Raw genomic sequence first — 552,927 nt, forward strand, 5'->3', positions numbered from 1 at the left:
GGGGAGGAAGTAAATTTATGCTATTTCTTTCATCTCTATAGATTTTTTGTTTTTATTTTACTTGATGCTACTCAATGCCCTAAAGTAGTTCCTGTCCTGCTGATTGTAGAATGAGTGAAGAAGGATTGGGGGAGGGACAGATGGGTGGATGATTAAGGGAGCAGCAGATAAGAGGAACCAGCAAAAGAGAGGTCAGAGGAGTAGCAGGAAAACTGTGAGTGGTGGTGTAAAAGTGAGGAGAGGGGTCAGGAGCTCTGTTACCAGAAAAACTGCGGGTGTGGATAGATGGAAATGAACAAGTGATTTTAAAGGCATCGCTAAGGAGAGGAATTCTCATTTGGGACTCAGGACACAGGATGGGCCTGGCTGCGAGGTGGAGATGATGGGTTGGCTCTGTGACAAGAGGCTGGCTGAGTTGCTGGGATGACCCTTCCTCTGAGACAAAGGTGTGCAGCAGGTAGGGGGACAGGGGAACATCATCAAGCCAACATGTCCTTGCCTTTTGGGAGGGGAGAGTATCCATGGGTGGTTCATTTGGCGTTTCCAGGGCTTTGCTAACTCCAAAATGGGCTTTGGCATGGAGGCATGGAGTGGCTGGGCCTTTTCTGAGCTCTGCCTTTTGGCTCACTCAATCCTAAGGATGATGGGAACCCCAATGGGAAGCCCTCGGCTTGACTGGCACCTCCAGCACAGGCCCTTTGCTGTGGGATTCTGCCGAGACCGTGTGAGACCGGAAGCTGCCTCTAGATGTCGCCATCTGGCCATGTTGGTGCCGGCCGCAGCTGGAGTGGGAAGATCATATTCCATGAGGCCCTGAGGCACAGCCCTGCCAGAGCAGGGGCTCCCTGGGACTGCAGCCTGGGACACCTTTCAGGGAGCCTCATCAGACCCCAGACATCCTTGGGGCTGGAATGAATGTGGGGTGGGAGAAGAACCCTGTCCTGTAATCACTCAGCCCTGCTTTGTGGGAAGAGGGCTGCTGGGGACCTAAGACAGCCAGAGCCAGGTGGTGAGCTTTACGTGGGGAGGAAGTAGCTGCTACCTTTTCCAGTCTGCCCCAATGTGGATGTTCCCCTCTGTGGACTGCCCCTCACTTCTGAACCCTTCCCATCTCTTCTTCCTGCTTCCTGCAGCACCCCCCCAGCAGCTCGGGGGTCTACTTTCTCTTGCCCAGCCCCAAGAATGGTCCAAACCACCTTTACCCTCCCACCCACACACAGCAGTTGCCCCTCCAGTCAACTCCACCCAGCACAAGGCAGCCAGAGTGATGTGGGTCAGACCCAAATATTATGTATCACTCATCTGCTCCATACCTTCCAGGCTATCCCTCACCCTTGGGAGAAAGCTCAGCATCTTCCCCCCCTGCCTCCTCGGACTCCTCCCCAGGTGTGCAGATACCATAGTCATACAGGGAGAAAGGAGAGAAGAGAAAGAGGTCTTTCCTCCGTAACCTGAAGTCACGTCTTCCAAGAGTCAGGCTGCTCCCTGGTCACTCCTGGCAGGGAGCCTGGAACCCTCCACCTCTTGCTCCTTGTGGCAGTTTTAAGGATGACCACAGATTCTTTGCTGCTCCTCCCACCGAGCTGTAGGGTCTAATTCTCCTCCTCTTGAATCTGGGCTGAATTTAGCAACTGTGACCCTGGGGATTGACATTAGTGTGCAGCAGTCTTGATAATTGGTAAGTCTGAGAGATGGTTGTGATGGTTAATTATATGTGCTAACCTGACTGGGCTAAGGGATGCCTAGAAAACTGGTAAAATATTATTTCTGAGTATGCTGTGAGGATGTTTTCAGAAGAGATTAAATCAGTAGACTGAGTAAAGGAGTGGGTGGGCATCAGACAGTCCACCCAGGGCTGGAATGGAGCAAAAAGGACAGAAACATGCTGTCCATTGAGCTGGGACATCCATCTTCTGCCCTTAGACATCCGGTGCTCCCCGTTCTCAGGTCTGTGGACTCTGACTGGGACTTACACCATTGGCTCCTCTCGTTCTTAGGCCTTCAGCTTTGGACTGGAACCACGCCACTGGCTTTCTTGGGTCTCCAGCTTGCAGAGAGCAGAGCGTTGGACTTCTCAGCCTCCATAACCACATGAACCAGTCCCTCACAATAAATCTGGCAACCCTATGAAGCAAGTATTTTTTTTAATGTTTATTCATTTTTGAGAGAGAGAGACAGACAGACACAGAGACAGAGCATGAGCAGGGGAAGGGGAGAGAGAGAGAGGGAGACACAGAACTCAAAGGAGGCTCCAGGCTCTGTGCTGTCAGCACAGAGCCCAACGGGGGGCTTGAACTCACTAACTGTGAGATCACGATCCAAGCTGAAGCTGGACGCTTAACTGACTAAGCCACCCAGATGCCCCGAAGCAAATATTATGAACCCATTTTACAGATGGTGAAACTGAGCCTGGAAAAGAAAAACTATATGCTCAAGGTCACAAAACTAGTAAATGTGGAGCTGAGTTTTGAGCCTTGGTATCTGACTTCAAAACTTCCTCTTAGCTTTCATGTGATTGTCTAAGCAATCACACAATTCTGTTGAATACCTATTCATCTGATAAAAAACAAACAAAACAAAACCAAAAAACCAAACAAAAATATGCTCTACCCATTTCCTTAAAGCCTGGCAGAAGGAGTGAGCTGTTGGTCCGTGGAAGCATTCTAGCAGAAGCCAGAGGAGTATTTGGCAAGATGTGGATTGGATGGACTGTGGGGAATCCCATCCTGAGGCTGGACCCTCTGCTTCTGCCTGGAGTGGGGCTGTGTGCATGCAACACAAGACGGCCTCTGTGTATGGCCTTTACTTGTATCCCTGGTCAGCCTGGCCTGTGGGGGTTGGGAGGGCAAGAGCAGGTGGAAGCGGGGGGGTGGGGCGGGAGGGAAGGGGTTGCTTGTCTCGAGCAGGCAGGAGGGACTAGCAGATCACAGCCTGCCTTGCTTTCCTGTCCTGGTGGCCCTGGACTGGTCTCTGCCCCCCGCCCCCCCTCCCTGCCCTGGGCTTGGAACCTCTGGCTTGGGGGAGAGCCCAGAACTATTCACCCACACTGTGAAGCCTGCTCTCCTGCCCAGCACCTGTCAGAATTTATCAGGGAGAGAAAGAGAGGGAGAGGGTCAGCCAACTGCATAAGGGGGGTTGAACAAAAATGGCCATGGCACTGGTGTTGGTTAAGAAAGAGAAACTGAATACTGCTGACATGTCCTTCTTCAATATACTGGACAAAGACATTCTGGTGCATCCATCTGGTGGACTTTAAGTGACAGTTTAAAAAGCAATCTTTATTATTAGACAGGAAATTGCTAAATGTAAATACTGTAAGTGGGGGTGGGATGAGAAATCACATTATGAAACAGAATGTACAGTGTGACCCCAAGTGAAAATCCTTTCCCCCAGCCCTCATACATGCCCCCTCCACCAGCTCCCTCGTGACTTAGCCCACGGGCCAGGGGCTGGAGGAGGGGAGTATGACTATATTGGGAAGGGGATGAGATCACCGAGAGGCTGGCTGATTTAGAACCGGGTAACTTTTTCCACCCATGTGGCTCTCAGAGGTTTCTGCACTGGCTCATAAACCTTGGTGCCAGCCTGCAGGGTGGAGGGGAGCCATGTTCCCCTCCACAGGGGGTGAAGAAGGTGGCTGCAGCTGGAGAGGGCACAGGTGCTGGGCTAAAGTTGAAATAAAATGACAGAGTAGGTCTGGGAGTATCCAGGGCCCTGGGGGGACCTTCCAAGAGCTTTGCTCCCAGCAGATCTGAGTGTTCCAATGACTCCCTGGAGAACTTTTTGGGCAGAACGTGCATTTTGTGGGTGCAGGAATATCCCAGAGGTGGCCACCTTGTGGCAAGCGGAGCTGGGTTCCCCTGGGCCCAGCTGTAACACCCTGTTATGTTTTGAGATTCCTATTCGGCAGCCTGGCCCCCTTGCTGAGAGGACTCCCCACCCCCCTCATCCCACCCACACCCCCCACACCCCCCTCATTCTCCCACCTCCCTACTCCCCACCCACACACCTGGTTCCTAGCCAAACCCTGGGAAAACCCTGGTGGGAGTACCTGTGAAGGAAGAGGCCTGGGCTAGGAAAGCAACTGGTTCCAATTTCAGCTCAGCAACTAACTGAGTCAAGTTCAACTACCACCCTTGACCTCAGTGCCCATCAGACTCCCTCAAAACTGTGCTCCAGCCTCACAGAAATGTCACAGTATGCCACAGCGTGTCCCAGTCCTCTGAGATTTTGCCCAGGCAGTTGTCCCAGCCCGGCTACCCTTCCCTACTCCAGCTTCATTTGTCAGCTCCCACGCCCTGAGCTGGATCAGGCTCCATCTCTCCCTAAGTCAGTGTCCATCACACTGGCTGGTCCATGTCCATCGAGGCTGACCCTGAGGGCAGGGGCTGGCTCCAGGGAAAATGCTAGGACATGTGGATGAGGGAAGGGGAGGGCCCCTGGAAGGCTTGAGGAGTCAGGGGAGGACCAACTGTGAACCCAGTACTGTCCTGTGCTGGGGCCTCGAGCAGGACCTTGGGAGCCTCAGACCCCTCACACTGCACAGCAAACAGTAAAAGAACATTGTTTGAGGTACCCTGACCTGGACTTTGTAGGCGAGGAGCAGGAGCTGGACAGAACCGGAATGAACCAGACCGTCCCCTCCTTAGCCTGAGCCCTGGGCAGCAGGGCTGGGAATGGAATTCTCCAGTTGGATGGAGTTTTTCCTGGAAAATCCCCACAAGCCCTTCCAGAAACGTGCTTTTGTGCCTGACTCTGACTCCTTCAGAATGGTGGGTAAGAGGCCTTTTGGCAGCTGGGGTATGCAGACAAGCCCCTTGTCTTCTCTGGACCCCGAGGCTTGCACTCTGGGACAGCAGAAATGGAGGTTCACACATATATTGATCACATCTGTCAGCTTCACAGAGTTCTCTCAACTACCCTGAGAGGCAAGGATTAAGATCCCTATCATTTGAGCAGGAAGCTGATGCTTGGAGATGCCAAGTGGCTTGCCCAAAGTCACACAGCTGAGTCAGGAATCGAGTGAAGCCCACCTATCAAGGGTCGGCCTGAGGATGGCTCCAGTTCCCACATCCCGTTCAGGATTCCTGAAAGGGCAGGGTGAACCTGCAGGCCAAGGATGTCACTTCCAGCTCAGTCCACTTGACCAAGCCTGGCCTGGCTCTGTGCCTGCCACTCTCAGAATAACCCTGGTGGTTCTGGGCATGGATTGCTGGCCATCACCTGGGACCTATTTCTGTCCTTCGGGTAACAAGGAAGTCTCACCTTGTGCAGTAACCGCTGGGAGCAAGGGTGGAACATGTGACCCCCCAACCCTAGCTGACCTTGCTGCCCTGCTGGGAAATGACACCAGAAGGGAAGGGGGAAACCTGGCTCAGCCACTCTCCCTGTGTCTCCCTTCCCAGCCACTTCCCAGAATCTGGCTTTCTACCCCATCCCTTCTCCCCCTCTTCTTGGCAAACCCCATTCTCATGCCCCCGCCCCTGCCCTGCCACCACACACTATGACCAGGAAGCCAAGAGTATCTTCATTTCTCCTCATGACCCATTGCCAAACCTTATGCACCTGAACAGCCAGAAAATTCCTCCTCACATCTAACTGTGGAAACAAGCTCATTTCTGTAGGTTTAATCCAGAGGGTTCTAGAATCCAGGTGCAGGAGCCATATGGGGATCCATCATTTAGAACTTGACTTTCAAAATCTGGAGCCCTGAAATCCTATGGGGCAGGGATTGATGGTATTGGAGATGACATAAGCTATACCCCAGACATTCAGAAAGGTCGAGTGCAATCTCAGGGATCCCGGATGCATAGCCGGTACCCCAGTAGAGTCGGAGGGGCTCCTTTCTGCTGCAACCAGGTGTGTGTGTGGCCAGGGCGGGGTGAGTATTGTTACCTGAACTCAGCAACATAAGATAAATGCATTAAAAAAAAAAAAAAAAAAAGACCAGAAGGAAACCAGATAAAAATGTTACTGTAACAACAAAAACAAGAATGACTGTAGCTGTCATGACACTAATAAATAATAGTAGCTATTGCCATTTTTTGAGGGCCAGTGATGTGCCAGCCCCTGCGCTAAGGAAGAGCTTTGCTTGTATTATCTCAGTTAATCCCCACAATGTGCTTTTCTCTTCGCAGTGGTAGCCAGCGGCCTGTGGGTGAGCTCTGTAAATGAGGTTGGTTTTTGCCTGGTCTGCAGCTTCCCTGGAGGCAGACGGACAAGCCCTCAGCCCAATACACAGGGGACGCTGTGCTCTCCTGACAGGCAGTGCTGAGTGTCAGAGGGTGTGGCTAGCCCCCTAGGGGATGCCTTCCAGGAGCCAGCCAGGCCCACAGAGCTGACTTTGGGCCCCCACTTGGCCCTACTCCTGTAGGCGTTGGGGCTTGAAATAGTGGCCGTTTGAGAGCTGACAATCAAAGGGCAGCTAAAAAAAGTCCCCTCAGTCTGGGCTCTGTCGCACACGGCTCTTAAGGCCTATTTTGGGGGAGAGGGTGCCGACGTGCCAATGGAAAATCCATGAGGCGGGAGTCTCCAAGGTGGGGGACCTATGCACCTCCCTCTCCCCATCCTGGCGGCCCACTAGAGCATACGTGCGTGCACACGTGCACACACACACACACATTTGCAGCCCTTAGTCTGGATTCCTAACAACTGGACTTTGTCATTCTTACAACATCCCAGAAAAGGGATGAGGAAACCGAATCTCAGAGAGGGGAAGCAGCTTGCACAAGGTCACACAGCCTAGAATTGGGCAGGACACAGTACTCACAGTATTGTGCTCACAGGACTGTGCTCTTCTCATAGAGGCAGCCTCCACCTACAGCCTCACCAGGGAAACCAATACATTGTCTTCAAGAGCATCAGAGGCTTCAAGGTTGTGTCTTATGGTTGGGACTGGGTAAGAAGCTGAGGACGACCTGTGGGTCTTGATGACCACATGGGAGGAAGTCCCACTGGAAGTCCCAGTTCTGATGGGACTCGCCTGGCTGTCAGAGAGGCAGCTGGTGCGGGGCCCTGTCCCAAATGAGCCCATCCCCCAAAACGTATTCATGTGACCATCCCAATGCCCCCCTGCCCAGGCCCCCAAATCCTGACAGTCCCTGCCAAGTTTCCAGAGAATGTGTCAGATAAGGGGCTGGTGCTCATGACTCCCTCCCACCCAGCCACTATCTCTGACCCTGTGGCCACCACTAAGTAGGTAAGAATAGCAACTGAGACTGGGCATGCACACAGGGACAGCACAGCAACGTCTTCAGGGAGGTACCAGGCCCCCAGTCCTATCAGTTCTGGCCCCATCCAGCTCCTGCATCGTCCTGGGCCCGAAGTCCCACAACATCTTATGAGACAGCATCAGACCTTGTCCTCTGTCTCTGCTGCCTCAGTGGATGCAATCTGGAAGGCAGCACGCCACCTTGTGGATGCCTGCCCTGAACCCTGCCCTCCACTGAGGAGCTGTGTGACCTAGAGCTGGACACTTGTCCCTCTCTGGGTCCATAAGCAGGAGAAGGCGGCATAGCAGCACCCCTGGAACATGGGAAACATCCAGCAAGGCCTCTCCAGGGGCTACGGCTCCTCATTGTCCTGGTAACCACAGGCTGGCCATCAAATACCCCCATGAACTTTGACCCTTTGACTTCCTGATGAGCGGGGATGTGGATGGGGTAAAGTTGTGGGAGTGCCTGGGATATGATCACAAGGTGGGGGGGGGGCATGTTGTGACTGAGTCCCCTCTCTGAGTCTCCCTGTGACACTCCTGTGGGTGTGCTCCACTGTGTAGCATGAGTGTGCGAGGGTGGCTGCATCACTCAGAGAGAAGAGGCTGTTGTCATAGAACCCAGGGTGAGCGTCACCGTGACATCCAGAGTGGTGAGATGTAGGGAGTTTTGTGTCCAAGTTCCTGAGTCACTGTGACACCTGGGGGTAATCAGCCCTCCCCCACCCCCAACCACCATCATGTCAGTGGCCCCTACATCTCCCACAGCCTGACTCACTGCATAGCTCAGACCTGGACCCAGGCCCTCCCCCAGCCTCCTCACCTCTGCTCCCAGCCTCTTTCCCCTCCTCATCTTCCCCTCAACACTAGCCCTGCCAGGTAGGCCCCCACAACCCTAGAAACCCTTTGGGCCCTCCCACATCTCTTAGGTCATCTCATTAGAAACATGCTATTCCGGGGCGCCTGGGTGGGTCAGTTGGTTGAGTGTCTGACTTCAGATCAGGTCATGATCTCACAGTTCGTGAGTTCGAGCCCCGCGTCGGGCTCTGTGTGGACAGCTCAGAGCCTGGAGCCTGCTTCGGATTCTATGTATCCCTTCTCTCTCTGCCCCTCCCCAGCTTGCACTCTGTCTCTCCCTCTCTCAAAAATAAATAAACATTAAAAAAAAATTTTTTTTTTTTTAAAGAAGAAACATGCTATCCGCAGCAGCAGGACCTCTGGAAATGAAATCAGAGGAAGAACTGCCCTGGGGTGCAAGCTAGAGTCCTGGGGTGGGTACAGGTAGGTGTGGGTGGGGTGGGAGTCTCAGAGGTCCCCACACTCTTTTTTTGTGAGTGAGGGCCAGACCAGTCTCTGGGCCTCTCCCTTCAAGAGCCTTAATCTCTGGGGCTGGAAAAAGTTTAAAAATATCCTCATGTTTACATTCTTTCCAAGCCCGCCTCCCAATCCTCAGTGCTGGGTCCCTTTGATCTGGCCCTGTGCCTCTGGAAGGGGCCTGGGAGAGGGGGAGAATGAGCTCCCCACCGGGGCAGGCCCTGTGACTCCCTGAAGCTCTAGACCAGTCTGAACCCTATAAGACGTCTCAACATCCCCTAGAGACAGCTTTAGAGCTGGCAGGGAGCCAACGGCTGAAGGGGGGTGTCTTGCCCAGGGTCACCCAGCAGGGCCGTGTTGGGGCTAGAGTTGGGGCTCCCCTTCATATTCCCTTCCTTTTTTTCTTTTTTTTAATGTTTATTTTGTTTTTGAGAGAGAGAGAATAAGGGAGGGAGGGACAGAGAGAGAGTGAGACACAGAATCCAAAGTAGGCTCCAAGCTGTCAGCACAGAGCCCTACATGGGCTCGAACCCACGAACCATGAGATCAGAACCTGAGCTGAAGTCAGACACTTAACCGACTGAGCCACCCAGGTGCCCCTCATATTCCCTTCCTAAACCTTGGCCCTCATAGGGTCCCTGGGGAATGTGAGAGTACATGGCTGTAGGCATCTGTGGTAGGTACCCCACCCCGCCACAGTCTGTGGGCCAAGGAAAGCCACATGTACTGAACTCCTGCTGTGTGCCCAGCACTGTGTTAAACACATTTTCTGGTGATTATCTCATGTTGTCCTCTCAACAACTCCATTTTCGTGAAGCCCATCTTATTAACAAGGAAACCAAGACTCAGAGAGATGAAGCGACTCATCTGGGAACACACAGCAAAGATGGGGCAGAGCCTGGATCATATGTTCGACCCATACTGAGGCACAGGTTTTCCCTCACCTTGTCTTAGCAGCTAGACCCTGCCTGCAGAATGAGGCCCACCTCCCTAGTGTAATCTCTACTGACACTCACTGACCCATGGCCAAGCCCACAGACCAGTGCCAGCTCTCTGTTTCTCTCCCTCTGTGACCCAAGAGAAGCCACGCCCCCTCTCTGACACTTGCTTTCCTCTAAGCAAGGAAATAGGCTGGGGATCATGGAGAGGCTTATGTCCCCAGATTCTAGGGGAAACAGAGCCTGCATCCCTAGGGATTATGGACCTTATGGTCAGCCCCAAAACTGACACAGTCAGAGGGTGCCTGGGGCCTGGAAGCCAAAGACAAAATCCCTCAAACTGGGGCAGGTGCCTTAATTCACCTCGGTGTCCTGTCATTCACTCTTCCCTTGTTGGTACCCCACCAACCCGCTTACCAACCCATCCACCCATTTACCCATCTACAATCCGCTGACCTGCTCACCCATTCACTCCACCAATCATCCGCCCGCCCACCTATCCACCTATCTGTCCATCCAGAATTAAGGACCTGAGAGCAGAGTGATTCCAGGGTTCCAGCTCAGCTGCTGCATCCCACTGGCTGGATGAATTTGGGAAGGTTTCTTTACCTTTTTGTGATTCACTTTCTCAACTTTACAAAAAGGAACTGGCCCAGATGATCTCTAATGCCCTTCTCAGGGATTTCGTGGGAGCAGAGGCCCGCTGAAGGCTGTGGACACTTCAGGAGAGGTAACTCGAACCTCTGCCAGATAGTCCTACCTTGCACTCTGCTTCCAAGACTCTCAGCTGCAGCCCTGAACCTCTCTGACCTTCAAGAAACTCCACTAGCATGGGACGCCTGGGTGGCTCAGTCTGTTAAGCATCTGACTTCATCTAAGGTCACGATCTCACAGTTTGTAGTTTGAGCCCCATGTTGGGCTCTGTGCTGACAGCTCAGAGCCTAGAGCCTGCTTTGGATTCTGTGTTTCCTTCTCTCTCTGCCCTTTCCCTTCTTGCACTGTGTCTCTTTCATAAATAAATAAATAAACAAACATTTTTTAAAAAAAGAAGAAGCTCCACTGGCAAATGGGGCCAATAATCCTGCCCTTTCAGGTTGGTGGGAAGATAAGATGCCACCTTCAAAGAGCTTTGCACCTTGGAGACTTCTAAGTGGGTGCAGGAGGAGTAGAGGATCCTGGGAGAGGAGCAGGAAGCTCTGCTTGGACCGAGTTGGCAGAGCCTCATGTTGGGGAGTGAGTGTGTGTGTGTGTGTGTGTGTGTGTGTGTGTGTACGTGTGCACGCCCCGGGCAGAGAATGGCTGGGACCAGCCTCAGAGTTCATCCCTGGGCTGGGGATCCTCCCTGAGTCAGGCTCTAGAGGCCAGCCCAGGATGCCCATCCCATCTCTCTTGGCTGCTCTTGGCCCCCATCCCACAGAATCTGCCAGGAGTGGAGAGATTATCTCCTAAAAATAGGGACTGGGCCTCACAGAGGTTGTTTTTCTCCCTTCCCCGTGATTTACCATCATCAGCTAAGGGTGCCTGGGACAGCAAGTCCCACCCTAGTTCCCCAGAGACTGTTGGGATGGGTGTATAGGAGATCAGCATGTGTCTGGGGCCAGTCAAGGGTCAGGGATTGGAGGTCGGCCTCAGCAGGGCACCAGGGCCAAGGCTTAGTCTTGGGCAAGGGGAAAGGGTTCATTTGGGGCAAGGGGAACTCCAGGGTGAGCCATGGGGGTTCCTGTCCACCCCAGTGCTGCCCCTTCTCTGACTTTCTGCAGAGCCCCTCATGTACTCACCAGCTTGTATATGAAATCCAAAGGTGCTCTGGGGCCTGCACGGGGGCAGAGGGACCCATTCCCAAGCTTACCTCTCTTGTTCCAGCCATATTAGGCCCTCATGATTTCTTTTCAGCCCTATTTAGGCCCCACTTAAGACTGTGGGACCTCTGTCCACTCATGTGTAGGTGACTCACACAGATACAGGAGTGTGCTCACACAGGAGCATAGGACATGGACTCACCGATGCCCTCCCCTAGCAAATATGATGTCCCAGAAAACACAGAATACACTTTCAAGGACATCCTCCTCAACCGTCACCTAGTCAGAGTTGACCCAGCAAGGGGCTGCAGCCATGGTCTCCAAATGCCCATAGAAATAACCCAACTTGGGGTGTCTGGGTGGCTCAGTCAGTTAAGCATCTGACTCTTGATTTCAGCTCAGGTCATGATCTCACGGTTCGTGGGTTCGAGGCCCCCACGGGGGTCTGTGCTGACAGCATGGCGTCTGCTTGGGATTCTCCCTCTCTCTGCCCCGCCCCCATGCACGTGTGCATCACCCCCAAATAAATAACTATTTTTAAAAAAGAAATGACCCACTTTGCTCCAACCTCAAGTTTTCACCAAAAACCAATATGATGTCCCCATGTTTCTCCTCAAAGGGGACCCCAGGCTTGTCCCTCAAGCCCCTAGACCCTTTCTGTGCAGCAGGAGATGGGAAAGGACTCAAGGTACATGGGTACCTTGGACATGGGTAATGCACACACGCACATGACAGACACAGGCACAGCAGCCCCTTAGAACACATGCCCTGCTCTCTGAGGCTTTATTATTGGACAAACGTGCCACCATTTGGAGCACTCCCATGGGCAGCCCATAAAGTCAGTGGTCAGGCTCTACAGACTTGTGTGGTGATGTTGCCTCCACTCTAGGGCGGTGAAGGGGCTTTTACACTGTCCTAGCCCCCGGTGATCAGCAGTCCTGGGCCCCTCCCAGTGGACTCAGATGGAAAGGTCAAGTTCCCAACTGGGTCTGGCTGGACCATTCAAACCACCGCCTTCAGGGGCACGCTGTCCACTGGCTGATCTAGGTCCTTCTTCCTTGCCAGGCTCAAGTGAGTGAAGATGAGGATAAGGAAGATGCCTGAGGGGCCCAAGAGGGATGGATCAGCTCTCAGAAGGGGCCATGGGACTTGTCCACCACCAAAAACTGCCTGCTTTGGTATTGGTTTAATAAGGAAGCAAGGTTTCCTAGACAGCATCCCCAAGTCTAGACTGGGTTTGGCTGTCGTCCTGGTGCCAGAAGAAGCCTGACTGCTTGGCCTACAGCTGCTCCAGAACACCCCCACCTCCAAAGTCCCCTCCTCTGGGGAACAGTTTGGGTGGGAGTCATACGGGAGCCAGTGAGTTGTTCCCATGGATCTCTGAGAGATAGGCACATGGTCCATTGTGGTAGAATTGACAAAAAAAAAAAAAACAAAAAAAACCCAAAACCAAAAAACAACAACAACAAAAACAGCCAGGAAAAAAATCTATAGGGATAAAAAAAAATTCAAGGGGATAGAGAGGGAGGCTTGGACTAAAGGGAATAGGCTGGAAAGACCTGGGCTCTGTCATATTCTGGCTGTGTAACCTCTGACAAGTCACTTAACCTCTCTGAGCCTCAATGACCTCAAATGGAAAATAGGGAGATGCCAGGATCTACCTCACAGGGTTGTGGGGAGAATTCAGTGTGACAATCCTATATTGCACAGCCAATGTATAATAATATAATAGTAAATGCTGTTATCAGCGATGACGGCGATGATGACTGTGATGGCAGGAAACAGGAGCGTAATGACTAGGACAGTTGTGGGGTTCCCTCTCCAGTTCTGGGGGGCATCAGGGGACAGGGCACTGTGCATCTGGAGGCCGTGACTCCAACCATCCATCACCCTCCCCCACTCAAGAGCTCAGCATCCATTACCTATCGCCATCAAGGTGCCCACGAGGATGCCCACGGCTGACAGCTTCGTGGGCATGCCCTTCATGCGGCCCACCTTTCGCATGCACTGTCCCTCTACGTTGCAGCGACACACGATCACTAGGGGACAGGGGGCAGGGGACGAAGGTAAAGGCGGTGGGGGAGGGTTCTCCAGCTGCTCGGCAGCCCCAGTGCAGCCGGCTAATACACATTTTTGTGCACACAAACGTATTTGTGTTGGGGGGGGGGAGTACACTCCTCTATGTGTGTGTCTGTGTGCACGAGCTTCCATGCACCTGACCACAGATGTGCAGGCATGCACAGGTATTTGCGGTCCGTGTGACCCAACATTCATGTGTTCCCAGCCCCTCCCCCTGCATCAAAATGGTTCCCTCAGGAACTGCAGGCGCACGGAGCCCTGGCCTTACCTCGGATCAGGAGCTGCCACATCCGGGCATTGTGGCTGACAACTATGGGTACTACATGCTCACGTGGCTCCACCCAATGCAGGGCCAGAGTGAGGTAGGCATGGGAACCTGTTGGGACCACAAGCAGTGACCAGAGTCACTAGCCTGAATAGGCCCTAAGCCCAGCCCCACCCTCACAGTGGAAGGGCATCTCACTTCCAAGTGCCACACCACTTCCTGCCTTAGCCACCGTCTCCCCCACTGCCCCACCACACACCGTTGAGAGCCTGGAGGTGCCAATCCCGCTGGACTGTCGGGTTGGGACCAAGGGCAAAGCTGTAGGGACCATGTCCACCAGCCATATCAGGGTCCTCGCTGGGTCCACTGATAACCACACCATGGTCCTGGCGGGGTGTGCAGAGGTGTCGGGTGGGCACGTGGTTCAGAGTTGGGGCCCGGGAAGAAGGGGCCTTCAGAAAGTGGATCACGAGGGTTGCAGAGGCGCTCAGTGTCGGCTCATCTGCAGAGGAGGCAGTGCTGAGCCAGCCCCAGGCCCATGGATCTCACCCTGCTGAGTCTTGGCCTCACCTGCCCTACTCTACCCCTCCTGTCCATCCCCATCAGCATCCCCACGCCTGTCTCCTCCTCACAGTGCACCTTGCCCCCTTCACTATCCAAACAGCTGTCAGACCTTCCTGTGCTTTTCTGGATGCCAGGCATCCCCTCACCTCCTCCCAAGCCCCCAACCACCAGTTTCATGGCCCAACCGTGTGGAGATGCCCTGACTGTAGGGGAGTTCAGCTCTGTTGGGCCTGTCATATACCACAGGACAGTCCAGCCCAGACCCGAGACCTGCTGCCCTAACATACCCACCCCTGGGCCAGCTTTTCATCCTGTCAAAGTGGCATTCAGAGTTCTGGCTCACCTGCCATAGACACAGCCCCTGGCACTCCTTCCGCTTGCACAGGCCCCCAGCCTCTGCTCCTAACCTATATCTGAAGCCAACACCTGAGAGGCCCTCTAGGGCTAAGGGGCAGTGTTGGAGGACTGTAAGTATCTGAGGGAGGAGGGTGGTCTGAGAGGGCAGGCATCTCAGAGACTGACATTGGCCCCAGCCCTCACTCCTCTTTCCTGCCTGGGCAGAGTAGATGCCAGTAAGGAGCCTGGGAAGAAAGCTCAGTCCTGCCCATCTATCTCTCTGCCTGAGGCTTACTCTCTCTCCCAGAGGCCCCACCACTGCCTGGCCGTACCTTCATACTGGGCCTCCACGAGCACTGTGTACATGTCCCCAGGCTGGGCGCCTTGTAGGGGCCGCGCGGTGTGCACCTCCCCAGAGACCTCCTTGATGCAGAGCCAGCCCTCTGAGTCATTGACCAGGGAGAACCTAAGGCCCAGAGAAGATGGGGGGCAGGGAGGCACTGAAACCATATATGGGGTCTTACTCAGGGACCCCCAGGGCCATGTGACCTGCTCAAGTTCCACATCATCTCTGTGACTCACTGTTAGGCAGCAGTGCCCAGGGTGCTGAGTCTCCCTCCCCAGCTTCAGGGGCTTGTTGAGGGACAAGGCTTAAATCATGGATACTGTGGGCGTTACTATCAGAACCTGGGGGGCCTGACTCAACACCACTAGTCCTGGGTCACCCCACAAAGGGACAGGATGGGGCCAGGGAACAGCCTCATCTGTGCTGCGGTCTGGGTGGGGCATGGGGGAGGGCCCAGTCCAAGACAGCATGGGGAGGTGTCCTCTGAGCACCTAACACTCCTCTCCATGGCCTGTCCAGCTCATCCAGCTCTGACCCAACCTCAGGAGTCACAACCTTGGCATTAGCCATGGTTTGAGAAATATTCCAGGCCACAGATAATGTGAGTCCCCTCTGGCCCTGGGGGTCATCCCCTGGGAGCAGGGGAGGTCCAGCCCAGTAAGGCTCACCTGAGGGGACTGCTCATGGGGTCTGAGGGTTGGATGGTCAGCAGGAGGGAGCCAGCTGGGGTGCTGACTGGAACACTGGCCTCGTAGCTCTCCTGGTCCAACTTGGGGGGTGGCACCACCCTTTCCACAAGAACCGTCACTGTGGCTGTGGCTCCAGGGCCTGGGCCTGGCCCTACCAACTCTGCCACGCTCCGAACCACTACCACCAACTTGTGGCTTGAAGCTGCCTCATAGCTGAGGTTCTAGAACCAATGCAGCTGGGTCACTATTTGGGCCAGGGCATGGCACACTTGTGCATGCATATGAGTATACGCGTAACCCTTCCCACCCCCCAGCCCCTTACCTTGAGGAGTCGAAGTTGGACATGACTGGAGTCTGGTTCCCAATCCAGGCCGAAGGTCCCCTCCACGTCCTCCACCTCAATGGCAAAGTCCATGAGGCGGAAGGCAGGCTCAAGGTCAGCATCAGTGGCCGTGAGTGTGGCCACCAGAGTCCCAGGCTCTGCATCCTCAGGGAGGCTTATAGGCTCAATCTGGAGAGATTGTGGAGGGGCCGTGAGCCCCTCATCAGTGCCTTCCCAAGGTCTTCTCCCCTGTTCCTGCTTACCTGGGAATTGGTGAACTCGGGGGCATGGTCATTGATGTCTGTGATTGTGACAGTGACCTCACATGTGCTGCTGAGGCCTGAGGCAGGAGAGGACATGTTGGAGAGACCAGGATAGAAACAGAGGGAAAGAACCTGGGTCACCATCAGGGCACTTACCACCCTCTGCTCCTCCTAGGTCAGCAGCCATCACCTGAAGCAAGATGCTCTGGCCAGCCTGGAGGGCGGCGTCCCCGACTGTCACACTGCCTGAGGTGGAGTCCAGTTTGAAGGCTCTTCCCTCTGCTCCCTCCTCAGGCTCAGAGCTCAGCAGCCGATACACAATGTAGGAATTTGGGGAACCGGGGGCATCCAGGTCCTCTGCCAACAGCCTAGTCACCTCAGTGCCTGTAAAGACAGTACCCACCTGGGTGGGACCACAGGCCAATCTGCAGGCCTCACTTTGCCCACTCCTCTTTTGGGCTGGACTGAACCTGAACTTGTGGAAGGGTAGGGACATTGATATAGGGGCCTGAGGCTGGTCCCATCCCAGAGAAGAGCAAGATGGGATGGTTCACAAGGACTTCAACCCTCCCGCATCCCCTGACAAGGCCCATAGCCCACCTGGAGGGCTGAGCTCAGGAATGCTGATTGGGGAACCGTGTAGGGGGCAGACAGGTGCATTGTCATTCTCATCCATCACTACCACACGCAGCTCCAGAGGTTCTGTGTAGTCCTCACCACGGGTATTCTGAGCCTGCACCTGGAGCAGGTACTGAGGTGGACAGTGGGGGTCTTCAGATGAAGGCCAAGGGCAGTTCCAGCCTGGCCTCAGTCTGGGTCCCTTCCAGCGGCCAGCTCCAGCTCTTCTGGGTGCTCTTCCACTGCCTCAGTGCCTGTGGGGGATGTGATACCCCCAGAAGCCAACTGGACAGTGACCAGGCACCCCTCAGCCTGCCCTCCTGGCTTCCCCCTCACCTCACCTCACCTCAGCCTGGGATTCTCGGTCCAGCTCCTTGGTCACATAGAGTGTCCCCTCTGCATCCACATCAAAGGGTCCAGGGGGCTGGCTCTCCAGATGATAATGTACATCTCCCCCACTCCAGTGTACCTGGGAGGGGTCACAGAATAAGGGCACCCCAGGATGAGGGGCAGCACAGCCCACATCAGCTCTTATGTCTCAACTGTGCCTGGGTAGGGAGCCTGGGCCCCTGCTCCTGTGTGACGTCAGGTAAGCTGCTATCCTCCCTGGAGTCCAGGTAGGGTCTTTTTGCTTGGGACACTCGTTGTTGTAGCAAGTCCAGCGTGGCCTTGCCCTGGTCCGAGCCCAGACCCTGCCCAAAATGCCTGAATGACCAGGTTGTTATTCTGTGCCCTCTCAGGCTGGGCCAGACCCGGGGCATTCCTCGAGAAGGTCTGAGACATTCCAAGCCCGGGTGACAATCCCCATGGCAGCAGAGGGTGGCAGCTGTTCTCCCTAAGGAACCTGGGGCAAGCTCAGGTCAGGGCCCAGAGCCACACTTGCCAGAGGATAGCAGGTGAGGGGCTGTGGGCCTGGTTCTGGGGCCTTGGATGCCCTACTCCATGATGGGAACTGATGGGGACGGTCGAGGGAAGAACATAGGTAGGAGGGGAGCAGGGGTCAAGCTGGGCCTCAGACCCACCCCCCAAATCTTGAGACTGAGGCCCAGATGTACCATCCATGGGGCTACTTCAGCCACTGACAGGCACTTACTCACCTGGGCAATGCGGTGTGGGTATGGAACTTTCAGATTCTCTGCCAGGTGGACAGGATCTAGGGGCACCCAGGTGTTCTCTACCACAGAGACATCTATGGTGGCTGTGGCCTGGTGGCCTGAAGCCTGATCACCCATGTCCTTGACCTGTACCAAGAGCTGGTAGGGCCCTTCCATATCCTGGTCTAGGCTGGTGCTTCCTAGAAGGGTCAGGATGGTCAGCTGAGCAGGAGTCCAGGACATCCTTCTCAGTGAGTTACCAAACACAAAGCCAAGCATATGGCAGGTGTCCAGGATACTTTCTTGGCCCAAGGGTAAGACTTTTAACACCATAGTGAGCACTCAAGCAGGACTTGAAAATTTGCAAAGCCATTCCCTATCTATCCACACAATGAATAGTTGATGGACTGGATGACTAGGATGGGGGTAGGGACACATGAGTGGTTGGGTAGTGATTAGATGACCAGTCAGATGCATGGATGGTTGACCAAATAAATGGATGGGAATTTGGGTGTGTGGATGGGTTAATCTGCATAGATGTTTGAATAGATGGACTACATGTGTAATGGTTGGGTGGTAGATGGGTGAATGGGTGACTGGCTGGGCAGATATATGGTTAGCTTTTCTTTCCCTATCATGTGCCTCTGGTCTGAATTCCCAGGTTCAGGTCTCCCTTACAATCAGTCCAAAGGTCTCCCAGCAACATCCTGGGCTACAACCCCTCAGGTTTCTCCTAGCCTTGTCCCTTAGACTCAGGTGTCCAGGGTATAGGGCTGAGGTACTCCATTCACACCATTTTTTCTCTCCATGCACAAGGTTCAAGCCTTGTGCTTTGCTCTTCTCCACCCAGAATACTCTTTCTTCATCTCTAGCTCCAACCCATCCTACTGTTACGGCTCACATGCTGCCTTCCCCAGCTTTCTCTGACCTCTCTCCTCCTCACACCCAGCTCAGGCTCACCCTCAGGACTGAGGGCCAGAGCCCCCAGCCGAGGCTCCAGCTGGAACATGTCCGGGGAAGGCCGGGCTGGAGCCTGGTTCAGGATGTAGAATCGGAGATCTGAGTTGGCTGTGCCTGGCTCATCCTCGTCCAAAGCCTCAAGGAAGAGGAAGGGGATGCCTGGTGTGTGTGGAGAGGACAAACCATGAAAGGAGAAGGGGTTGGGGAGGGTTTCCCAAGCCTCCCCTATCTCTCCCTGGTACTTCCTTTCATATCCATCATCATGTCAGGACTCTGGATGGGAGCCACAGCTTTTCACCCCACTTTTCAGGTGAACAGAGGCCAAGACTGGATGGGGCCAGAGGACTCTAAGGAGGGTGGGGGAAGAAGGTTGGGACAGAAATAGGAGGGGGGCACCTTGGATCCTGGCTGCCCTATGCTTATGCTGGGTGTCTGGCCACCTCTTTACTCTCTCATCATTGCCCACATTATTACCCACATGACCTTGTTGTTAGACCGTTGCCCTGGGCACTCACCAAGCCTGGTGCCCTGGCTCAGCTGAACTCTGTAGATGGACTGAGAGAAGTGGGGCACCTGGTCATTCTCATCCTTCACATGCACAAGCACAGGCTGTGGGCCCCACAAGACATGTCCGTCCTCAGCCTCCAGGGTGACCTGGCAGGGATGGATAGTCAGTGCCCCGCCCTGCCTTCACTGTTCTCCCCTACATCTGGCCCAGCCATACCTGTAGCCGGTACTCCGCTTGCTCCTCGCGATCCAGGACGCTGGTCACCAGCAAGAAGCCAGACTCTGCATCCACAGCAAAAGGGCCCTCGGCTGTCATGTCCGGGTTTCCTGACAGCACCATCTTACCCTCAGTCTCCTCAGGGGGCAGTGGTAGCTGTTGGGGAGAACAGAGGTAAAGGCAGTGGTACCCAGGCCTGGGGGATGCCCCTCCACCCAATGACCCCATTATATCTGTGGGGAGACTGAAGCTCAGAGAGGGCTAGCGCTTGCCTGAGGTCAAACAGCCATGAAGTCATAGGACTGAGATTCAAAGCCGGAGCTCTTTCCCCTGTACCTGATGCACCCCAATACTCCCTGCCCTCCTTTCTAAACCTTGACACCCCACCACCAATTGTTTATTTTTCTTTTTTTTTTTAGAAATTTATTTTTATTTTTTTAAGAGAAAAGACGGAGAGCAAGAGAGGTGCAGAGAGAGAGAAGAGACACAGAATCCGAAGCAGGCTCCAGGCTCTGACCTGTCAGCACAGAGCCTGATGTGGGGCTTGAACTCGTGAACTGTGAGATCATGACCCGAGCCGAAGTCGGTCACTCAACCAACTGAGCCACCCAGGCGCCCCAACCAATTATTTATTTTTCATCTTAAAACTCTACTTTCTTCTGGAATTGAAATTTTGTTACTCACTCACTATAGCACATATTCTTGGGGAAGCAGGATTAAAAGAAAGAGATAAAATGCTGGAGGTAGGGGAAGCAGGACTTGGGGGTGGACAACCCACCCAGCTTTCAGGCTTACCTTGATCAGGTACAAAGGGAAATTTCCACCATAGTTTTCTGGGACTTCCACATACAGTTCTGCAGGCTGGGCCTCTGGGAGAACCTGGAGGAGGATTCTCACCTTGTCTCACAGGCAGCTGACAAGGAAGGGGAATTTCTGCCCCTTCCATAGGCCTGGCCATACCTTAACCCATCCACCCTCTGGTCTTTGACCTCCTGATCCCACAACAGGCCTATAGCCAGCTCTGAACGCCCTCCCACAACTAGTCTCTTCCATGGTCAGTGCAACTAGTCCAGGTGGAGTGGGGGACAAGGGTGCCAACACCCAGGGCCAGGATCTGAAGGAGTCGAGCAGGGTCCAGCTCACCTGGGCAACAGAGAGGTAAAGCAGCCACAGCCAGGCAGGGACCATGGTCAGGATGGGCCTGAAGGACACGGCAGTGAGGGTACAGCCAGGATCAGTAGGCACGGGGTCCCTCCCATTACTCTCCTCCTAGAGAGTATCCCTCCTCTCATCGCCACTCAGCCCAAGCCATGGCTTCCTCAAGCCCCACGGGTGCAACTTCCCCTTCTTCAGCTGGACCTCCTGCTACCTGTCACTATGGGGTAGTCAGCCAGGTCTCCTCCTGTCTCCTATCCTTCTATACTCCCAGAGATGCCCCTCCCCATCCCACCCACTTGGACATTGCTCCCCACCCACTCCCATCCCTGTCCCCTGCCTCAGCCCATTCCACACAAATAGCCAGTGGGACCTCACGACAGACTGTCCTCCACTTTCTCCTCTTGGAGGGGCCTGTGGCTCCCCACTGCCTGCAGGGTAGCATCAAGCTCCTTGACCAGGCCCACCTAGGCCCCTAGGCCCAGCCATCCTGCCTCTTGGTTCTTGGCCCCACAAGGATCTCCATGGGAGTTTCACCTCCAGACCTTTGTCTCCTTCCCAACATAACCTCCCCAGCCTGTATGTAGATCCCAAAGTGCTAATTGCCCAGCAGCTCTGAATATCCCCAAAACTTGAATCTGGAAAGACCCTGAGGACTCTAAGTGTCACTTCCTGCAGTCACCTCATGTTGCAGGTAAATCCTCAAAGGCAAGACCTGACCAAGGTCACAGAGGACTTGACCACAGGACAATCCCTCCTGGAACACAGGACTCATAGTTCAGGGCCTTGAGGCCTATTTTTCTACACACTGCCATCCTTCACACACAGAGTCCCCTCGGGACAGGAGTCCTGCCCTCATCTTGGCATTTTTCAGCACTCAGCTTGGAGCTGAGCATGCAGAGCACGGACAACCACTCCAACCGCTCCTGGGAATTCTTCCCCTAACAGGGGCTGGACAGGGCAGTGTTTGTCCTTCCCCTACCACCAACCCCAGCCTCAGCCCTGCTCACCCCTCCACTCCAGGGACCTCACCCTCTGGTGCCTCAGGCGGGCTCCCTTGGTCCAGCCACCAGGCGAGAGGACTCCTTCTCCAGGGAGCACTGGCCAGGCCGGGATGGGTGGGGTAGGGCAGGGCGGACACTTGAGCAGGTAGGCGGTCCAGCCAGGCTTGCTCAAGAGTGGAAAACACCACTGGCCCACAGTAGCAGGCCCGGCCCTGCCCAGCCCCCCAAAGTTACTCATTGACTTTAGAAAGCTGGGGGCTGCTCAGCATCCATGACTGCCAGCCCCAGGAGGTTGGGAGATCATTGGCCTGGCACTTCTCCCATCCCTACACAGCCCAATGGGTATTTCTCGGCCCTATGGGCTTGGACATTACTTCTTTTTCTGTGGTTTCAGACTCGATCCCACTTCTCCCCCATGTACCAGCATCTGCAGCTCTATCTTGGCCCACTCTGTTCCTTTCGTAGGGAATGTCCTTCCCTCCCTTCATCTGTCTGATGAACATCTACTCAGGCTTCAGTACTCAGCTCAGATATTTCTTTCTCCAGGAAACCTTCCCTGGGATCCCACGCTTGTTCAGGATTCTCTTCTGGGAATAATCTCTACTCCATGTAATGTGCTACCTCTATCAGAGCAGAGAAGACACCAGACTGCCATTGTCTCTTCTATCAGACTGGGAGCCCTCCAGGGCAAGTCTCAGGGACGCAGTAATGACCTTGCCCTTGCTTGGCCCTGGCAGCTCCTGCCTGGATCAAAAACAAGGAGGTTGCACATGAAGGATAAATGAACATGACTGAACTGGGTATTTGGGGCTCTAGACCACCCACCACTGGGACCAATGGGTGGAGCAATCAGCAGCCTTTGAGATCCCCTGAGGCTCCCTAAGGGTTCACACTAGCTGCTGACACTGACAGGGCTGGGAAAATGGACTGTCTCCTGCCTCTGAGAAGGAAGAGAAGATTGAGCCAGCTCAGGTGACCTTGAGGGAATTGCAGGGATTGCAAGAGGCCCCTCCCCCCATGAGGGCAGCCAAGTGGAGACAGGAAAAGTTTCTGGGGCCTGGGAGTCGTGTGTGGGAGGGTCAGGAGGATGTGTGGGAAGGGTCAGGGATACCATCTCCAGTCCTTCCTTGTTCTCCCTGAGTCCTTCCCTGAGTCCTTCCCACTGCATATCTGGAGGATGGGCAGAAACTCCTCACCTGCCTCCAGCCTTGTCTGCCACAAGCCAAGTGTAACTCAGGCACCCCAGGCACCACAGCCCAAAGCAGTGCACTGTGGGGTGGTTGAAGGGGTCTCATGTATGTTAAGCTCCTACTATGCACCTGGCATTGCTCTGAGCGCACACCTTCACTATTACCCTAACTCCATTCTGAAGGGGCATTGTCCCCATGTCACTGGGGCACAGAGATGCTGAGTGGGTTGCCCAGGGTCACAAAGCCAATAAGTAGCAGAGCCAGGAAGGCCTGGATTTTTCTTTAGGCCTCAGGACGTTCACTTGCTTTGAGAAAACCATGCCTTCCACATGCCTCTAAGTATGTTGCAGGCTGGGAGTGGGGAGCGGCAAAGCTCTGTGCACTTAACATTGCCCTGGGGAGCACGTGCGTCAGCCAAGATGGGTTCTGCACACTGCAGGTTGTGCACATTGAACAACTGCCAATGAACAACTCACACCTTCTGCCAATGAACAACTGCAGTGTTCTAACCAGGTTGCAAGAGCACCTAGGAGTCTGTGGAATAAATAAATTGAACCAATGAAGGAACTGTATGGACCCTTGACCAGGCCTCGCCCTAGGCTGCCTTTGGGCTCTGGAAACCAGCAGACTAGTATACCAGTCCCCACTCAGCCACTTCTACTTCTGAGGTGTGACCTCAGGCAACCGCTGCAGTTCCCCATCTATAATTGCCAAATGGAGATACTCATTCCTGAAACAATGTAGGTAAAGTCCCAGCAGTCACCTGTGCCTGGTGCAGGTGGTGGGGAGACAGGCACACTGCCAGCTATCAGCGAACAGGCACACGTTCCCACACCAATGCAAGGCCTCTCATTCCAGGCAGGGAGGGTTCCAGGGAGCTGTTCCTGCCAACACCACATTAGCCAGTGCTAAGCCTGGGATGCTCTGGCCTGGCCCCTCCCAGAGGAGAGAAGAGTGAGGCCCTCCCTTTCTCAGTATCCCAGCCTCAGACACTAGCCTCCTTCTTTCCCAGCCAGGGAGTCTCAGAAGTCTTCCACAGCTACCCCACTTAAACAACTTTCCAGCCACTCTCAGCAGGGAGCAGGACGGAGACACCAGCCCAGGACCCAGCCAGACCCAGGGCTCTTGTTTGCCCATGAGACCTGGGGCAGGGCATGGTACCTCAGACAGCCTCAGTTTCCCTGACCCACAGTGGAGAGATTGAACCTTTAATCAGCTGGGCATTGCTAGGCCCCAGTGCAAGAGAAAAATCTGGATAACAAGCTGGGAGGGGCTATTATCTCCTCCTGCTGCTTGGATCCCCAACCAGGCCACAACCACACCTGCCCCTCTGATTCAGCTGAATATATCAGAGCTCAAATATTAGGATAATCAAGGCCACACACCAGGGAAGGGCAGTGAGGCCCTATCCCTTAACCTCAGGAACACTTCCTCCTCCTACAACCCCCTACTGGGAGGAAATACAGAGTTAACAGCCCTGATCTATCAGGAAATAGTCTTTATTACAAAAATTTGCATGTAAACAACCACTGCACTGAACAGCCTCCCTCCAGAGCATGCACACCCCAAGTGTGGAGAAAGATAGAGTCCTTTCCTCACACAGAGGCCTGCCCCACGGGCTGGGCTCAGGCTGCTGCTTGGGACACACACTGGCCTGTACACACATTGCTGTGGGCCCAGCCCTTGATGGTCACTGGGAGCTGCCTCCCTGGGCAGCACTGTCTGTCTGTCCGTGACCATGAGGTGGGGTATGCCCAGAGTCCGAGCCAGCCCTGAGGCACCTAGGGCAGTTGGCTGGGCCAGCCCACCAATCCACCCACGTGTATGCACAACACAGTATGTGCCTGTGGAGTCTAGAGCACGGAGAGATCGTGGCAGGACTTGGACTTGGCGCGAAAGGCCATCTTGCGGCTGTTGCGTGCTACAATGCGGCCCAAGAAACGCTTTGCCTTCTTGCCAAGGCTCTCTCGCCGCCGGGTACCCGCCTGTCGACGTGCATTGGCCTCTTTGCTGTCCCTGCGCAGGCGTATCTGGCGCACGACACCCTCAAACAGGGCCTGGACATTGTGGTGCAGCGCTGCTGAGGTCTCAATAAACTTGCAGTCGAAGACCACGGCACACGCCCGGCCCTCTGGTGGGGAAAGGCACATTCTGGTTAAACAAAGCGTGGGTGGGTGAGAAGTCCACTCAAATCCTGGTCACCCCATTGCAGCTGCCACTCAGGAATCTCAGGGTCAGGGAAGGGGGATCCCTGGGTGGTCCCCAGAAACATAGAACGCAGCTCCTGTACAGAGGATCCAGGGCATTGCTGGGTCACCCAACTGGTAGAATGTGCCCATGTTTAAGGAGTTCACAAAGGCCCACAAAAGGAAACTCGTTCATTGAAATAATTTGAAGTCGGATATTGAAATAGAAATGCTACAGTACTCAACACAAGAGAACGAGAACCTTGTTGAGCAGCTTAGTGCTTCATGGTTTGGTGTTATATACCAGTGAAACTAGAAGGAGAATGTTACCAAGTCACTGCTAGGTTCCTCTGAGGGGCTCAGTTCTGGGGGGGTCACAGAGGAGAATGCTGAGCCCAAGAGGGGAGAATCCTCCCCAGGCACAAGCCCATGCCAAGACTGGCCCCGGCCCCAAATCCACTCTGTGACCTCCTATCCCAGTTCTCTGCGCTCTCCTCACCCATTGTCTGTCAGGCCAGGGCCAAAAGGGACAGGAGACGAGGACCCTGTGGTGGCCCAGCTCAGTGCGCAGCAGCTTCCACCTCCCCTCGTGCGTTTGGTCCTTTCCCCAGCCCTCTTGGACCTTTGAGAGTCCAGTGGGAGGGTAGCAGTTTTCTCTCTCTCCCCCTCAAGTTTTTTTCCTGAACATTTTTAGCCACTCATGATCCCCAGGGACTTGAGCTGAGCCAAGACTGAATGGACCACAGCCCAGTTAGGATGTCCCTCCCTTTCCGACCCGCTCCCTGCTCACCATCCAAGGAGACCTCTCGAGAGCGCACCAGGTCGCTCTTGTTGCCCACTAGGATAATGGGCACGTCATCCGTCTGCCGTGCCCGCCGCAGCTGGACTCGCAGCTCTGAGGCCTTCTCGAAGCTTTCCTTATCTGTCACTGAGTACACGATGACGTATGCATCGCCCATAGCCATGCAATGACCAGGTAGCCAGCGGCCACTATCCTGGGGAACACATACATACACATATCTACCCAATAATTCTCATGCCCCCAGGCTACAAGGCTGCCACTATCAGCAGGCCTCTATCCCCTGGGTCACGCTCCCACCCTGCCCTGGGTCTCAGCCTGCAGCCTACCTGCTCCCAGATGTCATAGACCATGAGTGATGCCTCCTCTCCATCCACTATGATGGACCGATCATATGTGTGCCCTAGGAAGGAGACTAGTAGTCAGGTTACCTGCTGGCTGCAAGAAGCCACCCTCCCACACCATGTGCCAGGTTTACTGTTCTGGCCACCCCTTCCAACTCCACTCCAGAGCCCCCCTAACCTTTCCCTCCACTTATGGCCACTATGGTGACAACAGAAATAACAGGGCTGGGAAGTGGGAAGTAGAGGGCATGGGGGGCCTTCCTGATCCTCACCTAGACACCTCTTCCCCAAGCTACCAATGTCCTGGGTGGCCAATCCTGATGTCTTGGCCCCAAGGTAACTCCGACCACGGTGGCCTGAGTTAAAATAGTGACTGTCATATTCTTAGAGACTTTGTCATCCAGGGCTCTCTCCTAGAAACTCCCTCTGGTTGTGTTCCTGTCAGCCCTGGCAGGGAGGGATGTCCCATTCCCATCCTAAGAGTTGTCTTAGGTATGGGTCTTCTACTCCGGGCATCTCTCCCTCTAGCAAGAGCTGGAGGTCCCCTCTCTCTTAATTTCCCCAACCATGAAACGGGTCAGTAGAGGCATGGTTCTGAAAATGCCTTCAGAATCCCACGGTATGTGCGGCTTTTAATCCAGTTCCCCAGCCCTGTAGCCCTCAGTCCCAACCCTAGCATCTCCCCTCCCTTGAATAGTCCCAGCCCCTCACCTGCGGCCTCTGCTTCAGGCCCATCCTCTACACCACCGAAGATTCGCGCCAGAGCGCTCTTGCCCACGCCAGGCGCCCCCAGCAGCAGCACCTTGTAGACGCTCTCGTCTGAGTCACTGCCCCCTGAGCTGAGCGACTCGGAGGAGCCCTCGTGCCATTCGAGCGTCGCACCCTGGGCCCCGGTCCCGGTCCCGGTCCCGGCCGCTGCCAGAGAGCCCGGAGCCAGCGCCGCCTGCAGGTCCCGCTCGTCCACCGGCATGCTTCGGCGGTGCAGCGGGGGCGCCGGGCCCCAGGGTGTGCTGCCCCGACGGCGCTCGCGCTCCCGGCCCCCGCCGCGGTTCCCGCCCGCTCCGCTGCCGCCGCCATTCAGAGTCATCGCGCCCGACGCCGTCTGGGGAACGGGAGTGGGGAAGGCAGGGTAAGCCGTGGTGTATAGGGTGTGGGAGGCCGGACCCCTGGCGCGCCTGCTATCCCCGGCTCAGGCAGGACGCTGGAGCCGAGGACCTGCCGCAGTCCCCTCTCGGCCGTGAAGGCGCTCTGACTCTGAGCCACTCTCCCGACTCGTCCATCCGCACCCCGGACGGAGCGACCACCCGCACCCTGCTACACCAGGACACTCACCCACCCGCACACGGACACGGTCAGAACTAGGTTCCAGGCCTCGATACAGTCCACTCGCAGACCCTGGCTCGGACACCCGACGCGGCTGCAGCCTTCGCCTCCTCAGTCAGCTCTGGGCCCCGGGCTCCAGAGCTGTCTATTTAAGCGTCTGCCCGCCCCCGCCCCCACCCCCACCCCCGCCCCCACCCCCGCGCTCGCCCACGTCCCCGCTGCTGCGGGGGCTGACGTGTCCGTCCCCTCCCCCTCGGGGGAATCCCCCACCCCCTCCCAGGACCTCGCACCACCCGCCCCACCAGACTGGGCAGACAAAGCCTGGGTCTGAGCGTTTGTGGTGGGAGGCAGGGAAGGAGGCAGAAGGAATGGGGGTAGGTTGAATGGTGCGGGGGGAGGGGTTTGAAGTTGGGGATACCATCGTGGGTGGGGGTCAGGGGGAAAACCGGAAGGGCCCACTGTGCCAACTCCCCTCTGGGGAAAAATTAGTGCTGGCCCTTTAACAGTGAATTCTCCCTTTGCTCTCCCCCAGCCCTGGCCTGTTGCCCAAACAAGCAGACCAATACAGGCTGGACAGACTTGACCCTTCTCTGCTCAGGACACCCACTCCCCACCCTCCCATATCTGAGCTAAAACATAAGGGTCCTAAATCTGGACCTCTGGTCTTAGCACCAAGTCCTCTCTACTCCCCTCCCTGTCCTGGGGAGCTGAAGGTTCTACCTGATGCGCCTCCCCCTCAGGGTGTGGGCTAGTGTCAAAATGTGAGCCCCTGGGGGCACATGGAGAGCTGTTTGGGGCAGGGAGTCAGGGAAGGGAGGTGCTCTGGCAGTGCTTTGCAGGTAGAGGTGCATACTTGTTTCTGGGGGAAGGAATACAAGCCCAGAGAAGGGAAAGGATGAACTCAGCACCACCTCACCTCCCAGCACCCTCTAGACAGCTGCCAACAACTCTGCTAAAAATACCTGGCCCTGGCCCTTCTGCTCCTGGCCTTTCCGTTCCTGGTCGTTCTGCTCCTGGGCTGGAGGTTGCCCAAAGTTGGGGAAATCCTGGCAGATAGGTGTGTCAGATGGCGGCAAGAGTGGATGGGGTGGATGGGACTGGACCAGAGTCAGGGCTGAATCCAGCCACTTTAAGTCTTCAATGGCTCTCTCCTTCCCTCTAGCCCCATAAGGACCTACTGTTCAGAGCATATAACAGGATCTGGAAGTTCAGACTCCCATCTAGGAGGGGCAAGGGGTAGAGCACCCTTGGGGCAGGGCTGGGGCTGGGGGGATAGAATTAGCCACCACTTGGTGCCACCACTGCCCAGAGCTCACCCCCTCCTTAGACCTAGGGTGGGGGCCAGGGCAGAGGGGAGATGTCATGGGGAAGCTTGGTTTCTAGACCTGGCTCTGCCTCCAGACTCCTGGGTCTTGCTTCCTCTCCCAGCCTCAGGGTGCCCAGCTATAAAATGATCTGTTCCCCCCTTTGCTCATGTCTAGGGTGTATGAGATTGGCAGCAGGCCGGCTATGAGGTACTTTGTGACAGGGATCTGCTATCAGACTCTGACGTTTGATTGTAATGAGTGTAGCTGGGGTGGGGGCACCCATTCAGGGCTCAGGTGACATCAAGGATGGATGGATCCTAGTGGGCTGTTGTAGGTTGCCATGGAGACCTGGGTGGGATTCTCTGGCTGCTGCATTAGTTTCCTTGGCAACATGGAAGAGGGCCTTGGAGTGAGGAGGGCCTGGCTAAGTAAGTAAGAGAGGGTTTGTGGGGGCCTCTCTGATCTTGAGGTCCCCAAAGTAGGCAAGGGCTAGACTGAGGGGTGGCCTGCCCACTTGTGTCTTTCCCATGGTCCTGGGGTCTTGGAGGCCTTGGCAACCCTATACTGGCTCTGGCTTCCTGGATGAGGTCCAGTGGCAAGAGGGAGTTGTGGTTTGAACCTCCCGTCAGGACGCCAAGTCTCAAGAGCCAGCAAAACACTTCCCATCAGGAATCCTGGATGGACTGCTTATGGCACTCCTACCCACCTCACACATGACCTTGCCACTGAAAATAACCCCTGCATGTCCAGCACAGGGTAGGTATGTGGGGGTAGCTGTGACCCTTCCCAGCAGGGAGCCATGCAAGGAATTAGGGCTGGGTTTCCCCTCAAGTAATCTGAACTCTTGACTTCAGCAGTGTTTCTTCATTGCCAAGGGAACTGCATCCACATTAGGCCAGTCAGGCCCCAAGCATTCCCCCAACAGCCCAGACACACCACAAGCCTAGGTATGGCCAGGGGCCCCAGGAACCAAGAGCAGGACATGACTCTGAGACACCCCCACTCCCACCTCCTGGTCCTCTCAGCTCTCTGGGCTGAGTTTGGCTGCCCAGAAGGAGCAAACTGAGTCTGGAACACACCTAGTACAGCCCAGACTTCAAATCTCAGCTCTGCCACTTGCTAGCTATTTCACCTCTGTTCATTTATCTTGAGTGAGCCTCAGCTTCCTCCATGTAGAACAGGGATAATGTCTTCATGGGATAATGTCTTCTTTCATGTAGAACATGGGATAATGTTGTAAGATATAAATAACGTGAAATGCAAAAGTAAAGTGGTTGGCATATGTCTGGCATGTAGTCGTATCTCAATAGGAACACTTTTACCATTCTTGTGTGGACAGGACAGGTTGAGTGAATCTGTGGCCCTCTCCTGCTTGTTCTTTCCTGCTTCTGTTCTGTTGTCTCCAAAATAGTGATCTGCCCAGAAGAGGGGCAATGCAGACACCCCCCCTCTCCCCCATACCCACCTTCCCTCTGTGGGACCCACACCTTTCCCCCTCCTTCCAGTAGCAAAAGGTCATGAAGGGAACTTGGTTGGGTTTCAGTATCCCCAGCCCTCCTCACACAACAGCCCCCATGTCCCAGTTCCTTTGTTCTAAGGCTCAATTCATTCATTCATCCCATTGACCTGTACTAATTACCTACTATGTGTCAGGCCCTTTGCTGTGGGCAATAAGCACAATAAGCACAAACTGACATAGCCGGGCATGTTCATACATGTCATCTAATCCCTGGGTCAATCTCACCAGCTATTTGTTGTTCCCAAGCCTGAGAAGTCACAGTCCAGAAATAGAAGAGCAAGATACACCTGACAGAGGGCTTCAGAGACCTAAAACTCCACCCCTATCTCATACCCATGTATAACAGCTGGAGTTCCAGAAAGTTGCCTGGGCACTAGCCCAAGGATTCACAGATGGTGTCTCTGCAGGCAGCAGCCAGGGGCCACGCACAGATGAGTCAAGACTGACAAGGGGACTATCTGATATGCCAGCTGTGACATGAGCAGCTTGATGTCCCTTGCCCACCATGGCGTGGCTGCCAGGAGGGCCAGTTGAATGACTCAGTGACACCTGCCTCCCCAGTGACTTCCCACCCCCAAGCTGAACAGACACCACAGAAACCTTAGATTGGGGTTGTCAATACAGAGGTACATACATGGTAAAACCTACATCTGGGTACAGGTGGTCGGGGACACTCCCTGGGCCTGAGGGACCCTGGTTGGACACCATGCCTCTCTGGAGCGCTGAGGTTCTTCATCCATGGAAAGGGGCGGGAGGTACAGTGCCTGGAAAATTACCTGAAATAGGTGCAGATCCATTTTGAATCTTCACAGAGCAGTCCCAAGTGATTGTCACAACCATGCCCACGTTACACATGAAGAATCTGGGCAACATGGGCTGAGGACTTCACCTCTCTAAGCATGAGCAGCCAGATCTTGGTTACTGGGTGATGAAGCCACTCTCTCCTGGAATTGGGGACTGAGGGGGTGGGGCAGGCACAGGCCCTTCCATTCAGGCGACAGTACCCCTTGCCAATTGAGCAGTACCTGCTAAACTGCTTAGGTTCCTTTTTACTCCCTGGCTGAGGTCTTGGGGAGTAAATAATTTATTTCAGAAGCTTGTTTCCTCACCTATGAAATAAGGATAATAAAGGGTAGCAACTGCTACACAGGGCTGGGTGGAGGACTGACAGACTAGGTAGTATATGCAAAGCCCTCAGCCAATGCCCACTCTCAGGTCAGGTTCAGTGTTGTCAGCAGACCCTCAACAGATTTTTGAAGAGCCTCTGGAAATCTCTGCCCACAATCACACCTGAGCTTTCGCAGGGATGAAGCGGACATGCTTTTTAATATCCCCACTTATCCCCAGAGAAAGAAACTGAGGCAGGAAATCATGGCATTACAGTTCCTAACTGGCTGATCCCAGATCTAAGCCCCAGGGTCTGTCCTGGTGACCATCTGTGCTCTGGGCACAGGGCTGAGGGAGGCAGAGGCCCCAGACCTCAGCACCTGAAGTAACACACATCTGTGGGGTTGCTGATGGAGAGGGTACTTCAGGTTCCTTTCCACAGAGAAACCTGTTGTCACTGCCCTGACAAGGGAACCAGAGCAAGTGTCACCAACAGTGAGACAAGCAGGGATCACACAGCTACTGGTGGATGCTAAAGGACACATACAACACTCTTGGGCAAGGTTCTCATTAATAAACTCAGACCTGAACTCAATCAACTTCTAGTTTATAAGAAACATAGCAGACAACGGAGCAAATCAGACTGTGGAACTTCTTCAGGACAACTCACCTGACTTAGAAAAACTCAGTGTCAATAAAGATTAAAAGATAAAGAGTGGAGAGACAGTTCTAGAAGAGGCTATAGAGATAACCATTGCAATGCATGAAACTTCACTGGAGCCTGATTAAAAAACAAAAAACACAACAACTATGAATGACATTTTGGGGAAATTCATAAATGATTGGATATTAGACAGTATTAGGGAATTTTTCATTTTTTGGCCAGATAATAGTATTGTGGTTATACAGGATTACTCTTAGGAGACCAGGATGAAGTACTTAGACATGAAGGTCATGTGTCTGCAGTTGACTCTTAAATACAGTTATATTATACATTCACACCTAAAGCCAACGTTGCAACATGTTAACAACTGTTGAACTGATGGGTATACTCGTGTGTTCACTACACTACTCTTTCAATTTTTTTTGTATACTTCCAACTTGTCCTAGAAATCAACCATTAGAAGAAATTTTAAAAATGAACTGCATCTTGGGGTGCCTGGGCGGTTCAGTTGGTTAAGCATCCAACTTCGGTTCAGGTCATGATCTGGCTCACGGTTTATGAGTTCGAGCCCCCATGTCGGGCTCTGTGCTGACAGCTCAGAGCCTGGAGCCTGCCTCGGATTCTGTGTCTCCCTCTCTCTTGACCCTCCCCAACTCACAGTCTGTCTCTTTCTCTCTCTCTCAAAAATAAGCAGACATTAAAAAAAATTTTTTTTAATGAATTGCATTTCATCAACCCAGCCTGTATAGAAACTTGCACTCATGGGGCACCTGGGTGGCTTAGTCAGTTGAGCATCCAACTTCGGCTCAGGTCATGATCTCGTGGTCTGTGAGTTCGAGCCCTGCGTCAGGCTCTGTGCTGACAGCTCAGAGGCTGGAGCCTGCTTCTGATTCTGTGTCTCCCTCTCTCTCTGCTCCTCCCTGACTCATGCTCTGTCTCTGTCTCAGAAATAAATAAACATTAAAAAAAAAAAAAAAGAAAGAAAGAAACTTGCACTCATAATCACCATCTCCTCTCAAACCCTGAAGGACCCCACCAAGATGAAAAAGAATCTGAGACATGCTGGGAAATGAATATAAATTAAGGATTTATTACAAAATGCAAAATGTTAGTTTCTCATTGTCAGTGATCCAAGAAAACAAGGCCATGAACCCTGGGTATGGCTGGGGGCAAAAAGCCAGGTTTAGGAGCGGGCTGACAGGCACTGGTTCACAACCTCCAACAGGTGGGTATTCTCTAGGGCAGCTGCCACCCGTTCCTTATCCGCAAGCTGCTTGTTCACTGGATAGGAAGGAATAGAGGAGGATCAAAGCCAGGCTCTGGCCAGCCTGCCGGCCAACCCGACTTCTAAGCCTTTGTATGCATATACACACTCGCACCAACCTACTGTCACCTCCTTCCCAGGACCCTATGCTTTGACCAAGCTACCCAAACCACCTGAACCCACACCTATCCCACCCTATTGAGATCCCTTCCACCTGGCTGCTCATGTCTGTTGCCTCATGTACTATAAAGTCTGACACACCCTGGTCCTGTGTACTTAGGAGAGGAAAAGGGCAGGGATGGAAGAACGTGGTAAGCACAGGAGACTTAAGTCAGGCCAGCTTCGCTCTAGGTTGCCACCTCCAATGAGGAGTCACCCACCCAGTCGGCCTCCTTCCATCTTGCCCTACAACCCACCATGGCAAGGGGGAAGCCACAGGGCCAATGCCTCAACATCAGCCCACACTTACCTGCGTGCTCTGAGGCATGGGTCCCTGGTGTAATGTGCACGTCCATCTGGGAGGGAGACAGGTGAGGCCTGAGCACTCATCCCTGTCTACTCCCTTGTCCCCTCTCCCCCATTCACCACCTTCCACTGATCCTATGTCCTAATCATGACTGTGGTCTCTGGACCTTCCATTATGCCCCACACCCACCCACAGCCGCTCCGTCATCTCTCTCCAAAGAACTGGCTGACTGCTGTTGATTTAAAGGGTTGCCTGTGCCCCATCCCTGCTCCAAATCTATCTACAGCTTCCTACTTCCCTTCCTGCCAAACTCACTACTTTTCTGCACTTTCCAGCTCAGGCCGTTATACTTGTTGTCCCATTCAAGTGTAAAGCCTCCTCCCAGTTTCATCTCTGCTTGTTGGGATCCTGGCTGGCCTCACTTTGATGTCCATGTTCATGCTCTCCATGTCCTCCTCAGTAGCAGAAGCTCACCCCTGTTCCACCCCTGGGCCCCAGTTCCAATTCACCTTGAAACGCTGGGGAAGAGATCGAAGAAGCTTGACTTTGATGGACAGGCCAATAAGGGTGGCCATGCTGCAGTGCGGAATGGTGGGTGTGAAGGCCACGGCCACCGTGCTCTCGGGGTCGCTCACCTGGTTGAGGGAATGAGATCTCAGGAGGAGGCCCTCCCTCCTCCTTAGTGTGTTGCTTCAAGCAAATCGTCTAACTTCTACAGGCCTCAGTTTCCTCATCCATAAAATGGGCACAGCAATTCCCCCTTCCCAAGATCCCCCGAGGAGTCCGTGAGCTGAGAGAAGGCCAGCCTCCTGGTGGCCTGCTGGGCTTTTCTGACTCTCCCGAACAACCTGCCCCCTCAGACGCTGGGAACGACTCACCTGAACCCGGACTTGCTCGACTACATTCAATTCTTCCAGCGTCAGTGGATGTTCCGGGTCATTGATGGAGCGAATCAAATGTGGCAAGTGAAGGAAAAGGGAGTCTGCCCCTTGACCCACTCAGAACCCTCCGCCTGGAATGCCTGGCCCTGATACAGCTCTACCAACTACTGGACAACACTTCAGCCCCCTCCCAGGGCCCCGCGAACGCGCCCGCGCTTAGCAGCGGCGGATATCGAAGATCTCGCGTGCGTCGATGCTGTCTGGAACCTGCTCGTCCTCCTCGCCCGCGGTCACCGGCCGCTCCCCAGAGCGCTCGTAGATGAGGGGGTTAGCGTTCTCCAAGAGGCCGCCCCCCACCCCGCCGCCCCCCACCATCGCGAAACCGCTGCCGGCCGCACTAGGCGTGCACTTCCGCTCTTACCGGAGCACTTCCGGGGGACGGTTAGGGGGCGTGGCGTGGCGACGGGGTCGCAAGAGGGACATGCTGCACCAACCGTTCTAGCTCTGGGGTTTGATGGGAGCTGTGGCCTCGGTTCACTCTGTGCGCTAACCCGAAGAAATGCAGTCCGCCTGGCAAATACACAGAGAAGCCACTCGAGCGGTGTTGGCCGTTCGAGCCCGCAGGGTGCTGGACGGCGGAGGCCACGGCTGGCTCTCGGGGACACTAAAGACCGGCCTGGAGTAACTTCAGGCACCACTTCCTCCAGGAAGTCGGCCTTTCAGGCTGGGCGGGCGCTCCCGTACCAAATGCCCTCTGTGCTAGCACCTTTTACTGCGTTTCGGAACCTCCCAATGACGCGCCTGCACCCCCCGCCCCCCCATTCCACCTAGGGCCCGGGAGTGCCCTGCCGAGTCCCCAGCACGGGGACTAACAGGCGCTCTTTAAATGTTTGTCAAATACATAAATGACCTTGAGCTCGATCTTGGCGGGTTGGGGAGGGAGGGGTGGAAAGCTGTGGGATTGGGTTGGGGTTGTCTTTACGATAATGCCACAGTCATGCGTGCACTTCAAAAGGTAGATTCTGACTGAATAGAGAGGAGGTCCACGGAGACCCTCAGATCAGGGACAATAAGGCCATGAGGGACCTTGAGATAGACCCAGAAACTGAGTCCTGAAAGCAAGAAGGAGCTTTTCAGGATGGGCAGTCACACCTCTCTGTCTTTCCTCATGCACTTCCCTTCACCGTGAACAAAGATCACTCCCATTTCTCCATCTGTGGGAATCCTGACCACGCACCTCCTCAAGGAATCTCTTCTGGGTCCCCCAGTCACAGGTTATTGCTCCCCCTCTCTGGCACCCTTATCAGGTCTGTGACTATAAAGACAGTGAATGCAGTGACTCCAGGTTTGAGGAGAGAGTCGTTGGTATCGTGGAGGTATTGTGGAGGATGCCCAAGGAGGACGGAGCCAAGGGGAAGTGGCCATGTCAGTGCCTGCCTGTCACAGGTTTTTGCATATTCAGTCAGGCTCTCCTGCCTTTCCCTTCCCAGCTAGCCCCGCCTACTCCCAGCCTAGGTCAAACTCCGTGCCCTGCCGGAGGCACTCACAGAACTGCAGCCTCTGGGCTGTCTTTGGGTGAAAACAGCAGTTGTGCACTGGGTAGACCATGCGACTGGACCTACTTCGCGGGTGTCTGAGCGCCGTGGTCTGTGGGCTCCTGCTTCTCGTCCTGGGCCAGGGTGAGGCTCCCTTGAGGGGTGGCAAGGGACGGGGGTCGCACTTGCCAGATTCTGCAGAGTCAGGACCTGAGGCTGCAGGAGGGAAGGTCCCAGAGAGGTGGGAACGGGTGGAGAACCACAGTGAAGGAAACTTGCACCAGACTGAACGCTGGAACGATTGTCCGGAAACCCCGGGGTGGGCCCTCACAGGCACAGAGAGAGTCGGGGCTGTCTGAGGATACGACACCAGTGATGCAAATAGGGCCTGGAGCTCTGAGCAGCGCCTGGTGATGCAGGCGGGGCTGAGGGTGGGGGCATAATTTGGGATGTTTCCTTCTTAGTGTTTGTGGTGGAGCCGGCGCTGCCCCCGAAGAAAAATACCAGTAATAATATTCCTGATGCGGTTTGGCTTTGAGTGTTGTGCCCTTGGCCAGAAGAGCGTCCTGGCACCCACTGAAGACCCCTCTAAAGGGGCCCCAGGCAAGGTTACTGGCCCTTGGGGAATCTGGCTATACAAGCCCAAGCCCCCTGCCTCTGCATCCTAAAGAGGCTGTCTGTTTCCTCTTCACCCCATGCACCCACCTGGAGTGAGGGCACCTCTTGGCCTCAGAGCAAAGGTGTCACAGAGCACTTTGTGTCAGCTTCAGGTTACCAGTAGTTTAGGCTATTCTGGCACCATGCCTCGGTGTCTGCAGCTCCTGTGCCCCCTCTGGCCAGCGTGATCCTCTCACCCAAAACGGCCCCACCTGTGAGACCTGACTGTCCTCCCTCTTCCCAGTTGAATCTGCCCTGGAGACATCCACATTAATCCCTTCCCCGAGGCCCACCCCACTTCCACCCTTACTAGCTGCTCACCAGGCTCTCAGCGGTCACCAAGTCCTTCCAGCAGGACGATTAAAAATGTTAATATTTTGGATAGGACCCACTTTCAAAAAGAAATAATAGACAAGCCAGAAGAGGGCATAGGTGATATGTCTGACCCTCTCCAGTCCCATCTGGCCCTGGCTCCTTCAAGGTCCCCAGGGCTTTTTACACACTGCTCGGTTTACCGAAGAATGGATTTGTGCACACATCCTTGGTTTTCACCTAAATGGTCACAAATTCCCTCCCTTTCTGGCACCCAGCTTTTCTACTTCCTGACACAGGGGATGACTTCCCTATACCTGTACGTGGTAGAGCTTCCTCATACTGTTGCATACAACGGTTTCTCTTCAAGGATCCTTGATGTAACTGGCCTCTGATCAGGGACATTTCAACATTGTGTCCTTTGCTATGACAACATTCAGGCATTGGAGGCCAGTGGCCTCAGTGAATTACATGGACAGATATCGCACCTGGCAAGGAACTGTGTGTGTGTAGGCAGCATGTTACTGGGGACAGGGATGGGCCTTTGACTTGGAAAAACATTGCTCAGTTGCCCTCTGTGGAACCTGTGAGTGCTGACTCTGATCTTATCCACATGATATGGCATCAAGCATATTGATCCATGCTGATCTGATAAGTGATCTGGGTAGAGGTAGGCAGGCAAGCTGGGAAGGGAAAGGTGGGTCTGGCAGGAGAGCCTGACTGAACATGCAAAAACCAGTGACAGGCAGGCACTCGCATGGCCACTTCCCCTCGGCCCAGGCCCCCTTGGGCATCCTCCACAATACCAACAACCCTCTCTTCAAACCTGGAGTCACTGCATTCAATGTCCTTCTGAAAGAAGAGTGAAAGGACACTCCTTTCAGTCTTTGATAAGGGTGTTGGGGGCTCAAGAGTGGAAGCAATAAACTGTGATTGGGAAACCCAGGAGAGCTTCCTTGTGGAGGTGCACGGTCAGGATTCCCACAGATGGAGAAATGGGAACGACCTTTGTTCAGGGTAAAGGGAAGTGCATGAGAAAAGACAGGGAGGTGTGACTGCCCATCCTGAATCTCCTCCTTGCTTTCAGGACTGTTTCTGGGTCCACCTTCAAGGTCCCTCATCCCCTGTTGTCTCTGATCTGTAGGTGATATAAATCCCCAGAGTTGTTTTTTGGGTTTGTTTTTTCCCCTTTTATTATGGAACCAGGTTCAGATTGGCCAAATTCTGCAGAAGCAGAACCTGAACCTGCCATAGGGAAAGCTCCAGGGAGTCAGGAGCCAGTGAAGTTAACACCAGGAGTATGGGGAGCCTGACTGGATAACTCCCTGTACCCCAAGGTACAAAGTCAGGGCTGCCTGCAGCCACACAGCATCAAAGGGCTTCCAGTCTCTGGTAGAATAATATAACAAATCTGCTGTATCCATAATCTACCTTCAGTAATTACGACCTGAGCAACCTGGTTTTGTCTAGACTACCACCTCTCCCTCGCACCATTATTTGAAGCAAATCCCAGATATTACATCACGTGTAGATTTTTTATCTCCTATTAAAAGAAAAGGAATATATAGACATAAAACAATATCGTGATTTCTTTTTTTAAAGATTTTTTAATTTTTTAAATTTTTTTCAATGTTTATTTTTGAGAGAGAGACAGAGTGTGAGCAGGGGAGGGGCAGAGAGAGAGGGAGACACAGAATCTGAAGCAGGCTCCAAGCTCTGAGCTGTCAGCACAGAGCCCGACACAGAGCCCAAACTCACAACCTGCGAGATCATGACCTGAGCTGAAGTCGAATGCTTAGCTGATTGAGACATCCAGGTTACCCAAGATTTTTATTTTTAAGTAATCTCTATACCCAACATGGGGCTCAGACTTACAACTCTGAGGTCAAGAGTTACATGTTTTAACGACTGAGCCAGCCAGGAGCCCCCAATATCATGATTTCTTAATGCAATCAAGCATCTAGCCAAATGTTCTTATTTTGTATTATCTCATAAATGGTATTTACATTTTTTTTTTTTAAAAAATCAGGATTCAAATAAGGCCCATACTTTGGAAATTGGTAGACGTGTTTCTTATAACAGTGTTGAGACATGATTCACATAGCATACCATTCACCCATTTAAGTGTACAATTCAATGGTTTTTAGTATATTCCCAGAGTTCACCACATCAATTCCTCCTTTCCTCCAACTTGAGCCCTAGGCAACCATCAGTCTGCTTTATGTTTCTATGGATATGCCAATTCTTGGCATTTTGTATAACTGAAAGCATCCAATATGTGATCCTTTGTGATTGACTTTTTTCACCGAGCATGAGGTTTTCAAGGTTCATCTATGCTGTAGCGTGCTCAGTACTTTTTTCTTTGTAGTGCTGAATGATATTCCAACATGTAGATATGATACATTTTATTGATCCATTTAACAGTTGATGGACATTTAGACTGTTTCCACTTTTTGGCTATTATAAGTAATCCTGCTATGAGCATTCATATGCAAGTTTTTGTGTGGACATATGTCTTCAGTTCTCTTGGGTTTATACCTAGGAGTAGAATTTCTGGGTCATATGGTAACTCCAAGTTTCACTCTTTCAAGTACTGCCAGATATTTTTCCAAAGCATATACACCACTTTACCTCCTCACCAGCAATATGTAAAGGTTCCAGTTTTTCTACATCCTTACTAACATTTGTTATTTTTGGTCTTTAAAAAAAAATGTTTTATTTCTTTAAGTAATCTCTACACCCCACGTGGGGCTTGAACTCATGACCCCAAGATAAAGCGTCATATGCTCCTCTGACTGAGACAGCCAGGAGCCCCATTATCCGCCTTTTTTTATGTGAATCTCTTTTAATCTTCAGCATCTTCCTCTGCTTCTCTTTTATTTTCTTTATAATTTCGTTGTTACATTGAAGAAACCAATTTAGTTGTTCTGGAGAGGATCCCAGAGTTTGGCCTTTGTTGATTATATCCATATGCTCTCTTTTAACTATTTCTCTGTCCCTAGTATGCTTGTCAACTTGTATTCATGCATTTATGTTCTCAAGGCTTGACCAGATTTCAATTTTACGTTCTGCTTTGTCACGTTTTGGGGCAAGACTACTTCACATAGTGCTATGGACTCTTCCAATAGAAAACACACATTGTCTGATTGTCTTGCTTTTTGTGACAAAGTAAGTTGTTGACGTCACAGTGAGATTTCAATGAGCGTTTCTCTTAGCACGAGTGTGGTGAACACTTCTTCGTGTGTGTATGAGCCATTTATTTGTATTCCTTACTCTGTCTGAACATATTGTCTCATCATTTCCTATTCTTTCACCAAGTACATGCAGCTGGCATATTTCTTACTCATTTGTAGAAATTCTTTGTTAAGAATATCAGCTTGGGGACACCTGGGTGGCTCAGTCAGCTGAATGTCCGACTGCAGCTCAAATCATGATCTGACAGTTCGTGAGTTCAAGCCCCGCACCGGGCTCTCTGCTGTCAGTGTAGAGCCTGCTTTGGATCCTATGTCCCACCCACCACCACCACCACCCCCCGCCCCTTCCTCGCTCACACGTTCTCTCTGAAAAATGAATAAACATTTATTAAAAAAAAAAAAAGAATATCAGCTTGGCCCCTTGTGTTAGGTGACTTTCAGTCTCTTCCTCCCGTCCCTGATCCCCACAGTAGGAGAGGTTGTGCTCTCCTCATAACATCATCACTTTGTTTGAAGGATGCTTTCTTTTTTTTTTTTAACTTTTTATTTATTTATTTTAGAGAGAGAGAGAGAACGAGCAGGGAAGGACAGAGAGAGAGGGGGACAGAGGATCTGAAGCGTGCTCTGTGCTGACAGCAGAGAGCCCGATCTGGGGCTTGATCTAACAAACCGAGAGATCATGACCTAAGCTGAAGTTGGACGCTTAACCGACGGAGCCACCCAGGTGCCCCTGTTCTAAGGATGCTTTCTCTATGTCATTTCTTGCCACCTAGAGCATGAGATCCTTAAGCACAGGAGGCTTGAGTGCCCAACTGCCACAGTTCTACTGCCTCACTGTCAGCAGAAAGGACACTCTCACCCCTTCAAGTTTATGTGACCATATGTTTGAAGCTCCTGGAGGTCAACCAGGTGCTAAGTCCCAAGAAGCCTCACTGAGTGTGGTAGAAAAGGCCAGGGCCAGACCCAGCAAGGACAGTGGGGTTGGGGGTGGGGGGGTGGGAGAGTAGACACACAAAGGTTAAAGGCAGGACATTTGTAAAGCAAGTGTTTATAAGTCAGAGTCCCTTGAGCTGAAGACCAGAAGGAGAGGGCAACTTAGTAGCCTGGGAGGGAAACTAATTGGTAGACTCAACCCTGATGTCCACTTCTCTGTTCACAGGCCAGGACTCTGCCAGCCCCATCCGGACCACACACACGGGGCAGGTGCGGGGGAGCCTCATCCACGTGAAAGGCACTGATGTGGGGGTCCACACCTTCCTGGGAATTCCCTTTGCTAAACCGCCTCTAGGACCACTGCGATTTGCACCCCCTGAGCCCCCTGAATCTTGGAGTGGTGTAAAGGACGGGACCTCCCACCCAGCTATGTAAGCAGGGAGTCCAAGGAACTCCAGTCCCTGGGGTGGAGGGTACTCTGGGCCAGGTTACAGTTGTCATTTCATCTAAGCCTCCACAGCCAGTCTCCCACCTGAGTTTGATGGGTCCTCACATGCATTTTTTCCACAAGCATGCAGAGGCTTGGAAGGGCAAAGTAACTTTCCCAGGCTTGGGGCTTGGCACTTAAGGGGCATTAGCTCCAAGCGCTGAAGGGATGAACAGAGATACAGATGTGCCTAGGTTCTAGTTATGTCAAGTGTTCTCTGCCACCAGGGAAGGTGTCTCTGGGAGAGGTTGAGTTGGCTCCATGAACCCTATGGGAGCCTCTGACTCCAGCAGCAGATACTGTAGATCCCTGAGGAGTAGAGGACCCCCACTGTGTGCAGTTACCGTGCCAGTGGCAGGGCCAACTGCCGTTGGCCAAAGGGCTTGCGTATGTTCTTGCTACTGGAAACCATGTTGGAGTGATTAGGTTCCCTGACAGTCTGACTTGAGATGAGGGATGCCCCACTGCTCTTCTCATGAGAAATTAATATCCACTCATGCAGGCAGCACATGTGTGGGGGCTACTTCCCTGCTCCCGGCCTGAGTACAGGAAGACAGTGGTGACTACCAACACATGCAACCCATGGGTCTCATAGAGACCCCCGAAAGTCAAGATTTCCCAGCCTCAGGAGGATTGGTATCCAAGGCCCTTACAACCTTGAGGCCTCCCTGGAACTGGGCTCAATCACAGCTTCCCCCGAGCCTGTGGCCTGTAACTTGGTGCAGAGGGGATTTAGGGAAGGACCATGTGTGAGCAAGTTCTCAGGGGAGGTGGGACTGAGGGAGGCTGGGAGAAAATGTGGGCCCAGGATCTCATTTTGACCGTGATACGGCCCCACTAGGTGTCTGCAGAACATCACTACCACAAATGAGTTGTTTCTGAAACTGCTGAATGCGACCTTGCCTTTCACCTCCATGTCCGAAGACTGCCTGTACCTCAGCATTTACACACCGGCCCACGCCAGGGAAGGCTCCAATCTGCCCGTGAGTGCCAGGCCCTAGCTGGCTGGGGTATGGGAGGACATTTCTTCTGCAAGAAGATCAGAAAGAACAAGATCAGACTGGGCACTGCTGCAGCGTGGACCCTGTTGAGAAGCCTCTCACTAGTGGGTCCAAGGGAATGCTTCTTACTCAGCATTAATGGCTGACCCTTGGGCATGGGGTCATAGAACCCTGACTACTCCCGGAGGTCACAAGCTGTGGCCCTGGACTGGACCCAAGGCTCACCCAACCAACTCATGCCCAGGAGACCCACTTGGGTGCTGTATCTGTTGGGCTTATGAGAATGGAGAAACTTTTGTTTGTGTACTTACCTACTTTTGAGAGAAAGAGAGAGAGAGAGGGGAGCAGAGAGAGAGGGAAAGAGAAAATCCCAAGCAGACTCTGTGCTGTCATTGCAGAGCCTGATGCGTGGCTTGAACCCATGAACTGCAAGATCATGACCTGAGCCAAAATCAAGAGTCAACACTTAACTGACTGAGCCACGCAGGAACCCTGAGAGTGGAGAAACTTTTAATTAATGTGCATGTGGGATGATGCCCCTTTTCTTTCCACATCAGAGAGAGTTCTGGGGGAAATGGAGCCAGGAGGAGAGGGCCCCAAAATATCAGAAGCCAAATTTTCCTGATAGAAATTGGGTCACCCTCAGCCCAGGTCATGAAGACGCCACCCTGCCCTGCCTGCGTTCTATCTATGTGGTTAGGCAGACAGAGCCAAAGTGGTGGTTAGTCTAGGTAGCAGCCCCAGTGGCTGGATGGGAGCCACATGGTGTCTGTGCTTTAATTTCCCCAGGTGTTGGTGTGGATCCATGGTGGTGGGTTTACGGTCGGCATGGCTTCCATGTATGATGGCTCTGCACTGGCGGCCTTTGAGGACCTGGTGGTGGTCATTATTCAGTACCGCCTGGGTGTACTGGGCTTCTTCAGGTGAGCCTGGGGTTGGGCAGGGCAATGCCGGCTAGTGAAGCCAGGACAGCCCCATAATCCCTGTCCCTGCCACTCTCAGCACTGGAGACAAGCATGCAACCGGCAACTGGGGCTACCTGGATCAAGTGGCTGCACTACGCTGGGTCCAGCAAAATATTGCCTATTTTGGAGGAGACCCTGGCCGTGTCACCATTTCTGGCGAGTCTGCAGGTGGCACAAGTGTGTCCTCACATGTCGTGTCCCCCATGTCCAAAGGACTCTTCCATGGTGCCATCATGGAGAGTGGTGTGGCTCTATTGCCCAGCCTCATTGATAGCTCATCTGATGCGGTCTCCACGGTGAGTACCCCCAACTGTGGCAAGCTGCCTCATCTTTTACCTCTCAGCCTCCATTACTCTGTTAAATGAGGACAACAAGGACTACCCTGCCATCAGAGCACCTGGGAAACCGCCACCTCTCCGGGGATTGCGGAGGGGCTCAGGGATCGATCAGAATCCACAGAACTCTGCCATTGCAGAGGCTGAGCATGTTCTATGGCCCGCAAAACTGCTGCCCTAGTACCTGTGAGATTTGTGGTGCACCTGCCCCTGGCTGGGACCTTAGACAAATCATTCACCCTTGCCTGGAAGGATGAGCCAGCCCCTGCCTGGTCTCTTTACAGATGGTGGCAAACATGTCTGCCTGTGGCCAGATTGACTCAGAGGCACTGGTGGACTGCCTGAGGGGCAAGAGTGAAGAGGAGATTCTGGCCATTAATAAGGTCAGGCTGAGTGGATGCGTGTATGGAGGAAAAGGACTGACAGGTGTGGGGAACACATCCCTTTCATTCTCTGGGCAAGTTATTCCATCTCCACACATTGGTGTCCTCACACTCTTGAGCGGGAAGTTGAGGCCAGGCCATGCTAAGCCAGGTGTAGGACCTCCTGATGGAGAGGGTATGGGTGTCCTGGATGAGCTGGGAAGGAGTGACTGGGATCCAGAAGCCATCAGAAAAAGGGACTTGACTTTGTGGGCCCTCTCAGCCCTTCAGGATCATCCCTGGCATGGTGGATGGGACCTTCCTGCCCAGGCACCCCCACGAGCTGCTGGCCTCTGCCGACTTTCAACCTGTCCCCAGCATCATTGGTGTCAACAACGATGAGTACGGTTGGCTCATCCCCTCGGTGAGGCTCAGCCCCAAGCTCCCAGGTGCGAGGAGTCCTTTGGGGAGCAGGGCTCTGGGCTTCATAGCTCTATCTAGGCCCATCCTACCCTCAACTTGAGATTCCCCCACTACCCAGGCCTTGGACATCTCTGACACTCAGAAGGACAGAGAGACTGTGAAGGCTGTTCTGCGGAATATGTTGGCAATGTTGGTGAGGCTTCTGGGGTCCTGCCCCAATGAAGAGGGCCTTTACTCCAGTCCGGAGGCAGGGAAGACCTATCCCCAAGATATCGTGTCCATGCATTGTCTCCCATGAGCAAAGGCTGGGTCACCCTGGAGCTAGGCCCCTTCCTTCCATTCCCGAGACCATCCCAGGATCCGTCTGCCCAGCCCGGACCCTGCTGCCTCCCTGCTGCCACCAGCCCACCTAACCTATTTCTGATCCACCTGGGGTAGGTGTTGCCTCCTCAGTCTGTTGACCTATTGATGGAGGAGTACTTAGGGGACAGTGCGGACCCACAGACCCTCCAGGTCCAGTTCCATGAGATGATGGGGGACTATATCTTCGTGATCCCTGCACTCCAAGTAGCCAGTTTTCAACGTGAGTACATCTGTAACTAAAGCCAGATCAATAAGGGGGCAGCTCAGAGCTGTAGGTCCCTGGCAAGGTCTATTGGTGTCCAGGTCCCAACTCGTGTCTATTTATTGGGCCCATAGGTGCCAGGCACGTGATGTCCCTTGTTTCAGTAAATCCTCATGGCTAACCTAAGAGACATTCCTCATTTTACAGATGAGGAAACTGAGGTTCAGTGACCTTCAGTGACTTACCTAAAACCACACACAATTTGAATCCAGGTCACGATTTGAACCCAGGTCCTTCCCACTGCTCTTGCTCCAGCCAGTGGCTCCCTCACCCCATTGTTCAGATTCCAACCAGCATTGGACCTAGCTCTCTCATCACCATGGGTAATGCAGGACGGCCCCAGGGAAGGGACAGCCATATCATGGCCTGTCCACCTCACCCTCTAGGTGTGCATGCCCCCGTCTACTTCTATGAGTTCCAGCATCGGCCCAGCTTCTTCAAGGACACCAAGCCACCCCACGTGAGGGCAGACCATGGTGATGAGATGTTCTTTGTCTTCGGAACTGCCTTCTGGAAAGACTATGGTAAGTGTTCCTGGGTGGGGTCCCTCAGAGATCCCTCATTCTCAGAATGCGGGACAGGGCCTTGGCTGGGTCCCTGAGTGAGGGTAATAGCCCTCACTGTAGAGATGAGAGAGAGGAAAGAATCAGGCGCCCAAATCTTACAGCTAGAAAGGCTGAGCTAGAATTGGAGTCCAACAACCTCCAGGCTGGGGCCTTCTCTCCCTCCACCTCTCTCCACTTCAACCATGGATGCCTGGCATGGGTGCAGAGGAGGGTGTTTGAAAGGCATATTTGTTTCTTAAATGATTTTGCAATGTCAGAAGGAAGAAGGGAGGCTTCTAGAACAGAGATGAGCCTAGTTTGGGCGGGGAGAGGGCCTGGTTCCCAAGGGCTGCGGGGAGAGTGGGCAGAGAGCCAGGCCTGGGAGGGCAGGGGAGCAGCCAGGGAAAAGTTGCACACGGGCTGGCGAGTGAGGTGGGGGCTGACCCGTGTGCTGGGCCGGGGTTGGCGCTCGCTCACCTGGACCCTTGTCCTCTTGCTCCCTATAGTTGAAGTCACTGAGGAGGAAGAGCTGTTGAGCAGGAAGATGATGAAGTACTGGGCTAACTTCGCTCGAAACGGGTGAGATGGCACGCCCCACCTCAACCTCCAGGGGCTGCGGCGGCTTGAAACATTCAAGGTCCCCCTTTTCTGTTGTGTCTTATTAGCTTACATGTTTCCTTAATTGCATGGTGGTTCCTTCCCTAGCTTCAGGAGCCTGGGAGGGGCCTTGTGGGTGCTGAGCGCTCAGTCCATCTCCAGGAGCCTCCCTCTGACAGGAAGGGAAAAAACAGCCCAGGTTGCCCAGGTGGAGCTGACGCTCTAGTGGGAGGTAGTTTCTTTCCTAAGTCTAGAAACATCCCCCTGTCATTCCCCAAGCCCACCCAGCTTGTTTGGTACCTTGCCTGACTCCAGTTGGGGTGCCAGGTCTGGGCTCGGCAGGGCTCAGAGTGACTGTCCCCTGCCCTGCTGGGAGGGCATGTCTACAGGAACCCCAACGGCAAGGGTCTGCCCCACTGGCCTGTGTTCGACCAGGAAGAGCAATACTTGCAGCTGAACTTGCAGCCTGCGGTGGGCCGAGCCCTGAAGGCCCACAGGCTCCAGTTTTGGACAAAGATCCTACCCCAGAAGATACAGGAGCTAAAGGAGGCGGAGGAAAATCACACAGAGCTGTAACTCCCTGTTACATCCCTGTCTAGGGTGAGAGGGTAGAGGGGTGCATTTGGGTGCAGGTGGGAGTCTACCGCATATGCCCACACACACCCACTGAGGAGCTAGTCGCTTCTGCCTTCGTTCACATAGCCATTCACGCATGCTTCCAGCCAGCCAGCCTGCAAACATTTATTAAGGGCCTACCGCATATTACTTGCCAAGCCCCCCATACATCCTCTCATGTTAGACATACTCAGTGAATGAAGCCGGGGATGGGCAAACCCGGATGGAAGTGCACACCCCACTGAGCCTGGGGCCCCACCCCCTCTTCCTCACCTCTACCCCATCCCCACCCTCCCTCCCCACTCCCTTTGAAGGAGGGTGCTTTGGGAAATGTTAACCACACCTGGCTCTCAACAAGCCCCACATGCTCTCCTATCTGTAAGTAGAAAATCTGGACGCCAGGAGCCCAGGAGCTCCGAGATCTTGACCACCGAGGCCACCAGCTACTGTGAATGTAAAAGTCCCTGCCCCACCCATTGTCCCCTAAACTAAATGTCATCTATCACTGACATTTAAACACAACACTCAAGGGGCGCCTGGATGGCTCAGTCAGTTAAACGTCTGACTTCGGCTCAAGTCATGATCTCATGGTTCATGGGTCTGAGCCCCGTGTCAGGTGCTACGCTGACAGCTCGGAGTCTGGAGCCTGCTTTGGATTCTGTGCCTCCCTCTCTCTCTGCCCCTTCCCCTCTCACTCTCTCTCTCCATCTTAAAAATAAATAAACATTTAAACACAGCATTCACTCACATCTGTGTCCCACAGAGGTGACCAACTCCATTTTTTGTAAGAAGAAGGCCTGAGCTTGTCCATGCGGCCCATGGAACCTGGGCCAGCTGTGCAGTGTCCAGGAGAACTGGGTGGGTCCCTCAGCGATCCACCTCCCGAAATTTGCCTTTATTTTCAGTGGTGCTGTGACACCCAAACTTTACAGGATTGTAGCACATCCAAGAAGATGTTTATCTGTGAGATGTTTCCTGGAAGTAGGATTGAGGGGCCAGAAAGCCCAGGAGAAGAGACTCTTGTACCCAGACTTCCAAAGGCCTCTCTATCCAAGGAGGTGCTCCTCTTACCTTTTAAAATTCTCCTTGCCAACCCCCCCCCCCACACTGAACATCCCCCAACTCACTCTGAGCATCCACATGATCAGTTTTCCTGCTTACCCCATTGCTTTCCCTAAACTTTTCTTTCCCTCACCTTACTCACCCCCCCGAAAGAAACCCTGTCTTATATGGTATTTGATCTCAGTGTGCAAAAATACCAAATTGTGTTCACTCTGCCTCTTTGTTCCACCAAAGCACTTTTTCTGCGTCACTAATAGGCTGTATCCCTCTTCTCATGGACCTAGGAGTCCTGCTATGCCCCCACCTCTGACCAACTTGCCCTCTCCACACACTAGATTTTCCAGGAGGAAAGAAAGTCCTCCTTTCCCTCCACTACACTTAAGCCCAACCATAGAGCCTCGTGACATGGGGCCTGAAGGATGCAGAGAGGCCACCAGATGGCAGACGAGGATAACCTTAAGCCTGGCTGTCTTAGAGGGAATGGGCTCTCCTTGTGGTGAACTGCTGACTGGTGCATGAAGCTTCTCTTGCATTCTGAAAGCATTATTGAGCACCCACAGCATGCATGCCTCTGTATGTTTTTCAGCCCTGCAGATGCACAATACACTTTCTAAAAGTGGGTTCCCAGTACTAGTTTTTTAATCATCTTATTTTTTTTTAAACAGCTTTATTGTGGAATAATTTACATACAATTAAATTCACCCACTTCAGGAAACATACAATCACCGTCACATCAAGTTTTAGAATGCTTCAATTGCTCCAAAGAGTTCCTTCATGCCCCTTTGCAGTCAGCCAATCCCCATCCTGACCCTGGCCCACACAACCACCCAATTGCTTTCTATTGCCATAGTTTGCATTTTCTAGAATGTTCTAGAAATGGAATCACTTGTTACAGGTTTCTGTCACTTAGCATAATGTTTTTGAGATGCAACCAGTAGTTTCCTTTTCTTGCAAAGTGGTATTCCATGTATGGTATGCTACGTGTTATCCATTCACCAGTTGGTGGACATTTTCAGTGACATTCAATTTTTTAAATTTAATTTCTTTAAATTTTTAAAGAAAATGCTAAGCTGTCTTCTAAGATGACTATACCATTTTTGTACCCCACCAGCCATCTGTGAGAGTTCTAATTGCTCCATAGCCTTGGCAACACTTGGTCTTATCAGTCTTGTACATTTGATTAATTTCAGTAGGTGTGCAGTGGTATCTTACTGCGGTTGGTTCCCTGTTTCATGTTTTTCTCTGTCTCTCTGTCCTTGTCTCTGTGTTTGTCTCTCTCCCCTCCATGCTCTAGCTCTCCTGAATGTACCTATGGATCAAGGTTCAGGGAGAGGAACGGCCCCCACCAGGGAGGTTGCCAAAGACAATCCAGGAAGGAGCACAGAGGGAAGTTTGATCCTAGGCCTCTCCAGCTCTGAATGCTAGCTGGAACCCCAGGACAGAATCTGGCATCTTCTCTTGACATGTCCCTCACCCCGTTCCTCGCTGAGCCAGCACTTCTGTTTGAATTAGTAAATATTTGCCAGTGCCTCACACTCCCCACCATCCCAACCCCCACACGCTCCTGACACTAAGACCCAGAGGAGAGTCCTGCCCTTACTTACAGTAGGGGCTGTCCCAGAGAGATGGACACCCTGACAGACCCCTGCCCTGAGGCAAGAGCAGGCTTCCAGTGGCTCTGGTTCCGTGCCTTGTGTTTTCACACATGCAACCTCACTTCAACCCTGCGAGGTGGTTCCTATTATCATCACTCTTTTATGGATGACGACACTAGACCCAGAGCCAGCACTTGGCAGAGCCAGGATTTGAACGCAGGAGATCCGGCTCTGAAATCACATCTTCCAGGGATTTGGAGTAGGATAGGAGTTATGAATAAGAATCTCTCCTGCTCCTCTTCCTCCATTCCTCCCTCTACCTGCAGACCTCAGCTCCTCCTGCCCAGGAACCCAAGCGCCTCGAGGGCAGTGCTCTGCTTCTGCCCTGTCACGTGAGGAGCCTCAAGAGAGTGGGCCTACATGAAAAAGCCACCCCCAAAATACACCCTGGGTATACTGGGTTCACTGAGTCAGGAGAACTGGTATTTGAACCCAGAACTGCAGAGCTCCATGGCCCAGGCTCTTTCCCTTCTCTGGGATTGTCACATCACCCACATTCCTGCAGGGCACTCTCTGAGCCCTCCTCCCCCAGCCGATGCACTAAGCACTGCGTGTTAGCGCTGGCCACCAGCCAGATGGGGCTGTCCACCGAGGTTTTTGTAATACAGCCCTTTAGAGATTGGCTGTGCCAAAGGACGGAGGCTTTATTATAACTTGTACCACTTCTGCCTATAGTCAGTTGTGAGGAGCATGGGGACAGTGGTAAGAATTGGGCCCAGGGTCCTGGGCTGGGTGGCCTGTCTGCTCCTGGCATTCCCTGCTACAGCCACTGGTAAGACACACCAGCAGGGCCTGCAGAGCTGGGAGCTTCGGGGTTGTTGGGAGGACTAGAGTAGAAGGCAAGAGTGAGGTAGGGATGGGGAGGGTTGGGCAGCCTGCTCCGAGAAGGAGCCCTCAGTTCCAAGAAATGCCGGGGGGATGTGCATCCTCTCCAGGCAGGGGTTTTGTGTGTGTGTGTGTGTGTGTGTGTGTGTGTGATCTCCAGAGCAGCCCTGCCAGAGAACACGATTGCCCTTAGGTTTTAAGGGCACCCAGGATTCGTGTAATCACTAAGATAGACACAGAAGTCACTGTAATGAAAAGAGGTTTACTCACAGTTCCTAGAAACAAGACGCATGCAGGGAAGCATGGGATCCGCTCTGTCAGGAGGGAGAGGCCACGAGAGGAAAACGTGGTCAAGAGGCTTTGTTGTTTCCCGGAGAAGGAACAGGCAAGGCAGGCGAAGCAGGTTTCAGATTGGTTAATTTGAAGATTTTCAGTGGGCTCTGGGGCATAGGGCTGTCTCTAGTTGTGTGGCGCCTGGCCCTCGGGTGATTAGGGCAGGTAGCTAGTGGTGGGAGAATCTGAGAAGCCCACAGAGGAGGTGGCTGGGAGCATGGACTCTGGATTGGTTGGTTTGTCTCGGGAAGGCACACCTCTCAGTGAATTGTTTACTATTTCTAAGAATTGGCTAGCCCTGAGACCCACAGTCCCTCCAGAGTCTGCAAGGCTCCCCTATGTCAAAACATCAAAATAAAGAAAATGAACAGATGTGATTATTGCACTTAACTGAGCAGATGAGGAATCTGAGGGTGAATGGCTAGCCCAAGCAAAGCCCCAGAGCAGGTCTGTGAGTCCGGGAGAGCCTCCCTCGGGGAACTGGTCTGGTCTGGAGAAGAGTGGTAGCCATGCTGAGGCAGGAGGAGAAAGTGGGAGGTAGTCATAGGGTCCATCCCACGGGCTTGCTGGGAAGGTAGTCAGAGCGCTGTGTGCAAAGAGCTCAGAACAAGGCCCACAGAGTAGGCGCTCAGAGAGCCAGTGTTGAGTGAGTCCATTTGCCACTCCATACCCTGTGGAGGCTGTAAACTCACTCCATGGCCCTCTGTCCTACTCTCAGGGCCTGAGGTCACTCAGCCAGAAGTGGACACCACCCTGGGCCGTGTGCGAGGCCGGCAAGTGGGCGTGAAGGGCACAGACCGCCTTGTGAATGTCTTCCTGGGCATCCCGTTTGCCAAGCCACCTCTGGGGCCTGGCCGATTCTCAGCCCCGCGCCCAGCGCAGTCCTGGGAGGGTGTGCGGGATGCCAGCACTGCCCCTGCAATGTGAGTAGCCGCAGCGGAGGTGGGCAAGCAGGCAGGCTGTTGGGGGGGTGGGCCTAGATGCCAGGACCGGTGGGCTGAGCTGCTGGCCCTGGGTTCATCCTTCGCCACAGGTGCCTGCAGGATCTGGAGAGAATGGACAACAGCAGATTTGTGTTGAACGGAAAGCACCAGCACTTCCCTATTTCAGAGGACTGTCTGATCCTCAACATCTACAGCCCAGCTGAGGCCACCGTGGGGGCCAGGCGGCCGGTGTGCAGCCCAGGGGGCCCTGTTTGCCCATGCAGCTCTGCCCTGCCCAACCTCTCTCCAGCCCTGTTTCCGTACTGAGGGGGGTTCTCAAGAATGCCCTGGGTTGATGGCAGGGCAACTGTTGTCCCGGGAGCTGGGGGTCACCGCCCCATGGCTTCTCTGCAGGTCATGGTATGGATCCATGGGGGCGCTCTGGTGGCCGGCGCCGCCACCTCCCAAGACGGGTCAGCCCTGGCCGCCTATGGGGATGTGGTAGTGGTCACGGTCCAGTACCGCCTGGGGCTCCTTGGCTTCCTCAGGTGAGGTGACTGGCTTGGTGGAGGGCACTGCTGGCACTGGGGAGAGGAGCTTGTGAGGGGAGTTGGGGAACTAGGGTGGAGGTCCAGAGCTTGAATGCAGATTTCTCAGGCAAGCAGAGTGTCAGGAGACCAAGGGCCCCTCCCCCATGCCATCTGGGGCAGAGAAGGAGGCTCCCCATTGCTCCACCTTGGAGAAGGGCTCGATCAAAGCCAGAATTATACAGAGAACTTGGTCCTTTGGACAGAAAGTGTTGGCTCCTGGTCTGGGGCCAGGATCCCAGCAAGGGCTGGAGGCAGGGAGCAACAGCTCTGGCAGCCACTTGAGAACCAGCCCCAGCCAGCTGGGTCCCCCCGTACCGCGTGCTGGGCACGTGCCTAGTAAGCATGCCTCATAACTAAGCCAGACTTGGTGAACGGGGGAGGGTGTTCCGTCCTGGTGGCTGGTTCAGGGCCATCCTGCAAGGGCTGAGGACAATCTATGAGGGGAGCCAGGCTGCGCTAACCTCTGCCCCCCTGTGCCCCGCCCCCAGCACTGGAGACGAGCATGCCCCTGGCAACTGGGGCTTCCTAGATGTGGTGGCTGCTCTGCACTGGGTGCAGGGGAACATCTCCCCCTTTGGAGGTGACCCCAACTCTGTCACCATCTTTGGCAGTTCTGCCGGTGCCTGCATCGTCTCTGCCCTGGTGAGTCACCTCAGGGGACTAAAACAGTATCTCCTGCAGCCCCAGACCTCCCAGCTCTCCTGCCCTCCTCTGACAGCCATCTGTCCTCCACATTGCTTCCAGGTCCTGTCCCCGCTGGCTGCAGGGCTATTCCACAGAGCCATAGCCCAGAGTGGAGTCATCACCATTCCCACCTTACAGGCTTCGAACCCAAGGCTCCTGGCTCAAGTCTGCCTCTCTTTCATCCTTTTACCCCACATGTACCTACCACACCCCCACCCTGCGCTTGTCCTGATGTCCCAGAGTGGATGCCCCTGGCAGGGAGCCCCTTGTTAGCAGAGACGAAGGAAGCACACTGCCTACGGAAGCTAGAGAAAAGCACCAGTGCCACCTGGGCACAAAATGATTCGGGGACCCGCACCTCCAGCCTCACTTCCTGCTGACTCCCCAACCCTGCTCAGGCCTCAGCACCCACTATCATCCCCTCCCTGCCACGCTGGCCATGCTGGAATCCCTCCTCTCTGAACCTTATCTCATTTCCATATTCACTCTGGCAAAACTTTCCTGACCCCACTGGGTCTGGAAATATAGTTAACTAGTTAATGACACTGTTCTCAGATTGGTAAGGAGGACTCAGCTACCCACACAAATAATGACAGCATGATGTAATGGGGGACACACAAGGTGCCTGGGGACCACCCAAGCTGGTGGCTTGGTGGCAGTTCTCTGGTCAGTCCCAAGTTCCCATCTCTGACATCACTGTCCCATCTTCCCTACAGATGTCCTCTTCTCTATGGGAGGCAGAGGGCTGGGGGTGAGGGGTGAGGAGGGAGGGAGAGGCAAGACTCTTATCTGTCCCCAGAGCTTCGCGGACTCCATGGCCTGCAGCTCTACCTCCTCAGCTGAGATGTTGCAGTGCCTTCGGGAGAAGGCAAACAAGGAGCAGATCCTTAACATGAAGTTGGTATGCCTACCTCCTGGGGGACAGTGGCAGGCAATAGCACAGAGGGATCCTGTCCAGCTTCTGTGAGAGCCGAGAGGCAATCAGCAGTCTGGGGTGAGGCTTGGGGCAGCCACCCCTGATGGGAAGGGGCTGAGGGCCCAAATTGGCCTGGGGGGTGTGAATGCAGAGGCACCCCTGCCCCGAGGGCAGGCTCTGTCTTCCAGGGAAGAGGCCTGCTTAGAAGGTCTCCCTATTCCCCCTGGGTCCTCTAACCCTGGTGACTTCTACCCCCTCTAAATAAGGCTCAGGCATGCAGCTATGTGACCCCTGGGATGCCATCTTTTAAGGCATGGGCCTGACTGGGAAGACCCCTGCCTTGCTTTCTCCTACAGAACACTACAGCTACCTACACCATTGATGGCACCTTCTTTCCCAAGAGCCCCAGGGAGCTCTTGAGGGAGAGGCGGTTCCATTCTGTGCCCTTCCTCCTGGGTGTCAACAATCACGAGTTTGGCTGGCTCATCCCCAAGGTGAGTGTCCTCTGGCTCCTGTGTCCTTCAAGGCCCTATCCCAGCCAATCCTCTGCTACCCCGTCATTACCACAGCCTGTGAGGTGACACTCCCACTTGATAGGTGAGAAAGCAAAGCTCAGAGAGGTTTAAGGGACTTGCTCCAGGTTATGCAGATTAATTTTCCCAAAGCAAATGTTTCCTTCTGGGGACCAAGCTTTTGCACAAAGTGGCCTTCTGGGCAGTACTGGTTTGCAGCATATTTGGCTTGGGGTCCGGTTTATACATCAAGCTCTATGAGACTGGTGAGTATGACTCTGTCTGAGAGACTAATTACCTGAGACTTTCAGGTTTCAAACAACAGCAAGCCAGTGAGGAACAGCATGGCCCATGTGCCTTCCAGTCCCTTCCAGGTGTACAGGACTCCCCACAAAGAGCGTTAACATCATGCTTTCCTTCTGGGCATCTTCCCTACCCATCTTCACAGTGGCTCCTGTGAAGCCATCTTCTACCCATCTTCACAGTGATTGACTTTAATGACTGCAAAACCTTCCACAAGGGAATCATAATAGTCCTTAATTTCTACACTTGGGCACTTTCTAGTTTTACGACTGAAGCTAAGAGAGCGGTGAACATTTTCATGTCCACAGCTTTTGTCCTTTTATTTATTCCTTTGGAATTGGTCCCCAGGAGGGGGGCATTTGGGTGTTTGCTGGATGACAGGCTCATGCAATCTTGACACTCAAGGACAAAGCTTGTAGGCCAGACGTGTGTGTGCGTGCGTGTGTGTGTAATGACTGATGAGTGTTAAGAGGAAACAGTACCCTGGACTCTGGCAGGCAGCCTTGGCCCCACATGGTCTACTTAGAGTCATGAGTGGAAGAGTGAGAAAGAGCCAAAGGCTGGCTCCCAAGACCTGGACAAGCCTGCCTGGAGCAGAACGCTGTGCCCGGGACTTTGTAGGCAGGATGTGTCTCAGGAATTGGGTGGCTCAGGGGGCTGTTCACCTCCTTGCTGGTGCAGAAATTCTCTTCAGTCCCCTTGTCATCCATGTGGACCCAACTATAGATTTTTCAGCCAACCAGATGTTTACTAAATGTCCATGGTGTAAGCTTTAACCATGGAAAGCAATTCATACATTTTCTGGACATCTCTCCACCTCTAATGTATTGCCACTGGCCGAGCACTTTGTGAAATTGCTACTATGCCAATTTATTTTATTTTATTTTATTTTTTTTAACGTTTATTTATTTTTGAGACAGAGAGAGACAGAGCATGAATGGGGGAGGGTCAGAGAGACGGAGACACAAGAATCTGAAACAGGCTCCAGGCTCTGAGCTGTCAGCACAGAGCCCGACGCGGGGCTCGAACCCACAGACTGCGAGATCATGACCTGAACTGAAGTCGGCCGCTTAACCCATTGAGCCACCCAGGCGCCCCTCTACTACGCCAATTTAAACTGCTGCCAGTGACTAAAGTCTCCCAAGTTTTATTGCAACTTTACCAGCTTTGCAGATGATAATTTTTTAAATACGAACTTTATTGAGATGTAATTTACATACCATAAAATTTACCCTTTAAAAAAGTGTAATTCAGTGGGTTTTAGTACATCCACGAAGTCATGCAACCATCACCACTATCTTATTCCAGAACATTTGCATCCCCCTAAAATTCAGCCCATACCTGTTTGCAGTCACTTAGCATCCCTCCTCCCCCAGGCCCTGGCAGCCACTAATGTACTCTCTATCAAATCTGTGAACTTGCCTATTCTATACATTTCAAATAAGTAGAATCCTACAATGTTTTGTTTTGTTGTTTTGTTTTGTTTTGTTTTGGTGTCTGACCTCTTTCACCTAAAATGATGTTTTCAAGTTTCATCTATCTTGTATCTCGTGTTAGTATTCATTCTTTTTTATGACTAAATAGACCCTTGTGTGGATACAGCACGTTTTGTTTATCCATTCATCAGTTGATAGGCATTTGGGTCATTTCTACCTTTTTGGCTATTATGGATAATCCTACTATGAACATTCATGTACAAGTTTTTATGCAATTATAGGTTTTAATTTCTCTTGGTTATATACCTAGAAGTGGAATTGCTGGGTCCCATAGTAACTCTGTTTAATCGTTTGAGGAACTGCCTGTTTTCCGAAGTGTCTGTACCATTTCACATTCCCCCCCAGCAATGTAGGAGGATTTCGGTTAGTCCACATCCTCAACAACACTCACTAGCTCTCGTTTTGATTATAGTCATCCTAGCGGGTGTGAAGTGGTATCTCGTTGTGGTTTTGATTTGCATTTCCCTAATGACTTACCATGTTGAGTATCTTTTTATGTGATGATTGGCCATTTTTATATCTTCTTTGGAAAAATGTCTATTAAAATCTTTTGCCCATTTTTAAATTGGATTATCTTTTTATCATTGAGTTGTAAGAGTTTCTCATATAGTCTAGATACAAGTCCCTGTCAGATGTATGATTTGTAAATCTTGTTTCCCATGCCGTGGGTTGTCTTTTCACTTTGTTACGGTGTTCTTAACAACACAAAAAACTTAACATTTTGATGAAGTCCAATTTATTTTCTCTTTTGTTGCTTGTCCTTTGGGAGTAATATCTAAGAATTGATTGCTTAGTCAGATTTACCTCTACGTTTTCTCGAAGAGTTTTATAGTTTTAGCTCTTATGTTTAGGTTTATGATTCATTTGAAGTTAAAACTGTGACTGAGGGATTTTTTGTATGTGGTTATCCAGCTGTTCCCGAATCAGTTGTTGAAACACTTTTTTTTTTCCTTATTGAACTGTCTTGATACGCTTCCTGAAAATCATTGGCCATAAACTTAAGGGTTTATCTCTGGACTCTCAGTTCTATTTGGTTAATTATACGTCTATCCTTATGCCAGTACCACACCATACTGATTAGTTTTGTACTAAGTTTTGAAATGGAGAAGTGTGAGTCCTCCACCTTTGTTCTTCTTTGTTCTTCAAGATTGCTGTGTTACTTTGCTAGGGTTGCCATAACAAAGGACCACAATCTGGGTGGTTTAAACAACAGAAATTTGGTTCCTTCTGAGTCCTGTGAGAGAGAGTCCACGCTTCTCTACTATTTTCTGGTTGCATTAGGCGTTCCGTGGCATTCTCCCTCTGTTTTCACATTGTCTTCCCTCTGTGCCATCTGTCTCTGTGTCCGAATTGCCCCTTTTCACAAGGACATTAGTCATATTGGACTAGGACCCACCCTAATGATTACCTTTGCAATCGTCTTAACTTGACTACCTCTCTAAAGGCCTCATCTTTAAATAAGGTCACATTCTGAAGTACTGGGGGTTATGCCTGTGCATATCTTTTTGTGAAGATACAAATCAATCCCTAACAGTTGTTCTGGTTATTCCAGGTCCCTTACATTTCCATATGAATTCTGATCAGCTTATCAATTTCTGCAAAAAAAAAAAAAAAAAAAGTGGCTGAGATTTTGGTAGGGATCAGGCTGAATCTATAGACCAGTTTAGGAAGTATTGCCATCTTAACAAGATGAAGTCTTCCAACCCATGAACATAGGATGTCTTTCCATTTACTTAGGTCCTCTTTAGTTTCTCTAGTTTTTAATGTACAAGGTTCATACTTTGTTAATGAAGTTGATTCCTAAGGATTTTATTTTTCGATGCTCTTGTAAATGAAATTGTTTTCTTCACATCACCTTCAGGCTGTTCATTGCCGCTGTATAGAAACACAACTGATTTTTGTCTATTGTTCTTATAAACTATCATTTTAAAGAACTTTGCTCCTTTAGCTTTTTTAGTTTAGTCCTTTAATGTTTAGTGCAGGTTAACATCTCCCTGTGGGTATGCACTCTTTGTGTTTGCTCATCCATGAGTTTTCTGTTCCTGTTTTCACAATGATTAACCAAGAGCCCCATAGCCATGACACTAACTTTAATAGCGAACACTTTACAGTGCTTACTGTATGTCAGGGTCTTCATAGTTACTACTCCGATCTTCATAACAATCCTATGAGGCAGGTTATTGCCATTCCTCTTTCACGGATTAAGAAACTGAGACACCAAGAGTTTAAGCAATGGGCCCAGGTCATGATTTAGCAAGTGGCAGAGCTGGGATTTGAACCCAAAGACTGTGCCCTTAAAAACCTAACATATAAAGCCAACATTTCACTTTAAAAACAACATTTTAACTTTCCCTGTAGGCCTTACTAAGCACCCGGGGGTCTTGATCTTATTCTGTGAAAATGTTGAATACATTTTGGGACTGCTATGACCCACGTGCTTGTTGTATTTGGCGCTGTTTCCTCCCTCCTTGATTTGAGGTTTATCTTTTCGAGTCTATGGACTTGTGGGCTTCAACACACTTGGCTCTGTTCACAGGACTGTGAACACTCGCCTGCTCATAGCTGGGAGTAGGGGGTGGGCAGTAATCAGGCTGTGCTGAGAAGACCCTGATGTCCCCACAGGGCTGGGGTTTCCTGGATAAGATGGGGCAGATGAGCGTGGAGGATATGCTGGCCATATTAAGACCCAACTTGACCATTCTGGTGAGTCAACAAGGGAGGAAGAGGTAGTCCAGTGGGTATCCTATCCAGAATAGTAGGGCACCCTCTTCCTCCTACCGTTCAACCCCCACAGCTACCCACACACCACCAAACCCCTTGGTCCAGCTGCTGACTTTTAGTTCCACCTAGAAATCCCCTTGGACATGAGTCAGTATGGTTCCCAAAGGAAGATCATCATCATCATTTTCATCATTTCATCATTTTCATCATATGCCCCTTAATGAGCCCATATTATGTGCCAGAGACTATGCTGTGCTGTGCTGAGCACTAGGACAGGGATTCATTTCCTTCAATTCTTACTATATCCCTGTGAAATAGACACTTTCATTTTCCCCATTTTACAGATGGGTCAAGGTCTCATGATAAGTAAAGGGCAGAGGCAGAGCTTGAGCCAGCTCTGTCTGACCCCACAGCTTCAGCTGTTAAGATCATACTGTCAGATGTGGAGTAAGTTGGATCTGGAGTCCAATCCAAGCCCTGGCTACCTGTCCTCAGTGAGCCTAATCCCTTTGAGCCCATTTCCTCCCCTGTAAATGTGGATATACCTCCCATATGAGGAAACTGGATGCTGTATTTGAAAACTCTACTAGGGAGCTGGTATTGAAAGATGCTCAATCTATGCATATTTCCCTCCCTTCTTTGGACCCCCCAGAGCCCTCTCCATTCATACAACCTCATCACTATTCTCTGGAGCTCTGTGGAGCCCCCATGATTTGTTCTTTTACCAACTTCCTGGTTAACTTCAACCAGGCAACTGCTCAAGATCAGAACCCTTAGCTGGGAACTTCACGTAGGCTGCCAAACACCACTGCCAGGCAGGAACTGACTTTCTGGGAGGCTCAGCAACCTATCTGAGATCACACAGCAAAGCAGCAATCGCAGAGCTAGGATTTGACTCCAGGTCTGACCTTACCCTGCCTAGACATTAGCTAGAACCCCAAAGGGAGGCAAGGGCTGGGCCCTGGCACATGAGCCCTGGAATATGAAGAGGCTGTGCTGGAGGGTGTGAGGCTTCTTTGGAGGGTCTGCTGGGCTGTGGGACCTGAGCATGCCTAAGCCTGGCTTCCTGCCCCAGGATATACCCCTCGAGGTGATGCCCACCATCATAGATGAATACCTAGGCGGCAGTTTCGACGCAGAAGCCAGACGCAATGCCGTCCAGGAATTTTGGGCTGACCTTATGGTTATCTTTCCCACCTTGAATTTCTCAAGAAACCTCCGAGGTGAGCCTATCCCTGTTCACCTGCCCTACCCTTCCCATTTTGGCCCAGGAGTTGGGTTATCATAGGCATCATGGCCCCACACCCTGCTGCTACCCCCACACCTCGCTTTCTCTCTGAGATGCAGTGTTAACAGTAATGAGAGGCGACTCTGGCAGGTCACTCTGCAGGGGAGAAAACCAAGGCTCAGAGATGTGCAGTAGAGATTTGAAGGTGATCTGGCTGTGACATCTGTCACCTCATTGATCGCCACGGTTGATTCAGCTGATCTGGCTGGCTAGGTGGGTGTCCCCTTCCTCCCTCATCGCTGCATTGTGTCCTTCCCAAAGCTGCACTATCAGTCAAGGACGACCTTCCCCAATAGAGGAAGACCATTCATTCTTCAGTCAAGGGAACATGAGTAGCTGCGCTCTCCTGCTAGAACCTCCAAACAAGCTCTCAGAGAGGCGCAGTGACTTGTCTAAGGTCACCCAGCAGGGCCCATCCCCAATTCTCAGGCATTCATTGGTTTTTCCCACATTCAGCGCTTCTCCTGGGAGAAAAGTCTTGCTTCCTCCAAGCCTAGTGGCTAGTCCCTGACACAGCCCTAGAATAGCACCAAGTTCCTATCTTTGTGACCTTAGGCAAGATACCTAACCCCTCTGTGCCTCAGTTTCCTCATTTGCAAAATGGCAACAATAGACTCTAACCCATAGGTTGTTGTGAGGATGAAATTAATGATTGCACATAAAGCACATGGAATGGTGCACAATGGCCAGCAAGTGCTCAGTAAATGCTTGCTGATAATTATGGTGTCATCATCAGTATTGTTACTGGTGTTGGTGTTATTGGTGCTACTATGAGCCAGTCCTGTTAGAGGTAGGACCTGGTCAGGCTGAGGGTACCTAACTCTGATGCCACCCTCTCTCCACAGATTCTGGAGCCCCCGTCTTTTTCTATGAGTTCCAGCATCGACCCAGTTCTTTTGCGAAGATCAAACCAGACTGGGTGAGGGCTGACCATGGGGCTGAGATTGCCTTCATATTCGGGGGTCCTTTCCTCATGGATGAGAGCTCCCTGCTGGGTGAGGACAGATAGACATCGACCCCTGGGCTGTAGGCTCCACAGGCTAGGGTGGGGCTTGCAGGCACAGAGGTCTCCAGTCAGCACAGGGAACCCTTGGGTTCTCTCCAAGACCCACCTGACCTTGATCTAGGTCTATTCCTCCCCTAGCCTTTCCAGAAGCTACACAGGAGGAGAAGCAGCTGAGCCTCACCATGATGGCCCAGTGGACCCAATTTGCCCGGACAGGGTGAGTGAGCAAGTGGGAACACCTGGCTTTGGGCCTCTACTATGCAGATCTTCCCCCAGGGGATAAAGCAGGCGGCCCTGGACTTCATTCATTTTTCCCACCCAGGGACCCCAATGGTGAGGGGTTGCCTCCTTGGCCTGCATTCAAGCAGTTGGAGCAATACCTGGAGATCAGCCCGACACCACGAGTTGGCCAGAAGCTAAAAGAAGCCCAAATGCAGTTCTGGGCAGAGATACTTTCTGCCAACTTCCGGCAGTGGCAGGAGAAGCAGAAGGGCAGGAAGGCCCAGGAGGAGCTCTGAGGCAGGGCATGGGCCTTCTTGGCTGGAGGCCAACCCTAGGGGTGGCAGAGTCCCAGCAAAACAGCTTCTTTCTCCCCCTACTAAGAAACTTTAACTCAAACCAAGCTGATGTATGGACATGTCCCTTAAGGAATCAGCCCCTCCATGACTGGCATTGTGCTGTTGAAATGTCACCTGCTTCCTACTTTAAGGGCCTCTGTACAAACTCCTCCCTCTTCTTTCCCCCTTGCTTCCTAGCAAGTTCCAGCTCTTTCCTTAAGCTCCCTCCTCCATGAAGCTTTCCCTGCCTTCTCTAGGCCCGAGTGTATGTCCGTTACAGCATAGCCCACTCCAGGCTAGCACTGTCTGTATCTGTGTCTCTTTCCCTTCTCTGAGAGTAGAAATCAACCTGACCCCACTCTGCATCTTCCCCACAAGGATCAGGAGGACTTGGAGTCAGGGATGTTTGATGAGCGAGTAAAAGACTGAGAGAGTGTGTGAATGGTGGCTGCTGGATGTGAACCCAGGCTCTTCAGCCACCAAAGCTATGCTCAGGCCTACACAGATGTGCCCCTTGGCCAGAAGGGTGAATGGACTCCAAAGGCAGCCCTGGGGTAGGAGGAAGTCCTGAGACCTCAAAGAATTCTCTAGAATGGATCTCAGCCCCCAAAGGCCTCTAACTCAGGCTAAAGGAGATCCTTTTCTCTGTGCTGCCCAGACTTGTTCCCCTGCTCCCTTGCACAAGACACAGCAGAATCCAGCAGGGCCAGAGACCTGACTCTTAGCCTATGAGATGTCAGCTTCCCAGTCCTAGTGCTTCAATGCTTTATGGCCTGCTAGGCTCCTCCCTGCCCTCCCAGCTTGGGGAGACCAACTTCTGGGGGAACTGAGCACAGCTCCACAGCACCTACTAGGACACAGGAGAAGAGATTGGGGGAGGGTGTCTGGACTAGTGCATCAGTCAGACTATTGTCACAGAGAAAAGAAGAGGCCTACCCACTCAGGCCACAACAAGTGAAGAGGAGCCAGAGGCTTTTGAGGCAAACATTTCTTCTTTTTGAGAATCAATGCACCACTCCCTTGGGGCATCTGGATTTTAATACATGCCACAAGGACTTTCTTTCCCTGCCCCCACTATCTCATCCTACAGGTCTAATCCCACATATACCCTTCCTCCATCAGACTCAGTTCCTGGCTGCTGAGGGTTACATGAAAGCACTTGCAGTTGGGACCAGTGCTGTTCAGGGAAGTCCTTTTTGGGCAAGGAGGAGACACATAAAGCCAGAGGGACACTTAGTCATACCACTCCCCTGCTCAAGAGCTCCCTGTCATTCTCTGTCACCCTTAGGGCAAGTCCAAGTTCTTCACATGGCATTGAAAGCCTTCTGTTCTCATCCCCCTTCTCCACCAGGGAAGTATGTCCCCACAAGCCAGTAGAGAGCCTGACAAGTACATAAGCCCCAATCACAGTGTGCCACTAGGGACACAGAGGGCTGTAGGAGCACAGAGGCATAGTCCAGCCCTGACACGTGCCCTCTCTAAATAAATAAATAGATAAATAAATAAATAAATAAACCTTAAAAAAATAAAGGGTAAAATTAAGTGATTTTTTTTTGTATCTAACTACTTTCTGTCTTTATTGCTTTCCCTATTCTGGACACTTCATATAAATGGAATCATATGCAGTCTTTTGTGATTGGTTTCTTTCACTTAGCACAATGTTTAGATGTTCAGCTATGGTATAGCATGTATCAGTATTTCATTTCTTTTGGCCAAGTATTTCATTTTATCAATATACCACATTTTGCTTACTCATTCATCAGTTGATGGACATTTGGATTGTTTCTACCTTGTAGCTATAATGAATAATACTGCTTTAAATGTTTGTGTACAAATTTTGTGTGGACATGTTTTCATTTCTCTTGGAGATACACACATACACATACACAGAGGAGTAAAATTACTAAGTTATATGGTAACTCTTATAGTTAATCATTTGAGGAACTGCCAGACTGTTTTCCAAATGGCTGCCCCATTTCACATCCTGACCAGAAGTCTATGAGGATTTAGATTTCCCTAAATTATCTGACTTTTTTATTCCAGATGCCCTAGTGGGTATGAAGTGGCATCTAATGTTGGTCTGATTTGCATTTCCCTGATGGCTAATGATGTTGAACATCTTTTCATATATTTATTAACCTTTCAAACATATTCCTTGGAAAAATATCTTTGTATCCTTTGCCCGTTTTTTAATTGGGTTGTTTGTCTTTTTGTTAAGTTGTAAGATCCTTTATATATTCCAAATGTAAGTCCCTTAACAGCAACTTGTATATGATTTGCAAATATTCTCTCCCATTCCATGGGTTGTCTTCATTTTCTTTATTCTTTGCATGGAGCTATCCAGTCGTCTAACACCATTTGTTGAAAAGACTGTTCTTCCCACCACTGAATGGTCTTGGCACCCTTGTCGAAAATCAACCAAGCATAGATATGATGCATTTATGGATGGACTCTTAATTCTGTTCCATTATTTTATATGTTTGGCTTATGCCAACACCTACCACCCTCTCTTGATTACCATTCGTAATAAGTTTTGAAATAGGAAACTAGGAGTCCTCCTACTTTATCCTTGTTCATGCTTGTTTTGGCTATGCCGGGTCCCTTGCAATTCCATGCAAATTTTAGAATCCAGCTGCCAATTTCTACCAAGAAGTCAGCTGAGATTCCTATAGGGATGGCATTGAATCTGCAGATCAATTTGGGGAGTGTTACTTTACCAACTTAACAATATTAAGTCCTTTCACACAAACATGGGGTGTCTTCCCATTTGTTTACATCTACTTTAATTTCTTACAAAATGTTTTGTAGTTTTTAGAGTATAAGTTTTGGACTTCTTTTGTTTGGGAGCCTCCAGTTCATGGAGGTGCCCCAGGAGTTATCAAGTCCACAGCTGAGCTGAGGCTGTGCTTTTCTGAGAAACACCTGTGAATACAGAAGTGGCCAAGTACACTGGCCAAACCCCTCTTGGGGGGTCCTATCTGTTATCCCTCATCCATGGCTTGGTGTTGCCTACCCCCATCCCTGGCACTGGCCTATAGGGTTCCTCAGTGCTGGCCATCTATGAATCCTTGCTAGCCAGAAGGTCCTGAAGGTTCCTTAATGGTGCCATTCTGACAGACACAAACTCTCCCTAGGTCTGTAACTACTACCTTTCATGCTGTTTGGAATAGAGAAAGTTAACTCCCCCCATTTTGATATACCCTGGTGAGGGTCATTGCTGACCTGCTTGAGCATAGGATCTCAGCTCAGAGAGAGGATTCTTCCATCGTTGCAGGTACCTTTACTGCCCCCTGTGAGTGGGATGTCATGTCAGAACCATGGTGGGTCCAGAACCATGCCCTCTAACTTTGTCCCAGGCCCAACTGCTAGGCCAGCTCCAAGAGGCTCCTCTCTCCAGGACCTGAGATTAGGCCTCCACCCCTGAGGCACCTGGGTGGCTCAGTCAGTTAAGTGTCCAAATTTGGGTCAGGTCATGATCTCAAGGTTTGTGAGTTTGAGCCCTGCATTAGGCTCTCCGCTGTCAGCACAGAGCCCGCTTCGGATCCTCTCTGCCCCTCCCCAGTTTGCACACACACTCCCTCCCTCTCTCTAAAGTAAATAAACATTTTAAAAAATCTTTTTTTAAAAAAAAAGAACACTCCACCTACTTGTCAGACATGTCTACCTATGGCTAAAGCCCAGTAGTGGACCAGATGACGCTTCAGTCTTCTCCCACAAAAAGAGGAAGCTGGGTGACTCAGGACAGGAGCCACTTAGTGCTACACATCAGAATCACAGATTCTTAACCCTAAGATAAGGTTGCATCAAGGACATCTGGCTGACCCAGCTACCCATTCATCATCCCCCATGCCCCATGTGAACTCTGAATGGAGCACCTCTCTACTGAGGCACCTGGCCTGGCACAACTGCTCCCTATAGGGACCAGGTGAAAGGTTGTTTCTTTTTTCAGGGAGAGATGGCAGGAGTGGAGCCAGCTGTTGGCAGGACCACACCTTAAAGCCCACATAGAACCAGCCAAGTTGCTGCACAGCTTGGTGGAAGAATCTATATGTGACTGGCACCCAGACCTAGCAGGTGGATTCACAGTGCTATCTGCCTTCTCTACCACCCCCTTCCCTTGTCCTCCCTCCCCCAGTTTGGCCCTTGCTTTGAGTGACACATGCTTAGTGCATTTAGGTAAACTAACCTTGTCAGGTCCTAGGCAGAAGAAACAAGTGGCTCTGCCGCCTCCCTCAAATAGGGCTCCATAATCCTAATGATGCGGCCATGCACAGCCCACAGGGGAGGCTGGCAGAGTGAGGAAATGAGGAGTTGAATGTGGTCCAGAAACAGGGATGTACGTGGTCCAGACCAGATGGAGACACTGGTAGTCACTACTTCCTTGGTTCTGCCTTCCCTGTCCTCCCATCCCTGCTCTCTTGAAACCCACACTGATGGTGAACTCTCCATTAATGTTGTTAAAGAAAATATAGAAAATACAGAAAAATTAAAGAAAAAAGGAGAAAAAAAATCAAGATCATTAATGACTCTGCAACTCAGAGACAACCACTGACACTATTTTGACATTAATCCTTCCTGTTTCTTTAGACAGCTTTGGAGTGCACTCTCCATGGCTAATCTGCTCGTATTCAATATACAATTCCAAATTCTGCCTTTTTCCAGTTATTAAACCACAGCAGCCTTTTCCCAAGTACTGATGACAACAGCTGACATAATGGGTTTCCCCTGTTTTAAGTAATTTCCCTGTATTAGCCCATTTAACTCTCACTGCAACTGTATGAGTTAAGTACTGTTATTATGCTGATTTTACAGAAGGAGTAACTCAGGTTCAGAGAAGGTAAGTGACTTTCCCAAGGTCACACAGCTCATGATGGGTAGGGCTGGGATTCAAACCCAGCAGCCTGGCTCAGAACCACCACACTAAGCCATCTGCTGCTATATTGAGTCTTACAGAACATGTCATTACTGACTGTGTAGCATATATTATATAATGTAGATGCAACGTCCCTTATTCACCTCTCCCTTCTGGTCATGTTGGGGTAAGACTGTTGTCAACAAGGCTATAGGACACTCATCACATAAACAATTTTTTGTGTATTTTGGATGGTCTCCCAGAACAAATTTCTTGGTCAAAGGATGAGGCGGTTTTAAGTTTCTTGTTCCATGTTGTTCAATGATGTTAGGAAAGTCTGTGAGTAACATGCCTGGCACCAGAGGACGAAGGCACCTACTTTGTCAACAGTAAGGTTGTAACAGGGAGGGAACTTTGATGTGTTAACCAAGACCCCAGGATGCAGTAGACATGGAAGTCCCCAAGCCACAGCAGCACATGAGAATTTTAGACCATAGAAAATGGTCTGAGAACCATTTCTGCAATTCCCGGGCCCCTTGGCCATTCAAGGCTTGAAAAAAGAAAGTTTGGGGGCACCTGGGTGGCTTGGTCAGTTAAGCATCTGACTCTTGAATTTGGCACAGGTCATGATCCCAGGGTCATGGGATCGAGCCCCATACCAGGCTCCATGTTGAGCATAGAGACTGCTTGGGATTCATTCTCTCTCTCTCTCTCTCTCTCTCTCTCTCTCTCTCTCTCTCTCAAAAATAAATCTTTAAAAAAATGTTTGGAGGTGGGGGATTTAGGAGAGAGATTTTCTCTGGAGAGAGCTGTTACCTCCCTGTGAATCCTCATCCCACTTCCTTCCTCTCAAGCTGTGGGGCTCCTTTTTGGGAGACCATGGAGGAGGGCGAGAAGTGCTGCCCACCACGGGGAAGTTCAGCCAACTCGAGCTTGACTCCATCAGCTTGTGACCACAGTGGGTAGGGTAGTGGGTCTGCAATGGGAGGGGCCATGCCTCTCCCAGAGTGGGGCAAGGGGTGTCAGAGGGTTGCCCACAAAGACTCTGCAGGATTGGAGGTCACCTCTGGCCTGTCTCAGGCCTCTTTCTTAGAGGGGCATAGAGCCTGGGAAGGAATGCTGGGCAGAAAATGCCATACTCTGGAGACTGAGGAAGGATCACAGGATAGGAACTGGGGTACAGGTATCCCAAGGAAGGGACATCTCTGATGAACCCACAAAATTGGCCATGAGAGAAGGAGTAAGCTTTAACCATCTGCCAGGCCTCCAGAGCAGGAGGCCATGGGTCGAGGAAGAATGGCACCGTTCCCCTACCTTTCCCTCTCTGCTCATTCCACCCTGCTGAGCAGAGGCATCACAGAAGCCCATCAGACCCCTGTTCTCAAAGGACTCCAGGCTTCGATGGGAGATTGGGAAGGGAACAGTCTTAACTGTGAATTAAGATGAAACTCCACCTTCCTCCTGTCCCCACCCCCTGCTCCAGGCCCAGCTGCTTCCAGATCTGGCTGCCCCAACAGGACCTTGAGCCTGTGAGGACAGCGACCATGCAGGAACACCCCCCGCCCCGCCACCAGGGACTTTTGATTCCTGGCACAGAGCCTGCCACTTCATGATGGTCCTGGGTGAGAGCCGGGATGTGTGAGGAAGGGTGAAGCATTGCCTATAAAAAGAGACTGGGCAAAACAAAGGGGAGCAGGGAGGCCTGAGACCCTTAAATCCACAGTGAATACACCTGGGGATTGAGGGGCCTTGTAACCAGGTCCTCTGCTGCAATCTTAGCACCTACTGGGCACTCAGAGCTTGACTCACACTGCAGCTGTTAAGCCTATTGCACAGACGAACACATCAGGCAGAGATTGCAGACTGGTCAGTTTTTTGAAGAGCCAAGACTATCTATCATGTGCTGTCACTCCAAGGCAGACAATCAAGGCTGTGGGCTGGCCAGAGGGCTGGTCACAATTTCTTCTGCCCCTGCACCTGCTGATGGGATTTAGGGAAGATAAAAGTGGGACTTCCCAGTGCTCACTGGACACTGCAGACACAGCTACCAACTGGTACCCACAGTGTGGATGTCACCCCAGCCTGTGGCAGGAGCTGGCTGGCCAGAACATGAGTTGGATTCTATACCTGAGCCTCACTCTTTGCCTGATGGTGCAGACAGCCCTGGGTAAGCCCCAACTCCATCCTGAGGGTGTCAGGCAAGAGGGACATGAGAGACACAGGGGCAGGCCCTCAGCTCAACCTCTCCTGGTGCAGTGGGGCAAGGGCATTTCAACAAGGTCTGGGCGGATGGGGGGGTTGTTTCAGGGCACTGATCCTCCCATCAGCTAAGAGTCTAGACATTTATGTTTATATATTAAAATAAAATATATTTTATAATTTACATAATTTTATGTATTTATAATTTGTTAATTTATATTTGTATTCCTTATAAAATTAATATTATATAAAATTACTACTATATTAGTATATACATTAGTGTGTATGTATATGTTACCACCAACCAGACTGAGATCTAGAACATTTCTAGCACCCCACATGCTCCTTCCCAATCAATACCCTCAAAGTAGCCACTATTCTGACCTCTATCACAAATTAGTTTTGCCTATATAAGTGCATTTAAATTTTTTTAAATGTTTTATTTATCTTTAAGACAGAGACAGAGTACGAGCAGCGGAAGGGCAGAGAGAGAGGGAGACACAGACTCTGAGCAGGCTCCAGGCTCTGAACTGTCAGCACAGAGCCCAATCTGGGGCTTAAACTTGTGAACCACAAGATCATGACCTGAGCCAAAGTCATACGCCTAACCGACTGAGCTACCCAGGCGCCCTGTTTAAGTGCATTTAAATTTTTTTATTTGCGAGAAACTTTGCTAAATCACTTTTAGCATTTTGGCACATTTTCTTTTAGTCTTTTTATTTCATGTTTGTACACAGCTACAGTATTAGCATGTATACAACTTTATACACTGCTTTTTTTCACTTAGAATCTTACCACAAGCAGCTTATAACTTTAGTTTATAGTTAAAATTTTTTTGCCTGGTCCTGTGACATAAATGATGCTTCTAGTACTCACTATGGTATATTTAACTATGGTTCATAAAGGTCTTCGTTTTAATGCCTTTCTGACTCTTTTCTGAAGGGAGGGACCTGAAAGTGAAATTACTGAGTCAAAATAAACTTTTAAAAACTTTTAAAAAGGTTGGGGGGTACCTGGGTGGCTCAGTTGGTTAAGCGGGTGATTCTTAATTTCGGTTGAGGTCAGGCTCTCACCATTCGTAAGCTGGAGCCCTACATCTGGCTCTGCACTGACAGCATGGAACCTGCTTGGGATTCTGTTTCTCCCTCTCTCTGACCCTCCCCTGCCCTCTCTCGTGTGCTCTCTAAATAAATAAATAAATAAATAAGTAAAAACTTAAAAAAAAAGAAATTACTGAGTCAAAGCATGTGAACGTGGCTCTTATACATTATGCCAAATTATTTCTCCAAGGCATTGTATTAATTTATCCTGCACCAACCTGTACCAACAGTACATGTGAATATCCTTTTCACATATACTGTTTCTTTGCCAGAATTGGGGGCCATCATTTTTAATTTCTTAGGTGGAAGCTGTCTCTCCTGGTTTTAATTAGCATTTTATGCTTATTAAGAAGGTGGAATGGGGAGCCTGGGTGGCTCAGTCGGTTGGGCGTCTGACTTCAGCTCAGGTCATGATCTCACAGTTCGTGGGTTCGAGCCCTGCATAGGGCTCTGTGCTGACAGCTCAGAGCCTGGAGCCTGCTTCAGATTCTGTGTCTCTCTCTTTGCCCATTCCCACTTGCACTCTGTCTCTCACCCTCTCAAAAATAAACATTAAAAAAAAAAAAGAAGGTGGAATGTTTTCATAAGTGCTCACATATTGTCTCCGGGTAGCAAGGCTGGAGTGGGGACCACTCCATGGCAGTTCTTGTTCAGGGGTGTAAAGCACTCTGCCACATGCTTAGGTGTCCCCAGAGACTGGGACGAGGACAACAGAACATCACCGCTTAGAGTAGAACTCCGAGAAGAACCTCACTCTGTGTGACCTTGAGCAAGTTCTATAACCCCTTTGAGCTTCATTTTCCACATTTGTATTGTGCAATAATAACATTTACCCTCTACATTTTTTAGGAGGATGAGGTGAGATAATCCATGTAAAGTGTTTGGCACAGTGCTAGACTATAATAAAGGATCAATAAATTATAGTTGTGGGCTAGTTAGGCTTCAGGGCAAATCCAAGTAATATGACAGACTTCTGCCTCTTTGCTGTGTCCTCTGAGACCTCAGGCTGGTTGCTACCCCTGTCTGGGCCCTTAGTCCTCCCCTAGCTCTCCCCAGGGCCAATGAGGAGTTGATGTGAGAGAACCATGTGAAAGGCTGTGTAAACTGCAAAGAACTGCACACAGAGAGGAGGTTTGAGACGGCCCTTTGCCTGCACTGGCCTGCCTACATGCTTGCAGGCCCCCATTGTAGTCACTCCTTGTGCACAGATATTGCTTTTGTCAGATGTGCAGAGACTTGGGAACGTGGACAGAGTGGTACTTTGGGTCACCTGAAGCTGGAGGTGCGAGGGTGTGCTCTACCATACCAATTCCAAATGCGGTGCCCAAAATCGAATGCATCAAAATCTCATGGAGGTATTTGTAAATCTACTTTCCCAATGCAACCCTGAGATTCTCATTCAGAGGACAGGCCTAGGAATCTGTATTTCAGCAATGATTTCCTCAGATGATTCTGATACACAGCCAAGTTCAATAATACTCGGACCAGATTTGCTTTCTGTCATTTGCAGAGTGAGCTCCAGGGGACCAGGGTACAGAACGATTCAGTTTTGATAAGAAAGGAGGAAGAGAAATGACAGGGGTGCTTCAGGAAAGGGCAATAGAGGTGAGGCAGAGCAATGCTTGGCAATAGCAATAGGGCAAGACGAGAGCTGACAAGAGGAAGAAATGCCCATAAGCAGCCATTAAATTCAAGTCGCTCTAGTTTGTATATAGTCCAAGAGCTGGCTAAGGTGTGGATATAGGTCTAATGTATCTGTGTGCCCGTGTGTAATATATGAATATATGCCACATATGGATACGATGTAACCTTTATATAACTGTACTTACATGCATGTATATGTATGTATGCATATGTGTGTGCACTTAAGTCTTGTATTTCTACATGCTTTGTTGTAAATAAGCTGTGTTCACATATACCTATGTATGTATAAATTTGTATGTACATGTGAGTATTACTGTGAGTATACATACGAATGAGAATGTCAATAATGTGTGTGATTTCTTCCCAGAAGTATGCCAGGTAAATGTCAGCAACAAGAAAGAGGTACTGGAATACCAATATGAGACAAGCAAAAATCAAAATAAATGACATGATTATTGACATTAAATGATACATTAAATGACAGATAAATAATTCATATAATAGACATGAACCTTTATGTACCTATCAACATAGCATTGAAACCTTAAATAATGAGAGAGAAAAATACTGAGAGAAACACAGAAAAGGTAGGCAAAATACACAATTGTGAAAAGCTTCAAGCTGCAACTGGTGCCATGGCAGACAGGCCAGAGTCCTTTCAGTGGCCAGAGTGACCCTTCTCCTCTCTTCCTAGGTGCTCAGCACACCAAGGAACCTCTAGTGATTACCAAATATGGGACCCTCCAAGGAAAACAGATGCACGTCGGGAAGACACCCATCAATGTCTTCCTAGGAGTGCCCTTCTCCAGACCGCCTGTGGGTGTCCGCAGGTTTGCTGCCCCAGAGCCCCCAGAGCCCTGGGAAGGAATCAAAAACGCCACCACCTATGCCCCTGCGTAAGAGCCAAATGACTGTTGGCTGGGAGGTGGGCAAACTCTAAGGGGGGGGGGGGTATCTATGCCGGCCTCTGGGCCAGAGTTTGAACAACTCACTAAAAAGAGTGCACTGTATGACTGTAAGTAGCCTGGGGTCCATTCCAGCCCTCAGTTTCCAAACCTATATAATGAAGTAGTTGGTCCAGATGATGTTTACAGGACTGTTAATGCTGTTTGTTCTTGGCTTTCTTATGGGAAAGCTCCAGACAAGGAGGAGGTGCTCACTGATGTGCCTCCAGGATCTTCTGGGAACCTAAGTTTTCCTAAAAGTATGTGAGGAGGAGTTCTCTCTGTCTCTGTCTGTCTCTGTCTCCGTCTCTCTGTCTCTGTCTCTCTCTCTCTCTCTCTCTCACACACACACACACATACACACACACACACCATACCCAGTGAACCCTGAGCTCTTCCCTCTCACTTGGGGCTTGAGCCCCAGAACAAGCCCACACGACACCATCAGCCCTTCCCTGCAGAAGGAGCTCCAAGATAGGGAGTCACAGGCTCAGTTTCAGTTTTAATGTCCCAGAATTTTTTCTTTTTCAGAGAGAGAGAGAGAGAGAGAGAGCGCACGTACGAGTGCTTGAGCAAGGGAGGGGCAGAGGGAGAGAGAGCATCTTAAGCAGGCTCCACATGCAGCACAGAGCCCCATGCAGGGCTCAATCCCATGACCCTGAGATCATGACCTGAACCCAACCGAGTCACCCAAGCACCCCAAAGTCCCAGAATCTTAATGCAACCTCTAACAGGGCTCAAATCCTGAGTCACATGAGCATGTTGAGATAATGACTGCCCTTTGAAGCACTAGGCTTGGCAATTTACCCAGAACAAGTGTATTTATTATTTATTCAGATCATTGAGTAACCCACTGACCAGAATATTCTGTGGCAATCATTAACAATCAGTTGGATACAGCACTGGGTTTAGAAAAATGTCTACTGTGAGAACCTGGGTGTCAGTTGGTATCTAAAAACTATAACCACCACCCAGGGTGTCTAACTGTTGAGAACAGGGCATCCACTGTTAGAACATGAATGGCTGTTAGTAGAACACTGGGGTGTTAGTTGTTAGAACACTGACCACCAGTGAGAGAAACCAAGACATCTGAACCTTCTGTGATTGTTATGCGGAATCCCATGGATCAGGTGACAGAACAGGGGATGACCATTATTAGAGCCCCGAGGATCAGGGGTTTAGAGAGTGAGGTGCCCATTGCATAGAAGTCCAGGTGTCAGTTGTTGGAACCTTTGCCGTGAGCTGTCAGACAATAGCTGTTTGGAACACAGAGTGACAGGTAGAAGAATTTGTGGATGGCTTACAACAGACTGTGGGATGGTAGTTAAGGAGACAAGAAGACTAGTGGCCAGTTTGGATAATGACTAGCTTCAGGCCAGAGCAGCAAGGGAACAAGTGGAGAAAGGAGTAGAATAGACAGGCTTTCCTGCAGCCAGTCAGATGGGCCCAGCCCCAACTATTGGCAATAGCCACACTCCAGGCTGGGCCAGCAGGGAGAAAAGATGAGGTGGCCCAACAGCCCAAGCTCCACAAGTACACCAAATGTTCACATGGTACAAGGCACTGGGCTGAGTGCCAGGACTCAGACAAATCCACATCCATCCCTGCCCCTAGGGAGTGCATGGTTGCTTGGGGAGAATAACAACCAAACCAATCGAAACAACTCTAACCCAGCGTGGATAGAACTTTGGGAAGCACAGACAGGAAGTGCCCAGCAGAGGGGGCACCACTTTAGCTGAGCCTTAAACATAAGCAGGAGTTTGCCAGGCAGAGAAAACATTAGGCAGAAGGGACATAAGCAAAAGGGCTTCGAGATGGGAGACAAGGAAGGGTCCGTGGGCATCTAGAGCAAAGAGTGCCAGGAAGACTAGATGGAGAGGGCCTGCATCAGTATGGGTGAATCTGGACCTTATCCTGAGCGCAGGGGGGCCCAGGAAGGTTTTAAGGAGGGAAGTGAAATAGGTTTTTGTTTTCTGTCAATCCTTCCGGTCAGGGTGTGGAGGATGAGTTGGAAGCGATGTTCAAGAGGCTGGGGCAGTGTCCTGGCCAGAGTAGGTAATGGCCTTTACAAGGCAGCATCTTTGGGATGGAGGAGGCCTATTTAAGAGCTGTTTGGGAGACAGAAAAGAGCCTGAAGGATGGGGGCATGAAATCCCAGGACACCCAGGTTTCTGGCTTGACAGCACCAAAAGGGTCTCCAACAGAAGCATGGAACCTCTCCCCAGGCAGATTCCTGGGACCGGGGGCAAGACAGAGGGGTGGATCTTGCCCTGGCTCTGACCTGGCGCTGCACTCACCCTGGACCCTAATGCTAGTGGAGGCTATTCAGACACAAACAGATACACACACACACACACACACACACGCACACGCACACGCACGCACTCGCGCGCATCCTACATTTTGCTTTTGGTTCTATTTCCTCAACTGCGGAACCTGGGTTTGCAACCATCCTCCCGTCTTTGGCCACCACGTTGGGCCCAAACTCACATCGTGACCGCAGGTGCCTTCAGGAGTCCTGGGGACAGATCACCTCCATGTACTTCAACACGCGTAAACAGTACAAGTGGCTGCGCTTCAGTGAGGACTGTCTGTACCTGAACGTGTACGCTCCAGTGCGCGCGCGTGGGGACGCTCCGCTGCCGGTGAGTATTCATCCTCTTCCACGCGCCATCCCACTCAGGCACCCCACCGCCCAGCTCAGGCCTCGGCTTTCCATGTCCAGGTGATGGTCTGGTTCCCAGGAGGTGCCTTCCTCGTGGGCTCCGCTTCCACGTACGATGGCACGCAGCTGGCCTCTCGCGAGAAAGTGGTGCTCGTGCTTCTGCAGCACAGGCTCGGCATCCTGGGTTTCCTGAGGTGGGCGAGGCCGGGGGCCGGAGCGGGGAATCAGGGGCCGGGCTTCCTAGGGACTCGGGCGGAAGGATAGAGGAGGGGCTATGGGGGCGTGGCTACAAGAGGTGCGTGCAGGGGCGGGGCCTAATTTCTTCTAGAGAGGGCGGTCACTCCCAAGTGCCGCCAGAGGGGGATCTAACACTAGGGAAAAAGGTGTGGTCGCAAGACCTGGTGCCTGAGGGACCAGGCATGGTGAGGTAAGGCCAGGCAGAACCAGGCAGGAGCCCTGAGTAACCAGACGGTCGGGGGCTCCGGACCCTGATTATAAGCCCCGCGCGTCCAGCACGGGCGACAGCCAGGCCCGCGGGAACTGGGCGCTGCTGGACCAGGTGGCTGCTCTGCGCTGGGTACAAGAGAACATCGCAGCCTTCGGCGGAGACCCACGCTGCGTGACCCTGTTTGGCCAGTCTTCGGGGGCCATGTGTATTTCGGGACTGGTGAGTGCAGAGCCAGGTCAGACCCAGCACAGACGCAGGTCCCCGGGTTCCCATGAGTGCATCCTCCACTGCACACACACCTATGCAGATTTGTGTGTACAGGTACATGCCGGTGCACAGACTTGCCCTCACCCCTGCAAAGGGTACTACTCCATCCAGGGGTAGCACTGATGAGAAAACCAAGCCAGCAGAGCGGGCAATGCTGAGAGTAGGGATACTCAGCCAATCCGTGGTGGGCCAGAAAGATAACCCACCACCTCCTGCCTCCCTACCTACCCCCAGAGCTCTATCCCCTGAACAGAATGCATCATCCCCTTATGGGCAAGGCTGGGGCCACAGACCAAGCCTGGGAGTCAAGGGCCTGGGTTGGAGACTTGGGCGAACACTGACCTGGTGTGTGCCTGGAGTGTAGGTGTAAGGTCAGGTACACCCTGTGGGACACATGTTAGGGAGGTGAGCTGGGACCACATAACACAGGGCTTTACCCACCACAGTAATAATACTCAAATGCTCAAGCACTTTCTGTGTGTCAAACACTCTTCCAAGCACTGTATGTATATTCATTCAATTCCCTCAACAATCCAGAAATAGAAGCATCCTCTTTCTACAGTTCTACCAAAAGAGAAGTTTTCTCCATTGTGCAGATGGATAAATTGAAGTCCAGAAAAGTTAAGCAGCTTTATTCAAAATACATTGGAGAACAGGGAAAGATTTGAAGCAGAGAAGTGACACAGCCAGAAGTGCATTTAGAGAGATGGCTCAGTGTGCTGGAACTGAGTTAGGAAGAAGCAGGAGGAGAGGCCTGGAGGCCATCTGGGAGTGGAGATGGGGTATATCTTAGAAGAGAGGATGAGGCCTGCCTCTGAAACAGAAGCAAGAAGACTGGAAAGTAGAAGGTAGCTGAAGAGGGATGCAGGAAGCCAGATGGACAGGACTAGGGCAGCTGGGTGGAGGGGTGAGCAGAGATGATAGGAAAGGCCCCTGGGGCTGGATGGATGGTATAGTGTGAGGGATGCCACTCAGATGGGAACCAGCTAGAACAAGTTTGGGGCACATGAAGTCTGAAGTGTCCAAGAGACAAGATGAGGGGTCCCAGTTATAGTTGCTCTTCCAACTTGGGCAGCAAAGAAAGTTAAGAACTGTCAATACAGGTTAAAGGGGCCATAGGAACCAACACCCCCCCCCCCATTTCTAACCCAGAAGCATAGAGTCTCTTTCCTACACCAGCAGAACCCTTCCCACAAGCTCAGATCCCCTCTGAAACTGCTGGGGCCCATTGCAGGGGCCAGGATAGGGGGGCCCACAGGCACGAAGGCACTGGCTGTAGGTCTAGGACTCCAACCCAGGACTCTTGACTCCCTCCCAAGCTGCCTGCACTCTTTGGGCCCCTTCACGCTGCCCAGCCCTGGCCAGAAAGGCACCCAAAACTGCCCAAGTGACTTCTACTTGTGCCTCTCATGGGTACCACACTCCCCACCCCTGCAGATGATGTCACCCCTAGCCCGCGGTCTCTTTCATCGGGCCATTTCCCAGAGCGGCACCGCAGCACTCAGAGCCTTCATCACTCCTGACCCGCTGAGGGTGGCCAAGGTGGGTGTCTCCTCTCCCCCAGGGCTCAGCAAGAAGGGGCAGGATGGGCCTGAACACCTCTTCTCCACAGACAGTTGCCCGCCTGGCAGGCTGTACCAACAACAGCACACGGATTCTGGTAGACTGCCTGAGGGCACGATCAGGGGCTGAGGTGATGCATGTATCTAAGAAGATGGTAGGTAAAACTTCCTTCTAGCTCCTTCACCTGGCCACCTGTAAGCCACCTACCTGACCTGATACCCGGCTGCCCCCAGGGACCCTGTCTAAGGAGCACAGTGGGGAGACTTTCTTTAACTCTAGTTCCCTCCTCTCCCCTACAGGGATTCTTCCACCTGAACTCCCAGAAAGACCCTCAGGAGGTGAGCAGGCCCTGTTCTGTGATTCGAGTATTTATTGAACACCTCCCCCTATGTGCCAGGCATTCAGGATACTAAGTGAACTGTTCAGACCAAGATTCCTTCCCGAGTAGGACTGATGTTCCAGTGGCGAGAGGCAGTAATCACTATACATAAATAACTCATTTACCTCTTTTGAAGGAAAGTGAATAGTGACAAATGGAGCAGGGTAAGGAAGTTGGAAGGCATAGAATTTTAAATAGGAGGGACAAAGAAAGCTTCATTCAGAAGGTGACATTTAGCAAAGATTGTCAAGAGGTGAGGAAAGTAGATACCTGGGGGTGAGCATCTCCTGCCCTCCAAGGGGTCACTGAACCCCAGCTTTTCCCAAAGGGCCTATGGATAAAGAAATCTCTGGATGGGGACCTGCTGAGCTGGGAACCCTAGGCTACAGGGATCCTGGGAGGATATGTGGGAGGACTATTTGGAAATGCCCCTTGCCTTGTAGGTTGTGTGGTTCATGAGCCCGGTGGTAGATGGTGTGGTGTTCCCAGATGACCCAGCGGTACTCCTGAGCCAGGGGCAAGTTGCACCTGTGCCCTATCTTCTGGGTGTCAACAACCTGGAGTTCAGTTGGCTCTTACCTTTTGTAAGTCAATAGGAGGGGTGCCCACCCCAGCAGGAGTAGCAGAGGATTCCTCTTGGGTAGTACTGTGCATGAGATCGGATCCCATTGGCTCTTCTGGGGATGTCCAAGTGCTTGGGTACATCCTGCAGTCCCGGAGCAGTAAGAGCTGGCCAGAAATGATGGGAGGAAGAGAAGTATTGGCCTCTTGGAGGTTTGGGGACCCCAAATCTTCAGATCATAGTTTGGATGGATCATCCTATCCATTGTTTAGCCTCCAGGCAGCTGCAAATCCTGCCCCCCACTCCCACCCCCACAACTGCTCCTAGGTCAGGATAGTTGTCCCCAGTCCCCACTTCAGCTCTGACCTGGGTGGTAGCGATGGACAGGTTGAGAACAGGAGGGCAGGAAATAGTCATGGGCCCTTCCTGGGCTGTGTGCTCTGAGAACTCACCACTTAGATGGGTGAGAGCCTTGGAGCCTGGTGTAGCTCTGGCTGGAATCCCTCCTGATGTTTGGGCCTAACTCACACCTGGGTCCTTATATTGTGGGCAGATCATGAAGATCTCACTAAACCAGTTCGTAATGAGAAAAGGAATCATCACCAAGCTGCTCTGGAGAACCAGTACCCTGTTGGTGAGGAGCCATGCTGTTAGGGGTGCTCAGTTTGGTTGGACAAAGCTAACTCCCCTTTTGGTGGGGCTTGGAGTTTGGTATGGGATCAGATGGCTGCTGGTGAGCAGGTTCCCCCCACCGCCCCCCCTCCCGCCACCGCACTGGCCTCAGGGTCATGGCACTCAGTTCTCATGCAGTCTAAACACAGGGGTAAGAATCAGCAAAGATCTTCCCAGAAGTTCCCCTCTCTCCCCCACTCTCCCAGACCAAAAACTCCTGAGGATGCTGAGTGTAAGTCACTAGTGTGCCCATTTCTGCTCAGCTGGCACCCCAGGCCTCAGGGTGGGTATGAATTCCCCACCCAGAATATCACCAAAGAGCAGTTACCACTGGTGATGGAGGAGTACCTGGGTGACATTGATGACCGTGACTGGAAAATGTTAAGAAACCGTTTAATGGACCTAGCTGGGGATGCGATCTTTGTGTACTCCACACTACAGGCTGCCCACCACCACAGAGGTATGTGGGGTCCCCAAGAGTGGCCACACTCTGTCTACTGATGCTGCTTACCAACTGCTCAACCACCTTCTTTCACCTCTGGGCTGGTATAGGATTCCAAGATGGCATAGAAAAAGTAGTGGGCTGTCAACTGAGAGAGAAAGGGAGAAGGAGGGCAGGGCAGAGTCCAGCCCAGAGGACATAGCCTAGGGTGGTCAGGGAAGGCTTCCTGGCTGGGAGGACAGGCTGAGGGGGCACATTGGAGATCCTGTCCAGGCTGAATGGGGCTTAGAGAACACGTGGGTGAGAGTTCAAAGGTGGGGCTGGAGAGCACAGACACCAAAGAACCTTAAATGCCCAAGAGAGGAACTGTTCAGAGAAGGAACAGGAAGGGTCTGTGATCCTGCTACAATCCCCATCTGCAGATGAGGAATTGCAGCTCAGAGACTGTTGAGTGAGTGACTTGCCCCAGGACATGGGACTGATGAGTAGTGTAGACAGGACTCAAATCTGCTCTTGAGATTCTGGAGCCCAAGCACTTTTCCCTGCTTGATGCAGGTTGGTGGGATGTGTGGGGTGGATGAGAATCCTAGCCCAGGACTTTTCCTGCAGCCCTCCTCAGTTTCCCTATTCCTAGATGCTGGCTTCCCTGTCTACCTGTATGAGTTTGAGCACCACACTCCCACCGGTGTCATCATCAAGCCCTGCACTGATGGGGCAGACCACGGGGATGAGATCCACTTCATCTTTGGGAATCCCTTCTCCAAAGGTGCTACAGCCCCACCTGACACCCTCACTGGGTGTCTAGTCTCCCCACCTTTGTATCCGGACTCACCTCTCCATTGGCTGACCCTAAGGGTCTAGGCAGTTCCTAATCTAGAATGTTCCTGGAAATGAAAGCCTCCCAGTATGGAAGAAATAGTGGAAGGAGAAGGGTGGGATGTTACCACCCCATGCTCTGTTCCAAATGTCACATCCTATTCTGACCCCAGGCCATTCCACGGTTGAGGAGAAAGCACTGAGCCTCCAGATGATGAAATACTGGGCCAACTTTGCCCGTACAGGGTGAGTCTGGTCCCCCAACACATCTGGGCAGTCTTCCTGCCCAATGCTAGACCCACTGGCCAGCTGCTTCAGGTATTTGTCCCTGTGTGTCCCATAGGAAATACATGATCAGCCCAAGCAAACTGCACCTTCTCCCTCACCTTTTCCTAGTCAGTGACCAGGTCCTAAATGTCCCTAGGATGTGTCCCTCTCTGTCCCATGACTACACTCTTCATCCACTCAAGCATTCAACCCAAGTCATTCATCATGCACTGTTTTTCACCCAGCCCTATACTGGGAGCTGGAATTCAAGAATCTTGCAAACATGCATGGCCCGCATCCTTCAGCAGCTTGTTAATGTTATAATGAAAACATTAAGTTGCTGTACTGGGGGAGAAGGTACTATGAGAGCACAGAGGAGGTGTCTGACCGAGCTCAGATGGGCAGGAGCGGCTTCCTGGCAGAGGTGACATCTGGGCTGAGCTTTGGCTAACCTTGTGACTGGTTTCCCATCTCCACATTCTCTATCCTTTCTCTCCACCCCTCTTATGATACTCAAAAGATCTTTCTGAAATACTATCTGACCAAGTCACTCACCTGTTTAAAACTCTTCCTGGCTTCCCTCTGCCCCCAGACTAAAGTCCCCACCCCTTAGCCCGTTGGCATGAAAATTTTCAAAATCTTTACTGGGTCATCTTCTCTCCACAGCCATCCTCTTGACACAGCCCATGTTTTTCTGTAAACTTATACTTGTGCTTCCTCCAAAAGCCCTGGTCTTTCATACCTCCAACCCTTTGCAAATACTCTTCCCTCTGCCTGTTTCCTTTTGCCACCACACACTCTTCTATTCTTTCTTAAAGATCTAAATATCATCCCTGTAAGGAATTCTTGGACTCCAACTTCCAAAGGGAAGGTGCATAAGGGAAGGGTAAGAGAAGGAGGCAGGTGAAGACGAGCATGAACAACCCTCTCTCCTTCTTCCTTCTGGGCAGAAACCCCAATGGTGGGAAGCTGCCTTACTGGCCACGCTATAACGAGGAGGAGAAGTACCTGCAGTTGGATTTCATCACGAGGGTGGGTGTGAAGCTCAAGGAGGAGAAGATGGCCTTTTGGATGAGACTGTACCAGCATCAAGGACCTGAAAAGCAGAGGCACTTTTGAGAGTGGCTGTGCAGGAGGGCGTCTAAGGTATTTCCCCACCACCTAAGCTTTGGGGAGACTGGCCGTGGACACATCTGGGACAAGCGTCCTGCCTTCCCCAGTGTAGGACCTGCAGAGATTCCCTACTATCTCCAGGCCAGAGCTAGAGCCTAAGCCAGTTGTTTGGGGCTCTGCACTACACTCTTCAGCCTGACATCCCATGATGCCCCCCTGTCTCACTGATTCTAGCAGGTTAGGCCAGGTTCTATTACTGCTCCACTGTGCCCAGCCACCCAGCCTCAGGACAAACCCAACTCTTCCTCGTCCAAATCCTCCCACCCTTCAAAGTCTACTTGAACCCTTTGTTTAGATTTCTTTGGGGAAATCCACCCAGACTGCCACTGCCCTTACCATTGCACCCAGCTTGTCATTGACCTTTCATCCTGCCCAGCCTTGTGCCTGTTCACATTACACTGGCCTGAGGCCTTGGTCAGATTATTTGTTATGTGGGGTGAAGCTTTGATAGCTTAGGATCTTCTCCTCCTTGCATACTCACCTCCCCTGAAACCCCTCCAAAGCCTGGACACAGGGATGGTCCTCAATAAAAACATGTTGAATTGACCTGAATTTCTCCATCTGTAAAATGCTTGAGTGAAGTAGAGAACATCTTGATTTGAGCCATCAGAGAGAGGGTGTGTTGCTGCCTGCTCCTTGTTGGGCCCAGCCTGCTGGGCTACATTCAGACAAAGGGAGCTGTGGCAAAGTTGCCTGGTTTGCAACATACCTGACTTTTTTCTTCATTATCTCAGGAGGGACCTCAGGATATCCATACTCCATCCTCGCTTGTCCATTGGTGTAGGTCTTGGTGCTACATCCAGACTCCTCACTCTGGCCTCTCCTGCAACTTGACCTGGGCATACCGCAGCCTGTCCCATAGGTTTTTTTGGTTCAGTTTAGTTTGCTGTTTGTTTTTTGGTGGTAAAATATACATAATATTTACCATTTCAACCATATTTAAATGTCCAGTTTAATAGCATTAAGTACATTCATGTTGTTATGTAACCATCACACCATACATCTCCAGAACTTTTTCATCATCCCAAACTGAAACCCTACATCCCTTAATTAACTGCCTATTTCCTCTCATTTCCAAACACTGGTACCCACTATTCTACTTTCCACCCTATGAATTTGACTATCTCAGGTACCTCATAGAAGTGGAGTCATACAATATTTGTCCTTTTGTGTCTGGCTTATTTCCCTTAGCATAATGTCTTCAAAATTCATCCATATTGTAGCATGTATCAGAATTTCATACCTTTTAAAACTGAATAATATTCCATTGTATGTAAATAACATATTTTGTTTATCCATTTATTTGTTGATGGACATTTGGATTGTTTCTACCTTTTGGCTATTGTGAATAATGCTGCTACGAACAATAGTGTAGCATCCCATAGGTTTTATGTCCCAAACTACAATGTTGATTAGACTCTATTCCTAAGGGTTCCTGAGTTGTCTCTGAGGCAACTAGAAGCTGCAGACCTGTGGGGTCAGGGCACTCATTCCTCCAGCATCTAAGCCCCCAAAACAAAGGGGTGGTTGGAAGAGGGGGACAAAGCCCCTTTCAAGCAGATTCATGTTCACAACAACCCTGTCATGGATTTTATTACCCTATATTATAGATGAGGCAACTGGGACACAAGGCATAAAAGGTCTTGCTCAAAGGTCATTACCTAGTTGTGGAAGAATGGAAATTTGATACAGCCTTGTCTGACTCACCCTGCCACCTCCATCCAAACCTGGAGCAATCCCTGAGAGAGGATGGCCCCAGAGGACATGTGGCAGCTCCACTCTCTGGGAGGCATAACCAGCAGAACATCCCTGCCCTCCTCTAGCCAGGGGATAGTTAACCAAATAGCAGTTCAATGGGACCCTGAGTGAGGGGCTGGATGCTCAACCCCCTGGAAAGTGATCCTGGGTAACCTGTGCAGAAACTCAGCAGGGACCAGCTGGGCTTGATTCATCCCAGTGCCTACAGGATACCCTGACCTGGAGGTCCAAAGGTCTGACTGCAGGTCAGTCTAGGCCTGCTTGTGAGGGTCCCTCAGTTCCCTCCTCAGACTCTCACACATTTGGAGAAGGAACCTTCTCCAAAGAGCCACCTGCCCAGAGGCTGCTCCCTACTCCCACCCCCCAGGCTACTGTCTCCTAAATCAGTGGGAGTGAAGCTGAGGAGGAGCTAGGGTACAGTCAGGGCCCCACCAGACCACATCAGATGCCAGGATCATAAACGACTCCCAGGGAAACCCTAGGACCTTATCTCAGAATTTGAGCATGGAGGGATTCCAGTGGACAGCCTGGATGGTGGACTGGCCCCCTGCCTCCCACAGCCCCAGCCCCACACCCACCCTGTCCTCTTCCTGATGGAAGAGGGAGGCGGGGAGGGCTACCTACTGCTCTGTCTCCACCTCCGCTTCCGGGCTGCACTGAAGTCTCCGGTGGCCCACCCAAAGGCGTTCCTTAAGTCCCTGCCAGGCTCCACGGCGCTCCACTCCACAGGGAGCAGTTCACAGAACTGACTAGATCTTGGTGAAGGCCCTAGGACACGTGAGTGGCTTTTCCCTGGGTTCATCGCTGTGTGCCAGGGGCGCCAAGAGGAAGGAGACGCACCGGTGTAAAGCCAGCTCTTGGAACAGCGTGGACACGCGTCTCCTGCCAGCCCCACGGCTCAGCTCAGGCTGAGCCTGACTCCCCAGCTCCAGAAGCGCAGCCCCTTGCTCTCCTCCGACACCCCGCCTGACCCCGCCCCGCGAAGCAGCAATTACTACCAAGGCGGCTGAGGGCCAATTAGTGCGGGAGACTCGGCGCGTCGGTGGTGCCCGCGCTGACCGCAGTCCCCGCAGCGCCGCCGCCGCCCTCCTTGCCCGGCAGAGAGCGTCAGCGGCCTGGGAGCCTCTGGGGACGCGCCGTCCGCCTCCCGCCAAAGGCAGTGAAGGATCAGTCGCCTGGCGCGGGGCCAGAGCCCGGGCGGACGCGAGGGCGCCGGGAGCTGAAACTCGCAGCCGCTGGGGGTGGGGGCGAGGGGAACCGGGCCTCTCTCCCAGTGAGGGCTCCTGCACCCCTGACCGCCTGTGCCCAGACGCCAGCCAGTAGTCGCCTGGCGGGCCGGCGGCAGGAGGCGCGGTCAGGCCGAGCCGCCCCAGTCTCAGGCAGGCGACACAAACGCTCTGGGCAGGGGCGGGCTCTTCCAAGCCCCTTGCGGTCTCATGGTCCTCCTGGCTTCTCGCTCTCCAAACAAAGCCCCGCCTGGGCTGGCCGCCCCCAGGGCAGTTTCCTGCTGGTGAACGTGGAGGCCTGCGCTGGCTGGTGCCCCGTTGGCAGGAAGGTGGGCAGGAGTTTGGGTGGGCAGTGCAGGGCCACAGGCTCATCGCCAATGGGCTTCCTCTCCTGGGTCCCTGCGGTGCACAACCTGACTGGCCACCTGTGGGCTTTGGGGACCCAAGAGGTATCAATCCTGCCTTCCAGAAGCCCACAGGCTGCCAGGAGAGATACTCCAGGGACCTAGCGAGAACCCCAAGCTAGTAGAAGCTCTGAGGTCCAGAGAGGCATCAGCTGAAGGAAAGAGGGGCTTGAAGAGGAGCAGTGGGGTCAGATGCCACCACTTCAAGGCTTCTCCTTCCCCAACTGACCCCTTCCCAGCCCAGCTGGACACACTGGAGCCCTCTCCTGAGGGACAAGGTAAGCCTATGCCCAAGACACACTACATGAGGCTGAAGTTTCTAGAAGAGAGGAAGCAGTTGGGGGGAGGGTTCAGGAAGAAGTTTCACAAATGGGGTTGACCAAAGAGATCTGCCACACAATTCTGTTTCCCCCATCAGTGCCACAAGGGGCTGGGTTAGAGGTGCTGAGGTCCCTGACCAGTACTGGGTGCAGTGGCATGGGTTTCAGAGTGGCCTTTACTCTGTGCCCTCTGCCCCCACCCCTCTCATGTCTGGCCTTAGTAGGAAGGGGCTGGCAACCTGCTATGTGCCCCGAAGGGCCAGATTTCCTGTGAGTGAGAGGATATCACTCTTCTAAAGGAGTCAGAACTCTCCTTCTGGACTCTCCTTCCACATACCAAATTCATTGACTGTGTGGAGAGAGAGAGTGCCTGCGAGAAATTGAGTTATAGGGATTGAGGGAGGAAGGGATGCAGTGACAAAGACACCACCTTGAGTCCTTCATGAGATGAGGTGGAAGTATATTAAAGCATGAGGAGGGAAACAGAAGCAGATGAAAGAGACAGTGGAACAATCTGCCAAGAAAGTCAAGGGGTAGAGGGAAGAAACAGAAGCAGGTGGACACACACCCAGACAGGCAAATGGACAGAGAGCCAGGGCGGTGCTGAGGCTGTTCAGGCTGGAAAAGAGAAGTACCCGGGTACTCAGAAGATGGCAGTAAGCATGGATTTGTTTCTCATCCCCGTTGCCTGGCCACTGAGACCTTGGAGGGGGATGATAGAAAGGGTCAGCTGGAAAGGCTGTGAGAGCACGGTGGAGATGCTGACCTAACGTGGGTGAGGTGGTGAGTCAGAGAAGTCTTCTGGAGGAGCACGTGAAAGGACCAGTAGGAAAGAGTGGAAGGTCTGGAGGCAGAGAGGGAGGGGAAGCTACGTCAGCTAGAAGGCACAGCAGGAGCAAAGGCCTGGAGATTGGAATTAGCCTGTTCCATCCTAGCAGCTCTGTGTACGTGTGGCCCATGCAGAAAGGCAGGGGAAGCAGGGCCCAGAGCTGGAACACCAGCCCTATAAGCCTGGGAGGGAGCATGGACTCTACCTTGAGGCACTGGGGAGCCATGGGAGGGACATGTCCTGGTTAGACTTATCTTCCAGAAAGATCTCTAAGATTACAAAGTACAGACAAACTGAAGGAAGAGAGAATAGAAGTGGGGACACCAGGGCAGGACAATGCAAAACTAGACAGTGAGTCCTTCGTGGAAGAGAGCAAGCAAGTTCATAAAGCTGATGGACAGGACTTGGTGACGGATGAGGAAAGAGGAGGTAGAAGTTGAGAGAGACTCCTAGATGTCCTATTGTTCCAAGGAGCTTTAGACAAAAGCAGGCCAGCTCTGACCCTTCCCCTCCTCTACCTACCAGATGGCCCCTGGGGCACTCTGGCTGAGAGCTCCCCCAGCCAACCCAGCCTGGGAACTCATCACTCCTCTCCAGGAGCCTGGAAGACCTCAGCCCCTACCTACTGGATCGAGGAAAAGTCCCAAGGGGGAGTCCTGTCCAGGATGGGGACACAAGCAAGGCCTAGTGTTGCTGGGGAAGCCCCTTTTCTCTCCCTTCCCTCCATGGAAAGCTAATCCAGACAGGACTTTAGCCTATTACCACTGACTCCATAAAATCACAGTAACTCCATGGCTGCAAGGAGTTGGGTTTGAGCCTATTGGTCTGTGGGGCAAAATGGAAGGGGAGGAAGACCCATTTGAACCCTGAAAGAACTCAAGATCAGATGGTCTCACAGAGCAGAGTTCAGCATTCCTCTTTTAGGCTGAATTTGGAAGCTGGATATTCCTGTCTGGGCCTATTTTTCTGTGTGTCCTCAGGCAAGCCACTTGCCTCTCTGGGCCTGGTTCTCATCTGTGCATCTGGGAACAATCCCGGTAGGACACTACTCCAACCCCAGGCCCCTCCAGCTGTGGTCTAGGACTCATCCACTCCCAGCTCTTTCAGCCACAGACACTGGTGAAGAGCATGATGGTGACCTCAACAAGGAGCCACTGGGTGATCATTATGAATTTCCTACCATTAGGGAGTAAGAACGCTTTTGAGGGGGGCCTGAATGTGGAAGAAAAGCCTTTCAGGAAATTAGCACCAATGGCAGAAAAATTCATCAAAAGCTGGCAGAGACGTCTGTGGCTGATTCATGTTTCTTAACTAAGGAGCAGCTCTTCTGTCCTGGAGGAAGGACTGATATCCTCCAGGGCCTTCCAGAGACTCCAGATCCAAGACTCTAAAACTCTGGTTTTGTTGCTGGGCTTCTCAGGAGCACCACCAGGAGCACTACCATCAATTTGCTACCTCTGAAACATGGAATTCTGGAGTTCAGTGGTAGAAAAGGCCACTGGTGGGCAGGGATCTTGAGTTTTAATACAACTGTTTCCTCTGCTGTGTGACCTCAGACATTCATTTGGCCTCGCTGATCCTCCCTGCCAGAAGAAATCCTGACTGCCTGGCTTTTAGGTGACTAATTTATCTACAATACTCAGCACATCTGGGAAAAGAATAATTTTTTCAAAAAGTGAAGATGTAAACATACCCAAAAAACTCTTGGTAATGGAAATCTAATGTGAGAAACAGGGAAACAATCAGGAGCCCATTGTGCTGGGTGGTATAGGCCTCCCTCCCACATCGCCCAGGTATGGTAGACAAAAGAGCTATTGCAGCATGCACCTCCAGGGGGCACCACTTACTTGGTTTACAGTGTGAATGAAAGCCAGGCTGGCACCTGAGTTCCAGCCCTGCCTCCTCTGGGCTTGCCACCTGTACATGTGCTTACAACACACGTGCCTCAGAGAAGGCTCTGACTGGGCGATTGCTTGGTCACCACCTAACCAAAGCATCCACATCGAGCAGTCTTTGGAGGCCAGTGGACTCCCCTCAGTCCATCCAAGGCTGTCTTTGGCTACCAGAGGTGGTCCTTCTCAGTCATTTGATGCTAAAAGCAGCAGCCCCCAGCGCCTCAGGGAATCCCTTCCAGGGCCACACACTGATTCTGTCATTGCCACCTTCCCTGGCTCACTACAAAAGAAGGCAAGCCAGAGGCAGTTATCCTCTGCTATAGAAGAGCATGCACTCCCAGCCTTGCTCTGCCAGCTTCCTTTTCATTTTCAGGCCCCTTCTCAGCTCATTTTATGGTATTTTGACTGGACCTTGAATGAACTCAAATTGTTATCCAGGGCATCCCTTGACTGCCAATATTTATAGTTGGATTTGTATCAAAGTACAGAGTTGTAAAAATCCTAGAATTTCAGAGCCAGATGGGACCTTTAAGATTGTCATAGCCACCATTCTTTGAGAGCTTGTAACTTTGTGCCAGACACTAACCAAGGTACCATCTGGTGTTTTTGCCTGCCCAATGCATCCATTCCTTTTCCTGCTATATTGCCCTGTTGACAGCAATTCAGTGTCCACAGTTCAGGTATAAACAGATAACCTAAACATGGCCTATTAAAGTCAACCCCAGATTTTTGTGGGAGTATCAGGAAAGGGCAGTCCTCACCACTGGGGGGTGGGGGAGGGTAAGTCAGCATGTGAATGAAGCTAAAACAGAAAAACAGAACCAAGAGACTGAGAGAGATAGAGAGACAGACAGACAGATTTCTGGTGTCAGTGCTTGAATACCTGGATCCAGCCATGCCTGAAGTCACTTACACATGCAGAGCTTTCAGTTAAATGAGCTAACACTTTCCCTTTTTTGTGTGAGCCAATTTTTTGAAAAAAATTTTTTTTTCAACATTTTTTATTTATTTTTGGGACAGAGAGAGACAGAGCATGAACGGGGGAGGGGCAGAGAGAGAGGGAGACACAGAATCGGAAACAGGCTCCAGGCTCCGAGCCATCAGCCCAGAGCCTGACGCGGGGCTCGAACTCACGGACCGCGAGATCGTGACCTGGCTGAAGTCGGACGCTTAACCGACTGCGCCACCCAGGCGCCCCTGTGTGAGCCAATTTTAATTGGGCTTCCATTACTTGAAACCAAAACAGGGGCGCCTGGGTGGCTCAGTCGGTTAAGCGGCTGACTTCAGCTCAGGTCATGATCTCGCGGCCCGTGAGGGCTGTGAGTTCGAGCCCCGTGTCGGGCTCTGTGCTGACAGCTCAGAGCCTGGAGCCTGTTTCAGATTCTGTGTCTCCCTCTCTCTGACCCTCCCCTGTTCATGCTCTGTCTCTCTGTGTCTCAAAATTAAATAAATGTAAAAAAAAAAAAAAATTAAAAAAAAAAACAAAAACCAAAACAGTCCTGACAGATACAAGTAGATGTCTTTGTCCTCAATTTATAGATTTAAAAACTGAGGGTGGCACCTGGGTGCCTCAATCGGTTAAGCGCCTGACTCTTGATTTCGGCTCAGGTCACAATCCCAGGGTTGTGGGATCAAGACCCAAGCTGGGCTCTGTGCTTGGCATGGAGTCTGCTTAAGATTCTCTCTCCCTCTCTCCCTCTCTCTCTCTCTCTCTCTCTCTCTCTCTCTCTCTCTCTCATTCTCTAATTAAAAAACAAAAACAAAAAACTGAGGAACCACCTAGCTCTGGGATCTTAGAGAAGTCACTAAAATCCTCCAACATCAGGTTGCTCTAACAAAGAATAAAGGGACTGAATTTCTTCAACTTCAGGACACCTTTGCTCTTCTGAAATCTTTCTCTCCGGGTCTATCTAGCCATATGCTCTTAAATGAGATGGCCACTTGTTCTGAATCCCAATTTTCTGAGCTGCAAAATAGGACATTAATTCCTTCCCTCCTTACCTTGAAGGCACTTGGGAGAGTCCAATAAGAAAGTGTTTAGAAAATTACTTTTACTAAAGCAAATGTTATATAGTGTCCATATTTGATGGATGACAAATCTCAAGTCATACCAGACAACCATTCTCATCCCAAAGTGGCTCATGTCTCTTCCAAACAACTTTTAAAAGACTTTTTAAAAGAAAACTTAAGGAAGCACCTGCATGGCTCAGTCAGTGAAGCGTCCAACTTTGGCTCAGGTAATGATCTCATGGTTCGTGAATTCAAACCCCGCGTTGGGCTCTGGGCTGGCAGCTCAGAGCCTGCTTCAGATCCTCTCTCTCTCTCTCTCTCTCTGCCTCACCTCCCCCACTTCTCCCTCTTCTCTCTTTCAAAATATAAACGTTTTTAAACTTTATTTATTTTGAGAAAGGGAGAGATGAGAGAGCATGAGTGGGGGAAGGGCAGAGAGAGAGGGAGAGAGATTCCCAAGCAGGCTCCAAACAGCACAGAGCCCAATGCAGGGCTCAAACCCACAAACCCTGAGATCATGACCTGAGCCAAAGTCAGATGCTTAACCGAGCCTCTCAGGTGCCCCAATAAATAAGCATTTTTTAAAAAATGAAAAAAATAAAACTAAAAAAGGGGCACCAAGCTGCCTCAGTCAGTGGGGTATAAGTTTGAGCCCCTCATTGGGTGCAGAGATTACTTAAAAATAAAACCAATCAATCAATCAATAAAACTTAACAAGACCTTAAAACACTTTTATAAAGTGACTTCTCCACAGCATCTTATTGGCCAGAATCCAAGTCAGGCCAGATCCAAGTATACTAAGGGAGATGGCACCGGGTGAAGCTCTCTTTCAAATAACTCTTAGTCACTGTCACAGATCAAGTTCTCTAGAAAGTTTCGCTTGCAAGGTATTTATTAAAAAGTGCCCTTGGGATTAAATGTATTGCTAGCAAGGCCCGTGGGTAGTTCAGTCGGTTAGGCATCTGATCCTTGATTTTGGCTGAGGTCAAGATCTCATAGTCCGTGAGATTGAGCCCTGAGTTCAGTCTCCATGCTGGGCGTGGAGCCTGCTTAAGATTCTCTCTCTCGGGTGCCTGGCTGACTCAGTCTGTTGGCTCAGGTCATGATCTCACGAAAACCCCCGTTGGGCTCTGTGCTGGCAGGGTAGAGCCTGCTTGGAATTCTCTTTCCCTCTCTGCCCCTCTCTGACTTACTCTCATTCATGCACACTCTCTAGGTCTCTCTCAAAATAAATAAACACTAAAAAAAAAAAAAAAAAAAAAAAGATTCTCTCTCTTCCTCTCCCTCTGCCCCTCCCCTCTCAAAAATAATTAACTAATTATTTATTTATTTAAAAAACCCAAAATGTGTTGATGGGAGAGGAAAAAAGTAGAATTGGGTAGAGGGAGAAGTCAAGCTACACTGCAGCCCAACAACAGCTTGAGGTGACTACACAGAGAGCCCTGGAGCTCATGTGGCCCATCAGGATTGCTCTGCTGGGCCTTTATACTCCCATCACCAGTCATTGTTTTTTTGTTGTTGCTGTTTGTTTGTTAAAGTTTATTTATTTTGAGGAAGGAAGGGGCAGAGAGAGGGGGAGAGAGAGAACCTCAAGCAGGCTCCACAATGTCAGCACAGAGGCCCACCAGGGACTTGATCCCATGACCCTGGGATCATGACCTGAGCTGACATCAAGTCAGACACTTAACTGACTGAGCCACCCAGGCACCCCTCCCATCTCCAGTCATTGGATGTAAGCTGCCCAGAAAGGAAGACTTGAAGGTAGCTCTCTATAGCTCAGGGAACCCCAGAAAGGGGTGAGAGCAATCCCAGCTGCTAGGTAGCAGACCTTCAGTGAAGAGGGATCTAGGTGGCTCATCTGTGTCCGTCTCAATCACCAACACTACTTAAGCTTCAAGGCATCCTGGGAGCTCCCCTGGGGCAGAAGGAGCAAGCTTTCCTAGCATCAGGTGGGCTAGGGAAGCTACCAACTGTGGGGCACCTTTGAGGAGGCTAGGTCTGGTCTCCAGGTCAGGCATTGGTGTGGAGCAGTCATTCTCCCAGCAGTTCTCAGAGGCCTCTGAGCCCATGTTTAGTGAAAGAGCATGAATTTGCCTGGCTGAGAATGGGGAAAGAAGCAAGTTAGACAGCGGAGGTTAACCAGGGCTAGAACAGTCTGAAGCTGAGCTCCTTGCCTATTCACTCAGAAGTATCATCTAGAAGAAGAGAATTATTGTCTGCTTTATTAATTGCTCCGTTTGTGTTCCTAGAGGAAAGGCAGTCTGATGAGGAGGCTGTGGGCTAGTAATTCTGTCTGCCTACTTGCAAGACAAGTCAGGGAAACCCTGACTGTCAGGATGGTTTAGAGCTTGGGAAATTTGGGAAAGAACCCAAGAACAGTGCATGGTATCAAGGCATCATCAACATGGAGCAAAAAGGAGAGAAGGTAAAAGAGGATGCATTTGGATTCAAGAGTCAATAATGAGCCAGAAGTGAATGTTGAATTATTCAACCTCCTTTATTGATCCATTGATCTCTATCTGCAGGTCTTGGTTTATTCTTGGTTGGCATTTCCTGTGTCTGAGACACTGAGAAGAAAAATGGGGGGAGGAAGGATTTTTAAGACTCAGGAAGAGAGAAGAGGCAGTGCCAAAGAGAAATTTGACCAGCAACAAATATCAAGAATCTTAAAATACCCATACTTTTTGATATAGGGGTTCTGCTTCTGGATATTGACCCTAAAATCACTATCAAAAACATTAAGAAAAATCCTTAAGCACCACAATGTTCACAGAAGCCTATTTTATAACAGTAAATAATGGGAAACAACCTGAATAAATGCCCAACAATAGGAGATCAGCCAGGATGTCATTAGTTTTATATAATTACATGGGAAAATACTTATGCCATAGGTTAGGTAATAAAGGCCATTCAAAACTGTACCATAGAACATCATAACTATGTGCAGGGCACCTGGGTGGCTCAGTCGGTTTCGTTAGGTGTCTGACTCTTTTTTTTTTTAATGTTTATTTATTTTTGAGATAAAGAGAGATAGAGCATGAACGGAAGAGGGTCAGAGAGAGAGGGAGACACAGAATCCGAAGCAGGCTCCAGGCTCTGAGCTGTCAGCACAGAGCCCAACGTAGGGCTCGAACTCACAGACTGCGAGATCATGACCTGAGCTGGAGTTGGAAGCTCAACCGACTGAGCCACCCAGGAGCCCCAAGATGTCCGACTCTTGATATGGGTTCAGGTCCTGATCTCGTCATGAGATCAAGGCTCGAGTTGGGCTCCGCACTGATTCTCTCTCTCCCTCTCTCTCTGCCCCTCCCCTGCTCACGCTCCCTGTCTCGCTCTCAAAATAAATAACTAAAAAAAAAACCAAAAAAACCAGCATAGTTATGTGAAGAAACATAGCTGGAGAAAGGCCAAAGAAAATATACTTAAATGCATGTTTAATTATTAAAAAAATTAAAAAAAAATTTTTTTTTTGAGAGAGAGAGACAGACAGACAGAACATGAGCAGGGGACGGGCAGAGAGAGAGGGAGACACAGAATCTGAAGCAGGCTCCAGGCTCTGAGCTGTCAGCACAGAGCTCGATGCAGGGCTCGAACTTGAGAACCGTGAGATCATGACCTGAGCCGAAGTCGGACGCTTAACTGACTGAGCCACCCAGGCACCCTACTGTATATTTAATTATAATTAAATTACTGTTTTGAGGTGGTAAGACTATCTTCTTTTCCTATATTCCTATATTTCCTCAGTTTTCTACAAAAAATATGCACGAGTTTTAAATAATTAAAAAAATGTAAGGGTGAGGCAAAAGACACTCATATGAAGACTGCACAGTAGTAAAACGAACACAAATTAGTGGGGAGCCAAATCCTCCCAGGATGCTACTATGTCCTAGGTGTACTGGCCATCTCCTTGATGCATCATCGTATGGCCCAAATGATAGAGTAAGGGACACTGTGGAGTGGTCTATGGAGGACAATCAAAGGCCCCTGAACTTATATTCAAAGAAAAAATGTGAGTTATTGCAGCAGAGAAAGGGGAGGAAGTCATGCTAGATAGAGGGTATATACAGTAAAAGCAAAGGCACTGAGGCATGTGGGAAATGTAACAGGTCAGTATGGCTGGATTGCCACATACCACAGGGAGAAATGATGAGAGATGGGATTGGAAAGGAAAGGGAGTCATGAATGCTGGGCTGACAGTCCTTGCCTCTCTGCCATAGGCAAATGAGAGACTTGAGGGAGGGGCTCGGGGGAGGGGTGGTGCGGTTAGAGCTCACCACTGCCATTCTCTAGTCCCCTAGTCTCGTCTGTTTCCCATCACCCGCCAGAAACTTGGGAGAGCAGGGGAGGAGAAGGGGAGCAGTCCCAAACAGCCCTCCAAGACTGGTCAGCTAGGCCTCCTGACCCCAGCCTGGCCCTCTTCCCAGTACACAAGGCTCGGTCCCCATCCTCAGGCACCCAGACAAACCCCTCCGCCTCCCATGACAAAGAGGCTCCTTAGGCCCGGGCAAGATTTGCAAACGTCAAACTTGTAATTATAAGGATGAAATCATCTGGTTCCTTTTAAGCAAACGGGTTTATTGATCCCAACACTGAAGAAATGCTATTCTGGGGAAACTTACTCCTCTCAGTTTTCCTCTCCCAGTGGGATGGCTGAGCTGGTGGGGGAGGGTGGCAGGGGAGCTAAGAAGGGGAAGAACCTCCTGGGAGGGGAAATTCTTAAGGACCTAGGGGTGAGTTTTATGGTGTACTTAAATTATATCTCAAAAAAAAATTCTTTAGGGCCCAGAAAACTGCCTCAATTAGGCAGATGACACACTCACCCCAGACTTAGGCACATCTCCATCCCCAGACTAGAAGCTAGGTAGACCTGGGGCTTTAGGAACTGTGCCAACCATTAATTTCCCTTCTCTCTCACCCCCATCAAGTCTCATTTGTGACTCCAGATCCTATTTGTTTCAAGATGGCACAATATTTCCCTAGTAACTGAAGGGAAACTGTTTCCTTAGAAAAAAATACACTAGAGGCTCAGGGGTGTGGGAAGACCCCACCCTCTCTTTGAGGAGACGCAGATGTGGGGAGCTGCTGACACCATACCTAGATAAAGCCATACTTTCTGCTGGACTTAGGGAGAAAGGATGTCTAGGCCTTGACCTTCCAAGCCAAGGAAAGACAAACAATTGGGCTCAGGGGCAGGAATGTAAAACCATCAAGGGCAAGGAACTGATTCTGCCATAAGGCCCATGATAGGATTCCTTCATTCTACCTGTTGGGGACCCTTTGGGAGCATGGCAGGGTGCTTGAGAAGGAAGGGCCTTGGCCGCAACTCTGCATGAGCTGGCAGTTCAGCTAGAGAGACAAGCAGGGCTTTTGGCATCTTCACCAGCAGATGCCTTAGGCTGGAATAGTTAAGAGCACAGACCTGGGATTGCCAGCACCCCTCTGCCCCCTCCCCCCCGTGCCTCAGTTTTTCTTCATCTGTAGAATAGAGTCAATAATACCAAACTTGCAGGATTATAGTAAGGAGTAAATGAAGATGATATACCCCAATGCCATTTTGTTATCTCTGATGGGTCAAGGTCTTGTCATTGTCCTGTGGTCACTTATTTACATTTTCAGACTTTCTATTTCTTCATCTGTCAGATTGGGACAAGAAGACTTGTCTTGGAAAGTGGTTCTCTGAATGAACTTTGAGATAAGGGACATAAAAACACCTAGCTCACAGCTTCGCAGTTGGGTCGAACAATTGAGGGTTCCCATCCCCTGCTCAGTGTTACTATGCATTTTCTGTCCACCCATTCAAGATTGGTCAGGGAGTCCTATAGGAGCAGCTGCTCCAGGAAGACAGGGAAGAAGAGGCCCTAGGCTGGCTGAATCCTCAGGAAAGGAAGACTCCAAGCAGCAGGGCTTCAGAGAGAATTCAGCTAGGTTTGGGGAGTGGGAAGGGTGTTTCTAGGCAAAGAACAGATACACACAGTCCACAGTTGGATCCTATTAGAGCTGGTTCTTAGCAAACATCTCCATGGGGTAGTGCCTGGACCAATCCATACCGAGCTGGACAGAAACATAGAGTTAAACATACCTAAATTTCACATGGGTGAAATTTGCCTTTATTAATTTCCTTTAATGTAACTTTTTTAAATAAGTGAAAATTTTTTTCACAAGAAAAAAAGGCATACAGAGGTCAGCCGAGGAGATGGCCTCCTTCAGCCTGCGGCTTGTTTCCCAGGCGTCCTGGCTGGTTGGATGCCAGACAATGCCGAGTGGGTTATCCTGTGGCCTGGAGTTGCCAAAGGCTGTCTGTGGTGCTGCTGTTCTGGATCTGCCTCGCAGGCTTTCTCATCCCTTTCCCTCAAGACATCACTCCCTACCCCCATGAGGCTGACAATTCGTGTACTCTGTCCTGCTCTGTACTCCCACCCTCCGCCAAGATCAGCTGTAGGTCTATGAGCCCTACCTGGACCCATTGTGGAGTAAGAGTGCTGCCTTGTGGATCATTCTTTAGAGACAGAAATGGAAAGTTTTATACTAAAGTATACCTAAATGACTATGATGGCGCTGAATGGTGCAACATGGGATATACTCTTTTCCTACCGTAGAGGCTGACCCCCAAAACTCTGCTCCCCTGACCACTGGCCTTCAGACAGTCCTGTTGACTGGTACCAAAGTCATCGTTTGCCTCTCATTTAGACAATGGCTGCATTGTCCTAGCATCCGAAGGTCTTTGCTGGACTGGAAAGACTTAAAGCAGAGGTGGCAGATGGATGAAAGCTTCTGTTTCTTGTGGCTTAATTCTACTTCTACCTTGGTGCCTTGGAGTGGATGCTGCCTCACCCACCTCTCAACATAAGATGCAGATGTTCTAAGGCTGGTTTTGTCTACACTTTTCCTATGATGATTTGGAGCTCCCCCTCCAGTTTCACCAGAACCTTTAGGCAGCAAAATAAAAATGGCAACCTTGGGGCACTTGGGTGGCTCAGTTGGTTAAGTGTCTGACTCTTGATTTCAGCTCAGGTCATGATCTCATGGTTTGTGAGATTAAGCCCCTGAGTCAGCCTCTGCTCTGACAGCGAGGAGCCTGCTTGGAGTTCTCTCTCTCCCTCTCTCTCTCTGCCCCTCCCGAGCTCTTTCTTTCTTTCCCTTTCAAAACAATAAACATTTTTAAAAATGGCATCTTTTGCCAGCTGTAGCTGATACAAACTGCTCAGTAGGCCCACAATGCACTTTCACTCCTTCTTTTTGGAGAAACTACTCTTCCCTTCTTTCAACTCATCAGGGTCTATCTGAAGCTGCCCATTCCAGGCCTCTAACAGTCCTGATGGGAAAGCCCGTGTAATAAGCTGACCAATGTCATCATGTCAGCCTGGACATGGTGATTTGGTAGAGGGGAGAGTATGTGACTCAGACTGGGCCAAAGTCCTTCCCAGAAATATGACTTAGAAATGGAGAAGTAGCTGCTCCCATCCTTTGCCAGGAAATGAATGGCATTGAAGAGAGCATAAGAAAGTTAAACAGTGACAAGAAATGGAGAAATAGAAAAGAAAAAGAGACTATCTATCCCTCTCTTTGATTTATTTACTTAAACTAAAACGGTCCCTTTGTACCTTTAAGTTTACTTGAATTGGGTTTTTGTCACTTGCAACTGAAAGAGACTTGAGGGAAGAATCTGAGATAGATGGAGGCCCACCTGTATCTATACCCTTTCTATTTGTGCACACTCATATATTCACACAGGTTTGCTGTGGGCCAGGGAAGCATGCCCTTGGAAAGAGTTGATTCTATGTTTGCTATTCAGAAAGTGTGTTTGTTAAAACCACTAACCTACAGGTTCCACTCTACTGAAAACTCCCTTCCTGACCTTGGGAAATTGATTAATCTCTGGACCTCAGTTAGGGTGACCTACCATCCTTGTTTGCCAGGGACAGAGTGGTTTCCTAGGACATGGAACTTTCATTGTTAAAACCAGGATCGTGTCTGGAAAAGCTGGACAGTTGGTTACCCTAGCTCACTTCCATATCTGTAAAACTGAGATTAAACTAGACAGGGTTAGGAAATTCTGCCCCACCCTGCATTCAGGTCTACATTGCCAATTGCCCTCAACACTTATTCTTGTGAGTTTTAAATTTGCAATATGGCCAGCTACTATCAATCAGAGTTGGCACCTATTTGCCATCTTTTTTTTTCCTTTATTTATTTTGAAAGAGAGAGAGAGAGAGAGAGAGAGAGAGAATCCCAAGCAGGTTCCAGGCTGACAGCTTGAAGCCCAAACTCACCAACTTTAAGATCATTACCTGAGCAGAAATCAAGAGTCGGACGCTTAACTGACTGAGCCACTCAGGCACCCTGTATTTGCAATCTCTGCACTGAATTTTTGGCTAGCTGGAATTTTAAGGATCAGAATTTATCGAGGACCAACTCTGAGTCAGGCTCTGCCATAAATCCCATGTAAGACTCTCTCCAGCTTGGGCTAAATAACTTGCCTATAACTTGTGAATCTTTTTTAGGGCTTGACTGCACATTTGCGTAAATATATGGACTGGCCTTAGGTTATATAATTCAACTTTTCTTCTTTAGAAACTTAAATTTACTGGGTGCTCATTATGTGTTAGACCTACATAAAGACTCTCAACGCCAACACTGAGAGCTTGTGAGTGTCCGCATTTTGCGAACAGGCAAACTGAGGCTTAGCATCCAGTGCTTGTGTAAGGTTTGTGTAAGCAGTGGAGTGAAATCCCAGCTAAGGCCTGACTCCCACCAGCTCAGACCTTTCCACCATGATGCGGATTCAGCGAGATTCTCTGGTTTGTTTCCACCTTTAATCTTTGATAGGCACAGCCTACACCCCTCCCTGTCGGTTTTTCGGACACAAAGTCCCCAAGGACTTAAGTTTCCTCACTCACGTTCAGGTGACAATCTGGGGTCACTCCAAGCAGCTGAGAAGCCCCAAAGTTTCATACAGTCGACAGAAAGGAAGCGCGCGAACGGCTCCCTCTCTCCAAGGTCCGGGCAGATGTCCGCAGAGCAGTTCCACACAGAGGAAACCGCGGGCCCGCAAGGGTTAGAAGGCCGCACCTCTGGCTCGCTGCAGTCCAGCCGCCCCGCAAGCGGGTGGGCGGCGCATGCGCGGCTCCGGTCGCAGAGTTGTGAATGGTGCGTTTTGTTTGCCGGAGTTTGGGGCGGGCGGGCGCACGAGGAGGAGGGGTGGGGCCGACCGGGGCGGGGCGGACGGGCGGGCTTGCGAGGTGGGCGGCGAGAGGAAGTGGCGGCGGCGGCGGCCAGGGGAGGCGAGTGCTGGGTCGGCGCGGGCGGTAGGCAACGGCTAAGGCGGCGGCGGCGTGGGCTGGGCTCGAGCGGGCGGCGGCACCTCAGACTCCCGGGAGCTGGAGCCCACGCGGGCGGGCGCCTGAAACAAAGGGAAGCGAGAGTCAGGGCGCCGCGGGTGGGCGGTCAGTCGGTCAGCGCGGAGCCGGCCAGCGGGTGCCGCGCAAGTCCGGAGCCCGGCCGGCCGGCGCGGCCTCAGGGCGGGAAGATGCCGCGCGTCGTGCCTGACCAGAGAAGCAAGTTCGAGAACGAGGAGTTCTTCAGGAAGCTGAGCCGCGAATGCGAGGTGAGGCAGACAGGCGGCGCGGAGGCCGCGGCGCGCCCCGAGTGGGCCCGGGCAGAGAAAAGTTTGGGTGGCGCGCCCGCAGAGGGGCAATCTCGCCCGGGCAGCCGCCTGCCCGCAGACTCTGCTTGTCCTTATCTGCGCCGCGCGGGGCGGGCGGGCGCGTAGGCGGCGGTCGCGGATTTGGCTCCTGATTTCGGGGCGTCTCTGCCTTGCAGATTAAGTACACGGGCTTCAGGGACCGGCCCCACGAGGAGCGCCAGGCGCGCTTCCAGAACGCCTGCCGCGACGGCCGCTCGGAAATCGTAAGTCGGCGGGGCACGGGAACGGGGGGCTCAGGGCGCGGGGACCGAGGCGCGCGCGGGTCACTTGTTGCGCGGGGGCCGCCGCGGCCCAGGCCGGTTCCGGACGGCGCCGCGGACGCCGCGGCTCCCGGAACTGAGCGGGCGCCGTCTCACTTCCTACTCGGGATTCAAAATGAGAAACAAGACACTGGCGGGCCGCGTCCTCGCGGGAAGACGCTTCCCTGTGGCCCTCTGCGGGTCGGTTATGTTTCCCAGGCACGACTCGACAGTTTGCCGCGTGTGGAACTCACACCGGAGCCCAACTGTACAAGGAAAGCTCATTGTACAGGCTGTGACACTGATAAAGGGTTTGGCGTGTTTGTACGGAAGAAAACACCCATTCGGAAAAAGAATTCGGCTTCATTCAAAGATCTGATTCCTGGACGATAGTTTGTTTCTAAGACGCGGGATTTGTTGGTAAATCTGTAGGTGAAGCTGTTTCACTCCCATTATAGCTTACAATAAATCTTTATGCCAGTTATCTATTGTCTTAGTAGAGGGGGAAAAGCCCTAAAGAATGAGCCATCTTAGAATGAATGTTAAGCCTCGGGAGAATCAGAAAGAAACCATTGTCTTTCTTCAAACCTGAAAAACATACCCTGTTTAGTGCTGGAGTTCCCAAAGAATTGCATGGATTTGCGAAACCCACAGTTGATTTGAGGCCATGTTTTAGGTGGTAGATTTAGTGCTTCGCGTCCACCAAACCTTCAGGTGTCTCATGTTTTGGGTTGTCCTATTGGAGGTGCTAATGAGGAGGCAGTGAAGAAGCCAAAGAGTAAGTAGGAAGAAGCTAAAAAAAAAGAGATCGATAATTAATTAAAAAAATTAAAAAGTTGAAATACTGTGTAATGGAATCCAGTTATCTACTCTGAACTGGACCCATTTGCATTTGCAGAGACTTGAAGCCAGGGTGCAGTTTGAATTCGGGTTAACAATAGGAAGACATGTTGAAACATTAACTTCTCCCCTCTCCTTTAGACGATATACTTTATTGAGATACAATTCACATGCCATGAAATTCACCCTTTTCATCACCTAAATCAACTTTGTTTTTAAAGAATATTTAAAATGAATATTTTGCTATTTAAAATGAAGGCTTTTTCGAATTCTGTTACAGGTAATGTGAAAGGTACTGGCTAAATTTATTAGGAGCTCTAGAATATTTGGTCATTAGTGAATGTTATGAAAGAAAATCTCTAGCTTTTAGCCCACTTCCAAGTTTCTTGAGTAGTTATAATAATTATGTGATTAAAATGCCTAAGACATATTTTCGGTTTTGGCACTGAGTAGTAGAAGAATCATTCATTAGTTGGTCCGGTGATTGTATCATCCTTTGTCTGGGTTTCCTTTTGCAAAAGGTGGATGGTATACCTAACCAGTGGATTTCCTGGAGTTAATTGATGTAAGTGTGAAAGATAAGGCACAAAGTACTGTCATGATTTTTTAGAGCTGAGGGTTTTTTTTTTTTGGAAACCTAGTGAAGCATAGCTATTAGGGTGTTTTCTGTCATATCAGAGACTTTGCTGTATTTAATTATGAATTGGGAGTATAATTTAACCCACAGTATATCTGAATTGCTGTATTGTAGTATTATAAATAGTTGCTTGTATTTACCATATATTTCTTCCAGGGATAAATCAGACAAACATTCTAGGCCTTCTTCTCTTCCAAATATCTGGTCTGCAAATTTTAATAAGTTCTTAATATCTGACAAGTATTAAAAGTTAAAGGGTAGATTGAATTCTGTATAAGATGTACACTTAAGGTAACATGCATGTCTTAATTCATTGAATAATGTAACTATTTGTATTTGGGAAGGAATTTCACATTCCCCCTTTGTATAGTACCCCCCTCCCCCCCGGCCTTAATTCAGTATTCTCCACGTTTAAGTAATGAGGTCCCTAGCTCCTAGAGGGTGGAGACCACATTAATTCTGTGGTGTATGCATTAATATACTCCCCCCTAAACAGGTACTTGGCATAATGCCTTTTGTATCATAGGTACTTGATTAATTGAATTTAGAGGTTACCTAATATAATGTCTAAAATTTTTTTTTTTTTACTTAGGAAATGTGTGGCTTTTATTTATTTGGTTGTGGAAAGTAGGTGTGGAAAAGGCATTATTTTGCCTGTGTTTTGACAGCAGCTATGTATAGTATATAGGCATAGTTTCCAAAACTATTACCAACCTTCCCTCTCCTCTTATTCTTTTAATTTTGAACATCTCCTTAGTGTGTCACTGAAGTTAATGAATTTATTTTGTATTTAGATAGATGTGATTATAACTATAAAACTTACTAGACTCCATATCATAGCATGAATAAAAATGATTATGGGTGAGGGGTAGAATCTGTTGGGTAAAGTCTGATTTATTCCTGGTAAGTTCTTATTGTGGTAAGAGTGTTGGAGAAGTCTTCAACGCCAATGATTAATAAAAGAGAAGAATACTTAGGACAGGTATGGTGACTACTCTGACAGCAGTAAAAATTATATTTTTAATCCTGATGATGGCAGGATAAAGGTATGTTGGATCAACACAAGGGGTGTTATTTTCTAATTTGTGAAATCTGTAAAATAATCGCCGGGACAACCTGGAAATCTTATATATAGTCAGTGATAACATTGTAGCATTTTTATGTTTTTGAACCAATTTTCCCAGTTATGTGTGCATAGATATTCCATTAAAAAAGAGTTCTGTGGTCAAATAAATTCGTGAAATGCTATTCTAGAATGATCTGTTTTTTACCACTTCTCTCTGAAAGAGGGATCTTGATGAGATAATGGGCATGAAGTGATGAAGCAGGAAATCTCTTCTGAGGTTGGTCTTCAGACAGGAGGTGAGGTAATAAGATCTGTAGACTGTCTTTACTTAGCACTGAGCTGATTTGGGGTACACTGCGGGTGGAAGGATTTGTTTACTAGGTGAATACTAAAGAAACACGCCTGGGGATTTGGACACAAGGCATTCATTGATGGGCTGCATCGCTTATCTGCCTGCCACCACTCCACTCTGAGAATTTATTATCTGAGGCTGAAAAAGTTAGCTCTCTTATCCGGTTCCAAATGATTTCTCTTAGGTTATTTAGTAAATACTTAAATAGCATTTACTTGGTACTATTGTAAGTATTTTACAAATATTAATTACTGGAGAAACCGAGGTACAGCTAAGTCACTTACTTCAGCCTAGGCAGTTTGCCTTCTAGAGTCTGCTTTTCTTTTGAACCCTAGGTTCGTTTCACTCCATTTGATTGTTTTTTTAAACTTGGTTTTATTAATGGGGGAAGATTTTTATTTTAAGGTTAATGTTGTAATATTGTTGTTTGTTCAGTCCCTATTCACATAAAATATTTGCCACAAGAAAGAGTATCCAGATGATTAGGGAAATACTATCAAAAATATCTGTAGAGATTTAGTAATTATGTTGACAGTTGTACCTGAAGTACCAATAATAGAAATAGGGAATAAATTTTTACCTCTAATAAAGAATCTAAGCTATAAATTCTCAGGGGTACTAGCAGGTAGCTGACTCAGCCAGTGGCTTTAAACAAATTACCCCAGATGTGAACCCCTTGCTTTTTCAGATGAAGATTCCTTGATGGGAAACACAAAGTATGTTGTAGAACTTTAATTAGTAAAATAAAACAAAAACGTTCTCTCGTTTCAACAAAGAAAGAAGAGTTTACATTGAGATGATTAAAAATGTTTGTTTTTTTTTCAAAATGTTTTTTACTTATTTCTTTCTCTCTGAATTTCCCTTGGGAAGAGGGACGCCGTTATTTCCATTTTTTACTTTGAGGAAATATAAATCGCTTAGGGGCTACACAGAATACTTTATTGAAATGGTTTCAGATTGTTCCATATGTTGAACCATGCATCCAAATCTTATTATAAATATTAGATGAATGCTCGTTTGTATAGTCATATCCAGTTCTCCTAAAATTAAATTTTAGAAAATGCATATTTTTTAAATCACCTAAGGTTGTAGCCAGATGAGAAGTTCATCACATCATATGCTAATGTATTTATCCGAGGAGACAGTCGCGAGCATTTTTAACCTGAGCTTTAAAGCATAGTGTTTCATTGAGCAAGGGAAATCAAGAGAAATTAAAATGTCTCCATTTATACAACTTTAAATTGTGGTATGCTTTAAAATTCAAAATGTTTAGATCTTCAGTGTTTTTCACATTTAAAAATAGAAGTTTTTAAATTCAAGGAGATGGCTTCTGGTTAGACATTAGCAATGCAAGATCCTAACGTCAGCAAAAAATGACCTGAAAGAAAGTATTGATTCCATGTCTGATTTTATATTTAAGCAGCCAATGGCAAATGTCCTCAAAATGGAATCAGATGTTTGTAACTTAATACTTAAGAAAAATGATGAGTGTGTGTTTTTTACTTTTAAGTATTCTCGGTGCTGCCTGGCTTAAGACAGAAACTGATGTAAAAATAAATGACTGCCTGCATAATTTATGTAATGTCCTGCTCCTGATCCTGTTTGTATTGATTTTTCTAAAAGGCTTTTGTGGCCACAGGAACCAATCTATCTCTCCAGTTTTTTCCGGCCAGCTGGCAGGGAGAACAACGACAGACACCTAGCCGGGAGTATGTGGACTTAGAAAGAGAAGCAGGCAAGGTAGGAAACATTTCTTTGCAATTTGAAATACTGTGGATTGTTGTATTAGAGATTATCGGAAGATTTACAGTTTAATGAAGAGATCACAGGTGTGATTATATAGGCATATGGTTAGATTTGTTTTCATGTTATAAGAATGTAGTACAATTTTAAAAATTGCTGTCAAATTTTTTATGTGATTTTATAACTAATTTCATGTACATGATATTCATCATAGAAACTTCTAGCCCTTAAAGATGAGTAGTGTGCTTTCTTACGTGTAACATATAACACTTAATTCCTTTAAAAGTGTTAACAGGAATTTTTTGTTTTACTAACCTAGGTGACTACCATGCTATAAAAAAATAAAAAGAAGAGAAAAATGGGAAAAGCCATAAAATGTAATAATATTTAGAAATACCTCATGGGTAACTTTCTACTTCTGTTACTACTTCAAATTTAATTTTGATAAGAACAGTGAAAACTTTAACCTGGAAATAATGTTTTTATTTTGAGGAAAAGCTGGGAAAATAAATCAATGCCTTAAATTTTTTATGGTGGAAGTTTAGTTTGAAGCTGTAAAATGTGTAAGCTGAGAGCTCTATTAAATTCTGGTTTAAATGTATGACATTTTGTTGAAATTTTATTGAATAATATCTCGGATTGGTTCATCTTTTTATGTAGAAGTTGACTCTTATTGAAATAAAATATTTAAAGAGAAATATTTTTTGGCTTCATTTTATACTCAGTATTTCTTGGATTTCCTTTACAGTGTGTTTCCATACCTGTTTTTATCAACTTGCTCAATTTTTTAAGTGTCGTCATGAATAGCATATCCTGTCACTTTATTTGCAAAACATAATACATATTGTAATTCAAAGATCTTTGTATTAGCTTGTATTAGGAAAAAGATTTCTGGTTTTGTGTATGTATAATGAAGAATTTTTTGTTTTAATCTTATGAAATAAGGTTTGATTTTTTTTGTGGGTGATGAACCAACTAGTCTTTGGAAAGTGAGAGGGAAAATAGATTACAGAATTTTTAGAATGAGTAATAAGTAATTTGCTTTCCTATGTATTAGCTTGCTTGCTTGCAAGATTACAAGCATATGATCCAAGTTTTACTATCTTGTAATTCTTGTATATAAGGAAGAAGTTGGGAAGTCATTGTAGGATTATTGCTTTTTTGGTCTGTTTTTGTGTGTGTAAGTGTAACTCAATGAAGAAGTTATTTTTTTCTTGTTCAAAACACTTTTTTAAAAAAAAAAATTTTTTTTTAACGTTTTTTATTTATTTTTGAGACAGAGACAGAGCATGAACGGGAGAGGGGCAGAGAGAGAGGGAGACACAGAATCGGAAGCAGGCTCCAGGCTCTGAGCCATCAGCCCAGAGCCCGACGCTGGGCTCGAACTCACTGACCGCGAGATCGTGACCTGAGCTGAAGTCGGACGCTTAACCGACTGAGCCACCCAGGCGCCCCTCAAAACGCTTTTTTTAATGCTAATTTATTTTGAGAGAGAGACAGAACACAAGCAGGGGAGGGGCAGAGAGAGAGAGGGAGAGAGAAAATCCCAAGCAGGCTCCGCACTCAGTGTGGAGCCCGATGTTGGGCTCAATCTCAGGACTGTGTGATCATGACCTGAGCCGAAATCAAGAGTCAGGCACTTAACTGACTGGGCCACTCAGGTACCCCCAAAACACTTTTTTAATGTTTGTTTAACATGGTAGCTCAGATACTACAGATGGAAACCAAAAAAAGCTTTTTATTCACCTTTGATGCTAAACTTCAGAATGGACATCTCACAGTTACCCAAGTCTTCCTGTATTTAATAACTAATAAATGGGTGTTAACTCTACTAGAAAGTATGTTTGCTTAAATTAATTTAATGGTAACTGTTTACCAGATTGAAGTCCACATTCTTGGACTTAAGCCATTGATATGTTTTCAGTTACATGACCAATAGTAACAAAAATGTCGTATGGCTATTGTAGCATTTGGGGGATGTGTTTTCAGATATACCTGGAAAATTGATAGAACTGATGCAAGTTATCAGGAAACTTATATTTTATTAACATTTGTTTTAGAAGTTTTTTTCTGTTAAAGGGCACATATCAAATATTTTCAATTTTGCAAGCATATGGACTCTATTGCAGCTGCTCAAGTCAGTTGTTATAGTGGAAAAGGAGCCATAGACAATATGTAAACAAATGAGTGTGGCTGTATCCCAAGAGTAGTAACAGTGGCAAATTCAGTATCTTTCCCACAGATTTAAATCTATAAATGTTTATACGTAGATCATGTACTTTTTAAATATACTTTTCAACACCTGTAGTGTACCAATAGAATCCAGAAGGAAAAAACATGTTAAGGCACAAAAAACAAAAGTAAGAAACTACTACTATATTGCTCCATTCCAGTGGGATAAAGTATACCAGTGAATTTAGAGAAAAGATACTGACCCATGTTTTCTCAACCATGGAGCTCAAACTATGGGGTCTCTTATTTTTCTTATTCCTTTTTTATGGTCTCCTGATAACCATTAGCTTTTAAATCTGTCCCCATAGGATTAGGACTAGGACTAGAAGCAAAGAAAAATGGAAGTAATTTCCCCCCATGTTAATTATTTGCCTCTGCTTTTTATATTGGATCGCAGATCAGTGTCTTCTACAAATTCTCAGCCTAGTCACCTCCTCAAGCAGCTTAGTTCTCTTCCCATTCACACCCAACTTTGAGAAAACTATGGTCAAGGTTTGGAGTTAGGCATACTTGAGGAGTTAAGTCCTGGCTTCATTTAGAAATGTGTATCTTTGCACAATTTATTTAACCTTTATGGTCCTCAATTATAACATGAAGTTAATGCGTACTTCCCAAGGTTGCCCTAGTGATTAAATAAAATAGTGTATATAAAGTACTTAGCCCGGTACCTGACAGAGGAGTTCATTCATTCAGAATGTACTTGCTTTACATCTGTTGTGTATACTAGGCACTGTCCTAGGCGCTTAAGATGCATCAGTGAACAAAATAAAGATCCTGCCCTGGGTGTTGTTTTATGGAAGGAGTGGAGAATAGACAGTATACGTAATAAGTAAGTTATATAATATGTCACAAAGTGGTAAGTGCTCTGGAAAAAAAGGAAAAGTCAAATAGAATAAGGATGATCAATGAGAATGTTAAATGGAATGATCTGGATAAAGAAAGTCATATATTTGAGCAGAGACCTGAAGGAGGTTAGGGAATGATGAGCCATGCAGGTATCAGGGGAAAGATATTCAAGACAGAGGAGACACCCACTGTAAGGGTCGTAGAGTGGGAGCATGTGTTTGATAAACAGCAGACAACCCAGTGTGCCCGGAGTAGACTGTGCAAGGAGGAGAGTAATAGGAGATGAGGTCAGGGAGATAACAAGGAGTCAGTTTATGTGACCTTGAAACAACATGGACTTTTATTCTGAATGAAATGGGGGAGCAGTTTCAGGTTTTTGAGCAGATGAACAATGGGATCTGCCTTAGGTTTTAAAAGGATCTAAGTTAATAGACTGTAGAGGACCAGGAGTGAGGCAGGGAGACCATTTTGGCTGTTGCAGTGATCTTGGCGAGAGGCTAGAGTAGCAGCAGTGGAGGTGGTGAGAAGTGATCATAGTCTGAATGTATGTGTGATGTGAGAGTCAAGAAGGACTCCAGCGTTTTTGGCAAGAGCAACTGGGAGTATGGGATTGCTGCCATCTGAGATAGGAAAGGCTGTGGGTGGAGCAATTTTGGGGAGCAGTTTAGGACATGTGTGTTTGTGGTGGTCACTTGTTAATGCACTTATTTTCTTAACGCCCACCCTTTACTTACTAAGTTATGGCACAGCTTTTTCATAAGTGACCCTTCATTTGCTTATCCCAAGGATTCAGTGATCTGTTAAAAACAATCAGCTTTAGCGATGTATACTTTCCATACAATAGAATGCACCCCTTTTAATTGTATATATAGATTTGAGTTTTGACAGACGTATACATCCATGCCAACACTATCCACATTCGAGATAGAGTTTCAGTCACTGGCTCAGGCCGGGGGCTGTGCAGTCTCTGAAGATGACTGGAGCTGAGGCATCCACTTTCAAGCTCACTCACGTGACTGTTAGTAGGTGGCTTCACTTCCCTGTCATGTGTGCCTCTCCATAGAGAGAAAAAGAATGAAGTCACCCTGCTTTTTATGACCTGTTCTCTAGTTGTATCTTATTCTGTTCATTAGAAGGGAGTCACTAAGTCTAGCCCACACTCAGCAGGGAAGGAGGAGTATTTATTCATGTACATGGGTGTGAATACCAGGAGACTGGGATCATTGGGGCTATCTTAGAGGCTGGCTACCCCAATAATTCACTTTAATTTTGTGAATTCTGAAAATATTAGAATGTTAATAGGAAATGGAAGCTATGTATTTTCTTTGATTTGAAACACGGCTTTCTTAGAAGAGATTTAAAATAATATAGTATAATATAGTATACACTATATATACTATGCTGATATGCTATAATGAAAAGAGCTGATTTAAGTCAAAAGATAACCGTAACTTTTTTACCAGTTAATGGGAACCAAAATGTCTGTCCTATTCATATACCTTATGACCGGATTAAATGAGGTACCAGAATATGTGAAAATGCTTTTAAAATTGTAAAGCACTATGTAAAATGAGGCTATCTGATGATTTTGTAGGGTGAAATTATGGATAATTTAATTATGGAGTTTCAGTGCTATCCTGTGCCTTAGGTAAGCTTCACTTGTAGCTGTACAGTTTTGGAATACCACATTTTTCCCAAGTGGTCCATCCTGGTGTATTATAAACCCAGATAGCGAAAATGTTTGTAATTCTTCCTTAATCTAAACTGCTTTTCTCTAATTTCAGTTTAAGAAGACAAAGGAAAGCAACCAATCAGAATTTAAGTTATTCTTAGTTAAATTTTTGTATGCCAAGCAAATTCCAATTCCTCTGATCTTTCCTCTTAAGACCCATTTTCAATTACTCTTTATTTCAAACAAATGCAAATGATTATGGTTCACCGTAAGTTATTAGTCTTGAATGGTCAGATTAATGGTTTTTCATGCATTCTGTATTTTGTAAAGCCTCATGGGGGTTTCAAGTTAATTATTGTATATGCTTACTACATGATCCTCGTTTTTGAGTAGAAAGATAAAGGGTATGAAAAATATTTTATAGGGGCGCTTGGGTGGCTCAGTCGGTTAAGCGTCCGACTTCAGCTCAGGTCACGATCTCGCGGTCCGTGAGTTCGAGCCCCGCGTCGGGCTCTGGGCTGATGGCTCAGAGCCTGGAGCCTGCTTCTGATTCTGTGTCTCCCTCTCTCTCTGACCCTCCCCGTTCATGCTCTGTCTCTCTCTGTCACAAAAATAAATAAACATTAAAAAAAATAATTTAAAAAAAAAAGAAAAGTATTTTATAAACTGAAAAAAAAAATGAACTTTACAGCGCTACTGTTTGTTTTCTATGGAAATTGAATATACTATCTAGTGTTACTACACTCACCCAATACAGTTGTTGTATTTCTATTTATAACTTCTGATTTTATTTGATAGTCAAATAACATTACTAGCAGACATTGAGAAGTAGTTATGAAGTATATGTCATTAGAGCAGATGCTTTAAGAAATTTTGGTTCTCTTTTTTCTCCTCTGAACTTTTGTACTTAAAACAAAAATCTTTTATCTTTCATTTTCATGAGCATAAGTAAAACAAAATTTAACAGCATTTGATTTAATGAATGAGGACAGATTCTTCTTTTAAATGCTTTTTCCAAAGTTCTGTGATTCTGCTGCTTCTGGAGTATTTTGCTTACTTGCCTGCAAGATCTTTGTCCCAAAATAAATATTGTGTCTGTTTATATACCATCCACAATTTGGCAGGGTTTAGAGGACTCCTTGATGTTAGCTTTGAGAAATCCCTATTCAAGCTCAACAAGTTCCTTCTCCTCCTCAGGCAGCCCAGTCACTCCAAATAAAAGATAGCTGTGGTAAAGCTTTGGAATGTGATTTTCCCCAAGAGAAATTGACACAACTTTTTCAACTAGTTTGTCAAATCCAGATTTTAAGTATGAATTTCCATTCAATTAAAACATGAAGTATATTTTCTAGCATTTAGTTATCAGGAATTTAGTGCATCGGAATAAGTAATCTGTTTTAAAGCTGACTTCCAGGGCACCTGAGTGGCTCAACTGGTTAAGCGTCTGACTTCTTCAGCTCAGGTCATGATCTCTCGGCTTGTGAGTTTGAGCCCCGCATCCAGCTCTGTGCTGACAGCTAAGAGCCTGGAGCCTGCTTCGGATTCTGTGTCTCCCCCTCTCTCTGCCCGTCCCATGCTCATGCTCCGTTTCTCTCTGTCTCTCAATAATAAATAAACGTTAAAAAATTATTTTCTAAAAAGCTGACTTCCATGTAATTATTTTTATTATTTTATGTTTTTCATCATAAGTATACCCTTTAATCCCCATCATCTATTTCACCCATTCCCCTCACCCTCTCCCCTCTGATAACCATCAGTTTGTTTTCTATAGTTAAGAGTTTGTTTCTTGGTTTGTCTGGTTTTTTAAAGTATATTTTAAGCATACTATAATATTTTAATAACTGAATTATAAAATTTAGAATTGACAGCCTTATATGCTTATATTTTTAAAGACAAGTTTTCATTTTAATAATTTTTAAATCTAGGAGAGTTGACTGACTTCATGCATAAACAAGATGGTTTAAAAATTAGGATGTGTGGGGCACCTGGGTGGCTCAGTCAGTTAAGCGTCCAAGTCTTCATTTCAGCTCAGGTCATGATCTCACAGTTTGTGGGATCGAGCCTCCCATCGAGTTCTGCACTGACAGTGTAGAGCCTGCTTGGGATTCTCTGCCTCTCTCTCTGACCCTTCCCCTCTCATGCTCTTTTTCTCTCTCTTTTTCTCTCAAAGTAAATAAATACATTTCAAAAAAAAAATTTAAATTTAGGATGTCCTAGTACCTTCCAGTTAGAGTTACATTAATTTGCATATATGGTAAATGTTCCTCCAGAGTATTTGAAGATTGTATATTCTCTTTCTCTTCTCTTGAATTGTATCATTTGCATGGATTTACCTTTAGTGTAAGGGTAAAATTTTAGTTGTGGCCTTATCTGAATTATATATTCCAAGTTAAAGAAGACAGTAGGTCTGAGGGGACCTCTGTAGGCTGCTACATCCTAATTTTTCTGCTCATTTTCTTTCATAATTTTTTTTTCAAATATTTCTATTTATGAGACAAAATTCACCTACCTTAAGTATACAATTCAGTAAAGAAATGTATACGGTCAGTGGTGTAACCACCACCACAATCAAGATGTAGAACATTTCCATAACCTCAAAAAGTTTCCTCATGTCCTTTTGCAGTCAATCCTCTCACCCCCTGGACCAGGCAATCACTGATCTGCTTTCTATTACTATAGTTTTGTCTTTTCTAGAATTTCATATAAACGTAGTCACACAGTATATAGACTTTTGTGTCTAGCTGTCACTTAGCAACATGCTTTTGAAATTCATCCATGTTGTGTGTATAGTAGTAGTCCATTTCTTTTTATTACTGAGTAGTATTCCATTGTGTGGATATGCTACATTTTGTTTATCCAGTAATATTCATCTGTGTGTGTGTGTGTGTATACACACACACCACATCTTTTTTATCCATTCATCATCGATACACACACCACATCTTTATCCATTCATCAGTTGATTGACATTTGAGCTCTTTCCATACTTTGGCTATCACCAGTAGTGCTACTATAAACATTGGGGTGCATGTGCCCCTTCAAATCCGCATTTTTGTATCCTTTGGATAAATACCTAGTAGTGCAATTGCTGGGTCATAGGGTAGTTCTATTTTTAATATTTTGAGGAACCGCCATACTATTTTCCAAAGTGGCTGCACCAGTTGGCATTCCTACCAGCACTGCACAATGGTTCCTCTTTCTCCGTGTCCTCGCCAACATCTGTTGTTGCCTCAGTTGTTCATTTTAGTCATTCTGACAGGTGTGAGGTAGTATCTCATTGTGCTTTTGATTTGTATTTCATTGATGAGTGATGTTGAGCATCTTTTCATATGTCAGTTGGCCATTTGGATGTCTTTAGAAAAGTGTCCACTGGATTGTTTTTTGGGTATTGAATTTGATAAGTTCTTTATAGATTTTGGATACTAACCCTTTATCTGGTATGTCATTTGCAAATATCTTCTCCTATTTCTTCAGTTGCCTTTTAGTTTTGCTGATTGTTTTCTTTGCTGTGCAGAAGCTTTTTATCTTGATGAGGTTCCAATAGTTCATTTTTGCTTTTGTTTCCCTTGCCTGCCACATTTTTTTAAATGTGTGAGAACACTCATGAGTTGGGGTAGGAGCAGAGAGAGAGGAGTGAGAGAATCCTAAGCAGGCGGGGCTTGATCCCACAAACCTGTGAGATCATGACCTGAACTGAAATCAAGAGTTGGACTCTCAACTGACTCAGCTACCCAGGCACCCCTACACCACATCTTCTTTATCTGTTTGTCAATTGATGGACATTTCGGCCATTTCCATAATTTGGCTATTGTAGGTAATGCTGCTATAAACATCAGAGTTCATGTACTCCTTTGAATTAATATTTTTGTGTTATTTGGGTAAATACCTAGTAGTGAAATTGCTGGATCTTAGGGTAGTTCTATTTTTAACTTTTTGAAAAACCTCAGTACTATTTTCCAGAGTGACTACATGAGTTTGCATTCCCACCAACAGTGCAAGAGGGTTCACCTTTCTCCACATCCTCACCAATACTTGTTGTTTCTTGTGTTTATTTTATTTTATTTTTTAATGTTTATTCAGTTTTTTGAGAGAGAGTGTGTGCACGTGCGTGCAAGCAGGGGAGAGACAGAGAAAGAGGGAGGGAGACACCGAATCCAAAGCTGGCTCCAGGCTTTGAACTGTCAGCCCAAAGCCTGATGCCAGGCTGGAACTCACAGACCTTGAGATAATGACCTGAGCTGAAGTTGGACCCAGGTGCCGCATTGTGTTGTTGGTTTTAGCAGAGGGGAGGTGGATGGGGGGGGATTGGTTAAATTGGTGATGGGGATTAAGGAGGGCATTTGTTGTGATGAGAACCGGGTATTTTATGGAAGTGTTGAATCATATTGTACAACTGAAAGTAATAACACACTGTATGCTAACAAACTGAAATTAAAATTAAAACTGAAAAAAAAAAAAAAAGAATTATGGGGCACCTGGATGGCTCAGTCAGTTAAGGGTCTGACTCTTGATTTTGGCTCAGGTCATGATCTCACAGTTCATGAGATCGAACTCTGCGCTGATGATGCAGAGCCTGCTTGGGATTCTCTCTCTCTCTGTATCCCTTCAGTTCTCTCTCTCTCTCTCTCTCTCTCTCTCTCTCAAAATAAATAAATAAATAAACTTAAAGTACCAGGAGCTGTTTTAACTGATACATAAATAACATACACTGATACTTGCATAATTTCCATTTTACTGGTAAGAAAACATTTGTAAGTTTTAATACTTGTAGCTTGAGCAAGCTCAGAGACTTTTTATTTCTTTGATAACACTTCTCAGATACTTAGTTTTCTACAGAGGATTAGAAGCCATAGCCTGGCTAACAAGTTCTTCATGTTATAGACTGTGCTATGGTAAGGAGTTTAATTAATGTTCCTTTCTTTTATGAAAGTATACAATATGAACAGTTGGAAATTATTATCCATCATAAACTTTTCACTTTGAAAATTGATATGTGCTTAGGAACCAAGAATTTAAAATAACACTTAAAATGTGCCTTCTGGTAGTGTAACTGTGCTTTTAGGACTCATACTGTCCTATACTGTGTGTCCTGAGAAGGAGAGGGCCAAGTCTGGGAATGTTTGCCAGGTTGTTTTTGTGGATGAAAACCTTTCTTCCACAAATACAACCAATACGGAGCCCTTTTGTGTTTTAAAATTTCAGATGTTAAATAAATAAATAAATAAAATTTCAGATGTAAAGTCAGGTTGATCTTCAGATTAAAACAAAAGGATAGCTCAGAACATGTGACTTCAACATTTCCATTAGGAAAATATAGGTGTTTTTCAAGCAAACAAAATATTCTACACATATTAAACCGTAATTTTTAATAAATGTCTGGCCTCACTTACAAAATATTGCTTTAAAAATAATGGCCCTTTGAGGTGCCTGGGTGGCTCAGTCGGTTGAGCGTCCAACTTTGACTCGGGTCATGATCTCACGGTTCGTGAGTTCGAGCCCCACATCGGTCTCTGTGCTGACAGCTCAGAGCCTGGAGCCTGCTTCAGATTCCGTGTCTCCCTCTCTGTCTGCCCCTCCCCTGCTTATACTCTGTTTCTCTCTCACTCTCTCTCTCTCAAAAATAAATAAACATTAAAATTTTTTTTAAAAAAACAATGGCCCTTTGGGTAAACCCTCCGCATTTTTTGAGGGTATTGCTTATTCATGGCAGCCTTTCAGTCCTTGCTGTTCCTTTGCTATCCAGAACATTTCTGGGCCATTTTTAAAAATTGAAGTAAAACGAACATAACAAACTTTGCCACCTTACCCATTTTAAAGTATACGATTCATTGGTTTTTAATATATTCGTCACATGCATCCTTCCCCACCATCTAATTCTGGAATATTTTCAGAACTTGAGACCATTTTAAATACGTTTTGAAAATCTGTAGACCAGTTTTATGGTGATCATTGCCAAGCCCTGTGGTAGACGATTTACATTATCATGGATTCTCTGAAACCTGCACTATGTAGTGAAGTCTTCTGTTGGATTTTAGAACACATTTGGTGATAGCTAGGTTTTACAGCTAAGGAGCCTGGGGCCCAGAGAGGTCAGAAAAATCTTCAGAAATCATGTAATCTACTTCCTAGGGAGAGCCAGGATCCAGACTCAAGTTTTGTTTTGTTTTGTTTTCCCCAGAATCTGTGTTGTTTGCAACACACCACACTGTTGCTAATAAATAATCATTAGGTAAGTTGCCAGGAATTCCACATACCACCTCATATTATTTTAGCCTACTAAGTTACTCTTTCCATTACACTGGATAATCACTGATATTTTAATGTGGCCTTTTTACATCTCATTTTGATGTCTTCAAAACAACCTTATCCCTCATCTTTTTCTTTTTAACCTTTTAACTTGACTTGACTTGTTTTTCTAACTTGTAGGGCAAGTGATGTTCAATATGACAATTGAGCTGCTAGATAACTGCACATAATTCTTCCATGTTAATAGTATGTTAATAATAATAATGTTAGTAAAAGTAGTTCTGATGTTTTAAAAAGTAATTGTCACAGAGTTGACCAGGGAATGGGCTACAGTAAACAGCATCTACCTCTTTTATTACTTTTTTTTCCTAAGAAGCAAATAATTCTGTCATTTAATTTTAGAAGGTTTTCACTTGAAATTGTACCTCTTTAGTACAGTTCAAGACTGTCTTAAACATGCATTGTTTACTTTGAATCATAGAATGAAGATAGCAGAACTAGTAAGATATTTTGGGGTGGGGGGAAGTATTCATATATATTCTGTAGTCATATAAAGAGTTCATAATATTAACTGTTGTAAATGCTGTGGAGTTAAGCATTAAATTGTCCACCCTCTTATTTATTCTTTAGGAAAATTGTCTGTTTTCACACTTCCTGAAATACTTTGAAAACATTAATAATGCAGTTCATTAATGCCACTGTGGTTTAAGTGAATATATAGAGTTAGGAGTTCTGAGTGCCAACTTCTGCCTCCTAACTAACTTTGCAACCTTCTGCAAATGAATTATTTAATATCTCTCACTTTTATGTATATATGTGTGTAATCTCTGCACTCAGTGTGGGGCTCAAACTCATAACCCCAAGATCAAGAGTCACATGCTCTACTGAGCTAGCCAGACGCACCAATATCTCTCACTTTTAATTTCTTTGTTTTAAAATTTTACCTGTTGGATGGTTATAAAGGTCAGATAGGACTTGGAAAAGTTTTGAAAGCTGTAGAGAATTTATATGAACTTAAGGTGGCAACTTGAGTGAAAAAGTGTTAGGAAAAGAGAATTAAGAAATGAAGGAAGATATATAGAGCTGTTTGGGACTGGGGTGAGGATTTCTTTAAGTAAAGTGAGTTCAAAGTAGAGGCATGGAGGCGCACCTGGGTGGCTCTGTCGATTGACCATCCAACTCTTTTTTTTTTTTCCAAAAATTTTTTAATGTTTTTATTTTATTTTTGAGAGAGAGAGAGAGACAGACAGACAGACAGACAGTGTGAGCAGGGGAAGGGCAGGGAGAGAGGGAGACACAGAATCTGAAGCAGGCTCCAGGCTCCGAGCTGACAGCACAGAACCTGACTCGGGGCTAGAACTCACGAACCGTGAGATCATGATCTGAGCTGATGGCGTTGCTTAACCACCTGAGCCACCCAGGTGCCCCTGACCATCCAACTCTTGATTTCAGCTGAGGTCATGATCCCAGGGTCATGGGAGTCGCCCCCATGCTGAGCCTGGAGCCTGCTTGGGATTCTCTCTCTCCTTCTGTTCCTCTCCCCTGTCACTCGTGTGCACATGCATACGTGCTTTTTCTCTCTCAAAATGAAGGAAAAGAAAAAAACAAAGTAGAGGCATGGAGTTGCAGAGTCTAGAAATAGCATTCGTGGTCTTAGCAGTGTTCAAGTTTTTGGTGGTTTGTGATGCTTAGGCTAATGTTACTTTTTTATGCAGTAAGAAAGCAGGTATTTTAAATATATACCTCCATGAAGAAAAAAATTATGTAAGAATATAATCATATTATAAATTTCTAAGTTTTAGATTAGACATGTTTTCTCCTTAATCTCAGAGTATGAGTATTATTGGGATGTAAGAATCTTTTCAGATTGCTCACCAAAAGGAATGGCTTTTCCAGACGTTGGACCATCAGTGTTTCTAGGTGGAACATTCTTCTGAAAAATGACGTTTAGAGGAAGTTTTCAACACTTGACATTAACTTTGTGTGGCATGGTACAATAAAACCAGTGTAATGTTTCAGCATGCTTTTTCTGCTGTAGAGTTTACTGCAGTGTGATTTTTAAGTACCGTAAAATACCTTACAAGAGGTTCCAAATTAGGTGGGCTAGTTCTACATATAATTCTATATAGTTTTTTAAATATGTTCATTAATGCATTTTTCCCTTAAATGCCAGTCATCTTTGCATTTGTTAAGTTTATCTTACAAATAAAAGAGTGGATAAAAATGTATGTACAGTTTTAGAAATAACAAAACGAGTGTCCATGTACTTGTTACTAAAGATAACAGTATATCTACACTAGAACTGTGATGTCTAGCATGGTAGCCACTGGCCACATGTGACTATTGAGCACTTGAAATGTGATTGGTCTGATTGACATTTGCTGTTTGTGAAAGAGTACACACTGGATTTTGAAAACTTGGTACAAAAAAAAGAATGTAAGATTTCTCAATTTTTATATTATGTATTGAAATAATGTTTTAGATACATTTGGTTAAATAACAGTATTATAATTAATTTCACCTGTTTCTTTTTAATTTTTTTTTTAATTTTTTTTTTTAATGTTTATTTATTTTTGAGACAGAGAGAGACAGAACATGAACGGGGGAGGGTCAGAGAGAGAGGGAGACACAGAATGTGAAACAGGCTCCAGGCTCTGAGCAGTCAGCACTGAGCCCGACGCGGGGCTTGAACTCACAGACCGCGAGATCATGACCTGAGCCGAAGTCGGACGCTTAACCGACTGAGCCACCCAGGCGCCCCTCTTTTTAATTTTTTGAATATGTCCTAGAAAGTTTACATTTACCTCTATGACTTGCATTTGTGGTTCCCGCTATATTTCTATTGGACACTGATGCCTTAGAAAACTCCACAGTCCTCTACCCCTCTTCACAAAAACAAAACAAAAACAACACAAAAAACAACCCACTATCCTGACTGATATATTTATTCCCTTGCTTTCCTTTGTCATTTTATTCTTATGCACATGTTTCTAGACAATGCATTGTTTAGTTTTGAAACTGAACATAGCAAGCACAGACTTCATGGCAGTATCAGTGAAAGACTGTAATGTAGTTTTTAACGTGAAAGCTCCTAGGAGATAAGCTGAACAGAGTCTCAGAGTCAAGTCTGGATTTTCAGCTTCTTTGCAAATTTGAAAAGCCCGTCTGGGGAAGTTTGTGAGCAGAGTCATGAGTAGGTTGTAGAAAACCTAAGGCTCACACTGGAATTGGGATGTGTGCATAATGTGAGCCAATGTTCACAGCATGCTAGAGATCCGGAGGAAATAATGGTCAGAGGGAGTGGGCTACTCTGTATTTTCTGATTCTGTTTTTTGATTCTACCTCCTTTTCACAGGAGTTTCTCCATAAATCTTTTCATTTTATAAAACTGAAACTGTAAACCCATTAAATAATAACTTCCCATTCTTCTTTCCCCAAGCCCTTGGCATCCACCATTCTTTTTTTTTTTTTTTTTTAAGTTTTATTTATTTATTTTGAGAGAGAGAGAGCGAGCAAGCGCATGAGCAGGGGAGATGTGGAGAGAGGGAGAGAGAGAATCCCAAGCAGGCTCCACACCGTCCACGCAGAGCCCAACACGGGGTTTGGATTCACAAACTGAGATCTTGACCTGAGCCGAAAACGAGTCAGATGCTTAACTGACTGAGCCCCCCAGGCACCCCTGGCATCTACCATTCTACTTTTTATGATATTGACTAAGTACCTCATGTAAGTGAAATCATATAGTATTTGTCTTTTTATTACTGGCTTATTTCACTTAGTATAATGTTCTGAAGATTCATCCATCGTGTAGCATATTGTAAAATTTTCTTAAAAGGCTCAATAATACTACTTTGTATGTTTTATACCACATTTTGCTTATCCATTCATTTGTCAGTGGACACTTGGATGGTTTCCATGTTTTAGATGTTGTGAATTATGCTGCAATGAACATAAATATACATATATGTCTTTGAGATCCTTGCTTTCAGTTCTTCTGAATGTTTACCCAGAATTGGAATTGCTGGATCATAATTTTAAAAAATGTTTTTTTAATGTTTATTTTTGAGAGAGAGAGACAGAGCGTGAGCAGGGGAGAGGCAGAGAGGGAGAGGGAGACACAGAATCCGAAGCAGGCTCCAGGCTCTGAGGTGTCAGCACAGAGCCCTGACACAAGGCTCGAACGCATGAACCATGAGATCATGACCCGAGCTGAAGTTGGATGCCTAACCAACTGTGCCACCCAGGTGCCCCTCTGGATAATAATTTTTTTTTTTAATTTTTTTTTTTAACGTTTATTTATTTTTGAGACAGAGAGAGACCGAGCATGAACGGGGGAGGGTCAGAGAGAGGGAGACACAGAATCTGAAACAGGCTCCAGGCCCTGAGCTGTCAGCACAAAACCCGACGCGGGGCTCGAACTCACGGACCATGAGATCATGACCCGAGCCGAAGTCGGCCGCTCAACCGACTGAGCCACCCAGGCCCCATGGATCATAATTTTTTGAGGAACCACCATACTGTTTTCCACCGCAGATGAATGTTCTTTCTGTGTTCCCACCAGCACTGCACCAGGGTTCCAGTTTCTCATTCTTAACCAACACGTGCTTTCTATTTTTGTGACAGTAACCATGCTAATGTGGGGTAGTATCTGTCATTATAGTTTTGATTTGTGTTTCCCTAATGATTAGTGATGTTGAGCATCTTTTCATGTACTGATTGGCTATTTGTGTATCTTCAGAGAAATGCCTGTTCAGGTTCTTTGCCCATTTTTTAATTGAATTTTTTGTTGTTGAGTTTTAGGAATTCTCTATATTAATTTTGGATATGAATCCCTTAACATATATATCTTTTGCACATACTTCCTTCCATTCTGTGGGTTGCCTTTTTACTCTGTTGATAGTGTCTTTAGATGCACAAAAGTTTTTAATGTTCATTGAGTCCTGTCTGTGTTTTTTTTGTTATCTGTGTCTTTGGTGTCATCTGCAAGAAATCATTGTCAGATCCAGTGTCATGAAGCTTTTATGCTATGTTTACTTCTAAAAGTTTTATAATTTCAGGTCTTACATTTAAGGGTTTGATCTGTTTTGAGTTAGTTTTTGTATATAGTGTTAGGTAAGGGTCCAGCTTCATTCTTTGCATGTGGATATCCATTTTCCCAGCACCGTTTGTTGAAAAAGACTGTTCTTTCCCTGTTGGATGGTCTTGACACTCTTGTCAGAGATCATCTGACCATATACAAGATGGTTTATTCCTTGGCTTTCTATTCTATTCCATCAGTCTGTATGTTTGTCTTTGTGTCAGAACTATACTTTTTTTGATTATACTGTAGCTTTGTAGTAAATTTTGAAATCAGGAACTATGAGTCCTCACATTTTTTTCTTTTTCAAGATTGTTTTGGCTATCCATGGTCCCTTGAGATTCCATGTAAATTTTAAGATGGGTTTTTCTATTTGGTTAACGCCTGCATTTATTGAATATGTACACACATACAATCTCAGTTCCAGGTACATTCTGAATTAAACTGTATTATGATTTCTCTTTTGAATTATAAGGAGTAGATGGTAAATTAAATTAAATCACTACAGAAGAAGCTATTTTTTACAGTTACATCCAACCCAATTATGATTCAGAGGCAAGTGAAATTGAATGACTGTCTTAGTGATTATCCAACAGGCAAGCAGTTGACTGCATTTATGAACAGGGAGGAGCATGTGGCTAAAGGAAGATGAGTCAGAACCGAGTATCTTCCAAAGGAATCTGTTAAATAGACTACAGAAACAATTGAAATTAAAAGGCAGGGTACATACTTCATTAGCAGAATATCTTGTTTTCCTTGGTGTCTGTGCCATCCTGGTATTACTGCATATCTGTTGATTCATTGGTGAGAACATTTGTTCAGTTCTCTCAAAAAAAAAAAAAAAAAAGGCTTTTTTCCCTTGGAAAGAAATCGCTGTGTAAAACATTGGTGGTAATGTGCATGCACGCAGTCAGTATGTTTGTGGTGCTCTATGTGTCTCATGTTTTATGAATGTTTATGTCTTAACTAATTTTTACTCTCACCTGGGAAAGAGGTATTATTTAGCTCTGATTTTATATGTAAGGAATCTAAGGCTTATTAGCAAACTTAAATTTGTCTCAGACGCACTGATAAAGCTAGAATTTAAATCCAGGTTTTATCTGATTCCAAAGCACATTTTATCACTCTTCCTATTATAGTGATAATATTCCTTTTCTTTTACCAATATTTACAGTTGGACCCCCTCGATGGCTCAGTGTGTAGAGCTTGTGCCTCTTTTTTTTGTTTTTGTTTTTGTTTTGTTTTTTATGTTTGTTTATTTTTGAGAGAGAGAGTGCTCGAGCCCATGAGCGGGGGAGGGCAAAGACAGGGAGAAAAAATCTCAAGCAGGCTCCACACTGTCAGCTCAGAGCCTGACATCACGCTCAAACTCACAAACTGAGATCATGACCTGAGCCGAAATCAAGAAATAAAGAGTTGGACACTCAACCAACTGAGCCACCCAGGCACCCCTGTAGAGCACATGCTTCTTGATCTCGGGGTCATGAGTGCAAGCCCCACATTGGGCATAGAGCTTACTTAAAAAATAAATACATTAATTCATTAAAAATAAATAAAAATAATTACAGTTGATTTTCATTATATGGTAGTTATCTTCTATAGTGGCTGCAGACACTGAATTAATACTAAACAGCTGCTTGCCGGGATGTTACAGAGTTAGGTTCCGGCAAGCCCCGGGTCATAACATTTTCCTCGATCAATACATAAACTTGTTTTATGTGTGTTTCTGTTTAAGGAAAACTTGTTTAATATATATTGTTTATTCATTAACACTGAACAATGGTAAAATGTTAGGCATCTAGGTCACTTATAATCTTTTGCCATTTTGAAAAAAAAAAAACCTTACAGGTGAACATCCTTATAATCAAATATTTTGTGTACATCTTTGATTAAACTTTAGGATATAGTCATAGGGCATGACATTATTTGATCAAAGGAAAATTCACACTGCTAAAAAAAAATGCCTTCCCAAAATTGTTAACCAGTTTATACTCCTGACAATATAGTAGAACCTGGTTTCTCGTCTTGTAGACTTGAAGTTCTTTCTTATTTTTTACATTTGTTTAGAAATAGATACAGTTATCTTGTTTTAATTTCATAGATTTGGTTATCGTTAGTGAATTTTTTTCAGGTCTTTGGCCATTTTATTTATTTTCTTTTAAACTTATTTTTTTCATATGGTTAGCCATTTTTCCTATTTCCACTAGTTAAATAAAATATCCTTTTATCATTGATTTGAAATGTTGCCTTTTTCATTTATTAAATACTTGGTTTCATTTCTGATTTTTTCTTTATTCTAGTAAGTTTCTTCTGACTTCCGTAGCACTGGTACCTATGTACTGGTTGCATTGTTACATATTTTAATATCTGAAAGGGCAGAAAAATACTTTCTAATATTTTCTTGGATAGTCTGATTCTTTTTTATGAACTATAGACTTCTCAAATTCCAGAAAACATTATTTTGAGATTTCATTGGAATTTTGTTAGAATAAGGATTACTTTGGGATAAATTGGCATTTGTAGTCTTATCATTAGAGAATATCACACCTCACCAGTTATTAAAATCATTTTCTTTGTTTCAGAAATTAGCTATCTTATTTTTATAAAGTCTACATGTTCCTTCTTAAATTCACTCTTAGTAGTTGATACTTTTATTGATATTTTAAAATAAGGTGTTTTTTTTTCCATCTTATTTTCTAAAGAGTTACTATTGTAATATAGGAAAGTTGTTGGTTTTTGCATATTATTTTTATCAGCAGCCACTTTATTTTTTTTTTTTTTAATTAATTTACTTATTTTGAGGGAGACAGAGACAGCACGAGTTGGGGAGAGGCAGAGAGAGAGAGAGAAGAGAGAATCCCAAGCAGGCTCTGAGCCTCCAGCACAAGGCCCAGCGCGGGGCTTCAACTCAGGAAACCTCAAGATCATGACCTGAGCTGAAACCAAGAGTCGGATGCTTAACTGGCTGAGCCACCCAGGTGCCCCATCCAGCCACTTTATTGAATTCATTAATTCACTTGGTTTTTTAGTTGAATATTCTGGATTTTTCAGGTAGATAATCTTCAGTCTTATTTATGTACAAGTTTGCTAGAACTGTAGTCTTTCTAAATTTTTATTTATTTATTTATTTATTTATTTATTTATTTATTTATTTATTTAGAGAGCACAAGCAGGAGAAAGGGGCAGAGAGAGAGAATCTTTAAGCAAACTCCATGTGGAGCCTGATGAGGGGGCTTGATCCGAAGACCCTGGGATCATGACCTGAGCCAAAATCAAGAGTTAGCTCAACCTTCTGAGCCACCCAGGTGCCCCAGAACTGTAGTCTGGGAACGTTGGAAAGCTGAGTTTTACTATCATTGGTATATTCCGTTAACCTTAAGAGTTAAGTGAGTCCTACTTAATGTAAGGGGTGAATTCAGTTTTGATTCTTACAGTTCTTTATTTATGTAGTCAGCTCTTCCTCCTTAAAGACTTTAAGTTGACTGGTGTTGGAATCTTTTTTGGATGGTAGGATGTACATCTTTTTTAAATGCCTGGTATATTCACACTGCCCTGGATAATCATACCCTGCACAAAATGATAGGTAGTAAACGTTTGTTGAATAGGTGGATCTTTTCATATTGAAATTAGAGAGAAGCTACAAGAAACCATTTCTAATTCCAGCTCTGTTTCTGCTCTTCTATTAATCATTGTTTAAATATTTACCGAATACCTAAGGGGCTGATCATTCCCTCTTACTATTTTCTCTAATAACTCCATTTCTAGATTTTAGTTAACAAGTGTTTTAAGTTCTAGCAGTTTATTATAGAGAAGTGAACTATTCTTTCTGATTGAAATGGTTTTTTTGACAATAAAGTTTTCTCTTTGTTTTTGGCAATAGCTTTGACACTTAGTTTCTGTCTCTAGATGTATCTTTTTCTATTTTCTCTTTTTCTTTTTTTTTTTCTTTGAGAGAGAGAGCACTAGTGAGCAAGGGGCAGAGAGGGAGAGAGAGAATCCCACAAGGGGCAGAGAGAGAGAGAGAGAGAGAAGTGGGCCTCAACCAGGGCTCCTGTTTTACCCAAAGTGGGGCTTGAGCTCACCTGATACGGGGCTCAAGCTCACCCAGTGTGAGGAGTTTCTGTTTATATTGATTTTGTGGCTTAGTACTGGTGTGGTGGGAGTCTTCTTTGCAAATCTACCGTTTTTCTATTTTAATTATCTTGAAATTATTTTCTTTAGAACTTGTTAGAAGAGACCACTCTTTCTGCTGTCCTGTTGTACCCTCAATTTCTATTCTTAGTGCAGCTACCCAGGAGCTAGAAACACTAAATAAACTTCTATAAATATATAGTATTTTAGAAGGGCAATTGAGGATGCCACTGCTTATTCCAAATTTAGATATTCTCAGAATAAGTAGAGTCCAGACTCTCAGAGATAGCACTGTTTGTACAGGTTGATAAATGAGAAGTTGACTAGGTTCTCTTATATGCCTCTTATGTCTTTCCTCTGACATAAATTTATGTGGCAAAACACAGAATAACTAATTTTTAGCCATTTAGGAAGTTTGGTCAATTTAAGTGAAGACTTTATCATCTTTCTGGCTCTCTGCTACAAAGATCTTGGTGCCTATGAGGGAAGAGGAAGAATGAAGTTTTTACTGTCATGATTGAATCTTTTTGCCTTGTACAGTCTTGAGAATGTGGTGAAAGTAGTGAACTTACAAAAAAAAATGCACATGGGCTCAGTCAAACACACACATTTTTACATAGAATTTCAAGGTGTTTCTGGTCTTTTTGAAACTTCCATAAACCCAAACTCCTGTAGGTTCTCTGAACTCCAGACTAAGAACTCCTACCTTAAATAAAAGCAATCCTAAAAGTTATGAGTGACCTAAGATCCTGTAAGATAATACTTAGGTATCTAATGCATCCAACAAAGGGGAAATTTTTCCGTGGGGTCCTATAACTTAACCTTTAACCACTAGGTTCCTTATGTGTTTTTCTTTCTCTTCACTGGCTGTTTATAGCTTGCTCTGATGGGTTCTTTTCTTTTATCCAGCACCTAGACATTGGATGTCCTCAGAGTTCTTCCTGGCCCCCCTTCTTTTCTCCTTCTACTTATTGCTTGGCCAATATCTGCCTCTCCCTTAGATTTAAATACCACTGTATTGTTGATGGCTGCTAGATTTATATCACCGACCCATATCTTCTCAGAGTGCTAGTATCCGATATGCAACTGCAAAGTTATTATAAGTATTTTTATAATTGTTTTATTGAGATAAAATTCATATACCATAAAATTCATGCTTTAAGAATGTACAATTCAGGGATTTTTAGTATATTCGCAGAATTATGCAACCATTACCACTGTCTAATTCCAAAACATTTTCATCATCCAGAAAGAAACCCTGTACCTATTAGCAATCACTTATCCCTCCCCCCCCTTCCCTCGCCATCAGCCCCGGCAACCACTAATCTCCTTTCTGTCTCTCTCTGTAAATTGCACATTTGTATGTGCCAATGTATATTCACATCTCAAATAAATGGATTCATGTAATATGTGGCCCTTTTCTGATTTCTTTCACTTAGCATAATGTTTTCAAAATTGAACAGGGGCGCCTGGGTGGCTCAGTCGGTTAAGCGTCCGACTTTGGCTCAGGTCATGATCTCACGGTTCGTGAGTTCGAGCCCCGCGTCGGGTTCTGTGCTGACAGCTCAGAGCCTGGAGCCTGTTTCAGATTCTGTGTCTCCCTCTCTCTCTGACCCTCCCCCATTCATGCTCTGTCTCTCTCTGTCTCAAAAGTAAATGTTAAAAAATATATATATATATATATATATATATTTTTTTTTTTTTTTAAATTGAATATTGTAGCATGGGGCACCTGGGTGGTTCAGTCAGTTAGGTGGCCGACTTTGGCTCAGGTCATGATCTTGCGGTCCGTGAGTTCGAGCCTGCATCAGGCTCTGTGCTGACAGCTAGAGCCTGGAGCCTGCTTTGGATTCTGTGACTCCCTCTCTGTCTGCCCCTCTCCCACTCATGCTCTGTCTCTCTTGCTCTCAAAACTAAATAAACATAAAAAAAAAATTTTTTTTAAACAATATTGTAGCATGTATCAATACTTTATTCCTTTTTGTGGGTGAATTGTATCCCAGTATGTGGATAATGCCAAGCTGACAGTGCATACCTGTTTTTGCTGAAGCTCTTCTGCTACAGTGATGTGGTATTTAAAGCTACAGAAGGTGACAGTAAGGTCATATTATGCATAATTTGGATTGAATGTAATGTCACACCTGATATTTAGAGATTGATTTTATTGAAAATTACATAATACTATTACCTTATTTCCAGAAGAATACAATGTGAGGCTGTAGTCATTTTGAACTTTCTGTGAAGTCTCACATTCCCTGCTACTTTACTTTTGGAAAAATAAGCAGGCTATTTTGTTGTTTCTGTGTGTGATTAGCTGAATCTGTTTAATACTTTTTTTAAAAGTTTATTTATTTAATCTCTATACCCAACATGGGGCTTGAACTCATGACCCCAAAATCAAGAATACATGCTTTTCCAACTGAGTCAACCAGGCACCCCTGAATCGATTGTTTTTTACTTTTAAAGACTTTATAGAATACATTTCGTATAAAATATTTAATTGTTCTAGGACAATAGATTTAATCCCTAGGTCACATTCTAATACATTTTCTTTTCACAGTTTGAAATAAGTCCTCATTATCTTCAGTGAAAAATATCTTAGTGTTTAAATTGTATTATTAGATTATACTACGAAATGCTGAACTGTTAAGAGACAGAATTTTATTTTCTTCATACTTTGAGGTTTGGTATTCATGAAATGTATGAAAGTGCCAAACATTTGAAGATCTAAATGTAAAACTGTATTTTTGAATGTGAACATCTAAATAAATCAGCAGAGTCATCTAAATATTATTTTACATTATGATTCTAGGCACTAGCCTTGACTAAGAAATATAGTCTTTTTCCGAATCCACTTAGGACTTTCCCGAAACAGATTGGTGGTTTTCTTTGTCGTGAGAGAACATTTATAAAGAAGTAATGAATGGGCTTTTTAAAAATTCAGTAATTTCATAAGGAAAATAATTTTGATTATAGAGTTAATATGAATAAGCTAGATTATGGAATCTTTGATTCTAAATGATATAAATCATGTGATGAAGATCATAGAATCTAATCATGAAGTTGACCTTTCTCTCCTGTTAGAAGAGGAGAATTCTGTGCATGATTAGTGTGAGAATTTAATGAGGTACTTTGATAGGTGAAATGTTACAGTCCTCACTGTGTGGCACCCTCCCATGTGAGAAAGAGTAGGTGGAGATCTTGATTAGAAGATATGTTAAGTCAAGTTACATTGATAGGCAGTGAGGAGGGCTATTGTTTTTAGGTTTTGAGGTGTTGAAAGTGAGGTTGTCTTAGTCACTTCTCTGACGAGGTGCACTTTAGTGGAGTTTTAAATTCACAATGTAGAAGAGAATGAGCACTTATCAGAACAGAAGGAAATATGTGGTTAAACGGTTTCAGCTATAACTGTAGACTACTTCCCTTGGTCCAAATGGGAGGAGAAATGGAACCTTATGTTTTGGACTTTTTTTCCCAATATAAATAGAAGTTAGTTCAGGGTGGTTTATTGGAGCCCTTAACAAGAAAAAAGGTTGTGTTTAATAGTAGAGGGGAATGACAAAAATAAGATGGCATAAATCCTGTAGGTTTTATTTTACAGGTGTCTCAGTTGTAATTTTTTGAGCATATTTGTAATTGTTGACAGTCAATTATTCTTATTAAACCTTTCTAAAAACAAGAATGCCCCAAAATTTTTGAAGAAACTGCTGAATTGAGAAAAGAAAAAGTTGATGTTTACAGCTTTTTACTTAAAATGAAGACTGTCTTAACCAGTTTTATATAATTACAAGTAATAAATAATGCTAATTTTAGCTCACAAAAGCACTTGGATTATTTAAATAAAATATATTTGGTGTAGACAAATGAAGACCTTATTTGTAAATGTATATTTGATAACCTGGAGTTTTGAAAAGTCATTGAAGTCCTGCTTCTTCTTCATTTAAGAAATCTTATTAAGGCATTAAATGATAAACATCTATGCTGATTTTTATTCTGAAGCCCATGTTTTCTTTTTGTTTTAATTTTTTTTAAGTTCACTTATTTACTTAGAGCATGCATGCAAGTCAGGGAGGGACAGAGAGGGAGAGGGAGAGAGAGAGAGAGAAAGAGAGAGAGAGAGAGAGAGAGAGAGAATCCCAAGCAGGCTCTATACTGTTAGTGCAGAGCCTGGTGTGGGGCTCAAACTCATGAACTGTGAGATCATAACCTGAGCCAAAATCAAGGGTCAGAGGCTTAACCAACTAAGCCACCCAGGTGCCCCTGAAGCCCATGTTAAATGAGGTAGAAAAGATCTAAAATAACAATGTTTGTTTGTTTGTTTTTTCCTAAAGTCACTATTAGGATAGTGTGATATTAGGATGGGGGAAGGGTGTGGGAATTATAATAAATTTTTTATATTTCTTACTGTTTCACAATAAAATTTTCACCTTAAGATGACAGTATTAGCACCTTTCCTTTCTTGGTGGATCCTTAATTGTTCTTGAGCACAGTTATATTTTCAGGCAGTATCAGAATTTGGTGGTTGAAAATGAAACTGGTCTGAATTTTGAAATCATACCTAAAGTGTCTTTTAATCTAGAATCATTTATATTTACTTGAAAAATAATGGTGAATAAATAAATGTTGTATCAGTTAAGTTTCTTTGGTTAAAAGCAGACTAACTGGCTAACTGAAGTTAGAAAAAAAGGAAAAAAGCTGCATTACTTCATAGGAAGCAATGAGGTAGCTTATAAAACTGAAGGGAAATATGAAGAGCCCGACTCTGGGTGGCTCCAGGTTTCCAAATAGAGGGAAACTGTGTGTGCTGTCTTTAGGGGCTGGTGAATTCCAGTTGTTTTCCATCTTTATAGCTTTTTACCCAAGGTTCAAAAATCAAGGCAAAGTACCTATTGTCCTAGCTTCAGCTTCAACTATGTCTATTTCAAGTATCATTTTATTATAGTTTTTATAAAATTTGTATCACTTTTTTTAAAAAACAACTTGAGAGAATTGTGACTAGAAATAAAATCCTGGTAAACCAGATTAACTTAACTTCTAGAATTTGGTCAGAGCTATGGTTTATATACCTTCCTATAATTCTTAATTTTATAATTGTATTCATCTTTTTCTCCCCCAAGAAAACCACAGGTTTCCTTAAAGTTTATTCTTCGTTTTTCATGTATCTGATGGCTTATCATTGGTTTTCATGTGTCTTTTCTGTGTCTTAGGTGTATTTGAAGGCTCCCATGATTCTGAATGGAGTCTGTGTTATCTGGAAAGGCTGGATTGACCTCCAGAGACTGGATGGTATGGGCTGCCTGGAGTTTGATGAGGAGCGAGCCCAGGTAGGGTGACTTCAGGCTCTACTGAACATGGTCCCTTTCTGTACCCCTAATCTTCAACTAGACATCTATTTTACCCCATCTCTAAGAGTAAGTATAAAAAGTCTCATGTTGAAGTGATGTTGAGGAATCTTTAAGATGTGCAGACTCATTTCGGTCCTGGTTTTGGGGAAAGTTTTTCCTTCAGTGGTTCTAAATTTCATTGGATTATTCCTGTCTGCTCAGTGGGGGCACTTCAAAGTCCAGTAAATGGTTCTGTTTAATATTTGTTCTTGATCTTTAGAACATTAGATCGGGTAGAAGAGTTCAAAATAAAATGTAGCATTTCTGAAATGGAGCAGCACTTCTGGAATGACTTGGTGAGGAGTTTGGTAAATCCTCTCCCCAAAAAGCAGTGCTTAAACTGGACAAATTGTTTAAAACACACACTCGTGCACACACACACACACACACACACACACACACACACACACACACACATATATTTAAGGTCTCTGGAAATTAACCAAGGGACATGCATTGAGAGGTATTTATTCAAAAAAAGCTACTGAATTTCAATAAGGACAGTGATAACTTGTGTCAGTAGCTGTTTCCATTAGTTCCCTCAGCTCTGTGGTCCCTCAGGTTAGACAGGCAGGTGGGACAAGCCAGAGGACTGGCAACTCTACTGTCCTGTCAGAAGGAGCTGACCTTATTTAGAGCAGTGCATGAAAAAATCCATACCCAGGAATGTCATCAAAAACAATAGAGGTCTCTGTGGCAAATGTTCTGGGAAGGCTAATGATGTGGGAAGCAACAAAATGACCAACTAGGCAGAAATTTATCAGAAATCTAGGGAAAGAGTTTGCTAATGTGGGCCCTATTAAAATCACACTTACTTCTCAGTTCATGGGTTTGAACCCCGCATGAGGCTCTGTGCTGATGGCTCAGAGCCTGGAGCCTGCTTCAGATTCTGTGTCTCCCTCTGTCTCTCTCTCTGCCCCTCCCCTGCTGATGCTCTGTCTCTCTCTCCTTCAAAAATAAACGTTAAAAAAAAATTTTTTTTTTAAATCACACTTACTTCTCATGTTCTAGAAGACTATGCATATATAAAGCTGCACTGGCTCAGGAGAGGACAAAGAGGGCCCTTCCAAGCTACCAGTCTACCAGGGTAGAGTGATGAACTCCCTGTACTTTGAAAGTATCCCTCAAGCTGCACACAGATCTGGTGGCAAAAGAACGAAGTGCTGATTCAAGGTGTTTAAGCTAAACCTCTCAACAGTCATTGGCTGACTATTAAGTTATGCTGACCTAGGGCAGCCCCCTAGAAAGCTAGACTTAAAAAGAAAACAAAACAAAACTAAGCAGGGACATGCAGAGGCTACACATTACTGGAGAAGCAAACTACAGAATTAGTCCAGGTAAGTCACTAAACAGATAAAAACAGCAACAACACAGTGGAGGCAGGGGTCAGAATTCAGAGTTGCTACAAAATATTGTCTAAAATGTCCAATTTTAAACCAAAAAATTAAAGAGACATGTAAATAGACATGAAAGTATTACTGATACTCAGGGAAAAAAACAGCCAATAGACACTATCTTTGAGGGATCCCAAATGTTGCTTCTTAGTGACAAAGGCTTAAAAGCAGTTATTTATCAGTATGTTCAAAGAATTCAAGGAAGATTCTTCTTTAAAGGATTAAAGGCAAATTACAATGACAGTGACTCATCAAACGGAGCATATCAGTAGAGATCACTCAACAGCAAATTTGAGTTGGTGAAAGAAAGATGTAGTGAATATGAACATAGATTAATAGAAATTATCCAGTCTGAAGAACAAAAAGAAAAACACCAAAAACAGTCTCAGAGAGTATGGGACTCCAGCATGTGTACCAATGTGTACATGTCATGAAAGTTCTAGGAAAAGAGAGAAAGGGGCAGAAAGTTTAAGAATTAATAGCAGATGAAAACTTCCAAATTCATTAAAAATAGTTATCTTCATATCCAAGAAATTCAATAAACTTCAAATTGTATAAACACAAAGCAATCTACAGCTAGATGTATCACAGTCAGATTTTGAAAAAACAAAGAATCTCAAGAGCAGCAATAAAACGGACTCATCACATGCAAGGGAGCCACAATAAGTTTAATAACCGACTTGTCTTTTGAAATTATGGAAACCAGAAGGTAATGGGATGGCAGTGACATTCAAAATGCTAAAAGAACATGTAAAAATGTCCATTTATTAGTAGGTGTTGATTTCTTTTGATTGTTTTTATATTCTTTCTTTTTTTTTTTTTTTTTTTTATATTTACTTATTTTTGAGAGAGACAGAGACAGAATGTGAGTGGGTTAGGGGCAGAGAGAGAGGGAGACACAGAATCCGAAGCCGGTTCCAGGCTCCGAGATGTCAGCACAGCCCGATGCAGAGCTCGAACCCACAAGCTGTGATATCATGACCTGAGCCAAAATCAAGTGTCATACGCTTAACCAACTGAGCCACCCAGGCTCCCCTATATTAATCCTCATAATAAAGTTAAAATAATGACAGGAATAAAAAAGAATCCTTTTTTGTTGTTGTTGTTTCCCTCTATTGTCTGTTTCTGTGTTCTCCATATATGGAAATGTGAGAATTTTCCTATCAAGAGATAAAAAGCCAAAACCTTTCTAGTAAAAAATTAAGGTTCATAGTTAAAATTCTTGGGATGCCTGGCTGGCTCAATCAGTAGAGCATGCAACTCTTGATCTTGGGGTCATATGTTCAAGCCCCACATTAGGTGTAGAGATTGCCTTAAAAACAAATAAGTAAGTAAATAAGTAAATTTAAAATTTTTAAATTAATTGATTTTGAGAGAGAGAGAGCGCACAAGTGGGGGGAGGGGCACAAAGAGAGAAAGAATCTCATGTGGGGCTCAAACTTATGAACCTGTGCATGAGATCATGACCTGGGCCGAAATCAAGAGTCAGACACTTAACCGACTGAGCCACCCAGGTGCCCCCCAAATTAAAATTCTTTTTTTTTTTTTTTTAATTTTTTAACGTTTACTTATTTTTGATAGACACAGTGTGAGCAGAGGAGGTGCAGAGAGGGGGACATAGAATCCGAAATAGGCTCTGAGCTATCAGCACAGAGCCTGATGCCAGGCTCCCAGCTCACAGACCCCAAGATCATGACCGAAGCCAAACTTGGACCTTAACTGACTGAGCCACCCAGCTGCCCCGAAAATTAAAATTCTTAAGAAGGAATCCCTGCTACCTTGATTTCCACAGGGATAAGGAGTGACCAACTGTTTCAGAGAAATAGTAAATAATCAGCAATTTACAAGGCTGTTTCTGTAAGAAGTGATACAGCAGATTGAATTTATATGAGGTAAAATTTCAGATTTAGTTGACTTTTAAAACTGAAATATTTTATTGAATGATAGATAAAAATTTTAAGTTTAACCCATAGCATTTTCCATACTTAGAATTTTCCAAGTTTTCCGGTCTATAAATTGAGCTTTATAACTACAAAGTAAGTACCATCTGTTGTGATAGCAAACTAATACAATAATTGGTCTTATATAATGTAAAAACTTTAAAGCAGGGGATTCCAAACATTCAATGTACAGTAAGCACTTTTCTATAACCTTCCCTATCCCAAAATCATCTGTACAATATGTAGTAGTTAGGATTAGGGGCTTCATTGTCATATAATTGTGTGAATCCTAATCCTACTGCTTACATCTGTTATGGACTGAATGTTTCTGTTCCCCTAAAATTAATTTGTTAAAGCCTCAACACCCAATGTGACTGCATTTGGAGATAAGGTCTTTATGGGGGTAATTAAAATTATATGAGGTCATGAGAGTGGGGCCCTGATATGATAGGAGTAGTGTCCTGATAAGAGATACACAAGAGAGCTTGCTTATTCTCTCTCTCTGCTGTATGAGGACAGTATTCTCTCTCTCTCTCTCTCTCTCTCTCTCTCTCTCTCTTTAAATTGGGAAAATTTTAATTCTACTCAAGGGGATGAGGACAATATTCTCTAACAGATGCTGAGGTAAGGCACCTGGTAAGCTAAGACAGTAAAGAGTATGGTCACAATTCATTTTAATTAAAGTTTGTTGAGTGTTTCAGCTGAAATATTTTCACAGGTATTTTCTCCGTTCAGAGTACCTTTGACAAATGTTGGCAAGGATATGAAACAACAGTTGGTATATTGGTTATGTAAAATTGACACAACATTTGAAAAACTGGCAATACATGCTAAAACTGCAAATTACATATACCTGTGATCCAGCAATTCTACTCTAAGTTTCATGGTATGCAAGAGGAATAAATACATATATTCATCAAAATATATGTACTGGACATTTATGGCAGCATTATTAGTAATATCCAGAAACTGCAAACTGCCCAAATGCCCATTAACAGTAGAATGGGTAAATTGCTTATCCACACAAAGAAATACAGTGATAATGAAAATCTACAACTAGCACACCAGTATGGGTGGATTTCATAAATATATTGAGTGTACCCAAAAAGCACATGTTGTATGAATCCCTTCATATGAAAGTACAGAAATGGGCAAAACTGATAATATGTGTTGTTAGCAATAAGGATAGTGGTTTATCCTTGAGAGAGGAGAGGAGGTTAGTTATTGGAATGGAGCTGAAGGAAACTCCCAAGGTGTTATTACTGCTCTCTTTCTTCCAATGGATTCTAGTTACATGGAAAGTTCAGTTTGTGGAAATTCATTGAGCTGTAATTTAGGACAGTGCTGTCCGGTATAATTCAAATGTGAACCACATAATGTAATTTAAGTTTTTCTAGAAGCCACATTAAAAAAGATAAAAAGAAGCAATTGTATTTAATTTTTATATTGTATTTTGTTTGACCCGGTATATCTAAAATATCATACTTGAACATAAAATTAATATAAAAAATTTATTGAGATGTCCCACATTTTTTTTCTTTGAAACAAGTTCTTGAAATTTGGTGTGTATTTCAAGTGTTCACTGGCCACATGTGGTTCCCATATTGGACAGTAAAGCCTTACTGTAAGTGTACTTTTTTGTATGTATAATATAATACAATAAAATGTTTTAAAAGCTCCCCGCAAATTAATATCATTCTTAGCATAATTATAGAAACAAATCACATTTGCTGATTGTATTTTCATCTTTCTATTTATTTTCTGTAATTTGTAGGGATAAAATTCAACATCCTCTTTATGCATTTGGTTTTCAATAATTGTAACTCTTTAAAAGCTTAAAAATCAAATTTTGGGGGGCATCAGTGTGGCTTAGTTGGTGAACCCTCCAATTCTTGGTTTCGGCTCAGGTCATGATCTCACTGTTCGAAGGATCGAACCCAGCATTGTTCTCCACACTGACAGCACAAAGCTTGCTTGGGATTCTCTCCCCTGCCCCCGTGTGTGCGTGCGTGTGCTTGTGTGTGTGAGTGTGTGCACAAAATAAATAAACTGTTTTTAAAAAGCCAAATTTTTGGCATTTCACCTTTGGATACTTTAATCAGAGATTTCCAACTAATTTTGAGCAAAGCATAACTATGAGGACTCATTTGCCTTAAAAAAAGTTCAGTGCCATTGTAGGAACTATTTTGATTTAGAGTAGTTCTTCAAAAGCTCGAAGTGTGGGGGTACTGTCTTGATGTATTTTTTATATTCGGCATCAGCTTTGTCACATTTTATAGTTCAGTTACTTCGTAGATAAATATATTTCTAATTTATGCAACTATAAACTAAGTGATTGGCAGACCAGTTATGAGTTATATGTGCTACAACTAGTTTCTAATAAATTTCTAAACTTTTTTTTTTAATGTTTTTATTTATTTTTGAGAGACAGAAAGAGAGCACAAGCGGGGAAGGGGAAGAGAGAGAGGGAGACACAGAATCTGAAGCAGGCTCCAGGCTCTGAACTGTTAGCACAGAGCCCGACGCGGGGCTCGAACTCACAAACCGTGAGATCATGATCTGAGCTGAGGTTGGATACTTAAACCGACTGAGCCACCCAGGCACCCCCTAATAAATTTCTATTTCATAGTTTTTAGAAATTCACTGAGAATGTTACTTTATACAGTGTGCTCCACCAGCATCTATATTTGTATTATCAGTATAAGAGCCAATAGTTTTATCTTCACTGTTGTACTTTTTTACTTTGCATGTTTCAGCTTCAATGTAGTACCCTTTCAGAAGTTTAATTTTGGTTCTATGATCAGGTTAGAAAGACTGAACCATTATTTGAATTAACAGATACTCTATACCTGATGACACTGATGTAAAACTGGTGTCCTTTAGTTATTTGCAAGGTTTTTGTTAATGATATCAGCATATGAATAGCTTTGCTTTTTACATGTGCATGATAATGTGAATTGAATCATTTGTCATTTGTCAGTGAATTAAATCACTTGATTTAAATGAAGTTATTTGCAGGGTGGTGTTAAATGTACCGTTTGCAGCTGCACGTGTTAAATTGTCGCCCTTGAAGTATATATTGAAGCTTCTTCAGCAGTTTTATTTCTTTTGGCTTTCATGGGATCAGTGATACCATTCTGGTCCCCACAGAGAATAGTAAATGTCGTTATTTTGTGCAAATTACATCTTCATCATCAACTTTCTTGGAAATGAATTAACTTTTCATTAAACATGCACTTCCAGTTTTTAAATTCATAACTGCAGAAAGGTATTACCAAACCATAAAATAAGTATCATTGTAGACTTAGGCAGTACAATAAAGACAAAATCACCGTAGCAAGAATGGTCAGAATATTCTATGTATTCTCTATGAGAGAACTGCAAAGCCTTTATTTGCCACATGGGTTTCATATGCACCCACCTTTTATGATGACCCCACCTGGCTACTTTGTGCAGATCATGGTTAAGACCACGGAGTAACAAACTAGTATAACATGGAGCTGGTGGGGACCAAAGTATTGAAAGCTGCTCCCACTACCATCTGAGATTGGATAGAGTTAGTTGTCCCTAGCTCATTTGACCACACTTTATGGATGAGTATGTAGTTTTATCAGGAGTTGCCCTTTATGCTGCCCTTGAAGCGGATAGGTGTTAGTTAAGGTTGCAACAGGAAAGGATCAAGACAATGCTGGTAATTGCCATTTGTCTTTCAAATTAAAGTACAAACTCTTATCTCTGCACATATGTTTCACACCTTGCTAGAAAAGACCAAAACAGAAGCTGGAATTAGAAAGCAGAGGGCTACCAAATCCCTCCTGGCTTCTTTTACTACAACTATTAGTAATAATATTATTTTTTCTTTTAATGAAATAAAAATCTGACCATTGCTAGAATACACATTAATGGCTGTTAACTTCCTTAGGGAATTAGATCACATCTCCTGTTATGTGCTCTCATTTCATCATGTAATATTCCTTTACTGTACTTAATCACAGTTGACATATATTTTTTTTGGTAATTATTTGTTCATCATCTACTTGCCCCACTAGACCAGAAACTGTGAGGAAAAGCACCATTTGTTTCTCATATTGTATTCATGGTACCTTAACACAGTGACTTGGACATATTAAAAACTCAAACATTTGTGGAATAAATGAAAACGTGAATGAATGCACAGGACAGAAGGAGTATCCTGTTACCAGATGTGTCCCAGTTGATCATTAGCTAAATAATAGAAAACCTTGGCAGTTGGAAACAGCGTTCTTTTGCAGGTACCTCTAGCTTATATGGTACATTCTGAGAATACAGTAGGAACGTGTAATGATATTTAGTCAGATGTGTAAATTTGATATGTCTGTAAATGCTTGTAAGATACCAGCACTTATTGAAGATTGTCAAGTATGCTTAAGCACATTTTATATGTTACCTCATTTAATCTTCACAGTAATCTTGTGAAGTATTATTACTGTGCTCATTTTACATGTGAGTTTGCAGAAGCTTACAGAAATGAAATGCCTTCCTCCGGGTCATAAAGCTAGTAAATGTATCGTAAGAATGGAAATTTGATTACATCTTTCAATTTTGTTTAGGTTATAGACATTGTGTCAGTGAAAATTGTAAGTATTAAACAGCCTTACCAATAGTGACAAATAAAAGATTTCTCACAGAGAACAAGATACCAAGCAGTGTAGGTATAGTCCAGGTCTGGTGTAGCACTTAATTATAATATAGGGGCTCTGGGTCTTTTCATCTTCCTGCTGTGCTATGCTCAGTGTGTGACTGCATCAGTTCATAGGAAGGAGAAAAATTGAAATACCTCTTAAAGGACTTTCTTAGAACCCCAGTTAGGTGACTTATCCTTCTGTCTCATTGGTTTGAATTGAGTTACTGGCCACCCCTTGCTGCAATGAATCTAGGAAGGCGAATATTGATGACTTTTTTGGTATTTTTATCTTTTAGTTTCTTCAAGTGTACCATCAGAAATCCTCGTGTTGAGAAGTGTGTGACTGCAAAAGTTGAGCATCCAGTGCTATGTACCATGAGGAAGCTTTTTTAAGTTGGGGGTGTTTTGGTCAGATTGTGCCTAAGGCATGCTCTGATGGCTGGGTGGTAGACTGGGGATGACAGAATGGAAGCAGGAAGAGACTGTTTAGGAGACCTTTGTAGTAATTTTAGTAAGAGATCTTAGAAGCCCAAACTGGAAAAATGTAGGAAATAAAAGGAGACTAAGATTCCAAAAATATTTAGGAGGTCGGATGGTTAGGACTTGGTGATTGATTGGCTCTGTGGAGAAAAGAGGAGAGCAAAGAGTCAAAGGTGTCTCAGGTTTCTGTCAGAAATGAATGAGGGATGCCATGAATGGAGACTAGAGAAGAGTAAAGGAGAAAGTTTCAATCGGTTGCCCCTTTAGACACGATAAGTTTGAGGTATCTGGGTTTTCTTCATGTGCAGATCTTTATTAATTGGGAAAATTCAGATAAATTTGTTATATGTTACAAATATTTTTCCTTGGTGACATCCTTTGGACTTTTATTTACTTTCTGTTTTTCAGCAGTTTCAAACATTTTTATCATTAATTCTGTTAATATTCTCTTTTCTATTTCTGGCTTTAGTGTCCTAATTTGAGGGTCTGGCCTGTCTTAATAGCAAATTATAGAAGTATATACCAAATTTTTTTCTTGATCTTCTGTGGTTTAAGTATTGACTTGTACAGGATTTTATTTTGGTGAATAGATGAGGTAAGGAAAGGAAAGATCATGAACACAGTTACTGTTTCCAAAGTGTGATGTAAAACATGAACAAACTGAAGTTTTCTTTTAAAAGTAGCTTCAGTGTTAGCTTTTTTAAATGGTTTTGATATTTGAAGATATACTCTGCTGTTCATTTCCTCCAAAAAATAACAGATTAAAAATTTTTATTATAGATCAAAATTGAAATATCCCTTTCATGTATTCTGACAGCAGGAGGATGCATTAGCACAACAGGCCTTTGAAGAGGCCCGGAGAAGGACGCGTGAATTTGAAGACAGAGACAGGTCTCATCGGGAGGAAATGGAGGTGAGAGTTTCACAGCTGCTGGCAGTAACTGGTTAGTACTTTCCCCCAAACTCTCAGGCTCTCTTTGTCATGTTTGTGTATAATGTTTTTAAATAGTTTAATTTTGTCTTTCATTTTTCAAAAGTTGTACTGTGTCTTTGTATTTATTAAATGTAATTGCTATAAAGAAACTTGGTCTTAATTTTAAGGTTGTACATGAATTCCTCATTCATTGATCCTCATAAAAATCATTTACTGTCATGTATATATTCTCTTAATTCATTGATCCAAATATCTTACCTCTTTTTTGTCTCAATTATTTGTCAGGTTATTTGTAAAAATTACCTTATGTTATCCTAGAATACATACTAACTCTTCGGGAATAATATTACTTTACATTTTTTTATGAATGTCTTGATTTTGTAACTAATTTTTAGCCATTTGTGTATTCTCCTTACTAAAGGGAAAATTTAATATTTTCAAACTACTCAAAGAATTGAATTAAGTAGCCCACTTTTAACTTTTTTATGGTACAGATATAGAAATCTACACAAAAGAAATATGTAGCTTAATTATTACAAGGCTAACACCCTAATCACTACCATCCAGATCAAAAATATCAAACGTTCACAGCTCTCCCAGCAGCACCCCCTCCACGTATGTATCTAATTATGACCTTGTCCCTCCCCTCAAAAGTACTCATTACTTCAGTTTTTATAGCAATCACTGCCTTGTGTCTCTTTTACTCCTGTCACTTCAGTCTTCAACGAAAGACTGAGGTTTAGTCTTAAGCATTATTTAAATTTGATATGACTTTTAATTTACATGGATTTTTTTCTATATAAAATTGTACCCTGCTTTAAGCAGACTTTAATTATGAGACTACTATTTAAAGTATCTATACATTGTTCAAAAATCCAATTTCTATAAAAAGTATACTCTAACAAACAAAAACAATCAAGATGAGAACTAATGTGTTTGAAAAAGAATATTGTCAAATGTTAACATCCTATGCTTCAAGTTTATAAGCTTACTTACTGATGTATGCATTTCACACAAAAAGAAATAGGAAGTTAGCACACATTCACCTTTGATAATCAAAAGAAATAGAATTAAAATATATTACATGAACTAAATAGAATAATTTCCGGGCATTAAAAAGAGTTCTACAGATTGGTTGCTCAACAAAATAAAGGTACTTAATACTTAGCACTTCTGAACTGTGCACTTAAAAATGGCTAAGATGGTAATTTTTATGTTCTATGTATTTTAGCACATTAAAAAAATGTTTTAATCAGTGTTACATACAGAAAATTTGTGGGGTTTCCATACACAAAATTATATGTGCACTATTATTTAAATTAACATGAAAATTTAATGTTAAACATTATGCAATGCATTTGTTTTTGGTTTTTTTGAAGCTTTTCAATTCCTGTGATCAGACTTCCCATGCCATTTTCTTTTGGAGTGCTTGTATCTGTAATAGTAAGAAGGTTTTAAACATATAATATGCATTTACCTTATACTTCTGAACTTTTTTGCTCATACTGTTTATTCCGTGCCTAGTAATATACCTTTCTACTCATTCATTAAAACCCAACTTAAATGTTATCTGTCGGTCTCTTCTTTAGCCTTCTTAATTATAACTGGCCCTTCCACTTTGTAGAATCCAGAGCACTTACTTCTGTTATTGTTCTTACTGAACAATATGTTGAAACAATTAAAAAGTGTCTTCTACTGTATTGTAGATTCCCAATGAGATGGGGCCCTGATATTTTAACCCTCACATTACCCATTACAGTGGTTTTTTTTGTACATTGTGTTTAGTTGTCAAATGGAGATCTTCAGAAAACAGTTTCTATCCTGCCTGTCTGAAAACTAGAGTTACAGGATAGCGTAGAAGTTAGTTGAAGTCGAATAATACATGTTAATGATCTCTGGAAAGATTTTAAATGTTTATAATTTGTTGGTTTATATTAGGTAAGTACTAAGTAATGAACCCCAACTATGTTGTGCAGTATTCTGCATTAGGGACTGGGAAATATATAGATGAAAATGCACGGTTTCTGTCCTTCAGCAACTGTCAGTCTTGAGGGAAAATAGATACATAAACACACAATTGGAGACTACTTTAGCAGCAGGCATTCATAATGGAGGTTCAGAAGGGGAACAGTGGCACTGTAGAGGAATGAGTGTTTATGTCTGCCTCTGTCTGGGGAATTCACAGGGGAATACCCTTGCAGGGGTTTGAAGGAAGAGTGGGAGTTTGCTCACTGGACAAGCTAGGGAAAGCATCCGGGGCAGAAAGAGCAGTGTATGCAAAGGCATTAAAGTAGTAAGAGATCTTGTCATGTCTGAGAACATGATTGGTCAGTCTTTCTGGAATAAGCCAATATGTCTTTAAATGAATGTAAGAAAAAAAATGTTTTATAAAAGGTGCTCTTCGGCTAGGGGCACCTGGGTGGCGTAGTCGGTTACGCGTCCGACTCTTGATCTCGGCTCAGGTCATGATCTCATAGTTCTTGAGTTCGAGCCCCACGTCGGGCTCTGTGCTGACAGCTTGGAGCCTGGAACCTGGTTCGGATTCTGTCTCCCCCTCTCTCTGCCCCTCCTCCCCCCCACGCGCACACACACACACACACACACACACACACACAATACACACTCTCTCTGTCTCTCTGTCTCTGTCTCAAAAATAAATAAACATTTTTAAGAAGTGCTGTTCAGGTACATTATATATGAAGAATAATTATTTGAGGGGTGCCTAGGTGGTTCAATCGGTTAAGCATCCGACTTTGACTTGGGTCATGGTCTCACATGCATGAATTTGATCCCCTCATCAGACTGCTCTGACAGTGTGTAGCCTGCTTGGGATTCTCTCTTTCTCCCTCTCTCTCTGTGCCCCTTACCTACTCGCACACTCTCTCTCAAAATAAACAAACTTTAAAAAACATAAGTGAAGGGGCGCCTGGGTTACTCAGTCAGTTAAGCGAACAACTTTGGCTCAGGTCATGATCTCAAGGTTCTCGAGTTCGAGCCCCATGTCGGGTTCTGTGCTGACAGCTCAGAGCCTGGAGCCTCCTTCAGATTCTGTGACTCCCTCTCTCCCTTACCCTTCCCTGCTCATGCTCTGTCTCTCTTTCTCTCTCAAAAATAAATAAACATTAAAAAAAAAATTTTTTTAAACATAAGTGAAGAATATTTGATAATTAATGGAACAGTTATTTAGGAAGTTTTTGTATATATTTTGCTTTAAATAAAATTCTAGATTAGTTAATACTAAGGGTTGTCTTTTCTTAAATGCTAGTTTGATTATTCTTATAAATAATGCTACTTGAAGGGGTGCCTGGGTGGCTCAGTTGGTTACACATCCGACTCTTGATCTCCACTCAAGTCTTGATCGCAGGGTCGTGGTTGGTTCAAGTCCCACCTTGGGTTTCACACTGGGCATGGAGCCTACTTAAAAAATGAATAAATAAAAAATAACGCTACTTGAAGAAAATCATTCTGGTGTATGAATTTTATATGTATGTGTTTATATTTGTGTATGAATAAAAACATATTCTGTTGACAGAGGTATTAAATAACTTGTTGCTTGGATAGATTGTTTTTTAGTTGGTTTTATGTCTGTGATTTGAGAACATGGACTTTGTAATCAGGCCTAGTTGAGATTCCTGTTCATTGCTGGCCAATCTCTCTTAAGCTTGTTTTCTCATAGAAAGAAATCATTGTGAGAATTAAATGGGGGAAATGCTTGTAAAAGCACTTAGTATGGTGGTTGGCTTGTGTATGCCTACAGTAAATAATAGCTCTACAGTACTTCTTTAGCACTAAGAGCTTGACGACTGTGCTGGTTCCAGTTAATTGAATGATCTGGCGAAGAACATCCTTTTAGCTCTCTAAAAGTATATCAGGGCACTTTCCCTGCATTATGACCTGGAGCATAGCAAAAATGGTTAGATTGTCATCAATGATTTAAGATCCTGTAGTCTCTTATGGCAAAAATTAAACCATCCGTTCTTGTAGAGAACTTTCATCTACAAAGCTGGACTGAAATCTGTCTCCAGAGCTTGCAGTACTGGCAGTCACTTAGGGGAGTTTTGGGTATGTGTGTCTTTTGGTACTTTGTGCATATGTATTTAAAAAAAAAAAAATCCATAACAGATTCCTAGTATCAGCTTGTTTCCTTACAGTTTACCTTCTTTTTCCTAAAAGGAGAACATTAGGGAAAGTTACTGTTTCCCCCTTTTAATTTGAACATCCATAGGGGACATTATGCCGTGTAGTCTAAAATTCTTATTACAGTTGAAACTGATACTGAGAAAAATTGACTTGCTCTTTCAAGTAGTTGGTTAATGGAAGGAGGAGTGAAGACTTAAACCAGATTCCTAACCAGAAGGTCTCTACAAATACAGCCTACCACTGGGAAATTAATTTCCACATCACCCATAAAGATGATTAAGTTGAAAAATATAACCTGCCAGGAGAGGTTACAAACCATTTTGTCTGGAAAAGAAAAGCCTGAGGCAAAAAAAGAATAATAATAGTTCCAGTGGGTGGTCCTGATGCCTGACTAGAGGCAAGGGCCAAGGAGCAGTGGTAACTCGTGGGTGGCAGTAACCCAGTAAATGGTCCTTGGAAGTTTGAGATCCTGGCAGTACAGAGGCTTAGGGATGTCCCAGCCCTGTTTGGATAACCTCTGAGGCGTCTAGCCCTGCAGTGCTAAATTTGTAATGGTGGTGCTCATGAACATTTAATATATGTCTAAGGTTAAGGTTACAAAGGGTTTCGGTATGTGTTAGTGTCTTTTAACCTGTATTCAGTTATAAAACTCCTTGGGCAGGTTTCTCTTTTACTGTCTGTAAAATTTAGAAAGTTTTCTTTTTTTTTTTTTTTAAGTTTATTTATTTTTGAGAGAGAAGGAGCACACATGAGTGGAAGGAGGGAGAGAGAGAGCGAGAGAGAGGGGGGGATATCCCAAGCAGGCTCCACATTGAGCCCAGCATGGGGCTCAAACCCACAAACCGTGAGATCATGATGTCAGTCAAAATCAAGAGTTGGACACTTAACCAACTGAGCCACCCAGGTGCCCCTAGAAATTTTTCAATCCATCATTCATGGTAGGATTTAGTATTTTCTTTTTCTGGTTTTCTGGAAAAAGATATTTTAGTAGTACGATATTTTCTTGTTCCTTTTTTTTTTTTTTAATGTTTATTTATTTTGAGAGAGAGAGACAGAGTGCAAGCAGGGGAGGGGCAGAGAAAGAGGGAGACACAGAATCCGAAGCAGGCTCCAGGCTCTGAGCTGTTAGCACAGATCCCGACGCGGGGCTTGAACTCACGAACTCTGAGATTGTGACCGAGCTGAAGTCGGACGCTTAACCCACTGAGCCACCCAGGTGCCCCAGTATATGATATTTTCTTTACCTTTCAGAGGTCGTAGCAGATTATTACTAATTTGGCAAATGAAAAACTATAGTAAAATGAAGAAACATTGTTTATGTTAGTAACCTTATCCAAATACTGTTAAATCTTTGGTGTACAATAAAATGGTATGCAAAAGGTACATAACATCTTTTACCTTTTGGGTATTTTTAAAAAAAGAGTACATACACATATTTGCTTGAATATATACATAGTCTCTTTAGTAGGATATGTAGGCAACTAATTGAAAACTGGGGGCCACATGGGAGGGTGATTCCTTTTCACTGTTTATCTTGTATACCTTTTGAATTTTGTATTATGTGCATCTATTACCTCTTTAGGAAAGAAAGGGGTTTTTTTTGGGGGGGGGAGGTGTTGTTTTTAGTGTTAACACAAAATGATGCAACTAGAAGAGTCTAGAACTTGCTATATGTATTCTCTGGCATATGGGTTTTTTCTAAAAATGTGAAATCCTTCCTTCATTTGAAATTTTATAGAGAACCCCAAATAATAGATAAAAGAGGCATTGTTCTGGATGAAATGGGGGTAGGGATTATTCTGTTTTCCTTCTGTAGTCCCAGGGTGTTTTCATGGAACCCAGTAGCTTGCAGAATGTAACTTGAAAACCTTTGATGTAGTAGAATGAGCATGAGGTTTGTAATAGATTGCTCTGATTTTGAATCCTGGCTCCACTATTTGTTGCCTTGTGACATTAGAAAAGTTACTTATCCTTGTGAGTCTCATCTGTAAAACAGCTAACGTCCTACTTCCCAGTTTGCTGCCTAGCTCAGTATCTGACATTTAAAATGGGCTCACTTCCTCACTTTGGTTCACAGTGTTTCTGGAGTAGCAGTAAAAGCAGGCATATCCTGTCTTTAAACTGTGAAGAAAGTCAGATCTTTTGCCGAGCTATTTTATATTCTGGTGTTGGTTGTTTGGTTTTTAACAGTAGTAAAGGGCTTTAAACTTTTCTGGGTTCTGTTGGAGGTCAAGATAGCAGTTACCTTGATTGAGTAGTGACTAGGGGGTTGTGGGGGGAGCACAATAGGAACTTCCCAAGTTTGGGTAATACTGTATTTCTTGATCTGGGTGCTAGTTACATGGGTGTGTTCATTTAGTGGGAAATTCATCAAGTTACATATTTATGATCTGTGCACTCTCTTGTATTTTAATAAAAATTAGATGTTAAAAAAAGAAAAAATAATCACAGGCATTTCTTCTGTGAAATGCCTCTCATTCCTGTCTGTTGCCACATGAAAGGAGGCAAGTACTTTGTTATCTGAGAATCCTTCCATGATTTGAAAATGTTGATGTGTTACTGATGACGGTTCTCTTCAGGTCACATATCTGTACAGCTGGAATTCAAATGCCTTACTTTGGGATTTTTGTGAAATAAGATTGAGATTCATAAAGGACAGAATTAGTGCTTTGGTCATAAATAAATTGGAAAGATGCCTCCATTATCTGTTTGGTAGCAGCTCGTGTATACTCCCTGTCTAGAGACTGCCTTCAAGTTGATTGGCCTCTTAACTTTCTAAAGCTGTTGGTTCTGAATTCGGCTGCATGGTGACAGGGTGCTGAAAGATTTTCTCTGTCGTTATGTAGAAAATGCTTTCATCTGGTTGGTTTATAAAGTGTTAGCAAATAAATTCTTGTCTTTAATGTCAGAGAATGAGTAAATAATTATTGCTTATTTTACTATAGGCAGTTTTAATACAATTCAAATCACAGGAGAATTTTAGGTGGAAACTATTTGGAAATAAAAACAGGCAAAAGGCTTTATGTGGTTTTTATATTTGTTTTGTATGTTTTTGGAGCCTTCGATTCTGTGTGGTCCAAGAAGAAAAATCTCAGCCACTATTTTAAATTCCTGCAGACTTGAGTGTTCAAATCACTTTAACTGCACCAACACTCTTTTTTGTGTGAGGACAAACTAACATAAAAATCTGTCTACCCTAGGCCTTCCTGACGTGTCTTCTGGTAAAGGCAGTAAGTAGATGAGAGTAAAGTGGGAATATGAACTCAGACTGAGAATGAGAATCAGAAGGGGATTGACAAGGAGGAAGAGGGTGCTAGATCAGCGGTCTCCCACACTGAGACAGAAAGACAGTCTTGGTTTGCTCTCTAGCATAGGAGATGCAAAACTCCATTAAGATTTATTTTGTTCCAACCTTATTTATTTCTTAAAAATTACTCTTATCTGCAGGATATACAGGGTTGTTGTGTTTTTTTTTTAACATTGCAAATGTTCCTATAGATAAATTGGGAAGTGATGAGCAGCTTTGTTGTGATAATGACAGCGTGAGTACTTACTGCATGCCAGGCAGTATACACCACAATATTTGTTTTACACTTGGTTCTTAAAGCACTCTTACAAGGTGTATCTCCATTTTGAGGAACTGAGGCTGAAAGAGAATAAGAAACTTGTCTGAGATCACATAGCTAAAGTGGCAGAGCCATCCCAGTCCACGCTCAGAAATGTAGATTATTTCTACTATCTCTTTTATATTGAAATGTCACTTTATTTGTAAAGTTTTCCTAAAGTTGTATACTTTATAAGAAGTATATATACACATATGTATATGTATACATACATACTTTAAGTAGGCTTCACCCCACCATGGAGCTAAACATGGGTCTTGAACTCGTGACCCTGAGATCAAGACCTGAGCTGAGAGGGGCACCTGGGTGGCTCAGTCAGTTGGGCATCCAACTTCGGCTCAGGTCATGATCTCACGATTTGTGGGTTTGAGCTCCACATTGGGCTGTGTGCTGACAGCTCAGAACCTGGAGCCTGCTGCGGATTCTGTCTCCCTTTCCCTCTGCCCCTCCCCTGCTCATACTCTGTCTCTCAAAAATAAACTTTTTTTCCTTAATTAAAAAAATAAATAAGTTGGGGCGCCTGGGTGGCTCAGTCAGCTAAGTGTCCCAATTCTAGGTTTCAGCTCAGGTCATGATCTCCTGGTTCGTGAGTTCGAGCTCCACATCGGGTTCTGTGCCGATAGTGTGGAGCCTGCTTGGGATTCTCTCTTTCTCTCTCTGCCCCTCCTCCACTTGCTCTGTCTCTCTCTCTCAAAAAAATAAATAAACTTAAAAAATAAAAGACCTGAGTTGAGATTAACAGTCAGATAGATGCTTAACCAACTGAGCCACCCAGGCACCCCAGAACTATATTTTTTTACATGCCCATTAGATCAGCTCTTGCATTCTCCTTACCTGACAAGTGTTTATGATTGTCTGCTGACTTGGTTTTTACCTTTTTAATGAGTTTGGAGAAAGTACACTCCCTTCTGTCATATTACTAGCACTTAAAATTTCTGCTTTATGTCTCATCCAGCTTTAGCAGTTGGAAGAAATAGCCATGACTTAAGTTGACATTAATGCTGATTGTGAGTTTAAAGTTCTGACTGCCACCAGCTAATTGTGAAATCTTGGGGAATCACTTAGCCTTCCTGGTCATAGGCTTACCATCTGTCAGATAAGAGTTGAACTAAAAATCTCTGACATACTTTGCCACTTTAAAATTCTGTGATTCTGTGTTCTGACGTTGAGTCAAGTGTCAGACATATAAAATAGTAAGCACAGTGTGTGAACACAGTATATACTCAGTAAGTTGAAGCTATTTTGAAATATTAGGGCATTTTCTCACGAGTTTTCAGGATTTTGATGATCTTGATAATAAAAGAGTGGAAATCATGCAAGAAGTTTTATTCATTTTTATTTGGGTATCCCTGCTCTTGGCTACTTCTGCACAGCCCTGGCCAGTAGGGAAAACTCCAGTGCCTGGTGACTATTCTTTTTCTCTACATTTTGGACTCATCTCATGACTGCCTCCTCAAAACTGTTTGGGCAATAGCATGTTGAAAGAAAGAAAACAGGAGCAACTGGTAGTAGGAGGTCTGTAGTAAAGTGTCTAGATTACTTCTTTATAAATATTAAAAACATATTTGTATCCTGAACAGGCTGCTTTATATTAAAACTATTCTGAAATAGCTGTTAATAAAAAGTTAGAATCAAGTGCACATGTGGATTGACAGAGGAAAAAGAAACTAGAAATTATGGACTTGATGCTGAATGATGTAGAATAATAGAGTTCAGAGAGTTTCTTAGCCACCATCTAGTCTAACTGATTACTCATAGAATTCCTTCTAAAACACTGAGCTCTCATTACAAAACTGTCACAGTAGGGGCGCCTGGGTGGTTAAGCGTCCAATTTTGGCTCAGGTCATGATCTCATGGTTTGTGGGTTTGAGCCCCGCATCAGGCTCTGTGCTGACAGCTCAGAGCCTAAAGCCTGTTTCGGGTTCTGTGTCTCCCTCTCTCTCTGCCCCTACCCCACCCACACTCTCTCTTTCTCAAAAATAAACATAAAAAAAAAGTTTTAAAAACTACGACAATAGAAAGCACTGCTTCTCAAGGCAGTTCATCCAATTGTTGAATTCCGGTCTTATGGAAGCTATTTCACTGAACATAAATCTGTTTTTCTGTGCTTATTTCCTTCATGTGACAGCCCATACCTCTTCCCTGCGAGCATTAAATTTCATTCCAGTCTCCAGCTCTTACTCCTCTCCTGCTCTCCCGCTATTGACTTCCCCCGCTGTCTGTATTTATCTTATTTTTGCTTTTCCCTCACAGTGTCTTCCCTTACATCTTTCTGACTCCATCTTCACAATGTAAATGGAAACCGCGAACACAAATAAGTAGCAAAACAACTTTACTCCTCTCATGCCTTTACCAAAATATATTTTAAACAAACAAATCCCTGGCAACTTCTGCATAGCCATGACCAGAAAGGAGAACTCCAGCTGCTGATGACTGCTGCTGACATGCTGTCACTCATTTGAAGTCATCCCATTATTAAGATAACTACTCTTATCTCAAGACCAAAGCTGAAATATCCTTTTCACAAAGTATTATTGGTAGGTTAATAGTGATTTGTAAATATATAATTAGGATTGATTTTTCTCAGTGTTTCTTCACTGCTCAGCCCCTTTCTAACCTTCATTGACTGAAACCAGATGCTTAAATCACCATCTCTGATTTTGCAGAATCGATCCATCCTTACACTACATTTAACATTGATTCTTCATGGAAACTCAAATTGGTTTTGTTTTTGTTTTTGGTGAATATGCATTCCATTGGTTTTTCAGTCTGTACCATGCAGTGTAACTTTAACCTGACTAGTTAATTGAAAGAAATAGGCTAAAATTCAGTCAGTGAGCAGTATGCTAATAAAAAATAGTTAAAATCTCCTATCAATGTTTATAAGAAGGACTACAGAAGTTAGTGTTGGGTTTTATTTGATTTGTTTGAAAGGAACAAGGAAGGTTCATTTCTGTCTAAACAGAACCCTCTTGAGAAATGACACAGCTGGAGCTTCTGACTAAAACTTGATCATACAGTACAAGTATGATTTGTTTAGATGCTTGTTTGAAGGTCAAGGATGCTCTTTCTGTAACAACTGTTTTAGATCTTAAGAACTGAAATGAGACTGTTTCAGCTTTTGGTTAGATTTTGGTTAGATTTGTTGCCAAAAACAGACAATGAAGAATCGGTTGGCGATAATAGTACAGTATTCCATTTAGCTAAAGATTGCATAGGTAATTTGAAGAAGTCTCAGCTACTGGCATATATCAGAGGTGACTCCAGAGAAGATCCAGATTAAGAATGGTGGTGGCATAGACTGGGGTGAGAGAGGTGGGGGCAGTTAGAAGTGGTCACATGCAGAATATGGTTAATGTAGAGCTGTTAGAATCTAAAGGTGAGTGTGAGAGAAAGAGGTGTTAGGGTGACCTCAGGCTTTTGTGCCTGAACTACTGGTAAGATGGAGTTGCCAGTGTATAATATCATCTAACCATGGTTGCTGAAGGAAACAGGTTCTGTATACAGTCAGACATTTGTGCTCCACTGACATTTGTAGTCCCTGAAGAAAGCTTATGTAGGAAACACACATTGGAATTTGTGAAAGACACTGAGAGTTAATGTTGTATGTAAACCACAGGGGTACTAGGTTCCATAAAAACTTAATAGTGGCAGAGAGTGTCATGCAGGACCTGTTAGTTGTTAGATGTGCTCTATTAAGTAATTCGCCATCAGTTTAACTAGAAATGTTTATTCTAAAGTGAAACTTGAAAACCTCAGTGTTTATAATTGTCTAACCTCTTAGTTGGTAATACTGTTATAAAAATACTTCTGTGTATGTAAATGGATCAGGGACTGTAATTTTTTCCCTATTTTGTTTTGTTTTGAATTTTATTCAATTTATTTTATTATTTTTTTAATGTTTATTTATTTTTGAGAGAGAGCATGAGCAGGGAGGGGCAGAGAGAGGGGGATAGGATACAAAGCGGGCTCTGCATTGACAGCAGACAGTCTGATGCAGGGCTCAAACTCATAAACCGTGAGATCATGACCTGAGCTGAAGTTGGGGGTTAACCAACTGAGATACCCAGGCGCTCCTAGATTTTATTAAAAAAAAAATTATATTTTTAGAGAGAGCACGAGTCAGAGAGAGAATCTTTTGTAGGCTCCATGCTAAACACAGAGTCCCACACAGGGCTCAATCCCATAATCCTGGTACTATGCCCTGAGCCAATATCAAGAGTTGGACATTCAACCATCTGAGCCACCCAGGTGCCTGGCCCTTACTCAAATTTATTCATTAAGAATTGCATTTGGGGTGTTTTTTTGGGGGGGGGGGGAAGGTTATTTTTTAAGAATTGCACTTATTAAATAACAAATTTTCGTGTTGTACTCCTTTCTTTCCTCCATATTTATGCAATCATATAAAGGTATTTGTAAATACAGTCATGTCCATTATTTCTACATTGGAAAAATAGAACCTGGCCTTTCAATTTTGATGTATATAACCAAAGGAGTTAAAATTCTGTTTACTTGTACTCTTAGATTGTGACCTCTTTGAAGCAATTCTTCTTAGTGGAAGCTCTAAGAGTATCCATTTTTGCTTTTAAGCCAATTCTTTATCCATACTAATGATTTTATTATTGGAGGTAGAGATTTTTAGTTACAGCTTGGTTGGCAGAGATGGCATTGTGTAAGATGAAATTCACTACTACATTATTCAATCATACAGTTGGTAGACTCTATACTTTTGTGTGACTATAAAATAGATAAACAGTAGCACCTATGTTATAGGTTGCTGACAGGGTTTTAATCAGTTCATCTATGAAAAGTGCTTAGAACAGTGCCCCGGATATAGTTCGTGTTCAGTAAGTGTCAGCTATTATTCAAAGGGGAAGTTTGATTCTAAGGTAAATGGATGATGTGTTTAACACTGTAGTCCAAAAACTATAAACATGGATTTGTTGTTCTTTTATACATAGTACATATTTTGATAATGTTCTTTTGAATATAATGAGATTTTTATTCTTGGTTTTTTGGAAACTTTAGCAAAATATTTAATACATAATTTAAATTGTTCTTTTTCCTCTTACATGTAAAGATGGTTGTAAACATTTTTTAAATGCTACTGTGTCTTATACTGTATTTATCTAGCACTTTGATTTTCAAAACATGTTTTGACCCCAAATTATAATTTTGTCATTGCAGGCAAGAAGACAACAAGACCCTAGTCCTGGTTCCAATTTAGGTGGTGGTGATGACCTCAAACTTCGTTAATTAGCACAGTAGATGTGCCCACCTATCTTTACATTTACATTGTTTCTAGTCAGCAGAAATAATCATTAAAAGACCAGAAACTGTGATAACTGGAGGTACCGCAGTCTATTTCTCAACCTTAGGCAGTAACAAGACATCACAAACTGCCATGGTTTTGCACTATGATTATAATACCTGCATTTCTAATTTTGTATGCATGTAGCCAGTAATTTGACATTTTTTTCTATGCAAGCTTACCTTGTTGGCATTATTTTAAATGAGTTGAAACTATCCACTTGTAAAGCTCTTTTCCTCCATTTTAATTTAAAAGTTTATGTCATTTAAAAACAAGTCAAGAAATTAAAATTTTTTCAGAGGGTTTTTCCCCCTAATTGGTTGTTCTAATTATTTTTGGAATTTTAGATGTGTTGGTTACACAGCTTCATTTTAGATAGACATTCTTGGTTATTTGTTTTGTTTCTGTGTTTTTATAGTCTATGGCATTTTAAAACTGCTGATGTGTTTGCATTATTTACAAGCTAAAGACCTAGTAGCATAGAGCTGTCTGCCACAGCCTTTTAACACAAAGTTTACAGTTGTTAAAGTTGCAGTATCCTTTTAAATGTTGATAATCAGCTCCTTTTTCTTTCCTCCTTAAACATAAAAAATTTTAATTGGTATTAACTCTAATCTGCCCCAGATCTGTTTTACATTCTGTTCTGTAATCATGAGTTTGTGTGGAGATACTCTCCATAGATGGTAATACTCTACTGAAATGCCTAAAGAAGTCACAGGCTGGCTTCTGTTTTATTCAGGGATTTTTTTTTAAGTCAATCAGAAAAGGGATACTGGAGCTCCTTCATGTATGTAACAGCATATTAAACTGGAGACAGTGATGAATCAGCTACCAAGGTAATATTGTATTAAAATCATGTTTAAGATAGCTGCTTTTATGTGTATTTTATAATGCATGCTTTTGTAAAAACAATGCTGGGTGATGAAAGATTAGTCTTAGAGAGAAAATGTTCATCTGTGCAGAGGATACATTTTCTTCATTAATTATTCTGGGAAAAACCTCACAGGTTATATATATGGTATTTTCCAGAAGAACTATTAATAGAACCTTTTGAGATGAATTAGTATAAGAATATTTTTAAAATAGGCTCACTATCAAATTGAATGCAACTTTTTTTTTTTTTTTTTAATACAAGACTGGAAAAAAGTGCTAAGTCATTTGGAACCTCCTTACAAATATTTTTCATGGTCACGTTCATTAAATGTTACTACATTTCTGAATTTTTGCAAAAATATATTTTATCGTAATAGAATGGCATTATTTTAAAGAGTGAAAAACTGACATGGTCAGTTCAGAAAAGGAACTGAAGTATGAATAAGGTCATCGCATTTAAAACACACACACACACACACACACACACACACACACACACGATTGATGAGGGAGGTGTGACTTTCATTGTATATAGGTCTTATGATTCATAAACATATCCTGTATCTCAGAATAAAAATATTTGTTACATATTTGAAGTCATGCATGGTAAGGAGTGTGTTTAAATTGTTATAAACAATAATGCATCATAACAGACCATGCTGATCTTGTGTAACTAAGTACTATGAATGAATTTGGTTGGTATTTGTTGTTGTGCAATTCACATGTTTACACACTCAGTGCCCTAATTTCCCCTGAGGGAATCACCTTTTAAGTGGCCCTTAAAGTGGTGTTTTAAGGTTACTTTATCACAGAGCTCCTTGGTTTTTTGACTTCTGCACTTAATTTTTTTAATAACATGATGGTGATGGTACATTTTCCTCTACTGCTTCTAGCTAAGGGCTTTCATTCCACCGGTAACTAAGATCAAATGTTATTAAATGTTCATATTGCCACCCTTCTGTAAATATTCGACTCTTCCTGTCATTTAGCACAGTGCTGTTTCCATCTGTCTTAATGCTGGCATTAAGATCATAAGCCCTTTTTCTCCAGTAGTGCAGGCTTTGAAAACTTTTATTAAGTTATTGATGCAATTTGATATTTTTTCCATGATCTATATTTAAACAAAATTACATCATTGCATCATCTTTTCTAAATTCATCTCCATTAAAACTTGCCTTAAGCTGCCAGATTGCTTTTGCCACCATTAGCCATATTGTATGTTTGTATGTTTAATTTACTTTCACAATAAACTTATGTGTAGTGAAAAAAGTTCTTGGCTCTTCATTGACATCATCCAACAATTTCTGTTCTGGTGCTCATTATGACATGAAAATTGACTTAGGTTGTTTCTGAAATGTTCTTTCATCCCTTTTTTTTTTTTTTTTTTTTTTTTAAACCTTAACAACAGTGGCATCTAGTGGTCATTTCCACTGATTTCAAACAAAGCCTTTAATAGAACTGTCACGAAGAATACAAGTGCCCAATGTATATTATGGTTTTTTAAAAATCTGGTTTGATATACCCATCCTATGAGATACAACTATGAAGTACTGACCTTGCAGGAGAGGAAGAATTTCAAAAATTACACATTCAGATTAGTACCATTATTCAAGGTAGTCATTTTAGGAATACACACTTAGTTTGATTGTGCTGGTGTTATATCAACCATACTTAGGACTTTTTTTTTTTTTTTTTTAATGTTTATTTTTGAGAGAGAGCGTGAGCCAGGGAGGGCCAGGGAGAGAGAGGGAGACACAGAATCCAAAGTGGGCTCCAAGCACCAAGCTGTCAAGCACAGAGCCCGATGTGGAGCTCATACCCACAAACTGAGATGATGATCTGAACTGAAGTCAGACACTTAACCAACTGAACCACACAGGCGCCCCAGCTTAGGACTTTTCTTGGCATTTTTTCCTACACCAGCCTTTCACTTTAGAAGCATGCCTTAAGCTTGATTCATAATGAAACAATTCATTATTCACCACCAGATTTACTGCAAATAACAAATACAAATGGTGAACTGGTACCATTAAGGAAAATTCCAAAGAATAATGAGGGTTAATTTCAAAAATTGAGCAGTAGCATCATGGTTTTAGTAAGTATATCGTCTCTAGAACTGGGTATTTGGGTATGCCAGTTTTGGGTTACTTGGGAAAATAAGTATCTTAATTGATTTATGTTTTATTTGGCAATGGGGAACATTTTCAAGTTATAAGCCCTTGTATGAATTATCCATTGCTGCATAACACATTACTCCAAATCCTAGCAGCCTAAAACAATAACCATCATCTCCGTTTCTATGGGTTAGAAATCTGAAAGAAGCAGGGGAGCCTGGGGGGCTCAGTTGGTTGAGCATCTGACTCTTGATTTTGGCTCAGGTCATGAATCTAGGGTTGTGGGATTGAGCCTCCCCACCCCCCCATGCTCAGCATAGAGCCTGTTTAGGATTTTCTGTCTTTCTATATCTCTCTCTCCCTCTGCCCTTCTTTCCCACTTGTGTACTCTCAAAAAAAAAAAATGCTGGAAGAAGCGAAGTTCAGTGGTCTGATCTCTGGTCTCTTCTGAGGTTAGAGTCAAGTTTTCAGCCCAGGCTACAGTCATCTCCAGGCTTGCCTGTGGCTGAAGGGTCCCCTTCCAAGCCCACTCATTGTCTGGCCTCAGTTTCTGAGACACCATTGGGTGAAAGCCCTTGATTTCTTGCTAGGTTTTGGAATGGAGACCTCCTTCCGTTCCTTGCCATGTGAGTGTCTCCATAGGACAGCTCACAGCTTAGCAGCTTGATTTCCATGGAGCTAGTGATTCAAGATGAAAGCCAGTCTTTAATAACCTAATCTTGGAGTGCCATATTCTATGTTAGAAGTGAGTCACTAGGTCAGGCCCACAACTCAAATGGAGGAGTATTAAGCTTCATCTCTCTTCAAAGGTGGTATAGTGAGAGTTTGTGGACATATTTTTAAACCACCACAGCCACACTGCCGTGTGTGTGTGTGTGTGTGTGTGTGTGTGTGTGTGTGTGTGTATAATTGGGTATTACAAGACAACATTGGTGTTTTGATCTCCCAAATATTTCAGTCTTGCAAGCAGATTTCAAGGCATGATTAACTCTAGATAGCAATAGTTCTCTTTCTTAGAGCACTACCACATATACATATATAGCATTCCAAAAATGTGTCTAGGCTAAAAAATTACAAATGGGGGATGGGATTGTGGATGAAAATGGTAGTTTGGCTTTTTTTTTTTTTTTAATGTTTTTAATTTAGAGTGTGTGTGAGCAGGGGAGGGGCAGAGAGAGAGGGAGACACCAAATCTGAAGCAGACTCCATGCTCTGAGCTGTCATCACAGAGCCTGACACAGGGCTTGAACTCGTAAACTGCAAGATAATGACCTGAGCCGAAGTCAGATGCTCAACAGACTGAGCTACCCAGGGGCCCCATAGTTTGGCTTTTTAAAATATAGGATACTTTTTAAACAGTTGCTGTATTAGTTAACTCTCAGAATTAATTTCAGCAACTTAGGGTCATCATTGGCCTTATTCAGGTTTCAGAAACATTAGGAAATGTGAGTAGAAAAGACAAAGAGAAATCTTTGATTAGAGAATATAATCTCTATCCACAGTGTCTCCAGTATGGTAGCTACTAGCCACGTGTGGCTATAGAACGGCTGAAACGGGGCTAGTACAACCAAGGAACTTATTTTTTAATGTTTATTTTTTTTTTATTTGACAAGTATTTATTGTAAGCCAACTATGTGCCAGGCAGTTTTCTAGAGATGAATAAAATGGACAAAGTTCCTCTTTAATGAAGTTTACATCTGCTGGAGCAGAGGAACAATTAGTAATTAGTTAAATGGTAAGGTGATAGATGGCTGTGAATAAACTAAAATAGCATCATGGTATAAATGGTGATTAGGTCATACAAAGGCAGAATTAGGGTGGGAAGAGAAGATGTGTCAGGAAGTAACATTTTTGCTGGGACCTAAATAAGGGAGCCAATCAGGGAAAGTTTTGAGGGAAGGGGGTTTTAAGTGGGAGAGCTAAGTTGATGCTTTATCTTGTAGCTGGAACTCCTACAGCTTTTTTTAATGTTTTTAATGTTTATTGAGAGAGAGGGAGTATGAGTGGGGGAGGGGCAGAGAGAATCCCAAGCACATCCCATGCTGTCAGCACAAAGCCGGATGAAGGGCTCTATCCCACAAAGTAAGATCATGACCTGAGCCAAAACCAAGAGTCACTTAACTGACTGAGTCACTCAAGTGCCCCTGGATCTGATTTTAATTTTTTATTTAAATTTAAAAACTGAGGCAATATAAAATATTTTTTCTCTTAAAACTTTGTTTTAGGGGACTATTACACTTTAGCCTTTGAAAATTTAGTGTCTGAGTTGATATGCGCTGCTAACAATACCAGATAGCAAAGATCTAGTACCAAAAAAAGTAAGATATTTCACTAATTTTTTTTTAATTTTGATTACATATAAATGATCATGCTTTTGTATGCGGGGTATATTGATATTTGATGTATTGGGCTAAAGATAGTAATTTTATCTTTTTTTAATGTGGCTACTAGGTTTTTAATTGCATATATTGGTTCACATCAATATAAAAATTGTGAGATGGACATAGATCATACAACCAAAAAAAGTCAGTTTAATATAAAAAAGGAAAATGTTGAGGCTTACTATTACTGTTTTTTAAAAAAAAATATTAAAGTATGACTACTTGCTAGGATTATTGGGGGGAAAATGAGTATCTAGTGCCTAAAACGTATCATAGTTCCCTTCGAAAACCTACAGCAAAGCTCAAAACTGACCAAAAGCGGTAACTTTTTTTTTTTAATGTTTACTTATTTTGAGAAAGAGAACTCGTGAGCACAAGTAGAGACAGGGAGAAACAGAATCTCAAGCAGGCTTCACTCTGTCACACAGAGCTGATGTGGGGCTTGAACTCACAAACCATGAGATCATGACCTGAGCTAAGATCAACAAGAGTCAGACATGTAACCGACTGAGCCATTCAGATGCCCCCAAAAGCAGTAACATTTAAGTTACACTGCAAGCACTGACTGTTAGGTGGTACATCGAACCTGGTCTAGGAGGTCAAAAAAGGTTTCCTTTAGACTTAGACCTGAAATCTCAAGAATGGAAGACATTACATTAGCAAAGAGGTGACAAAAGTATTACAGGCAGCGAGGCATGAGTATGGTAAGTTTGAGAAACTAAGAGCAGTTGAGTATTGCTGAAACATGGAAATGAAGGAGGCTGCAGCCATGAGATAAATCTGAAAGGGTCAGTTTAGGCCAGGGGGAGGATCACAAGCAGTGCTGAATGGACCTTTAAGCCATGTTAAAACACTGAGGCTGTTCCCACAGGCAAACAGGAAACCACTAAGAGGTTGTGAGCTTGAGCGAATGGACTCTTAAAAAAGCTCATTTTGGTTGATTGGAGAGAAGACTAGAAGCACGAAGTCCTATTGATCATGTAGTGACCCAGTAGAGAGTTTAGGGGTAGCTTAGTGGGCGTGGAGACATTTCAAACCTGAGAAAATGTACAGTTCTGACAATTTTCCCAGTTTTTCTTATCAGGCTGGTTGTGTTGCCCTAAAATTCCTAAAATTTCATTAGTTGTGACAGTTTCTTATTGGCTAGGCTATTGCCCAGAGAGGAGGAAACCTTTCTTCTACCTGCTTGGTTAGTAAAATAGTAAAGTAATGTGGATTTACAAGGTCCGCCTGGTCTCCTTGGGTCTGCATTTGACCATCAGGGGTTGGATGTGAGAGCTCCCCCTGCTGGCCCCCTGTCTCCATTCTAAACAAGTTTCCTTTTATTAATTTTCACATCCATTTTCTAAGCTGAGAAGGTCCCTGCTTGCCCAGCTTAAACTGTTGAAATACCACCTGTGCTCCCTCTTAGTGGTCCACCAGCAGCCAGTTCAATATATCTGAACATCCTCACCCTCAGTGATGGGAATGGCAGTTGCTGACATTCTCCCAAGTTGGCCTACTCCCCTGAGGCCCCTCATACTTCCGAGCCGTGTACCAGGCTCTGAACAATGGCCTCCTCCCAGATCACCATCCCAGAACTGTCACTCCCACCCCTGACAAAAACCTAGGTAGATCGCACTTAAGCCAAAGGTTTGGGGATAACACAATGAGCAAAGATAATCATTTGTTGTTGACTGACATTGTTCACAGAAACCTATCTGCCTATCACCCCGATAGGAAATTTCTTAGGGGCTTCCCTGCCCTTGTTCTTCCTGTAACTTGGATTTTCCAGACTAAAAATCTTTTTCATGTTGTCATCCATGTGGCTTTCTCTGCCTCTGTCTTTCCCACACCCCTCACGACCTGCCCCACCCCTCTTTGTTCACCAAAAATAAATCCCTCCAAGTATTTTTTTAATCTAAGAACAAGTCTTAGTCGGGTTGGATTTTATTTCAATTCAAACATTTTAGATTGACTAAGATTAATCCTCACCAATGCCAGAAGTTTTTTCTAGGTCTATTCCCATGCTATTCTAGGCCAGCCACCCAACTAACCTTTCCTAAACCTATCCTATCCACATATAATCCAAACTATCTACATCTTTTTTTTAAAAAAATAGTTATTTATTTTGAGAGAGAGAGCTGGGGAGGAGCAGAGAATCCCAAGCAGGCTCCATGCCATCAGCCCATACTCTGGGCCCGAACTCACAAACTGTGAGAGCATGGCCTGAGCCAAAATTAAAAGTCAGACACTTAACCGAGCCACCAAGGTGCCTCATAGCCTATCTACATCTTTAATGTTTGCCATGCATGGTAAGAAGTAAATGTCCCCCTTAACCCTGAGCCTCTCCCTGTATTAGGTATTATTGATAATTTTTGTTTATCTTTCCAGGAATGTTCTTTTCGGTATGACCAATGTTTCTTTTATTTGTTTTTACATACTAGTACAGTTTACACCTGCCTTTTTTCTCTTACAGCTCCTTCTAAATCAGCATACAGGGATATAACGTACTTCTGATTTTTAAACGCATTCTTTTATATATATGTGTGTGTATATATATATATATATATATATACACATATATATGTATATATATGTATATATTTATATCACAGTTTAGTTAGCCACTTCCCTACTGATGTACATCTCAATGACTCAGTTATATTGTTTTGGCATATGATGCTGCAATGGACATCCTTCTCCGTGTTGTTTTAATGCCAGCAGCAGTGACTTCAAGTTTTGATGGAGCCTCCCAAGTTACATTCCTACCAAGCCAGTTTGAGAATTTAGCATGTCATTCTCTACTCTGCTAAAATTCTTCCTCGAAGGGCAGTGTAATGTAAAGAACTCGGGTTCTACCGCCTAGCATCACAAGGCCATTGACTTCTCTGTGCCTCATTTTTTTCGCTTGTAAAGTGAGGTATATAATCTGACATCTCAGGGTGGTTGTGAGAATCCAGAATCTGCTTCCATGAAGATTTAGCTTTACAAGAGGTCGTGATTGCCTTGTAGTTTTTGAGTGCCCCAGGTCATGGACCAAAAGCTCAGGTTCAACAGGCTAGAGGAGCCCCTCCTCCGACCTATAGATGAGGAGAATGAAGCAAAAAGGGCACCAGAGGTTTGGTCAAGACCACACAGCATTGGCGGCAAAGCTGGCTCTGGCTAGAGTCTGAGCTGCTGCCAACGACCTCTGGATACCGGCCCCAGGAGGCTGTGTACATCTGCACTAGGTCAATGGGAGGTCTGGCCTAGCTCCTCCCTCCTCAACCCTCTACCCCACCTCCCTGCCCCTACCCAAACACTCAAGCACACTACGCACTCACTTTGAAGTCCGTGTCCTCCCTCCCCGCTGGGCCTCAGACGTTGCACCCTCAGAAGTCGCCTTTTGCGCCCAGTGAGTATCAGTAGGACATACGTGTAGACAGCAGACAGATGTCGTGTAACCACGTCACATTTGTGTGTTGCCTGGAGTGCACATCTTTGTGCAGACATGTAAAACGTGTATGGTGTGGTGTGCAGATGTGGGGGTTCACGGAGTACGGGGTCCCTCGTTATGCAAGCGCCCACCCTTCCGCGTCGTACTGTCTGGCCTCCCTCACGCCACTATGCGACTTTCACAGCATTTTGCGCCTGCGCGACTCCGCCTTGGGCTCCTTCCCCCCACCCCGCGATTGAAATCTCGCCTTAGCCCCGCCCCCGTCACGCTTTACGGCTCGGCACGCCAGTTTTGCCGCAGACGCTCCGGCTACCGCCGCTGCCCCTGCCGCCGCGGCTGCTGCCGGTGAGCCGAGCTGAGCTGAGCTGAGCTGAGGTGTAGTATTGGGTTAGTGCCGCCGGCGGTCGAGGAGCAGGTAGAGAGCCACGCCGGCGGAGCCGGCGGGTTAGTCGCTGCTTTGTCTCCTCAGTTTCGGTCCCGTCTGCGTTGCTGCAGGGAGGCCGCCTCGGCCCGGCGAACTGAACCAATGCTGGATCTGGAGGTGGTGCCGGAGCGCTCTCTGGGAAACGAGCAATGGGAATTCACGCTGGGTGAGTGTGGGGTTCTACCTCAGGACTATGCTTCTTTCTTCTCTCCAGGCCCTTCCTGCCTCTGGTCTCTGCCTCTTACTCCCCTGCGCCCGCGGCTCCTCGTCTTTTCCGTCCTCACAGCTCTTTGGGTTCCAGGCACTAACTTACCTGCTCCTACCGGCCAGACCCACCCGTCTGTCGCTCAGCCTGGCCTAGATGCCCTCGCCTCAGGCCTCAGCAGGGCTCCTCCTGGGGCAGTGGTAAGGTAGTAATAATAACAATGGTGGACACGCCCCAAACACTTACCCAAGGCCAGGCCCTTCTTCCCTGTGCGTAGTTACCTCAAGTATGCCTCCTTGGGATCTGAGGGTCCATACTTTTGTTTTTCCTATTTCTATTTTGCACCCTTAATAGCTAAGAAGTTACACTCTAAAACGCCACAGTAGTCTGTCTCCCTTTGCTTTTCTGGGCTGTGAGTTGCCTTGTCGGAAGGGGAAACCTAGGCTTAGATCCCATAATCACGTGTTAGGGATCTAGTCAAGGGAGGTGAGAAGAGTTTGTATCTTAAAGGAAATTGTGACTTGTTTCTTGTTTTTAATGTGGTCGATGTGTGATTTAATCCTAAACCCAGACCTTAGCAGAGAGAGTTGAAGGTTGAATGACATAAGAGTTCAGGGAAAGTAACGTTCAGTTTGTATAAAATGCAGTTTGGCCATTTTTGGGGGTTGGGGCCAGTTTTAACTACCCCCAACGTCGCTGCCTTTATGTGTAGAAGTATGTGCATTCAGTAAGTCCACTGTGTGTTTACACTTATCCAGCACTAGGAAAAAGGGGTGTGGACCAGGTGTTGGTGCTGTTTGTGTAGATCTGAACTTTTGTCCCACTAATTTGGGCTATTGGGCTGAGTCACCTACTCCTTTGGGCTATAGCTTATCCTTGAATCTGGAATACTCATCTATGGAGATAGCATAAATGAGGAACTGGAGGATAGATGCTGGTAGGACCCTACTGTGCTCAGTGTTTCCAAGAACTAACTGAACTACAAGCCTCTGGGTTTGAGCCAGTTTTATTGAGTGGTCGTAGCCAACTTCTCTCATAACTTAAACCACACCTGCAGAGTTATTCCCCAAATTTTAGCTGGTGTGAAACACTCTGGCCTGTTGTGAAGCACCAAGAATTTGACTGGGAGGCCAGTGATATATTTACCTCCAGATCCATTCGTCATGCTGTTGCTGTTTGTCTTCTAGTTAAGAAAGAACCTCCCTCACAGCTTCTCATACCAGTACTTCACAGGGCAGAGTGAGAACCACAACCATAGCTTCAAACTGTACTTGATGGTGTGACTAGGTTGTGGATCTCTGTGGTAGTCTCTTGGCCAAAAGTTGAGGGGTGCCTGGTTGGCTCAATGAGTAGAGCATGCAACTCTTAACCTCAGGAGTTGTGAGTTCGAGCCCCATGTTGGGGCCAGAGTTTACTCGAAGTAAAATAAAGGTATTATTTGAAACCAGGATTTCAAAAAAAAAAAAAGCTGGGTGGAAGGGCAAAGTTTCTTCTGTCAACTATTTAGATACCTTAACCCTTACTCCTAACTTTGCCAGTTCCCAGAAATCAAGGGTTAGGGTAGTTCTTTCAAATTGTCTAAATAACAACAGTGAGAAGAGAATTTCTTTCTTTTTTTTTTTTTTTAATGTTTATTTATTTATTTTGAGAGAGAGAGTGCTCAGACGAGTGGGGGAAGGGGCAGAGAGAGAAGAGAGGGAGAATTCCAAGCAGGCTCTGTGCTGTCAGCACAGAGCCCAGCACTGGGCTCGATGTCGTGAATTGTGAGATCATGACCTGAGCTGAAATCAAGAGTCAGACACTTAACTGACTGAGCCACCACCCAGGTACCCCCAAAACAGCATTTCTGTACGGTGGGCCCAGAATTGAACTTTGAGGGAAACCTCATAGAGGCAGCTTGGCCTTGATGATTCTTTTGTGGATCTTAAAAATCCACATTTTTAAATCATGTCTGCCTGAGAGATGATGATCATTTTTAACTTCCTGAAGCTTAAAAAAAAAAAAGATTTTTCTCTCTCTCAGTCTTCTTCCCAGCCCTCAACACATCTAAGCTGCTGTTGTGGCTGATAGGTAGGGATAGGTCTAAGGTGGATCTATGCTTTAGAATTACATTCCTAGAGAACCAGGCAGTGCTTAACTAAAGTTACCACAGCCCTGTAAGGTAATCTTCATTTCCCAGATGAGGAGCAGACTCAGAAAGGTAGAGATGATGAAAAGTAGGTAGCTGAACAGGGATTCCCTGCTTCCCACCACTCTGCCCTTCTAAGGATGGACTCAGCTTTGTCTCTAGGTTTCTTTTTGGAATCTCTGCAAATGCAGATGCATCAAGCCCTTGCCATCATCTGCCTGGCATCACAGTGGGGATCTGCATCCAGCTTCTTGGCTGCCTTCCTGGCCTTTGTGTAATGTTGGGAGATTAGGGAAATGCCAACAACATAGGGAAAGGCAAACCTAGGCAAAGAGGACTCTCTGGTAATGCCACTGATGGCTTGACTAATGGTGAAGTAAAGGCAGTGCAAACTTGAAATGTTTTCAGTGAGACTTGGAGAATGTATTGGTGTAGAAGCATATCTCTGAATTGTTCTAGAGAGACTGAAGGCTTACTCTGTTGAAGGCAACATATGTACCCCTGCGGACTCTGCTTACTAACATCAAAAGTTGAATAAGAAATGCTCCTGTGCCCTGAAGAAGTTAGTCTCATGTGGGTTAAGGGATAAAGAAATAGTTCATTTTATTAAAATGAGGGAGAGGTCATGTAGGGTGGTTTGGAAGGGGAGAAGGGACTTGACCTGATGGGATTCAGGGAGGGCTTCCTATCAAACTACAGAAGTCAATATCATTCCTGGAGCCAGTGAGCACCAGGAAAGCCCTATCAGAAATCTGCCATGGGGCACCTGGGTGGCTCAGTCGGTTAAGTGGCTGACTTTGGCTCAGGTCATGCTTTCATGGTTTGTTTTTTATTTTTGTTTTTGTTTTTTATTTTTTTTAATGCTTATTTATTTTTGAAGGAGAGAGAGATAGAGCATGAGCAGGGGAGAGGGAGAGAAAGAGGGAGACACAGAATCCGAAGCAGGCTCTAGGCTCTGAGCTGTAAGCACAGAGCCTGATGTGGGACTTGAGCTCACTAGCCATGAGAACATGACCCAACCGACTGAACCACCCAGGTGCCCCATGATCTCATCATTTTTGAGTTCAAGCCCCATATCGGGCTCTGCACTGGCAGTACAGAGCCTGCCTGGGATTCTCTCTCTTTCCCTCTCTCTCTGCCCCTCTCCCACTTGCACGCACACGCTCTCTCTCTCTCTCTCTGTCTTTCAGTAAACAAACAAACAAACAAACTTAAAAGTAGGAAATTCTAGGGGCGCCTGGGTGGCTCAACCGACTGAGTGTCCGACTTTGGCTCGGGTCATGATCTCACAGTTGGTGAGTTCAAGCCCCACGTCGGGCTCTGTGCGGACAGCTCAGAGCCTGGAGCCTCCTTTGGATTCTGTGTCTCCCTCTCTGTCTGCTTCTCCCCCACTTGCACTCTGTATCTCTCTCTCTCTCTCTCTCTCTCTCTCTCTCTCACTCTCTCTCTCAAAAATAAAGATTAAAAAAAATTTTTTTTTTTTTAAATAGGAAATTCTACCGCCAGATTTCTCTTCTACGGTGTCTCCATAAACATAAATCTTACAGTCAAATTCAAAACAAAACACTGGGAAAGATGGTGTGTGTAGGGAACTATAAGCAGTTTGGTATTATAATGAGAGTGTGATGTACTGGTGGAAGAAGAAAATGGGTTCTCCAAATTCCCAATTCTTTCTCGTGATAGCTGCCTGGGACACTGTCAAGGAGCTTTTGGGTCCATTGGAAAAGAGGGTATCTATTAGTGAAATGTGTTGCAGACACAGGTTTAGGAAGAAAGTTAGAGGCTAGATTTGGGGAGGTGGAGAAGGAGAAGGAATCTAGAGGTTTCTGGCTTGAGTGGTTGGGTAGATATTAGAGGTATGGAGACCCAGAATACAGAGGAGAACTCAGATTGAAAAGAAGGTGAAAAAGTCTCTTTTAATCTGTTAACTTTTTATTTGCCTTTTTTTTTTTTTTTAATGTTTATTTTTGAGAGAGAGAGAGCACACAAGCAGGGAAGGGGCAGAGAGAGAGGGAGACACTGAATCTGAAGCAGGCTTCAGGCTCTGAGCTGTCACCACAGAGCCCGATGCAGCCTCAGACTCAGGAACTGCAAGATCATGACCAGAGCCGAAGTCAAATGCTTAACCAACTGAGCCACCCAGGTGGCCCTATTTGCCTGTAGATGTCTATGTACATATATAGATATATAGATATATATATAGAAAGCAGAATAAGATATGAATCAGAAACTAGGTGGTTGGTTGGATGAGTGTATGAAGGATGGGCAGAAGGAAACATTGCCCATCATAGAGATCTGGGGGAAGTTAGAGGAACAGCAAGAAAGAATGGTGTTAGTAGAGACAAGATGAGGGTGCTCAGAGTGAGACAGTGGTCACCAGGGTCTATGGTACAGGACCTACATGTCCTATAATAGCTTTTTTTCACTTAGAGTTCAGCAGATATGTAGGACCACCTACTGTTGTGCCAGGCATGGTGATTGGGTGCTAGGTGTATGACAGTGAGTAAAACAGGCAGTGTTTCTATCCTCAAGGTATAGGGGAGACTAACAGAAATAAACAGGGGGCATCTGGGTGGCTCAGTTGGTTGAGCATCTAACTTCTGCTCAGGTCATGATCTGGTTTGTGTGTTCAAGCCCCACGTTGTGCTCTGTGCTGACGGTGCGGACCCTAGAGCCTGCTTTGAGTTCTATGTCTCCCTCTCTTTCTGCCCCTCCCCTGCTCACACTCTGTCTCTCTCTCTGTCTCAAAATTAAATAAACATTAAAAATTAAAAAAAAATAAATAGGATGGGAGGCTTCATTAGATAAGGCAGTTGGGGAAGTGAGATGTGAGTCAAGACCTGAAGAATGAGAAGGAACCAACCATGGAAAGGACATTCCAGCAGAATCTGAGCTAGCACAGAGGCCTAAGTTAGCAAAGAGCTTAACAAATGTGCTGGGAACAAAGGGAGGCATGATGAGCAGTGGAAAGAAAGATGGAGGTAGATAAGATCGAGAATATTCAGGGACTTTAGGTGGTGACATGCTGTTTGGGTTTTATAACCCCGTAGTGGGAAATCATTGAAGGGTTGTAAGCAGACAAATGATGAGATCTGTAATACATAGGATGTATACAGTTTAGAAAGCTGACATACACTCCATACCCTTTTTTGGGTCTAGGTAACTCTGTTCCGACTGGACAGTGCTCTAGTGTCTTTGTCATACATATGTTTGGTTCCCTTTAGAGGCCTTTTGTAGCCTTCCTTTATCAGCAGCTGTGTGACAACTGGTCATTGTAGCTGCTTTGTCTCCTCCAGATGGGGTTTCTCCCCAGATGACTCAAGACCTGAGGATCTGAAGATTCCAAGGCCAGGGATTTGATGTAGTTAGGTGGAGAAGAATCCTCTTGAGAAACTGATTTGTGCCATGTAGGTGAGAGAAACCATGTGGCCTTCTGTTTCTCAGCACATAACCAAGCTTATCTGTCTTCTCCACATGATGTTTGCCCATTCCTTCTGGGAGAGTATAGATGCTTCTCCATTTCAGGAATGGCAAAGCTGAGTGATGCATCCAACTTGTTCATATTCTCAACAAACATTTATTAAGCTTCTACTATGTATCAAGCCCTATGTTACCAAAGGCTGGAAAGAGCCTGTGTTAAGGTGTGGTGTCCTCCAACTTTCTTCAAATTATAGAATGGACCATCAAATGAAGGCAAGTTTAGATCATTGTTTAAATGTAGATAGACCATGCATTTTTATAACCTTCTTTTTCTTTGTATGCAAGCTCTTTTCTGCACATCTGTCCGAAGATCAGAGGTAAACTGATCTTGAATGTGAGCCACTGTGTGCTTCCCTGAGGTCATATGGTGGTCCCTCTTTCTCCCTTTCTTTTATTACCTACTCCATAATCCTTCAGCTTTGCTGAATAAATATTTATTCAACAGCCACTGTGTGGTCAGCCCTGTACTGGGTACTGGGGATCCAGAGAGTGGTGAATAGCACAATACTGTCCTTGGATTCAGAAAGCTGTGAGTCTTTGGATTTTGTCTGAGACTTTGTTTTGGATTGTCTCTCTTTGAGTTTCTTCTTGTTTGAAATATAATGGACTCTGAAAACATACTTTTTGGTATTCCCTGGGAGTCCTGGGATCTTAGAGATATTGTTGGCATTTGGATTTCTTAAACTGGGTGCATATATAAATTTGTTTACAATGGGCCATGAGTTCAACAATCAGGTATTAAGATTTAGAGGATTTGTGGGTTGATAAGTAAGGATCCAGTGAAATCTTTAGTAAAACGAATTGATTCTGGTAGATGTGATGTTTTAAGTTTATTTATTTATTTTGAGAGAGAGAGAAAGTGAGCAGGTGAGGGGCAGAGAAGAGAGGGAGAGAATCCTAAGCAGGAGCCTGCAGAGCTGGAAGCAGCCTCAGTCTCATGAACCTTGGGATCATGACCTGAGCCAAAACCCAAGAGTTAGACAGTTAACCAACTGAGCCACCCAGGTGCTCCTCTAAGGGCTCATTTAAAAAGTTAAATAAAAGTAAATTGGGGCACCTGGGTGGCTCAGTCGCTTAGGTGTCTGACTTCAGCTCAGGTCATGATCTCGCAGTCCATGAGTTGGAGCCCTGCGTTGGGCTGTGTGCGGACAGCTCAGAGCCTGGAGTCTGCTTTGGATTATGTGTCTCCCTCTCTCTGGTCCTCCCCCATTCTCCCAAACTCCCCCCCTCCCTGCCTCCCTCCATCTTTCTCTCTCGCTCTCTCTCTCTCTCTCTCTCTCTCAAAAATAAACATTAAAAAATTAATTATTTTAGAAATAAAAAGTTAAAAATCACACATCCAGGGGCACCTGGATGATTCAGTCGGTAAAGCGCCTGACTCTTGGTTTTAGCTCAGGTCATGATCTCACAGTTTGTGAGATTGAGCCCTGCATTGGATTCTGTGCTGACAGTGCAGAACCTGCTTAGAATTCTCGCTCTCTTCTCAATAAACAAAAAAAAAATTTTTTAATGAGCTCTTACAAGTCATGTGCTCCTGCAGAGTCTCATTTGAGAGATGAGGAGACATGCCAGAAAGAAAGAGAGGAAGGAACCTGCCCTAGGTTATATGTAATTCACGGAAGAGTGAGAACCAGAACCTTGGTCTCCATATCCAGAGTCATGCAGTCAGTGCTTTTCTCACTGTTTTTTGGTTCATGCTGACTTTGCCTTCTCTGAGTCCCTTTTCTGCTTGGGATCAGCATAGTAGTTCCCATTTCCAGAAATCTTTTTTGTGTATTCACTCCCTTCCCTTATACAACCCAACTGTTCCCTTAGTACTTGCTGCTGACTTTATTCTAGCTTTTGCTGCTTACTGAACTTTTATTTACTCATATGTTTGTAGACCTTAATGGCCCCTGTTCCCACCCCAGGTTTTACTGCAGGGTCTAATGTCTAGTACAAAGATAGATGTCAGTAAATGGATAGCCCAGGTAACCACACAGTTGTTCTTGCTTTATTTCAGGAATGCCTCTGGCTCAAGCAGTAGCCATTCTTCAGAAGCACTGTCGCATCATCAAAAATGTCCAGGTTCTCTACAGTGAACAGGTGAGTGGTAGCTGATTTGTTTACTGAAATAGCATTCCTAATCGTTGAGTCACTCCAGAGGTTGATGCTCTGGGAGAGGCAGACTGGCAGGAATTGCTGGGTCAGTGTGTTTGAATGGGAGAATCTCCAGCACTGGTCAGTTACCAAGTACATTTTGACTCTGAAACTTTTGGTCTTGATAATGTAGTGCTGTCAGGTTTGGAAAGGCAATAATAACTGAACTTGTTTTTTGATGTGTTTGACTTAGCTGATCCTTAGGGACATTTCAGTGGGAGGTCACCTCAGGGACTATCTTGTCTTCTAGAGTGCTTGCCTCTTCTACTTTTGTGTTTAAAATGGTCTTTTCTGCTTTGTTGATTGCTTTCATTTGTGTTCAGAGTTGTTGCAGTGCAGAGCACTCCAGACTTGAAAAGAAACAGGTGTAGCTCATTCCTTTGGTGAGAATGAACTGATACATAAGATCATATATCAAAATATTGGCTCCAAATTAATGGACATATTTTACTCTTTTTTTTTTTTTTTTATCTGACTTATGGTGGTCTCTATTAAATGTTGGTCAGTTGTGCCAGGAATTAACACCTATAATATAATGTTGCATGTGCTTACAAAGAACTTTTCTGTTTCCAGAAAGAGTGTATACGTTAGCACTAGAGAACTTTCTGAACATCAGGATTTTTTGTATTTGGTTTTATAAGCAGAGTTGGGGACTGTTTTATTATGGGCTTTTAGAAATAAGATGCTTCTTGTCTCTTTAAAAATGCAATCTCCCTTCTGAACTCTGAAATCTATGATTCTTTTGTGACACAGACCATGTGTTGCTGTGTGTAGCAACTTTTATGGTGTCCTATGTGTCACAAACCTCAGGGAATAGTTTTGAGCCTATCTAGGCTACAGGATGTTCTCACTGTCTTTTCTGATACCTTATAAGTACCATTTTGATTATTTTAGTTCCATTTGTCCCATTTAGTTTCAAATCCTAAAGCAAATGACTGTTTATTTTCGACATGAAAAATGTTGTGGATTAGAGGAAGGTGAGATTTCTGTGAGTCTTTCCAGTTTGCCTAGTCAAAGTTGAGCCTCTTATCTATGTCCAGACATTACTTTCTTCAGTGCAATACCCCTCTGCCAGCCTACTGAAAGAGTTCCCATGTGAAGAGTCCTCATGAGACAGGGAATGCATAATCTCCAAGCAAGTTCTTGGATATTTTTGTGGTACCTAACACGGAACAAAGGACTTCTAGGAGTAGGACAAAGGTGCCTTGAGCCACAGTGCCAAAGTACTTCCTCATTTATAAAGTGAAGAATGGTGACTTTTCCACTTTGTTGCACTCAGATCATCCCTAACCTACTCTGACTTTCGGTATTAGACCATGAGGGAATTACTCATGACAATTAGCAACTATCAAAATAGGGATAATGGGTTTGTTTCTTGAGCTTTTAGGTTCCTGCACATTCAGTTAAATCAGATTTGGGTACCCCAAGAGTAGATAAAATTGAACATAGGCTTTAAACTAGTAATTTTTTTAAAAGTGTTTTTAATGTTTATTTTTGAGAGAGAGACAGAGCATGAGAAGGGGAGGAGCAGAGAGAGAGGGAGACACAGACTCTGAAGCAGGCTTCAGGCTCTGAGCCGTCAGCACAAAGCCCAACACAGAGCTCGAACTCATGAACCATGAGATCATGACCTGAGCCGAAGTCGGATGTTTAACTGACCGAGCCACCCAGGTGCCTCTTAATTTTTTTTTTTTTAACGTTTATTTATTTATTTATTTTCTAGAGAGAAAGAGAGCATGAGTGGGGGAGGGTCAGAGAGAGAGAAAGAGAGAGAGAGAGAGAGAGAGAGAGAGACACCCAGAATCCAAAGTAGGCTAGGCTCTGTCCGCACAGATCCCCATGTAGGGCTCGAACCAATGAACCAAGAGATCATGACCTGAGCTGAAGTTGGACGTTTAACCACCTGAGCCACCCAGGTGCCCCTTTAATTCTTTTTTTAATGTTTTTTTATTTATTTTTGAGACAGAGAGAGACAGAACAAGAGCAGGGGAGGGGCAGAGAGAGAGGGAGACACAGAATCTGAAGCAGGCTCCAGGCTCTGAGCTGTCAGCACAGAGCCCAACATGGGGCTCGAACTCACAGACTGTGACATCATGACCTGAGCTGGAGTTGGACATGCAACTGACTGAGCCACCCAGGTGCCCCTTTAATTTTTTTTTTTTAATGTTTAGTTTTATTTTGAGAGAGCAAAGAGTGTGGATGGGGGAGGGGCAGAGAGAGAGGGAGACACAGAATCTGAAGCAGGCTCCAGGCTCTGAGCTGTCAGCACAGAGCCCAATGTGGGGCTCAAATTCAGGAGCTGCAAGATCATGACCTGAGCCGAGGTCAGTTGCTTAACCACCTGAGCCACCCAGGTGCCCCGGCTTTAAATTTTTTAAACAAATTTTTAAGAATGAAGTTTATATCTTCCATCACTACTTTTGTTGTCTGTTGTCCCGACCTTTGGGTACAAATAGTTTTAGCATTAAGCTCATTTTCCCTTATGTCTTCTAAGGAGCTGGAATCAGTTGGAAAACATGGATTTTTGAGCCCAGATCTTGGTTCAGATCCTTGTTCTTCCCATTTTTTAGCTATGCAACTTTTGACAAGTTAATAACCAGTCTGGTTCTCCTTCTGTAATATGGTTATTGTTTCCTTGTAATAGAATAATCTTTTGAAGAGGATCAAGAGGAGATGGTCTCTCAGAGCTCTGAGCTCTGATATAGTGCTTCTTAAATGTGGGTCCTGTCCTCTTCTGCCTTCCTTTCCATTTCTTCCCATTTGTCTTCTTGCTTCCCATCAAGTGCAAAGAATAGTCTGGCCCCATTAAATGTTTCAGAAATATCTTCTTATCTCTAGCAAATCACACCTTGGAGGTTAAATGTGCATATCAAGTGGGTCCCATCTTTCTTAGAGGGAAAAGTATGAATGACTAGGAGCAAACAGCTTTACTAAACTATTTCATATGGAGAACTGTGTAATTCTGGGATCACTGGAAGAGCCTGCTTAAACACCATATAGTACATGTATATTTTGATTCCAAAGATACTTAGGATTTACTAGTAAAATATTGATTGTGAGGATAATTTACTTGCTTTTGAAAATTATCTAGTTATGTCCTGAATTGTAACAGTGCCGGGAGAAAAATGATCAGATCTTGGGAGAGTGTAAGAAAATTCCAATCCTCCCATTGTTCCTACTCCAAACAAGGATCTTGAAGGATGCTAAAAGGTTGCTTCATCCTGCTTAATGCTGTGGAATAGCCCTCTTAGAAATGTGTTCTGGGTTGAGAATAAGTGACCTAAGGTCAGAGTTCATCATTCTATTATCTTGCTTGAGACCTGATGGTTTTAGACATTCATACAGACCTACTGGAAAATTACAACATTCTTTCTTCTAGTGTTTGCCAGGCATGGTGGTACCTCCTAGGCCTGCTACCTTGTGAAGATCAGTGGGGTAGGAGGGAGGAGATAGTCTTAGCTAATCCCAGAAGGCTCTGGAGAGAATTTTTCCACTGAGGCCCACACCAATGGCACCTGGCCTTCCAGCCTACAGTTCTGTCTCTGACAGCCACACTTCTTTGATTCACTGTGCCTGCCTTGGGAGGCTCTATAAAGAAACTTATCTAAACATTTGAGAGCTTTGTGCCAGTTTCAAGGAGTGGCAGGGTTTTGGATGTTGGTGTTTTTCTTCTGTGGGGCAGCTTGGTTTAGGGCTGTGGAGTGTCTTCAGATGTCGAGTCCTTGAATTGATTGCACTGGAACAGAAGCAGGCAAGTGAGACAAATGTGACGAAACAGTGTTGTATGCTCAGTGCTATGCTTGGTGCCTTCTACCTTACTATCTAGACCTACTATCTCCGTTCCCACAACAACCCTAGAGGGAAGAGATGATGTTACTCCCATGAAGAAACTACAGCTCAGAGAAGTTTTGAGAGTCAGTTAAGGTCACCAGCTCACTCGTACCCAAGCCCAGCTCTGTTCACTGCTTTGTGCTGCTGCTCCCTTCCCCCCAGGACTTAGAAGGGGCAAATGTAGAAATACGACTCCTTAGATCTTAGATTTGGGCTTTACAGAAAGAAGCACATGTGATATGGGATGGTGAGGGGAAGGAAGGAAGGAAGGAGTAAGAGTATCATCTCATACATAAACATCACAAAGTATTTCTTTGTCCTGGAATATGGCCTGAAGCAGTCAAAGTATAGGATATGTTTTCTGTAGATGGTACAGACAACCTTGGGAACAAATGGACATAGGTTCAGCTGACATGCATTGAATATTACCTGCCAAGTTTGGGTCCTGACTAGACCTTTTTACATGGCCTGCGTTCCTCATTGACTGCTCTCTAGGTTTGACAGGGAAACCCATGCTGTAGATGTGGACCCTGACCCTCAAAAGAAAATGGCCTACATACTCACATAATTTTGGCCCTTTCCCCCAGGTATTATTTCTCAAAGCCTAGAAGAAGGAGTCTCTTTTCAGCCAGTGTTAGGAAGCAGCAGCTTCAGGCTGGAAGTAGCAGACACTGCATTCACACAACAGTTTGTTAGTTGGGCCAGGGAGGGGCTGTCTGCACTTACATATTCTCTGTGCATTGCATTTAGACTTGTGAGTTTTTGGTAGGTGCTGTTGAGTAAGTTGTTGAGTGTTTTATTTTTGTTTTGCAGTCTCCTCTAAGCCATGACCTCATCCTTAACCTGACTCAGGACGGGATCAAACTGCTGTTTGATGCTTTCAATCAGAGGCTTAAGGTAACTGTGAATGACAACTAAAGTTTCATGTCAGGCGGATTACTACGTGCTATTGTGAGATGTTTCTGAAACTCATAAGTGGGGGTAGACTCCTGTGATTCGGTGTACGACAGTACTGGGGACTGGAAGCTGTGCCTGTTCCTCTAAAAAGAGGGAAGCTTGGGATGGGGTGGTTGGAAAGTGGCTGGGAGGGACTCCAATCATAGGCTACAGAGGTGGAGGGGAAAGAGTGTTAAAAGCTTTGGGGAATACTATGGGGAGGGGGATTCTAAGTCCTTCAACTTAAGGAAAGCAAGAGAAGAGCTAACTATTGGCACAGATTATCCCAGATCTTAACAGGTGTACTAAAAATGGGGCCTAACTGCAGAATAGGATCAAAAGACTTTAGTCAGGTTTTTGTATCTTGCTTTACTTCATTCTTAGGTCAAGCAATATGACTTGGAAGGTGAAAAACGCAACTGTTCTTCCTAAAATGCTGGAATTTACAGCTTAACACCACCAGTGATGAATTGATTCTTTAACCCCATTGAGGATATGTAAACAAACAACTTGATAGTGTATAGGGTTGTCTTAAGTTCAAGTGCAATTTACTAACACCTGTTTCACTCCAGGATGTTTTTAATACACTATTTACAAATGCCTGGGCTTCACAGATTAGTCATGTGACACCAGACTCATGCCTCAGAGTCACAAGGTTGAATGTGGCTCTGGGCATTGGCATACCAGAGTGCTTATCCTGGTTAGGTTATGGAGTAGCCTTTCCAAAAGACTTGGGTACTTCCTAGTTCTCATCATCCCATCACAAGTGAGCTCCTAAGAAGACAAGATAGAACATGGAAAAGGAATCTGTACACAGAATGGGAATTCTTCATTCATGATGGTTTTTCAAAAGCAAACGTGAACATTCTTAGCCCCACAGTTACCTTGCCTCTCCTTGTGGACTCAGTCATCCTGTCTTCACTGACCAGAAGTTTCACAGTGGGAAAAGGGAGAGAATGGTCATCAGTGTGGCTTCATTACAAATCAGGGAAAATTAATCTGGAAACACCTTTACAAAGAGTTATTTGTTTTAGCTAGGTACGTCCACTTTAGGAGACATAACCCCAGAAGATTATAAGGAAGGTAATGTTGACAGATACGTATAGCAGGGCTTTTCATAGTAATGAAAAGCTGGAAATAACCTACATGGACAGCAAAAGGGGATGTCCAGGCAGCCCATCATAGAATCACAGCATGATGAGGACAGTATCAAATATTAAGTGAGTACTTGGTACAGATTAGGCACATCACTGAATGCTTCCCGTGCATTTCCCAACTTAAGCCTGTGAGCTGTACTGTTTCCCAGTGAGACAAAGGAAGGACAGAGGATGAGTGGTCTGCCAAGCTTTTAACCCTGAATTACCAGTGTATGATAGCCACTGGAGTAGAAATGACAGCTTCTGTTGATGTATATGGGAAATAAATGTCATAAAAGCTGAAGAAAATTGTGTGAGCACACTCTGGAGAAATGTGAAGAATGAGAAGTACAATTTGAATGAGAAAGGAAGTAATTAGAACCTTCTCTTCTGCTTTCTGTGGGGTCCCTATGAAGAGGAGGGTCTGGGACCCTGCTGGAGCCTCTGGAAACTGAGGAAGTGATTCTCAGGTGCCCTTGGTCAGCATCAGGTTTGACCTGACCCATGTGCCTGCCCCTCCATCCAAGCACTTAAGAATACTCTTCTCAGGGTGCCTGGGTGTCTCAGTCGGTTAAGCGTCTGACTCTTGATTTCAGCTCAGGTCGTGGTCTTACATGACTTCGAGCCCTGCGTCGGGTTCTTTCCTGGCAGCGCGGAGCCTGCTTGGCATTCTTTCTCTCTCTCCCTCTCTCTCTCTGCCCTCTCCTCCTTGTGCACTCTCTCTCAAAATAAATAAAGAAACATAAAAAAATAAAAAGAATCCACTTTTCCCTGATGCTGTCTCCTGCAGTTTCCTCATCCCCTCACTCCCTGCCTATGAGAAAGCCCTACAGAATGAGGCTTCACAAATTTCAACCTTCACAGCTACCTGTCTTTTCCTTTCCTATCTTGGCTGCTGCCATGGCTTCTCCTCTGGGGAAATCAAGGTCTTTTCCAGCCCAGTGGGTGGTAAATCATGAAGTTCAGACTTCCCCAGCTGCTTGTCCCTGTGGCCCAGCAAGCTCCATGGGCCAGATCTGCTTGTTGATTATCCTGGTGACATGAAGGACTCCAAGATGGTTGGTACTCTGGGTCTCTTGCCACAAGTGCCATCCTACATATGCCCTGTGGTTAACTCTGGTCCATTGTTTTCCCATTAGGCAGGCAGGGTTGAAACACCCATAAATGTTGGTCGGGGTTATTGGCAGGTGGGTGACAGCGACACAGAAGGAACATCCTGGAGGCCCACCGCCACAGGGTGAGTGGTGGGAAGCCCTTGGGTGGTCATTGGCCAGCTGTAGGGGTGGCAATAAGGGAGGCAGAGTGCCTGTTCCTGCTATACAAGCAAGGCTTCTGGCTAAAGGGTGAGGCTGTCTACCAGCATGGGGCCCTGGCCTTGGTGAAATGATATACCAGTTTGGCATGATATACTGCCATGCCGGAGCTTTCTGAAGGGACACTGAGTATCTTATTATGAATCACAGCTGTTCCCCTGTTCTTCCTTTAATGACCTCTCTTGGTACCTCCTTTCATGTTTTCTAGTTTCACATTGCCCTTAGCTGACTTCGTAACAGTCAGACTTGTCTGATGTTTTGAGTACCTTTCCTGTGCAAACTAATGAGCCAGACCTTAAAAAGGGCTTAACTTAGTGTGGTACTGGTGAATGGCATACACAAATAGTATAGGAAAGAGCTGATTGAAGTGCTGTGTCTGCCCAGCAGAGGGAGTTACTCTTAGCAAGTAGGATTAGAAGAGCTGCATTATAATTCAGAGGTGCCCAACTTGTGGTTCAGTGTTATGACCACTAAACAAAGTTAGAGATAAGGTCTGGCCAAGAGTAAACTAATATGTCTCATTTTCTTTGGTAGTTCCAGATGCTTCTGCATGCAGGGCCCCACAGCTCCTTCTAGGATGAGGCCCATATTGTCAGGGCAAACAGACACTGAACCAGCTCTGCTTATTCCTCTACAGTAAGGGCCAGAACTCCTAACTGGAGGGTAGTAGCTGGTTCTTCAGGCCTTGGCCAGCCATGTTTCTTGCGTAGAAGACTTCATAGTGCTCATTATTTGGCACCACTAGTAGCTGAGTGTTTTAGCAATACCTTTGTCTTTGCCCTGAGTTCTTGGCATTTAATTAAAGGCTGAACCCCTTGAAACTACACAAGGGCACTGATGTTCTCCAGGTACCCTTCAATAGAGATATGTATACATATTTGAATATTGTCACACTTGTCCTAAACTAATATGACTTGTTTTCTAGCAGGATAGACCTCCCCCCATCTTTTTTGTTTTGTAAACCACAGTATTTTAAAGCTGATTTTGAAAGTGACTGGGTCTGGGGTCTTTTTAATGCAGCAAAGTGTGCAATAGCAGGAAGGGGGCTCAGTATCCAAGGTTTTGTCCATAGTTTTAACCTTTATACTATGTGAATTTGTTTCTGTGGAGGTTTCCACTGTTCTGTATGTACAGTCTTCTATATGACCCAGCAGTAGATTAGATAAAGGATCTTTGACCCACAGCCTCCATGGGCATCTGTTCAACAATCTGGATGAAGGGAAAGGAGAGGTTATGGTGTGTGTGTGGTATCAGTTTTTCCTTCAGATTTAAAATGAGAATAAAATGTAATATGCAGTGCTTCAGGAGAATTTTGGCTAGTGATAGATTTTTTTTCTTCACTATTCTATAAATGTCTTTTTTATTAAGATTTTATTTTTAAGTAATCTTTACACCCAATGAGTAGCTAGAGCTCACAACCCTGAGGTCAAGAGTTGTGTATTCTATCAACTGAGCCAGCCAGGTGCCCCACTATAAGTGTCTTTTCTTTTCTTTCTCTTTTTTTTTTTTTTTTTTTTTTAATTTTATTTTAGAGATACCGTACATGAGTTGGGGAGAGGGGCAGAGGAGGATAGAGAGAGTGAATCTCAAGTAGGCTCCACATCGAGCACAGAGCCCAATGAGGGACTCAGTCCCACGACCCCAGGATTGTGACCTGAGCCAAAATCCAGAGTCGGACACTCAACTGACTGAGCCTCTCAGGCACCCCTATAAATGTCTTTTTAATCCATCTCTTTCAACTGCAGAGCATTACCAATGCTTAAAATTTGATTTTTTTTTCTTTTAGGTGATTGAAGTATATGACTTGACTAAAGTAAAGTTAAAATATTGGTAAGTTTTCTCCCCTGTTGCTCTATGTCACAGGATTGGTACAAATGGACTTTATTACCCTCATTAAGTTAATAAAGAATTCCCATTCCTAGCAGTTCCAGGATTACAACCTGGTACCATGATTTCCTCAGGCAGCCTCCAAACCTACTTAGCTTCCCAAGGAAGAGAAGGAAGTGTTGTTAAGAACATGCTCTGTGTAAAACACTTCTCATATATGTCAGTTCATTTAATCCTTACAGCAAAGCAGGACCTCAGCTTAGGGGTGGTGACGTGACTGTCTTCTGGGTCATAGCTGCCCTCCCCAAATAGGTCTGACCCCAAAGCCTCTATGCTAAAGGGAATGCCAAAGGGACCTCTATTTGGGGGCCAAAATCTACTTCTTTTTTAAAAGTTTTTTTTTTTTTTTAATGTTTATTTATTTTTCAGACAGAGAGAAACAGAGCATGAACGGGGGGAGGGTCAGAGAGAGGGAGACACAGAATCTGAAACAGGCTCCAGGCGGTCAGCACAGAGCCTGACGCAGGACTTGAACTCGTTACCACAAGATCATGACCTGAGCCGAAGCCGGATGCCCAACCGACTGAGCCACCCAGGCGCCCCAAAATCTACTTCTTAGAATGAAAATGGGGGTGGCCTATATCATGAACTAATATTTGAGCACCCTTTATGGCAAGGTGCTGTGCTACCATCTAGAATACTCCGTTTAGTAAGCTTCCTTAACTGGCTTCCCTTTCCCTTTGTGAGGGCGTGAAAGGGTCCAATTCCTGGGGCTGGCTCGAGCAGCATTTGCCAATAGAGAAGTGGATAAAGCAAATGTGTAATAGTACTGGCCCCTTGCAGATTTCTTTTTGTCTTTTAGTTTTGTTGGAGCCTTTCTTTGTCTTTTCCCTCTTAAGAGTTAGTGGTAGGTACCTATGACCCAACAATAGCACTACTAGGAATTTACCCAAGGGATACAGGAGTGCTGATGCATAGGGGCATATGTACCCCAATGTTTATAGCAGTGCTTTCAACAATAGCCAAATTATGGAAAGAGCCTAAATGTCCATTGACTGATGACTGGATAAAGGAGATGTCGTTTATATATACAATGAATACTACTTGGCAATGAGAAAGAATGAAATCATGCCATTTGTAGTAACGTGGATGGAACTGGAGGGGATTATGCTGAGTGAAATAAGTCAGTTAGAGAAGAACAGATATCATATGTTTTCACTCCTATGTGGATCTTGAGAAAGTTAACAGAAGTCCATGGGAGAAAGGAAGGGGGAAAAAATAGTTACAAACAGAGGGAGGGAGGCAAACCACAAGAGACTCTCAAATACAGAGAACAAACTGAGGGTGGATGTGGGGGTTGGGGAGAGGGGGAAATGGATGATAGGCATTGAGGAGGGCACTTGTTGGGATGAGCCCTGGGTGTTGTATGTAAGCCAATTTGACAATAAATTATATTAAAAAAAAAAAAACTACAATGAGATACCACCTCATACTTTTTTTTTTAAGGTGGTAGGTAAAATTAAATAAATAACAAGAATTAGTGGTGGGTAAAATCATGAGGTCCTGGGTTAGACTGCCCTGTGTTCATCATTCTGTTACCTCTGTGACCTTGGGCAAGTCACTTAACCTCTCTAGGCTTGTTTTTCCATCAGAGAAATGAAGCCAGTACGTGGCTACTAGGTTAGGAAGATGACATGAGATACTGCTGGCAAAGCACTTGTCACCATGCCTGGTTAAAAAAAGAGGTGTTCCATGAATTATACTAATTTTTAAATTAACCTTTAAGCATTCTCCTTACATGCTCATCATCTGAAATCATGTGTTGCTCTTCATTCCCAAGCCCCTGCCCCTTGGGTTTTTCCTCTTTGCATGGGATCTGCCCCTCACCCCCAACCTACCTGTTCACCTAGTCCATGGGTGCTGGCTGGTTCTTCTGCCTAGTAAGAAAGCAAGCTGCTTTGTTTGGTTATACACTATTCTCTTAAGATGTTCATCCCTTTTTAAGAAAGTTCCTTTTCAAGCCAAACTGCTAATAGGCATCCTGGGAAAACACATTCACACTCTCTATTCCTGGGGCCCTTCTTTATCCAAGTCCAAATGCCATAGGGCTGAGACTGAATTTATTTCCTTCTAAATTGTGCCTGGTGACCACACGTGTCTTGGGAGGCACTAGAGGATCAATTCAGTATGTCAGTCTCAGGAGACTTGATTTATTCTGACCCCATTAATTATCCTTCACTTAAAAGTTCTTTAATTAGGGGTGCCTGGGTGGCTCAGTCGGTTGAGCGTCCGACCTCGGCTCAGGTCGTGATCTCGTGGTCTTTGGGTTCGAGCCCCGCGTCGGGCTCTGTGCTGACAGCTCAGAGCCTGGAGCCTGTGCCTGTTTTGGATTCTGTGTCTCCGTCTCTCTCTGACCCTCCCCCATTCATGCTCTGTCTCTCTCTGTCTCAAAAATAAACATTAAAAAAAAAAAGTTCTTTAATTAAACTTGTGTTTTGACATACTTGTAGGCTCACCTGCCTGTGTTTTAAGAATAACTCTTCCAGCCACCATCTTCAGTGATCTGAAAAGCATCTTTGTTTTTCAGTGGAGTGCATTTTAACTCTCAGGCCATAGCTCCCACCATTGAGCAGATTGACCAGTCTTTTGGTGCGACCCATCCTGGAGGTAAGCCAAGTCTATCTGTTTCCTCTGTCACAGCCTATAATGATAAGCCTGGCAAGTGGCACCATCCCAGCCCTAGTGCCCCTTCCTACAGGAAGCCAGGTTCTGGTAGAATTTGTGGGTTGATACTTGGGTGTGAGGGAAAGCTTCTCCCTCTTGTTTTCACCCTAGTAAGTCAGTTCAAGAATCAGGCACAAGGAAGGTGTTACCAGGCTAGTGTGTGTTCTCATCTCTGGTACCATTCAACCATGTCATTTTCTCCTCCCCACTCTTACAGTGTACAACTCCGCTGAGCAGCTCTTCCACCTCAACTTCAGAGGACTGTCTTTCTCTTTTCAGTTAGACTCGTGGACTGAGGCTCCCAAGTACGAGGTTAGCCCTTCCCTTCCCACGGTATTTGTCACCCAGTACCCAGGTGATATGGGCCCAGCAGACAGTGCCACTGGGGAGGTTGGATAGGTACCCTTTTTTGGTTTCCTCATCTCTGAGGTCTTTAGGGGCCAACATGGATAGGACTGATAGCAAGAACAAAGCCTGAGCCAGCATTCCCAGGGGGAGGGCACTTCCCACTGCAGAGTGAGGATTGTCAGAGATAAATCCAGTTTGCCTTGCTTTAAAACTAAATCACTGTGTTTTTTTCAGTAACCTAGAGTTTGAGATAATTCATTCTGGATTTTCAGTTATTTATTGCTTTTAGCAAAATGTTTCATTCATCCTTAGGTAGCAACGTCCTTAGGGTCGTGAAATGATAGATGTTTGTAAGGCTTACATTTTGTTAAAGGAACCATTCCTGCATGTTTTTCTTGATGGAGGAAAGAAAAACTGAGTAAAATGAAAGATGAACTTGAATGGATGGGGTGAGTTTATTGATCTGGAGCCAGGTTTAACTGTTGTTTAGGTTTGACCTGGCCAGTTCTTCAAGACCATGAGTGCTGGAGAAATGCCAGAGCCTGGGCCATATGGCCTGCAGTGGGCTCTCAGTAAAACTTTTGTCCTGTGTTTGCAGCCCAATTTTGCCCATGGTCTAGCTTCTCTCCAGATACCCCACGGAGCAACTGTGAAACGAATGTACATCTACAGTGGAAACAGCCTACAGGATACCAAGTGCGTTTGGGGAGCACAAGTTTCATGGGCCATGGACTCCCTGGGAGGGAGGGTGAAGCCTCTGCTCATTTTGTGCCTGCCTCCAGGGCTCCCGTGATGCCCCTGAGCTGTTTCCTTGGCAATGTGTATGCTGAGAGTGTAGATGTTCTTCGAGATGGAACTGGACCCTCAGGTTTACGACTTCGGCTACTTGCTGCAGGTCAGTTACTGGCCTTGGGGTGGTGGATTATATTCATGTTGAGACGGTCTAAAATCCCACATGCTTAGAGGTAGTTGGTACAAGATAATGTAGATGCTTATGGTTAAAGCTTTCATTTAAATTTAATGAAAAAGGACAAGACACAGTTTTGTCATTAGTAAATCTTAATAAGTAACAGTAGCATTGCTTCTCCTAGCATGTATATAGCCTTCTGTGTGCTTATGTGGATTTTCAGTTGTTCCCAGGCTGTTTACTAGAGATGCATGTTATGAGCTTCGATATTGGAGTGTTCTGCCCTTTTCTACCCCTTATGCCCAGTTCTCAGGAGGCTGGCAGAAGGGACTTCTTGAATTCTGGTTTGGCCACATCCACTGAGAGTTTTGCTGACTATGAACAAAAAAAGAGCTGCTGTCTTCAATGGCTGGTCTCTCTAGGATCCATGTCTCATTTGTGATTTCCTTGTGTGGCATGGCCAATCTCAGCTACTTTGGACCTTGGGTCATGCTTCGTATTAGTAGTATGGGGATCTCCTATGTCGAGTTTGCCTCCGTGCCTTTGGCCTGGGTGCCAGCATAGGGGCTACGCCTAGCCAGTGTTTGTTCATAAATTGGGGTCTTGCATTCGTTTCTAAGGCACTAGTTCTTAACTATGAAGAATCTGGTGTATGAACTCTGAAGTCACTCCCCTGAGCAGTTAGATAGTTCCCCACCTCCAGGTTAGAAATTTCTAAAAGTGTGGTTTTCTAGCCAAGCAGAAAACTAATGTTACACTTGAGCTATACTGTTTGAGAGAATTGAGCTGTAGCAACAAGGTCAATCTAGGGTCTTTCTTGTCAGAAGGATCACTCCTTGAAACACTGAGGTAGTCAAGGATGGCACAGTTATCCCAAGTGACAGCAGGAGGAGTCTGTTGGGAGCGGGGACTCTCCAGTTCTGACTTCCACCTTGTATAGCACACTCCCAGCAGTCACATCTCACTGCTTGCCGGATGAGTTGGGGAGACACTTTAAGTCAGGGACTCACCCAAGTTACTGTCCAATCTAGTACTCGTTGAGAGTTTCCTTTGGCAAGCGTAACTTGTCTCAGCCAACCCATTTCTCACATGTTTCCTGTGGAGTGCAGCTACAGTGATGTTTTTAAGATAAGAAGACAGTTCCATCTATCTTGGTCCTCACAATAATTTATAGGAAGATTCACTCCAGGGAATCAGAAGCTAAAATAGGCTCCTAAAAATAAGGGTGCTTTTACCTGGGTAGGCTTCAGGTAGAGTGAGACGAGAGAGAAGACCCACCTGTGAAGAGTGCCTTCCTAGTAGCCCCATCTGCATATTCACAAGTGTACCTGGGGACTTTGGGCTTACAGTATAGGACTTTTGGTGGTCAGCCAGGATTGCCAAAACTGCAAGATATATAGACCGAGGTTAATGTTGACTATGGTTTTCCCAGGACCTAGTTAATTTATTTATTTATTTTTTGTAATGATTTTTTTTTAACGTTTATTTATTTTTGAGACAGAGAGAGACAGAGCATGAACGGGGGAGGGTCAGAGAGAGGGAGACACAGAATCCGAAACAGGCTCCAGGCTCTGAGCTGTCAGCACAGAGCCTGATGCGGGGCTCGAACTCACAAACCGTGAGATCATGACCTGAGCCGAAGTCGGCCACTTAACCGACTGAGCCACCCAGGCGCCCCTGGACCTAGTTAATTTAAACACAACCTTATTTGCCACTCATTGTATATGTGCTGTGACTGAAGATTCTTGGATTAGTTGAAGAACTCGGTACCAACTTATTTCAGATTGTGGATTCCTGAAGTCTTCCCCATATAACAAATGGATTATTATAAAGAGCCTTGTCAATTATAAAGTTCTGTGCAGAGTAAGGTGATGGTGGTTATCATGGACCAGGAAATTCAGTCTTCCTCAGGTTCTTGCCTTTTACAAAAGAAAAAAAAAAGTTTGTTTATTTTGAGAAAAAGAACATGAGCAGGGTAGGGGCAGAGAGGGAGAGAATCCCAAGCAGGCTCTGTGATGTCAGCACCAAGCCCAACACAGGGCTCAGTCCCATGAACAGGGAAATCATAACCTGAGCCAAGATCAAAAGTCAGAAGCTTAACCAACTGAGCCACCCAGGTACCTCCCCCACCTTTTTTTTTCCCCCCCCGGTGGAGGAGACAGAAAATACTTTGTCTTTCCATCCACAGAATGGGGAAAATCTTCCTGTTAGGAGTGTCTGTTGCTATTCCACAGCTGCTGCTATGTGTGTGTTTAACTGGAACTGTTTCTGAAATGTATTAGAGTCAGGGTTTAAAGATTCTTCCCAAAGAAGAAACTCATGGCAAATCGGGTTTTCTTATCCTCCCACTTCTCTGGTTTTCGTTTTTGAGTGTTAGTGGGTCTATCAGTGTTTGTAGAATTAGGGATGAGTTAATGGATGTTTCACTCTTGGCTTTTTTATAGAGTGCTTTTTTTCTTTAGGTCCAGTCTCTGGTTGGAGGTTACCATTGAGAAGCCCCTCTTAACATAAATTCTTGTATCTTGTCAGGACCTAGAAAATGGCAAGAGATAGAACCTCATTCTATACTTCCATAGCACCTATGCTGCTGTTTATTGTACCACAGTTGTGTGGTGTGGGATTGGGATCTTCACACCATAAGCTCCAATAAGGACAGAGACTGCACTTGTTTTGCCCAGCATGTTTCCTCAATATCTAACAAAGTGTCTATCCCATCGTAGTTAATAAGTAAATATTTGGTGACTGAATAAAGTTTCCAGAGCTCCACATCACTTTTGTTGGATTGAATGAGTCTCTGGGATTATTTCAAGTAGATGGTGATCTCTCATAACATCACAAGCTGTATGACTTGGTATTTCCCCTTATATGCAGTCTTGCCCCTCAGCCAGAGCTAATAATGCAGCATGCAGCAAGTGGCCTCTCTGGGAGCCCCTGGGCCTTAGGCTGCAGCATCTCAGGCCCTGGCTGGGAACCTGACCACCTCCCCCTTCTCCTCTGCAGGTTGTGGACCTGGCCTATTAGCAGATGCCAAGATGCGGGTATTTGAACGTTCAGTGTATTTTGGTGATTCCTGCCAAGATGTTCTTAGCATGCTTGGCTCTCCACACAAGGTCTTCTATAAGTCAGAAGACAAGGTAGGGGAAATGTGTTTATAAAGTCAAAAAGGCAGTCTCTCTCTTTTTTTAAGTACACACTACTCCCAACATGGGGCTCTAACTTGCAACCCCAATGTCAAGAGTCACATGCTCTACCTACTGACTGAGCCAGCTCCACTTTTCTTTTTTAATCAATATTAAGTTAATATCAAGTAAATATAAATTGTTATTTTTCCATAGTACCTGTTCTATTACAGTTGACAAAGAATTAAATTGAAAGCTCTTGTCTGATCCTGTTGATCAGATTGTCCTGCCTTTTCTTGGACACCAGGGCTTAGTCTGTAGTCAACCAAAGCTCAGTGTTATTCAGCACTAGCAGCAGGTACTCTGACACTCTTGCTCACCTGATAGCTTAATGTTACACACAAAGCACAATTTGTAGACTTTCAGTTAATCCAAGAACTGTATTAAGGGGTTGGATTTTATTTTATTTTTTTCCTAACAGATGAAAATTCATTCTCCTTCCCCTCATAAACAAGTTCCATCCAAGTGCAATGACTACTTTTTTAACTACTTCACTCTTGGAGTGGTAAGTTCTGATTCCTGAGAGAAATGTTGGATTTCTGTGGTGGTGGACCATGCACCTGGGCATACCTTTGTGTACACGGGAGCTCGTAACCATGCCTGGCAGCAGGAAAACTAGCCCCAGCTGGCTTTGCCCAGTGCTGCCTTGCATTGGTACCCCAAAGTGGGCCTTCTCTGCCACCAAGATTGCTTAGAAACACAGGTTCCCTGGTATGTCTTGGCTTCTTTATTGAGGGAAGCGTGCTGCACAGGTGGCAGCTGTGGGAGTCATCCCAATTAACCTATTTTGGGATCTGCCTGTTTGTAGAACACAGGACCCTCTTCTGGGGTCACAAAATAGGGAGACTAAAAAGTAGGGGTGTGCTTATGTATTTGCAGGGGATCACCCCAGAGGCATTGCTGTGGCCCTGTGTTCTGGATGTAGGATGCTGAACAGAGCTTGTGGCCACTGTCAGTGCTGACAGTCCTGCTAGTAGATGGGATGTGTGTGAGAGAAGTTGTGTAAACCCTGCCCTAGCAGGATACATCTCTTAGGGCAGGGTTGGCCTGGACCTTGATTCTTCTAACCTTTGAGCCTTCTAGGGCCTGAGTTCCTGAAACAGCAAAGAAAGGGTAGATTCTGGAGAGGGAGAGAGGAGATACTGGGTCTGCCTATGTGGATAAAGACCAAAGGAGCCAGGGGTAGTAGGGGCACGGCAGCAGGCTCATAAACTCTTGAGGTAGGACAGTGGCAGAGGGAATGGTGCTTTGTAAACTGAACCTCTTGAGGTCAAGGACCAGTGATGATAAGTGACAAGAAAGATGGAACAAATGGCCCAGCCCTAATAGGACTTAATGTAGGAATGGAATCAGAGGGAAATCTGGGGTCACAGGCCTGAACAGCTGTCAGAGTGTGAAACTGGGAAGGGTGTGGTGAATAGGAGAGAGTGTTCGATAGGCAGCATCAACTCCAAGTCTGAGTCCTGGTCAGAGGCTGGATTTTCATTTCCCAGGGTCACTGATTCTCACAGAGAGGGCCTAATGGAAGCCAGAAGGGTCTTGCGGTCATGGCATTCAGAGTAATTAGATGCCTTGAGCCTCTGAAAAGTCAGGTGGTCGCTAAATCTTCTTAGTGACCTTTAAGCCAAGAGTTTTTGTTTTGTTTTGTTTTTTTTAAACGTTTATTTATTTTTGAGACAGAGAGAGACAGAGCATGAACGGGGAGGGTCAGAGAGAGGGAGACACAGAATCTGAAACAGGCTCCAGGCTCTGAGCTGTCAGCACAGAGCCCAATGCGGGGCTCGAACTCATGGACCGCGAGATCATGACCTGAGCCGAAGTCGGCCGCTTAACCAACTGAGCCACCCAGGCGCCCCTAAGCCAAGAGTTTTTAATCGAGTGCTTGTTAGGCAAGATCTCCATGATAGGTTTGAGTTCCCAAGCAGTGGCAGCTGTAGCCCACAAACCTGCTTGGCCTGCTGCTACCAAGTTTGGAATGGGAGACCCACAGATGATTGGGTCCCTCCCCTTTACTGAAAATGTCCAGTTAAGGCTGCTTGCCTCAGCTGCTCCCTTGACTGTTGTTTGGCAGAAGGCTGTTGTCCAGAGGCATCTCTATTATGAAGTGGCCGTCTCTGAGTTGGACATGTCCTTTCCCAACCTCAGTAACTTTCCCTACTTGGAAATCCTTGTTTTCTATCCCAGGATATCCTCTTTGACGCAAATACACACAAAGTGAAGAAGTTTGTCCTACACACCAATTACCCTGGGCATTATAATTTTAACATGTGAGTATACCTGTACCTGCTCCTCCAAAACTGAGCTTTGAACTAAAAATTCCCAGTAAAAGAGAGCTGTGGCTTTGAATGCTCACTAATTTGTACCTAAATTCTTAGTTTTATGGGAAGCAAACATTTCTTGAGTGTTTGTTCTGTTCCTGGTACAGTGTCCAATACCTTTTATCTCTCCATTTGTACCCATTTTACAAATAGGGAAATAGGTTCAGAGAGCTTGGTATCTTATCCAAGATGATAGGGTCTTTAGACCCCAGAGCCAGAGCTTTGGGGGACAGATTCATTATGTTTTTCCTGGGTTGCAGGGTTGAGATGCACAGGGGGTCAGGCCTCTCATGGGGCCCAGCCTTTACCTATCTGACTTCTCTCTCTAGTTATCATCGCTGTGAGTTCAAGATCCCACTAGCCATAAAGAAAGGTAAGTAGTGAATATCTTCAGAGTAAAGAAACTGTTTTGGAGAGTTAGTCTCTCATGATGAGAAGAGACCGTGATCCAAACAGAAATGCTAATGGTTGGGTTTATGGAGCCTTTGCCCTTAGCCTCAGCTCCTCTGGGTTGGGCTCTTTGTTCTGGGGCTGTATTGTTCTGGTCTGTAGTCTCCTGAAGGTTCTAAAGGTCTTTTCCTTTGACCATGGGATTGATGAGTGGGGATTGGTTGTCTCTGACGGGGAGTTTCCTATACATGATTATCCAGGTGCTTCCAGGTCAGTCTTGTGACTGCTGTCCATCTGCTGGTTCACTACCCTCTTCCATTCAAGAACTCTGAAATAGCCCATCTGCCTTCCCTCTGTACTCCAACCCCAATGCACAGGGTGGCCAGGTTTGGATTCCGCCTAGGGCTGGGGTCACAGGTGTGCTGGGCCAGCTACCAACCCACCCTATGTTTCTTTTCAGAAAATGCAGATGGTCAGACAGAAACATGCACAACCTACAGCAAGGTGAGCTCATATTTTCCCACCTGATGTAGCCCCAAAATGAAGTGGGTGTGAGCCCACCAGCAGTCTGGGGCCCACATCCTATGGGCCAGCCACTGGTCACAGGCAGGGTTAGGTCTCTGCTAAGCTCTTGCCACCCCCATCCCTTTTGCAGTGGGACAGTATCCAAGAGCTCCTGGGCCACCCTGTGGAGAAGCCTGTTGTCCTACACAGGTGAGCGGGAGGCTGCTGTCTCTGATGACCCCATCCTGCTCCTCACAGCCCAGATGGGGTAGGGAAGCCTAGCAATGCCTATGGCTTAGAAATGACAGAAGTTGCTAGTGTTGCCACAGACATTATTTCCTGCCCCCACCCTGCACATTACAACAGGGCCAGCTATTCTGCATGTTTACCTGTACCAGAGAGGTTGCCCCCTGTGATAGCCCCCCTCCAGCTACCTCCAGAGGGACCCTTTCACCCCTAGTTATTCAGAAAGTAAAGCACTTTTCATTGGCTTCCCTGGACTCTTTTTTCCCATCAGAGTTTCACAGGCTGCAGCCCACAGCTTTGTACTCAGTTGCCATGCTGCATGTGGCTCCTCCTTCCTAACTTCTTGCCACGCCACTCTAACTTCGTAATAACCTTCTGTGTACCACTAGACTGTGTAGGATTCAGAGCTTGAATAAGACCTGTCACCACCCTTGGGACCTCAAGGGCCTTTGTGGGAAACAGATAAAGCCATGAGAGACCAGTGGACAATAGCCCCCATCCCAAAAGGGACTGGATGCCCTGCCTGGCCTCGGCTTTTGTCTGCCCCTCTAATTCTGGCTTCCCTGGCCTCAGGTCCTCCTCCCCAAACAACACCAACCCATTTGGCTCCACATTCTGCTTTGGTCTTCAGCGGATGATCTTTGAGGTAAGCCCTGGGGGTTAAGGGGCTGGTGGCCATGCCAGGGATGGGCAAGTGATGGAGAAAGGTTTGGGAGGGCCTAACGGCTCTGCTGGGTGAGTTAATCCTTCCACAGTAACCCTGTCTGCTAAGAATCTGACCTACCCACATTCAACAGTAAGGGTTCAGAAACTATGTTGGGGAAATTTGGGATGATGGAGGCTAAAGCAGTGATCTATATCCAACAAGGTGAGAGGTGATGGCTATCCCACATATTTGAGAATGTAAATACAGTAGGAGAGGAAACGCCAGGGGGCAAGTGGGGCTCACCACAAGAGTGTTGGGTACCTTTGCATGCCATATGAAAGAATGTGCTATGGGTAAGTGTCTATAGAGGCCCCACTGGCTTGGGAGAGGAATGGGCTGTCCCTGTTTTCTCTTTTGGTTGCTACACCCAAATAACTTCAGTAGGCCCCAAGCAGTTCCAGAAGGACTGGATAAATAGGTATAGTGAAGTTGATGTATTCCATGAAGAGCAGGCAGTTTCTGGGCCGGAGATGAGCTCTAACATGAGTTGGGGGCGTTTAGGGATCAGCCCACCCCTGTGTGCAGGTGTTTTGTACATGGAACAATCCACTGTGCACAGGAGCTGCTTCAAATCCTTTCTCTGCAGTCACAGCTCCAGTACTAGCCTCACTGGTGGTTTTTATGGATGATTGCCTGCCCTGCCTACATCCCTTCTTCTCCTTCCCTTTGATTCCTTGTCCTCTACTCACACCAGGTCATGCAGAATAACCATATTGCCTCGGTGACCCTGTATGGCCCCCCCAGGCCTGGTGCCCACCTGAGAACAGCGGAGCTCCCCTAAGGACATCACCGCCCATGCCCCTCTGCCCTGTGGAGATGTGCATCGCATCCTATTCAGCAGGCTTCCATGTGCCACCCTGTGGGTTTTCTTGGACACCCTACCAGTGTTGAAGGGCTGTTGTGATGTTCTGAGGTGGGGCTCAGACTGGGTGCTCTGCCATGGAGTGAGAGGCCCAGATATTCCTCTGTCTGTCCTCGGCTTGCTGGTGCCAACAGAGGACACCAACTGCAAAGAGAAGCACAAACTCTGAGCCTTGATACCTGGACCCAGGAGACCTCGACTAACACATAAGGAGGCAGGGTTCTTTCTCCTCTGCCCCACACACATTGGGAAAAGTTGGGACTCTTTCTGTGGCTGAGGTCACAGGCACCGAGGACGAGGATGAGGTCCTGCCTTTGGCCCATTGTTGCCACGTGACCCTTAAGGCAAGCAGGTAGCATGTCCATAGTACTTGGTTGCAACTTTTGCACTACATCTACTTTAGTTACTTGATGAGCTGGCTGTGGCCAACGTGGCCCACCTGCCCTTCCCTGTTCCTTCCTTGCACGCGCTCCCTACCAGGCCCAGTAGGCACGCCCAACTGGTTGAAACACAACTTTTTACCATCTAGGTATGTGCCCAGGCCTTGTTCCTACCCCTCTTGGAGCCAGCCTTCAAGGTCACCTGTGCCCCCACTCTTCCCCAACATGGCTGGCAGGCTGCATGTTTCCATCCTGTTTGCCTCTTTTATTTAATGCCAAAGTTTTAGCCAAAGACATCTTCCTCCTTTTGTTGTTTCAGCATTCTGTTCTGCACTGAGGGCTGGCTCTCTTGCCCCAACCCTGGGCAGTGTCCCCTGGCCAGGCCCATTCATGGTTCAAGGCCTCTGGGGGCTCAAGGAAAGCTGGGCTGCTCAGTCTTTACATGGGTCTTACTAAGGAAAGTAGCATATGTGCTTTAAAAATAATCCTTTTGAAAAGAATTGAGAAGAGAAATGTATAATTTTATCCCATTTTTAATATTTTGGTCTAGCAACTTGTGATACATAGATGACAATTTTGTGAGTTTTTCAAATGTGTGTACATATTTTTGTAAATATGACTCTTTTGTAATTAACTCATGTACAGCCTCATCCTGTAGAGTTTAACATTGAATGTGCAGGGGACCTGCCCCAGGCTCCTAAGTGGTTCCTGGGTTACAGCCAGGCTTGTGTGGCGCTCCCATAACTTTGTGACTGACTGGTGTCTTCCTATTTGGACTGTGGCCTGGCCGGAGGACCCCCCTCCCCCCAGCCCACATTACATCCCACTGTTGGGGCAGCCAGGACTATTCCCATCCTCCTAGAATAGGGGAACCTTCCTCATGCCCTGCCCATACCCCTCCAATAAAGGCCTATGCCCTCAGCAGCGGCTTACCACGTGCTGTTGCTGGGATGTTTGTACTAAAATAAACATGGGGTGTTGATTTTTGAGAAACTGGGTGGTTGAAGAATATGGGTACTTTTATGGTGGTAGCTTTATCTTAGGTTCTTTGGCTCCTCTGAGTGGGGCAGCATAGCCTCTAGTAGGAGACTGGCATTGTTGTATGGGTGAAAGTTCTGCAGTGGGGAGACTCTAGGTGGGACCATGCACTCAGCTGTCCCTGTGTGCCTCTGTCCCTGGTGTTCCAGCCAGACCAGGGCCCAGGAAGGGTTGGCTTCAGGATAGACCTCAGAAGATTTAAAGATCTGCCCAGGGCTGAAAATCTGATTTGGAGGCGCAGGTGGGAAGCCAAATGCCTGCCTGGAGGACCGAGGCCAGGCCCCCACACCTCCTCCAGCCTTGGAAAAAAAAAACAAAAAACTGCATCTGCAGCATTCTAGGGCCTCCAAACCAAGGACTAGGGTCAGATTACATGAGCCTCTTACCACCACCCATCCCAGCTCCCCAAAACCTATTTGGTAGTAGGAGGACCAAACATGTCCCTGTTTGGCAGAGCCTGGTGCTCTATGGCCTCAGCCCTGGCTGTCTCAAAGGACTACTTTTCGAATGGTTCCAGGCCAGCAGGAGCCAAGCACAATCTTAGTTCCTTGGGGCCCCGTAGAGGCCAATTCCTGGTGAAATGGGGCTAGAGTTTGAACTCTTCAGCCTCCGGGAGAGAATTACATACACGGCAATAATTATCCTGGGTCTGAATGAAGGGGATCTTGGGGCCATGAAGTTACCTAGGAGTCCCACCGGAAAGAGCCAGCAGCAGCAGGCCAAGGACGCGCACAGGCTGGGCCATGGGGCCCGTTCAGCAGGCGCCACATAAGCCAGATGTCGGCCGCCGAGAGCCCGTGCACTACAACTAGCTCTCGGTAAAAGCAGGGGTCAAAGGTGCGCAGGTGCGGCGCCGCTGAAGGACGAGGGATGCCAAAGGTGCGGAAAGCAGGGTGAGGTTCCGGTGTGAGCCGAAGGCGCTGTAGACACATGCCCAGAAAGACGTCGTCAATGGGGAAAAGCTCAACCTGTGCACAGGCGCCGGCCAGGCGACGCAGCGTAACCCCTGAAAGCACAAAGCCACCACCACCCGCGTAGGCCGGGTAGGCGGGCAAGCCATACACAGCCTCTGGGATGTAGTATTTGCTAGCCCGCGCGCGGATTGGCCGAGCCTGCACAATCACGTCACCCGCAAGCAGGTCCTGCGCCGGGTCCCGCGGCGCCAGGAACTCCAGCAGGTTTCCCACGTGCACAAACACATCTGCGTCGCCCTTAAAAACGAAGCGCACCTCGGGACAGTAGGCCGAGGCCCAGGCCAGAAAGTGGATCTCCTTGAGCGTTAGGTTGAAGAAAGTGTCGTCAAAAGCCCAGAGCAGGATGTCCGCGTATGCACGGCTTTCGGCACGCAGCAGGGCTGGCCAGTGGGTTCGCGTGCCCTCCCCTTCGGCGTCTGTCCTGTCAGTGCCCGTGCTCCTGGGCACGCCCAGCAAGAACACGCGGCGCACGAGCGCCCCCTGCACACGGCCCTCAGCACCCCACGTCTGGCGCACGGCCTGGCGCCGCTCGAAGTCCGCCGCCACTGACTTGACGGCGATGAGCAAGTCGGGTCCACCTTCAGGTGCGCCATCTCCTCGGCATTTGTGCGGCTGATTAATGAGCAAGGGGAAGCGCCGCTGGTCCTTGGCGCGTAGGTAGCGGCCAAAGTCAAAGGGTCCCGTGGGTGTGGGCGGCTCCGGTGTGTCCCCTTCGTAGACCAGAGGGGCTGGGGCTGGGGCTGCGTCCGCGTCCGCGTCCCGTGCCTGGAAGACTCGGAGTCCCGGAGTAGGCGCTGCCTCTACCTTCCCTTGCGCTCGGGGTGCGTTGGTCGTCGGGGTCGCGCCCTCGCGCTGTGTGTAGAGCAGGAGGCCGAGGGCGGTGCCAAGGAGAAGCGTGATCGACGCGTCCCCGCGTAGGCGCAGCCTCCGCCTCATGTCCGCGTGGCTCACGCCCCCGCCCCCTGCGGAGAAACTCAGTCAGGGGCCCCTGCCGCGAAAGCCAGCGGCTGGTAGGGGCTCCCAGCCCCACTCTCCCCAGGGGGAGGGGGCTGAGGCCACAAGCCGAGGGTCTCCGCTACCAGCCATTCGTCCTCCGGCGTTTTCTTCTCCGGGCCGTGGCACCCCACCCCACCCCCACCAACACTGGGATGGGCACCCTGAAGGGGCTGGAAGTTCCTCCTAGTAGCCAATTCCCACCCCTCAACCCCGGCCCAGGACGGTTCCTCAAGGCCGGGAGCCTCGGAGCCTCGGCCCGATTCCCAACCCGCCCTTCCCGCGCTGTAGCCGAATCCCTTCCACCCCTCCCTACCCACCACGTCCTTGGGATCCCGACACTCACTCTCGTCCCTTGGGAGCGGCGCGGCCCCGGACGCCAGGGCTCCGGGGCTCAGCGCAGGGTCCCAAGGGCAGCCATGAACCGGGCCTGGGCCAAATGCAGCGTTGGCAGGAAGGGGGGGCCGGGGCCGCTGCCACGTGACCCTCCAGCTGTGCGCGCCGGGACATCTGGAGCTCAGCTCCGCCCTGGCGCCTCAGGGAGTGCTGTCTCCAAGTGGGGACTAATCTCTGAGAAGAATCCCCACAGGCAACTCTCTGGGAAGGTCTGAGAAGGTGGGTTCTAGTCTCGGTGTGGGCTCAAATGCCCCAAATCTGCCTTTCCGTGAGGGCAGGAAGAAACATTAGCCTTTCTGGTTAATCTCCACACCCCCACCTCTTCGGAGTGGGACAGGGTCTTGGCTGGCAGGAGCCTGGGGCAGGCGGGTCCCAAATCCCTGAGGCCCAGCGTCTTAGACATCTACTTGGCCACTGTCCCAGACTATCTTGGAAGAGCCTCTCCTCAGCTCACCAGCAGCCCTGGTTCTACCAGGCAGGACCTATAAATTATAAATGGCCCCGGACACGTGGCTGTCTCCCTACTCCTGGTTCTATGCTCCCCCACTCCCACCCTCCAGCGCGCACGCGCGCGCACACACACACACACACACACACACACCAAAGACAGGTCATTCAATTCTCACAACGTTGGTAGCAGCTTTCATTGCTCATGTCTAGGTGGGGACAGTGCCTTTCAGGGAGTTAAGTGACTTGCCCAGCATCATATAAGCAGAAAGTAAGAGCACTGCCCCAGGTCTTCTGGAACTCAGTTTGGAACTCTTCCCTCTGTCCTCCTTTGCCCCCTCTCTCCATCTATCCACTAGGACACAGGACAGGGGGTCAACCCCCTCTGCTTTAACTTCACAGCAAGCACTTAAGTCTGTTTCCCCAGAGGCACCTCTTGGGCCCCCTGGTCCCTAGTGCCCCAAATCAGCATAGCCTCCTGCAGGCCTGGGCCACTGCAGGCCAGATTGGACGGACAGGGATGGTTCAGCTAGGGGATTCCTGAAGCATGCCGTGAGCAAAGGGTTTGATCCGGGACCCAGGTGGACAGAGAGTTGTTCTGGAGATTGAGGGCCCCCATCTCAGCAGGCAACCCCACCCTCCATCCAGCTGACAAAAGCTGAAACCCTGAGGTCCTCCTTCACTCTCACTCCTCATCCAGTGTCATTAGGCCTGCTATCTTTCATCCTAAACTGCTCCTAGTGTTCATCCCTTCCCTCCATCTCTGCTGCCACTGCCCTAGCCTAGACCCTCTCTCTCCTCCCCTCCCCTCTCTCCATCCTCCTCCCTCCCCATCTCCCTCCTCACCAGCCTCCCAACCTTAACTCCCCAAACCCTCTAAATGCTTCTCACTGGCCTCAGTATAAAATCCAAACTCTATAAAATGGCTCACCAGTCCCCAAGCTATCTGCCTCCCATACTCACCAACTGGTCTGGTCTCTCTACAAACCCACCCACCCCTAGATGCAGCCATTCCAAACTTCCTGTTCTTCTAACATTCCCCAAGACCTCACCTGAGGCTGGCTATGCCCAGAGTGTTGCCATTCTCTCAAACCCCCACCGTCTCCCCTATTCACACTCCTATCTCTCCCCAGAAGCCTAACCCCTATTTTTCACATCAAAAAAACAGGTGATCTTTTATTACAGTTGCTTAATATCTGCAGTCCGACACTGAGTATGAACTGGGGGCAGGCAGTTTCATGTATCTTGTTCACCACAGTATTTACAGCACCAGGATGATAACTAGGACACAGCAAGTGCTTAATGAGCAGTTACCTGTTCAGTGAGTGAAGAGGTAAGGGCTGGCCAGAAGCCCTTCATTTGGGGTGGGCAGACTGCTGCAGCAGGTCACCCATGCACTCTGTCTCTGTCATAGTATCTGGAGCCAAATCCCCAGTGGCACCCCAGTAGGCATGGTGGGTGCTTGCCCAACTCTTGAAGAAGGCAATCAACACTGCCCAGCAGCTCCAACAGTTCGGCTAAGTGGGGTTATAAGTGTGGTCTCAGAGTCCCATGGATGGACAGAGCTCAGCAGTAGCAGCAGAAGGGACTCTAGGGTCATCCAAGTGCTCCAAACCTGGGCTGGACAACTGGCCGATCGTCCCTTTCTCTGGTACCCAGCCTAGGCCAGGCCGCCATCGGGATTCGCCAGGCCCAGCAAGTCCTCTGCCAGGCTGGTGAGCTCGTTCTCCTCTAGTGCCTCTACCAGGCGCTGCAGCGTGGCGCGGCGACCCTCGGCCTGCACGAAGCGCCGCAGCAGCTGGAAGGCCTGCTCATACAGCCCGTCGCGCTCGTACTCATAGGCCAGTGAGTCGAGCGCCGGGTCCCGCAGCGCACGACAGCCTCGCTGCAAGGAGCGCCCCACTTTGCGCCACTTGAGGCCTACTGAGCGCGCGAACGTCTGTTGGTCCTGCAGGCTCAGCGGCCGGTTCACTGCGGGGGGAGCGGGAAGCAGAATGAGCTCGGGAAGCCAGGAGCGGTACCCTCCATTCCCACCCAGGTACTACCCGGCCCAGACCTTGCTCCTCCCCAAACTCCATCTTCCCAGTGACCCTGCCTGCGCCTCTGAGCCCGCCTCACCTATGGGCTGACCCTGGAACAGAAAAGTCTGGCCAGATGGCGGCGGCGGCGGCGGCTTCTCGTCTGAGAGAGAGGCATCCAGGGACTGTGAGGGCACCGGAGCGACCTCCACGTCGCTACCCTGGCCCCCCGAGCCGCATGTCAGATTCCGGAGCGCATCCTCTAACTCAGAGAGCTCGTCGTCCCGGAGCCGGTCAGGCTAGGGAGGGCAGTGGGGGGTCGTCGGTAGGTGTGTTAGCTGCGGATCCCCGCCCCACCCCAACCTGGCCCTGGCCCTGGCCCTGGCCCTGGCCCAGCCGCACCTTCTGGGCGAAGATGCAACTCAAACAGCGCTCTTCATCCGTCAGCAAGGTATCCAGTCGCTCCACGCCAGCGCGCAGCTCCAGTTCCAACGGCACCGAATGCTGGGCGAGTGCTGCTGCCAAGCACCCTTGCAGCGCAGCGCGCAGCGCCCCCTCGCGGTAAGCTCGCAGGAAGCGGCTGCAGGGCTGGCGTCCGCAGAAACGCACCTGCACAATCAGCTGCGGTTCACTGCGGTGGATCTTGAGCATCTGCAGCACCTCCGGACTCCCAACACTCTCTGCGGAGGCGGACAGTCAGGCGACAGGCGGTCCCCATGCGGGGCCGTTCTCCAAGCGACCGTAGTGGGGTGAAGCCCGCGCAGACTCCCTCCCTGTTCCTAGCTCCCAGCTGGGAAACAAAACTGGCATGCACACAGCAACAACCCAAAATGAAAGCCAGAACCTATCACAGGGAGCACCGTAAGACGGAATGGGTGCCACCCCAGCCCCATCGTTGAAGCCTCAAATGAGGGTGGGCAAAAGGGACATAGGGAGAGGCTTTGCAGCACAGAGAGGGGCGTATGCCCAGGGCAGCCAAGCCTTCTGGGTGGGCACCCGTCAGGACAGTGGAGGGAGAGGTCTCAGGTCTTCAGGCTCCACCAACTGTGGCTCCCACTGCCCGGGAAGGAAGCGGATCCCCCAAACGGCTTCAGCTTCCTGTGGCCTCTGCCCCGAGAAGGGAAAGGGGGGCTCCCCCGAAAGGTAGGTACTAGGGAGGGGTCTTGGGCAAGGAGTGCTGCAGTGAGAGAGGAAAAGAAGAGAGAGATGGGCGATTAGTAGAAAGCAGAGAGCTGGCTGGTCTGGTGAGTAGAGGGCATCAAGCAGGTGGGGGGGCGTTAGTGCACATATAGGTAGATCATACACAGAGACGGGGACACATGTCTACACCCAAGGGCACACATGCATAAACAGAGAAGACAGACTTATGAAACCAAGCACCCCTCTCCCCTCCTCCCCACCCCATCATATCTTTTCCTTAACACGGTGGTTAAGCAAGGGGCCCACAGAGTTCACGAGGTGGGGCCTCAGCCCCTGGCCCCGCCCACAAAGGCCCAAGTTCCCCTCCCTCTTCAAGTACCCCCCCACCCACGCACCTGCCAGTGCAGTCCGCAGAGCCCTGTACACCGCCACCTTCTGCTGGGGGTGAGCGTAGGCATCGGACAGGACCACTTTATCCAGCGAGGACTCCACAAACAGGTATGCGCTGCCCACCCACTCCTCGAGCCCATTTGGCCCACTCGCCATCTTGCCTCCTGGAGACATAGACAGGCATCCAGATCACCCCAACCCAGCCCTGGAGACAAGTGTCCAGTCCTGCATGGCCCAGCTGTCCCCACCCAGCTGGCACACTTGTGAGGGGAAATTTATCATCCCACAGGCAGCCCCTTGTGCTTCTGTCTCTGCACAGCCCAGCCCAGCTCAGCTCAGCCCAGACTTGGAGTGAGTACTGTCCATCCACTATCTTCTCAGAGAAAGCCCAGGGTCACAGTGGCAGAAAAAGAGAGATACTATACTGCAGTGGAGGCAGAGAAGTTCTGCTCCCCATCCCCCACCCCTCCCTCAGGCCAGGATGTCTCCCTTATGAAAGCTGATAGGAGACATCCTTATCCTGGGCAGTGTCCATGCCCCACAGCCAACCGAACCCATGTCCTGGTATGCCTTCAGCTTAAACTTGAGCCCCGAGTACCCCTTTGGGACCAGAGCCCCCCCCCCCCAGTAGGTTTTCTCACCTGCATTCCTACCATACCTCCTGGCTTCACTTCCAAGGATACCTGTTAGTGTTGACCTGTGCCCAGATTCCCTTTCCCAATCCTGGCTGAACTTTGGGGCCTTCCCTCTTCTACCCATGTGCCTGTTGGGGGCGCTAACCCCACTCCCTAGCTCCAGGTGTGAGCGAGAGAAATAGGCCTGGCCAATCTTCATATTCCACTCCTCTTCCTGAAATAATTAGTTCAGAGTTGGGTATAGGATTCAGGTGAATCATAATCAACCTGCAACCTTGGCTGTACCAATAAGAAAGAGACATTAGTTTCCCTTCCCACGGGGCTGAGCTGGAAGGAAGGATAAGGACTCCTTTGCCACTGCCTGGAAAGAGCCTGGCTGAGAATAAAACTGACACAGAAGGAGACAGAGCCAAGGGATGAAGAGATGCATGCCTAACCATACTATGCCCCTGGCTCTAGCTGCACCCTGAACTTCTCAGTTATGTGACCTAAATCATTCCTTTTTTGTTTTAAAGTCCTTGGAGCTGGGCTCTTGTCTTACACAACTCAAATTGTTCTATTACAGATTCCCTCCTTGTCCAGACAGAGCCAGGGCCCCTTGGTGCTAGTATCTCCTCCATCTATCTTCTGACCAAACCCTAGCCCTAGACCGGGGGGGGGGGGGGGGGAGAATTCCCATGAGGCAGCATGGTGCAGCATGATTCTTCCTCCCCACCTTCCCTGGGACAACATCTTACGCTTTTCCTAGAAACATTGGCTCAAGACCCCACCTCCTGCCTCACCAGTCACACTTCTTTATCTCTGATCATCTGTATTTATATACAGTGGGCTAGGAGGGGGTGCTGAGCCCCAGCTGTAAGCACCCAGGATGTCTTTGCTGTAGGCAGAACAGATGGGATGGCCCCAGCTGGCATCCATTTACATGAGGAACAGGGAGCCTCAGCAGTGTGTGTGTGTGTGGAGGGGGTGGGGGGGTGTGCCAGAGGGTCCCTTGGACTTTGTTGGTTAGGGAGTAGGAATCCTGACCTCAAAACAGAGGTTGCATTTCAGATCTGCCCCCAGATCGTAACCCGAGAGCCACAGCTGGGACAGTAACTAGCCAGGCAGGGACCCTCCAACATCACCCAGACCTGATGATGGTCTGTCCCACCCTCAGTATGAGCACAGGGGACATGCCTTTTGAGCCTCCCTTCCCCATAACCTTTTGGTAGAAAACATATTAATACTTGTGTATTTATCCAAAGCAATAGTCTGGAAATTAACAGGAAGCTAGCTAGCAGTATTTACCTCTGCAGGGGGTGAGAAGGAGATTGGGGGGGCGGGTATTTTCATTGTATTTAGCAACATTCTAATTTATGTAAAATAGACATATTTGCTTTGTATTAAAAAGCAACATAAATTGGAAGCAAAAAAAAAAAAAAAAAAAAAACAACGGGGTAAGACTCTATAGGTGATAAGTGGGACCAAGAGCAGTACAAGACAAGTGACAAAAAAGTGAGGAGCCCAGGGGGAGTGGCCCAGAGGGCAGGGAACCTGCCCTGAAACGTTTCTTCTTCCATGTCTTCTTAGCCCCCTGACTTGAGGGTGCTGACCTCATGAATGTGGAAGTTGCAGTGGTGGGGGGCTGGGACCGGGCCAGAGTCTGCCCATCAGGACTGTCAGGGCGGGCGGGCCCTGGAAACCTGAAGGAAGCGGGTGTGGGGGGGGGGGGGATGTTCTATCACACTCACTAGTGGACAAATGGGAGAATTCAAACAGGTTGGGCTGGAGGTCTGGAGGGTCAGATAATAGGATTGAGACGAGGACGGGGACCCTTGGCTCGAGTTATCCACTGAGGAACCTCTTCCTGCGTGTCGTTCTACAGAAGCCCCTCCTCGGGAAGCCCCGCGCGCGTCATCCACCCGCAGTCCGCCTCTCTGAGGGCGGGGCCGGGTTGGGTCAAGAAGACTCTTCACTGAGCTGAGACTGAGAGGGACACGCGGGTACCAACTAAAGAAAATAGGCCCCTACTACCAGAGGCCAACCAGGCACAGGGTTCCATTAATATAGCCTAACTGTCCTGGGGCAGCTCCACCTCCGGTTGGGTGGACAGCAAAGGCCCGCGGCCAGAGCCTCTCAAGAACTGCATCCATCCTGGCGCGTCCCCCTACTCAGCTGCCCCTCTGCCCAGCCTCCAGTTGCGCCCACCCTCGTGCTGCGGTTTCGCAAGTGCAATTGGCTAGGGCGGGAACAGGTCTCTGCTCACAGACAAAGTCAGAACGAGCCCCGCCCCGCCTTCCCACCAGTAGGAACTTGACCACCCGCCCCCCCGCCGCCACCGAAAGACCCTAGCTGGGATGAGGAACGCTAGTGCCAACGTCCGTACGCTCTCTTTCGCCTGCCAAGGAAACACCCCAATAGGCCACCGCCACCAGCTGGCCCGGGCAGCAGCGGGTGACAACCCCGCTGCACCCACGCTCCTGAGCCGGGATCCGCCTCTGTTCCTGCCGGCACCCGGGAAAGCCCACCCATCCTCTGCACTAACCTGGCGGCCTGGGCCCAGCCCGGATTCCCACGCCCGCCCTGCTCCACTGGACTAGGCTGCTTCCGGGTGTGCGCGGAGCGCAGGGGCGGCGCCCCAGCCGGAGCAGCCCCGTCAGCCCGGGCGTCCCGCCCCCCGTGCTCCCTGTGACTCCTTCCCTCCCACTGTCCTCAGGCGCCAGTCCACAGCCTCTGGGCAAAGCCCCCTTGGTCCGTTGAGCAGGTAAGACACTGGCGCCCAGGGTTAGACGGCGGGAAGAACTGCCCACAGCAAGAGACTTTGGGCACTTGCGGCATTTACGCGCCCAGGGGACCCCAAGGGAGAGCGCTGCCTCGCTTTCTCAGGCAGGAAACAGATCAACAAAGAGGCACCCCCTGGGCACCATAATTTTCTAGTGCCGCCTGGAGGCTTGAGCTCGATGATCTCTGACCTCTCCTACTCCTTGACACTCAGAACGGGGTGCCGGTGGGTCCAAGTTCAAGCCTGGCCGAGGGTATCTGAAGCCCTAAGGATAACGAGGCGCAAATTGCAGCAGGGACAGTTAACCTGGAGAATATGGGATAACAGAAAACTAGCAAGTGGTGTGAAACGTGTAGGAAAACCTTCAAGCACTCTAAAATAAATTGTCAACTTCGAAGAGGATGCACACTTTCCAACAAAGGCCGCGCTCTAGGATGGGTCTGCGAAATTCCTGCTGAACCTAAATCGCCCAACCTGAGCCTGTACTGCTCCGGGATCAGGATTGAAACTTGAACCCAGGGCCCCTCAGGTCTCAAAGCCCGAAGCTTTTCTCCGCCCCTCCGGCCTTTCTCAGGAAGCACCCGGGACTTTTCCCCGGGGGGGGGGGGGGGGGGGAGAAAAGGAAGGAGCCTTCCCTCAGAGCCGGTTCAGCAGTGCCCCACCCGCGCCCCCGCTTCCTGATTGGCTGGTGGTCCCTGCCAATTAAAAGTATTCTCCAATGCTTTCGCCCTATTAACCCTATCGTCACTCTCTAGTGACTGGCAAGGCTAGGACGTGGTTTCTCAATTGGGACCGGTGGAGTCAACTGGCACTTCTTAAAATTCAGATTCCTGGGTCCTACTCTTTCCAGAGAGCCTGATTTAGTATGTGGGCAGTGGGATCTGTATTGTGAACAAGTGTGCGGGTGATTCTACGGCCCCTACCATCTGAGAAGCCCTCATTTCAAGGGCCCTTGAGGCGAGTCTTGGGCCCAGTCCTTCCCTGGAACTTAGAGTTCAGGGAAGGAAGCAGTTCTGGAAGATGTCTGGGAGACTAGTCTGGGTGGTCCGGGTGGGGAGTGTGTGTATGGGGAGGCAGTTAGAGGCGAGAGGAGCTCTTTGAGCTGGGGAGGGGGTGGGCAGGGAGGGAAGGACGATTTGTCCCAGGTCATGTACAGTGCAGCCCTCCACCTTCCTCAGGGTAAACCTTAGTAACTAGGAGAAAGACCCGATAGCATTTTCCAAATCTACATGTTCGGCTTTATCAACTTCGCACATAGGTCGTAGCTGTATTTCTTCTGGTATAGCATAAAATGCAGATTTGTTCAACAAGTGAGAAAGAATCTTTAAGCATCCAGGGCCAACCTCATGGTTCTGAGGCCTGTTCAGTGAGAGGCACAGGGTCTCATGCTTAGTTTAACACCTTGGTCAAATGCTCTGCTGTCACTGTCTTGAGATTATTAATAATATTTTCAGCAAAGAGTCCTGTATTTTCATTTTGCACTGGGTTCTGCAAATTATGTAGCAATTCCTGGGCCACAAGCATTTCTACACATAGGTTCTGGTGGTCCCCTCAACATTTTGGCTTTCTTGAGCCCAGAGACGCCCTTCTCTCCAGGCAAGAACCGCTGTTAGCACGGAGCTCCCACCCCGCCCACGGTCATGACAGAGCCTGGAGAGCAACTGCCAGAGGAGGTGCTGGCGCTTATCTTTCGCCACCTGCCCCTGCGGGACCGTGCCACTGCCTCCAGGGTCTGCAGAGCCTGGGCTGCTGCTGCTACCTGCAGCGCGGTGTGGCACGACACGATCATCAGGTGAGCGGGCCCCTCCCTCTCCCTCCTCCGCGCCGCCCTCCTGCCTTCTCCCTTTCTCCATGGAGTTGGGGGTTAGGGATATTAAAAAGCACAATCGTTACTAACATTTATTGGCCACCTATTATGTACTAACTGGTGTTCTAAGTGCCTTATGTATATTAATTTATTTAATCCCCACGAAAACCTTATGTGGTAGATAGGTAGTATTATTATGTCCATTGCACAGATAAGAAATTGAGGCAGAGATTTAATCACTTTCTACAGGTCACTCAGGTAAGGAGTAGCTGAGTCAGAATGGGAACCTGACAGTTCAGAAGCCATGCCAGGCCTCTGTAGAGACCTCGGAGAAAGCTCAGTTTCTAAAATATCATTGGCTTTCACTGCCAGAGTTTCAACTAGTGACAGGCGTATCGCATCTTAAGTCTTCTAAAGGGATAGGGTGGGAGGTCCCCCTAGAATCAGCGTCTACTTTGGGGCAACCAGGAATGATCAGGACTGGGAGGTGTATTGTAGGGGGCAGGGTGGGGACAGTAGGGTGAGGGACAGGCATTGGCCTCTCGAGGCCAATGCCTTTTCTTCACCGTTCTAACCACAAGTTACGACTGTGAGCGAGAAGGTACGCTGCTACCATATCTGTCCGCCTGCCTGGACCACGTTCACAATCTACGGCTGGAATTTGAGCCGTCGAGGGAGCCGAGCCGCAGGGCGGCCACTGAGTTGCTGACGGCACTGGCGGGTCGTACCCCAGGGCTTCGAAGCCTGCTCCTGAATTGCCACGGAGAAAAGCCCCTCTTCGACGCAGGCCGCGACATCCTGGACGCCGTGCACGCCATCTGTCGGGCCTCCTGCGCGCTGCGTCACCTCGACCTTCGGCGCTTGCCTTTCACACTGGACGACGCACTGGTGCTGCAGGCGTCACGCGGCTGTCCCGAGCTCCGAAGCCTTTTCCTAAACAACTGTACGCTGGTGGGCAGCGTGAGGCCAGACTCCGTGCTAGAGCTACTGAAGGCCTGCCCGCGTCTGCGCGCCCTTGGGCTGCACCTGGCCAGCCTGTCGGGCACCGCCCTCCAGGTGTTAGCGGCTCCAGACCGCGCGCCTTTCGCTCACTTGGCCCTACGGTGCGCGTGCCCCGAGGACGCACGCGCGCCCCCCTTGCCCGAGGAAGCCTGGGCCGCAGTGCGCCGCCGCCACCCAAGACTGGTCGTGGAGCTGGAGCTGGAGCCAGCGCTGCCTGACGAGAGCGTGACGCGGGTCCTGCAGCCTGCCGTGCCAGTGGCTGCGCTGCGCCTCAGTCTCTCTGGGGACACCGTAGGTCCTGTGCGCTTTGCTGCGCGCCACTATGCCTCAACCTTGCGCGCGCTGGAGGTGCGCGCCGCTGCCTCAGCGGAGTTGGACGCCGCGCTGGAGTTGCTGGCTGTGCGCTGCTCGGACCTGCGCGAAGTACACTGCTTCTGCGTCGTGCGACCCTCCGTGCTGCACGCCTTCCGCGCGCACTGTCCGCGCCTGCGCAGCTACACGCTCAAACTAACCCGGGAGCCACATCCCTGGCTGCCCACTCTTGTGGCGTGATGGCGTAGCCGCCTCCCCAGCAGATATGTGGCCACTGAGATGCTGGATGCATTTGCCTAGGCGTGCACCTACTACTAGCCCGCTCCTTCAGGACTCTGTTGCCTCGGGACCAGCCCCTGCGTCCTGAGTCCACTGGGTGTATTTCCGTAGTGGGATCACCCTCCTTCAATCCCACTGTCCTATGGAAGCTACGCTAGCTCCGCGTCCCTGGCATGGGGAGCGGGGCGGTGGGGAGACAGGACACAGGCTCAGGCGGCGCCTCTGGGGAGAGTGTGAAATAAAAAAAAATCCTGTAGCAACACTGCGTCCTGTGCAAAGGCGGCGCTGGCTCTTAACAGGGAGAGCAGGGAACCCGCAGAGGCCAGAGGACCCCACCAGGTAGGCGTAGGAGAGATCATTTGTACTGATAAGCTACGGCTGCGGCTGCGGCGGTCAGGGACCGGGCACTCCGCATCCTTGGAAAGACCATGTCTCAGAGTTCTTCGGGAGGGTGCCAGCTTCTCCTCTCCGCATCCCAACCCCTTCACTTCTATCTGCCCTCTCTATCCAGGCCATGGCCATCACCTTCTAGACTTTTTCAGCCCACACCAGGCCGCGCACGGGCGATTTCTCCCTAAGAACAAAGGGTGACACTCGAACCCAGGTCTCCGTCCCCACCGCACACTCCACTCACATCGGATCCCAGCCTTCCCTTTCTGTCCGCTGTTGCTGCGGCCGCGGCCTGAGCCCCGCCCCGTGGGTTCGCACGTGGCCCCCGCCTGACCCGGCGCCCGGAGGCGGAGTAGGGAGGGGCGGGCGGCAAACGCAGCACTTTCCGCGGCTTTGACAAGCCCGCGGCGCCCGGGCCCGAGCGCTTAGCCGGGCCGAGACTGCGCCATGCAGGAAGCGCCAGCAGCGCTGCCCACGGAGCCGGGCCCCAGCCCCGTGCCTGCCTTCCTCGGCAAGCTGTGGGCGCTGGTGGGTGACCCGGGGACCGACCATCTGATCCGCTGGAGCCCGGTGAGGGCTGGGGCCCCTTGATTTCCCCAGTGGTCCCCGGGATCCTTCCACGTCAGTGAACATCAACGGCCACCCAACCCCCGCCTGGGATAGGGCTGTGGGTCCCCCGATTCAGCTGTCCTGGGTAGTTTACCTTGGAGGGGGTGTGCGAGATGGAGGTGAGGCTACTTCCTACAGACCGAGGAAAGGGTAGGTAGGAGCCTTCTGGAGACCTAGAGCTTGAGGGATCTTTGAGGTCAGTTAGTTCCCACCCCACCCCAGCAGACAGATCGGAAAACAGAGACCAGAAGAGGGAAGGAAGGGCTGGGGCTGGTTCTAGCTCAAAGTAACATCTTGGGTCTGGGACCCGTCCAGCGCTGGAACCCAAAAACCCTGGCCTTTGCTCCTCCTTTCCGAGAACCCAGTAGAGATTTTTGGGTTGGGCTAGGGTAAGAATACACTGTGGTGGCCCCAGGCTAGGCCTCATAGCTGGTGCAGTTCTGGCCTCGTCCCATGTCTCCAGGAGTGGCCGGTCCCCAGCGGAGTGAGAGTGTGTGTGTGTGTGTGTGTGTGTGTGTGTGTGTGTGTGTGTTTGTGTGTGCGCGCGCGCGCGCGCCAGAGCGCGGGCCTGGCCGTGGGCGGGCACGCCTCACTGTGTCGTCCCGTCTCCGCCCGCACGGTGGGTGGGCGGGAGGCGTTCTTGGCAGAGCGGGACCAGTTTCCTCGTAAGCGACCAGAGCCGCTTCGCCAAGGAAGTGCTGCCCCAATACTTCAAACACAGCAACATGGCGAGCTTTGTGCGGCAACTCAACATGTGTGAGTCCTTAGGGCAAGACGGGAATTGGGTGTGAGTGACTTGGTGCGCGGGGATGGGGCAGTTCACTCCCCCACGCCCCACTCCCTAGACGGTTTTCGGAAGGTGGTGAGCATCGAACAGGGCGGCCTGCTGAGGCCAGAGCGCGACCACGTCGAATTCCAGCACCCGAGCTTCGTACGCGGCCGAGAGCAACTACTGGAACGCGTGCGGCGCAAGGTGGGTACGGCATGCAGGAACCAGCACCCCCGATAGAGGTGTTGAGACGGCTGGCCGTGTTCTAGATGACTCTGATCCGATGGTGCTTCCCACCTACAGGTGCCTGCGCTGCGCAGCGACGACGGCCGCTGGCGCCCCGAGGACTTGGGCCGGCTGCTGGGCGAGGTGCAGGCTTTGCGGGGAGTGCAGGAGAGCACCGAGGCGCGGCTGCGGGAGCTCAGGCAGTGCGGGGGGGAGGGGGCATAGGAGGGGGGAAGGGGGGAAGGGGAGTCTGGACGAGAGAACACTAGCTACCAGGCTGTTCTTCTGCACAGCTCCTTCCTCTCTCGTGTCTTGGTGCCTCCATCCAGACAAATGGGCTGAATTGTGGAACTCCATTCTCTATGGATGGACGATCGTCTGAGTGGTCGTGGGTTCAGGCCTGCCATTCTGTGGGGGGGGGGTGACTGGGCGGACTCTCAGGTGCCTCAGCACCCCTCCTCCACGCCTTCCCGCAGGCAGAACGAGATCTTATGGAGGGAGGTGGTGACTTTACGGCAGAGCCATGGTCAGCAGCACCGGGTCATTGGCAAGGTGTTCTTCTCCCCCTACCCCACTTCTCTCTTCCACTCCTGAACACACCCACCTCCTCTGCCGGGGGCGGCGAATCCACCTGGAAGTGCCTTGGGTTGGGGCAAGGTCCGAAGTATGAATTAACCCTTTGCTTCCTCTTTAGCTGATCCAGTGCCTCTTCGGGCCACTTCAGACAGGGCCCAGCAACGCAGGAGCTAAGAGAAAGCTGTGAGTGAGAAAGTCTGGGATGACGCCCCCCTTCCACACTCACTTCCAGGAGCCTCTCTGTCAGAGGACCCATGCCTGAACTCCATCTCCTCCAGTAGACCCCTCACTGGGAATCCTCATTCTTCTTCCCTGCAATACCGTTTTTTCTTCACTCCATGGCAATGTCCCCAAGGGCCCACCTCCAGGGCTTTCCCCCTTTCTCCCCAACTCTACCACCAAGTACCCCCATTCCCAGATCCCTATGTTCCAGGACCTTCTCCCCCAATTCCACCACCCCCAGCAATCCCTTCCCCCTCACTCCAAAGCATCCCAACAGCAGAGGGTCTGGGGCTGAAACCATGCTCCCTCCCTCCCCTCTCCACCCCCAAAGGGCCCCCATCTCTGGGTGGAGCCCCTTCGGCCTCCAGCATGTGACTGATGCCCTGGCAACAGGCCTCAGCTCTGCTGACTTGGCTGCTGGGGCCTGAGGGAGGGAGGTGCAGGCTGAGAGGCATGGGGGATGAACCTGCCCCGCCCCCCTGCACAGGTCCCTGATGCTGGATGAGGGGAGCTCATGCCCAACAGCAGCCAAATTCAGTGCCTGCCCCCTACCTGGTGCCCTCCTTCAGGATCCCTACTTTATCCAGTCGGTAAGTGGTAGGTTTTTGCTCCTCCTCCCTTCCCTAGGGCATAGCTGGGATTATGGAGAGCCTATTCTTTTCCTCCATTCCCAAAAAGGAAGAGAAGGTGGAGTCCAGCTTCTCCTCTCCATGGCCCAAGACCCAGGTTCCCCAGCATGGACTGAGCCTACCCCCTCAAACCTTACTCCGTAGACCTGGTCCATGTGGGTACTGGTTGGGTTCTGACTCTTCCTGTGACTTGAAGGACTGGGCCTAGCTGTCTTCTTACAGCCCCTCCCAGAGACCACCTTGGGCCTCACCAGCTCTCACAGGGCCAGGGGCCCTATCATTTCTGACATCCATGAAGACTCTCCATCCCCTGATGGGACCAGGCTTTCTCCTTCCAGTGGTGGCAGGAGGTAAGACAGACAGGGCTGCCCACTGGGGAGCCTGTGGGGGATGACCCGGCAGCCCAGATGGCTATGGGGGAATGGAGGGAAGTCAGTGCAAGGGTCTGGTTGAAGCTTTTCTCTGGTGCAGGGAGAAGGGCCTGGCACTGCTCAAAGAAGAGCCGGCCAGTCCAGGGGGGGAAGGCGAGGCCGGGCTGGCTCTGGCCCCAAACGAGTGTGACTTCTGCGTGACAGCACCCCCACCGCTGCCTGTGGCTGTGGTGCAGGCCATCCTGGAAGGGAAAGGGAGCTTCAGCCCTGACGGGCCCAGGAATGCCCAACAGCCTGAACCAAGAGGTCTCAGGGAGGTACCTGACAGGTGAGCAAAAGAGTCCATTCTTGACTGTGAGCCCTGTGGGCTACTTTTCCAGACAGACCACCACTAACTAACTTCCCAGCCCTGTCTGCTCCTTGGTGGCTGAGGGGGAGGTCTGGCACTATGATCTGAACTAATTTCCCAGAGTTGCTCTAAAGAGTACCTGCATCACAGTTCCCTGAAAAATAGAAATTCCCATCAGGTCAATCAGCATATCTATGGTAGGGTTCAGGAACCCAGGAACACTTATTGTGAAGGAATTCATTGGGGTGAATGGAAACATTGTAAAGTACACAATAGCTTAAGAACCATTGATGTTGACAACTGCAAAGAGAGGGTATATATCCCAAGACCCTACCTCCATAACCCAAACCTCAGGTCAAAGGTAGGAGGCAGAGGCACTCTTTAAGTATACTCTAGGTGGGGAGTCCTCTCCTACCATTTTGTAGATGTCAGATTTTGATCCTGATGTATCCAGAATCCTTGGGAATCTAATGGGGGTGAACACTGCAGGCCGACAGCAGTTCTCTGTGCACAGGGGAACTCTGGGCCTGGACAGGGGGATGCGGAGCCCAGAGAATCTTCTGCCTCCCATGCTGCTTCGGGCCCCCCCTGAAAGTGTGGAGCCTGCGGGGCCCCTGGATGTGAGTACACCTTCAGCAGGGCAGGGGCATGGGGCTTGGTGGGGTTTGTGTAGTCGGGAAGGCACCACTGACCCAGAGCTTCCCCCAGGTGCTAGGCCCCAGCCACCAAGGGCGAGAGTGGACCCTGATGGACTTGGACATGGAGCTGTCCCTGGTAAGGTGAAGGTGGGGAGGGCAGGGGTTAGGGTTGCTGAGCCAAGCCCTTAGCCAGTGCCCGAGAGCTCCCCTTCTCAGTTCTCTTGGTTGGCCAGCTGCTTCCTGGGGTTTTCCTATGCAGATGCAGCCATTGGTTCCAGAGAGGAGTGAGAATGAGCTGGCAGTCAAGGGGTTAAATTCTCCAGGGCCAGGTAACAGTTGTGGTGACTCAGGACTAGGGGGGAGGCCCTAACTGGTCTGAGCTACCAGGATTGGGTAGGCTGGGCAGTTTGTGTTTTGGAGGGAAATCCCCAGAGTTCTGGCAGCCCTCTGAGAGCCACCCACCCTCTTGCTGTTGGGTGAAAGCAGGGAGGTTAAGAATGGATGTTTCATCCTAACTGACCAGAGGTAGGGCAGGCAAGGCTCCCCTTCCTCAAAGATAGAAGGAAGAGCTGTTTCTCCCTGCTGAGCACAGTCCAATTCTCCTAGGGAAGGACTCCACACTTGGGGCACCACTCCTGCTGGATGTCCAAGCGGCTTTGGGAAGCCCAGCTCTCGGCCTTCCTGGAGCTTTAACGATTTACAGCGCCCCTGAGAGCCGAGCCTCCTACCTGGGCCCAGGGGCCAATCCCTCCCCCTGAAACCCGCTCTGCTCTGAAGTCAGCCCTTCTCAGCTTCCTCGTGCCCCCCTAGAAGAGGCTGATTGAAGACCCTGTTACTTCTCCATTACTGAACCCTGCACATAAACTGCATTTTTTTTTCTGTGTTTCTGGTCTCTTTTCTCTACCGACCAGGGAGCATAGAACTCACGGTGGGGGTGGGGGGGGGGACTTTGCATTTACAGAAATTTCCAGCTCCTAAGGCTTTAATAGTGGAACCCCTGGAGAGTGGAGGTTAGCTCCACTCCCTGCTTAGCTCCCATCCTCTGGCCTCATCCAGGGCTAGCATGTGGCCACTGCAACCTCCAGAACTCAGGGGCTTTTGGGGTCACATCCAGCCTTCTAATGCATCTGCTCTGTGATCGTGGGTAAGCTGGTCCCCTTCTCTGAGCCTTATCTGCGACAAGCAGAGAGAATTCAAGAAGATGGATGTAAAGCATCTGGTAATTGCCAGGCCAAGAGGCTGGGCGCTGGATATTTGGGGCTGCAGGCCGAACCACCCGCTCGCTGACTCAGCCGATGCACCCTGGGTGGAGAGGGAAAACGGACTACGAGTGTGAGCCCAGGCGGTGCTCGGCCTCTGCGGCCTGCTTCCCGGTGTCCTAAGAAGAACGCCCCCCTCTTCTCCACCCCTTCCCAGTTCCCGGCAGCCCTGGCCGCCCCGCCCCCTCAGCAGCTGCTGCTCCCACCCCCTCCCTGCCCAGCCCTTTCTGCCTTGTCATCTACTGCCCCGCGGAGGCTCGACTCTTGAGTGGGGCCGCCCGGAACGCACAGAACCGGGACCACCCCCCCCCCCGACGCCACCTGGCTGGAGGAGGGAAGAGAAACTGATTGGGCAGAATCTGCGCCCCCTCATCACCAGCCGCGCTCGAAGGAGGTCTGTGAGCCCCGCCCCTCCGCCGGACTCTAGCTCTGGGACTGGGTGGAGGGGAGGTAAGGGGAGCCTTGTGATCTCACTTTCGCAAAAGCTCCCGCAGTTTCCCACAACCCTTGCTCCCTAGCGTAAGAGCCTGCGCAGCGAGGTGGGAAGGAGACCCAGACCCCTCTGGATGCGTGGCACCTGTGACCTCCTGAAGCTCCGGGAAGAATTTGGTCTGTGACCCTTGAAGGACTAGCCACGACAAAACTTTGGTATTCACTTCTGAGCATTGGGTCGCAGGGGGAGACCCAGACCAGCTAGGGTCTCTGCACCTCAGACTGAGGTGCACAAAGTACAGGACTTGGCATAATGTGGGGAGGAGGTTAACATGAAAATAAGTTGGGGAGCAATGAGGGAAAAGGAGGGGCCAGTTCAACCTGTTCCCCCCCCCCCCCAATTCTCTGCACTTGTACAGAGTAGGTCCTGCACCTGTGACTGGGGGCACAGTCTTTGGAGGTCTCTGCCAAAGAGGGCAGAGGGTCCGTGTGCACAGTGCAGTGATGTCCACGCAGTTGTGACGGTGTATGCTGTTCACTGGTTCCACAAGAGAAGGAACCAGTCTGCTTTTGGGACATTCTGGCACTGGGGTGGAAAAGGGGACATTTGAGTCACGGAGGATGGGTCCACAGCATGGAGGTAAGGAAAGGGTATTCCAGGCTTAGGGAACAGCATCTGCATCTGGTTCAGATGTGCCAGGGGCTTACAGGGTTCTCCCAGCACTGTGTGGTGGAGGGAAGTGGGAGAAACCCCAGCTGTCCAGGTTAGGAGGTGGCCTAGAGCAGCCAGGCCAGATAATCTTGATTCTCTCTGATGGGCAGTGGGGGGAAACAGACAGGCCATTAAGACTGATGTTCTGCTTCGCAGGAGATCTTGTTGTAGTTCAAGTTAGAGCAAATCAGATCCCAGGATGGGGGCTAGGACCAAAGGCGCTCACCCAGACCTGGAGCCAGGTAGGGAGGTAGCAGAGTGACCCCAAAAGGAGGATGAGACCCGGGAGGGTGCTGTGTGAACAAAGCCAAGGCTGGTGTAGGTGGGCTGAAGGAGGGAGTGGTTCAGGGCCTGACCTATTTTGTCCCTTAATGCCAGGGGCTTTGCTGCCTGGGTCAGGCCACTCCAAAAGTGATGGACCTTTATCCTTGGTTGTTAATAAATGGACACAGCAGATTAATTTCTGCCTAAGACCTGCTGCTTGCGAGAGACAGTCTCTCAAAATGGGAGGATCCATGGAGGAAAACAGAAAAGTTCAGCAAGCATTTGTTGGTGGCTTTTATGAGTTGGGTCTGTGGTACCTAAAGATGAAGCATTCCCAGGGAAGATTCCCAGGGAATCAGGGAGACGTTGGGTCTCAGGTAATGTCAGGAGGTCTTGGTCAGAGCTAGGTCTCAAGAGGATTCAGGCATCCCTGCTCAGGTATTAGGGAGCCAGGAAGCACCATCAGACCAATGTCAGGGTTACAACATAGTGGTGGTATTGGTGAGGGACTGGAGGGGTGGAGCCTCCCCCAGAAAGATGGGCCTCAGGATCAGGATAGGAGCCTAGACTTCCTTCAGTTGGTGAGGGAAGGCTCTCAGCACTTGTGCTCTGGGTGCAGAGGGGATTCAGCACTCAACAGAGTCTAAGCTGTACATGAAAGGCTAGACTAAGTAAGAGGTTAGGATGACAGAGAAATAGCAGATAGACTGAAAAGGACCTGACTGCAAACTGGGTGTTGAGTATCCAGGTCAATTGTAGGTCTTTCTGCTTGTTAAGGTGGGGAAGCAGGCTGGGAAAAAGAATTTAGTTTGGATAAACGGTCTGAATCAAATGCAGGATCTGCAGGCAGCGGGGACACAGGAGGGACGTCCTGACTGGGGAGAGTGGTCGAGAGTAAATAAGGGCCCAGTGATAGCATAGAGGAGAGGGGAGCCACAGCTGACGTTTAGGAACCCAAGGAGAAGCCTGAGGAGGAGACGGGACAGAAGCAGCCTGAAAGGCAGGAGGTACAAGTCCTGTGCTGAGGAGCTGTCCGGCTGCCCGGGTCAAGGTGAACTTAAATCCCAGCCACGAGTGTTCACGGAGACCCTGGGAGAGAGGTCAAGGGCGGGGGAGTCCTTGCCCTATTACCTCTCTCCCCTCCCCCATGCAGCCCCCACCATGGGCAATGCGCAGGAGCGGCCCTCAGAGACGATCGATCGCGAGCGGAAACGCCTAGTGGAGACGCTGCAGGACGACTCCGGGCTGCTGCTGGATGCACTGCTGGCGCGCGGCGTGCTCACCGGGCCTGAGTATGAGGCGTTGGACGCGCTGCCTGATGCCGAGCGCAGGGTGCGTCGCCTGCTGCTGCTGGTACAAAGCAAGGGCGAGGCCGCCTGCCAGGAGCTGCTGCACTGCGCCCAGCGTACTACGCGCGCGCCAGACCCGGCCTGGGACTGGCAGCACGTGGGCACTGGTGAGCGCGAGAGGGGCGGGGCCTGGGCCAGAGCACGGGGCTTGGCGGGAAGGGTAGAGTGTGGAGCTGAGTTGTAGATGGCCGTGTGTCAAGGATACCGCTGAGGCCTTAAAATGAGATACTCCAATCCAGGCTACCGGGAACGCAGCTACGACCCTCCATGCCCTGGCCACTGGACGCCTGAGGCACCTGACTTGAGGACCGCTTGTCCCGAACCGCCCAGAGCTTCAGACTGCGACGAGGCTGGGGTTTCAGGGGGCTCGGAGGCAGTATCCGGAACCCTCGAGGAACTCGATCCGGAAGTGGAAGCTGAAGTCTCTGAAGGGGCTGAGCCAGAGTTGGAACCCCAAATGGATCCGGAACCAGAGCCAGCACCTGAACTAGTGTCAGAGCCAGAGCCAGAGCCAGAGCCCGACTTTGAGGCGGGTGACGAGTCTGAAGGTGTGAGGCTACCCAAACCTGGTGTCGGATTGGCGGGAGGGTACCCCCCCCCCCCCCCCCCCCGCCCACGCAACTACTTTTTTCCCCCCATCATTTCTAGATTCCTGAATGTCAGAGTGCTGATAGGCTGCTGCTCTCTGCCCAAAGCAGACAGGACCTGGGATTCTGCTCTGGCATTGGGGAGGATGCCACCAAGTCTCCACCGGACCCAGTACCACTGGAAGTGAATAAACGCCGGTGGGTCACCTTGGGCCCTCTCTGTGACTCTGACTTTTTGCCCAGGAACTAGGGTGAAGATCCATACCCCTGAGTCTTAGCAACCTGGGAAGCCCTGTGCCCCACTGCCTTGTCCTTAGCCCCTTTTCATCCTCAATAGCCCAAGCCACACTCCCCTGGAGCCCTCAGTTCCAGGCCCCCAGTGGGATGACGGCCATACCCCAGGGCCCTGCCCTACAGCCCTTTTCCTCTCATGAACCAATTGGGGGGGGTGGGGTGCTGTGTAGTCACCAGTCCCACTTCAGGGAAACCGTTGGGCCTGGTGCAGAGAGCCAGAGGAAGGGAGATTTCTCTCCACTTAGGACAGGCTAGAGCTCACAGCCCTGGGAAGTGAGATTAGAAGTGAGAGAGGAAGAGGAAGGGATCTTGGGTAGACAGAGCCCACACACTTCATTGTGATTGTTGTTTTAATTGTCTGGTTTCTCTCTGGACCGGGAGCTCTGTGAGGGTTCTGACGATTAACTGGCACACAGAAGGTGATCTACACGTATTCACTGACTAAATGAATAAGGACTTTCCAACTGCATTTCTGAATTTTACAGGTGGGAAAACCAAGGGCAAGGTCGGGGTGGGAACAGGTCAATGTCACACAGTCGAGTGAGGTGAAAATGGAAGCAACAACCACCTCTACACCTCTCCTGGTCCAAGAGGGGCTCGGACTTAGGACGATGGCTAGGGGCCTGCCCCTCAGGCTTGAGTGTGACTGCTGCCAGGCAATGCCACCCTCTGCCAGAGACCAGCTGTGAGGGTATGGGCAAAGACAGGAATAGCACAGGCCAATGGTGGGGGGTAGGGGCAGGGCCAGGTGAACTCTTGGGCTTGACTCACAAGGCCTGAAGAACTGTGTGTGTGTGTGTGTGTGTGAGAAAGAGAGGGAGGGAGATGAGAGTGGGGCTAGGAACAGTTGGTGCCTTCCAGAGGAGCTCTGTTCCCTCCACCAAACCTTCAGAAGCTGCTGCCTCCCAAGACCCAGGATGCAGAGCACATAAATAGGGAATAAATACATGACCAGTGGGAGAGGCAAAATGCTGGAAAGCACACCCCAGCCCAGCTGGGTCTCTACCACCAGGATCCCTGCCCCTTGAGTCTGTGTGAAAGCCAGGCCCTCAGGCTCAGGCAGTCACCCCAGGAGAAGGGAGATCCCCACCAGGACCCAGTGAGAGGTAGACAGCGTGAAAGCTGAAGGAGCACCAAGGGGCCAAGTGGGGGAAGGGAGAGACTGGAGTATGCAGACACTCAAAGCCATCTCATGCAAGAACAAGTTTCTACCCCCAAACCACCCCCCATTCCCATCATGCTCAGCTTCCCTCCTGCCCTCAGGCTTACCTTCTGCTCAAGAGAGAACTAGAGGTAGGAGGGCAGACTCAGTTTGCCTGACATGCTGCTACTGGTCCCTAGGCCCCAGCGAGGCTACCAAGGGACACAAACCCTCTGATGCCATCCCTACCTCCTGGGATGCTCCTGCCCTCCCAGTTCCCCAAGAAACATCTAGGCCATGGAAGCACAGAACAGTCAGCTTCATGTTCGGGGAGCTGATCTGGGGCCCTCTGTCCAGGGCCTCTGCCTACAGCCCTTAACCAGCATCAGTCAGGCAGCAGGCGGCCCAGTTCTGCTTCATCCAGCCGGTTGGTGGCCATGATGTGCTCCAGCTGCTGCCGGTAGCGTGCCAAGTCCTGCATGAAGTGGGGCACCCGGGTATTGTCCAGCACCCCATGGGGCCGCAGATGGTCTACATCCTCATAGGACACCTGCAGGAAGGAAGCTGGGCCTCAGGGGTAGCCAGAGTGATGTGGCTTTCAGGTAGGTGGTCCTAGCTCTCTATGAATTGCTCATTGCCCTCTGCTCCTGGAATGCCTCCTTCTACCCTCTGGATCCACTCCAAGGTTACATACCCTGAGGCTCAGTCCTGGATGTGTTTGTTCTCTCTTCGAATACTTGGTATCGTCCGTGCCCCACAGCCCCACTCGTCTCCAGCCCAGCTTTTCCCCTCACCTCCAAATGCAGGTATCAAGCTGACTCCTCAGCACCTTCCCCTGGATCTCCCTCAGACACCTCAGATCCCACACCCAATGCTGAACTGGGTGCCAACTTATGCCAGCCCCACCTTCCGCAAAGTTCTCTAGGCCAGCTCAAGGGAAAGAACCTGGAATATGTCACCCTCCAACTCAGGGTGGTCTTTGAGTTAGAGGGATTCCATTCTCTGAAGAGTGTTCCCCAGCTTGCTCCTCCCTCTGTATGGCTACTGTCCAGTTAGGCCAGACCACCAATTCTTCAGGAGTGATTGGAGAGGTGGCTTCCTCCTCCCCCCACACTCCCTTCCCTAGGCCTCTCTCTCCAATCCACCTTCCACTTAACATCCACAGGGAGCCTTCTAAAGTAAAAATGACATTTCTCTGCTTAAAGCTCTACTGATTTCCCATTGCCTCAGATAGAAGTCCATCTTCCTCAGCCTGGCACAAAAACCCAGAGCCAGAGACTTGGTCTCTGGCCACTTCTCCAGCCTCCTTCCCTAGCCTTTCCTGACTGCTCCCCTGGCCTGAATGCTCCCCTCCTTTGAAATGCAGTATCCACCCACACACCTGAAGTCTAGGTCAGGTACCTACTTTTGCTGCCAGGTTGTCACTTCACTTTTGTTCACCTCCACCCAGGTTCCCCCCACCAGAGGAGCTTGGCACCAGTCCTTAGTCGAGCACCCCTCAGAGGCTCAGGGAACACTACAGTGACAAGGAGAGCTGACTGGGATCTCTCAGAGGTCCGTGGCCCCCTACCTTGCCCAGTGAAGTCAGCAGTGGGAAATCGATGGTCTGGCGGTGCCGGAGAATGCGCACGATGCCATCCAGGTACACCTGATCCTTGCTGAAGCAGCCTGTGGGCACGGGAGGGCCGTGAGCCCCTGGCCGGAAGCCCACCCTCCTCGCCCCTGCTCAGGGCACTGCCCCCCACCCCGCACCCCCAGGTTTCCTTCAGGGCAACCCTCCCAACACAGCACGGGTGCCCACCCGGCAGCGAGGTGTCAGTCTGCCCGCGCTTGGCGCGCACACAGTACTCCCAGCGCACGTCAGCATCCTGTACGTAGCGCGCCAGGTCCTGGAAGAGCTGGCGGAAGGACATGCGCGAGGCGCGATGGATGGTGTAGTACAGCAGTGCGGCACGCCACAGAAATGGCTGCTTGCGGAACAGCACGCTGTGCAGGCTGGCCAAGCCCTCCTCCGTGGGGTTCGCTGGCCGCAGACCGTACTGCAGCCGGCCCTCGGCGCTGTGCCACGGCTGCCGGGCGTTGTTCACTCCCCGCAGGTAGTGAGTGCCTGCAGGGAAGGCGAGGGGAAGGCGACACTGGGTGGGGCATCCAGGGGACCAACCTGTGTCCTGCTACATCCTGCAGGACCTCTAGCGGGTGAAGGTGACTCACGTACACTCCAGCCCCTAAACTCAGGCTCTCGTGCAAGTTCTCCCCACCCCCATTCCCTGCCCCAGACAAATGCATACTCACCCAACCCCAGGCAGCGGGAAGACCCTCCTCAGGTGAACTTGCACCCAAAGACTCAGAGTCCCACACACAAGAATCCTCCCCACCTATCCAGGGCTACACACACAAACAACTCTCCCAAACTCACACTGCCTCCCTATGTTGCCCCCTCTACCCCCTGAGAAGCAGGAACTCACAAACCACCCCGGGCCCCACATCTGCATGCCCATATCATGTTGAAAGTCATGCTGATGACCCCCAGTGATAAACACCTTTTGCCCAGAGCTACAGAATTCTTGATGAGGAGACACAGACAGAAAGGAATAGTAATTAGTGTCCCATGTTCTCTATTTCAGCTCAGCCTATCCCCTCCTAAAACCTGGCTTTGAGTCCTCAACCAATTCCATTACTAGGATCTGGCCTTCCACCCACCCTGGAGGGCCTCCATGTTGGCTGGGCTAGTGCAACCCTCGGGGTACTCCCTCTGGCCTGTCCAGGCCTCAGCAACCTTGTCCCCACTGTCAAGGGAAATCAGAAAGGAAGCAGAGGGACAAAAGATACCCAAAGGGAGCAAGAGATGAGGGTGAGCCCAGAGAGTGGGCAGGCATGTTCTGGCCTACCTCTGTGAGCCAGAGGGAGTAGGTAGCTGCTCACGAAGGGAAAGGGCCCGTCCTCCGGAAGGAAGGGGAAGAAAGAGAGGGGGTGGGGTTACTGGGGCCCCTCACTGCCCACCACCCCATCCCAGCCCCCTCTCATCCTACCCACCCACCCACCTACCCACACCCTGACCTATCTCGTGCCGCAGCATGCCCTCCAACCAATACTGGCGGGCTCCAGTCAGGTTGATGGCCAATGTTGGTCGGCTGTTCTCCACCATCATCACTGCCTGGGACAGCAGGTCCTCACTCAGCTGCACAACAACCTGCAGGTGGTAGTGACCTAAGCCATGGCCACCAGCCCTGGGGCCAGTATGCAGGTGGACATGCTGATGCCAAAGGGTAGCCAGGCCACACACCTGGCCAGGGCACCCACACTTTACCACCTTTGCTCAGAGCCAGCTCCCACCTTACTGGGGCAGGGATAGGGGCTTGGCTGGGGTCACTATCTGGCCACGTGTAGGGCTGGGCCTGGCATCAGCAGCCTGGTTTGGGGCACATAGAAAAGGGGCCCGGAAGACCGGGCTGGCTCACCTCCCCAGCGCAGCCCTCCTTCTGCATGTATTTGCGCACAATAGACCAGATCTGGCACTTGGTCAGCAGCTGGCCCCCAGTTGCAGCTTCAAAGTGTTCATAGGTACCAAATTTCTCCAGGACAGCCTCAATGATGCCTACTGCCTGCACATAGGGTTGCAATGGCTGGTCAGACCAGGCCTCTTGGGTGGTCAGGCCAGGGTGAGGTGGGCAGGCTAGACTGACCTGATGGATGAACTGTCCAGAAGCCTCACAGTACTTCTCCAGCACAGCCGTGGGCATGGGCTCCTGGTATTCGAACTGTGGGTTGTAGGTATAGTGGGACTGGAAGAACTTGTCCCGCTCACGGTCCATGTTAGTTGGCCGCAAAGCCACCAACATGCAAGGGCTCTTGCTGGCACCACGGCCTGCATCCTTTCGACTCTTAGCAATATGAGGAAGAGAGGCTGCAGACCTCAGGGTGCCCCCACCTGGGTCCCGTCCCCGTCCAGGTGGGGCCCGACCCTGGGTGCCACCCCCCCGCCGTCCAGTACTATTTACAGTATAGGTGCTCTCACTGCGACGCATGTGGCCACGGTGGCCCAAGTGCAGCTCTGAGAAGGGCTGCAGCTCAGGCTGGGGCCGCAGGGCTGAGGGGATTGACAGAGCCAGGGGTAAGGCCAGGGACCGAGGCCAGGGGTACAGCAGTGTCCCATCTCGGTCTGAGGGCTTCAGCCTATGGCGCAAGGACGAGGGACTGGCTGGTGGGCTGGGGGGTGCCTGCTCATACACCTGAGCCCCTGAGTCCAGCACCATTCTGTCCTGGGGGTCACATCCAGCCGAGTCACTCCAACTCCCCACACTGTCGACTTCTGGGGACAAAGAAGGGCATGTGGAGGCCAGTATGAGTGGCTGTGGCCTGAGAATCAGCAGGCCTGTGCTCCATACTGTCCATGCTGGGTGGGTGCTTAGTGGGCTCAGGGTCTGCCACCAAGGGTCTGGGGAGCTGCCCCCTCCCTCACCTCCACCCCAGTGTCCATGCCTTCCAGCAGGCTCACCCAAGGAAGCTGGACTGGGGGAAAGCAGGAGGCAGAACTTATACACCCACCTCGACAGCGGTTACTGGAATCCCCTTAGCCTATGAGCTGCTGAGAACAAGGCCTGAGCCCCTACTCATGGTTTTATCTCCTGTGCCCAGCACCCACACAGGCTGGGAGCTGGGACAGTATAGCCTCAGTTGCTGGGGTGATCAGTGAGGGGCTTTCACCACCTTCTACCTGCCTTCCATCTATGGCCCTTTGTCAGTCTCATCCCTCCCCTCCCACCTGCTCCACCACTCCTCCAGCCCAGTTGGCCTCAGTCAGTTTGAATGCCTGCATGCTCCTTGCTTATGTTAGTCTCTCCACCTGGAATGCTCTCTTTCCTCTGGATCATCTGTGCAAATCCAAATTAGAATCAGCTTTTGGGGAGCAGAGGGAGACTTTAGCAAACTCAAGCCAATCCCTAGTCTGTCTCCTCTCAGAGGCCTCTTTCTAGTGGTCATCCAAGGCCAGTGTTTGGACCTTTACTCCTGACTCTGTACTAGGGCTCAGAACAATCCAGTCTCTCCCCGAAAGTCTGACTGAAGTCTCCAGATTCTGAACTCTCTTGCCTATTCAGGGATACAATTCCAGCATTTCTCCAACATCGTCAATCTCTTCCTCTACTAGATTCTTTCCATCAGCATAAACACTTGCTGTTATTTCTGTCTTAAAAAATCCAAAGCAAACCCTCACTTGACCCCACACTCTCCCAGGCTCACTGCATTTCCCTCCAGCTGCTCCTTATTGCAGCACAACACCCCAAGTCATCTGCATGTAGTCGCTGACTCCTTCTTTCCTGTTCTCTCTTACATTTCACTCCAGCTAGGCTTTTGCCCCACTCTCCATTGAAACTGATCTGACCAAGGTCATCAATGATCACATATTGATCAGCGCACTCAACATAATCATTTCATCTTGGAAACACGTTCTATACTTGGCTTCCCAAATACACTCAAACATATTCTCCTACCTCACTGGCTGTTCATTCTTGGTCTTCATTGTTCATCATTACTATCTTCCTGATCTCTTAATGTTGTCAGGCCTCAGGGCTTGGAAACTTCTATGGAAACTTCTCTCCTCTTCTCCATTTATGCTTACTTCCAAGGGTGATCTCATTCACTTTCATGGTTTCAAAAACATCAGCCCAAACTTCTATAAACTTCAAGCTGGTGTTGCCAGTTCTCAAGTCAACATCTTTACTTGAATTTACAACAGGCATCTCAAACTGAACATGTCCCCTGTCTGGAATGCTTCCCCCTCATATTAACTGCAGGGCTCACTCTCGCACTTTCCTCAGATCTCTGCACAAATATGTTATTAGACAAGTTTCCCTAACACACTCTCTGTAAAATAGTAAACCTCCCCCTCTTTCCTCTCCGCCACAACCTTCCCTTCCCCACGTTATTTTCTGAAGCAGTTATCGCCATCTGAAGTACAGTATATGTCATTACTAGTTACCTCCCTTCTCCTTTTGAATGTTCACAGCTGTGTCCTCAGAACCCAGAATAGTATCTGACCCAGAGCGGTTACTCAATAAATGGGATGAACCCAAGAGCCCTGCTCCTTTGCAGAACTGGAATCATTCCTTCCACACACTCTGTTTCCCTGTATAGATCTGATCCCCCATCCCTACCTCCCTCCGTTCTGCCTAGTAACCACCTGTTTGAAAAAATTTCAGGCCTCAGGCTTCATTCTTCTCAACTAACTGTACACTTTTCTGGACTCCTCACTGATATCTGGGCCTCTCCCTAGACCAGTCCCCTTCATCTCCCCCACCCCTTCTTTCATTCGACCTAGCTCTTCATTCGACCAAGAATACGCCTGCTTCTCTCATGTCTCAGTTCTTTTGCCACGAATGCCCTCCCAATGTCTCCCTGTAGCAAACTCCTAACCATTTTTCAGGGTTCGGTTTAGGCCTCACCTCCTCCCGGAAGCCTTCCTGGCGTCTTGGAGGCTCCCAGTGTCTAGGCGGCTTCTTTACCACTGTGTCACTGTCGGAGCCTAGGTCTGTGTCTCCCCACCTCCCCCTTAACTCCTTGAGGGCAGGGACGGGTCTGACTGACCCCCATGTCTCAAGCACCCAGCACTACAAGCAGAATGAATGAAAGATGGCTGGGGAGGAGCCCAGACAGAAGGCGGAGTCCAGTGACAAATAAGAGGGTGTGGCCTGCGCCAATAAAAAACTCCGGGAGAGGGTAACGTGGAAGAGGAGCCAATGGGGACGGAGAGATGGAGGAGGGGCGTGACCTGTAGCCAATAAGTGGCGGAGGATGGGACAAAGGGCGTGGCCAATAGAGGGCGGAGCCAGAGGACAATGGAGCGGGGGGAGGGGGGGTACCCGCTCAGATGAGTAGGGGTCGCGCCGCAGGCCTTCGCGGCCTCTCAGAGGTGGAGGGTTCCGTCCGCGTACCGCGCCCCCACCTGTTCGTTCCTCTTCTCGCCACCACCGTTCCCGCTCCGCAACACCAATCGCCAGGCGCCCACCCCGCGGAAGCCGACGCTGGTGACGCACGCACTTGGGTGCGCGCACGCTCACACGAAGGCGCGCGTTTTCGCGTCAATCTCGGCGGCGGCGCGCACCCAAGAACACAGCTGGGGGTGGAACCAGTCAAAGCAGAGGGGGCGGTGTCCGCCACTAGGTCCCGCCCCTGGGCGCGGCGATGTCCTAAGCCCGCCCCCTCTACGAGGGCTGGGGGAGTTTCAGGGCTTCAGGTGCTACTCAGCTTCAGAGTCAGGGCCTGGAGACCCGAGCTCACTGCTCTGGTGCGGATAGGTGGGTCTGTAGTCTGCGTACAGCGGCAGAAGCTCCCGTACTTGAGAATGCTGTCCATACAGGGCTGATGCCGGGATAGGTGAGGCACAGCCCATACCAGGACTGGAGCCAGGATACCTCAGGCGTATTCACTGAGCGTGGACCCCCTAGTCTTTACACTTTTATTTCATCCCCCTTCCCCAATACACAATTCAGACATCCAGGAGCTGTGGCTGTATTCCAGGGGCAGCCGGGCGTCAGGCACAGGGCCCGGAGGGAAGGCAGGAGGACAGCGCAGGAGTAGGTACTGGCACGAGGCTAAAGAGTGCGCGCTGACCCGCAGAGAGAGAGGGCTGTGGGCCGGCCTGCAGGGAGCTGAGTGCGGCCAGGCGCTGCTCTCGGGACACATCCCCGCGCAGGTCCAGGAGGGCAGAGACATGATCCTCGCTATGGGGACCCCAAAGAGGTGTGTGTCAGCTCCGCCCCGTTCCTCCTCCCCATCCCCCCACCAACACCAGTCTTCACACCTCACGTCGGGAAATTTTTGTCGTAGGCCTGCCACCTCGAGGCCGAGCAGCATGGGGTCACGGAGGTTCAGTAGATCCCGCAGAGAGAGGAGCACCGGTGCGCACTGAACACTCTCCTCCAGGCCCTGAGCACCCCAGAGTATGTCTCGAGCCCGCCCTCGACTCCCACCCAACCACTGAGACTCCCGCCCATCTGCTCGCCTAAGGAGCTCTCACCAAACCAAGGAAAAGCTCCCGAAGCTGGGCCGCATCGTTCTGCAGGCGCTGCGCTGCCTGGATCCTCTCGTCGGCTCCTCGGCACACTAGGCGGCCCTGCATCAACGCACGTAGGTACTGCAGTACCACCGTGCGCTCCGCCTCAGCCAGGAGAAGCTGCAGAGAACGCAATGGGTCCAAGACGCCTTTCCTATGGGCGCTTCCCTGCTTCCCAGCCTCTCCCTTAAGCGCACCTGGACTGCAGGATTCCGCACTCGCCTGAAATCCTGGCAGAAGCGCACCGTCCGCTCGCATACATCGTCCAGCAGCTCTGGGCTCGACAGCCACCGGCGCGAGGGCAGACCTTCGAACAGGGGCTGGGGGGTGGGGTTGGGCAGAGACGGGGCTGGAGGAACGTTCAGACCTAGCATTTCCCCAGCAGAGACCCATACATATATATGCTGTATCTCCTCCTCCCACCCCCATCCCCACCTGAAGACTTACCTGGAGCTCCGCCAGCAGCGCCTCCAACACCAGGCGGCAGATCCTCCTCTGCAACTCGTCCAGCCCTGCCTCCACCAGAGCCAAGTCTCCTGAACCCGCCCCGTCGGGCTGCAGGACGGACAAGGAGGAGCTGGACCGACCAAAAGTTATGGCTTCAGGACCAAGGCCAAGGCCCTCACGGCCCTCTGTTGTCTAGCCACGCTGACGCCACCTACTGGCGTAAGTTTGTGGAGGGAGGGGGCACTACCAAAGATCTGGGCCTTGGATTGAAGCTGGGAGTGATAGGCTCCGACAGCTAGAAGAAACCCAGCCAGAACTGCCTCTAATTTGCAGTGTAACTTTGCGCAAATCATGTCTTTTGGTTTCTGTTTGGGTAAGGGAAGCCTTAGGAGTGAATAAAAAATCATCATTAACTTGTTTGTCCTCTCTGCCCCCACCTCAAAGAACATAAGACCTAAAAGGAAGGGAATTTTTTTTCTGTTTTGCTCACAATTGCAACCACAGCCATTATTATGTGGCACAGAGTAGGACTTTGATATGATACTATGTGCCAGGTAGGCACTGTGGTAGGTACTTCACATCTATTTTCTTATGTGATTTTCAGAACGTACCATTATTACCCACATGATACTTATGACAACAAGATTCAGAGAGATTAGGTAACTCACTCAAGGTCACACAGCAATTAGTAGAACTAGGATTGGACTCCCAGGGTTAAGTGAGTCCAAAATTTCTAATGGTCTAGTGTGGACTGCGTCCATACCTAATTGGGGTTCAATCAGCGGTTGTGTGGGGGCCTCCTAGTACCTGAGTGCTGACTGGTAGTTGAGGGTGGCCAGTAGGTAGGGCACGTAATGAGGAGCCATTGCTTCCCCCCTGATGTGGTCTCGGGAGAATCGGATCAGAGCATCACTAAAGCTGCAAAGGGCAGAGATAGTTCCTGTACCTGTCACTCTGGTGCCCCCACAACCTGAGTCCCTGGTACTCCAGCCCCACCTCCAAGAGACTCAAGACCTTGTTTTGAAGGAGCCCCTTCCCACTGGTGTGCCTTATTCACTCAGAGACCCTTAAGGCAACCCCAGGAGCCGGGCTAGGGGTTGGGAGTGGGTCAACGCCTTGGCAGACCTCCTCAGGAATGTGCCCAGTTCTGACAGCGCCATGCCATGCACCCGCCGCTGGAGTGACTCACTGACCAGGCTGGTCACACGAATGTTCTCTTCCAGGATCTACAGGAAGAAATGGGTGGCCCTCAGCAGAGTCCTAGTCCTTCTCTCCTCCCCTTTCCCCATGGGGGCTTCCCACCTGCCTGGTCTCTTCCCACCCACCTGGAGCACTATGGCCGGCAAAGGTGAGTGATAGAAGCCAGAGGAGTCTGTGCCAGGTTCCTGCTCTCGGTTCCACTCAGCTACCTCCCCATCCAGTGCCTTCTGAAGCCACTGGGCCACATTAACCTGGGGGAAGGGGCAAAGGGCAGCAGGATACTGCTGTAGCAAGGCACTGCTGCTGCTAGAGACAGGGAGACCTGTAACTCTACAGATACAGGCCCACAGCTGGTGGCAGAGCTTCTCTGTGCCTGGGCCCCAACTACTCACCTGGATTTGGGTCACAAACATTGCCTCCAGCTGTTCAATGTTCTCCGGAGTCAGGAGGGGCTCCAGCTGAGACACATCAGCCTCAGGCCCCAACTCCAGGCTCCCCATCATTTCTGGCCTGGAGGTGGGTAGCCCAGTGTCACTCTGAGCCCCAGCCTCTGATCCACCCACTTCTCATTGCCCCAAGGGTACTGACCCCAGGTACACATGCAGTGTCCAATGCAGTAAGGCGAAGGCGTCAGCAGCTCCTAGCTTCGGCCCTTCCAGCAGTTGCTGCAGGCAGCGACGCAGTCCACTGTGCAGGGTGTGGGCCCAGAGCCGCACCACCTTGTAGTGTGGTGGGCAGCAAGGTGCCACTAGTGCTTCAGCTGTGGCCAACTCAGCTGGTAGAGCCACCCGCAGAGCCTCCAGCCACCCTGCCAAGGCCCCTGGCTCAAGCAGCAGAGGTGTCCCAAAGTGGGTCCTCTCCAGGCCCTCCTGCAGTGCCTGCAGACAGCGCCGCCGCCAGTCCCGGGGGGGCAGCTCCAGGGAGGTTGTGTGCCTAGCATCCACCTCTGCCACACGCACAGCAGCCACCAGCAAGGCTGGGTCCTCCCGTGCCAGCTGCCCTGCCACCCCCGCAGCCGCCTCCACAGCCTGGCCCAATGCCTCAGCTAGAGGGCCCAACCCCTCGAAGACTGGCAACTCCAGGCCCCCCAGAGGTGCCCACGTCTCCTCTTGCAGCTGCTCCAGCTCCCGAAGGCACACATATGCCTCCAAGAGCCGCTGGGCACCAATCAGGGTCTGTGTGTGGGCCACTGCAGCTGGCACTAAGAGGGGAGAAGATGAAACAGCCCTGAGTCTCAACCCTCCCACCTGTGCAATGGGTACAACAGTGGATGCTGAAGCCCTAGGGCTGGAATGATGTGTAAAATGTTTGACAACCAGTACAGCAGAGCACTGACCAATCTGAAAGGACCCAGGGAAGGGCCTAGAGGCCTGGTAGGCCAGGTGTAAATCCCTGAGCTGATGAAACAAGAGGAAGCGAGGGATCCTGGAGGCAAGGCAGGGAGGAACTTGGGGGGGGGGGCATGCTAATGGCTATTTACTCACTCTGTTAGGGAAGTATTTCAAAAAATTAGCAACCAGGGTGGCCAGAGCCACTTGATTGGGTCTCAGTCCTGACTCACACAACCTATGCTTGAGAATCCCAGAATAAGCTAATTTGTATCCTGCTTCATATGCCATTTGAGGCCTGAGTTACTCTCTCGGAGGTCCCTGCTGTGTCCCTCCATGCTATCTCCCACTAGTGCCCCAGCCCCTTGATCAGTGATGGGTGTTTACTGACTGTTAGTGGGTTGAGGCCCAGGGCCCCCACATACTCACCTGCCCGCAGCCGGGGCAGCAGCTGAGACAGGACCTGCAGCTGCTTGTGCTGTGCAACTTGTTCTCGCAGTGGTTTTAGGGTCTCTGTGGCCTCCACCATGCCCTGGAGCAACCCATGGGCCTGGTCTAGGGCCTCACGGGTTCCCTGCACAGCCTCAAAAGCCTGGGCCAGCTGCCACACACCAGTCTTCACGCCCTCCAGGTAGGACTGCACCACCGACTGTAGTGGGGAGACAGCTAGTGAGGCCTAGCCAGTCCTGCAGCCCATCCCCAGCTCTCCTACCCCCTGACCGATTGACCAATGCCCACCTTAATGCGTGCTTCCAGGGAACAGGTACGTTGAACTTCACGGCTGCGGTACTGGCCCAGCCTGGCCAGCTGCTCTGGCCGGTAGAAGATGCCCGAGGCCCATTTGAGTGCTGCTCCTCTGGCCAGCTGCTCCGCCCTCTCTTGCTCTGGCCACTCAGGCCCTGGGCAGGAAGACCCTGGGCAGCCTCATCAGCTGGGCAGGGCCTACAGGAAACGGCCCAAACCTGCTCCCCTTCCTACTTCTCAGACTGTCCCCCTAGGGCAGTCTGATCCATTCCTCTTGCTGCCCCATGGAGCTCCAGCCAGACCTGGCAAGGAGGCTCCAACCCCGACATTCCCATCTTTCTTGCCACCGTCCCTCCCTGAGCCCACCCAGGACTCATACCAGGGGGAAGTGAGGGCTGCATTTCATCCTTGGTTGCTGAGTCCATGGCACTCCCTGGAAGCACTGGAGATGAGGTAGGAGTGGGAGCAAGAGTCTGGGTTAGAGCAGGCAGAGTGGATTCTCTGAGCTGCAGCCTTGGTCTAGGCCCCTCTGAGAAGGAGGAAGGAGGTTCTTGCCCAGCCCCTCAGAAAATGGGAGGGAGGTGGGTGTGATGGGGAGGCAGCTGAGAAGCTTTTGCCTGCTCAGTTTCTCAGTTTTGCCCCTGCAGATGCCAAGCAAGGCAGGGAAGGCACAGGCCTCTGCTGGCCCCAGCTCCTGCTCTGAATTGCAGAGGACAGTTTGGTATGGAACTCACCAGGCTTGACCAGGCATCCAGTTCTTTCTCCTTTGAAAATAGTCTTGGCCTTGAAGATGGCCCTCTCCCCAGTCCTCAGAGCAAAGCTAGGTATTCTCTTCACTGTCTCAAGAGGCCTTGGTGGCTCCAGCCCACATCTTGGCACGCAGCAAAATTCCTCTCTCCAAGGAAACCTCTGTCCCACTCTGGGCCCAGGAGCACCCTCCTCCTTCCAAGGCCCCTCCCTCCCCAAGGCCAAATGCCTGAAAGGAAGGAAGCTGAGTCTGGCCCTTTATTCCCAACAGGAAAGAGCATCTGCATTGTGGGATGGTGTAGGGAGGGCTGGGCACCACTTCCTTGGGGGGAGGGGGTGTACTCCCTGTAACCATTGAGTCCTGACCAGCCCAAATAGGACCCCTTAGTGCTCAGGACACAGACGTGAACTAGAGGGCCCCAAACAGGGGTGGAGAGCAGGGTGTGCAAATACGGGTGCAGACAACATCACAGTAGGGAAACTGTGCCAATGGCCCCTCAGAGGAGGGTTGCACCTCTGCAGAGGACTGAGAGGCTACAGGCTATTGTGAGGAAGGTGTATGATGGGTGGTAGTGACAGAGAGGTAGAAGGGCTATGAAACCTATGTTTGTCTTGAGAGTTAAAGGGGGCCATGGAGAGAACAACAGGGTAGTAATAATATAGTGGAAGCTGGTTACCACCCAAATCCACCCTTCAGGACAAAGCCACCTGTTGCCCTAGCTGCCAGGAGTGTAGGTTGCTGAGGTGTCACAGCTGAGTCTCTCTGGTACCCTTGCCTCGACAGAGACCACCTTGGAAGAGCCACCCCAGTCTCAGTGCTCCTAGTCAGATAGTCTGAGGCCTCTATATAACTGCATCACAGTTTAATTCCCCCCTCTGCCCAGTTCTGCATGTCTTACTCTAAGCTTCCCTGTAGGCCTGGCTCAAAGTCAGCTTCCCAAAGATCTTGACTTAAAATAAATGAAAATAGATAATGATGATATCAAGCATAACAAAATGGTGTCGGCCAACACATAATCCTTCCTACCTGCCAGGAGCTGCTCTAAGTGTTTTACATATATGTATGCATAGGTAAGCATGTTTGCATTGGCAGAAAAATGGTTATAATTTCAGGGCCTAGGAGCACTGCAGTGTGGAGACAAGAGAAAGATGAGGCTGGGATCAGGGATGGGGAGTGGGAATGGAGACAAGTGGGCAAGCTACATGTAGTTACTGCTTGCTGTTTGGCAGGAAGTGAGGGACAGGAATAGGGTGAGTAAACCCACATACTTGGGCAGCTTCCAGGAGCAGGTTTGGGGAAACACATTGGGTTCATCAGGCAGCATGGTCTCCTCTCCTGAAATGGGGACAGGGTGGCCACCAGGAAAGTTCCGGTGGCTCTCCATTCTCTACTGCCAGGGCTGCCCACCGACTTTTTCCACCTCCCTCTGCCCCCTGTCCTCTCATCCGGGATCCCGGGGTTGTTTTCGTCCTCTTCGGCGGCTGGATATTTGTTGATAGTCCCCGAAGTTTTGCTGCCGTGTCCACCGAGAGGAATTGCGCCGGATTCCCTGGGAGGGCGCGGAGCGGAAGCGGAAACAGCGACGCTGGCGCCGGCGGCCTGGTGGCCAGGAACGGAAGCGGAAGTGGCGGCGGCGCCGGCCTGGCCTGGCCTGGCTGAAGGGAGGCGGCGGGCGGGCGCGATGGCGGAGGCCGGGCCGCAAGCGCCGCCTCCCCCGGGCACCCCAAGCCGGCACGAGAAGAGCTTGGGACTTCTCACCACCAAGTTCGTGTCGCTTCTCCAGGAGGCCAAGGATGGTGTGCTTGACCTCAAGCTGGTGCGGCCTGGGCTAAGGGGCGACAGGGAGGATAGTGGACCAGGCAGGCCTGGACCGGTAGCGGGAATCCCTGGGACGGCCCTGCTGAGCTCTCAGAGAGCAGGCAGCCATCCGTGCGCTTTCTCACAGGAGGGAGGCTGGGAGCTGTTCCATTCAGTCAGTCGAGGCCATTGGGTGTCAGCTATGTGCCAGGCTCAGGGCTGCAAGTGCTAGTCCTCGTGGCCCTCCTCGGCTGATGGGAGAAGAGCATCAGAACATCAGTTCAGGCTGCACCAGGCCTTTTCCTGCCCCGCGGTCTTGAGCCGGTTTAGTGCCTGGAAAGAGGGTCGGGACTCAGGCCACCCTTTTTTCAGATCCTTTCCAGACCAAGTCTCAAAGTAGCTGGGGATACACTTGAGAGCAGGGATAAGTATCCTTCACTCTTTTCTGTCTGCCAGGCAGCTGACACCCTTGCCGTGCGCCAGAAGCGGCGGATTTACGACATTACTAACGTGCTGGAAGGTATCGGGCTGATCGAGAAAAAATCCAAGAATAGCATCCAGTGGAAGTGAGTGGGGGTATCTGGGAGGGCAGTGGCATCTCCTACCCAGAAGTGTCAGGGGTGTGGGGAGAAGGATGCAGGAGAGAGCATGGGCCATGGGACCCAGAGTTCCTGGTGGCTCCTCTCAGCCCTACTCCCTGGGCTCAGGGGCGTGGGGCCTGGCTGCAATACCCGGGAGATTGCGGACAAGCTGATTGAGCTCAAGGCTGAGATCGAGGAGCTGCAACAGCGGGAGCAAGAATTGGACAAGCACAAAGTGTGGGTGCAGCAGAGCATCCGGAACGTCACAGAGGACGTGCAGAACAGCTGATATCCTCCTGGCGGTCCCTGCTCCCAGGGAGTGGGTGAGGGGCCCTTTAGTCCAGCTGGGTTTGTTCTGTGGTGCCCAAGGCACTATCCACCTTGGGAGGATGATCCTGCAGTTCCTCACCAGGTCCCTGCTTCAGCCTCCCTCCTCAAAGCCCCTCCCCAACCAGTCTTGTCCTGTGATCCTTCCCCATGTAGACCCGAGGACTTTCTCTTGAGAGCTTGTATGTCAGATCTCTGCTAAAGAGCTGGGTTTTCTCTGTGGTCTGCCATTTATCACCATAGGCAGGGCATCAGCCGTTCTCCTTAACCCCCACACCTTGGCCTACGTGACTCATGAGGACATCTGCAGATGCTTTGCTGGTGAGCAGAGCCTGGGTAGGGGGAATTGGGGGTGGGGCTGGGCTGAACCACAGCCCTGAGCAGTGGGTTCAGTGCCAAAGGAGAGTTTTGTCTCTTAAGAGGGTTCCTTGGGCCTGCCCAAAGAGGAATCAGGCAGGGTAAGTCCTGGGTTTGAGGGTCACTGGGACCCCATGGAGGCCAACTGTATTGAAAGTGTACATGAATTCTGGGCTGAGTCCCTGGGTCAGTCCCCCTCTCCACTGTTCCCTGGGTTTGTCTTCTCAGGCATGACAGAAACATAAGGGGGAGAGAGAATGGGTATGCTCTTGCATTCTTGTATCCAGGGGACAGTGGTGTTCACTTTCAGCCTGTAGTTAGTTGCATTATGGGTACAGGAACTGTTCCTTCTCCATTTTGCATTCCCCAGACTGATTTGGGGAAGGAACACTGGCCTTGGCCAGAACTTCTAGGGAACAGTCCCATCAATAAGGGAGTGAGATGCCCATGGCCAGCAATCCTTTGATCCACATGTTTGAACCCAGATTTTGTGGTTACTGACCCTTGGGCTCTTGGGAGGAGAAAAGCTTTAGTTCTCTGCCCCAGCCACTGTGGGGGTTGGGTGAAGCCTGCTGTCCCTAAGAGACCATGATTTCCTTTCTTGATCCAAGGGATAGCCACCCCTATTCTCAGATTAGATTGAGCCCACGGGCCCTGACCTATTCTCCTTGTCATTCTAGGAGATACTCTACTGGCCATCCGGGCCCCATCGGGCACCAGCCTCGAGGTGCCCATCCCAGAGGTGGGTGCTCAGCCTGGGCAGGCGGGGTTGATTGAGGGTGGGTGCTGGCTGTGGAGCTTGATAAGTGCCGGGTGGGGCAAGTAGGGGGAAGCCTGGGTTTTAGGGTTATCTAGAAGAACGGGCAGCCTAGGGTGGAAGAGGACACTGGCCCTGGCCCAGGGTCAGGCAGGAGCCAAGTGTGCTTCTAATTCTACCTGTCCCCCATCCCCCACCTCCAGGGCCTCAATGGGCAGAAGAAGTACCAGATTCACCTGAAGAGTGTAAGCGGCCCCATTGAGGTGCTGCTGGTGAACAAGGAGGCATGGAGCTCACCGCCTGTGGCAGTGCCTGTGCCGCCACCTGAAGATCTGCTCCAGAGCCCACCTGCGGTCCCTACCCCTCCACCTCTGCCCAAGCCTACCCTGGCCCAGCCCCAGGATACCTCACGCCCAAGCAGTCCCCATGTGACCAGCCCCACCCCTGTTCCTGGCATCATCGAAGCCCAGGGGGTGCCTGGTCCAGCAACTGAGATCACAGGTGAGGTGTAACGGGCAGCTGGGGATGGGATGATTTTGGGGGCCCGAATGGCAACATCTCTGTTGTGAAATGTGTACTCAGAGTTGGAAAAGACTTCGTGGGGGTTGTCCTTTTCCTGGTCTCTAGTTGGCCTCCCTTTGCTATGGTTATGAGTCGTTTTTAATAGGGAAGCTCTGACTGTGAAAGGGTATATCAGTGGTGACAATTTTCCCCTAGATCCGTCTACGTCTCACTTTCCCTGGTCACCTCTCTTAAAGAGTAGTCACAGCAGCCATGTCTTCTGGGAGTCTTCCTCTTGGAGGTCTCAAGCTCCTGTCTCTTTTCGTGGCTCATTTCTAAGTTACCTCTTCAGGAACCTTGACAGTTCCTATCTCTCCTTGGGCTATCATCATCCTGACTGGGTTCTAGCACAAAGCTTCAATGTCTCACTTCCTGCTCCCAAGTGACTGGGTTCTGGGGATCTGATTGCAGTGAGTGGTGGCCCTGGAACCAATAGCAAGGACAGTGGTGAGCTTAGCTCCCTCCCACTGGGCCTGACAGCACTGGACACCCGGCCGCTACAGTCCTCTGCCCTGCTGGACAGTAGCAGCAGCAGCAGCAGCAGCAATAGCAGCTCATCTGGACCCAACCCTTCTACCTCCTTTGAGCCCATCAAGGCAGACCCCACAGGAGGTAAGTGCTTGTCTCCTGAGGAGTAGGGGGAACCCAGCCTCAGCCAGTCCTAGGTCAGAAACAGTACGGGGGCTGGAACCAGCTCATCTGTCTCCTCAGCCAGAGCTGGCCAGCCCAAGGGTCAGCCCTGGCATCAACTCTTGCCTTGACACCAGGGCTCTGCCAGGTTGGGTGAGGAGCCTGGCCTTCAGCTTGGCAATGGTGCCCCTTTGTTCCCCTTCCTGGGTTACATGGAACTCCTGGGTCCCTCTCAAGCCCTGCCTGTCACCCCTTGCACTCAGGTGTCACAAAGGCATTACTGCTGTCCTGGAGAAGGGGCTGTGGTAAGGCCCTCAGTCTCCAAAGGTGGGCAGTGCCTTCCCAGGGGAGGTGATGTCATCTGCCTGGAGTCTTCTCTCCATCTTTTGATGTGAGTGTTTGCTTCCTCCAGGACTTTGTCTTCTTGGCCCACAAACACTGCTAAGTTTCTTCTCGCTAAATGACACTTTATCCTTTGTGTTTCCTCTGTCCCCTTCACTGTCTCCTCTCTGGACTCCTTGAACAAGTGATCTCTATTCCATTCTGTATCTTGGTCCCCTAGTCCCCCTTCAGGTTGCAGCAGTCAAGATCCCTGTATGCCAACCCCACGGTATGCCAGTGCTACTTCTGAGAAATTTCCTAGCCTTGACTACTGGCTCCAGCAGGTTTCTGGGCTAATTTTTTCAGGTGCTTCTTTACTCCATGTTGATGCTTTTTACGTCTTTTGGCATTTATGATGCCAATTCTGGCTCTTATCTCTTGCTGGCTTCTGACCTCTCCCTGGCACTCCTATAAACCTTGGTGCTTCCCAGATCTCTGTCCTATTCTACAGCTGTGGAGGGCACCTATTCAGGGTAGATGAGTCCCCAACTTTCAGCTTGCCTAGTTCTTTTGCCTGAACTCCACACCTGTGCCCATGTGCCTTCCTGTGCACATCCAATGGGCATTTCGTTCCTGTGTCCTCAACTGAAACTTGCTTTTGCTTTTTTGCTTTTTCTGTTTGTTTGTTTTTTTAATATTTATTTTTGAGAGACAGAAAGACAGAGCACAAGTGGGGGAGGGGCAGAGAGAGAGGGAGACACAGAATCCAAAGCAGGCTCCAGGCTCCAGCCTGTCAGCCCAGAGCCCAATGTGGGGCTCAAACTCACAGACTGCGAGATCACGACCAGAGCCGAAGTCAGACGCTTAACTGACTCAGCCATCCAGGCTCCCTGAAACTTGCTTTTTCTACTTCTGTGTCTACCCTACTGTTGACCCTGGTCCCCCAGGCCTGACACCTGCATGTCACTCCTTTTCTATCTCCTTCTGCTCCCCATCTTGCATTAGCTGAGTTTTGTTCCAGACATCTCCCATCACTGGCTTCTATTTATCCTCAACACTCAGGGTCACTACTGGCTATCTCTATTCTAAACTCTTCAGCATCCTCCTTTTACTGTGACATTTCTGTCTTTACAGAGTACTTCTAATGGCTTCTTAAGCCCTGCTGGATAAAACCAGAATCCCTACACCTAGCATATGAAATCCTCATGAACCAGCCCCAGCACTCCTCTCTGGTGTCATTTTCCTCTGCTTCCCACGTGCATCCTCCCAGTCAGACCTTTGTAGCAGATTTGTCACCCTGTAGCACCAGCCCCCCTATAAGTATCTGCTTCCTGCCCTGCCCAGTGACCTGGTCCCCAGGGTGTGATCTCTGAGCCTGGCATTGAGCAGGTGCTCAGCAAGGGCAGGGGTGAATGGGGCATCTTCCATCAGACAGGGCATACCTGCTGAACCCATAAAGGGAGGAAGTCTGCTGCCATTCTGCAGCAGTTCTGAGTTAGGAGGGCTATACCAGTTACCCACAATGGGCCTTTATTACCCTGAGCCCAGCACTGAGGAATTCACGTCTAGGAGGGGAGACTGACAATGCCAGCTTTGCCTGGGGCAGGGCCTCCATCTCCTCAGTTGTGTGGAGCCCCAAGATGGGTGATAGAAGATCTGAGGATGAAGGTTAGGGTGGGACCAGAATGGATCTCTGTGCTCTTGAGCATGGCTTTCTTGTCTTTCAGTTCTGGAACTCCCCAAAGAACTGTCAGAAATCTTCGATCCCACACGAGGTAGGGCTGCATTCTTCCATGGGGTAAAGGGTAGCTCATTCAGTCTTACGGCTGTTTGCTTGCGCTTCTGAGGATCTTTGATTGTGCTTGGTCCCTGGGCAAAGCGTAAAGTTCCTAAGGAATGGCTAGGGGGGTCCCCTTCATGGGCTTTGGTGGGTAGAGAGGCAGGAGCCAGAATGTAACTGAACTCTCCCTTTCTCCCCAGAATGCATGAGCTCAGAGCTGCTGGAGGAGCTGATGTCTTCAGAAGGTGGGTGGCCCAGGAAGGTGGGGAGCGGCGGTTGGCAGGGGGTGGGCAGCTGCTGGGAGGGGCCTTGGCCCAGAGTCTCAGCCTGATGTTCTCTGCAGTGTTTGCCCCTCTCCTCCGCCTTTCTCCACCCCCTGGAGACCACGATTACATCTACAACCTGGACGAGAGTGAAGGTGTCTGTGACCTCTTCGACGTGCCTGTTCTGAATCTCTGACTGACAGAGACATGCTCTGTGTGGCTCGGACACAGACTGTGTGACCTGGGGGCTGCCTGAGGACATCCCCCATTCTACCCCTACACAGCTTGAGAGCCACAGACTCCTGGCTTCCCCAGCTTTCCCTCACTGCAGTTCTGAACACAACTCCCACTCCTGCACGAGCACCTGTGCCGTGCTAGGAAAGTAGGGGAAAGGGGCTCAGCCCCCTTCACCGTGGAGCCAACGTTTGCCTCTTCTTTTCTGGGGCTTTCCTCCACTTCATGCCCTCTCAGAGCCCAGGCTCAGCTACCACTCAGTGGCACAGAACCGAAGACCTGCCATCACCCCAATAGGGCAGCTTGTCCAACCCTACTGCCCTGTTCCAGCCAACCCCCACTCCCCCCCACTCTGAGGTGGGGAGCCTAGGGTGGAGCCTGATGCTCTCCAGCACCACCCCAGTCTCCTTCACTTTTCCCCACCCCCTGAACCTGCAGCTCCCCTTGGACCTCTGTGTGTATCCCCCATCTGCCTGGCCCTTAGCCCTGAGAACCTATAGGTAGGGTTGGGGTCGGGGGAGTGCTAACAGGAAAGAACAGAGAGGTCTTTAGCTAGAAATCTGGGCAAGTGAGTCCCTAAGGATTGGTCCAATCTCCTGCTGCCCTGTAGGTCTCCCTCTCCTCTGCCTGCCCCACCCTTGTTTATTCATTTATCCTCATTTAGAGCCATTTCCAGAGATTTAGAAAGATTTGCAGTAACGAATGGATTCCTATATAAAGATTATTTTTATACTTTTTGCAGCAAAAGGAAATTGTAATATTTGTACAGTGTGCGAGTGAATAAAGACCGTGCCTAAGGCTGTATCTGATCTGGTTTTTTCTGGGCCCCTCCCTGGAATTCTGCTGGATAGGTGGTGGGACCGGGTGGGTCACCTTGCCGGAAAGGGAGGTGTGGCTGCTCTGGCAACCCATCCTCCCCGCCCCCACCTGCCGCACCTTGGGGCGGGGCGGGGCCACCTCTTGGGGCGGGGCAGGCGCCTACCCCCGGGACTCCAACCCGGAACTAGTCTGGCTCCCTTGGGAAGGCCGCGGCGCTTGTCCTGGAGCGAGCCTGACCGTTGAGTGCGGGCCACGGGGTCCAGGCCTTGGACAGGGAGACGCCCTCGTTCTCGGAGGCACCAGACCAGGCACGCCCTCGGCCCGAGGTTGGACGGTCTGGAAACTACAGGCGTCCCCGCCCAGCTGGACCATGGCGCCCCCGAGGAACGTGGTGAAGATCGCGGTCCAGATGCGTGACGCCATCCCGCAACTCATCCGGCTGGACCAGGTCACTAGGCCTGTCTGGCCTCCATTCACCCCACCACTCACCTCTGGGCCGCCCCCCTTCCCCTCGGAACTCCCAGGTTCCTTCCCAACTCCTCCCCACACCTGCCCCATAAGTGACCTCTTCACTTGCAGGCAAAGCCTCTGGCTGCTGTGCTGAAGGAGGTGTGCGACGCGTGAGTGCAGGCTAGCCAGGCGGGGGAGGGGATTGGGAGATGGGAGGGCAGAAGGGAGGGGCGCCCCCTACCTGCCTCACTGAGTCTCTGCTGCCCGCAGGTGGAGCTTGGTTCACTCTGAACGCTATGCCCTGCAGTTTGCTGATGGACATAGGAAATACATCACTGAGAACGTGAGTCTTCCACTCCCCGCCAGGCCCATATTCCACTGTGTGACATCCCCACCTCCTGCAAGCACACCTGGTCTTGATTACTCAGACTCATCCCACTGTCTGGAATGTGATCTTTTCCTGACTCCCAAACCCTCCCTCACCGAGAACCCCAATTGACCAGTTCTCAGAGCCCTTTTTGACTTCTCTCCCTTTCTTTCCATCTTCTCCAGAACCGTACAGAGATCAAGAATGGCAGCATCCTGTGCCTCAGCACTGCCCCAGTAATGCCCTTACTGATCCCACCCTCTTTTCCTGCTCTTCTTCTATGCCTCCTTCCTGCCCACCTTCCTCTCTGCCCCAGATCTGGAGGCCGGGACTCCAACTCCGCAGTGCCCCACCTAGTGGACATCTGAGTCCCCACACCTCAGTTCTTCTACCCAACCTCCTCACCTCTCCCACCCCTGCCAGGACCTTGAGGCTGAGCGACTGTTGGGTGGGCTGCAGTGTGGGAGCCGTGAAAGGCGCCGGGAAACTCTGCAGCACCTCGTCTTGCTGGCCCCAGACATGACCTTTGCCCAGGAGGTCATCAGCCGTGATGGGCTTCAGAGACTAGGCACCATCATTGAGGATGGAGATGAGTGAGCACAGGACTGTGGTGGGTGGTGGACATGGTGGGGCTGGGGGTCCTGGTCTGGTCCTGCTCAGCCCCATATGTCCCCCCAGCTTAGGGGAATTGCTGGCCCTTGCACTGAGGGCCTTCTTGGAGCTCATGGAACATGGCATGGTGTCTTGGGAGACGCTCAGCATCCCTTTTGTTAGGAAGGTGGGTTGCCTCTTCTAGGGGCAGCAGGGGTGGGGTCAGGATATGGCCTTCCATGGTGGTGAAATGCTAACAATCCCCTTCCCCTGTTACAGGTGGTATGCTATGTGAACATGAACTTGATGGATGCATCTGTGCAGCCCCTGGCTCTCAGGCTGTTGGAGAGTGTGACTTTGAGCAGCCCTGCCCTGGGACAGCTGGTCAAAAGTGAGGTGCCACTGGATAGGCTGTTGGTACACCTACAGGTGTAAGTGTCTGGGGGTGGGGATGGAATACAGATGAGGGGTGTGGACCGAGACCCTGGATAGCCAGCTGAGCCCTCCTTTTCTTGCCCCAGGATGAACCAGCAGCTACAAACCAAGGCTATGGCCTTGCTGACAGCCTTGCTGCAGGGGGCCAGCTCTACTGAACGCAAGGTGAGTGTCCCATCTGGTGTCTGGCTGTGGGGGCAGGAGCTGGTGGGTACTGTGCTCTGTCCTGGGACTGCAGGGTGGGTGCTCATGGTGGGGCTAAATCATCTAAGTCCCTTTCCCACCCAACTCAGCACATGCTTGACTACCTGTGGCAGAGAAACCTTCGCCAGTTCATCTATAAGGTAGGAAGGACTGGGCTAGGCAGGCCCCTCCCCACTTTCCCTCTCCCAGTAAGCTGACACTCACACCCGTGGGCTGGCTGTTCTGCAGAACATCATCCACAGTGCAGCACCACTGGGCGATGAGATGGCTCATCATTTGTACGTACTGCAGGCCCTTATGTTGGGGCTGCTGGAGCCACGTATGCGGACACCACTGGACCCCTACAGCCAGGTGGGTGCTTTTGGAGTGCACAAGGCTGGGGCCAGCTAGAGAATGGCCTTGAATCTATGATCCTGATACTCCCTTACTCCACAACAATGACCCCAGGAACAGCGGGAGCAGCTGCAGGCCCTGCGCCAGGCTGCCTTTGATCCTGAAGGGGAGTCTTTGGGCACCGGGCTGAGTGCTGACCGTCGCCGTTCCCTCTGTGCCCGCGAGTTTCGAAAACTGGGCTTCTCCGTGAGCAACCCCTCCCTAGCTCCCCACCCCTGCCTCAACCAGGGCTGCTTTGTTCCAGAGGCCTGGAGTCCTTACTGAGCTACCTGTCCCTCTTTCCCCAGAACAGCAACCCTGCACAGGATCTAGAGCGAGTGCCCCCCGGCCTGTTGGCCCTGGACAACATGCTTTACTTCTCCAGACATGCACCTAGTGCTTACAGCCGGGTCAGTGATATGGTGGAAGGGATATAGTAGGATGCCACCTAAGCAGAGTCTGTATTGCCTTAGCTGCGACTTCTATCCCATTCTCTGTTTCCACCACCCCAGTTTGTGTTGGAGAACAGCAGCCGTGAGGACAAGCATGAGTGCCCCTTTGCCCGGAGCAGCATCCAGCTGACTGTGCTGCTGTGTGAGCTGCTCCGCATTGGGGAGCCCTGTGAGTGGACTGGGCACAGCGTGTCCAGGAACGGGGGACGGAAGGGCAGAGAGGGCCAGGGGCTGCACACACTTTCTCCCTGAGCCCCTCCTGCCCCCCTGCTCCAGGCTCCGAAACAGCCCAGGATTTTTCACCCATGTTCTTCAGCCAAGACCAGAGTTTCCATGAGCTCTTCTGTGTGAGCATCCAGCTGCTTAATAAGACCTGGAAGGAGATGCGGGCCACCCAGGAGGACTTTGACAAGGTGGGTGGGGTGGAAGCTAGGAGACCTGAGCCAGGGCAGGGGCTCTTCTGAGTAGGGGTCCAGAGCATAGTACTGAGCTGAATTGGTGACTCCAGGTCATGCAAGTGGTGCGGGAGCAGCTGGCCCGCACGCTGGCCTTGAAGCCCAGCTCCCTGGAGCTTTTCCGAACCAAGGTGAACGCGCTCCCCTACGGGGAGGTCCTGCGGCTGAGACAGACAGAGCGGCTGCATCAGGAGGGCACACTGGCCCCTCCCATACTGTGAGTAGATGGGAGTGGATCCCCGTCCTGGCTCCACCTTCCTTAGTGCCCATGGGCCTTGCCCCAGTGCCAGTCACCAAGCACGGCCTCCCCACCCCTGCCCCACCAGGGAGCTGCGGGAGAAGCTGAAGCCGGAACTCATGGGCCTGATCCGCCAGCAGCGTTTGCTCCGCCTCTGTGAGGGGACACTCTTCCGCAAGATCAGCAGCCGGCGACGCCAGGGTGGTTGAGGGGAGGGTGGGCAGAGAGTGGCTGGGTGGCTGGGTGGCTGGGTTGGGGTCAGGGCCCCTCTTGTCACTCCTTCCATCTTCCCTTTCTACCCACAGACAAGTTGTGGTTCTGCTGCCTGTCCCCTAACCACAAGGTGCTGCAGTATGGGGACGTGGAGGAGGGTTCCAGCCCACCCACCCCTGAGAGCCTACCTGAGCAGCGTAAGAATGGGGCAAGGGTCAGGATCAGCCACCTGCTCTCCCCAGACCATGTCGCAGGACCACCTGGGTCCCAGTGATCAGCCTAGCCTTCTTCCTGCAGTCCCTGTGGCTGATATCAAGGCACTGCTAACAGGCAAAGACTGCCCCCACGTCCGGGAGAAAGGCTCAGGGAAGCAGAACAAGGTGAGTGTAGTGGAAGACAGGGGCTCCTTCCCACCCACATCTGCCCTGCCCTGTTCCCTGCTCAGTGCTCTCAGCTCCCTGGCTTCCCCAGGATCTCTATGAGTTAGCCTTCTCAGTCAGCTATGACCATGGGGAGGAGGAGGCATACCTCAACTTCATCGCCCCATCCAAACGGGAGGTAAGTGTCTGGGCCAGGCTGAGCTGAGTTGGGCAGATGGACCGGGGAAGAGATGGGCAGGCCCTCACGGAGCTGGCCCTGTCCCCAGTTCCACCTGTGGACAGATGGGCTGAGCGCCCTGCTGGGAAGTCCCATGGGTAGTGAGCAGACTCGGCTGGACCTGGAACAGCTGTTGACGATGGAGACCAAGCTGCGGTTGTTGGAGCTGGAGAATGTGCCCATTCCTGAGCAGCCACCTCCCATCCCCCCGCCCCCCACCAATTTCAACTTCTGCTATGACTGCAGCATCCCTGAACCTTGACAGTGAGGTTGGCCGTGGGCCACAGCTGCTGGCACTGCGGCAACCATGAAGGGTGGAGGGTGGAAAAGCCCAGACATCCGGACAAACAGAGGCTGCAGCAGAAATAAAGTCTGCTTGGCTCTTATGTATGTGTCGAGCCAGTTCTGAACCTGTGGGCCAAGCCTGCCTTCAAGCTTAGCTGGCAAATGAGATGGGGCACCGGGTCAAGGTCACTGCTTGGGGCCACAAACCTGGGGAGCCGTAGCTGAGGGTATTCTGCAGGAGGCTGGAGACAAGCTGGACCTATTGTCCTTCCACAAGATGAGTCCTCAGCCTTCCTGAGTGCTGGGCCTGCAGAGAGGGATGGCCTATGGTCTGGAGGGTCAGTTGAGGGACCTGTGGCAAGGCAGAAGGTGTTGTCCTAAGTGGATACCTTCCTGGGCAACATGAACAGGGGCCTAGTCTGAAAGCCATGTTTCTAAAAGGCTCCTAACAGTTTGAACTCAGTCCTCAGCTCTGGTTGGCCCTGCTCTTTGTCCTTTTCGAGGCCCTCTGGTGAGAGGCATGAAGGAATAGATGTGAAGCTGGGTCTGCTTTGTGCTGAAGGGCAAACTCAAGATTCCAAACCTGTCCCCTGGTGGTGGAAGGATGTGTTGATTCTGATGAGGGAATTCAGTGCAAGCCTTGCATTCTGAGTCAAATCCACTGCAGCAGCAGGGTGTGGTGGTGGCCACGGACAGGCAAGACCACTGGGGACAGAAAGTGGCGAGGAGTATTGGGCCCAGCTGGAGGTCAATCTCAGAGGCTAGCACACCAACCCACAGGGCAGGCTGAAAGCTGCCACCACTCTGACCTTCTCCGTGCCTCTCACTACCGCTATTTCTCAACACCATCTCAGTACCTTTTTAACGGTATTGACCATCAACATGTTACCTTGAAAACTGATGAAATGGCATCTCTTTGGAGAATGTGCTGGGAGAGCACCTGTTTCTGACTCAGGCCTCCAGGGCCCAACATGCCCACTCCTACATTCAGAGACTTCCCACCACAGTTGGAATAGTTCAACTTGCTATTGAGTTCAAAATGGAAATTGAGGTCAGGATCCCAGATGCAGTTAAGCCTTCTAATAGCATCAGTTCCTCCTCCCCAATGTCTCCACTTCTTTGTCCAGGCCACCAGCATCTTGGCAAGAATCTCCTGACTTCCTGCCTTGCTCCTCTGGTCCTCAATACCCCAGGTCTTTCTCAAACATGAAGATCTGATTATACACTCACATGCACGCTACCCCCAACCTGTATTTTTCAGTGCCTCCCTGTTGTCCACGGGATGATGGTCACAGTTTCCCAACTGAGCAGAGTTGAGCTAAGATGGGTTGCAGACACGTGGTTTATGCCATCTAATAAAAGGCCTGTGGCTTGCAGAGTTCTCTGTGCTTGATCCAAGCTGGCATCCTCCCTACATCCTGTGAGACCCGCCCTTTCCTCCCCAGTGCCAGCTCTGGCCTGCACTGTGCATTTCCCTGGTCCTTTCTGATTGCCCTCTTCCTTCCCTTCTGCTCGCTTTTCACTGCCTTGAGTCTTTCCTTGATCTCCCAGGGTATGTTCATTGCTCCCCTGGGCTCCCAGTTCCAGGTGCTTCTCTATTTATGCATGCCGTGCACACTGGACTGTCCCTGTCTGTTGGCTAATTTGCCTCCCCAAATGACCGGGGTGCTGGGAAAGCTTTGGCACCTCTGAATCCCCACATAAAGTACAGTGCTGCAGGCACTCAGGCAGCCATGCTAGCTGTTCCTAGAACTGATAGATAGATGGACAAAGTGTGGGTGGACACATGAAAGGCCAAGTGGCTTCTCAGAGCTGCTGTTGAGAAGTCACTGGCACTGTTTAGGAGGTTGGACTAGATGCCCTCTAATGACCCTTCCAAGTCAGAGATCCTGTCCTCTCTCTTTTTTTCTTTCTGAAGACCACTGCATCCTTAATCATTGTGCTCCTCGGGTCTGTCTGGGATGTGCCTTTCCTGCAAGACATGCTTGGAGGCTCATGCTGGGGGAGGCCTCAAAGCTTCTAGTCTCCAACCATGTTGGGGAAGAAGTTAGGACTTGCTGGTGGTGCCTGTGGTGCTTTGGGTCAGGTGTAAGGAAGAAATTGTCTATGTGCCTCTGGTGTTTTGTCTACGTTGTCCCTGGGCTAGGCTGGGCTGCTTCAACTGAGGTAGGGAGAGGAGGGAGCCCTTTAGCCTGAGAACTTCAGACAAGGAGGTAAGATCTGGAATTTTTAATCTTGTTTGAGTTTACAACAAAGTCTGTGGCTTGGCTGCTAAAACTCCGTGCTGGTAAGGGCTGGGAGAGCTCCTTATAGGGAACAAGGTGAGGCACAGGCCTTAGGTGTGAGAAGTGGGCAGGGCAAGCAGCACAAGGTCGGCTCCTCCCCAACATCAGATGCATCCCACCTGTGGGCCTGGCCTCCGGACCTAGGCCTGGTCAGGAGAGCAGGAGCTGGCATTTCTATGGGCCTGTGGCAGCAGCCTATAGCTGGAAGAGGCGCTTGCTGGGCTGTAGGGCAGACTGGAGCAGGAAACCCCTTGTGCTGCCCTGGATTAGTTCTATCCCCAGTCCTAGAAAAGGAGTTTGTAGCTTGGGGTATGCGGCAGAGGAGGGTAGGAGGCACTCGGTCAAACTCCAGGTCAAGAGGCCAGGGCTAGGGACTCAGGGCAATGGAGGCTGAGCCAAAGGGTTGGTTACTGACCTGGCCCTAGAGCGTCAAGGTCAGGTCAGCCCCTCCCACGAAGCGGGACTGGATGCAGGCCACCTGGGGCAGTTGGGCTTGGAAGTACCTGATGGCAGCCATGCTGATACCAGGGCACATGGACACATCTAACATCCGGAGCTGCTTGCACGCCTGCCCAATGGTATCCAGAGTTCTGTGGGGAGGCCTCCAGTGAGTGCCTGACCTGGCATGGGGACCCAGCCCAGCCCCTGTACTGACTTGTGGTATCATCAGACAACTCACTGCTCTGTGAGCTGACTGCAGCTGGATAGGTTGAGGTGCCGCAGCCTCGGCCAGGAGCTGGCTGCCTGGGCCCAGCCCTCATCGCTGAGGAGGCTGCAGTGACTCAGCACCAAGTCCTCCAGGCTGGGGCAGCCCTTGGCCACAGCCACCAAACCCTTGTCTGTGAGTGCTGGCAACAGGCTCAGTGACAGTTGCCTCAGCTGGGGGAACCGGAGCACCTGCAAGGATGGGGGTGAGGAGTGGGAGCGTATGATAGGGCACTGGAGCCCAGGGCTCTTCCAGGTTCCCCCACCCCCAGCCAGAGGTAGCAGAAGCCAAAGAGAATGGAACTTCTTCCAAGCAAAGAGTGGGTTGGCCTGGGCCTGGCTCTAGTGCCAGGATCATCAGCCTATCCACACCTCCAGTCCCAATCCCACACCTTGGCCAAACTGGCATCAGTTAGCTTGCTGCAGGCTGTGAGGTCCAACTCCTGCAAGGCCCGCAGCATGAGTAGGGAAGGGCCCTGTGGCTGGGGAGGCTCCTTGGGGCCTGAGGCCTGATGCTCCAACTCTTGATGTAGCTGTGGGAAGAGGCTCCTGCTTCTCAGGTTCCTCCTGAGTTTGGCCCTCAAATGGTCCTAGAGAGACATTCAGGAGGGGCGGGGGGTGGGGGTGGGTAGCTGAATCCAGGGACCGCCCCTGCCTTCCATGACCTGCACCTGGGGCTCCTGTGTAGGCTCTTCACTTGGTTCCCCCAGCCCCAGAAGTCCCCAGTCTCGGAGCTCCTTGCACCAGGCCAGGCGCAGGACTGAGAGGTGGGTTAGGTAGGCAGAGATGGCCTGCAGGGTCCTGTTGGTGAGGGCCACACAGGAAGATAAGTCTAGCACCCTGAGGCTTGGGCTCAGCACTGAGATCAGGGAGAGCACTGAGGCATCCTAGGAGGGAAGTGGAGAAGGGAGAGAGCAATGAGCAGGTGACTTCCGCAAGGGTCCGCAGGTTCTACTCAAGATTCCAGCCCCACAGGCAACAGAGAGCTACCAGTGGGTCCATAGAGGGAAGCAACAATGTCCCTGTGTTGGTGAAAGGTAGGGACACCAGGAGGAGTTTGCTGGAGGACAAAGGCCTAGATTGTCTGGGGCACCAAGGATGCAGGTGGAAGTTTCTAAAGTATCTGCCCTGCCTGTACTCCAGGCCCCTCCTGAAGGTGTGGGCTGAGGCAGCCCTCTGACCACAGCTTATTGGACTCTCATTGGACATCTGACCCTAGCTGAGCCAGTCAGGTATGCTCCCTCTAGAATGTGAAGCAGAACTCTGAGGTCACTGTGGGGGTAGGGCTGCCACCTGCCAGAAGCAGGAGCTAAGGGCAGAGTAGAGGAAGCTGGTTTGTAAAGAGATGCAGAGATAAGTGGGAGAGCTGATAAAGAGACACATGGCGGTAACAGGAAGACAGAGTGGGGCAGGGCAAGAGAAGCACTTGTGGGGGAAAGGAGACGGTGTTCAGGTTGGAATGCCCTGGGTACATTGACAGTTTGAAGGAATGATTCACTAAAGAGGGAGAGACTGATATTGCCAAGTTAGGGATGCCACCCAGAGGGACAGGGCTGAGTCCTAATGAACTGGCTGCAGCCAAGAAATGACCCTGTGACACATCATATTACCTCTGTCAGGCCCTGCCTGAGCAACCTCCCTGTGTAACCTCGGTGCCCATTCCCTGCAGACCCCTTCTTTCATCTTTCCTGCCTCCAGAACGAACACCTGCACTCAGTACCCCTACCCAGACTGCCCGGGTCACCGAGCACTTTGCATACGAGGTGTGTGCCACCTTGTGGGCTGGGCCAGCCTGGTGTCCTGGACCTCCCTCCATGCAGGCACACGGTAGGGGCTGAGCGGGGGAGTGCTGGCAGCAGCACTGTCTGTCCAGGCTCCTTTCCCCTTGTGTCCTAAGTTCTGTTCTCACTACTGTTCCTTGGACATAAACATTGGGCAGTTCCTCCCTGCTGCCACATGTGCAACTCCCCCAGCCACAGCCCTGGAGAGGAAGGAAGGAGATGGTGTGCTCACCTTGAGTGAGGCGCAGTAGGCCAGGCTGAGGGAGGCCAGTGGGGCTGGAGCTCTGTGCCCTGAACCCAGGGCCTGAGCCAGGCCCCACCCACTCACCAGGCAGCACTCTGCCAGGTCCAAGCTCTGCAGCTCCTGCAGGCCCCCCAGGGCCGTACATCCTGCGTCTGTCAGCCGCTGCAACTTCCTCAGGCTGAGGCGCTGCAAGTGTCCCAGGCCCCGGCTTATGGCCACGAGTGCCCCGTCAGCCAGTCCTGAGCAGCCGCCGAGGTCCAGGGAGATCAGGCCCGATTGCAGGCGGCAAAGGGCAGCCACAGCCTCTGTGGAGAGGTCCTGGCAGCCATGCAGGCTCAGTTCCTGCAGCTGCAGCCCGGCCACCTGACCCAGGGCCTGCAGGGCCTCAGGGAGCAAGCCAGTGCCACTCAGGTCCAGGGCATGCAGCCTACCAGCCCTTTCCTTCACGAACCGCAGCAGGTTGTGGAAGGAGAGTTGGGAGGGGGAGGAGTCTTGGGGGCCAAGGGAGCCCCAGGCTGGGCCTAATTCAAAGGTGAGGTGACAGTAGGCCAAGGAGAGGCGCTCCAAGCTGGGGGCACAGCTGCTGAGCCGGTTGAAGCTGAGGTCGGTCAGGTCCCACAGGCCAGCCAAGTTGAGCTCACAGAGGCCACTCAACACCTGCTGGACACGCTGTGCCGTCTCGGGCTGAGGTAGTAGCATGCCCGATGTGAAGAGGCTGTTGCAGCCACTGAGGTCAAGGATACGCAGGGCTGGGCAGCCTAGGATCAGGGCCACAAAGGCGGCCTCCGAGGGGCTGCCCCCACTGAGGCACAAGCTCTGCAGATGCGGGCCCAAGTGGTAGGCAACACACTCCAGCACCTCACGCGAAGCTGGTGAGTCATCCAGGTTGGTCAGGCTGACGCAGGTGACGCCCCTGAGGCCCAGGCTCTTGATGGCCGGGAGGGAGGCAGAGGACACAGGGATGTTGTACTGCACATTGGTCTAAGGGGCAGCAATAGGATTGGGGTTAGCCCTCTGGCTTCAGAGACGGTTGGCCATCAGGTCTCTGAAGCCAGAGATCAGGGAAGGACCCTGTCACAATGGAGACCGCTGTGCTGTGTGGTGTCATGTGTGGTCGAAGGGGACAAGTCACTCTGGGGCTCAAAGGGGATGACTTGAGGGGAGGGCAGGAAGGTTAGTGATGGATGGGACTGGATGCCTACAGAGGGGTGGGGCATTGGCATGCTGGGCACAGGGTGCTGGGGGTGGCCTAGAGGAGAGCCAGTGAAGCCCCCAGGAGGCAGAAGGAGGAAGTATGATAGATCCCAAACTTTGGGCCTTTCAGAAGGTGGCCCTGAGACCCACAGACTCAGCTCCTACTCCAGAGAGTCAGAGCTCAGCATTAGCTAAGCAACCAGCCTCCTTCGCTTTCTCAAGAGCATATAAATAGCCCTCAGAACAGCCGAAGGCAGTAAGAAGCAAAGCAATTGTCACCACCACGCCCTGGGTGGCCTGGGTGCCAGAGGTCTAGGGCAGGCAGTGAGGCCTTGGTCCCCTGGTGGCTTCAGTATCTCAGCCACATGAATGTTTGCAAAAATGGGTTTTGTGTGTAAGCAAAAATGTGTGCATACATGTGTGCATATGTGTGTGTGTGCACCAACATGTGTGGGCCCTGCAGGCTCCAGAGTTCAAGATGTGCTTGAGATCCCTGGGGTTCATCTCTGGAGTGTCCATCTTCTTTGTCCAGGTAAGGAAGGAGAAGTCTCCTATTTCTGTGGGCAGAAGCTAAGAGAATGAATCTTGTGGTGCCAAGAAAGTGGGGCTGGCCCTGCTGTGGAGGAACAGGGGAGAGTGGAGAGTCCATGGCTGGTGTGGGGTGGAGCTCAGAGGCGAGCTCAGGGTTAAGTCAGGAGAACAGGCTGGCTTGCGTAGACATTTGGGGGGTCCCAGTTTTCACAGAAACTTCCCTGATTTTGTGCCAAAGGGAAGTTGGGACAGGTCTGTGAGGAACAGGTATGGGGGAGGTTTTTTCTACCTTTGATGGATGCCCAGGGTGCAGGCAAGCAGTACTCAAAAGCTCTTGCTTTAATCCATCAACGTGATCCCAATGCAAGAAAGCAAGCTCTCTAAAAAACCTGTCCTGTAAGTTACTGCAAGAACAAACGATGTTTCCCACTTCTACCCCACAGAACATCATCAAAGGGAAGTCAGAAAGGTAGAAATGACACATAATACACACTCCTACAAGACACTTATTATAGGATTCTCCCAGGAAGACACATGAAACTCATTCCCGGGTAGAGAAACTAGGCTGGCTTCTGTCACAGAGAGAAACAGATACCTATGGCTGTCATCATGGGAAGGAGTGTGTGGTGAGAAATGGGGGCCTGGGGCACCTGGCTGGCTCAATCGGCAGAGCATGTGACTCTGGATCTCAGGGTCATGAGTTCAAGCCCCACTTTGGGCATGGAGCCCAAAAGGAAGGGAAGGGAAGAAATGGGGGCCGGCTCCTGACTACTTCCACGGGAATCAGGGGTCAAACTGGGCTCCCTGTCCAGATCCCATTCCAGGAATGTAGGGATTGTGGGCCAGAGGATCACTTCCCACAGCCCCCTCTCGTGGACACTGGGAGACAGTGGAGTAGTGGGAACCCCAAGGGCCTGCGTTCCTCTCTAAGATTTAAGGAGAGTGGGAAGATCCCACTGGGTGGGGAAGGTGATACAAAATGATGAAAAGAGCAGGGAGAAAAGGTTCTAGAAAAGAATGGTAAAGCAGACCTCCAGCCATTTGAAAGCCCTGCCTGACAGAGGAAGCAGTCTGATGATGAAGAGTATGCTGTGGCTGCCAAGCGCAGAGCAGGGCTGGCTGCTGAGGCAGTACTACCTCCACCTTCCCATCCTGTGCCCCCACCCCCCCACCCCCAGGGGCCCGCCGTAGTCCTTGTTTCTCTTGCTTCCTGAGCCTTGGCAGCCAGGAATGTTCTCCTGTTCTTCCCTCTCCCACAACCTCCCTATGAACAGGTAGATGAACAGCTGAGGGGGGGCAATGGTAGTCAGCCTAGAGTCCAAGTCCAGGGTTGGTTGGTGGCAATAAAACCCATCAAATAAAGGCACAGGACCTGATGTAAAGCAGGTCTTAGCAGCTACTGGGAGAGGTGTGTGTGTGTGTGTGTGTGTGTGTGTGTGTGTGTGTGTGTGTGTTGAGATTTAAGACCGCCTCCTTGCTCCCCACTGTTTTTCTTGGTGGTGTGGGGGCAGCCTCTAAGCCATCACCCAGGTGGTCTGCCTTAGACTCAAAGCGCAGGTGCCCAGGAGCAGCCTTTTAGTGATATTTTTCATTTGTGGGGAGCAGAGCAACAGACAGAAGAAGCAGGCTCCTGGATTCTGGTCTTTAGCCCCAGTGTAGGAAGGTACCCTTCCTAGGCCCTAGGAAGATGCTTCTAGAGGTCCAAAGGAGGACTGCAAGCATATCTGCTCTAGTTCCAGCTGCCTCATCCACAAAGGAGCCAACTAAGCCCCATGTCCTTTTTTCACAATGCTGGCATCTTAACAGTAAATGCCAAGTCATTTGGAAAATGCCCTAAATCTGCTAAAAGGGGCACATACCCCTTGACTGTGAGAGGCCAAGACTTCATTGTACCTAATGAAGCCCTGAGCTGAAACTGCAGGCTTGTGGGCAAGATTGGAAACCCATCTGATAGGGAAATGGCTCTCCCATCTGCTGGCATAGGGATCCCAAACAGCATGCTGTTCTCCAGAAGAAAGTGTATGCTCTGGCACCCAGGGGCTTTGGTCTATAGAGAGGAGCTAGACCTTGGGGGTCATTTCCAGAGGCTCCGGGAGGCCTTTATAAACACCCCAAGCAAGAGAAGGCAGTGGGGGGCAGAAGCTGAGCTGTCCTGAGTTCTTCACAGAGACCAACCCAGTGGCAGGCAACCAGGCTCTCACCGGAATGGGCAGATCCCGTGTTGGGGGGAGGGCAGGGGGGCACGGCCTTTGTCTACCTTCTTATTTGAGAAAAACTGGGATTAAGTGGGGGTAGGTCAGGGAGAATAACAAGTCATCAATTCAGCATCCTAGCTTGGCCTGGTGAGGCATGAACCCCAGTCATGCTTTGGTGAACCAGTATCTTTGGTAGCACATACTAGCAGGGGGCGCTGCTTCCTTATCAACCTGTCCACAAGTGAGCCCTGGAAGATGGTTCCTGACAATGAATTCTGAAAATTGCTCTCTGGGACATGGTTGTGGTGGGATGTCAGCAGAACCCTAGATGCCATGTACCTGTGGCCTGGCCCTCCAGTGCTCCCAGCCCGGGTGGGGCTGAGTTTTGCAGAGCCACCAAACAGGTCTTTGTCAGCATCCCATCTAGGCCTCACAGTTAGCTGGAGGAGCCCCAGTGCTGAGATGGTGGATTCTACGATCTCAAACTCTGCCCTGGCCTCTTTCTCCTCACTCCCTTATCCTATTCGAATCTATTCCTTCCTGACTGCCCACTTTTCTTCTCCTGCCCTCTCCTTATTTGCTGGACTCAAAGAACCTCTGCCCTGATTACTTCCCCTTGGGGTCCTGTGGCCCTGCCTGCCATGCTGCCGTGCCCATTCTTCTTGCCCCCAGCCCTGCCAGGGACTATGAGACCGCTGCCTCCTCTGGGTCTATGTTGGGAGTACAGAATTCTGCCTGTGGGAGCCACAGTCTCCCCTCTTGCCTCCCCCACTGCCACCTCCTCCCCACCTTCTGGCTCTCTTCTCATCCCTCTCAAGGTTTCTCTCCATGCCCACCATTCTCTCCAGCCCCTGACACAAGTGCACCACCCTCCCCTCACTCCAACCTTCCCAGAGATGACCTGTTGTGTTTCAGAGAGAAGCCAAAGCCATCAGGTGGGAAGGCCCTCCCTTTGCCCTGTTCATATTCACCAGTTGTCAGGACCCATCCTAATCTCCTTCCCTCTCTTGCTCCTAATCCCCTTCTCTGGGCCTACTGGGCCTGCCCCACCTTCTTCCATAGTAACCCGCAGTCCACTGCTCCTTCCTCAGTTTACAAATACCCCAGAGTCACAAAAAAGGCCTCCCTTGATCCTGCCTCCCTCTCCTCATTACTCCTGCTTCTCCCCTTTCCTCTGACGTCAGGTCTCTTGGAAGCATGTGAGCACACCTATACCTGAGCTAGCCGCCTTTTTACCCCTTGCCTCACCCACTTACCCCTCCCATCCAGCAAGGTCATCAACACCTGGGGGCTCCTCTCAGACCTCCTACAAGTGTCCTTTCTGCCATGCCACCTGCTGTGGATGGCCAGTTTCCTCCATGCTATGTCCCACTGGGGGCTCTGTGGCTCTGCCTGCTTGGCTCTCCTCCTACTGTCTAGCCTGTTTCCCATCAGCCTCTTTTGGGGTCACCAAAGAAGAGAGAGAGTGAGTTCCTCATGGTATGTTCCACCCCACCACACACACACACACGTACATGCACACACTCTCTGCTGTCCTCCCTGTGCGCCCTGGCAGACTGCACTTCATCCCAGTCCAACGATTTTATCTGCGGACCCTGGGAATTAGTTACCCGATGGAACTCGCCAGATACACAGGTGTAACACGACCACGTCTGAATTCACTGTCTTATCCCCCACTGATGCCCCTTTTTCTTAACTCTTAGTGCCCTCTACCAAGTCACCCAAGTCAGAGATCTGGGAGCCATTCTAGACCCTTCTCTCACACTCCACATTCATGGTGACCAAAGTCCCTTCCATCTCATCTCTCTGACACACTGTAGCATGCATGTCCCTCTGTTCCTGCCTCATAGCTTGTGCCCTAGATCAGGTTCCTGTATTGTCTCTCAGAAATACATTACAGCAGTTGTCCCCTTTTGAAGGTCCTGGCCCTCAGTCTTTCTGGCTCCATTCTAGCCTTGGTACTGTCACCAGGTGATCCTTACAAAAGGCAAATTGACCATGCTCTTCAGACCCCTTGAAGGTTCTCTACTCCATGCGATGGAGGCTGAGCTTCTCTGCCAGCACTGGAGCCCTGCCTACTTCTTTGGGCCCAGCTTTCCCACACCTGCCCCCGCTCCCCCTCCCTCCCGCCCCCAGCCCTGGCTCTGGGAATGGCACTTCTATTGGTGCCTCATGGTGCCATGCCTCCACTTGGCTGCTTTTTCTGTTTGGTTGTAGTGATGGGTGTGAGGGTTGTCTCACCTCTCACCTACTCCTATTTGTCTATTTGGCAAATATTTATTCCCCTCTCTAGCCTCATCCCAGGCACGCCCTTCTCCATGAAGTCTTTTCTGAATCTTCTCTGATCCCCTGTGTCCCACACAAGACTCCAAATGCAGCACTACTACTACCTACCCACTCCTTTGGCTTGTGCTTGCTACCAACTCACAAGTGCTGTGCCTCCCCCAGCCCTGCAGCCCCAGGGCCCAGCATAGGGCTAGGCACAGACAGGCAGCATCAGTATCTGAGTGAGTGAGGGCTCTCTGAGCAGCTCTGGTAACTCTCCCACTTCCTTCTGCCCTGGAAGATTCCAAGCCTTTGTGCTGAGGCCCCTGCCTCTACCTCTCTTTTTACTTTCCTATGACAATGTGGCCCCCAGATTCACCCAGCAAAGAGGCCACTAGCTTCAGAGGAGCTTCCTCAGCAAACTGCTCCACACTGCCACTTCCTGAGCAGAAGCGACATCCTCCCCACCCTATCGAAGACCAGGCCTGTATCACCTCAGGTGGCATCGGACCATTTCTCACCTCTCTTCTTCATTCATTCACATTCGCCCCTCCTTTATTACTCTCCACAGCATAAGAACACATTTGAGATTTCTCCCAATGAAAATCCTTTTGTCAAGTCCCCTCAACCTCTCATTATTGCCCCATTTATTTCCTTCCTTTCGTGGGGAAATTTCTTGCAAAGGAGGTCAACTGTCTACACTGTCCTTCTTATCTCATTCATTCCTCCACACACCTGGCTTTTCCTCCAGATGCCAAGTGTTGCTGAAGTCACTGGGGACCTCTCTGGACATTGGACATCACAGACACTATCTGCTCTTTATTTTCTCGACTCTTCACGGGATATGACACTGTTAGTCATCCACTCAACACTGTAAATGCTCTCCATTTATGACTTCTGCCCGCTCTTCTCACTGTAATCTCCTCTATGCCTCACTGGTGCCTCCTCCATACCATGCCCTTAGACTGGTGTACTCCCCCTCGGGATTCTGTGGCCTGCTCTTCCTATGGATCGTCATGTGCTCCCTGGGGCAAGTTACTTAGATCCATGTTTCAACCTCTACCCATTCTGTAATGATACCCAACTCTGTATTTATTACTGAGACACTTCTCTTGAACTCCTCATTCAGAAATTCAACAACCAACTGCATCTCACCATCTAGATGTCTCATACTTCAATTTTCCACAAGTCCAACTATCTTTACACACTAACTAAGCTCAATGATACAGGATAGATTACATGACAACAGACCCTCTGTGTATACACACATTTAATGTGTGACAGAGGAGAAGTCCAACCCAGAAAGGAAGGGGAAGATTATATATAAATGGTATGAGGGCTATTTGAAAACTAATTAGTTTAGTTTCTTATCTGACAGCATAAATCAAAAGAAATTTCGCCAATTAAAAAAATTACTATAGAAACTAAAACCATAAAATAGAAGAAAAAATTGTGTTGTGAACCTAAAACCTCTCTAAAAAATAGAGTCTAATAAAAAAAAGGAGAGAAATATGAGGGACATCAAATCACTGAGGAGGCAAGGGGTCTCCAAATTTAAAAAGCAAGAAAACAAAAGATGTTCAGGATCCACAACATAGAAATTTAACCTCTGTATCTCATAAATAAGCACATACCTACAAATCAAATTCAAAGGCAAATATGTTAGGAATATATTTCAATGAATATGTAAAAGATTAATCTCTTTAATATATAAAAGGTTCATACAAATGGATAAGGAAAATACTACGATGCTAATGATTAAATGGATAAAGAACATGAATAGACAAGAGAAGGAAATAGAAATGGTCAGCTAATGAGAAAACTGTTCAACCTCAGGAATATTCAAAGAAGTCAAAGTTAAAACAAACAAGGAGCTTTCACTGCTTGCCTTTCAAACTGTCACAGATGTCTGCACGCACTTCTGAGCTGGGCTGTCTCCCCACCCCCCGACTCACCCTCTCCAGTCCACTCCGCACTGCAGAGATCTAAGACACATCACACCTTGTCACTCCCCTGCCTTAACATTCCTTTAAAGGCTCCGTGATGGTAATCAGGATGGAACCCCAGCAATAGTGCCAGTTTGCAGCCTGACCTCTCTTTAGCTTCATCTCCCACCACTTCTATCTAAGTTCTAGTCACATGGAACTTGTGTGGTCATTTCCAGAACTATTTCACACCTTGGCGCCTTCACCTGTGCTGTTACCAGTATGGAAGACCAACCTTCACCCTTATCCTATTCCATGAGGAAACTTTCCCTGATGCTGCTGCTCTCCTTTGGATGCCCTTCTTCCTGTTCTTGTTGCACCCTTCATTCCAATGTCATAGCACCCAACACACAACATCACGATCACTAACGTACTTGTCTTTCTCCTTCACTGGACTATGAGCTCCTCTGGGCAGGGGACTATGTCTTATTCATCTGTAAAGTCCCAGCACTGTACCCAGAGCCAAGTATGTATGAATGTAACATATGTGTGAACAAGTGTGCATGGATGGATGGATGGATGGATGGATGGATGATGTATGAGCAGGGCCACAAGCAAACTGAAGTGACAGACAACTGAGAATGGGCCAGATGAGGGTGGCCACCTTACCTCCCGAAGAGCATTCTGGGCTGCACAGTACCAAGCCCGACTCACGAGGGAGGCCTCTTTCTGATCTGACAGAGTCAGGAAGCTCAGAATATATGTGAGCATCTGAGGGAAAAAGACAGGACATTGGAAACTGTAAGAACTGGGGGCCTTTGGAACTTTCTCCACCTGGTAGAATAGTAGGTCTGAGGGGACTGGAATACTGGCTTCTAGTTCATCTTTAATCCTAAGCTTCATGGGGTCTTCACTTGCCCTCTCCAGCCTCTAAGGATCTTTCCTGTGAACAAACCATTCCTGAGCCCCGCCTGGATGCAGGTTTGTACTGATTGATAAAAAGCAAACTTCCCACTCAGTGTGGTAAAAAGAGCCTGGGCACTGGGACTAGGTAAACCTAGTTCAATTGCTTATCTATCACCTGACCTCTCTGAGTCTTGTTTTTCTCATCTGTAAAATGGCAAATGTAGTGAGATCTAAATGGGTTATGGTGAGCATCAAGTAACATAGTAAAGGGTCTGGCATAGGACCTCAGACACAGCAAGTCAGGTCTCTTCCTCTGATCTTCAGAAGCCACACCCCATCCACCCGCCATCACAGGTCAGGCTCTGGGTCTTCCCTCTTTCCCCATCTTCTCCACTGCCAACTCGCTTTCTCAGCTGGCTGTTAAGCTATGATCCCAGCAGGACCCAGCCCAGGTGCTCAGGCCGTCACTCCACACATGCTCTGTGAGGCTGGAGGCCCTATAAGGGACTGGGAATGGAGTCGCCTGTGAGGCCAGGAATGATCTAATATTAACTATTCTTTTCTTCTGGAATCTTCTCTCCTGGACTATTGTGACACTGTGTTTTCCAGGGTTCCACTCACCACTCCAATTGCCCTGTTTCTGGATTCTTCTGTGGAACCCAGGGTTCAGACCTGGGTCTTTCAATCTGAGGTTTACTTCCGAGGATAATAAATTTGTTGCATGGCTTCAACAGTTACCTCTACAGGAACAACCAACAATTCAATATCCCCCTATTGTCTCATCATTCATGTGCTGGTCCAGTGTTGCCAATTGTCCACAGGATCCTTCATCTAAATGTTTTACTATCACCTTTATCTCAACCAAAATTCATATTCTCAGTCTAAAGCATCTCTTATTCCCAACTTTCCAGTATCTGAACTTCAATGCCAACAGTGCATCTCACCTGAAGATCCTGATACTTTGAACTCTTCATGCTCTTCTGTCCCTTGCTGTCAGATACAGGTGTACAGCATAAGCTTTAGGCCAGGCTAACTTAGACTCATTCAAATCCCCACTCTACTGCTTCTGAGCTCTGTGACTTATGTGGCCTCAGGCAAGGTAATTGACCTCTCTCAGCTTCAGTTTCCATACCATATACATATATACAGGTATATGTACATATATTTAATAGATATAATGTGCTTGACAACTAGTAAATGTTCCATAAATGGTTGCTGGATTGCTGCTACTAATATTTTTACCACTGAAACTTTAGAACCTCAGCAGCCCAGATCTTCATTACCCCAGACGTGGGGCGCTTCTACAATCTCCCACCTGCCTCCAGGCTCATCCTTGCTAGTCATTCTGCACACTGCAACAAGGTTAACTTTCCTAAAAAAAACCCCCAGCATTCAGTCTTAGGATATCCCTGATGAAAACCTGCAGGGTACCCTAATGCCCTGAGGACAAAATCTCCACTCTTGGGTCAGCACTGCCAGGCCCTATGCCTGACTGGATCCCTAATCCCAGAGCTTCCCCAGTTCAGTCTCCCCACTGTCCTATAAACATAGCATGCCTATTACTTTTTGCCTATGTGGGTCTCTTTCCTGGAATGCCCTTCCTTAACCTTGACCTCACCAGTGCATTCTAATCTCTTCTTCCTTTCTTTGATTCCTAGCACCAGAAGGTACTCAGCCAATACTTACTGGATTGAACTAAAGATGGACAGTCCTATATCTCTATTTTCACCAAAGCCCTCTACCTCTATTTTCACCAAAGGTTTGCTAAGGGAAGGGATCACTTTACCTGAGAGAAGTACTGGGGACTGGGGAGAACAGCCTTCTAGGCCAGGAAGGCTAGGCATGGGGAAGAGAACACTGATGAGATTGGGACTGACTAAGCCCCCAATCCCAGGGGAAGGCAGGGAAGCCTATCTGAGCCAAGTTAAGACAGTGGCCATCCTGTCTTCTGGGGCTCAGCAACCAACCCAAAAAGCAAAGGGAGAGGGCAGTACACCTGTCCTCTCTGAGGGGAGGGAGCATGATTCTTTGAACTGAGAAGGGGGTAGCTTTTCTAGAGGGAAGAAGAGGCAGTGATAAGGATGAAGAGGCCATCCCATGAACCCCATCCTAAGGGGCTACTAGAGATAAAACTGGTCATTCCTAGGATCTATGGAGATGGAACAAACATCCTCTGGAGCCCAGGAGATAAAGGATGCCATGGCAGGGGAGTCAGCGGAGTGGGAGCTGTCTTATTCTTGCTAAGGAGAAGGAGCACCGTTCCAGGGCCAATGAGTAAAGGGTGACTTGCCTCTCACGGACAGCAGGAGGGGGCTGCCAACTCTCAAGGCAAAAGGGATGGAGAGACCATCCCAGGAGACCACTGGCAACAAAACCTGTTATCTGTCTCTGGCCAATGGCGACAGAGTGCTCTTGCTCCAGGCTAAGGAAAAGGCGCAAACATCCCGTGGGGTGAAGGAGGTAGGGGCAGCCATCACTAGGGGCCTAGGGAGTGGGGAGCAGGCCTGTCTTCGGTGAAGTAATTCAGCGACTGTGCCTGGAATTGATTGAAGGGGGCAGTCTGCTTCCCACCGCCAGGGGGAGGGGCAAAGGGAATGAAGTGATCACCCCGAAGAGACCAACGAGGATAAGGCCGGTTACCCTTCGGGGACGATTGTATGAAACGGACATCTTCCAGAACTGAGGGGGAAGGGGCGGCCATCTCTAGAGAGGTGGGTAGGCTGAGACCCTGCCCTGGTTGAGGTGACAAGGCAACCAAATCGTGGGGCCGATGGGGGTGGAGAGAATGGTTCCCCCAAGCTAAGGTGATAGGGTGGCCCAAAGGCGGGGCCGTTACCCATAGCCAGCAGATCCTGGGATCTCCCCGGCGGGTCGTTTCAGCCAGGCTGGCAGAGCCGGGCGAGCTGTCTGACAGCCCCTCCCCACAGCCCGGGACCCCGAGGGCGGAGCCTGTCCCAAGCTAAGTCTGAGGGCGGACTCCTCTCACCTCCTGGGGCAGCGACTCCGCCATCGCATCCCAGCCGCCACCGCCCCCGTGCAAGCCTTTCTGGGAAATGTAGTCTTACCGACTTTCGGGGGGCGGGTCTTGGGAAGGAAGTGGATCCCCCACTTCCGTCACAGTTGTGACGATTTGGGTCTGCACCGGAAGTGCCTGTGCTGCCGATGTGGTACCTTTTGACCGCGGTTTCGGTCGCTCTGCCTTGTTTTCCTTGCTGGGTGTTTGCGTCGCGCCATGGCGGTAAGGAGGGCGGGTAGGGCGGGGTTCGCAATGGCCGAACCTTCCCGGGGTCGGGAGACTGAAAACAGAGGAAGGACATCAAGGGAAGCGGGTCAGCCAGAGGGGGGCGCCGTGAGGTGGCCCTACCGTACTAGAGCTAGCGGGAGGAATGGAGCCGCGCACGACCATGGGAGAAGTGGTCCGGGAGGGGAGTGAGCGTCAGTACCACGCTGTCCCAGACCTGGCCGGAGATCTTAGGGGCCTGAAAGGGGGTGGGCGTCAGCCAAGATCTGGACTACTCCAGCAAAGGCCGGAAGGGCGCACCATTAAGCGCCCCTCAGGAGTCCCCCATGAAGGGGTTGTCAGCCCAAAGCTGGACCTTACCAGGGGAACCAGAACATACCAGCCTAGTGTTGGAATTTTCCAGGGTGAGCAAGAGGTGATCGTAGCTAAGGGGTGCAGCACAGATGGTGTCAGCTCTAACCAGGATGGAATGGAGGAGGGGTGTACATCCCTAGGATTGTGCTAGATTGAGCACCATGGGGATCTGGGTTAGGTGCAGGAGTAATTCTGTAGCTAATCAGAGTGGTGGGCAGGGTGAGGAGGACCCTGGCTGAGGAGGGCTCTGACAGCATCTTACCATCCCTCTGCAGCCCAAGGGCAAAGTGGGCACGAGAGGGAAGAAGCAGATATTTGAAGAGAACAGAGAGACTCTGAAGTTCTATTTGCGGATCATACTGGGGGCAAATGTAAGTGCCTTCCTCCTTTCTTCTGTGCCCACCCAAGGTCCCATTGTCCTCATTTCTGGGTGTGTGTGTGTGTGAGTGAGTGAGTGAGGGGGTGGTATGTGACAGCCATGTGTAGTTTTCCAGAAGAAAACTACAATTAAAGAAAGGAGAATGGGCCCTGGCACAAAGAAAGTGCTGAGTAGTCAAAACAAAACAAAACCAAAAAAAACAAATGAGGGTTTGAGTCTCAGATGAACTTGAGCCCATTCTTCTGATCCCAAATACACATGGCCTTCTTTCCTGGACTGACACATCAGAGGGGAGCCGGGGTACTCAGGACACGGGAAACAGACCCCTTTACCCCACAACCCTATGAGAAACAACTTGTCTCTTTCCACAGCCTGGCCTAACTTTTGGTCAGAGTCGAGGGAGACCCGTGGTTTAGGGTAGGTTTTGATTCCAGCCTGACCATGTATCTGCTTACAGGCCATTTACTGTCTTGTGACCTTGGTGTTCTTCTACTCATCTGCCTCATTTTGGGCCTGGGTAAGTGTCCCCTTTCCTGGGGAATGGGTGAGTGTGTAGGGTTAGTGGCTGGCCTTTGATACCATTCTTATTCTGCAGATGGCCCTGGGCTTTAGCCTGGCAGTATATGGGGCCAGCTACCACTCTATGAGCTCAATGGCACGGGCAGCCTTTTCTGAGGATGGGGCCCTGATGGATGGTGGAATGGACCTCAACATGGAACAGGGCATGGCAGAGTGAGTGTCCCCCGCTGCCAGCCCAGGTGAGCGGCCCCAGGGCTGGGGTTTTGGGGCCCAGATAGCCCAAGACCCACAATTGCCCACAACTTGAAAGGGTAGAAGGGAGATGAACTGGGGCCCATCTCCTGTTTTTGGCCCTTGCAGCCTCCTTTCTATTCACAGGCACCTTAAGGATGTGATTCTACTGACAGCCATCGTGCAAGTGCTCAGCTGCTTCTCCCTCTACATCTGGTCCTTCTGGCTTCTGGTGCGTGGGTTGTAGGGCTCCCAAGAAGTGAATGGGGCATCTAAACTTTCTATTCTTTCATTTCTTGCACCAGGCTTCAAGTTAACTTTTCTGTCCTAGGCTCCGGGCCGGGCCCTGTACCTTCTGTGGGTGAATGTGTTGGGCCCTTGGTTCACAGCAGACAGTGGCACCCCAGCACCAGAGCACAATGAGAAACGGCAACGCCGACAGGAGCGGCGGCAGATGAAGCGGTTATAACCACTGACATTGTGGCCACAGGCTGCACGGCCCCCATGCCAGGAGCAAGGAGGGCCTCGTCCAGGGCCCAAAAGCAGTCTAAGGTATAGGATTGTTGAATAAATGGCTCAGAATGTGGCTAATGGCTGTGTGGGTGATAATGAGGCGAGACAGGAAGAGCCAGTCGTTTGGTATTAGCCTCCTGCTACAGACTGAGTGTGGTACCTTCAAAGAAGGAAGAGAGTCTTGGATTGGCTAGGAAAACTTTATTATACTCCATGCATTCAGGGAGCTCATACAAGTACATATACACACACAAACACACAATTGCATACAGGCACACACAGCTAATACTGCTCAAGGCACTGTCCACTGGGCACACAGTGGCCTTAGGGTTGAGAAAAGGCCCAGAATTCTGCTTTGATTCCTCCTCATTCTCTAGTCTCTTACATTGCAGGCTGGGGCCCGTCCATGTCCTAGAGGCAGTACCTTCACACCTCCAGGCCAGGACCCTTGCTCAGTCCCAGTGCCTGCACCAGGTCCTCTCCGAGCCCGCTCTTCAACGTCCGTCTCACTGCAGGAACAGAGCAGGGTTAGAGAGGGTTGATGCGGTTAAGGCGGGTAGTGGGCATTTGGGGAGTACTCACAAGACTTGCGGTTGCCACGGGACCGCTTGCGCTCCCGAGCAGCTAAGGCACGAGGACTGCTCTTGGTCACTGACTGTACCAGCAGGTCCATGATCTCATCTGAAGTGTCACTGGGTAAATTGGAGACTGGGGGTTCTTCTGGGGGTGCATTGGAGGGCCCCATTGCTGTAGGCATGACTGGGGAGGTGCTCTGGACCATTCCTGAGAGACGTCAGATAGAGAAGTCAGGACAAGGTGACCCCAAAGCCCATTGCCCCCAGTGGCCATAGGTCCCACCTCTGCTGCGGCGGCCATGTGTGGTGTCCTCCGGCTTGCTGGTCAGCAGACTCTTCATGCTGGCATGACTGTCAGCATCACCCCGCCCTGGCCCACTGCCCACGGCCACTGGGACAGATGGGTTGCTGGGGACTTCCCCAGCCACACCTGAGAACTTTTCTGTCTGTAGAGGGGAGAAGGGTGAGCTGGGAGCAGGGGAAGGAAACCACGGGGGTGGCAGTCCAAACCTGGAAAAGGTACCTACCTCAGTGATCATGCGGCCCCGTGTCTTGTTGCGCTCACGGTACGTGGCCCGCTTTTGCTGCTGCTGTAGCACCCGTTCCCGGCAAGTCCGATACTCCAGTGCAAACTCACGCAGCGTGTGGCAGAACTGCATGATGCGCACTTCCCGGGCTGCCTGGGCCGTGTACCCCAGGTACAACAGGAAGGCATGGAACCTAGGCAGGTTGGGGTGGGGAGGGATGGTGAGTCCTGCTTAGGGTGTGAGGGATGGTGATAGCAGTCCTGCCCTCTGCCCATGTCCCCACCTGTTGCAGACACGGCGGTGTACTACCCGCAGCATGGCAACACGGCGGCCACACTGGGCCAGGAAGTGGGTGAGGCGGGCACGCAGGGCTGGGGCCAGCTCGTGTTTGGCCAAGTTCCGTAGACTCTCCTCAGCTGCCCGGCTCCGACGCTCCAGCTGCCCCAGGTTCTCAGTCAGCTGCTCAAAGTCCACCTGGAAAGGCAGGGGGTATGCATGTTGTCCCCCCAAAGACAGGCACCACCTGAGGCTGCCTCTGTCAGGCTAGCCAGTCTGGTCCCTAGAGATATAGAGAGCCAAAAAGCCTCCGCCTGCCCTCCAAAAGCTCACAGTCTAATCCAGGGAAGAGACAAGTCCATTTGATCTAATGGGGAATGGAAAAGCTCTCTTGAGGGAAGTAGTGGCTAAATGAAGACCCAAAGACAGTAGGTGTAGCCAGGCCAATAGAGGAAAGAATGTTTCTGGCAGAGGATACAGCCCACACAACACCTGTAGCCGAGCACACTCTGGCACAGTAGCCCAAACATGGAGGAAAAGCCAGCCCCAGAAAGCAGCACTCCCTTTTGCCGTGGCTGGCCGTAGTCAAGCCTCTGGCTGGTGCTAACCTTGGCACAGCGAGTCAGGGCGGGTATTTCTGAGTAGAGGTCAGAGGAATCAGGCCGGGTCTGGAGAACCAAGGAACAGAGATGGTGCAGCAGTGACTGTCGGCGCACTGTGTCCTTCACCTCTGACACCTTCTCCAGGTAGCTCAGCTCAAAGCCGCTGCTCTGAAAGGACCCCATTTGAGCCTGGGCCTAGCAGGCTCCAGAGCCCTGGCCCCCAGCCCTCATGCACTCCCACTAACCTGGGAACCGTTGAGGAAGTTGCCCACAGCCAACAGGGTGGCCAGGATACAGCGGAAGGTGGCATTTTGTACCAGCTGTTCCATGCCCACTTTCAGGTCAAATAGTGGCTCTGCGATTTCCTGGAGTGGGAGACAAGGGACTCTCAAACTACCTGGTCCTTGTGCTCACCTGCCCCACTTCCTGCCACATGCCATGACCTAAGTACCCGTTCCATGCTGTCATAGTCCAGCTTGAAGGCCCAGAGTTGTAGACGTGCGGCCAGGCCCCCAATGGAGGCAAGGGTCATCAGGAAATTCTCAGCTGGGCCCAGGGGTATGTCAGGATTGGCCAGCTGGGCCTCCTCAATCTTCTGCCGCTCCTCTTCCGTGGGCATCATAGTCAGCAGTTTCTGAGGATGCAACCACCACCCCACACGAAGTCCCCTCAGTGCTGGCCTGAGGCCTCAGATGTTGGTCTTGACTCATCCCCAGGTCATTTGGTCATTTGGAGTATCCCCAGGGCCTGGGGAACTGCTCTGTAGAAATGCTAAGCCCATGCCCACCATTGGAGGGACAGGAAATGCCCACTGACCAAAGGAGAAGGCCAGACCTCCCACCTCCCTGTCACACCCTTAGCTGGTATCCCTACCTCAATACCATCCTTGCTGACGGCAAACTCATCAAAGTTGAGCAGGGCAGCTTTAATGACATGCACAGGTGGCAGGGTGGTTAGGCCAATGTTGATAGCGTTGCTGCGCTTGGGGTCCAGCACTGTGGTCATTGTCCGGCGGCCCTCACCAGCTTTCTTTAAAGTTGGCAAGAGGGCAGTGTAAGACTGGGAAAGGGACTAGCTGGGGCAACAATCTACAAGGGCACTCTAAATAGCCCCTCTAAATAGCCAGATGGTGGGGGCACCCCACAACCAGGGATCTGGGATATGTAAGGCCTTGGGATGAGCTTAGATTCTAGTTAGGGCTAGACTCTGCTGATTCCTTGTTGAGAAACCTCAGACAAGACTCAATGCCTTTCTTTGCCTTGGTTTCCCCATGTGGGAAATGAGTGGCTGTGCCTGGCAGTTCAGACCCTTCAGTTCTGATTCCCTCCTCTTTCCGCTGGGGTTACCTTGCAGATGAGGGTGGGTTTACCTTGGAAGGCAGCACATCTTTGGCACGGGACTCAAACAGGTGTTCCAGCCGGGCTGTGTCCACCGAGACAGGTTCCAGTGAGGCCCACAGGGTGGGGCAGGGCCCAAACCGGCTCCCAGAGCCTTCATGACCCCCAGCCAGCTTTAGCTCCCGCCAGAAGAGTTTTACTGTCTTCCTCTTGGTGGGGAGGGCTAGACCATCGGGTGCTGAGGGAGGAAGGGGAGTGGTGGGAGGTGGAGGTGGTGGGAGTGAGCCTTTGATGGGTGGGGGAGGTGGGGGTGGAGGAGGTGGGCCACCTCCAGAGAGCACAGGCAGTGGGGGCGGTGGGGGTGGGACCCCTTTCCCAGCCTCCCCAGCCTCCATGTTCAGCATGTCCTCGTCTTCATCCTCCCCCAAATCTGAGAAGTCCAGGTCTCCAATGCAGAGCTTAGGTACACGGATAGGGAATTCCTGAATGGGCTCAGCCTTGGGGCTTGGTGGGGCCAGTGGCTCCTTGGGCTCTGGCTCAAGGCTCCGCTGGGCCCGGAGCAGACTTCGGGGGGCAGGGCTCTGGGGTGTTCTGGGTGCAGGGCCTGGTTCTGGGGAGCCCCATAGTTCCCGGGTATCTAGAGAAGAGAAGCAGCTGTCAGTGTCACGCCCTCTGGAGCAATAGGGCAACATGAGTGGATTCTGCCCACCCACCTACTCACCTGGGTGTCCATCAGCCTCATCAAGCATGGCCTCAGCCAGTGTCTCTGCTCGGCCCTGGGCCAGTGCAGCCTGCTTCTCTGTTTCTGCTGCTGCCACATTCTCCAGGAACCGGGCTCTGAGGGGAGGTACTTGTCAGTGAGGGTGTCTGACACATCCCAGCCCAGGGTGGTGTACATGCCTTGCTGGGCCCCTGGGCACTACCCCAAATTGCAGGCACACACAGACATACAGAGAACAGTCCATGCGCTGAGCAGACCCAGGACTTGCCCTCCCAAGGCAGCCCCTGTTCATTCCTCCACATCTGGGGAGGGTCACTGCCAACCCAGCATTCCCAGGTCAACATATGGGGAGAAGTTCTACTTAACAGCCAACTTGCAACCTTGCTGCTGTTCACATTCACTGTCTGATTCTAGACCCTTAGAGCAGGGGAAGGAGATAGCTGTTCCAATGGGCACACCAGGCTGTCCCATGTCTGGTAGCTTCTGAGAGCTATGACCCATGTCTAGAAAAGGGCCTGGGAAGCAAGCATTCAGCTCAAGAGTCCCATGCTTTACTGACTGAGCTACCACAACAGGCATTCAATTTATGTTGGAATAATGAATGTGATCCAGTGTCTATTTTTGAGCCCCTCTAGCCTTTGTTGGCCTTCAGTCCCTGCCCTTCTTCCCTCAGCCCTAGGTTGCTCCTCCACCCCTATACCACACATCACCCTAGATCCTAGCCCCCTTCCCTATTCCTGGGCTGAGGACATGGAAGAATGGGCTCCAGATTGGGAGTCCGTGTCTTCATTTCTGGTTGAAGCTTGTTAAGGTGTCACTATTGAACACTATGACCCCAGTGAACTGCTTCCCAGTGCTTGGTCCTTGGGTAACAAAGGAGGGCTATGTATGGGAGAGGATGGGCCTGAGAGTCCCCCAGCTCTGGCTGCATGAGGCACATGGAACCCCCGCTGGGGGAAGCAATGCTGAAGCCCTGAGCAAATGGCAGGCCTGGCAGGCTGGCCTCTGTACTTACTCCAGCACTGCCTGCTCAGTAGGGGACTGAGAGACAGGTGGGCTCTCAGGGGCCCTGGGTAGGGGGACGAGAGGAAGAGATGGTAATTATGGTGCCTGCTCCACTCCAAAGCCCAGTTGCTTGTACCCACACACAGCTGGGCAGTAATATCAGGGATTCCTTCCCAGCCCCAGTGGAAAGAGGAGGGGTGGGGGTGACAGGACATGAAGAAACTGGAAATGGAGGGGAGAGACTGACATGAAGCAGGACAGGGCATAGTAAGAGACAAAGAACAAGAGAGTCAAGAGACAGTGACAGAGAAATAAAGAAGGGGGGCAAGGAGATAGATGACAAAGGGCAAAGACAGGCAGAATGCCAGAAAGAGATGAGGAGACAAGCAGGAGGAGTAAGAGGTCCAGTCAGGGCTGAACCCCACTCCCCAGCAGTCACTTACCAAACAGGAGCAGTTTGGTGAAGTCTGGAAAGAAAGAGAAAGCATGCGTTTGGGCAGAGGAGTTTGGGTAGAGGAGGCGGAGGGCCTGTGGAGGGGCTCAGTGGAGGGACAGCTGGAGAGAGGACTCTAGGGGAGGCCTCCACTATCTTCCTACTTACTTATAGATGCTCCTCTCGCTGGAGCTGTCGGCTGATGGCCCCACAGAGATGGCAGGAAAGAGGTTCACCGAAGTAAGGAGGCCAGAAGCAGGGCCCACGAGGCTGGAGTTCAGGCTTGTCGACAGGGCAGGGCCAGTGGAGTAGGTGGAGATTACCGTTGAGGCCAGGTCTGAGGGGCTGGAGGTGGGGCCTGTCTGCGAGGCGGGGCCTGCGCGGCTAGAGACAGGGCCTGTGGGGCTGGAGGCGGGGCTTATCAACAGACAAGGCCTCGGCAGGCAGATCCACCCCTCCCCAAGTGCTAGGGCAAGTTCTATCTTACCCAGGCTCGGTGGAGCGCAAAGGGCAGCTCCCGCCTTCTAGAGATCGGCGGCTCCTCTTGCCCTCCTCTGAAGAGGGCTTTCTGCGTTCCCGCCTTCCACCTGCAGCGGCTTCATCGATGTCTCCATCCTCCAACCGCAGGGCATTCTAGTGGAGGTAGACCCAGATGTGAGCCGCTGGCGAACTGCACCTCCTTCTTCCCCGCCAGTTGTGCCCAGGTGACCCAGCCCACCTCATAGAGCACCAGCTGTGTGCGCAGGTCCACATCAGTACCCGAGGTGCCCAAATGGCGCTGGACCAGGGCCTCCATGCCTTGCTGCTCCAGTGCATCTGTCACATCATAGAAGGTGTCCTGGTCTGGGAGTGCTGCCAGTGTCTAGAGGGTGGGGATGGGAGGGCAAGGCTAAGGCTGATGGAGACTGGAAGTCAGGAGCCTAAGGGGCCCAGAATTGGCACCTGGTTCCCCCCTATTCGGCCATACCCACCTTGTTGATGAGGGTGACTGTGTACACCAACAACTCAGGGTCAGCGCCATTCTTCTCCTCCAGGATGGACACCAGATTGGCCCAAGGAAGAGAGCCTGACACAGAAAGGGGAGCAGTCATGCGGGGACAGGTAGGAGAGAGGGCTCTGAGTGGGGGTTGAGGGGGGAGGAGGAACAGTCTCTCACCTGTAGAGCTGGCCACAGAACTGACAGCATGGATAAGCAGCGGTGCATTGTTCTCAGAGTATTCCACAAACACCAGCAGCAGCTTCAGGGCTGTCTTCACCACCAAGCGGGACTAGGGGGAGGGGTCACCACATATGAGTGGGGCTTGGGACTAGGGGGAGGGGTCACCACATATGAGTGGGGCTTGTATCAGCTCCTGGTGGGGAGGGGTAAGGGCTTCTGGGGCTGGACTCAAAGAGGAGAGTCTAGGCAGAAAGACCCTGGCCCCAGAACCAGGTGTTGGAGTACGTTCTAGACTTAGACGAGCCTCAGACTCATTCAATTCCAGCCCACTTTGCAGAATAGGAGACTGAGGTCCAGAGAGAGGCAGTGGGAAAAGGGTGCATGGCTGTGTGGAGGGCCACTTACCATGCTGGCACACAGTGTGTACAGCCACTGTACAGTCTCACTGTGGGCCACCACCCCTAGCATCCCATCCACAAAAAGCATCAGCTGGCCTAGTGCTGGGGACACAGAGACAAGAAGAGGTCAGTAAGGGGTCACTGAAGGCAGGGGTCATGGGGGAGGAGTTGGACTTACCTCGGAGGATGTAGGTCTGGTAGTTGTGGTCGGCAGCAGCACCCACACGGATCAGGCAACTCAGCCCCTCTGAGTGTACAAATTCAGGCACCAGGTCCTTGTCCTCCTGGGGGCACCATGGGGAAATTTAAGCAGGGCTCAGGCTGGACACCCACCCCCAGCCCACTTCTGGGCCTCACCTGGAAGATCTGCTTTAGTGAGAAGAGGGAACGGCGGAGCTCAGGGCCACTGGAGCCATACAACTTTTCTGCAAGGGGTAGGTGGGCATGGAAACCTCAAGGGGACACAACCCCCCACCAAAGAATATTCTAGTGCCTGAGCCCCCTACCTCCTCCTCCACTCCCTGACTCTGGGCAACCCCCAATCCGGTTTAGTTGCAGCATCAGCCCTGGCCCTGAAAGGAGAGGTCAGGATAGGAGTGGGAAGGGGCCACACATCCTGTCTCCCATGTGCTTTGTCCACTGTCCAGCACAGGCCTGAAAGAAACTGAGCCAGCAGCGCTGGGGAGGGGCATTCTTGGACACTAATGTCCTCATACACTCACCCAAGATGGCATTGACCCTCACGGAGAGTTGAGTACGCAGGATAAGTGTAGGCTTTCGCCCTTTGCTGGAATTAAGCAGCCTAGTCAGCAGTTTTCAGGCCATTCCTCAGGGTCCCTGCCCCCCACACCAAGGCAGCTAAACACCACCCCACATGCCACTCCTGGCCCAACTCCCTCCTCCTCAACAGGAGGGTTTGTGCAAACATAGGTATCTCAGGTATGTGGGAGATCACACACATCCCGCCTCCTCCCCCCCCCCCCCCCCATCCCAGGCATCAGGTAACACTGGCCAGGGATTCCCCTGGCACAGTCATGTGGGGTGGCATGGCAGGAGGTGACCCTCAGCCTAGGCTAGAGATCAGGTGTCTTGGCTGCTGACACCTGAGTCAGCCCCTGGTGGAGGCAAGGGTAGGGGTCAGCCTTGCCTTCCTGGTCCCATGCGCTCTGACCTGATCTCTTCATAGAAGCCCTCCAGCATCTCCCGCTGCTCTTCCAGAGAAAGCTCAGGGTCCAGGTAGTATCCAGAGGGAGACACTTGTAGAGCACAGTCCTCCAGCTGGGGGCAAAGGGAATAGTTGTCAGGGCTGGGAAAGGGGTGGTAGAGATATGTATGGAGACCCCATGACCTTCTACTTCCACTCAGAGAGCCAGCAGAGCGGCATACCACAGGGTGTATGCTGCAGCCATGCATTCTTTCAGCAGTCATTTCTCATGGGCCTACCGTGCACGAAGCCCATCTACCTCAGATGCCAGGCTTTCTTGCCCTTTGAATGTGCTGTGTCTTCTGGCTAACACCTACCATTCTGCATGTTTCAGATTAGGTAATGCTTTTTTGGAACACTTTCCTGAACTCCTGTAGCCAGTGCTATGCAACCTGTTCCACCCCATGTGTGAGGCCTTCCATACAGCATTATAATATCCTAGACACTAGTCTCCTTCCCCACTAACCATGAGATCTCTGGGTTCAGGCAGCATGTCTGTCTTGCCCCATGCTATATCTGCAGAGCCTAGCACAGCCCTATGGCTCACAGTAAGTGCTCACTAAACATGTTGAGCTCATGAACATGAATAAGGAAAGGGAATAGAATATGGGACGAAGTTCCTGCCTTCAACGAAGTTCACAGCCCTGGGGGTGATAAGCTCTATCCACAAAGCATTCAAGCCCAGGGAGAAAGTGTTAAGAATATTGGTGCAAACCCAGCTGGAAGGAGTGTGTGTGTGTGTGTGTGTGTGTGTGTGTGTGTGTGTGTGTGTGTGGTATGTGTGTCTCCCTGAATTGAGACAGCGAGGAACAGTGAGTAATCCATAGGCTATCAGTCCCTTCAGGCCTCAGGGTCTTTGCCCTGCCCCAAGTGAGCTAGACCTCAGAGGCCTCCAAGGGGCCTGTTAAAAACTAGGTTTTAGGGTCTGACTCTATCAGTCTATAGCAGGTCCCTGAAACCTGCATTGTACGAGGCACACATTCTATCCGTGTGTGTGCTTCCCAAGTATCTCTATCATGCCCCCTGCCCGGCTCCCCTCTACTACCACCAGGCATGACACTTGGCCTCTTGAGAAGTACCTGTAGAGAAGTGACTCCCGAGAGTCTGAGGGCAGCACTGTGCCTCTCCCAGACACTTCCCCCATAGCACAGAGCCAGTATGCAGGGCTCAGCAAAGTCCCCTTATATTGAGTGGCCCTGCTCCTTGGGTTGCTATGGCCCAGGGAGAGCCCACCTCTGGAGAAGCAGAGTATTTTCTGGTTTCCATCTTACTGGGAAAGTCAGTCCCAACATCTGTCCCACTGTTCTGTCAGCACTGCCCTGCTCTGGGCCCAGTCCAAGGACTTACAGCTGCTGTTGGTCCCCTGGGAGAAAGGGAGCCCAGCTCCTACCCCTACCCGTTTCTGCTTTATACTCTGCTCATGTCTGAGAGACTGACCTAGCTCCTTCCTGGCAGTTCAGCCTGTGAGGCCCTTGGGTGACACCCCCTCTCCTTCCCCCACTCCCCCCACCCCCGCCTTGCCTGGGACATGGGACATAGGACAAACACTCTAGCCTGTTCTCTGTCCCACTTCCTGCCTGGCTGCCTGCCCTCCCTTGGGCGCCTTGGGCGGGCCTGGCCTCTCTCCCCTCCCTGAGAGCAGAGTCATCTTCTCCAGGGCCTAGTGGGAACAGGCCTGAGATGGGGTGGCAAGGCCCCAGGCCTGGGGTACTTTATCTTGGGCCAGCTCAGCTGAGGGCAGCCCCACATTCCTCCTGATCCCTCTTCCCACATGGTGACTCAGCAGCCTACCCACTCCACCCCCATCCAGGCATAGCTGCATCTCCTTCTACCTTGGACTAGAGGATTCTAGGACCCTAGAGAAACATATCCACACAGCCTGGCACAGCCCCAGAGAAACAAACCCCTTCAGGGATCCCCCAAATCACACATATATGGAATAGCTCATTCATGCAAACATTCGTGAACCCGGCTGTTTTTAGGTGCTAAAGACATAGTGGGGAGCCCAGCTGGGGAGGGCCAGCAGCCTTACCTCAGAAAAAGGCCACAAGTGGCTGCCTGGGTGGCTCAGTTGGTTAAGTGTCCAATTTGATTTCAGCTCAGGTCATGATCTCATGGTTTGTGGGATTGAGCCCCCATCAGGCTCTGCACTGACAGTGGGAAGCCTACTTGGGATTCTCTCTCTCCCCCTCTCTCTGTCCCTTCCCCATGCTTGTGCTATCTCTCTCAAAATAAATAAATAAACATTAAAAAAAAGAAAAAGACCACAGGGGCGCCTGGGTGGCTCAGTCGGTTAAGCGTCCGACTTTGGCTCAGGTCATGATCTCGTGGTCTGTGAGTTCGAGCCCCGCGTCGGGCTCTGTGCTGACAGCTCAGAGCCTGGAGCCTGCTTCGGATTCTGTGTCTTCCTCTCTCTCTGACCCTCCCCCGTTCATGCTCTGTCTCTCTCTGTCTCAAAAATAAATAAACGTTTAAAAAAATAAAAAAATTAAAAAAGACCACAAATAAATATAGAAGCACAACTGCCATGAGTGCTAAGAAAGGAGAGGGGCAGAGTGCCATAAAGGTAAACACTGGAGGGTGATTATATTATACCTGGTATGTACTTCCACACCCAGGTTTACGATCTGGTGTGTGTGTGTGTGTGTGTGTGTGTGTGTGTGTGTGTGTGTGTACATACACGCTCTGGAGGAGCACAAGCCCAAGAAGCACACGTACAGAAAGCTCGGATCAAGCAGGATGTCTTCCCCTCCTGCAAGCACACTTACATGCTATTTACATGCTATAATCCCAAGTAAGCAGAGAATGGCCCTCTCCTTCCAGGATACTTGCATCTATTTGGGGTAGAGTCCTGAAGGCCAAGTGCTCTATCACCCAGCCTCCTCAGATGAGCAGATTTAAACCCTTTCCCTCCATGGTGGCAGCAGTGGCCTCCCTAGCCATTTTGTCTTATTCTTCCAGGGCCCCATTTCTAGGAAGAAGTCCAGAGGTAACAGCCAGCCCAGAGCCTCCAGGTTGGTGCCCCTCTCCCCTAACCTAGTTGCCTGTCCTGGGTAGAGATGGGGGGTGATAGGCTAGGATAGCAAAGAACAGAGACTTCCTGTCAGCTGGATGGTGCTTGTCCCTCACACCCCTGCCCCCTTCCTCGGGTCACCCTTCTGAGAGCCAAACCTCTGGTGCTTGTTTCTCACACCATGGGGCTGGGCCAGGCCAGAGTAAGCCTGAACACTGGTCCCTGCTGACAGCACTTAGGGTCAGCACAGGGCCAGCGTGGGCTCATATCCTTGACTCCCTCCTGGCTCTTGTCTTTCATGCTTCTCTGTGTCTTAGAGTGGAGTCCTCTCCATTCTTCCCAGGCTCAGACCCTCCCTTCAGCATCCAGCCCACTTTTTCTTGGTTCTCTGGGCTCAAGCTTTTCTGGCAGCCGAAACCAACTTGTTACATATGATTTTAAATGCAGGGCCAAACTGAGGAGACCATGGTGTCTACTCCCCAGTATTTTTCATAACTGCAAATCAGGCAAGAATGGCCACGCCAGGGGCAGGGAAAGAAGATGGAGAAGAGGGCAGAATTATATGCTGAAGGACTCCTATTTTAGGAAATGATTTTGTTGCTTTTTTCTTCTGCTTTCCTATAAACACAAGACCCTTGGGGCACCTGGCTGGCTCAATCGGAGGAACTCTAGATTTCAGGGTCATGATTTGCGCCCCATGTTGGGTATAGAGATCGCTTAAATAATAACTAACGAAATAAATAAATAAATAAATTTTAAACACGAGAGAGACCCTGTGCTCTAACAACCCTCCTTCTCCTGTTATCTTGGGTTTCCAATTAGACCATGACTTCCTAGATGAGACACTATGGATGGGCCTTGAGGAGGGAAATCCATATTAGTTATGCCTCCTCTGTGTCACATACCAGCTTGCCTAGTTGTTTGAATCTCCTGATAATCCTTTTTTTAATGTTTATTTATTTATTTTGAGAGAGAGGGAGTGCACGTGTGCACATGTGTGAGCACAGGCACACGCAAGGGAGTGGCAGAGAGGAGAGGGAGAATCCTAAGTAGGCTCCACTGTCAGCACAGAGCCTGACACAGGGCTAGATCAGGAATTGTGAGATCATGACCTGAGCCAAATCAAGAGGCAGATGCCTGGGGCACCTGGGTGGCTCAGTCGGGTAAGCATCGACTTCAGCTCAGGTCATGATCTCATGATTTGTGAATTTAAGACCCATGTCAGGCTCTGAGCTAGCTCAGAGCCTGGAGCCTGCTTCCAACTGTGTCTCCCTCTCTCTCTGTCCCTCCCCTGCTCATGCTCTGTCTCTGTGTGTGTGTCTCTTTCTCTCAAAAATAAATAAACACTTAGGAAAAAAAAAAAAGAGTTGGATGCTTAACTGACTAAGCAATCCAGGTGTCCCAGACAATTTTTTTTTTTTAACTTTTATTTACTTAAGTAATCTCTGCACTCACCATGGGGCTCCAATTCATGACCCTGAGATCAAGAGTCACATGCTCTTCCAACTGAGCCAGCCAAGCCCCCTTCTCCTGATAATCCTTTTACAGGTGAGGAAACCAAAGCTCAGAACCTCAGTGAATATGCCCTAGGCTGCACAACCAGGATTGGAACCAGGGCTAACTGAGGCTAGATCTTGAATGGATGGACTTTGGAAGTGCTCCAGGAAACCCTGGAGGGGAGGTGGAGGGAGGGTTGGAGCCTCTAGTGTTGTCAAGGGCTAAAGACCACCCCTCAGCTTTCTGGACTCTGCAAATACCCCAAACTGGTCCTCAAATTTGTAGCAAGCAAAGGAACACCAGTGAACACACACACATCATACACACCAAGGTAATAGTGCCTAAATCTGCAAGGATCTAAGTCCTGAGGTTGCTCACCAGGCTGCAGCCCAGGCTCCCTACCCCAGAATGACCAGTAAATTGGACATGGGGGTCCCAGGAAAAGCTGGAAGAAGGCCATGATCCATGCCCACATCCCAATCTTCTAGTATCCCCCAAAGACCTCCATATCAGGAGAATAAATGGCTCAATTCATCACCAGAGCACCTCATCTTACCCTTAAGAATCCTCTGGGACCCCTCCAGTTGGTCCCTGTCCAAGCAGGTCAGGTTCACACTTTAGCCCCCTTGCAACAACTGCTTCTGAGGGGTAAACTGAGGCTGGAGTAGGGACGGTGCAAGGTCAGGAAACATTCCAGGACAGTGCCACTCCTGTCCTTCTCTAATGTTTAGCCACAGCTGGGGAAACAGAGTTACTGGTGACAGAAAGTTTTCTAGGGTTATCCCTGCTGCTAGAAGTAGGGGGCTCCTCTGGCCTTTGCATCAGGGACCGAGCAGCATTTGGGTCTCTCTGCCCAGAGTCCACGGAGAAGTCAGTGCTATCTCAGATGTGTCAGGGTTTATAGGTGTCCGAGAGGGGCTCCTGAGGCATTGCCCAGAAGAGCAAAAGGTAGCAGAACTCTGGGTAAAGAGATAAAATGCAGGGCCAGAGGGCCAGGTCTCCTCTGGGCTAGAGCAAGTCCCTGGACTGGGAGAGGCTTGAAACAGAGGGAAGACAGATACTTCTAAATTCCCCTGGGGACACCAGGCATGGCCCAAGGCATTGCCAGGACCCTCTCTACCCCCTTCCACCGGCCCCCTTCCCAAGGCCAGGAGATGAGTCAGAGGCTGTGGCTAGGAGCTTCCTCCTAGACTAGGAGGAAATGAGCAAGGCCTTCTCAGACCTGAAAGCTCTAAACAGTTTAAAAAGGAAGCCCCCAGGGGAACTCTAGTGGCTGGGCCCAGCCCAATGGGGTGCATGGGGTGGAGCCCCAGAGAGAAAGTGGGCTGGGCCTTTGTGCTTTCCCAGGGTCTGCAGGGATGACGGTCAGTGCCCAGAATGGGAGGGTAGATGTCCACTTGGCTGTGTCCTGTTCCCCTACTAGACAAATGTACAGAGGATAAAGCATTAAGTAGAGACCCCCTCCCTCTTATTTCTGCTCTCAGCCTAGAATGGGAATGCCTGGGTTTCTAGGCCACCTTTCCTCTCTATAGGGCTATCTAGGCAGGCTTGAGTCGTGTCTGTGCCCCTGGGGCACACCCTTATAGGACTCGGGGAGGAACCAGCTGTTGACATTTCCTGCAAGGAGGAGCCCTGCTCCCCCTCTCAGCTCTCTGATGTTCCTCCCCCTACCCTATTCTCAGCCCTTCTTCCTTCAGCCTTCTATTCTGGGGCTGTGGTCACAGTTTATATTTGGGATGAACACATCACAGTGTATCTGACCATTCCTGGCAGAACTGCCAGCCCCAGGGAGTCCTGGCTACAGGCACAGTAGTAACCCAGTGTGCCCACCAGCATATCCTGCCTGTGTCCTCAGGTACACCAAGTGGGATATCCTAAAAGTGAGGAGCCCAGGAATGTCTGAGCTGAGGGGTACTTAACACATTCTCAATCTGAGCTCAGTGGTGTCCTTAGCTAGGGAGCACAGAACAGAGGGCAGAACACCTGGTGCAGTAGGGAGATGGATCCCTAAATGAGAGGAAGAAGCAAGGGGTGGTTTCTTCCTGTCCCTGTCCTCCTAAATCTGCCCCTAATTGGGAAGAGGCGTGTTAGGGCTAAGTCCTGTCCTAGAGTGGCAGTAGAAGGAATACTATGTTCTCTGTAATGCTCCAGGCTTATTTCAGCACCAAGAGTTTCATGAGCCTGAAGGCAGGAATCTGGCCTCAGTTTAGCAGCCCTCTCTCTCCAGTGCCTATCCTGAATTGAAAGTGGCCTCGGGCTGGATGTGCTTCTTCCAGGCGCACCTCAGTTTCCCCCTTTGAACAGGGCGGCACAAAAAGGGTTGCATCAAAATTCTAAAGTGGGCAGTGTGCTGCAACCTTCAAGCCGTGGCCTTGAAGCTCGGGCTCTGCCCGGACACGGGCCGCTCTCCGGGGCCAATAATCTCACCAACTCTCCCGCCCGCGCTCAGAGGCGGGGCGGGCCTGCAGAGCGAGGAATGCAGGCTGGGGGCCCAGCGCCCAGGGCACATTCCAGGGGAGACCCCGGGCCCAGGGGGCAAGTTTGCGCAATTCGCCCCCCAGCTAAGGCTGAGAGCAAGGGAGGGCACCCCCACCAACTCCCTCTCCTTTTTCTCGCCACTCGGTGAGGACTGGCCGCGGGGAACCCTGGGGGGTGGTAGCGCACCTCCCAGAGTCCTGGCCCGGAAACCCAGAGCGCCGGAAAGGGCTGCCTGCGGGGGACTGAGCTCAGGGAGCCGGAGGGGAGGTAGGGCCAACCATCTGGAAAAGGGCCTCTCCCAGCACTGTGCACTAGTCGGCTCTGGTACGCAGGCAAACTAGGGCAGGCCGGCGGTTTAAAATTAGCCGGGCTCGCCCCCACCCTTCTAGCCGTGGGCTGGTGGAGGCTGGAGTACGGGATGGTGGGGGCCGTGACTCAAAGGGCTTTTCCACCAGTGCAGCCACTGGCTCTCTGCGTGTCCCGGGCCAGGTCGCTTCCCGGGGACTCCCCTCACCCCGTGAAGTCTCTCTTCTACTCTCACTCCCTACCCAGGCCCCCACCTACAGGGGCAACGCTCTATGGGGCAGGACCCAATCCAGCCAACAGAAACCGCTCCAAGCTTTTGCCACCCCCAGTGGCCCGCCCCGGTCCGCCCCTCCTCCTGGTCCCGCCCCACCTCACCTGAAGCAGGTGGAAGCTGGTCCTTCCCCAGCTCCGAACTCCTTGTCCGCTACCACCCAAACATCTACCGTCACCTTATCCAGATCGGTTACCCAAGCAGACAGGCAGCGAATGGACCCCAAACACCTCCCCAGATGGGCCTCACTTTGAGGGGGCAGCCAAAGTGGCGCAGACAACAAGCTCCCACCTCCCTTCTTGAACTTCCCTCAACTTGAGAGGCGTCCCGCGAAAGCGAGGCAGCTTGGACCGTAGGTCCCCAGCCCAAGACTTTCCCGCAGGAACGCACCCACTCCCGCCTCTCCCCGAGGGGTACCTCCCAAAGGCTTTCATGGCGCCGACCATGAACCTTTGATCGCCCCCAACCTTTCTTTGGGCCCCCTCACCTTCAGCGGCGCCGCCAACAGGCGATGCAGCGCGGGTATCTGCGTACTCAGGGGCAGCGCCCCGTCCAGGCTACAGGTGGGGGCTCGGCGCGGCTCCGGGAAGTTGGCACATGCGAAGGGGTCGGTGTCCTCCAAGTACTGCACCCGCACGGTCACCGCTGATACCGGGTCCCCATCTCCGCGGTCTTCCTCGCCCGCCATGGTTCTGTCAGGGGCTCGCGCCGCGCGCCTCCGGGAGGATCCCGGCTACGCCGCGGCGTCTACTCCACTAGCTCGGCTGTCTGGGCCCGGCCGGACCGGACGCTGCTGAGGGGAGGAGCCAGACGGAGGCGGGGCCGAGGAAGGAGGTGGAGCTAAGAGTAGTCCCTGAACACGCAGTGGGGAGCTACCACTGCTGGAGGCGAGGCTTGTCGCCAGCCAGTCAGAGGGCGCGATCGTGATTCCGTTAGTTCACTGGCTCGGCCGGCGGGAAAACCCAAGCTCGCGCCCCGCCTTCAAGAGCGCACCCATGTCAGGGAGGCTTTCTTTGGGCTTGGGGGCGATGAGGCTGCGCTCTGGTCAAGGAATTCTTCGGGCAGGTGGCGCGGATATTTCTTCAGATAGTGGCCAGCCAGGTCTCCCTGGGTTTAGGGATGAGATGGCCCCGATTCCTTCAGTTTGAGGGATGAAGTGGATGGGATTACATCATTTGGGGAAAGCATGCAGATGGGTCCCTTTAAGTTTGGAGCAAGAGGTGAAAATACATTCCACTCAGTATGAAGGAAGAGGTGGGATGATTTCCCTTTAGTTGGGGTAAGAAGATGCCCCTCAGCTCTGGGAAAATGATGTGATGACTCAGTTTGAGTGGGGAGGTAGAACATATTTTTCCTCAGTTTGGGCGAAGAAGTGGGGTGGTTGCTTCTCAGCTTGAATGAAAAATGGAGTCGGTCCTCCTCAGTTTGGGGCGAGATTAGCCGAATGCCTCCTCAGGTTTGGGGGAAAAGGTGAGTGGATCCCTCTTAGTTTGAAGGGAATTGATAGGCTGGGTTTTCCATAGTTTAGGGAAAGAAGATACGTTCCCTTCAGTTTCAAGAAAAAGGTGAGGAGACTTCCTTGTAGTTTGATGGAAAGTGTGGCCGGGTGCTCCTCGGTTTGGGAGATAAAGAGGAACAGCTTTCTTTTCAGCCTGGGGAGAGCCGGGCCTAATCTAGGCCTTGGAGTTTCTGGGGACTTGGAGGACAGCGTTGTCCCTCACGGCTTTCTGGGCGCGCCCAATGCGCGTGCGCAGCTCTGGTCTGGGCGGGGGCCCGTAGGGGGTCCTAGGCTCCGGAGGGTGGCGGCGCACTGCCACCTGCAGTCTGCACGGGGCAGCGTCGGGGCCCGAGCCTTTGGTAACAGCAGTGGGCAGCTCGCCGCGGGTCTGCACTAGCTGTGGAGACGCGCCCCTCGGGCCTGGACCCCGCCCCTCCCCCCTCACCCCCCGCAGGCTGCAGCCTTGGGCGGGTGGGACAGTAGTGCCTCTGGAAGGCTGTGGGGGCTTACAGTTCTGAAACCGGGTCGGGGGAGCTTTGAGGAAGGTTTGGAGGAGCGGACTCGAAGGAATAGGTTTCGGGACTTGGGGGGAGAGCTGCACTGGGGGATTTCCAGAGCTGAGAATGGTTTAGTGGGGGAGGAGCAGGGGTCCAGAGTCCGGGCGCCCGGAGCACGGTCTAGGAGTCCGGACCCGGCTTGGGGGTTTCGGAGCCAGGATTGGGGGGAGCGGGCCCCACGTGCTCGTGACGCGGGGGCGGCCGGTAGGCGCGGCGGCGACGCGAGGCCGGCGGCCGTGCGGTGCCGGGAGGGCGGCTAGGCAGTCGGCAGGATGCTGTGCGCAGCACTACCGCTGCTCTGGCTGCCCCTGGCGGGGGCGGCCGCAACCGAAGAGCCCACCCGGGAGCCGGGGTCTCCCGGCGAGCCTCCTCCAGGGCTGGCGCTCTTCCGCTGGCAGTGGCACGAGGTGGAGGCGCCCTACCTGGTAGCCCTGTGGATCCTGGTGGCCAGCCTGGCCAAAATAGGTGAGTGCGTCTGTGGGAAAGCCAGGCCGGTGGCTGGCAGCGGACCCACCCCCACCCCCTAGTCGCCAGATCTGGGCCGGCTTCTTGCACAGTGCCAGGACTCAGGCTCCGATTCCACAAATCCGGGCTCTCACAGAGTTCCTGCGCCCTCTCTTGTGGCTCTGCCTCCTCCCCTTCGCGCGGGGGAGGTCTGAGGCTTTGCCTTCCCTAAGGGCTGCCTTTGCTCTCTCCAGCCTCATCCCTAGACTCCTTTGCCCTCTCTGCTCCCCTCTTACCCTTGCAGTAAACCCTTCGGTCTGGCCCCTCCTCCAGCAATCTCCAGCCTCCTAGAACCCTCTGTCAGCGACGAGGATGAGTGGGGACATTGAAGGGATAGCGTTCTCCGGAAAGCTCAGGCATCTTGGTCCTGAAGAAGCAGTCTTCCCAGGAGACCACGTCCAAGTGTCCACTTTCTTGGGATACTAGACTGTCAGTTTTTCTCTAGTCCCCTTCTGCTCCCCTATAGATGCACTGTTCTTTAGGTGTGCTTAGCGGCAGCCCCCCCCCCCCCCCCCCCCATAATTCAGATCTACATTCTTCCCACTTCAGGGGTAAAACAAACAAACAAAACAACAACAACAACAACAAAAACCCACCTTATTTATCAGGGCCTTGCTTACTATATGCTGCCTACACTGGGTGGTTTCGTACAGCCGACCTCCTTCTGTCTGCACAACTTGTGCTTCACATTGCTTACCTTGAATAGAGCTGCTTTTCCTTACTTCTGCCTCTGCCTCCCCACTTCTGAACAGCCAGTGGCCCCTCCTCCCACCAGAGACCCTCCTCCCTCTCCCTGTTCTGCAGGCTCTGCTCTGGGGGTGACTAATTATAGCTGAGCGTTGCTACTCACTCCCCAGCTATGCTGGCACAGCCTGTACTCCAGTCTCACCAATACAGTCTTCATGTAGGAATTACATAGCTTAGAATTTGCCCCTCTACTGCCCACCACCCCCCTACCAAGGGACTCTGTTGGTGGGGAGGAGTTGCTGGGCAGGGACAGAAGAACTTTCCACTCTGTTCTGTCAGCCCATTAATAATGGAAAGTGGGGGCTGAAATGCCTTCAGGGAGCCTACTTCTGCCTGAGAGCAGACTTTGGTGATGGGTTTTGGATTGCATTGTGGGGGCTGATGCATGCTGTGGAGGTGAGGATGGAATAGAGTCCCTGAAGGAGAGGAGAGGGAAACTAAAAGTAGGGAGGGATGTGTATGGGCAGATCTATGACTGAATTTGCCTTAGGGTCTGTCAGCAGTGAGAGTAAGGTGGGAGAAGCCTCAGATTTGGGAACCAAGAATTGGGTTTACTGAGGATCTATGGGTTGTAGGAAAGTTCTTGTCTTATTTAGGGTTTATAGTAATGACTGTAGTTTCCCCCATAATTGGATGCCAACTCCTCTGGGGGTAGGCAAAGATAGCCTCTTCAACAGCCACACACACACACACACACACACACACACACACACACACCACAAAAAACAAAAAACCTTCTCACAGAGGAGGGGAGAGATTGGAATACCTTCCCTCAGCTTTATTACTAGAAGGTTTGTTTTCTTTTGTTTTCCTTTTTATTCAACAAATATTTATATAGATCCCACTATGTACCAGGAACTGCCTGAAGCCCTTTGGATACAACTTCCAAAGGGCACTGTCTTGGCATTGGGTCTCACATAGGCTAACATGGAGGCTTCTTCACTACCTGCCACTCCAAGTATGGGGAGAGTTGTTCACTTGAGATCTCAGGGCCCAAGGGAGAGACAAAATGACTTATTTTAGTGGGGAAAGGTAGGAGTGGTGATAGTGCTAGAAACCCATTACAAGCTTCGTCTTCTTTTCCTGGGGGACAAGTCTGTCATTATTTTCCCCCGGTCATTTTTTTAAAGATTTTTTATTAAAAAATTATTTTTAATGTTTATTTACCATTGAGACAGAGACAGAGTGCGAGCGGAGGAGGGGTAGAGAGAGAGGGAGACACAGAATCCGAAGCAGGCTCCAGGCTACGAGCTGTCAGAACAGAGCCCACCGCGGGGCTCGAACCCACGAGCCGTGAGATCATGACTTGAGCCGAAGTTGGCCGCCCAACCAACTGAGCCACCAAGACACCCCTAAAGATTTTTTATTTTTAAGTAATCTCTGTACCCAACTTGAACTCACAACCCCAAGATTAAGAGTCACATGCTCCACCTACTCAACTGACCAGGTGTCCCTTCCTCAGAGTCATTTTTAATTAATATTTGTTGAGAACCTACTATATGTGTGATATCCTGGTGGGCACATTCACACTGTATCATTTTATACCCACCTTGTGTAATAGGTAGTTTTCTCATATTATAGGAGAAGAGATTGAAGTTCAGGTAAATTAGTTCGTGATCATACAATTAGAAAGCGACAGAGCCTGAAGAATGAGGGATCGTCTTACCGCTAAACCCAATGTTTTTCAACTACTGTTTCCTTAGTTGAGGCATTATAATGAAAAGCACATTGGGCTAGGAGGTCTACAGTGCTGTTAGGATGTATAATATGCATTATGGTCTAGTTAGGGAGGCAGGACTCAATAATATATTAGGTAACATTTATTGAGTGATTATGATAAAGCATTGGGCTAAGTGCTATTGAGTAGATTGCTTTATTTAAACATCACAACAATCCTATGAGATCACTACTGTTTTTATTCCTATTTTGCTGATGAGAAAACTGAAAGAGAGGTGAAGTTATGTGCTCTGAGGTCACAGAACTAGTAAATAGGGGAGGTAGTCTTCAAACCCAGGCAGCCTGGATCTAGAGGCCCTGATTTTTACAGCTATGTTATACACAGAAATATACCAAATAACATTTGCTGAGGCTCAAATAATGGTTACGGATAAGGGAGATCAGAGAAAGGTGAGATGCCCTGAGGATGAGAGTAGAGAGGAGGGGGCATTGCCAGAAATGGAAATAGCAAGCAAAGGCCTAGGTTACCATGACAGGAACACCAAGAAACAGACAACTCTAGCTGCAGTGGAGGGTTTATGGGCATGGAGGTTGGAGATTCTAGTAGTCCTGCATTTCTTTTCTCTTTCCTTGGTCTCGGGGTCAGGGTTCCTGTCCTTGGATAACCTTCTAAGAGTGGGAGGTTATAGGCCAGTGTATATGTGTTGTGCGCACGTGTGTGTATGTGTGTGTGTGTGTGTGTGTGTGTGTCCAATAAGCTGATGCATCCTGCCCTCTTCTTGCATTGTAGTGTTTCACTTGTCTCGGAAGGTGACATCACTGGTCCCTGAGAGCTGCCTGCTGATTTTGCTGGGACTGGTGCTTGGAGGCATTGTCTTGGCTGTGGCCAAGAAAGCTGAGTACCAGCTGGAGCCAGGCACGTTCTTCCTCTTCCTGCTGCCTCCTATTGTGCTGGACTCAGGCTATTTCATGCCTAGCCGGCTGTTCTTTGATAATTTGGGTGCCATCCTCACCTATGCTGTGGTGGGCACACTCTGGAATGCCTTCACAACAGGTGCTGCCCTCTGGGGCCTGCAGCAGGCTGGACTTGTGGGTGAGTGACCCTAGAACCTGGACCAACCCCCTTCTTCACCTCTGGAGATCCCATATTGGCAAGAGCCATGCCCTGAGAGTTCTTAGGTCCCTCCCACCTGGAGTGCAAGGCAATACTCCAGATGGGCCTACAGCCTTCATTTAGGTCTCTGCCAGTTGAGTCTGGGCTTCTGCAGCATGACAGCTGAGCAGAGGCCTGGCTCCCAGCTGTGTGTGGGCTGCTGAGGCTGAGAAGCCTGCATTACTACTGCTGCCTCCTGCCCTCTGTTACCACACTGCCATTTGCCAGCCTTGCTCCCTTGAGGCACAATTCACCATTCCTGCGAGGGCCAGCCATCCTGGCTCTGCCCAGGCCACATTAGGGTGGTTTTCTGTTATTATTATTTTTTTTATTAAGATCTATTTATTTATTATAATAATTTTTTAAGATTTTAGTTTTAAGTAATCTCTATATGCAACGTGGGGCTTGAACGTACAACCCCAAGATCAAGGGTTGCATGCTTTTCTGACTGAGCCAGCCAGACACCCCTTTAGATTTTTTTAAAAGTAATCTCTACACCCAGCATGGGGCTCAAACTCACAACCCTGAGATCAAGAGTCACATGCTCTTCTGATTGAGCCAGCCAGGTGCCTTTATTATTTTTGATAAATCCATATTATACATCCACAGAATGCAATACATTACCCTGGATATTATATCTTTACTTATCACATGGACTCTTTATAGCTACTCTATTGGGGTATAATTTGTCCCATTTAATAGATGAAGAAATAGAGGCCCTTAAACTCATTTGATAAAGGTTAGCAGGAGAGGTCTGTTTTACTGAGGTTCTTTGCCCTCAGACTGCCTTTCCTGCTCCCTTCTTCCTTATTTCCTGCACCAAAATCCATTCAACTCGGAATGTTGATAATTCAGACTTCTTCCGAGGTACAAAGAGAGGTTTGCAATTTCTACTTGAGGCCTCCTACCTGGTTTTCCTAATGGGTGAGTGAACTCTTTGGGGCAGGAAGGGAAGGGAGGACATCAGACCATAATAATAGTACCAATAATAGTTATAATAATAATCCTAATAATAGGTAATATCTATTAGGTACTTACTTTGTGTTAGACTCTGGCTAAATAAAGGACTTTTTGAGGTAGATACTGTTATTATTCACAATATATACATGAGGAAACAGGCTAACAGAGATTTTATGACATGTTCAAGATCTCCCAACTGTGGGTGCTTTTCCTACCATACTTAGCCCTCACAGATCGACAGCCCCTACCCCTTCTGCTGAGTATTCTGAGTGTCATATCCTTTAGGCTGAGAACCACAAGGGTGGGAGAAAGCACTATCTCCCTAATAAAGCCAGTCAGCAGCCAATTTCCACCTGCTGGTGGTTCTTATTACTGTAGCTGCAGATTTTATTGTCAGTGCCACCTTAACTTTTCAGGTTATGTAGAGCTTTCTTAGCCATCTCCTGGGTTGATTTTGCAGCAATCTCGTGAGGTAGGCAGATGAGGAGGCATGGCTTAAGAGAAGTCATGTGACAGTGACAGCACCAACATCACAGAGCTGGTAAGTGGCAAAGCCAGGCCCTAGGCTCAAGTGTCCTGACCTGCGGGCTGATGCTGTGTTCACCATCCCAAGTCCTCTCTGGGTATCCTTGTTTCCACAGTGGGGGTGGAGCCAGGGCTTGTCACAGGGAATGCTGTGGGAAACTGGATACCTCGCCAACTGCTGTCCCCCATCTATCCCTCAAAAGCCCCTCGAGTGCAGGCCAGCTTGCTGGACTTTCTGCTATTTGGGAGCCTCATCTCAGCGGTGGACCCTGTGGCTGTGCTGGCTGTCTTTGAGGAGGTGCATGTCAACGACACTCTCTTTATCATCGTCTTTGGCGAGTCCCTGCTCAATGATGCTGTCACCGTGGTGAGAGTGCTCAGCTGGCTGCCATTCCCTGACCCCTGTTGCCATGCTCTGACTATTTTGGGTGTCTGAGCATGCTCAGACCCTTCCCTGGGTTCCCTGGGTAAGAAATACAATCTCAGATTTCACCCTCTCCCAGTAGTCCCAGTTGAACCTTCCCCCTCCTTTCTCCTGACTCTCATCTTCTCACTCAGGTGCTGTACAAGGTCTGCAACTCCTTTGTGGAGATGGGCTCTGCCAATGTGCAGGCCACTGACTACCTGAAAGGAGTCGGTCAGTATTTTCCCGCTTTGGCTGGGTTGCTGAGTCCTGCCCCCTACTGCATCAGGACAGAGGAGGCTGTTGGGTTGCCTCATTCTCCTCTATAGAGAAATGGGGCCCTGAGAACCTGAGAAGGAGGGGCTTTCCTGGGATCCTGGCTCTGGGATCCTGACCCCTGGGAGTACAGTGGGCATTGTCCTCTACTCCCTGCCAGGCAGCAGTCTTATCCGCCCGGGTGGGGTCCAGGCCAGGGGTCACGCTGACAACCCACTCCTCCCCCAGCCTCCCTGTTTGTGGTCAGTCTGGGCGGGGCAGCCGTGGGCTTAGTCTTTGCCTTCCTCCTGGCCCTGACCACACGCTTCACCAAGCGGGTCCGCATCATCGAGCCGCTGCTGGTCTTCCTCCTCGCCTATGCAGCCTACCTCACTGCTGAAATGGCCTCTCTCTCTGCTATTCTTGCGTGAGTCCTGGGGGCCTTGCATGCAGGCAGCTGGGAGGGGGCATTGGAGATGGTTGCCCCTCACATGGACAGAAGCAAGACCCTAAGGAGGCAATAGGTTTCCCTGTGCCCTTGTGGTAGTGGGAGCCTCAAATTCCCCTGGGAAGACAGTAAACCTCACGTCATATTTCAGGATCTACCTCTAGAATTGCCCTGGGCACTGCAGAACCTAGTCTTCCTCTTCCTGAAGTGCTCTCTGGGGTATAGGCTGAGCTAGAAGTGGATCTCAAGGCCTGGTGCCACTGGCTCTAGTGGCTACAGTACTGCAAAAGGTGCCTAGAAAGGATGCTAGTCAGAGCATGTTTCTCCCACCTGCCTCTCCAGGAGGCACTGAATGGGAACTTGGAGACTTGGACCCTTTTCCTAAGAGCCCCACTAGTTGTTCTGAGACTGTCTCCATGCCTCCTTGGGCTTCAGCCCTGATGGTCTGACATCCTGTGATGGGCAACACCCCTCCTGCAGCACGCTTGAACCCCAGAGGCTGTGCTTCTGCAACCCCTCCTTACTTGTCCTGTCTGTCAATTCCTCTTCCAGGGTGACTATGTGTGGCCTAGGCTGTAAGAAGTACGTGGAGGCCAACATCTCCCATAAGTCACGCACGGCTGTCAAATACACAATGAAGACTCTAGCCAGCTGTGCTGAGACAGTCATCTTCATGCTGCTTGGCATCTCGGCTGTGGACTCTTCTAAGTGGGCCTGGGATTCTGGGCTGGTGCTGGGCACCCTCTTCTTCATCCTGTTCTTCCGAGCCCTCGGTATTGCCAGCACCCTCTGCTTTCCCACTCTACTTCCTGCCCTGCCCCAGCTCATCTCCTAGTCTGAGTCCATATCCTTGTCAATTCCTAAGCCTCCCCACTATTGTTCATCCTTCCTAGCCCCTGTCAGACCTTAGCCCAGATACTTGGTACCATCCACTCCTGGGTCCTCCACTACCAAAGCCCTGCTCCCACTGGCCTCCCTCCTGCTGTAGGCGTAGTCCTGCAGACGTGGGTGCTGAATCAGTTCCGGCTGGTCCCTCTGGACAAGATTGACCAGGTGGTGATGTCCTATGGGGGCCTGCGTGGGGCTGTGGCCTTCGCTCTCGTCATCCTACTGGACAAGACCAAGGTCCCTGCCAAGGACTACTTTGTGGCCACCACTATTGTGGTGGTCTTCTTCACAGTCATTGTGCAGGTGGGAGAGCCCATGAGGCTGGGTAGGGAGAAGGTCCAACAGGCCCTGGGGGAGGCATGGAGCCTTTGGGACAGGGGCTCTTCTTTCTATTGGGGGATACAGGGGCCTGACTTCTCAGACCTTGAGTGCAGTGAGGTGGAGGTACTGAAGCTGAGGCCTAATTATGGGGAAAGAAAGGCAGGGAACTGGATAGGGCAGGGCTCACCTGCTGCCTGTCCATAGGGCTTAACCATCAAGCCACTGGTCAAGTGGCTGAAGGTGAAGAGGAGTGAGCATCACAAACCCACCCTGAACCAGGAGCTGCATGAGCACGTGGGTACCAGAACCCCATCCCTCCACCTATACCTCTCTTCCTTCTATTTTAAGCAGAGTCCTGATCCAGTCCCCCTACCCACCCCCCTTCTAGACTTTTGACCACATTCTGGCTGCAGTGGAGGACGTTGTGGGGCACCATGGCTATCACTACTGGAGGGACAGGTGAGGGAGCTCCCCCAAGGCTCCTTCAGCAGCAGCAGACCCACCAGCCAGGGCAGCACTGGGGATGTGCCACACTTCTGAGAAGGGACACAGCCAGGCTTGGGCTGGGTGACCTCTGCCAGGAGCCCTTTCAGTGGCATCCCAGTACTCTCAGGATAAGACAAGTCTTCGCAGTGAGGCCTGCCTGGCCCTGTGTGGTCTGGCACCTTCCAGACTCCAGCCTCATCATGCTGTGCTCTGTCCTTGACTGTCTGCCTGCTAATTACATGGAACCTGGTTTAGAACCTCAGGACTCATTGTGCTCCCCTACCCTGCCATTGGGACCTTTGCACATATTCTGTGTATTAGAACATTTTCTTACCTTCTCACCTTCTTAACCACTGTTTCTCCTTCAGATCTCACTATAGGCATCAAGTCCCTAGGGAGGCATTCCCTGGCCTCGCTGACTAGGACGAATCCCTATCATACTCTATAATTATCCTTTGTAGTTCTTGTTATTGTTGCAATTCTGGTTATTTGTAATAACTTCAATTTAATGTCAGGCTTTCCTATAATGCTGTAAGTTCCATAAGGGTGGGGACTAGCTTCAATATTCTCCCTGGCTGAGAGGCCTATACCAAGAGAGCCAGGCTGATGCTGGCAGTGCCCCTACCTCATCTGAGGAAGGGCCAGCCAGCTGGGCCTTGGGGATGGGACTCAGGCCTGGGCCTGACATCTTCTGTAGGTGGGAACAGTTTGACAAGAAGTACCTGAGTCAGCTGCTGATGCGACGGTCAGCCTACCGCATCCGGGACCAGATCTGGGATGTGTACTATCGACTCAACATCCGGGATGCCATCAGCTTCGTGGACCAGGTGGGCCAGCAGCCAGTGGTGGGTAGCCAGCAGAGCAGGGCAGGAGGGAGTGACAAGCAGGTAGGACCTGAGCGGGGAGTTGGGAATTCCTAGCAGACTGGTAAAGTGGCACCTGCAGAAACCAGCCTGACCTGATGCTGAATTCAGAGTCTGGCAAGGAGTAGAGAAAGTTGAGAAACAGCTAGACTCTAGAGTCAGGAGATGCAGTTCAAGTCTTATCACTTACAGACTTGTGACCTTGGTTAAGTCCCTTATCCTCTCTCAGCCTGTTTCCTCTGTTGTAAGAAAGCAGGAATAAGAATACATATGTCACAGAATTTTGTGGATTCAATATGTAAAGTGCATAGCATAGTACCTAGATGATCAAAAGAACAGAATAAGTGTTAACTCTTGTTGTTTTTATTACCCTTTGACTGTCTGGGGTACCCTCAGTCTGCTTGCTTTCTGACCTCTGTCTTGGCCCCAGCAGGGAGGCCATATCTTGTCCTCCACAGGTCTCACTCTGCCCTCTATGCCCAGCCGCAATTCTATGGCAGAGACATCTGTCACGAACCTGTTGTAAGTCCTTGAACCCCCCTCCAATTCCTCAAGCTCCTCTCTCTTGGGCCCTCTCTCTGCATCCCTTCTGGGAAAGATTTGTGGGCACTTTTGCTTTTTGCCCTTCCCCTGGCCTGTGCCTCCTGGCCCCTCCTTAGCACACATGTTCCCTGCTTCCTGCAGGAGGGAGAGTGGCAGTGGAGCGTGTCTGGATCTGCAGGTGATTGACACAGTGCGCAGCGGCCGGGACCGTGAGGATGCTGTGATGCACCATCTGCTCTGTGGAGGCCTCTACAAGCCACGCCGCAGGGTGAGAGCAGGGAGGGTGTAAGAGTTCCAAAGGGGAGTGGAGGTGGGGGGCATTTGGGGGAGTGGTCTGGGGAGACCATGACTGCAGGCTCAAGAGGCAATTGGCACCAGCTAGTGAAGAGCTATAAGTGCCCAGTGGAAGAGCATGGGCATTATCTTGTAATAACATTTAGCTTTTTTTTTTTTTTTTTGGAAAGGGTTGGGCTGATATAAGCACTGTTTAAAGATATCTTCTTCTGGTAGCAGAGCATAGACCAAATTGGAGGGGCGAGGTGCGAGGCTGGGAGAGCCAGTTGGGAGGCTGGAGTGAAACACTGGATCAGAGTTGGGTGGTGGTAAAGGAGAGGAGCACATAGGATTGAGTGGTTGTCTTGAGGGGGAGAGGAGGGGATGGACTACAGAAGGCTTGATGGGGTCACAGGCAGAAACAGAAGTGCTGAGGAAGCCTGTGGGACCAGCTTAGTATGGGGAAGGCAGACATCTCTTGTAGGTAGTGTTAGTCTAATGCAGGTCAGGAAGCTCAGGCTGGAATGGTCCAACCCATTCAGGAAGGAATCTGTTGCAACCCCACAAGGGGGCAGCATGCCATTACCTTGAACTTTTCAGAAATGGGAAGGCAGCTGTTACCATTCCTGGCAGTTTTAACAGTCAAGATTGTTTCTACGGTTGAGACAGAACTGGCTTCCTTTAACTTGCTGGCACGGGTTATAATTTGACTCTCTGCAGCTCTGCAGAATAAGCCTTCAAAGGTTTCAAGACAGTTCATTTTCACACAGTCCTTCTTGCCCTCAGGCCAGCATCCCCTCTCCCTTGTCTCCCTATGTCTTCTCTGGTCATAAGAAACAAGGCCCTGAATGCAGCTCTAGATGTGGTTGACCACAGCAGGGCATAGAGGCTTTCTTACCTTTTTAGTTCTAGAACTTGCAAGTCTCTTCCCGATGTTCTGAATCCCTCCAGCTTTGTCTTACCACTCTGAGGCCCCAAAATGTCCTTACAATCAGGCATACTCCCATGTCTTCCTCAGTTAATGGCTATTCAACTCTGTCTCATCCAACCTGTGGGGGGTTTTGTTTCATTTTGTTTACTTTTTTCTTAAGGCACATCTCACTCACAAAACTAGACAGAATAAAATTACTGATTTATGCATTACTCAGCTCCCCTAATTATCAATGCATGGTTGATCTTGTTATATTCTGTACCTCTACCTCATCCCATCCACACTTTTTTACCTTAAAGCAAACTCCAGACATAGCATATCACCTCTAAATATTTCTTTTTTTTTTTTTCACCTCTAAATATTTCAATATGTATCTCTATGTGGCAAGAAGTCTACGTATACAATGTATGTATAAAATAGTAGTGTGATTATCGCTTATAACAAATAACAATAATTTCTTCTCACATGAAATATCCAGTCAGTATTCATAATCATCTTTTTTCCAGGTGGTTTGTTTAAATCAGGATCCAAATAAAGCCCACATTTTGCATTTGGTAAATATTTCTCTTTATTAAAGAAAAAAATCTCTAATACTTCCTTCTCCTTTTCTCCCACTTGCTATTTATTTATTGAAAAAACTGGATACTTTGTCTCAGGGAATTTCCCATTTTGTAGATTTTGCTAATTATATTCCAGTGGCGATGTTTAACATGTTCCTCCATCCCCTGTATTTCCTGGTACTTAAATCTAGAGGCCTGGTCAGATTCAGGAACATTCAGTAGGTGTGCTTTGTATTATGTATTGTATCACATCAGGTTGTACATAACGATTGGTTGTCTATGGATGTGTGTGCATAAGATTGGTCAATGGGTGCAGTTCAACCAGTTCTTATGTAATCAATTAGAAAACAAAACAAAACAAAACTGGAGTAAGACTGTGCTTATCCCCGTTAAATGTCATTTTATTTGATTTAGCCCATCAGTGCATCGTTTGGATCCCATGTTTGGCACCAAATATCTGTTCAGATTCACATCATGTGAAAATTTGCTAAGCCTGTTAACTTTATATTTATCCAAATCAACATAAAAAGTTGAATAGGATAGAGCTGAGGACAGAGCCCTGTGGCATGCTACTAAAGACTTTCCTCTAGACTGCCATGGATCAAGCATTTTTGGGTATGGTTACTCAACTAGTTCTGCCATAATTCTTCGTGTTCTTCACAGAAATGTTATCCGAGAGAGAGAGACAGATTGTTTAGTATGGAGTTACAAATATGAGATTATAGTTTCAGAGATAAGGGCTGGAAATAAACATAAACAGTCTTTATTGTCAGAGATTTCCTCACCTGGAAACATCAGAATCCCTTGGGGGAGCTTGCTAGACTACATATTCCTGGCTTTACCTCCTGGAGATTCTGATTTTGTAGTGTGGAATGGGACTAAGAATCTATGGCCTTAATAAATCGCCCAGGTGATTCATGCAGCTGGTGTGATGGCTGCATGATGTCTGTGACTGGGCTAGCTGAAGCTGGGGGAATGGAGAGTTCACTGCAGAGAGCTTTTGGAGGTGAGACATGAAGGCCAAGGACAACACTGTGAGAAATGCACATGGGAGAAAAGGAATGGGAACCAGCAAAGGAGAGGAGATGCGCAGTAGCAGATGGTGTCTTGGAGGCCTGGGCCAGAAGGACGGCTGGATGCTGCACAGAAGTCAGGCCAGTGCCTGACCAGAGATCATGCCATGGCATTGGTGACCAGGGAGAAAGCACTGTGGACTTGTGGACCCTGGAGTTGTATTTCTGGTATTTAAGAAAGTAATGGGTATAAGGGAAAGTATCAGAATCAAAGTATAAAAGTTTGGCAGCAAAAGGGAAGCAGTGGCCTTAATGAAAAGGCTTTCTTCAGGGGAGAATGGGCCAGGGGCATGCTTAAAAGCAGGGTGGTGGGCTGGTTGGCATGATGAGAGAAGGAGTGAAGGTGCTGGAGGGCCAGGAAATAGGAGGGAGCAGGGAGCTGATGGAGGCAGGGAGGAATGGGCTGAGCAAAGTGGAGGCCAGGGTTCAGGGTACGCCTGTGAGGGAGCTGGATTCCTGCACCCCCAGCAAAGAGGGATCCCTCTCGGTGATTAGGTGGGGGAAGGCAGATGGAAAACTTGAAGGCAGCTCTTAGAACTGGATTGGGGCAGCAGAAAATACAAGTTGTAAGAAAGGGTCGTGCTAGGGAGGTGAGCCCAGATAAGGTGATTTGGACCAGATGGCAGTACTTCTTTTTGGCAGTCTAGGTCGGTATGTAATGGGCTTGGTGTTTGTGAGAAAGAGTGGGAAGGAATAGATGATGGGAGTGGTCCTAAATTGGGTGCAGGTGGCTTTTGGGATCAAAAGAGTCCAGGGTGTCAGGAGAGATAGTTCTGGAAGTCCAAAGTTGTTGCAGAAATGGCTGGCTGGAGAGTTTCTCGTAGAGGGAGAATCCTATATAGCTGGATAGGGGTGTGTGGGCCAGGCACAGGGACCAGGCTCCTTAAATGGAAGGGCAAAGAAGGAAATGTCCCCCACAGTCTCATTGCAGCCCCAAGGGACAAGATACAGGGTCCCCTGCCTCTTATTACCTCATATCAGAGAAAATTGGGGAAGGGTAGTGTGGAGGATAGGGACAGCCAGATTTGGGGGGATAGGTTAAGTGATAAAGGGAAGTTATTCCCCCAGTGAACTGAGAATGCAGAGTGTCTGGCTGGGTTCCTTTTGTACTTTTTGTTTTTTTAATCCATGGCTAGTTCTGGAAAAATGGGGCTGGGAGGGTCTATCGTGCACATGGTGCTATGGCCTGGTCTCCTGTGGGAGGCCAAGGCTCCTGGCCTCATGGCAGGGTGGGCCTGTCATTGCCAGTACAAAGCCAGCTGCAGCCGCCACTTCATCTCAGAGGATGCACAGGAACGGCAGGACAAGGAGGTCTTCCAGCAGAACATGAAACGGCGGCTGGAGTCCTTTAAGTCCACCAAGCACAACATCTGCTTCACCAAGAGCAAGCCACGACCTCGCAAGACCAGTCGCAAGAAGGCATGTGCTTTCTCTGGGACTTCTGTTTGGGGCTGGAGGCTGATGGCACATAGTTTTGAGCTCTCAAGTATTGGAATCCAGCCCAGGGGAACCCCTAGTTGGTTAACCCTCAGGGTCTTGGTGGCTGCAATAGTTTGGGTTCCCTTTTGTATCTTCCTAGAGTCCCAGAAGGGTAAGGTGAGCCCTTTTGAGGGAGATCTGCGTCTTGCTTTGTGGTCACATCCTGGGAGGCAGCAGGACCTCCTACCAGAAGTGACCCAGCATGAGAAAGGCAGGTTCCTGAGGTCAGGGGGAGGAGGCGCTCCAAGAGTGCCTAATTCAGCCCAGGGTGAGGCATCCAGAGCCCTTGCTGGGGCATAGGTTACTTAGACTCTACAGTTGTCTGGGGGGCCAAGGGCTGATGGAACCACTGGGATTGATACAGATTCCCTCCCCAACTGTGTCAGGAAGACCCTACCAGACAACAGGGTTGGGATTTTGAGCCAGGGCCAGAGACTTAGGGTTTTTTTTTTTTTTCTTGGTCCTCAGAAGGATGGTTTAGCTAACACTGAGGCCACAAATGGGAAACCTCCTCGAAACCTGAGCGTTCAGGACACAGGCAAGCAGGGAGTGGGGGTGGGGGGAGCTGAGGATGGGGTGGGGGGCAGAGGCCCATCAGCCAAAACCTGGAGGATCTCCTCTGTGCTACATTCAGTGCCATGGACTGAGACTCCTTCCCTCAGGGACCTCTTGGGCTTACCTGATTTCAAAGCTGGACATGTTCTAAGCAGTTCTTAATTTGTGACAGGAGGTATCTAGTATATAACTACAGGTTAGAGGCCTTAAGGACAGGGAGAAGGTGTCATGGAGAAGGGGGGAGCTTGAAGGATGGGTCACCCATGGGGCCCAGTGTCCTGCCTACAAAACCAGGAGTTTTTTGGATGAGCTGAGCATTGATGGGTCTTCCAGCTCTCCTGATGCTCATGTTTTCAGTTGATGATGGGGCTTCAGGGCTGAGAGAAGATGATGGAGGAGCTAGAAAGTATGACTTCCCTCCTGGCTTCCTCTGAGGACTCTGCTGTCTCTGGTGGCCTCCTAGGGCTCTGTAGCCCCACTTAGCTTCCTCTTCAGCCCCAACCCACTAGTCCAGTGCTGAAAGAGCCAGAAGATAAGGTGGGGAGGCTCTGCCAGCCGTGGGCTCTGCCTGGGTGGACAGGGAGCTGGTTTGGCGTCATGCAGTACCAAGAGGCAGCTGCTGGGCTGGCCACCCCCACTCAGCTCTTGTCCCTGTCCAGCTGCTGTGATCTTAACTGTGGAGTCTGAGGAGGAGGAAGAGAGTGACAGTTCGGAGACAGAGAAGGAGGACGACGAGGGGATCATCTTTGTGGCTCGGGCCACCAGTGAGGTTCTCCAAGAGGTCAAGGTCTCAGGTAATGGCTTCCTCCCAGCCCCCCACCCCCACCTGGGGCAAGCGGGAGCTGTGCAGCTGCCTTCTTCCCTCTTCACGCATGGCCTTTCCTCCAGACAACTCCCTTTTCCTACTCATTTCTTTACCAACCAGCATTTCCTGAGCATCTCCTTTATATCAGGAATCTGACATACCTGATCTAATTCAATCCTCACAATAACCAAGGTGGGGAAACTGAGTTCGTAGAGAAAAAAGGGACTTAGGATTTGTCCAGCAACCCACAGCAGAACTGGAATTTGAACCGGACCCATCTGACTCCCAAAACCTACACCTTTTTCACTGCCTCATTGCCTCCCTTTACAGTCTAGCTAGGAATATGAGGTGACAAGCAAACCTAACACCAGGCTCTGTTGTGACTCATGCTCAGCACACCTGCCCTCAGGTAGAGAGCACCTGGTGAAAGTGGCTGCCTGACCTGGGGGAGGAGCCTGAATTCATCAAAATGGCATTACAGCAGATAAAAAACAATACATACATTTTTCCATATGTGGAGACCTAACTTACTCATATCATTGCTAGTTGGCTCCAGCATCCTCAAGTGTCGTTTTAAAATGTCTTCTTATAGGAAATAACAAAATATATAATAGACAGAATCACAAAGTTAACTGCCTATTACCCTGCTTCAATAATTACCTACTCCTAACCAATCTTATTTCATCTCTCCCCTCACCTATGCCCCTCTCTTCACTGGGTTCTTTTGAAGCAAATCTCAAATATATCACCTTGTCAATAAATACTTAAGCATGCATCTTTAAAAGATAGGGATTCTTCTTAAAAAATACAACTGCAGTACTATTATTATATCTAAAGTCCCTGTCATCAAATATCCAGCGTTCAAATTTCCCTGATTGTCTTAATATTCTTTTTTTTTACAGTAGGTTTGTTAAAATAAAAATCCAGATAAGGCCCTCACATGACATTTGGTTGATAAGTCTCTTTTAACCTACAGCAATGGTTCTCAAGGGGGTGGTAGTGGAGTGATTTTGCCCACAGGGGACATCTGGCAATATCTGGAGACATTTTTGGTTGCCACAGCTGAAGAGGTGCACTTGCATGTAGTGGGTAGAAGCCAGGGATGCTGCTACATACCCTGTGATACACAGGACAGCCCTACAACAAAGTATCTGTGTTCCATCTTGTCAGTGGTGTCAAGGTTGAAAAGCCCTGATTTACAGGTCCCCATACCTCCTTTTTCCCCTTCCAATGTATTTATTCATTATTACCTTTTTTTTTAAAATTTTTTTTAACGTTTATTTATTTTTGAGACAGAGAGAGATAGAGCATGAACGGGGGAGGGTCAGAGAGAGAGGGAGACACAGAATCTGAAACAGGCTCCAGGCTCTGAACTGTCAGCACGGAGCCTGACGCGGGGCTCGAACCCACGAACTGCGAGATCTTGACCTGAGCTGAGGTCGGACGCTTAGCCGACTGAGCCACCCAGGCGCCCCATTATTACCTTTTTAAAAGCTCTTCTTAAAAAATATTTATTTATTTATTTATTTATTTATTTATTTATTTATTTATTTTGAGAGAGACAATATGCACGCACGTGAGCAGTGGAGGGGCAGAGAGAGAGAGAAAGGGAGAGGCAGAATCCCAGACAGGCTCCGCGTTACAGCACAGACCCCATCACAGGGATTGGTCCCACAACTGTGAGATCATGACCTGAGCCAAAATCAAGAGTCAGATGCTCAACCGACGAGCCACCTAGGTGTCCCTCCAATGTATTTATTGAAATAATCTGGTTATTTGTCCCACAGTCTTTCCTTGTCTGGATTTTGCTGATTGCATCCCCAAAGCATCATTTAATATGTTCCACCATGCCTTTTATTTCCTTTAAACCAGCAATTAAATCTAGATCAGATTTCAGTTTAGATGTTTTGGTAAGAATACTTACTTGAGAGGTAGCAATGGTGTAGTTTGTATCACATCAGGAAACACATCCCATATCACTGTTTCTCTTTTGTGAGGTTAATATTGATCATTGGGTTCAGATGTTAGCCCCGTCCATTATGAAGTTCGCCATCAGTGTTTCACCAGTCTTAGCAGTCACTGATGATCATTGCTAGATCCAACATTTCATCCAGGGTTGTACAGTGGTCATTTTCTACATTGTTTTTTCGTCTGCGTTACTAGCAATTCTTCTATTAAAAAAACTTCTCGTCAATGACTTTGTTACTTTGAGGTACAGTTCATACTGGAATAGATAAATGCTTGATTTTATTCCTTTCACTAATCGGTTTTCAAACCAGTGAAGCATCCTCCAAAGGTGAAGACTGAATTCTTTTGCTGTTTTAGTTTGGTCGTTGTTGTGAAAATGTAATATTCCAGGTCTTTTAAGAGAGGTAGTTTTACTTCCAATCACAGCATCAATACATTTCATACTGTACTTGACTGCTCAGGACTTTATCAATGAGCAGGTATGTATGTGCACCTGTTATACGCAAGGCATCGTGCTTGACTTGGAGAGCAGGGGGCGGTAGGTGTCCAGGGGTTTCTCTTTCCCAGGTTTCCTCTTTCAGAACCTCCAACTTCCTGCCATGCAGTGGCCCAGTCTTCCATCCTGGCTGCCAGCAGTCCTGGGACTCCTGGCTCAGGTCCCCTTTGTGGCACAGTGTTAGCCTACTATTGGGTTTGCATGAGCTCACACTCCTGGGCTCTGTCCCACCAAAGGGCTGTTATGGGTGCTCAGGCAGGGTGTCCAGCACCAAAGCCTTTGGTGTAGAGCCTTGAGATATTCCTCACCCTCACTGCTGTCTCCTCTGGGATGGGTCTGGCAGGATATGGTTTCTTATGCCAGTGCTGCAAGTCGGTGAGGGCTGATCGCAGATGGGCTTTTTTCCTGCCTGGCTCTTGCTTTCTCTTGCTTTAGTTATTTTCATTTGTTTAGTCAGTATTTGCCAAGCAACTACTATGTGCCTAGGCCTGTTCTAGGTGCTGAGGATACCATGAGAGCAAAACCAGCTGTAGTGCTTTCCCTCGGCAAGGCATTCATCAACTAATTACACAAATGGATGTAATAGGGCAAATGTGGAATGAATTTATTTATGAAAATGCAGTTATACTTGAGAAGGATTCCAATGTGTTACTAATGAGTTCGTGTGTATTCTCTGTCCCTAGGGAGCCTTGAGGTGTGCCCAAGCCCACGCATCATCCCCCCCTCCCCAACCTGTGCAGAGAAGGAGCTACCCTGGAAGAGTGGGCAGGGAGATCTGGCAGTCTACGTGTCCTCGGAAACCACCAAGATTGTGCCTGTGGACATGCAGACAGGCTGGAACCAAAGCATCTCATCCCTGGAGAGCCTGGCATCCCCACCCTGTACCCAAGCCCCAACTGTGACCCGCTTGCCTCCTTGCCCACTGGCTGCTGAAGAGCCTCAGCACCCTTTCAACCTGCCGTATGATCCACGCCCTAGCTTCGCCTTTCCCCCAAGCCTAGCCAAAGCTGGCCGCTCTCGCAGTGAAAGCAGCGCTGACATCCCCCAGCAGCAGGAGCTACAGCCCCTCATGGGATATGAGGACCGCACCCATCTTAGTCCAGGCACAGCCAACTCCCACTGGTGCATCCAGTTCAACAAAGGTAGCCGGCTGTAGCCCAAGACTCAAGGAGGAGTAGGAGGCTGGATCCCCCATGGGAAGTCTTCCCTGGGCAATAGGCAGAGGCAGAGGAGCCCACTTAGCCTGACAGGGGGCCAGAGGAGCCTGAACTAGCAACTGGGCTTCCTTGTGGCAGGTCAGAAGGGTGTTGGGCTGGTCCTCACAGGGGCACTTTCACTACCCTCCCTGCTCCTAATTCCTGCCATCGTCCCTTTCACTAAGGCCCTTACCCTGGCTAAAGACCCAGTCCAGAGCTTCTAGGAGCTAGGCCCACCCACTTGGGAAGCTGATGCTCTTTCCCCAGTGGACCCCCCGGGAGTCACTCTAGGCAGCTGTTCCTGCCCCCAAAGCAAGGCATCATTCCACAGCTAATGCTGGCCTTTCCTGCCCTTCACTCACCCCAGCACCAGCTCAAGGACAGCACCCTGGCAATGAGGCTCCTTGAAGGGCTGGTCCTCAGAGGCACTGGGGTGGGAGGTGGAGCAGGTCTCAACCTTAGGCTTTGTTACCTGTTGGGTCAGCTACCTATAGCCAATTTTTGAGGGGCAGTGGGAATCTGTGTCCAATTCTTGCTTTATCTCCTACACTTTGCTGACATTTATTGGGGCCATAGTTCTTTCTTTTACAGGATCAAGGCCACAGGGCTGGGCCTCGCTTCAGATCAGGGCTGTTTCTTGGCAGGGGTCACTCTGAAGATATGCTGCTCTGCATCCAAGTCTGGAACTTTCAGATCCCTGGGTCTATATTTTCTAAGGAGGGGAGATAGTGGCCTCTGGGACACTACCACCTTGACATTCCCCAAATAGGAAAAAAGCCAGGTATTCCAGGGCCACCACTCCACTGCTCTGGGGGCTGGGATGCCTGGCTGAAGTAATAAGGGGGCTGTCTGGGTGGCAGGTAACTTTCCTGGGGTTAGTACCTGCTTTGTGTCTTGTATCTTGAACCTGAGACACATTAAATATCTCTCAGATGGATGGGTGTCCTGTGTCCATGGGGGGGGTGGCTCTAGGGGTGGGGGGGGGAGCAACTGGGGTATCTAGTGAGGGAAGCAGAAACTTGCAACTGCCTGCCTTGGGGCTTCTAGGATAGAGCATGGAGGGGGATCCTGGGAAGGACTGTTAGGCGTGCTGGCCCTCTTCCTTTCTCCTTCCTCCCTTCCCAATATGGTCCCCTGAGCAGGGGGCCTGCAGTAGTAGTCCAGGGATCACTGTATGGGCACAGGGTCACAGAAAATGGGGAGACCAGCAGGGAAAGAGACCCCAGAAGATAGATCCCCAGGTACCCAAAGATGCAGCCACTACATACTGGGACCAGATAAGCCTTCCTTGAAAACCTGGAGGCAGGTGTAGGACAAATAAACAGAAATACTCTGCACATGGCAGATGGGAGGCCAATATCCAGGGAGGTGGTTACTCTATGAGTTTACACTACAAATTAGGTAGTGTGGGGTCCAGAAACATCTAGGAACAGAAAGGAGACCCTTAGGTAGTATCAGTCCCAAATTTAATTTCCACTGTGTCTGAAGAACTTTTAAGAAAATATCTGACTATATTGAGATATAACATATGCTATATATATAAAACATATATAACATATGGTATACAATATACTATAAAACTCACCCATTTAAAATATACAGATTGGTGGTTTTTAATATATTTACGAGTTGTGCAATCCTCATCACAATCTAAGTTTGGAACATTTTAATTATCCCCAGAAAACCCTGTGCCTATTGGCAACCACTCCTCATCCCCTACTGCCCAGCCCTAGGTAATCACTAACCTACTTTCTGTTTCTATAGATCTGAAGGACTCTGGATGCTGTGAAGGTTACATATTTAGTCAACAAGCATTTACTTTTTCTGTGTTATGAATGGGAAAATGGGAGGAGGAGTGACTTGAGCTTTGCCCTCACATTGTTTATACTTGGCAGTGATAGGGCCTGGTAGTTAAACAGTCCACTGTCACTTACCAGTTATGTCAGCTTAGGCATGCTACATATACTCTGTGAGCCTCAGTGTCCTCATCTCTAAGACAGAATAACAGTTATTTTATAAGTTTGCTGTCAGGATGAAATGACAAAATAAGAATCTAGTACACAGCATGGCCCACAGTAAGGGATCATAAATGTTTGCCATTACAGGTCTTTTTTTTTAAGTTTATTTTGAGAGAACATGCTCAGGAGGGGCAGAGAGAAAGGGAGAGAGAATCTCAAGCAGGCTCTATGCTGCCAGCACAGAGCCCGATGCAAAGCTCCATCTCACAAACCATGAGATCATGACCTGAGCTGAAATCAGCCAACAGCCACCCAGGTACCCCAAGAAGTATTTTGAGCCACCTGGGCACCCCATGCCACTACAGGTCTTATATCGCAAGGCAAGGAGCAAGGAAAGTGCTGTGGGGCCCTGAGGAGATTTGAGAAGGCTTTGGGAGGAGCTAGTGTGGGTGAGAGTGTGTGTAGGGATTCAGACAATATAGGCAAAGTTGGGTGGGTGCATTCCAGGTAGAACAGTATAAACAAAGGATGCCCAGAGCACACATGGCAAAAAGCTAGGAGCAGTGGGTGTTGTACTCTGGAGAGACCAGCCAGGGACACAAAGGCTTGAGGGGTGACACTGCTGAGTTTTGGAGGTGGCAGAAAGTTGGTCTGGGAGAATTGTGATCTGGAGTGTGGTGTGGGCAGTAATGTGCTTTTGGGAGCTCAAACGCAATTGGTATCAGATGGAATGAATGAAACCCCAGGTGGAGGATGGACTGGTAGAAAAGAAGGCTGGGGATGGGAGGCCTGTATCTGTTCAAGCAGCCTGGGGACATGAAGAGGCTGGAGAGGGCAGGCAGCCATTCTCAGACTTTAGAATCACAATCACTGAGAATCTGTCAAACATGCAGATTCCTGGGCCTGCCCTAAGGTTCTGACTCAGCAAGGCTATGCAGACCCAGAAATCTGTAATCTTTTTTTTTTTTTTTAAGTTTATTTATTTTGAGAGCATGCATGCAGAAGCGGGGGAGGGACAGAGAGAGAGGGAGACAGATTCCCAAGCAGGATCTGCACCATCAGCACAGAGCCCAATGCAGGGCTTGAACCTACAAACTGTGAGGTCATGACCTGAGCTGAAATTAAGAGTCGGATGCTCAACTGACTGAGCCACCCAGGTACCCCTCAGAAATCTGTAATCTTAATCAGCTCCCTTCAAGGGAGACAACAGAGACCACATCCTTTGAGAATTTCTAGATTAGAAACGTAGTAGAAGTCAAATAAACACAATCACACTACCAAAGGTGTAGGTGAGAGGGTGCAGGCGGCTCCTGGCTTGGTGCTGGGTAACTAAGGATGGTGGGACAGCCAGGAAGACAGAGTTAGTCAGAGATAGAGGGGGAGAAAGCAGGTGAACACAGCCAGGGAGAGGCAGGCACCTGGGATGTAGGAGAGTGAGCAAGTCAGGGGCTTGTCTGTGGTTCACCACCTAACTGGGCAAGATGGCAGACATGGCCTTCAGGGCACCCTGAGCTGCATCCAGACCTTGAAGGAAGAAGGATTTTGACCAGGGGAGATGGGCATGGGCTTTCCAGGTAGAGGAAACAGACAAGATTTGTGGTCAGATGAGTTTTTCAGGCCAGTATGGAGTTTGGAGTTTATTTTGGCCCAAAGTGAGAGAGATCTGGAAGGTTTGGGGATATTGTCACCCTTGCTATCTAGGGCAGTACTTAAGAGAGTGTGCAAGTTTTGGGATGGAGTGAGGGCAATGACTTTGGGTCTCTTATCACTAGGCCCATAGCCCCTCTCCTGTTTTTGATTGATTCATGTTGGCAAGGAATGGGAGGCTGAGGGAAGGCTGGGGAAGGGGCAAGAGAAGGAGGTCCAACCCTATTTTATGATCTCAGTGGAAAAAGCTGTTGTGAGTAGTTTTTGTTGCCAGCAGAGCCACAGAGATGGGCCCCATGAGTCACTGCTCAGTCCTGCAAACTCAGCCCATACAGCCTCCTGTGGTCAGCAGCCTGGGCTTGTTCCAGGTCCAGCCCCCAGTGTTCCCCTCTAGGCCTCAGTATGTCCCCATTTCTATCTATATCTTTGCCATCCTAGGACTGTGCATCCTGCAGCTCTCTGCCTTTTCTGTTTCCTTTTCAGACTGAGCCTCTGAATCTATTTGTGACTCTGGCTTACATCTGGCTCAAGGATAGCGAGCCTCATGGGGACAGGAGTAACGTGACCACTCTCAGGCGCCCCTAAGCATTTGTTCTATGCCAGGCCATATGTTAAGTGCTGGAAGTACAGAAGTGACAACACTGTTTTCATGTAGCTACAATGCACATTGTATTGTGGAGTGAATAAACTAAGGCCTGACCCTGACCCTCGATCTGTCTGCCTGTGCCCAGCAGTGCTGGGGTCAGCTATGGCCTGTGGCTTGGGGACTCTTACCTGCTTCTGGTATTGAAGGGGTATGTGTGCCTGCCAGCAGGTCTCCCCAGCTCTTAGGGCTCTTAGGAGGCCTGGCTGGTGGCTGGAGGTGGGCAGACAGTGGGCAACAGAAGGAGAGGGAGGGAGCAGGAGGCAATGACTCAATGGGGCGGCCCTGGGACAGTTGGGGAGGGAGCCAAGGTTGGTCCTGATGCTCACTAAAGCTCTAGGAGGATGGGACCAGAGGACCCGGCTGGGAGCTGGGGATGGAGCAGGACAATTCCAAAGCTCCTCTGGCAGCCAGATCAGCTCATGAAGAAGGCTCCTAGGAACCTGGTCTGAGAATCTGGACTTTGGGGGCTGATGTGGCAGCTAGGATGGGGCGGGCAGGATGCTGTTCCCACCGTGCCTGCTTCTGACACTCTGGTTTGCTCCTCCGGCAACTTCCAGGCTCATGCTTTAGAGCCAAGGAAGTCATTGTACCCACTGCCCCCTCCCCTCCCAGGAACCAAGGGCCAGAGCATGTTGTGGGCACAGTGTGTTCTTCTGGCCACATAGCCTACCTTCTTACAATCTTCCCAAAATTTTGGGGAGTGTCAGGCCAGGCACACATGCCCTAAAGGGACCTCATACCTCTGAGCTGGGAGGGATCTCACAGGTCAAGTCTCTAGGTAACTTTCACCAGTTCAGGATCCCCTGACTGAGGGTGAAATGATGGGGAGGGCATGAATATAGCCCAAATGCTGGCAGCCAGTGGACATTGACATATGGGAGGGTCTTTCCAAGTCCTTGTGGCAACCCCAGGGGGAAAAAAAGGAATGACTTTCTTTTTTTACAGGCAAGTAAGGCTTAAAGAGAACTGAGTTGCTGGAGCTCACCCAAAAGGTAAGTGCAAGAGCAGGCCTGGGTTACAATCTCTGGCTCCAGGACCCTGACCCCAGTCCCAGCCTCCTTGGCTGGACTTTGTGGGGAGGGGGTGTAGGTGAAAGTGACAGGAATGCACCAGAGCGGAGGGTCTGGGCCTGGTGGATTCTGGCAGGCCTGGGTAGTTCCTACCCCAGAGGCCTCCCTGCCCCCATCCTCCCTCCAGCCCAGACAGCAGTCCCCCATCTGGTCTTGGAATCATACAAACCTGTGTCTTGGGGCCTGGGCCTGGGCAGAAGATTGAGGACTGCAAAGGAGGGGCCCTTTCCTCCTACCCTCCATAAAGATACCCCTACTGGTTCCCAGCAGCCCCAAGCTGCTGGTTTGGGCTTAGGAAGTTTCTCTTTCCAGGGGACTCCTGGGATCTTGGGCCCACACTTTTCTTCTCGTGAGTTGTGAATGCTCCCAGTTTTGCTGACAGAGAGTGGGGCACCCCCCGCCCATACTTCGTGCATTCAAGAGCAGATTCCCCCCACTCCCACAAACCCTTTCCTTCGACCCTCCCGGCCCAGGCACCCACTCATGCACCCTCCAGCATCTACACCACTTTTGCCGGCAGGCGGACCGCTTCCGGCGCTCTCCAGCAGTCCGGTGAGTGGGCATCTTGGAACAGCTGGGCTGGTAGTCGTTGCTCCTCCCGGCCGATAGAGCAGTCGAGTCAAGTAAGCGGGCCCCGAAGGTGGGAGTGGAGCCAAGCCGCCTGGCCCGGAGGGTGGCAGGAGGCGGCGGCGGGCTTAGGACGCCGCGAGGGCTGCGCGCCTCAGTGCTTTCACTGGAGTCCGGGGCGGGCAGCTGCCGTCGGGCCTGGGGTGGGATGTAGCTCTGTCCTCCGGCCCCTAGGGGGCGACGCGGTGCCGGGTCTTCCGCCGCCCTGCGTTCCCTCCCCGCGGCCAGGAGGCGGCGCCAGTGGACGCCGGGGCGTCACGCTGTACCCGCCGTCCGTGGCGGTTTGGAAGGTTCGAGGGCTCGGATGTGCGGCTTCTCGGCTTCGCGGTTCCGCGTGCGGGGGTGTGAGGGCTAAAGACAGGCGAGGGATGGGGCATGCGAGTGTTGCGGCGAGGCAAGGCTGGGTTGGGCGGGCGTCAGCGGGAGGCAGCCCCGCGCCCACGCCTTGAGCGTGCCACATGCGTAGGCCGGCCAAGCGTGGTGGTGAGTGCGCGTCCGAGCGTGGGGGCGCTCTTGGCTGAGGCTGGTGTGAGCACGGACGCGCGGGGACAGATCCTTGTCATTCTCTGTCGTTTCAGGCCTGAACTTCAGGTGCATTTGCGCTATACCTCTACCCGGGCACCAAGACTGGCCCCTCCTGTGTTCTAGTGCCTTCTATCTGAGTCACCCACCGAGCCCTACCGGAACATCTTCAATCCATTTCCTGGACTAGCAGAAGCCTCACAGTGAGGGCCCAGACCCTCTCCCACTTGTCCTGAGCAGGCCTACTCTTAAGGAGAGGGTGATGGAAGGGCCCTTGGAAGTTGGGGATAAGTCCCCAGACTCCCAGGGACACGCCACTGACTCGAGGTTTGCTGTGTGCAGTTTCAGGGATGCCTGGGATGAGGAGGAACCTGTTCCCCACGTGCAGGTTAAGGACCCTAATCCTCCAAGATCACCAGCAGGGACAGCCCAGGGAGAAGGGCTTCTTGGCAGCTCCGTGCCTGGGGATCTTCAGTCACCCCTAGGACCAATGGCTGCAGATGGGCCGGGGGAATGGCAGGGGGACACATTAGGAGGTTCCTCAGTTCAGTTAGAGGAACCCACCCCATCTAGAGTGGAGAGCCTCCCATGTCCAGTGTCCTCCCACCTCAGCCTCGCACAGGGCAAGAGTGATAGTCGAGGGGGAGACTTGGCAAGAGACCAAGTTCCAGACAGGTTAGTGTCAGCTGGCTTGGGTCCTGAGGGGTTGGACAGCGATCCTGTGGACCTTGGAGGCCCTTTATCTGAGACATCTTCAGAACTACTGGAGCCAGGTAAGGGAGGCTGGGCCAAGGAAGTCAAGTGGAGGTTCCTAAAGATGGGTACCAAGACTGGGGGAGGGCTCTGACCCTACTCAGGCTGAAGCCCAGGTCTGAGGAGGGGTCTCTGGGTGAGTGCCCAATGCACACCCAAGCCATTTTCCTTCCCAAGACCCCAGTGGATCTTGCCTCCCTAAGCCTGCTAATTACCTCCTTGCCCAAGACCTCTCCTGGGAGCTGCTGGCCAGTGGCATGGCTACCTTACCAGGTAGTTGGGAGAGACTGGAGGTAGTGGAAGTGGGGTGACTTGATTGGGCAGGTGTTCATTGTCTTCTCCCCACAGGGACTCGGGATGTAGAAGGCCGGGCAGTGTTGCTTCTGTGTGCCCATAGCCCAGCCTGGCTCTACCCCAAGTGCAGTAGCCATGAACTTACTCGCCTCCTGCTCTACCTGCGAAGCATTCCCAGGTTATAGAGAGGAGGTTGGGGGGAGCTGGAGCCAGGAGGTGGCAAGGTTGGGGAATTAGATACTTAACTGAAGTCTGCCTCTTTAGGCCTGAAGTACAGGCCCTGGGATTGACCGTGCTGGTGGATGCCCGAGTTTGTTCCCCAAGTTCTTCTCTCTTCTGGGGGCTCAGCCAACTACAAGTGAGTACAGGATTGTATCTTCCCCTGCCTTCAGCCATTCCTTTTAAATAGGGTTGGGGACATGGCTAAACTCAAATTCCTTGCAGGAAGCAGCCGTAGGGTCAGTATACCAGGTGCTGCTGGTGGGAAAGATGCCAGAGGAGGTGCCTTCCAGGCTGCAGGTACTGAGCCATTTTGGCTAGGGGTGGAGGTGGGATGCTTTCCCACCAGGCAGGAGCCATTACACCGTCTTTTCTTGCAGCTGCAGCAGCTGCCCTCTCATCAGAGCCTGCTGACCTACATCTCCACTTCTGGGTTGCCAGCTTCAATGGGAGGAGGCCTGCCTTACTGCCACCAGACCTGGCTGGACTTCCGGATGGTCAGTGCAGTGGGTCGGGGCATAGGGTGGGTGGCAGGCAACCTGGCCAGCAGAGGAGCCTCTCCTGGGTTGGTTTGAGCAGTGCAAAGCTGGCTGCGGTGGCCTGGGATCCAGGATGCTTGGGACCAGCACTGCACTACTCTGGTCATGCCTACCCTTGTTCACAGCGTCTGGAAGCCCTACTGCAAAGCTTCCAGGTGGTTTGTGCCTTGCTCCAGGAGGCCATTGAGAGCATGAAAGCTGTGCCCCAGCCCATGGAGTCTGGGGTGAGTATCCCCTCAACACCTCTCCAGATGCTCCCTGTCTTCCTCCTTTTCTCCGAGGCTCACCTCCACTGACTGTTGCCCTTAATCATAGGAAGTTGGTCGGCTGCTCCAGCAGACACAAGTCCTGATGCAGCACGTGCTAGACTCACCCTGGCTAGCATGGCTACAGTTCCAGGGGGGGTTGGAGCTGGCATGGTTGAAGCAAGAGGTCCCAGAGGTGACCTTGAGCCCAGACTACAGGTAGACGCAAACTCAGATCCCCGCTCTTGCCCCAGCCCACCATATTCCATGCCAAGGACTCAGCTGGCTGGCTCAGAACCAGCCAGGATTGTGGTCCCAGGACAGGGTGGAGTGAAACAAGGCATCTAATAGGAGTCGTAAGACCATGTACCCTGTACCAGGTCAGCAGTGGATGAAGTTGATGAGCTCTATGGCCGTGTAGATGGACTGCTGCACCAACTGACCCTGCAGAGCAACCGGCGAGTACAGGCACTAGAGTTGGTCCAGACTCTGGAGGCCCAGGAAGGCAGGCTGCACCAGGTGGGAACTATCTGCTCAGATGGGCCCTGCCTCTGATCTCAAGCATGACCTTCACCCCACAGCAGCATTCTTTTCCCTGTTTGTGCCCCTCCAGATTGAAGTATGGCTACAGCAGGTGGGCTGGCCAGCACTTGAGGAGCTAAGGGAGCCCTCACTGGACATGCTGCTCCAGGCCCAAGGCCCTTTTCAGGAGCTGGACCAGGTTGCTCAGGTGAGTTTGGTTACTTGTTTATTCCCTAGGTATTGGGTCAGTTTGCTAGGGACTAGGAATGCAGGATGGGTGAGAGCAAATCTATCCGTTTCTCTCTTGGAATTTACAATCCAGCAGACATCAATGGTAGTCAAAGGTTCAGAGCCACGTATGTGTGATTGCAAACTGAGGCAAAAGCTCCGGAAAGAACACAGGTGGTTCTGAGTTTATTACAAAAGACCTGAGGGGCGCCTGGGTGGCTCAGTCAGTTAAGCCGACTTCAGCTCAGGTCATGATCTCTTGGTCCGTGAGTTCGAGCCCCGCATCGGGCTCTGCTGACAGCTCAGAGCCTGGTGCCTACATCGGATTGTATGTCTCCCTCTCTCTCTGACCCTCCCCCGTTCATGGTCTGTCTCCTTCTGTCTCAAAAATAAATAAACGTAAAAAAAAAAATTAAAAAAAAAAAAGACTTGACCCAGAAGGGGTGTTGGTCTAGCTTTCTTGAGATACTGACTTTTGAGATGAGAGCTGAAGAATAGGTTAGCCAGGAGAAAGAGGGATTGGGGTTGAGAGACATTCCCATCTGAGGGAACAAAGAGCATGTGCAAAGGTTCTGTGGCAGGAAGGAGCACGGCTTGCCTGAGGAACCATAAGAAGGATAGTGAGGTTGAAATGCAGAGCAGTAGAAGGAGAGAGAGTGAAATAAGATGAGGTAAAATGAAGCTGGAAAAACAGTCAGTGGCCAGATTGCTGGGTCCTGTAGCAGTATAAAATTTAAGTGGAAAAGTCACAATCAGATCCATGTTCTATGAAGATTATCTTAGTTTTTGGTTAGACAGTGATTTGAAGGACTGACATGTAGAGTCCACAGAGGCATTTGCAATGGCCCAGTGGGAATGATGCTTTCTCTAGCCAGATGGTGGCAGAGGAGACTGATTTTAGAAATTGCCGGGATTTGCTACGTGGGGTAAGTAGGAGAGGGAAGGGGCGCCTGGGTGGCACAGTTTGTTGAGCGTCTGACTCTTGATTTTGGCTCAGGTCGTGATCCCAGGGTTGTGGGATCGAGCACTGCATTATGTGGACCCTGCTGGGGATTCTCTCTCTCTCTCCCTTCACCCCCCTCCCATGCTTGCACATGTGTGCTGTCTCTTTCTCAAATACAATTAAAAAGCAAAAAAAGAAGGAGAGGGAGGTTGTAGGGGTGAGTGGACGTCTTTTCTGAGAGAGCGACCAGGAGACAAGGGCCTTCTGAGGCAAGGGGATTCATCAGTCCAGTCTTGGGTGTGCTCTGGAGATGACCATAAGGGACTGAGACCCATGGGGATTGGCCTGGAACTCAGAAGAAAGACCTGGCCATACAGGGTCACTTGGTGGACATAGGTGTGTGGATGATATTTGACGGTCACATAAGATTGGCTCAGGAGAGAAAGTGTGGACTGTGTTCAGGAACACCAGTGTTGAATGGCTCTGGTGAGGGATGGGGAGCAGGAGGAGAATAGGGTGAGTGGGGAGGAGTTGGGAAGCTGTAAGAGAGAGGATTGGAGGCTGCTGAGCAATGGTCAGACGAAGCCTGACAATTGCTGGGGATGGAGGTGGCAGTGAGGTGGCACTAGGCTGATGAGGTGAAGAAACAGTGATACCTGATACCGAGGAGAATAATTCCTCCAGGAAGTTTGTGTAGAGAGGCACAGAGACAGGGGAGTGGATGGGGGTGTGGGGGGAGGGTCTTCAGTCACAAGAGAGACTTGACAATGACGTGTAGATATCTGTGGAAAGGACTGCTCAGGGGCTAGACCATGGCCCAGATTTGCTAAGCCCAGTCTTTGTCTCCAGGAGCAGGTCCGGCGAGGGGAGAGGTTTCTGCAGCCACTGGCTGGCTGGGAGGCTGCTGAGCTGGGCGCTGCTGGGGCCCGCTTTCTGGCCCTGCAAGCCCAGCTGACTGACTTCTCCAGGGCTTTGGCCCAGCGGCGGCAGCGGCTGGCAGATGCTCAGAGGCTGTTGCATTTTTTCAAGCAGGTAGGTGCGGTGTCCTGTCCCTGGTTCCAGGTGGTCAGTGGGGATGGAGGGGTGGCTTCCTGGCTTCATCACAGCCTGAGCTCTTTCAGGACATCCTGCCTCTTCTCTCTCCTTGTCTTTGGTCTGACCCCAAAATTCAACCACTGGGGGTGTGGCCTGAGCCATCATTCTGGGGGGCCGGGGGAGTGGGTAGAAGAGAAGGCTCAATGGTTTTGGTGGGCTCTGCCTTCAGTGCCTCTCTGGCCTTGGTGTTACAGGCCTCGACATGGGCTGAGGAGGGGCAGAGGGTGTTGGCAGAGCTGGAGCAGGAGCGCCCAGGGGTCGTGCTGCAACGGCTGCAGCTGCATTGGACCAAGCACCCTGACTTGCCTCCTGCCCACTTCCGAAAGATGTGGGCTCTGGCCACAGGGTTGGGCTCCGAGGGCATTCGCCAGGAGTGCCGCTGGGCCTGGGCACGATGCCAGGACACCTGGCTGGCCCTGGACCAGAAGCTAGAGGCTGCACTGAAGCCACCACTGACGACGACCACAACGGGCAGCACAGCTAGCCTGTGTGTCAGCCGTTTCCCTGCTGCATCTGCCACCCCTCCCCTGAGGAAGGCATATAGCCTCGATCAGAATCTGGGGCAGAGTCTCAGAGAGCCTGCCCACCACTGCCACCATGCGGCTATTGTGGCTGCTTCCCACGGACCAGACGCTGAAGGTGGTGCCCAGCCAGGGTCATCCCCTACCATGCTTCCACCAGGCAGTTCTGACCCCAGGACCCCCAACAGGTGCAGGCAGAGGGCAGGGCAGGGAGGGCAGTGGCAGGAGAGATGTCTTGAATCTTGACTCCACCTGTCTGGTAGGCTCCAGCTGGTATTGGCAGAGATGGTGGCTACAGAGCGGGAGTATGTCCGAGCTCTTGATTACACCGTGGAGAACTACTTCCCTGAGCTGGATCGCCCCGATGTGCCCCAGGGCCTCCGTGGCCAGCGTGCCCACCTCTTTGGCAACCTGGAGAAGCTGCGGGACTTCCATTGTCATTTCTTCCTTCGTGAGCTGGAGGCCTGTACCCAGCACCCATCCCGGGTAGCCTATGCGTTCCTGCGCCATGTAAGCCCACAGGTCACACAGCCCCTACCTGATTCTGCCACGTTCAATAAAGAGATCTTAGCACATGCCTGGTGCCAGGGTCTGTGCTGGGTATAGCTATGAGCAAGACCAGTAAGGTCCCTGTCCCTGTAGGTAATCATGTTTAGTAGAGGAGACAAAAGTAAAAAAGGTAATTCCAGATGGTAGTTGGGGTCAGGAAGAAAATAATCAGGATATATACATGATCGTGATTTAGTAGTGGGGTTGGGGGGTGGGGCAGTTAGAGGCCTCTTTAACAGGCTGAGGCCAGGGGAGGGGCTGGTCTCAGAGCGTTCTATCCAGAGGAAAGATCAAGTGTAAAGCTTTGGGGCAGGGAAGAGGCTCAGTGGTCAAGGAAAAGACAGGTCAAAGTGGCTGAGTGTAGTGAGCAAGAGGAGTAGTCCAAGGTGAGGGAGCCCAGAGTGGTGGTCCAAGACAATGGGAGGAGCAGAGGCCCTGTGGGCAAGCCCCATTCGGCACAGTGCCTGTTCTTTCCAGGTTACCCCTCATTCAAAGCCAGGCAGACTGGATCTGCAGGGGGAATCTTCCCGGGGAATTGTTTGTTGGCATTTTGGTCCTCCCAGGCTGAGGGTATCTGGCCCCCTTGCACCTGGACTGATCTGTGTGTCCTCACAGAGGTTGCAGTTTGGGATGTATGCACTCTACAGCAAGAATAAACCTCGCTCTGATGCCCTGATGACCAGCTTCGGTCATGTCTTCTTCAAGGTAGATGAGCCTGAGACAAGGGGAGGAGGGGATGGAGGAAGTAAGTACCTTGAAGCCACCTGATGGTCTCCTACCCACCTGGCAGGACAAGCAGCAAGCACTGGGGGACCACCTGGACTTGGCCTCCTACCTGCTGAAGCCCATCCAGCGTATGAGCAAGTATGCATTGCTGCTGCAGGAACTGGCAAGGGCCTGCGGGGGTGCTGTGCAGGAGCTGAGTGCCCTGCGGGCTGCCCAGAGCCTTGTGCGCTTCCAGTTGCGACATGGCAATGACCTGCTAGCTATGGACGCCATCCAGGGCTGTGATGTGAGTCATGCCAGGCCATGGTGGGCAGGTGCGGTGGGTGTGAAGAGAGGGGGCAGGAGAGGCTGGGCACTCACTGGGCCCCACCTTGGCAGGTTAACCTGAAGGAACAGGGTCAGCTGGTGCGACAGGATGAGTTCATGGTACGTGCTGGGCGCCGTAAGTCCTTGCGCCGCGTTTTCCTCTTTGAGGAGCTACTGCTCTTCAGCAAGCCTCGCCGAGGACCCACGGGCATTGACACATACGCCTATAAGCGTTCCTTCAAGGTAGGCCCACTCGACCCCTCCTATGTTCCCTGCCCTACCCTCACCCCCTCTGGCCTCACCAAGCCCCTCTCCTGGCCACACAGACGGCAGACTTGGGCCTCACTGAGTGCTGTGGGGATAACAACCTGCGGTTTGAGATCTGGTTCCGCCGTCGCAAGGCCAGGGACACCTTTGTGCTGCAGGCTGCCAGCTTGGCCACCAAGCAGGCTTGGACAGCTGACATTTCTCGTCTGCTCTGGAGGCAGGCCATCTACAACAAGGGTGGGTCCCTGCCCCTATTTCATCCAACGGTCCCCTTCCTGGAGAGCTTACCTCCCACAGGGCCCCATACAGGGCCTAGGGACCTGGAAATGCTTGGGAGCAGGGAGGTCCAACAGCAGCAGCCAGTGTAGGAAAGGAACTTCAAAGTCAGGCAGTCCCGCTGTCACTGTCCCCGACTGTGGACACAGTGTTAACCTGAGTATGACACCTGTCCCCAGGATTGTTGGGAGGAGAGTATAGCACCAGAAAGGCCCAGTGCACAGGATGGCTAATATGCTGGGTATGGATGTAGAGGAAGGACTTACTCAAGGGGTTGGTAGACACAGAGGCCTAAGGGCAAGGCTGATGTCCAGAGAGGCCCCACCTATGCTCACTCTCCACCCAGAGGTTCGCATGGCTGAGATGGTGTCCATGGGTGTGGGGAACAAGGCCTTGCAGGACATCGACCCCAGCGAGGAAGCTATCAACGACCGCACTGTCAACTACATCCTGAAGTGCCGAGGTAGCAGGCAGGCTACAGGGGAGTGTGGGTGTGGAATGCTGCATGGGAGATAATAATGACCTCTGTCACCCCTTGCCTGTGCTCCCTTCAGGACCTTGGCCCAGGTGGGCTCTGGCCTGTCCCAACCTGACCCTCTCTCTTACACAGACATTCGCTCTCGGGCCTCTGTTGCTGTGGCCCCGTTTGACTATGAGAGCCCCTGTCTGGGGGCCTTGAGCTCCCTTCCTGGAGACCCTGCCTCTTGCTCTATGCTGGGGTCCCTCAACCTGCATCTGTACAGAGACCCGGCTCTTCTGGGACTCCGCTGGCCCCTGTATTCTACCAGCTTCCCAGAGGAAGCAGCACTGGAGGCTGAAGCGGAGCTGGGCAGCCAGCTGTCTTTGAGTAGGTCTGGGCTTAGCCAGAGGCAAGAGGGCACTGCTTAGGGTCTGGCCCTCCCCTGTGACAGCTCACTTTCCTCCTCCCCAGCTCCTGAAGACTCAGAGGTGTCATCCCAGTGCCAATCAGCCAGTGGATCCAGTGGCTCTGACAGCAGCTATATGTCAGGGTGGGCCCTGGGAAGAGGTCTTGAGGACTTGTCCTATGTGAGTATCATTTTGTCCTCTTTCTACCAGCCCCAGCTCAGGCCTATGCCTGTCTTTCCTTTAGGAGGAAATGGGGGTGTGTGGGCCAGGGCCATACCCCAGAGATCCCACCTGGACCTTTAGTTGAGGAAACAAGCAGTCACACCTAGCTTGTCAACCGCAGGTCTGAGCCTGGGCTGGAAGGCAGGCAGCGGATCCAGCAGCTTGTAGCTCCAAGAAATATCACCTCTCTCAGGATCTGCTATGACCAGAACGTGACTGGTATGTGGGCCACCTCCAGCCCACATGCACTGCCCTATTGACTGCTCTTTCTGATGTCTGTGCCCATTGGCAGACTGGCAGGGACCTGTCCTAGGGAGCCTGGCAGCAAAGCCTGAGTGAGTGCCCTGATCCTGAGCCTCTGGCCCCATGTCCCCTTTTATTCCCTTTCCGGCTTCCACCCCAATTACACGTTAGGTTTAGGCTAGAGCAGAGTGGGTGTTTCCACGCTGTAGGCTTGGTAGGCCTACCAAGCCTTGTAGGCCCCACGCCCCACTTGGTGGGGCACCAAGTTGCTCTGGACAGTGATTGGGCTGCCCCACCTCTCAGGAGGAACATAGTGGGGTTCCCAGCAGTTGCTTCCCAATCCCTGGTCTCAAAGCCAAGCTTCTCAAACTTAGGGGCAAGCCCACCTCTATTGTACCCTTAACTCTTGACTGCCTTGGTTGCCCAAGCCCAGCCCTTCTTTCTTGGGTCAGTTTGGTTATATTGATTCAACACCTTTTGAAGAGCTTTCAATTAGAGCTATTCTCTAAAATTATTTCACTTGTTGGTCTTTGGTGTTTCAGAGAGTCCAGGCCCTTGACTCATAAATTACTCTTTATTTATAATAAAAATAGACTGATACACTTTCATATGGGCACATGCATTCTTTAAATGAGCCTTGGCAGATGGGGGTATTGTGAGGGCAGCATCTCTGGTCACCCTAGCTCTCTTGTAAGTACTTGCCCAGGACAGAGTAAGAGACAGACCTAGACAGGCCCCTCTGGATGAGCAGGTCCACGCAGCGGCCATATTTCCTGGCGAAAGGCAGCGTGAGCTAGAAGGAAAGTCCCATCTTATCCCTTACTTCTTGGCTGGTTGCCTATTGTAACTGAGTAGGCGGGGTCCTCCCCATCTGGGCAGGGGTAGGTCAAGGCCTATCAGTGACTTTTGATGTTCTGGGCTCAGTTCTGCCCAGAGGTATCTCACAAGCTTGTGGCTATGAATGGCTACCAGAATGACCAGAGGGTCAAAAATACACGTTTCCAGCCACTGGTTTTCTACTTTTCTAGCTGCATATGCTGACATTACCTTTCTAATTAATAGACTAGCCAGAGGCCTAATAGTAACTGGGTACCAGTGTATTTAGAGTGAAAAGTATTATAATAACGTACTTGATTACAAAAAATATCAGATTAATGAGAAATTAGCTAACTCTTTTTCAGCTATAATGTTAAGATGAAAACTTTAAACCCTAAAATTATTTTAAGGAATCAAAAAGCAAAAATAAAAAACCTGGGTTATTCCTTTGATCTCATTGAACATTTTTTTTTTTTTTCTGGGTAAAGAATACTTTAAAGCAGCTTATATATGAAAGGAATGTGTGAAAGTGGTGATATGGCTCAGTAGGTGAAGTTGGTATTAGTGGTCAAAAAGGTCTGACTCCCAATAGTTTCTCTGATTTCAACACCCTAAAAGCTTGAGCTCATGTGATGTGCTTCCCAAGCATGGCCGGGGTGTTAGTGATAAAGGCAAAATTGGTACCATTGGAGGAAAACTTAAAAAAACCAGTGGCCTGAATACTGCTTTTTGATCACTCTGGACTGATTAATTTCAAACCATTGTTTCTCCCTCCTTGGGACCAGGGACCAGAGGTCTAGCTGCCTGCCTTGCCTTCTGGGCAGTGCTGGCCTGGCAGCAAGACAGTGTCCATTTGAGGTATCCACAGGGTCAATTTTCCCAGTGGGGTACAAGCGGCCCTCACCTCCACCCAGCTGTACAGGCGTTCTTGGGTGTGCCGGTCATCCTTGAAGCCGGTGATGGCCAGCAAATCCACCACAAACTGCTTGGGGCTGATGTGCAGGGTCTGCCAGGAAAGCCCCTGGTCAGGCAGGGCTGGAAGCAGTTGCCTGACACACATTTACTTCCTGCCTTTAAGAGTGGGATGCAGAGCAGGGGCTTCCCTGGGTCTGCAGGAGCTCCAGGGATCGGAGACTACTGTTATTCCAAGCTACTTCTCGGTCAAGGCTTGGTCCAGATGCTGCTGCCCTGTCTTCATATCCCTGCTCTTCATGCCACCCTTGTGCCCCTGACCTATTCCCATTGGCTGGCACCACTTATCATGTGGACAGGGGGACAGACAAAGAGCAAGGTCTGGGGCCTGTCACACATACCCATAGCTGGTTGGCCAGAGAGACCACCTTGGCTGTCATGGCTTTGGGGTCCTTTTGCCTGATGGAATCCAGGATGATGTCAGTCAGGAAATGGTGACATTTTTGTGCATAAAACATCTCTTCCCAGGATAGAGAGAAACTCAGGAAAGTCACCTCTGTGGAGGAGAGAGTGGATATGGCCACATCTGCTGTGGCTAAGGCCTTAGAGCCAGCCTGGAAGGAGAGAGGTGTAAGGCTCCCGAGAGAGAGTGTTTTCCTGAAGCACCCTGTCTAGGGGCTCAGGCACCTCCACAATGAAGTGCAGGGCCAGGTATGGCTCGAGTCTCACCTCTGGGCTGGGGGCTGGCTGTAGGCAGCGTATGCTTGAGGTTGTCCATCTGTGTAGTGTAGATGATGCTGTCCTCAAAGAACATGCAGGAGCCATCGCTGCCCACCACGGGGGGGTGGGTCACTTTGAGGATGATCCCTGCGCTGTCCACCTCATTGGCCTCAGGCAAAGGCTGCTCAGGGCCAGGGCTTTCTGTGAAAATGACATGGGGTGGGAGTTCTCCTTGAACCACTTCAGAGCCCAAGCGGGGAGGGGACCAGGATAGTGAGTCACCCCAACCTTCCAGCGGCCTCTGCTGCCAGCTTCTCAGAAGTGGCACCCTTTGCTGACAGGAGCCTGTCCTGGCTCGCCTCTCTCCATTGTCCTAGAAGCATTATAAGTCCAATCCTACATTTTAGAACTCCAGGGAACTCCTCTTGAACTAAGACTGGTGTCAACTAGAGCTGATAATACCCTAGCTGGGGGACTGGAAATCATGGAAAACTGTAAAATGAGAGGAGCTTTTTGGGTGAGCTGTTGATGCATGTCCACTCTGAAGAGTATGTTTGACAGACCAACTCAGGGCTCATAGGCAGGGCCCAAGAAGGCCCCTCCAAGCAGGACCTAAACCTTTGAAAGGGAAAGCACCAGAACACTGTAGAAAGAATTTGAGGGAGCAGAGGAAACAGCCCAACATGGCAGTTCTCAGCAAACTCCTCTAGGTTGTCTCCACACTGCCCCACCATACACAACACGCCTCTCTCTTTAGCTCCTCCTGTCCATCCCACTTCAGTAATCCCTCACTCCACTGCAGTCACACAAGCCAGAAATCTGGCCCCTCTTTGGCCAGATCCTTCCCAATTTCCTCTCCCAACTGCCTAGCCTGTTTGACCTTACGCTTGTAATACTTCTACTTCTGCTGCTGCATTTCCTCTACTCCTGGAGCAAGCTTTCTGAATGCACACCTGGCTTCTTGCTCCATTGTTTAAAATGCTTCAGTGGCTGCGCACACCCCTTAGGGTCAGAACAGTGTACCAGGTCCTGAACTTGGCCCACAAGACCTGTCCTGATGAATTATGTCTTCAGCTCTGTTTCCCATCACTTTTCCACATGAAGCCTGGCCTCCAGCAAGACCTGTTTCCCCAAGCACCTGGGACTTCTTCCTTCCCCCTGCTCAGTCCTCAGCCCCTAACCTCCTTTGTGCTCCTATTATTTCATAAACACCCTCTTCCTATATGCTTCATGCAGATTCTTAGCCTCACAAGCCATGCCAATGTACTGGTCATCTCTGTATACTGCTTGGCAGAGCTGTGAACAGAGGATTCTAGCCCCACTTTGTCACTAATTCACTCTGGTCATGGCCAAGTTTTGCCCTCTGTTGTTGTTGTTGTTTTTTAATGTTTATTTTTGAGAGAGTGTGTGCACATGGGCAGGGGAGGGACAGAGAGAAGGGGACAGAGGATCCGAAGAAGGCTCTGTGCCGACGACAGAAAGCCCGATGCAGGACTCATGAACCATGAGATCATGACCTAAGCTGAAGTCAGATGCTTAACTGATGGAGCCATCCAGGTGCCCCTACCCTCTCTGTTTTATAAGACTTAGGTCAAGGATGAGAGAGGACTCACCTTTCTCCCTTGGCTTCTGCTTGCCCCAATCCTTCAGGGTGACAGCTTTTTTCACAGGGAAATATGGCTTAAAGGTTGGCTCTGGCCCCTTGTCTTTGGCTCCAGCTCCAGCCCCTGCCTGCAGAGCTGGGTCCTTCTCTGAGCCTGTGGAATGGCTTTTCCAGGAAGCTGAGGTGCTGGGCTGGGAAGCAGCCTCACTTCCTGAAGGGAGCTGCAGAGTGGCTTCCTCCATGAAGCTGCTCCGGGGGACTGGCATGGGCTGGAATTCCCACTGTTTGCAGTTGACCATGTCCCATTCCCTAACGAGGGAGATGAGTTTTTGCATGGGAGTGACAGGAGGGTCTTTGGTTTCAGGTTTCTGTGTGAGGTTGACTGTACTACATTTCTTCTTGGGAGGACTTTCGGGGTGGGCCCCCCAGTATTTGGGGTTGGCACAAAGACCTGGACAGTGGGAGTATGTGCTGGGATTGCCCGCCCTCTTGGCACCTCGGCAAAGGGACACCTGGATGGTTTGGGAGTACTGCTCAGGTTCTTCCATCTGGCTGGATCTGGTCAGGATCCCCTTGGCCTTATTCCATGAAGTCCTGTCATTGCAGTCTTGGAAGTCCATGGGCATGCAGGCTGTGGTCTGGAGAGGGAGGACACAGTAGCTCTGGGAATGTTGTGCTTCCACATTGAAACCTCACCCAAGAGCTAATAATTTGGACTTCTAAGATTTAATTTATTCATCCAGATCCTGTCTTCCTGTCTTCCACATAGATCAGCCATTTGCTTTGCTCAGCCTGAGTGGGGGTGGTGCCAGCCCAGGGGCCTCACATACTCCAAAGGAGCATATTATCAGCATCCTAGACCACGAGTGGCAAACACATCCCTGTGCCCCTTCAATGTTCAAAAACCAATTACCATGTTAGGAATCCATGTAGGCTCTGCCCTTTAATTTTGCCATGCCCCTCAATAGTAGAGCCTACCCCTCAACACTGTGGTGGTTTTTTGAGGACACCACCAAACCAAAGAAGGTTGAGACTTACTTCTTTGGCATCTCTACTGAACTCCACCAGTGACCCTGGCCCTTCTGTTACCACGCGCAGTCTCCTGATGGGAAAAGCTTCTTCATTTTCAGATTCTTTCTCCTGGGTCCATGACCTGCAGACTCCCAAGAGGGAGTCAGTGAGCAGAAGCCTCTACTAGTTCATCTACTAGTTGGTCAGGTCTGCCCTTTGGCTAGTTAGCTCTAGACAGTGGCAGTGAAGGGCTCTTAAAGGGTTTCATTTAGGTCACTGGCCAATCCTGGACCTGTTCCACCCCCTCTGCCCAAAGGAGAACAGGGAGATGGGACTTAGGATTCTCAAGAATACTATAAAGGTCCAAATGCCAGAACATGGTGTCCAGAGCAAAGTTTCCTTACTTGTATGCCTCACATTGGGCAAGGGCTTCTGAAAGGGATGGGATGCGGTATTCCTCAACCTCCTGGCAGAAGAGGGGCCATTCCCTGCAAATGACAAGATCTCGTCAGGCTGGGCAGCTGGGTGCATAGAGGCATAGCCTTCAGAGCTGCTGCCTTGACAGCAATTTACATATTGGAAATAATATAACCTCCTTGAAGGCTGCAATCTGAAGGTTTTTCTATTATACAAGGAAGGGATTTCATCACGTGATTTCCTTCCATTTATCACTTACTTAAATTCAGATGGTAAAAACAGTTTTCCAAGTCTCAGGAAGTTAAGAATGTGTCGGAACATTTGGCCATCCCCGTGGATCAGCAGGGTCTGTCCGTATGTGATCCAGTATACTCTCTGATGGTTGGACAGAAGTTCTGGATACTGCAAGAGGTTGTACACCAGACCTTGTCAGTCTGTTAGTTAAAGGGCTTGGTCTTTAGTAAGGGGCAGGTCAGTCTTCTTTTACTTCATTTTCTTGACCTTTCTAGGCTTTGGGATTTCCAGCTCCCTATCTTTTTAGCCACAGGGAGCGATAGTGGGGAGCTGAGCATCCAGGGACAAGAACAACCCTGCTTCAGTTTTACTGCCCCTAAACCACCCTCTCAAGTCATTTGTAACCCTACCCTGTGTCTTGCTCAGTCCAGGCCCCTCAGACTGGTCTCCTCCCTACCCAAACTCCTGAGGGCGTTTGTAGCATGCTGTTCATACAATAAGGGCACTTTGGGCCATGGGGTAGGGGGAAGGTCTTATTCTAAGCAGGTGCTAGAGACTGTGTGAGAGTCAGATGACAGGTTCTAAAGCAGCTCAGCCACAGAAGCCAAAAGGAAAAGAGGGTAGCTCCGGGGCCAGCATACCTTCAGCAAGGTCTGCAGGGTGGTTGCATACCAGTGGCTTCCAACATAAACTTTGATGATCTGTTGAGGGGAATATACAGTGATTTCTGCTGTCCACTCCTCATCTAAGGAAACCAGTGAAAAGGAATGTATCACATGGCCAGAAGGGAAATTAGGACATTTTAGTTAATAATGCATGTTAAGACTCAGTATCTTCAGTCATGTTGTGTTGCCTCTTCTGAGAAGCAGAAGAAATAGAAATCTCTGACACCAATCTTCTCTCAGGCCTTCCCTGCAGCTCACTACAGTTTCCTGGGTGGTGAGGTGGGTTTGGAATGGCAGCTTGGAGGGACAGCTGATGACTCTGGGAGTGGGAAGGGTAAGCCCTCTAAAATCCCAACCCCAAGAACACTGATGCTCTTCCCCCAACCCACCTCTCTCAAGAAAGCTGGACTAATGTTCCTGTCTACCTACATTGCCAGCTGCCTCTGGTTTCTGGCTGGGTGTGTCCTTGGTGTATAACTCTTCATGTGGTGAGAAGTCCCTCTTTATGTTTGTGCTTATAGTTTAGCTAATGTCACACTGCCAGCACTCATCAAATCTGTCACTGGTATAGAGACCAAGCCTCTAGGTATGTCTGGAGAATGGGGCTTCATTTTGGGGAGATGAATCCATGACCCTCTTCCTGGGGGAGACTAGACTTAGGCTTTGTTCTGATGTTTGGGAACCAGTTTCTAATGAGCTTTGTAATAAGTAAAAGGTTTATGTTATGTAACGAAGAGGCAAGAGGTGTATCACTAGATTGTGAACTCCATGAAGATAAGGACTGGGTCTCTTGTGTTCACTTCTATACTCCCAGTATCTCCTTTCCTGGTATATGGTAGGTGCTCAATAAATATTGAATGTTGCTGAATGATGGAATGCAGTGGAAACTTGATCTAAAAACTTTTTGTTAATAGTTACAGGCAGCTGGTGAAAACAACATTAGTTTTGGACCCAGATTCAAACTCCAGCTTGATCACTAGCTCACTGAGTAATTTGAGGCTTATCTGTTAAATGGACCCAGGGACTGTTCTTCCCAGGAGGTTATGAGGATCAAATGAGCACAGCATGTCAGCTCTCAAAGACCCATGTGGCCCCCTACTGAGGTCAGTCTGTACTACTTGAGGCTACTCATGGGCTTGAGGTGAGGAGGGGTACCTTAACAGGAAAATTTCCCTCTAGGAAAACCTACAAATGTTGGATTTCCTCTCCTCTTCCATCTACAATTCCTGGCCCTGGCCAGCCTCAACTTTCCTTTTTGATACCCAAGCCCTCCTCTGATGCTAAATTCAAATAAAGAAGCTTCCTCATTTACTGAGCACATCCACGGGTGCCAGACTCTTCGGCTCCAGATGAGTCTTCAGGGCTACTTTCATTGGCTCATAGGTGATATCCCTTTTGTCCAGGAAGGCACAGAGCTCGTACACCTCGGAAATAGTCTCAGTCAGGGGCAGTCGACAAGTCCCTAGCCAGTTCCTGCCCAGAGGAAAGGCCTGTTAGAGAGAGCCTCAAGCACTGCACACCTAGGGAGCTTGCTAACTTTTCATGCATAGAATGTCTTGTCCTTAACACCGGCTGAAACCTGTGGCTACTAACCTCATTTCCTTGATTTAACCAGAAATCTGGTGATGTCTTATAGGAGAATGAGCTTGGACACACAGACTCACCATCTTGGAGCTGAGCTTGACCTACTTCAGAAAAGCCCTCTAAATCAACTAACTGTAGGCCTCTAGGTCTGCCTGAAGTTCCAGAAGCCAGGCCAGGGACCACCCACTTCCATTCTGCCCCCCCCTAAGTGTCTTCCCATGACATCACAGTGACTGTGTGGCAGCCTAAGATTACTAATACTGTTTGTGCCCAGGAAAGAGGCTGGGGGTCTGAATATCAGTCCCTGCCTCCAAAGGCATTTGTGACATCAGGGATGGGACATCTCTGGGAGAGATGGATGGTGTGGGCCACAAAGGCCCAAAGGGCCCAGAGTTGGCTAACCTCCCCAGGGGCTCAGGAAAACCTACTTGCACATTTAGTTTTGGTACCAGTATATTTTGTGACCCTAAGAGAGTTAATTGCTCCACTCCAAACATCAGTTTACTTTTCTATAAAACAGGATTAGAATCCATGCTTCTGCACTAATGGGGACACTTTAAGCTTATTCCCTGAGACACAGACCAGGTATCACCTCTTTTGGGAAGCCTGCCTTACTTCGCTTCTGGAGCTCACCCCCAGTTCTGGCATTTCTGTGTATCTAGCAAGACTCCCAAGGGTTTCAGGGAGGGCCTTTGTAGGAAGGTCTGCATGGCAGGGGAAATATCTAGCATCCTGAGGGTTGTGACCGTGACCTGGTCATCTCAGCCCTAGTACAGGGCTGAAAACAGCAGTGGATTGCAGAAAACAGAAATATGAAACAGTCTGAAGCCTTTGAACCTTGGGAACCCTTATACCTTTGGAACCTGTGCTCTCCTCTAAGGCCTGGGTTTAGTGGTGGTAGTGGGAGTAGCTAAAATGATGGGTTTGCCTCCAAGGACACTACTTTCCTCTGGCTCATGGGCGGGGCCCCAGGTTGGTTTCTGGAGAAAGGCAGAGACCAGCCTGAGTGGAACTGAGCTATTCACTGAGGAGGGCCTTACTTGACGTGCTGAAAGAGAACCCCATTCCCTGTGATGTACAGTCTACTTCCATCCAGCGTGCTTTCGATGCGGAGCTGTCCCAGTGCGGAGTCTGGGTACTTGACAAGCAGACCCAGGGCCATCGTGTACAACGGCTTCATAGACTCCAGGCCTGCTGCACGGCCCCCTTTCCCAGGGCTCAGGGGAGAACAGGAGGTCCGGGAACAGCCACCTGTGCCGGCGAGAAGGGGGTGACTCCTAGACTCCTCACAGTCATAATTGTATTGGAAGCTTTGGGTCTTGCTTCCTACTCCTACCTTGAATTAGTACTAAAGAAACTTAGAGGAAGCTTATTTCCTTGCATAGCCAAATCTGATTCTTCTCAAAATCTGTATAATTTTAGGATACATAGGTTTAGAGGCCAAAGCTATTTGTTGGGAGGTAGGGTTGGGCGGGGGATTAATTTGCTGAATCATTAACATTTGAATTTCAGAAATTTCAGTACAGCAGCCATTTGGCCCCATCCTCTGCAGGAATCTTCCTTTGTTCCAAGTTCTGCTCTAATTAATCATCTATGGGGAAGGCGACCCCATAGCACAGAACCTGATATGCATTACAGGCTTCTCAGACTCACAGCCCCTATCACTCCTGGGCAGAATTTCTCCTACAGACAAACTATGTGGTATTACTTTTAGATTGGGTATTGGGATTGCTAGCGCACAGGCAGGACCTTGTTCTCCTGAAGTGGGTACAATGCACAGTCTATAAAATCCTGTCCCAGTGGCAACAGTGGGCCAGCAGGCAAGCTGCTGGGTGATTTTCATGGATCGTACAAGAGGGGTCATGCCATCCTTATCACAGAGGAGGAAACTATCCTGAGAGGCTAATTAAGTACCTTGCCCCAAACTGTAAAGCTAGGTGGGGCAGAGCTGGGATTTGAGGGCAGCTTGTCCATCTCCAAAGCTACTAGAGCCGTTTCCCTTAGTTATGGTGCTTTTCAAAAGACAAAAACCACACTTTGTATTTGGGGGCTGCTGCATGATTTACAGAGCCTGTCTGCAAACATGCTTTCCCGCCATCTTCACATAGCTCTTGTGGAACAGACACCACTCTACTCATCTCTCAATGACCCATGTTCTCTGACAAATAGAAGCCCTTGAAGGAGGGATTTGAACTCAGCCCTCTTAAGTGGATTGTAGACCCTGGAACAGGCTCCTGAGACCTGCTTCAGGATGCCACTAGTCCCATTTTTGCCTGGGGAAGAGGCTGGGAAAGTTAGGCCTAATCACAGGGAAAGACCTTATTCGATGCACAGACCAAACTTCACATGTGCAAGACAGTTTATATGTTCTCAGAATGCCAGCTGAGGCCACACTGCAACACAGCTAGCTCCCTGCAGCATGCACAGTAGCTTCCACAGATATGCAGGATTTGGGAAATGGGATGGTGGAAGGCAAATAAAAACATGAGGATGAAACCAGAATGAGGTAGAGCTGGGAGCATAAAGGCCTGGATTGGACCAGGTCAAGAAGTGTTAGGAGCAGTCCTTTTGGGCTGGAACCGCCATCTTCCAGTAATTCGCCAAGATGACCAACACAAAGGGAGAGAGGAGAGGAACTTGCTATATGTTTTCTAGGCCTTTTAGAAAACATGGAGTTGTTCCTTTGGCAACACACATGCGAATCCACAAGAAAGGTGATATTGTGGACATCAAGGGAATGGGCACATTCAAAAAGGAATACACCACAAATGTTACCATGGCAAAACTGGAAGAGTCTACAATGTTACCCAACATGCTATTGGCATTGTTGTAAACAAACAAGGGCAAGATTCTTGCTAAGAGAATTAATGTACATATTGAGCATATTAAGCACTCAAAGAGCCAAGATAGCGTGTGAAGGAAAATGGTCAGAAAAAGAAGGAAGCCAAGGAGAAAGGTACTTGGGTTCAACTGAAGTGCCAGCCTGCCCCACCCAGAAAAGCACACTTTGTGAGAGCCAATGGAAAGGAGCCTGAGCTGCTGGAACTCATTCCCCGTGAATTCATGGCATGATAAATATAAAAAAAAAAAAATAAAAGACCTCAAGACTGTTTAAAAAAAAAAAAAAAAGTGTCGGGAGCAGGCAGAGACAGGCACAACAGCCAGAGGATTTGAACTAGGGAAACAAGGGAATTTGGGGATGGGTAAGATAACTGGAGCACTAATAGAGAATTTGCTTGAGAGTTTCCCACACCCTCCAGCTATGCCTGGAAGAGGAAGGATGGCAGAGGCAGTCAGATGTTGCAAGTTGCTCCCCACTTCCCCAAGCAGAACAAACCTCCCCTACCCTTGGGAAGCTTGCCCTTGGGCCCAACCTCCCTCCCTAGGACATTCAGGCCTGGTTTCTCCACCCAGGCTTGGCTGACCTACGTGCAGCTCAATGGGAAGGCTGAGCAGACAGGGTGTACAAGGTTTCAGGCTGAAATTGTTCTTCTCAGATTCTAAGTCAGCCAAAACACCCGCTTCTCCCACCACCACCCAAAGCCCAAAGTGGTTGTGGGAGGGGAGATGTCTGTTCTTGGCTTTAACAGCTCAAGCCTCAACTGCCCCAGAATGTCAAGGGCAGGGCAAGGTTCCTCTGGTGACATACCCATGTTCATCCGGTACAACCTTACAGCTTCAGTGAGCTCAGGGATTTCCAGAATTTCTACTTCTGCTTCTAACACATCTATGTTGGAGAAATTATCTGGTAGTAAAATCTTCTGTGAGCGTAGAAAATTCACTTGAAAAGCAAAGGGAAACATGAAATAAGATTATTTCTGATTTAACTGTAGGTCCAGGTTTGGGCAGGTTTGTGGTACTGCAACATATCCTACGCCTTCCTTGTTCTGAAACAACTTCTAAACATACCTGGTTAGATAGGCTTTGAGTCTGTGGTTTCAAGGTGAAAGACCCCAAATTACTTTGTTTTCCTGTGTCTGAGTCCATGGGTGTGGCCTCCCTTGGCCTGGCCTGGAGCTCCCAGGTGAGCATACTGGCCTTGAGACTTACCCTGTGAGTCTTGACCCAAGAGCAGGTCATTCCAAAAGGGGGGGTTGTCTTGCTGCTTACAGAGGAAAGGCCCAGCTGTGCCTGGGCTGGCAGGTGGCACTTGCAGTTTGTCCCTGCCTGGATTGCAGTGTGGGAGGCAGAGATGGAGCCAACACTAACGTCCTGTGTGAATCAACTTGGAGATTCAGAAGCACATCACAGACAACTTTCCAGGTGACTGTAAGTAGGAATGGCTGGGGTTCCAGGCATTTGGGCCCCAGTACAACTTGGGTGTTTCCTGTCCTATTCATCTAGGCAGCAGTAGCATCTTGGAATCAGAAAGCTCATTCAGTTCACACCCTAACCAGACCTTGTCCTAGGGTGGTGGGGGGAGGGAGGCTTGCTCTGTCCAGGGTTGAAGATTTCATCCCTCCTTAGGCCACTAGTTCAAGTAATTTTACAATAATTTGACTACTCTCCTTCCCTTTTATTCTGGTTTTAGTGGAAATGAGAGCAGGTAGGGACCATTCTTTGAAACAAAGGAATAGGAATAGGAAACCCTATTTCCTCATTTTATGGTGAGAGGAACTGAGGCCAGGAGGCAAGGTGGATACATAAAGGCAAGCTAGAGAGTAGCTGACTTTGGAGCCCAGCTCAGGGCCTTGCCCTTCACACCAACTCCTGTGGCCTCTGATCACTGCAGGTAGTTTCCAGTGCCCCTTTACACCCAGGCCATCCCCAAATGAACAGGGAATAATATAGCCCTGAGGCTTGTGGGAGTCTAATGCTGAGAATCTGCTAGCCTTCCAGAAGGCTCTGTCATGCCTTCACCTCCTCAACCCAGGGAAGCTCCTGAGGCCTTAAGCACCAAGCTAAGCCGCCAGGGTGTGTGGGATAGGGAGGGGTGGATAGGCCCTACCTATCAGCCCTCCACCCCCAGGATAGAGCAATCACCAATGAAGCGGAATTCACTGCACTCGCACTCGATTAGGGCCACAGTTTCAGCCAGCCACAGCAGATTGTCTTCAGTCACCAGGCTTGGATACTTGGCCACTAGGTCTAGGGGCAGAAAGCAGTAGTGCACTTCCTCTTCTGTGTCTAGCAATGGTGTATCCATGAGTCCCAAAGGTGCCTTATCATGGAGGCCTGGAAGAGAATGTGCAGAGGGGCATCACCACCTCTCAGAGGTTAGGGCTCTCACTGACCCAGGGGTCCCAGAGGAAGATGGAGAGATCACCCCAGAGATGGTCCCTGCCAGGTGCCTCCTTTCTCTCTCTCTCTCTCTTTCCTGTCTGTCTGTCTGTCTCTGGATGTAACTCTAATGTCAAATGCAGGAGTGTGGTGGGGAGAAAGACAGAAATCTATTTTTTCTATACTGAAGGGCAGTAGGTATGTTGTAACATTTTGGCTTATGTACCCAACGTCATTAAGTTCATACTTGTTACCTGTCTAGTTCTAATTGATCAAACCAACTATTGTGACCCACAGCCAAAATAAATGCTTTTGACTCTCTTGGAAGCTCAAGACCCATCAGCAGTCGTGAATGGCTGTTCTCATGTCCCAGAGAGGCCAATCTATACTGCAAGGCATGCATCAGACAGTGATCATTTGGGGACATTCCTTGTGTGGTGGTTAGAGCTGACTTGAAAGGTTAGTGGAGTTCTCTGACTACTAGGAGGGGGCAGAATGCAGCCCAGCCTTGCCCAAGTAAAACCACTATGCAGAGAAATGAACGTGGAAGAGGATGTTTAGTTCCAGAGGGTAAGCAGCCTTGAAGAAGGCATGTGGCAAGGTACAAGATCAAAGGAGATGACAGAGAGGTAAAAAATCATCCAGACCTAGTTCAAAAATCAGAGTATTCTCCGGATGGAAGCCACTTCTGTTAGGATGAGGAGAAGGAAGGCTGGTGTGGGCTATAGGATGGGTCAGCCTGTGGGTATACCTGTGAAGGCTGGGCTTTTTATAGGAAACTCTGAGGGTTTGCTGATACACTTCCACGTTCGCCAGTAGTTCAAAGATGCTCTCTCAGCAACAGGTATGTCTGCAGGCCGTACACGTAGGTGGTGTTTCCCTTCCTTCAGATTATCTAGAGTCTGTTAGATACAGAAAATTACTACCTTGAAAATTCTAAATCATGTAACTGTCTACCAGTTCTAGGGCAAAGTACCAGGAAAGATAGTATGTGTTTTACTTTGATAAAGTGTTTTGAAATAAATTTAGTCAATCATACATAAATATAAAAATTTAGGTCTATAAGATGACATGCTAATATTCAAAATTTCAGGGACTATTTCTCTTATTTTTTTTAAACAATCTTTTTGGGTTATAATTTTATGCTGATTGATAGAAAGTTATCTTACATAAGCTAAAGAGTAATTTATATTTAATCATTAAAAGCTTGAGATTTTCTATCATTTCCCCTCAACAGTTTAAAAACCCTTTTGAACTGTTAGAGTTGCTGTGATCTGCTTATTGTTTGTGTTCATCCTAATCCTGGAACGTGATCTAAGCAGGGAATTGGAGGTAGCACAGGGTACCACATTTTTCAAAGCACTTTCACATGCATTTGCTCATTTACCCTGACATAGCTCTGTGAGATAGATGTGGTAAATGTCTGCATTCCCATTTTACTGATGAGACAGTTGAGGTTAAAGGATTTGTGACTTGCTCAAGTAGTCTTTCACATCCAGAGCTTCTGTACCTGAAGGAGCAGGTGACCAGGGTGGGCTGAGGCTCGAGTGGAGCACCCCAGATAGGCAGGGATGAAGCTCAGAGCAGAGGGTGGGCTCATGCCGCCCTTCACTCAAGGACCCATTTTCCTTCAAGAGTCCTGTACAGGGGGCAGCTTATCATAACATCAAGCCCATTTTTCATGTACCTACTCTAGAAGAAAATAGTATTTTCCCATCAAATACTAGAGATAGCTGGAAAAGTTGTCTTTGAAAGGCATCATGTGACAACTTTTTTCTCTAAGAGCCTCAAAATTAACAGAACACCTTAGATTCAGTATGATACTAATAAAAGAACCTGCTTCTAATCTAAACTACCAGATGAAACTCTGGTGAAGCTGGTCATAGGAATCCCGAGCTTTGAGAGGGCCCTCTGGTGGCCATACCTATAAAGTGCACCCACATAACTGCTTAAACTCTGAAAGGAGACGAGAAGTGGGAGAATTCTTCCTCACTTTAGGTGGCTGGTGGACTTGTGGAAGGATTGGAAAATGTCGGGGTTGTGGGAAGTGCTTTCCTGGGAGCACTGAGTAATGGGAGAGAAGAATAGTGTGTGTGTGACACCAGAAGAGAGTCTGTCATTCATTCATTTAAGAAATGCTTGTGTATCACCAGGGCCACAGATACTGTGCCTGGACTCAAGGAGCTCTCAGTTTGAGGGAAAGATGAGAAAAGACAAGAAAACCAACAATTTACATATACTGGGATAAGAGCCAGCATTGTTTTTGAAGTTTCAGGAGCTCCAGGAACCTAGGATTTCTTTCCACAGCACTGGAAGAAAATATAGGCTTTTTGTCCTTTTTTGCTCAGGATTGCACACAACTTTAGCTTCTATGTGAAGCTGTCAGCTATCCTGAGGAGGGAAACTGGTGAGAGATGGATTTCTGTATGAGGGAGTAGTTGGCCTCGGGCAAAGAAATAAAACTGAGGTTCTAGGAAGGTGACAGACTGGAACAGTTTCTGCAAAAGTGAGTGAGCAGGATTATTGAGTTAAAATGAGATGATAACGATGATGATGATGATGATAATAATAAATTATATTATTATAGTATATAATGTAGTATTTGTACTGAGAAAAGGGACAAAGAAAACAGTGACTGCACAGGAGGGACAGGACAGGGTGGGAAGATGATAGGTAGAGATATACACTAAGTCACCTGCCTCTGTGCCTTGATTGTAGCTTTAAGGTATATGGAGGTTGAGGAAGTGAGGGAGATGAGTCTAGAGCAGTAAACAAGAGCCAGAGAGTGAACATCTCTGTAAGCTGAGCTGAGGAGTTTCATATATCCCCTGGTTAAGTGAAGCCATTGAAGGATTTAAAGCAGGAACTGTAACTTGACTGATAGTCACACTATCCACTCAGTCAGTCAGCAAGCCCTGTGACTCCATCCCCTGCTTTCTGCTCCACCCTCTTCCTCCTTTCCCTTTCCCCAGTCCTGGTCCTCTCATCCCCAGGTCCTTTCCATACAGTGTATCTTTCGAACATGCCAATGAGTCCAAACCAGTCTCCATCTTAAAAAACTTCGGTGCTCCCCACTACCTATGGGGCATCCAAATTCCTTTTAGCATTGCATGCGAGGTCCTTCACAATCACTGGAGGCAGCAGGATATACACAACAAGCATGGAGCCTTGAACTCAGACAGACTGGGGTTTGAATCTTGCTTGGTCACTTAACAGCAGGCACTTTTTTTTTTTTTTTTTTTTAAGATTTTATCTTTTAAGTAATCTCTACATCCAATGTGGGGTTTGAACTCACACCCCCAAGATCAAGAGTCTCACACTCTACTAACTGATCCAGTCAGGCACCCCTACCCAGGCATTTTAAAACTGAATTCTCCTAATGCCCCCCTTACACACACAAAGTAGGTTTTACTATTATCATTCCCTTTTAGCAAATGGGAAACAAGACCCAAGAAGAGAATGAGTACTCAGTGCCCCAAGTAAGAGGAAATGCTACAAATGGAACCCAGGATTCTAGAGTCCGTGCTCTTAACCACTGCTCTTGACCACCTGCCTCCCATCTGTCACTTAACATCTAGAAGCCTCAGGCTCCTCATAGGCAAAGTCGAGATAGTAAAATCTGGAAGATGTTGTAAGGATTAAAGGAAATAATATAATGTTAATTTCCTTTTTTTAAGTTTATTTATTTATTTTGAAGAGAGAGAGTGCAAGTGGGGGAAGGACAGAGAGACAGAGGAGGAGAGAGAGAATCCCAAGCAGACTCTGCACTGTCAGCGCAGAGCCTAATACAGGGCTCAAACCCACAAACCACAAGATCATGACCTGAGCCAAAGTCATATGCTTGACTGAAACACCCAGGTGCCCCTAATTTCCTTCCTCTTAATGGTCAGATCCCAAACTACCTTTCCAGCTTCATCTTCTACCATTCTGTCTGCACTCCATCATCAGTGATACTCAACTCCACAAAACTCCAAAGACACACCATGTTCTGTAATGACTTCTCAATTTTATATATACCATTTCCTCTTCCCAGAACACTTCTCTCCTCCCTTCACTGCCTGAAAAGCCTGCATCCTCCCCTAGCTAGAGCAGGTCATCCTCCTTTGTTCCCATAGACCCTTCTGAACTTCTCCATCTGGGTCTCTGTGGCTTGATTTCAGGCCTGTTCTTTCAGGCTTTGGGAGGAAGGACTGACTTGATGCATCCCAGCTTCTAGTCTAGAACCCGATGTGTAGTAAGTGCTTAACTGCTGCATTAAATGAAAGAATTCACATAAATGGAGAGCTAGAAGGCTGAGTCCTCTGGAAAGAAAAGCAAAATGAGACATGAGGGACCCCAAAATGAGCTGGCAGAGAAGCAGACTACATTCACAAAAACTGAGCATCCAAAGATGTTGAATATCCAAAACCACAGGAAAAGCTAACATAGGATTACAATGGGCAGTGCTCAGAGAGTTCAGAGGGCAGTGAAGACAGTGATTCCAACTTGGGACCTAGAGTCCAGAGGGAAGATCTAAGGGGGAGAGGGACAAGGATGAAGGAGAAGAAGGAGACAGGATGACAGGAAGAAGAGTCTCAACTTCAGTCTGATTGGTGATGGATCAAAAGATGCTGGGTGAAGTAGCAAGAAAAAAGAGTAAAACTAGGGAGAGCCTGCAAGTGACAGTGGACCATTCAAAACCCATACTAAGCTGACAGCATCAGAACTTGAATTTGCCATTTGTGTTTCACTTGCAGATTCAAATCCTGAAATTCTGTCCCAGTGGAGGAAACAACAGTGCCTTTGATCAACTCTGTATTGGCCATTGTGGAAGGGACCTATTGGGGGAGGGAAATCCCTGTCTGGGAGCACAACCTATTGTTCTGGGCCTAGATGCCCTTTTTGGAAGTGCTGTTTGGTACCCAGGTATATCCTGTGGGGTGGGTCAGTACTGATAGTCCAACTAGCTTGAGAGATGTATTAGCTGAGGGGAGAATGACCTATTTTGTAGACGTGAAATCTCCATTTCTTGCCATTTCTGTAAATGTGAAGTGTGAGCTGTACCATTCTCTCCAAGAAAGGTATGTTTGAAAAATCTTAAAAAGAAAAACATACAAATAAATCCTAAGAGATCATAATTCCTGCCAGTCAAGTCGTGCTGCATGCACTAGGCCCAGGAGCCTTAACTAGGTTGTCTTCTTTTTTTTTTTTTTTTTTTTTTTTGAGAGAGAGATGGAGTGCAAGCAGGGGAGGTGCAGAGAGAGAGGGAGACACAGAATCCAAAGCAGGCTCCAGGCTGTGAGCTGTCAGCACAGAGCCCAAGGTGGGGCTCAAACCCACAGACGACAAGATCATGACCTGAGCCAAAGTCAGACGCTCAACCAACTGAGCCACCCAGGTGCCCCAACTGGGTTGTCTTCTAAATTCTCTCAGCCAGTCCTTGCTCTGGCTTCTAGAAACACAAGGCCTTCTTCTGGGAAGCCATTTAGGTGCTATAGGAACCCAAAGAACACATTCCCTAAACCCCTCACTCTGCTTTATTGTTCTCAATAACACCTACTTATTTATTTAACATCTGCTAGTCTCCCCTAGTAGATAAAACCTCCAATACCATGATGATCTTGCCTGGTTTGTTCTCTGCTTTATTTGCAGCACCCACAACAACAGTGCCTGAGGAATCTCAATACATTTTCATGGAATGAATGAACTAATGAATGAGTGAAGAGAATTTCAGAGAGCCTAGCTTCCTAGTGTTCTTTGGGTTTGTTGACTGAAATTGTCACAGAGTATTTGACTAGTCTTCTGTGGACTTCAATTCTACTTCTATCTGCCTGAATATTACTTCTATGACTTTTACTATTCATATGCTATGACCTAGAAAGTTACTAAAGGGAGGGTTTCTTTAGGGAAATATAGATATAAATTCAAATGGCTAATTACTAGCACAGGGATAATTAATGTCACTTTTGGTCTAGATAGTAGTGAAAAAATTTGTCAATCAGAAGCAATGTAAGACTAATGGCATGGGGCAAGTGTGTATGTGTATATGTACAGCTGCCAAAAGATGGCTGACAAATGCACTACTGGAAGAACTCTGGGACTTAATGGAGGTTTTCCAAGTACAACCAGTGCTTAGAGATGCCTTAAGCTCTGATGTGGGCTGTTGGAGGGATCTGGGGGTGGGGGAGTGGGAGCTTGCAACTGTCTTGTAAAAACAAGGAAGGCCAGCATCAATCTGCAGCTCAAGGGAAGCAAGGTTAGTAGAACAAAAGGATATGCAGAACAGCAATCAGCCAAGGAAGTCAAATATGACACAACTATCAGCATCTCAAACCTGTCCCTCCACTGCCAGTTCCAGTGCCCTGACCCTGCAGAAGTAGATTTAGCCTTCATAGGTCATCTTGGGTGCATCATTCAATGTTCTCTCAGTGGATGTTTGTTAAACACCTGTTACAGGTTGGGTACTATGAGATACTAGAAATGCAAACATGAAAAGAATACAGGCCAGTGAGGGAGAAAGACCTATGAATACTTGATCCAAACAGAATTAACATTGATAGGTGACAGGAATTAACTCTGAGAGCAGAGAGACAAAAACTCCGCCTGGAAGTGTCAGGCTAGACTTCCCTTGGACCACATTTAGGGTAAATCTTAAAGGGGAAGAATTCTAGGAAGAAGGAACACCAAGTAAAAAGGTGTGGAGAGGTGGTGCTGGGGGTACTTAGGGACATGGCTGGATTTCAAAGTGTGTGTGTGAGTGCCCACACAAGAACATAGGTTTGGGTATGTGTTAGGCTATGAGTCAAGGCAAGCAGTTGCCAGGTCCAGGGTTGTCCACTTACCCGTATCTACAGACAAGCTACACTGTTGGGATGAATATCTACTGTTTATGTAATCTTCCTTTCCAAGACCACAGTGGTAATCTGTCTTAACATCATGAGTAATAGAAACTGTGAGACTGTCCCTTGTCTGTTTTCTTGAAAGCATCATTTGTGTGATCAACATAAAAACTCTCTGGCTCCCTTGAACACAAGAAATGCAGGTGTATTTGGGTTGCTTGCTGGTAGTAGAATGCTTATAGGAAGAATAATTTAAGTTTCCAAGCATAGAAGTCGCCAGATGGTGATGGAAAAGGAAACACAAGTAGCATGTACTATCATACTAAGTCCTCAGTGGGGTTCAAGGGGGCAAGTAAAGGAATCGACAGTCTGCCAAGAACTTTGAACTCTTGTGAGTGACCCTGAAGAGAAATTTCACACTGCAGTAGCAGCTATGACTCTCAACCAGGCTGATAGCTTGTGAGAGGCTTGAAGCAGTTTACATTTAGGCAAAGGGGACTCCCCAAATTACAGAGAAAGTTCTAGGAAGCACTATAATGTTAATGTACAGACCTGGAATAGCTACTCTGTACTTCCTCTGTGAACATCCAGGCTAATAGATTTACATACCAGCTTTGACGACTCCCAGATTTATACCTCTAGATCAGATTGCTCCCATGAATTCCAAAACTTATACAATTGAGCTGCCTTCTCACCATGACCACTTGGATGTTTAATAAATACCCTTTTCTTGCCTCTCAAACTTAACACATTCAAATCCTAACTCCTGATTTCTCCCCCTAAACCTGCACATTCTTTGGAATCCACCATTCACCTTACTGCTCAGTATACCAAAGAATTATCTATTCTTTCTCATTCTACCAACGATTCATTAGCAAACTGTCAGTTTTATCAAGATACATCCAGAATTTGAACACTTCTTTTACCACCTTAGGCCAAACTACCACTATCTTTTATCTGGATGCTATAGGAACCTCCTAACTAACTGGTCTTCCTGCTTCTTCCTGTGTCCCACTCTTCATTGGCCAGGGGTCAGCAAATTTTTTTCTGTAAAAGGGCAGAGAGCAAATATTTTAGGCTTTGAGAATATGGTCCCTGTTGCCACTATTCAACTCTGTATTGTATGTAGCTCAAGAGCAGCTATAAATAATACATAAACAAATGAGCATGGCTGTGTTCCAGTAAAACTTAATGGACACAGGGGTGCCTGGGTGGCTCTGTCAGTTGGGCGTCTGACTTCAGCTTAGGTCATGATTTCACTGCTCGGGAGTTCGAGCCTCACATCTGGCTTTGTGCTGACAGCTCAGAGCCTACAACCTGCTTTGGATTCTATCTCCCTCTCTCTCTGCCCCTGCTCATGCTCTGTCTCTCTCTCCTTCAAAAATAAATAAAATTAAAGAAAAAACTTAATGGACACTGAAGTTTGAGTTTCATATAATTTTTATGTGCCACAAAATATTTTTCTTTTGGTTTTTCAACCATCTAAAAAATGTAAAAATCAGTCCTAGCTAACAGGTTGTATAAAAAGGTAGTGGGCTGAATTTCGTCTATGGGCTATAGTTTGATGATTCCTCGTCTAATATCAGGACAGAAGTCAATGATTTTTTAAATAGTGTTATTGAAATATATTTAATGTAAAATGTATTCACATATATAATATGAATGATAAAATCTCCAATTTAAATTGTACAGTTCAATGGTTTTTAATGTGTTCACAGAATTGTGCAATCATCACCACAATCTATTTCAACATCCTAAAAAGTTAACTCTGCACCCATTAGCAGTCATTGCCAATCCTGCCCACCCTAGCCTTCCCACCCTCTACTTTAGTGCTAGGCAACAGCTAATCTACTTTCTGTCTCTATAACTTTACCTATTATGTACATTTTATATAAATGGAATCATACAATATATTTGAGCCTGGCTTCTTTAACTTAGCATAATGTTTCAAAGTTTATCCTTGTTGTTACATGTATCAGTACTTCATTCCTTAAAAATTTTTTTAGGGGGCGCCTGGGTGGCTCAGTCGGTTAAGCGGCCGACTTCGGCTCAGGTCATGATCTCGCGGTCCGTGAGTTTGAGCCCCGCGTAGGGCTCTGTGCTGACAGCTCAGAGCCTGGAGCCTGTTTTGGATTCTGTGTCTCCCTCTCTCTGACCCTCCCCTGTTCATGCTCTGTCTCTCCCTGTCTCAAAAATAAATAAAAAAACGTTTAAAAAAATTTTTTTAATGTTTATTTTTTATTTTATTTTTTTTTATTAAAAAAAATTTTTTTTTCAACGTTTTTTATTTATTTTTGGGACAGAGAGAGGCAGAGCATGAACGGGGGAGGGGCAGAGAGAGAGGGAGACACAGAATCGGAAACAGGCTCCAGGCTCCGAGCCATCAGCCCAGAGCCTGACGCGGGGCTCGAACTCACGGACCGTGAGATCGTGACCTGGCTGAAGTCGGACGCTTAACCGACTGCGCCACCCAGGCGCCCCTTAATGTTTATTTTTGAGAGAGAGACAGAGACAGAGTGTGAGCAGGGGAGGGGCAGAAAGAGAGGGAGACACAGAATCCAGAAGGCTCCAGGCCCTGAGCTGTTGGCACACAGTGCGATGTGGGGCTCGAACTCTTGAACTGCAGGATCATGACCTGAGCCAAAGTCGGATGCTCAAATGACTGAACCACCCAGACACTTCACTTCATCTCTTTTTATTGACAAATAATATTCATTTGTATGGATGGATATACATTTTGTTTGCCTATTCATCAGCTGATGAATATAAGGAATGTTTCTACTCTTTGACTACTATGAGTAATGCTGCTATGAACATTTGCCTACAAGTTTTTGTGTGAACATAAGTTTTAATTTTTCTTGGGTATATACCTAGAAGGGGAATTAACTGGGTCACATCATAACTCTTTAACTTTTTTAGAAACTGTCAGACTGTTTTCCAAAGAAACTGTACAAATTTACATTCCCATTAGCAGTGTATGAAGGTTCCGATTTCTCCACATCCTTGCCAACACCTGTTATTGCCTCTCTCTCTCTCTCTCTTATTTACTAATCTCTTTTGAGAGAGAGAGAGGGAGGGAGGGAGAGGGGCAGATAGGGAGAGAGAGAATCCCAAGCAGGTTTGGCACTGTCAGTGCACACTGGGCTCCATCTCAGGACGGTGAGATCATGACTTGAGCCGAGATCAAGAGGGAGGCTTAACCAACTGAGCCCCCTAGGCACCCTTAGCATGTCTTTTTGATGATAGCCATCTTAGTGGTGTGAAGTGATATCTCATTGTGGTTTGCATTTGCATTTCCCTGATGGCTAACTATGTTAAACATTTTTTCATGTGCTTATTCCCCATTTGTATATATTCTTTGGAGAAATGTCTACTCAAATCCTTTACACATTTTAAAATATGATTGTCTTTTTATTGTTTAGTTGTAAGAGTGCTTTATATATTCTGGTTACAGGTCCCTTATCAGATATGTGATTTGCAAATTTTTTGTTTCATTCTGTGGGTTGTCTTTTTCACTTTCTTGATGGTGTCCTTTGAAGCACAAAAGTTTTTAACTTTGATGAAGTCCAATTTATCTATATTTTTTCTTTGGTTGCTTGTGCTTTTGGTGTTGAGCAATGGTAAGAAACCATTGCTTAACCCAAGGTCCAGTAATCTTTTAAAACTTAAATCTGATCAGTTTACTTCTTTAAGTATCTCCCAAAGCTACCTATAACATTTGGAATAGATCTTATATCTTTAATGTGGCCTATAAGACTCTGTAAGATCTGCCCCCTGGCTTCCTCTGACCTCACCATCTATCTACCTTCGATCTTCTACCTTTCATTGTACCAGCCTCTGAGATTGCCTCTTTCAAGTCACTCTAACCTCAGGGTGTTTTTATGTGCCTTTCCTTATGCCTGGAAGCTCTTAACTCAGACATCAGCATGACTTACTTCTCCTGCAGGTTTTGCTCAAATGTTGCTTTGTCATTGAGGCCCACCCTTACCACTCTTTCTAAAGGAGTAGCTTCCTTGGTCTCAGTCACTTGCTATCTCCTTTCCACATACTACACATTTGTACATTTAAAAACAAGCAGGTTAGATATAAATGTTTTATTCTTTCAACTAAGCTCCAATACTACAAGGGCAGTGACTGACAGAATAAAAACTACACGCACAAAAAGAAAATCATATAAGCACATTCTGAAACCTCAAGAAGTCCTACAATACAGAAATGCCCTCTTCTTTCACTATTATACATGAAGCACTGCTCTATTCTTCATAGTATTTACCTCTACCTGACATTGTATGGCTATATGGTTCATTCCTGTATCTCCAGTGCTTGGCCCTTGATTGGTGCTCAATACACAATAAATGTTACACTTGGAATCAAGTGTAGATAGATTCTGAGTGTAATAGATACTGAGTGTGTCCTTTGGAGGCCAAAGCTACAGACTGAAAGGAGGTAGAGTGGGCAGGTGAAGGAAGGGTGGGAAAAAGAAAGAGTGGAAATGTGGGGGGATAAGGAGTGGTAGAGAGTATAGCAGCAGTGTGAGACAAGGTGTCTGTACTCCAGAAGCTTCCCATCTCATTCTGATGGTTTGCTCTTCTACATGGCTTTCCAAAACCTACTGTGTAACAGAAAATTCTGAGTACGATATGTGATCTGCTGAGTGTGTAGTAACTTTAGTTACTTTAGCCATTAGTTAGCAGGTGGCAGAGTCGCATTTTTTTTACTAGGAGTTAAACCTGAGGGATGCTACAGTGAGGAGTGCCAACACTTAAGAACAGTTTAGATATGTGCTAATATGATAGCCATTAGCCACATGTGACTACTGAGTACTTGAAATGCAATCATCTGAATCTGAGATGTATTATAAGTATAAAACACATCAGATTTTGAAGATTTAGTACAAAAAATGTAAAATATATCAGTTTTAAAATACTTATTACATGTTGAAATGATAGTATTTTAAATATATTGAGTTAAATAAGATATATTATTAAATTTAGTGTCACTTTTTAATTTTTTAAATATGGCTACTGAAAGTTTAAAATTACTTGTGACATCTTATTTTTATTGGTTCATACCATGTTTTTCTTAAAGCCCACAGGAATAATTTCTGGAACCCAAAATGTTTTCAGTAAATACTGGCTGAATGAATTAAATTGGGCTGCCTGAGGAAAGTCTTTAGACTAATAACTAGAAAATTCCATTTTCTCCAAGCAAAGCATCTGTACATTTATGAAAGAACCTGAATATATGGGCAGGCCTTAGCAATGGGGAAAGTGATGGAAATGTGTGAGACTATTGATTTGCTTGAGATGGCCATTGATTCTTCAGCTGTATTTATACTCTTCTTCAAAGAATAAACATCACTTCAGTTAGCCCAGCCTAAATGTTTACTTCTTTGAAAACACTATTTCCAAAACATAAGCACTTGTTTTATTATATCTTTTAGGGAGGCAGATCCACATGATTCTTCAAATACTTCTGCTCACACAACTTGGAACTTGGGAACTGGACCAGCTCATTGCCCTCTAAGTTGCTACATCCCATTCTGAAGTTGCTTCCCAGATAGATGTTGTTTCAATGGGAAGTGAGAACAGGAAAGGACTTAAAGGGCTTTATAAACTGTTTGTAGAATAGGCTTGTGTTCTTTAAAATGGTTCAAAAATTGCTTTGATCTCTTTGATTTTCTGCAATGAACAAATGATTCCCTTCTTTTCCTCACAAAATGGTGCCTTGGCATAAAGTCATCAGTAATCCTGACATGTGAGGCCATTTAAGTAATTTTGAAGCCACTTGTAAGCAATTCTAGCACTCCACTCCAGGGGTAGTTGAAAAAAATTTTGTTTCAGGTGGGTAGCTTTAAACAAATAAAAAGAAGGGGTGCCTGGGTGGTTCAGTCGATTAAGCACGATTCAGTTCAGGTCATGATCTCATGGTTTCATAGAATCGAGCCCCACATCTCCCTTGAGACTCTCCCTCTTTCTCTGCCCCAGCCCTGCTTGCTCTCTCTCTTTCTCTCTCTCAAAATAAATAAATAAACTTTAAAAAATAAATGAAAAGAATACTACCATCAACTTGCATTGGAGTATGTGAAGGGTTTTGATTTCCAAATACATAGTAACTTATGAAAAAAACATTAAATTACTTAGGAATATCTATAAAAACACACAGTATGAAATGTTCTTATTCCTATATGACCCAAACATGCACTATTTCAATTTTCTTCTAAGATGTGTTGGGGAGGCACAGTTGGTAGTACCCTAAGCTGAACTGTGACTTGCTGGCTCAGTGCTTGTGGAGATGGAGTAAACAACACTTTGTCCAGACAGTGGAATTAATATGGAGCATGGCCAATGGTCCTTTCTAGCCATAATATTTAGCTTTTCTAGTTAAAAAAAAATCATTGTCCAAAAACTAAGAATAAACTACTTAAGAGAAGCCACAGAAGTGGTTTCTGTAGTTAGGAGGAAAGTTAAGATTCAAGAAGAATGTTAAAATAGGATTTTCAAAAGTCAAGGGCACCCTCTCAGCAGTTGGTTAAGTCCTATCCTGGGTCTGTGGTGGGTACTGGTATAGATAAGGCAGAGTCAGGATGAAAGCCTTTATTCAGGACATGCATTTCCAGTGTATTATTTATTACTTTAACTCACTCATCACACTTCCCCATTAAGAGGGTCATCCCAGAAACCAGTATTTGAAAGGACACAACATTTAGTGCTATAAGGCCTATGTTACTGATCACTCCTGGAAGACAAGAGTATCTTACCTGCAGCAAAGGCATCAGCTGCAAACCCAGTGCTTGCTCATAGAGTAAGTTCAGTTCAGCACAACTGGAGAAGGAGAGTTTGGAGGTGTAGAGGTAATAGTGCACGTGCCTAAATGTGGAACCATCTCTGTCAATGAATAGCCTCTGGCTTTCCAAAGAAGTCAAGGCTGAAGCCTCTTTCCACAGCAAGGAGTCTGGGAACTGAGCAAGTTTACTTCTGGGAACTGAGAAATGCCAGCCCCCAACGTTGAAATGAAACAAATCCTCTGCTGATTCATGAGGCATGCCAGGCTCCTCCTAAAGGGAGAATGAAAACAGAGCTATGCAAGAAAAAGAAACAAAAAGCATCCATACTGAAATGGAAGAAGTAAAACTATCTCTATTTGTAGATGATGTGATCTTGCATATAGAAAATCCTAAGGAATTCACTAGAAAATTATGAGAAATGAACTCAACAGGGTGAAGGGTATAGATCAATATATCATCAATTGTATTTTTATATACTAGCAATGAACAATCCAAAAATGAGATTAAGAAAACAATGTATCAAAAAAACAAAATATTTAGGAATACATTTACAAAAGAAGTGTAATACTTGTACTCTGAAAAGTTCAAAACACTGTTGAAAAAATTTTTTTAAATTTTTTTAATGTTTTTATTTATTTTTGAAGGAGAGAGACAGACAGCATGAGCAGGGGAGGAGCAGAGAGAGAGGGAGACACAGAATTTGAAGCAGGCTCCAAGCTGTCAGCACAGAGCCCGATGTGGGGCTGGAACACACAAACTGTGAGATCATGACCTGAGCCAAAGCCAGACGCTCAACCAACTGAGCCACCCAGGCGCCCCTGTTGAAAAAAAAAAAAAATTTAAAGACCTAAGTAAATGGAAAAACATCTCATATTTATGAATCAGAAGACTTAATACTGCTAAGACTGCAATACCCTCCAAATTGATCTATAGATTGAACACAATCCGTATAAAAATTACAGCTGCCTTTTTTCTGCAAAAATTGACAAGCTGATGTTTAAATCCATATGGAAATACAAAGGACGCAGAATAGTAAAAAAAAAAAAAAAATCTTGAAAAAGGAGAACGAAATTTGATGATTCATACTTCCCACTTTCAAAACTAACTAAAAAGGTATAGTAATCAAGATAGTGTGCTATTAGTGTAAGGAAACATATGGTTATGAATTTGATAAGGGAGTCAAGCAATTCAATGGGTAAAGAATACCTTTTCAAAAAATGATGCTAGGACAATTGGACATCCACATGCAAAAAGAAAACCAACCAAACTAAAAACCCTGCCTCACACCATACACAAAAATTAATACTAAGTGGACCAAACCTAAAAAATAAGAGCTAAAAATATAAAACCTTTAGAAGGAAACACAAAATCTTTATAATCTTGAATTAGGCAATGCTTCTTAGATAAGATACAAAATGACAAGTGAAATAAATAAAAGTCCATCAAAATTAAAAATGTTTGTGCTTCAAAGGACACCATCAAGAAAGTAAAAAGACAACCCATATGATAGATCAAAATATTCACAAATCACATATCTAATAAAGAACTTGTATTTAGACTACATAAAAAACTCTTACAACTCGAGTGCCTGGGTGGCTCAGTCAGTTAAGCAGTTAAGCATTCCACCTTTGGCTCAGGTCATATCTCGTGGTTTGTGAGTTCAAGGCCCGTGTTGGGCTCTGTGCTGACAGTTCAGAACCTGGAGCCTACTTCGGATCCTCTGTCTCCCTACGCTTGCTCCCCCCTCCACACTATTCCCCATCCCCCACCGCTCTTGCTCTTTATCCCTCTCTCAAAAATAAACATTTTTTTTTTTAAAAAGAACTCTTACAATTCAATAATAGAAATAAGATGAACAAGCAAATTTAAAGGGAGGCGGGTAAAAACTCTAAAAAGACATTTCTCCAAAGTAGATACACAAATGTCAATAGCACATGAAATGATACTTAACATCAGTAGGTATCAGGGGTATGCAAATCAAAACTTGCAGTGAGATACCACTTCACCACCCAGTAGGAGGACCTGAATCAAAGTGATAGGTAACAACAAGTGTTGACAAGGACTGGAGAAATCGGAACTCCTTTACACTGCTGGTGGGAGTGTAAAATGGTGCAGCTGCTCTGGAAAACAGTTCAGTGGTTCCTCAAAATGTTAAATACATAGTTACTATATGGCCCAGCAATTCCACTTCTAGGTATAAACTCAAGAAAAATGAAAACCTAGGTCTACACAAAAACTTACAGACAAATGTTCATAGAAGCATTATTCATAACAAACAGTAGAAACAACCCAATGTCAATCAACTGATGAATGAATAAACAAAATGTAGTGTATCCATACAATGGAATATTATTTGTCAATAAAAAGGAAGTACCGATATGTGCTACAACTCAGATGAAACCTTGAAATGTTATGCTAAGTAAAAGAAGGCCAGCAACAAAAGACCACATATTACATGATTCCATCTATGTGTAATGTGCAGAATAGGCAAATTTGTAGAGAGTAGATTAGTGGTGGCTCAGGGTTGGAGAGGTTGTGGGGGAAATGGGCAGTGACTAGTAACAGGTATGGAATTTCCTTCTCAGATAATGAAAATGTTGTAAAATTGATTGTGGTACTACTTGCACAACTCTGTAAATATACTAAAACCCACTGGACTGTAAACTTTAAAATGGTAAATTGTAGTATGGGAATTATATGTTAATAAAGCCATTTAAAAAAGAGAATTATGAGCAAGGCACTCCCCACCCCACTGAGCGTATGCAGAGCTCTCTTGGGGTCATACCTGCAGAGACATCACATTATTGAGGCCATAACAGGATAGCTGAATGCTGTGGTTTCCTTTTAATATACAGAAAGACAGCAAAGATCATTAACCTTCTTCAGCTCATTGTTAAAAGTTCAAGGTTATCTATTCGTAAGTGAATTGTCTCTTTTGCCTTAAGATGGCCTAGCTTATCAACACTATAGAAAAGTAGAACATATAAACATACAAATCATCAAACATACACATCATCTGTTTCAGATTTTAAAATAAACACTCAAGGAGCACTACTCTTGTAAACAAAATTTAAAAGGTGGCAAATAGTACATAAAAATAATAAAAGAACCATAAAACAATTTTGAATTCTAGGTAAAAATTATGCATGCTGAAGCAAGTGGGGTGCAATGTACTGATATTACAACATTTTGAAATGCATCAAAAATCAATGTGGATTGATAAAGGGATAAATACATGGACATGTGATAAAACATACACAGCAAAATGTTAACTATAGAATATAGGTGGTGAGTATATAGTTCTTTCAACTTATCTAAATGTTTCAAAATTTGCATTAAAATGGTGGGGGGAAAAAGTGTTAAAGAGGTGGTTGTTTAAGAAAGGAAAAGCCCAACAAAACCTGCATTTCCTATTTTAATAGTTGAGGAAGGCAAATAAATGCATGCAACAAAGAAGGGGGTAGAGTTCTTTTATAATAAACCTGGTCTAAATATTCATATATAAAGAAGAACAATTATATATGCCATATTTGAGCCTAGAAGAGTTAAAGGGGCCATGAGAAAGATTACAAATTTTTTAATGGTGCCATGATTCACAGAACCAGAGGAAGAAAAGCCCATCTAATGAGCTAATCTAGGCTTTTGAGCCCTGGTCTTCCTAAACATGGCTAAGACTGAACATGACAAACTGATGGTAACTAAGGTCCCCACCTAGACCAGAAAGCATAAACATGCAAGGACTCTTGATTTTACTTTCTGTTGTCCTTAAAGGTGACTAGCTGGTTGAGAGCTCAGTGTAAGTGCTCCTAGTGTATGGATTTGGGCTGCCAGAGAAAACCCACTAGCTCCTTGAAGCTGAGTCACAGTTCTGTTCTCCTCTTTTGTTATTAAGGATAGGGTTTGACAGGGGCGCCTGGGTGGCTCTGTCGGTTAAGCGTCCGACTTTGGCTCAGGTCATGATCTCCTGGTTTGTGGGTTTGAGCTCCGTGTCAGGCTTTGTGCTGACAGCTCGGAGCCTGGAGCCTGCTTTGGAATCTGTGTCTCCCTCTCTCTCTGCCCCCAACCCACTCGCATTCTGTCTCTGTCTCTCAAAAATAAATAAATATTTTAAAAAATTAAAAAAAAAAAAAAAAGGATAGGCTTAGGGGTTGTGGAAGGGGGGATGGGCTAATTGGGTAAGGGGCATTAAGGAATCTACTCCTGAAATCACTGTTGCACTATATGCTAATTTGGATGTAGATTAAAAAAAATTAAATTAAAAAAAGGCTTTGACAAGAGTGTATTGGCTCAAGAGCTTGCCTCCTTCTTACACATATATGTCCCATCCACAGGTGAGCTCTCAAGAGGTGCCCGCTGAAGTGAAGGTAGGAGTTAAGGGTATGGCTGTTCTTTCTAGAGTTTTCTTCCCAAAGACTGCACAGGAGTTTGTTAGAACTATCCCAGTCTGGGAAGAGCCCTCGGTCATAGGCAAGCTTGAGGATCTGTAGTACTTGAAGGGCAAAAGGCTTCTTGTCAGACTGACTACAGGAAATGGGGTAGCCCTAGCATAATCATCTCTACCCCATTCCAAAGAGTATCTCTCTTTTCCACACTGATCCCTATTTCCCAAAGAAGCGCCTTCCAAATCAATTTCTAGAGCTAGACCTAGCCCATGATCTAAAGACAGGACTTCAACTCCCCACAGCCAAATTCCCCAATTTGGGGCTCCCTCCCTATCATGCCTCAGAGAGCTGCCTCCCACTCCCTACCCCAATCCTTCAGATCTGGACACCGCTTCATTCACACGGCCGTCACTGCCTGGCCTCAGTGTCAACAGCTCCAAGCACTGAGATATGAAGACCTTCACCTCTCCAAGAGGCACACCACCAACCCCTCAGACCTGAAGTTCCCCAAATCCTCAGAGCAGAACACTTCATCCCTCAAAACAGGAGCATTCTTCCAGTTCCTCAGAGCCAGCCCCCACATCCTACAAAGCTGGGGCCATAACCTACCCCACGTCCCAGAGCTACATCCCTAACCCCAAAGCTCTAATCCTCGACCGCAACGCCACCCTATCTGCTTTATTGTTTTTGGCGCCCCCGCCAGGGATGGCTCCATACCATAGTCGGGACTCCTGAGGCTGGCGGGCAGGCGCGTGACCTAGGCAATAACGGCCCGGAGGAGGTCGGCCGCTCGCGCGGGGGGCGGGGCCTGGTAGGGGGCGGGGCCTGGCGCGAGCCAGCCTGTCTCGCGGGCGGAGACAGGTGAGAGGCGGGCAGGGATGGCGGAGCAGTGGGATCTGGACGAGGAAGGCGTCCGCCGCCTGGGGGCGCTGACCCTGGAGCAGCCCGGTAGGGCCAGGCTGGGAGGGCTTGTGCCGGGAGTTTGGGGTCGGAGGCTGAGGGGAGAAAACTGAGGTGGAAGCTGGGAAACCTGAAGTGGACGCGGGCGAAGGGTGGCGAAGGAGCGGTCCCTGAGGCGGAGGAGAGGTTACTGAGGCAAAAGAGTTACACTAAGGTAGAGGTGAAGGAAGTAAATAACCTGAGTCTGGGGAGGAGGGCGAGAAATTGAAGGGGAGGAATGGAGTCTGAAGTGGAGAAGGAGAAACTAGATTAACGGGACACTGAGGCCAGGAACACAAAACTGGACAGAATCTGAACTAGCGGAAGAAAACGGAGCCCCAAGAGGGGCATTGATGGGAGAAGGGACGTGCTGAGAAGCGACTTTGAGGTCGTGGTGCTCCTGAGGAGGCACGAAGGGAGTTCATTTTGGCATTTTCTGAAATTTCAGACCCAGGAGGGCTTTTCCTGTTTGGGGCAAAATGGAAAAGGGTGTTTCCTTCATCAACCCTTCTCTTCGTCCAGTCTCAGCCTCAAGAGCTTGGCCATTTCTTTAGTCCACCAGGATGCGTGGCACTCAGAAAGGGGCCTGTTGTGAAAGCAGTGGCAAGCCGCTCATCTTTCAGGGCGCTTATGGCAGTGCCCCAGCCTTGACTTCGTCCTGGAGGTGCAACTGGCTGAGTGACTGCAGACCCCACCTTTGACCTGGGGTCTAACTCACACAGATTGTTTTCTGAGTTTCTAGGAATAGAAATGTTGGGAAAGTTATCAGCATTCCTACTTCAACTTTTATTCTTACTAAATTTACTGTATCATTAACGCCACGTCCTGAGTTAAACGCTTCCCCTCCCACCTCCTGCAATATTTAATCCCCATAACAAACCTATAAAGCAGATGCTGTTATTGTGCCTGTTTTACAGGTGGTTTAAAATTTAGGTTTAGACTTCTGCCCAAAGTTGCCCAGCCCAAAGTGACACAGCTGGGGTTTATTAACCCAGGACTCTTGAGTCCAGAGCCTGTGCTTTAACCATAACAAAAAGTTGCCCTTCTTGCTTCCTCTAGTACTTTTTATTTGTGGGGTATGACATAATTTGGTTTTATTTTATTTAAAACATATTAATTAGAGGCACCTGGGTGGCTCAGTGGGTTAAGCATGTGACTCTTGATTTCCTCCCAGGTCATGATCTCACCCTCATGAGATCAGCCCTCGCGGAGCACCACCTCCCCCCACCAACGCCAGGGGTGGAAGCTGCTTAAGATTTTCTCCCTCTCCCTCTGCCCCTTCTCTGCTTGTGCTATCTCTCTTTCAAAAAAATTGTTTATTATTTAAAATTTATAAAAATTAGGGCATGCTAGTAACAAACATTACATGAGTGAACAAAGAGGGTGTTAATTTTTCCTTCCTCTGGAAATCCCTCCACCCCAGCCAAAGGTAACTGTTTGGTGTGTGTATAAATAGACTCATGCAGATATTTCAGGTTTAGCTTTTCTTTTCCAAACTACTTTGAACTCCCCTATTTTACAAGTTAGGTAAGAAAAGCTTTATTGGTTTGATATGCTTCTGTATTTTTCTTGCCTTTTAAAAATATATTGATTCGGTTTTATTTGGTGGAGGGGCATGTACTTACATTCTCTAGCTAGAACAATATATGGCAGATTTTTTGTTATTTTGTTTTTGTTTGTTTCCCAGTTTTATTGCAATCATGTGAATAACAAAATTAATTGTGCTCATTCTGATAATTCAAACAATGCAAAAGTATCTAAAGTGAAAGAATATTATTCCCTCTCCCTCTTTCCATACCTTTTCCAATATTTATAGAAACGTATACATATAGTTTTTTGTTTTTTTTTTAAGGAATAAGAGCATATATATTCTTTGGAAATTTGCTTTTTTTAAAACCTATCAACAAAACAGACATTTTTCAATTAAATTAATGTGTTGGTATATGCATTATAAAATTATGTAAGAAATCACAGTGGTCATCTTTGGAGAGAAAGGCTTTTACTTTTATTCTGTACTTTTCTGTACTGTTGGAATTTTCTGGCTACTCTTTCTTTTTAATGTCCAAAGGGATAATCTTGTGGTGCAGTTACAGATTGTGTTGTATGTTTGTTTTTTGGTATATTTCTCTGTCCTAAAAAAATTCCCATAAATGTTTAAGTTATCCTTTGTCATGCAGAAAGTTTCCATCTTAAGGTAAACAAGTTTATTTTTCCTTATGATTTGTGATTTTTGTGTCTTATTTATGCAGTTTTTCCCTACACTGATGAATATTTTTTTTTCTAAAAATTCTGCAGCTTTGCTCTTCACATTAAGTCTAATCTACCTGGAATTTATTTTTATATATGAGGTGTGACTTGGTATAATTGTGTTTTTTTAATACTGATAGCCAGTTTCTCTGGAACCTATTTATAGTATCTCTGCTGTATTCCAAGTTCCTTTGTAAACATGGGTCTATTTCTAGGCTCTCTGTTCTGTTCCACTGTTCTGTTTGTCTATTTCTACACCAATATCATCCTTTTGTAACTATCATGGCTTAGCAGTAGGTTTTGATTACACTTTACTTTCCTCTTTTCTCCTTCAAAGTCATGTAGGCTATTCTTGGTCCTTTATTCTCATTTAGAATTTTAGAATCAGCTTGTCAGTTTTCATGAAAACATTTTAAGCAGGGGTGTGTCCTGATCTAATACTTATTTTTAAAATATGACTCTCACCCATTAGAAGTCTGTTAAAGTCCTCCAGATAAGAGATAATGAATAGCTTGGACTGGGAGGATGACAGTGGAGATAAAAAGAAATGAACAGAGTCAAGGTGTATTTTCTGGGTAGACCGGACAGGATTTACAAAAAAAAAATTGAATATGGAACACAAGGAAAGGGAAGATTCAAAAGTAACACTTAGCCTTGGCTTAAGTTATTGCTACATGGATGATGGTGCTATTTAGAGAGATCTCTCTAGAGAGCAAAGACTATGGGAAAGATTGGTTTGGGGAAGGGGAATCAAGAGTGCTGTTTTAAACATGTTAAGCTTAAAATACCAACTAGACATTCAAATGTGAGAATTTTAGTAGGCAATTGGATATACAAGTCTGGATCTCAGAGGAGAGAAGTTGGGGTTAGAGATGTAAATTTGGGGAGACATTAGCAAATAAATAAGTGGTATTTAAAGCAATGGGACTGGATGAACTCACCTAACTAGAGAATATAGATGGAGAACAGAAGAAGGTTTAAGACTCATTTTGGGGCATTTCAGTGTTTAGAGGCTGAATAGAGAGGGAAGAACATGGTGTCTTGGAATTTAAGAAATGATAGTACACCAAGGAAGTAATAGCTGTGCCAAATGTTATTGACAAGCTAAGAAAGCAGAGAAGTATCTGTTAGATTTGGCAACATGGAATTCATTGGTCACTTTAAGGGGGTTTCTGGAGAATGGGGAGGAAGGCCAGCCTGGGTTGGTATGAACAGGGAATGATAGGGGTGCCTAAGTGGCTCAGTCAGTTGAGCATCCAACTCTTGATTTAGGTTCAGGTTATGATCTGATCAAGCCCTGAGTTCATGGGATCGAGCCCTGAGTAGGGCTTTTTGCTGCTTGGGATTCTTTCTCTCCCTCTCTCTCTCTCTGCCCCTCCCCCTTTGTTCTCTTTCTCTCTCTCAAAATAAATAAGCTTAAAAAAAAAAAAAGGGAATGATATGTGAGGGAGAAGAGAGAGTGAAGGTAAGAACCTTTCCTGAGAAATTTGGTTATAAAAGAGGACCCAAAAGTAGAATATTAGTTGAGGGATATGATGTGGGATCAAGAACAAGTTTTTTAAAGGCACGATATACTAGAACATATTTGTATGCTGCTAATAATTATTTGGTAAAGAGAGAAAATATATAATTATATACTTTTTTGGCTTTAAAAAATAATTCCATTAATTTATTATATAGGTAATATATTGTTTTAAGTTTATTCATTTTTGAGAGAGCAAGAGATGGGTAGCGGCAGAGAGAGAGAGAGAGAGAGAGAGAGAGAAAGAATCCCAAGAGAAAGAATCTGATGGTGCAGAGCCTGACTAGGGTTGTGATCCCACAAACCATGAGATCATGACCTGAGCCAAAATCAAGAGTTGGACGCTTAACTGACTGAGCCACACAGGCACCCCACCTCACTCCTATTTCTGCCCACCCCTAAGTCTGTCTTCTACGTGGATGATGAACAGACTGAACTTCTAAGACATAGACATGATTAAGAGCTCCTTTCTTTCTTTTTACTATTATCTTTTTCAGAATGTCCTGTAGTTGTAGTCATTTATATGTAATTTCTGACAACCAGTAATCTTTTAAAAATTTTTTTTGAAAAATTTTATTTATTTTTTAAGCTTATTTATTATTTATTTTGAGAAACAGATCATGTGTGTTAGTGGGGGAGGGGCAGAGAGAGAGAGACAGACAGAATTCCACTACCGATGTAGAGCCCAACGTGGGGCTCAAACCCACAAACCATGGGACCATAACCTGAGCCAAAATCAAAAGTTGGACACTCAACCAACTGAACCACCCTGGCGCCCCTAAAAAGTCTTTTAATTGAGATAATTGACATATACCATTATAAACTAGTCACCTTTTTCAGAATGTTATATAGTTGGAATCATACAAGTAACCTTTTCAGACTGGCTTCTTTCACTTAGCAATATGTATTTAAGGTACTTTCATGTATTTACATGGCTCAATGGATAGCTCATTTCTTTTTATTGCTGAATAATATTCCACTGTGTGGAGGTACCATAGTTTGTTTATCCATTTACTTAATGAAGGACTTCTTGGTCACTTCTAAGTTTGGGCAGTTATAAATAAAGCTACTATAAACATTCAGGTTTATGGATTTAAGCCTCTATGTATAGGTGCTATAAACATAGAGGGGTCTGTGTGGACATAAACTTTCAAGTCACTTGAGCAAGTATCAAGGCACATGATTGCTAGATCATTGGGTAAGCTGTGTTTTGCTTTATCAGACACTGCCAAGCTGTCTTCCAAAGTGGCTACACCTTTGCATTCCACCGGCAATGAATGAGAGTTCCTGTTAACCCATACTATGGTCTGAATATTTGTGTGCCCCCTCTCCATTTGTATGTGGAAATCCTAATGCCTAATGTGATGATATTAAGAGGTGGGGCCTTTCAGAGGTAATTGGGCCATGAGGGCACAGCCTTTATAAAAGAAATTAATGACCTTATAAAAGACACCAGAGAGAAAGCTCCCTTTCCCCCTTCCACCATGTGAGGATACATGGCTAAGTAGGTAGTCTGCAACCTGGAAAAAGGCTTTCACCAGAACCCAACCATGCTGACACCCTGATCTTGGACTTTTAGACTCCAGAACTGTGAGAAATAAATGTTTGTTGTTTATAAGCCACTCTGTGGTATTTTGTTATAGCAGCCCAAACAGACAAAGACATCCCACATCCTCACCAACATTTGGCTGTCAGTGTTTTGGATTTGGGCCATTCTAATAAGTATATGGTTGTATCTCACTTTTAATTTGAAATTTCCTAATGACTTATAATGTTGAGTATATTTTTATATGTTTGTTTGCCAGCTGAATATCTTCTCTGGTGAGGTTTCCAACTGTTTTGCCTATTTTTTAATTGAGTTTTTTGTTTCTTAATGTTGAGTTTTAAGAGTTCTTTGTATATTTTTGATATCAGTTCTTTCTCGATATGTGCTTTAGATATATTTTCTCCCACTCTGTATCTTGTCTTTTCATTATCTTAACAGTGTGTCAGTGTCTTTCGAAGGGCACAGGTTTTAAATTTTAATGAAGTCCCACGTTTCTCTTTCATGGGTCATGCTTTTAGTGTTGCATTTAAAAACTTATTGCCAAACCCAAGCTCACCTAGATTTTCTTTTGTGTTATCTTTTAGAAGTTTTATAGTTTTGTGTTTTACATTTAGGTCCATTTTGAGTGAATTATTGTGAAAGTGTCTAGATTCTTCTCCCTCCCCCTCTTCTTCCACCTCCTCCTCCTCCATCTGTAGATGTCCAGTTACACTAGTGTTCTAGCACCATTTGTTGAAAGAATATCCTTTTTCCACTGAATTGGCTTTACTCCTTTGTCAAAGATCAGTTGACTGTATATGTGTAGGTCTATTTCTGGACTCTGTTCTGTCCATCAGTCTATTTGTCTTTTTTGCTTTCTTCCAACTCCACATTGTCTTGATTATTATAGCTCTACAGTAAGATTTGAAGTCAGATAGTACCAGTCTTCTGACTGTTTTCCTCCCTCAATGTTGTATTGAGTGTTCTGAGTCTTGCTTTTATACATAAATCTTAGAATCAGTTTGTTGATATTTTCAAAATAACTTGCTGGAATATTATTCCTTTTTATGACTAATATTCCCTTGTATGGATACACACACACACACACACACACACACACACACATATGCACACCCCACATTTTGTTTATCCATTCATCCATTAATAGACATTGGGTTGTTTCCATCTTTTGGCTATTGTGAATAAAGCTGTTTTGAATATGGGTGTATACATACCTGTTAGAGTCTTGCTTTCAGTTCTTTTGGATATATACCCAGAAATAGAATTGTTTTAGTGTTTTGGGGTTTTTTCGCTCTAATCTTCATTTTTGAAATGACCTTTTATTATCATTTGAATTCTATCTTTATTTTCAAATTTTCCTTTTCTTTTCAATAATTGTTCTGAATTTTTCTATTTCTAATTTACATTTTTCAGCAGTTTTTAAAATTTTTGATTTCAGAATTCCTTTACACTCTTAAAAATATGAATTTCAAAGAGCTTTTGTTACTGTGGACTATATCTACTTATATTTACTATATTTAAAATTGAAACTGAGAAAAAATTTAAATATCTATTTATTAATTCATTAAAAGATAACCATAACATATCCATTACATTAACATTACATTATATTAACATAAATAATGTTTTTGAAAAATAACTATATTTTCCAAAAAAAATAGGAGAGTGGCATTCTTTTATATTCCTACAAATATCTTTAATGTCTTTAAAAATTTTTTTTCTATGTTTATTTATTTTTGAGAGCAAGAGACAAAGAGCATGAACAGGGGAGAGGCAGAGAGAGAGGGAGACACATGTCCAAAGGAGGCTCCAGGCTGTGAGCTGTCAGCACAGAGCCCGATGCGGGCTCTCAGACTGTGAGACCATGACCTGAGCTGAAGTCAGTCGCTTAACCAACTGAGCCACCCAGGCGCCCCATTATCTTTAATGTCTTTTTTTCTTTTTTAATTTTTTTAAAATTTACATCCAAATTAGTTAGCATACAGTGAAACAATGATTTCAGGAGTAGATTCCTTAATGCCCTTTACCCATTTAGCCCATCCCCCCACCCACAACCCCTCCAGCAACCCTCAGTTTGTTCTCCATATTTATGAGTCTCTTCTGTTTTGTCCCCCTCCCTGTTTTTATATTATTTTTGTTTCCCTTCCCCTATGTTCATCTGTTTTGTCTCTTAAAGTCTTCATATGAGTGAAGTCATATGATTTTTGTCTTTCTCTGACTAATTTCACTTAGCATAGTATCTTTAATGTCTTAATTGAAGACGTCTAGATTCTCATATCTCCTTTATTAAATCTGTTATGATATGTTGTTTTGGTTGAAATATGTGTACACATTTTATTATTTTATTTATTTATTTTTTAGAGACTTTTTTTTAAATGTTTATTATTTTTGAGAGAGCCAGAGACAGAATGCGAGTGGGTTGGGGCAGAGAGAGAGGGAGACACAGAATCTGAAACAGGCTCCAGGCTCTGAGCTGTCAGCACAGAGCCCAACGCAGGGCTCGAACTCACAAGCTGCAAGATCATGACCTGAGCCGAATTCAGACGCTCAACCAACTGAGCCACCCAGGCCCCCCCCCCTTTTTTTTTTTTTAAATATATGTACATATTTTAAGATTTTATTTTTAAGTAATCTCTATACGCAGTGGGGGCTTGAACTCACAACTCTGAGACCAAGAGTTGCATGCTCCACTGACTGAACCAGCCAGGCATCCCTAGTTGAAATATATATTTTTTAAAATGATGCATCACACAGATAAGCAGTTGGAAAAGGGAAGAGTATTTTATAGCCTTTTCAAGAGATTGTGGATATTCTTTTTATATGACATGAAAACTGGACAAATGGTAGTTTCTTAAAGTTTAGTTGTATCTAGAGTCTGAAACCATTGTCAGTGTACTTTGTACTCTTGCATTAAAATTCATCTGTAACATCTTGCATTTAACTGGATCTTTTACCCATGCGTGATTTTGTGACATCATGCATTGGTCATTTGAAAGATATTAACTCAATGAGTTATGTAGATCTTCCTAATGCTGACAAATTTCATTCTGTATAACATTTAAAAATCATGTTAATGTCATCAATCTCATTAGAAAGATCTTTCAGTGTTGGGAAGCTGTCAAGTTCATAGTGGCAGATACAAATTTTCCAAAATTCCCATTTCTGCTTGAAAACTCAAATGTTATAATTGACAACAATTACTGTCACTTGTTTTCCTGAAGTAACAACCTCACTTTGTTTTCAAGAAAATGTCTGCCAAATAGTCAAGTCTGAATAACCATCATATATCAAGTTTTTATTTTTTTCAAATAAAAATGGTATTCCATAAAAAAGTAGCTAATTAAGCTGGCATCTCAAAAATCACACAAATGTTTTCTCTCAGGGCATCCACCATACTTCAGTATGCAGCAGAAGTACTTCATGCATATTTCTAATTTAATCAGACAAATAAAAAGGACATGTACTCAAGATTCAAAAATTAATAAAGTTAACCATTTTTACTGCTTTTTAAAGGACATTCTTAAATGAAACTGGCTATTTTAAAAAGCCATGGTAAAGAACACAGTGACTATGAGTGAAGTTTGATGCCACTGCCTTGAGTCATCCTAAGGCCCCAGTAGTGTTTCCTTTTGCACCATAAGTGAAACAGTGGAAAAGCTAATTAATATTTTAATATTATTATGCAAATAATTAAAAAAAATACTTTTGATTTTGTGGACCCCTGTGTATGTGTCAGGGAACTTGAGGGATCCACACTGTGAGGACTGCTACATTTTGTTTTGGTATCTTTTAACTTGTTTCAAAATATTAAGTTACAATTTTCATTTGTGTTGTAGCTTTCTGGAGTGTTTTCATTCTTTAAGGATGTTATTCTCTTTTTTCTTTTATTAACCTCATATAAAATTTGACTGTAATCTTTTTCTGTGGCTCTTTTAAGTGTAGTAAGTTTTCCTATACTTTTAGATAGTAAGGGTGGGCCAGAATAGCCTTTCCAGTTTCAGGGTTTTGGAGCTCCCTCTTCTGTTTTGTTCACAAAGTACTAAAAAATGGAGCTTTATGCTTCCTGTTATCTGCCATCTTTTCTTCTCTCCCAACTTGTATCTGGACCTTCTCTTTCTTTTGAACCTGTTGTCTCTGCCCCATTCAATGTGGATTCTACTCCCACTCTACTTCTCTTTCTCCCTGATGTGGGTCTTGTCTGAAAGGGATCTTCACTTTATTACTTTTCAGAGTTTATATGGTCCAGACTGTTCTAACATCTTAAAACCTTATTTCAGTGCAGTCCTCTGGCACCTATCTACAAATTGGATCCTGCAATACCTCCTTCCGGCTTTGATTGGTATTGTATTTGGCCCACCACACTTGCCAGTGAGTTCCTATTGACAGTTTTGAGATTCTCCTCTTTTCAGTGCTGTTAGAAGTCTAGTTGACTTTCTTCCATACATATAAATATATTATATAAATATATATGTATATACTTTAAAGCAGTTACACACATACATTTCCCTCACTTAATGTCTTGGAGATCTTCCATATGATCATCTACAAATTGACCTTATTCTTTTTAATGACTGCATAACAATAATTAACACATATATAACAATGGTCATGTATCAGGTACTATTCTAAATTTTGTATATATATTCATTTAATTATTACTATTCACACCTTATTAGTTAAGTACTGTTATTATCCCCATTTTGCAGATAAGGAAACTGAAGTACAGAGAGATGAAGTGACTTGTACAAGGCCACAGATCTAGTACTTTGTTCATTGTATCAGTGTACTGTTATTTAGGACATTAAGTTCTACGCTTTTTTTTTAAATTTTTAATGTTTATTTTTGAGAGAGAGAGGGATAGAGCGCAAGCCAGGGAGAGGCAGAGAGAGGGAGACACAGAATCCAAAGCAGACTCCAGGCTCTGAGCTGTCAGCACAGAGCCAGACGTGGGGCTCGAACTCATGAGCTGTGAGATCATGACCTGAGCCGAAGTCAGACACTTAACTGACTGAGCAACTCAGGGGCCCCTAAGTTCTACTCTTCTGCTGATAAATCCTGTGATAGTTTCCTTTTTCTTCTTTCTTTCTTTTTTTAAAAACTATTCTAAAACCTCTCTGGAATTGATACCTATGTGTATAAATTATATATCCTAGTGAAAATTTTTGAGTATTATCTATAGGGCTAAATTCTAGCAGTAGGATTACTGAATTTCTTTTTAAATTTTGTTTTGAGAACTTTGGGAGACTTTTATTACATCCTTCAGGGTGAATAGAGAAACACAGGGGTTCTGTAAAACCAAGGTTTGATATCAATATATTAGGTGATAATGCTGCTTTTTTTTTTTTTAATTTTTTTTTTCAACGTTTTTTATTTATTTTTGGCACAGAGAGAGACAGAGCATGAATGGGGGAGGGGCAGAGAGAGAGGGAGACACAGAATCGGAAACAGGCTCCAGGCTCCGAGCCATCAGCCCAGAGCCTGACGCGGGGCTCGAACTCACGGACCGCGAGATCGTGACCTGGCTGAAGTCGGACACTTAGCCGACTGCGCCACCCAGGCGCCCCGATAATGCTGCTTTTAAAAGGAAGATGATCTTCTTAGAAGCTTTGAATGTAGGGCCTTTTACAAATGGGATATGGGAGGAAGCAAGGCCTATTTTCACTGACTGTTGTTTATATAAGCAGAGATCATAATATAACTACTGATGATCTCGTTTCAGAACTGGTGGAGTCTCTTTCATTGCAGGGATCTTATGCTGGAAAAATTCATTCCATTGGTGATGCCTTCAGAAATTTTAAAAACCTCCGATCCTTAGATTTATCAAGAAATTTGATCACTAGCCTGAAGGTAAGTTCTATATTCTATGACTAGTCAGTTCAGCCCTATCTATCTATCTATCTATCTATCTATCTATCACTGTTTGTTTTGATGGGAAGAAATAAGAGATAGGTAATACCAGCCTGGGGAATATAGCATCTTCCTTTTAAATGTTTCCAAACTAAATTTTATTATTTACTGTAAAATTCATTTGACTCTATTCTATATTTGAATTTTTTAAAAAATTTTTTATTTTTTAAAATATTGGGGAAAATTTCTTTTGTACTTAGGGAAAATTATATTAAATGATCACAGCCTAAGGCAATAGTACAAATTTTTTATGTGTGTAAAAAAATTACAAGAAGGACTTGTGAAAATACAGATTCTTAGTTCTTACTCTGAGAGAGATTCTGAGTTAGTGGGTCTGGGGTGGGCTCAGGATATACCTGGGGATTCTGATGATGTTGGTACATGGAGTACACATGGAGAAACACTGGTCTGTGTTGTTACTGGATTGTTGCTGGTTGTTAGTAAATAATTTTTTCACAGAGGAAGAGGAAATGGTGGTACTGAAAACAAAGAAAAATGTCTGGATCAGGGGATGGTAGAAGAGAGAGCAGGACAGGAAAGTAGGGTGAGAGCAGGCTTGAGCAGAGTGTGTGAGGATTAGCAAATAACACTAAGAGCTCTACAAACATCAGTGTGCACACACAGAAATGGAAGTTCTGTTTTCTTAGTGGTAGACCCCCAGATGGTGTTTCTTCCACATGTTCCCATTTTACCCAGTTTTGTGCTGGTCTTGGCTAAGCCCTTCTTTTCGAGACTCAAGGTGAAGGACTCAACGGATACTATTCAGGATTAGTTAATGATCTCCTGGATTATTCCACCCATTTTGTGCTTTTTAGGGGATACTTGTTCAACAATACAAGCCAGACCCAATCTCAAGGTCTAAATGAAGGGTCCTAAAAGAGGAAGTCCGAGCAGGATTTTCAACTAGGATTCTAAAAATAGAAACTGCAAGTTGAACTAGGTCTTTAGACTATTTGGTAGCAGCCATTTGTATTTGGCCCATCAGTTTCAGAAAACATTAATTCAGAGTTGTTTAAGTCTCCTCTTTTCACATGTATGTATGTTAATTTTCAAGCTAAAAAATTGAGTGAACATTGCCATTATTTGTTTTTATACTCACTTTCTTTCCGCTTCTGTAACTTGGACAAAAAGCTATTGTGAAGATTAATCAAATTAGCATGTGTACACTGCTTGGCATATAGGAAGCACTTGGTAAATGTTTTCTACATTCTTTTCATCTATGACTTATCTGCATATATTTATCTCTAGCAGTTCTGAATGGTTTTGCTTAATTTTCTCAGGGGGTAAATGTTTTGTGGTTATTTCTAGTGTAACTTTGGGGAATACATGAATTCATGCAAACAGGAAAAGTGAGAGGAGGATAGAAGACATTTCCTTGCCATTTACACATTTAAATAGAATCCTAATGGTGTATCGCCTGGAAAATGTGGCCAAAGTCACTGACAACTATTCCTAACCAGTGACCCTTTCACAATGTAGAAGTTAGTGGAATTGAAAAAAGCCAGAAATAAATGCATCAAAGTATAAACAGTGTTTTATTCAGTGTTTTATTCAGAAATGCTTTGAGTTTTCTAAATTTTTTTGCAACAAAAAGTGGTAATTTTAAATGAGAGGAGGATAAAAAAACATTTTATAAATACATGATGGAAAATAATTTTACCATTCTGAAATAACTCTTAATGACAGAGTTCCTTCTATAGTAAGCATTTTTACTACTAAAAGTATATGATTGTACATATATATATATATATATATACATGTTTTGGATTCTGTCCTGAAATTTAGTGTTGGGCTAAAGCAGCTAACTAGCCAAATACATGAAAATTAAACAATTGTTTTCAATAGTAGATTTCAGCAAAGGAGGAAAATGTGACTTTTCTTCTCCAGTATCCCAGAGAAATGGAAGGGTAGGGTAATTCTGAAAGGAGAAACAAGGACAAGAAAAGTTCCAGACTGTTCCAGGAGGGAAGACTTAGAGATAGCATTATTTTGTTTTCCATATAATCCATTGACCCTAAACATGAGGCATTGAGATATAAGAACACAACAACACACACACACACATTTAATTTTTTTTATTATGCCCTTCTCCTCCAGTGCTGTCTCATTTGCCTATTTCTTTTCCTCCTGAAAATTGAGGTGCTTCTGGGGTCAGGTGAGTGGATGTGACAAAGGTGAGAGAAGGGCAAAAGTGACTCAGCCTAACTACCACTGGAAGGGAGAATTATCAGGGAGCAACAGAAGTAGAGAATTGACTGCAGATATTTCTATGTCAGACTTTGTAAGGAGGAAATGTATGATATCTATGAATTATTTAATATAGAGAACATCTAGTACCCATGGGATACTTTGTTCTTATTCTCAGACATCTTACTTTTTTTCATAATGTTTATTTATTTTTGAAAGAGAGACAGAGCACGAGCAGGGGAGGGGCAGAGAGAGAGGGAGACACAGAACAGGCTCTGAGCTGTGAGCACAGAGCCTGACGTGGGGCTCAAACTCACGAGCTGTGAGATCACGACCTCAGATGCTTAACCAACTGAGCCACCCAGGGACTTCTCGGGCATCTTAAATGGGAGTTTCAACCCTGCCTTTCTCATGGTTGACCCAGGTAACATGTTTAAGGATCGAAGTAATAGATATATTTCCATCTGTATCTATGAGATTCCTAGTCCTTACCAATGTGCAGTTTCATAATGTGGTCTTTTCCTTGCAGGGCATCCAGTATTTATGTTCACTCCAAGACCTGAATTTATATTATAACAACATTCCTTCATTAGTGGAGGTGTCCCGCCTACAGTCTTTACCCTTCCTCAAAGAACTAGATTTGAGACTCAATCCTGTTGTCAGGAAAGATACAGATTATAGGCTCTTTGCTGTGTACACGCTACAAACTCTGGAGAAACTGGGTGAGACCCTCCTCCCCTGTTCCTTGTCCCTGAATTTACATTAAACCAGCTGCCTCCTAACTTTTTGGGTGTTGGCCCAGAGTGTGCACTGGCAGGATATATTTGTTTATTAGTCAATATTTATGTAACTCTTTTGTGTTGGCAGGATGTATGGCAAGTCCTTTTTTTATTGAATGACAATCTATGATTTTTATCAGTTACTTCCAGCTTTAGTTTTCTTCAGTTGATGGTTTCACCACCACTTCCTCTCCAACAAAGAGTTTCCAGTTGAGATTTATTTTTCCAGGTGCCCCAAATTTGCAACTATATTAGCAATAGAAAATGAATACAACTCTCTGGAGCTTAGTTGGTAAGGAATAATAATTATTCTTTCAAATGAGGTAGTCCACATTTCTTTATAATTTTATTGTTGAAATTGAAATATACATTTCTTAATGATACAAACTTGGATTTCACATGCCCCTAGGAAAGTTATTATAGGGAAACTAAGTAATGTCTGTCAGAAACAGTGTAACTTTTGACATTAATATTAGGTCTTTTGGATTGTTTGCTGCAGTAAACTACTCTCCTGCAGGGGTAATTACACCTATGTGGCAGTTGTTGCTATGACATCCCTGTGGTCTCCCTGAGTTACTACTTGCTCCAGTGACAACATAATAGCAGTATTTTGTGACCTGTCTCTAACAAAAGAATATGGGATTGATCTTTAGTTTTTACTCTGTGAATATGTTTTTCTGATTTACTGCTGTTTACTCCAAAAAAGAAACATGCTCAGACCACGCTTTTTGCCTCCAGATGACCGAGCAGTGCGAGCAAGTGAGAGAAAAGCTGCCAAGCTGCATTTTAGTCAGTTGGGCAACAGTGAAAATTTTCTTTTAGAGGTGGAAAAAAGGTAAGACAATCCTTTACAAAAAAAGTTTTAGTTTGGTTCTGGAGATAGCAGTGAATTACTGCTTAATGTCTTCACTTTCCAGTAGAAATCTCCACAAGTTGTAAGAATCCTCAGATCAGGAATAAAAGTATCTATTCAATATATTGAGATTTATCTAGGATGAGAATCTGGCCCTCAGGGGGAGCATTTCTGCTTTGTTGAACCATTGCGTCTGCTTTGGATATGATTGTTGAAAATTCTCTAGAGCTGCTGTTCAAAGCTTATAGATAGGGATACCATGAAATGACTTATAAATGCTTACCAAATCTTTCTTGGAGTTATAAATCAGTACATGGTCTTTTCCTATTGAATTAGAAGGTTTACATTACCACAGAGATAAATTTGTTAGAAGGTAAGGGAACCATTTTTCTACAAAACTTTTTTACAAAAGTTTGTAAAAAACTTTTTCTACAAAAGTAAACAGACCTTGAAGCTCTACAGTATTGGAAAGGTAGATTTTTCTACTTCTTGTTACTAAAATCTGAACAAAATAAGATACCATATCTTCTACTATAAAACCCATGCTCTTTATCTTAAAAAGGTAGCTTTATTTTTGAAAAACAGAAATCCATTACAATTTACATAATACAGAAAAATACAGTGAAAAAAGTAAAAGTCACCCCATAGTCTGCTACCAAGAGTTAACCTCTCGTAATGTTTGGTATACATCCTTATAGACATCTGTGTACCTACCTATAGACACATGTACATGTGTCTATTAGTATTGTTTTCTGATGATAAAAGTAGTGCATGCTTGTTATTGAGAACCTGGAAAGTATAGAAAAACCATAAGAGGGGTACCTGGGTGGCTCAGTTGGTTAAGTGTCCAACTTTGGCTCAGGTAATGATACCACAGTTTGTGGGTTTGAGCCCGACATTGGGCTCTGCATTGGTGGTGCGGAGCCTGCTTGGGATTTCTCTCTCTTCCTCTCTCTGCACCTCCTTTACTTGTGCTCACTCTCTCTCTCAAAATAAATAAATAAACATTTAAAAACCACAAGAAATAGACAAGCAACTCATAATTTCACTACCCAGAAATAAACACTAATTATATTATGGTAAATATCCTCTTAATCTTAGGTGTGTGCGTGTGTGTGTGTGTGTGTGTGTGCGCGTGTGCGTGCGCGCGCGCGCGCTTATCTCCAAGGTTATGTTATATAATGGATATCTAAATACATATTAATAATAAAAATAATACATATATAATATTTATTTTATAGTAAGTTGCTTCCTATATGTACCATTTTTAGTTTAAGATATCATGAACATATCTCCACAGCATTAAATATTGTTCCCAAAATGAGTTTTTCTTTATTCGTTTATTACCTTTCCCCACCATGAGAACTAGGACTTTGCTTGTCTTGTTTATTGCAGTATCCCTAGTGCTTAGAACAGCCTGGCACATATAAGGTATTAAGAAACAATTTGTTGAATAATGAATGAATGAAGTCAGTGTCTGTTGGTCTTGGATCCTTCTCTTTGCCTATCTCTGCTCTTATCCCTTATAAGTTTTTTTTCTTTTCTCTTTTAAGTTTATTTATTTTGAGAGAGAGAGAGAGAGAGAGAGAGAGAGCGCGCACAAGTGAGGGAGGGGCAGAGAGAGAGGGAGAGAGAATCCCAAGCAGGCTCCATGCTGTCAGTGCAGAGCCCAATATGGGGCTCAAACTCAAGAACCATGAGATCATGACCTGAGCTGAAACCAAGAGTTGGACGCTTAAACATGACTGAGCCAGCTAGGCACCCCTAACCCCTTATATGTTTATAACATAGCCCTCAGAGAGCATTTTTAGTTCCCTACATATTTTTTTAGTTCTCTATTTTTTTAAGTTAATTATTTTGAGATTTTTACATAGAGTAAAATTTATCCTGCTGTAAAAAGAAATGGAATGTTTCTAAAAAGTTATTTCTATATATATATTGTGACCTAATTCTTATTTTAATTCATTGGGGGTACCCTGTTTACTGTAGAAATACAGAGATGAATTAATGTGTAACTGAATACATTTTCTAGTAAGGCAGATAGTTAGCACTATCATATTTCTGTTTAGTTATCACATAGTGATTGCAAAACCAGAGGTAAAATGTTACTCAAGTGCCCAGTCCTAACATTAATATCTTAGCTCTCCAACCTTGGGTAAATATTTTTTTTAAGTTTGTTTGTTTGTTTATTTATAACCAAGTTAGTTAACATGTAGAGTAATAATGATTTCAGGAATAGAGTTTAGTGATTCATCACTTACATACAACACCCAGTGCTCATCCCAACAAGTGCTCTCCTTAATGCCCATTGCCCATTTAGCCCATCCCCTCACCCAACACCCTGCCAACAACCCTCAATTTGTTCTCTGTATTTAAGAGTCTCTTATGGTTTGTCTCCCTCTCTGTTTTTATCTTATTTTTGCTTCCCTTCCCCTATGTTCATCTGTTTTGTTTGGGTAAAGATTTTTTTTTAAGTCTTTCTGAGTCCCAGTTCCTCCAACCTATAAAATGGAGATAATAGATAATAGGGGAGCTTTTATGATTAAATAAAATGGTGGGTGTAAAGTGCCTAGCTCATAGTCTAGGCTGTCTGTACTTCCCAATCTGTACTTACTGTAGTTATATTTTACTATACTACTTCAATCAAATGCAAAACTTGCTTTCTTGTCTGTTTTTTTTTTTTTTAAACTAATGGCTGTGGTTGTCCACACTGTAATTCTTGGCAGCAGAACCTTTCTTTCTGTGTCCTATGAGTTTTTTAATTCAAAAGAAAATATTCCCTTAATCATTCAGACCTAAGTTTGTGTCAAGAAAACGGTGTCTGAATGTTCTGGCTTTCATTCTTTAAAGGCTGAACTATAGTGTCCTCCTCTCTCACTATTCCCAGTAAAAATATTATGACCTTAAAAGTAGGGTTTAACTGGGGGTGCCTGGGTGGCTCAGTCAGTTAAGTGTCTGACTTTGGCTCAGGTCATGATCTCACGGTTCATGAGTTCAAGCCCTGTGTCGGGCTCTGGGCTGACAGCTTAGAGCCTGGAGCCTGCTTCAGATTCTGTGTCTCCCTTTCTCTCTACCCCTTGCCCACTCACATTCTGTCTGTCTCTCTCTCAAAAATAAACACTAAAATTTTTTTTAAAAATAGGTTTTAACTGAAACACTTTGTGAAATTAATATTTTCTAGATCATTTGAGGAAAAAATCTGATCACCATGAATTAATGTTTTCTAAATAGCATTTAGTGGTGATCTCAGAAACCTTCTTTTGCGTTTTCTTTTAAATTGGGGTTTTAAATAAATTATTCCATGTGGCAGCTCTAGGGAGAAGACAATGAAAAGCTGCATGACAGATGAGAGTTCTGCATCAAAAGTCAATGCTGATATTGATAACAGAGTTGAAACTGGTAAGTTTTGTCTCTGATCACAAAATGCTTAAGACATAAGTTATTTCAGTTTTTATGGGCAGTCTTGGGTAGGATGAGGACAAAATAGTTGAGAAATAACAGATTTGCAGTAAGCACAAGATTTACTGACTGTGCTTTTCCTCCCTTCTCTCACTGCCAGAAGGAGCCCTATTTATTGAGCAGGCATAAACCAGAACCTATTAAGTACAAGCTATAGTCAGAATTCAGTTTCATTTATATCAGTTTACATTCAGTACATTCTGAAAGTTGCATTGCCAGTCCCCATGACTCCTGAGCATTGCTTATGGTGATTGATTCATTAGCCAGAGACTGGTGACTCGTCTGCATCAATGTAGCTTAAAACCTGGACCTTCTGTGCTTCTCCACCTTGAACCTTTGCAACTGCAGAATCTCTTGTGTTTGTGTTATATTCCTGGTGAGTGTTGCCTGTAAGCACTATTGGTAGTGCAATATAATTTAAGTGGTTATACCACATTAATGGTTGTGGCACAGGCTAGGAGAAAGCTTTCCACAAGAGAATACATGCAGTGGACCCTTATGGATTAACCTAGCACTCATTAGATGACCTTTTATTTGAGAAAATTTTATTTTGTAGAGGCCTCTGTCCCCTTAAGGATATACCAAATTATTTACAACCTCTAAAAATTAATCCCTAAAATCCCAGCAATAACTTTAATAGATGGAGTATGTAGTTTAGACATTAAGAATTTCCAGTTTATAACATACTGTATTTTGTTTTCCTTACTGCTTATCTATCCTGGCTGACATTTATTGACAAGTAATTTTAACATGATTTCATGGTAAAATAAGCCATAGTGAAGTGTGATTTTTATTTTTCTTTCTTGGAAGCCTCAGTGCACACATGCCATGGAGCATGGATTGCTTTATTTCATTTTATTATTTAATTTTTTTAATGTTTTTTTATTTTTTGAGAGAAAGATGCAGTGCAAGTGGGGGAGGGGCAGAGAGCGAAGGAGACACAGAATTCAAAGCAGGCTCCAGGTTTTGAGCTGTCAGCACAGAGCTGGACGTGGGGCTCGAACTCATGAACTGTGAGATCATGACCTGAGCCGAAGTCGGATGCTTAACCTACTGAGGTACCCAGGCTCTCCCTTTATTTCATTTTAAATAGCATTTTTTTATATTTAAAGTTTGATGAAATTCTATTGTAATAATTGTGGAAAATACTGAAAAGCATGAAGAACAGCTTTGTAATCATTTATTAGCCTGTCCCCTAGAGAGAATCCCAATGAATAATTTGGTATACAACCTTCCTGTCTTTTTTCTAGGTAAAAACATTTATATATCAATTTCCAGAATGACAAAGATACACTGAAGTGTAATTTGACTGTCTCTTTGTATTAGCTGAATTAAACTTCATTTATGTTATATTACATCATTAGCACACATAAAAATTCACTCCATGAATTAAAATGTTTTAAAGTGCACAGTCTCCCCTGAGAAAAAACTGCTCTGCTAGACACAGGGCCCATTTCTAAAGGTTCTTGGAAGCTCCAGCTGTTGCCTGGATTTTTTTTTTAATATAAAATTTATGTTGCTACTTTGAAACATTAAACAGCTTTGCTTTCCACTGAAAATCATGTTTGTGCTAGACCCCTGGGGATTGTTGCCTGTAAGCACTGTTGGTAATTCAATATGACTAAAGTGGTTATGCCATGCTAATCGTTGTGCCACAAGCTAGGAGAAAACTTTCTGGAGGACAGTTTCCACTAGCTCAGTTCCAAACAGTGCTTTCCCACCAATCATTTAGAATGGGCAGCAAAACTATTGTCTTAGATCTTCATCCTATTCTCCTAACCACATGATCTTTGACTCTTTCGAAGGTTCCTCTCTCTTTTCCCATAGCCCCAAAATAAACATACCTAGCCTATGTCTTTAGACCTCTTCTTTCTTTCTTTTTTACATTTATTTATTTTTGAGAGACAGAGCACAAGTGGGGGAGGGGCAGAGAGAGAATGAGACACAGAATCCAAAGCAGGCTCCGAGCTGTCAGCACAGAGCTAGATGCAGGGCTCCAACTCACCAACTGTGAGATCATGACCTGAGCCAAAGTCAGACGCTTAACCAGCTGAGCCACCCAGGTGCCCGTAGGCTCTCTTCTTTCTTTATTTGCCCTTACTGATCTATTTGTAAAACTTGCTTTATTCCCTCCCTCTAGATGACTCTTAAATATATTGATCTCAGGTCACCTAGCTGGCTCAGTCAGTAGAATGTGTGGCTCTTGATCTTGGGGTTTTAAGTTTGGGCCTCATGTTGGGTGTAGAGATTACTTAAAAATAAAATCTTAATATAGATAGATAGATCAATCTAACTTTGTATATACTTAGAATCTCCACTAGTAAACTTTCTAGTCCTTCAACCAAACATGTTAAAAAACCAAATGAACCCCTTTCCTCCAGCCCTAAACAGTAACTAGGGTTTCCTCAGTGTTACCACCACTTTCCTAGTACTCAGGCTTAGAACCATACTGAGATTTGATGCTGCTCCTTTCCTAAAGACCAGCTGAACATTTATACTCTATAGTATGATCCACAGTTGATGAGCCTTCCTTTTCCTTTCCTAATGGTCTCTTAATAGGCATGCGTAATAGCTATCATTTATTGAGTGTAAACTCTGGGCCAGACTCTGTGCATTATCTCATGTAATCCTCACAACATCCTTGAAGGTGGTTATAATTATCCTTATTTTACAGTTGAGGAAACTGAGACCCAAAAAGGTAAAATAACTTGTTCTAGTCATACAGAAAGTGGCAGAGCTGGAATGCAAACTCTGGTCCATCTGTCATCAAAGTCCTGTTAAGCATTACACCATGCTACCTCTTGGTCTCTTCCTTCAGTTCATTTTGTACTTTCCTGTCAGATTAATTTTCATAAAACTCAGCTGTGATAATTATACTTGCCTGCTCAAAAATTTACATGGCTCCTCTCACCTACTAAATTAAGACTCCTTAATTTGACATACAAGATTCCCTTAAACTATGACCACAGTTTATATCTTCATCCTAACCTGAAACCTGTCTCCTGTTTCTGAACTACAGTTTCCAATTCTGCAATCACATCAAACCACTGTCTCCTCCTCAGATAGTTATTCTTTTCTCCCTCTTCTGCCCCTGAACTAATTCTGTCTTGGTATGCTTTAATCAAAATCCTACCCTTTTTTAAGTGACCCAACTCAAAGTCCATTGTCTTTAGTGAAGTGTTTTTGATTCTTCAACCAAAAAAATTTTCATGTTTTTGTAAATCCACATAATGCATATATATATATATATATATATATATATATATATATATATATATATATATATCCTGGTATATGTACTCTGGAAATAGAAAATTCAACCACTCCCTGAATCACTTGCAGCATCATTAGGAACATGAGACAAACACGAAAGACCTAAGTAACATAATCCCAGGTGATGCATATGAAAACATCAAGTGAATGGTAGAGATCAGTGTTCCTCAAACTCAGCACTAAGGACTCAGTCCAGGGATACACTCAGAGGTCCACAGGCAGTGTGAGATCCATTACTTTTGCGTTCTTGTTTGATGCAAAAAGCTGACTTTATTCACTGTGTATTCTCAGTGTATTCACTGTGTATTCACTGTGTATTCTCCCCTGCCTCCACACACACACAGCCTCCACCACTACCAACATCCTGAACCAGAGTGGTACTTTTGTTACAATTGCTGAGCCTATATTAATGTGTCATTATCACCCAAAGCCCATGGTTTACAATAGGGTTCATTCTTGGTGTTGTACGTCTTACAGGTTTGACAAATATATAGTGATATGTAGCCACCATTTTAGTATCCTACAGCATAGTTTCACTGCCCTAATCTCTGCTTACCTAGGCATCCCTTCTTCCTCTCAAAGCTCTGGCAACCATTGATCTTTTTACTATCTCCATAGTTTTGGGTTTTTTCCCAATTATTTTATTGTGGCAAAATACATATAAAATTTACCATCTTAACCATTTTTAAGTGTACAGTTCACTTACACTTAAATATTATAAATATTTAATATAAATAAATATAAATTATTATTATTATGGTATTAAATACATTCATAATGTTGTGCAACCATTACCACCATCATCTCGGGAACTCTTTTCATCTTGTAAAACTGAAACTATATCTATTAAATGGTAACTCTGTATTTCCCCCTCTCTGCAGTCCCTGGCAACCACCATTCTATTTTCTCTATGATTTTAACTGCTTTAAGTACCTCATATAAGTGGAATCATACAGTATTTGTCTTTTTGTGACTGGCTAATTTTGCTTAGCATAATGTCCTTAAGGCTCATCCATGTTATAGCATGTGTCAGAATTTCCTTCCTTTTAAGAGTGAATAACATTCCACTGTTTGTATATATCACATTTTGCTTATCCATTCATCTGTTGATGGTCACTTGGATTGCTTCCACGTTTTAGCTATTGTGAATAATGCTGTTATGAACATGGGTACACAAATACCTCTTCAAGACTCTGCTTTCACTTCTTTGAGGATAGGCCCATAATTACTGTGTCATATAGTAATTTTATTTTATTTATTTTAAAAAAAAATTTTTTTTAACATTTATTTATTTTTGGGACAGAGAGAGACAGAGCATGAACGGGGGAGGGGCAGAGAGAGAGGGAGACATAGAATCGGAAGCAGGCTCCAGGCTCTGAGCCATCAGCCCAGAGCCCGACGCGGGGCTCAAACTCACGGACCGCGAGATCGTGACCTGAGCTGAAGTCGGATGCTTAACCGACTGAGCCACCCAGGCGCCCCTATTTTTAATTTTTTCAGAAACTGTGATACTATTGTCCATATCATCTGTACCATTTTACGTTCCCACCATACAGTTGGACCAGCAATTCCAATTTCTCCACGTGCTTATCAACATGTGTTATTTTCTGTTTTTTATTTGTTTGTTTGTTTAATAGTAGCCATGCTAGTGAGTATGAGGTAGTATCTGGTGGTTTTAATTTGAATTTCCCTAATGATTAGTGATGTTGGGAATCTTTTTTTTGGGGGGGAGGGCACAAGTGAGCGAGGGACAGAGAGAGAGAAACGGGGCCGACCCAAAGCAGAGCTCATGCTCACCCAAAGCAGGGCTCAAGCTCACCCAATGTGAGACTCGAACTCACAAACTGTGAGATCATGACCTGAGCCGAAGTCAGATGCTTAACGACTGAACCACCCAGGTGCTCTGTTGAGCATCTTTCACGCGCTTTTTGACCATTTGTATATCTTCTTTTGGCAAAATATCTATTCAAGTCCAATGCCCACTTTTATTTATTTTTAATTTTTTTTAATATTTATTTTTGAGAGAGAGAGAGACAGAGGGTGAATGGGGAGGGGTGGGGCTACAGAGAGAGGGAAACACAGAAACTGAAGCAGGCTCCAGGCTCTGAGCTGTCAGCACAGAGCCAGATGCGGGGTTCAAACCCATGAACAGCAAGATCATGACCTGGGCCAAAGTGAGATACTCAACCAACTGAGCCACCCAGTTGTCCCTAATGCCCACTTTTAAAGTTGTTTTTGTTGTTGTTGAGTTTTAGGAGTTCTCTATATATTCTGGATATTAATCCCTTATCATATATATGATTTGCAAATATTTTCTCCTATTCAGTGAATTTCCTTTTTACCCTGTGGATATTGTTTTTAGATGCACAACATTTTAAATTTTCATGAAGTTCAATTTGTCTGTTTTTTTCTTTTGTTGCTTTGCCTTTGGTGTCTCATCCAAAAAAATAATTGCCAAATCCAATGTCATGGAGCACTTGTCCTGTTTTCTTCTAAGAGTTTTATAGTTTTAGGTCTTACGTTTAGGTCTGATCCATTCTCAGTCAATTTTTATGTGTGATCTTAGGTAAGAGTCCAACTTCATTATTTTGCATGAGGGGTGGGACATGAGTAGTTGCTATTGCTACTGCTAAGAACTGAACAGGACTGAAGTTAACTTCAATTTAACTTCCATGTCTTCCCCTGGAAACTGAACGCCTTCAATAGACTCCAGAATTCCAAAATAGTTACATCAGACAGATTCTGCCAATGTAATTGTTGCGCTTGCAGAAGACAGATGCAGAGTGTTGTTTACTCTGCCATCTTCCCTGTCTCCATAGTTTTGCCTTTTCCAGAATGGCATATAGTTGGAATCATTAAGTATGTAACCTTTTCAGATTGGCTTCTTAGTATTATCAACTTAAGATTCCTTTATGTCTTTTCATGGCTTGATAGCTCCTTTCTTTCTAGTGCTGAATAATATTATGTTGTCTGGATATACCACAGTTTATCCATTCACCTACTGAAGGACATCTTGGTTGCTTCTAAGGTTTGGCAATTTTGAAAAAAGCTGTTATAAACATCCATGTGCAGTCTTTGTGTGGACATAAGTTTTCAATTCTTTTGAGTAAATACCAAGTGTTTAGTTTGCAAGAAACTGCCAAACTGTCACCCATACAATCTGCTTTTTAAAGTATCTTTTTATATACTGAGCTTCTTAAATTGAAGTTTCTCAAACTGGATTCATATTCTCAGAGTTTATGAGAACATTGAATTTGAGAAACACTGATGTGGATGGACACATGCTATAGAAGCTCAGACTGCTAGGAGCAGAGGTGAAAAGGTTTTGTAGCAGATGTGGAAACAAAGTCATCAGCCCTTAAAGGCTGGTGAACCCTGGGATAGCCTAAGAAGAGGAGGAGGGCATTGTGGTTGGTGGGATTTGTGTGAACAGCTGTGTGAAAGTGGTAATGAGTATAGCAGGTCATAGAGACAATTGAATGACCATGTAGTTTGAGTAGAAAGTTTATGTTGGGTAAAAAGGTCAATTATTGAAGAACAATGAATGCCTTACTAAAGATAATATGTGTGCATATAGCACACATACTCTGTGAATTGAAAGGGGCCCTGCTCACTCTTTTAGCCATTTCCTTTTACCTGTAAGTAGAATTACATCTAAAACTTACTGATCTGATGGGTATCTTATTTCGAAACAGCAAAGGGACGCCTGGCTGCCTCAGTTGGTAGAGCATGTTATTCTTGGTCTTCTGGTTGTGAGTTCAAGCCCCATGTTGGGTATAGAGATTACTTAAAGTAAAGTAACATCTTAAGGAAAATAGAATAGCAAAGAAAAATTCACCACAATCATCCTTGTACAAGAACGAAAGCAGCATTATCTATAATAGCCCAAAAGTCTGTCAGCTGATGAATGGATAAACAAAATATTGTATATGCATATAAGGCATATTATTCAGCTATAAAAAAGAATGAAGTACTGATACATGTACAATATGTATCTTGAAAAAAATCATGCTAAGTGATAGGAGCCAGACACAAAAGGCCAAATACTATGTTATTCCATTTATATGAAATGTCCAGAATAGGAAAATCCATAGAGACATAAAGTATATTGATGGTTGCCAAAGGCTGGGAAGGAGAAGAGAATTAAAAGTGATAGCTAACTGGGTTTCTTTTTGGATAATGAAATTAGATAGTGTTGTGGTTGACAACTTTGTGAATATACTAAAAACCACTGAATTGTATACTGTAAAGGGTTAATTATATGGTGTGTAAACGAAGTTAAAACAAAGATTCTCCTCTCCCCCAAAAAACTGATTCTAGGGGTGTCTGGGTGGCTCGGTTGAGCGTCCAACTTCAGCTCAGGTCATGGTCTCACGGTTGGTGCGTTCAAGCCCCACATTGACCTCTCTGCTGTCAGCACAGAGCTTGCTTCGGATCCTCTGTCTCCCTCTCTCTCTGCCCTTCCCCTGCTCGTGCTCTCTCTCTTTGTCTCTCTCAAAAATAAACATTAAAAAAAGTGATTCTATAACACTTGTTAATTGATTAGTATGTGAGATGGGTGAGAGTCAAAGAATTAGTTTCTATCTTGAGAGATTGGTTGAGTAGTAATCCCAATAGAGATGCAGTTTGGAGTGGAGGGTGGGGGAGCATCCATAAAAGTAGGCTTAGAAGTGAAGATAATGAGTTTGGTTTAGAAAATATCAACTTCTTATTTGTCTGGGAGGGAGGCACTCCTTGGACAAAGTTCAAGAACCTTAGGTCTGGACATCAAATCAGAGATCAGAGTGGAGATTTAGATTTAGGGTCATCCAGATTTAAGTGATAAAGGGAAGGTCTGGTAGCATTCAGCAAAGAGTTTGGACATTGGGAAATTTGCTTAAACAAAGAGGTGCGTTGAAAGAAAAAGAACCTGTGAATCTGAAAAAGAATATAAGTACAGTAGAAGGAAACAGGATGGAGCAGGGTCTTGGACACCTGGGAAGTGTAAGTGTTGTTCCGTAGGATAAGAGTAAGAGGAAGTCTGAACCCAAAGTCACAGCTTACTAACCATTCTCATTATCTACTAAGAATCAGGTTAAGATCAGTAATTTTTGCTTTACTTTTTTTTTTCTGTGTTACTACTGTAGTAGGAGCCAAGGAGCACAAAATTTTAAGAGCTTATAAGTAATTCTGTCAAATACAATGGTAGAAGAGCGTTTCATACTGAATAGGCAATTTCAATCCCATAAGGCAACTCAGAAGTAGGAAGTATTTGGGGCACCTGGGTGGCTCAGTCGGTTAAGCATCATACTCTTGGTTTCAGCTTGGGTCATGATCTCATGCCATGTGGGTTCGAGCCCCACATTGGACTCCATGCTGACAGTATGGAGCCTGCTTAGGATTCTCTCTCTCCCTGTCTCTCTGCCCCTCTCCCTCTCTCGCTGCCCCTCTCCCTCTCGCTCTCTCTGTCTCTCTCTCAAAAATAAATTTTAAAAAATAAACTTAAAAAAAAAAAAAAGAAGTAGGAAGCATTTTAGAGCCCCAAATGAACTAAGGGGCCTGGATTTTCAAAAAGCTGACTTTATTCACTGTGTATTCTCAGTTGCCCTGGCTTACAGCAGCTTTCTGTTGCCAGAGCCTACAAATAAAAAACTAGCAGAAGAACACGTTGTTTGACTAAGGCCCAAGTTTTTGAAACTATCTTAATGCTTACATAATCCTGCTAGGGGGAAACACCTCCCTAAGCAAGAAACTCTTATTTTCATTCAAGTTCCCCCCAGAAGACTCCAGATCCCAGAATTCTACAATTAATAAGTATTGATCAAGAGTGTGCAAAAACTTCTGTACAAGTCTTCCAATCTAATAAAAATCCTAACTGGCTCTCTCTTTTTTTTTAATGTTTATTCATTTTGAGAGAGAGAGAGAGAGAGAGAGAGAGAGATTGAGGCAGAGAGAGAAGGAGACACAGAATACGAAGCAGGCTCCAGGCTCCGAGCTGTCAGCACAGAGCCTGACGCGGGGCTCGAACTCATAAGCCGTGAGATCATGACCTGAGCCGAAGTGCGACACTTAACCAACTGAGCCACCCAGGCGCCCCCCAACTGGCTCTTTTTGATAACAGTTTCTAGGGTGGCTAGGACTAGTATATAGTTTTGTTTATTTGTTTTTAAGATTTATTTTTAAGTAATCTCTACACCCAGTGTGGGGCTCGAACTCACAACCCCACGATCAAGAGTTGCACACTTCATGTTCCACCAACTGAGCCAACTTGACATACCCCATTACTTTGTTTTAACCTTACCTCAACCCTAAGAGATAGGTAGTCTAGATTTTATCATCACTGTTTTACAATGGAGAAAATCAGAGAGGTTAAGCAGTTTGCCCAAGTTTACATGGTTTCTAGGTAGTGGCACCAGAACTAACTCTCAATCTTGTGACTTGCCTTCCAGTAGTATCTTTCCATAAGGCATATTGCCTTTGAAATCTGGTCAGTGCTTCATTGTATGCCTTTTCTTTTAACACAGACTCAAACAAAGGACTTTTTATTCCCTTCCCCAACCGGGAAATAAAGGATTCTCTCACGAGTACTTCTGCAACCCAGGACAATGGTATAGCAGATCAGAAATTGGACACTTACTCACTGGGGACACAGGTAATGTGTTCACTTTACTGCTGATTTATTGACTACTCAATGATTAATACCAATAATTCATTGGACTCTCTATCTATGGAGATCTAAGAGCATTTGTTTGATAAAGGCATTTTAGACCCTTTAAAAGGAAAAAGGGGCAAAAAAGTAAGTAAGTAAGTAAATAAATAAATAAAATTAAAGGAAAGAACAGACAATACAGAGGACCTTCTCCATTAATTTCAATCTCCCTTTTCCCTCTCCCCTACTAATTTGTTATCAAATGTAGTATATTTATGTATACAACTTTTAGCACTTTTAGCACATTTTATGCCAAGTATTTTGGCTCTCAAACAGATGTTTTGGCCAGTTTTAAAATTTCTCCTCTCAGTGCACCTGTGTAGCTCAGTCAGTTAAGCGTGGGACTCTTGATTTTGGCTTAGGCCATGACCTTGCAGTTTGTGTGTTTGAGCCCCACATCCAGCTCCATGCTGCTTGGGATTAGCTTTCTCCCTCTCTCTCTGTTCCTCCCCCACTTGTTTCTCTCTCTCAAAATAAAGAAAAAAAAACATAAAATTTCTCTTCTCTATCCAATGTCTCCATCTCCTGTTACCTTACTTCCTTAAATTTTCTACCTCTGACTTTTCATTACTGAATCTTAACATCTCAAGGGTAGCTTTCCCAAAGCTGCCTGTTCATTGGAACATAAAAGAGGAAAAGTTAGGGGTAAATAAAGGTGGCATAGAAGTTGTGGACAATGGAGAGGTAGAGATTATTTATGCAAGATGAGGCAAAAATTAATGAGCTTTTAGTGAAAAAAATTGGTTAGGGGAATACAACCATTATATAAGCCTCATTTATATGAGTGAGTATGGGGCGCCTGGGTGGCTCAGTCAGTTAAGCATCCAATTCTTGATTTAGGCTCAGGTCATGATCTCATGATCATGAGATCAAGTCCCATGTCCAGCTCTGTGCTGGGCACAGAGCCTGCTTAAGGTTCTCTCTCTCTCTCTCTCTCTCTCTCTCTCTCTCTGCCCCTCCCCTGCTCTCTCTCTCTCCCAAAATAAATAAATAAATAAAATTTAAAAATAATAAAGGAAATGGAGACAAAGAATAATATACAGTTAAAATTAAATAACACTTTTTAAATTAAAAAACACAATTTCATTGAAACTACTGGAAGTGACAGACAAAAAGGAAATTAAATAGCTTGCTATATATTCTTTTAGTTTAAGAAATAAGTAGGATTTCTTCTTCTCTATAACTACCAAACTGAAAACTTGAAGATGATATTTAAAAAAGCAAACCCGGGGCGCCTGGGTGGCTCAGTCGGTTAAGCGGCCGACTTCGGCTCAGGTCATGATCTCGCGGTCAGTGAGTTCGAGCCCCATGTCGGGCTCTGTGCTGACAGCTCGGAGCCTGGAGCCTGTTTCGGATTCTGTGTCTCCCTCTCTCTGACCCTCCCCCGTTCATGCTCTGTCTCTCTCTGTCTCAAAAATAAATAAACGTTAAAAAAAAATAAAATAAAATAAAAATAAAAAAGCAAACCCTAGATGGCTTTCTCTTTTGTATTAATCCTTGCTTAATTATGCCCTAAATTAATTTTCAATCTCTTAAAACTCTCAGTAACACCTGTAGTTGATGCTCAGCTTTATCAGAAGGTAAAATAAATACAAGAGTTCTTTAAACAGAAAAAATAAAGTTGGAAAATGTGAACCATCTAACTTCTATGCTGAGCTATTTAAAGCAGAAAAAACGCAGTATTTCACTGGTATGTCTTTTACCAACTGAGGCTATTTTGTCTTTTCAGAGAGTCTCCTTACCTACTCCAAAGCAGCTCTAGAATCTTTTTGGATTGTGGCTATTTAAAAATAGGCTTAAGAGGCACCTGGGTGGCTAGTCAGTTAAGTGTCTGACTTCAGCTCAGGTCGTGATCTCGTGGTTCATGGGTTCAAGCCCCACGTCAGGCTCTGCACTGACAACTCAGAGCCTGCAGCCTGTTTCAGATTCTGTGTCTCCCTCTTTCTGCTCCTCCCCTGCTTGTGCTGTCTCTCAGAAATAAATAAACATTAAAAAAAATTTTTAAACAGGCTTAAACTAGGACCTTTGCTTGAAGGTCTGTTTCCCTAGGTTGTAAGGATAGACTTGGTTACTAATAGGAAAGTATTCTGAACCCCTGGTCTATCTAGTAAGCTCATGTTTGGATGCCCATTGACTGCCTTTTCCTAAACATTCAAACTTTTTTTTTCATTGCAGGAAGTGGCAAGAAGGGAGGTCCCAAGTGACAATCACCAAGAAGATGGTAAATATTTTGTGCAGGGAGTATTTTTCTCCACACTAATCAGAGAAATCCAGATGTTATGAGATTTGGGAGAAGATGGAGGTGTCTCAGCCCTAGGGCCCTACAGGGTCAACTAACTCTTTTCTGCTTTTGTAGGGGGCTGCCCTGGAAGCTTAGTGACCTGTAAGGCCTTACTGGTTGAAGAGTGGATATTCTGACTTCCTTTGTTCTTGATTTTTTGTACTGGCTGACTGTTTCTTTTTACTTTTTCTTATCTTTCTTGTCCTCTTTTGGATTTATTATGTTTTTATTCATCCATTTTTTCCCACCTACTGGTTTATAAGTTATATACTGTTTCAATATTTTTACTATTATTCCCTAAACTATAATATGTGCCCTTCACTATTATAATTAAAAAATTAATCAATACCTTAGGCTGCCTGGGCGGCTCAGTTGGTTAAACATCTGACTTTGGCTCAGGTCATGATCTCCCGGTTCGTGAATTTGAGCCCCTCATTGGGCTCTGTGTTGACAGTGTGGAGCCTGCTGCAGCTTCTGTGTCTCCCTCTTTCTCTGCCCCTCCCCCCTTGCACTCTGCTCGCTCGCTCTCTCTCTCTCTCTCTCTCAAAAATAAACATAAAAAATTACAAAATAATTAATCAATACCTTAACTTTTCTCTTGGATAATTTAAAGAACTTAAAGTACTTTACTTCTTTTATTCCCTCCCAATTTATGTATTATTATTATAGATTTTAATTCTCTATACTTTCTAAACCCATATGAAATAGTTTTTATACAGCCAGTGCTCATTTAGATTTATCTTCGTATTTACCACTTTGTTTATTTCTTTTTTTCATCCTAGATTTCCCTTTTGAGATCATTTTTCTCTAGCTTATAGTACATCTTTTAGAATTTCCTTTAGTGTGGGTTTACTGTGTTGAATTCTTTTAGTTTTTGTTTGTATGAAAATGCCTCTCTTTCACCATTATTCTTTTTTTTTTTTATTTTTTTGAGAGAGAGAAAGTGAGAGTGTGAGTGGGGGAGAGGGTGAGGGAGAGGGAGAGAGAGAATGTTAAGCAGGCTCCATGCCCAGCATAGAGCCCAACGTGGGGCTGGATCTCACAACTGTGAGATCATGACGTGAGCAGAAATTAAGAGTCAGATGCTTAACCATCTGAGTCACCCAGTCACCCCCATTACCATTATTCTTAAAAAGTATTTTGGCCGGTTATAAGTTTCTAAGTTGGCAGTTATTTCTTTCTGAAAATTGAAGTTATTCCACTGTATTCTTTTGTTTTTGCTTTTGAGAAGTCAGCTGGAGGTCTGTCATTCCTGCAAGGATATTGTCTTTTTTTCTCTGGCTGCTTTTAAGATTTTCCAATTGTCTTTGGTTTTCTTCAGTTACAGTATGATATGTGGATTTCTTTTTATTTATTCTGTTTGGTGGTTATTACACTTGAATCTGTGAATTGTGTCTCAATAATTCTGGAAAGTGCTTCAAATGTTGTTTGTATCCTTATGTCCTGTCCTTTCTTTCTGTCCTTTTGGGAATTTTGATTAAATAAATATATGTTAGAGATCTTTACTTTGTCCTCTTTGTCTCTTATTCTTTTGTATTTTTCATGTTTGGTTTTTGTTTTTCTTTGGTCTGATCTGCACTTTGGATAATTCCTTCTGATCCATCTTAAGTTCACTAACCTTGTCTTCAGTTGTGTCTAATCTGCTTGCTTGCTGAGTTCTTAATTTCAATAGTTTTATTGTTTAGTTCTATAAGTTTTGTTTCTTTTTCCAAGTCTTCTGGGTCAGTTTGTATAAACAGAAAATTTAAAGCTTTTTTAATATTTCTTTAAACATAGTAAACATAGCTGTTGCATACACTGGATGTTAATTCTAATATCTGAAGTTGTTGTCATTTTGTTTTTTCCTCATACTTGTGTTGTCTTATTTCCTTTTTTGTTCCTTTGCTTTGGTTATTTGCTATATATTTGAAAAACTATTTGTAGGAATCATTTAAAGTCTTACATAAAGGTATCTTTTCCAGATCAGATTTTCATTTGCTTCTACCAGGTACCAGGGACACTCTCATTCTGGGATCACTTTAATCCAAGCTCAAAGCTTGGGGTTCCCTGGACCCACTCACATGATGCAAACCTGGATTACCTGTCAATACAAGGACTGGCTTATTTCCAGTTTACCTTTACTCTGAAGGTTGCATCCTGCTTGGGGTTCCATCTTCATATGTATGTGGGGAGGGTAGGGGAGAGGAATGGTTTGTCATACTCCTCACTTTGGATGGATGCTGAACTTTACTTCCGTCCCTGTCACCCTAAAACTTCTGAGGGTAAAAGTGACTTTAAGTACTAGACTTACCTATGTGAGTCCTTGCTGTCAACTAGATTTTGGCCTAGAAATTCCTTACCAGCTGACAAGCTTTTTGATGTTTATTTATTATATTTATTATAAATGTTTATTTATTTTTGAGAGAGAGAGAGAGTGAGTGGGGAGGGGAAGAAAGAGAGGAGATACAGAATCTGAAACAGGCTCCAGGCTCCAAGCTGTCAGCACAGAGCCCAACACAGGGCTAGAACTCACAAACTACAAGATCATGCCCTGAGCGACCTGAGTCGGATGCTTAACCGACTGAGCCACCCAGGTGCCCCCTCTTTGATGCATTTAAGAACATGTACCATCCCACTTTTTTAGTATCTTCAACAAGAAGCACAATCTGAATTACCTAATCTCCTAATCTCATCACTTGTTGTTAGATTATTTTTGTTAATGTAAAAATATTGTTCTGCAACCTTTCCCCCACTGTATAGGCTGGCCCTGGGTAAAACGTTGATATTCTATAGGTCCTATACAGATAAAAAGTGCTTGGTTCCACTTTTTTAAGTTAATATGACTAAGTCAGGGATAGTATTTTTTGCTTCCTAAGGAAGACCTTTAAGCATATGAAACTCTGAAAACTTAAGAGCACAAAGACTTCTAGTTGCTCCACTCTGAGGCTTTTTAGAGATGACACATATAGCTGTCTGAAAGAAATGCTTTGTAGCTAGTTAGGGATTCTCATAGGTTTTGGATTCCCTGCCATTTAATTGGCTTAGAATACTGGTTCCCAGTGTATGAACCTAGAACCTCTGAGTGAAGTTTGGGGGTGGGAATGGGCTTAGTTTTATTGCAAGAAGTCTATGAAATCATAGACTTACCAACTATTGACTATACACTGAACACATAAGATTACAACTATTGTCATATGGGGTGCACCAAATTTTTTATATGAAAACAGCATCTAGAGGAGCTCCTAGTTGGCTCAGTCAGAAGAAAATGTGACTCTTGATCTTGGAGTCATGAGTTCGAGCCCCACATTGTGTGTAGAGTTTATTTAAAATAAATAAAATAAAATAGAAAGCAGCATTTAGAAAACTCTGATACTGCAGCTTTAGGAGGAAATTCCTAGGGGATTAGGGTGACATGAAGTTTATCTCCAGAATGTTAGAGATTCTTTACTGTTTACTCAGTATCCATCATGTTTTATTGTTGTCCCATGTAAAAGTCCTTTTCTCACTTTATGCTGCTACTTATCAAAATTATAAACCATCTCTTCCTGAGAACTTTTTCTGGTAGACAGAGGTATGTCCAGTGAACAGAGGTACCCTAATTGAGCCAACAATTCTCATTGTATTTTGTGTTTTCTTTTCCCCTTGGTGGTGGTTAGAATTCAGACGCTACTCTCCTCATCAGTCCACAGTCCGATCCCCAGAGAAGATGGCTAGAGAAGGGTACCGACTATCTTTTTTGAACAACAAGTCTTCAGGTTCTTCTCCAGAAAAGGACTTGATACTAAAGGCTGATACTTACCAGCTTACCCATGATGTCTCAGTGGGTAAACGCCTGGATGTGGGTGATTCTAGCCAGATCCATCCCCATCAGTTACCTTCAGATGTTGGTCTAGAAAATTATGATAGTCATTATTCTCAAAATCTATCCCTGCATGGAAGTCTTGGCAAAAGGCCTCAGAGAAGCAAGAACTATCGAGAATATAGCATAAAACCTTCAAATGACATGAAGGCCACCACATCCCATTCCTGTGGAGACTTACTGACTTCTCTGTCAAACCCTGACTTCAGCACCGGAAGACTTTTGAAGCTTAGTTCAGGTAATAGCTTCCTGTCAGAATTTATATATATATATATATATATATATATATATATATATATATATATATATATATATATATATAAAATGTTATATATAACATTTATTTATTTTTGAGAGACAGAGACAGAGCACAAGTCGGGGAGGGGCAGAGAGAGAATGAGACAGAGAATCCAAAGCATCCAAAGCAGACTCCAGGCTCTGAGTTGTCAGCACAGAGCGTGACATGGGGCTTGAACTCACAAACCGTGAGATCATGACCTGAGCCGAAGTTGGACACTTAACCAACTGAGCCATCCAGGCGCCCCTGGAATTAACATTTCTTAAATTGCATTAGGATTTTTTAAATTCTTATTTTGGGGTGTCAGTAGCCCATGAAACCTCCAGAAATCTGCAGGATGTAAGTTTAACATAACAGATATATTAAAGAAAATTCATAGAAATATGAGCTCTATAACTATATGTTATTGTAGCTAAATAGCATCCCAGAACGTATTTCTAGTAGCAGTTAGTCTTCTCTAGGCACAGTCACTTCTATTCTGAGTTATTTTTTCAGAAAAAGGTATTTTCAGGGTAATTAATTTATTCAGCAGAATTTATTGATACCTACTATGTGCCAAATGATGCTGCTCTGCAGATAAAGTAACAAACAAAAATAAAGTTCCATTTATCTTTTGCCACAATAAAAAAAAAGTTCCTACTTTTATGGAGCTTCCATTCTAAAGGGGTAAGACATGATAAACAAGTTAGCATATAAATATATGTCAAGTTATGATAAATGCTGTGAAGAAAAATAATAATAATAATAAATAATAAATAATAATAAAGAGGAAGTGATGTTTTAGATAGAATGGTCAGGAAAAACTTCTCCGATGAGACATATGGTATTTGGCAATATATTAGAAAGTAGCTTTAAGAGACACATAGTTAATAAAAGACTTATTGAGGTGAATTCAAGAAAGAATTGAAGGAGAAGCAATAGAGTTATAAAATATATACAATGCTTTCAAGGAGATTTGCAGAGAATGGAAACTATAGATGGAGGGGGAATGGGATCAAGGAAATTGTAATGGAAATTATCCAGTAGAGGGAAAACCAATGATGCAAGAGAGAAAAGGGACAATTACAAGGAAAAAAATCCTTAGGTAGTCATGAAGATAGAATCCACTCCACCAGTGGAGAAGTTGGCCTTAGATAGAAGCACAGATAGTTTAATTTTTATTACGTAAGGAAGGCAGAGAATTTATAAATACAAATATAGATGAGTTGGTAGATTTAGTGTTGGGATCATGTAGATGTTTTCTTTGATTGCTTGTTTTTCTTGGCAAAATAAAGAGGTCAGAATCTAAGAATGAGGAAGGAGGAGAAGGTGTTGAAAGTTTGAGGGGAAGAGAGGTGTGAAATAGTCATTTCAGAGAATAGAACAGTAAATTGACTAGAGTAGTATATTAGGATAGCTGGGCAGTAGAGGGCTCAGTCAAGACAGTAGTCATCAACTTGAAGTGAAGACAGTGAGAAGAGATGCATGTTGTTCTCCAGCCACTGCCTACTGCCCTCATATAGGCTTAGAGTATGTAGACAGTTGGATTTAGCCAGAGGGGGGTTTTGTCAGGTGGAGGGTTGGAACAGAAAGGATCCAGAGAGTTGAGGGTGTATCGTAGGAAGATGTTATTATGACCATTGGACTCCAGGCGGGGTAAGGTTGTAAATGAGACATGAGAATGTTAAAAGGCAGGGTCATCTCCCAGGCTGTTTCCTTCACAGATCTGTATGCCACAACCCATTTCAACAGTGACCCTGCTTTGCTGGTCAATGTAGAGCAACAATTATCTACCAGTCTCGGTGATTTAACACCAGCACATGGTTCTTTCCCAAACAACTCCACCCTGGGAGACTCTCTACGGACACTGCTATTGCCTACTGTGACCTCAGAAAACAGAGAGAGTTTGACCAAGGGGTCATTAAGCCCATCAAGGAGAGGATTCAAACGGAAGGACAATCTCCTTGCCACCTTGAATCCAAAGATTGGTTTCCAAGATGCTACTGGCAGCGAGGCAAGTATTGGTTTGTTTGCTTGTACAAGAAACACGTCAGATCCAAGACCACAGTGGGGTTCTGTTGGGGGTGGCAGTGATTCTGACCAAGGGTACTACAAATTCAAAGGGATTTTTGGAGGCCAGTGGTTAATACTGCCAGGCCAAAGCCTATCATTCTTCTGCCCTTGGGAAAGTTATTCCCCTTCTGCTGCATTTTCTCATTTCCATCACAGTGAGACATTCCCTAATCTACTTCCAGAGCATAAATATTGTAGGGACATACTTTGATAATAAGAAGTAGCAGACAGTTTACCATAGCAGGGAATGCAGAAGTTGCTGGGGGTTCTGGATTGGCTGAAGAGTGAGCTCTGTAGCATTGATATTTATAATCTTACCATGCTTACACATTTGCTCTGACCACACGTGACTAACTTGCTAGAGACCTTTATTCTGAATGCACTGCTTTTCTGTCTAGAAATTAAAATTATTCCAATTTTTTCCAAAGTAGGAGCAAGCAGAAGATGAATTAGATTATCCAAAGGATTTTTAGCTGAGAGTGGTTCAGAGAATGAACAACAAATCAAGAACCATTCCAACATATAGTACAATAGTGTTGTACAATAGAACTTAATTGCTATTCAGTTCTTATTAAGTTTTTTCACTGCTTTTGCTGACATCCCTCCATGAAGAATGCCTTCCATTCTCATCTGTTTGAATATTAATTTTTCTTCAGGTCCTAGTTCCATCATAAAGCCTTCTTCTCTTTAAAGGAACCACACTTTCAGAGCCCTGTCTTCCCTTGAACCCATGATGTTTTGTCATATGAACCATTTGTCATTCAATCATTTACTACCCTGTAAGGAAGCAGAGGATTTAGTAAAAAAAAAAAAAAAAAAAAAAAAAAACAACAAAAAAAAACCCAAAACAAAACAAAAACCAGCTACTACATATTTTGCAATTTTTGGACATTTTTTTGCACATTGGCATGGGTTTACAAGGTTTTGTTTTGGTTTAGTTATTGGGTTTTTTTACTCTAAATACTATTCAGTTTTCAAATTTTTTGGAGGTCGTTATAATTTTTATGCACTAAAGGGGGCAGTCTTGTGGTACTTTCTTGGCTTTTTGGTCCCTTTTTTCCCATTTTCAGCCACTGATGCCTATTTTTCCAGGCAAGAGCACTGTGTTAATGTTTTTAGGGTGAAGGTTCAGCAACACTTAGGATATTTGGGATGCTATGTTAATAACACATATTCTAGGAATTTCTTTAATGTTTTTATTTATTTTTGAGAGATAGAGACAGAGCATGAATGGGGGAGGGGCAGAGAGAAAGGGAGACACAGAATCCAAAGCAGGCTCCAGGATCTGAGCTGTCAGCACAGAGCCCCACGTGGGGCTCAAACTCCCAAACTGTGAGGTCATGACCTGAGCTGAAGTCAGACATTTAACCAACTGAGCCACCCAGGAGCACCATCTAAGACATTTTTTTTAACCTCTATTTCAAGTTACAGGTTTAAAAGAGGAATTAAAACCTCAATGCATTTTCCTGGACCATCTTAAAATTTTTTATTTCTCTTTTCCTTTTAGATACTATTTTTTTAATAAAGTTTATTTTGAGAGAGGGCGGGGGAGGGACAGAGAGAGAGGGAGAAGAGAATCCCAAGCAGGCTTCGTGCTGTCAGCACACAGCCCAGTGTGGAGCCTGAATTCACAAACCATGAGATTGTGACCTAAGCTGAAATCAAGAGTCAGATGCTCAACCAACTGAGCCACCCAGGCACCCCGATACTATTTTTCTTTATATGGAAAGCTATGAAAGAGCTGCTTGAATATAAATATTTTAACAAATACACCTCAGTTTCTAGAAAGGCATTAGTCAGAAAACTGCTTAAAAGAACATTTACAAAGTTAAGAAAATAATTGCATGATACACAAAATTAAACCGAACATGAATTTGGGTTTAGAAATTTTGAACAACTGACTTTGGAATCATAGACCAAACATAAAAATTAATTTAAAAAAAACCATTAGGTGGGGCATCTGGGTGGTGCAGACTGCTAACCGTCTGACTTCAGCTCAGGTCATGATCTCACAGTTCGTGGTTCAAACCCTGCATCGGGCTCTGTGCTATCAGCTCAGAGCCTGCTTCGGATTCTGTGCCTCCCCCTCTCTCTATCCCTCCCCTCTCACACTCTGTGTCTCTCTCTCTCAAAACTAAATAAACATTTAAAATTTTTTTTTTGAATTTAAAAAAACAGGCACAATTTGTTGAAAATTAAAAGATTTAGGGACATCTGAGTGGCTCAATCGGCTAAGCATCCAACTCTTGGTATCAGCTCAGGTCATAATCACATGATTTGTGAGTTCAAACTCCATGTCCAGCTCTGCATTGACAGCACAGAGTCTGCTTCGGATTCTGTCTCTCCCTCCTCTCTGCCTGCCTCTCTCTCTCTCTCTCTCTCTCTCTCTCTCTCTCTCTCTCTCAAAATAAATAAACTTTAAAAAGTTGTTTTGATGTTTATTTATTTTTAGAGAGAGAGAAAGAGACAGAATGCAAGTGGGGGAGGGTCAGAGAGGGAGACACAGAATCTGAAGCAGGCTCTAGGCTCTGAACTGTTAACATAGAGCCTGATGTGCGGGGCTTGAACTCACGAACCGTGAGATCATGACCTGAGCTGAAGTCAGATGCTTAACCAACTGAGCCCCCCAGGTGCCCCATAAATAAACTTAAAAAAAAAAGTTAAAAAATTAAAAGACTCATAAAAAGTAACAAAATTATTCTAACGTTCATAAAATTTATCCCCAACTCTCACCACATTGTGATAAATCAAAGAAAATGAGTAAAGTCATATATAAGTTTCCAAATTTTTCCATGATACACTCACAAAATTACCAACACATAAAAAACCAATGTTAGTAAATATTCTTTTTGACAAGTTCCTCTAAAGTGCCCTTGTGGGGTAACTCGACTTTCTGTGACTTTTCTCCCCAACCAGGTTAACTTCTTAAAGTTCCTCATCCTTTACCTCTTCAATATGTTCACAGTCCTTATACAGAACTCTCAGTGCACATGGTCAGTGCTCAGTACAGATCTGTTGAATAAATGTTTATCCCATTTGTAAGGCCTTTCCCTATTAACCATAGGCCATGTGTGTGACTCAGGTCATTAATATGTTCTGCTTCACAGTTGTCAGATATGACAGCATTAGCTAATTATCATCTATAGTTTTTTGTATCAGAAGAGCCAATGATTGAGAAATAACTTGGCTGTTTTCAGCTTTCTTGAAATCCATGAGACCATACAAAAAAGATTGGTAGAGGGGTGCCTGGGTGGCTCAGTTGGTTGAGCATCTGACTCTTGATTTAGACTCAGGTCATTATCTCACGGTTTGTGAGTTCAAGCCCCACATCAGGCTCTGTGCTGACAGTGCAAAGCCTGCTTGGAATTCTGTCTCCCTTGTTCTCTGCCTCTCCCCAACTTGCACGTGCGTGTTCTCTCAAAATAAATAAAAATAAACTTAAATATAAAAATATAAATATCTGAATGAATAAAAAAATAATTGTGAATTTTACTGGGCAGATCTAGCCATCTTTCTAGATAAGAATCTCACTAAATAAAAGTATGTTTGGGGCATCTGGCTCAGTCAGTTAAGTGTCTGACTCTTGATTACTCCTCAGGTCATGATCTCAGGGTTCGTGGGGTCGAGCCCCCAGTTGGGCTCTGTGCTGGGCATGGAGGCTGCTTAAGATTCTCTCTCTCTCCCTCTGCCCCTCCCCCATCCCTATGTGTGGGCATGAACTCTCTCTCTCTCAAAATAAATAAACATTTAAACATTTATCTTAAGTACTGGGTCCAACAATAACATTTAACATATAACATTTAAAATGTTACAGAACAAAAAATAAATAAAATGTTACAGAACATTTAAGTTTATCATATATTAACCTACTAAATATAAGCTTATGAGTTACAATTTTAAAAATACCCATTTTATGGTATGTAATAACTTTAAAAATGTTTTGTGGGGCTCCTGGGTGGCTTAGTCAGTTAAGCATCTGACTCTGTTTTGGCTTAGGTCATGATCTCATGGTTTCAGGAGTTTGAGCCTTATATTGGGCTCTGAACTGACAGTGCAGAGCCTGCTTGAGATTCTCTCTCTCTCCCTCTCTCTGCCTCTCCCCCACTCACACTTTCTCTGTCTCTCTAAAAAATGAATTAAAGAATTTTTTGCAATGTTTTGCAAGTTTCATCTTTTTATATTACATACTGTAATATATTGAGTCATAGACTTAAGTTTTCTTCTAAAACTCTCTACAGAAAACTATGATTGAATATACCATTATCTTTTAAATTATCCTTGAATATACTACCATATTTGCCTTGGACATAAATAATATTCTATTCAAATCCAAACCAAGATGAACCCATCTCTTTTCTTGTAAAAAAATTTTTTTAATGTTTGTTTATTTTTTGAGAGAGTGCACATGCACACAAGTGGGGGAGGGGCAGAGAGAGAGGGAGACACAGAATCTGAAGCAGGCTCCAGGCTCTGAGCTATCAACACAGAGCCCAAAGCAGGGCTTGAACTCACAAACTGTGAGATCATGACCTGAGCTGAAGTCAAACGCTTAACGACTGAACCACCCAGGGGCTCCTTTTTTCTTTTTTTAAATGTTAACACTTTAAATATTCCAGATTCTTACTTCCCTTATTGTGTAAGAATGACAAATGGTTGTGTGTGTGTGTGTTCTTTTTTTTCTTGAGCCTCTCTCTAGTGACCTGGGCAGTTTGCATGGTTTGCCAGGGAACCACAGTCCCCTGATTTCTGCCAGAACTTCCCATGTGGCCACTGTCCTCAGACAGCTCTTGGAGCTTGTGGATAAGCACTGGAATGGCTCTGGTTCCCTCCTCCTTAACAAGAAGTTTCTTGGTAAGTGAATGCATTTTCAGCTTCTGGAGAAGAACTCAGACCTTGGTTCCTCTCTATGTTCCTATAAAAGCCACCAAGCCCCCTTAAGTTGCAAGGAAAATTGTTCTCATGAGCCCTTACTAAAATTTCTCAGTGGCATGGTAATTGACAAATCTGTATTTTTTCTCATAATCTTCCCTGTTGGTTTTATCAACACTCTTCCCTCATGTACTAATTGTTTTGTCCCTTCTGTGACTTTTTTGGTAATCTCTGGGTAATATGTAGAGCAACAAGATGTAAAACAGCATGGTAGTGTTAATGATTACAAAAGGATTTTATGATCCTTGGGACAGTGAATACAGCAAAAATTGGGTTTGATCATCAGAATTCTGAGATGCCTGTTGAAATGTTATGATTTGAAAAATTTGAATGAGTAAATGACTTGGACTCTTTCCAGGGCTTCCTTTTTAGGAACTTGGGGGAAAAAGTCATTCTGCAAATGGTGCCCCAAGTGTTTATTTGTTGCTTAATGGAAGAAAAGTTCAAGGAGCTTTTGTTGGTGGTAAACATTTAGGAAAAAGTAGAAACTTTAAAGTTGTTTGGGCTTAATTTTTCTAATTTAAATGTCTAAAGGGACATATAGGAAAAAAGTTACTTTCCTTCCCACATTGGCTCTTTGCTCTCATTTTGTAGGAAATTATCCTCAGGAGCCACTCATCATTGACTAGAGAATAGCAGAGGGTATTGAGGGTCTACTCATGAGGGTCTTCTATTGTTTCTCCACAGAGGACATGGGATAGAATTTCTTATCCATTATGAAACACCTCTTACAGCCACTTACTAAATTATATTTTTTAATTTTTTTAAGTTTATTTATTTTGAGAGAGAGAGAGCACAATCAGGGGAGGGCTGGGGGTGGGGGAGAGAATCCCAAGCAGGCTCCATGCTGTCAGCACAGAGCCTGATGCGGGGCTCAATCCCATGAACCATGAGATCATGACCGAGCCAAAATCAAGAGTCGGACGTTTAACCGACTGAGCCACCCAGGCGCCCCTAAATTCTTATCAAAAGGAAATATTAGATTACTGTGTTTGTCCTACAGAGCTGGTAGTTATTGATTAGGAATTCTGTGCTTTAGTTTTTAAGATTGGCCCGTGTGCCCAACCTGAATTTTTGGCAGGTCCTGCCCGAGATTTACTTCTGACTTTGGTAGTCCCTGCTCCTTCCCAGCAGTGGTGTCACTCGCATCCTGAAGACACATCAAAAACCTTCCACAGCAGAGAGATGGAACTGAAGGAGGCTGGGCAGGTGGTCCCTAATGACATGGTACGCCTCACTCATCTTCCTTTCCTACTCTTCCTTTACTAGAAAAGAACAGAGCAACAAGACTAGAGCAGCTTTGTGCCATAAAGGTCATCACCATGGACCTAGATGTTCCTGAACCAAAATACAGAGAAGTCAGTCTGGGAAAATCAGGAACACAAAACTTTTTGCCAGCATAGGGACAACTTGGAAGTTCTGCAGGGATAACTCCCTACTCTAGCCCTATTCTAAAAATTCTAAAGAAAGACTTGGAAAAAGGGGGAAAAATGACCCTAGAATGAAAATACTTAGGTTCATACTTTGGAAGATTATGGTTTAATTCTAATGAGGGAAGATAGATGTCTTGGGGATTGTCTTTCCTCCCTTCTGATGGAACAGAGAGTCCTACCCGGGAGCCATTCCTAGAGCATCAGGCTATTGACTTTGGGAAATGAAGAAGGGACTTATATCCTTAGGCTTTCCCCCGCTTTTCTTAACATCAGAGAATTTTCACATACCAAATTGAGTTTCTAGAAACTTTAGATAAGTGACTCAGAATGCTGGCCACTGGTCAAAAGAAGCCCTTTTTCTGTAAGAGTAGTGGATAACTTACAGGAAAGATTGCAACTCCCAAGTAGTGCTCATGTTTACCAATGAATTAAAATTCTAATGAGAAAGAGAGATGCTGACCTCCATTCAGTTCATCACTAAACAGAGAAAAGTGTCTTTTAGTCTTCTAAAAGCACTCCTCAGAATTTCAGATTCTTAATGTACTTGTATTTTGTTTTCTGATCTAAAGGAAAGTTTGAAGCAAAAACTGGTCAGAGTGCTAGAGGAAAACCTCATTTTGTCAGAAAAAATCCAGCAGTTGGAGGAAGGTGCTGCCACCTCGATTGTGAGTGGGCACCAGCCCCACACTTATGGTGAGTTCAGGAAAGCAACATGTGGTGTGTTTATAGATGACCCATTTAATTAGCTTCATCATCTAGAGGTCACATGGAAACAATCATCTTGCCTCAGAGAGCTGTAATGCAAGTGGCTTGAGTTACCTTATGAACCTGTCAGTGTAAAGCAAGTGCAGATGTTATTATTTTTTTTTAACATTTATTTATTTTTGAGACAGAGACAGAGCATGAACGGGGGAGGGTCAGAGAGAGGGAGATACAGAATCTGAAACAGGCTCCAGGCTCTGAGCTGTCAGCACAGAGCCCAACGCGGGGCTCGAACTCACAGACCGCGAGACCATGACCTGAGCGGAAGTCGGCCGTTTAACCGACTGAGCCACCCAGGCGCCCCTATCATTTTTGATATTGACACTTTCTGATTATAGAAGAAGATCATGTTCTATGAGCACCTGCCTGGCTCAGTCAGTAGAGCATGCCATCTTGATTTTGGGGTTGTGCGTTCCAGCCCCACACTAGGTATAGAGATTTACTTAAAAAAAAAAAAAAAAGATCATGTTCTTTATAGAAAGACTGAAAAATATAAGAAAAATATAACCCCATTATCCTGAAATAACTGCCACTTTTATTTTTCATATATTTTCTTTCACCATACCCCTATACATATATTTTTTCAACTTAAAATTAAATTTTGTGAGGGGCAGCTGGCTGGCTCAGTTGGTAGAATATGGTACTCTTGATATTGGGGTTGTGAGTTTGAGCCCCACGTTGGGTGTAGAGATTACTTAAAAATAAAATCTTGAAAAAGATAAATAAAATTTGTGACTTGATTTTTTTTAAGTTTATTTACTTGGAGAGAGTGGGGGAGGAGCAGAGAGAGGGAGAGAGAGAATCCCAAGCAGGCTCAGCACTGTCAGTGAAGAACGTGATGCACGGCTTAAACTCACAAACTGTGAGACCATGACCTGAGCCAAATTCCAGAGTTGGTTGCTTAACCAACTGAGCCACCCAGGCACCCCAGTGACTTGATGTTTTAAAAACTAAGTTACATGCAATAAAATGCACACATTTTAAGTTTGATGAGTTTTGACAAATACATACACTCTTTTAATTTCATCCCAATCAAAATATAGAACATTTCTGTTTCTCCAGAAAGTTCCCTGAGACCCTTGTGCAGTGAGTTTCCCCTACTCTCTACCCTAGGCAATTACCAATCTGATTTTTACATCCTAATGTTATTAATTTAATAGCAAAGGCATTTCATATAATATCACATAAATAATTCTAAAGAATTTCCAAACATTCAGAAGACTTGAAATGAAATGCTTGAATGAAGACCTGAGTGGAAATGCTTCTCTGAAATTGTCTCTTCCCTTCTGATGGAGCTGAGAGTCTTAATATTCATGCTATGATAAATAGTGCAGCTGTTTATGTACATAAATTTCACACTGTTTTCCTAGGAGACATTCCTAGAAGTAGAATTAGTAGGTCAAAATATGTGGACATTTTTGAGGTTTTTGTTGCATATTATCAAACCACTCCCAAGCAAGGTTATTTCACATCAGCAGTGAGTGTATTTAAATGCCATTTTCACTCCATCCTTGCCCACACTCAGGTTTTTTTGTGTATTTTTTTCTTTTTTTTTTTTCCATTGTGATAAGTGAAAATTAATATCTCACTGACATCTTGATTTGTACTACTTTATTATTAGCATAGTTTAGACCATAATTTTATTTTTTAAATATTTTTTTGAGGGGGTGGGTAGAGAGAGAGAGAGAGAATACCATGAGGTGCAGAGAGAGAGGGAGAGAGAGTGCAGAGCCTGAGTGGGGCTCGAGCTCACAAACCATGAGATCATGACCTGAGCCAAAGTCAGATGCTTAAGCTACTGAGCCACCCAGGTGGCCCAGGCCAGTATCTTAGATAAAGTCTACCCTTGACATTAAACCTCTAGCTCAGCACCCCTAAGCAAACATTATGGGCATTTGGATTTATATGAGGAACTTGATTTGGAAGTCTGCACAGAATTTCTAGAATTGAAACTCATCACTGTCTGATTCTCTCAAGCCTGAATAATTGAGATTTCTCCACTTACCTGTTCTGAAAATAAACAGATGCTCACTAGATACCTACTTTCAATCACCCATGATACCCAGTACTGTATTTTACCTTACTGGTGATAAATAAAGCTATTGCAGCCCTATTTTCCACCTTCTGGAACGTTGCCACTCAAAGGGTGAGTCATAGATCAGAAACATTAGCTTCACCTGGGAGCTTAGACATGTAGAATATTGGACTTCATCTCAGACCTACTGAATCAGAATCTGTTTTTAACAAGATCCCCAGGTGTAAGCATATTAATGTTTAAGAAGTACTGTTCTAGAAGACTGACTTCCTTAGGACCAGAGTTCCTGCGCTTTTACCTACTTCATTAAAAAAACCCCAAAAACCTTTTTTTTTTAATGTTTTTTTTGAAAGACAGAGTGCGAGTGGGGGAGGGACAGAGAGAGGGAGACACAGAATCTGAAGCAGGCTCTGGGCTCTGAGCTGTTAGCACAGAGCTCGATGGGGGGCTCAAACTCATGAACTGCGAGATCATGACCTGAGCCAAAGTCGGATGCTTAACCGACTAAGCCACCCAGGTACCCCATCTACTTCATTTTTGCAGGCAGTGGTAACATAGTTGGGGACCTAGGTATGAATGTCTTGACTACAAATTCAGTTTCTGTAAGTGCTCAGTGCCTGTAAGCACTATGTGCCTGACACAGTTCTAGATGTTTTCACATATACTATAGAGAGTGAAGGATATACATACATTCACAAACTAAAATGGAGAATACAGAGATACCTAATATGTGTTAACTATGCTAAGTGAGGATTGGATCCTCACAACAGTGGTGGGGTAGGGTTATTGCTCTAGTGAAACTCAGAAAAATAAACTAACATGGGGTGCCTGGTTGGCTCAGTCAGTTAAGCGTCTGACTTCGGCTCAGGTCATGATCTCACGGTTTGTGAGTTTGAGCCCTGCGTTGGGCTCTGTGCTGACAGCTCAGAGCCTGGAGCCTGTTTCAGATTCTGTGTCTCCCTCTCTCTCTGACCTTCCCCTGTTCATGCTCTGTCTCTCTCTGTCTCAAAAATAAATAAACGTTTAAAAAAAAAAAACAAAAGAAAAATAAACTAACATGCAATATTAAATGGTTGAATTTTAATTCAGGTTGGATACTCCAACCACTGTATCCGCTGTCTCTAAGGGAGGGAATAGTGAATGGAGTGTGGAGGTGCGTGCAGAATTGGGGCCCCCAATTCTTTAAGATGTCCACCTGATTGCTTAAGCTCTGCTCGAAGATAGTAGCTTGGAATTTTGTTCACATCTGGCTCCTGTACCCTTTGCAGATGATCTTCTGCGCAAAAACCAACAGCTGACCATGCAGGTGGCTTGCCTCAACCAGGAGCTTGCCCAGCTGAAAAAGCTGGAGGAGACAGTGGCCCTTCTCCATGAAAGTCAAAGGTAGGAGAGGGTGTATCTAGCTCACTTCTAGAAGCCAATATTTACTTTCCTTTATCTATTTTGTCTTATTTGATAAGTTAATACCTATATACTTTTCAAATTAACTTCATTCTGTGTGTAATCTCATGTATCTAGACGTATCTGTGTGTAAACTTCCTATATTCCAGGACACACAAGAGACTAAAGATCTTTGCTGGCTTTAGTAGGTCACAACACCTCAATAATAAGTAGTTTCTCACTGGATCCAATAGGGCCCAGGTTTGAGTCAGCTAGCTTTCCTTGGTCACTATGTGCCCCTAAAACCAGCCATCTGTCTCTTCTGGAAAATGCTTGCCTCCTAATGGTCTCAGAAGAGACATCAAGCACTTAGGAAGAGTGGTTGAATGTCCAATGTATGTGTTCTCTTCAGAGCTGCTCAACAGTATCAGCCTCTTCAAAGAACAGTACCCTCAACATGCCAGCTAGACAAATCAGAAGAGGCCTCAAGTCTTTTGGTACATTTACAGAAGTTCTTGACATTTTGATTTGCAAAACACCTTCACTATGACTTTCAATGAAGTTTAAATATAAGAACCCCATCCCCAAACCTTTGTCCCCAAACTTCACTTCCTGAGTAGCTAGTGAATTAGGATAGCTTCATATTCAGAGGATTAGACCCAGACCCATTCTAGATGGCTTTTTTTTTTAACTTTCCATTATAGTTATTTCAATACATACAAAGGTAGAGGAAGTAGAATCAAATCATCCTTCTCAAACTGGGGTATTAGAATCACCTGAAAAACTTGTTGAAATGCAGATTCCTGGGTCCCTACCCCCAGAGTTTCTGATTCAGCAGGTCTGGGGTGGGGACAGAGAATTTACATTCTAATAAGTTTCCAGGTGATGCTGTTGTTGTTGATTTGGGGATCACATTTTGAGAACATTAGGGTATATCTCAAAGTGATGTACAAATTGCTATATCTTAAAGTAATTCTTCTGTGGAGGACACCTGGGTGGATCAGTCCATTAAGCGTCCGACTTCGGCTCAGGTCATGATCTCCTGGTTTGTGAGTTAGAGCCCCGCGTCAGGCTCTGTGCTGACAGCTCAGAGCCTGGAGCCTGTTTCAGATTCTGTGTCTCCTTTTCTCTCTGCCCCTCCCCGTTCACGCTCTGTCTCTCTCTCTCAAAAATAAATATTAAGGGGCGCCTGGGTGGCTCAGTCAGTTGAGCGTCCGACTTCGGCTCAGGTCACGATCTCACGGTTTGTGGGTTTGAGCCCCGTGTCAGGCTCTGTACTGACAGCTTGGAGCCTGGAGCCTGCTTCAGATTCTGTGTGTCCCTCTCTCTCTGCCCCTCCCCTGCTCATGCTCTGTCTCTCTCTGTCTCTCAAAAGTGAATAAAGATTTTAAAAAAGTTTTAAAATAAAATAAATAAACATTAAAATATTTTTGAAAGAAATAATTCTGCATGTTGTTAAACCATCAATTCAATATATAGCTTTAATTTGTTTCATTTTGCTTTTGATTCATAAGCAATTTTCAAATTATTTTTATTTAATCTTGTTTTATTTTTTTTAACATTTATTTATTTTTGAGAGACAAAAAGAGACAGAGCATGGGCAGGGGAGGGACAGAGAGAGAGGGAGACAGAATCCGAAGCAGGTTACAGACTCTGAGCTGTTGGCACCGAGTCCGACGCAGGGCTCAAACTCACAAACTATGAGATCATGACCTGAGCCGAAGTCAGACTCTTAACCGACTAAAGCACCCAGGCACCGCAATCTTGTTTTATAATTATGTAAAGCATTTACATGGTTCCAAAGTCAAATCTACAAAATAAGATAAATTCAGACAAATATAAAAAGTAAGCATAGTGTTGTTTTAACTTTTATCTTAGAAATCAGTTGACAGTAGTGTATAGAGTTAGTTCTCATTCATTTTTATAACTGCATAGGACTAGGACTCCACTCTGCATTTATTTAATTAGTCCTCTATTGACAGACATTTAGATTGACAGTATTTTTGCTATTATAAACAGTGTTGCAATGAATAGCATTGTGCATGCATTTTTTTTTTTTTTGGCTAGTCTCTGATAGCTTTTAATATTACATAGTAATACAGAGCTCAAGAATACAGTCATGACTAACACCATTAGTTAATTAATATCCTGCAAACGCAGGATAGATTAGAAGAAGTAGAAGTTAAGATCTGGGGATAGAAATTGGAGGCCTGGTCAGATGCCAATCTTCCAGTGCTTCTACTTACCTCATCATGAAAGTGCTTTAGAAAGGATAGAACAATCACTATATAAAATGTGAACTATGTTATTGCTACAGTCAGTCTGGAACATAATCAAACAGAACTGTAATGAAGAAAGAAACTGTCAGCCTGCCTCTAAAATAACCCACTCATAAATCGGTCAGTTCTTTCTATTTAAAGATGTTACTTCATTTTATATTTGTCTTTAGTAAACATCTCAGGTCTGAATGGCATCTACTTTGCTTTTACGATTTCATGACTGTCTTTCCCTGCCTCCCCACCCGTGCCTCAGATCCCTGGTGGTAACTAATGAGTATCTGCTGCAGCAGCTGAATAAAGAGCAAAAAGGTTATTCTGGGAAAGCACTCCTGCCTCCTGAGAAGAGTCATCATTTGGGGAGATCGTCACCCTTTGGGAAAAGGACGCTGTCTTCCTCCTCACCAGTGGCACATGACACGGGTCAGTATCTAATACAGAGTGTTTCAGACTCTGTTCCAGAGCCTAGTTTATGGAGCTAGCGCTAAACACCTTCTCTGTGGCTTCCCTCTCAGCCCCAGGGGGGTGTCACTAGTGTCATTGCCACTAGTATGGTAGTATTTACCCACAAGATTAAGAGAAAATCTTATTCTGATTACATTGTATTGGTCCTTTTTATTTCTCTTTTTATCTCCTCCCATCAAGTCTTTCTTTCTTCCTGCCCTCAGAAATAGTTGGCACTTAATCCTAGGCATCATATCACATAGAAACATTTGGTTAAAAATGTCTTGGCACCTGTGCCTGGGTGGCTCAGTTGGTTAAGCATCTGGCTCGTGGTTTCAGCTCAGGTCATGATCTCACAGCTCGTGAGTTCAAGCCCCACATCAGCCTCCATGCTGATAGTGCAGAGCCTGCTTGGGATTCTCTTTCTCTGCCTCTCCTCTGTTTGCTCTCTCTCTCTCAAATAAATAAACTTAAAAGTGTGTGTGTGTGTGTGTGTATACACACACACACACACACACACACACACACACACACATACACAAAAGAGAAGAAACATTTGGCTAAAAATGTCAAAAAGGAAAAAAATCAGACATTTTTCTGAGTGTCACTTGAAACTATGTGGTAGAAGGTTTTAAAAGATCATCACTGGCCAGGTGTATTTTGTGTTAGAAGAAATTTCAGACAATGTATATTGATTGGCTCATCAATCATGTTTTGAGTTTCTTCCCACCATAGTGAAAAGGTGACAATGTCTGGTGTCAGCTTAGAAGCAGCCAACAGTTTAGTTGAGGAGATGAGCAAAACTCATGTGATGAAGCTCAAAGATTGGTATTGGTACGAAACAGGTCTAAATTCAAGCCCAGGGGTGCCTGAGTGGCTCAATTAAGTGTCTGACTCTCAATTTCAACTCAGGTCATGATCTCACAGGTTGAGAGTTCGAGCCCTGCATCTGGCTCTCTGCTGTCAGCACAGAGCCCACTTCGAATCCTCTGTCCCCCTCTCTCTCTGCCCCTTCCCCGCTCACTTGCTCTCTCTCTCAAAACAAACATTAAAAAATATTTAAATACATACATACACACATGCCCAAAAATGCCCTAGAGAGAGAGGAGGGGAGGCAGAGGAAGGAATTCCCACTCTGGGGAATTGGAGAAGGCATCAGTGAGGACTTGTTTGAGTGGAAGCTTGAAGAATGAGTACCATGGTAACAGAGGGGGTAGACAGAGTCCCCCAGGCCAAGAATGCAGAGTAAAAGAGTCTGGAGCCCCTAGAGGGATTGTAGGGCAGGGAAGATGTGGGAGGAAATGTGCTGGGAGAATATATTAAATAGGGGAGCTGTCGTAGTCTGGGAGGTGTAGTGTCAAGAAATGTCCTCTTAAAGAAATGATCTTTTTAAAAAATTTTATTTAAAAATTTAAAAATAGTTTAATAAATTTAATTTATGATGAGTAGGAGCTAGGCTGCATGACTCCTTGAAGATTTTAGATTAGGAAAGCAAAGGAGTGACATTTGTGTTTGAGAAACTTTCTCTATAAGAGGAATGGATTGAGGACCATGTGGAGTAGGGGAGGACCAATGAGGAGTTAGAGATAAAAGAGAAGACTGGTGTGATCCAGACCAGAGATAAAGCTTCCGAATGCTAGCTCTGGGCTCACTTTATACATGAGTACCTTGCCTTTCAGACCTGAGACACAATGTTTCTTTTAATCCTGTTTAGTTGGGCATTTAAAAATCAGTGGTAGGGGTGCCTGGGTGGCTCAGTCAGTTAAGTGTCTGACTTCAGCTCAGGTCATGATCTTGTGGTTAATGGGTTCGAGTCCTGCATCAGGCTCTGTGCTGACAGCTCCAACTCAGAGCCTGGAGCCTGCTTCAGATTCTGTGTCTCCCTCTCTCTCTGCCCCTCCCTTGCTCACACTCTGTCTCTCAAAAGTAAATATTTTTTTAAAAATTTTAATCAGTGGTAAAGATAACGAAAGTGATTCTGCTTCAGGGTCACCCAGGTAGCTAGCTAATGTTGCTGGAGCATGTAAAGGGCGAAGGAGTGTCAGCCTAACTCCATGTTGTGCTTCTCTTCATCTCCAGGGTCATGTCAGAGAGAGAGACAGGTGGGAAGATTACACACTTATTTGCTCCTCTGACCCAGGTACTCTTCAGGGAAGGCAAGCTATTGCCACAGTAATGAGACATGAAGATCACAACCAAGTTCACACACTTCTGAGTTATAAATAAAATCCACAGGCCTCTGAATTTTATGGGGGTTCCCAAAAGGAGAATGTAGAGAGGAGCCCTAAGTTTCTTTGAGTTGCATGTCTTTGTAGAACCTAAAGTGAGCTCATACTCTGTGGAAATAGTAAGAACAACCCACTTTCCTACTTTTCTAGGCCTGTCTTGGCTCTGTTGAGAGGCCTCCAACAAGTCTAAGCCTTGCCCAGGTAGGGTAGCCTCAGGCAGTAGCCCTATAGCCCTGAGTTGTCATATTTCAGCGTCCCAGCACAGTACACAGGCCAACTTACTGGGCTAAACCACTGAGGGAAAAATAATGAATTTTCCCTCCAACTCCAGCTCTCCCTTTCTTGCCCTATGAATGTCTAATAATGCCAGACCCAGAACCTATTCAGGGTACCTCTAAGGAGGAGCAAACTGAGTCAGTCACCTTCTACCCTATTTTCTATTGTCACTGAAAGTGGCTAGCCCTGCCCCTCTCTAGGGTTGCTGGCTACTTCTGGGAAAGTCAGCTGTTTCTTAATTTCCCTATGTGGCCCTTGGTCTAGAAGGCAAGGGCAAGAATTGGTGGTGTCAAAGAAAGGGGCATAGAGTTGTTGCCCTGTGGGGCTAAGTGAGCTCAACATGGAGTGGGTGGAGTTTGTGGGCTCAGCCTGTTCTCTCTCTGGGCTGCTCTAAGCCACATTGCCAGCAGCTGAGCTGCTGCTCCCCTATACATTGGATAGTATTCTCACCTGAGCTTAATAGCCTGGATCAAATTGCAATACAGTTAAATTCTTTTTCACTATGAAGATATTTTAGTAAATGAAGGCCAGAAGGATTTGGATTTCACTCTTACTGTGCTCACTTAAGTAAGTTCACAATTCGGCAAATTCTACAGGGCTGGAGGAATCATTCCTCTTACTGTTTGCTGGTGGGAGAGGTAAAGCTCTCTGAAACTCTTCCCTGGGCAATGCAAAGCAACACAGTCAACTGAGTCAGGAGGAACCCACAGCTGTCAGCTGTTAGGCAAGGCTCTGCTGTGGCCAGGTGCTGACCTCCACTTTCTAATTCCCACCTTGTACCTGCAGTGTTCCTACCCCAAACCATACTATTCCTCTCCAACCCCACTCAAGGGACTCTGCCTAGGGCAGGGACATCCCAGAACAGCCTGTGGGATGAGGGAATGAACCCTTGTACTGCTTTGCCACCTTATCTGGATCAGAAAAGAAAGGTATTTGTGAGTATCTGTTAAGCCTTTTCTAGAACCCTTGGGAGCTGCCCACTCCTGGGCAGGCCCTAAGTCCCATCCAGTCTGCTTGTCAGCAGGAAAGAAGGAGAGTTGGCCCCAAAGCCTTGGGGTTGGGAATAGCTATGGCCTAACAACCAGGGCCTCACAGAAGAAAAAATGTTGATCTGGAAACTTCCAGGAGTCCTCAAGGACCAGAGATTTCTCTCCCTCCTCACAACATGGGATGTTGAACAGATGGGAGGGAATCAGCAAGAAGCCACTTCACTGTCGGACACCCTGCTCACATGCCAAAGGCTGGTGTTGGATGCCAGGCTCTATCACTGGCCATCGAACTCCATTTTTGGAAATCATTGTTGGGGACTGCTGTGTTAGAAAGAGCCTGGCCTGGGAGGTAAGAGGCATGGTTCTTGGCTCTGTTCTGCAGAACTCCCCTCACTCTCTGGGCCTCAGTTTCCTTGGCTATAAAATTATGGAGTTGGACTATCCACTCTTGAAGGTTCTTGCTGCTCCTGCATTATCTGGTATTCTGAGCTGGACCCCAGAATGACTTACCTTGGTAGCCCCATCAAGTTGAGGACCTGTCAGCAGGCTTAGACTTGAGGCCTGGCACTGGACCCTGCCCAGCACCTTGGCCAGGCCTAGTCTGCTGTCTCATTCCTCTCTCCTAGAGAGGCCAAAACTGAGCCCTAATTGCAGGAGAGCAAGATATGATGTTAGGATTGTGGGTCAAGGCTGAGTTGAAAGGCCTTAGATTTCCCTAAGAAGCATCCTCAGGTAATTTGGCTCTGTGCTAATGGAAGGGACCTGGTATGTGTGGTCTTTTGGGCAGGGCTGCCAGTGGAAAGATCAGCAGAGTGTGATCTGCAAGCGGGTGGTAACACTGAGAGGTCAGCAGAGTATGAATGTCATTATCCCCATTACCATATACCTGACCAGGTTATATTGGTACAAAAGGTATCTTTATTGAGGTCTGGGTAAGAATTAGGCACTTGGCCAGAGCAGCAGCTTAAATATGAGGCAAGCACGCAAGGGGTTAGCCATGCCCAGGGCTAGGTTGGGGCAGTGAGGCTACAGGCACAGACCCTCCCCAGACAGCCAGAAGTCAGGGAGGGAAGGGGAAGGGGATGCAGAGCAGTCTGGGTCAGAGGTCTGGTGGGCTAGCCCCTGGGGCTGGGCAGGAAGCACTGGGTGGAGGTCCAGCAGGGATGGGACAGGGCTCTCTCGCTCCATGTGCCCTTTAGGCCCAGGCCTGAGCCTCTGCTGGGGGTAGCCATGCTGTGGGCCTTCCCAGGCCTTACTTCTTCACCTTTGCATCATAGGTGCCTGCGTTCTTGTAGGCACTCACATAGCCACTGTCATCCAGGATGTCCTGACGCCCAGCAATGCCCTTGCCCTTGCCGCTCTCGTCGAAGCGCTCCTTGTGGGAGCCTGTGTACTTGCTGGTGTCAGTCAGCCGTTCCACAGCACCTCCTGTCTTTGCTTTCTGTTTGGACAGAATTGTTCCTCCAAGGGCACCTGGCGTTGGGAAGCCCAGACCGCCACCCCCAACTGTGATTCCCCATATCCCCCTCAGTGGCCACCCGAGACCAGCAGGGTACTTACGGTGACGCCCACATTGGCTGGTTCCTTGCCTGCCACCAGCTGGCAGATGGCATCGAAGGCTTCCTCCTTACTCTTCCCCTTGAATCGCTTCATTGCCAGCTCTTCTAGAGCCTTCTTGAACTCCTCATAGTTGATAACCCGAGCAGACTTTCCTCTGCAAGGTATGTGGACACCATGAGTTTTCCCCCTTCTCCATGTCTTCCCTGGTTCCAGCCTCCCAGTTCCCCACCTTCTGGGAACATCAGAAACAAGGACTGCCTGGGGCTCACTTGACTTTGGAGAAGACGATGTCGACATCGGTCCCTGTCACGGCCTTTCCATCAGCCACCTTGCAGTCCTTGCACAGCTTGGCCCAGTTCTTGCCATTCATCTCTTGCCCACTGGCCTTGGGGTCACCATGGATGGCAAACTTGCGGAAGCTTTCCTCCAGCCCAGCCACATCTGTGCTTGCTGCCATGCTACCCTGTGGGGGGGGGGGGGAGACCCACCTCAGTCACCTCCCAGCCAAGCTGCCCCTCCTGTCCCCAAGGCAGAGAACATCACTGCCTCTACCTCAAAACCTACCAAGGTCTGAGTTATGGGGCACTTATGCCACATACCCTCAGAGTTGGAGATGGAGTTGCCTGGGGAGAGGGGCCAGCACTCAGTGTGTCCCTGGGCCTCAGAGCCCCAAGGAGAAGCCCTGAAAGGTCCTGTCACTTAATGCCAGCCCTGGCTTAGAGTGGAGTTCAGAAGGTGAAATCATGATGCCCACACCAGGCTGGGAACAGAGTGGCACTGTCCAGAAAGACTGTGAGGGCAACAGCTGGGGCCATGGCTTTGTCTGACCCTGGCACAAGGCCTGCTTGGGTGGAAGTGAGGGTGGCAGAGCAGGCGTCCCTCCCTGGGAGTTCCATGCCAAGCTAGGTCAGGGCCAGGCCAGGCTGCTGGTTGGACAGGTATTTAGTAAGGACAGGGTCTCTGTCAGAGTCATGAGGACCCAGAAAGACCCAGTCCATGCTGAGAAGGGAGCCAGATCATGGGCAGGGGTGCATGCCCTAGGCAGGGGTGCAGCTAGCCCAGCCAGGACCTTGTTACTATTTGCTGTTAAACAAAAACACGAGGGGAGCGGGAGTTTGGGGCTGGCCTGGCCACAGTTTGTGAAGCCTGGAGACAGTTGCTAAGGGAGGGTAGTACTGCTTGGAGAATGTTGCTAAGGGCAGGATGGTGTCAGGGCGGCTCAGGGAGAAGCTCCCAGTGTTGCTGGGCTGGGCTGGGCTAGGGAACAGGGGCCCACGGGTGGGGCACAGCAGCACTCCCAGTGCCTGGGGCACAACCGTGGCCTCCTGGTCCCTTGCCATCCATTTGGGGCTGTAACCTCCCAGTCTGTAGAGTTTAAGAGGAGCAGGTGATTAGGAGACTAGCCTGGGTAGGGGTTGTAGAGTTATCAACCCCCAGAGGCATGTTGGCAACTGCAGGTATGGCCTTGGTCCTGTAATCCTCACACCTATGCCCTATAGTGAAGCACACTTTCCCAGTGTCTACACCTTCAGTCTTCCATGGAAGCCCCTGGCCACACCCTGAGCACTGTCACACCAGTCCACACTCCCACAGCTGAATGCATGTAGCCCTGGCTCTCCACATTCTCAGCCTTATTCCCCCCACCACACCCTTAACCAGTCTCGGGACTGAGGGCCCGGACCATTTCCTCAGCACCCACGGCCACACATATACTAACAGCCCCGTACAGAAACCCGCCAATAATACTCTTAGCCCTGCAATAAAGTGTCCCTCCTACACCCCCCACAGCCTCCCTGCAGCCCCCTGCCCACACCTACAGCCCTGCACTGCAGCTATGACGTGTGACACAGCCCAGTACTGAGGCCTCCTTGACCACACCTTCAGACCTCCACTGCAGCTACACACACACCCCAGCCCTGGGACTAGGGCCCCCTATCCACATACCCACAGCCCTTACTGAGCCCCCTAAACAGAGCTTCACAACTCACCCCCTCTCTGTACACTTGTAGCCTCTGACCACATCCTTACACCCACAAGCCTTCTGGCCTCATGCTCAACCCTGCCCTGAAACCCCTCAGTGTCCAAACCCACAGACTTGCATTTCCAGACTCCCAGGTATTACACTGAGAGACCCCATGTTGAGACTCCCCGAACACACCCCAAACCTCCACTGCAGCCTCCTGAACACACCCTAAGTCATGTCCTCAGCAAACAGCTTCTACCTCTGCCTTTTATCCTAAGGCCTCCAGTTACCATAGCCTGGGCCCCTACAGAACTACACCCCCTTCCATTTGCCACTGGCCTTAACAATGAAAGCCCCCTCCCAGTGACCATCCTCACTATCCTTAAGTTGCAATTTCTGGGCCTAGGGGTCCCCGCTGTCCCCACATTGTCGCGACTCTATGGACCCACAATCCCAGGTTCACACAGCACTCCTCTTCCCTCTCTCTACACTCCAGCCTCCCACTACAGATCCAGAGACGCCACCCAACCGTAAAGTCTCAGGGAGATTTTGGGGCACAGATGCTTGTCCCAGACTGACTGACAGGATCCTGCATCCAGTGCTCACTCCTGTTACGGGAAGAAGGGATTCTTGGTACTGATTAGGTGGAGCCAGGTCGCAGGCCATAGTCCCAGGAGTCTGCAGGCCAAGGATGGAGCGGCCACACCCAAGAACTGGGGCCACCCGCGGACTCCCACTGGGACAGCTGGAGTCATCAATCAGCAGGGCAAGGAGGTGGGGGAGGAACGCTTGGGGCCCAGGGCAGGGCCGCTCAGCTGGTGTCCTCAGTTCGGTACCATCTGGGGTTGGGACCCCTTCCAGGGCGCTCCCACCCCACCCTCTTCCTTATTGTGCAGGATACTGATTAGAGTGGTCGGCGCTGTAGTCTCTTACCTTCTACCTCGTGGCTGCTCCTACCGTGCTCGTTCGATGGACAGAAGGACGCAAGAATGGACCGACGGACGCGGGAGACCAAGGCGGCTCCGCAGCTCTGCTCCCTGCCGGCTCCAGGGAGGGACTGCAGCCTGGGCGGTTCCGCCGTATTATCCCCTGTTTCTCGGTCTCCATAGAGACGGCGAGTCCCACCCCCGGGGCTGTCTCGGCGGGAGAATGACCAAGGTCACGCTGGCCCCACCCACCGGACCCCTCCCCCTCTGCGCTCAGCGGGGGCGGAGCTGCTGCGATATCATCATCCCCGCAGCTCGCAGGGCAGCTCCACGGCCTTCACGCCCGTTGGAGACCAGCCCTCCGCAGCTCTGGACGTCCTCGGATGAACCCCTAACGGGAAAAGAGCCTCATCTGGGGCTTTGCCCAAAGTTCAAGGCAGGCCCCCACCTCCATAGGGAAGATGAAGATTCCCAGAGCGGCAACTGAAGGCCGTTTGGGAACAGGAGCGGGAGCCAGAGTGAGGGGGGGGGGGGGGGGGGGGTGGGGCAGAGGGCTGGCAGAAGAGCGAGAAAGTCCTTCCTCTCAATGGCAGTGGGTTCTAGAGCTGGCTCACGGCCACAGCTCTCCAAATAACGTGTGGCATCCCCAGGCCACAACTCAAGAGCACTGAGAGCAGGAGGGACCAATGCACTAATCACGAATCCCCAAGCCCACCGACAGTAATCCCAACATAAGGAAGAAGTTTAAAGACTTCTGGGGTCTTCTATTCCCACTCCACCCCGGTGTCAGCCTCACAGTCCCTGCCCCCTCTGCTGCCTCCGGATCCCAAAGCCTGTTTTCCCTTTCAAGTATAAACCCTATTTTCAAGACAAATAACCTCCTCCAGGCAGCCTTGCAGGACTTTTCACAACAGGGGCCCTGTACCTGAGCACCTTAGGTCCTCATGTACCTCTCTATATGACAACCTAGGTGGCCACTCAATGTATGAGGGGGCTCATCCTACCCTCTGCCCCTAGACCGACTGACAATGGTCCAGTTCCAGGAGGGCCTATGGCCCTTGCCATTAAGAAGTATGCACTAAGTCCGCAAAAGCATTAAAAAAAAAAAAAAAAGTTTATTGGAGCATCATGGCCGGTTGGGGGGGAGGGGGTATTGCTGAGTCATGGGAGAAGGGGACCCATCCCGCTGGCCATAGGGGCCCCTAAAGTGCACTCGGTGCGGCAAGGGTGGGGGTGTTGCATAGAGAGTCGGGATGGCCGGTCCTCCTTGGCCCTCCTGCCTCTCCGCCCTGCTAAGGTAGGCCGGTCTCTGGACCGCCCCGCGCCCCGGGGTCGCCGCTGCTTGGGCTCACGAAAACAGCGGGGGCACGCACCTGCAGCGCCAGCCCCGGCTCTCGGCCCCTGCCTCCAGGGGCGGCCAGAGCAGCGCTGCCCAGGCGTGTCTGCGCCACTGGAATCTCGTCCATGGACTCTGCTGACGCCGAGTGGTAGGCGCCTGCAGGCCCAGTGGCATGCACTGGGCTGGCGCCCACGGAATCTGATGATGAGCTGGAGCTGCGACCTGGGCCCCTGGGCCCTGCATGGATGGAGGAAAATGTGGAACTTAGGGCTGTGACACTCTCGGGGCCCTACCTTTCCTTCCCTCGGAGTTCAGGATCTGGTCAGAAAGGGACACTCACCCGACAGCCTGGGCAGCGGCGATTCCCGATCCAAGGTGCCAGAGGTTGGCACCTTATACACACGCCGCTTCCTCTTTTTCTGCAGAGACATGGGGAGCCTGAGTGCCCCTTCCCCAAACCCCACTTCACCCAAAGAAGCAGAGGAGTGGGGCAGGGTAGAGACGGCTTTCCCATACCCTTCCTCATGGGCCCAGCACAGTCCCCCTCACCTGGGGTCGGATCCGGGGAGGCAGAGTCTCTGGGGAGGAGGGTTGGGGGGGCTCCATTTGGCCTCGGGTGGCAAGGAACTGAGAAAGACTAAGGGGAAGTGGAAGGGTAAGTGCTGGATGCCCATTGTTTCCTCAAATCCCACCCCTCTGGATGTTCTGAAATAAGCCACCCTTCCTAGCACACAGAAAGGGACATTGATTTGTCCAAGGGCATGCCAGGCTGGACCCAGACCTATACTTTGGCCTTGACCTACCCCTTTTCTCCCACCTTGGATGTCCCTGCCATGCCAATGAGAGATGTTCAGGTGGCACATGCCCAGGTTGCACTCACTTGGCATTCACTGTGGCAGGCCTGGCCTGGCCAGGGGGTTCTGGGCGCACATGGCTGAAGGTCCGCATGTAGAACTCCATCTCCTGGGGAAGGTGGGGGTCAGGGAGGCTGGGGCCAGGTGTGGATCCAAGGCTTTCTGGGTCCTGAGCCCACCCCATCCTGCATCCGACACCCCATCCTGTACACAATACCCCACTTCTCACTGGTCTCTGTGGGAGGTCTGGGCACAGAGGTTTCCGACTGTCCTCCAGGCTTCCCAGCTATGCTGGGAAAACCCCTCTGTAGGCTGAGGCTTAAAACACCCATTTATGGGCCTTAGCCCATCCCTACCATCTTCCTCACTTCATCTAGTCAAACTACCTCCTCCAGAGAACCCCCAGCCTCATAGGTCCAATGTACTCAGTCTGCTCTAGCCAAGGTGGGTGGTGGGGAAAAGGCTCTCAGAGCAACCCTCTCCTACTTCTTGCTCCTCCCAGGGCTCTAGTCTCCCTGATTGTTTCCCTGGCTGGGAGACTGGCCAGACATTCATAGGCTGGGGTGTGCACCTGCGGCTATGTGCATGACCGGATGGGAGCTGAGTCCTCAGGGTACCAGCCACAATCTTAGCTACCTGGGTGGGGGAACTAGTGGGACCACGCGAGGTCTCCCCCACCCCAAAAGAGAAGGCAGTTAAGAGGTGGGAAAAAACAGTACCACAGCCCCCATCTGGGACCAGGCTTATGGGCAAGTTCTGTGTCTACTTTAGTCACTGATCCTCACAGTGACACTGGAGTGGCAGCACCAACCCCTGAAAGTGAGGGGACCTGAAGCCAGGAGGACACAGAAGTGGCCTAAGCCTGCCACCGAGCACAAAGGACGCTCATAAGGACTACAGGTGAGGAGACAAAAGCAAGGAAAAAGCCAACCCTGGTGGGGTGTGGAGGGTATAGGGCAGAGCCAGGATGATGCTGCGCCCCTACCGGGGGGGGGGGGCAGGGGGGGCACTGGGACAGCTGTCGCCTGCTCAACAGTTGTTTCCATGGAGACCGAGGCGTCCTGACTAATGCAGAGATGACACTGTAACAGCAACGCCGTCTCTAAAACAAGCCTATGTTTGGGGGCAACGGCTGTAGAGTGGGGCCCCTCCCGCATTCCTGCTCAGGGTGGGGGTGGGGAGGCTGCCTTCAGGGCCCTGGAAGATCTGGGGGATAGAGCCCAGCTGGCCATGGGCTGCCTGCACAGATGCAGAGATTGAAGCCCAGAGTAAGTCTCATGCCCAACCAAGGCCCAGACTAGCCCTTTGTAAAGTAGTGTGGGGGCGCCAGCCTCAGGACAGGAGCACTGGGAAAGAAGCGTTCAGAGGCCAGTCACGAGAACTAGAACCTCAAGGTAATGACTGGGACCTCACGGTAATCTAGCCCCCCCAACATTTCTCTTCCCCCAGTATGGACTCGGCACCCCTCCAGGGCCCAGCAAAGAGGGGCAAAGCATTTCTTGGTGCCCCTGGGCTCCAGAAGCAAGGCAGGGTGGGAGGAGCAGCAGTTAGAAGATGGTCCCAGAAGCCTGAGAGGCCAGGGTGGGACAGGAGCCAGGTCCTAGCCAGCTGGGGAAATTTGAGGGTATACCAGGGTATCCCCATTCAAACCCCCTTCCCTTCATCACAGCTGTCCCCAGAATCCTCTCTCAGCTTCAAAATGTGTACATTCCTCCAAAAAACTAAAAACAGAACTACTCTACGACCCAGCAATTACACTACTAGGCATTTATCCAAGGGATACAAGTGTGCTATTTCGAAGGGACACATGCACCCCCCATGTTTATAGCAGCACTATCAACAATAGCCTAAGTATGGAAAGAGCCCAAATGTCCACTGATGGATGAATGGATAAAGAAGATGTGGTGTATACACACACACACACACACACACACACATATATACATACAGCGGAGTATTACTCGGCAATCAAAAAGAATGAAATCTTGCCATTTGCAACTCTGTGGATGGAACTGGAGGGTATTATGCTAAATGAAATTAGTCAGAGAAAGACAACAATCATATGACTTCACTCATCTGAGGACTTTAAGAGACAAAACAGATGAACATAAGGGAAGGGAAACAAAAATAATATAAAAACAGGGATGGGGTCAAAACAGAAGAGACTCATAAATATGGAGAACAAACTGAGGGTTACGGGTGGGGTTGTGGGAGGGGGGATGGGCTAAATGGGTAAGGGGCACTAAGGAATCTACCCCTGAAATCATTGTGGCACTGTATGCTAACTAATTTGGATGTAAACTTTAAAAAATAAAAAATAAAACAAGTTGAAAAAAATTTTTTTAAATGTATACATTCCTCAAACAGCGTTGATGGAGGGAGGTGGGTAGGGGATGGGCTAAATGGATTATGGGTATTAAGAAGGCACTTATAATTAGCACTGGATGTTGTATGTAAGTGATTAAATTCTATTCCCGAAACCAATATTACACTATATGTTAACTAGAATTGAAATAAAAATTTGACCAAAAAAAAAAAAAAAAAAAAAGTGCACATTCCTGAATGGTAAATGGCACTTCTCAGCCTCAGAACTCTCCTCTGTGCAATGGGACAAACACATCCCTCCTCCTCCTGGGGAGGCCTCCCTCAGGTCACATACAGATGGCATTAAATGCCCTTGCTGGCACACCTGACTCCAAAGCCTAGGCAAGCAGTGACTACAGGGCAGGGGCCTAGATCCCTGTGGTCTAAGCATCTTAGGACCAGTCCTGCCTCAGTGGGTAATGACTATGGAGCTTGAGAAAAGTCTCCTGCCTAGGGGATGCCCACTCCAAGGATAGCTGCCACTGCACTTACAAGGGTTCAGTGCCAGGCACCAGTGTGTGTACATAGTGGTGTGGCAGGGGGGTCGCCACCAAAAGTCAATACTCCCCCCAGGCCTCCCAGGCCCTACCCCTGGCAATGAGAACAGGAGAGGCTGGGTCCCAAGCCTTCTCCCAACCCGCCCACCAGCCTGTGTTTGTGTCTAGTTGCCATGAGGACTTGGGATCCAGAGTTCAGCCTTCCCAGCAAGGCCTGCCTGGGCCCCCTGCCTTCCCAGTCCCTGGGGGCTCCAAGAACTGGACCACCCCCACCTCCAGCTGCTGACCTCAGGAAGCCATGGGGCGTGGGAATGGGGATAGGCTGGTCAGTAGCTGGGCTACAGGGTTCCTGCTTCAGAGTGTAGGGACTTTAACTCTTCGCAGACCCAGCGTTAGGCTCATCTGCAACACGGTTGCAGTTATATTACCTGCCTCATGGGCTCTTTTAAGGATTAAAGAAGGTGACGAGTCTAAGGTCCCAGGGTCACGGGTAGAGAGAATTGACATCTCCATCCTGGCGACCCAGTCGCTGATCCATCTCTCTTCTGCAGCCCCAACCTGCCCACTTCCAAGCTCCCACATCCCATGCCCTCCAGCACATACTCGGAGCCCAGACAGGCATGTACATGGGATCGGGAAAACACGGGGCTTCCTCTGGCTGTGCTCACACTTGAGCAAACAGACATGCGTTTAGTACAGGCTTGGCCTTGCCCCTCTTGCCTCCAGGTGCTCCCCTACTCCAACTGTGGTTCCAGGCCTGCTTTCCTTTGCCCTGTCTCATTGCTGCTTGCTGCACAGCCACCACCCCTCCCACACCCAGGCCCCATCTCCCATCCCCTCAGCCCTCTGGGCGACTTCTATACCTGAATGGGCCGCATCTTGGGGGGACATGACTCGAGCTCCCTGTGGGCCCCCTTTGCCTCCTGTGGCAGGCGATGCTGCACGATGTACTCATAGGTGGTGAGCTTGTGCCACACTGAGGGGGTGAGGAGAGGGCTCAGTGCAGTGGAAAGGGGATCCTAGAGTTCAGAAGGTAAGGGAGGGTACCCAGCCCCAGCCTGAAAACTAGTGTCCCCATATACACTAATCCATTAAGTGAGACCAGGCCACCATCAAAAGCCAATACTGAAAAAGGAGCATGGCTTCAGGGTTCTACGGCCCAAGTGGTACCTCCCTGCAGGCTAGGGACCCCTATCCACCGCAAGGCAGGTATAGGTATATGTGAGTGGGGGCTGGGGGACTTACTGAGATAAATGTGGAAGCAGAGCAGGTGGCCAAGCAGGGCTGTGGAAAGCAGGCCCAGAAGGATGAGTAGGGCAGCCAGGGCTAGGATGGCAGGAGCCTGGGTCTCCACAGGGGCAGCGGGCAGGAACACGAACCACACATCTGTGTGATTCTTCAGGACTGCAAGGCACAGGCAGACTGCTCATCCGGGCTGTGACCAATGACTAGGACAGGCCCAGGGTTGGAAGGTGGAAGTGGGCCTGGAGCCGGGACTGACCTTCAAAGTGGCGATTGGTGCGCAGCCGCATGGGGTTGACAAAGAACTCCACAAAGACATAAGTGGCCACCAGCACGAGGAGCAGGACACCCAGTAAAGCAGATGCCACACTGTGTAGAAAGAGCCTGGGCCCAGCCGTGGGCAGCTGTCAGCACCCAGGTGCTCCAGCTGGATAAGGGCCCAGAACTCAGAAGGGCCCATGGTTGGGAGGGGAGCCAGGCCTCTGACCCCACAGCCCCAACTCCTCACGAAGCCAATGACTTAGGGCAAAGATCAGTTTGGGCAGCCACCCCAGCAGGCTTCCCACCATTCTGTGGACCCACAGGAGAAAGCCCCAAACCGTCCCTCAGCAGTCCCAGGTGGCAGCCATCAGGAGCATCACCCTCAGACCAACACATTAATGCACACCAGCGCACAGGTCCACCAAGCACCGCCCCCCCCCCTTCCCCGCCTCATATGCAAGCTCAAGGTTCCTGGCTCACACTCGGACCCGTGCATCCGCAGGCATCCTTGCGGCCCGTGCAGCGCTCTCACCTGTAGTTCCTCTCGCCCACGCAGTTGTTGAGCCACTTGCAGTGGTGGTCGAAACCGCACACGCACTTGTTGCAGGCGCTGCAGTGCTTGGAGCGAGCGCTCCTGCGGGAGGGGGTGGAGGGGCACAAGGCGGTCGGCTAGCTTTTCCCGCACTTCGCCACCGGCCTGGCTGGGGCCACGGAAGACCGGAACGCCGGGCCTGGAGCGCGTTACCCACCCCGCACTCCACCGGAACCTGGAAACGGCGACGGGGAGCGCGCACGCCCTCTGGTGGCACTGCGAAGCAGAGCACCCACAGGAGGTCTGGCTTCTGAAGAGCCAGGGTAGGAGGTAGAGGGGTTGGGAGGCATTACACTTAACCGCTAAGGGATTGCGCACCTGCGTGATGGTGGTATGAAACGGAAATGGGGCTTCTTTTCCAAGCAAGGACCCCTGCGCCAAGCCAGGAGACGATGCAGGTGTGGCACCAAGGAGCAGAAGAGAGCAAGGCTGCTGGGTCCAGGGCCTGCGTTGCTTTTTCTGACATCTCCATTTTTTGAGTCCCTATTTCCCTGCCAGTCTATGGGAATTTTACTGGCATTCTTCCAGAAAACCTCTGCCAGAAAAAGCCTGTCTAGGCTAACCCAAAGGGAGCCAAAGGAAGAGGAGCAAGCTGACATCTGGGTGAACAGCAGTTTGCTGCAGGGGGTCAGAGGAGGTGAGGCCACATTAGGAATGCAAGCCCAAAGGGGTGTGGGAGAGTGAGCTGCAGCCCCTTCCCCAGAACAGAACAGAGTGGGCAGCCATTGCCACAGCATCCACTTAAGAGCAATGCGCTGACTGGTGCCTAGTGAAGGAAAGGATGATCAGACACCAAACCCCTCAGTGCCTTAATGCCATTGCCTCTTTCTCTGTCCTGGGGACATACCCCTTCAACAGGCTGTGAACATTAAGATTAGAAATGTAGAGCTAGCCTTGGACCATACTGCCACCCCCAATCCCCTGCCTGAGGCTGGAAGCTCCAGGAGAGTAGGGAGGGACCTAGGGAGGCAGTCCAGAACAGCCAAGGAGGCATGGGCTCTGCAAATTCTGACTGTCCTTCCCACTAGCAGCATGATCTGGAGTAAGTCACTTGGCCTCTTTGGGCTTCAGATTCCTCATGGGTAACTGAGGATAACAGTATGGGCTTGGGGCCAGGCAGGCTGGATTGTGAATCTAGCTCTGCTACCCAATAGCCATATGACCTCAGGCATAGGTCATATGGGAGCACTGGGCTCCCATATGAGCATTGGGCACTTCCTCTTCTGTGAGGTGAGGTGCTGCCCGCCCTGCAGGGTTGTTCATAAGCACTTAGCACATAGTAAGTACTCAAGCATTAGTGCCCCTCCCCGTCCCTATCTGGGAATGCTTGTGAGAGATGGGGGTAGAGGAGTCACTGGCAGAGTCAGTCAGTAGAAAAGTCTGTGGCAGTGCCAACTGTCTCCTACTGTAACTGTTGGAAATGCCATTCCTCATCTTCTGTTTCCAATCTCCTCCTTCACCCAATTCTCTTGTCACTCCGTCAAGATTCTTGACTGTGTAAAACATGAGGTTTCTGAGGCATCAGCATAACTATAAAGCCCTGGGCATGCCCCTCTCCACCTTGACCGTACGCTGGCAGTGCCCCGGGGCACAATCACCACCCACACACACCCTCAGTCCACACTCACTCACACATCTACGTCGCACAAGTTGCAATGCAGGTCTTCAATGACGTGTGCATGTTGGCTGCGGTTGAAAATGGGCAGGGGGCCTGCATAGCTCTTGTCCCTCACATTGGCATCTGCTGGATCGATGGAGACAGCAGTCAGGTGAACCACAAGGTGGCCGGCAAAGATGGCGCCCATGCACTGGCCCAGAAGGTTAAAGACTCACTGCACACTCTGCTGGCTGGAAGCCCCTCTTCCCCACTTTCCAGGGCCAGGTAGCAGCTCTCCACCTCCATATGACTCCCTCATGCAGAGACTCTCTGCCTGTGCCACCTCTTACCTCCAGCCCCACAAGAGCTTCCTTGAAAGACCTCTTCGGCATACCCATGCCCCAGATGGAAGAGAGGAGCCATCTGGTAATGGAGCTCACAAGGCACTGCCTACTGTCGCTGAGCGGCCCAACCACAGGGCCCTGGCCTCACTGCTCCAGTCCTGGCACAGACCATAGGCTGGTCTGACCTTGGAATCTGATCTGGTTTCAGATTCTAGATGGTGAAATGAGACTGAAAGAGATTATCCTCTAAGGCCCAAGGACCCAAAATATAAGTTCTAACTTTGTTTCTCTTGCCTTCATAGGAATTCGGATCTGAGAGGGAGGCAGCCGTCCTTTCTCAGCAGCTGGGCCAGATGGAGAATCACTTGTAGATAGGGTCCAATACACCCACCGCCTCCCTGACTGGAGTCCAGGTACTTGGAGCCCTAGGGCTGAGGATTCTGGGATGGCTTGACATATTCAGCGCCTGGCCAGGGGCAGCCTGGCTAATTCCTGGGGCTGAAACACAGATCATCCAGGACCTATCTGCTCAGTTAGTAGAACAAATGCAGGGGACGAGTATCCTGACAATTTGCTGCAAAGTCTACATTTGTAAAAATTCACCAATAGGTTCCAGACAGCCATCTGCCCTCCCTCCCTCCATCTGTCCTCTTGCTAACCAGGCAGACCTCATATCCTTCCATCATTCATCCCTCCATCAGTTGGCTGCCTAACCTCCTTTTTCCTTCTTCCTCCTCCTCCCAGTGGCTAAATTTCCCTACATGTCTGTGTGAGCCAGGCTCTTCCCTAATGTGCTAGACCACAGCTGAACACGAGGACCACAGCCCACGAAGGCCAGACAGCCCTGGCTCTGGGTCAGGCCTTCACTTCTTCCCTGGGTATTCCACAGTCTCCTGACTCTGTTCCTCTGGCCTCAGTGCCCTTGAGCCTGCCCTTCACTTGATCCCAAAGTGAGCACTGAATAGCTTAAATAAAGCCTTGCCTGCTTCAATTTTTACAGTGGCTCTCGATGGCTCTCAAGTTAAAGTTTACTGTTCTGTTCAGTGCCAAGGCTTCTCTTGCTCTGGCTCCTGTCACACCTGTCTGATATCACCACCCACTACTCCTCACCATTCCAGCCTCTCTTCAGACACACTGAATGTGGGCAAACATTTAGTTTTCTGCTCCAACACTCCTCCCATACCACTCCCTGGTTCATTCATTTGACTGTTCACTCAGGTCTTTCTCTGCGCCAAGCTCTGAGGGCTATGCCAGGGGCAAGACAGACTTGGGCCCTCGCCCCGAGGAGCCTACAGTCTGATGGGAAACACATATGTTAATCAAATAATGGGTTGATTACAATGAAGGAAGTTCATGGGACCATGTGAATTTACAACTGAGTAACCTCATCTAATCCGAAGGGATCCGGAAAGCTGCTCTGACGAAGCATCATCTCAGCTGAGACTTGGAGAGGAACAGATAATGTAAATAGGAGGGGCCTGGCTGGGTACTGGGACCAAGTAGAGTCCCGGCCAGAGGGGTGGCTGGTGTGTGGTTCCAGCTCAGCTCATTGCTGCCATGCTAGAATAAGGGCACACGCCACCATATTCTAACTTTTCAAAAGGAACTAGAAATCTGGATTTTTATGAGGTCTCATTTTTTAAATGTTGACAAAAAATAAATAATTCTTAAAATACACCTGCTAAAGGAACACTTAAGACTGTCCATTTTGTGTGTTAACTGTCCCCCAATTAAAAAAGAAAATCTGGAGGCACCTGGATGGCTCAGTCAATTAAGCGTCTGACTTCAGCTCAGGTCATGATCTCACAGTTCCTTGAGTTTGAGCCCCACATTGGGCTCTCTGATGTCAGCGTGGAGCCTGCTTCGGATCTGTCTCCCTCTCTCTGCCTCTCCCTCACTCGTGTGTGTGCACGCTCCTTCTCTGTCTCTCAAAAATAAATAAACATTAAAAAAATTTTTTAATAAAAAAGAAAATCTGGTGGCAGCTGGGTGGCTCAGTTGCTTGAGCGTGTGACTCTTGATCTTGGGGTCGTGAGTTCAAGCCACACTCTGGGCATAGAGCCTACTTTAAAAAAGAAAAGAAAAGAAAATCTGTAGGCCAAACAGGCCTGTGGGCTGCCAGTTCTGGACTTCTTATTTAGCTGGGTGTTGGGGTAGGGAGAGAGTCAAGAGCCTTCCAGCCAAGAGACCAGTGGTGTCAGAGGAAATAATGTAAGAGGCTGGGGAGATGGACAGAACCCAGAACATGAAGAGTCCTGAGGATCTTGAACATCATTTCTTAAGACAGGAAGAAGCCATTATGGGATGTTAAGCTGGGGAGCGACTTTATCAGATTTGGATTTTGAAAGGGCAATCTGCTGCAGGAACACAGGTGAACACAGATGGATTGGCCCAAGAGGGTGTGGAGGGAGGCCTATTTGGAAACAAAACAGTCATCTAGGTAAGAGGGGCAGATGGCAGTGGGGAGGAATGAGGGCAAGCCTGGATAGCTATTTAGGAGCCAACATCCACAGAACTTGATGACTGACTGGATACAGATGATGAAGGAAAGGGGCAGAGCCAAGAGTACCCAGAGAGGTGACCACAGAGGAGGATGGGCACATAGCAGATCCGCATCTGAGCCCACGGTGGTGTTGGTCTAGACAGCCCTCCTCCTACACCCATAATCTGTCGTATGGCTCCTACCCTCATACCTACCATGTGATGATCTCTAATCTACAAGGCTTTCCCCCAGCGGCAGGCTGAGCACCCCAGGGCCGGGGGCCTGTCTTACTCATCTTTGCAACGGTAGGTCCCAGGCCACTTCCAGGCCCCAGGTAGGTACTTGCTACACACCATTACCCTACCTCATTCCTCAGGGGCCCTGAGGAAGTTTTCATAAGGAAGGTGGCTTTGATGGAAGGAAGGAGAAGCATACAGGCCTAGAAGTGGGAGTGCCAATCCTGGTGGCTCTGTGAGCCTCCACGTTGCCCAAAGGGATGAATGTGGAGAGGACAAAACCCTTAAATCGTCCCACGGCCTCAGAGTCAGGTTGCCTGAGCAGCCCTTCTTGTCTCAGTGGGTATCAGCTGTGTGACCTCAGGAAGTCGCTTAAACTCTCTGAGCCCTGACTTCTTCATTAGTAAAGTGGGGGAGAACACCTTCCTTATAGATTATTATGAGGATTGAATGATATAATCCACATACAGGGCTTGGCACAGTGCCGGGCACATATACATGCTCAACAGATGCTAGTTACTCTTGTTTACTGTTTTTGCTCTGACTGTACTCACTGCAACCACGTGGTTATGAATCTGGCTTCCCAGGTACCCTGGTGGTAGAAGCCCAGATAATCCTGAGTGAGGGGCATGCCCATTCCAGATCATGGGAGGAATATTTCACAAACCACTCTACTTAAGAGCGCTAAGGCCTAAGTCCTGTTGGTCCCCTCAGGGAAAGTCCAGCGTTCCATTTACACAGCTGATGACTAGGCCCTGGGTCCTAGTGAACCAGGAAGCCCCCCAGCGATATTGCTGGTGTCTGAGGACAACAACCTTCTCTACAGTCCTTCTCCACATGTTTGTCCTTGTCACTCACCAGCCAAGGGCTCTGTGGTTTCCCAAGAAAGCACACTCACACTTCTGGCTCACATATTCTGGTGCTCACACACACACCCTTGGTGCTCCTTTCCTCTGCGAAGCAGGCAGGACTCCTGTCAGACAGAGGAGGAGGCTGAGAACCGGGGAGCCGGCCGAAGCTGCTCAGCCTTGTCTGACCCCTGAAGGGCTGAGCTGTGACCAACCTCGGCTGCTGACCCTATGCCCGGAGCTTTCAAGTTAATCTCTGCTAACCTCCTTTAGCCCACCCTCACCCTTCTCCCCCAGGAAGCCCAAGAAATCATTTTCATGAAGAACACACATGAGGGCACCCTCTTCTGGGCACCCTCCGGACAGGGGCACATAGCCACCTGTTGCACCCCAATCTCCCAGCCTTGCAGCCACGTCCTCGGCTCCTGGGGGTTGTGGCCAAGGCTGGGGGAGTCATACCACTGGGCTCAGGCAAGTTTGTGTTTGTCACTGTTCCCATGAGTTTCCAGGGCATCTCTATCCCTCCTCTTGTCAACTCAGCCTCACACTAAGAGTCTGGTTTACAAAACCAATGAGCTCCTAAACAGTCCTGGGTACAGCATAATTATCTGACGGTACATAAAACCACATTTTAAATATACCAGGAAACTTACTATGTAAAAGAATTCTACCATGACTCTTTTTGAAAAGTGAAAGATTCTTTTGTAAATGGAATAATTACTCTCTATCCCTTGTCGAGCTCTGGACACAATTAACATTAAGGCTCTCTTCTGTGATCACTCTTGCGGTATCTCGGTTGACAAGGTTCCTAGCTGTGTGGACTTTAAATGCTCCAAGGTACATTAGGTCCATCTGCTCACCCCATCAGGCAGAGGGGTCAGATGGGGATTGGAAACCAGGCAGGGAGGCAGCTGGTGCTCCTGGGCAGAGAGGGGGCCTGCCTGCACTCTGTGGGGCTCTGGAGCCCAGCTTAAGGCCCCTGCCATGTTCCTCCATCCACTGCCCCAGTTCTCCCATGTACTAGCCCCACACTTTCCCAAGGATACAGCATAGCCAGCGGGCACCCAGTGGTGAGGCAGGAGGGGGACAAGGACCCCAAAGCCAATCACAGCGAAGAAGAGGTACAGCAGCCAAGCCACAATCTGGAGCGGGTGAGGGGGCCAGCTCCACCCATTCCGGCGGGACCGCTGGCCCTGCAGCTCCAGGGAGGGTCTGCTGGCCTGTGCAGGCGCCGTCCACACACTCTTCTCAGGGGCTGTCTTGTTGGAGGGCTTGTTGCAGACGTTCATCTCCAGAGGAAGGAAAAGTAGAGAAAGCATTAGCCTAAGGAGGCCCGGGCTGGAGCCCAGAGCCCCATGTGGAGAGCAGGCCGGGATGTGAAGTCATCTCCCAGCTACTCTGCAGAAGAACTGGGGCCCTAGCATGATGAAGACAGGCCATGGGGGAAGGTGGTAGTGGAGTATTTCTCAAAGCCCCAGAGCAAGCTCTGGCCCCAGCGCTGGCCAGGACAAGATAGGAGGGTCCAGGATTTATTCAGAACAGTGTGGCTCCCTGTTACTCAAAGTGCTGTCTCCACAGCCATCAAAGTTAAACCCAGTAAGACATGTTGTCATCTGGTAACAATATCAGGCTGGGGCCAGAGCAATGAGAACACATGCTGATTCTGTTAGTCACCTCTGTCCTGAGGCCCAAATGCAAGTGTCAGAAAGGGCCCCCTTACTCTTTGCTAGGGGAAACATGGACTAGGGGTGCTCAGAAGGGGGTCTGGCGTCTGCCCCTGGGCTAGCACGTAATCCCTTTAGGAGAGAGGCTGGGAACAGCGGGGATGGGGCATGGGGGAGCCCTTAAACCATCTCCCCTGTGCCTCAGACTTCTTGGCTGGGAGGGGCCAGCGTGCAAGAGAAGGAAGGATCCCCCCTTGCTTCCTTCCAGCAGCAGAAATGACCATGTTTCTCTAGGTAAATTTGGGCCTAGTGCACTGAGAAGAGACAAGTGGGCTGATGGCCTTTGACTCACTTGAGAGCTCAGAGAAGGCTGGGCCTCCTCCACAGCCAGACCACCAGGTGGCAGCACTCCCCCACCCCCGTCCCACCATCCTTCAGTCTAAGACCTGGCCTAGTGGCCAAAATCACATGCAAGGCAGGCAGGGTGTGCTGTCATTACTGGAGGAAGAGCCCCACCTCCAGAATCTTCTGGGCCTGAGGGAGGACTAGCACCTGGGCAGGCAGCACCACACCTGGGGAGACAGGCCAACTCAGAGCTCTTGGTGGGATGGCCAGGAGTAAGGGACAAAACCCTGGCAGCTGGACTCTCCTTTCAGGAGCCCATGCCTGTGGGCCAAGGAGTCTGACTATATCAGAAAGTACAGCAGACCCCCCTCAGCACATCTACCCAGAACACCTTCCTCACATCTTGGCCCAACAAAATGTGATTTGGCCTTCAGTGCCCACTTTAAGCATCACCAATCCAGGAAGCTTTCCCTGATGCCCCAAACAGAGTCAGGGGGCCCTCATGCTCAGTCTTTCATGGGCAAGTCACTTTGCCACTTGGAACCCTGTGTCATCCCCACATCTGCTCCCTGTTATGCCAATTTTCCCTAAGGGCAGCAACTGTACTGTGATTCACTTATCCCTGCTGCCCACACGCCCTTCCCCAAGCAACCAAAACATACCTTGTACATAGTAAGTGCTCAGTAAATGTTTGCTGACTTGAAATCATCTGAAATAAAGGGAAATGTGGGTGCGATAAATGGTGTGGAATCCTGGTCCACCCAGAACCATCTGGCCCACTCTGCCCTGCCTTCAATCTGCACAGCCACCATGCAGAGACATACCTCTTGCCCAGCTCGCCCTGCCACTGGCTATTATTACCCTGACTGCCGGACATTCACACTTAGCCACTGCTTCATCCCACCTGAGGCTCAGAGCCTCCTGTAAGCCAAGCCCGCCATATTCATCTCTGAGCAGCCTTATCTCAAAGCTAAATGGGATGACCTTAGTTTTCTCCCAGGGACTCAATTGGAATCCCCTGGTCATTTGCTTTGTCTCCAAAAAGAAACAGTGAAAAGTGAAAAAAGAGCCCCAGCTTTGGAGGTAACAGATTTGGGTTCAAGTCCTGGCCCTGCACTTACTAGCTGAGTGGCTTGTTTCTTCATTTGAAAAATGGGGGTAGGGATGGCTACCTAGTGCTGTGTATAGATCAGCAACACTGTAAGTAAAGCCCTGACACATAAATGCTTCGTAAATGATGGATATTATAATTATCCTTAAAATAGCCCTCTGGGTTCTCCTGATCTCTCCAAAGGAAGGCTGCTGCATCTGATATTTTACAAGGTTAATTTCCAAAGTAATGGGATTGGTTGAAGCTGCTTTCTTAAACCAGTGGTCCCAAGGAACATGTTGTCATAAGAGCTGGGCCACTGGATGGTCATTCTAACCGTCTCACCTTTGATCACAGAGACAATGGTAATTAAAAAAAAAAAAAAAAAGCAGGTACCACTTTATTTTCAATGTCCCCAGAGGTAGCAAATCTGTCCTTGATTTTTGGGAATTCAAAGGTCTTTAGGTGAAGCCCTGTAAATACAGTTGAGGTGGGTGGTTCTGCTCAGGGGCAAATCCCTGTGGCTTGCACGTCCGTTCTCCAGTGACACCATCACCAGGGAAACTCCTTTGAAGGGAACCCATGAATTGGGATCCTTAAATTCTAGCTTTCCTTTTGCCATCTTCACACCTGTGCAGCCCTACACCTTGAGGAAGTTTTTAAAGAAAGCAGCAGAGGCATATGACTGACATGTCCCCACTGCTCAGAGTGGCAGTGGTCACAGGCACCCCCAGTGCTGCTGTCTCCCCAATATCTGAAGTGGGAGGACTCATCATCTGAGGCCTGGGGGGTGGCTCTGACTCCAAACCCGGGGACAACTGGCCCAGGGAGGTGCCCCTCATGTGAGACAGAGGACAGGGGAATGGTGCTATTGGGTGAGTCCTGTACAGAAGTAGCAGCACCCCAGAGCAGACACCCAAGCTGACCAGGAGGCATGCCACCTGCCCGGAAAACCTGGGCCAGCCAGCTCTTACCTGATGACGTTTTCCCTTGTGGGGTTGGTGGCTACAAATTCTTTTGGCCCAAAAGGCTTTGATTAAAAGGGCTGGGAGGTAGGAGAGAATCCAAGATAGGGCCTCAGGCAGGGATGGGACCAAGCACTGTCATCAGACCCAGGAACTTCTCTGGCTTTCCCTCCCCTCTCGGCACTTCTCTAGAAGACCAGAATGAAAGATGCATGGCTCTGCTCCCGGACAGCTTGGCCAGCCTGTGCATTTACACCTTGGCCCAGTCAGCACTTTTGGGGCCCAGCCCCCTGTGTGCACTAAAGATATAAACACAGATGAGACCAGGCTCCTGCCCTCAGGGCCTTGCTTTCTGGGGGCCCAGACAGACATGAGGGCAGTGGGTGAATGGGTCATACAAGGGTGAGCCATTCAGAGTGACAGAACACAGGGTGCATGGAGGGGGGATCTAGAGAAGGAGATGAGCCCTGAGAAGCTGAAGGGTCAGATCCCATGGGGCTTAGGAGGCCAGGCAAGGAAGTCTGGCTACTATTGAAAGAGCCACAAGGAGTCATAAGAAGTTTAAAGCAGGGGAACGACACAAAGGTGGTGGGTATTTTAGAAAGCTTTCTTCTAGTCCAGTAGGGAAGAGGGCACGAGCAAGAGGGGAAAGGTGACACAACAGCAGGCTGGCCCAGGGAGGGAAGCAGCCCAGCAGCCTTGTGCTTCGGGAAGAATTGGCCAGAAGATGGAGGCCAAGCCCACAAGGTCCCCTAAACCACCGATGCCTCCAGCTGCATCTCTGGTGGGCTGAGAGGTATGTGCGCCTTGGTAAAAGTTTCTTCATGTACCTTCTGCTGCCACAGAACAAACCACAGAGTTAAACTGGTGGAGATGGAGACAAGAGTAACGAGGTCCCAAGGAGTGTTAAGGCCAAAAGTCGCCACCTTTGGGTAAAGGTCACCTTGGGTAAGCCAAGGACCCACCTGGCTTCTGAGGTGGGCTAGAGGGGCTGTATAGCCCCCTCCCTTGTCCCAATAAGGTAAAGGTCATTGCCAAGATGTCACTAATCTCTTCCTGTTACCATTCCTATGCTAAAACCCTAAAATAGCATTTTCAAAAGAAAGTTAGGCTACCTTACTTTATGTGCCTAATTTAAATGAGGGAAGTCAACATTTCAAGTTCTCATTATGAACTGTAGAATAGTTCTATGACTGATCCACTTCCCTCTTGCCCACCTCTGCTCCCACCAAAAAAATATTTAGGAATGCTTCCTAAGATTTATGAATGGCGTTGTCGAAACAACCAGACGCAAGTGAAAAATACTAGCCCTGGAGAGGCTGTGGGCACCCCTGTGTTCCTGAAAAATGTTTGAGGATTTCAGAAAAGAATCAATTTCAATACTAAAGAGGCTTTTTAGGAGGACGCCACTGAACTGGCAGGGTAGAATGATGGGGTTAGAGAAGAAGAGACAGGGCTCTTAGAGCAGGATTGAGGGCCTGGGGACCTGAGCCACCAATGGAGAGAGGCAGGTTGGAGCTAGGCAAGAGCACAAGGCCTGGAAACAGATCCTGGCTCTGGTTGCTGCACTGCCACTCACAGATTGGGTAACCCGGAGGCAAATTTCAGAGGCAACTCTTTGGGTGTCTTCTTTACTCAGCTTTTAAAAAAGTTAGCTGGGGGGTGCCTGTCTGGCTCAATCACTAGAGCATGCAACTCTTGGGTCTCGGGGTTATGAGTTCGAGCCCACTTAAGAAAAAAAAAAAAAAGGTAGCTGGAAGGCAATTTGGCAATGCCTACCAAACTTTAGAACACATATACCCTTAGGCCCAGTCATTCCATTTCTAGGTATTTATCTTATACATATAGTCACAAAGTACACAAAGATTCACAGCAGTCTTGTTTGCAATAATAAAGAACAAAAAACAATATAAACAAACTATGGCACAGTCACACAATGAAATGCTATACAATGTCAAAACAATGAGGGATTAAATGACCTTTGATACACAGTGAAGTGAAAAAGCAAGATGTGGGCAGTTGTAGAACATGCTATATCAAGTAAGTGAAAACAAACAGGGATGGGTATGTTCCAATTTGCATAGATTCTCTCTGGAAAGAAATGCAAAAAGGCAAACACAGGGACAGCCTCTGGGAAGATCTAGTGGCTGCAGTGAAAGAGACTTGCTTTTACTGTGCAGTGTTTGAAATTTTTTTTACCATATGCATCGATGCTTTTGAAAAAAAGAATGTGTCAGATAAATAATTAAGGGGTGTCACCTCTTACCCTCCTGGCCCACTGGGCTGCCACGTAGACCAAATGTGCTTGTGGGCTCCAGAGCCCTGTACCACACCTGACAAACAAGGAAATCCCACCTAACTACCATGCAAAAAGAGTGCTCAGTTTTATTTCGGTGCTTCCTCACTCCTCGAAAGCAACTCTGAATCATTCCACTGCAGAGCTGTGAGGAAGAACCACAGAGCTCCCTACGAGCTGTTGGGAGTCTTGTCAAAGTTGTAATCAGACCTCTGGGCAGCACAAGAGGAGTTGCTGGGCAGGACCCTGTTCCAGTGCTCAGCCAAAAGTCAGCTCAGCTTCCTGTGACTCCAGAACCCAAAGGGAAGGTGCATGCAACAGGATGCTTTTGCTCACAACCATCTTTTCTGTTTGCTAAGAAAAGCTAGAGGATTTACAGGAATTATTTTCTATGGATATTTCTTTTGCTTTCTTGCAGGGCTTGAACTCATGACCCTGAGATCAAGACCTTAGCTGAGATCAAGAGTCATACACAACCGACTGAGCCATCCTGGCACCCGTCTATGGATATTTCTAAACAACTTTTCCTTGCATCTGCTTTTAAAATAATTTTCACTAAGGGTGCTTGGGTGGCTCAGTCAATTTTGGCTCGGGTTGTGATCTCATAGTTTGTGGGTTCAAACCCCATGTGGGCTCTGTGCTGACAGCATGGAGCCTGCTTGGGATTCTCTCTCTCCCTCCCTCTCTCTGTCTCTCTGTCTCTCTCTCTCCTCCCCCAAGCTCGCTTGCTCGCTCTCTCTCTCAAGATAAATAAATAAACTTAAATTTTTTTAAATAAAATAAAATAATTTTCACTAAGATTTAACAGATGTCCAATTTAAACCTAAACAGAGGCTGGAAAAAAAAATGCTGCATGGTACACACTGTTTTACAGTGCAAAAAAAGTCATTTATAAAAGAAGTTTTGGGCAAATACTTTATTAAAATTCCCTCCAGGTACCAGAGAAGTCTCTGGCCTTAAAATTCTGGGAAGTGGCTCCAGTTTGACTAAGATATGCACCTCACGACAATGCCCAGAAAATAAATTGGAACTTCAAGCTGTTCTCATAGACCCGTCCAGTCACTGGCCTCAGATGTGGCTGGGCTCTTCACATAAACAACACACAGAAGTCTGATGCTAGAGCAAGAAAACCCTGAAATCTCACTCATTCCTGAGTTGATGTGGTGTGCAAACATTTTCTGTGCCATTCTCCTCCTGAAGCAACCACTGCAATGTTTGGGATTCAGGTTTAGCCAGGGAAAGGGGACAAGAAGGAAGGAGTAACAATGGAGCGAAAAAAGGCCAATGAGAGGAGCCAACGGTTGTTGATTTTAACCAGGAAATCAACTCACATGATTGTAGGAGCAAGCCTGGAGGAACACCCACCAAGAAACAGTCGTTAAGAGCAAAGTTGTGACAAAACAAAGTAAGAAAAACAAAAGAAAAAAAAAAAAGAAGCACCAATGTTGCTTTTATTGCAACTCATGGTGATTATCCATTTACAAACCCATCTTCCATGGTGAACCACTAGTTCCACAAAAGCAAAGACCACCCCACACCTATCTCTAAATCCAGCTTTCCTTCAATAAAAGAAATTAAACCATTTGTTACCATCTCTGCTGCCATCACCCTAATCCAACCCTCCATCATTGTTCCCCTGTAGCAATGTAGTTTCAGTAATAATGGCCATTTGGAGGGAACTTTTTCTGTGCCAGGAACTACTTTAACAGAATGACTTATAATCCCTCACAACTCTCTGAGGTAGGTCCTGTCATTTCAAACTGTTCCCAAAGACCTCCTCTGTCATTGGTCGCGGATGGACTGGTCTCTCACTTTCTCTCTCATAAACAACATGCAGAATAACATCCCCCTTTCACAGATGAAGATACTGAGGCTCAGAGAGACTAAGTTCTTCTAGGAGACACAGTTAGACTGGCAGAATTACGATGGCCCTCAAATGACTTGCTGGTGTGCCCTGTCATAAGGACACTGCCCACAGCAGCCAGAGGAAGGTGAGCTTTTCAAAACTTCAAATTCATCAAAACTTTTCAATGGTTTCCTCCTGCTTCTAGGACAAAGTTGAAACCTCCATCGCATCCTTCAATGCTCCCCTCATCCTTTCTGTTCCTTCATAGTACTTTGCTGCCTTTGCATTTGCTTTTCCCTCTTCCAGAAACACCCTTCCCCTACTTACAATTCTGGTTCCTTTCAACCTTCAGGTCTTAGCTTCAAAGTCACCTTTTATAGGAGACCCTGCCAGAACACCACCCCCGCCCCCCTCCATGACGTCACCAGAGTACTTATCTCGAGCGAAAATCACACAGTCGTCTATCTGGAGTCTGCCCACCCCACCCCCCTTAATACTCTGTGGGTTCTGGAGATCGTGCCGTTTCCTGGAATCCTCAGTGACCCCGTCCCTGGCACACAGTATTGAGTATACTGTGTATATTGAGTATCTGCTCAATGCAGATATGTGAACCTGATGAATACTAGAAGGAAGCCCCGCGTTCTGCCCTGTCCCTTGAAGCCCAGGCCGCGGGCTCCAGGCCGAGGTGAGCGCAGAGCACAGCCGGGCGGCTGCAGCCACAACCCCGTGGCTCATGCCAGGTTTCGAGGTGAGAACCGCGGTGGGGGCTACTCACCTGCGCGTCGCGTCGACCGAGCCAGATCGGCCCTGCCAAGGTCACCCGGTAGCTCAGCCCCCGCGCCTGGCCGTCCACCCTCCCACGGTGGCTGCACTTCAGACCCTCACAACGGAGATGGTCCTCGGGACCAGGCGGTGGCGCAGCCCGGAGCGGGGCCCCATCCCGGGCCGCGCGACGGAGGCCGGGCGGGCAAGTCCTCGGGCACCGGCTGGAGCGGGCTGGCTGTACAGCCCCGCCAGGCCAGGCCGAGGCGGGATGGAACTCTTCAGGAGCTGGGCCCGTTCCCCTGGCAACGGCGCGGGCTACGGCGCCCCACAGCGGCCAAACCGCGCTGCGTCGCTTCGCGCCGGCACCAAGGTTCGGGGCGGGGCTCACCAGGGACCCCTGGGATCCCTGGAACCCGAGCCTCCGCGTTCCCCGTTCCCTTTCAACTATTGTCCTCGAAAACCCACTTTCCCCCACCCTCACTCCACAGCTGTCTTCTCGAAATCGTAACTTGTCCCAAACGTGCCCCCCTTCAGTTTCTCCCTGAGACTACCACTGTCGGGGAGACCCCCCAGTCAGCCTGCACACTTTAATGAGTATGTGCTGGGCACTGGGCATACCATGGGGAACACGAGATCCCTACCCCTCAGGGAGATTACAGGCTAAGGGAAAGACAGGTATAGACAAATACACAAATAAATATGCAGGTTTCCCCATAATATAAAATGTGAAGTATAAAAGAAAATATGCAGCACAAAATATCTCCTTTCTATCTTTCCTTTAAATTAAGTAGAAATCCTACTGGGAGCCCCCTCTTCCAGACTGGTGGGACATTCAGTCTTGGTCTCTGCTGGGCTCCTATTACCCAGGTTATTCCAAGGACTCAGGATCTCCTGCAATAGCAGCCTGAGAAGCACGCTCTAGTCATGGGTCCTCTCTGGTACTGAAGCCACAGCCATTGTCCCAACCACAGGACTTCCAGGTTTGGGCTCTAAGGGGCCATGCCTGATGCCCCAAGATTGCCAGGGGATAGGTGCCTGCTTCCCTGGTTGCAGGGCCTGAAGACTCTTCCCTTCCCCTGCCTTGGAGACCTCCCTGCTGGACCCAGCTTCCCTGAAAGCTCCCTCTCCCTTTCTCCTTGGGAACACTGGAAATGGACCCTCCCATGAGCTCAGGCTTTCTCAAAAAACAGGAAGAACCTTTGTCTTCGAAATCTCCAAGGCCCTAAAATGGTGAGCAGCTGGCTGCTATCAGCTTAGAATGGGCTGGACAGAAAACATCCCTATGCCTAAAATGCATGAGCCACATGCATTAACAACTCCTACTCTGCCACAGGCCAGTTGTGAGTCCTTGTGCAAGTGATTGAATCTCTCTACCATATAAATTCTTGTTTCCAGTCCTGATAAACTCAAACTTATTGTGGAATAAATATCTCTGTACTCTGGCCTCAGAAATGCAAGATAACTTCTCTTGTTAAGATGCCAATCAAGATGACTCTTACCTGGAATTGGAGAACTTTCGGGTCCAACAGAGATGATGACCTAGAAATCAATGTGGAGGATAAGCCCATATATGCCCACAGGGAGAGGGGGAACCTGAGAGTCACAGCCATCTAGACTGTGGGTCCACCTGCTTCCCAGTCACCTCTCCTAGATGTCTCATGGGTATCTAGATGCAACACATCCCTGTATGCCCTCTTTGTCTTTGCCACAAATCTGTTCTTCCCCCTCAGACCCTCCCAAGGGCACCACTATCTTCTCAGTCTCCTGGTCCTTGCCCATTTAACCCAGTCAGTCCCCAAGACCAAGCCATCCTCCCTCTGAAACATGGCCAGTGTCCATTCTTCCCACTCTACTCCAGCCCAGACCACCAGCATCTTCCTTGCTGATTCTGCCCCAACCTCCTGTCTAACATCTGCCTGCCTACTTCTAGTCCATTCTACTCCCGGTTTCCAGGTTTATCACTCTTTCTCCTTATTTTTTTTTAAAGATTTTATTTTTAAGTAATCTCTACACCCAACATGGGGCTCAAATTTGTAACCCCGAGATCAAGAGTTGCACACTCTACTGACTAAGCCAGCCAGGCATCCCCTTTCTCTTTATTTGGTTAAAGTGTGTGGTAGTCTGAACAATGGCTTTTCAAAGATGTCCACATCCTAATCTCTGAAAACCTATGAGTATGTTACCTTACAAAGCAAAAGGGACTTTGATCAAAATAAGGAGCTTGAAATGGGGGTGATTAGGGCACCTGGGTGTCTCAGTCCATTAAGCGTCTGACTCTTGATTTCAGCAGAGGTCATGATTTCATGGTTCATGGGATCGAGCCCCGTGTCCAGTTGTGCACTCTCAGCACAAAGCCTGCTTGGGATTCTCTCTCTCCCTGTCTCTCTGCCCCTCCCCCCACTGGCTCTCTCCCTCCCTCCCTCTCTCTCCCTTTCTCTCTCTCTCAAAATAAATAAATTAATTTTTTAAAAAAAGAAATGAGCGAGATTATCCTGGATTATCAAGATAGGCTCAGTGTAATCACAGGGCCTTTATAAGAGGAAGGCCAAAGGGTCAGAATGGAAGAAGGTGACATGATGATGAAAGCAGAGGTTAAAGAGATATGACAACACTGCACTACTGGCTTTGAAGGTGGAGGAAGAAGCCATGAGCTGAGGAATGCAGGAGTCCTCTAGAAGATACAAAAGGCAAGGAAACTGATTTTTCCATAGAACCTCCAGAAGAAACCAGCCTGCTGACTCCTTGACTTTAGCCCCTTGAGACCCATTTCAAACTTCTAGAAATAGATTAAAAATTCGTGTTGTTTTTAATGTGTGTTGTGGTAATAGGTTATTGCAGCAACAGGAAACTAATATAGTGGGTTTCAAGTAGGGTTAAACATACATAAACAAATTAAAGCTGGTTTTATCTGAAACAAAAATCCAGGTGACAGCTCAGATTCCCTCAATGTCTGTGATTGAGTGATTCCAGGTCAGGCTGTCTGAGAAAAGGACACCCTCTGGCCAAATCTGCTTTTTAAAAGCACAGGTAGTTTGATCATGTTCTTCCTGAGTCTGTCAACATAGTGTGGTCCCCAGTCCAGAACCTGACACTGCCTAGGGCATCACCTAGTGAAGAAAGCAACATGTTGCCTGCTCCCAGGGCCGGCACATGGCAGAGAAATTTTCTCAACATGAAAACACCATCTTATCAGTTGCCTGTGTAAGACACTTCCAGGGCTCCCTTTTGCCTTTGGGATGAACTTAAACACCAAAGCATGGCTTCCAAGGACCTGCTTGGCAGGCTCGTATCCACCTCCTCATCCCTGCCCTCTCTGAGGATTATGCAGCTCCAGGAACCCACAGCCTTTGCTGCCACCCCCAGGGCTTTTCCCACAGGGTTCCCTTTGCTTGGAGTGTTGTTCCAGCTCCTCCTGCCCCCTTTGGCCAACTTCTATGAAACGTGAGGCACATTTTTCTGGGACAGAAGTCACCCCCTCAGGCAGGACTTGTTCCTGCCCAGAGCGGGTGCCCCTGACCCGCGAGGCAGGTCTGCCCAGGGTGGAAGAGCCCAGGCCAGGGGGAGAAGAGGCCCCACTGTGATTTTAAGGGCTTGCACACATGTGTGTGGGGATTCCAAACTGGTTTACATGACTCCTAGAACCGTTGCCAGAAGAGACCTCTGGAGTGGGGAAAAAGCAGTTCACTTCCGCCCTATGCTGAACCAGCACCCCAGCCTTAATTAGACCCATTGTATGCATGGGCTCCCTGACACTTGCCACTTGTCCCAGGGCAGATCACTAGTTGCCAGGTTTCAATCCCAGCTCTGCCAGTCACCAGTTGAGCAAATTCAACCTCTGTGGCTCTCAATTTGCTCCTTTGTGAAATGAGGGTAACAATAACTACTACATGAGGATGATAAAGGCTGAAAATGTGCTCAGACTCCTAAAGCACACAAGTTGGTAGTAGACATTGATACATATAATCTCGACCTTGTCTTTCCACCAGGAAATGATGCTATCCATTTTATCAACTAATGAAATTAAATTTTAATTGTGAAACTAGCCTGGGTGGGATGTGGTCAGCCACGGCTCTTGTTCTCTGGGTTCACTTTGTCTGGGTCACAGTACCCTTTCCAATGGACACTTGGATGAGTTGGCCCATTCCACTTGGCTTGTCCCCATGGCCACCAGCATTTCTTGCCCTGGCAAGCTCAGTGACCTCCTGACTGGTCTTTCTGCCTCTACTGTGGGTTCCCCACCCCCATCAGTCCATTCTCCTCACAGCTTGTGACTGTCAGAAAAAAAGGAAAAGAAAATAAAAAAAGCGCCTAACTGATTATTTTACTTCCTGCTTACAATCCTCATGACTCTCCCTGCTCCCCAGGGAGCAATATTTCCATGTACCATGAAATTAGAATCTAAACCTCCTCCTTACAGCAGCCTCCAAGACCTCCTGTGCCCCCTGGCTCCGGTTGACCTCTGTGGCCTCATGGCCTCCCTTTCCTCGAAGGACCAGGCTTGCTGTTATAGTAGGGCCTTTGCGCGGATGCTCTTGCTACCTGGAACATCACTTCTTTTGGGAAAGCTTTCTCTGGCCCTCAGAATAGAAGAGGCTGTTATTCCCATAGCACCATGGGACTCTGGCTTCTGCTATCAGTGGCTTCTTGATTGTGTAGTGATCTGATTAGGGGCTGTCTCTCCAGCTGGCCAGAGAGACCACAAGGGGAGGAACAATGTTTATCTAGTTCACCATGGCTTCCCTAGCACAGAGTCTAGAACACAGTAAGCACTCAGTAGATGTTTGATGAAGGCAGGCAGGAGGAAGGAAGGAAGAAAGGAAGGAAGGAAGGAAGGAAGGAAGGAAGGAAGGAAGGAAGGAAGGAAACCATAGTGCTTCTCATAGGAGTTCTTTTGTGAAGCCTTTTGTAAAGTAAATGATACTTGTTGAATTATTTTTGGTGTAAAAATTGACTTTCCTGTATTAATAGCCACATCCTTTCAACATAGTAAATCTATTTTTTTCCGTATCCCTTGCAAAGCCTTTTTTTTTTTTTTTCTACACTTAGGACATTTTCCTCCCATTAATTTTTCCTTGTTAAGTGGTTTTTATGACTACTTTGTGCTTTAAGAAAGAAGTACTGCTCGGTATTTAGAACATTCTCTCAGCTTCCTTGGTGAGAAGGTTTTGGCAGCTTCCCCACTGTTGACTATAACCAGTGCAGCTTGGAACACGATGTCACCCCTCCAGAACACTCTCGGACCTAGATAAAACTTATTCTGTGTCTCTACTTGGGGACAAGGTGTTTGGAAACAGCACCTTATGCAACCGAGCCGCTGCAGGGCCGTCCCTTGGAGGCAAATGTAATAAAAATCATGGTGTGTGGAAAATGTGCCCACAGAGTCCTAGGAACTAAAGCTTTTAAAGCTTCTCTGCCAGTAATTCAGCTTTTATTTTATGTTTCTTGGAAAACTGAAGGCCTGTATTTACCATATGTGTTACCAAAGATGCAGGGGAGGGTGGGGTAGTGAAAGGTATCTTGGGCTGGTAAGAATGTCTATGGCCGCCTGGTCAAAGCTCTTCTCTTTGCAGCTGACCTCCACTCGGCCCTGCCTGTGCTCCCCAGGGAGGGATATTTCCATCCATCACGAAATCTATCTCTTTGCTCGCTCACTTCTATGGGGAATGGTATATGCGAGCAAAGTTGTTGGCTGTTGTTACTTTATTTCAGAAATGTGCAGGCCTGAGACACCTGAATTTTTCCTCGAATACTTGAAAGCAAATTATGTGCCGGAACCTCTCAGGCCTGTTCCCAGCGGAATTTCCTTTGAGTGTTCATATCTTGAAACCTTATGTAACCTGACACAATTATCTGAAAAGGCTCGGAATCTAAAAAAACAGCGTTCTGAGCTAGGAATGAAGTTTGGAGCTGGGAAAGAAGTGTTCTCCCCTGCCAGGGGACTGGGTCATACCTCACTATGACAATACCCAATTTACATTCCAAAGAAAAATGCTAAACCCCTGGCACTGTGATCAGTGGGTGTACGTGCTACATCTCTGAACAAGGAATCACTTAACGAGGTGCTCAAGGGACATGACAAAAGTCCTAGACCTGGCTGGTGGTTAAAAATATTTCGATAACCACCTTGAGCAACTGGTCTTCCTGGGATGGAAGCAAGAGTGGCTTGGGCCCTTTCAGTAGATAACTGCCTCCACTGACTCAAAAATCAGCCTATCTGGAGAGTTGGGGTCTCATGCCAGCGGTTAGCACTGCAAATGGAATATATGCGCCGGTCTGGAACCCATACTTTCACCAAGTGGTCGGTCAGGGTGATTCTGACTCTTGCCCAGCCCAAGACTCCACCCCTCCAGCCCAACCCCCAACTCTAGGAAGAAGGGGAGAGTGAGGACACAAACTCTAAATGCAGACCTAAAGTTGGGGCTCCACCGGGGGATGGCCCCGCATTCTCGAAAGCCCTTGACCCAAGAGCTTCTGTTGCCTCTCCTTTTGTTTCACTTTTAGAAATCCCAACCCTGCTCTCCATTTGCATACCAGCGGTGAGAGATCTCCAAGGAGAACAGGCACCACTCATAGGTGGTTGGCTTTTCAAGGAATTTGCTGGAGAAAATTGTAGGCAAGGCTGTGAACAAAACTCCCCTCCATCTGGTTTCAGTTTATTTAAAAAACAACACACACAGGCCTCCCCACCAGCAATCAGAAAACAGCCGCAGCTTCCCCCAGGGGGGTATTAGCCACCAGGGGTGGGGCTGAATTATATATATGCAAATAAATTAAACCAGCTAGCCAACAGCAACTAATTTTTGTATCTTTTGCAGTTGTTCTGCCAAAAAACAAACAAACAAACAAAAAAGGGCCTAAATCAGGGGTGATAGAAGCTGTAAAGAAGCAAGTTCCAGAATTAGTTTTAACAACTTGCCTTAATTCTACCATTGGGAGACATGTTTCTAATACAAAAGCAAATAAAAAAAGGTTGTTAGTCTTCCACCTGGGTATTGCCAACCCCCTATGCTTAAGGCCAGGGGGGCAGTGTGACTGGATGGTTAGGAGTATAGAGTTTGGATGGCTGTGTGACCTATGGCATGTCATTTAATCTCTCTGAGCTTTGTTTCCTTATGTATGGGAAGGGGATAATGATAGTACCTGCTTCACAGGGATGATGTGAGCATAGTAAATAAAATAAAGGACAAGCAAACCAAACACAAAAACTGGCATACACAAACACAAACACTGGCATACACAAACACACAGTAAATATGACAGAGGATTATGAATAACTCAAAGCCACACTGCAGGATCCAAGACAGCCAGTTTCACCTGGAGTCAGCCAAGCTCTCCTGGCAAATGTTCTCAAGTGGGGCTTGCCTTTCCTCCGGAGCTGGTCCAGAAAACCCTTCGGAGCACATTCTCTTAGTGTCTCCCAAACTCGAGGGCCCTAATCCCCAAATATCTTCCTTCAATCCTGGAGACAAAAGGAAAGAAGTTCAGAGGAGGGTGCATGACAGTCTGGAAATACAAGTGATGCCACTGGCTTCCCTGCCTCATCATTCCCCCTCCCTGATAACCAAAGGGCCTGATTTCCAGTTGCACAGCCTAGATGGGGTACCTCTGAAAATAGGGGGATTTCACTTCATGCCCAGGGCATGCAGAGGTGAATCAGCAATCTCCTGGGCTCCCATGCCACGTGAGTGATGTGCTGGAGACCACAAGCATCCAGCTGCCTCTGGGCTTAGCCCTTGCAAGTCCATGAGCATCTTGGGCCCGGTTTGCCCCAAGCAGACCTCTGCTTCTGTCTCTTGTCTTGATGCAGCAATAGGACTCCCAGCCTCCACTCTTCCCCCATCCCCAAATCCATTTCCTGGCCAATTGGGACAGGGATCTCATTTGCTCAAGACCATTCCCAGCTCTCCTTTGCCCTCAGAATGAACTGTAAGAGGCCACATGTGGCAAACGTGGTCCTGCATTAGCACAGTTCTCAAGATCGGAGACTTTGGACTCAAGTAGGCTGAGTCTGAATCTAGGGAATGGTCTAAGATTCAAACTCAAGTGTACCTGAGTTTAAGACCTTGAACAATTTTCTGAGTGTCTGGAAGTCTCAATTTCCTTGAATATAAAAGAATAATGATGATATCTACTACAAAGGGCTATTGTGAGGCCTCTGTATGCAACCTAGGGAGGCCAGTGCATGGAATGAAGACTCAGGATGAGAAAGGGAAGGAGTGGCTGCCAGAACTACGGAAGATGGTGACACCAGCTTTGGATAAAGGCCAAGTGTAAGGAGCCTACAGGTGTTCAGGGGAGGCATCCAGGGGTAGCTGGACACACAGGCCTGGAGTCATGAGCAAGAACTTGGCCAGAAAGGAGGGTGGGAGTCACTAGCATGTGAGTAGGAAGCTGAACTCATGAGGCAGGGATGGGGAGAACCTGAGCATGAGGTCTCCACAGCCAGAGGCTTATCCACAAGGAAGAGTAGCTCAAGAAAGAGACCAAGAAGGAGAGCCAGAGAGGTAGGAGGAAACCCAACAGCAGTAGTTTCATGGCTGCCAGAAGGAGAAAGGGCTTGGAGCAGTGAGGAATGACCAGCAGGGCAGAGGCTTCGAGGAAGCCAAGTTAACTATAGCAGATGTGTGTTTAAGGTTTTTGGGGACTAGGATGTCATTCTCTGGTGACCTTTGGCGAGGTTGGGAGGGGGAGATGATGCAGAGCTAGAGTGGGGAGTGGAGGCAGGGAGTGGAGATGGTGATTGTAGGCTATTTTAGAGAAATGTAGCTGAGAAGAGGGCAGCACAAGAACAGTGCTGGAGGAAAGTGGTACCAGATTAAGGTGGAAGAAGTTCTCCATTGTGGCTCCCAGTGGGAGAGGCCAGTGGTTGTTATGACACCCAGGGGACACAGCACAGGGCCTAGCACACAGTAGAAACTCAATAAAAGTTTGTTATCTTTGAGGATGGGGAGGGATGGGGTCTGGGGCCCGGTGGGGGTACTGGCCATTGGCAGGGAGAGGGGCTCCACCGCCCTTGTGCTGGGAGGATGGCGGTGCAGTGCCAGGAGGGAGCAATGCACCAGGCAGGGCCTCCTTGGGACTTTGCTGCCTCTGAGCTGCACCACCGAGGGAGGAAGAGGTAACAATGGAGTCTTGGCTCCAGGAGCTCCAGTGTATTCAGGGGACAGAGGTTGAACTCTTGGTGACTGCTGCTCGGCACCGGGCACCAGCTTCTGTTCCTCCCATCCTCAGATCCAGCAGTCACCTTCACTCTACCACCCTCAGAGCCGCGCCCTCCTGGAAAAGCCAGCAGATGGTGCCGGTGAGCTGCCAGACTCAGCTTGAGCCGACTGGAGCTAGCCTGCCAGCCACCCCCCTCCCCAACCCCTGACCCTCTAGCACCAGGGGCAATCTAAGGGTTTGGCTCACCAGGTTTCTGACCAAGGTGGGGGGAGGGAGGCGTCAGACTCAGGACTAAGAGAGACTATGGGCTAAGGGCTTAGGGGTGGGGTGGCTCAGGGGCTCTGAACTTCTGGTTGCCCTTCATTCCTCTGCCCCTGCCAGGCCCTGCCTTATCTACTGGGGCTCCTGCCCTCTGCCCCCCCCTTCCCTTCTCTTCCCTGGAGGCCCCTACCAGCCCAGACTCCTGGTTCTGGCAGAAGCTGGTTCTCTGCCCCTGGGCAGGCACAAGCTGGCACTAGGCCTCAGACAGGGTTGGGCCAGCCCCTCCCAGTCATGACTGCCTGAACCACCTTCTTTCTACTTCTAGAATGTCTCCACCTGATGAGGGGTAAGGGTTCAGCTGCTGAGGAGGCTGCAGGGGGCTGCACCATAGATCCTAGGAAGGAAGCCTGGCCTTGGAAGTAGGATGAATTGGGGTGGGGTGGATGGGCACATATAAAAGCATGGCAGATCATTCTGTTCCAAAAGACCCAAATCACATAAGACTGATGGGTCTGTCCAAGGTGGCAGAGCATCCCAGAAGATAAACCGGAAACACCTCTCCCCATCCCAGCCATCCTGTACCATGCAGCCAAAGGCAATTCCCTTATACCCCCTCTAAGCAAGTCTTTCTCCTCATCATAGCCTTCCCAGTGAGCCAGAATCCTTCATGTTTCCTTCCCGGGACAGTGTAGGATCCTGCTTTTCAGTTTCTGTTCTCACCTTGCTGTCCCACTTCCACTTCCCCTACTTTCAATTCCTCTTTGGGCAAGTGCTGGTACTACCTGCATGGGCTTAACCTTGAAGACTGCCTGGGACCCCCTGCCCCATCTCCTCCTCTACACCCCCTCCCCAGCTCCAAAGGGAAGCCCTTAATTTGAAAAACCATAACCAGACTTTCAGTAGAGTGCCAGAGTTGTGTGTGTGTGTGTGTGTGTGTGGTAGAGGTGGGGGGGAGGGGTTGTCCCATGAATCCACAGTCTACAGATCAGGTCAGGAAGCCAGGCCAAGGATGCTGTGTCTACCTGTGAGCCTGGGCCATAGATTTGGGACAATAGGAGTCAGCACATTTTGGAAAAGGAATGTTTCCCTGACTTTCCAAAGGATGACCCAGACTGAGGGAGAGTCACCAGAAGCATACACAACACACACAAATGTACTCACATGCACATACAGGGTCATGGCACGGGACATGGACACAAGTGTACACAAATACAGGCACACAAGGTCATGTACTCAAGGTAGGCACATCCTCTCCAGGTAAGTCCTGCCTCCTAGGGCCAGGGCTAGCCTGCCATCTGTGCTTATAAGAGGGCACAGAAGTGGCTCTGGGCAATTGAGTCCTCCACCCAGAGCCTCTCCTCTTAAGTGGCTCCCAGCCCCCTCCCTAAGACCCCCCTGGCCCACCAGGGAGCCACGCCTGGGTGGCAGAGAAGGTTTTGGAGGAGGCATTGCCTCAAAGCCCTGGCACAGAGCCTGAGCACCTAAGATAGAGAATGGGCACAGGGCTGGGGGGATCCATGACCTCCCAGGACCTAGTGCAGGCATAGATGAGGCACTGGGCAAAGTCCAAAGGCCCACAGGAAGCAGGGACTCCTTCTGCCATGAGCTGCACCTACTGCCCTCAGAATAGGGCCTGGGAGCCAGGTGCTGGCACCAACTCCTAGTGCCTGGCAGAGCCCTAGCTTGGATGCCAAACACAGGGTGCCAGACACGGGGGTGGGCAGGATGGGGGGCCGCTGGGCCACACACAAACACAGATCTTCATACATACAGGTAGGGAAATGCACCCACATTCACAGCACTTATTTTATAACCTGGGGAATCATGGGAGTAGGGCAGGGAATTACTTTGTCCTAGAGGCTGCCCTTACTGACTCCCCAGGTGTCCCCATTGGCCTGGTCCTAGAAGTACCAGTCGGAGGGTGGGCTGGAGGTAATGCGAAGCCTAGACACTTTCTGTGAGCCCCATCCCCCGCAACACACACACAAACGCACACACACCTGCACTCCCACACACGTACACTTGTGTGGCAGGAGGAGGTGGGGTTGGTGCATCCCCAGGACTGGGCCCTGAAGGAAAGGGGGAAGGCGGGGCAGAGACTCCCTAGAACCCGGGCAGTCATCTTGCTCCCTCCAGCCCCCGCAGCAAGCCGGTTTTGTGGCCGCCGCCAGCTTAGGTGTGAGCGCGCGTCAGGGCGTGTGTGTGCGCGTGGGACCTGCGGCCGCGCATGGCGTGGGAGTGCGGCGCGTGTGCCCGCGGCGGCTGCGGCGGCCGGGTAAGGGCGGTCTGTTTCCCCGCGGGGTTCCGGCAGGCCCGGAGGTCGCGGCGGTGCTGTCAGTGTGAGAAGCTGAGGGAAGTTGTGCTTGTCCTCAGGTGTCCTGAGCAAGTGTGAGCTGGGTGTGCTCACCTGGGAGCGGCGGCTCAACTGCTCTCGCAGCGTGGGGGTGGGGGTGGGCGCAGGGGCGAGCAGATGCAAAGCACTAGGGCTACACAGACTGGCCTGGTTCCCGGCACGGTCCGCGGCAAGGCGGCTCCCTCTCTAGCAGCAACTTCGGGACTTTGTTCCGGCTTCTTAGAAAGCAGATCTGGCCGCGGGGGCGGGGCGGAGCGGGGGAGGGGGGGCACCTGCCCGCAGGAGGGTGCGGGGTGCGAAGTGGAGGGAAGCCCCGCCCCTGCCCCGCCTCCGCCCCGCCCTCTCCCCGCCCCCGGGGCTCTTTATAAGCTCTGCCCGAGGGCGAACAGAGAAAGCGAGTATCCCTTCCGCCCCTGGCTGGTGTCCTCCTGCACGGCGCGCCCCTCGCTCCGGCCTCAAGTCCCTTTCCCTGCTCCCCAGCCCGGCCCCCGCCCCGCCCCGGCCCAGCCCAGCCCGGCCCGGCCGCCATGGAGCGCTGGCCTTGGCCGTCGGGCGGCGCCTGGCTGCTCGTGGCGGCCCGTGCGCTGCTGCAGCTGCTGCGCGCAGACCTGCGTCTGGGCCGCCCGCTGCTGGCGGCTCTGGCGCTGCTGGCTGCGCTCGACTGGCTGTGCCAGCGCCTGCTGCCCCCGCCGGCCGCACTCGCCGTGCTGGCCGCCGCCGGCTGGATCGCGTTGTCCCGCCTGGCGCGCCCTCCGCGCCTGCCGGTGGCCACTCGCGCGGTGCTCATCACCGGTGAGTGCGCGGAGCGCGGGGACTCCAGGCTCGAGGGCGGGACCAGACACCCAGAGGGCTCCCCTCTAGCGCGCCAAGGCAAGGCGGGACCCCCAGCACAGGAATGGGAGTGTCGGTCTCCCCTGGGTGCCGGGAGCGAGCCAAGTAGGAAGCGCAAGGCACCTCCTTAAGTCCGGGTTAACTACCTGCCGCTGTGGAGTGTTGGAGGGAAAATGAGGCCGGGAGTGGGCAGGTGCGCAGGAACAACTGCTGGCTGAGAAAGGTGGAACCTCCCGGAGTCTGAGGTTTATGCTATGCCCCTCCCCAAGAGAGCAGTCTTGGGGCAGGGGGGCAGTGCTCTGAGGGACTGAAGAGGATGGTCACCCCTTGGATTCTGCCTAACATGCCCACGTGGGACGCCTCATCTCCTCTTCCCCAGGGCCAGAGGAAGGCGCTTAGATAGGGAGTTGGGGCACCCACTCCCCCTCCCCCGCCCCGTTTGCTGGGGTCCTTGGAATCCATAAAAGCTTGAGGTCACCATAAGAGGCAGCTGGGCATTCAGCTGCCTCTTAGAATGTGCCACCCACCCCCAAACTGCTGAGGTAGCCTTCCAGATCTGCAGCCAGCACACACAATGCCACCTTCCTCCTGGTCTTCAGTGCCCAGGAAGGAGGTCGTGGAGAGCTGTACTCAGGTGCCTCTGGTTGCCTGGCAGAGTTCCCTTTGTCTGGAGCAGGGAATAAATCTGTCACCAGAAGGGAGGGGGGGCGCACTGAGACCCAGCCGGAAGCGGGGAGGGAGAGAAAGGCCAGGGGGCACTGGCTCCATTGTATGTGTGGGGGGAGGGGCAGCCTGGTCTCTCCCCCCCCAACCCCCATGGCTTTGGACAGGTTCTCAGAGCCCTGCCCTCACCACCAGAGTGGCTTCCCAGAGGTCTTGGTCCAGTAGGGGGCCCTGTATGATCACAAGGACAGACCTGGGAGAACTTCTCAGAGGAGGCCATCCTTGAGCTGGGCATGGGATGATGAGTCAAGATAGGTGAAGTGTGGAAGGTGTTTTGGATCAAAGTGTGGATGTGGGACAAAGGCTTGAGGCAACAATGAGAGTGGCCTGGGTAGGGGACAGTCAGTAACCAGCCTGGCTGCTGAGATGTGGTGTGATGTGAGGTTGTTTCCTCAAAAGGGGCCTTGAATGCCAGGCAAGAAGGTTGACTGTTGAGGTGGGGTGGGAACACCGGTGGCACTAGGGCTTTGGGTTTCAGCAAGAGGGTGGAGTTAGAGCAGGGGTCAGGTTTGATGAGTGGAACCTGAATTCAGAGTCTAGTGTGAAGTTTTAGGGGATTGAGGAAGGAAAGATACAGTGGCCTTCCTGGTCTGAAGAAGGAACTAGGTTGCGAGCTCTGCTCCCAGGGACTGGGCAGCTCCCCTCCTGCCGTCTAATTTGTGAGTTGCCTCAACAGTATCTGGGCCATCTGCTGGTAGTAGTGACTCAGTGGGCAGACTTTCCTGAGATCTCCCCTCAGGCCTTCATGCTGCTGCTGTTACTTCTCCTTGCCTTGAGCTGGAGAGTGAGGGAAGAGGAGGGATGCCTTCTGAGGCTTGGGCTCCTCCATATCTGGTTGTAAAGCCCTGCAATGGGGGAGGGGAAGAGTCCTGCCCAACCCACTCCTGCTAAGCATCAGGAGTAGACCAGCAAGCTTCCCGATGTCCAAACACTCTGCAGTTTCCTCTCTCACTACCTGACTGCAAGACAAATAAGTGACTAGGCCCTGCCTCACCTGCTAACAACAGTGTCTTCAGCCTGCCAGAGCTGCTACCCACCCCTCCTTGAGAATACCCCTGAGAACCACAGCCCAAGGCTACATCCAGAGCTCAGCCGTGGAGTCAGAGTTTGGGCTGAGTGGCTGGGTGCCATGTGTGCACATCTGCTCATGGATGGTGGCTGGGGGTCTCCTGGGAGTGAATCCCTGTGTGAATATGCAGGCAGTTTGGAAGTGTGTGTACAGGTGTCTGTGTGCAGATAAACAAGAGGGTGTGTGAGGCATGGGTGACTGTTGGGACTGTAGAGCTGAGGCTCTGGGAGGCCTCAGTTTCCCAGTGAAGGGCCCTCCAGAGTAGGGAGCTTAGGCAAGTGGACACACATGTGCTCACTGGCCTCCCCCAGCCAGGCTTGCCCTGGAAGGACTTGTCAGCCCAGCCCAGCCCAGCCCAGCCTGCCTTAGTCTGCAGGCCCCCAGCCACACAAAGCCTAGTTCACAGCCCCTGTCCCAGCTTTGTTCTCTGCCTCAGCAGAGGGGGCGGGGCTGAGGTGGGGAGGGGCTGCAGAGCCTGTCCAGAAGTGAGTGGGACCACCAGGGAGGCAGGCTCCAGAGAGCCTCCTCTCACTGGCCTCCCCCTCCCCTTGCCACCCTCAGAGCCAGGATCTGGATGGGAACAATCAAGGAAACAGGGTCTTATCAGACCCCCACTCTGGCTCTGCCTGGTGGTTCCACTCTCCACATACCAAACACAGGAAATTAAGTCTCCAAGAGTGGTAACTGACCTCAGGTCACAATTGCTGGGTGTGGGAAGAGATTCAAATGCAGGTCTGTTCTCTTCTCCATCCATCATCTTCCCTGTCCTGGGGGCAAGTGGTCTGGGGCTCAGAGAATGCCCCACTGTTGCCACTGATTGGAATTCCAAGAGTGGGGGTCAGTGGTGAGGTAGGTATGAGCCTCCAGCTTGCCTAGAGCCTGGAACAATAGTAGGGTGCTGGTGGGGAAGGGAGGTGGGGCTCAGGTTGTGATGATGGGAGCAGAGGGCTTGGGGCTTCATCCCCAGGGTTGTGGGGGCCTTGGAAAGGCTTTCAGCCGCAGAGTGATATTGTCAGTTTTGGAAAGATCCCTCTGGCTGCTGAGGTAAGAGAATGGATTCAAGGGGGCAAGATGGGACAGGACCAAAGAGGGGGCTGCTGCCTAGTCCAGGTAAGAGGAAGAAGCCCGGGCAAGGGCAGCAAGGCTGAGCAGTAATACTGCACAGGCAAGCTTAGACCTGATAGCAAAGCAAGCAGGACACCAGGACTGGTACTGGGTCTCGGGCTGACCTCCAGTAGAGTCCTGATCTTACTCTCTGCTGGCTGAATGACTTTGGGAAGCAACTTAGCATTCGTAGGTCTCAGTGTCCTCATCTGTAAAGTGGGAATCATTAAGTCATGTTTGGGGTAGCTCTGGGGGGTCAGGGAGGTGACAGCTGTAAGAGAGCTAGTGCTCAGCCAGAGGGGCAAAGCCTACAGAGATGGACCTGGGATGGGAGGGAAGGCTGCTGAAGACTGGGTATCCAGAGGCCTGGATCCTGTATGGACCCTGATGATCCTAGAGTTGTCTCAGGCTGGACTGGGCCACAGTGGGAGTTCACTGGCTGCCCTGCCCTGGCCAGGCTGTGACTCTGGTTTTGGCAAGGAGACGGCAAAGAAGCTAGACGCTATGGGCTTCACGGTGCTGGCCACCGTGTTGGAGTTGGATGGCCCTGGTGCCCTAGAGCTGCGTGCCTGCTGTTCCCCTCGCCTAAGGCTGCTGCAGCTGGACCTGACCAAGCCAGCAGACATCAGCCGAGCACTGGAGTTCACAAAGGCCCACACCACCAGCACAGGTCAGTGGGCCTAGATCCCCCAGGAGAGGGTGTGCTTGGGTGGGTGTGAATGGGCGGAGGTTTGCTGCTGGGCAGACTCAACTCTGAGCTTCCTTTCTTTGTCCCCCTTCTCTGTGCCCTCAGGCTTGTGGGGCCTGGTCAACAATGCAGGCCACAACAATGTAGTGGCCGATGTGGAGCTGTCTCCAGTGGCCACATTCCGCAGCTGCATGGAGGTGAATTTCTTCGGTGCGCTTGAACTAACCAAGGGCCTGTTGCCACTGCTGCGCCGTTCTAGGGGTCGCATTGTGACTGTGGGCAGCCCAGCAGGTGAGTGCCCTTCCCTACTGGAGTAGAAAAGGTGCTGCTGCAGAGCAGGGAGGGTTGCTGGAGCCCCTGGTCCATGCTGAGCTGCCTCCCTCCCAATCCATTCCCAGGAGACATGCCATACCCATGCTTGGCGGCCTATGGGACCTCCAAAGCGGCCATGGCACTGCTCATGGACACATTCAGCTGTGAACTTCTGCCCTGGGGGGTCAAGGTCAGCATCATCCAGCCTGGCTGCTTCAAGACAGGTGGGCATCGGGTTTGGGATACGGTGTGTGGGTGTGTTCCTATCTGGGGTGGAGTCAGGTCTAAGGAATGGGCCTGGCTCTGTCTGGAGGCAAGGATCGGTTTTGAGGTAGACTGACCTGAGTCTGGCTTTGGCTTCCCTAAGTGAACCCACCCTGACCTTGTGGCTCCTTCCTCAGAGTCTGTGCAGAATGTGGGCCAGTGGGAGCAGCGTAAACAGCTGCTGCTGGCCAGCCTGCCCCGAGAGCTGCTCCAGGCCTACGGTGAGGACTACATCGAGCACTTACATGGGCAGTTCCTGCATTCGCTGCGCCTGGCGCTGCCAGACCTCAGCCCAGTTGTAGATGCCATCACCGACGCACTGCTGGCAGCTCAGCCACGCCGCCGCTATTACCCAGGCCGTGGCCTGGGGCTCATGTACTTCATCCACTACTACCTGCCTGAGGGCCTGCGGCGCCGCTTCCTGCAGACCTTCTTCATCAATCACTGTCTGCCAAGAGCACTGCGGCCTGGCCAGCCTGGCTCTACCCCAGCCCAGGATGCAGCCCTGGACCCAGACCCAAACCCAGGCTCTTCCCCCATGACAGCCCAATGAGCAGTGCACACAGATGGCCTAGCTGCTCTAGCAGACAAGGTCCCATAAGCCCTTGGCCCTCCCCTGGGCCATTGTGACCCCCCCAAGTCTGCCCTAGAGCCTGGCCTAAAGGACCCCAGCCCTACCCACTCAGTCATTGCCCCAGGCCAGGCCTGGTGAAGCTGAGGCTTCCCAGTGAACCTCCAGGCCTTTCTTCTGCTTCATGAGCCCACACAGACCCTCCTGGGCACAAGGCTCCACCCTGTAGCTTGGAGAACCCAACTGGATGGGGAGTTTTGTGCAAGACTTAGCTGTAGCCTTTGACAGGATCCCGCAGACAGTGCCTCTGCAAACTAAGGAGTCACTGGGTGGGGTGGGGACCACCCTCAGGATTTTTTCAAGGCACCAGTGCCTCAGTGCTGCGATTCAAAGGGTAAATCCTGTTTCTTGACTGGCTCAAGAATTAGGGTCCCGACCACCCACCCCAAACCCCCCTAGCCATAGGAGGTTCCATACCCTACTTGCCTAATTGCCACCTTTTAAATAAAGACAAATTTTTATTTCTCCTAGAATGGGGGAGATGCTGTGTTTGGAGGGCATGACTGTCTGAGTGCCAGTCTGTGACTGTGTGACAGATTGGGAACTGCCTGGGGAACCCCTGGTGGTCAGCATGGGCCAAGGCTCTGGACAAAGATTCTGTGCTTCATACCTTTTCCTGTTCGTTGACTGTGGGCAGGTCATTTATCCACAGGTTTGGGTTTCAGCCTAGTGAAATGGGGGTAATGCCCTTGGACTAGGGTGCAGTGGGGCTCATTGAGGCAAACAGGGAGATCTGTGGCCCGCTAGGGCCAGCACCCAGTTCCACAGCCCTGTGTGAGCCTCCAGTGACTTCCCCCATCCTGCAGAACCTGAAAGCACAGAGAGAGGGCCAGCAAAGGAGGTAGAAAGCTTGGAGTGGGGGTGGCTTGACAAGGATGGCACCCAAAGGAGACAGACAGCCAGGCTTAGAGAGGGCAGTTTATTGTCTCAGAGGGCAGAGCTGAGGGACCGGGTGGCAGAGCTATTTCCCCTATGCCCCAGGGACACACTCTATCCTTCCCCTGGGCCTTGGCTCTGCGGGTGACCCACAGAAGGGAGAGGAGGCTCACGCTGCCCCAGGGGTTCTCAGGGAAGCACACAAAGTGACCACATGCTTCTCAGGCGTGTCAGTGGCTGTAAACATAGGGCTGAGGGGGCCTCCTTTTTTGGGGGGGGGGGGAGTTGGTCCAACCTTGGTAGGGGGAACAGGTGCCCAGCCCCTTTTCAGGCCCAAGAACCATCCCAGGGAGGGTCAGGAATACCGGCAGCCACTAGGACAATGTGCTATCCCCCAGGTCAGGCATGTGAGCTGTGGGCTTGGTCACAGCACACGCAGACACACACACTTGTGGGGAGCCTTGGGCCAGGGCGCTAGAAGATGGGGATGTAGTTGTCAATCTTGGCGCGGTGGCGCTGGGCAATGCACTCGGCAATCCATACGATGTTGCGACATTCTTGCTCCTTGAGCTTCACAAAGGCGTAGAAAACACCAAAGTGGAACTGGTTCAGGAAGGCCAACTTGTTCAGTTTCACCTATAGAGAGAGGCAGACGTGGTGTGCAGGTGGCCGTGATGGCAGAGTCAGGCCTGGGCCACCAACCCCTCCCTATGACAGGCAGGTGAGCAACCCCTCACCTCATGCTCGAAGAATCGGTCTTCCAGGGTCTTGTCTCCGGGGTTGCTGCCTGCACCCTCAAAGAGCAGCTTATACTCCTGGCCCAGAAAAGGGATGGGAAGCATGAGCACAAGGGCACTGTTGGGTGTGGGGTGGGGATGCAGATGCCAGTATGCCCGCCCATCATCCTGTGGCCAGGGCACTCACCGGGTAGTAGTCGGCCACGTTCTTGACCTGCTCATAGTCATCAGCCCGAGCCAGCTGGGCCAGACCCTCTGGGTACAGTCTCCCGCAGTGTGGAAAGAGCTTGGCACGGTCCTCCTTGGAGAGCTCTGTGCCGAAGGAGTTGATGGTGATGATGAAGGCTCGTCGGTCGGCTTCAAACTGTGGGGCCAGTACACAGGCAAGGCGAGAGGGAGGGGGAAGGAGGCAGCAGCCAGTCAGCTGGCGGGGCTTCCCCCAGGCCCAGGCTACCAGGGACTAGTGGGCAGGAAGGTGGGCAAGCACTCACCTCCAGGATGGGACACATGGCATCGGCTGTGGTCCCGCCCAGTAGGGTGCAGAACTTGTAGAAGGACTCCAGGTAGGCCTGCGCAGAGCATGGGGCTCGCTCAACTCAGGCAGGGAGCTGGGGGACTTGCCAAGCCTTCTCCTCACAGTTGCCTCTTTCCCTCCCCAGTCCCTTGCATGGTGAGTCCATACATCACACCCATCAATTGGCCAGGGAAGCCCCCATGTCAGAACCTCGGAAACATCTGCAAATTCCAACTATTAATCAGTTGGCCGGCTGCCTCACTGCACCCAGGAGCAATAGAGCAATTTCTGACCTACTGACGGCTTCATGGTGCAGTGCCCCCTACGTGCCCTTATGTCCTCATCCCGCAGAGGACCAGGCTCAGAGAGGGGGTCTGTCTGCCCCCAGCTGCTCTGCCTGCCTTTCCCCCAAACCTCCCCTCCTCAGCCTCAGAAAACTACATGTTGATGAGCTAGTGAAGGAAGGTTACTCCTGAGAGTTCATGGAAGTGGCCTGGACTGGGTGCCCTGGCCCCTCTTGGCACCCCACCTCACGGAACTCCTTCCATCCCCCAAGCAGCTCCCAGGCACCATGAAGCAGGAAGCAAATGTCAGCTCAGTTCCTGCTGAGGAATGGTTATTGCCTGCACAGACGTCAGCCCTGCAGTGCAATGGCTGGACACATGGGCTGTGGTGGGAACGAGCACTTCCTGCCCAGGCAAACTGGATCTTCTGGGCATGAGGAAAAGACAGGTCAGCCCAGTCCCTCGTTTCCTCCCAGCACTCACTCATAAAAGTGGCTAGGCACAGGCTTCCTTCCCCAAACCTCTCTGTGTCAAGAGAGGGGGGGGATGGTCTTGTGGCCCCTCTGGGGAACTCCCTTCACTCAGATCCTCCTGAGTCCCTTCTGGTGGCATGGTCACAGGGACTCTGGCTCCACAGGCTAGAGATTATTCTTCAGAGTTGGGGCTCAGGGCCAGGAGGCCTGGAAAGCTTTCAGCACCAAGGTCTGATCTCCAAGGTTCAGAGACCTTTCTACCCACCACAAGCTGACTTGGGCCACAGGCTTTGCTCCCCCAAGGGAGGAGGTGAGATGAAACCCAGGAGTCCACGAGCACAGGCATAGCCTGGCCAGCAGCACTGGGCAAGCTGTGCTCAGAAGGCCTGTGGTGACCACTGAGGTCACAGGAAACAAAAGTCTAGAACAGGTCAGAGAGGAAGAAGCCTGGAAGGGGAGAGTGGACCCCAGCATAATACATCCCCAGGAATCAGAGGGCTTGGGTGGTAGAAACAGCTGCCAATCCTACCATGGCTCACTGGTAATTCAGTCCCTCTAGGACTGTCCCCAGCCACTTTCTTCCCCATGGCCAGGCCAAGTTCCCCATGGCCTGCCCAAATCTCGAGGCCTGCCCCAGTGGGGCTTGCAGTTCCAATCTGTGGGGAAGCCACCAGCCTTCACTGAGCTATACCAATCCCTGGAAAGGCTGACCCTAGGCTCAGAGGAGATGATGGGACAGGCTCAGACTCTCTTCTGGAAGTTAGGGCAGTTGAAGAAACTGGCAAGACCTCAAAGGCTCAGGTACCAAGGTTGCCTCCCCATCCCCACCCTGTCCCCTGGAGCCTGCTAGTCCATGGCTGCTGTACCAGCTGCCTACAGTTCCTGCCTGCCAGGCGGCTGAGGGTCCATCTAATCTCCCATCTGTGGCCACTGGGCTGGGACACTGCCTGTCGAGCGGGCAGTCTTGGCATGGCGCCCTCAGCCTCGGATCAGTGTTTACGGAGCTGGTGTCCGGGCAGCCTTCGCCAGTGACTCCAGCTAGAACCAGTCAGGCCCGGTGAGGGTGTGGGTGAGGCTAGGGGGACAGCCGCACCCCTCACCCTGTCTCAGGGCAGGGAACCGGCAGCAGGCCAGTTGGGCGGGCAGGAGCACTCAGATCATGTGCGCATGCACATTCTCGGCTGATTGCCTGGCCTGCCTCCCTGTTAGCGGGGTAGATGAGAGCACGTGCTTTGCAAACAGGCTGAGCCAGGTGTGATCCCAGTGCTGCCGGAGTATAGCAAGTGGTTTCAGGCAACCCACCCTGCTTCTTTGAGCCCTTAGTTTTCTCATCTTACCAATTCAGATATTCATGCCTACCTAGCTCCTAGGGTGATCCTGACGATTAAAGAAGTTGACGATCTTCCTACCTCTAGTCTCTCCCCTCTACTCCATGCTCCACACTGTAGCCAGAGGGGGCTTTCTGATGATACTCTGCCCTGTTGCAAACCTTTATTGGCTGACCCTGCCCACAGGATACAGTTCAAACTCTGCCCTGGCACTCTAGGCCCTCGGTGACTTCATCCTGTGTCTGCCTCTTTTTCCAGACCTGTCTCCTGCTGTCTATCTGGAACCTGCACTTCCATGGCAAACTGCCTGTCACTTGGCCCATGCTCCATGCTTGCTTCTGCATGGGCTGTTCCCCTGCCCACACCACTGCAACATATGCAGGCTCCTCACCTACTACCAGACCTCCCCTTGCACTCTGGCCCAGATTCCTGGAGGGAGACTGGAGGCCTAGCCTCTCAGGCTGCAGCTGAGTGTCAGCCACCTAGCTCCAACTCAGGCAGGAGAAGACACTCAGTGTAAAGATCTGATTGCCAGATGTTCTCAGGGTTAGGTCAGCAGGGCCTGTGACTTAGGTTATACTCAGTCCCCCTTCAGGGCCTGCCTACTGCTGATCCATGTTCCTGGCTGCAGCCCATCAGTACCTCACTGTGCCCAGAGCCTAGTCTGTCCCAAATGTCCTTCACTGGTCCCTGGCCGGCCCCCTTCCTTGGCTCCCAGCCCTGCTCCTAACCTCTTTGGGCCAGGGCAGTGCTGACCCAGGAATCCCAAGCTCACTCTGTCTCCAGGGGTCACCAACCTGTGCCATAGTCAGGGGTGAAGCAGAAAGTGGTTAAGAGATAAGGATGCTGTGACGTGGCACTGGCTCTAGGCCTAGGAACCTGAGAAGGATGTGGTGACCTGGCTACACCTGGCTGGGTCCCTCCCCCCATCATAACTAAGCACACTGTTGCCTCTGCTCAAATGCCTGTCCTTGCTGGCAACAGTCTAGGTGGGGTAAACCTGAAAGCTATGGCCTGGGTGGCGGCCCCGTGACCCTCCTGGATGCAGGGGGAGTGGCCATCCAGGAGCCAGCTCTGACAGGCCAAGCTGTGGGGCACCAGCCACTCCTGCTGATCTTATCAGGGCCTGCCGCAGGCGCCACGAGATGGAGAACCTGTTCCATGCAGCCTGCGCCCATCATGGGAGCCAGAAAGTGGCTAAGCCTGCGGATAAGGTTAAGCCTGCGGGATAGAAGCCTGGTGCAGCTGCGTCCTGTCCCAGCACCCCACATAAACCACGAGCCCACCATACCGTGGCCCCACCCTTGCCCACAGGCCAGCCCCCACCTCTGATGAGGGCACTACCTTGTAGAGTGTGTTCCGGATGATCTCGATGTTCATCTCATCAAGGTCCTGCTCTGAGATGCAGTCCTGGAAAAAGGCCGCTGGGAAAGAAAGACGTGGGGGTGAGGGTGGGCGACTAGATTCAGCCTAGGCAAGAATCCTGCTGCTGTTTAACCACCCCTGCAGGGCATAGAGGGCCCCTGTCACAAGGCCCAGCTGGCCAGGGGGTGGGGGGCCTCCCGAACCAGCCTGGGCAATTGCCTTGCAAGTGGCAGAAGCAATACACTGGGCCATGTACACTGACCTGAGCTTCTCCTGCATCCTTGCTCCTAAAACTGATTTATAAAGGAGGCGGCCAGCCATAACATGATCTAATCGCCTCTGGGGCAGACCCAAGCTCAGACCATGCCAAAGACAGACTTGCATAAGAGGCCATGACATCCTCCTTTCTTGAGGGGCAGCTGTGGATTTGGGGCCTGATGCCCATGTATCTGTAACCCCCAGGGGGGGCCTGGGGCCCACATTTGGAAAACCAGCCTACTTCTTAAGGAATGAGCTGAGTGGGCCTGGACCAGGGACCCAGAGGGCCACTGTCAGGCTGAAAGTAGAGGCCAGAACAGAATAGAGCTCCCTCCCCTGACAGGGGCCCACAGACTCTCTAGTCTGTCTCTTCTTTAAAGATGGAGAAACTAGGGGGAGAGAGGGAGCAAAAAAATAAAATAAAATAAAATAAAATAAAATAAAATAAAATAAAATAAAATAAAATAAAATAAAATAAAATAAAATAAAATAAATAAAATAAAAATGGAGAAACTGAGAAACCACAAATAGCCCAGAACTAGCTCAGAGTTACTGGAAGAGTCTATGGCAGATAGGCCTAGCAAGTAGGGCTCAGAACTCTTAGTACAGGAACAAGTGCAACTTAGAACCCAGTGTTTAACCCTGGAGGCTTCCTGGAGGTGGTGCTCTGGGGACAAAGATTGTGGCTATGAGGGCACTAGCTGGTGATGGCCTTAGTGCCTTCTCCCCAGCCTCCAAGATAGGCAGGAGCCAGCACTGCCTAGGTGGGGCCCTGCAGGAAGCTCCCAGTTCCCCTTCCTCTCTTGGCCTCTGACACGAACCCTGCATCCTGCCGGACACTGCCTGACCTGGCCCCTGGGACCTGTTCTGTGGAGGCAAGTGAAGCTATTTGCTTCCCTCCTCTGCCTCACAGGCAACCAGCCACTCTGGCCCAGCTTGGGGCCACAGTGTGTTCGAGTCCCAAGACTCTGAGGGACCTGGGCCTCTCCCCACTCCATGAGCTCAGCCTTTCTCTGCATTCTGAGAAATTGGCCAGTTTCACAAAGTTACATGGTCTGAATCAGGCCCTGGTGGTAGTCTGCCTAGCCCAGCAAAAGCAACAGGAAAGGAACTGAAGGTAGGGCAACAGAATGGGAGGGAAGTTAAGGGAAACATAAAGGTAAGCAGCAGGGGCAAGCCTTCTTTTATGGCTCAGTATCACCCCCCCACCACCCAGGGGTCCACAAACCCCACACTTGGAGGCGGTGTCCACCTCCTCCCCCCTCCACCCCAGTGGCTCACCCAGGGGCGTGTCCACCAGAATGGCATTGTAGAGCTCGGCAGGTGTCTGCGCAATGTTCACAGCCTCCATCTGCTCAAAGCTGCCTAGTGGGTGGCACTTGGGCACAAGTTCGGCGATAGACCGCTGGTGCAACGTGCCCGTGATAAGCAGGATTACGTTGTCAATCATGTAGCTGTAACTGCGGGAGGCACACAACAGCAGGGGGTTTGGAAGTCCTGGCCCAGCACTGTGACCCTGCCCCCACCCTGCACAGGCCACCCTCAACAAAGAGCACCACCTCAATGGTGCTGCTGACCAGCACCACTGGTTCACCTCCCTGCCCGGTTGCAGCCCTACTCCAGCACCAGGAGTCTGAGACATACACGGCCCCTCCCTTGGGAGTGTGGCACAGATTCACGCCCCTCGAGTGTTTGGGAAGAGGTAACTACCCCACGGTGTGAACAGAGTTCTGGCAGGGAACACAGAAGGAGGTGCAAGGCCAGCCTGGGGATGAAAAAACTGGGAGATGTAATTGTGTTCTGGGAAGAGGGAACAGTGTGTGCAAAGGCCTGGAGGCATTCACCGAGTGCCTGCCGCATTCGAGGAACTGAGCACAGCTCAGGGTTGGCAGAAGGAGGGAACCAGGGCAGTGCTCCTAGCTTGCTGGGGCCTGGTCGCTGGTCCTGCAAGCCAGGCTGAGGGTCCTGACTGCATTTTGAGCACTAGAGATCCATGAGCAGGATGTAAGCAGGGAGTATTACAGTCCTGTTAGAGTCATTCTGGCTGCTGGGTGGGGATGTGGGGAGGGGGAGATGGCAAGGGGAGGAAAGGCTGAAGAGTAGGGTGGGGAGAAGCCAGAGAAAAAGGGAAGGTCAGAAAGGAGCTAGCGGGAGGGCCCCTCTAGAGTAAGGCCCCAGGTCAGGCAGAGATGGAGCAGGTAGATAGCTGCCCTGCACAGTTCCACTCCAAAGGCAGAGCACCGCCTCCTCCTTCAGCCGGAGGCCTAGGCCAGGTATCCGCGCAGGAGGCCTAGAGGGGACCCAGAGGCCTGGATAGGGAGGCTGGGCTCAAGTTGTCCTAGGCCTAAGCTCCTTGGCTCTCCGCTCTGGATAGCACATGGGCAGCAGAGGGGGCTGTGGAGCTGGGGAGGGTGGAGCTTCCCGGTTCAGACTTGGCAAGGGGCAGGGCAAGCTCTGCTTCCGAACTTTAAGACAATGGCACAAAGGAGCCGGGGCAGAGCTCTGTCTAGTCACCTACGTGGGAATGGGGTGAAGCCAGGGGCGGGGGGGGGGGGGGGGGCGGTGAGGAAGGCCCCAGGCACAGTCAGGTGGCATTAACCACAACATTCCTCCAGCCTGTCACCAGTGATGAACTCAGGGTACACGAGTGGATGAGGCCTGTGGGGAGGAGCACCACTGAAGGGTCAGAGCTAAGGTGCAGGCTGCTGCCCTGAATGGGCACTTAGCACAGGACTTGCCCTAGTTTTTGGGTGGCCCACAACTAGGCCCCTCTCCTGGGAAAGTATTTTAAGCACCCAACGCTGAGGCTGTCCATGGAAGACCCGTGGTGGGCAGTGGCCCTAAATACCAAGGGAAGAAAGGGAAAGGGGTGGCCCAGGCCTCAACTCAGAGGGCCAGCTATTGGGGGAGCTCCCACAAGGCCCTCCAGGAAGGCGACAGGAAGAAAAAGCCACAGCTCCAGTCCTGACCTGACCCCCTACTCCCCCTGCTTGCTGCACCCTCCCCCAGCTCCCACCCAGCCCAGCGCCTTGCTGTGACCTCTGCTCTTCTGGGCTTGGGGCCAGGCAGCTGCCCTCTCTCCGCCCCCAAACCGGCTGGGTCAGTGACAGGATGTGCACAGAGAAGAGACAGGCCCTCCCCTTCTCAAACTGAGGGCTTCAGGCGGGGCCCATTGTAGCTGCAAGGCAAGAAGCCCAATGGCCAGCCTTCTGCCCCGAACCTGACAGAGCTGGCAGAGCAGAGGGACCTCAGAAAAAGCTCACTAGAGTTCTGGGCCTTGGCCTCCAGCCAGAGCCTGCATCCCCTCCACCCTGGACAGCATCCCTTGTTCCCAATGCCTCCAGAATCTCATGTACCACAGGACCTATGCTACATGTCACTTCCTGCAGTCCTCTACCTGCACCCCAACCAGCCCCACTCCAGTCTTCCTGTTCTCTGAGACAGCCACAAAGACTCCTGTCCCCGGCCTGAGGATGCTCTTCTCCACTCTCACAACCTTGTGGACAGGGACAGGGAGAAGAGTACCCCTCTTAGGCCTATACTATCTGATTGACCCCGCAGCCACCAGCATCACCAAACCCAGTATCCAAGGAAGTAAGAGAGAGTATAGGCACTCGGCCCTGTCACACCATCAGGCAGATGACCTCCATGTCCCATTTCTAGGGTCCCCATGCCCTGGCACTGCACTCCCCATCTAGCTCTGTCTTTTCAGAGGTATCCCCACAAGCCAGTGTTCTTTCTCTAAATCTCCCCACTCCCTCTGCCCACAACCCAGGGTATTCTTTTATGTTGGGGATGGGGCTGGAGGCAGGGCTCAGGGGAGGCCCTGGTACTCCTCAGGGTCCTGGCCTGGACTTAGAGGAGAGCCCGTGGGAAGACTCTACCATCTGGCTTTTCTGTTGTCCCTCCAATGATGTGGAACAGGCCAGCTGTGAGTCACTTCTCAGCCTTGACAGCAAATGTCGGGGCCAGTAGTAGTACCTCCTAGCTGCCCCCAGCCTCTCCTGCTAGAAGTCCAGTCTGGGTACCAAGGAAAATGCCGAGCCAGTTAAGGGCCACTTACGATCACATACTCCCAGCACCTTCCAGGGCCCCCTTCTAACCCAGTCTAGGCCAGCACTGGATAAACCTGTGCCAGACCCAGCTCTTCCTTCTCCTTGAGTCAACTATGAGGTTACTGCAGAAGCAGCCCCTGCTTTTCTCCCCAGCCCAATGAGAGCCCAAATCCTCTTTCCTGGGAGAAAGGAAGCAGGGCAGGCCTGGCAGAGATGGTGCTGGCTAGGCTGTTTGCTTCCCCCCCAAGGCCAAGGCCTTCAGCAGACAGGGACATCCTCCTCCTCCTCGCCTGGCTTGAACAGCTGCCTCCCTGCCCCCAAAAAGCCACTCCACCAGTCCTCCCCTCATTTGGCCTCAACAGCAGAGAATGAGGTTCCAGCTGGTCAGCGTCTCCCTCCAGAGGAAGACAGCTGGGGAGTGGACAGGCGGCTGCCCGCCAGGCCAAAGAGGCCCTTGTGGGGTGGGAGTAGGGAGTCTGTATTCCTCTACCCAGAGGCCCTCCCTCACACTGTGCCTTTAAGACTCAGCTTGGGCCCATAGAAGTCTCGGGTTGGGGTTTAGGAAGCCCCTTCTTCCAAGAAGTCTTCAGAGCCCCCAGCCAAGCCCCATTCTTCTGCTGTGCCCTTTGGCGCCACCTGCCGGAGAAGCATGGCTTGCTTCCACATTCTTATCGTCTTGGCGCCAGGGGCTGGCCTAGCACTGGTGAGGAGGCCAAGATGACTAGGTACCTCTGCTAGTCTGTCTATCCTACAGCTCCCAGCAGAGGCTGCTCATAACAGTATCTGTGCTTAATCACATCAGAGTCCTGCAAAGCCCTGCCTAGGGCAGAAAGGGAATAGAGATATTAAGCTATGGCCTCAGCATACAACTTGCCAAGCCTCAGTTTCTCAGTTTTAATCAGGATAACTAAAATGCAGCCCATAGCAGAGCTAGTAAGGCCCTGACCTTCTCATTAAAATCCTGCTCTTCCCCAGAAGCCTGATTGGGTCTTCCCACTTGACTTAAGCCTTCTAGGCCTTAAAGAGCTCCTGTGCGCTCTCCCTTAGTCAGTATCACTGCTGGCTCTCCCGCAAGGCAGGAGCCAGGTCTAGCCCATGACCCAGAAATCATGGCAGGCCTAGAGCCCCAGCCTGTATAGACCGTGCTATGACCCAAAAACAGTGGATGTAGAGAGAGAGGGCTAGAGGACCAGGATAAGGATAACCACCATGCCTCTGCAACCCATGCTACAAAAAGTTCTGGGGAGAATGGCAGGTATGCTAAAAGGCCTATGGGCACTTGAGGCCATTGTCCTGGGACAAAGCTGCCTTCCAGCTACCCACTCCAGGTTGGTGGCACTGGAGCCCCTGGTACATAAGAAAGACTGGACTTCACCTCTCCCAGATGATGCAGGTTACCAAGCCCAGGTTCTGCTAATGGGTACCAGGCTGCTGCACACTGGGGATGGCACCCAGGAAGGCTCATTCCTTTAAAGACAAGGGCCTTTGGGGCCCACCTGAAAATCCCCAGAGGCCAGACTCACCTCTCCCACACGCACCTCTCCCAACTTCCCTTTGAGAGCCTACTTTCCTATGGGAAGCCATCATGGAATGGCCTAGATCAAGACCTCCCCTCCAAAGCCAAAAAACCCTAATGGAGGCTCCATTCCAAGTCACACAGCACGTTAATGGCTATGTCTGGAAAAATCCTTGGTATAGTGACATATTACATGTTATTGCCGTGAAATTGAACTGAATTATCTAAAAACTACATGATTGATGACAGCTTACTTCACAGACTCTCACTCACTCAAGGCCTGTTTCCTCCACACCAGGCAGTGCCACCCACTCTCCTGAGCAGTCTCTTTCACCCCACCTGATCCTTGAGTCCTCTTAATGCCAGGAAGCCTCCTGTGACCCTGGATCCATTTGTAGCAGCTGCCCACAGGCCTCTCCAGGAGCTGTCTACACCACCCCTGACACTCATCCCATTGCATTCATGCATCCCCCTCCCTCCTGGCATAGGGCCTGGCCCAGAGCTGATACTAGTTGTGTTGGCTGAAGGCTCGCTGGGATCAACAAAACCACTGGACACTGTCTTTCACCATGGGAGGGCAGAAAAGACCTTCATCAGCTTCTGTCTGCACACCTTTAGTAACAAGGAACCCATCACTTCCTGGGAAATCCTGTTCCAGCAATCCAAGGGCAGTTCTATCGGCAACTAAGAGGCTCTGAGGAACAGAGCTAAGTTGACCTTTTGTGGTAGTCCCAACCTCCAACCCAGCTGGGCCAGCTTTGTTTGTGGCCAGCAGTGATGGCACTGTTCCCTCAAGTATTCACACGCAGGATGGAGCCATTAGCTGACGCCTCCCCTACCTGGGGGAACCATGCTCTCCTCTCTAGTTACATTCCTCTGGACATCCCTGGGGTTTGAGGCTCAGGACATGTATGGTTCCCTCAGTCCAGAATCTCCCCTTCCCCAATTCTTCCTTAAACAGCTCCTCAACACATAGCCACCTCCTCAGAGAAGCCAGCTATGAGTTCCAGGCCCTGGCCCTGACGGAAGAGATTCCCTCTTTCTGCAACACTGCGGATGACCCAGAAAGGAGGAAGTGGAGGAGGTGGAGGTGAGGAAGAGGAGCAGGCAGAGAGGTAAGAGCTAAATGGCAGAGAAGAAGGAGACTGCTGGAGGGTGGGAGGGCTGTGGCTCCTGATTAGGCCTGCAGACCCTGCCGCACAAAGGTCAGTGGTGACCTTGGTCAGGGCCTTTGCGGTGGAGTGATGGGACAGTTGGGAGCAGACTGGAGGCTCAAAGGATGGGCAGGCGTGGGGGGGCGGGGGTGAGAGAACACACAGTGAACGTAAAAGCGCAGGCCCTAGGAGACAGTTTTGTTGTTTTTGTTTTTTTTTAACGTTTATTTATTTTTAGACCGAGAGAGACAGAGCATGAACGGGGGAGGGTCAGAGAGAGGGAGACACAGAATCTGAAACAGGCTCCAGGCTCTGAGCTGTCAGCACAGAGTCCGACACGGGGCTCGAACTCACGGACCGCGAGATCATGACCTGAATCGAAGTCGGCCACTTAACCGACTGAGCCACCCAGGCGCCCCCCTAGGAGACAGTTTTAAACAGTGTGAGAGATTTGCACTTGTTCAGTTGTTGATGGGAAGAATCTGAAAGGGACAGTGGCTGCACAGACAGAATAGGTGAGTGGCCACTCAGGGTCCAGGGAGTCGGGTAAGAGAGCTCAGGACTCTGGCAGAAGGACCCAAGAGAAGGAACCTTTGCCATCAGATCAGGGTTGGGGACACAGATGCGGTGCTGGAAGGTGAGTGGTTTCTACTGTCTCTGTGGAGGAGGAAGGTGGGCCATCCGCCCAGAGACAAGGCTGGGGGTGGGAGAGAGGTAGTATTTAAAATGGTGAAGTGGTCTTCCCAACCTTGGTGGGGGGGCTGCAGGGTGCTGGGTAGGGAGAACAAATGGCCGGCTGGGCAAAGACAAGCCGAGGCCAGCTGCACTGGTGAGCGTGCACGTCTGGCAGCAGGGATCACCGCTCAAGGCCGGCTTCCCCAGCTTTGCTCCAGGCTGTGGAGGTGGGGGAGGGTGCCTCCAGGCCGGAGGCTGCTGGGATTCCTCCAGGGCTGGGGGGCTGCCAGCCAGGGCGGGACTATAGGACAGGCGGCCAAGAGAGCTGCGGATGCTGGCAGAAAAGTACTCAAATGATGGACCAGGGAACCTCAGCTGGGGAGGGAGGAAAACGAAGACAGAAGGGGCAGCAGGAGAGGAAGCAAGGCCCAGCGTCCTGCTGAGTCCGGAACCAACGTCCCTCAAGGGACTGAGAGTGGGCTGGAGTGCCTGAAGGCTGTGGGTAGAGAGGGGGTGCCTGACTCAGCGATTTCGGGGTGGAACAGTTCCAGTAGTGACATGGCCTTGGGCAGCCATCAGTGGGGGTGGCTGAAGTGGAGAGCAGAGGAGCAGGTCACTGAAGATGACGAGGTCATGGAACGAGCAGCCACAGGCTCAGACAGGCTGACACGTGGCTGCTGAGCTCTTCCTGAGTGAGGGCAGGAGTGAGGAACTGGGAAGACTAAGCCACAATCACCCATGAATGGAAGGGGCGGGGAAGTGACAGCCTGCCACAGGATAGTGCTTGGCTGCTTTAAGCACGCTTGGTGCTTGCAGCCAACCTCCAGCAAAGAGCTGGCGGCTATGCAGCCTCAGTCACGCTCAGAGCCCTCTCCAGTTTCATGGCCTGGCAGGCTGAGACGAAGCTTCTAAGGGCACCAAGAAAGGCCAGGAGCTAGCTGCACAGGCAGGTGGCCAAGTGGACAGTGAGATGGATGACAACTGCCCTCTGACCACTGGCATGGGTCAGGCCTCCTCTGGCCTGCCTGGCTGGCAAGGCCAGAACATTCACCAGGAAGCTGAGAGAGCCTTGTGCAAATAAGGTGAAGGCTGGGCTCTGGCAATAAATTTGTTGCTTCCTGGTATGTCCCCGGCTCTGGCCTTGAGGCAAGGGATACACAGGCCCAGGCCAGGAGCTAACACATGGGATACTTCGGTGTGACCCCCATCTCAGCAGCACAAGACATGGCCCATCTCTGGCCTCCTGCCCCAGCAGGACTATGTAGTCTATACCTTGACCAGAGCCAAGGAGGTGTAATTACAGGCCCAGCCTGGACAGCAGGGAGGCCCCCAGAAAGGAGGCCTGTAGCCAGGAAAGAGACTGCTTCCCAGCCTGGGTAAGTTCCCTGAGCCCTTCAGGGGTCCCAGCCTGTGGCCTCTACCCAAGGATGGATCCCTTCTGGCTGCAGTCTCCACTTGAGCAAGTGGATCTTAAGTAAGTGGCTGCTGCTTGCTGGGGGTGGGAATCAGGACAGGCAGGAAGCACCCTAGTGGGGCAGGTGTGCCAGTTTCCAAGGAGGAGGGTGGGAGCACCGAAATCAGGGAATGATAAAGGCGCAACAGTACCCAAAAGTACCCAGTACCCAGAAACACTTCCCCACAACACACACTCACACACCACTAATGCAGAGCACATTCATTTAAGTTAGCCACTGATCACACCTCTGGGGCCATCTCTTTGTTAACCAGGCCCTGGCTAATGGCTCCTGGTCTATCCAGGCAGAGACGGCCTATCTCCCTGTTTCCACAGGCACACCTGGCAAGCAGAGGCTGCCTCATCCAGGTGCCCTCCCCTAGCCTGTAGGGTCCTTTCTTCTGCTCAGGTCCTCCAGGAGCTTAGTGGAGGCAGGACTACACCCAAGGGTTAGACAACGGGGAAGCTGGGCAGCCATGGTCATAAACATGTGGGCTTGGTCCAGAATTGGGAAAGGCAGCCAGGTGTTCAGCCTTCCCCACTTCTCCCTGAGACCCAGGGCCATGGACAGAGAAGATGGAGAATGGCCTCAGCCCAGACAGGCCCAGAGGGCCTGAATGGTCCATTCCAAGAACTTGGCTCTTCAGAGCTCTGCCATCCCCTGACCTCTGACCCCAGTCTGGGAAGTCAGGACCTAGTGAGCATTCAGTGTGGATGCTGCAGGGTGAGTGAGGCAAAGTGCTTCCATCATCCTTGGTCTCCTCACCCCAATCTCTGTAATACCAAGGGTGCAGGGAAAGGGGCTTCATCCAACATTACAGTGTGGAATCCACAGCAATGAAGTGGCTGGTGGTGGCTTGGAGGCCCAGGGCTGTTGAATAACCAGCTCAGCTACACAGCCCAGGAAGACTCTGTGGGCAGCTGGCCTAAGCGCATGCTGGCCCAGATGCAGGAGGAGCAGCTATCCTGCCCAGTGGGAGGGGAAGGCACTATAGGGCACACTTACGTAATGAAGTCCAGGAAGCTGGCGAGTGGCTCATAGGCGTGGTTCCTCATGTGGCGGAACTCCACCACCATCTTCTCTTTGAGCCGGTCATCAATAACTGACACTGTTAGCGGCGATGCCTCATTGGCCAGGAAGTTGCCATAGTCAGTACTCTGCAGGTGCAGCTTCAGGTCTGAAACCCAAGGCAGGGGCGTGGGGAGTATGAGGGCTAGCCACACTGAACCTCTCCAGGACCCCAAAACCCCATCCGCACCCAACTCCGAGCCCCAGCTTCTCTGCTGTTGTGTCCTGGTGCTACCCTGACCTGCTGTCCCCACTTTCACCTCCCTGTTGACTCAGGGCCTACTCCAGGGCAGTCAGACCAAGGCTCTAGAGATATCCCAGACTCTTGGGCCATTAGCCAATACACGGGGCCCCAGAGTCCAAGCACAAGTAGAACAAAATGTTCCTCCAAATGACAAGAAGGCCTGGGAAACCCCAACCCAAGGTGCCATTCACCACCGCCTTTGAGGCCCTTCTGCATGGCAGATTCTGGGATGGCTCTAACCTAGAGTAGAGTAAGACCTGGGCCCTACACTCCATAGCTGCAGGGTTAGAAGGGCAAGCCCACACACTCTAGGCATAAATGATGCAAATGAAATAAAGAAGAGGCCACAAGTGCAAGTAAGGTGGAGAGGACACCAAGACGGGACCGAGAGGAGGAGAGAGCATGCCAGGCTGGGCCACATCAAAGGGCAGGGACAGGAACATACAAAGGTAACAGCCAGCAGGATGGCCTGAGTGACAAGTGGCCTGGAGGACAAATGAGTGACATGAGGGGGAGATGAGGCTGGGAAAGGAGACAGCCACTGTACAAGTGGCTGGAGGCAGACAGGCTGATCCTCTGGGCTCTTCTGAGCAATTAAGGATGGGGCAAGGGAAAAGGGAGGAGAGGACAGAGAAGAAGGGCCTGGGTGGGCAGGACAGGTGAGACCCAGTGAGCTCAGGGCAACAACCTAACAGCTGCCTGGCTTTTGCCCTTGTCTCCCACCGCCGGGGTTATTCTCCAACCAGCAGCCAGAGCGATCTTAAAACACAAGGCAGAGCACATCAGTCATCTATATATCCTCATCTCAGGGCCTTCCCTGTCCCTCTGCCTAGAAAGGGGTGATCTCTCCTCACACATCCCCTCTTCAGAGACCTCTCCCACAGCCCATCACCCTGTTCCTTCACTTGTGCCTCCTTTCTTTGTTAACACTTACTCCACCTGTCACAGGACACATAAGCTCCATGATGGCAGGGATTTGGGGTCACTGCAGGACCCTAGAGCCTAGAACAGAGTATGTTCTGGTACGTTTTCATGCTCATTAAATATTTGGAGAATGGACAGAAGTCTGGGAAGAGTGTTGGTGAAGACAGCAGGGGGGTTTACTCCTGGATTTGGAAATGGGGGACACTGTAGCAGTGATGGCAGTGCCAAGGACAGTGGCTGGGAAGGTACCCATGTGTGCGTGCACATGTGTGTGTGAAGGCCCAACAACCAAGGCCAGCTTCTGCTGTAAGGGCCTGCATGCTTTATGTCTCCTGGGGAGGTTGTCCAGGGAAGGACAGAAAGGGTCACATTTGTGAACTTCTCCACAAGCCTCCCTGATCAAGCCTTCCAACGTGTCTGTGGGCCTGGAGGGCCTTGCTACCTTGGGCTGCTGAGAAGGAAGGGACGGTGTGGCACATAATCCCCAGCGAAGCCCCTACTCCTGCAATCCCAGCAGGAGAATGTTCCCAACCTGGAGTTAGGAGTGCTAAAGGAGAGATGGAAGAATATGTGAAAGGGAGAGGTGAGAGGGAGGGAGGAGTTGGCACGCCCCTGGGTTAGATGCCTTCTGCCTGCAGATCTGGGTGGCACCCAGGTGGCAGGCAACACTCATGTCCTCTGTAGCTCTCAGGCCCTCACAGAGTGAACTTTAACCTCCTGAGGCCTGTAGAAGGCCTTCACCACCTGCTGCTTTTGCCACCGTCCTCCCACTCACACCCACTTCTCTCCACGGCCACCTAAAAGTGGGACAGAGCCGAGGGTGAGGTGGGGCAGGGAGAAGCCACCAGCCCCCTGCTTCACCCCCCATGAACTTGCTGCCTTTTTGACAAGGAAGTGTTCACACCCCTATGTCCTCAACCCAGGCCATCTGCCACGAGTCCCTGGCCTAGGTTCCATCCTCACCATGGTCTGGCCAAAGTCCACCTATACTTAGAATAAGGCCTGGGTAAGAGAAGGTGTTCTGCTCAGTAGTACTCAAGTTGTTGCAATATTTCATTACCCCCTTGGTTGTCAGAGAAAAATTCTTAACCACAACTGATAGTCATAACTGATGGTTGTGTAATGGTACCTCACCTTGTATTCTACCTCTAGTAATGGGCTTTATGTGTTAGATTTTAATATCCTCGACCCTGGGAAAATGCACAATTCTTTTGAACAGAAACATGGTTTATTTGCACACAACTGATCAGTTCTGAGAGATCGTTAATGTTCTCCAAGTGGTTTTCGTGGGTGTGAGAGTGAGAATATGAATCCATCCCTCTTCTTATAGTATTGAAATTAATTCTACTTAGTTTATCAAGTCACATTCATGCCCTGATTTTATACACTTGTATCTATCAAACATGATGATACTTGAAAAACAAAGTGGGCAAGGGGTTCTGGCCAGGGCACAGCAGGTGCCCAAATCCCCACTAGGGGAAGCTGCGGAGCGGACAGCAGCTGGAAGCCGGGGCTGAAGTGTGGTGTTCTGGGTCAGACCGTCTAACACAGCAGCTGCCAGACCAAACCTGTTCGTTTATCCACTCAACAACTGCAGCCAGCAGAGAACCCATCTCAGGCGATAAGACTCCTTCCTCTGCAGCTCACAGCTGGGCCTGGGGGCCACGCCAGATGTGCAGGCCAAAAACCAGAGCAAAACCCAGTCCCCGTGCTAGGGACCCTCATGTCAATGACCCACTATTCTCTGGGATATCGAGTCCACGCCGTGGGCCCCCACCCAGGCCCCTGCCTCCTACCCTCCAAAAGATCTTTGCATCACACTGCTGGAGGCTTCCCTGAACGCTGTCCCCTACCACCCTGGCCTCAGCTCTCCAGAAGTGGGTCCAGCCTCGCCTTGCTCTACAGGGCTTCTCTTCACTGGGAAGGTGTGCTCAGCAACTTCCCCACTGCCAAGTACCCTCTCCCCTCTCCAGCTCCCATGGACTCTCCATGCAATACACTGGTCAAGTGGGAGTCAGCACCCCAACACTGGGGGGAGAAGCCCAGACCCATTCTAATTGGAAACAAATGGGTCCCTGCTGCGTACTCAGCCCCCTGCCAAGAGCAACCTGTGTGTCTGACCTCTCAGCCATGCCCATTTCAGATTTAGAAAAGAGCAACCAAGGGGAACACAAAACTTGTCTAGAGTCCCAGTCAGGTGTATAGAGGGGCTGGGATGTGGATCAAGCCTGGTGGTTTCTGTCATCTCCAACTCTGGCCTCCTGTCCTCCCCTACCATCTTTGACCACATTCTCCCACGGCCCCTGGCCCAGTTATGGACCCAGCTTCCTAGACAGGCTCTAGTCCTAGAAGAGTGGGCAGGTTGCAGAGGAGTGAGAGAAGCCAGGATATGTCCCTTACATGACCTGGAGACAGCCTGGACACTCACTGTCCACCTGACGTCATGACTCAGGGACAAGCACCTTTGGTATGACTTGTGGCAACAGCTATTCTTAGAGAAGCCAGGAACACGTGCATGCGAATGAGAGGAGCAAAGCTGGGGGTGGGCTCTTCTTTGCACACCCCCACCCCACTTTGCATGCATGGGGCTTAGCACAGGCCTTAAAGCAAACACCCCTGTGCCTTGGCTGCTGCGTTCTGCTGACGCTGCATCTGGGGAAGCCACGGCTCCCAGCAGTGCTGGAACACAGACGGGTGGGTGGTTTCTGCTGGCGTTTGTGAGATCAGAGCAAACCCGGGAGACTCTACCCAGAATCCTGCCCAAAGCCCAAGGAGTCTTCCTTACCAGGAAACTCATTTTTAAAAGCCCCCAGGGATGATGTCAAAGGGCCGTTCCAGACCACTTTCCCTGGCCAAGCCCTGCGTCTCCCTGTGACCCAGGGAGAGGGGACAGCCTGTCAGCCAAGAAGGCGACTTGGAGGCAGGCAGGCTAGCCGATCTCTCTGCTTGGACCACACAGGGTTTCTGAACCAGCTCTGACCCTGTTCAAGAAACCTGGCGCCCAGAACCAGTTACTGGCAGCCCCAAGCCCTTTAGACAGTCCTCAGAGCTGGGACAAGGCCTGCTAGAACCCCACCACCACCAGCAGCTTCCTGCTCTCTCTGAGGGATGCAGAGAAGGGGGTGTGACTGGGGGTGGGATCTGAACACAGGAGGAGAAGCCTGGAACTTGTTGAGAGCTTCGTGGGAGACCAGGCCACCCAGCCCTGGCTAAGGCCCCAAGGGCAGCCAAGGACACCAGGGGCTCTGGGAAGGCAGGAGCTAGTTCTGCTCTGCGCCCTGAGCTGAGCAGCCTAACAGCCTCAATGACAGCCCCTGAGAGCTTCAGACGTGCCTGGGCTGAGGCATGAGCAGTGTTCTGGTTAGCACACACTCAGGGGACCGCTCTAGTCTACCCACAAGCCCAGCTGTCTACCCCAAATCCTCCCATCCGTGGCCCAGCACCAGGAATGTCTGGCCAGCTTGGGAGCTCTCATAGCAAAAAACTTCCTCAGAGGCTGATTTCTCATGTCCAAGAAGATACTGCCGCTATTAGGAAGTTCTCTCTGCAGTCTGACCTAAACCCCTCCTCAAAGGAAGCCCACCAACTTGGTTTCCCAGTGCCTCTAGCCTCCCCTGAGGGCCTTGGGTTTGCTTCTCAGCACGCCTCACCCCACCCAGGACATTCCCATACCTCCTCTGCTTCCCAGGGTCACCTGTCCCGATCTTACCGTGACTCTCCCCACAACTCTTATCTTCCGGCACCATCCAGGCCTCCTCACCACCATGATAACCTTATGCTGGCCTCCTGCCCCACATGTTGACTCCCTGCTCCCAAGTCAATTCTCACACCAGCACTAGATTGAAGTCATCCAACTCCCAACATGTTGTCACCTTTACCCAGCGGCCTCTGTGGCCTCAGAGCTAGAGCCCTGCCTCCTCCCCACAGCCTGTGAGGTCCCATGCCCTCAACCCTAGCACCACCTCAGCCTCAGCCCTTGACTCTCTGCTCCACTGGTCCCATGCTTTGAGTAGGGTGACCTGTCTATGATCTCTGCCCCAAACAAGTGTTTCAGGGAAGTCTACAGGATGCCCTAGGGAAAAGCCCCTGAAGTACAGGAAACAGAGCTGATTCCTCAGGCCCAGTTAGAGAGGCCTCTGCCCTCCCTCCTCCACAGGGTGTCCCTGTCAGCCTTGAGGTTGCCTGTGTCCGAGACCATTGCCCTGGCTCCAGCAGGGTCCAGCTGAGCAATCTGAGGGCTCCTGGGCTGCAGCTCCACACCCATCCAGCATGGCTATTCCCTCAGGGCTCATGGGGCGCACCACAATCAAGCTGGCTCCATAGTTTCCCTGTCCTTCCACCCCCTGCCTGTCTCTCAGTCTACGTCTTTAAGGCCAGAACCTCTCAGCAGCAGAGTCCTGGCCCCAGATGGCACCTCTGATTACCACCCAACCCCTGATTAGCAAGAAGGCATGGGGACCGCTAGCCTGATCAGCAGCACTCTCTTCTCTGTGTGGGCCAAAGTGTGGGCTTGGCAGCCAGTCCCAGCCAGGCCTGGAGAGGTGGCAGCTGGGCAGCCCTATTCCCCATCCACTTCCTGAAACCCTTCCCAGATCCTGCCAGCCCTGAAAGTGATCTTTCAGCCCCTCCAGGACTCCCAGGGACAGGCAGCACATGGCCTCTCCAGCCCCCAAGCCTCTAGAGTCCCTCCTCAAGGGCTCCAGGGAGGCAGGAAGGGAGGGTCTTGGCCCATGCCAGGGGTTGGTCCCACATTGCCCCAGGGGCCCAGCAGGCACAGAGGCAGCTCCTGGCACAGTACACTAGGCGGGGCGGCCCCCTGCTCTAGACTCACCCACGGCCTCATGGCCCACGGAGGGGCCCTGCTGGCCAGCTGGCCACGGCATAGTGTGAGAGGACAGTGTGTTCCCAGACTTCACTTCTGCTTTTCCAGAGGTCACTCAACGATGCTCTCCTGGGGAGCTCAGGGGTTTTCAGGAATTGAGGACCGCTGAGTAAAACCAAATGTGCAAATATGCTCCCTAGAGCCCAGCATGCCCACCCTGCCACTCCCTTCTAGGGTGATGGAGCCTCAGAGATTGTTCTACCACTCCCCTCTGTCCAGGTGAGGGGTCTACTTTGAAGAGACTGAACGTGGGTCCTACCTCCAATGCTTGCTCTGCACCAAAGGCTCCCTAAGGCTGCAACTTCCAAGGCTCAAAGCAGGCAAACTCAGACAGATGGACAGATGTGGACAGATGGCCAGGCTGGTGGCCCAATGGAGCCACAGCCCCACCTCAGCAAATGTGCTGTGCCTGAGTCTCCTCCCCAGGCTCTAGGGGTGGGTGAGACCTCTTCTTCATATCAGCTCCAAAGCAGATGTGTGCACTGGCTGGCTGGCTCTTCAGGGTCAGAGCATCACAGCTGGAACTCCCAACATGGAAACCATTAACCCTGAGTTTACCTGGGGCCTGCAGCATAAACTAAGCATCCTTTTCGCCCCCAGACCTCTGCCAGAGTCTGTCACAGGCCCCCCGCAAACTTCACATAACATCAGCTGATTAGTCCTGAGTTCCAACACGTCCTATCAAATGTCTATTCTTCCTCTGCTCCCTCAGGTGCTGCCTGCCATTCCCCATCCAGACATCCAGAAGCCTGTCACTGTCCACCTCCCCACCAACTGACATGTCCATAGTCTCTTGCTCACCAGTACAGGTCTACCCATTATCCAGCAGCTGGTGCATGCCACAGCCCCTGCCCCCTGTGCCCCCTCTGCAGCCTAATTTTGTCAGATCACTGGTTTTAAGACATCGCTCCTTAGGTAGCTGAGTGGGGTAGGGGAGTGAGAACCTGGGCTTTGGAGCTACAGTGACCTGGCTTCAAATCCTGTTTTGCAGCTTGGTTCTGAGCAGCTTGTGGATCCCACTGGATCCAGGCTCTTGGCTGGTCACCTGGTGAAAGGCTATGCAGTGCCAGCCTTCCAGGGCACCCGTGACAGACACCGAACAGAGACAGTGTTAGAACTGAGCACAGAATACCATACTCCATCTCTCCTGGCAGAGAGGATCCTACCCAGAGCTTCCCAACCACGACCCTCAGCCCCAGTCAGGTGGTATGTGTTCTCGTCTCCAGCCTACTGCTCAGGCTGTCCTATTCAATACTCCACAGAATGCCCCTGCCCTTCCTCTTCCTGGTTTGTCCCAATCCTTCCCCTCTGGCATGTTCTCCCCACTGTAAAGGTTGTGGGGGGTCTTGTGCAGCATGGGCATGCAAACACACAGGTCCTGTTCTGCTGAAGGAGCAACAGAGCTGACTCAAAATCTGGGACTCCTGTCCCCAAGCTCAGGTCTCACTTCACCTACCAGCAAGATCACATAGAGTTCTGGGCAGCCCCATGGATGTGGACAGAGGCTAGGACCCAACTCTGCACCATCCACCACACCCTGAGCTGCCGCCCTGAGGGCCTTGTGAGCAGGCAGGAGGTGGCGCAGCCAAGGGCAGCTCCTGCTCCGTGGGAAGCCCCCAGGCTGGCGGGCCAGCAGTCTCGGGAAGAACCTGGAGTCCGCTGCTGGCATGGCCACATGCAAGTTACTGAGTTTCAGCTGGCGTGAAGCAGAGCCCCTGCAGGGAAAGGACAGTGAGTTCTCCTTCCTCAGTCCCTGGACCAGCATTTTGTTTCATGCTGGAGGCCTTTCAGAGAGGTGAGGCTTTCACGGAGGGGGATGGGACTGATCCACAGAGGTGGTCCAGCTGACACTAGGGACCCGTGGCACTACTTGCCAGCATATCAGATACAGGGATCAAATGAGAGTGTCACTCCCCATGTCCAGGAGGCAGCAGGATGTCCGACCCAGGTTTACCACCCTCCTCTCTGCTCTAAGACAGGTGGCAGGTGGTGGTAGAGCCACATTTAATTACACTTAAGTTCTTAGGAACACCTTGTCCTTGAGGTGAGAGAATGAAAGCATCCCTCACATCCCATGAGGAAGTCCACCTATCCGACAGTCAGGAGGGTGCCAGGCAGGCGATAGCCCCATGTGCCAAAGGGAGGGGCAAAACTGGTTATTGCTGCACCCAGGGCAAGTTCCAAGCAACTCTCCTCTGAGCGGAGATCCGCCTGGATATCCCCTCACCAGAACATCCCCACCCAGGCCCTAAGGCTCCATTGGGACTGGCATGTCCCAGGAGACACAGGGCTTGGAAGGCAGCTTGCCTGTGTTCCCCTGCCACAGCCCAGCCTGAGAACCAAGCGGCCCAGCCTCGCCCTGGGAGGCAGGGGCCACACCTCTGCGGCTGCCCTGCACTTTGACCTTGAGCAAGCTCTTCTCCAGGCTTGTCACCACAGTTGTAGAACCTGCAGGTGGCAGTGGATCTGGGCCTGCAAAGAAGAGCTTCTTTTCATTTTACCAAAGATGTTAAGTTTGCTTGGGTGTGAGTGAGAGAGGTAAAGTGGTCCGGCATGGCCAGGGGCCAGGCAGCCCAGAGAGGGCCAGCTGTGGCACTGAGCTTGCTCAAAAGCCGGCCCATGCCCATGTCTGGTTCCCAGGGCCCACTGGCCTGTACTGCCTGAGTGATCCTGTCAGCCTTTGATGCTGGGCTTCTGTTCTACAAGCATAGGCCTCTGGAGGAAGGATGCTAAGAAAAGCTGAGACTCACTCGGATGGGGGAAGGGCAGGTTTAGGGCCCCCAGCGGCTACTGTTCACAGTGAGATTAAGTCAGGTCAGGCTGGAGTATCCTGCCAGCTCCGCGGTGCTTAGAGCCAAAGCTATGGAAATAGTCGTTTTGCTGAGACTTAGGCCCTATGGATGGGCTCACTGGATCAAACCTCATTTGGGGCTATAAGCCATGCTGCTCTTAGCACAAAGTTGTATTTACTGCAGCTCACAGAAACTGGAAACAGCCCAGGCCAGAAGCAGAGTTGACCCATTTTATACCCATGACCAGCAGAGCCAAGAAGCTTAGGCCAGGCAGGAAGTGGCAGGAGCAGTAAGCATCCAGGCTGGTCCTGGATAGCACCCTCACACCCATTTACCCAACCTGCTCAAGGACCTGGCAGGACATGTACAGGGTAAGCAGTAACATGCCAGACTGAGCATGATCAGTGTGTGGATTTGGGCCAGCCCTGGGATAGGTGGGCACCTGCTCAGGGAGCCTCACAGCAGAGGCTAGGTTCAAATGACAGAAGCCAATGGAGGAATGGGGGTGACAGTGAGGCATGGAGCCTGGGCCAATAGAAAAGGGGGACCCCATCTTCCTCCCAGGCCTTGCCATGTGGTATCTGCCTTGGAACTTAAAAGGGTAAGGGGGTGGTGAAGATGGGTGAGCTACCACCCATGACCTGGCAGCCTTAGGGCCCTGTGTGCTGGGTCATGTGTTATAGCTCATTCCTTGACTCCCAACCCTTTAATGTCTACATTAGATGACATATGGCAAGGCCTGGGAGAATGGTGAGGGGCCTCAAAAGCAGGGCCTCTTTCACCTGACCACCACTTCCTGACTGGGGGGCCAGGCACACAGAGGCATGATTTAGGCATCCTTTAGCGAACATATGCAGGAATAAGAAAGAAAGGACCAAAGAATATAGAGTGATTGGATAGGAGGAGCCAAGACAGGTGTCAGGAGGTTGTAAGCAAACCCTTGGCCCTCACCTGGACCCAACTTCCCAGGTAAAATAAGAGGGCTGAATAGGGTTACCTCCAGGGGGTTGGCCAGCTCTGAAACTGTCTACCTGGTCAGACCTAGGTCACATTGACTCTCCACAACTCAGCCCCTGAGGGCCACTCAAGGGCCTAGGGTGAGCCTAGAGGCCTGGCTACCCAAGAAGCAGCCTTGGCAGAACCAATGGCAGGTGCAGGGGAGGTCTGGCTTTGTGGAGCCTCTGAGCAGCCACCAGAGCAGGGCCAGGCAGGAAAGGCTGAGTTGCAACAGTGAGGACACCAAGATGACTCCTTAGAGGGGAAAGCCCCATCCACCAGCCAAATGCAAAGCCTCAGCTGAGGTTAAGGCCTGAAAAAAACTGCTGCCTGAGTAGCCAAGGAGAGACAAAATCTGGGCAAGTGCCCAGGGCCAGGCCAGAGTTGGCCAGGAAAGCAGTGCCCAGCACCCAGTCAGGGCCGTTCCTCCACATATCCCTTTCCCCTGCCACAAGTTTGCCTCCCATTCCTCAGGACCATGCAAGTTCACTAGGGGCAGCCCCAGTCCAGGCTCTCAAGCTACAGGGTGCTGGATGCAGATAGGTAGAGCAGGTATCAGGCTACACAAGAGCAGTCTAACCTACTAATTGGACCTTCAGAGCCTTGACCCTCCTGCCTCTAAAAGAGGAGGAATATTCCAGTGCAGGACAGATTTTAAAAAAAAATCAGCCAAGACGTGTTAAATGAGGCAGAAGCCAGGGAGGTCAATGGAAAGATCCCCCAAATTGGGGTGCAAAGGGGAGAGTTGTCAATCACCTGATAACAACCCCTTTCCAGCGTGACTGTAACATACCTACAGTGCCTACAGAGTTTGGGGTGCCTGGTGTGGACCTCTCCCAGAGTCACTCTACCCACATGCTCCTATATATGTGCCACATGAACACCTATGTGTCCTAAAGTGCTGAAGGAAGTAGGGAGGAGTCTGTCCTGAGGATCAATTTTCCCTCTCCTGGAGGGACCAGGGTTGCAGGACAAAAGTGGAAGCCACCTGGGGAAGAGCGGTGCTCCTGGGAGGAAATATGGCCCTGACCCCAGGCAGCCTCAAACTCCTGCTCGGGGCCTATAAGACCCCTGGTTCATGGCTAGTACACTGTCCTCTGCCACTCTGACTGAGAGCTGCCAGCATGACCCAGGTGGGGGTAAATGAGGACAGACTGACGGTAAAGGCTGGAGCATTGTGCACTGAGCATGAAGGTGGAGAGCCTCAGAGAATGTCCCCTGGCCTCTCCTTTCCAACCCAGGAAGCCGGGGCACCAGGAGGTGAGAGCAGGAAGAAATGGACAGACAGGAGACACCTAGCTGTGAGTCCTACTTAATCTGAGAAGGCCAAATGGGACTTGGGTGAGGGAGAGAAGTAGGGCCCGGGACAGAGTCCCAAGGGACAGTGGCCACAGGCAGGTGCTGTGCAGAAAAGCAGAGGAGAGGCAGCCTGGGTGACTCACTAGTCCAGCCACACCTCTCTCCCCGGCTCTCTACCAGCCAAGTGGTCCTGGCACACCCCCTTGTGGCCACAGGGAGGATGGCTCTGTAAACAGCAAGGGGCTCCACTCTTCCTCCCTCTCAATGCCCCACCAATCTAACCCCTGCCTCAGACTTCTGGTCCCAATCCCCCCCAGCCAGCAATCCCTGGGGGAGGAGGCTACAGGCACCCATAGAGCCACATAGGAATGTGTCATAAAGAATCAAGGTAGACAGGAGTCTGAGAAAGCCAGAATGGAGACAAGGTGGGCTTGACTCTAGTCATGAGGGATTGGTTGGCTGAGGAGCAAGACTGGAGAGACTGGAGAGGAAGTCTGGGCATCCTCAGTCCCCTATGCTTGTTTACTAGCTCAGCCAGATCCTCCCAAGTCTCCAAATCCCTTTATCCAGCTCTCTACTCGACCCCACCCCACCCCCTCTGCTGCCTAATGCTGTATCTTAAAAAAGCAGGTGCTGGGGCACATGCCTGGCTCAGTCAACTCTTGATCTCAAGGTTGTGAGTCTGAGTTCCACGTTGGGTGTAGCGATTTCTTAAAAATAAAAAATAAAAAAAAATAAAAAACACTTAAAAGCAGGTGCTCAATAGCCCAGAAACAGGACAATCTATGCCATGGCACACCCCTCCAAGATGGGGACCTTAGCTTTTCCTCCCCTGTACACCAAAGCCCAGCACTCTGCCAGCACAAATAATGAGCTGTCACCCATCTGATCACATAAGTATCTATTGAGCATTCACTCTGGCTAGGCATTGTGCTATTGAATCCTCACAGCCTACAAGCAATTTCATTTTACAGGTGGGCAAATAAGCTTCGAGATGCTAAATCACATGCTTAGCATCACAGAGCTGGCCAGAAAGGAAGCCATGGTCTGCCTGATGCCCTGCCTCAGGTCCCGGCAACCCAGGCTCCTGACCCCAAGCAAGCACAGATGAGTTACAGGAGAGGCCACTACATCATGTCCTCACACCTATTCATTCTTGATGCAGACCCTCCAACAACCTGGAGTGTGTTTGACTGCTGAGCCCAAAGCACAAGAACAGCTACAAGTCAGTAAAAGGGGCTGGGGTGCTGTAGCAGGCACCATGACTACAGTAGGGTGGCTGAGTGGGAGGTCCGACAGGGGGGCCAGGGACCAAACTATTGGAAGCATATTGGGCACTCAGGGACAAAGGTTCCTTCCATCTCATTTCAAATCTAACAGCCCTGATGTGAGCTTGCTCAGTGTGTGCCACTAAGAAAGAAGGAAGGGTAGACTAATACATTCCAGAAGGGTTTTATGCAAAATATTTAAACTAAGATGTTAGGACCTTTCCTTCTCTACCATCCTGAAACCCTGGTCACACAGAAAGCCTATCTTCAAGAGTCCTGGATGGCTTACATTTGCCTATGCTGATGCCACCTCAAAAGGCCCTAGTCTTGGGTACAGACACTGGCTCCACCTCAGAAACCAGGCCCGAGAAATCACTGAGTAAATCCATGAAAAAGTGTGTTCTCGCTCAGCAGAGCAAGTTCTGACACGACCCCTGGGGCAGGGCTTGTGAAACAGGGGCTAGCAGGTCCCCGTGCTACAGTACATACATACAAAGTGCAAGATGTAATCAGGGAACAGAGAGCAAGAAGGGGGGTGTGGAGCAGGTGAAGAAGGCAAGAGAAAAACAGCTGAATGAGAGGTGAGCAAAACAAAAACCCAGGGGCCCCGGGTCACCAGCCCTCAACTACCATCTGGGCTCTGAGTCTTCAGGTGTAAAGAGAAGGGGCCCAAAGGGGGTTCCGTAAGACACAGAGCAGCCCCACAAGGCTATGAATCAAAATCTGGAAGTCAAATGCCCAGGGTCACCAGCAGAGATCTCATCTTGGGTGACTGTTGGGTGTGAACAGCTTCTCTGCATACTTACATGTTCTAATTTCCTTTATTTTAGATACCTTTATCAGATGTCTTAAATTATAAAATATTTGTTCACTGCAATACATCCAAAGAGTACATAAAATAAAAATGCACATGTTCCTCCCTAGCCTCTCCGATCCCTCTCTCCAGAGGCTGCTACTCTAGACCAATTGGCATCTGTGCTTCTCAACACTTTTCCATGTGCATATAATATCTTATTAAAATGGGAACACATTAACAATATATTTCTAAATCAGTCCTTATAGAACTCCATGCTTTGCAACACTTGGCATAGTATCCTACGGTAAGGACAGAACATGGTTTATTTAACCACACCCCTGTCGATGAATATCCTGTTGGTTCTAACAGGTTGCTGTTACCACCAAGGCTGGTGTGAACACCTCTATACATGGCATCCTGTGCTAATCTAGAGGGGCACAATCCTGTGAGTGGGGCTATAGGGACGCAAGAGAACAAACATATACAGGCATGTTTTAACAAGGTGGGTAAAACCTGTCCCCCAAAAGGTCCACACTGAGTCACCCTTCCACCAACTTTACTTTTAGAATTAAAAAAAGAAAATACGTTTAGTCAAAAACAAAAACAAAACCACCAGCATGCCCAGTCATGCAACAGAATGCACGGCAGGGATCAGAAGGGGAATCCCTGGCTGTTGCTCTCCCTGCGCCACTTGCCAAATTAGGCTCCACGCCAGGTGTCCTCATCAGACCACACTTGTGTCCACTTGGCCTGTCCTTAAGGCTGTTCCCCAGCCTCCTGGCAGGACTCACGGGCAGCACTGGGCTTCTAAGGGAGACATGCCCTGGCTGCGAGCCAATAGATGGCCGAGTGTGGGCTGAAATGCTGCCAGCCAGCCAGCGTACTGACGACTTCCAGATTGGTATCTTTAGTGCTACTTCCCCTGAGCTCCAGACCCACACAGCCACCTCCCTCAGACTCTCCCAACTCAGCACATCTGAGACAGAACACCTCCTCTTCCACCACCCTATCCATATCCCAAACCATCTCCTCCTCTGGTGGAGGACCCACCAATGATCTGTGCCAGCTCATCGATTACTGGGTATCAAGGGTCTCTTCACTCAGCGATGCCACTGCCTAGGGACATGGGACAACACGGATCCTCAAAAGCTGAGGGGAACACTTCAGGTGTGTATGGGGCCAGGCCCTCATAGCTCAGAGACTCCAGGTGCTTGTTCCCTTCATTCTGCAGTGCAAACTCTCCTGAGTTATTGCCTTCTCCCAATGCCCCTGAGCTCCTCTCCCTTGTTTGTGGCCAGTGGTCTGTCAGGACCGTGTTATCTCTTCCTTCAAAACACATCCGACTCAGAGGAATTTGGACTGAGCTAAGCTCGTCTTCCTGTCCAAACAATGGTCCTCTAACTTCAATAATTCAATACAGTCTCCTTTGACCAACAAAATGCAATATACAAAATATTTCCAGGCAAAACTATAAACAGACATTTCCCACACATTGACCTTGACCCTAACCCTAAGAATCTCTATACCTTCCCTTCTTTTTTTTTTTTTTAATCTTTTTACACATCCCTCCTGAACTGTGTGTCCAAGACACCCAAAGCTTTTTCACGAACCAGCCTGATGCACCTATCCATACTCAGCCATGCACATCCCTGACATGTGTCCTACTCTCTCTTCCCAGTTCCTAAAACTCCTCTGACACCCTATGAAGTTTCATGTTTCTGAGACTGCTAGCGCCATTATTCTTCCCACCTCCTTGGCCTTGCTGATTTTTTAAAATAACAGCTTTACTGAGATATAATTCATATGCTATACAATTTTCCCATTTAAGGTGTATAATTCAATCGGTCTTAGCATGTTCACAAAATTGTGTGATCATCACCACCATCAATTTTAGAACACTTCGTTCAAAGTAAACCCTGTACCCTTTTAGCCATCATTCCCCACCTGCTCCCGTCCCACTAAAATGTACCCTATGCCTACTGTATATTCGATGCTGTCTGTCCATTAGACAGGCACACTTGCCCCCAGGCAAAACCTGTGTGACATGTTTTCTTTACCCACTCAGAGGCCCAGTGTGGCAACTGTCTCCTAGGAGTGATGGGAGGGAATGACCATGGTGGGAACAGCTGGCTTCCCTAACTGTTCACCTGGCACCAGGCCCTGCACTTACACTTCACACATGTCTCAAAGAGATGCTATTAATATTTCCCACAGTACAGCTGAGGACAAATGACTTGCCCAAGGTCACAAAGCCAGTAAGCGGCTGAGCTGGGATTAGTTCCCTAGTGAGCTCTGCTCTGTCCATATGTTATCTCTGCCCATACACTCCATGCACTGCTGTCACCTTCTAGTCCCACTCTCCTCTGTTCTCATTAAGGTCACCATGACCTCTAAAAAAAGGTCACCATGACCTCTGAATGGTAAAACCAAGTGGAAGGCTGTCTGACTTTACTTCAATCTCTTGGCCACATTTGGCATTCATCACTGTTTCTTTTTCAGGTTCTCTGCTGGGGCTACCCACCTGTTAGGAGATGCCTTTCACCTTTCTGGAAGGACCCCTTTCCTGGGGGAGGGTCTCATGTTGAGCCTCTCCTCTTCTGACTCTATGCTCTCTCTTGGAGACAGCAGCCACACTACTACCCTGATTCCCAAGGCTGTATCCCAAGTTCACACTCACTCCAGAACACCAAAAATAGCCTGCACATCATCACTCAAATGGCTCACAGACCCCTTAATCCCATCTTTTCAGTCTTTCTCCAAACTTCTTTTCTACATCCCACCATCATTTCACTCTGCCACCTACACAGTTGCCTATGCCAGAGATGAGGACATCAGCTTTGACTTTTCCTTCCTCCTCAGTTCCTTATCCAACCCCTCAAGTCCTATCATTCCTCTTCCTAAAATTCCCCCACGATCATCCTTGCCCATGCCAAAGGCAAGCTGTCATCATCTCTGACCTGTATTGCTTACAAAACTCTGCAAATTGTTCTTCCCACCTCTGGTATGGCCCCCACCTCCAATCCACTTTTCACACTGCAGGTACATTCTAAAGGACAAGTCCAATAGTTTTACCTGCCCATCCCTCACTCAGGACAAAGCACTTCCTCTACAGCTTTTGCAATCCTTCAAGAGCTGATCTCTGTCTTACTCTGCAGCCACACTCCTAGCCACACCACGACTTGCCACTCCCAGAAGACACCACTTACATTAGCATTTGCAGTTTCACGTGACTAGAGATTGGCCAAGCCCCGCCTACAGTATTGCTTTCTTCTTCCCATAAGACACTGTCTCTTGTGAAAAGATGTTGAAATGCAGAAGGAGACGTTGTAATGAAGACAAGGAACTCAGAACAAAGAGGGATAAAGTGTTCTAGAAGACAGCCAGCACATCATACATAGGGACTCTCAATTATGGTCCCTGAGTATCTAATTCACTAGCTTTCCTCCTCCTGAATATTAATTATATTTCTTTACAAGAAGAAGGAGATGGCCTGACTGGCCTAGGTGCCTCCATTCCAAATTAGAAAACTGGCATCTGGCATCCATCAGCTGAATTGTGACTGCATTAGCTAGCCATATGCTTTTCTCTATTTTCCAAGTTCCTGAGTAAGAAGAGAGCTAATCCAAAGAAAAATCCTGCAAACAATGACCACCCCAGTAGCAATGAGAACTCCTTAGACTCATTCTGATCTAAATACCATTTTCCAATAAAAAGAACCAGGTATCTGGGGCACCTGGGTGGCTCAGTTGGTTGAGCGTCCAACTCTCGCTCAGGTCATGATCTCACGGTCTGTGAGTTCGAGCCCCACATCAGGCTCTGTGCTGACAGCTCAGAGCCTGGAGCCTGCTTCAGATTCTGTGTCTCCCTGTCTCTCTGCCCCTCCCCAGCTCGTGCTCTGTCTCTCTCTGTCAAAAATAAATAAACATTAAAAAAAAAAAAAAAAAAGAACCAGGTATCCTAAAAGAAATGATGACAGTAGGTCTGGGTCAGGAAATGTATGAGATAAAATTAGAACATACTGTGGGGTGCCTGGGTGGCTCAGTCGGTTAAGCATCCGACTCTTTATTTCAGCTCAGGTTATGATCTCACAGTCGTGAGATTGAGACCCAGATTGGGCTTCATGCTGGATGTAGAGTCTGCTTAAGAGTCTCTCTTTCCCTCTGCCCCTTCCCCACGCACGTGTGCGCTCTCTCTCTCTCTCTCTCTCAAAAAAGAAAAAATTGAACATACTGTCATCTAGGAAGTAAGAAAAGCTCTCAAGGGCTACAGGGTTGTGTCAGAAAGACTTGACAGCCTGGGGCGCCTGGGTGGCTCAGTTGGTTAGTCAACCAACTCTTGATTTTGGTTCCAGTCATGGTCTCACGGTTAGTGGGTTCAAGCCCCGAACTCTCAGTGTGGAGCCTGTTTGGGATTCTCTCTCTCTCTCTCTCTCTCTCTCTCTTTCTCACTCTCTGTCCCTCCCCTACTTGCACATGTGCACTCTCTCTCAAAATAAATAAACTTAAAAAAAAAAAAAGACTCAACAGCCTATTGAATAAGGTCCCACTGGACAAGGGACAATTCAAGCATCGATACAAAGATTGAAAGACAACAAAAAATATCAAAATCCATGTGTGCATTATGATACTATACAAACAAAAAGACCAAACAAACCTCATTAGTCATCTTTGAAGGATTTTGGAGAACCAACTCATTATTTTGAAAATTGATAAATACAGGAAAGAACCAAGCATTTATCCTATCTTGCTTATACAAACTGTATTTCAGGGTTAAAATTAGTAGAAGTTTCCAATCATAGAAGTATTCAAGCTAGCAAATGCAGAAGGAAACATAGGATTAGAAAATCACCATTTTGTAACACCTAATAAAATAATGGTTCTAGGCAATAAATGTCCATGATTCCTTATGTCACAAAAAGAGAAACAACTAGATATCATGTGTCTCCCAATGGAAGTACAAAATCACCTACTAAATATTCTTTTCAAAAAAACTGAACTACAATTTGATCAAGCCTCTAAATCTAACTACCATTTTACAGGAAAAACATGGACAGAGGAACATGTTCAATTATAAACACATCAAGGATGGAGTCAGCAAAACTGAGATGCAAGGGGAAATCCATAAATCAAATGACCCAGTTTCTTCAATAAGTAAAAGGAGGGGTGCCTGGGTGGCTCAGTCGTTTAAGTGTCTGACTTTGACTCAGGTCATGGTTTCATGGTTCGTGAGTTCAAGCCCCGGGATGGGCTCTGTACTGACAGCTCAGAGCCTGGAGCCTGCTTTGGATTCTGTGTCTCCCCTTTTCTGTGCCCCTCCCCTGCTCACACTCTGTGTGTGTGTGTGTGTGTGTGTGTGTGTGTGTGTGTGTGTGTCAAAAATAAATAAACATTAAACAAAATTTTTTTTAGTAAGTAAAAGGAAAAATAAGAGACAGAGAATCTATATATTAAAAGACCTGAGGCTCCTGGGTGGCTCAATCAGTTAAGTGTCTGACTCTTGGTTTCAGCTCAGGTCATGATTTCACAGTTCATGAGTTCGAGTCCCACATTAGCCCTCCTTGGGATTCTCTCTCTCCCTCTCTCTCTCTCTCTGCCCCACCCCTGCTTTCTCTCTCTGTGTCTCTCAAAAATAAATAAATAAACTTAAAAAAAATTTTTTTTTAAATAAAAGACCTAAGGGGCGCCTGGGTGGCTCAGCTGGTTGAGCATCTGACTCCTGATTTTGGCTCAGGTCATGATCTCACGGTTCATGAGATCAAGCCCCATATCGGGCTCTGCACTGAGAGCACAGAGCCTACTTGGGATTCTCTTTCCATCTCTCTCTGCCCCTCCTGCACTCGCACACACTTTCTCTCTAAAAATAAATAAATAAACATTTAAAATAAATGAATGAATGAATGAATGACCTGAGACCACATCAACCAGTTAAAATGTATGGATCATATTTGGATCCTGACTGAAAAAAATCATATGTTTTTTTCAAAGTTTATTTATTTATTTTGAGACAGAGAGAAAGTACGAGTAGGGGAGGGGCAGAGAGAGAGAAGAGAGCAAGAATCCCAAGCATGCTCCGCACCAGTGCAGAGCCCCACGCAGGGCTCGAACCCATGAACTGTGAGATCATGACCTGAGCTGAAGTTTGATGCTCAACAAACTGAGCCACCCAGATGCCCCTGAAACATATCATATTAAAAAAAAACACAAACATCTGGGGGGCACCTGGGTGGCTCAGTCAGTTAAGTGTCCAACTTCAGCTCAGGTCATGATCTCGGGGTTCTTGGGTTCAAGCTCCATGTTGGGCTCTGTGCTGACAGCGCTGAGCTGCTTGGAATTCTCTCTCCCTCTCTACTCCTTCCTGCCTCTCTCCCCCTTAAAAAAAATTTTAAAAAATCGGAGGTAACCAGAGAAATCCAAACACTAAATGGATATTAGATGATATTAACAAATTATTTTTTCTTTTACAGGAAGAATAATAGTATTGCAGGGTTTTTTAAAAAATTAGTCACGACCTTTTTCAGAGATATTGAAATATTTACAACTGAAATGATTTGTTGTCTTGGATTTACTGCAAAATAATTTCGGAGTTAGGGAGCAAGTAGAGCTATTATTGAAACAAGATTGATAACTGTCATGATGACAAAAATCGATCATTGTTGCAGTTTTATGATTATTACGTATGGGTTCATTCTACTATTCCTTCTAGTTTGTAGATGTTTCACAATATCCATAGTAAATAGTTTTAAAGAGAAAAGAGGAAGGGAGAAACTCCAGAGGCCAGAACTGGAGCCTCACTCACACCTGAATTTCCCACATCCAGACAGACAAATTAACACCAATGCTCTTAGGCTGAACCCAGGGTCAAAGCTAAGAGTTCAGGTTCAGAACTATTATAATGCCTCAAATAGCTGCTTGGCTTGTTTATATGGCCCAGGGGCTGGCACACAGTAGGCCTTCAGAAAGTGTTTCTTGAATGAGCAAACAAACATTTGAACATTGAAGGAACACTATATATGCTCCTAACGTCCGAAATACATCATACAACCCAAAATTTGGCAGGCCTTTGTGGAAGGTGGTGCTCCATACCATCAGTATCTGCCCCCACAGTCGATGCTAAGGAGTCAGAGGCTTCCTCCCCTGGGCTAAGCCTGTTTTTCAAAACAAGGGTCTGGGTTCCCAAAAGATTTGTACCCTTGTCCCCCACAATCTGCCACCCAGGGCTTCTTTTGGTCCCTCTGTCCGGCCCAACAATTTCTGCCTGGACATGCTGGTCTCTCTGCCTGAAATGCTCTTCCCCCCAGCTCTCTGCATGGCTGGCTCCTTCTCATCGTTCACATCTCAGCTCAAATATCCTTATCTCAGCAGGGCCTTAAGCCGCCACACTCTCTAAATAAAGTTCCCTTGTGATTCTCTATCACTTCTCCACTGTCACTTTCATGGGTATTGCCTTCAATATGTAATTATATATTTACTTCACTTTAAAATATCATTAACAGGGGTACTTAGCTGGCTCAGTCAGAAGAGCATGTGACTCTTGATCTCAGGGTCATGAGTTCGAGCCTCATGCAGCATGTAGAGATTACTTAAATAAAACTTTTAAAAAAATAACAATAACAATAACAGCAGCTAACACACTGACTCAGCACTTACCATGTGCCAAGTTCATGCTAAGGGCTTTATATGAATTATCTTGTTTAACCTTCATAACCAGGCCATGAAGTAGGTGCCGTTATTAATACCATTTTACACATGATAAAACTCTGGGTAGAGATGTTACATGGCCACAGAGCCATGAAGTAGTAGAACTACATTTGTAACTTCTATGCAACACTGATCTCTTAATATCTTCCCCCTGCCCCCACTGACCTCCATCCCCAGACTATGAAGGTCAGGAGAATATCATGCCACAAAATATCTCAGCCCCATCACAGTACCTGGCATAAAATATGTGCTTCGTAAGTATATGCTGAACAAATGAAAACATTCAAAGTAATATTGTATGATTTCTCTTTGTGTATCTCTGACCCACCTCCTCTTCCCCAAAATTCCCAGCACAAGACTTAGCTCCCAGAAGGTTCTATACATATCTAGAAACACTCAGAGTTAAAAAGTGCTTTTGAGACCAACCAACTCTGCTCCCTAAGTTTACCAAAAAGATAGGACCTCTCTGGGTTCTTTCCCCTACCTCTGAGTATAGACTATCAAGCAAGATGGACAATGGAGAACATATGAGCTTCAGAGGTCCTAAGAGACTGAGTTCTAGCAGAAGAGATCAGTAGCAGAGGCCCTGATGGAGTGGAATCCAGGGAGGAAGGCTAGGGTATGGTGGAGGGTATCCACTTACCCTCTGCCCAATGCCCTGTGCCTTCTGGGAACTGTCCAACACCTGATGCAGATTTCTTTGGAAACCTCATCACTTCAGGACACACCTACTGATCTCACTAAGGACCAAAAGCTTTGTTAGTCTCCCCTCCCCTCTCTTCTTTCCCCTGGAGATATGAAGGCAAAAACACCCAGCAACAAAGTCCTCTGGTGTCAACTTCAGAAGAAGAGAAGAACTTTATGCAGAGGATAATGGGGTTTCTGGTCACTCCTGCTTCTGGTTATCCCCAGCACCTGAAAGTTTTGAGCATCTCCAACACACAGGATCCCAAGAATCCCAAATTCAATGTTGAGAAACTTCTAGAAAAAGAGCACAGACAACCACAGGAAATGTAACTGGGTGTAGAGGACAACATTCTAGGCTAGCATGACCACAAAGAGGCTCTAACATGGGGTGCTACTGGGGGTGGGCCTTGAAGAGTGGGAATCACTGGGTTTCATGGAGATGAGAAGGACACAGAGGGAATGGCAGGTGCAATGTAGTGGAAACAAGAGCTAGCATTTATCTAGCACATATTCTGTGCCTGTTGCTGGGCTTCATATTCACATGTAAAAGCTTGTTCACATGTAAAAGCTTATGAAATAGTTGATGATAATATACCAGATGAAGAATCTAAGGCCCAGAGGTGTTAAATAACTTGTCTAAGGTAATCCAGTAATTACCAGGGCTGGAATTCAAACTCAAATTTGTCCATCCCTGGGGTCCATCACAACATACGCATCAAGAGTCTCAGGGTGGAATGGCTTGTGTGAGGGAGAGGAGTATGTATGGAAGAGCAAGGGAATCCTTGAATGAGACCCTAAAGATCTAGATGGTATGCCACAAGGCAGGTCATGTGCTGAGCAGTGCTGCAGGAAGAATGCCCTAACACATTTATGGAGGATAATGGTGGAAGGGGCTGTTGGGAAGATGGGAACCCAATGCCCCCAGAAGCTCTACACAAAGAGGAAGGACAGGCAACAGCATGAGTGAGGAAAGCCTAGAAAAGAACAAGTTTGCCAAATGCCAGTTGGTAATCAATGGTGTTCACCTTCGGATTTAAGCAAAGAATGATCTCCTTCCAGTCCCAGCCAGTCCACAAAACTCACATTGAATGCCAACTGTATGTCAGGCCCTGCCCCTGGCAGCCTCCCTCATTTCTCCTCCTTTTCCCAGGGAGGAAAATCAGGTGGCTGGCAGGCCCCTACAACCCAGCACCTGAAGTGCTCTCCTCTCTGTCCCACCACCACTCTCAAAAGGGAGAGGAACAGCTTTTCTTGTATATTTATGTTAAAATCACAAAGTCCACAATTATTGTATTTTAATTTCAATAAGTTTTAAAATTTAAAGATATTTATTTTCACTTTGCTGGTCTAGTTTGCAAGATAAACAATAGCTGATTTTTAAAAATTGAATTGTCTTTTAACCTCAATAAGTTTTTGATGAGAAAATTGTCTCGGGATGGTAAATCATCTTCCCCCTCCAGCTATCAACCATGGGGCCAGCAGTACCTCTGCTCAAGGCTATCTCTTGAGGATCAGGAATGAGAACTTACATCCCAGCCACAATGCCCTTCACTATCACCTGGGAAAGTGGGGACTCAGGGACACTTCTAAATCAGTGAATCTGATGCAGCTGTGCCTTGGGGAATCAAAACCAGTTGAGAGCGGAAGAAAGGGGAACTCATCTTCCCATCATTCTTGTGCTTTTTAAAATTTTTGTTCCAAGAGCAACCTTCTTGCTGAGGAGGTGGGATTTATTAGCCAAATACAAGTATAGGAACTTGGAGGGTCACCTCTTGCTCCCCGAATAACTGCCTTCAGAAGACTCTGCACAGCCAGTGGTTCGGGGATGGGAGGAAACTCTCACTAGGTTGGCTCAGCGATTCCCCAGAAAGGCTCACCCCTCCGACCAGGACTAAGACACAGTGATCCAATATGCCTCGATGTATGTCAGGCGGGAAGTAGAGGACTTTTCCGCTTAGGTTTCCTAAACGTTGCCACGGGGCAGTTCTCTGGCCACCTCAGAGTAAAGAGGTTTGGATGGACACCTCTCGCATCGACCAACCACTCTCGAGAGACCCTCTTTTCCAAACTACACGGCAGGCATAAGGGGGAAGAGGCTGCCCCAAACGGAGGCTAACCACTGTTTTTCCTTTTTAAAGACTTGGTTGCGTTTGGGCCCGCGCGGAGCCACAGGTCGAGGCAGATTCCCTTCTGGGGCCCCCGCCATCGGCCCTTGGATTCCCAGCGAGACCTCTTAGGCCCTTCGAGAACCCCCGCCTCCGGCTTCCCCGCCCAGATCTCGGAACCCTGAGGCCTGGGCTAGTCTCCTTGCCGGCCTTTCAAGGCCCAGCCGTCCGGCCCCGCGGCTCACCCTCGAGCGTCTCGCACTGCACCAGGTTGAGGTAGTCCGCCTGGCTGAGCACCCCGGCCTTCAAGCCGCGCACCAGTCCCTCCAAGTAGCCATTGTCCACGTTGAAGTAAAGCTCCGGGAAGAACGACATGGCTGCGGCGCGGGCGGCGAGACCGGAGAACCCCGATCGGCCGGCAGACAGCACGATTCCAAGATCAGCTGACGCAGCGCCAGCAGCGGACTGTCAAGCAGGTCAGGTGATGAGCGAACGTATCACGTGACCACAACGGGGCGGAGCCCTAGTGGCGCCCGACTTCCGGGTGGTTTCATACGAATGCATTGCGCAAGTATGGCCCTCCGGCGCCTGCGCGGCTAGGGTTGGCTTGCCTCTCGCGTCGGGGCTTGACCTGCTTGGAGTGTCGGAGGCCGGCCGCGTGGTGGCGCACGTGGCCGCGAGGATTCGAGTGGGCCCTCTAGCTTTCTAGTGGGCCCTCTAGGGTCTGGTAGACCTGACACTAAGGGGCAGGAGGAGTTAAGATGGGAGTGAGCGGTGGTTCTTATGCTTGGAAATATTCCAGACTGTTGAGTCAGTCTTATCCCGAAAGGAACTACGGTTGGCGGCGGGGGGAGAGGGCAGGCTTCGCTGCGGTCGCACGTCCAGTTAGCTGCAAGCCGACCCTAGAGCCTAATGCTTACTGGCCAGCCTGGAGTTACAGCCCCTATGTGCACCGCGACCTGCACCCGCATTTATTGTACAAGATTATGGAAGGCTGGAGCCCGGCCCTTTTCTGGCTCCCCAGCTGTGCCTGGCACCATGAAAGCATGCATGTAAGTGATTCAGATGATGGTAACCTAGACCCTGCGGTAGGTGTGTGTGTGTGGTTTCTTGGCTTGGCGGCAACCCCACCCCTGCTGTGACTTCCATGACCTCCCTCCTCCGACGGCCACGTTCGAAATAACGCCACAGCCTTGGGGTTGGTCCCAACCTTTATTCGCTACCCCTGTTCAGCCTCGACCCCATGTCGGCCCGCTAGGTACGGCTGCAGGGGATCGTGGCAGTACCCAGCTTGCGGCAATAGCAGAAGGCGTTGAAGAAACGGCAGTAGCATGTGGCACATGGGTCGCAACACGATACCTGGTGTCCCAGACAGGACTCCTGCAGCCTTACACAGCGTCGCGGGGAGCGTGGCTCCCGGCCCTCCGGATCTAGTACCTACAGGAGTTGGGGAGCAGGAATGTAGGCATGGGCCTCCAAAGGCAGGTGCAGGGATCTCACCTACCTCAGTCCAGGCTGGATGGCAGTGGAGCATGGAGAGAATGGTCTGCAGTATCACCTCAGGTGAGGGTGTCATGAGGTGGAGAGTGGGGATGATTGTTTGCCTGATGTCCCCTCCCAAGGTCTATGGCCTCACCCCTTACCCTGAGCAATTACCTCTGTCAAGGCCTCAGCCTCCTGTAGCAGAGCTTCTATGGACTGTTCTGCGCTTGTCCGTTTCAGTGGAGGCTGCCGGCCCAGGCCTGGAATAGATGATGTGAGGCCAGAGCCCTGCCCGCCTCCCCGCACACCCCCCCCCCCATGCACAAAACACCCACCTCCCAGGTCTGGGATGGGAAAGGGGGAAGGAGGGCTCATACCAAGCAGGATAATTTGTGGCCAGAGATATCCAGGCTCCACCCAGCTCCACCCCTGCCCATACTGACCTGGCAGCTCTGGGAACAGGGCCTGGTCAGGCCTTCTGATGCCTTCCAGAGGGGCCAAGCCCCTCTGAGCTTCCTGCATAGGGGGAAGTGTCAGCAGCAGGGCCCAGCTCAGCAGCACTGCAGTCAGCATGACCTGACCATCAGGAAGACCCACCACTTAGTCCTTCCTCATCCTTGATGCACCCTCCAGGTGCCCTACCCCAGAGAGAGACCTCCCAAAAAGCAGGAGTCTCTGCCCAACCAGAGGACTTACCTCTGCTTGCTGGATCCTTGCCTGGAGAGTTTCTGGCCACCCTGAGCCCACAGCTTATATGTCAGGGTCTAATGAAGGCCCCACACGTGACTGCTGCCTGCAGCCAGGGCATGAAGGTGGGGGCATAGCTCAGGCCTCTCTCCCTACACCTGGGTTTTTGGGTGCTCTGTAAGAGGGGTGCCCAGCTCTAATTTTTTGGTGAGGTCCCCACGTGCTAATCAAAGTTTGGGAACAAGAGAGGGTGCCCAGAACCCCCAAATTTCTGCAGGACAGGGACCTGGGTAGGGATGGGGAGGTTGGACAGGCTGGAGCCATTAGCAATAACAAGGCAGGCAGCCCTGAGAACTTAATTTAATTTGTGGCCCCGGAGATGCTCACTCAGACCCTGTGTGGCATGTTGTTTCCTTTGCTTCCAGGAATTTTGGTCAAGGGCATTGAAGAGGGTGATGGGCCAGTGGCCAGAGTGGGGTGCAGACCTAAACCCTGGGGGTTTTTTGGAGGGAAAAAGGAAGGGAGAAGTCCACTTAGCCAAAACCAGGCCCTCCTGCCTCCATTCCTGGTCCTCCCCCCCCCCACCCCCGTGTCCCTCCAAGCTTCTCCAAGACCCCCACCCTTGCTTCTTCTCCCAAACCCTTTTCCGCCTGGGGTTCCTGGAAGCCAAGGAGGCAGAACGGACTGTTCCCTGGGTGGGCGAGCAGCTTCAAAGTAAAAAGCTTTCAGGCCGCCTGTCTCATTAGTGCTAATGGCTGTTCCTTTCCGCCCTGCTTTGTCAGGCCTGTGCCCACGCCTGGTCTCATCAGCATGAGGCCAGGGTGAGGACTGCCCGTTTGTGAAGATGGTAGAACACAAAGGACCCCACCTGCCTCTGCTTTCCCTCTCCCCTCTGGAGGCCTCTAACATACACTTGCCCATCAGGGAAAGGGGTACAGGCTGAATCACCTTTAAGGCCTCACTGTACAAACAGCTGGTCTGGGCCAGTAGGAGGATGAAGAGGCTGTTGGGGTTTGCCATCTGGGTTCACGCAGGCTATTCTGCCCAGGATGAAGCCTGAGGAAGTCCTCCCAACAGCGGGTGTAAACCATATATTATCAGCTGACAGCCTTTGGCCTTCGGCACCAACAATCACTCTTGGGGTTTGGTTGCATGGGGAGGCACCCCTCTGCAGATGGTGGAGCTGTGGCAGCTCCTTTCACAGATGGGCACTGATGTCTATTCTGGGATCGGACTGGCACTGGGCTCACTTGTGGTTGACACAAGGTAACAGTCCTAGGAGCTCGGAGAGTCACATAATACTGCCCAGAGGGAGGAGGCTAGGAAGTGAGGGAAAGCCTCAATGAAGAGCTGGTCCCTGGATAATCCAGCAAAGGGCCAACCCTGTTTCTCCCCCTGACAATGCTACTGGCTATTTTGGTGACTCTGTCATAAAGTTGACCTGGTGTCGAGGCTTCCCTGGCAACGGACATTGACCTTTATTTCCCAGAGGCTACAGCTGGGCACAGTCATCTACCCCAGGGCTTTCTCTTCTCAGAGTGGTATCAGGCACCAAGATCAGGCCCCCATCTTGGTGGGGCCACTTGGAGCTCAAGAAGGGCAACGCATGAAACATACCTGAAGCACATTCCCCAAACCTTGTCCCCTGGCCCCATCCTTGGAGATTGTGGCTGAAGAGCTGGTGGTGGGGAGCAGGGACTGCATGTGGATTTTGGAAAGGTGCCCTAGATGAGTTGAGGTAAGGGCTGTGAGCACTTGCCTGAGCCTGATCAACATCCATGCTGAGAATAGTTCTTCCTGTTCCAGGGGGCAACAGGGGGAGGTTGGTCACCCCACCAAGGCCCTCAGTGTCTTTGCTCATCTATAGAGCGATGACTGTCTTCACCTGGATGTGTGCAGGTGAAGACATGGACGGTGATGGACAAGGACTGAAGCAATCCTAAGGGCATCCCAGGTCTCTAGTCAGGTCCAATGGGGGAGACAGTTGAGAAAAACAACCATCAAAACACAGTAGAATGATGAGAGAATTATAAACATTGGACATTGGATGATGTTAAGGAATAATTGTTAATTTTTTTAGTTGTGATAATGGTATTGTGGTTACAATACCATTTTTTAAAGTACTATTATCTTTTAGAGAAACATAATGAACTATTTACTGATAAAATGTTATGAAATAATCAAAGGTGGGGGAAATAGCAAGATACAATATAGATGAAACCAAATTTTTCACAAGTTGGTAATTTGTTGAAATTGGGTGATGAGTACATGGGCTTCGCTAACCTATTACTGTTACCCTTGTGTATTAATTAAGAATAGGAAAAAATTAAGAATAGGAAATTAAGAATAGGAAAAAAGGGGGGGCACCTGGGTGGCTCAGTTAAGCATCCCACTTTGGCTCAGGTCATGATCTCACAGTTCGTGGGTTTGAGCCCCACGTCAGGCTCGGTGCTGGCAGCTCAGAGCCTGGAGCCTGTTTCAGATTCTGTATCTCCCTCTCTCTCTGCCCCTCCCCTGCTCATGCTCTGTCTCTCTCTGTCTCAAAAATAAATAAACGTTTTAAAAAAATTTTTTTTTAATTTTTTTTTTTTTTAATTAAAAAAGGGGCGCCTGGGTGGCTCAGTCAGTTAAGTGTCTTACTCTGGCTCAGGTCATGATCTCACAGTTCATGTGAATTCGAACCCCCCTGTGCTGACAGCTCAGAGCCTGGAGCCTGCTTTGGATTCCTTCTGCATCTCCCTCTCTCTCAGCCCCTCCCCTGCTCTCATTCTGTCTTTGTCTCTGTCTCTCTCAAAAATAAATAAACATTAAAAAAATTTTTTTTATTAAAAACAAAGGGAATTATTTAAAATCCAGTGGGATAAATTTGTTGATAGAAGAATGCCCCAGGGGCATGTGGGACCAGGAAAGGCACCTACCCCAGCTGAGGGAGGGGCAGGAAGTTGGCTAGGGAAGGCTTTCTGGGACAGGAAACTTTACTCATTCATGAAGCTTGAGTAAGAATCAAGGAAGGAGCCAGGCAAGGGACAATATAAGTTTCCTGGACCCATAACTGGCACGTGGTTTACCAAGCTGCCTAGTTCTACAGCTTAACACTGGTACAGGCTTTGCTCCAAGACTGGCTCTGGCCTGATGAACCCCAGACTGATAAGCAGTCAGTAGACTCTCCCCTGGGGTCAGGGAGCCAGCTGAATCCCAGAGTTGATTCAATCAGTGAGTGAGTCAGCAGCCATCTATAGCCACCTCTACATTGTACTACTACTGTGAGTGCACACAGGCTCAGACCATAGCCACAGGAGCCTAGCAACCCTGTGCCACACAATTGGAATCCAGAGGAGGAGATCAACATTGGTTTATATCTTTCCCACACTGCCTTCATGCCTTCCAACACTGTCACCTGGCCCCCTCCGACCACCACTGAATTGACCCAAAACAATTCTGTGGGTTTCTTGTCATAGCTCTTTGTATATATCTATACCTATATCTAAAGTGAAATTTCCATTGTCTTATCAAGTTTTATTTGTTTTTGCAAATTACCAATCTTTGGCTTGATTTATCAGATTTTGTTACAACTAAATTTCTGCCTTTCTCCTATTTTCTATTTTCCTTGGCTTTGTCCATCCTTACATTTATCTTTCCTTCTGATGAGCACAGTTGCCTACATCAATAGTCTGTAAAATGCCCCTTGGGAGCCCATTTCATTTGTTAATAACTATAAACACTGTGTGGGTGATTTTATTTGTCAGGAACCGGCCTGATGTTCCCAGAACAATGCTTGTTGACAAAAAGTCCTTCAGAAATGTTCTAGGTGGTGAATTTGGGAGACCTGGTGGGATGCAAAGCCTACTTGGTGAGGCTGGGGACCAAACATAGGAGACCTGTCTTCAGGGAGGAGAAAGAGGGGAATGTGGTTGCTATGTGCCAGAGTCCACGTTTAAGGACAAGGAGGGGGACTTGAACCCTGCCTTTCCTCTTTTTCCTCCTGTAAGGTAGTCCTCACCTCCAAGGGCACTGTCCTACTTTTTCCAGCAGGGGGCAGCAGAGCACCCACTGGGTCTCTCAATCCAACTTTTCTGGAAACCAGATCCTGCAGGACTTCCAAAAGGCAGAAGTTGCCTGGAGGCATCTTATCCTGGGAGGGGAATGAGGATGGATGGGGGTTTTTTCAGGCTGGTGTCTTGAGCCCTCAGCTGGAGGGGGTCCCACCATAATCAGGAGCTCCTAGAGGAGAGTCATGTTTGCTGCATGGAATGCTGAATGCTAGCACTTGCCATTCTCCCATTCATTCAAGAATTATTTATTGAGTGCATGCTACATGAAAGGCATATGACAAGGCTTTTAGACTTAAAGGCTAGGTCAGAGGCTGTGGTGAACTGAAGCTCCTGATTCTGGGATCAGACAGGCTTTGTGGGCTTTCCTGTTGCCAGTGAAAGCGTAGGCTGGAGCCTCGCCAAGGGAGAGGAGAGCAAGGTGCAGGGACAGCTGGTGGACAGACTATAAGGGGACTCAGGCCCAGAGATACCCCTTCCCCTCCGGCCTTGCTCTAACCCTCTGTCCCTCTCCTCCTACAGTCCTCCCCTTCAGTGCTAGAAATGAGCCCTTTATTGGAGTCCTCAGAACAACTGAGCTGTGGGTGGGGTGTTTAGATGAAATTCCACAAAGACCCAGGGGTGCCATAGACAAATAAGCCCAGCAAGTCTGGTTCATAGAATGTGGCTTACAGTCTGGATGCTTAGGCCCCTCTGGTATGGCAAAGACCACCTTAAACTCCAACCCCAGTCCTCTCTTAAGATATCTACAACCCACAGTGTTCACTCCCAGATGCCTGGAGAGGTAGCCAGTCCTTCCTCCTGCCTGCCAGGTCCTGCTTTTCAGTGTGAAATATTCTGTTTTGGAGGTGTTGCAGCACTCTACATTCTGCCTCAGGGTGATTCCTCACTGTCAACATGTCCAAACAGGTAGATGGCAGCCTCCACACTCACAGGAAGCCCACACAAATTGGTGAGGAGCTTGTTCCATTCCGGGTAATGAGACAACCCCTGAATATTACAGGATCTCTGGGTAAGTGCAATTTGAGTCCCCACCAACCCTTTGCAGAAGCATGGCACTGTTGGGCTGGGGAGAAGACACCCAAGACATCCCCTGCATTGTTTCTAATCTATCCCCATAGAAGGGAGCAACCCAACTCCCTGAGGATATTCAATGGCTCAGCTAAAGCCCCGGGAACAAAGGTGTTTTCACAACAGGAGCCACTGGGCTACCTAGAAATGACTCTTATCCTAGGAATTAACTCTTTCTGCTAAAGCTCCAAGAGCTCTCCAACATGCTCATCTCTGCCATTAGAGTTCTGTGCAGCTAAGAACAGAGACTGCAGGAATTCTGGTCATAGGCATGGAGATGCTGCCTAGGGCACTGGGTATGGGGTGAGCTGGTACCTGGCTTGACAGATTCAGGGTGAGAGCCCAGGTTCAGCTGGAGAAAGCAGTTGAGAGCTGCAGTGGCTCCCAGGCTTCCTGGACCCCTTCCTTTCTGCTGTTACCCCTTCCCATCCTTTCTGCCTCCAGCTGCAAAGAAGACCTGGGAGGTGGAGGTATAGAGCTGGGAGGGGGTTGAGTTCTGGAGAGAAATAGTCATCTGGGGACATTGGATGGAAAGATAACCTTGCAGCTTAAACCCCTGGAGCACAGCTCTTACCCAGGCACCAAGCCCAAGCCCAGTGTGGGAGAAGGAGCTCACAGGGTGCCCCTCCACCAGCAGCCCCTGGCCACATCCCAATTTTGTCCCTGTAGGCCCTAGTAAACTGTGTCCACTAAGCCCTAGGTAGAGGTCCTCCTCCCCAACTCTGGCCAAAGCCAAACTCTGTGTCAGGATCTGGCATAGAAGCAAATTTTCCTCCCTACCTTATCCCTTTACCTGCTTTAAGTTTATCCAATGCCCCACAGCAGAACTCCCATCCCATACATTTAACTCTCAGCAGAACATTGAAATACACATTCTCCCCATTTTAATAGATTAGGAAACAGGCTTACAGGTTAAGTGACTTAAGTTTTGATCATTTAGCTAAGAAGAGGCTGGCCTGTTTTCCATTCTTCCTTGCATGGCCCAGGGCATATTTTAGAGCTGAAGAAGAATGGGGTGTGTGTGTGTGTGTGTGTGTGTGTGTGTGTGTGTGTGCGCGTGCACGCGCTGCATCCAAGAGTTTATCAGACATGCTGCCCTATGTGTCTCCCCACACACTTCTTGACAGTGGAAACGGTTCACCCACCCACAGGGCTCCCAGGAGCTGCACAGACAAAAACAAGCAGCTGCTCCACCCACGCTCAGCTCAGCCCCCATGAGGCTGTGGGCTCAGTTGGGTGCCAGAGCTGTGCTGAGTGTTCTTATGCTCTTGGACACATTTCTAAATCTATGAATCAAAGAAGAAATCACAAGGGAAACTAGAAAATGTTTCAAACTGAATGATGAAATACGATATGTCAAAACCTCTGGGATGCACATAGAACAATGCATATTTGTAAGTGTATATATTAGATGCATATGTGTAAGTGCATATATTAGAAAAGAAGAATGATGGGGCGCCTGGGTGGCTCAGTCAGTTAAGCATCCAACTTCAGCTCATGTCATGATCTTGTGGTTTGTGGGTGTGAGCCCCACATCGAGCTCTGTGCTGACAGCTCAGAGCCTGGAGCCTGCTTTGGATTCTGTGTCTTCCTCTCTCTCTGCCCCTCCCCCACTTGCTCTCTCTCTCTCTCTCTAAACAAATGAATAGGGGCGCCTGGGTGGCTCAGTCGGTTAAGCGTCCAACTTCGGCTCAGGTCATGATCTCGCGGTCCGTGAGTTCGAGCCCTGCGTTGGGCTCTGTGCTGACCGCTCAGAGCCTGGAGCCTGTTTCAGATTCTGTGTCTCCCTCTCTCTCTGACCCTCCCCCGTTCATGCTCTGTCTCTCTCTGTCTCAAAAATAAATAAAAATGTTAAAAAAAAATTAAAAAAAAAAACCAATGAATAAACATTAAACAAAATTTAAAAAAAATAAAAGAAGAATGGTTGAAAATAAATTATGCAGGGGCGCCTGGGTGGCTCAGTCGGTTAAGCGTCTGACTTCGGCTCAGGTCATGATCTCACGGTCCGTGAGTTCGAGCCCCGTGTCGGGCTCTGTGCTGACAGCTCAGAGCCTGGAGCTTGTTTCAGATTCTGTGTCTCCCTCTCTCTCTCTCTGACCCTCCCCTGTTCATGCTGTCTCTCTCTGTCTAAAAAATAAATAAACGTTAAAAAAAAAAATTAAAAAAAAAAAAAGAAAATAAATTATGCAAACTTACTAAAGTGGTAGATAGTTCCAATAAATGGTGTTGGGGCAAGTGACTGTTTTACCTGTACCTTGAAGCCTTCACAAAAATTAATTTGAGATGGATCATAAGCATATTGTGAAGGTAAACCAGTAAAACTTCTAGAGAAAACATAGACTATTTTCATAACCTTGAAGTAGGCAAAGATTTCTTAAATAAGACACAAAGTGGGTGCCTGGCTGGCTCAGTTGGTAGAGTATGCAACTCTTGAACTTGGGGTCATGAGTTCAAGCCCCATGTTGGATGTGGGAGCCTACTTAAGAAAAATAAAATATTTTAAAAAAAACAAGACACAGAAAGCTCTCAACATCAAAGGTTAATAAATTAGACTTCATTAATTTTAATGAAGAACTTCTGGGGGCTCCTGGGTGACTCAGCCTGTTAAGCATCTGACTCTTGGTTTTGGCTCAGGTCATAATCTCACTGTTCATGAGTTTGAGCCCCACATTGGGCTCTGTGCTGATGGCACAGAGCCTGCTTGGGATCCTCTCTCTCCCTTTCTCTCTGCCCTTCCCCAGTCACTCACTCTCTCTCTCTCTCTCTGAAAATAAATAAATTTTTTAAAATAAATAAAATTAAGAACTTCTGGTTATTAATTAAAGATATTTAAGGGGCACCTGGATGGTTCAGCCGGTTAAGCGTCTGACTCAGTTTTGGCTCAGGTCATGATCTCACGGTTTCATGAGTTTGAGGCTCTGTGCTGACAGTGTGGAACCTGCATGGGATTCTCTCTCTCTTTCTCTCTCTCTCTCCCTGCCCCTCCCCTGCTTGCTTGCTCTCTCTCTCAAATATAAATAAACATTTTTTAAAAGATTAAAAAATAAAACAACAATGAGATATTATACACGAATTATATTGGCTAAAACTTAAGACAATGACAAAACTAAATGTTGGTGAGGATATGCAGTAACTAGAACTGGTAAGAGGTAAGCTGGAAAACTGCAGTGTTTCCTATAACTACTACACCTGATCTATGACCCAGCAAGTTCACTCTTTGGTACAAACCCAGGAAAACTGACTGTGATTTCTACTAAAATGCATGTATAGAATGTTCTCGGCAACTTTATTCATGATACCTAAAAACTGGAAACAATCCAAATATCCAACACCAGGAAGATAGATAATGGTATATTCATACAGAGGAAAATTGCACAGCAATAAAAAGAGAATGAGCTGCTGTACATAACAAGGATGAATCTCCCAGATGTAATATTGGATGAAAGACACCAGCCACAGAGGAGAGAATGTGGTTATGATTCCATTTATATGACGTTCTAAACCAGGCAAAACTGTAAAAGTGGTGACAGAACTCTGAACAGTGGTTAATTCTGGGAGCATTTTCGACCAAAGGAGAGGAATGAGGAAGATACCTGCAGTGCTGGAAATGTGTTGTGTCTTTGTCTGGGGGTAGTTACACAGGTGTCCTTTTCACTAGGGGATATTCCCTGACTTTAGACTTTACAGGATCCTTATTCTTTCTCTTAAAAAAAATTTAATGTTTATTTCTTTTTGTGAGAGAGAGAGACAGAGTGCAAGTGGGGGAGGGGCAGAGAGAGAGGAAGACACAGAACCTGATGCAGGGCTCAAACCCATGAACCTCGAGTTCATGATTTGAGCTGAAGTCAGATGCTCAACCGAATGAGCCACCTGGGCGCCCCAATTCTTATTCATTCTTGAACATTTCTCATTGCACCTCTCCTCAAAGCAACTCTTATGTCATTTGAAAAAGTGCTTCAGACCATAGACCAAAGATCATCTTTTTGAGGTGGTGGCCATGGGTGCCAGGAGAAAAAGGGTACCTGCTGTCTGGGTCAGTGGCATTGAACACAGATGCTTCTCCAGCTTGCTATCCTTTTATGTGCTTGTGTCGTCTCTTGTGACAATTTTCTTCTTCCCTGTTTCTAGGGGTTATCTTCACGATGTGGACTTGAAGGATTTGCATAGTTTCACAATGTTGTACTTCTTTTTTGTCTGTAGGTTATTTCTCCAGGAGAAAAGGCAGTGATTTCTGAAAATTTATATAAATGTGAAGAAAAGCAGGTGTTGTTTATGGTACAAAATAAAAATAGTGAAAGGGGGGAGAAAACAGACAGTACCAGTGAGATATCAGTAGTAATGAACAGAAAGCTTGTTTCAAATTGTCTTAAATTATAAAAATAATGTATTGGCTCATATAATTGAAAAAATCCAGGAGGCTGGTTTCAGGTGAGGTTTGATACCAGACCTCTTGGTTATATAAGGACTTGGTATGGCCGACTCAGCTGGTTGCCTTCCTAATAGCTATTCTCCTTTCCTCCCAAAAGAAGCCCAGTTTTGTTTGGGGCAGTGCCTAGTTAAACAGACTAACTTCCTCAGATTCCCTAAGTGTTCACGGTGTCTCTGGGACACAGTGTGACCCATGAAACTTATGTTAAGGGCTTCTGGGAAAGTTTTGCTTCCCCAGCAGAAGTGTCTCCCTTTTCTGCTTCTTTTCCTTTCGACTTCCTGCCCAGAATGTGAATATAATACTTAGAACTGTAGCAGCCAACTTGTGACCATAAGACAGCAATTTTGAGAACGGACTAAGTTGCTAAGGATGGCAGGCGAGAAAAGTAGACCATGCCTTCCTGGAAATGTAAACCAATTATACCAACCCTGGTCTGCCCACCTCCTGACATTTTCTTGCATGAGACAAACATGAAACAAATATTTGTTTAAGCTATTCTTAGGTTCTCTTACTTGCAGCTAAACACATTCCCAAACTGATATCTTCATTTTCTTTGTATCCCGTGTCCACATTTTTGGTGGTAAATGCTTCATTCTAAGACTTGTTTCCCCTGTGGACCCAAACTGGCTTTTCAGGAGTCTCTGAGGCCTCTTGCTTCCTCAATCACATCCTACAGGAGAGAGTCACCTTTGTTCCAGAATTCCCTGGTCCTGGCTCTGGAAGTCCTGCTGGCATCTAGTGCTGAAGGCTGTGGCTGGAGCACTCACGGTGAGTTCTTCTTATCTTCCTTTGACCTTTGCTGAACCCTTACAGGCCCTGAGCATCCCCAAGGTCAGCTTGTGACTTCCACAGAAGTTCTGATCTCCGGAGACCTTGCCCCTGGAGAGGCCCTGAGGATAGAGTGGGTCACATGAGCCAGCACCTTCTGCCAAAGTCAGGGTCAAATATCTACCCTTGGGAGCCAGGTTTGGCTTTTGGTTTAGGCAGGTGTTGACTTTGGGCAAATTCCCAGCCCAGAAAAAAAATGACTTTTGGTGTGGAATCTCGTTCTTCCTCAGCATAGCCTTGAAAGTCATGTGCTTAGGGTGCTTTGTTGGCAGGATAGCAATTGGGCGATATTCGATATTCAAGGAGTTGAGAGAGGTTTAAGTTGCAGAGGCATCTGAGTATTGTCACAGTCTTATCTGAGGTCACATGCTTGTAAGTGGCAGAGCCAAGTGGTGTCTGACATTCCAGTGCCCCCCAGCCATGATGCTAAGACACAATGACACTTGGGGTCAATTTTGTTTTTAACACAGATTCACTTTAATCACGTTACAAGCACACAATGCTTTGTGGAATTTCTTCAATTCCACAAAAAAAATATGCCTCCTCCCATTTTCCCTGAAGCAATGGCTCCTAGACCTCTCTTTTATTGTCACCCTTTTTTTCAAAAACACAGGTATAGAAAATCAGTTCTCTATTTCAACATTGGCAAGGTACAGGAGGAGACTAAAAGCCACACTTGGACTCAGGTACTGGGGAAATGTGGAGTGCGGGCTTGGTCTGCAAGGGGAAGTCATCGACACCAGGCAGATATGCAAGCCCGGAGCTTCAGCTTAATGCAGGTTGTCGGGTTCCTGAAGAAATTATGAAATTTGGAAGTTTTGGGTTTGGAGCGAACAGCTAAGAAAGAATTCTTGAGATGTTTTTGGTGCAAAAAGGTGATTTTATTATAGCGTGGAGACAGGACCCATGGACATAAAGAGCTGCACTGTGATTGTGAGGAGTGACTAATTATATACTATTTAATTAGTGGGGGTTAGGGATAGCATAAGTCTCTAAGGAATAAGGAAGCAAGGTTTTCAGGACCTTGAGGGGCTAGCTGTTGTTAAGATAAGGTTACTTTTAGTTTTTAATAAAACATAAACATTGGGGCGTCTGGGTGACTCAGTTGTTCAGCTCAGGTCGTGATCTCATGGCTTGTGAGTTCAAGCCCTACATTGGCCTTTGTGCTGTCAGCAAGGAGCCTGCTTCAGATCCTCTGTGTCCCTCTCTCTCTGCCCCTCCTCGGCTAGCATGCTCTCTTTCAAAAATAAAACCTTAAAAAACAAACAAACAAAAAAACCCACTAAGGCACTAAGGCAGCCATGAGTTCCTTGAAGGTCATGCTCTGCAATTTCAGGTATCTATCAGTGGGCTGCCAGCTGTAAGGATTTCATTTAAGCTACATTTCTCCTGCCTTTGCTTTCCTCATCATACCACTTCCAGTGTAATTGGATAGAACCTTTGCCATTGTGGTTCTAGCCTGAAGGGCTTCGCGAAAAGGAGCAATTCCTTCTTTCTGCAGTCCTGGTGGGTTTCCTGGAGAAGACAGTATTTAGAAGTTGTTTCTAAAGGTAGAGGGAACTTCCAAAAAGGATGAAAATAGGGAGTGACTTCTATCTAGCACAGCTTTTGCATAGTTGTTTGCTGCATGAATGCTAACAGGCCCTGCAGTTTCCAGCCTTACAAGCCCTTGACCACAATCAGCCTCTAGCCTCACTTGAGATACTCACTTCCTGGTTCCAGGCTCGAGGTACTCAGCCCACTTGTGCCCTGCAGTTTCTTCTTCCTGGAAACTAAGGAACAGCTGAAGGAGTCCCAAGAATCCTTCCAAGTCCTCCCAGCCATCCTGGGCTGGGGCCTATTCCCTGGGATTGGCAGAGGGAACCCCCAGCTGCTGGGGTCTTCCCCTTAACTCCGGAAGGTGGAACAGCAAGGAGAAGGGAGGATTCTGTCACCCCTGGGGTGACAGAATCCTCCCCAGGCTATCTCTATTTTTCAGGAAGGGTAAGCCAACCAGCGTGGCTACCTGGGTGCCACACTTGGCTGGTCAGGATGTGGGAGGCAGCACTTTGCTTCTCTCTTCTCAACTACATTACCATCCAATTTCAACATCACAAATAGTGCCACAACCTCAAATTATGGACCCCCTGATGTGATACAATAATCACCAATGTCGTATTCTTGCCAAAAATATTTAACATGAATCTAATCTTGAAGAAACAATCTGATAAATCCAAACTATGTTGCTGTAAAACCAGCCTGAACTCCTATGAAAAGTAATCAAACAAAAAAGACTGAGTGTGGGACAGAGAATATTTTTTATATTAATAAACTAAAAAAAGACCTAACAACCAAATGCAGTGTGTGAAGCTTACCTCCTGAACTAACACAAACATGCTAAAAAGACACCCTTGAGACCAGTGGGGATGACAATACTCAATTTCTTTTGATTTGCTTAGATGTGATAATGGCACTGTAATTGTGTATAATGGTGACACTTAGAGCCAGATAATTCTCCTGGGAGTTTAGCAGCACTTCCAGCTCCTGCCCACTAGGTGTCAGGAGCACAGCACCCTCTCAGTTGGAACACGCAGAACGGTCTGAGAAAATGGTTTGGAATTAGGTGGTATTGACAGTTGCATCACGTCAAGAATATATGAAAGCACACTGGACTGTACACTTGAAAATGGTTAAAAGGGTGAATTTTATGTTATGTTAATTTTCTCTCAATAAAAAATATAATTTATTCCTATCAAAATAACACCAGCGTTCTTCCAGAGTAGAACATACAACCCTAAAATTTGTATGGGACCAGAAAAGACCCCGAGTAGCCAAAGCAATCTTGAAAAAGAAAACCAAGTCAGGAGGCATCACAATCCCGGACTTCAAGCTGTATTACAAAGCTGTAATCATCAAGACAGCATGGTACTGGCACAAGAACAGACACTCAGATCAATGGAACAGAATAGAGAACCCAGAAATGAACCCACAAACGTATGGCTAACTAATCTTTGACAAAGCAGGAAAGAATATTCAGTGGAGTAAAGACAGTATCTTCAGCAAATGGTGCTGGGAAACTGGACGCCGACATGCAGAAAAATGAAACTGGCCCACTTTCTTACACCATACATAAAAATAAACTCAAAATGGATGAAAGACCTAAATGTAAGACAGGAAGCCATCAAAATCCTCAAGAAGAAAGCAGGCAAAAACCTCTTTGATCTTGGCCGCAGTGACTTTTTTTTTTTAATGTTTATTTATTTTTCAGGGAGAGAGAGAGACAGAGTGTGAGCAGGTGAAGGGTAGAGAGAGAGAGGGAGACACAGAATCTGAAGCAGGCTCCATCCAGGCTCAAGGCTGTCAGCAGAGAGCCTGATGTGGGGCTTGAACTCACAAACTGTGAGATCATGACCTGAGCCAAAGTCGGATGCTTAACCAGCTGAGCCACCCAGGCGCCCCCTGGCCATAGCAACTTCTTACTCAACACGTCTCCAGAGCCAAGGGAATCAAAAGCAAAAATGAGCTATAGGGACCTCATCAAAATAAAAATCTTCTGCACAGTGAAGGAAACAATCAGCAAAACTAAAAGCAACCGACGGAACGGGAGAAGATATTCACAAACAACATATCAGATAAAGGGTTAGTATCCAAAATCTATAAAGAATTTATCCAGCTCAATACCCAAAAAAACAAATAATCCAGTGAAGAAATGGACAAAATACACAAATAGACACTTCTCCCAGGAAGACATCCAGATGGCCAACCAACACATGAAAAAATGCTCAACATCACTCATCATCGGGGAAACCAAATTAAAACCACAGTAAGATACCATTTCACACCTGTCAGAATGGCTAACATTAACAACTCAGGCAACAACAGATGTTGGCGAGGATGCAGAGAAAGAGGATCTCTTGTGCCCTACTGGTGGGAATGCAAACTGAGGCAGCCACTCTGGAAAACAGTATGAAGGTTCCTCAAAAAATTAAAAATAGAACTACCCTACGATGCAGCAATTGCACTACTAGGTATTTATCCAAGGGACACAGGTATGCTCTTTCAAAGGGGCACGTGCACCCCAATGTTTATAGCAGCACTATCAACAATAGCCAAAGTATGGGAAGAGCCCAAATGTCCACTGATGGATGCATGGATAAAGAAAATGTGGTATGTGCATATGTGTGTGTGTGTGTGTGTGTGTGTGTGTGTGTGTGTATCTATATATATAGATATACCCACAATGGAGTATTACTCGGCAATCAAAAAGAATGAAATCTTGCCATTTGTAACTATGTAGATGGAACTAGAGGGTGTTGTGCTAAGAGAAATTAGTCAGAGAAAGACAAATATGATATGACTTCACTCATATGAGGACTTTAAGACACAGAACAGATGAACACAAGGGAAAGGAAGGGAAGCAAAACTAATATAAAAACAGGGAGGGGGACAAAACATAAGAGACTCTTAAATATGGAGAACAAACAGAGGGTTACTGGAGGGGTTGTGGGAGGGGGGATGGGTTAAATGGGTAAAGGGAATTACGGAATCTACCCCTGAAATCATTGTTGCACTATATGCTAACTAACTTGGATGTAAATTAAAAAATAATAATAAAATTAAATTAAAAAAACATATATAATTTTTAAATGTCTCCATTTGATGTTGTTAAATATCCCTTGGGGGACAGAATTCCACCAGCCGAGAACTATTGGTGCACACAGGACACTGCTTTTAAGGGGATGGGGGGAGATGCAGGCTGAAGGATTTGGGAAGGGAATGTCTTATTTGTAACTTACTTTCAAAGAGCGAATGTGACAAAATGTTAACCACTGGTGAAACTAGGTGAGAGGTGTGTGGGTTGTTGCTTTCACTATTCTGTCAACTCTCTGTAGATTTAAAATTGTTCAAAGCCAAAAGACAATTCAGTTTCATGATTTCTGTTTATGACATCCCAAGGGACCCGCAATAGGTACCAATTGTGCAACCTCCTTTCAGATGTGATCATTGTTAAGTACGTACATGAGTAGAGTTGCTTAGTCCTTAATCCTTCAAGGGAAGACTCTTTCCTTATCTCTCACGCCCCTTCCTCTCTCTGTCCCTTTGTCTCTCTCTTTCTCTCCTGCCCTATCCCACTCCAAGGCTGCCTTAAACATACTGGCCCCGTGGTACCCACTGACCTGTGGAGAGAAAGGCATCCTATCCTATGGCCCATCATCCGCACCCAGACTGGGTGCGGATGATGGGCTATGTCAATTCCTTTGCAGTGAGTATTCTCCCCTGTGATGACTTTAAAACATGGTCACAAAATTCTCTAGCACTTGTCCCATTAAGAGACAGGGTCTCTGTCCCTCTCCTTAGATATGAACTCTACGACTGCTTAACCAATAGAATATAGTGGAAATGGTATTGTATACATTCCAGATCCAGACCTTAAAAGCCTAACATCTGCCATTTCCCGTCTCTTTTGAGACACTTGCTCTTGGAGCCCAACCACCATGCTCTAAGGAAGTCCAGGCCACCCTATGGAGAGGCATGCGTGGAGAAAAGCAGCACATAGCAGCAACTTGAAAGCCATTTGAGTGAGTCATCTTGGATGTAGATCCTCCGTCCCCAGCTGAGGCTGTGTGGGGCAGAGATGAGCTGTCTCCACTGAGCTCTGCCTATTTTGCGGATTTGAGAGCAAACTACATGATTGCTGCCATCTTAAGTCACTCATTTTTGGCGTGGTTTGTTTGCAGTGATAGGTAACTGATGTATCCCCGCTCCCCCCCACCCCCAGCTGAGGGCCGTAGGCTTGGAAGGCAGGAAATGGGCCAGTTCTTTATCCCTGGAGCTGAGACCCAGGTCAGCATTTATTCCTTCAACAAGTGTTTGTTGAGTGTCTACCAAGTGCTAGACACTGTTCTGCGGACTGAGGAGTTAGCAGTGAATGAGATAGACCCTGGCGGGGGGGCGGGGGGGGGGTAGTGGAGAGAACTGTCTTCCTGGGGGAGGTTATTTCTAAGCTGAGACCTGTCTAAGGAAAAGGAGTTAGCCATGCACAAGAAGCCAGGAAAGGGGAGATGTGCTAGTTGTGGGTGAGGCAGCCAGATTTGGCAAATAAAAAATAAAAATTTAACACCCAGTTAAACGTGAACTTCAGATAAACAATGAATACTATTTTTGGATATACATATACCCCATGCAACATTGGGGACATACTTATATTAAGTTATTCATACATATCTGAAATTCAAATTAACTGGGAGTCCTGCATTTTATCTGGAACCATAGCTCTAGGGCAGAAAAGAGAGAAAAACTCATGGTATTTCAAGAGACAGTTCAGAAAGCTGGATGCAGCACAGTGGCAAACAGGGCATGGTATCAGAAGCAAAGGAGCAGGGTCATAAATGGTCAGCTTGCCAGGTCAATTTTGAATTTCGTCCTGAAGCAATGAGGAGCTGTGAGAAGGTTTAGAGCAGGAGAGTGACACAATCAGATTTGTGTGTTGGAACCATACCCTGGGCTACCAAATGGAGGGGATGGGGGAACCTGTAGTCAGGGGGATCAGGAGAAGGAGTCTTTTGCCCTGCAAGGTTCACACTCTGCACTGTAACTACAAGGCTATAAGAATGTTGAACTAATCCCCACTTTACATTTTTCTTTTCTATAAGTGTTTTAAGCTGTAAGTTTCCCCTTAACTACTGCTTCAGTATATCTCAAAAGTTTTGATAGTTTTTAGTTTTACCATTCCATTCAGAATATTTTCTAATTTCCCTTAAAATGTCTCCTTTGACCTATGAATCCTTCATATGTGTGTTGTATAATTTCCAAATATATAAGATGTTTCTGTATATTTCATTGTTATTTATTTTCCTTCCATGGTAGTCAGAGAACATATTCTCTACATTCTTTAAATTTTATTAATATTGTTTGACGGGTGAACATATGGTCTATCTTGATGAAGTTGACACATTTGCTGGAAAAGAATGTGGGTGCTACTGCTGTTGAGTTTAGTGTTCTGTAAATGTCAGCTACAGTCAGGGTAGTTGACAATGTTCTTCTGGTCTTCTAAGCATTTTCTTTTCTTTTTTTCATTTTATTTATTTGAGAGAGAGAGAGCATGCATGCACACATGCATGAGCGGGGGAAGGTTAGAGGGAGAGTGAGAATCTCAAGCAGGCTCCACGCTCAGCATGGAGCCCAACATGAGGCTCGATCCCACAACCCTTAGATCATGACCTGAGCCAAAACCAAGAGTCAGACACTCAGTGGACTGAGCCACCCAGATGCCCTACAAGCATTTTCTCATTACTCAGTCCAGCTATTTTATCCACCAATGGGTATGGAGTGTACAAGTCTTCAGTGACTATAATATTTTAGTCTAGTTCTTCCCTTTCTTGTCAGTTTTTTCTTCAACTATTTTGAAGCTCTGTTACTAGATACATACACATATATGATTATTATGACTTCCTGAAGCATGGATCCTTTTATCCATATGGATTTCCCTCCTTAGCTTGGGTAACAGCCATTCTCCTGAAGTTTACTTTTCTGTGAATATAGCCTCTGCAGCTTTCCTACACTCACTGGTAGCTTGGCATATCTTTATCCAGATGTTTACTTTCTTATTTATCCTAAATCAAGCCTGGCCAGGGCCAGATAGCACAAGTAATCTACATAAACAGGTGGCTCAAACACCAATATCACCTAACGCTGTCACACTGATGGCTCTCACTCAGCTCACAGCCATACATTATGTGGGGTACCCAGCAAATGAGAGAGAGAGAAAGCCCAGGCTTGGCTTGAGGATGCTTTGTCTTGATGTGAAAGGGACAAGCTTAAAATTGACTGTTCTTGCACTCCAGCCCCAGCTGTGGGGGAAAGTCTTTCCAATGGACAAAAGTTTGAGCAATGCACCTTGTCATTTGGAGGTGAAAGCAGGGGGTCCTATTTCATGGGCCTAAGATCTGTGTCATCACACCAAGCTTTCTTCTCAAAAAGTGTCCCTAGTTATGCTGTTGCTGTCTTGAAATTCATTGTAATTTTGGTTGTTGTTCTTTTTAATTTATTTTTGAGAGAGAGAGAGACAGAGAGAACAGGGGAGGGGCAGAGAGAGGGGGGTACAGAAGATCTGAAGCAGGCTCTGTGCTGACAGCAGAGAGCCCAAGATGGGGCTTGAACTCACAAATCATGAGATCATGACCTGAGCAGAAGCTGGACGCTTAACCGACTGAGACACCCAGGCGCCCCCATCATAATTTTGAACAAGTTGCTCTGCATTTTTATTTTGCATTGAATCCTACAAAATATGTCCTGGGCAAAAGGTTCCAAGACCAGTACAGAATAGAGGACACTCAGAAGACAAGACTTCCTTGACTTGCGTGTGCCATGCTACCTGTGTGTGTGTTGGTGTGTGTGTGCATGTGTGTGGTACATATTAAGTATTCAAAAATGGTATCTACTGTTACTGTGTGTTATTGATGATGATGATGATGATGATGATGATGGTAAGTTATTGGACTCCTCTAGTAATGTTTCTCAAACTTCATTTAAGCCCGGTTAATTCATGATCTGCAAGCCATCCTTCTGTTTCACTGACTCATTTGCAAAGCAGTTTTTATTTAAGCGGTGCCTTTGACAACCCTTAGGAACTTACCACGAATATACACCTAACCTTTCAAACACCCACTGACATTGCACACCTACATCAGATGTTACCCCATTCATCAAGTTGCATCAACAGTCCCTAAAATCCCACCCCCTTCACCCCAGCTGCCACAGATTCTCTCAAAGTTGACATGGACATGCACACACACACACTCAGGTCATCTGACTGTGTGGGTGACATCTGCACAGTTCCCCTCCTGTTCAGCATGAAAACCTCCTGCCAGGGACAGCTGATATGAAGGCTGCTTAATGTGCAGGTGGCAGACTCTATAATTTGCATTTGAAAATTTTTTAAATTATTGCAAATTAGAAAGTATGTGCACGTGTAATTTCTGGTGGCTAGGAAGGATGAGAAGGCTTGGCATCTTGAAAGCACATTAGCAAGGAAACAAAGGTGACTTTATGCTTTTGTGGAGTCTAGGGGTTGGGGATGTTGTAAGCTCTGCAAACATCCTGTGTTGAGCCTCGGGGGTGCAGGGCCCTGATTTAATAAGGGTGGCCAGCATCAAGGGAAAATATAGCAATTCTACCGCTCCACATGGTGCAACAAATCTGGCATTTTAGATAAGAAAAGCCAGAACTAGAGGGGGTGGGGGTGAAAGACGATGTCACCTGCTCCTCTCACGTTTCCTGCAAAAAATCCCCGCAGAGACTCCTGGCTCAGTGAGTCACTGGCTTTGCAAGCCAAGAGAGGTGGAAAGTAGACTCCAGGAAATATGCAAGAGGAATCTTGGGGAAGTTTTCAGCTTTAGTGTGAAACTGTCAAGCCTCTCTACTCTTGTGGGAACCGGAGGAGGAAAACAAGAGTGCGAGTGGCGGGAGAAATAGCGAGGAACTAGACAGAGCTCGGGTGAGACCTTGTGCCTGTGGGCACTTTGGAATAACGGAGATGGCACAGACTCAGCAAATTATCCGGGCAGCTTCAGAGAGGGAGAAAACACCCCCATGTTCCAAGGCCTTTCAGAATGCCACAGATATTTACAAAGCATCCATCCAGCTCCTGGGCTTGGAGTGGTGAATGAGGCACCACAGTCCCTGGCCCTTCAGAGCTTCCAGCCATTAAGCAAGCCATCCCACAAACTGTGCCAAGTGACAAGGAAGAAACTTCAGGGGCGTGAGGCCACGTGGGGATCCTACAAGGCTTCTTGACACCTCGGGCAGACACAAAAAAAGGACAGGCTAAATTGCAGGCAAGGGCCCAGGATAGAGAGAGCAGGGCTGTTTGGAAGAAGTGAGAGGGGAACAGTTTGGGAACAGAGCCACAAGAAAAGCCTGGATTGGTCCTTTCTCTTTTCCCATTGTGGGTAATCTGTTTGCTACAGAATTTGGGGGGTGGGGTGCATCTTCTAAGTGCCAGGCAACCTATTTGGCACTTTCTGTTTATTTATAGAGCAATTTAATTCACCAGTGTTTACTGAGCTCCCTGAACAAATAACCTGGACCCAGCCATGGGGTTGGCAGAGAGCACAGCAAGGGCAAAGGCCCAGAGGTAGGACCCCCCCCCCCACCTCCTCAAAGCATCTCAGGGAAAAATCCGTCCCTTGGGTCTGCAGTAGGGTAAAGGAGCCAAGGTCCAAAGGCACAAGGAGCTGATCTTCAGACTTTGTCATTTGGGGAGCAGGATGAGTCCTAGAGGGATCCGTGCTCTAAGAAGCCAAGGCTGGGTGGAGGAGGTCCCGCCTCAGCACATTCTCTTCTGTGTGACGTTGGAGATGATTAACCCTGGGACCTTAACAGCTGTCACCACCACCCTTCAGGAATTTGGGCCCTCCCTGCATGACATTTAGGCCACACTCCTTCCACACAACTCTGGGGGAGAAAGGAATCTCATTAAAAATTTTCAGCAGATGTGCTGGCCCAGAGTCACCTGCACACCAGTCCCCTTGCTTGGACGGTCTCTACCGGTACCCTGGGCTCTCAAGGGCCCAGGCTGATGGCTGCCTTCCTCCCAGGCCACGAACCTACTGATTCTCTGCCCATTAAATTCCTATGGGCTCTCAAGGGTCCTGACTCAGCTCACAATGGCATCTGGGGGAACAGGGGAGCCCCAGAGGGAAAGGTAAGAACCTTGGGTTCCATCCCAGCCTGACCACTGGTTCACAATGGTGCACTCGATAACTTTTGAGGTCTAGGACCTCTGAGTCCAAGAATCGGGCAGAATGATTGGACACAGTTGTGTGGAGCCTGTATAAGAGCCGTTGTCCCTTTCGGAAGGGGAGGCAGACAAGGCTGTTGGGGGGAGAAGCATGGGTCATGTAAGCATGACCAAGAGGGTCCTGACTAGCCTGGGGTCCGGGGAAGGCATTCCAGAGGAAGTGATGTCTGAGCTGAGGCTTAAAGTGTAGGCAGGAGTTAGCCCGGTGAAGGAAAGAGGAAAAAGATGCACAGAGAAGAAGCCTGTGCAAAGACATGGAGGCATGGGAAGCGGGGTGTATTCAGACTTGAAAGAATACAAAGAAGTTCAGATTTGGCTGTAACTAGGACCTCCTGGAGAGGAACTGGCCAGAAATGAGGGACCAGTGCAGAAGTGACAAGGGACAGGGTCCAATATGCAGAGGCCAACAGCTGCCCTGTGGAGAATGGACCAGGGCAGATGAAACCAAGGACACTAAGAGGCCAGAAAGGAGGTGCAAGTGGTGCGTCTGGGTGGGGTGGGGAGGTGGGGACGTGGGGAGGACAAAACAGACCTGGTGGCTGGTGGAGTGTCAGGGAAAAGGCTACTCAGATTAACATGAGGACCCTAGAGGGGGAGCACTTCCGACGAGAGGTCATAGGCTGACTTTCCACAATGAGTTTGGGGAGCTCAGGGGTCATCTTAACAGGTAAATGGAATGAGAGATGGGGGGAGTAAGACTCAAGGTATCACTGTGGGGATGAAAACAAGGCCCTGGAAGTTGTCAGGATGGCCTGGGGAAAAGTACTAACGCCTGGGGAAAAGCAAAGGGAGCCCAACGCCCTGAGGAGCCCACCAAGCAACATGAAGAAAAACAAGAGAAGCAGCTAGGAATCCAAGAAGAGCAGTCACAGAAGCCAGAGGGAGTTTCAGAAGAGAGGAAGGATTAGTTATATTCAACACACCTGGTCAGGTCAAAGGAGGAGAGGACTGGGAAGTGAAGGGCCAGGGAGCATTTGTGGAGAGGCTTCAGAGTGTGGAGGATATTTTAACGGTGGTGGCAGGCTTTCCAGTGACCATGATCTGCCACTAGGTCTGAGTGTTAGGAGAGGGGCTGCATAAGGCTGAACAGGTTGTGCACTGCACACTCCAGTGGCTGTCCATTCACAAAAACAGAACTTGGGGCAAGGGGCTACCTGCGGAGTTGAGTGGTATTTTGTGAAACTTGTGACTGCAGTGTGGATATTTACCACAAGGTGGCGCCAAAGACCAATGCTGTACTTCTTGGGAGAGGTTGGGGCAGGGCAGGGGTCTGCATCCTCCGGGGCAATGTCATCTTAGCATGAGTGGAGGGTACAGCCAGATACAGGATGGCTAGGACCCTCCCCACTAACGATGCCCTCCAAATCTCTGTCAGAACAGTTCTCCTAGTGGTAGGAGCTCAGAAATAAACTACACATCACACACTGCAGCCTTTGGCAAGGGGCCTGGCTTGAAAGGGTCCCAGGGGAACAGCTCATCCCATGATCTGGGAGAGGCAGGGATGTCCCTCCCACTTATCCCTTGGGAGAAGAGAGTCAGGAAGGAAGGAAGAACGCCTGGCCCAGGCTGTGGGACACAATCACCCCACCCCAGCACAGCCCTGCCCACAGGCCCCCCTGGAGGCCAAAGCTGGATCAGCGGGGACAGTAGCAGAGACATCACCCCACCTGGGGCAGAGTCCCCCTGGGATGTCACCTGTGGACCCTGGAAACCCTGGACTAGAAACTTGTGCCTCCTAGGTGCAGGGGCTGGCCTGGAAATGTCTCAAGAAGTGGTGGCCATGTTGTCTTTGAAAACAATGTTATGTCCATTGCAAACCATTCTTTACATAAGTAAATACAAAGAAAAAAATAGAACCAAGTGAATTACAATGCCCAGAGATGATGGTCACTAGTGGTGCAGGGGTAACTATCCCAACAGCTCTCAGGGTCAGTGGAGGCAGTTTTGCGCTGAGGAGACTCCCACTACAGGAGACTTGGCAGCTGTTCTGGTGCCTTCGCCACTCCTCTGTGCTTATTGTGTTGAGCACATTTCCCCCTCTAGAGATAACAAACCCTTACTCCCTACCCTACCCTGACCTGACCCTACTGCCTCTCAGACTTCCTTTCTCCCTGTTGCAGCCCACGTGACTCAAATACAGCAAGCTCGTCGCCACCTCCCAGCCATTGCCCCTGCTGTTCCCTCTGCCTGGAATACCCTTTCTCTGGATCATTCCATGACTATTTCTTTCTTGTCATTCTTTTCTCTGATCAAAGAGGCCTTCCCTGACCACCCTGACTGAAGTAGCCCCTCAGCCCCATTGCTTGACATCACATCACCCTGGTCGTTTTCTCCACAGCTCTTCACTTTCTCTGAAGTCATCATACTTATATGCTAACTTGATGATTATCTGTCTCCTCTGGCTAGAGTGTAAACTTCTTGAGAGCAAAGACCTTGCCTGTCTGGTCTGCCACTGTGTCCCCAGCATTTAGAATGATGCCAGGCACATGGTAGGTGTTTATTCCATGCCTCGTTTCCATTTTCAGTGGCCACAGAGCATCTCGGGGCATCTGTGACCCTCTTTCAATGCTCAATTGCCCACTGATGGTCACATGGACCATGCCGTCCCTTTATCCCTGACAAGCAAGCCAGTAATCAACATAACATCCTCAGGCACAGATCTCTTCTTGCCTGTACAACTCTTTCTTTGGGATAAATTTCTTGAAGTGGTACTTCTAGGTGAAAGAGGGGTTTGCACTTGATATCCTGAAACTACTGAAATAGTATTTTTTTAATGTTCATTTATTTTTGAGAGAGGGAGAAAGAGAGAGAGCAAGCAAGGGACAGAGGATTCATAGCAGGCTCGAACTCATGAACCATGAGATCATGACCTGAGCCAAAGTCAGACGCTTAACTGACTGAGCCATCCAGGTGCCCCCTTGAAATAACTAGTCTTAAACACTCATACCAATTCCTACTCTCTTGAGAGTGTCCACTCACACATCATTTCTCACTGCCAATCTCAGAGGCAAAAAAAAAAAAAAGTTTCTTGTTGGTGTTTGTTTATATTTGCATTGTATTGATTGTTAACAAGACAGAACGCCTCTTAAAATTGCAATTTTTGGGTGTTTTTTGTTTGTTTGTTTGTTTGTTTGTTTGTTGAGAGAGAGAAAGAGGGCAAGTGGGGAAGGGGCAGAGAGAGAAAATCCCAAGCACGCTCTGCACTCTCAGCAAAGAGCCCGATGTAGGTAGGGCTTGAACCCACGCTCCATGAGATCATGACCTGAGCCAAAGTCAGACACATAACAGACCGAGCCATTCAGGTGCCCCCAAATTGCAATTTTAATGGGTGAATGAATGGGTTCAGTTAAAGCATCAGAAAAGAGAAGTGGCTTCAGGAACCACAAGGTAAGAGTGGTAAAGCCACTCGAACAAGGAGCAGCATCCCTGGCCCTTGCCCTTTGACACACACATTGGGAAGTAGAGTCCAGCCTGAGGCTAGAGGGAGGTGGAGGTTGGTTGCAGATATAGACATACCTACGAGCCTCTATGTCCTCCCTCTGGAGTCGTCATCTGCCCCCACTATTCACTGAAGTGTTCTAGCAAGGTATGGCACCTTGGGCCCTCTCTTACTTGACCTCTTAGTGAGCCAACTGACCATTGTCCCTTCCAAAAGCTGTCTCTACTCTAGACCCCTTTTTCTTCTACCCACATGTTCAGCTGCCTTCTGGATACCTCCTCCTGGATGAATGGTCTCCAGACCCCTCAGATTCCACCTGCCCAAACTGACCACAACACCCTCTCGCTTACGTGACCCTCTAGGCCTCCCCACATCATTGAAAAACACTATAATCCACCCATCACCCATGCCCCAAACCCCAGCATCATCTGGGCTGCCTCCCTCTCCAGACACCACATCCTATCAGTCACCAAGCCCTGCATTCTGCCTCCTGAACATCTCTTGAATGTCTCCTTCTCTCTGTCCCCATTGCTCCCACCTGGGCGCAGGCCACCATGCCTTGGCTGGAAAATGGTAGTCGCTTCATTGCTGCCTCTACCTCCCCTCTCCATATACTGCCTAAGTGAGTTTTAGAAAGCATAGATAGGACCACAAAATTCTGCAGCTTAAAGCCCAGGCTTCTCATCACCCAAGGGTAAAATCCATCATCCTTAGACAATCCCCAAGGTCCCTAATGACTGGCTCCATCCCAACACATACACAATTCTCTAGCCACGTGAAGCTTTTGCTCCCCAAGAGCACGGGGGACAGCTCCTCCCTCCTGTGTCTTGAACTCTGTTGTGCTTTCTGCCCAAGACACTTCTCCAAAAATCTACCCTCCACCTGCTTAGGGAGCCCCGACAATTTTCCATGCTAAGGGCCCCTTCCCTGCAAAGCCCTTCCTAACTAGCATATACTCACATTCTCTCTCATATGCGCGCGCGCGCACACACACACACACACACACACACACGCACACACACACACTCTGTCTCTCTCTCTCTCTCTCTCACACTGGTGACACAGGAGATACAGAGACTCAGGGATATAACTGCCCTGACTGACAGTGAGCCCCCATGAACACCGACTGGATGGCCTCACCTCTGGTCCCCCTACTTCTTCAAGGACTGAGCATATAGCAGGTTCTGCTTGGTGAATATCTGGCAAATGAATGAATGACGCACATTCTGTTCAAGGCATGTGGCCACAGGCACAGTATAGGGCAGGCTTCTATTCTGTCCCCTCACAGAAGGCTGGGGAGTGAAGTTGCATACCAGAGAGCTGTAGCCACAGAGGCTGTGGGCTGGGGTGAAGGAAGCCTACATTTTTCTGGGTTTGGGGACGTGAACTGCGTTACTTCTGAAAGTGGAACTAGCTACACCATACGTGAGGACCTAGGGCCCACTGTGGTTCTCACCACCCTCTGCTATTAGAGGCACTTTTCTCAGGCCAGAGCCCATCCATTCAGGAATGTGAACTTACGGTGCTCATGGTTAGAAATGGTGATGGTTTGGTGCTCTGCCTGAGCTCCCAACCCAGTGCCAAGCAGAGTATGTCCTCAGGGAATCATGGCTGACACAGAGCCAAACTGATTGGGATTCAGTGAGCTGAGTTGTAGCTCAGACTCTGCCCCTTCCTAACCACAGAACCGTGGAAAGTCCCTGCCTTCCCTGAGCCTCAGGTGGCTCTTCTGTGAAATGGGTTTCAGCTGTGTCCTTCCTCATGTGGCTCATGGTGGTTGGGGAGAAGCCTGGGAGACTTGCAGCACCCCATAGCCGTCAACTACTATACCTTCTTCAAGGCACCTAGGCAGGGGGAGGGGCCAGCTGAAGGCTAAGGTGCCCCATCTGCTCACTGTGGCCCCATCCATGCCTGGCCCTTGTGGTCACAGGATGAGAATCCAAGCCTGGTCACAGACAAGGACAACAGGCAGTGACGGGTGCTCAGAAGAGTTGAGTGGGAAGCCAGAGGACACAGGTTTCTTGGAGGAGGTGACATTTGAATCTTTTTCCAAGTGGATAAGGGGAGGAGCATCCCAAGTAGAAGGGAAGCTGAGACAAGAGGGAAAGGCTAGACAGTGGGGACCACGCTCAGGGAGCCACAGGTAGGATGGTGTAGTGGAACCAGAGCAGCAAAGGCTGGCAGGATGCATGGGAGAGGAGTAGGTGAGGTCATCTTAGTCCAGACCTCCTGGGTCTTAGAGGCTCCACTACAGAGTGTGGACTTATCCTGAAGGCAATGGTGAACCAGAATGACCTGATTTATGATTTAGAAGATCACCCCAGCTGTTAGGTGGAGAACAACCATAAGGGATAAAGGTGAAGGCAGGGAGGCCAGAAAAGATGGTGGCCCAGGCCTAGATACCAACTGTGACCATGTAGAGACGTTGCCAGACACAGAACAGAATGGCTGCGAAGGACGAGGGAATTATCCATTAAAAGTGGAAATTTTGGGGCGCCTGGGTGGCTCAGTCGGTTAAGCAGCCGACTTCAGCTCAGGTCATAATCTCGCGGTCCGTGAGTTCGAGCCCCGTGTCGGGCGCTGTGCTGACAGCTCAGAGCCTGGAGCCTGTTTCAAATTCTGTGTCTCCCTCTCTCTGACCCTCCCCCGTTCATGCTGTCTCTCTCTGTCTCAAAAATAAATAAACGTTAAAAAATTTTTTTTTAAATAAAAGTGGAGATTTTGAGGGTGCCTGGGTGGCTCAGTCGGTTAAGCGTCTGACTCTTGATTTCAGCTCAGGTCATGATCTCAAGGTTTGTAGGTTCAAGCCCTGCATTGGGTTCTGTGTTGACAGCTCAGAACTTGCAGCCTGCTTCAGATTCTATGTCTCCCTCTCTCTCTGCCTCTCTCTCTCTCCCAAAAATAAACATTAAAAAAAATATTTAAGTGGAAATTTTGGGGGTGCCTGGGTGGCTCAGTAAGTTAAGTGTCCAACTTTGGTTCAGGTCATAATCTCACAGTTTGTGAATTCAAGCCCTGCCGTCGGGCTGTGTGCTGACAGCTTGCTCATAGCCTGGAGCCTGTTTCAGACTCTGTGTCTCCCTTGCTCTCTGCCCCTTCCCCATTCATGCTCTGTCTGTCTGTCTCTCAAAGATAAACATTTAAAAAAAATTTTTTTTAAGTGGAAATTTTGGGGGCACCTGGCTGGCTCAGTTGGTAGAGCATACATCTCTTTAAAATAATTTTTTTATGTTTATTTATTTCAGGGGCACCTGGGTGGCTCAGTCAGTTAAATGTCTGACTCAGTTTTGGCTCAGGTCATGATCTCTCGGTTCATGAGTTCAAGCCCCCCATGGGGCTCTGTGCTGACAGTGCAGAGTCTGCTTGAGATTCTCTCTCTCCCTCTCTCTCTCTCTCTCAAAATAAATAAACGTAAAAAAATTAATTTAATGTTTATTTATTTTTGAGAGAGACACAGAGACAGAAAGTGAGTGAGGGAGGGGCAGAGAGAGAGGGAGACCCAGAATCTGAAGCAGGATCCAGGTTCCATGCTGTCAGCACAGAGCCCAACGCAGGTCTCGAACCCACGAACCATGAGATCATGACCTGAGCCAAAGTCACTCAACTGACTGAGTCACCCAGGCGCCCAGAACATGTGACTCTTGATCTTGGGGTAGTGAGTTGGAGCCCCATGATGGAGGTAGAGTTTACTTAAAACAAAGAATTTTTTATGGGGCACCTTGGTGGCTCCGTTGGTTGTGTCTCTCTGTCTTCGACTCAGATCATGATCTCATGGTTTGTGAGTTCAAGCCCTACACCGGGCTCTCTGCTGTCAGCACAGAGCCTGCTTTGGATCCTCTGTCCCCTCTCTCTACTTCTCCCCCCGTTTGCGCTCTCTCATAAATAAACATTAAAAAAAAAACTGAAAAAAAAGTGGAAATTTTCTGGAAGTGGAATTACAGAATTCTAGAATGAGAAAGAATTCTTTGGACAGTGCTCTGGTGAGGCCCTACAATCAGTGCTGCCTCATCAAAGCTCTGAGCAGTGTCACAGGCACAGCTCTATTTCACCGCCACCCCAGGAGCCAGCAAGTTCCCAGCCCTCAGTGCTCAGTGGGTGTTTGTTGAATTAATTAATAAACAGAGTACTTGAAGTGGGAGGTGAGGTGCGGGGAGGGAATGAATTTGAAACACGTCTTGGAGGATGATCAATAGGACTAGAAGGCTGAATGAAGGTGGGAGTAGGAGAGGGGACGTCATGGTTCATGCATTTACTCATTCCTTCACTGGCTCATCTGACAAATATTTCTTGAATTCCCACTACAAGCCAGGGACAGTGGTAATGAGGACTTCCATGATCCCTGCCTCCACAGAACTTAGAGACCCACAGTGAGGCAGGTTTAGGCACATGGGCCTACATGCTGCCTGGTGGTGATGACTGACATGAAGGTAGGAGTCCACAGGACATGGAAAGAGAAAGTAACAAGAGAATCTTCAGAGAAGGCGGTCAGAGGATGCCTTGCAGAGGAGGTGGGCAGGGACTAACTGGTGCCGGTTTTGAGAGCTGTGGAGAGGTTGAGTCTCTGGCTCAGGTGGGAGCTTGAGTGGAGGGCAGTGCTTTGCAAATATGAGGATGAAGGAAGAAGAGTCCCCCAGGGGAAGGTCATGCGATCTGGCAGGTTGACCAGAGGCTCTGGAATAGGAGAGGACTCTGAGTAGGGAGGAATGCTTGGGGCGCTCAGCAGTGGATGGATTGAAGCCCTGGGACTGGATGATGTTGTGTGGTGAGGAAATAAAGAGAACCCAGTCCCTGGAAGCAATCCCCAGGTTCAAGGACTGTAGAGAAAGGTGTGGTGTAAAGGAAGGCAAAGAGGAGGGGCCGGGAGGTGGGAGAACTGGGAGAGAATGAGGTGTGTCTCTTAAAAGAGCTGGTGAGGGAGGGGACCTCTGTGTCCCTGAGGGCCTCTACCCCCTACCACTAATTCTGGGTTTTTAAGACCAACCCTGTGGGTGCAGATAGTCAAAAACCTCTCAAAGTCCCTCAACCTGCTCCCGGGTATGTCTGTGCTCCCTCTAAAGGTAAAGGACTACGGGGTGAAACCCTTCCGGTACGGGCCCAGAGCTCTCAGCTCCACCTCAACCCACTGGAGGGGAGAGTCAGTATTCCAGTCCCCTATTGGGAAGGACTGGCTCTGGCCCCCTTTGGCCAGCATGTGCCCCAAGCCCAGGTACCCAGACCCTCCCGCACTCTGTGAGCAAGGCCTGAGGCTCCCCAGAGCTAGTAACCAGTGAGTAGTGAATGCGCGGTCAAGTATCCAATGGCTAGGCTTCAGGACCCCTTGTTCCCGTCCCCGAAACTGGCCCTGATTCTTTCCTCCAACCAACCCAACCCAGCAGTGGCTGCTCCGGGATGGTCATAGATAGGAGGGCCTGAAAGATCTCTGGAGACCACAGATTCTGAGAAGGGGGATAGGCAAGCGGGGTTCTCCGGCGCACCCTGTTTTGGGATTTGCGTGGGAAGGAATGGGACTGGCTTTGCAAGCAGCTGCCCAATTCCCGCGAATCCCGAGCGCTAAGAACTCCCACCGCCCTAGCGTCGTCCAGGGCCCCGCCTCCCCGCAAGCTGGTGGACCCCGCGGGCCACTGGCCTGCCCCGTTACCCGAGAGGGCGGAGCGAGCCGTGGGCGCCTCCTTGGGTCCCGGAGCCTCCCGAGCGCAGTGGGTGGGGCCCAGCGGGAGGGGGAGGAGCGGGGTGACTGGGCGGCGGGCGACTAGCGGAGGGAGGGGCGGACGCCGGCGGCGGGGACAGCGGCAGCTGCGGCGCGACCAGGCCGGGAAGGGACGAGCGCACGGAGAGCTCGAGGTCCGCGCAGCCCAGCGCAGCCATGTGAGTGTCACCGCCGTTTCGGGGGGCCACGGGCCAGGCGGGGGTCGGATGCGGCGGTTCGGGTGCCTCCGCATCGGTCCCGGATCTGCTGCCCCGGCTGCGGCCCGGTCCCACGTCGCCCCATCCCCCGGACCCGGGCCGCGTTCCTCCCCTCCCCCCGGGCGCGGAGGACGCCCACAAAAGCCGCCGCCTTTGGGCCTGACGCGCGCCGCGCTGCCTTCTTCCCTCCCAAGGCAAGGCCCAGGCGGCCCTTGCCCCGGGGCTCTAGGGTGGGCCGGGCCTGAGGGCGGGCCCAAGACGCCTGTCTGGGCGCTGGCAAGGGCGCTCTCCGGGAGCCCCCGCTGTCCTCGCTGGGTGCGGGGAGGGGAAAGGATGAGCTGGGAATGGAGAGGGGGCGACGAGGGTTGCAGGCTAGCCTCGGAGATGAGCTAATCTTCCTGGACACACCGGCCGGCCTAAGCGGATTTGGGGCTCGGCCCGAGGTGGCCGATCCTGGCCTGTGGCCCGGCTCTTTGCCCAAGCGGCTGAAGCTGATCGCCTTGGCCGGGTGGGGGAACAGACCCTGTCCCTGGGAATGGGAGGCTGATGCATGGTCTCTGCAAGCAGCCAGGCTTGGGCACCCTGAAGAACTGTTTGGGGGAAGGAGCTGCCTACCAAGGCTAGGGATCTGGCTGTCTGCCCTCAGCACCCCCTGTCCTCCTCTCCCTGTTGAGGCCTCAGTCCAGCCAGTTCTACTGGATTAATCCTAATTCAGGTCCAGACTGGCTGGCAGAGCACCTACTGTGTGCAGTCTAAATATAACAAACATAACAATAAAGTTTCTCCTGTCACCATCTGTGGGACCTCACCCCGGGCCTGCAGCATTCAGCACCAGCACAGCTTTCTGAGGAGGGTTATGACAATCTGGCAGAGGCTGAAAAAGAGGCCCAGAGAGGTTAAGTAGTATTCTCAAGGTCACACAGCTGATTTAGGGAGAAATGGGAACTAGACCAAGACCTCAAACCTTGCCATTGCACTACCACCTTTGTGGCACAGAAGGGGTGTGGAAAAGGAGAATTAGAGAGTGAAGTACAAAATACTCCAGTGGGACAAGGAGGCTTGGCTTAGCTTCCACTTCCACCCACCCGTTCTGGGTCCTGTGAGGCAACAGCCAGAGATAGAGGCCTGGATTTGAGTGGGGGTGAGGAGAGCACGCAGGGGGCCAGGCTGGGTCCACCCTGGGTGGAAAGGCAGGTGAAGAGGGCGCGGCTCAGTCAACCCCTGCCTCTCACTGCAGCTAGGCTCGAGACTCCCGACCCTTCCAGGCCTGGCCCAGGGGAAGCCACTCGGCTTCCAGCGCGCCGCCAGCCACCAGCCTCCAGCCAGGGAATGTGACCAGCTGACCAGGGAGGGGGCCGGCAGGAAGTGAAGCCACCGGGAGTCTCTGCTTGGTTCCGGGGTGGGGGGTCCCAGGCCGCGCGCACACCCCTCCCTCCGGCTCCGGCAGCTGCGGCATGACGTCAGCAGCCGGGTTTGGTGGCAGTCGCTATGGAGACAGGGACAGGTTCAGTAGGGACCCCATTCTCCTTGCAGCCTCCCCTTGCCCAGGCTATTTTTAGTGTCTGTTTACCTCTGTCTGGGGCAGCCCTGCTCCTGGGCGGGGCTAGATCGGGGACTCCTGGCTAGGCTGCTGGACCCTCCTGGCCTACCACTGAGCTGGGCAGTGCAGGTGGTGGGACCTCCTGTCCCACACAAGTGCACCACTTTTGGCATGTAGAGGGTTTTGGGGGCGGAGGAATCTGGGGCCATGCAGGCAGTCAGGGTTCCATTCCTTGCTGCCTGACGCTGGCTGTGCTGCTGGCCCCATAATCTTTGGGACCTGAGATCTGTCCCACGTCCAGAACAGACTTCAGGGCTGGTATGAGGCCAGCTTCCCCCCACCAGTTAAGGTGGGCCCTCTACTTAGCTCAGAGGAGCTTAGCAATTTTTCTTTTCTCCCCTGCAGCAGGGAAGACCCTGCCTCCACCCCCCTGAAATGGTCACTTAGACGGATATTCTGATGGTCATTTTCGCAAGAGTGTGGACCAACAATTACACATTGGTGGGACTAGGGAATTGGTAGCAGCAGAGCCCTAGTTAGAGAGAGAAAGAAAACTGTTGGGACAGTTAGCCTACTCCGAGTCTAGTCTACCCACTCAGTCCCAGAAGCCCAGGGGTCCTCACCCTACCCTATGCTCAGGGAGCAGAACTCTACTTGATGATATAATCATAAAGTGGGGGAAGGACAAAGAAAATTGTAAATGGAGTAGGGGAGTTAGGGTAGGCACAGACTTGAAATCTATCCCTCCAACAGCCCAGGATCTGCTCTTCCTGTGTCCCGGCAGCCCAGTTCACTCAGCTCCGAACTCATACTCAGCCCCCTCCCTCATCTCTCTGGTGCGGGGCCCAGAGGGCACAGCAGTGAACCCAGCAAACAGGCCCCTGCTCCCAGAGTTCACAGTCTGGTTGGGAGACAGATGCTAAAGGAGAACTGACAACTGAACTATGTGGCTTCCAGGATCAGAGGAAGGAAGCTATGAGGCGCCTAAAAAGGAGGAACCAACCCAGGGCAGGAGGAGGAAGAACCCGTAGGGTAAAACTTGAAAAAGGAGAGGGAATTGGTAAGGCTGACAGTATGGGAAGAGGGTATAGGAGCAATGGAGGCTGCTGCTGAAAGGCTGAAGAGCCTTGTAGGTATCGAGAGAGGATCAGGGGCACCTGGGTGGCTCAGTTTGTTGAGCGTCTGAGCTCAGATCATGATCTCATGGTTCGTGGGTTCGAGCTCCTTGTCAAGCTGCCTGCTGACAGTGTGGAGTCTGCTTGGGATTCTCTCTCTCCCTCTCTCTCTGTCCCTCCCCTGCTCATGTGTTCTCTCTCTCTCTCTCTCTCTCTCTCTCTCAAAAATAAGTAAACATTAAAAAAAATTAACTATAGTAATAAAAAGAAAATTTTAGAAAAAAGAGAAAGGGTCACAGTAGCTGGAACAGAAAGACCATGAGAGAAGAAGGGGACTGAGTAGATCAGTGGTAGAAGGTATATGAGGGAAGGAACAGAGCCTGAAGGTTATTTGGGGTCATGTCAGAGAGCCTAGACTTTATCCCTGGAATAGGGGGTCACCCATGGATGTTTTGCAAGAGGCAAAAGAGAGGGATGTTAGCACTTAAGAGTCCTGTGGTTGGACTGCCTGGATTTGAATCCTGACTCTACCACTTACCAGCTGTGTAATCTTGGGCACATTAATAATTGTTAACAACAACAGTTAATATTTGTTTTGTGTTTACAATGTGGCAGTGTGTCCACCCGAACTTCCCTACCCCACATACAATTTTCACTTGCCCAGATGCTCCCTACAAGTGCCTAGAAAGAGAATTATCTCATTTCATCTTCCCAGCAGCCCTGTGAGGCAGTTGCTGTTGTTGCTGTTGTTAGGCTTATTTAACAGAGGGGTATCTGAAGCCCAAAAAGGTTAAGAAATGCCTTGCCCAAGGTCACAGAGCTAGTTAGCCTCACGTTTCTCATCTGTGAGATGGGGCTAATAGGACTGACCCCATAAGGTTGTTACCAGAATTAAATGAGACGCTGTTTGTTAATTAAGCACGGTGCTTGGCCTATAGAAAGCACTTGACAAATCACAGTTTTTGGCACTGTCAGATGACTGGAATTTTAAGAAGAGCACTGTTGTTATTGAATAAAGAATGGGAGGGGGGTGTGCACCAGACTGGCTCAGTCGGTAGAGCATGAGACTCTTGCTTACTTACAAAAAAAAAAAAAAAAAAAAAGTAGGCAATCATGTAAAATAATGCTGGATACCCATAAACAAACAAACAAACAAACAAACAAACAAACAAAAAATAATAGATCATTGTGGATTACAGTGGAGACAGAGAGCTGATTGGGAAGCTCCACTAGGGTTCTAGCTGAGAGTTGGTGACTGTTTGGACCCAATTTCTAGCTATGGGGATGGAGGTGAGGGGACAGATTCCAGAGTGTGTGGCTGAGTGGAGAGAGGTTGACTGGGAAGAGTCAAGTTTGAGAAGGAAATTGGTGAATCCAGCTTGAGGACTTCAAATTCAACACACCCCTAATAGCCCACTCTGCATTGTTGCTTAGCTTCTGGGGAGGCAACAAGCAGGCAGTTGGATATATAGGCCTGGTGCTCAGAAGAGCTGTTTGGGTGAGGAAGAGATAAGGAAGCTGGCGACATTTCGAGGGCATTGAGGTGTGGGAGATGTACCCAGCCCAAGAGTGAGGAAGATGAGGCCAATTCCGGGATGATGAGAAAGATGAGATCTTCTGTGGGAAAGTAAGATGTACAGCCAGAGAGATAGGTGGAAAACCGGGAGCATGTTGTTGCCTCTTGAAATTCAAGGAAAGAAAAGGCTCAAAGAAGAGAAAGAGAGCCACAAAGTGAAAAGCTTTACTGAGATCAAGCACGAGAAGGACTAAACCTTGGACACTGGATTCAGCAACAGGGAGGTCACTGGTGACCTTGTCCAGACCAGTCAGGGGAGTGGTGGGTGTGGAAGGTAGCCCAGGGTGGTAGAGGACTGCGTAGTTGTGGAGAGGAAATCAAAGTAGACATCTGTCTCTTCGAGAAATTTGATTATGAAAGGGCCAAATGGAGCGATGGATGGGGTCACTGGGAAGAGAAATGGGGTCCACAGAGGAATAATTTCTTGTTGGAGTTTTTTTTTTTAATTTTTTTTTTAATGTGTATTTATGTTTGAGAGAGACAGAGACAGAGTGTGAGCGGGGGAGGGGCAGAGAGAAAGGGAGACAGAATCTGAAGCAGGCTCCAGGCTCTGAGCAAGCTGTCAGCACAGAGCCTGACGCAGCGCTCCAACTCACAAACTGCGAGATCATGACCTGAGCCGAAGTCGGACGCTTAACCGACTGAGCCACCCAGGCGCCCCTCTTGTTGGAGTTATTAAAGCCAACTTTATATTAAAAATATCTACAGAGAGGGTGAGCGTCCAAAGTGTACAGCTCAATCCATTTTCACAAGGGAACATACACCCATCTAGGACCAGGAAATAGAACCCAGATGAGGAAATATGGAACATTACCAGCCCCCTGGAAACCCTCTTGTGTCCCCTTCCAGTAACTACTCCCAAAGGGTAACTAGTATTCTGACTTCTATCACCATAGATGAGTTTTGCCTGTTTTTGAACTTCATATCAAGGGAACCATACATAGGTCCTCTCTTGTGGTATTGCTTCTTCTTTATGTCTGTAGGATTCATCCATATTTTTGTGTGCAGATGTATACTGTTTGTTCTTTTTGTTGTATAGCATTCCATTATCTACTGATGGGCATTTGGGTAGTTTCCAGGATTGTTTTTGTTTTTTATGGGCAAGTGACTTGAACTTGTTTAAGGCTTGCGGAGGAAGTCTGAAACACTCATTGTCTATGAGAAGGAAGAAAGATGAGTAGGGCCACACGTGAGGATTTCCTGGGTGGGAAATGAGAACCTGGCTGAGGTTGAGAGAATTGCTCTGTGGTTCCAGCTCAGCTGCTGTGCAAAGACCTCTGGCAGCTCCTGCCATTGTGTGCAGGTGTAGAGAAGGCAGGACATTGGGTCGCCCAGGGTTGTTTTCTGCCAGGTAGGAGAGAAGCACAGAGTGCTAGGCATATTAGCAGCAGGTGAGCTATGGAGTGTGGTGCCTGTGGATCTAGGCTGGGGAGAAGGATGTGCAGGGGAGAGAAGGATGTGCAGGGGAGAGAAGGATGTGCAGGGAAGAGAAGGTGGGAGGGAGCTGGCAGAGAGAAAGGAAGCAGAGGCCAATTGTGAGCTCTGTGCAGGATGGTGTCTGTGAAATTCCGGGCTGTATCTCTAGTGACTGGCACATGTTTGGCACAGAGTTGCCACTCAGTGAATAGTTGAATAAATGAGCTGAGGTTTCAAGAGGTCTGAGGTAGAAGACAGTGTAGGTGGGGGTGATGCAGAGAGTCTTAAGGTTGGCATCATTGTGGTTGCAATTTAGGAAAGGGGCACTCCAGAGCCGGTGGGGGGGGGGGAGGTCAGTGTGGGGCGTGCAGACTGGGATGGGAGCAGAAAGGTCAGTGTGGGGCGTGCAATCCACAGGAATACATAGTTGCTAGTGTAGGGTGCAGAGCACCTGGTCTTCAAGGAGAGAGAGGAGGATAGCACATTTCAAACTGGGGTCCTTGGGTATCTTGCATCTGATTCTATAGGGGGGTGGTGGACTTGTTGGAAATGCTGACCCCTGGGCCCACTCCAGCCTCTTGGGGAGAAAATAAGCAGAACTGAGCAACAAGGAGCAGGAGTATTTATGGGTTGAGGGAGCACCCAGCCCTTCCAATGCCCACTGGAGTTTGGGCATGATCGCCTCTATTCAGGCTGGAGGTGGATGAGGGAAACTCAAGGAAAAAATACTCAGGGTGGGAAAGGGCCAACACCAAGGGGATTCAGCCATGTGAGCCGGTGGCCAGAAGGATGGGGGCCTCGCCGTAGGATGCAGCTTCTACCAGAGAGGTAGCCCTGGCTGGGCACTGGGACCTGATCCTCTTCCCTAGGGCCTGAGGGTGGGGAGGATGTGCCTAGAATGATCACCTCCTCTGTGGATGGGGTAGTGCATGGGCTATGGGACTCTGAACCCAGTTCCTTCTCTGCTTCCTTCTTGGGGCAGCAACACATAATATGAGCTTGGTCCAGTCCCACACTTTTAGCCTCTTTCTCTTCCCAGCTTCCCAGACCCCTCATGCTCAGTGCCTGACTCTGCCCTCTATTGGCACAGGCCATCCACTCGGCACCCACAGTCCTTCCTTCTACTCCCTCAGCCCCACTTTCCAGTCTGCATACTCAGAACCCCAACTCCCAGCCTTGTGTGTGCTCAGCCCTCTAATACCCCTCAACAGCCACTCTACGAGCCCCTTATTCTAACTGCATCCAATCCAGCCTCCGCTCAGGGTCTTCATTCTGTTTATCCCTCCTTATTCACCGCCGGGCTCAATTCCCTTTACCCAAACTCCGAACCCCACCTGAGAAGACCCACTTCAGTATCCTCCCCGAAGGGAGCCCCCAGTACCCCTCCCAGAGGCCGCTCAGTCTGAGCGGTGCCCCCGCCCAGTGGTCCAGCCGGTCCCGCCCATCCCGGCGGGCTGAGTCAGGCGGCAGGAACTGGGCGGGGGGCGGCGGGGAGGAGCTGAAGCCCGAGCCAGAGTCGCTGGGAGCAAGCGCGGAGCCCAGCTCGACCAGCACCTAGTGGCCCTGGGCCTGTGGGGACGTAGGGGTGGGAGGGCAAACGCAGGGGGTGGGGAGCTGTCCTGGATCTACCATGAGTGCCAAGAAGAGAGGTAGGACCCGGCCTGAGGCTGCGATGGCTGCGAGGCTGGCCCCAGGGGGTGCGGGCTGGACTCTGGGGGACAGGGGCACGTGTTTCGCCGGATCTGGGTGGGGGTCTGCGGAGGATCCCTTCCCGCTAAGGGCGCGGGCGAAGGAGTCCATCTATGACTAAGTTTCCAGGCCTGAGCCGCAGGAAAGTGGAGGAGGCAGGGCACTTCTTGTCGCTGCCCCCGACTCTGGGAATCCCCAGGCTGCTGGGCTCTGGCATCCCCGGTGGGGGCTGGAGGGGAGCAGTTTACACGGGGCGGGAGGGTCGCGGGAGCCAACCTCGGGCCTGCCGGGCCTGTTGGGCAGCTCCGCTAGGCTCAGAGCGTTCACCTCGCCAGGTGACCTCCCGCAGCCTCGCGGGGTTGGAGCGCGGGAGCTCCTGGTCACTGTTGCGGAGATAGGGGGTGAGGTCAGGGGCAGGGCTGGGGAGCCCGCCCCGCCCCCGGGTAAACAAGCGCTTCCGCACATTCTTCATGCGCCCCGCCCCTTTCCTGCCCCTTCCCAGCCAGGGGCGGGGGAGGGGGGTCCCCGCGCGACCCCCCTTCCTGCCCCGGGACAGGCGGAGCCTGCACCTCTGCAGGAAGTGGGGGCCGAGCCCAGGCCACGCTGAGTCCGAGGCCGAGTCGCCCGGCCGCCCTGTCATTAGTGCTGGGGCCGGCAGGGTTGTCGGACTCCCGGCGTCAGGCGGTATCCGGCTGGACTAAGATACAGAGGCTGGGCCTCCGGAGGGGGCTTCAAAAGCCTGACTGGCGCTGGACACCCGCCCTCGCCACCCCCCAGGGAGCCCCGCGCGGACTCATTCCATGATGTCCCTGTCGGTGCGGCCGCAGCGCCGCCTGCTCAGCGCCCGGGTCAATAGGAGCCAGTCCTTCGCAGGCGTCCTCGGCAGCCAGGAGCGGGGCCCCAGGTACGCAGCAGAGCGGGGCTAATGGGGTCAAGCGAGTGTGACGGGGCTGGAGCTGGGTGTGCAGTGAGGGATTGGGGATCCTTCTCATACCTTTCTGAGTGTGGCCTCTTCTCCAGGAGCTTCCCGGCCTTCAGTCCCCCGGGGCCCCCACGGAAGCCCCCAGCGCTCTCCCGAGTGTCCAGGATGTTTTCCGTGGCGCACCCAGCCCCTAAGGTCCCACAGCCTGAGCGGCTGGACCTGGTGTACACTGCGCTCAAGCAGGGCCTGACGTAAGGAACGCCTCCCAATGCCTTATCCCAGGACTCCTCCCTAAGCCCTCATCCCCTTCCTGCTAGTAGGAGCCTTCCCCAGTCTCCTATCTTCTTTCCACTGCTTGCTTGTACCCTGGGCAGCTGGAGGCTGGAAAGGTAAGCTAATTCTTGCAGTCACTCCTTTCCCCAGGGCCTATTTGGAAGTGCACCAGCAGGAACAGGAGAAACTCCAGGGACAGATTAGGGAGTCCAAGAGGAATTCCCGGCTGGTAAGTAAAGGGTTGACAAGGATGCCCTGGATTTAGCCCAGTTGTGACTAGAATACGGGATATCAGGAAAGGCTGGGCAGGTTTCTAGCCCCACCTTCCCCAGGTTTTGTACGCTTTCTGTCTGGGACTCAGTATCTGCCCATTGGAGCTTTCAGTGGGGTGGGTCAGACCCCCCCCCAGACGTGATGACAGGAAACTATATTGTAGTAATTCTGATAGAGAGTCATGGTTCTTCTCTGGAAACAGGTCAGGGCTTCCCAGAGCAGGAAACGCTTCTGCTGGGTCTTGAAGAATAGGAGTTCCCTGGTAGAGGGAACCTCTTCCTAGGGGTTGCAGGAAAGGGAGTGGGCCCGGGGAAGGGATCCCAGGGGAAGAGATGGGGGGATGGGTATGGGAGGGGTCTTGAGGACCAGACCCTATGTCACTAACATGCACCTAAGGCCAGGCATGAGGGAAGATGGGTCAGTCCATACTTTGACTGGAGTGGCTGTGGCCTGCGGTATGAGGGGGAGGAAGGCTGTGAAAGAGGAATTAGATGGGCCTGGGTAGACATGTGCCCCTGCTGGAATACTTCCCATGCCTCCTAAGTGTCCCCTCTCATCTTCCCCCGCAGGGCTTCCTGTATGACTTGGATAAGGTAAGTGTGTAGGGAATGGTGACAGAAGAGTTTGGCTCATTGGGGAGGGTAAGGGCTTGGGGCCTCCGGCCCCTCCTGACATACCTCTCCCTCAGCAAGTCAAGTCCATTGAACGCTTCCTGCGACGGTTGGAGTTCCATGCCAGCAAGGTATATGTGCAGCATGCACATGTGTGCAGTGTGCACACAAGGCGGGTGGGAGATAGGGGGATGCTAGGTCCTGGGTGAGCAACCCCAGCAGTGAGTTTCAATTCCCCCAATATCACCCCACTCACCTGCCCAGATTGATGAGCTGTATGAAGCATACTGTGTTCAGCGGCGTCTCCGGGATGGTGCCTACAACATGATCCGTGCCTACAGCACTGGGTCTCCAGGGAGCCGAGAGGCCCGGGACAGCCTGGCCGAAGCCACTCGAGGGCATCGCGAGTACACAGAGGTGAGGGATGGGTGTCCAGAAGGCAGAGGCACAGGGTATAGCAGAGCTGGTGAGAGAGGACTGGTTCTTGATCCGCTCTTGTCCCTGCCTACCCCTCCCAGAGCATGTGTCTGCTGGAGAGTGAGCTGGAAGCACAGCTGGGCGAGTTCCATCTCCGGATGAAAGGTACTAAGTGATGGGGACAGACTGGTGCTAGGGAGAGGGGATTGTGTGCCTGAGACCCCTCACCATGGCTCATCTCCTCCTCTACTCCTAGGGCTGGCTGGCTTCGCCAGGCTGTGTGTGGGGGATCAGTATGAGGTATGAGAATGGCAAGGAAGGGCTGGAATGAGAGGGTCACAACACCAGGGGCTGCCTCATCTTGCCTGTTCACCTAGATCTGCATGAAATATGGGCGTCAACGCTGGAAACTACGGGGCCGAATTGAGGGTAGCGGAAAGCAGGTGTGGGACAGCGAGGAAACCGTCTTTCTTCCTCTGCTCACGGAATTCCTGTCTATCAAGGTGATGCGTCTGCCCAGGACCACAGGTCAAATGATCCTGTGACTCCTTGACCCGTGAACCCCTCATGACCCTAAGACCCTTACCCTGTAACTCCCAGCTGGCTTCATGGCTCTGTGAATATGTAATCCCCATGTCCTTCATAACTCTGTGATTTTCTTATGATCTTTTAATCTTGTAAATATTTGACTCCCTAAACCCTCATGAGACTGTGACCCCCATGGCCACAATGACCTTAGACCTCTGCAATCCACATGCTCCCAGGATGCTTCAATCCTCCATGGCCTCATCACTCAGAGAATTCCAATCCCTGCAACCTTGTCATAGCCCTATGACCCTGTGACTATCACATAACGTCTATGCATATTCAGACCTCTGATCTCCCACAACCTCATGATCCCTATACCCTTGTGACCTTATGATGCATTCTTGGCTACAGGTGACAGAACTGAAGGGTCTGGCCAACCATGTGGTTGTAGGCAGTGTCTCCTGCGAGACCAAGGACCTGTTTGCTGCCCTGCCCCAAGTTGTGGCTGTGGACATCAATGACCTCGGCACCATCAAGCTCAGCCTGGAAGTCACATGGAGGTTGGTGTTGTTGAGTGGCTTGGGGACAGGACCAAGGGGCCTGTGGCACCTGCTAAAAGCCTCTTACCTCCCCAGCCCTTTCGACAAGGATGACCAGCCCTCAACTGCTTCCACTGTCAACAAGGCCTCCACAGTCACCAAACGCTTCTCCACCTATAGCCAGAGCCCACCAGACACGCCCTCACTTCGGGAACAGGCCTTTTATGTGAGTCACAGGCCAGGCTTAGGCCCCACCATCCTCCAGGGGCTCCCTGGGGTGGTCCTGAAGCACCCTTTCCTCTCTCCCAGAATATGCTGAGGCGGCAGGAGGAGCTGGAGAATGGGACGGCATGGTCCTTGTCATCCGAATCTTCAGACGACTCATCCAGCCCCCAGCTTTCAGGCATTGCCCGCCACTCTTCAGCTCCCAGGCCTCTGGTGCAGCAACCTGAACCTCTGCCCATTCAAGTCACCTTCCGTAGGCCTGAGACCCCCACCTCTGCACCTGTGGATGAAGAGCGGATCATGGCCCCTGCCCTGGCCAATGGCCATGCCCCCTATAGCCGGACTCTGAGCCACATCAGTGAGGCCAGTGTGGATGCTGCCTTGGCTGAGGCTTCTGTGGAGGCTCTGGGCCTAGAATGCTTAGCTCAGGGACCTAGCCTGCCTGCACACCTAGATCCCACCCATGGGGAGCAACCTGGTCCTGTCCCTCCTGCTGTGGACCCTTGCCATTCTGCCACAAGCCTTACCCTCAGTACAACAGGCCCCACCCACATATCTACAGACCCTGCTTTGTCTGCACACCTAGATTTGGTTCACAAGATCACAGACTCTAGCCCTTCTGAACTGCCAGGCTCTACCCACACCATCAGAGGATCTACCTATAATGACATCAGCCTTACCCAAAGTGCTCCAAGCCTCACTCATATTACCACAGCTTCTACCCACAAGCCCATGGTCTCTACCCTCACCACTACAAGCCCTACTCCCAGTGCCACAGCCCCAGTCCAGACCACCACAAGTCCCACCCACAAGCCAATGCTTTGCACCCTCACTACTGAAGGTCCTACCACCAATACTACAGGCCCAGTCCAGACCACCACAAGCCCCATCCACACTACAACAAGCCCTACCCATACCACTGCAAGCCTCACCCAAACCACTATAAGCCCTGCCCACACTACTGCAAGCCCCACCCATGCCACTATAAGCCCTACCCATGCCACTACAAGCCCCACCCATGCAAGTACAAGCCCTGCTCACAAAGCCAGGATGTCAACTCACACCACTACGAGTCCTACCCCCAAGGCTAAGGACCCAGTCCAGACCACTAGGAGCCCCACCCATCCTGTCACAAGCCCCACCCTTATAACTGTAAGCTCTTCCACTTTTCTAGACCATGCCATGCTTCCCAGCTCCTCTGCAAAGGCAGACCCTACCCTCCCAGGCACCAACACCCAGTCCTGTAGCTACCCATTTTCCACTCCTTGCACTCAGGCAGACCCCGTAGCCCCCAGCCCCTCCTACCCAAGTCCTGCCTGTTCCAGTTGCGAACCCCTCACAAGTCCATCCCCAGATTCCCCAGAACCGGACCTTCAGAGTCCAAGTCCCCCTCTCTCACCCGTAGCCCCTGTGGCCCAGCATTTAGACCTTAGCCTGGCTGTGGCCACTCAGGCCCCAGTTCCAGGAGCAGCTGGAGGGGCTGGGGATAGGAGGCTGGAAGAGGCACTAGGGGCCCTAATGGCTGCCCTGGATGACTATCGTGGCCAGTTCCCTGAGCTGCAGGGCCTAGAGCAGGAGGTGACCCGGCTGGAGAGTCTGCTCATGGTAAGGAGGGCCAGGTGGGCTGCAGCAGGGAGGGCAGCAAGGCAGTGGGCGGTAGCACTGACTCCCTTCCCAACCCCAGCAGAAACAAGGCCTCACTCGCAGCCGGGCCTCCAGCCTTAGTATCACTGTGGAGCATGCCCTGGAGAGCTTCAGCTTCCTCAATGAGGATGAAGATGAAGACATCGATAGTCCTGGAGACAGGTGAGGGGGAAGAGGTGAGGGGAGTGCCAAGTGAAGGGGAAAGGCCAGAAAGGGGAACAGGTGAGGTGGAGCCAGGTAGAGCACACAAGGAGAGTGGCAAGACTGGAGGTGGCAGGAGGGGATACACTTGCCAGCAGGTGCATCTGTGTTTGACACCCCCACCCCTCACCCCATGTAGTCCTCATGTGTCCCTGATGCCTGTTTCCAACCCCATCTGTATCCCCAGTGCTTCTGACCTCCCTCCTTCTGGTCCAGGCAATGCCTGCCTCTCCTGCTGGTCCCCATCAGCTTGTGATCCTCCAGCTCCTCCTCTTTCCCTTGGACTCACCTTGGACCTACCCTATGAACAAGCCCTTTTGGTGCCTCTCCATGCACCCTGGGTCCCTCAGCACCAACCCCCTCTGTCTCAACCCAGGTTTTCCCCGAGAACCCAGCCCCTTGGCTCTCTGTCCCAGAGTGGCCTTTGCCAATTCCTGGTTAAGAGTCCTGCCTGGCCTGTCCTCTCTCTGCTGCTGCCCAGGTTAGGGCCCTGTGCCCTGAACCCTTTGGGCCACAATCCCTTGGAGTCCACATTATATAGACCATCCCGCCTGCAACCCTACTCCCAGCCATCCCAACCCCGGTGGCCCTGGTGGTCCCAGAAGTTGTAGCTGGAGGTGGGAAAAGACAGACGAACCCTGGAGACCCCCACTAACACCTGTTGGTCGTAGTCTCTTCCTCCTTCTAGAAGTCCTCCGTGAACTTACCCATTGTCTGTTGTCTGTGTATCGTCTGCTCTTCCATTCTGGGGGGGGACCTTAATAAAAATAAACTGTTGACCACATGATGATGTGTGCTCCTGGGGTGGTTGACCCCCTTTTTCTCTCAGGCCCCCAACCAGCCTGGAGCCTGGGGCTGAGGACAGCCTCGACTTACCCAGTGCCCGCCCCCTCAGCACGGAGTGTCCAGCTCTGGACGCTGCCTTGGTCCAGCACCTGTACCACTGCAGCCGCCTCCTGCTGGTGAGGCTAGTGGTATTCTCCACACCCTCCTTTTGTAATCCCCTACCCCAGGGAGCCCTGCACTTCAATACTGACCCTCCATGCCTCCTCTGACTTCCACTCCCCACTGCCCCAGGGCTCTAGCATTTGGCTCTTGCTGAGTGGAACACCTCCCATACTCTGGCTTCCCCCATCCTCTCCATGCATGCTGGGACTTGTAGTCCCTGGGCTCCACCCTCCCCAAGCTTCATCCTGAGATAAGGCCATCCCTATTCTCCAGAAACTGGGCACATTTGGGCCCCTGCGCTGCCAGGAGGCATGGGCCCTGGAGCGGCTGCTGAGGGAAGCCAGAGTGCTAGAGGCCGTATGTGAGCTTAGCAGACGATGGGAAGTCCCTGCCACCTCTGCCCAGGAAGGTAAGGGCTCTGTCTGCCCTGAAGCTCCTCCCTTACCTAGCCCCATCTTCAAGCCTGTCTGCCCACCTGCCTGCTCTGTTGCTGATGGTTGTCTGCACCTCCTCGTAGTGGTGCAGTTCTCAGCCTCTCGGCCCAGCTTCCTCACCTTCTGGGACCAGTGCACAGAGGGACTCAGCCCCTTCATCTGCCCCGTAGAGAGAGTGCTCCTCACCTTCTGCAATCAATACAGTGCCCGTCTCTCCCTGCGCCAGCCAGGCCTAGCTGAGGCTGGTGAGTGGGCTGCCTACCTGCCCCCTCTTACCTCCTTTGTTGGATCCCTAGTGATGGGATCTCAGGAAAAGCCAGGTCAGCCTACACAGACCTGCTGAGCTGAGCAGTGGGAGGAAATAATGAAGGCTTGTTTCTTTGCATGGAAGGACCCAGAAGGGTAGGGTTTGGATGGGGGGGCCCCTGGACCTGAACCTGGGATGGGAGCACTCTTCCCTCTAAGGGTCTGGCTCCACCCAAACCCTGAGGCTTGCAGCACTGCCTCCCACAGTGTGTGTCAAGTTCCTGGAGGATGCCCTGGGGCAGAAGCTGCCCAGGAGGCCCCAGACAGGCCCTGGAGAGCAGTTCACCATCTTCCAGTTCTGGAGTTATGTCGAAGCCTTGGACAGCCCCTCTATGGAGGCCTATGTGACTGAGACCGCCGAGGAGGGTGAGCCAGAGGCCCTGATCACAAAGTGGCCTGACTCTGTGGGTGTGGATGAGAACATGAGTATACAAGACCCTACCCCACAACGTTCCTTGCCCTGCTACCTTGTCCCAACTCTCCTTTCTTCTTTCAGTGCTACTGGTGCGGAATTTGAATTCAGATGACCAAGCTGTTGTGCTGAAGGCCCTGAGGTTGGCTCCTGAGGGGAGACTGCAAAGGGATGGGCTTCGGGCCCTCAGCTCCCTGCTTGTCCATGGCAACAACAAGGTCATGGCTGCTGTCAGCACCCAGCTCCGGAGCCTGTCACTGGGCCCCGTCTTTAGGGAAAGGGTGAGAGTCAGGCAGGCCCTTCTTGAGGAAAAGGCTTGGGGTCCCAGGCTCCCAGTGTCTGGCTAAGTCTGCCCTCCCACCCTTATCCAGGCCCTACTGTGCTTCCTGGACCAACTCGAGGATGAGGATGTACAGACAAGAGTGGCTGGTTGCCTGGCCCTGGGCTGCATCAAGGTAATGCCTGCCAGCCCCTGCACTTCATGCCCCTTCCAGTTCCCCCAGCCCTGGGCTGTGGGCCTTTCCCACCTGCTCCACTGGGCCCACCTCAATGTTCCCTCCCCCGGTAGGCTCCTGAGGGCATTGAGCCCCTGGTGTACCTGTGCCAAACAGACACAGAAGCTGTGAGGGAAGCCGCTCGACAGAGCCTGCAACAGTGTGGTGAGGCTGGGGGATGGGAGATACAGGTCAAGTAGAGTTCCATAACAGTTTGACTGATGGGAGTAGGAGTGAGTGGAGTCACGGATGGGAGGGCCGAGATGGGGCTAGGATCGCTCCTAACCCCATCCTTACCCATTACAGGGGAAGAGGGACAGTCTGCCCATCGACGGCTGGAGGAATCACTGGACGCCCTGCCCCGCATCTTTGGGCCTGGCAGCATGGCCAGCACAGCATTCTAAATTTCCTACCCACTGGCTTCCAGTGCCCCTTCCTCTCACTTTCAGGGCTCACCAGGCACTGGCAGGGAGGGTGAGGGCTGGCTCCAGACACCTCCCCCACAGATTCCTATCAATGAAAATCTAATATATTCTTCTGTTGCCCTTGGGTTGGTAGAGTCAGTGCCTGCAGTCAAGTGCCTCCCAGCCTCGGCTCAGCACACTTGCCACAAATCAGTGTCCTGCCACATCCCTTGGTTTTATATTTTATTTACAGAGTTTTACAGAAAATAAAAAAGCAAAATGCCTTTCCTACATGGCCTGGCCTGGTGCATTCCTGACCCTCTGCTCCAGCACTCTCTGGCTATGGCCCTTCCTGACCCTGGTCTATCTGCATTCCAACTGTGTTTTGGCCCTGGAAATTCAGGTGGAAGAGAGCCCAGAGACTGAAACTGGGGTTGCAAAACAGCAGAGGAAGAGGGTAGTGGGTATTGTTGAGGAGGTCCAGTTTGGATGCTTGGGGGTGCCCTGGGCCTGGAAGCTATGGGTCCAGGCTGGAGCTGAACTGTGGAGTTGGCCTAGAGAAAGCCCAAAGGTCCCAGTCCTGAGAGTGGCTCACTAGCAGCTAGCATGAGGTAGCCTGCAGACAGAGGAAGCTGGCAGGATAAGGCACGGTAAGAGCGTGAGCTTTTGGCCAAAAGGGGGCAGCAGAATCCCATCAAGGAACACGAGGCTTCTGGGTCTTCTCTCGGCTCAGGCAGCTTCCTATGGAGGTGGCTGAGCTGAACCCAAGGAGCTCCTTGGGGGCTGGGTAGTAAGAGAGAGGAGATTCTTGCAGAGGGGAAGAGCTGGGGCCTAGGAGGCAGGAAACTCAGGCAGCTGCCCTGTGATACTAAACAGCAAGTCCTTTCTCTCCCCAAGCTGCCTCTCCTCTCTGTAATAACAAATCTGACTGAACCCTGTGCGCTGCCCCCAGGCCCCCCAACAGGCAGACTGCTGCTTCGGGAGGCAGGGCTCCAGGGAAAGGACTCACATCTTCCTAGAGCTACCTGGCACGTGAGTGTGTTAACCCCAGAAGGTTAAGAATTCTATGGGGGGGGGGGGGGTGGAATTTCAGAATGGCGGGCCTGTTTCAAAGAGGGCCCGAGGGAGGCCCACACCCAAGGCTGGACAAACAGGCTCTCTACCCTTCCTCTGTCCCTCCAGAGCTTTCATCATCCAGGGGCAAGGGAAACAAGGACTTCCCTACTCCCTGAACCCACTCTGTTGTGGTGCCTGTGGTGGTAGCACAGCAGTGTGACACTGGGGAAAGTGTGTGTGCCTGCACTTTAGAGGAGCCAATGAGGTGCCAATAGTCCCCCGGGGGGAGGTGGGGGAGGGGTGACCCAGATCCCCAAGGGAGCCCTGCTCCCCAGTGTTTTAGAGCTGTGTATGAGGAGGTTAGGCTGGGCCCTTAACCACCTGCTGGGGAAGCCAAGCTGAGCAGAAAAAACGGCCAACAGGAAGGAGCACAGGAAACACCTGTGTGTGGATACAGGTGTCTCATTCCAGAAGCGTCGGGGCTGGAGTGGGGGTGGTGGCAGGCAGACAGCCCTCAGCACATGACACAGCTCTATGCTCCCTCTATAACTATGAAGGGTGGCATGGAGGGATGGTGGATGTTGTGCAGCTCAGCTTTTTGGATGGTTGGCTAGGGTGGCAGGGGGTGGAGAAAGCAAACAAGTGATAGAGACCAAGCCAGCACCCAAAGTTGGCCACAGTTTGGGCCTGCCCCAAGAGCCCCTATAGGAAGAGTACAGTCCCAGAACCACCCCAGGGAGCCTATCAGGCCTGAGGCCCCACAAGAGGCCCACTAGTGGGGCAGGACTATCCACTTGGATCCAAATTTTAGCCTGTGTGGTCAGGAAAGAGGAAGTGAACATTCACTGGCCAGGTCCTGGGAAAGTGCAGACAGGGGTGACTGGGCCAGGATGAGCTCACAGCTCAATCCACTGGAGAGCACAGGGCCTGGGCAAGAAGTAGAGGATGGAAAAATATCATCCCAACCAAGGGTTAAATGAAGCAGTCACCAAAAATCTGAGCAGCCTGCTTTCCAATGCTGAGAAGGGATAGGGCCCCTAACTCTGTCCTTTACAAGGAGAGTCCCAAGGCCAGAGCCTAGTATTCAGCTCTAGCTGAGGGTGAGTGTGAGGGTCAGGATGAGCAGGAGCCAGAATTAGGGCACTGTGAGCACAGCCAGGTACAGGTGAAGGACTATCAAGACCAAAGCAAAAAAAAGTCTCAGGCCTTTGTCCCATCAAGCCTACCTAGCTTAGAGCAGTGTGGATCAATTCCAGAACAGCCACTCGACCCCTCTCCATTAACGCCCTGATGTCAGGCTGAATGGCCTCCTACACCTAGGCCCAGGCCCATGTATGTGATATAGTTGAGGACAGGGAGAGGCTCTCGTACCCTCCCCTCCCGCAACACACACACAGCCTCACAGGTGCTCCCCCACCACCCGGCACTCCCTCCACCTCCTACCTGCTGTCACACAGGTTCAGGGAGGCACTCATTCCTGCTGCTCAAAGTGATGGGGGGGAGGGGGCCTGATGACACCATCAGGATTCAAAGGCACCAGGGCAGGGAAAGCCTATGCGTAGCTGTCCTGTGGAGCCTGTGCCAGCCTCTGTGAGAGGACAGCAGAAGTGTTACATACTGAGGAGTGCCCCATCAATCAAGTCCATCAAGGCCACAGCTATGCCTTTGCCATCATAGTTGGAGCTCTCCCAGGACAAAAATATAAGTGCAGGATACAAAGGAGGGACCAGACTGAGGTAGTCCAGGATAGTTTATTGTGTTGGTGGTCATCAGCGCTTCCCCTTTCTCCCCCCTTTCGTCTTCTAATCTTACCTTTTTTCCTGTCTCCCACTCTTCTTCTCCATGTATTCAAAGCTGTAGAGAACCAAAAAAAGAAGAAAGAAAGGCATGTTTGTGAAGGCAAAGAAGCAGATGGGTTGGCATGTGGGAAGAGGACTGCTTGCTTCTTTGTCTCACCCACAAAGTGGGGGTGCCTTCTTTGTGTGTTTCCATGCACGATGTGTGGGTACAATTTGCTGAACCCTAGGCATATGACATGCTCCTTCGCCCTCCTTTCCAGCCACCAGACAGCCCTGGAGTGTCCTATTCAGGCCAACTACCTGCCATGGCTTGGCTGTCAGACCCAGATCTTCTGTGCCTGGGTAATATTGGAAGGGTAAGCTTGGTAAGGACTCCAGGGCCTATATGAACAGCTATGGACAAGCAGTCTATCATTTAGAAAATGAGACCATCAATAGCCTGCAAGAGAGGAGCCTCTTTTTTCAAAAGGTTACAATATGGTGGTGACCACATTTGAGTTTGAGTTTGATGCCAACGGTCAAGTCTCGTTTGTCTCTAAACATACCCAGGGCATATGGACTCTCAATAAATGCTGCTTTAGAGCCACTGAATAAGTAATTGAATTGCCACGGCTAAAACTACATCTCTAGCTATTTCCTCTGAATCTCCTTACAATCCTCTCTGCCACCTCCTCCTCAAGCATCCTCTTACAAACATCACTCCCTAAGATTCTATTCTAGGCTCTTTCCTGTTCTCTCTTGAAACACTCCCTGAACTACCACATCTATTCCTCTGACTCCATTTATATGCTGAGGCTGAATCCAATGATTCACATGGCTGTCTCCTCACCCCATATCCAACTGCTGGCTGGATACCTCCTTTTGAATAGCCAAGGTGTTTCAAACTCAGCATGCCCAAAATCAAACTGAGTATCTCAAAGCTTGTTTCTTCTCCGGGTCTCTTTTTTTTTTTTTTTTTTTTTTAATTTTTTATTTTTTTTTAACGTTTATTTATTTTTGAGACAGAGAGAAACAGAGCATGAACAGGGGAGGGTCAGAGAGAGGGAGACACAGAATCTGAAACAGGCTCCAGGCTCTGAGCTGTCAGCACAGAGCCCGACGCGGGGCTCGAACTCACAGACCGCGAGATCATGACCTGAGCCGAAGTCGGCCGCCCAACCGACTGAGCCACCCAGGTGCCCCTCTTCTCCGGGTCTCTTGAGGTTACCAAACTACCAGGGACGCAAGCCACACAATGAACTCAACCTTGACTCTTTCCTTTGTCCCCTCATCCCAGCCACCAGAATCCTCTCAATTAAATGCCCTAAATATTTCTAAATTCTGTCCACTCCTGTTTATCCCCATTGGCACCACTCAGATTCAAGACATGTTGACCTCTCACTAAGACACTGAAACTCCCTCACAGGCTTCCTGCCTCAGGTCTTACCCTTCTTCCATCCATTTTCCATGGTTCGTCAGAATGATTTCTTTCTTTTTTTTAAGTTTTATTTCATTTATTTTGAGAGAGAGAAGTGGAAGGGCAGATAGAGAGAGACAGAGACAGAGACAGAGAGAGAGAGAGAGAGAAAATCTGAAGCAGACTCCACACTGTCAGTGCAGAGTCTGATGTGGGGCTTGAACTCACAAATTGCAAGATCATAGCCCAAGCTGAAGTCAGACGCTTAACTGACTGAGCCACCCAGGCACACCTTTCAGAATGGTTTCTAAAACAAACCCACCACAGAGGCTCTCCTTTCTCCTAGGGAAAAGTCCAGCCCCCTCAACCTGGGCACAAAGCCAGCTTCACTTCTGCCACCTAACTTCTTCTTCTTCTTTTTTTTTTTTTTTAATGTTTATTTATTTTTGAGACAGAGAGAGACAGAGCATGAATGGGGGAGGGTCAGAGAGAGAGGGAGACAAAGAATCCGAAGCAGGCTCCAGGCTCTGAGCTGTCAGCACAGAACCCGACGTGGGGCTCAAACCCATGGACCATGAGATCATGACCTGAGCCGAAGTCGGACACTTAACTGACTGAGCCACCCAGGTGCCCCGTCTGCCACCTAACTTCTTGCTCTGCACTGATGCACTTACAGAGCTTGCTTGCCCCTTGTGGTACATTCTTCTGGCCTCATCTTGCCTTGCTAATGCTTGCTCATTTGATAGGCTTCAACCTAGACATCACAGATTTCTTCAGAAGTGGGTCCCTCCACTATGGTCCTGTCATAGGAACCTGCACTTACCCTAGTCCAGTAGTAATCACATCCCATTGCAATTGCTTATTTACTTTGTATCCTCATTTACTTTGTATCCTCCAGTATGTATACATGTTACCATAAGTATTTGCTGACTATTCTACTAGGTAATAGGCACCATCCAAAACATTTCAAGTATGAAAGTACCATGTTTAACGCAGAAAAAGCTTAGACACTCAAAACACTCTTCATGTGCCCTACAGAACACAGTGTTTTAGAATGCACTTTTACACTGGGATCCCAATTAAGGAATAAAATGGAAGCCAGAGCATGGAACAATATAGGGAGGGAGAGCTGAGGTTGGACTGGTAGAGGAGGCAAGCAACCTAAATCCATAGGGGCCTGAGGGGGGCGTTAGAAATGAGGCTGAAGAGGGGCGCCTGGCTGGCCCAGTGGATGGAGCATGCAACTCTTGATCTCAGGGTTGTGAGTTTGAGCCCTATGTTGTGTATAGAGATTACTTAAAAATAAAATCTTTTTTAAAAATGTTTATTTGTTTATCTTAAATGTTTATTTTTTGAGAGAGAGAGAAAACGTGAGCAGGGGAGGGACAGAGGAGAATGAGTCAGAGGATCTGAAGTGGGCTCCGTGCTGACAGCAGAGAGCCCGATACAGGACTCGAACTCAGGAACTGCAAGATCATGCCCTGAGATGAAATGGGATGCTTAACTAACTGACTGAGCTACCTGGGAGCCCCTTAAAAATAAAAAAATGAAGGGGAAAAAAAAAAAAAAAAAAACGAAGCTGAAGAGGTAAGCAGGGGCTTGGTCATAAGGCCTGGTGGAATGGCTGTGGAGTTTGGAATTTACTCCCAGGTAACCGAAGAGCCACATGTAGGCTCGAAGCAGGGGAATTTTGTGATCACAGCTGGTCTTTGGAAAGGTCCTCTAGCAGTTGTGTGGAGAGAGGAGGCAGGAAACAGTGAGGAGTCTGAAGCCGTAGTTAGGAGAAACGATAATGGCCTGGGCTGGGATGGAGGCAGTGGGATGGATAGGATACTGAAGAGATGTTCCAAAGACAGAAGGGAAAAACAAAGTTTGGTGCTGATAGGATGTGGGAGGTGAGAGGATGAAGCCCAAGTTTCTGGATGGAGGGTGGTATCTTTCACTGAAAAGGGAGAGCCCTTTTAACAGGTTGGGAGGAGAGTAAACAAGCTGGAAAGGTGATCTGGGAGCTTTCCAGGAAGAAGTCTCCAGAAAAATCTGGAAATGTAGATCCAGGGCAAAGAGAGATGGGTGTGGACCAGAGGCAGCTTAAGGGTCATCCGTACTTTACTATGAAGTCTTATAGAACTACTGTGATGTCCAGTGATCCATCTATTCCTCCCATACCTGCAGTCCATGCTTTATACTTGTCTCTTCATCCTTGACTTTTAGCTACTAATGCTCATGAAGTTTAGTCTAGCTTCTATAGACTAACATAAGACAAAAATATAAGACACTTAAGAGCTAGGGAGATAATCTATGTCCAGTATTACCCAGTGTGGGCATTGATGCATTGATCTGGATCTCAAGCAGTTACTCAGAACATACTTCTAGATTAAAAATTCATCACTCCAGGTGCGCCTAGGTGGCTCAGTTAAGTGTCCGACTTCGGTTCAGGTCACGATCTCACAGTCTGTGGGTTCGAGTTCCATGGCGGGCTCTATGTTGACAGCTCAGAGCCTGCAGCCTGCTTCAGATTCTCTGTGTCTCCATCTCTCTCTGCCCCTCCCCCATTCACGCTCTGTCTTTGTCTCTCTCAAAAATAAACAGGGGCACCTGGGTGGCTCAGTTGGTTAAGCATCCGAATTTGGCTCAGGTCATGATCTCGTGGTCTGTGAGTTCAAGCCCCGTGTTGGGCTCTGTGCTGACAGCTCAGAGCCCAGGGCCTGCTTCAGATTCTGTGTCTCCCTCTCTCTCTGCTGCTCCTCGACTCATGCTCTGTCTGTCTGTCTCTCTCCCAAAAATAAACATTAAAAAAATAAAAATAAATACACATAAAAAAATGGAAATGTTATCTGGCAGTGAAGACCTCTGAGCAGCCAGGGAAAGAACTGGAAGAGAGGAGGTGGGGCTGGAAGATCTGAGCACTCATTCTGATTTTTCCAACAAGTTACCGGATGACTCTGAGCAAGTCACATTATGTCTTGAGCTTAGGACAAACCTGTGTCTGGCTCTTCAAATACAGCTGTGAACATCAATTCAAAGAACACACATCAAAAAGTTTTGCAAAATGAAAAATGTACAGATGAGATTGTTACAAGGGTGATCAATGCATGCCTGAAAAATGCAAGTAAGAGCACAAAAAACAAATGTGGGACGTAGGTCTAGGTAAAGTCTGTTAGAGTTTAGAAAGCAGTAATTTGAGCTGTGAGGTAAAAAATAAACGTGGCTTTTTACAGGGGTCTAAAGACATCAGTAAAGAAAAAAATTTGTGGTCTGGGTAGGAGATATGAAAGGGCAAGTCTTTAATATGTTACAAGAAAGTGGTTGCCCTTGGCAGTTGACATTGGAAGCTTTCCAAATGTCTTACAAGGTTTAGTGTCACTACTCTACACCCTAGTCCAATGGCGTGGAATGACTTGCTGTCCCCCAACATTCTTGTGCCTTTTTATGCTCTTGATTATGGCTCTTTTCACCTTACATGCCTTTGCCTTGCTTGTTTATGCTTTCTGATCCTTTAACACCCAGCTGAAATGAGATACTCCTAGAGAATGATTTACCCCTTTATCTATCCATTTCTTCCCATTATAGCCATTATTGCAATAATTGTTTGTTTTTTAATTTTTTTTAATGTTTATTTATTTTTGAGACACAGAGAGACAGAGCATGAACGGGGGAGGGTCAGAGAGAGCGGGAGACACAGAATCTGAAACAGGCTCCAGGCTCTGAGCTGTCAGCACAGAGCCCGACGTGGGGCTCGAACTCACGGTCCGTGAGATCATGACCTGAGCCGAAGTCAGACGCCCAACTGACTGAGCCACCCAGGCGCCCCTGTTTTTTTGTTTTATTTTGTTTTGTTCTGTTTTTTTAACTAGTCTCACCAGTTAAACTTTGAGTTCAAGGACAGGAAACACATCTTGGGTCATTTTTATATCCCCAGTGAATAGAACAGCAAGTACTCAATAAATGTTTGCTAAACTGGATTATATGTCACATAACAGATACAGACAGGAGTATTCAGATGTAACTTTAGATCTTACCCTTAAAGCAGGCAAGAAATCATTACTTAGAATTACCATTACCATCATTACTTAGAAAATCAACACTTCTCCTCTATCAGCAATTCTCTTGCTGAAAGAGTTTCTAAAAACCACATAAATCTTGTAGTAATTGCAGACTTTATATGGGGCAACAGTGGGAATCAAGGGAGATCTTGGAAATGGAATTGTTCTCTAAGGATTATAGAGCAAAGTACGCCCTTCACAGAAAGAATGGAAAGCCTAGTCAGTAATAGATTCTGTTAATGAATCTAGAAAGACCATGTCCATCAGAAGGTAGATTTGGGAGTGAAGGTAGGTAACAAGAAGCATAAAAATAAAATAGTAACAATAGTTTACATTTTTTGTATGGTTACTGGTGTCTAGAATTATCCAAGAGCTTTACTTGAATTTTCTTGTTGAATCCTTACCACTGTGTGAAGTACAATTACCACCCTATCTTATAGCGAAGAAATCTACAGTTGTTATAATTCACCCAAGATCATAAAACCAATAAAGAGACAGGATAAGACTCAAATGCTGGACAATTTCACTCTAGCATCCAGAAAGGGTGGTATTAAATGTCTAAGTTATATAATTTACATCTCTTAATCTAATTAACTGCACACCAAGCTTTCTAGTAATATGGATTTGCAGGAGGCTCTCCTGCAAGGAAAGAACGTGCCTTTTGCCAACACAAGGGCATTGGTCCACTTGCCAGTTAGTACAGCAGCACTCTGCTTATCCATCAAGCTCCTGTGAACCAGACAAGTCCCTAAAGAAGGAATACACTCTCAGGATACAGACTATATTTCTGGTCCTGCCTGTGAGGCTGAGGACCAGATCCTGGAATGTGGTGACTTCACTAATGCCATGTGGTAAGCCAACAGCTTCAGCTGATAATGCCCTAAACTCCTGTGGACTACAAACCTAAGACAGAGTTCATGGGAAGAACTCTTCCTTAAATTACTGAGTGGTTTTAAACCACCATAGTTCTCACTGGTGAGGTAGTCTGGAGTAGTACTGCAGGGAACAAATCTGTCCTTATTTTTATTATACCAACTGTTTCGCACTCTCATCATATTGCTTTTCCCTCTCAGCTTATTTCTGTCCAGCCTGAAACATCCTATCCTTTTGGTTTGGCTCTCCATTTCTTGGTTTTTGGAGTCAATTCCATAAAGTAGGACATCTCACAGTTTTCCACAAAGAGAAGAAAACATTTCTATTTGCTTCTTCCTAGTGAATAGCCTCTAGGATCTTTGTCTTCAGAAAGCATGCTCCAAGGCCACTTGGACCCCATTCTTGGCTTCTGATGCCTCAGAGGTCATATAGTTGATAAATATTTTGTTATTTATATATTTTTATTATTTTTTGAGAGAGAAAGAGACAGAATGCAAGCAGGGGAGGGGCAGAGAGAGTAGGAGACACAGAGCCTGAAGCCTGCTTTGAGCTGTCAGCACAGAGCCCAACGTGGGGCTCGAACTGATGAACTGAGATCATGACCTGAACCAAAGTCGGACGGTTAACCCACTGAGACACCCAGGTGCCCCAAGGTGTTTTTTTAAGTTCGTGTATTTATTTTGAGAGAGACAGAGACAGCATGAGTGGAGGAGGGATGGGGCGGGGGGGAGCGGGCAGAGAGAGACAGAGAATCCCAAACAGGCTCCGTGCTACCAGCACAGATCCTGACAGGGGCTCGAACTCATGAACCATGAGATCATGACGTGAACAGAAACCAAGAGTTGGATGCTTAACTGACTGAGCCATCCAGGCACCCCAGATGGAGGGTTTTGTTTTTTTTTTTAAGATTTTATTCTTAAATAATCTCTAAACCCAATGTGGGACTTGAACTTACAACCCCAAGAACAAAAAGTCTCCACTAACTGAGACAGCCAGGCACCCCTGATATAGTTGGTATAAACATAGTTGTCTTGGTCAGTTCAGGCTGCTATAACAAAATACCATTGACTGGGTGGGTGACTTATAGACAACAGAAATTTATTGCTCACAGTTCTAGAGACTCAGTAGTCCAAGATCAAGGTACCAACATGGTTGCTTTCTGATTAAGGCCCTCTTCTTGGCTCATAGCCATTGCTTTCTGGCTGTGTCCTTAACATGGTGGAAGGGACTAGGGATCTCTGTGAAGCTCTTTTACAAGGCATTTAACCTATTTATAAAGGTTCTACTCTCATGACTTAAGTACCTCCTAAAGGCCCCACCTACTAATACCATCCCATCAAGTTAGGATTTTTTTTTTAAGTTTATTTATTTATTTTGAGAGAGAACGAGCACAAGCAGGGGAGGGGCAGAGAGGCAGGGAGACAGAGGATCCTAAGCAGGCTCCACACTGTCAGCATAGAGCCCAAATCCAGGCTCAAACTCACAAACTGCGAGATCATGACCTGAGCTGAAATCAAGAGTCGGATGCTTAATCAACAGAGCCACTCGGGCACTCCAGCATTAGGATTTCAACATATGGATTTTGAGAGGGACACAAATATTCAGACCATAGCAGCTGTTAATATAATTGTAAATATAGTTGAGGTTTTTTTCCATCTAAATACATTGACTTATATTTGCCCATATTAAAGCTTTAGAAGACTTTTTTTTCTTTTTTTTTAAAAATATTTCCTTATTTTGAGAGACAGAGCAGGAGAGGGGCAGAGAGAGAGGGAGGCACAGAATCAGAGGCAGGCTCTAGGCTCTGAGCTGTCAGCACATAGCCCAATGCCAGGCCCAAACTCATAAACCATGAGATCATGACCTGAGCCAAAGTGGGCCGCTCAACTGAATGAGGCACCCAGGTGTCCCTTGAAGACATTCTCATAGCTTACTCATATGGTTTCAGGTAAAGTTGTACAGAAAGTTTATTAATCAGATTATTAAAGGTACCAGAAAGAAAAAGAAGCTAAGAACTTAAGTGCAAGTCAGTCTTGTTGTTTCTGGTACATAGTTCCTAGATATACCAGGAGGTATTTGGGGTTGAGAGCTGAAGAAACTGCAAGATACAAATATTCTGGAGGTATATGGTAATTTTCCTCTAAGTTTGAGGGTTTTATTTTTGAGTCCTCAGGTGTACATAAAAGACAAATGGGATCATTTGGTTTCTAGAAAAATGGGTCACATGTAAATTTTCCAAATATTCACATATTTCTAGAATATTAGCTAGTCACATAAGTCAAGTACCTGAGATTAGGAACCAGAAAACTTAGGACCTGGTGTTGAGAAACCAAATTATCCCTTTTCTGCATGTCTGCACCCAAGCAGCTGAATGTTGCTGGGAAAAAAACACATACTGGGCCAACTGGTTTAACTTTAAAGTCATGATCACAAACTTCAAATGGGTACCCAATGCTGACAAGGCAGTCCTTGCTTTTCCTCTCCCCAGCATTTGCATCCATCTTCACCTTCATTACTTCACGGCAGAAGCATCCTGTTCCTGAGGTCAGTTCTCCGTGCCCTTATATCCTCTCATGGGTTTCATTCCTATGTAAGTCAAGCAAGCCTTCTCTCTCCTGTATCACTCCCAATGGCACATAAACACAATCAAGAACTCTCATGTTTTAAAACATCTCCTCCCTTGACCCATTACCTTCCATTTATCCCTAAATTTCTTTGCTCCCTTCACAACAAAACTTCTCATCTTGCTTATGTGTGCTATCTCTAGTCCCTTACTTTTCCAATCACTCTTCAAACTCATTCTAGTGAGATCTGCATCTGTTGATTTACCAACATGAATCAAGCCAGTCACCATTGATATTCTCCAGTGACTTCCAAGGTGACCAGTCCAACAGCCATGTCTCTGGCCCAAGCTGACCTCTCAGCAGCACTAGGCACAGTTGACCACTCCTCCCTACCCTAAACCTTCTCTGCCCTTGGGTTCCAAACTCAACAATCTTGTGGATTTCTTTCTTGCCTTCCTGGCTGCTCCCTCTCAGTCTCCTTCATTACCCTACCTATTTCTAAATGCTGGAGTGTCTAGGATCTGGCCTTGGAATTTCTCTTCATTCTCCTCTCCAAGTCAGAGGCCATACACTGACAGCCCACACGAATGGTTTAATCAAGCTTATGCATTTTAAAAACATCTGATTTAGTTGCTAACATCTAAATATCTGAAGATTTACATTACAAAAATCTAGATTTCTGATCCCCCCCCCCCTTTTTTTTAATGTTTATTTTTGAGAGACCGAGCTTGAGCAGGTAAGGGGCAGAGAGCAGAAGACACAGAATCCAAAACAAGCTCCAGGCTCGGAGCTGTCAGCACAAAAGCCCAATGCGAGGCTAAAACCCAAGAACCGCCAAGACCATGACTTGAGCCAAAGTCAGACTCTTATTCGACTGTACCACCCAGGCGCCCGTCTGATTTCCTTTTTCAGAAACACCCAGAAAAATCTGTCAATACTGGGCTGGCATCCTCATAATGAAACAATCTGCTGAATAGCGCAGAAGCTGTCTCCTTGATGCTGGGTCTGCTTGTTATCCGTGATATCGAAAGTAAGGGAGTTCAGAATACAGTCCTGAGTCAGTTCCCATCAGTACCAAAGGCTCTCCTCCCTGAGCCACCAGAACATCCTCCAGTCTGTGGTAGGTGAACTTCATCATTGCAAGTTGGGTAAAGTCCGCAGGTGCATCCTGGGAGGGGGAGGGGCGACTGCACTGTGAGGGGCTTAAGGGCGCCACCCACACAGAATTTCACTCTCAAGCAAAGGCAACAAGTGCACGTTTTAAAAGTACAGCATTATATAGCGCCGAGTAAGAAAACCCTTTTGGCCAAAGACTGCTATGGTCGTGTAAAAAGCATCAAATTTGGTCTTCTGCTGGCCTTTCCGGCTTAAGGGGCCTGGTGACACCAAGAAGCCCTTGTCCTCTTGCACCCGGTTTTAGGAGGCCCTCTTCTAAGGGCGGAGAGATCCCTTAAAAGCCGCTGGGAAAGGATACCCCTTCCCGCCCTCATTCGTGGACACTGTACTGTTCTGATGAGCTTGGAGTGCATGGGGGCCAGTCCGGCCTCACTCGGTAGCTGGCGGCGGTGGGGCGCTGGGAGAGAGGGGCCGGCCCGGCTAGGGCGGAGATTGGGGCGGGGCCCGGCCCAAGAACCGCCTCAACCCCACCGCCTAGCCCCGCGCGCGCTTCCTCCAAACACCCTCTCTCGCACCACCCGCCCCCACCCTCTTTACGTATTCAGGAAGGGAGACTGCGGCTGGGGAACCAGGTCAAGAGACCCCGGGATCCTGTACCGCCCAGAGGCGGCGGCGGCCTCCGCCCAGGAAGCCCCACCCAGCAGGAGCCCGGACGTAGCGGCGCCCGCAGAGTCCACGCGCGACCGGGCGAGGGCGCGGGAGGGCGCCTGCGGCGTGACGCGACTCGCGGCGCGTCCCGTGACGCCATCGCGCCCGCTTTTGAAAGTTGGCGCCCGGGGCCGCCTCCCATGCTGCCCTGCGCCAACCCCTCCCCTCACCTTTCCTCCCCCGCCCTCCACTCGTCGCCTGGCCGGCCCCCCCACCCGTCCCTTCCCTTATCAGCACCCGCGGCCCCGGCAGCGCCGACGCAGGCGCACTGCACCGCGCCGCCGCCATTTTGTGTCCGAGCCTGTGGAGCGATTAAACCGTGCGCGGAGCTGCTTCTTTGGCGGCAGCTGCGGCGGCGGTAGCCGGTGCGGGTGTGCTGAGCTGTCCGGGGACGCCGGGTGGCCGGAGCGGTGGAGCGGCGGCGGAGCGGGCGCTGCAGGGGGTGTGGCGCGGAGGTAAGGGGGCCCGGGGTGGAGGAGGTTTCGCGGGCCGCCTCTAGGTGTCACGATGGGGCCGCTCCGGTCGGCGCTGGCTGCAGCCCGGCGCCAGCGCCGCCGCCGGGGGGTGTTTGTCTCCCTCTACCGTCCCTGCTGCGGCGCGGCCGCCGCCATTGCCCGTCGCCGCCGCGGCCCGGCCGCCTCCCTCCCCCCCCCCCCCCCCCACACCCGCCCGCTAGGCCTCCCTCCTGGCGGCGCGCTAGGCCTCTGGCGGCGGCGGCAGCAACAGAGGCCCGCGCGCCGGCGACTCCATTTTCCTTCCTTTGTCTCTGCCCTCGAGGCCGGCTCTTGGCCCGACTGGTTGCCCGGCCGCGGCCCGCCCTCTGCCCTCCGCCCCTCCCGCGGCGGGTGGCCTCAGCCGAGAGGCGATCTCCGCATCCCGGCTCCCGCGCCCGCCTTGTTCGAGGGTCCCGAACCACTGTCGCCGCGCGCGCGCGCGCGCAGCCCGGTGTCCGGGTAGTATGAGTGTCGGGCCCTGGCCGACGCCTCTCTGGCTGCCCCTCCTCCAGCCTGCCCGGTCCCCGGAACCTACCCCGGCCGCTCTGCGAGCGTACCCCTGCCGCTCGGCTGCTCTGCGGTCGCTCCCAGTCCGCGCGCCGCCGCCTCTGGTCTCCGTCTCCGCCGAGTGGCGCAGGCGGCGCTGCTGCGGCTGCGAGCAGAGAGACCCCAGAGCTGCCGAGAGCTCCCTCTGCAAGGCTGGCTGAGCTGCTCGCGCCTCGACGCTGCCTGAGCGGGCGGGGGGACGCGCGCTCGCCGCCCCCGCCGGGCCCGGCTGCGCCCCCAAACTCGCGCCCCAGCTCCTCGCTGGACCTGACTGGTGCGGCCCCACACAGTGGGCGGAAGAGACTCGAGTTCCGCACCGAGTCGTTTTCCTACAGCCAGGGTCGGACTCCTCTTGTAATGATAGCCTGACTTTGTGCGCTAAGAGATCTCAAAGGGATCGAAACTTAATTTCATTCTGATCTCGTGACGTGACAAATTCCTGAATTCGGGATTATGGGCTTGTCGAATTGGTTTAGGCGACCCTTGAGTTTCCCTCCCGCTTTAAAATGTCCTGACACTGAGTTGGTACAGTATTTAGTACCTGATGCTTTAGGGCTAGGCGAAGGCACTTCTGCCCCGGGATTGTGCAACCTGATCTAAAGCTCCAGTAGGGCAGAATGAATTTATTCTTGACTCCACTGGTAATTTGCCCATACGCTGAAATATGAGGGTTGATGTTGTAATTGAATCCTGGGTCGCTAGCTGCAGTTGGTTTATAAATATCTACGCCTAATGTAACTACTCTTTAGTAGCTGACTTCCTGTAGCTCAGAGTTCAGCGTTAAGTAAACATTCGCATAAGTAGTCTTCAAGCTTTGAGTTTAAAACAAGTAGGAAAGTTAAAAATCTAAGTTCCCTATAGGCGGCAAAAGAAGTTAAACAGGACATGTATATTAAGTTTACTGTCCTCAGCTGTCTTAAGTCATTAAAAAGCTTCCTGCTGAATTGTCAGAGTTATCTCTTTTTCCCTTTTCCTCAAGTATTCTAGTACTTTAATATAGTATCGTGCAGCAGCAGTTGATACATTAACTCGGGTTGCTTTGGAGAGAGGGAAATCTTGATTAACTTTTTTTTTAAGACTGTTAAATTTATGAGGAAATTAAAACAGGCTGGCACTAAACAAAGTTGTTGGGTCTGCTCAACCTGTAGGATTTTGCAGCAATCTGCATCTACAGTAGTCTTTCAACATCCTTTTTCAAATTCTACAAAATGTCCCTTCTCTCCTCCTCCTACAGTAAAAGTAAAATTGCACTAACAAATACAGTAGTATTGATGAAGTGCAGGTTTGGTAATAGAACCATGCTTAATTGTTTAATAAATTAGTCTATGTAGTTTTTTTGCGTTTGTGAGATTTTCCACATTGTGGATGGCAGGTGGTCTGTTTTACTTATAAAAATAATCTCTACACAGGTTAAAAATTAAAATCCAGAAGATCTATATTGGGCCAGGAATAAAATTTGTTTTCCCTGGTTAGTGTTATGCTCCACAAACCATGTTTTGTTTCTTCGTTTAGTTCTGCCATATGCAGTCATCAGCCTCTTAGTCTTCCATGTTATTTATGCTCTTTCAGTGGTGTAGACTCCACAGAGTTGCTGTCCTTTGAGATTTCCTATATGCCAGATTCATACTTTGTTTTTATTGGAAAATGAAATCTACAGAGAATGAATTGAGGATATAAGGTTACCGAAAGGAGCTTATAACTTAAATCAATAACATGAAGATTACAACAGGAATGTTTGCCCACATAAGAAAATATTTAAGAGGAATTGTGAAAGTCATCCTTAGGGGTCTATTTAACCAACATAAGAAAATTTAGAAGTTGTAAAAGTCATTCTTAAGACTATTCCAATTCTAAGAGGTTTAAGATATAGCTTTAAAGAACACACAAAAATGAGGAACTTCTTTGGGTGGCTTAGGGAGTTCTTTGGGAGTGCAGAGGCCACCTGCGGCTGACTAGGGCCCCAAGGGAGAGTCCTGTGGCAGAGCCTTTCACAGTGGTGTCTGCTGGTAAAAAGTCCACCTCTAGAAACTTTTTTTGCTACTGGCATCAAATTCACTCCCCATCATCTATAGCTTCCATTTCATTTTTTTAAACCAGAGACTTAGTTGATCATCTGTTTACCTTACTGACCTGTCTCAGTCCCTGATGACTTCAGGCTCTTTGGCCAGAAATTAGGTCCCTCTTCAAACAACTAAAATTTGTCATAATTTAATACTTTGAGAAAGAGCATACAGGTTTGGAAAGAACAATAATGGCAAATAATGCGTAGCCTTGAAGACCCTGGTTTGCAGTTGGATGTGTGGATTTGGCGTACCATGTTTGTTTTTCTAAACATTAAACTTTCTCTAGTCACCATCTTCAGATCTTCACCGGCAGGTCTGCATTTTCTTAGTGATTAATATTTCAGTGCAAAGATGGGACATTGCTTATAGACTGCTAATGTATGCATTGAGAATAGTGATTTTTCTATACTTGGTGTTCATTTTTAGTTACCTCTAGAATGTTCAGGTATATAAAATCTCCTCCCTTTGAGGCATGCTAGTAACACTATATGGACTCTAATACAAAAGTGTTTCTTGGACTAGATATGCTAATCCTCTTTTCAAGATGTAAATTGCCTCTCAACAGAGAAGGCTTTTCTTTAGCTTCTAAGAAAGTATTATATTAGCTTAGTTTTGTGAGCTTTAGTTAATTACGAGATAGATTCCTTTGTAGTTGTACCTTATATGCCAAATTCTTTGGAAACTCTTAATTCAAATTTAGCACTTCCATTTCACTTGGAAGTTTCTTTTCTTTTTTTCTTTTGGAAGTAAGTTCCACTCTACTATTACCTAAAGCTTAAAACTTGACGATTCATATATTTGTAATTTGGGGATAAAATTATCAGCTAACAAAAAAAGTATTTCATTGCTGTACTTCTAGGAATTTCAAGACAGTGAAAGCCCTTCCTTCCTGAAGATAAGGAAATAATACTGTTAAAGGACTATTAATTACTACATCTATAAGAATTAATTTTTTTGTCAGCTCGAATATATATACGTATGCCATTATTTCCCTGCAAGGTCATAATGGGTTTTTTTTTTTTTTTAAGATTTTATTATTTTTTTCAGTAATATGAAGTTACTATTTTTTCAGTAATCTGTTGGGTGTAGACTCAACATGGGGCTCAAACCCACAACCCCAAGATCAAGTCTCATGCTCCACCAACTGAGCCAGCTAAGCACCCCAATGGTGCTATTTTGATAACCACAGATCTTTAGTCCTTTATATATTTAGCAAATATATAAAGAGATAAGTGTTTTATTATTGGTTTGGTAGAATTTATGGAATGCCTCATTTAGTAATGTGATGTATCAGAACAAGTATATTGTTTTTTAACCAATTTTGTCAGCTTTTATCTTGCCCTCAATTTGCTTTCCATATTATATGTGCAGTTGTGTGTATTTGGTGTTCATAAAATGATTTATGTTTCTGTTTTAGAATGGTCACAGATCTGGAGCCAAAGACCAAGATGCACTAGTGGACAGGTTGCTGACCAGGGCTTGAGAGCTGGGTTCTGTGTTCTCTCCTGAAACTGACTTTGCAGCCACGGAGAGGTAAATGCTCTTTCCATTTCTTGGTCTTGAAAATGGGAGTAATAAATCCTTTCTGGGGTTGGAGGATTTGCTATGTTGTTCTTGGGTATAGAAGATGCAGGACAGTGAATAATTGGGGGCATACAAGTTTTATAGTCAGAGTCCTCAGTTTGAAACTCTGCACTGGCGTATACTAGCTGGGTGACACTGAGCACGTTACTTAACTTCTCTACTCCTATGGTCCCCATTTGTGAGAGAACACCAATTACAGAGGCTAGGCTCTAGGTTGGTGAGAATGTGTATAAAGCATTAAGTACCATTCTGAGCATGTACATAGACCCCAGGAAATAGTTGTTTTTCTGCAGAAACCCTTGGAACGTATATTTTGATTATTAACAAAAGACGTCAAGAGTCCATGGCCTGTGGCAATTTGAAATTTTGATGAGCAATAGATGGAATCCTATTTTTTTGGAAATGGATCCTAGATAAAAGTTGTCTTAATTAATTTTAATTAGTCTAGTTGATGACCCATTTTTGTATCAGTATTATATTCATTATGAGTAACGTTTTGAAACATTTTAAGGGGTCACTTACAATTTACTGTAGCCTACAATTTCTGCTATAGAATATAATGGACATTATAGGGAACTTGAAACAGGCCTCATAAATATTGACATCTACTAGGCTTTGGAATCTCATAAACAACAAAGTAGGGTTCTGGGGAGGAAAATTATCTCTTCTCAGGCTATTAGAGTACACATCCTTCTTGTCCCTTAGAAAATGTGAAAATAATTTAATTGCACTTGTGTAACGGCAAAAGGGAAAGGTTGGGAGTTATAAATGCTGACATTAGATAAGCTTATGTGAATGAATCAACTAAGTGACTACTAAGATTTTTCTTACAAGCTGTGTTGGAGCAAATAGGAGGAAGGGAACAGGAGTGAAAACTCTACTATTCAAATCTATTTTCCATGAGCAGCTTAGTACATTGATAGGTGGCAAGAACCAGGTCTGTGTGCTAGGATTCTGTCACTCAAGAAATAATTTGTGCCCTGCAGGTTTTTTTAAGGAGTGTTGACACAGAGTACATATTAATGAGCTCCTGAAAAGAAAAACAATACTGATTTAAAAAGCTGTTGAGAAAACTAGCCTTAAGAGTTTGGGGAATGGGGTTGTAGGAACGTGTTGGTCACTTTTAAGTATTATGGCAATTTAATTGTTTAGATCCCTGTTTCTCAAACTGGGATATGAATACCCTTAGGGTACAAAGTGGTATGATTCCGGGGTACTTGAAGCCACAAGATAAGCATGACCCATCTTCTTGGAGCTTCAATTGTGCTCATTGAGGGGGCGGTGAGTTAAGTAATTTGACTGGTAAGTAATTTTTAAATTTTTACATTAAAGCAAATACATATTTTAGGATCAGAATGGGAACTCTGTATAGACTGTTGAAGAGAACCCAGGTTTTCAGCAAAGTGGGTCATGAGTCCCTAGGGAATAAGAATCGCCCTTTGTTTAGGTACTACAGTGGAAACATTTGAGAAGCAATAGTTCTGAGCTATGGAACAGCTCTGTCATCCAGCTCCTTACTTTGTTCCCTGTAGCATCCTATTGTGGAATATAGACATTAAATTGTATTAAATCGGTGCTTGTTTGCTTGCATGCATGTTTCTACAGGTGCCCAACATGCACAAGAGCTCTGCACCGATTGGTAGACAGTTGTAGATGGCGGACCAAGACAGAAATACTGTCATTAAGACTATTCCAATGACCTAATTATAATTTAAAAAGAAAAAAAATTTTTTTTAAACAATGAACAGACTCAGGTCTAAAACTGTAAAATGGGGTGTTCGATTGGTTCAGTCCATAGAACATGAGACTCTTGATCTCAGCAGGAACTCTTATGAGTTCAAGCCCCACATTGGGCATGGAGCCTACTTTGTAAAAGGCCACATATCATTTGGGGCGCCTGGGTGGCTCAGTCAGTTGAGTTTCTGACTCTTGATTTCAGTTCTGGTCATGATCCCAGGGTCATGGGATCAAGCCCCATGTCAGGCTCCACACTGAGTGTGGATTTTGCTTGGGATTCTCTCTCTCTTCTGCCCCTCTCCCCTGCTTACACGTGTGCTGTCTCTCAAAAAAAAATTTTTTTTAACTGTAAAATAAATTCTACAAAACAAGATTTTGAAAGCAAATGTCATATTAACTCCAGCATAATTAACAATTTATACTAATTTGTTACCTCCCCATTCAAGTTAAGTATTGAGAGTCTTAATAAGATGTCTAAATCTTAAGCTTGTAGACCTTGTGATTCCTAAGACAGTTATTTAGAAGTGTCTATTTTTTTTATTATTACCTATTGTTACTAGTGTATTGCTCTTAATATAAGTGGCACGTAAGAAATACATTTTCTATACTGACAATATCTGTTTGAATACAAGTTTTATATTTGAACCTAATTTGTTCTAGATATCATGGAGTGTGAATTTCTCTGAAATGATTTGAATTGGATCAACCTGAATATTTGGATGTACTCTAAATATTTGTAGTATTTGTTGAATACTTGTATTCATTCCATTCTTTGAACACTTGCCTTTCTGCTTTGTGCCAGGCAGTGTGTTACATACTGGGGATTTGAATCCCCAGGGATTTCTTAAATAAGAAAAAGATTGTTTTTCTGAGAGTCTTGAGTATAGGGAAGAGATTAAGTGTTGTTTGTGCTCTGATAAAAGTGTGTTCAGGATGCAGAGAGGGTAGTCTGTTACAGGAGTTGGTGAAAGATTTTGAGAAAGGCTTTCTGGAGGAGAGACCTTGATCTAGGTATATCAAGAAATTCAGAAGCAGTATAAATTCGATTTTAATCCCAGTAGGGCACCAAGGTTTAGTCACTGCAGCTTAATAGCTATGTATCCTTGGGCAAGTCCATCAAGGGTGACTTCCTTGTGCCTTCCTTTCCTCATTGGTAAAATGATGTATCTACCTTGTTATAGGCTGTGGCAGTTAGATGAAGTATTGTTAGGGGGAAATCCATGTATTTGTAACGGTAATGTGCTATATAGAAGTAAAGTGATAATCTGTAGACATTAGAATAGTGGGTCAATGTATATATTTTGCATTAAGCTACAGTGATGACCACCAGACTGTACAGAAGTTAAGTGAATCAAGTAAATTGGGACTTTGTGGATGAGAAAATGACATTAATCAAAATCTCTTGAGCAGCAGAGAAATGGATG

General features: G+C 48.5%; 31 protein-coding genes and 3 long non-coding RNA genes across 108 annotated transcripts in view; 18 read left to right on the forward strand and 16 right to left on the reverse strand.

Moving 5' to 3' along the window:
* Positions 1-12,036: 12,036 nt before the first annotated feature.
* Positions 12,037-21,743, reverse strand: CDH16 (cadherin 16). The gene is made up of 18 exons (XM_007090249.3): positions 21,712-21,743; positions 20,668-20,725; positions 20,320-20,403; positions 19,525-19,680; positions 19,316-19,454; positions 18,801-18,959; positions 17,844-18,040; positions 17,093-17,215; positions 16,729-16,879; positions 16,285-16,512; positions 16,129-16,205; positions 15,866-16,054; positions 15,523-15,764; positions 14,841-14,974; positions 13,868-14,110; positions 13,612-13,719; positions 13,187-13,303; positions 12,037-12,364 (listed from the first exon to the last, which is right to left on the reverse strand). The coding sequence occupies exons 2-18, from the start codon at positions 20,710-20,712 to the stop codon at positions 12,267-12,269; spliced, it is 2,490 nt and encodes an 829-aa protein (XP_007090311.1). The 5' UTR covers positions 20,713-20,725; positions 21,712-21,743; the 3' UTR covers positions 12,037-12,266.
* Positions 21,744-24,367: 2,624 nt separating this feature from the next.
* On the reverse strand, positions 24,368-31,298 carry RRAD (RRAD, Ras related glycolysis inhibitor and calcium channel regulator). 5 transcript variants are annotated; one of them, XM_042970125.1, is made up of 5 exons: positions 30,986-31,298; positions 26,914-27,304; positions 26,188-26,261; positions 25,850-26,054; positions 24,368-25,024 (listed from the first exon to the last, which is right to left on the reverse strand). In XM_042970125.1, the coding sequence occupies exons 1-5, from the start codon at positions 31,085-31,087 to the stop codon at positions 24,795-24,797; spliced, it is 1,002 nt and encodes a 333-aa protein (XP_042826059.1). In that variant the 5' UTR covers positions 31,088-31,298; the 3' UTR covers positions 24,368-24,794. The 5 variants fall into 5 exon arrangements, with proteins under 5 accessions (XP_042826059.1, XP_042826058.1, XP_042826061.1 ...); XM_042970124.1 differs by having other exon boundaries at positions 24,368-25,004; positions 30,986-31,292; XM_042970127.1 differs by lacking the exon at positions 30,986-31,298 and adding an exon at positions 28,488-29,652 and having other exon boundaries at positions 24,368-25,004.
* A 1,894-nt stretch (positions 31,299-33,192) lies between these two features.
* Positions 33,193-35,160, reverse strand: CIAO2B (cytosolic iron-sulfur assembly component 2B). Its single transcript, XM_007090254.3, has 5 exons — positions 34,967-35,160; positions 34,731-34,810; positions 34,362-34,487; positions 33,856-33,901; positions 33,193-33,403 (listed from the first exon to the last, which is right to left on the reverse strand). Exons 1-5 carry the CDS (start codon positions 35,106-35,108, stop codon positions 33,306-33,308), a joined length of 492 nt encoding a protein of 163 aa, XP_007090316.1. The 5' UTR covers positions 35,109-35,160; the 3' UTR covers positions 33,193-33,305.
* Positions 35,161-36,256: 1,096 nt separating this feature from the next.
* CES2 (carboxylesterase 2) lies at positions 36,257-47,908 on the forward strand. 2 transcript variants are annotated; one of them, XM_015541122.2, is made up of 12 exons: positions 36,257-36,412; positions 41,591-41,795; positions 42,693-42,834; positions 43,642-43,775; positions 43,855-44,113; positions 44,437-44,535; positions 44,798-44,938; positions 45,056-45,130; positions 45,376-45,520; positions 45,949-46,086; positions 46,614-46,686; positions 47,094-47,908. In XM_015541122.2, exons 1-12 carry the CDS (start codon positions 36,340-36,342, stop codon positions 47,278-47,280), a joined length of 1,671 nt encoding a protein of 556 aa, XP_015396608.1. In that variant the 5' UTR covers positions 36,257-36,339; the 3' UTR covers positions 47,281-47,908. The 2 variants fall into 2 exon arrangements, with proteins under 2 accessions (XP_015396608.1, XP_042825491.1); XM_042969557.1 differs by lacking the exon at positions 45,056-45,130.
* A 1,842-nt stretch (positions 47,909-49,750) lies between these two features.
* On the forward strand, positions 49,751-62,366 carry CES3 (carboxylesterase 3). 2 transcript variants are annotated; one of them, XM_007090258.3, is made up of 13 exons: positions 49,751-50,808; positions 51,913-52,117; positions 52,228-52,366; positions 52,532-52,665; positions 53,196-53,349; positions 53,452-53,556; positions 54,191-54,292; positions 54,664-54,801; positions 59,241-59,321; positions 60,415-60,562; positions 61,473-61,622; positions 61,772-61,850; positions 61,956-62,366. In XM_007090258.3, the coding sequence occupies exons 1-13, from the start codon at positions 50,727-50,729 to the stop codon at positions 62,149-62,151; spliced, it is 1,713 nt and encodes a 570-aa protein (XP_007090320.1). In that variant the 5' UTR covers positions 49,751-50,726; the 3' UTR covers positions 62,152-62,366. The 2 variants fall into 2 exon arrangements, with proteins under 2 accessions (XP_007090320.1, XP_042826451.1); XM_042970517.1 differs by lacking the exons at positions 49,751-50,808; positions 51,913-52,117; positions 52,228-52,366; positions 52,532-52,665; positions 53,196-53,349 and having other exon boundaries at positions 53,484-54,385.
* A 6,770-nt stretch (positions 62,367-69,136) lies between these two features.
* Positions 69,137-82,146, forward strand: CES4A (carboxylesterase 4A). The gene is made up of 14 exons (XM_042970521.1): positions 69,137-69,209; positions 72,680-72,881; positions 75,433-75,574; positions 75,655-75,788; positions 76,108-76,261; positions 77,747-77,851; positions 77,922-78,026; positions 78,172-78,210; positions 78,695-78,835; positions 79,367-79,447; positions 79,792-79,945; positions 80,547-80,693; positions 80,917-80,989; positions 81,961-82,146. The coding sequence occupies exons 1-14, from the start codon at positions 69,152-69,154 to the stop codon at positions 82,127-82,129; spliced, it is 1,704 nt and encodes a 567-aa protein (XP_042826455.1). The 5' UTR covers positions 69,137-69,151; the 3' UTR covers positions 82,130-82,146.
* Positions 73,573-82,146, reverse strand: LOC107180383. Its single transcript, XR_006212146.1, has 3 exons — positions 79,997-82,146; positions 78,831-78,980; positions 73,573-75,783 (listed from the first exon to the last, which is right to left on the reverse strand). It is a non-coding gene; the product is annotated as an uncharacterized LOC107180383 (long non-coding RNA).
* Positions 82,147-93,103: 10,957 nt separating this feature from the next.
* Positions 93,104-99,768, reverse strand: LOC122234369. Its single transcript, XR_006212145.1, has 2 exons — positions 99,523-99,768; positions 93,104-93,192 (listed from the first exon to the last, which is right to left on the reverse strand). It is a non-coding gene; the product is annotated as an uncharacterized LOC122234369 (long non-coding RNA).
* Positions 99,769-99,917: 149 nt separating this feature from the next.
* On the forward strand, positions 99,918-153,309 carry CBFB (core-binding factor subunit beta). Of its 2 annotated transcripts, none has more exons than XM_042970520.1 (6): positions 99,918-100,229; positions 100,445-100,531; positions 105,086-105,202; positions 130,617-130,733; positions 140,088-140,214; positions 153,155-153,309. In XM_042970520.1, the coding sequence occupies exons 1-6, from the start codon at positions 100,152-100,154 to the stop codon at positions 153,175-153,177; spliced, it is 549 nt and encodes a 182-aa protein (XP_042826454.1). In that variant the 5' UTR covers positions 99,918-100,151; the 3' UTR covers positions 153,178-153,309. The 2 variants fall into 2 exon arrangements, with proteins under 2 accessions (XP_042826454.1, XP_042826453.1); XM_042970519.1 differs by having other exon boundaries at positions 140,088-140,183.
* A 9,074-nt stretch (positions 153,310-162,383) lies between these two features.
* PHAF1 (phagosome assembly factor 1) lies at positions 162,384-193,016 on the forward strand. 3 transcript variants are annotated; one of them, XM_042968806.1, is made up of 17 exons: positions 162,388-162,439; positions 162,534-162,654; positions 170,304-170,386; positions 175,085-175,168; positions 179,443-179,486; positions 182,071-182,150; positions 182,425-182,519; positions 183,154-183,251; positions 183,338-183,450; positions 186,463-186,596; positions 187,063-187,146; positions 188,826-188,908; positions 189,289-189,332; positions 189,810-189,853; positions 190,005-190,063; positions 190,673-190,745; positions 191,500-193,016. In XM_042968806.1, the coding sequence occupies exons 2-17, from the start codon at positions 162,591-162,593 to the stop codon at positions 191,584-191,586; spliced, it is 1,269 nt and encodes a 422-aa protein (XP_042824740.1). In that variant the 5' UTR covers positions 162,388-162,439; positions 162,534-162,590; the 3' UTR covers positions 191,587-193,016. The 3 variants fall into 3 exon arrangements, with proteins under 3 accessions (XP_042824742.1, XP_042824740.1, XP_042824741.1); XM_042968807.1 differs by having other exon boundaries at positions 162,437-162,451; positions 162,560-162,654; XM_042968808.1 differs by lacking the exon at positions 190,005-190,063 and having other exon boundaries at positions 162,384-162,654; positions 191,500-191,587.
* Positions 192,565-195,959, reverse strand: B3GNT9 (UDP-GlcNAc:betaGal beta-1,3-N-acetylglucosaminyltransferase 9). Of its 2 annotated transcripts, none has more exons than XM_007090259.3 (2): positions 195,399-195,959; positions 192,565-195,021 (listed from the first exon to the last, which is right to left on the reverse strand). In XM_007090259.3, exon 2 carries the CDS (start codon positions 194,993-194,995, stop codon positions 193,769-193,771), a length of 1,227 nt encoding a protein of 408 aa, XP_007090321.3. In that variant the 5' UTR covers positions 194,996-195,021; positions 195,399-195,959; the 3' UTR covers positions 192,565-193,768. The 2 variants fall into 2 exon arrangements, with proteins under 2 accessions (XP_007090321.3, XP_015396654.2); XM_015541168.2 differs by having other exon boundaries at positions 195,373-195,959.
* Positions 195,960-197,058: 1,099 nt separating this feature from the next.
* On the reverse strand, positions 197,059-202,691 carry TRADD (TNFRSF1A associated via death domain). The gene is made up of 5 exons (XM_042968493.1): positions 202,603-202,691; positions 199,449-199,607; positions 198,316-198,593; positions 198,014-198,212; positions 197,059-197,866 (listed from the first exon to the last, which is right to left on the reverse strand). The coding sequence occupies exons 2-5, from the start codon at positions 199,597-199,599 to the stop codon at positions 197,556-197,558; spliced, it is 939 nt and encodes a 312-aa protein (XP_042824427.1). The 5' UTR covers positions 199,600-199,607; positions 202,603-202,691; the 3' UTR covers positions 197,059-197,555.
* FBXL8 (F-box and leucine rich repeat protein 8) lies at positions 197,855-206,200 on the forward strand. Of its 3 annotated transcripts, none has more exons than XM_042968488.1 (3): positions 197,855-197,933; positions 204,436-204,631; positions 205,228-206,200. In XM_042968488.1, the coding sequence occupies exons 2-3, from the start codon at positions 204,480-204,482 to the stop codon at positions 206,198-206,200; spliced, it is 1,125 nt and encodes a 374-aa protein (XP_042824422.1). In that variant the 5' UTR covers positions 197,855-197,933; positions 204,436-204,479. The 3 variants fall into 3 exon arrangements, with proteins under 3 accessions (XP_042824422.1, XP_042824421.1, XP_007090331.1); XM_042968487.1 differs by lacking the exon at positions 197,855-197,933 and adding an exon at positions 198,508-199,056; XM_007090269.3 differs by lacking the exon at positions 197,855-197,933 and adding an exon at positions 202,739-202,821.
* An 876-nt stretch (positions 206,201-207,076) lies between these two features.
* On the forward strand, positions 207,077-211,900 carry HSF4 (heat shock transcription factor 4). 2 transcript variants are annotated; one of them, XM_042968477.1, is made up of 13 exons: positions 207,077-207,199; positions 207,886-207,994; positions 208,084-208,211; positions 208,311-208,435; positions 208,709-208,784; positions 208,927-208,991; positions 209,518-209,620; positions 209,868-210,009; positions 210,235-210,358; positions 210,894-210,999; positions 211,088-211,153; positions 211,277-211,346; positions 211,624-211,900. In XM_042968477.1, the coding sequence occupies exons 1-13, from the start codon at positions 207,077-207,079 to the stop codon at positions 211,773-211,775; spliced, it is 1,389 nt and encodes a 462-aa protein (XP_042824411.1). In that variant the 3' UTR covers positions 211,776-211,900. The 2 variants fall into 2 exon arrangements, with proteins under 2 accessions (XP_042824411.1, XP_042824410.1); XM_042968476.1 differs by having other exon boundaries at positions 209,882-210,009; positions 210,131-210,358.
* A 578-nt stretch (positions 211,901-212,478) lies between these two features.
* NOL3 (nucleolar protein 3) lies at positions 212,479-215,831 on the forward strand. 4 transcript variants are annotated; one of them, XM_042968490.1, is made up of 6 exons: positions 212,479-212,670; positions 212,795-212,924; positions 213,577-213,662; positions 214,838-215,140; positions 215,273-215,581; positions 215,682-215,831. In XM_042968490.1, exons 3-6 carry the CDS (start codon positions 213,620-213,622, stop codon positions 215,687-215,689), a joined length of 663 nt encoding a protein of 220 aa, XP_042824424.1. In that variant the 5' UTR covers positions 212,479-212,670; positions 212,795-212,924; positions 213,577-213,619; the 3' UTR covers positions 215,690-215,831. The 4 variants fall into 4 exon arrangements, with proteins under 4 accessions (XP_042824424.1, XP_042824426.1, XP_042824425.1 ...); XM_042968492.1 differs by lacking the exon at positions 213,577-213,662; XM_042968491.1 differs by lacking the exons at positions 212,795-212,924; positions 213,577-213,662 and having other exon boundaries at positions 212,480-212,670.
* Positions 215,832-216,250: 419 nt separating this feature from the next.
* KIAA0895L (KIAA0895 like) lies at positions 216,251-224,082 on the reverse strand. Of its 9 annotated transcripts, none has more exons than XM_042968483.1 (8): positions 223,496-223,786; positions 221,054-221,364; positions 220,739-220,813; positions 220,514-220,657; positions 220,113-220,245; positions 218,857-219,162; positions 218,626-218,723; positions 216,251-217,605 (listed from the first exon to the last, which is right to left on the reverse strand). In XM_042968483.1, the coding sequence occupies exons 2-8, from the start codon at positions 221,306-221,308 to the stop codon at positions 217,441-217,443; spliced, it is 1,176 nt and encodes a 391-aa protein (XP_042824417.1). In that variant the 5' UTR covers positions 221,309-221,364; positions 223,496-223,786; the 3' UTR covers positions 216,251-217,440. The 9 variants fall into 9 exon arrangements, 8 of the variants coding, with proteins under 8 accessions (XP_042824417.1, XP_042824416.1, XP_042824414.1 ...); XM_042968482.1 differs by having other exon boundaries at positions 220,739-220,936; XM_042968480.1 differs by adding an exon at positions 222,545-222,693 and having other exon boundaries at positions 220,739-221,364.
* Positions 224,083-224,497: 415 nt separating this feature from the next.
* On the reverse strand, positions 224,498-231,085 carry EXOC3L1 (exocyst complex component 3 like 1). Of its 3 annotated transcripts, XM_042968467.1 has the most exons (14): positions 229,559-231,018; positions 229,204-229,266; positions 228,819-228,994; positions 228,510-228,729; positions 227,341-227,953; positions 227,145-227,262; positions 226,878-227,003; positions 226,678-226,778; positions 226,360-226,470; positions 225,553-225,682; positions 225,303-225,425; positions 225,070-225,225; positions 224,854-224,978; positions 224,498-224,773 (listed from the first exon to the last, which is right to left on the reverse strand). In XM_042968467.1, exons 2-14 carry the CDS (start codon positions 229,247-229,249, stop codon positions 224,584-224,586), a joined length of 2,235 nt encoding a protein of 744 aa, XP_042824401.1. In that variant the 5' UTR covers positions 229,250-229,266; positions 229,559-231,018; the 3' UTR covers positions 224,498-224,583. The 3 variants fall into 3 exon arrangements, with proteins under 3 accessions (XP_042824401.1, XP_042824402.1, XP_042824403.1); XM_042968468.1 differs by lacking the exon at positions 226,878-227,003 and having other exon boundaries at positions 229,559-231,085; XM_042968469.1 differs by lacking the exon at positions 224,854-224,978 and having other exon boundaries at positions 229,559-231,085.
* LOC122234035 lies at positions 224,701-225,965 on the forward strand. The gene is made up of 2 exons (XR_006211729.1): positions 224,701-224,792; positions 224,880-225,965. It is a non-coding gene; the product is annotated as an uncharacterized LOC122234035 (long non-coding RNA).
* An 89-nt stretch (positions 231,086-231,174) lies between the features above and the next one.
* On the forward strand, positions 231,175-237,984 carry E2F4 (E2F transcription factor 4). Of its 2 annotated transcripts, XM_015541113.2 has the most exons (10): positions 231,175-231,388; positions 231,826-231,935; positions 232,077-232,238; positions 232,555-232,598; positions 233,315-233,376; positions 233,595-233,892; positions 234,364-234,564; positions 236,631-236,678; positions 236,884-236,928; positions 237,027-237,984. In XM_015541113.2, exons 1-10 carry the CDS (start codon positions 231,254-231,256, stop codon positions 237,140-237,142), a joined length of 1,221 nt encoding a protein of 406 aa, XP_015396599.2. In that variant the 5' UTR covers positions 231,175-231,253; the 3' UTR covers positions 237,143-237,984. The 2 variants fall into 2 exon arrangements, with proteins under 2 accessions (XP_015396599.2, XP_042824420.1); XM_042968486.1 differs by lacking the exon at positions 236,631-236,678.
* Positions 237,985-238,132: 148 nt separating this feature from the next.
* Positions 238,133-242,759, forward strand: ELMO3 (engulfment and cell motility 3). 4 transcript variants are annotated; one of them, XM_007090261.3, is made up of 20 exons: positions 238,138-238,447; positions 238,579-238,619; positions 238,720-238,792; positions 239,002-239,052; positions 239,240-239,409; positions 239,495-239,594; positions 239,687-239,838; positions 239,929-240,007; positions 240,136-240,186; positions 240,275-240,397; positions 240,494-240,625; positions 240,727-240,828; positions 240,931-241,039; positions 241,147-241,283; positions 241,379-241,542; positions 241,652-241,764; positions 241,869-241,973; positions 242,074-242,156; positions 242,248-242,334; positions 242,423-242,759. In XM_007090261.3, the coding sequence occupies exons 1-20, from the start codon at positions 238,370-238,372 to the stop codon at positions 242,633-242,635; spliced, it is 2,163 nt and encodes a 720-aa protein (XP_007090323.1). In that variant the 5' UTR covers positions 238,138-238,369; the 3' UTR covers positions 242,636-242,759. The 4 variants fall into 4 exon arrangements, with proteins under 4 accessions (XP_042824404.1, XP_007090323.1, XP_015396598.1 ...); XM_042968470.1 differs by lacking the exon at positions 242,248-242,334 and having other exon boundaries at positions 238,133-238,447; XM_015541112.2 differs by lacking the exon at positions 239,002-239,052.
* Positions 242,760-244,872: 2,113 nt separating this feature from the next.
* Positions 244,873-259,750, reverse strand: LRRC29 (leucine rich repeat containing 29). 2 transcript variants are annotated; one of them, XM_042968475.1, is made up of 7 exons: positions 259,676-259,750; positions 256,453-256,554; positions 247,662-248,654; positions 246,320-246,535; positions 246,041-246,181; positions 245,623-245,840; positions 244,873-245,533 (listed from the first exon to the last, which is right to left on the reverse strand). In XM_042968475.1, exons 1-7 carry the CDS (start codon positions 259,697-259,699, stop codon positions 245,365-245,367), a joined length of 1,863 nt encoding a protein of 620 aa, XP_042824409.1. In that variant the 5' UTR covers positions 259,700-259,750; the 3' UTR covers positions 244,873-245,364. The 2 variants fall into 2 exon arrangements, with proteins under 2 accessions (XP_042824409.1, XP_007090337.1); XM_007090275.2 differs by lacking the exon at positions 259,676-259,750 and adding an exon at positions 256,974-257,272 and having other exon boundaries at positions 246,041-246,238.
* A 25-nt stretch (positions 259,751-259,775) lies between these two features.
* Positions 259,776-261,999, forward strand: TMEM208 (transmembrane protein 208). Of its 2 annotated transcripts, none has more exons than XM_015541178.2 (6): positions 259,776-259,927; positions 260,560-260,655; positions 261,121-261,180; positions 261,259-261,395; positions 261,543-261,645; positions 261,745-261,999. In XM_015541178.2, the coding sequence occupies exons 1-6, from the start codon at positions 259,922-259,924 to the stop codon at positions 261,880-261,882; spliced, it is 540 nt and encodes a 179-aa protein (XP_015396664.1). In that variant the 5' UTR covers positions 259,776-259,921; the 3' UTR covers positions 261,883-261,999. The 2 variants fall into 2 exon arrangements, with proteins under 2 accessions (XP_015396664.1, XP_007090334.1); XM_007090272.3 differs by having other exon boundaries at positions 259,789-259,927; positions 261,561-261,645.
* Positions 262,000-262,112: 113 nt separating this feature from the next.
* FHOD1 (formin homology 2 domain containing 1) lies at positions 262,113-278,522 on the reverse strand. 2 transcript variants are annotated; one of them, XM_007090277.3, is made up of 22 exons: positions 278,216-278,522; positions 270,131-270,237; positions 269,682-269,746; positions 269,317-269,384; positions 269,138-269,243; positions 268,967-269,061; positions 268,559-268,670; positions 268,374-268,468; positions 268,121-268,264; positions 267,890-268,035; positions 267,571-267,807; positions 265,965-266,080; positions 265,276-265,880; positions 264,780-264,935; positions 264,358-264,540; positions 264,152-264,271; positions 263,913-264,074; positions 263,312-263,502; positions 263,029-263,221; positions 262,785-262,947; positions 262,509-262,709; positions 262,113-262,435 (listed from the first exon to the last, which is right to left on the reverse strand). In XM_007090277.3, the coding sequence occupies exons 1-22, from the start codon at positions 278,414-278,416 to the stop codon at positions 262,353-262,355; spliced, it is 3,549 nt and encodes a 1,182-aa protein (XP_007090339.2). In that variant the 5' UTR covers positions 278,417-278,522; the 3' UTR covers positions 262,113-262,352. The 2 variants fall into 2 exon arrangements, with proteins under 2 accessions (XP_007090339.2, XP_042824397.1); XM_042968463.1 differs by lacking the exons at positions 269,317-269,384; positions 278,216-278,522 and having other exon boundaries at positions 270,131-270,223.
* Positions 278,523-280,055: 1,533 nt separating this feature from the next.
* On the forward strand, positions 280,056-299,617 carry SLC9A5 (solute carrier family 9 member A5). 4 transcript variants are annotated; one of them, XM_042968473.1, is made up of 17 exons: positions 280,056-280,248; positions 283,502-283,804; positions 285,553-285,716; positions 285,908-285,986; positions 286,257-286,434; positions 287,008-287,228; positions 287,444-287,646; positions 287,869-287,958; positions 288,053-288,123; positions 288,848-288,977; positions 289,447-289,535; positions 289,698-289,824; positions 291,267-291,314; positions 293,642-293,812; positions 294,341-294,410; positions 295,087-295,221; positions 298,380-299,561. In XM_042968473.1, the coding sequence occupies exons 1-17, from the start codon at positions 280,056-280,058 to the stop codon at positions 298,850-298,852; spliced, it is 2,745 nt and encodes a 914-aa protein (XP_042824407.1). In that variant the 3' UTR covers positions 298,853-299,561. The 4 variants fall into 4 exon arrangements, 3 of the variants coding, with proteins under 3 accessions (XP_042824407.1, XP_042824408.1, XP_042824406.1); XM_042968474.1 differs by lacking the exon at positions 291,267-291,314; XR_006211726.1 differs by lacking the exons at positions 280,056-280,248; positions 283,502-283,804 and having other exon boundaries at positions 285,640-285,716; positions 298,380-298,991; positions 299,537-299,617.
* Positions 299,618-304,746: 5,129 nt separating this feature from the next.
* Positions 304,747-314,785, forward strand: PLEKHG4 (pleckstrin homology and RhoGEF domain containing G4). Of its 9 annotated transcripts, none has more exons than XM_042968458.1 (22): positions 304,747-304,765; positions 305,419-306,135; positions 306,293-306,388; positions 306,464-306,587; positions 306,674-306,767; positions 306,854-306,928; positions 307,009-307,125; positions 307,293-307,391; positions 307,483-307,631; positions 307,793-307,931; positions 308,026-308,142; positions 309,955-310,137; positions 310,395-310,909; positions 310,985-311,231; positions 311,886-311,975; positions 312,061-312,282; positions 312,375-312,545; positions 312,629-312,806; positions 313,192-313,308; positions 313,456-313,692; positions 313,777-313,892; positions 314,056-314,785. In XM_042968458.1, exons 2-22 carry the CDS (start codon positions 305,625-305,627, stop codon positions 314,059-314,061), a joined length of 3,603 nt encoding a protein of 1,200 aa, XP_042824392.1. In that variant the 5' UTR covers positions 304,747-304,765; positions 305,419-305,624; the 3' UTR covers positions 314,062-314,785. The 9 variants fall into 9 exon arrangements, with proteins under 9 accessions (XP_042824392.1, XP_042824391.1, XP_042824390.1 ...); XM_042968457.1 differs by lacking the exon at positions 304,747-304,765 and adding an exon at positions 304,767-304,836; XM_042968456.1 differs by lacking the exon at positions 304,747-304,765 and adding an exon at positions 305,079-305,130.
* Positions 314,733-346,131, reverse strand: KCTD19 (potassium channel tetramerization domain containing 19). Of its 5 annotated transcripts, none has more exons than XM_042968465.1 (17): positions 346,064-346,115; positions 343,750-343,805; positions 340,938-341,234; positions 328,111-328,261; positions 327,123-327,314; positions 325,789-325,920; positions 323,180-323,390; positions 321,868-322,028; positions 320,532-320,635; positions 319,916-320,058; positions 319,644-319,727; positions 319,267-319,381; positions 318,239-318,866; positions 316,635-316,826; positions 316,307-316,461; positions 315,898-315,999; positions 314,733-314,970 (listed from the first exon to the last, which is right to left on the reverse strand). In XM_042968465.1, exons 2-17 carry the CDS (start codon positions 343,759-343,761, stop codon positions 314,857-314,859), a joined length of 2,793 nt encoding a protein of 930 aa, XP_042824399.1. In that variant the 5' UTR covers positions 343,762-343,805; positions 346,064-346,115; the 3' UTR covers positions 314,733-314,856. The 5 variants fall into 5 exon arrangements, with proteins under 5 accessions (XP_042824399.1, XP_007090341.2, XP_042824398.1 ...); XM_007090279.3 differs by lacking the exon at positions 346,064-346,115 and adding an exon at positions 345,713-345,758 and having other exon boundaries at positions 314,733-314,950; XM_042968464.1 differs by lacking the exon at positions 346,064-346,115 and adding an exon at positions 345,713-345,758.
* Positions 346,132-346,188: 57 nt separating this feature from the next.
* On the forward strand, positions 346,189-404,473 carry LRRC36 (leucine rich repeat containing 36). Of its 11 annotated transcripts, none has more exons than XM_042968322.1 (16): positions 346,190-346,294; positions 357,320-357,447; positions 360,224-360,416; positions 361,212-361,308; positions 364,637-364,725; positions 374,562-374,689; positions 376,922-376,967; positions 380,663-381,103; positions 382,867-383,156; positions 387,901-388,066; positions 389,184-389,371; positions 390,147-390,270; positions 393,643-393,757; positions 396,287-396,453; positions 400,104-400,316; positions 401,421-401,495. In XM_042968322.1, exons 1-15 carry the CDS (start codon positions 346,225-346,227, stop codon positions 400,295-400,297), a joined length of 2,436 nt encoding a protein of 811 aa, XP_042824256.1. In that variant the 5' UTR covers positions 346,190-346,224; the 3' UTR covers positions 400,298-400,316; positions 401,421-401,495. The 11 variants fall into 11 exon arrangements, with proteins under 11 accessions (XP_042824264.1, XP_042824256.1, XP_042824257.1 ...); XM_042968323.1 differs by having other exon boundaries at positions 389,226-389,371; XM_042968331.1 differs by lacking the exon at positions 360,224-360,416 and adding an exon at positions 355,878-355,968 and having other exon boundaries at positions 346,208-346,294.
* TPPP3 (tubulin polymerization promoting protein family member 3) lies at positions 400,866-404,511 on the reverse strand. The gene is made up of 4 exons (XM_007090283.3): positions 404,424-404,511; positions 401,797-401,990; positions 401,528-401,681; positions 400,866-401,408 (listed from the first exon to the last, which is right to left on the reverse strand). Exons 2-4 carry the CDS (start codon positions 401,982-401,984, stop codon positions 401,220-401,222), a joined length of 531 nt encoding a protein of 176 aa, XP_007090345.2. The 5' UTR covers positions 401,985-401,990; positions 404,424-404,511; the 3' UTR covers positions 400,866-401,219.
* A 1,002-nt stretch (positions 404,512-405,513) lies between these two features.
* ZDHHC1 (zinc finger DHHC-type containing 1) lies at positions 405,514-426,327 on the reverse strand. 4 transcript variants are annotated; one of them, XM_042968333.1, is made up of 12 exons: positions 426,054-426,327; positions 419,744-419,790; positions 418,119-418,361; positions 413,198-413,373; positions 411,506-411,607; positions 410,972-411,096; positions 410,716-410,892; positions 410,334-410,446; positions 406,636-406,718; positions 406,305-406,392; positions 406,096-406,174; positions 405,514-405,992 (listed from the first exon to the last, which is right to left on the reverse strand). In XM_042968333.1, the coding sequence occupies exons 2-12, from the start codon at positions 419,750-419,752 to the stop codon at positions 405,709-405,711; spliced, it is 1,479 nt and encodes a 492-aa protein (XP_042824267.1). In that variant the 5' UTR covers positions 419,753-419,790; positions 426,054-426,327; the 3' UTR covers positions 405,514-405,708. The 4 variants fall into 4 exon arrangements, with proteins under 4 accessions (XP_042824267.1, XP_015396587.2, XP_042824269.1 ...); XM_015541101.2 differs by having other exon boundaries at positions 410,716-410,874; positions 426,054-426,326; XM_042968335.1 differs by lacking the exons at positions 418,119-418,361; positions 419,744-419,790; positions 426,054-426,327 and adding an exon at positions 411,884-413,058 and having other exon boundaries at positions 413,198-413,258.
* Positions 426,328-438,227: 11,900 nt separating this feature from the next.
* HSD11B2 (hydroxysteroid 11-beta dehydrogenase 2) lies at positions 438,228-443,765 on the forward strand. The gene is made up of 5 exons (XM_007090397.3): positions 438,228-438,611; positions 442,004-442,216; positions 442,340-442,525; positions 442,633-442,770; positions 442,948-443,765. Exons 1-5 carry the CDS (start codon positions 438,347-438,349, stop codon positions 443,361-443,363), a joined length of 1,218 nt encoding a protein of 405 aa, XP_007090459.2. The 5' UTR covers positions 438,228-438,346; the 3' UTR covers positions 443,364-443,765.
* Positions 443,766-444,346: 581 nt separating this feature from the next.
* ATP6V0D1 (ATPase H+ transporting V0 subunit d1) lies at positions 444,347-483,353 on the reverse strand. Its single transcript, XM_007090291.3, has 8 exons — positions 483,134-483,353; positions 459,136-459,307; positions 450,558-450,736; positions 448,998-449,077; positions 445,546-445,623; positions 445,242-445,418; positions 445,055-445,132; positions 444,347-444,953 (listed from the first exon to the last, which is right to left on the reverse strand). The coding sequence occupies exons 1-8, from the start codon at positions 483,261-483,263 to the stop codon at positions 444,792-444,794; spliced, it is 1,056 nt and encodes a 351-aa protein (XP_007090353.1). The 5' UTR covers positions 483,264-483,353; the 3' UTR covers positions 444,347-444,791.
* A 658-nt stretch (positions 483,354-484,011) lies between these two features.
* Positions 484,012-486,426, reverse strand: LOC102963582 (agouti related neuropeptide). 9 transcript variants are annotated; one of them, XM_042969124.1, is made up of 6 exons: positions 486,006-486,092; positions 485,445-485,549; positions 485,067-485,232; positions 484,814-484,946; positions 484,545-484,630; positions 484,012-484,325 (listed from the first exon to the last, which is right to left on the reverse strand). In XM_042969124.1, the coding sequence occupies exons 4-6, from the start codon at positions 484,941-484,943 to the stop codon at positions 484,143-484,145; spliced, it is 399 nt and encodes a 132-aa protein (XP_042825058.1). In that variant the 5' UTR covers positions 484,944-484,946; positions 485,067-485,232; positions 485,445-485,549; positions 486,006-486,092; the 3' UTR covers positions 484,012-484,142. The 9 variants fall into 9 exon arrangements, with proteins under 9 accessions (XP_042825058.1, XP_007090354.1, XP_042825063.1 ...); XM_007090292.3 differs by lacking the exon at positions 485,445-485,549 and having other exon boundaries at positions 485,067-485,163; XM_042969129.1 differs by lacking the exon at positions 485,067-485,232.
* Positions 486,427-515,422: 28,996 nt separating this feature from the next.
* RIPOR1 (RHO family interacting cell polarization regulator 1) lies at positions 515,423-533,501 on the forward strand. Of its 4 annotated transcripts, none has more exons than XM_042970319.1 (22): positions 515,423-515,518; positions 523,671-523,797; positions 523,914-524,066; positions 524,239-524,317; positions 524,931-524,954; positions 525,050-525,103; positions 525,237-525,389; positions 525,491-525,554; positions 525,646-525,689; positions 525,767-525,892; positions 526,329-526,477; positions 526,553-526,682; positions 526,766-528,286; positions 528,366-528,487; positions 529,356-529,488; positions 529,748-529,883; positions 529,992-530,153; positions 530,422-530,580; positions 530,711-530,907; positions 530,998-531,081; positions 531,195-531,285; positions 531,427-533,501. In XM_042970319.1, the coding sequence occupies exons 2-22, from the start codon at positions 523,694-523,696 to the stop codon at positions 531,522-531,524; spliced, it is 3,783 nt and encodes a 1,260-aa protein (XP_042826253.1). In that variant the 5' UTR covers positions 515,423-515,518; positions 523,671-523,693; the 3' UTR covers positions 531,525-533,501. The 4 variants fall into 4 exon arrangements, with proteins under 4 accessions (XP_042826253.1, XP_042826254.1, XP_007090356.1 ...); XM_007090294.3 differs by lacking the exon at positions 515,423-515,518 and adding an exon at positions 522,733-522,853 and having other exon boundaries at positions 528,369-528,487; XM_007090293.3 differs by lacking the exon at positions 515,423-515,518 and adding an exon at positions 522,735-522,853.
* Positions 533,502-545,337: 11,836 nt separating this feature from the next.
* CTCF (CCCTC-binding factor) overlaps positions 545,338-552,927 on the forward strand; it is a 47,667-nt gene continuing 40,077 nt past the window's right edge. For 2 of the 3 annotated variants that reach the window (XM_042970321.1, XM_042970324.1), the window contains exons 1-3: positions 545,338-545,534; positions 549,600-549,715; positions 550,956-551,068. The gene's annotated coding sequence lies outside the window, so the exon portion shown is untranslated. The remainder of the gene's footprint in view (positions 545,535-549,599; positions 549,716-550,955; positions 551,069-552,927) is intronic. The other variant, XM_042970322.1, reaches the window with a different exon arrangement.

Source organism: Panthera tigris, chromosome E2, assembly GCF_018350195.1.
Source record: "Panthera tigris isolate Pti1 chromosome E2, P.tigris_Pti1_mat1.1, whole genome shotgun sequence".
Classification (NCBI taxonomy): domain Eukaryota; kingdom Metazoa; phylum Chordata; class Mammalia; order Carnivora; family Felidae; genus Panthera; species Panthera tigris.

Bases quoted from the DNA above. Each gene is read 5' to 3' on its own strand.
- TRADD (XM_042968493.1), bottom strand. From the start codon at position 199,599: ATGGCGAGTGGGCCAAATGGGCTCGAGGAGTGGGTGGGCAGCGCATAC. The intron at 198,213-198,315 runs GTGCGGCTGGGC...TGCCCTCCCTAG, and splicing joins GTTGCATCTTCGCCCAGAAG to CCTGACCGGCTCCGGGACGA. The intron at 197,867-198,013 runs GTGAGGCGGGCT...CTCCCCCCGCAG, and splicing joins GTTCCAGGGTCAGCCCATAG to TGAACCGGCCGCTGAGCCTG.
- B3GNT9 (XM_007090259.3), bottom strand. From the start codon at position 194,995: ATGAGGCGGAGGCTGCGCCTACGCGGGGACGCGTCGATCACGCTTCTC.
- ZDHHC1 (XM_042968333.1), bottom strand. The intron at 410,893-410,971 runs GTCAGTCCCGGC...CCGGATGAGCAG, and splicing joins CACCAATCGCCACTTTGAAG to TCTGCCTGTGCCTTGCAGTC. The intron at 406,719-410,333 runs GTATAGAAGTCG...CACCTTCCCCAG, and splicing joins CCAAGATGCGGCCCATTCAG to GAGATGGAGTTCTACATGCG.
- CES4A (XM_042970521.1), top strand. From the start codon at position 69,152: ATGAGTTGGATTCTATACCTGAGCCTCACTCTTTGCCTGATGGTGCAG. The intron at 69,210-72,679 runs GTAAGCCCCAAC...CTCTCTTCCTAG, and splicing joins GATGGTGCAGACAGCCCTGG to GTGCTCAGCACACCAAGGAA. The intron at 72,882-75,432 runs GTAAGAGCCAAA...TCGTGACCGCAG, and splicing joins GCCACCACCTATGCCCCTGC to GTGCCTTCAGGAGTCCTGGG.
- TPPP3 (XM_007090283.3), bottom strand. From the start codon at position 401,984: ATGGCAGCAAGCACAGATGTGGCTGGGCTGGAGGAAAGCTTCCGCAAG. The intron at 401,682-401,796 runs GTGAGCCCCAGG...CATACCTTGCAG, and splicing joins ATCGTCTTCTCCAAAGTCAA to AGGAAAGTCTGCTCGGGTTA. The intron at 401,409-401,527 runs GTAAGTACCCTG...CTGTCCAAACAG, and splicing joins CAGCCAATGTGGGCGTCACC to AAAGCAAAGACAGGAGGTGC.
- FBXL8 (XM_042968488.1), top strand. From the start codon at position 204,480: ATGACAGAGCCTGGAGAGCAACTGCCAGAGGAGGTGCTGGCGCTTATC. The intron at 204,632-205,227 runs GTGAGCGGGCCC...TCTAACCACAAG, and splicing joins TGGCACGACACGATCATCAG to TTACGACTGTGAGCGAGAAG.
- FHOD1 (XM_007090277.3), bottom strand. From the start codon at position 278,416: ATGGCGGGCGAGGAAGACCGCGGAGATGGGGACCCGGTATCAGCGGTG. The intron at 268,469-268,558 runs GTGAGAGACTGT...TTTCTGTGTCAG, and splicing joins TTCTGTGGCCAGCTCTACAG to GCTCTCTTCCTTGGGCCAAT. The intron at 262,436-262,508 runs GTGAGTACTCCC...CTGTTCCTGCAG, and splicing joins CCGTGGCAACCGCAAGTCTT to TGAGACGGACGTTGAAGAGC.
- TMEM208 (XM_015541178.2), top strand. The intron at 260,656-261,120 runs GTAAGTGCCTTC...ATCTGCTTACAG, and splicing joins GGATCATACTGGGGGCAAAT to GCCATTTACTGTCTTGTGAC. The intron at 261,646-261,744 runs GTGCGTGGGTTG...TTTCTGTCCTAG, and splicing joins TCTGGTCCTTCTGGCTTCTG to GCTCCGGGCCGGGCCCTGTA.
- PLEKHG4 (XM_042968458.1), top strand. From the start codon at position 305,625: ATGGAAGGGCCCTTGGAAGTTGGGGATAAGTCCCCAGACTCCCAGGGA. The intron at 307,392-307,482 runs GTGAGTATCCCC...CCTTAATCATAG, and splicing joins CCCAGCCCATGGAGTCTGGG to GAAGTTGGTCGGCTGCTCCA. The intron at 312,807-313,191 runs GTGGGTCCCTGC...CTCTCCACCCAG, and splicing joins GCAGGCCATCTACAACAAGG to AGGTTCGCATGGCTGAGATG.
- NOL3 (XM_042968490.1), top strand. From the start codon at position 213,620: ATGGGGGCTAGGACCAAAGGCGCTCACCCAGACCTGGAGCCAG. The intron at 213,663-214,837 runs GTAGGGAGGTAG...TCCCCCATGCAG, and splicing joins TCACCCAGACCTGGAGCCAG to CCCCCACCATGGGCAATGCG. The intron at 215,141-215,272 runs GTGAGCGCGAGA...ACTCCAATCCAG, and splicing joins CTGGCAGCACGTGGGCACTG to GCTACCGGGAACGCAGCTAC.
- KCTD19 (XM_042968464.1), bottom strand. From the start codon at position 345,743: ATGAAGCGGTGTCCAGATCTGAAGGATTGGG. The intron at 323,391-325,788 runs GTATGTCACCAG...TCGCCGGCACAG, and splicing joins GTTGTACCGGATGAACATGG to GTGGCTGTTCCCGGACCTCC. The intron at 319,382-319,643 runs GTAAGGAAACTT...GGGAGTCTGCAG, and splicing joins GCCCAATGTGAGGCATACAA to GTCATGGACCCAGGAGAAAG.
- LRRC36 (XM_042968322.1), top strand. From the start codon at position 346,225: ATGGCGGAGCAGTGGGATCTGGACGAGGAAGGCGTCCGCCGCCTGGGG. The intron at 364,726-374,561 runs GTAAGTTTTGTC...CTTTTAACACAG, and splicing joins TGATAACAGAGTTGAAACTG to ACTCAAACAAAGGACTTTTT. The intron at 376,968-380,662 runs GTAAATATTTTG...GGTGGTGGTTAG, and splicing joins TGACAATCACCAAGAAGATG to AATTCAGACGCTACTCTCCT.
- RIPOR1 (XM_007090293.3), top strand. The intron at 528,287-528,365 runs GTAAGGAGGGCC...TCCCAACCCCAG, and splicing joins GGCTGGAGAGTCTGCTCATG to CAGAAACAAGGCCTCACTCG. The intron at 529,884-529,991 runs GTAAGGGCTCTG...ACCTCCTCGTAG, and splicing joins TGCCACCTCTGCCCAGGAAG to TGGTGCAGTTCTCAGCCTCT.
- EXOC3L1 (XM_042968467.1), bottom strand. From the start codon at position 229,249: ATGGACTCAGCAACCAAGGATGAAATGCAGCCCTCACTTCCCCCTG. The intron at 226,779-226,877 runs GTGGGTGGGAAG...TTCTTCCTGTAG, and splicing joins TGCCGGCCATAGTGCTCCAG to ATCCTGGAAGAGAACATTCG. The intron at 224,774-224,853 runs GTGTGAAGACTG...GGGTCCCCATAG, and splicing joins CAAAAATTTCCCGACGTGAG to CGAGGATCATGTCTCTGCCC.
- CDH16 (XM_007090249.3), bottom strand. From the start codon at position 20,712: ATGGTCCCTGCCTGGCTGTGGCTGCTTTACCTCTCTGTTGCCCAG. The intron at 16,513-16,728 runs GTGGGCTATGGG...CTGTCTTTACAG, and splicing joins TCCTGAGCTCAGCCCTCCAG to GCACTGAGGTGACTAGGCTG. The intron at 15,765-15,865 runs GTAAGGGGCTGG...CATTGGTTCTAG, and splicing joins TCCAACTTCGACTCCTCAAG to AACCTCAGCTATGAGGCAGC.
- CBFB (XM_042970519.1), top strand. From the start codon at position 100,152: ATGCCGCGCGTCGTGCCTGACCAGAGAAGCAAGTTCGAGAACGAGGAG. The intron at 100,532-105,085 runs GTAAGTCGGCGG...TTTTTCTAAAAG, and splicing joins GCGACGGCCGCTCGGAAATC to GCTTTTGTGGCCACAGGAAC. The intron at 140,184-153,154 runs GTGAGAGTTTCA...TTGTCATTGCAG, and splicing joins CTCATCGGGAGGAAATGGAG to GCAAGAAGACAACAAGACCC.
- CES2 (XM_015541122.2), top strand. From the start codon at position 36,340: ATGCGACTGGACCTACTTCGCGGGTGTCTGAGCGCCGTGGTCTGTGGG. The intron at 36,413-41,590 runs GTGAGGCTCCCT...CTCTGTTCACAG, and splicing joins GCTTCTCGTCCTGGGCCAGG to GCCAGGACTCTGCCAGCCCC. The intron at 45,131-45,375 runs GTGAGGCTTCTG...CACCTGGGGTAG, and splicing joins GGAATATGTTGGCAATGTTG to GTGTTGCCTCCTCAGTCTGT.
- LOC102963582 (XM_042969122.1), bottom strand. From the start codon at position 486,077: ATGGCAAACCCCAACAGCCTCTTCATCCTCCTACTGGCCCAGACCAGC. The intron at 484,631-484,813 runs GTCAGTATGGGC...CATCTATTCCAG, and splicing joins CCTGTTCCCAGAGCTGCCAG to GCCTGGGCCGGCAGCCTCCA. The intron at 484,326-484,544 runs GTAATTGCTCAG...CAACTCCTGTAG, and splicing joins AGGCTGAGGCCTTGACAGAG to GTACTAGATCCGGAGGGCCG.
- RRAD (XM_042970124.1), bottom strand. From the start codon at position 31,087: ATGAAGAACCTCAGCGCTCCAGAGAGGCATGGTGTCCAACCAGGGTCC. The intron at 27,305-30,985 runs GTATGTACCTCT...CCCGTTCCCCAG, and splicing joins CCAGATGTAGGTTTTACCAT to ACGGCGTCGGGCGCGATGAC. The intron at 26,262-26,913 runs GTGAGGGGCTGG...TCTCCTTCCTAG, and splicing joins GCCTGAAGCAGAGGCCGCAG to GGCACACATATGATCGGTCC.
- E2F4 (XM_015541113.2), top strand. From the start codon at position 231,254: ATGGCGGAGGCCGGGCCGCAAGCGCCGCCTCCCCCGGGCACCCCAAGC. The intron at 231,389-231,825 runs GTGCGGCCTGGG...TCTGTCTGCCAG, and splicing joins GTGTGCTTGACCTCAAGCTG to GCAGCTGACACCCTTGCCGT. The intron at 231,936-232,076 runs GTGAGTGGGGGT...CCCTGGGCTCAG, and splicing joins AAGAATAGCATCCAGTGGAA to GGGCGTGGGGCCTGGCTGCA.
- PHAF1 (XM_042968806.1), top strand. From the start codon at position 162,591: ATGCTGGATCTGGAGGTGGTGCCGGAGCGCTCTCTGGGAAACGAGCAA. The intron at 162,655-170,303 runs GTGAGTGTGGGG...GCTTTATTTCAG, and splicing joins GCAATGGGAATTCACGCTGG to GAATGCCTCTGGCTCAAGCA. The intron at 175,169-179,442 runs GTAACTGTGAAT...TTTTTCTTTTAG, and splicing joins CTTTCAATCAGAGGCTTAAG to GTGATTGAAGTATATGACTT.
- LRRC29 (XM_007090275.2), bottom strand. From the start codon at position 256,554: ATGCTCACATATATTCTGAGCTTCCTGACTCTGTCAGATCAGAAAGAG. The intron at 248,655-256,452 runs GTAAGGTGGCCA...GCTGCCCCTTAG, and splicing joins CCCAGAATGCTCTTCGGGAG to ACCAATGTGCAGTACAACAT. The intron at 246,536-247,661 runs GTGAGCACACCA...CTTCCCTCCTAG, and splicing joins CCTACTGCGCCTCACTCAAG to GATGCCTCAGTGCTCTCCCT.
- CES3 (XM_007090258.3), top strand. From the start codon at position 50,727: ATGGGGACAGTGGTAAGAATTGGGCCCAGGGTCCTGGGCTGGGTGGCC. The intron at 52,666-53,195 runs GTGAGGTGACTG...CCCCGCCCCCAG, and splicing joins GGGCTCCTTGGCTTCCTCAG to CACTGGAGACGAGCATGCCC. The intron at 53,557-54,190 runs GTCTGCCTCTCT...ATCTGTCCCCAG, and splicing joins ACCCAAGGCTCCTGGCTCAA to AGCTTCGCGGACTCCATGGC.
- ELMO3 (XM_007090261.3), top strand. From the start codon at position 238,370: ATGGCGCCCCCGAGGAACGTGGTGAAGATCGCGGTCCAGATGCGTGAC. The intron at 239,410-239,494 runs GTGAGCACAGGA...ATGTCCCCCCAG, and splicing joins ATCATTGAGGATGGAGATGA to CTTAGGGGAATTGCTGGCCC. The intron at 239,839-239,928 runs GTAAGTGTCTGG...TTCTTGCCCCAG, and splicing joins CTGTTGGTACACCTACAGGT to GATGAACCAGCAGCTACAAA.
- KIAA0895L (XM_042968481.1), bottom strand. From the start codon at position 221,308: ATGGTGCTGGACTCAGGGGCTCAGGTGTATGAGCAGGCACCCCCCAGC. The intron at 219,163-220,112 runs GTCAGGGTGTGG...CCTTCCCTGCAG, and splicing joins CATGCTGCGGCACGAGATAG to GCACTCACTACCTGCGGGGA. The intron at 218,724-218,856 runs GTGGGCACCCGT...CCGTGCCCACAG, and splicing joins GACTGACACCTCGCTGCCGG to GCTGCTTCAGCAAGGATCAG.
- HSF4 (XM_042968476.1), top strand. From the start codon at position 207,077: ATGCAGGAAGCGCCAGCAGCGCTGCCCACGGAGCCGGGCCCCAGCCCC. The intron at 210,010-210,130 runs GTAAGACAGACA...TCTCTGGTGCAG, and splicing joins CCTTCCAGTGGTGGCAGGAG to GGAGAAGGGCCTGGCACTGC. The intron at 210,359-210,893 runs GTGAGCAAAAGA...CTCTGTGCACAG, and splicing joins CTCAGGGAGGTACCTGACAG to GGGAACTCTGGGCCTGGACA.
- ATP6V0D1 (XM_007090291.3), bottom strand. From the start codon at position 483,263: ATGTCGTTCTTCCCGGAGCTTTACTTCAACGTGGACAATGGCTACTTG. The intron at 459,308-483,133 runs GTGAGCCGCGGG...CTTGGGTTTCAG, and splicing joins GCAGTGCGAGACGCTCGAGG to ACCTGAAGCTGCACCTGCAG. The intron at 445,624-448,997 runs GTAGTGCCCTCA...TGCTCTGCGCAG, and splicing joins TCCGGAACACACTCTACAAG to GCCTACCTGGAGTCCTTCTA.
- HSD11B2 (XM_007090397.3), top strand. From the start codon at position 438,347: ATGGAGCGCTGGCCTTGGCCGTCGGGCGGCGCCTGGCTGCTCGTGGCG. The intron at 442,526-442,632 runs GTGAGTGCCCTT...ATCCATTCCCAG, and splicing joins GACTGTGGGCAGCCCAGCAG to GAGACATGCCATACCCATGC. The intron at 442,771-442,947 runs GTGGGCATCGGG...CTCCTTCCTCAG, and splicing joins GCCTGGCTGCTTCAAGACAG to AGTCTGTGCAGAATGTGGGC.
- CIAO2B (XM_007090254.3), bottom strand. From the start codon at position 35,108: ATGGTGGGGGGCGGCGGGGTGGGGGGCGGCCTCTTGGAGAACGCTAAC. The intron at 34,811-34,966 runs ATATCCGCCGCT...TTCACTTGCCAC, and splicing joins CGACGCACGCGAGATCTTCG to ATTTGATTCGCTCCATCAAT. The intron at 34,488-34,730 runs GTGAGTCGTTCC...TCCCTCAACCAG, and splicing joins TCGAGCAAGTCCGGGTTCAG to GTGAGCGACCCCGAGAGCAC.
- SLC9A5 (XM_042968473.1), top strand. From the start codon at position 280,056: ATGCTGTGCGCAGCACTACCGCTGCTCTGGCTGCCCCTGGCGGGGGCG. The intron at 280,249-283,501 runs GTGAGTGCGTCT...CTTGCATTGTAG, and splicing joins GGCCAGCCTGGCCAAAATAG to TGTTTCACTTGTCTCGGAAG. The intron at 286,435-287,007 runs GTGAGTCCTGGG...TTCCTCTTCCAG, and splicing joins TCTCTCTCTGCTATTCTTGC to GGTGACTATGTGTGGCCTAG.